The following is a 516007-nucleotide window of genomic DNA, read 5'->3' on the forward strand; positions in this document are numbered from 1 at the left end:
AAGAATTTCTTTCTGTTATGGTGCTTGTAATTCTATATGATGCACTAGCCAAGCTGAGGCAGCGCTCTCCCTAGCTGAGGCTCAGGTGTACATGGTTTGGTTTAGTGTGTCTGTAGGACTAAGGTCAGGGAGTACACTGCCTGTTGGAGAAAGCTGTTACCATTACTGAGTGAGAGGCCCAGTGTGGAAGCTGCATACCGCCCTAAACCACAGCCAATTTCACGGAGGCTTGGGATTTGGGGGGGGTCCTTTAAGGGATATTTATGGTCCTTTAAGGCTATACAATCCTTGTTAGCTATACAATCTTCCTGTATGCAAAACACTGAACTGTTCTCAGGCACAAACAATTAAGATTTAAGACAATTAAGACTTAATTCACATTCGTATCATCCCTGCAAGTAAAGGAAGTAAAAGGTGTTACAATTATTATTTTAAGTTTTGTATTGTAATTATTGTAATACAGGGGAATAGAAAAGAATGGATTTGGTTTGATTGGTAATATTCAAGAAAATTTGTGGTTTTATTCAGTCAAAACCAAATGACACACTTGATATGACATTTTACTCAGGTTCTTTGTAGAAGGCAGTAGCACAGAAACCTATTGACAGCTTGCTAATAAAACTATAGTAGTAGAAGGGGGTGAGCAAATTTTAAGATTTTTAAACAGTTTTTTTTTTAAATGGTTATGACGGTTTCAAAAAACAGCTCGGCAAGATTTGCCTCTGTTCCTAGGAATGGTATATAGCCTTATGACCAGCTGGTACACAGTGACTTTTCAAAGCACCTTTCTCTTACATACTGTACACAGCCTTCTCCCATTGAGATCCTACACTTCCCCCACCCAGAAAGAGTAAACATACCCCATATTGCAATAGGGCCTGCACCACCCCTCCTAAATAGGGGCCTGTCTAAGGGTGAGTGTATACAATTTCTGAGAATTTTATCTGTGACCATAACGGCATGTACCAAGCATGTTCCAGGCATGTTTCAAGCAGACATTATGGCAATACAACCAAACCATTTTCTCAACTTACAGCAGATTTAATTTCAGCTGAATTTCAAACACTTCATATTCATACACAATGAACAGAGTGAGATCTGTGATTTTTAAATATTTAATCCAAACCCCAATCACTTTATAATTATACATAATATCAAATAACTTGAACTTGTGTTCCTTGTCAATGTACAGTTAAGGATTAAGAAGCTCTATATGCCACCGATAAATAGCCAAAATATGTATTAAATAGTGATTCTAATATTTGAATAGCTGTATGAAATTAATCAAAATCATTCTGTACTGAGAATCAGAGACACAGATCACTGGCTGCATAATGTTTGAGGACTACTTGTACTAACAAAAAAGAAAAACATGCAACTGAGCAATTAGTGTGTTGCTAAATAAAGAAAAGTGACATGATCTGCCTAGCGGTGGCAAAAGGAGATATATTTGTTCCCCCTTTAAGAGCAATGACACACTTCCCAAAGTGTACCTCCCAATGCATTTTAATACTGCCTGTTCTGAACCACTCTTAATTCAGTGACAGCATATGCAGCATTATTTAATAATTTGTTTATGATTCTGGAAAAAAAAACCTACCGGCCAATGGAGGACCTGTTAGACAGCCAAGACCCACAAAGAACATGGAAAACCCCATAGAGTTATTCACTTTTTCAGACCCTACCAAGTCAACCTGGAAAAGAAAGAATTGTGAGTGTTTGTAAAGTGAATAGTTACTTAAATGTAAACAGTGTAATAGTACCTAGGCTAGAATTTTTTATTTTTTTTTACATGTGACAAATTGAAGGAAAGCAACATAAAATATCTTACGAAGATGCTGAGCCACTTGTTAGAGCAGCTTTAATGTGCTAGGCACAGAATTAAATGTCCAATAAGATAACAAGATATCATAAGGGGGGGTTCACAAACTTCACAAAGTTGGAACACTGCAATGTCAACACAACATCTTGTCATTGGTGTAGATCCTCCATACTTTTATAAACACTGTCTTTGGTCAGTTCTTTTTGTTCATTATTCTTAATAGTTGAACACTTGTAAATTTAAAAAGTTGGTCCAAAATGCTGCTGCCAGAGATAACATCATCCAAACTCCTATCAGAATTAACATGGACTTCCTGTTAAATTGCCTGATTATCTACACAATTGCCTGATAGAGCAACACAAGCCACAACATTATCAGTCTAACCGACTTGCACACACACACACACACACACACACACACACACACACACACACACACACACACACACACACACACACACACACACACACACACACACACACACACACACACACACACACACACACACACACACACACACACACACTCCATTAGCTCTGGCTTGTCCTGTTCTTTTTTAGTTTTGTTTTTCACTTTCTCAAACTCACAACATTTAGGCTTAAAGGTAAATTACTGAAATATTTGGCAAAGCTCTAAAACAGCAGCTACAGGTGTACATTATCATTGTATTTTTTATTTTCTTTTGTTCCTTCACATTTCTTTTTTAAATTATTAAACCCTTTTCAATCCAAGATAGCTAATGTATCTAGCCAATGAACTTCATTTAATATCAGATAAACAATAAAGAATAACCCTAGTAGCCTGTAATAATAATAATAATAATAATAATAATAATAATAATAATAATAATAATAATAGTAGTAATAATAATAATAATAATAATCAGTACATTGAATCTAAATGAAGTAGATAAGTAATATGTAATATAGTAGAATGAATCACAGTGATCCACTTCCTCTTTGGATAAAAGAAAAAAGCTGATAGTACATCCTAATGACAAAGCATATTGTCTCTGAGTGCTAGTTAAGTACTCACCAGGACCGGCAGGAGCAGAGCCATGTAACCTCCACAAAAGATAGCAAAGAACACGGCATAGATCATGAGCTGGATATAGGAGGTGGCGAGGGGAGAGAGCAGGTTGACGATCCCACACAGAATCAGATAGGCCTTGTGGTAGTGGTACTTATGGACCAGGTTCCTGTCTGTCACCCAGCCAGAGGCCAGCTGAGCCACAGTTTCTGTTATACCTGTGTGAGACAAGAACCCATTCATCCCACACTGCATCAGTAAAAATCACAGATGTGAAGCATTATAAGAAAAGACTCTCTGTAATGGAACTCTGTCAGTAATGTTGCTAAAAGCATTAATCGACAGAACACAGTGAACAGTTACTCTCTGTTGTGGTGACTGGCTCCATTACTCTCCATTACACTTATATTATACACCTAATTTTTTCACAGTCAAAAATCACACCCTGTATAATTATTCTTTTTTCATCAGCTGATTTTAAAATGCATAATTAGGGATATTTATCGCCTATTTCTGGCAGTTTTCGAATTCATATTTCAGATGCTTGCATAAAAACCATCAAAAGGGGGACAGACTTCTGTATCATGGATCCTTAACTGTTCGTTAAAAATGCATTATTTTAGAAATGTATGCAATAGTTTTAACTTCAGAGCCACAACAGCATACAGAGCCACAAAAGCAATTAATAGGAGGCCCAGAGAATGTAGGAAACATGTCCCGAATAGACAGTATCGAATAGACAGTCCATAAGGTCATCCGTTAAATGTAGGCCACTTTTAATGCAGTGCCAGTATCAGAGCACACACAGTGATGTGCTTCGCAGTGGTCAGACATGAAGCAAAACAGCTGGACAATGTTTGTCTGTCCTCACATCACCAGAGGCTTTATCCTGGTGTGCCCCTACTTGAACACAGAGACATTTCGGGATTTGCTTGTATGTTTAAGGCGCAGCAGGTCCAGTGAAACTCACAGCTGTCTTTATCATGAACCACACAATTACACTTCAATAGCAAGAAAATAAAATGGAACTTTTAAATCCCTTTACCATTTGGCTATCCCACAATTAAAAGTCTAGCATACAAGAAGCTGAATTCAGCAGTCAGTTCAACAGCACAGGTGTTTGTGCTTTTATTGTGTTACCCAAACAACCACTAAAAAAGAGGGAATGCAGTGTCCCCACTACATAAAAAAAAAAAGACAATGAACTCATGCTGGGGGACGACGGACCAAATGCATGTCCAATTTCCCAGTCCACTCATTAAGTGCACAAGCGTTTTTGGCTGCCCTCTTCTCCTGCTATTATGCTCCAGTGCTCCCCAGTACAATGTCAGCCACTTTAAAGGCGGTTGTGGATTTGGAAAGCCTCGCCGTTGCTTAGCGACTTCCCCAGCTCGGTCACACAGAGTGGACCACTATGAGGAGACACTTTTAGTGGCCTGAGTCGCCCTCAATCTCCCACACTGTCCTACTTCGAAAAAGGCTCTGAATGAAGGACCCCTTTTCCTTAAAAAATGTCATCAATATCAGACTGACAACAACTACTTACTTTTAATTATTAAGAGAATCAATTAGATGCCTAGGTTACTTGGACAATCAAGACAATATCAGATCCTTTTATGTGTAGACCTTGAAGTCTGACCCAGGTCTCAAGACGTTGACTGATTTATTTATAACCATGCACAAACCGCCAGTTTCAGAAATAGCAAAATCTGATACAGTACCTCAGGTTTTAGGCAATTTGTTTGAGTGACAATTTAAAGGAAAATCCAATGGCTGAAATCATTGCTGCAAATAAATTCAAAGTTACAGTATTGTAACTGATCACTTTCTTCTATGATGAAACATTTTCATCCTGATGGGAGTCCAATGCACAGACATCCGACTCAATATCCCATTTTAACAGAACAGTTACAGAAGAATTTGAGCAAACACAATTCTCCAGCACCATCATCAAAATAACTGATAGAATATATTTTAAAAGAATCGTGCTCCCTCAGAATGATTTTCAGAGATTGTAGAACCTGCGGCTCAATGTCTTACTAACATTATTTTACACGTGGCGTTTTCTTTCATTTCAGAATCAAAGTGCATTTAAGTCTAATTTATGTTTGGATTTTTGTAAACATACACATTTAATGACTATTTTAATGTGTTTAACATTACATTTAATGATTAATTTGTCCATATTAAAAAACATATATATTTGGAAAGGAGGTATTTTTCTCTGATGTAGGTTGGGATACTTCTGAACCCAAAAGCTCTGGCCACTGGGATAAAGTTCATCTTTTATGTAAGATTCATTACATAACCCTGTAGATTCACAGTAGCCTACAAATAATTAATGTGTAGACATTGACATAGGCTTTGTGCATCTACCTTTAAACTATTCATTCAAATATGGTTCAGTGCAAAGCAAGTAACAAGCATGACAAACATCACACAAAATTCAACTCAAAGATCAAATATAGCCCCCTGATGACGTTCCACTGTAGCTGTCACAGTTTGTTTATGGTTTGTCATATACCAATTGCTTTAAATTAGAGATTAGTATTAGAATACAAATGTAATTACAGTATAGACTGTACAACATGGGACTGACAACACATATATATAACACCTATATTTGTCCACTTGACTCATTACTATTACTAGAAAATCTGGCTACTTACACTGAGCCAGCCTTAAAATCTGAAAATCTATTAAGTCTTCCTATTGACTGACTATAAAATTCATTCCTACAGCAGCAAATGATATACAGGTTACACGATTCTAAAATTACACAGATGCTGACAACCAGGATCGATTTCCTGATACTAACCTGCCACAGATATGATGAAAGATGCATCCATGGGGTCAATGCCCAAAGTCCTGGCTCTTGCTGATAGGTGGAAGTAGGGGATAAAGTAGGCTAACTGACTGAAAACCAGTGACCAAGTATATATGAAAAAAAAAGGATTTTTTAAGAGTGACAAGTCAAAGATTTTGGCTTTTTTGGTTGGAGTCTTCTCCTGTACCATGGAATTCACCATCAGTTTGGCATTTGTCTCTTGACAAACCTTTACTGGAGAATTGTCCAGTTCATTGGCACCATTCTGGGTCAGGTTTGTTAGTTCTAAAGCTTGCAGCTTACTCTGTCCATGAGATGTGTTCTCAATGATAAGTATATCCTTGTGTATGGAAGGATCTTCTGTTTTGGCAATGCCATTAGACATGGCTAGATTAAAATTTTCACTGTTGTCAAGAGGTCCCTTCTCCATTTGGGTCAGAGAGACAGGCAGATCTCTGCTGAGGCTGGGGTTAGATGGTAGAGGAAAGGAAGCAGGCTGCACTTGGATGGGCCGCAGCAGCATTGCAGAGGCCACCAGGTTCAACATCAGACCACCCAAAATCAACAGAGCTCCTACACAATCAGACAGATCAGTTCAATAATCTGCATTAATGAAGTTTCTTAGAAGTCTGATATAGACTTCTGTTCACGTAGTTCTTTCTTTTATATATTGAATTAAAAAAGAGAAGGTTTTAAAAGAAAAAGAAAATACTTTACATATGATACTCTGTGTCATATTTACCCTGCCATGCATACTGATCCATAAGCAGCTGTGTGAAGGGTGCCAGCGCGAAGGTTAAGCCCATGCCAGAGCGCCCAATGGAGTATGCCGTGGCTAACCTCTTACGGAAATAAGTTGCAGTCACAACAGATGAGGCTTGGTACAACAGTGCAAAGCCAAGACCTGAAGAATAAGTATTTAATTTTTGGAATTTTATAAAGCAAAATAAAAACAAGAAAAACAAAACATATTTTCGGTTTTATCATCAATTATCATCTAGGATTAATAGCATCTAGTTACGTAATGTATACCTAGGTCTATGTACTCAAAGACTCACCCACCACCATCCCCATGCTGAGGTACAAGTAAAGGACACTGTTAGCAAACATGCTGATGATAAATCCTGCAGTCACCAGTAAGGCTCCCAAGATAGAAGTGACTCTGTTCCCCAGCCTAGCGCAGGCTACAGAGGCCAAAGGACCTGGTGGTACAGGCACAACACTATTTGGAGGTATGCAAAGACCAGAGTAAAGAAATGAATGAAAATACAATTTACAGATCCAGGTTGCTAGTATCGTATTCATAGTTGGTAAGCCATTTCAGGGGTGCGACTTTACAGTTCCAACATCTACACAAGGAACTGTACCTTGTCATTCTTGCAAGGCTATGCAACCCTCATATTCGTCTGACTTCCTGGATGCAGTGAGTGCTACAGAAATAGGTGGAACTGTTTGGCCGCGTGTAAGGGATGGTTGTTATAGGGACAGCAGGTCTACCTCCTGAGAGTCTGATGCTGGACATGATGGAGCCGATCCAGCTGATGCTCTCGGACGAGCCACCGAACTCGTCCTGCAGCACCACGAAGAAGATCCCAAAAGTCTTCAAGGTCCCCATAACCAGCACGTTCACCTGGTAGACAACAAACAGCACAAATCAAAATGGCAAAATTACTGTGGTAAGAGATTGCTAGAAATCACAATCTTAGAGATCATCAGTGATCAAATTCTGGACAAAGTGACTGTTGCTGCAAAAGAAAAAGCAGTCTTGAGGTAGGTACTGTTGTTAAAGACCCACCAGAAAGCAGTGTAGCACGACCATCCAGCCCCAGCCTCCGTCGGGTGGCTCCACGTAACGCATCGTCTCTTCTTTCTTGGCAGCTTTCAGCTTCTTCTCATACTGCATGAGTTTGCTTGCTTTGCCCTCACTGAAAACACATTGATTCTCATTTAAAATCAACATCCACTGACAGTCAATCACTGGACATAACCACCTTACATTTAAGTCTTTTTGCAGCCCCCTGAAGAAGCCTTATTTTAAATAAATGCAAAAAAACTGCCTATATAGCTGACCAAATCAGGTTAAAGTCCCAACTCTCCACTGTTTAACAGAACTGTTCTGAGGCTGCTGGGTTTGGTGCAGTCCTCATAAATCTTTAATCTTTGTCCTTCTCAGATTGCACTAGGTCACAGTGCATCTTAAGCATGTTATGTTTGGTAGCTAAAATCTGAAAAAATAAAAGAATGATTCTGCGTACTTTCTTAAAAAATCTTCCTAACATGTGCAATCTGTGTTATTTTAAAACAAACAAACATATTAAAAGAAAACCTGCTTTGAAATGAGTGACAATGACAAGAGTAAAAATAATCTTTTACAAGAATAAGTTGATCTTGGTTCTCAGAATTGCCTCAAGGAACAAATGACATGTTTACTTAACCAAGCATATATGTCATAAAATTACTTTATTTGTTGAAATTCCTAGAATTTCCTTTTGTATTTAAATGTTCTTGTCCATGTCAGTAAACCCACGGCATTGCCATGCCTTGGAATTAAACCGTATTAAGATACAGCAATAATTTCTATTTTACTTAATCAGGTCATGCTAATATTCTTTTTCATATTAAGACCGTATTAAGATATAGCAATAATTTCTATTTTACTTAATCAGGTCATGCTAATATTCTTTTTCATATTATTAAATGGTGAAACACACCATGTGAAACATCTCATTTTGGCTGAAAGACAAGACCTTATAATTCTGAGATCTTAATGGAATAATAAAATAACAACAAACTTTGATGTTGGCTTTGACGATGCAAGTATTCGCAAAGGCCGGTGCTTTTTGGAGGCGAGTGGACATAAGGGTCAGTGTTACTTGTGGAAGCAATTAGACAAAAAGCTAGGGTGCCAAAACATTTGGAGTTAAGTGGAGACGAGCATGTGATGTCATCCGAATATTCTTGAGGAAGTTCCCCACATAGGGCTGAGTGTTTTGATATGTCCATGTTGTGCAAATTTTTTATTTTCACCTGACATCATGTGACATCACCTGATGTGATCAGAATACCTGTGAGGAAGTTCCCCTCATTGTTCTGAGTGTTTTGCTATGTCACATGTCCATGTTGTAAAAAGTTTTTTGATTTTGCATATTTTGGGGGCAGGGCTGCAGCATAACCAAAAGGCATGTCTGTACACCAATTTAAAACTTTGTTCAGAGTATCACCCTAAAGGAGCTGACCGAGTTTGGTGTAAATAGTTAGAAAGCTTGCCGAGTTATAAACCTCCAAATTTTATAATGGGAGTCTATGGGAAAAAAGGGCCAATTTGAGACCCGGTATCAGAAGTACCGGTACTCGAATCGCTTAGAAAACTAAAAGCAACAAACTTCAGACCAGTTTCTACGACCTACGCGAATTTGGTGCATGTGGCTCGAAAGCCCTAGGAGGAGTTACAATCTATAAATTTTTGTCTAAGCTTAAATAGGAAAACAGGATGTTGGCTTCTAGAAAGCCAACATAAATAGTATTACAATAATGGAAGTGATTGGGCAAACAAATACTACCTATGAGGTGAATTGCAACATTTCAGCAATACACAGTTCTTTAACTAAGACTTATTTTTAATGATGTACTTTTAGGCACATATTTTCTAGTCATGACAGAAATGTTATGTTTACAGTAAGCTGTTAGCAACTGTAATTGTGGGATCCTGCAAGATACCAGAAGAGGTTTTTACACCAATTTGGATGGGAGCAGGTGGTCAAACATGAAGCTCATGGGAAAAAAATGTGAGCATATTGGATGTGACATAATGCTTGCATAAAAAAATATTACCTTATTCATTCATTCTGTCATTAGCTGTTTATCTGATTCAGGGTCTGTGTCTTGTAACACATGATGTACACATGTAAAAGTTGTGTGCAGGCAACACTACAGAAACAAGGAACACATAATACGAGGCTCTGAGGTTCCATATTAGATGCAGAAATACACTGCAAAATAAAATGTTGGCTACTTAATGAAACACAATCATGTAAAGAACATGTTATTTTTTTTTTTACCTTGAAGCAGGCAGCATTTGGCCTATTGTTTAGAATTTTAGGGTAATTGTAAATGTAAAGAATTCACTAAATCATTTCTTGTACCATTACTACCGCTGAAGTGCTCAACTCAATGTGCTTTATAACTACATTTTTTCTAGAAGCTGCTAAATCAATAATGATTAACATTATTGCTTGTGTGCTAATACACACTCCACTGAGCAGAAATGGCCATGTTGAGAGGCCTAGCCCAAATCTGTCAAAAACTACTTAGCGGATTAGAGAAAGTTGAATTGTAACTGTGTTGTGGGCAAAAGTATTACTTTACATGTGAAACTCTGTGACTGCCACAGAGCATTTGTGCGCATATGTACATGCTGTCATTGCATCTAAATCAGTTCAGTGAATTGATACTTGGCTTGATACCTTAATTTCCCCGAAAAGATTGGAAAGTTTGAGGTTTATAAAACAAAAAGTGAGTGAGTTTTTTTACTTACACAGGAGAATCGAATGGACTTCTGTTTTTAAGGTGAGAGAATTTTATGGACATTAGACTCCACAGAGATATGTATTGGACTGGATACCACCTCCTCACTGATTTAGTTTTTTTAAGTCTTAAAATGGTGGTTGAAATTCTACATGGGGCCCATTTCAGTTATGTATTATAAACAGATGCATGATGTCGTAAAACAGACTGGCAGCCAGCATTCCAAAACCAGCTATGATAGGATGAAGCGCATTTATTTAAAACATTATATATATATATATATAGTAACCACTGACTCAACAGATCAAAACAGTTTAAACAGGACAAAAATTCTTAAAAAGAATGCAAGGTACTTAATCTGTTTAGATTACAAATGAAAAAAAACATTCATCATTAACTGAAATATATATAATGGAATACACACACACACACACACACACACACACACACACACACACACACACACACACACACACACACACACACACACATATATATATATATATAAATGTTTTACAGTAAAACTGGCCAATCATCAGACTTTTGTCACTGCTGTTAGGTTCTTTTGTCTGGAGGCACATCATTGCAAGAGACCTCTGTTTCTTAATTAAACAGGCCAGGTATGGTGCACTCATAGAATATCAGAAAATCCAATGTCCAAAACTCTGATGCTACGGGTGGTATCCATTCTGGAATGGTTCCGGTAGGTTTGGAAGCCTTCTCTTTATGTGTTTCATGACTAGCTGCTCAGAGCACTTCGTGATGATAGGTGTGAATGTGATGGGCCAGTAGTCATTGAGGCAGGTCACAGACAACTTCTTGAGATGATGATGCCCAGGGATGACGATGGTCATATTGAAGCACACAGGGAAATCTGTTTGGCTCAGTGCAACTTTAAGGATATCCAGACACTGGCATGCCAATCAGCACAATCTCTGGGCACCCAGCCAGGTATGCTATCAGCCAGTTCTGAGTTGTGGATATAGGATGTCCTGTTCTGACATCGGGTCTGGTTCTCACCTCTGATATTGAAATGAAATTTGAGTTACAGATGCTGATGGTAATTTTTAAATAGGGGAAGCACACAAGCCTATTACTGAAAAATATATCTATGTGTTCTGCTGGTGTTTTATCTCAGGATGCCAGATCTGCTGGTTTGGCTTCATGTATAATTCTTTAAAAAAGACATCAAAAGTCTTATTAATGCTAAGTAAAAGCTTTACACCAGGGCAAGACCCAGAATTAGGGGTTCAAAGTTCCAAGTTCTCTTAGGTATTGCTTTAAACTTTAACATTCACATTCCAATTCATGATTAATTAAAAAAACACTTTATATTCAGTAACCACTGGCTTAACAGACCAAAACAGTTTAAACAGTACAAAAATTCTTAAAAAGTACACCAAGTAATTAATCTGAAACAGATTTTAAACATAAGTTACTAATGAAAAACATTCATCTTTAATTGAAAACATGTAGTTTAATGGCGAAAACTGAAATGCTTTACAGGATTCACCCACTTAAATAGAACTAGAGGAAGGAAGCTACCTGTTCAAGCCTAATGTTGATATTAGACAACCAAGCATCTACCAAATTTAATTGTAATGTATTTTTGAACTTGGTTAAAAAACTGCACTTTAAAAAATACAGACAGTACTTGCATTTGTAAATGAATGCTGTGTCTGTGAAAACGATCTGGGTTTATATGAGCCTGCAGACTCACAGAGGGAAAACTGAGACCATAGTTTACCCATTTGTGTAGGATTGAGCAAGATCTATATTGAAACAGATCCTATTAACAAACTATAAAAAGTCTCTGATCTCTCAAAGTGCTCTGTTAGATCAACAACGTGAACACATCATGTACAATCGATAATTGTACACTCAGTTACCACTCGTTTTTGCACTTGATGAGAAACTGAACTGAATGTTCTGTCTTTCAACTGACTTGTGATATAAGAGAGTACAGTAGTACTTGCAACTTTACCTGCTGTGTTCTTTCGGCAGCATATTATATGATTCGATGGGAATGAAATGAAGAAACTTTGCAGAGCTTATATTCTTAGTGTCATCCTCGAGACAGACAGCAAGAAAGCCTTATTCTTGTACTGTGAGACCTAAAACAATAGAAAATTGTCAACCCTAGAATTAAAAAACAATTGTCAAAGAAAGAAAGAAAGAAAGAAAGAAAGAAAGAAAGAAAGAAAGAAAGAAAGAAAGAAAGAAAGAAAGAAAGAAAGAAAGAAAGAAAGAAAGAAAGAAAGAAAGAAAGAAAGAAAGAAAGAAAGATACAGTCCCTCAGTGTGCTCAGGCAATCTATAGGTTTTAGGTGAACTTTCAGACTTTGTGCATTTCAAATGGAATTCAGAGAAAAATCTTTACAGGGTTCATTTCTGTAGACACAAAGTGATTGTAACATATCTATGAGCAAAAATACTGATTTAATGATTTTTAGGTCTGTGTTCTGTCTGGGTGGTTTGGCCAATCTGTTTTCATCCCTCCTCGTAGACATACTGTTTAAAACCAGGCAAGAAAGTATGGTCTTAGAAGTCAGTGATTAAAACACATTTTTTTCTTCAGTGATGCCAAGGTAGAACAGAACAGAATCTTGGATTACCTACTTCTAGACCATCCACTTCCAGTACAATTCTGGTTTTATTCTAATTCTAATTCTACTTTTATTTTATTACATACACATTTTAAAACTGGTATACCCTATTCAAATATTGTAGCTTATATAGCTATACAGTGAGCCAAGCTTAAACAAGCCTGCACTAGCATGCAGATAATTTCGCAGTCATCTCAGTGCTGCAGTGAAATGCAGAGTGCATGTATATGCTGCGGTAAATCAAGGCTTTTCCTGAGGGAGGGAGGGAAGGAGGGAGGGAGCAAAGGGGCCGAGGAGGAGGGAGGTGGAGCAGGAAGCTGTGCAACAGCATTGGGAGAGATGCCTTTTCTTATTACCTCACTGCACTGCAGGCCTGTGTGTTCTGCTGAAGTGTATCTGAGGAAAAGTCTGCAAAGACTCAGAAATGTTTTCAGTTTTACACAAGTGTTTTAAATGTGATTAAACTGTAATTTGTTTTCTGTCACCTCTGGGGGGAAAAATAGTCCACAGTCCATTTACAGCATTTAGCAAACACCCTTATCCAGAGCGACTTACATTTTATCTTATTTTTATACTACTGAACAATTAGGGTTAAGGGCCTTGCTCAGGGGCCCAGCAATGGCAGTTGGTGGATGTAGGAATCGAACTCACAACCTTCCGCTTGGTAGCCCAACACCTTAACCACGAGACTACCACATCCCGTCCACTAGGCCGTCCACTAACCACTAGGCTACCACATTCCATCCAGTCCACTTTATATTGTCTTTGCAAAATAATGATTATAAGTTTCCTGACTTTAGGAAGTAGAAATTAAAAGATCCATTCACTCATTAAAAGATCCACATTTAATAGTAGTATTTTGTAGATTTTGACACTTACATAATATTTACCACCAAATCCATGTACAAATGGGATAAAGGACAATTAAAATCTCAGTTTGACTTGAAAACTGGATAAATAAATATTTTTGACTGACATCCTTCTGTATAGGACTTCCTGCCTGCTTGGTTTATCTATAACAGTTTTACTTCACTTCAGAAATGTTTGCAATCCAGTTGTATACTGAATATGTATAAATTAATCACTTTTTAATATTTTACATTTTATTATGCTGATAAAACATGTTTAATGATGAAACCACAGATTTGCTTGAATGTTGTAGTCCTAAACGCAATGTAGCAGCTTTGAAAAAATAAATGGCGGATCAATTTACTAGAGCCAGGATCAATTTACTAGAGCCAGGCTTTTGTTCATTTAACACGTCTTATTTTAGTAGAAATTTAATCTCAGAAATGTTACTCAAAATTTGCTACCCAAATGTTACCCAGGCACCCAATTTTACACTAGTGGTCATTATTCAAATAAGTTGCAAAATAAATAAAAAATACAGTCAAGACAGTGACAAGGTGAGAAATAACAATATATTGCTTCAGTTGGATTGGATTCATTGGCACTTTTTTCATACCACCCGATAAAGTCAAAAACGTGCTAACACAACAGCTCAAAAGGACAGAGATCCGGTGACTGCACTGGGCAATCATTACAGACAGAATTCCAGCCGACTGCTTCTTCCATAAATAGGCCTTGCATCATTTGGATCAATGCTCTGGGTCATTTTCCTGTTGTAGGACAAAACTGGCTCCACAGGGTATGTAAACCTTTCTTGTTTAATATTCCTTTTACCATGTACAAATATGTTACTAGTACCAGAGCACTACCAGACCATCACTAAGCACCTCAAGAACTCCTTCGGCATCTTTCCATTTGTTCTGCACCTTACAAATGTTCTTCTCTGTGGTCCAAACACCTCACACTGCAACTGTCTATCTCAATTTATTTCTATAATTCCAATGTGTGTATTATTTTCCCATTTTGATGTTTTTCATTTATTGGCCACTTTGCCTTAGAAGGCCAGTATCCCTGAGACTTTTTTTTTTTGACTTGTTAATCTTAGGTACCATTTACTGCTCGCTGAGAACCTGTGAGGAGTCTTGTTTCTCAAACTAGAGACTCTACTAAAAACAAACTAGAGATGTATTTATCCTCCTGCACAGTTTTGCAGCAAGTCCTCCCACTTCTTTTTTTTTTTAGGGCCATTTTGCACTGTTCTTCGTAAAATATCTTTTATTCCTGGGCAATTTCTCACACGGAATAGCTTAGGGCCATTTTTCACTGTTCTTCTGAAAGGTACACACCTTACTACACACCTTTGTAAAATATCTTCTATTCCTGGGCAATTTCTCACACGGAATAGATTTCTTCCATCAAAACAAAGCTCTTTCAGTTTGTCCATTGAGAGATAATGAACCCAGGTTGCTAAATGACCTTGCTAAATCCCTGCACAACGATCTTCAGCCACAGCTCGCAACCTTGGGGTAACCATGGACAATCAACTGTCATTTTCGTCTCATGTTGCTAATGTGACCACTGCTGGCAGGTCTACCTTCGAACGTAATTCGTCCTCTGCAAATGATCCAAAATGCAGCTGCACGGCTTGTTTTCAACCAGCCTAAGTTCTGGCATACCACCCCGCTGCTGCGATCCCTCCACTGGCTTCACTCCCCGCACTGCACCCCGCACCCTCCGATCTACCAGCACTGCTCGACTGGTTCCACCATCTCTCAGGGTAAGAGGCAAGTATACTACAAGACTCTTTTCTGTTCTGGCACCAAGGTGGTGGAATGAACTTCCCCTAGGGGTCCAGACAGCTGAGTCACTTTTGCATGCAGTCATTTTCAAACGGCAGTTGTAGACCTACGTATTCAGGAAACACTTCAACTAGCACTTCTTTCCCTATTTTTTGAATTTATAAAAAAATTTTTTTTAAATAAATAAATAAAATAAACCTTTGAAACTTTTCATTGTAACTTTGAACAATGTTTTAAACTCATGGTATCTTAAGTATGTAACCTAGTGAACCAGCATTAATGTATCCAATGATCGAGATTTAATCACTTATGTATGTCGCCCTGGTGTCTGCCAAATGCTGTAAATGTAACTGTGGATGATCCAGATACTGAAGTACCCAAAATGAAGGCAGCCTGAGCAATTTAACAGAATGAAGAATTGTGTGTTGTCGTGTTTTTCCTTTTGTTGCTCACTACCATTCCCAGAAGGTGTTAGCAAATACATCAAACAGTGCTCACTAAGTCTGCACTAAGACAACTAATCGTTTGTGGTACAGCATTTGTGAGTAAGAGGGTATTAGCCATTGTTGCGTAACGTGTCACTAAATATGATGGTGAATTTGAATGTGTTATGTATGAAATCATGATACACTGAAAAAGATGTATAACCTTTTAATCTTAATATTTATATTCTTCCTACACTTCACGTATTTCAAATGAGGTCATGAATCAGAATTTCGTGTACATGTGTTCAGGCATTGGTAAGGACAACCGCAAAATGGAATTACCTGTTATTCAAGATACATATTTAGATATAATCATCCAACATTTTATGGGTGAATAACAGATGTCCTTTTGTCACTTTTTTAGTTATAACTTGTACTACATTGACGTTATAGATGTGAAGCTGCTGAATGCATTAGTGTTTGCAGGTAAATTTTTTTAGAAACAGGTGTTGTTTAAATAATGTAATGGACTAGATGAATGTTGTGCAGATTTTACAAGATGATTCTGTGGCTGTTCTGTAGATTTTTGAGGATCAGGTTATGTGGGCCTGAAATTGTCTCCATACTCTGTTTGCCTGTGAAGTGATCATATCGATGCCCTCCTGCCTCCAAAGGTTCCAGTGTTTTTAAAAATGAATGTGCTATACATGCACTGAAGAGCAAAGTGGCCATGGGTTCTTCCCTATAAAGTAATCGATTTTTATCACTTTAGTTTGGAATGACTGTACAAAAAGGCAAGTCACTGTTTGAAACTTTCTGGGTTCATCACTTCCTCACTGAAATCTAAATCCAGTTAGCTAGCAGATGGACGATCAACTAATCTGGTAGATTTTAAGGGGCAAACATCAACTGATTGGCTTTCTAGAAAAATTGGAGACCAGGTATTATAGAATGAAGTGATAAAATGAAAAAGAGACATTATATATATATATATATATATATATATATATATATATATATATATATATATATATATATATATATATATATTTTTAAAATTACTCATCACCAATGGATGGATGTTGAGATTTAGATGAGTTTTTTTGGGTGCGTCTGTTTCATTTGAATGTTGCTTAATGCGTAGGATGGGTTTTCTTTCTTGCAAAGGTTTCTTTTTCCTTTTGGTTTATTATTATACCTGGAAATATAATCTATGCTCACCATACAAAATGAAATCCACGGATGAAAAAGTTTAAGTTTAAGAAAATTAGCCCAGGAGGAAGAAAAATGGTTTAAAACCAAACCACCATTATTTCAACAAATACAATGCCTTGCCAAATGCCATCGAAAATAACGTTGCTAATTTGTTTAATCCTCACAACACAGCACAGAGAATAATAAAATAGTAAAAAGAATAGAATACGATTTTTAAATATGGCGCCATCTAGCGTTGAATAAAGACTGCTTTTTTATTTGTTTTATTTATAACTGAAAATTAAAGGTGGGGTGTACAATTTTTGAGAAATGCTTCAGAAAACTGAGTCATGCCGACAAACAAAACAAACGTGTAGCCAATGAGCAGAAAGGGGCGTGTCTTGTCAATATGCAGAAGAGAGTGTTCAGTGCGCGCATAATGTGTGACATTAGCAGAAAGTGATTGAAACATTGACATGGCGGATGAAAACGGATAAAAACGGATAAAACGGATAAAAACGAAAAGTGAAAAAAGGCTTACGATAAGGCAAGAAGCCGCAGGACCCGTGTTAATATAGGATCAGCTTTCCAGCGCTGGAGAGAACTGAACGTCAAATCAAGTCTTCCATGTGAAACGGAGCTAAATCATACAACACACAGTACTACAAAAACACATTTGTATTACCATAGTATTACTCAATGAGACACCCATTTGACACCCATTTGGGTTAGGGGCGTGTTTGTTTAAGTGATTTCAAATGTCAACATTGGCTTTCAAACATCGTGCACCCCACCTTTAAATGACTAAATTTGTTTGTCTGCTTTGTTTCTTGTAAAGTTATTGCTCGTTACAGTTATAACACTGTCTAGATACGGAGTTTGTTCTTACCTTGTGTGGCTCCTGTATTCACATGTATAATAATCCGAGTTTGAAACAGCAGTTAACGACATAATTTAACCCCTCGTCCTATTAGTCTGTCACGTGACCGGCCACATCGTATGAAAGCTGTATCAAAACTTTGGGATATCAGCAGCCGCAGTCTGGTTATCTTTGCCTAGTATTTTTTTTTTGTTGTTGTTGTTGTTATATTTGTTTTAATTAATTACAAGATAAAATAATTTTTTGGGGTCTGTTGTGTGTGTATATGCAATGAAGTTTATATATATATATATATATATATATATATATATATATATATATATATATATATATATATATATATATAAACTTCATTGCATATATGTGTGTGTGTGTGTATAAGAGAAGTGAAGCGAAGTATGTTTTCAGCATGACATTACTGTGGTATAAAGGGGTTATAACTCCCGTTAGTACTCCTGCGCCTGGCTGTGAGAATCTGTATAAATTCCACTGCACTTTAATAATCTGCTTTAATAAACTGCATTTGGGACGCACATAAAGAGTTTAAAAACATTTAATAAACAACAAAGAAGTTGGAGTAAAAGCAGCAGCTTGTTACCTTGCTGTGTGAGACGACATGAATGCTTGGTGCAGGCAGTCAGTGGTGAAGGATGGAGCTGTGGTGGTGATGTCTGGTCTCCTGAGCATCTACAGCCGCAGACACCTTCCACAGAGGGATTGATACACTGTGATACGACTTTAGGATATCATATCTGACCATGGCTGGTCTTTATGCCTTCTCTTTTCTTCCTGGAGTTTGTCTCAGGTTTCTAAGTTCCATGCGCTGAGCACTTCACCGATCCGACGCTCTCTGCGCTGTGGCTCGCGTTGTGCCGCTGGAGCGCCGAACCACGTGGTGAGAATCACGTGACTGGAATCTTATCAGGACGGTTCGACCAGAAATCTCTATTCCGGTTGTGGTTAAACAAGTATGACCCTTTTAGAAAGCAGGTCTCCAAATGTTAAGCAATAGGCACAGGACACGGCAGAGGTTCAATTTTATGGCAACCTTTCTCCTGGAACAAACCTGATCTTAAGTTAGATCAATTACTAAACACACACACACATCTAAATCTAAAGCTTGAGCATTTAAAAGAAAACTAACAAACAAAAAGTTTTTACTATGTTCATAGTGACGTGGTCACAAATACATATATTTTGTTTGTTTTCTTGTATGTATGTATGTATGTATGTGTGTGTACACACACACACACACACACACACACACACATACACACATACACACATACACACATACATACATACATAGAGAGAGAACTTATAGGCAACCTTATAGGCTGCCCCTATAGACTAATGAGCTTCAATCCTAGTAAAATAATCAAGGTGAAAATCCCAAACTTGTTAAAACCAAAAGCATTCATTCAATGTGAAGTTGTTCAGTTGCTGATTGTAGATACTGATAGACAGCTACTGAAGTTCCACTTTAAGTGATGTATAATAAGTCTCTGTAGACATTTGGGTGATCATAATCATCTGGTTTCAGCAAATTCCCTGCCCTGCTGCATTCCAAAGTATTAACTGGACTAGTTGAGCAATTAAATACAAAAGGCTTTCTAAAACCCTAAATAAGATGAAACACATTCAAGATGTTTAAAACATCATTCAATATACTTTGTACATTATAATAAATGTCTGGATCTGTAAATGCAGGCAGAGGTGGTAAAGTGTCACGTGTAGAGTTCAGTGTCTGTACATCTATATAATGATATGTAGCTACAGAATATACATACATTCCTCTGTAATAAAGGATGCAAGTTATTTCCATTTCATTTTTAAAAAGTTGTCTTTCAGCAACTGCCCTGCCGCCATGTGGGTAGCCCATGGCATTGCAACTAATATATATATATATATATATACACACATCTGATCTGAGTAGAAACATGCTGTTAATAAGAGAGAGAAGTGGAAAATAGATAGATTGGATCAAGCTGCAAGAAATTATATAATTACTCATATAATCACTCTACAATTGTGGTGAGCTGAAAAGCATCTCAGCATGCACCAGACATCAAGCCTTGAGATGGGTGGGCTACAACAGAAGAAAACTGCACCGGGCGCCAATGCTGTCAGCCATGTACAGGAGTCCAGGGCACAAGCTGACACAAATTAAACACAAAAAAACCACACCTGTTCTTTTTCAAAGCTTCAGCTGTCCAGTTTCAGTGAGTCTGTACAAACTGTTCTTGTGCAACCTGCACCTGGTGTAATCACAAAATACATTTCAAGTTGTCCAGAACAATAATACTAAATAACAATCCTTGGCAATAATTCAGATTACCATGGACGAAGAAAATAAATGCGTCTGATTTCAAAAACACCAAAAGACAGTGTGCAAGTGCGAGCATTCTGTAGGCATTACGCCTTAATGAAAGAAACATTTTCATTGCTACTTAACATTATAATTCAAGAAGGCCTTCCAAGTTTCCTGCCTGGAACACAAATGAAAAATCATGTATTTGAAGATTGTGTCCCCTCAAAGGGAGTCCTGTAACCTTTGGAAGCTTAATGCTATTTGCCAAAAGGATCGCAAAGGTGTATCTATAATGTATTTGCTTTGCAACAAAGTTCTATTACTGGACATTTCTTGTTCCTGAGTATATATCTCCCTCCGTTTCATTTTGTAAACATTTCATATACAGATACAAAATATATGAGTGTAGGACTTACATAAATTAGGTTCTTTGAGACAATACCTGTAAAAACAAATTGAATATACAGACTGATGTGAAAGTATTTAAACTGCAGGAACAATACTAGTGTTCTTGCTATATCCTGAAAATCAGATCTTAACTGAATATCAGCTATCATTTCCTGATATTTACACCTACATCCATTAAGCAACTTGGAACATGGTACCTTTTGTTTGAACACATGTATTTTTTTAAGTAAAGAAAAATAATGAAATGTGACTGACGTTTTTTTTTCCTGGCTTGGGACAGACTGTATTATTGACTGAGACTGAGACTATTTTGCATTTACCGAAGTTCATACTCAAGTGTTAGAGATAAAAGAAATTGTCAAACTTACCATGAAAGAAACTGAGAAGAACAGAATAGATACAGGGTTAACACCGTTTTAAGATTTTTTTTTAGACAACCAAATAAATTGCATTTGATTATACTTAAGGACAAACCATCAAATAACTTTATTATAAAATTTATTAACAGCAACATTGTGACATCATAAAGCATTTCGTGTTAACCAGGAAGAATTGAATAATTACGAAATGTATCTAGCTGTAAAAGAATATGCAAGCACTATACCAGTTATTCCAAATCCTGCAAAACAGGTCATAAACAAAGCACAACACATGGCAGTTATCAGGTTTGCACAAGACCTTTTGTAACATGGTAATTAACTGTATCAGCTACAGTTTCTGTACATTAGCAACAACACCGAGATGAAGATGAAGATGAAGTGTGATCCAAAGATTTTATGACACCATCTTGTGCAAGGCTACTGTGATGGTCCCGTGTGTCCTCACCAGCACATTCCTGGAGAAAAAAAAAAGATCATTGAGTAACTCTTCATGAGTATTAATTCATTTTCATGGAAATAAATAAAGGTTTCTCAGTTAGGAAAGGTAATCTTATGAACCACTGCCATAAAGAATAATTGGAACGTCTATGAATTATTAATTAAAAAATTACACTAATATCTTCTGTGGTAGAACACATTAATACAGAGCAAACAGAGAGATCTGCATATTTAATTCAAGTCTAGTTAGGTTAGACAGCATGGGCCTGTGTTATCATATCCAGGTCTGCACATGAAGTGTAGGAATATCTGCCTACAGTTTCAAAGACAGTCACATAACTGTCTACTTTTTTTGGCCCTGTACACAAAGTGATGTCTATAAAAACATGGTTTACCAAGTTTGAACTGGATGAAATAGAGTGGCTTCTACACAGTCCTGACTGTAACCAACTGAACACCTTTGGGATGAATTGGAACAGCATTTGTGCTTCAGACTCTTCACCCAGCATCAGTGCCTGACCTCACTAAAGCTCATGTGACCGAAAGAACACAAATCCCCACAGCCATGCTCCAAAAATCGTGTGTAAATCCTTCCCAGAAGAATGGAGGTTATTGTAACACAAAGGGGTACTAAATCTATAAGGAATGTTCAACAAGCACATTTATACACACATACATAATACATACACACATATGGGTGTGGAATAGAGGTTGAATAATTAAATTGTAACATTGGCTAATATGATACTAACTCAGTGAAACCTCTAACCCAGGCTGTATACAAAAAATAGAAAACCACAGCTGTTTAGTTCACTGCCGAATTAAAAGCAAACTTTGACTCTCCTTTTTACAATAAAACTGTCTGTCGGGAGCTCCACATGGTCAATATTCATAGTCAGGCTGCTATTGCCAAACCTTTAGTCACACGTGCTAATGGCAAACATTGGTTTTGTTGGTGCTTACTATCTTCACCACATCCAGGAGAATTGCATTGTAGACAAGCTCAAAAGATTACCATCTGCACTGTTGCGTGCCCAGAGTGAAGCACACGGGATGATCAATTGTGGTTTGAACTGCAATATCATGGCAGTCACTTGTTGCACTACTTGTGCTAGATCGACATATTCATGCCAAGGACTACTAAACTGTTCTCGAGTACCATGCACACTCAAAGATCTAAACATTGTACCCTGTAGGTGGTGCTGTGCGCCAGGATGATAAAGCACACAGCAAGACTGGAGACAGAGTTGTTTAGTGTACATGAAACTGTTGAACACCTCCCATGGATCACAGTCACCCAGCTGTGTGTGTATAAGTATTATCTTACCCTGAATCAGATTCAAGACACACAGTCGGAGAGTCTGTTGGATCTTTAGTTAAAGAAGCAGCCTGTTTAGCCAGAACAGACACAACTCCACCGTGCTCATCAGAAAGGGAACCACGGCCTGCAGAGACACAAGACATCATCAAGTCAAACTCCTGTTACACATAAACCAGACACTGCTCTGGAGAATGTGAGAGAAACCTTATTCTACCAGAAACAAATGGGGTTTGAAGAGAAACTTTCCATGATGCTACTTTTGTTTTGTACAATAATAATAATAATAATAATAATAATAATGTCACTGAGTTATTTTTTGTTGGTCTTGCAAACATGCTGGTCACATAAACTAAACCTCAGTGAATTATTTCCCAGTGCACGTGCTCACGTTTACACTGTATTCTGAATTACTAGTAATCTTCAGACTAGTTGCTAGGCAACATGATAATCTGTGATATTTATAATAAATACTTACAGCCAAGATTATGACCTTGGGCGTCTGTACACAAAACTCCAACAATCGCAGGATTTTTCATCCTAACACAAGACATCGATTGTTAAACCAAAACAACAACAACAACAAACGTTTTCATAAACATAAACAATCCACAGCAACTTTGTTTAAAAACACCAAACGTAATGAAATCACACCCCGTTAAAATAAAAGAGGTAACAAAAACACACACTTACGTGTCGTCGAGGTGTTGCTCTAGTGTCGCCTCCATGAAAACACGTACGTTAATAATTGAATTTAAAGGCGACAAGAATAAAGGTTGTAAGCTCTTAAATCACTTCCGGGAAAAAGAATCACCTGATGTTGAATCACGTGATTCCCTTAACGCGATTCCACGGAGTAGCGCTATCTAGCGCCATTACGGCGTAATTCAACATCAGAATCAGAATCAGGATTATTGACACACACAAGGAATTTGGTTCTATCTGTTTGTCACTCTTAAAAGTACAGACATAAATAACACTATACTATACATTGAGCTTGGTCTATACAAGACAAGACAAAACAGACTATATACAATCTTAATACCTTATTAAGTTGTGTTTACATCGAGTACATTGAGAAGGCTATGTTGTCGTCTGTAATCTAAACTGGTTACATATTCAAAATTAAGCTAACAGTTAATCATAAATGGTTTCATACTTCACACTATAGTGCAATTAGTTCATTTACAAATTTTATTGGTCACATACACAATCATATACAGTATGAGATGCAGTGAATAAGCTGTTCTACATTTTTCTCTTTGTTTGCCTTCAACGAACAGAAACACTTCCCTGGCTGCAAAAGACAGAAGAGTTCATTATTCAGATGTCGAAGATCCTTCACTCTATTCCTGGCCTTGATCGACACTGCTTGCTGTGGACAGACTGCAGGTCAGTGTGGATGCTGTACTGAGCTGATCGCACCAGAGACTGACGATCTTACTTTGTGCTGCTCCCAAACCGGGCTGTGATGCTTTTTATCATGATTCTCTCAGTAGTGCTGGTAAAAATTCCTTTAGCACCATTGAGGGAATTTTAAAATGCATTTATCATCTCAGGTGGTAAAGGTGCTCACATGCCTTCTTCAACATGGTGTTAATGTGACAGGACAAATGTTTGGAGAAACCAGTCACAATATTCCTTTTAAATGTTGCCTGGTTTAACCATTGCATACATCCAGCAATGCAAGCAGAAACATGTCATATCAACTTCATTTGGTAGATGTTTTTTGTTTTATGAATTGAACAAATTGAGTAGCTGAAGGGCCCAACGGTGAAAATTCCCCAAATCAAATTCACAACCTTCCAATAAGTTAGCCAGAGCCCCAACCGCTGAGCTGCAACTATTTAAAAACCCTAAAACTCGCATTTATTCACTATTGTCAGTGTGATCACTGGGGAACTGGTGACTGAATGTGGATAGTCTATCAGATGACACCTGGTCACTGACTATAGCACCATGAAAAGATCAGTTCTTCTCAACATGCAGTCTAAAAGGGTATGCGTTCTTATCAAAAATCTCTGCTGCTTTTTTCTGTTCAGTGTCAAAGCCATGGCCAGATGCCTTTGTGTTTATATTTTATGAATGGATCCTGTTAGGGACACAGCACCTCTCAAAAGACAGGAAGCCCTTCAATATTTGACAGCCTACAGGAGCTCCTTATCAAACCACTCTCTGTATTTTTTTATATTAAAAAGATCACGGTTATGGCTTCATTTTACTTTTTGTCTCATATATAAATTTCAACTCGCTGTTATAACCAGCAGCTGTGATGTTAGCTGGAGAGTCGTATCGAGCGCAGGAGAGCTGCTATCATCTGCTCAGAAAATTAATTGGTAATACTGTAATAAATAGTGTCTCAGCGATGACATAACTCTCATCTGCCCCAGTTGGTATCTAGCTTGAGATATGAGAACATTAGCTGGTGGGTGGGAACTGTCAATGCCGTAAAACGTCTATTAGTCGATATTAATTTTAATAAGATTGCTAGGTTGATAATGAGGGATTATATAAGTATACTGTGTGCATATAATAATTACAGATCATGTCTGTTTTTTGGGCCATGATTATTAAACAAAAGAAATATTAATTAGCTCTTTATACAACTGAAACCCGTGGGCAATATGGACAGAAGTGTAAGGATACCATGGTAGGATGGAGTAGTTACCTCCAATTGAAAATAAAGTTATACATGAAAGCAGCTTTTTCTGAAAGTGGAGTTTCCAGGTAAGAACTGAGATATTAGCAAATGCACACATGAAATAATTGTTGATGACCTGAATACAATGGGAACATAAGACAATTCATCCTCCAATTGTTTTATTTATTTATTTTGTAATATTGTTGTATTTCACAGGTAAGGGAGTAGCATTGCCATGCTTGTGGGAATAGACTGGAGTTGGGATGCTGGAAGGAAGGATATAAAGGCTAACATTTTATGCTGCCATTAGAAACTGTTGCATTTTAACATGTCTGTGTGTAAAAATCAGTGACACACTGTGCAGTATTTGTTGATAAAACTAAGATTACCCAATTCACACTTTAAACTTATTTTAAGCAAGTTTCCAATACCCACAATGGAACTGTACTGTGGTTTACAGCTCACTGTCTCTCGCCATTTTGATTTTTTTGCTCTGTTCTGCAGGATAAGGGCCAGACTGCTGTGCTGACCAGGCAAAATGGTGCAATGTAATTATGTGGCCTGTAGATCAGAGGCATACATCTTCCTAACTGCAGCCCAGTGATGCCATGCTGACTAACCTATGGCACTTTCAGACACTTACTGGCCCTAAATCAGTATCTAACAGATGCACACAACCTTCAGGGCTGTCATACCTCACGCATTTGGCTCTCACAGCAGATAGGCCTAATTTATCCAGCTCTCCGATTCAAAACGGCAGTAAAATGAAAATGCAGTCGTCATGAGCAGCAGCATTCTGCTCCACCCCAGAGCATTTAAAGTCTCTTTACCAAGTCGATAATGTTAGATATCGAATTTATTCTAGTGATGATTTGAAGAAGGATGTTTAAAATACAGGAAAGTCACTGACTACTGTAGACTCACAGATTTTAATTGCTACAGCTCACCATGTGCTGAAGGAGTTCCTTCACAAGCTGAGCGAAATCTCTAATTGAACGTTGAATCCTTTAGCTGGATCTGTACACACTATGATTTCTTGCCATGATGTGCAAACCTCTGCACAAACTACATATACAACAACATGTTATTACAATATTAACTGCAAACAGCTGGATACATACACAGAAATAATATTCTTTCTTGTGTCCATTATTTTAGGCACTGTTTTATAGGTAAAATAAAGCTTTTTTGTTTAAGTTTAGGTTAGGATTAGTCTAGGGAAGTGCTGAAATTAATTGTGTGGTGTCAGTGAAGTCATCAATAGATTGGTGGTTGAGGGAAATGGCCTTTGCTCTACATATCAGAAGACCAAGCTGTTATGCTTGAGTCGGATCGTGCAACGGTGAGACGTTTTTTTCTGTCTCTCAGATGTCTGACATCGTGTTACAAATAAACCTTGTTTCCCATTAAGCATTGTACTGTTAATCTATACAGCAAAGGTCACAGGAAATCATATTTCAATCATATAGCATAGTGAAAGATGACCTGAATCACTTCAGTGTCAAAATTCAAAGTGCACAGTCTGACCTTAGTGCAACCCTCAAAATGGCTCATCATTTGCCATAATTGGCTGAGAAAGGGATTGAAGCATGAAACGTAGCAGCCATTACACTTCAAGACAATGAACCCTGTAGCTGAATATAACACTGATATAAAAAGATGATGCACAGACAGGGATTTCTTATTGATATTCTGAATTTAATTCTATTTGACTGTACAGCATGCACTCACGATATAACTGAAAAAGTGCCAGTGGTTAAGAAAGTGTCTGGACATAAGTGGTTGTACCCTGATGTAAATTCTTCAATGTGCAAATTTAGAATGTCAGTGAATGACAGGATGAATCATATCACTGTGTCACCGAAGGCTACATTTTCCCAAAAGCACTGACAAGTGATTAATTTGTTGTGACCAACCTGCAAGCTGAATCCTTTATTGGAAATGGAAATAAAAGTTGCACACACACCTTTGGCCCAGTCCGATTGATGACTCATCTTTATATATATATATATATATATATATATATATATATATATATATATATATATATATATAAAGATGAGTCTTTAGAGTCTAAAGTCTCAAAGATGCTCAGATAGTACAGAGACAGTAAATAAATTTTTCTCTTGCATCATAGTCTTACAGTATATTGTATTAAAAGTCTTATATTGTTTTTCTAGGACAATACTCTCAAAAATCTTGTTCCTTAAATGCTTTGTTTCTTTATTTTAACTCTCAACCCAATTAATTAGCTCTTAATATACCAGTTAAGACAGATGATTCTACGGCTTCAAAGTTAATATTGCTGATGTCAGGACCAACCAAAAAAAGTACAAATACTGCAAAAAAAGTATCGTATTATGTCGAAAGTTCAATTACCTCTAAGAGGCATTGCCATCAACCTGTCCAGCGTCATACGGAGCAAGATGACGAGGATCATACGGAGGTAGGGGAGGGGGCTGAACGGGGGTGAACAGAGATAAAGAGAGAGAGAAAACACTGAATCTCAGTGTAGAACTTATTGGAGCACCTATGAGCTAAAAAGCTGGAGAGAAGAGGAAAAGGAAAGTCGGCAAGGAAAACACGGTTAAGGCAGGAAGCTCGGCATCTCCAGCTTTATAAACCTTGGTTAAGTTCAGAGAGAAGTGGATAGAACTGTAGGGTGCAAGAGCTCTGAAGTGTCTGCTGTAAAGCTCTGCTGTTGCTGCTATGAGCCTGTTCATCTTATTCTCAGTGCTCCTTGCATCTCTGAGTGGCAGCAGATGTGCTGTGATCACTGGGGTAAGAACAGTTAGCTATTTATTTACTTATTATCAGCAAAGAAGTCTCTTTATAATATACAGGAGCTTTAAGAGAACAAATTATATATGTTTTTTGTCATAACCTGAATTTACTTGATGTGCTTATGGAACAAATTTGGGGAACTCTCACATTAAAATTGGATTATGTTTACAGAATTAACATAAAAAGGGTTGCCTTAATCAGTACTTAACTAAATAAATGTAATCATAATACAGCACTTAACTAAATAAATGTAATCATAATACAGCACTTAACTGCAAATAAATGTAATCATAATACGGCACTTAACTGCAAATAAATGTAATCATAATACAGCACTTAACTGCAAATAAATGTAATCATAATACAGCACTTAACTGCAAATAAATGTAATCATAATACAGCACTTAACTGTAAATAAATGTAATCATAATTCAGTACTTAACTGTAAGTAACTGTAAATAATTAAACTGTATTTTATAGGTGGGGTATTAGTCATTTTGATTGATTCATGAATTAAATTTAATCTGCATTAAAAAGAGTTACTTTTCAAATTTAGGATGAGATCTCATGACAAAAACACTCAAATAATAATTTTAATATTTAATCATAATTTCAACTTGAGCCAAAGATAGATTTTTTGCACACATAATAAATCTAATAATAAGGCAATAATAAATTTATATATATAGTATATTCCATTGTTTCTATTTTTATTATTTGTGAGTAAGTCTTTCTGCTGGTACTTTTCATGGTTGCACTGTGGAACATGTAACTAAGGAAAAACATTTCCCTATGTTATATATTACATGTATTTCATATGTATGTTACTAATACATAAGGTTAAACCTTGAAATACACGACAAAACAAATTTTGGGTCGATGAATTGTGTTTCACTGGATGAGCTGCACAACCATTAGCCTTACAACTGATCAGCAAATATTAGTAACATTTTACATTAGAATAATTTCCATTATATTTAAATGCCAGTATTAAGTATATAATTGTTGCATGAGGGTGAATATGAACATATGAAGAGTGTGTGTGTGTGTGTGTGTGTGTGTGTGTGTGTGTGTGTGTGTGTGTGTGTGTGTGTGTGTGTGTGTGTGTGTGTGTGTGTGTGTGTGTGTGTGTGGCAGGCCTGTGACAGGGACGTCCAGTGCGGCATCGGGATGTGCTGTGCGGTCAGCCTGTGGCTGAGGGGCCTACGAATGTGCACACCACAGGGGTTTGAGGGAGACGAATGTCATCCATTCAGCCACAAGGTAAATATTATTTCCCACTTGTACATCCATATGACACGTCTCCATCTAAAGCCAATATAAAATAAAAGAATATGTTTGTGGAACCTGTCAGCATATATCCTATAGTAAGGAAGATATAAAATGCTTAAAATGGGAGCTGTGACAGAGTAAAGGATTATAGTAATAACATAAAAGATAAGATAAATCTGATATGTCAAACAAAACATCCTCACTTTCAGCCATCTATTTTGTTGGTTATTGGACAGCCACATGCAGGGCTTGCTCAAAGGGCATCTATAGTGCACTTACTGACAAATATAGCTGATACTGATCATGTCCTGGGTGCTGGGAGAGAGATCTGAGTTATACATCATGCACTGCATCCGCCGCATTGATCAAGTGATGGTGGAGCTGTGCAGTTAAGGTGGGACTCAGAGACACAGCGAATAAAGAAAAAAAGATAAAGATCATTGGCTTGTACTTCTATAAATCACTGTATTAAGACGTCATATTTAAATGAGTGAAATGTCAGTGCATCTTATGATATATTTACTAGATTTGTGTAGCTAAAAATTTAGCATCTACATATCTTTTTTCACAGGTACCATTTCCTGGGAAGAGACAGCATCACACCTGCCCCTGTCTGCCTCATTTGGTGTGCACCAGATATACTGACAGCAGATATCGATGTACCAAAGATTACAAAAGTATAGACTTTTAAAAGCATAGATCAGAGACATGGAGAAAACAGAGGACTGACTGTGAGCTATAAAAATGAGTACTTGACAGAAAAAAATTAGAAGATGTATGTGCCGCGGTCTCTGTTGTTTTGTTTGTCATGCACTTTACACTATACACTCTTATCATTTTTCTAAAATATTTGTAGAAAACCTTGTGGTTCAGAAATACAATGTCACACTTGTTTACACTGGCATCTAATAAGCCATGTGCAGTGAAACACAGTCTGAGTTACTAGAACAAACAGCATCCAGATCACGTTTTCAAATAAATGTACTGCCCTTAAAAAACTTTATTAAAAGTATGCTCTATATTTCTGAATACTTTCTGAATGAAATGTGGCATGTCATTTGAAATGAACAACTGATGTTTGACTACTCTTGCACTTTAAGTGGGAGAGAAGAGTATAATTCAATCATTTTAACTAAAGGGGAAAAAATATTTGTACCTTGTGTAAACACTAAATTACATCAAAACATCATTTTTCTGTTCAAAATGAGTTAATGGTTTTACAATGTGATTTCTGTGTCACTGAATACATGTAAGGAATAATAATTAAAGAAACTTAATGAAAAAAATAAAATATGTATTTTGTTACACACACACACACGCACACACGCACACACACACACACACACACACACACACACACACACACACACACACACACACACACACACACACACACACACACACACACACACACATATACACACATGAATCTTAAAATCACAGAATAGAAGATTAAACCTTAGAATGCAAATACAATCTCCCAGTCTTCTACTGTTCCAGCTTCCATAATACTAATCTAAGTTCATAAAGTCCCACAATTATAAATGTGCAGTTACTTTGAAATTAATTTATTTTGCAGACCCTTTTTTAGAGGGATTACATTCCAAGCATTGTGCTGGTGAAGGAAGTGTTAAAGAAAAAATCCTTAAGTGCCAGTTAATCAAGAAAAAGAAGACAATAGTAGTAGTAACAACAGTATCTACAGTATATACAACAGTAGCTTTATTACATATCCAATGACAGCACAGTAGAGAAAAAACACACATATAAATATTTGCACCCCCACAAATTCCGAGTGAGGGTCCTGATGGGGTCACAGTAACAATATTCACCTACAGTGTTTTAATTTTTTATCGCAGCAAAGCCATTAGAAATCAGCAAAGGATTTTTTTTTTTATGAACTTTTTCTGTCCTTGGAGGTAAAAGATATGGTTTACAGATTTGATTATCAGATATGGAATGCAAAGTCCAAATTGACCTTTGACAAGTCCTGCACAGAAAGAAGGAACAACAGCAGTTGGCATTGTATGTTTGCAGTAGATAAAGAATTATTTCCTTTCTAAGAAAAGGGTTTCAAGTATAAACTTTGAAAAAAAAAACCTTTTTTTCCCATTATGTATATGAATTATACACAGTGAAAAATGTATTTCTGCACACTGAAATACATGGAATATATGGTCGATTAGCTTTATATACATTTTTATTATTAAATAATATGAAAAATATTCATATTCAATTCCCAAACTTAATTTAAATGTTATAGAGTGAGCATGAGCTAATAATGATAATGTAAATCACTTACATTATGAAATCTCACAGGAATTCTGGCAGTTTAAAGCTCTTAATGTTTTTAAATGCACTTTAAAGGTGATAATGTGGCTTTGTAAAATACAACCTGTGTTTGGTCCTCAGTTACGGTGAGAGTGTGAAGTTTGTATTTATTCAGCAATTGACAAACTTTTCTCCATTCAAACGAAGTAAATTTCAATTAGTTTTTTTTTCTCTGTATAGACTGTATTAAGCTTCACTAATGTTGTGTCATATTACTACAGGCTATTTCTTCAGATTTTGCAGCAGAATCACAACACATTTATTTTAAAAATATTTCCATGCTTTACTGAGGACAGATATTTGTCTTTTGGTGGAGTCAGGAACTGTTTTAATTCAAATTGCCATTTGAACATTCAGTACGTATTGTAACTTATTTGCTGGAAAGCAGTTACAGTACATTAAAATCGGTTTTCCTATAATTATTGTATAAATAAGTACTAATTAAGTTTAATTGAGTTATTACTTTTATTTCAGCTTCTTATTTTCAAATGATTCAAAATATAATCTGGTACATAGACAACTATATATACAATAATAATAATAATAATAATAATAATAATAATAATAATAATAATAATAATAATAATAATAATAATAATAATGGAATAAGGAAATACTTTAAGTTTCTTGTTGACATTGGATATCATTCTTTAAACCTATTGTATATTTCCACAAAAGCATGGAAAATAAATCAGTGCTTGCTGTTCTTATTAAGTTCAAGATAGTTTGTCAATGACAAACAGGAGTTCCTGGCACCGTGTGTTTTAAGATCCGGCTGATAAACAATAAGAAAACTTGATAAGAAACAGGATATGAACGTATATAAAAGCTGAAGTCTCTGGATGTGCAGTATGTGACTGAGTACAAGCTTAACATTACGCTCAAGACAATGAAGCTGATCCTAGCTTTGTGTGCCTTAGTGGCATTTGCAGAGTGCATCAGGTAAGTACCAAAACTATTACAATCGTTATTTTCAAATGCTTGTTAACTCTTCTTGTGTATCAATGTGGTGCTTTTGTATTCATGTTGAAAAATGCTAGACTAATAGAAATAACACAGACTTTTCCATCAGGGTGCCTCTGAGGAAGGGTAAGACTGCACGTGAAAGACTGCAAGAGAAAGGCCAGTGGAAGGAGTACAGAATGAAACATCCCTACAACCCACTGGTCAAGTTTCAACAGACCGGTATTGAGCCCATGACCAACGATGCTGATGTAAATTAACCACAACATCTAGCACATCTCCCAGTCTGTTTGTCTAAAGATCAACATGCAGGCATTTCAGTTTGTGCATCACATTTTGTTTTTGTCCACCTCATCAGCTCTCTTATTACGGTGTAATTTCCATCGGCACTCCTCCCCAGTCCTTCCAAGTGATTTTTGATTCTGGTTCCGCCAACCTGTGGGTGCCTTCAGTCTACTGCTCAAGCCAGGCTTGCCGTATGTATCATTTGAGTTACATAGCAGAGAGATTCTCAATGAATAAATGCCATATGAGTGTTTAATAGAAAAAGAGAGGTATATGTTAAGAAACATATTTTTAATATTTAAATGTTAACCTCATAATAACACTACAAGTGTTTTCTAAAATCGGACAAAAAAATAAGCTCGGTACTTTTTTCACAGATCTAACAAATGTCTCTGTCTTTCAGAGAACCACAATAAATTCAACCCAACACAGTCCAGCACTTTCCAAACCAACAACCAGGCTCTGTCCATTCAGTATGGAACAGGAAGCATGACTGGATACTTGGGATCTGACACTGTGACGGTATTTAATTTCTCCTGTTAATTTAATCAAATTGATTTTAAATGGTTTACAGGGCAGCTAATAAACAGAGACAGGTCCAGAAATATTAGTATTATAATGCTACAAGGTTCCTATCCATATCAAAAAGTAAAATCTAATAGACTCCACTTTTTACCCTCTGAGTCATGGTAAAGAATATTAAAATATACTAATCCTAAACTTTCTGTTAAGTCTCTTGCAATTTACTGCAAGTTTATTGTAACTGCCCTAAGTAGGTGGATATGATTTTGGTCACAATCTTTCCATTAGTTATAAATCTTATTGTGAGAATCAGACTTTTGTATCTAAAGTAAATCACTAAAAACCTATTCTGCCATGAGTAAGATAAAGATCATTTCTAAAGTTGGAAGGGTATGAGACAATGCAATGAATAGGGAGAGTTAGATGTTTTGAATAAATAAACAGCAGCGAGTTAATCCCAAGCTGTTGTGTTGTAGGTTGGTGGAATCTCGGTGCAAAATCAGATCTTCGGATTGAGTGAGACTGAAGCTCCCTTCATGGGCAGCATGACAGCAGATGGCATCCTGGGTCTGGCCTACCAGTCCATTGCCTCTGATAGTGTCACTCCTGTCTTTGATAACATGATGAGTCAGGGTTTGGTCTCCCAGGACGTCTTCTCAGTCTACCTGAGCAGCAAGTATGCCTCTATATGTCTTTGACTTTCATTTTAAATTGTTGAACAAAGAATAAGAAGGCTTTATGGAATCGAGTATTCCTGTTGTAATATAGACTTGTGACTTTAATATTTAGACAAGTTTTAAAAGTTGTTTGAAATGTTTCAGACATACCAAATTACACTGTTCTAGTTTGATGGCAATGTAAACTGTTTGAACTCTACAGTGGTCAGCAGGGTAGTGAGGTGCTGTTTGGAGAGATCGACACCTCCTACTACACTGGCAGCATCTACTGGATTCCTCTGTCATCTGAGAGCTACTACCAGGTCACCATGGACAGGTAGGCAGGCTATGAACCAGGTGTAATCTTATGACACCTACAGAACTCTACCACTGTCTTTTCTGTTTATAATGAGATAATGGTGTTCCTCATGTGGTGATGATGAAGAATGTTTTCTGATACTTTTCTGTCACTGCTTTAGGAATTATTTGTTCCAAATATGTTCATTTGAATGAGAACAATACAGCAATGTGATATTAAAGCAGGAATATTTTTAGAAGCTTTTGAATACTAACACTCTGTTACAGCTTGCATTGGGTGAAACATTTAAACACTACAAATTCAAGACTATGTAAATATCAAAACCACATTAAAATCATTGGCTTAGAGTTCATTGTACACCATTTACATTTCTTAGATCTACAGTATAAGTGTATACTAAATATGCAGTAAGACACGGTCACTTAATGTTTGCAGTGTTACCATCAATGGGCAGACTGTTGCTTGCTCTGGAGGATGTCAGGCCATTATTGACACTGGCACGTCCCTTATTGTTGGTCCATCATCAGACATCAGCAACATTAACTCCTGGGTGGGCGCCACTGTAGACCAATATGGAGATGTGAGTTAAAGACTTTAACTTGATTAAAAAATCAAACCAAATTTATAATTCCAGGTAAAAAAAATGCAATTTTTAAATAAAGAATAAAAAAAATTATTTTTTTCCTTTCAGGCTTCTGTGAACTGTAACAACATCCAGAGCATGCCTTCAGTTACCTTCACCCTTAATAGCTACACCTTCACAATCTCTCCTAATTCCTACGTCAGCCAGGTAAACCTAGACAAAGCACTCTTTCATATGATCAATAAAAAGCTGGTCGCGTTTCACATTTTATAGTTGCACAGAAACTCAAAATAGTATTTTATAGTAGTTTTTAAATTAAGCATAGCACAGTTCCAAATAAAATACAAGTAAAACAGAATACTTACTATTTCTTTTCCCTCCTTCTAGTCCTCTTACGGCTGCAACAGCGGTTTTAGTGGCAGCGGTGACTCTCTGTGGATTCTGGGTGATGTTTTCATCAGAAACTACTACACCATCTTTAACAGGCAGACCAACAGTGTTGGATTGGCTCAACTTGCTTAAAAAAATGCACAATGTATTTTTTCCAGTCTCTTTTTGATTTATTGATCAATAATAATAATAAATAATAATAAAGCATATATCGTTTAAATAAAATCTTGAGCTGGCTGTTGGTATTCCCTGTATTTCACAGTCTCTTCATGTAGCATGTAACTTTTTAATCAGACAGCTTGTATATATTAAAATGTTCATCAGTGTTACAATTAATAAAAATAATCTCCTTTATGGTTTCAATCTCTCTCTGTTGTGAATACATTTATAAATGTTTGCATGTCAGAATGTATAGAAATAATTCCATTTCTGTTTTTAATTCATTATAACACCATTATAACAACAAACACAACTAAATTCTATAATACTTATATACTTTCATTCATGTATATGCTTAGTTAAATTTCTATAATGACCATGAAGCATGATTTGATATGTTGAATCAGTTGTACAAAAAAAGTGATTAGATGTAGAATTTTTCAGCGTTGACATATGATCCCTGTGTGCATTTACATAAAATGAATTAAAAAGTATAATCACCATATAAACAAACTTAAGTTGCATCAACCCCATGAATTTTGATTTGCTGTATGTTGCATCACTGTCTGGTTTGGGAATTGCACCAGACCGGATAGTGAGGACAGCTGAGAAGATCATCAGCATCTCTCTTCCCTCCATCACGGATATTCATAACACACGCTGCATCCGCAAAGCCAACAGCATTGTGTGTGTTCCCCACACACCCCTCGCACACACACTTCACCCAACACACACCTCACACACACTCTCCTGCCATGTCGTAAAAGGTACCATAACATTCGGACTCTCACAACCACACTGTGTAATAGTTCCTTCCCTCAAGCCATCAGGCTTCTCAACAAACAGAACTGAACTATACCAAACACACACACCCAACTGTGTTAACTACACTAATCATTCACTCGATTGCTGTTTTTGCACACCACATTTGCTCAATACCTCATCAAACTGCTGCGATTACATAAGTTTGAATAAGTTAATGACTCTAGCTGAACAATGTACTTTATAATATACTCTTTGCACATTGGTCAGTTGTGTATTTTGTGTATTTGTCTTTTATTGGTTTTTTTTTTTTGTTTGTTTGAACTGACTTTTGTCTCGCACTGTTTGCACAAGGTTGCACACATTGCACTTTATGTGGTTAGGATTGAAGTCCTTAGCTGTGTGTTGTATTATGTATGAATCATTGTCTCATTTCACTCTGTACTGCTTCACATATATGTGGCTGAAATCTTCTTGAATTGGGTTGACTGTAACTTGTACAGTACATAGCATCAGCAGCTGTGCATTGGACACAGCTGATCACTTGCTATACCCTACCATGTAAGGTATACCTTGCTATACCCTACGCTACCCTACCAAGACGTATGCAAGCTGTGTAATAGAGATTTGCTATTCAGGTGGGTGGGAACATTTTCCAGTGTTGCATCACCCCATGTCATCCCACGTGGAACAATGTCATTTAACAGTAGGGGGGGCAATAAATATAAAATTCCTCATGAGCAATTTTTGAGGGAGGCGGGGGGCACACAAATAATAGTCTAATTGTACTTATAAAGATATGTCCCCACAGTGACATATCTGCTTTTATCATTATTATTGTAGCATGGAGACTGCGTCATTATGGATATTTTCAAAGTTTTTCTTCAAAGAAAGTAAAACTATCATAAAAATAATCACAACAATAAAAACAAGGAATTAAAAAAGGTTTAAATTTTAATTTAAAATTAATTAAGACACTTAATAACAATAGAGTATACAAAAAAATACAGTGAGGTCAGTTCGGACGTAGCACAGTGCTCATTTAGTAAATGCCCAGCTAAACAATATGCTTATTGTGGCCGTTAATGTTAAGTTAACATTATGCCAAATCGTCCCAAATAAAACAATGCATGGGAAACGGCTTTGGCGTGTTAGTTGCAGTGCACTAAGCTACTGTAAACAAGCTAACGTTAACATAAGTCATATTTTAATCGCTAATGTAGCAGATTCATGGAAAATTACATTGGCAATCAGCATTTTTGACGCAACTAATTTATGAATGGATCTGCATCAACTACATTAAAGAGAATCGCTTTATTTAAAGTGAATAAAATACCCTACTTAATGGAGTTCAACATCAATCATGTGTGCAGAGTTGGTGAGATAAACTGGGAAAGCAGGCAGTGGGTCAAACCACTGTGAGGAAGTGGGGGGGGGGACAACTGTTTCTAAATGCATTTTTTACATTTTTTTCTACTTACACAATTATTTAGGTATACATACATATATTTTTCACAATAGAGAGTGAGATATTTTTTTAAAACATGTCCCCTCTGCCCCCATGGAGTGGGCGGACTTAGGTAAATTATAATTAGCAACAAGATCTTTGATACGCATACCATTTTCATACTTAGAGATAATTTCTCTCTTTGTCTCCATAGAAATCACACGCCGCTTGGCCTTCACATCACTAGCCTTTTTTGGACCCATATTTCTAGAGTATTTTCACAAATTTAAACAAAAAAAAAAAAGACTTTACACTTTAAACAAAGTATTGTATATACAATATACACGCACTAAATTGTTATATTGACCGTTAAATAACACTAATATTGTTCACAAACCGACGTTTAATTTACGATAGATGCTCTCTCCACGCCGCTGAGGCGAGACTGGGATCCTTCCCCTCGTGCCACGTGGGTCGAGGTCGATAAGCGGGGATTTGGTCATTCAGCGGGTGCAAATTTCGGTCAAAAAACTGTTCGCTAAGCGAAACGGTCGATGTACGAGCCGGTCGATAAGCGGGGTACCACTATATTTTGTGCTTTAAAATAAGACCTAGTTCAAATTTGTCATGTGTGGAAAGTCTGAATTTTCTCTCTAGATTTGCTATTAATTAAATGAGTGGAGAAACACAAAGTACAGATGCCCTCAGACAGGGGAAATGGGTGATAAAAATGCTGAGCAGTTCTGTGACCTTAGAACTGGTTAATATGGAAAGAAGAAATGGTTTGTGACACAACCAGAAAGAATCATTTGTCCATTTGAACCTCTTATTAGAAAGAGAATATTAAACTTAACCATTCTTTATGTTCACTATGTGGACCCATCTGGACAAGTTGACAGTTGAGGGATATTATTGGGTTTTTAAAAGCGGTACGGAAAAGTCCTTTACCCATACTGTCTTTATCCCAAACAGTATAGATAACATTTGTGATTAATGTTAGGAATTACTAGATCAAGCTTAACAATGAAAGTGTCATTCATTTGTTGAAAAGTTATAGTTTGTGTAATAAAATAAATTATAATGAAACCTTAAGAACAGAATCACAAGAAACAAAAGCTTATTGCAGTCAATGGCTCTGAAATTCAGCTCTCAAAAATACATCCACAAAGTGCAGTGCAAATAATTTACAACAAAAGCAAAACACTTTTATTAAAAATATAGAATGGGTCTAGAATTTAACCTGAAGATCTTTTCTTTTTTTCCCCTTACAGCGAAGTGTCACAGCAAATCAACACAGTTTTTTCTGATTGGTCATCTTTATCCTGTGATGAGAGATTTTTCTTCTGATAGGAGTGGCCTCTTCCAGGAAGATAAAGCTTCCATCCACAGGGTACGAGGGTTCACTGAGTTGTGTGACGAGTATAAAAATGATGTAAATGCATCCATTTGAATACCTTTGGGAGATTTTTCACTGATATGTTAAACAGTGTTCTCCAACAACATCATTAACAGCAACTGAAGGATATTGAAGGACGAAATGTGTTCGTTCCACTTGTAACTTCTGTTTTTCTTGATTATTTCCTTGACTTTTTTAAATTATTGCAAGTCACACATCCAGTATTAAAGTTCTGCTACTTTATTTTTCTCTCCTATTCAATCAAATTAGACATTACATATGTAGAAGAAAAATACAACTACATTATGTTCTGTTTATGCATTAATAGGTCATGCTGGATATTGTACTACTGCAGGCTTAAAAGTTGAAGTTCAGTGGAACAATAATCTTCCTTATCAGAATTACTTTAAACAATCCACTGGGAGTGGAAAATAAAGTCACACATACCCAAACACGGCCCTGTGTTTACACGAAAAATACTGATAACACAAAAGATTGTGTTGGACTAGAATTTATCAGTGTTTACAACAGAACAGATTTCGAATCTCATATTTCTGCTTACATAAATGTAACACTTCTTCAACCAGATAATACAAATATATAAAAATATGTTTGTTACATTTAATTTAACAATTTCTTAAAGTAAGTTTTTATATATTATAATTAAATTTTGAAGTGTTGCTTTAGGACCAGAAATCAGTAAAGAAAATGAATGAATTAATTAAAAAAAACAAGAAAAAACAAATAAATATTAAAAAACAACAACAGTGGATTTCTAGCAAAGCATCAGTGAATAGTTTTCAACCAACAAATGCACTGTGACGTTGAGATGAAGCTCTACTCTATTATTTAATTGATGCAAACATACACATGAAAACATGCAAAAATAACAGAAATTTTTCCCATAATTATGTTATGGTCATGTTTTTTTGTTTTTTACATAAATATATCTTTCTTGCTATATCAGCAATCATTTTACTGTTAAAAAGCTTCCTCTAAATGCAAAGGTAGCATCCAGTCTGCTACCAGCTACCAGCTGCTGACTTTGAATGCCTCCTGTTGCACATGTACAATATCAAGGAAGCATTATAAAGTCTTCATACTTATATTTTTTTGCTTTAGTGTCTTTTCTTGTGTATTTAAATTGTATTGCTTTGTTTTGTGCTTTGTGATGTTTTTTGATGTTTAATGTCTGTATGGATGTTGCACCGTTTGACCTGTGAGACACGACATGTTTACATTACATTTACAGCATTTGGCAGAAGCCCTTATCCAGAGCAACGTACATAAGTGCTTAAATCTCTAACATTGAATACATTAATGCTGGTTCACTAGGTTACATACTTAAGATACCATGAGTTTAAAACATTTGTTCAAAGTTACAATGAAAAAGTGTCAAAAGGTTTTTTTTGGTTTTTTTTTAAATGTACCAACATGTAGCGAAATGACAAATAAAGAAACTTGAACTTGAACTTGAAGTAAGCATAATGCCAGCCCTTTATTGACATTTGATATAATTCCTTAATTTTATCAAATGTGTTCAGTTATCACAGTAAGGAAGGGACCCGGTAAGTTTGATGTTCCAAGATTAAAGCCAAAACATTCAGAAAAACACATATGAAAACAATTCCAGTGACATACTACAAGATAATCCTACATATCATACACCTAATCATTCTTTTATCAGCTGGAAATGGAAAAGTAAAGGAAAGAGACTGTAGTAGAACAGTATAAAAAGCATCAGGTCTGCATGTGTGTGTTTGTGTGTGTGTGTGGTGTCTCATATCGAAGAAGAAAATGAAACAGATTGTGATCCTGTGTGTGTTGGTGGCACTCTCGCAGTGCATCAGGTAAGATGTGACATATTTTAGAAGTATTATACTGTACATTAGTATAAAGACTAAGGCTTTGTATTATTATTTAAAATGTCTGAACACTTGATTGTACTGTGCGATTTACATGTTACTGAGAATGAGGATTTTACCTGTGTGTTGATATATGAGTACAGCGTTTGAGTTACATACTGTATTCTGCTTACATATTCGAATTTCTTCTTTTCTGCCTACCTTGTTTTCACGGTTTCTTAGACATTCTGTTCATATAATAATGTATGGTACAGGGTAGAGTTGATCAAGGGTAAAACTGCACGGCAGAGGCTGCAGGAGAAAGGCCAATGGGAGGAATACAGGAAGAAATATCCTTATACCCCCTGGGTCAAGTTTGATCAGACTGCTGAAGAGCCCATGACCAACGATGCTGATGTATGTTTTACCAGAACCAGGTTTTTGACTTATGACTTTTCTTTAATTTACCGCTCAAGAAATATATACAGTATAAAATAACAAACAGGTTAATACCACATTGACTATAAAAACCACTGTTCTGACATGTATATTTGTGCCTTTTAGCTTTCCTATTATGGTGTAATCAGCATTGGAACTCCTCCTCAGTCCTTCACGGTGCTTATGGACACAGGCTCATCTAATCTGTGGGTGCCGTCGGTCTCCTGTTCGAGCCAAGCCTGCCGTGAGTTTTACAATATTACTGTTACATTATATTATTATTAAATATTAGTTGTGAATATGTAAAGATCTCATCACTGAAAACCATCTGTCCATGGGGTCTGTTGAAATAGAAACTAGATAATGCGTATTTTTTCTCTAGAAAACCATGATCAGTTCAATCCACAGCAGTCCAGCACTTTCCAGAACGCCAATGAGCCTATCTCTGTGCAGTATGGCACCGGCAGCATGACTGGCTACATGGGATATGACACTGTGACGGTAATTATAATTTTGTTGACAAAACAAATCATTTAAACTCTTTCCGGACAATAAAGGAAATATATATATTGTCATTTTGAAATTATTTAAAACACCAATTCATCTTAGAAAGGAATGTCTTGTAAAGTAAATTCCTGAAAGTTGATTGTTGATTAAAGTTGAAAATTCAGAAAGTCATGTTTATCTAATACAATTTACAAAATTATGTTTGTCTTGAAACATACAGATATGTCTTGGGGTATTTTTATCTGAGTGAAATTGCAATATTGCTTAAAGTCAAACTTAAATAAGTGAATGTTATGACACCACAGCATGAATCCTAAGCTGCTGTCTTGTAGGTTGGTGGAATCTCAGTGCAAAATCAGATCTTCGGACTGAGTGAGACTGAAGCTCCCTTCATGGCCAGCATGACAGCAGATGGCATCATGGGTCTGGCCTACCAGTCCATTTCAGCTGATGGTGCCACTCCTGTCTTTGATAACATGATGAGTCAGGGTTTGGTCTCCCAGGACGTCTTCTCAGTCTACCTGAGTAGCAAGTATGGCAATCCCTAATACAGCTTTTTTTCTAGTATCCAACATTTATGCAAAATATTACTAAATTCCTAGCAAAATTGTCATTTAATACTGCATACTGTTTAGGTTTAAAATGCTAAAACTCTAAAATGTAAAACATCTACAGACAAAAGTTTATGGAACTGTAATTTTGCCTAATATTGGTTTCAAGAATGTGAAATGGATCTGTTTAAATCTGTTAGTGAACAACAGGGCAGCGTGTTGTTCCTGGGAGAGATCGACACCTCCTACTACACTGGCGGCATCTACTGGATCCCTCTGTCTTCTGAGAGCTACTACCAGGTCACCATGGACAGGTAATCTGCAACATGCTATAACAAAGCTTTAACACAAATAATATTTAAAGTGGTCATATTTACTTATGCTGCAGTGTTAATACTTTGGCAATTCCTCTTACTCTTATCACTTCCTACAGTGATAAGGGAGGCAGAGTGGCTTAGTGGTTAGCAAGTGTTTCTTAGTCCTCCCATGTTGGAGGTTTGATTTCCTCCACTCTCTGTTCTTCCTGTGCTTCAGGGGTTTATTAGGTGAACTCTAGTTTCCAGGCTAATGACATACACCGTAGACCGATTGGCATCTCTAAATTGTATGTAGTGTGTTATTGCGCCCTTCTGCCTTGAGCCCCGAGTCCCCAGGGTCTCTGTATAGAATAAGTGGTACAGAAAATGAATGGATGGATCACAGTGAAATTAACCATAAGTGAGCTTTAAGTGATCTTTTGCAGTGTGACCATCAACGGACAAGTAGTTGCTTGCAGTGGTGGCTGTCAAGCTATTGTTGATACCGGGACCTCCTACATTATTGGACCAAGCAGTGATGTCAGCAACCTGAATGCGTATCTTGGTGCTCAGACCGACCAATATGGAGATGTAAGTAGATGAATAACACAAGTCTTTTCATCTTCAATGTAACTAGTTCAAAATGAGTTTGGGCTTTGGTGATAATACCAAAAATTTTTAATTGCAGTCTGTTGTGAGCTGTAGCAGCGTCCAGAGCATGCCTTCAGTTTCCTTCAACATTAATGGCTACGAATTCCCCATCCCTCCCTCATCATTTGTCTCCCAGGTATATATATGCCACTCTTTGTGACTTTACTTCACGGTCTTCACACTACACGAGACACTGTGTGATCAGTGTTTAATTGACTGGAGCTAGTGAACAGCCTCGACAAGTAATTCAATAACATTAATCTGCTTCTAGGGCTACAGTGGCTGCCAAACAGGTTTCTCAGGTGGCAACTTCGGGAGCAGTTTCTCCTGGATCTTGGGTGATGTTTTCATCAGGAATTGGTACACCATCTTTGACAGAGCGAACAACAATGTAGGCCTGGCTGAGCTGGCTTAACTAATGGCAATGAGGATGAAATAATAAACTTTTATTTGTGTCTTTTGCAAGTTAAATGTTAAAACCTGCAAGAGAGCAACTAAAATGTGCAAGAAAATAAACATATTATCATCAGAAATCCAATTGTTTGTGTTACTGCGAAAGACATTAAAGGCAAATTGACAATACTGGATCAACACATAAGTATCATATCAGGTGCCTTTTTTCTGATATCAACATTATCCTTCTTGTTCATATACTGTGGGGTTCAAAAGTCTGTTATTCTTGGATTTTTCATTTAAAATTGAAGAAAATCAGAAGAATTTTGAAACATTTAAAAAAAAGAAAATATATGTTCAATATTTTGAATATTTAATTTTCAAGACTATTTCTAGGTTCCAATTTGTATCATGTAACCTTTTACAGAAAGTCAGATTTTCCTCATGACTAATATAATCTCATCAACTGAAGCATGTGACAAGTATTAAAGCACAGGGTTCTTTTAAAAAAAAATCTACACTAATAGGCCATTGCAGCCTATGTAATATTTGAATACTGTAATATTTCAGTGGCAAAAATAAGTCCAGTAAACTACTCTAATAAAAACAATCAGATATCATGATTATTTTGATTAATCATAAAACCCCTGCTATTGTAGCATACTCTACAGTGTCCTGTGCTTTCAGCGCATTGCCTGAACCAGGTCCTGATGCTTGGATGTCCAGGTTGGCATATATGTTGGATGTTTTTTGATGGAGCTTGAAATCCACTGTGGTGTAGATGAGCTCCTGAGGAAGCTGCTGAAGAATTCAAAGACAGAAATATTATTATTAACCCTAAAATGTTTTGTGAAAGATATATCCTGGTGTTGCATGAATTGCATTTGTCCTAGGCAAGTGAGGATGAGTCAGTTAGATGAATCACTTACTTGTATGATGTTGGGCGCAATAGGGAAGCTTCTACCACATTTATCTGAAATCACAGAATACACTGTTTTAAGTAAGAATAATAAAAAAAAGAATGCTACCTATACATAAAGTCGTGTTCATGGTATAAAAAACAGGTGGATGTAACCACTGAATGAAATTCATCCCTACCTCTTGATTTCTTTTTAATGTAGACCACGGTCAGTGAGATGGACATAATGAGAATGATAACCAAGACACCAAAAATGGTTCCCAGTGTGAATTTCAAGCTCCATTTAGCACTGATCAAGTAACAGGAGTGAAGAAGTAAAACTAGACTTAATTGATAACAGAATGCATTGGTTCAAATGACTAAAGTCTACAGTACACCAGTGTGAGAAGTTTGGCATTTCTACCACATAGACTTTTATATGTATTGAATGTGAGTAAGAGATAATTGTATTATTTAGTGTTTGAGCTTACCTAGATATCTCTTGGTGATTCTCGAAGAGGTTGTGTGCTGAACTGACTGGTGAGATAGTCGTTTTTGGAAAAGCTAGTATTGGGTTCAGTTCAGTCTTACTCTCTGTAGAAAAATGCACAAAATTATTTAGAAAATAATAAAGCAAAAACCAGTCAACCTTTAAAATATATTGACATAGAAGACACTGGCAGTTCCTAGCCAGTTTCTAACTATGCAAAAGGTCATTATAGATAATCAAATCCAATTAAATTAATTAAGGCCTTACCAGATACAACTTGAAAATACTGGTATTTTTGTGCCCCACGGATTTCACATCTGTACATCCCAGTATCCTTTGCACGCAGATTCCAGATTCGTACATCAAACGTTCCAGAGTATACAAAGGTTTCTATTCTTCCTTTGTAAGCATTGTGTACGTATCCGTTGCTAGTAACAAAAATGATACACCCATTGCTAGTAAACTTACAACAGGACTTCTCTAAGTAATTGTAATTTGGTTGAAACACAAATCTAAGAAGCATTTCTCCAGTCAACTCCAGATGTACTTGTCCTTTTGTTGGATTTATACCTGATGATGCAGACAAAAAAGAGAACAATAAGATTTTATATCTTATCTATATATAAACACACAAACACACAAAATAACTCACCATTTGTGAACCAGAAAAGTAAAAAACAAACAAGCTTCATTTCAGCTCTCCACTCTTCCTCACAGATCCAGAATGATTCAGCTCAGTAAATAAAATGAGGAACCATGCCTTATGGTGGTGAGTGGCAGGATAAAAGATTCACTTTAAACACAGAATATTTGTCAACCTCTGGCACTACCTGAGATTACAGCCCTGGGGATATGATCTACTGCCTTACAGAATTATTATGCTTATAAAGACTCTTGAATAATGTTTCACAAAGCATTCACTATTACACAGCAGACCAGACATCCGGGATATGCCGAAGATATTCAATATAAGAAATTAACATAAAATAATTACACACATTAGAATATCCTAATGAGAATATAACATTAGCTTACGGAAAGTCCGAGAAATATGAATAGCAACAATTTATGTATTGTAGCTTTGATTTATGTGGAATTAGCTTTATTAATGTCAAAGCAAAAACCTCATGGAAATCATACACATGAAAAAAAGAACATGAATGAAAATGTAAACAAAGGCTAATTACTTCAGAACACTGCTTCAGGAAAACATGACAAAAAAAGACTGTAAAACTCGACCAGACTTCTAAAGTACATACGTATAGTACCACCAGTAGTCATTATGCTCTCTTATTCTCTACAGCAAACCAAGCCATCATTTAAATTGAATTAAATACAGAATTTGTATATATGTTTTTTTTTTTATCAAAGCAGAGTAGTTGGAGGCACAGCAAGATAAATCATGTTAAATAATTACAAGTCATGATTTGCTACTATGTACTTTCCCACTCTTTCTGTGATTGTACTTTACAGTATATACAAAAACAAAGAAACAAAAAATAAATCATCTGCACGTTGCTTTTCCATTATGGATACCAACAAAGAGTCGTTAATATGATCTCTTGAGCTTCATGCTCCATGGCAAGACCAGGCCATGCAACCAAGGAGTGTCCTTATTCCCCTGTAAATGTGATGACATCGTACTGGATGCCTTGCTGCTGCATCTGCTCCAGCTGTTCGGGTGTGGCCTCTGTGGTGTAGACCGTCTGACCTTGGGCCATGGCTGCATCAGCTACAGCTAGAAACAGAAAGCCACTCTTATTGACTTATATCACTAATTTGTCTGTTCTGGTGCTTCATCATTTTTGCATTGAGGATCTGATTCTCAAGATTCCCCATATCCACTGTATTTTGTCACTGGCAAAACATTCTGGTTTAGCTTACATCAATGTCAACAGATTTGGCTGATTGGGGAATTTCCTTATGCCAGGATAATTCCAAATACACTAACAATGATTTGTAAAGATTTTACATAAACAATGAAAGCAGCAGGTGGAAACGGTCATACCGGTGACAGCAGAGTGAGCAGCGGCTTCCAGATCCTCTGGGCTCACTATCTGTTGCTCAGTGCTGATAGGGAAGTACTGGATTTGTCCATTGTGAGTCACAGCGATCTGCACACACACACACAAACACACAGCACGTGAGGCTCACATGCACTAACAGTAAACTTACCATAAATTCAGTAACAAAAGTGTATCACGGTTGTTTTTGTTCAACACCTGCTGTTCCTGTAGGAGTGTCCCATCATGCTCGTACTGAATATGCGCGATCTGACCATCCTCCATCTGAAGAACAAAGGAACCATTTTTTATACAGATATATATAAATTTATATTTATATTTTTTTAGAAATAACCTTTAACCTTTACTATACCGGACACCTCACATCTTTTATTTACTGAACACTTTATTTTTTAAACATTTGATTCATTAATGTCACTACAGTATTTAATCCTATTATTCTATATAATATTCTATACCTTCACAGTTTGGTCCCATAAATGCCTTCATAACAAACCTTTATACCAAGTTGTGAACAACAGATCTATTTAGAATGTATAAAAAGCCCCTCTCTTAAAACCTATTAAAAATGGGTGATTAGCTCTTAAAACTTTCTCCATAAATGAGCAAGTTTCTTAAATATATATATAAGTTTGTTTTTATTTATATTGTATTTAATTAATTAAGAAACTTGCTCATTATATATCTATATACACACACACACACACACACACACACACACACACACACACACACACACACACACACACACACACACACACACACACACACACATATATAAACAGTCCATGTTCACTGAAAGATTATCACAGTGTCATTTCCTATTTTACCTCAGACAAGAAAACAGACTATAAATGAAAATGTCAAGAAGATTTCGGAACTATTTATAAACACTATCCTCAGTGCTCTAATTATAACTTTAAATTATTCATACAACAGTAAATCATATCTAAACCACAAATAAGTTAAATAAAAGATAAATACAAAAATTGCTAATTGCAGACTTCTATTCACATACAACACCTTGTTAGGAAAACTGTGTGCGTGTGTGTGTATGTGTGTGTGGCCCTTACATGTGTTTGCAGTTTCAGGAACTAGAACGAAGTGCTGCAGTCAACACTTACAGTTTACTAAAGTGCATGCTGACCTGAATGTGGTTGCCATCCGATACAACAACATATTCCTGTGGGATCAGGTGTTGCACACTGTCCTGCGAGATGATGTATTGGACCTGAAGGACAGAAAGGAGGGAATGTCCTTACTTACATAACAGCCATCGAGACACATGTAGCAAAGCTATGCTTAGATTCTGCAGCAATATAGAGGTATATAAAGTATACTGTTTCTAATATTAAATAATAATAATAACAACAACAATAATAATAATAACAACAATAATAATACAAAGCAGAATGATTTTTGTGACTTCATTCTTCCTAACTTGAGTATTTTGTTATCAGATTTTCCAGTCAGTTTGCTTCATTGCCAATAATCGCAATTTCCTCTTTTTAAAAATAACCAGAAATGTATTTAAAGCAACGTGTATCACCCACACACTAGGAAAGCAGCCTCTATGGAAAAAAAACAACAACAAAAAAACGGTTCTCAAAACAATCTACTTAAATATTGTGACTGTATGTGGAAGTGTAACAGAGAAATAAGGAAAGATCTGCTGAAAATTGATCAGTACAGATATAGTGAGAGACAGATATCACTGACATGATCTAACTCACTAGTTTGGAGACAAGGACATGTGAAATTCAGCCTTATACATTTTTAAACCTTTAAACCTTTTCATTTACATTAATGTATTAAATATTATATTTAAATAAAGGATTTATTTTTTTTGCTCAATGGTGAGGGAAGCTAACAATTAAAATAACCGTTAGTCAATTTGGCTTGAGTCATATTCTGTGGTATCTGAGAGCCAACACTGCATCTTGTCTTTCACTTATGATTTTCCTGACAGTTTTATATTACGTATTAAATATTACGTTTTATATTACGTATTTAGTTTTAAATAATGAGAGAAAGTAAACAAAAATACAGAACAAACTACGCTGTTTGAATTACTGGCCATTTATCCATTTATTTAATAATGAAAAGAGGTAACATTTTCATTTGTCTCCCTTCCTTTTTGAAAGTATGCAAAAGACCTGATAATAATTAATTTTGGTTGTTCTGACGGTCATACCCGTGGCACAGGAGACTGCACAGACTGCTTCTATAGAAGATAAGAAGAGAACAGTCACCTCTGTCACCTGATTATCCGCCGTCATTAAGTGTTGCACTGTCTGGCCGTCTAATGTAGTTATCTGCTGAATGTATGCAGCGTCCTCCTGACAAGGAAATCATGTATTAATAATAAATCATTATTTATTATGATAATCATTGCGGATCATCACTGTCACAGTAACAAAAGTAGGGCTGTACCTGGTCAGAGAGAGGTTGTTCCTGGGCCACTATTATGTGCTCTTGTCCTAAAGCCTGCTGCAGCTGCTCAGGACTAATCACAGTCTGACCTGCCTGTAATGCTGTCACACACATACACACAGTGAGGGGACAGACTCATGTTTAAACAACATGCTAAGACAAAGATGATGAGATCAGACTCAGACCCATCAGATGTGTTCAGTCTACTCACTCTGCAGTGTAGCCAAGGCCTCCTCATCACTGTTCACTATAATGGTCTGCTGAGAGCTGCTGGCCCTGGGCTTGCGAGGCAGAGGGTCTTGCGTGTGTAGCCTCTCCATGTGGAACTTCAGATGGCCATTCCGGTTAAACCTGAACAAAACACACACATTTTAGTGGTTTGAAAGAAATATGCCGTAATTGTGAATTTTTAGTATTCGCTGCTGCTAGCCTTATATCTTATAGACAAACTGCTTAGACTTAAAGTGCTGGTACAGAACTTGTCCATCATCGTAGAGCTTGGAACATAGCAAATGCATAAAAAAACTAAGATCTGTCAATCAATCAAATCCTTGCTGTTGTGCATGGAGGAAAAATTTATGAGATACTTTGTGAGAAACTTCGGTCATTATTCATTTATTCATTAATTCAGTTGGTGTAAGACATGCAGTCTGGTCCTGTCTATTGTAGGTCACCATGCAAACACAAATTACATTTCCCTTAGCGTAAAGAAGTGTGTTAAAGTAAATACTCTTTCAACATTCTTTAGAAGTTGGGAAAAAAGAAGAAAAAATCAGAAAAAAACTGCTCCATCAAAATATCTGGGTCACTGTATAGTCTCTAACTCTCACCTCTGTCCACAGACATCACATGAGAAAGGCTTCTCATTGGTGTGTGTCATCATATGGCGCCGCAGGTCCTTCTTGTTCTTGGAGGCAAAGCTGCAGTTTGGACATTTGTGAGGCCGCAGGTAGGCATGCATAGACATGTGGGTCTAGAGGGAATAAGCAGCGCATGCTGTTTGTTGCAATAAAGGATAGATTCCTTTTTTTCCATCTCTAACCTTAAACTAAAACATTACTAGTTTTCTAAGAGCATTTTCTACCTTAACCTCCGGCCACGATGTAGCAGTGAATTCACAATCAGGACATTTGAACGTGTTGGGGTCCACGTGTGCCCTCTTGTGGTTCTCCATGTCGGAGCGTCCGTGAAACGTCTCCATGCAGACCCGACAGCAGAAACGCTTGGTGTTGAGCTGCTGGGGTTGGGGAGATGAGCTCCTGGCTGGAGAACCTGGGGCTTCACTACTCAGCTATAGAAGAGAATTGCACATTAAAGTCTAGAGCACAAACCATAGACTCAACACTACATATTCTCATTCCAGTGTCATGCTATAAAAATGTATTTGATCTCAATACACAATACACACAAAATGTTATGATGTATTTAATTAACATTTAATATAATGATAAATGTTTTTAAATAAAGGGCATGCTGAATATTTGACATTTTATATTAGGATAATTATATTTTCTATGTATAATCAATCCCCAAAGTGTTAAATTGTTAATTTTTTCTTGACAATAGATAAAAGTGTGACTGAAGTCATTTATTCAACCAGTAAAACAAAATGTGGAACGTTGGACATTGCATGCGCTCAACACTCTCAGCATTGCTTACGTAGCTGAGGAGGGACAGGGCTGACGCTGGATAAGAAAAAAAAATTCAAAATGGCTGACAACACTCCATCTTACATCTGTATGTAGTAGATAGTTTAGATTTCAATTTTTAAAAAAGGCTAGTGGTGCCAAACTGCATGCATGTGATGTCATGTGCCACTTTCTGTTGGCTTACCAAAAAAAATTGAGATCCAGTTGAGATTACAATACCCTTCTAAAATTCACACATTCCATAGCAGAGGACATAGTGCATAGTGCAAGTGTGTAGTATCATTTGGGACACAGCTTAGGTCAAGATACACTGAAGCTGTTCGAATGGGACCGTGGTGACTCGGCACCTCAATCCTTTAATTAAAGTTATTTAAAAACACTCAAGTTGTAATGCTCACCTCCACTTGCTGAAGCACACCATCAGTCAAACTGGAGCTCAGGTAGAACTTTTCTTTGTGTTCTTTCAAAGATGTAGAGAGAGAGACAGTCTCACTGCTTACTTCCACTGTCTGATGATCGGCTACACTCTCCTCCACACTGTGGCCACACACAGAGACACACACTTTTTTTTAAAAAAAAGTCACAAAGACCAAAGTGGTGAATGCAGGGGTATTTTAAACATGTGGAAATCTGTGAAATTCTATAGAGTTACTACCACATACTTCACAACTAATCATTAATACCTATAAGTTGTGGCAGTGTTGTGAATCTCCTCAGCAGACTGTTCCACCACACTAAACTCTCTGGCGGTCTCGTAAGCGCTGATGGCAATCTGTGCAAATTCCTGTTCTCCTTCTGCTGCCTCCTCCTGAGTCAGCGCCTCCTGCACGAGGGTCTCCCCATTCTCAGTCACATGATAGGTCACCACGTTCTGTGGCTGTAGGGATGGGTCTTGACCTGCTGCTTCTGCTGTGACCCAAGAACCTGCCTCCAATGTCTTGCCATCTGATTTCAGGACAGCTACCTGAAAAAGGCATCGTAAATCACAAGACGCACGAGTTATCTTTCCAGGATTTTGAACACATAAGAAGCCATTACATCAAGAATGCACCCTCCGAAACACAGTACCTGGAGTGAATTTCCGACTAACTCTCGTGCGTTGCTCATGTTCAGGAGCAGGTCCAGTGCATTCTGAGCAGACAGATCTGATGACTCGGCTATAATGATAATAATCAAAATAAAAGCAAAACAGTTAACAAATAAACATATGGTATGTTTACAGTATGGAGGACAGTCATTTATGGAACATCAGATTCTATGTAGACCTTGTTCATAAATGATGGTGGTGTTTCCCAGTGCATCCTGGGACACAGATGCACTCCCCATTGGCTCCATGGTTTGAAGCGTTAAAGGATCCACAGTTACCTGATGAAGAATGGGCAAGATTTACGGTGAGTAATACTTCTAAATGTGTAATACACAATTTCAAATACTAAGGTTAAATATACAAATACTGATCTAACAAAATTTTATTCCATTAATATATATAAAATGTATTAGTATAGAACAGCACTGTGAAATTTTCGATTCTTCCAGTCTTTAAATAAATAATATTGCTGTGGAATAAGAGGAATACTTCAAATAATCAACTGCAGTGTGGAAATGCAAAATTAATGACACAAAAATATGTGGGTAATATACTGTTACTATACATTAACCACTCAGTCAGTTTATTTGAGGACTCACAATAGTGCTCCCTAGTGTCTGGCTCTCGTGCTGTTGTTTGAGTGCTTCTATCTGTTGCAGAGTGAAGAATGGTTTCCTACGTCTCCTCACTGGCTCCTCAGGGTTAGACTCACACCACTTTTCGAAGGCTTCAGGGTGACGGCACTGCATGTGCAGCCGCAGGTTCTTCTTGTGCTTGGTCATGAAGTGGCACATGCTACAGCAGAACGGCTTCTCTCCTGAAAATCACACCGAAAAACCAACAGTCATTAGATCAGGACAGAAATCACTTCGACATAGTCATGACATTAATCGAACTAACAAAGTTTTGGCAACTAAAGCATGCATCTTCAAATTTCTGAGCAGTGATTATTAAAAAAAAACACAAAAAAACAAAGAAAGCCACACTCTTAACATGAAATTCATGCTAAGAAAGTCCAGAAGATTTCCTCAAGGCTAGTGTACGACATCAAATCGGCATTTCTGCTCACTCCGTCAATTATCACTTCTTTACTTTAAAAAGTAGTTTATCGAAGTATTTACTTTATAGCGATCAACATAGCTACAGGAGTTGGTTAAACCGATAACAGTAACCGTGCAGTTTGAAAATGTAAATACATCATAAAATGATAACTAATGTTAGCTGGCTTTCATAGCAGTGTCAGTTGTCTTTCCCAGCTTGTAGGGGGAAATATATATATATATATATATATATATATAGTGTGTGTGTGTGTGTGTGTGTGTGTGTGTGTGTGTGTGTGTGAGACATGCAGCAATACGATCACTACTACCTTAAAAACAATCTACAAAGACAAATATATAAAAACACATACTAATTAACTAGCACAAAAAATGGATGGAAAGTTGCCATGAATCTCTTTGCTATGATGCATGATGGGTTTTTATAAGCGGAAGCTTGTACCCACTTATAAAACGAATCAATATTCCATGTCATTGGTGTGTAATTTTGTACCCTTGGAAAATAACAGTTTAAAATAATCAGATTTTTAAAAAATGATGTTCAGATATACATGTATATAAAATGCAGTGCAAAATAATGCATCTCAAAAAAAAATGTAAACAATATTACGCTACATTCAAAAACAGTAAAAGCACCAAAATCATTTGAGGACTAAGCCTAGATCCTCACTCACCAGTGTGTTTGATAGCGATGTGAGACACCAGGAAGTCCTCTTTGCTTGTGGAGTACTTGCAGTAGTCACATTTGAAAGGCTTGTCATTGGTGTGAGACAGTTGGTGGTTTAGAAGTTGCTTTTTATCACTACAAGTGACCTCACAGAACTCACATTTAAACCTGATTGAAGAAAAAAAGACAATTATATAGTGAAAAGCTTCAGGTTGAACTGGACTGAAATTTGACGTAGGAAAAATCCGAAGTGGCAACTTACAAGCTGTTTCCGCAGTTATGGATGTGTGTGAGCAGATGCATTTTGAATGTATAACGCTTCTTGAAAGACTTTCCACACTGCAAAGTGCACAGAATAAAAATAAGGTCCTGTTAGGCTTCCATTTACTACCATTTCCAAACACAGTCACAGAACATGTCAGGAGTTTACAGGAGTAAAAATTTGACTCTTCAAGGTAACAAGCTAAAAAAAATCTAATTAAAATACCAGAGTAAGTGAGAAAGCTTTTTATTGAATTTCTGAGCACTACCAGGGTGACAAATCATAAATCCTCTCATAGGAGCTTTATTCCTGGTTTGAGAAGCCCTAACTAGTGAACGAATGGAAACAAAGTATGCATCTCTTATACTAAGGAGTAAAAGCCTCTCTGCTCGTTCACTCATACTTTGATGTGTTAAGTCACATGTAGTTGTGCGCTCTTAAAGACACCCGTTATAGCTATACGTTTTATCGTACCTTATCACACATGTGTGGTTTTTCCGAGCTGTGTGTCTTCATGTGCTGCGTTAGGCGTTTCTGCATGGGATAAACACGATGGCAGATCGGACACGGGAACTCGGACACCTTTGGAATCTGGTGAGAACCACCGAAAGACTGCCATCATGTTAAAAGCTGATAGTGACTTCACAGTTTAAAATAACACAAAAACTGAATTTGAAGCTCAAAATCTGGCACTGTGGTTTAGAGATCAATCAAAAAACAGTAAATCTTACCAGGCCTGTCTTTTTACTCCTGAGGTGAGAAAAAAAAGAGTATGTCAGATAGAAATACATAATAATAATAATAATAATAATAATAATAATAATAATAATAATAATAATAATAATAATGATTACCTCCGATCATAAATCTTTTTAAAAATAAATGTAGACAATCTTTCAGTGTTTTCAGCACCATGAGAAAACTTACTTCTCTTTGTTGTGAACTGCAGAATGTCGGATAACATCCTTCTTGTAGACACTGGAATAGTCACAGACCTCACACTTAAATGGTTTGGTACCCTGGTGGTTGAACATATGCTCCTACAACAGATGGAAGGAAGGCTTTCACTGCATTGTACTGAAAACTGAAACTCTGTACATTTCTGAACCAATCAAGTATGAAGAAGCTCTAGAAGTTGGTAACATTTCAAACAAACTCTAGACAAAAGATCCATCTTTGTCAGATGACCACAAGCCATGTTGCCTTAGGGGAAAGCTAAACTCCAAAAATTGGTTTAAACGCAGCAAAATTCGGCTGAAAGTTGCTCTTTCCAGAGCTATGCAGAGTAACAGTTCTCTCTGTGAGGGTAAAACCTTAGAACCTTTACCTTAAGTGAGGACCAACGTTTACAGCGGTAACTGCACTGCTGACACTTGAAGTGTTCTGGATCGTTGCCCTCGTGAGAATCCACATGAAACCGGAGGTCCTCTTGAGACAGGAAGCGTGACCCACAGATCCAGCAGTTATGAGGTCTCAGCAGAGGCTTGAGGGTTTTGTAGTACTTGCTTTACATACAAAAATCATGTCATGTTTGTTGGAATATGTTCATGTTCTGGCTGATGAATTTAAGGTACAGTAAATGCACTGATCAAACCTAGTTCACGATGAAGGAAAGGTAGGTAAGTGGGAACTTACTTTCTGTTAATATATTTTTTATATTTGTTGCGTAGAAAACGCCTTGATGGTCGCCCGCGCTTCCGAGGGTAGAACTCCTCGTCATCAGGGCCGTTGTTCGATGAGGGGTCTTTGTTTTCTGAATCTGATTGGCTGACACCTTGTTCTGCAGCACAGCCATTAGATATTGAGACGGATCCGTTCTCTAGCCCAGAGGAACTGGCCTCTTCAGGAGCCTGGGAGTCTGTTTCGGTGCTCGACTGAGACGCTGAGACTGCTGTTGCTGTAAAGAAGAAACTTTCCTTTAATGACAAAGACATATTCACAAAATATGGTACCTTGAAAATAATAAACAAACATTTTACAATTAACTAGGTTATTAACTCCTTTACTATAGTGTTAGGTGGCCATGTAGAGAAAAACCCAAGAAATAATTAAATTACATATCCGTGTTTGCTGCTATTGTCATAATGAAGCACTAAGACAAACAGCACTTGGAAAGTATTACTTATAAATAATAAATGTGATATTGAGGAGCACACAATCATGTTATTCTGTTACTCACAGACCTGTGTAACTTTGAGGGAAGAGAAATTTACGGGGCGGGCCCACCATCCTGCGAGGTCGCTTCAGTGAGTTAGAAGAGAAAGATGAAGAGCAGGAGGCAGGAGCTGGTCGTTGTGTAGGAGGTCTGGCTCTCAGCTGTTCATCTGCTGGATTATAGTCACTGTCCTCTGAAAAATAAAAGAAATACATTTACAAAGTTAAATATGATCAACCAAATGAAATGCCCTGTACACATACAAAATCAGTAAATCGATAAGAAAATTCACATTTAGATACAGAGCAGAAAATCAACACCCACCTTCAGGATCATCAATGGCACCGGCGTCTATTATGTCATCTTCGTCTTCCTCTGGTAGTTCTTTCTTCGTCTTTGCCTCCAGCTGTGCCAGTGTCTCAGACTTTCTTGGTCTTCCACGTCCTCGCTTTTTAGGAGGTTCACCTTGGTGACAAAAATTACCCGAGGATTACAAAGATAGTAATTTAGTCATTATTTTCTCCCCACAGGGAAATGTGTTCAAGAAATGTTCAGTCCTCCTCACCTGCAGGTTTGAAGTGCCGATCTCTCATGTGATTGATGAGGGTGTCTTTAGAAACACTTTTATATGGACACATCTTGCATTTGAACTGTTGCACAATGACCACCTCCATCATTTCTTCAAGCTCAGCCAAGTCAGGAGCCCTGTCCCCTGGCCCTGCTGCCACTCCGGACTCCACTACTCCTCCATCGTCCTCCCTGGGTGCTGCCTCGGGCTCTGGAAGGGTGGAGTAAGTACCACTGCTGCTGATGTACGGCCCAGCTTGGCTTTCGCTGCATTCGATCTGAACTCGGAGATGTGAGCCAGCTGTGTCAGCCAGTGAGTGCCGCACGGTGCCATCATCCACACTGCTGCTGTCGCTACATTCAACTGCGCCGCTGCACTCAGCCACGTAGCCTCTCAGCGGTTCCTCTGATTCATCCATACCATAGTCTTCAAACTGGGACTGACCCGGATCGCCTGTCTGATCTGGATCTGGCCGACTAATGCTGCTGCTGCTGCTGCTACCGTCCTCATGCTCACAGTAGTCGGAGTGGCCCGGCTGGTCAGGCTGCAAGCTTTCTGATATTCCTGATAGGTCGGCTTGATCTAAGCAGGTGGAGGTAGGTCCGTCTGACAAGGCTTCAATAGTGAGGCGACTACATAGTGCCGAAGAAGACATCTGTGCCACCATGGGAGCTCCTGCAGACAGAAAAAAAGATTTAAAACGTATTTTGGCAAACATATCAATTAAGAAAACCCATAGATGACTTGGGCCAATAACTACTTAAGAGTCGATTAGTTAGCAAAAAAGGTACAAAATGTAATCTGCCTCATTATATGAGGGTTAATTAAAACAACTAAACTCCCATAATCACTTAATTTACAGTTAGGAACTGAATAAAAGTTTTAGACAAAAAGACACACTTCACACAGCCTTATTCCCATAAGAATTTTTTAAGTGCTCACCATCATCAGGTCCTTGCAGGATCAGATACTGAGTGGTCTCTGCATTGTCATCTGCACTTGTCACTGCAATACATCCTGCAGATCAGGGAATGTTTTTAAAACATTGTATAATAACTTAGAAGACATTTTTTGCCAAACATTTTTTTTTATTTTCTAGAAAAGCTTAATGTTCTAGTCTGGTCTAGATATAACTTGATAAGACAATAAGACAGTTTTTACTTTACCATTCATTATATCAGGTCCAATGGTAGACTCAATTATTTTGTCAATGGCAGAGCCTAGATCTGAGGAGGTGGAGGCTGTTGAATCGGACACCATTCCTCCTTCAGATACAGCACTGGAGTGCACGAGGACCTGAGGTGACTCAGAAACCAACACTGACTGTGTGACTGTTGACACGCTGGAGACACTGGTGGACTGTGCGACAGAAGAGGAGTCTGGGAGATGGACACCACGCACATCTGTACTGGAGCTGGTCTCTGGGATAAAAACCTACAATAATAACAGCTCAATAAGCATATGAAACACAACCATAGTGCAAAATATGTTTTCTGAAAGTAACCAAAAGACATTTTTAACTATATATTTTCTGTTAAACTAACAACTTTTCCTACCACAAGGCCCTCGGAGCTCTGTCCAACATGGCAGTCAGACTCGGGTGCGAGGGCAGGCAGTGTGGCCGTGTCACTGCTGTCTGCGGACATGGCTTCTGATGACTCCATTGCCATACCACTCTCAGATGGCTCCTCCATCCCTGAATGCCCCACATCACTGCTACTCTCCACCTCCATGTCCTCCGAATCCATCTCGGTTCTGGAGGAAGAAACTGTACGTAGTTTGAACAGTGCAAGTCTGTGCTTATGGTCAGAATAGGCTGTGTTCATGACACCTTTGTGTTTATGGTTTTACCACGTACTTGTGAGCAGTGCTTGGATCATATAACCATATCTGCTTGAAACCCTCGCTGATATGAAGCATTGTTAAGATTCATCTGTTCCCTGATTTGCATCATCCTCACTGGTCAAACAGTGAAATTAAATTCTGAATAGATCACGGGTTTAAACGATAGAGGGGTTGGTGACACAATTTCATTGAAATATTCAAGGGGAAATTATACATTTTTTAGGAGGGAAAATTCACAGTGTTCGTTCATCTTAAGTCATTTCGTTTTGATCCTGTTAAAGGTCAAGGTGGACCCGAAGCCTGTCCCAGGAACACAGCATTAGTACACCTTAGTCATAGGGCACTCATTTATACTTAGGAACAATTAAAACATACCATAGAAAAACAATAATACAATGTTTCTACACATTTCTTTTTACGGTTTGGTAACTAAGCTAACGTAATAACCTGACCTAGTATAATTTCATAAAAAGATTCTAAACTTTCATTTTAATGAACACCACACAATAAATGAAACTAAAGTCCAATAAACCAAGCTTTTCTCCTTTGTTTATTATTTTTTTTTACCAAGTCATATTAAAACCAAGAGTCTCACATCGAGCCTAAGTTTCTCCTTAGGTTAAACATTTCAGTATCCATTTGTATATAGAAGGTTGATTTAAAATGACCAGAATTTCTCAGTAACTTCAATATACAAGGACAAATATTCTGTCCAAAGAGACTAAATTGTGCTTAACATTGGGACACGTTAGTAAAACACACTCCCACTTTCCTCCTCGTTGCATCAGAACCTACAAACAGACAAAAAAGTTCAAATCAACCAGCAAAGTAACTAATAGATCAATTCGAAATAAACCTGTACTGAACGACCAGTATAAAGGAGTCAGTGTCTCTCACACAGTGAGCACAGCACCAGCCCTGTCACTGACATTAATTACTGTTACCAGCTGCTATGCTAACTGCGAGCCTATATTAGTCACCACAGCCGTGTAAATAAACCGTGTTTAAAGTGACTTCGGCGTTGATTTCATTCACTATAGAAGACAAATCTTCACGCAGATCAATTAATTAATTAGCTAGATGTGATATTCTTCCCACAAACTTCGTGTTAATGACAGAAGCACGAGAGGAGGCTTCTTGGTTAGCAAACACGAGTCAATATTCAAGGACAGCAAAGAAGGCCATTTTGTGTTTGACGTCCCTAAACGCAGAGAACAGAAATACACCAAATTAGCTATTTGATTTATGAAGTATGCTTTATGCCAACGGAATACACGTACACAACACGCCAAACTGCGACCACTCGGTATACCAGAGTGCTTAAAATGGGGAAAGCTGCCCTGCGTCCTGCCTGCAGCACGACGCCATTTTACAGCCTCGGTTCTTTTCCACTCAGGCAATGTGAGAAACTGCTCAGGGACCTCGAGGGCCTACATGAGACACAGACCGTCCGAATTTTCCCCCTGAATAAAAAAATGAAGCCTAAACACGAGGAAAAACTTTAGACTCCAGACATTTTTCCTTACCGTGAATACTCTTCAGCTTTGATCCTAGTCCTCGATGCTCTTAAATAAACAGTCGTTTGTAAGCGAACCTCGCTACTGCTTTCTAGTCGGGCGCCATCAGTATTTCCTTGCTTCCTGTTGCAGCGAACCGGTTCCTGTTTATCTGAGACAGGCAGCACAGCACAACAGTGTTTCTCTAATGAAAATTAAACCGTTTTTTTGTTTGGAAAAAGACTATATAATATAGAGCTAGTTTACACAAGTCTATAATATAAGTGCGCATTAAATATAGGTTTATATTTGTGTTCATTTTGGCAGATTAGAAGTAAAGGTTTCTGAATGGCTGCTAATTCTTTTCAGTTCAGGGGAAAAGTTCTTCAACTTTTTTATAAGGGTCAATTTTAATAGTACAGAATCCACCAAGTAAAGATTTGTAACTTAATGTATAAAGATACATATTATAAAGTCAAATGACAGTTTGGTGCCTTTGATTATAGGAATATACTTTTTTTTGAGTTAGTGTTTGGATTAAACCCATTTACTTACACGAACCAGTCAATCAGGTGTAATGTTTACAAGACGTCAGTAATATAATACATTTTATAATGGTGCATTTCCACTGCTGTAATTACATTAAACAATTACATAAAAACCCCTTGGCGATTGGTCACATACACAAGGACTGTAAATACCGAGAATTAACATTTAAGTATTAGGCTTTAATTCATATATTTACTTTTATTTTATCCTGAAATTCAGTTGAGATTCAGAAATCTGCTTACCTTATATACTAAGATCCACAAAAAATAGAAAGGATGTTTAAACTGAGGATAATAATAATAATAATAATAATAATACCACAACAAAATGTCACAACAGTTTTTTTGATGGCCTTACATTCATCGTTGGATATAAATATGTCTAGTTTTACGTCAGTTTGAAAATAATTTCATGTCAAAATGTGGGGTATGTCAAAAAGCACCCACTTGGAGGAATGATGTAGAATCATGTTCATGTTTGTTTCCATTTAACTTTCTAATTCTACATTGCTCCTAGGTCAGTAAGAGAATTATTAATTCAGATTATTTGTTGAATTAAACCTATATTAGAGCAGAGAAATTGGCATGTGATCAGAATAGACACACAGCAATTTATTAGAGACACCTGTACACCTGCCTGTTCATGTAATTATTTAATAAGCTAATCATATATTAGGTTAGTTTTATTAAGCCTGTGTCCATTGTAGCTTCAGATTAAAGTCAAGAGGCTTTTGTTGTCAAAATTTCAAACATATTTAACTTTCCTCCATGACCCTGGTGCTACATAAGACATGAACCAGATGTGACCTTGAGGATTCTAAGTACTAGAGCTGGTTCCATCTGAAAGTAAGACTGTAACAGTCTGATGTAGTTCTCTGAGAAAACTTTGGTAAAGAATGAAGTGAAAAAACAAACAGATTTTCTGGGCTTGGATATGCAGAAATGTTGCTAATATTATTGGTTTACGACCATAAAATGACTGCCTTCAATAATGAATTGAAAAATCAATGGGTCATAATCAATAATGATGGGAATTTAAAAAAATTGCTGTTTAATAGTGAAAATGTTGTAGTCTCTGGTCTATTGTAAACTTTTTTTAGTCATTAACAGATATTTATTGCTGAATATTTTTAGCTAAATTAGTACTGCCAGTGGTTTAACATAGTGGACCTTACACACAGGATAGATTTTAAATGGTTGCATTTGTCTTTTAAAATCCTGCTATTTATAATGTACACTATTTATTCTATAGAAATAAATCAGACAATTGTTCAAAACATAACTGTTTTAATTCAAAAAACAAGTAATAGTAAATGTATTTCAGCATAAATAAAACCAATATATTATTAATCTTATCATTTACCAAGCATGGATTTCTTAATATAACTTTAAGATATTCTTCATTATTATACTGTAACACTTTTTATTTTACTGTATGTTAGTTTTGAGATTTGCATTTCAGTTAGATGTGCTTTCCTTATAATGCCTCAGTCTGATGAAATCTAATTCAGAAGTTGGGACAATTCAGGAGTTCATAGATATATCCAACTCTATCAACCTGATACTTGCTGGTCATTCTCCAGTAGTAGATCTCTCGACAGAAGAAATAGTGCCCTGAAGTAAAACAAATATAGAGAAAAACTTTGAGTATGAGCGCTAAAAAAATGACATTTTGTCAAGTTAAAAAGAACTTGATATTTAGTTACTTTTTGCAAACAGATACTGACTATTATACTGCCAATATAAACAATTTACCATTATAGAGGAACACATCATGGGCATCCACTGGAACCCCACCAAATTTGTTGTCAATGTGGTATGGGTATCCTTTATCTATCTTCTGAGTCTTCAGATTCAGCCTAGGAAAATGAACCATGATCAAAAGCAGTGAAAATTAATTCTACCTCTAATATTGTATATATAATATAAGTGGGTTTTTTTTTTATTATATAAGCAAGATAGACAAAAAGCTTTAGATAGACCTATAATCACCTCCAGTAATTCTCTCCACTAAAAAGCAGCACCTTGCCCTTTCCCCTCTGCAATGATCCTTCAACCTTCTTTAAACTTCCAGGCAAACCAAGTTTTTCAATACTGCGTGGTCCCCGTACATCCTTTCCAGTGAACTCCCAGAACTGAGTTCCTGAAACAAATTGAGAATCTTTGATGAATTACATAATCATTGATTACAGAACCTATTTAAGAAAGAATTAATTATGACTGTATTTTACCTGCAAAGAAGTACATTTGTTTTGTAAGAGGGTCCTCAAAAGCAGTGTCGAGCTTGGCTGGCAGACCAGGCCATCTCTCAGAGACCATGAAAGGGCCTTTGTGTTCCTTGTTACCACGATTTGAGGATGTCCAGTAATACCTAATAGGGAAGAAAGATTAGTTCCTTTAAGTTCCTTTAATGTCTATAACTTCATTTATAACTAAACTTTCAGGACTACCACAGATCTTAAATTTGATCTATATGCATAATATTTTTATTGTTTGAAGCTGCACCTACTCCATCCTCCATTCCATTCAAACAAACTGTGTTATCATGAAAATTCACTTTATATACTTTGGGGGTATATAGAGCCTTGGCTATACAATTGCATGCAGCCTACCGGTTCTTACCCATCTTTGAAGAAGTGAAGCTCTCCCTGGATCTCTGTGATTGCATCAAATTTGTCCACCGTGCAAGGATCCACTGAGGGGTCCACAGGTGTATATACAGATGGAGTTGTGGTGGAAGCTGTAGATGGAGTCGTCTGTGGTGTTTTTTTATTGGGTTTGCCAGTAGAAACCGGAGAAGATGTAGTGGTTGATGGCTTTGGTGGAGTCGGCTTTGGGCCTTTTTTGGGTCCTGAATAAAGTAAAAGATAAGAATATATCATTAGCTAACATAATTGTTTTGTTTTTCATAATAGTTGGATTAGCATGCTATCTTGTTAGACCAGTTATAAAACGCATGAATATACAGTAACCATGATTATCAGCTTACCATAAAGATACTGGATGCCCTCAATGTCATCCTGATGCAAAGAGAAGTCAGCTATATATTTGTACATGGGGTACATCAGAGCATCCTGTATGTTGGAATGATCAAGACCAAGAGCATGTCCAAACTCATGGGCTGCCACCAGGAACAGACTGTAACCTGTGACAAGCAGTAATATTGGTTCATAGTCGCATATATGCATAATTCTCAATGTTTCCATATATGTATTAGCTATAGTTAAAACGAGAGATTAAGATAGATGCTAGATTAAGAAGACTAAGAAAATTACCCTTATCTGGGCAAAATCCCCATTTCTGGTCCTTGTCATAGTTGCTGGTTGTGGCACACCAGAGTTTTCCATCACTACGGCCTTCACTTGTGCAGGAAGTATAGGACTTCTCCAGGAAGATGAAAGGAAACTGACACGGCTCCCCTTCAGAGTTTCCACCAATCACAGCAGTATCTGTTGGCCAAAATGTATACACATACAGTTCATTTGCTGATGAAAGGCAGTTGTGTGATAGAACTTATTTTTTGATTAATTTTGAAATAAGACCTGGTTTTGAAAAGGTTATTATATTATAGCTTAAAGCATTAAAGGCTCTCACCTCGGTTAGGACAGAACCCATATTTTTTGTCCTTGTCGAAGCTGGATGTAGTAGCACACCAGCGATACCCATCATCACGTCCATCAGTGGTACAACTGGTGTATGTTTTCCCCTCAAACTCAAACGGAAAGACACAAGCTTCACCATCTGCATTTCCATCAAATGTGTACAGAACTGTGGAGAGAGACAGACACAGTTACTTTATCATCTCACATACACTGAAACAATGCTCAGAACTTTACATGGAGAAATAATGCAGAACTTACGCTCGCTTGGGCAGAAACCATATTTCTTGTCTTTGTCATAATCAGCAGTTGTGGCACACCATGGCAGGCCATCTTCACGACCTTCAGTGGTACAACTAGAATAGGACTTTCCCTCAAACCGGAATGGGAAATTACACAGTGCACCATCTGCATTGCCGAAGTAGGTCTTGATTGCTGGAAGGAAAAGAAAAAACAAAAAACACACATTCATAGTTAAATAAAACGAAACTGTGAGAATCAGCTTACAGTTTCAAGGAAGACATGCACATGTGTGTTCTCGGTAATTATATAATCAAACCTCTAGAGGGAGCTATAGCTTAATATCTGAACATTTGGGCAGCATCAATGCTGCTGTACTTGACAAATATTTTATGATTGATAAATGGACCAAAGACTCTTACCGGGTCCCTTGCCAAGTGTCCAGTATTCATCATCATCAAAGTGAGCATCTCCCTGCACTCCTTCACCTGGAGGATAAGCGTGTGCCAGCAAGCCATCTTTCCCATCAAATGGGTAGAAATCTCCATGATCTATAATAAACATATCCTGTTTTAAGAGTTTCCCTTTAAACAAACTGTAAAATTACACCGATACTACACTGCTTAAGGAGATCTGATGTGAGGATTTGACTGTATTTATACTTTATTCTTGGGTAGCTGGTATCAAGCATCACCTTTTGATTAAAAACTTACCTTTTTTTCCGAATGAGATCATGATATCAGCAGTGCCATCGTAGAGCCGTCTGAAAGTTAGGGGTGTGACATCACTCCACACTTTGAAGGCTCGGGCGAAGGCATCGTCAATAGTAGAGACGTCTAAGTCTGGTGAGTAGTTCAGAATCCTACAGAAAAAAATCATAGAAAGTAAGTAATATTACAATGGTGAACTTTTGACCTAATCCTGTAGCTTTATTGTCTAATGCTGGGTATTCTTTCCCTTTTCTAAAGCGACTTAGAGAAGTACATTGAAGTTTCTATTAATGAATATATGAATAATGGTTCAACTGGAAATCTGCTAACATCAGTCAAAAAGTCTGTTGGGAAGGTAATATAACAAGAAATGCAAACAGACAGCACACTTTTTTTTATCTAGTTTAGGTATTTGAGGACATCTAGTGGAGGTTCATTCTACGACCTAGGAGCCAGAACAGAGAAGTGAATCATGCCTTTTTTTATGTACCATGAGAGACGATGGGTTCATAATAAGAAGTGCCAGAGGATCCGAGGGAGTGCGGTGCACTGCAGGGTGTAATATGTGCTTTGTAGGCAAGCATCAGCATTTTAAATCTGATCCAGGCTATAGGAAGACTGTGGGATTCCCTTCTTTTTTGGGATTCTTTCCATAATTGATGATCTATTGCATTTCTAAACAAATAACTATTGATTTTCTTGAATGATCATCTGTGTTGGCAGCATTACACAGAATGCAAACACATGAAAAGATTTAATATTTATTTTTCTTAACATCTTAAACATTAAAACACATACCTGTATGTAACGTCATTGTGATCCCACTTCAGGTCTCCGTCAAATGTTTTGTAGTTGCGGACGTCTGGCACACCACAGCGTGGCTTCTTCATGGCATCAATTGTTGGTTGATCCAGCTCACCAGTCTCTTCCAGACCCAGCTGAGTCTGTAACCTCTTCAGAGCTTTAGAATTCGACACTGCTCCTTGTCGTCCACTCTTATGCAGAATCATCTTATAACCAAAGCGCTCCAGGTAGCTCTAGAGACAAACAAACAAACAAGCAAACAGAAAGGCAATCAGACAAACCTACACAAACCCATGTATAATTTCCTATAATAAGAATTTTAATCGTGCCATCTGTCCACATATGAATCTTGTATCTATGGATGAATAAACATGCAGCGATACCTATAGTTAACACCTAAACGTCTGTTAGAGTTAAATAATATATTTACCAGAACATGCTAACATGTTTAACAATGTGCTATATTTGTGTGAAAAAATGAAAGAAAAACAGCAATACTCACATCAGCCATCTGTATGTCTGTCATGTTTTTGAGTATATCCTCGGGGAAGGACACATCTTTGGAATCAATTGGTTTGGACCATGCACTTAAAGTGCAGGCCCCAAGAACCATGAATGCCAAGATACTCCTCATGGTGAGAACGTTCAGCAACTGATTTGTAAAATAAAACACAACTTCCCGAAAGTCTGTCTCTGAAAAGTCTCTAGATGAGTCGAGTCTTTTTTAGTCTTCTTCTCACTGATCTTACTCTGAACTAACATTCTGCAATCAGTATTTATACCTTCGATGAGCCATAATTACTTTATCCCAGCCCACTTCCGCTTGTGAACACCCACAACAAACCAAGTCATATTTTTAAAAATCTTTTTATTTTTGAATTCACAAGCAGTCATTCCAAGAAAGGGAATTCCATTGAAGATGCTTACTACAACAACAAAAAAAAATTGACCAGAATGGAATATACACAATTAAAGTTAATCGTTCTTTCTACTCATTCTTATTTCAATACAAACTAACTTCTTATATATTATCCAAACAAATTATTAATTAGTATGATAATTATTTAAAATCTTAATTATTATTGTGGTGTTCAAATGAACAGTTTGGGGCAGTTTATTAAAAGAGACATGAATATATTCAGTCTGTTATTTACATAAATAAAATGATTACAAAACTAGCAACAAACCAGGTTTAGTTACCACAGTGACATTGTTATTTTTATTAAGAAATGCAATGCTTTTTTGTCACTTCCGCTGCCTGCCTATTGTGGACCGTTATCCACAATAGTGATGTTTGATAATTTCCCAGAACAGATCTATGAAAGTCTCCTACGTAGACATACTGTAATTCTTCTTCTTTTTTCTTACTCAATCATATAAATATTCAAATGAAATACCTTACAGCTTGTTGAAATGTGGAAGTTGGTGGCGATACAGGATGATACAGTGCCTTAGTCATCATGTCAACTTTAGCAATAGTCATACTAATTTATATGTCATTTAACCGCGCAGGTTTACATCACAGCTGCCTGTTACAGTATGTCACTTTCCATAGTATAATGTAAACTAATTAGGAGTGCTAGAGCTTCCTTCCTTCTATCTTTTTTATTTTATTTTTGTTATGGTTCTGACGCTGTTGTTAAATATTTATAACACAATATTTTACTGTACGTAACACACACATTAATCAGAGAAATACCCAAGAAAAACGTATTACAGAGTCATTCATGAATATATAGTTAGAGAACAGTTTTGAGCAGAAAAAACACATAGGCACTTGACTATATATTTGTATGCCATGTGAGGTTAAAACAATATTATCATTTTCACAGTATGCCCGAGACATATGTACATAGAAATGCTTATGGCGAGGGTAAAATAAGCTAATGACATAATAGAACAAAACACACACACACACACACACACACACACACACACACACACACACACACACACACACACACACACACACACACACACACACACACACACACACACACACACACACAAACAAGTACATTATAACTACTGTATAACCGAAAGGAAAGCTACACAGAGCACAGATACAGTAATGGCATTAAAGTTATATAAAGTGGCAGAAGAGTGATGACCAGGATGCTTTTTGGTACAGCAGTAGAAGTTGATGAAAGTTTTATTTGTTTCTGTACATGCACACACTGACCGCTTTATTAGGAACACCTGACCAAATGCCTACTGATGCAGTTGTCCTATCAGCAAATCCGAGGTCAGTAGAATGATGCACAAAATCTGTTCAGGTGCTTCAGTTAATGTTCACATCATACGTCAGATTGGGAATAAAGGTCACCTCAGTTTGACTTTGTCTGTGGTATGGTTGTTTTTAATATTTCAAAAACAGCTGATCTCCTTACATTTTATTTTAATGCTTTCAGTTATATGTTGATGAGAGGTCTGAGCTAAAGGGCCAAGTCTGAGCTGACAGGGAAGTTCTGGCAACTCAAATAGTTACTGTAGGGATAGGATTAAAAAGACATAAAGCTATTATTCATCTATTTTTTAAATTATTATAACGATATTAATCCACCTTAAATCTCAATCTGACAGAAATTTCAGTTGAGTTGGCCTTAATTACTTTTAATCGAGGTGAATACACTAACCATCTTTTTCTACTAAACAATTAGTATTAAACATATGAGATTATTATTGGATAATAAAAGAATTATTATTCTGCCTGTAAACAGATAATCGCAAAAAATGTATTATTTATGTAACTATTGTGAGTTTTGCTTTGAGTCAAACGTGTATGTGTCAAATTTGCTTTGTTTTTTGTATGAAATTCGTGGTACAGGACATTTATTTTCCATAATGAAAAATTACTCTATTGCACTACAATATTTGTTGAAAATATACATCTGCTAGAACCAGTATTTAAAAAGTAAGTGTATAGCCGTGTTACAGTAAGAAATTAGGACATATTACATCTTATTGCACCATTTGTTTAAGGAAAGAGTGCTCTGGTGTTGAAAATACCAGCTGACTAATGTTGTAAGTGTTGTCTGAGGCATTGCTTTTCAGATTTTCATGGGAAACTAATACCATGTATGAGGGTTTGTGTCAGGAGGAAGAAGAAGAGATTGGTGTGAGGGAGACATTCATCTTTATTGCTTAATGGAGTGCTTGATCTCCCTGAGAGTATCGCTTTGATAACTTTTGTGCTGCTTAAACATTTAGTGGATGAGAAACCTTGCAGTGTTTCTTTCTACAACATGTTTCTGGTATCTGATTTAGCCAATGGTCATGTCACAGAGAGTAAGGAAAGATTGAATGAAGTTTGCCTGTGATGCTGATTAAATATATATAACATTTGTGTGTGTGCGTGTGTGTGTGCGTGTGTGTGCGTGTGTGTGTGTGTGTGTGTGTGTGTGTGTGTGTGTGTGTGTGTGTGTGTGTGTGTGTGTATCTATTTAAAAACAGGATTAGAAACCAGATATATATACAGTATAATATACCTTAGTGAAGGGGTAATATCCTGTTGTCCTGTTGCCCAAAAAAGCATGAAAATCTTCATATTTAGGTTAATAAAAGGCATCAGTAACATATGCGTTTAGTAACTTAATCATTTACAGTGATAATAATTTGGACATATACAGTAATCCAATACTATACAATGAATGTACAGTACTGTATGTATTGCTAACAGTGTTTACTGTTACTCAGCACATCAGCTTTTCTTTATTCTGCTTGTTTTTTCTGTGCATTTTCTCCCATGAATAAGCTTTGAATGACCCAAAGCGCTTCCATGGAGGAGGCCTGTGGTTCTAATGCAGATGCAGAAATGATAATTGTTAACATTTTAATCCTGCCTTCAACTGTTTGTAGCCAATGTTTTCATGTCAATCTTTAAGCCTTCTCGATCTTATTTGAGTAGTTGCGTGTGCTCATTACGGAAACAGTCCATTTAAAGCCAGCAGTCGACTTATTTAGAAGGCAGCGTATTTAATAAAACAATGGTGTGAGATGCTCAGTGTCACCCGTTTCTGTTCTTAATTAAGACTACAACATACAACTAAGGAATAGAGAATTTTCTTTTTAAGTAAACGTATGGTTGTAATCCTTTAAGCTTTTATTAACAGCTTTATCTCTTGCCATATATCCTATTATTGTTTATTGTCATTCCATTACTATTGTTGTCACTATTTTTGTACTTGTAATCGTCATTTGAACTACTTTTTTGTATGAAAGGTTCTATATACTGTATCAAGAAGATAATGAGGATGATAATCATTAACATCATCATTATTACTACTGCTGCTAATACTACTATTACTTACTACCATATGTCCAGCTGTGTCATTAGACTTCAGTGTACTGTATGGGCATTAAAAATTAATCTGTCTAGATTTTACACATAGTCACTCCTTCTACTCTCAGTAGTGCTGTATATTATGAGCATGACACTCTGAACCTATGATATATCTGTGCTTATTGTAATTATTTACTGAATATGGGATAGATGTGTAGATTTTAACATAAGATTTTAACAAATTAAATGCGAAAAAGAACATCGGTGATGACAAGAGCATAATAATAAGGACCAGAAAAAACATATCCAGACTTAAAATAAAAATTTATTTCATTATTCATATGACAAAATACTACTGATTTTATAAATAAATTAGACAATTGTGAAAAACATTCACTTGTGCAAATTTAGACTATAAGGTAACGAAATAGAACGGAGAAGACAAAATATATTTTAAAATATCTTAACCAATATAACATTAACTAACTTAACCTTAATTAACTTTATTATTTGCTCCAGGCAAATATTTCTTAATATTACACATAAAAACTTTATTACACATACAAACTTTATTGCTTATACTCTTTCGATAATACTTTCTTTTTGAAAACACATATGTGGGATTTGCTTTTCAGTTAGATGTGCTTTCCTCTTCAGTCCTATGAAATCCGATTCAGTAGTCGGGACAGTTCAGGAGTTCATAGACATATCCAACTCTATCAACCTGTCTCTTGCTGGTCATTCTCCAGTAGTAGATGTTTCGACAGAAGTAATAGTTTCCTGAAATGAAACAAATAAATAATTGTATTTTGTTTAATTCATGATCTTCAAGGGTATCTCTATCTGGAACTGAATTTCAATTTAAATTAAATTTGACGTGGATATTTTAGCAATTGCAGATTATTTCATTGCTAAGGAAAAGAACTAACCTTTAAAGAGGAACACATCGTGAGCATCCACTGGAACCCCACCAAAGGTCATGTCTGTCTGTTGTGGGAACCCTTTATCCATCTGCTGAGTCTTCAGATCCATCCTAAGTACATGAACAAGGGCCAAAGGCAGTGGACATTAGTTCAACATCATATAGTTCATGTAAATGGCATGCATGTATTTGAAGCAAGAGCATCAGAAAGTTTTAGATAGACCTGTAATTACCTCCAGTAATTCTCCCCACTAAAAAGCAGCACCTTGCCCTTTCCCCTCTGCAATGATCCTTCAACCTTATCCACGTTGGCAGGCAAACCAAGTTTCTCAATACTGCGTGGTCCCCGTACATTCTTTCCAGTGAACTCCCAGAACTGAGTTTCTGAAACAAATTGAGAATCTCAAATGTAAATCTCATAAAATAAATAACTGGAAAAGATTATAGTAAATTATCTCAGTCTGTATTTTACCTGCAAAGAAGTACATTTGTTTTGTAATAGGGTCCTCGAAAGCAGTGTCGAGCTTAGCTGGCAGACCAGGCCATCTCTCAGAGACTAAGAAAGGGCCTTTGCGTTCCTTATTACCACTACTTGAGGACGTCCAATAATACCTAATGGGAAAGAAAAATTAATTCCTTTAATATCATGAGACAGCACTGAGTAACTACATATAACTAAACTTTCAAATGTTGCTATACTCATAATAATTTTAGTACTTGAAGCAGCACCTGCTGGTGTCTTCAAGCGCTCAAACCAGACCACAAAGGCTCATTATTTTGAACTGATCAGGTGTTCTTGTGGTTATTTATTGGCTGTTAGGGCATGTTACGATCATAAACGTTCAAGTTCCTCAATAGTACTTTTCCATGCAGTTCTTACCCATCTTTGAAGAAGTGAAGCTCTCCCTGGATCTCTGTGATTGCATCAAATCTATCCGCCGTGCAAGGATCCACTGAGGGGTCCACAGGCGTAAACACAGATGGAGTTGTGGTGGAAGCTGTAGATGGAGTCGTCTTTGGTGTTTTTTTAGTAGGTTTGGCAGTAGAAATTGTAGATGCTGTAGTGGTTGATGGCTTTGGTGGAGTAGGCTTTGGGCCTTTTTTGGGTCCTGAATAAAGTAAAAGATAAGAATATATCATTATGTAACATCATTTTTTTGTTTTTCATAACGGTTGGACAAACATGCCATCTTGTTAGATCAGTTATAAAAATGCATGAATATACAGTAACCATGATTATCAGCTTACCATAAAGATACTGGATGCCCTCAATGTCATCCTGATGCAAAGAGAAGTCAGCTATATATTTGTACATGGGGTACATCAGAGCATCCTGTATGTTGGAATGATCAAGACCAAGAGCATGTCCAAACTCATGGGCTGCCACCAGGAACAGACTGTAACCTGTGACAAGCAGTAATATTGGTTCATAGTCACATATATGCATAATTCTCAATGTTTCCATATATGTATTAGCTATAGTTAAAACGAGAGATTAAGATAGATGCTAGATTAAGAAGACTAAGAAAATTACCCTTATCTGGGCAAAATCCCCATTTCTGGTCCTTGTCATAGTTGCTGGTTGTGGCACACCAGAGTTTTCCATCACTACGGCCTTCACTTGTGCAGGAAGTAAAGGACTTCTCCAGGAAGATGAAAGGAAACTGACACGGCTCCCCCTCAGAGTTTCCACCAATCACAGCAGTATCTGTTGGCCAAAATTTATACACATGCATTTCATTGGCTAATGAACAGCAGTTTTGTGATGTAGCATTTTCTTTGATTAATTTTTAAACACCTGGTTTTGAAAAGATTATTAGATTATATCTATATTTTATGTGTTGAATTATGAAGATGCATTAAAGGCTCTCACCTCGGTTAGGACAGAACCCATATTTTTTGTCCTTGTCGAAGCTGGATGTAGTAGCACACCAGCGATACCCATCATCACGTCCCTCAGTGGTACAACTGGTGTATGTTTTCCCCTCAAACACAAACGGAAAGACACAAGCTTCACCATCTGCATTCCCATCAAATGTGTACAGAACTGTGAAGAGAGACAGACACAGTTACTTTATCATCTCACATACACTGAAACGATGCTCAGAGCTTTACATGGAGAAATAATGCAGAACTTACGCTCGCTTGGGCAGAAACCATATTTCTTGTCCTTGTCAAAATTAGCAGTTGTGGCACACCATGGCAGGCCATCTTCACGACCTTCAGTGGTACAACTAGAATAGGACTTTCCCTCAAACCGGAATGGGAAATTACACAGTGCACCATCTGCATTGCCGAAGTAGGTCTTGATTGCTGGAAGGAAAAGAAAAAAACAAAAAACACACATTCATAGTTAAATAAAACGAAACTGTGAGAATCAGCTTACAGTTTCAAGGAAGACATGCACATGTGTGTTCTCGGTAATTATCTAATCAAACCTCTAGAGGGAGCTATAGCTTAATATCTGAACATTTGGGCAGCATCAATGCTGCTGTACTTGACAAATATTTTATGATTGATAAATGGACCAAAGACTCTTACCGGGTCCCTTGCCAAGTGTCCAGTATTCATCATCATCAAAGTGAGCATCTCCCTGCACTCCTTCACCTGGAGGATAAGCATGTGCCAGCAAGCCATCTTTCCCATCAAATGGGTAGGGGTCTCCATGATCTATAATAAACATATCCTGTTTTAAGAGTTTCCCTTTAAACAAACTGTAAAATTACACCGATACTACACTGCTTAAGGAGATCTGATGTGAGGATTTGACTGTATTTATACTTTATTCTTGGGTAGCTGGTATCAAGCATCACCTTTTGATTAAAAACTTACCTTTTTTTCCAAATGAGATCATGATATCAGCAGTGCCATCGTAGAGCCGTCTGAAAGTTAGGGGTGTGACATCACTCCACACTTTGAAGGCTCGGGCGAAGGCATCGTCAATAGTAGAGACGTCTAAGTCTGGTGAGTAGTTCAGAATCCTACAGAAAAAATCATAGAAAGTAAGTAATATTATAATTATGAACTTTTGACTTAATCCTGTAGCTTTATTGTCTAATGCTGGGTATTCTTCCCAGCATTAGACAATCTAAACAAATGACTGATTTCTATGAATGATTATTTGTGGTGACAGTGGGAAAGTATATTGTAACTGTTTCCAAAAGATTGCATTTTATAATAGCTAATATGTTTAATAGAATAGAATAGAGTAGAATACTATATACTAAAATACATAGACTATAAACTAGAATACTAAATCCTAAAATGTTTACCTGTATGTAACGTCATTGTGATCCCACTTCAGGTCTCCGTCAAATGTTTGGTAGTTGCGGACGTCTGGCACACCACAGCGTGGCTTCTTCATGGCATCGATTGTTGGTTGGTCCAGCTCACCAGTCTCTTCCAGACCCAGCTGAGTCTGTAACCTTCTCAGAGCTTTATGAGTCAGCACTGCTCCCTGTCGTCCACTCTTATCCAGAATCCTTTTATAACCGAAGCGCTCCAGATAGCTCTAGAGACAAACAAAACAGAAAATCAGGAAACTTCCTAAAAACACATGTAATTTCCTCTGATAATATATTTACTTGTGTTATTTGAAAAACATATGTACATACATACAGTCAATAAATGATCATGTTACTTACAGTACAGTGAACAAGTATACTTTGGTAAATAATTATGTTCAACAATGTGCTACAATTGTGTGCAAAAAATGAAAGAAAAACAGCAATACTCACATCAGCCATCTGTATGTCTGTCATGTTTTTGAGTATATCCCCGGGGAAGGACACATGTCTGGAATTAATTGGTTTGGACCATGCACTTAAAGTGCAGGCCCCAAGAACCATGAATGCCAAGATACTTCTCATGGTGAGAACTTTCAGCAACTGATTTGTAAAATAAATCACAGCTTTCTGAAAGTCTGTCAGAGTGTCAAGTCTTCTTTAGTCTTCTTTTTCTGGCTGTTCTTGCCCTCTGTGTATTCTTGAGGTCCTGCAACCAGTATTTATAGGTCTGATGAGACATAAATTACTCAGCCTCATCCCCTTTATGCCGCCCACTTTACCCACCCCACACCCACAACAGAGTATGTAGTATTTTTTTTTTCATTTTAAATTCTGTAGCATTCATTCCAAAAGGGGAATTCCATGAACGATACATAACTCTAGCATAGAATTATTTTTTATGCATTTCTGTATACAAATTTTTAATTTAAATTATTTATTTGATCTTACTCTTAATCTTAATCTTACAAATTCTTATTAATATGATAATAAATTACAGACTTTTTTAAGATTATTTTAGAGAAAAGGTGAAGAGTTAACTTTTATTTATTATTAAATCAACAAAATAACAAATAAACTGAACACCCGAGGCAGTTTATTTAAAGACGTCCAGAAATAGAAATAACAAAATTTTCATCTGTTTAGTGATGAAAGTTTTACAACACTATAGCCTCCGATTTCGGGTTGCCACAACGTCTTCCTGTTTTGATTTGTGAAACCCAATATTTTAAAACCATTATTTCTTCAGACACATAGTGGTGTTGAATACAACAGAAAACAGAATATGCAATACGTTTAAACGACATGAATAATACAATACAAACAAACAAATATAAACTTTTAATAAAAGATATGCTGAGTGCATGTTATACGTATATTATAATAATATTAACAATAATATTATAAAACAATAATATTTAATTTAATTATGTTTGATCCTGGTTGATTTAAGTCCACAATGCAGTATACTAAATGCAAATAAAATAATATAATATAAAACATTATCTTGTTAACTATATCAGTTTTAGTAATAGACTGAATCAGATTGGATCAAGCTGGATGTATTTTAACTACAGGGCTATGTATTAGCACTGCTTATTACATCACTTACTGCTTATTACATCACATTTCACACACACACACACACACACACACACACACACACACACACACACACACACACACACACACACACACACACACACACACACACATATGTGCACAGCATATACAGCAATACAGTATACAGTATATATGCTGTGCATGTGTCACTTCCCTGTGTTTTTTTTTTTGCTTGATAGTGGATATATCTAGATTTCTTGACCTGCTTTGTTTTGTAATTTGACTCATGCTATACAGTATATTATGACTATGACTACAGGATTTTTAATATAGAACACTTTTTGTTACTTTTTTGTTCAATCTATACAGTTTATATGTTCTCCCTATGTTTACCTGGATTTCCTGAAGGTTTTATAGTTTACTCCCACATCCCAAAGAAATGGCAGAAGGTTGATTTTAATTCTGCTTCTAGGTGTGAATGTGTGTTTAATGAGCTGTAATGGATTGGCACCTAAATTTCCAGGAAAACCTCTGGGTTAACTTCAAGGTTTACTGAATATGAATTTTATATAGTTTGGTTTTGATAGTTTGTTCCACAAGTTCTACAATCAAAAGAGGTGTCAAGGGGCCTAGAATTTAACTGGATTAGATAATAACAAAATGTAATTATTTGCCCCTACTGCACATTTTAATTAGCACTGACTCACCATCGTCTCTGGCTTTTAAATAGTGATGTAACAAGCCTATAACTATACAAGTTATAATACCTTGTCTGACACAATAGTCTTGCACTGATGGTAAAAATCTGGCTGTATTGAAGGTGAGGTAAATCTGTACATGATGTTTGTTCAGGGAATAGGAGGGAGTGACATAACATAACAGGATGCTGACTAAGATCCTGCTGCCACATTTAAACATTCAGCTAGAAATATTGCACAAGTGCTGCTTTTTCTCTAATGTGGACATATCTAACCACATCAGCCGGATCTTCTGATTTCTACAATCTTTCTAAATAGCCATGTTTCATGCATCGGTACTACTCCAGTGTGCACTGGTTTTGTTAGGAAACAGAGCTTGAAAATAATTGCATCATGCCGCATTATGCATAACACCTAAAGTGTACAGGTTTCAATGATAGTGGCTCTCATTCTCAGGGAATTCAGATGCATTGAGTTATGTGCTTGATATTATAACATAACTATCTAGACTTAAGTGCAACCATTACAGAAAATCAAATGTACTAGAAGTTAGGAAGTGGCAATATGGTGTAAACATCATACCTTTACAACACAAGACAATACTGTAACTTTCAGTGAAATGGCTCCAAGTTATTATTAAGAGAAAACTACTACAAGAGGTAAAGTAATGTTTGGTACATTCACCATGAACAAAATTTAAATCAAGATCCCGTATGAGTTCTTTGAGTATAGAGTGTAGAGACACAGTGTAGAGACGCTTTAGGAACCTGTATATCAGTATGAATGAGGGAAAAGTTGGGGTGTTCTTAGGAAGAGTAGTGACTCAAGCTGTATTTTCTTTTGCTTTGCTAAGGCAGCAAGAAGTCAAGAAATCAGTACTTATTTTCCCCTTCCTTTTGCTTCACAAGCTGTGCAAGTCTGAATTGTGTGTGATTGTGTGTGTGTTTGTGTGTGTGTGTGTGTGTGTGTGTGTGTGTGTGTGTGTGTGTGTGTGTGTGTGTGTGTGTGTGTGTGTGTGTGTGTGTGTGTGTCAGTGTGCATGCACGTGTGGACTTAAATATCCGCACATGGTCTGAGGGTGTGAAAAGCAGACAAATGTCCAAAACAATGTCCAAGAGAAGTCCAAAACATTACAAGCATATTATAACAATGGAGCAGGAAAATATGGTTTCAGATGAAACATGAATACTTTGTTATTCAACCATACAAAAAGCCATCATGGCTTTGAAGTGTAAACTGGCTTCCTCAACAGAAATATCCCTATAATCTTTTTTAAAAACAAGACTCAAATCCAGTGCCTGCCATTTAAAGTAACAGACTTGGTTATAATGATTGCAACACACCCAATTCACTTCCAGACACTGACAAAAATTATAAGATCAGGAAATGACTCATGAAAATAATGGTTTTCTTTTGTTATTGTGGTAAGATCATACACTGTGTGTAAACAAAACCTTTGCATATTACATTAGAGAAAGAACTTTTGATATAATAAAGGCTAAAAGTTTCATATCCCTTATGTATTATGCAAAGGCTTTGTTTACCTACATTGTTGAAACTCATTACAGCTATTTGGCACAACCATACATTTCTTGTTCTATTTTTAACTTAGACATTTCTAAATCCCAAAGAAAACACCAGCATCTGCCACTGTTTAAGCTTGGCGTCTAATGTTTAATGAAATTGGCTCGTAGGCTGCACCGGATGGCACCATGGTTTTGTTTCTCTGCTCCAAAAGGCTTGGATCTGCTGTAAACAAATTCTATCACATCTTTATTTTGTAAGGATAATATTCGCCCCCTCGTTTGGCAGCAGCAGTTTACATCCCTTATGTGAACAAGCAAAGTATGCTAGACGAAGGCAGAGTTTCGACTGACCACATTTTACACATTTTAAATGACACAATCCATAGACAGTGTGGTTTTGCTGCTTACATAACAAAAGTCCAGGAAGGTTCGCTGGATTTATGCTGGCTGTGAGCCTCAAGAGTTTATCTATAAACTTCATCGTCATAGAGTTTCAGTTCTGAAAAGAGAGTGATATAGAAAGATATTGCCTGCAGCTTCATTGCTTTAAAAAAAAAAAAAAAACACAGTGTAATGCATTTAAAAGTATGCTTTAAACACTGAAGGCAGCGAAGTCGGGCCATAAAAGAACCACAGAAGTAGAATATGCCCAACCCTTCTCATTTAGTCCAAATCCCACTTAGAATCTTCATGCACACACAAACTAGGCTTAAACTCACAAGTAAGCACCGGGCATGGAAAAAATACTCCCATAAGACTTTATATTGTCAGATTGGTTTGTATAAAAATAAAACATTTTAATGGCTGTATAAATAACTACAGATGCAAAAGTAATTTTTATTTTCAAGTCATGTCTTAGCAACAATAAATGGTCATTATTATATTAAAAAGAGGTTTGAATATAGACCCATAGAAGGTCTAAAGTTGGAAAATAGACTTAAGGATTTTTGAGACATGCAAGGCATAATAAGATCATAATACATTTGTATCCTTCCCCTTTTTTTGATATATATACACTTTTATGTTTTATGATCATTGTTACTAAAGACAGTCAATGAAAATGACGTGTCCTTCCTGTCAGGCTCTATGTTTACATGATGTATGTGTACTGCTGTTTAACACAAGACAAATGTGTTTTAGGGATTTTTTTGTCTTTACAAAACAGAATGAAACCCACATATGACAAACACAAGCTTGATACTGGACTTTCCCTGCTTAGGCAAGTGGTCAGAAATGCTCAGCTACAGCTATTTTTGAGCAGCTGTCTAATACATGTGGTTATCATGACTTGGCTGCAAAGTAACCACTACGTAGAAATTTGCTGAATATAGGACCACAGGTTTCTAATGAACTGTATTCACTGTGAGGGAGGGTGCATGCACCTCTATGGAAGCCACTACCTGGAAGCTAAGCATGCTGTTTTACTGACACTCTTTCAAATAAAGCACTAATTTAAAGTGACTAAATGTGCACAAGTGCTCATCTACTGGTACTTCCTAAAAAGGCTAAAAAAACCTCATGGTTGCCTTTGAACAAGTATAAAATCACACACCTGTGAAATCATATTGTCATCATTTATCATCACTATTGGGAAACCAAACTAGCTTTCAACACAAAAAAACAAAAACAAAATATTGTTGTCCTGCATTTAATAGATTTAGAAATATAGATATAAACAGTTATGAAATTAGCACAACCATGACCGTGATCTTGGCACAATTGAAAACGCTCCAGAAAACCATACTACCCTTATCACAGGGGAGAAACATGTTACAGGAAAGCAATGTCTCAAATAAACTATTAGACATACTTAGTTTGGAAGGGTTGCAGGAAAGGAGTGCCTTATCAGCACATCCCACAAAATGCAGTAGCTGAACTTTGCCAAGAGTCACTAAAACTATAATTACAAATAAAATCAACATGATTTATATCAACATGCTTTTAACAAGTCAAGCCTGATTACATATAAAACAAGCAAAACACCTATTTGTGGTTTGAGGCTGTTTTGCAGCTAAGGGTATTTAATGTATGATCTGCTTAGATGTTCCAGAGAAGTTTCATTGATTTCATTGAGTGATTAAAGTGATGCCAAAGTACTATTGGAATTTCTAAAATATCCTCAGTTTATGCAATTACAAGTTTTCCAAACATGTCTCAGAGCACAGCATTAATGAATGCCTGGAGGAGACAGGGGTATTGAGCAATCTGTATGGCATTACCAGGTATTCACAGTGGTGTGGGGTCATACTGAATGCTGTCTTTCATTCGCCGTCTGCTCTGATGCAAACTAATTTGAAGTCTGATGGATCTGCATGTTTTTCGGTTGAAGTAAAACCAATGATCCAGAAAAAAAAACAAGGTCTAGGCAAAACTCATCAACACAAAGCAGGGAAATAGTTAGGCGATCAATAAAACAGAGAGCCTGGGTTATTAAAGGACCAATGGGATGGTAAACAGTTAAACTCTATCAGTATTCAGGTCACTCTCTAGAAGTCATGTGATGTGATAATGTTGTGGGCTGATGATCATGGGAGCTGTTTTTCTGCAACTTCAGGAATTGCTGACACAGAAGTAGCAAAACACTTATACGAAATAAAAGATGAACTCATTATGTGAGGTGCTTAGAAACAATACACTACACAACAACAATACACACGTCACAAGCAAGCGTATTCAAAAATTCACTGGATTTATGGTAACATCCTCGGTGCTCTGATCCTTGCTGTATATAAAAATGAATGATTTGTGATGTGTGAGCATTTTTATATATTTACTTACATGTAGCAATAGATTTTTTAAAAAGCTAATAATACCACAAATATCCCATATATCTCATATTTAAAAATATTTAGATCTTCATTAACAAATGTTCACCCTTCCATCGTGTTCAGACAAGGCTGTTTAGCTGTTTCACCAAATTCTCATTCTTTGCCCTCACCAAGCCCCAAAACATTCTTTCTCTCCCTGAAGCATTGAAAGTTTTCTGTAAAGATCTCTGCTTTGCTCATAGCATAGACTTTAATAGAGTTAATGTCTGTGTTTTCTGCAGACTGAAAATGTGGAAATGTTGATAGTGAACATGACATCAGCAAGTGTTCAGGCTGCTGTAGCACCTGTTCAAAGACACTCTAGCTTTGCTTCGTTCAGTATAACCTCATTTGCTGCAACATCTTCGACTGTTCGAAAATGACATTAACATGAACAGCACTAAAACCAAAATAAACCACTTTGTCTGATGACCTTGGGAAATATTAGTCAAAGCATTTGTGTTGGTGCTCAGATGACTATGTAGTCTGGCCTGTAAGAAGTTCTGCAAAATATTTTCATAGTGCACATGTCTATATGTTCATGTTTGTGTGTGGGTGTGAGTAAGTGAGTGTAGAAAGCAACACTTCCTCTCTCGCAAAAGTTATTTTAAAAGAACATCTAGGTAAAGGGGAACATAAAGCATGGATTTAACTAGCTACTGTATTGAAGTCCTTCTTAAGCAATGTTTTTTCTCTGTGTGTGGATGATGGACCACATTGTGATACACCAATCAAGGCAGAGAACATCTTTGAGGACACTTGACCATATGTAAGTGTGTTTCAAACTGTTGCCTCAAAGGTGGAGCACACAATTGTATAGAATGTCTTTGTGTGCTACAAAGTACATTACAGACATTTTTTGGCCACGTTAGGTTCAAAGATCTTGTGTGGCCTGCATTGAGCCCTGACTTCAACCCCACTGAACAGTTACACTAAGCGCACATCAGGCATCCACTCTCATTGTCACTGCCTGACATCACTAAAGTTTCCATACAAATGAATGATCATATCTTCAGAGCCAGACTTCAAAGTCTAATGGAAAGCCTTCTCAAAAGAATAAAGGTTATTATAAAAGGAAAGTGGGTACTGTATGTAAGGGTCAGGTGTCCACACACATTTGGCCAGATGGTTAAAAATTGTTTGCTCTGCAATGAGGTCAATGTAATTAAAACATTCTGACTTTATATTTTGTTGGTTTATGCAACATAAATAATACCCACTGGGGAGAAATGAACAAACAAGTCCCCTCCTCCCTTTCACAACAAATCATGTAATACAACGGAAGAGACTTTTCAACCAGATCACTGATATTTTGATTTGCGGTTAAAGGACAGATGTATTATTGAAAAGGCAATGACATTAGAGAAAAAAAATCATAAAATACATACAGATTATAATTATGGAGCAAAAGACCAAGGGAGATATACAGGGAAAATCAATGTCTGGCAAAACTGAAAAATGAACTGAACTTGGGGTAACTCCAAGTCTATCTGAATAAGTTACCCATATTCCAGCTATGACAAATAAGAAACGTAATCAGAGGTTTTCTCAGTAAAGACATGGAGCCAGCAGCCTGACTCAGTCTGGCAACACTACTGTGAACGTCATAAGCCAGTTTCAGGGCTTCAGCACCAGGAAAACTCATGGGAAAATTCATTAAGGTACAAGTCAGTCATATAGCCCAAATAATTCTAGTCCAAGTGTCTTGCAGTTTTACTGACAGTTTTGTAAAACATGAACTAGATAAAAAAGATAAGGTGCAAGGAAGGTGGCAAAAGTATTTAAATTATATATGTCACCTTTTCATAAAAGGAAATTGTTTTTCCAGTTTATTTATTTATTTATTTATTTATTTATTTATTTATTTATTTATTTATTTGGACTTGCTTTGAAAAACATAAAATGAAACATAACACACTTTTGAATGAAATGATATATTAGTTAAAGTTATGAAAATTATATGATAAATATTATTATATGTTTAAAAAAATAGGTTTTAATACATTTTTATAAAAATTCTAAAACACATAAAACATGAAATGAAACTATAATTTATCATTTAAAGGAACTAAAAAACCTTATTATTTTATATATTAATTTATAAGACTTTTGAGCAAAATATAATTGTATTTAAAAAAAAAAACATCTTTCACATGATTGCTATTTCTTTGTAAAGATACACAGTTTTCTCTCCCAACATTGACTGCCAGTTTGGCAACCAGTTGTGGCAGTTTGTTTGTGTGTGAGATGTGTTTGCCATGTTGCGACAGTTTCCCAATCCAGCCATGAGCCAATGTTTTCTGATGAGATGTTCTTCTTTTGATAAAGGCGTTTTAACAGGCAATATGAATAAAATAAAATAAAACTAACCAAAGCATGAAAAATTGTAGAGGATATGTTTTGAAAGTGAAATCTTGCACAAATACAAATGTACTAAATACACCACAGGAAAAATGTCATGTGTGTATCGTTCAAACACACAAACTTCATATTTGAATACTTTTTGTATACATACCATATATACAAATTCATATTCCAACTCCAAGCTCCATATAAATATGGTCAGAGACACTTTACAGTCTAAATCTGTGGTTTGGCAGACAGTGAAGAACACTGCTGTAACTACTGTTGGTCTTGATTACTCAGGATATAATCATTGCTTATTTAACATGCATCCCACGCCAGCTACGCCTCCATATCACATATGTGGTTGATTGTTATTTAGGCTCTGCAGGCATTATTCTAAGACACAGCAATCCAATCTATGAACTGCATTGAATTCAGTTGAATGTTAAACGTAGACTGAATCAGATAATAGCAGTCCTGTGGTTTAAAATATAGAGCATAGAAACTATTCTTATCTCTCACCATTACACATATATATAAATATGTAAATATCTTGGTAATATGATTAAACATATTTCTAAACAATGCAATCAAAACAAATTTATAGTATGTCTGAATAAAATGTGGGTTAGTGCTAGATTTAGTGGACTATTAACATCCCTGAGTCAACCCAAAAGTTTTTCACTTCCACATCTGTACTGTACTACTCAGAATCACAAACATACTGGATTTCAATGGTTATTTATTTATTTATTTATTTATTTATTTATTTATTGGGAAAAAACACACTCCTTTGTAAATTAGTCTAATGATGGAAATAAAAATCCAAAACAACAACAACAACAACAACAAAAAAACAAGGTACACAAAGGGTTTTGTAGTTATTGGACAATGATGGGTTTGAAGTAAACAAATCTTTACTCCAAAAAGTTCAGTTTGCTTTTTATCTGGCAGAATGAAAATTTCTGAAGAAAAGGAAGGAAACCAGTGGTGTACTGAGCAACAGACACTGAACAGGCTGGTCAAGGAAAACAACAGCTTATGACAGAGTAGAGAGCAGAATTGAGAGCAGAAATATAGAAGGCTGTAAGAATCAGAAAGCCAGACTGAAATGAACAGAGACGTACAGAGATGAGCCACAAAAGTCCTGGAAGATGAACCTCTTCTAAAGCGACGAGAGTCACTAAGAGTCTACAGAAACATTCTGTTTGACAATTTACAGAGAAATTCATTTCAATTAATCAGGAGGATGTTCATCTTTCAGCAAGACAATGATCCAAAACACACTGCCACCTTAGCAGAGGATTCATGAGGGGAAAAAGTGTAAGGATTTAGACTGGCCAGGTCAATCACCAAACCTTAACCCTTAAGTGAAGGGAAAATAAACCCTAAAACACACAACAACAAGAGGCTGTGGTACTGTAAAAACCTGGAAAATCATCACAGAATAAAAAACTACAGTTCGGTGAAGGTAATGAGCCACAGGCTTGATGCAGTTATTATAAGAATGGGATATTCAAACAAATATTGGCGTTACTTCCACTTATTACAATTAATCTGTTCCTATACTTTTACTCACCTAAATACTGTGTGGTCTTATACAAAATGTTTTATGTTTTGTGTTGTTTAACACAACTGGATGTAAATATCAGGAAATAAACGCTGCGATCATCTCATATGTGTCTTTTGTGTATAGCACAATAAGAAAAACTGATAAAATGAATATTTAGCTGTTCCAATAGTTTTGGAGGTGGCCATAAGTAAAATCATCCACTGATATCATATAAGAAATCTCTAAACAGGTTTTCAACACACTTAAAAGTGTATGTATGTGTAGTATATTTTGAGTACTGGCCTACAGTCACAATTCTGGCTTCTGGCAGAGACTGATGCAAATTTGGACTTTGAAGATCATCAGACTTCTTACATAATTTTTTGGATAAAAGTAAAATCCTATAAACTCGGTATTATATTAGTATTTAAGTTATTTAAGAAAGCAGGATAATCCATGTGTTAATCTAGGTTGATCTGACACGTGCAATCTACAGTAACAAACATAAAAATCAGTTGAAAGGCAGCTTCCTTTACTCTACTCCTTTTTTACTTTTTTTGTAACATGTGTTGTGACAGTTCTTTCATAACATGGTTATTGTAAAAGAGCTTCCTGTCATCTGTGTTTACACGACTTGTATCTACTGCTGATTTAAATGAGGAAAAAAAATTTCCTGTAAGTACAGGTTCTGCTATACATTCTAACAGGAGTATGTGATGAATGAGCTCTGTAGTAATCCAGGTAGTTTTGAAATACCCTGTCTAGAATGCAGGTGAACATCACACCTACGTCAAAGGTAATGATCATACAAAGGATTTGCAGATGGTGATTTTTTTTATATCTCAGGCAAAAGAACTTACAAAGTGATGAGACAAGGTGAGATAACAGTTTTTAGTTTCTGCTGGATTTTACAGCCCCAGGGGGACTAATTATCGGGTAAAAGTAAAAATGACACACGTGTTATCTGCTACATTTTCTGTGTATACAAAAATATAACAATATATACAGAAACCTGACCTGCTGTGTGTAGGCAGTTCGGTGTGTTATGTTTTATTTATTATGAATAATTTAACTAATAATGCAAGAGCATCAGAGCTTGTAATCCCACTGACCACAAATGACAGAGTCAGCTTGATCAGCATTTAGACCCCAAATCCCCCTTCACAATGGGCACAAAAAAGAAGCTCTGCAGAAAACCACTGCTTAGGAAGGGGAAATGAGGAAAGAGGGAAATTCCTGCAACATCCAGACAGAAATGAGTCAAGGCCCGATTTCAGCTCATTTAGACCACACACAAGCCTGGACTTGATAAAGTGAGCAATCAGCATTGTGTGTGTGTGTGTGTGTGTGTGTGTGTGTGTGTGTGTGTGTGTGTGTGTGTGTGTGCGTGTGCGTGTGTGTGTGTGTGTGTGTGTGTGCGTGTGCGTGTGTGTGTGTGTGTGTGTATTTTTGAGTAACAAATTTTGCAGTCTTTTCTTTTTAAATAAGTATTTTCACTAAAATGCAACACAAAATAATTTTTTTTTTCTAAATCACAGTCTCACTGTCTCAGCCGAGATGTCTCTGCATGATATATCTCATTCCAAAAATGTCTTACATGTCATAAAGGAATATGTGTAGAATACTAAATGAATAACCTTTAATCAATTTTAGCATTGGAGTAGCAGCGATTCATCAAGGACAATCTCTGAGTAAAAGTGTATGTGAGGATGATTATCATCCATTGGGCTAAATCATTTGCATGATACTCAAATCTTACACCCAATTTGCATATAAAATGAATCTCATACCTCATTTATTTTATCACTATTTTGTAATAAACCTTTTCTTTATTAAGAGCTTGGATGTCTTATTTTTTTCTTATGTCTTATTTTACACTTATATAGTAAACATTTATATGGTTGCTTTCTAGTTACTATGGGCAAAAAAGTTAAAAAATGTATCCTTTGGGCTAACAAAAGGTTTTTATTTTTATTTTCCTCTTTTAACTACATAGAGAAAAAGCAAACTCTTTGTAATGAAGGTAAATACCCTGGCCACTGCTATTACCAAAAGTACCTTTACTCGAGAACCACTGTTTGTTTTTTTTGGCATGTGTTTTAAGGTGGTGTAAAATAAAGGATCATCCCTATACTCCGTATCTTGCTAATAAGAACCGTTGCTCATAAGGATTGGTAAAATAATAATAATAATAATAATAATAATAATAATAATAATAATAATAATAATAATAATAATAATAATAATAATAATAATATGGGGACATTTTAGTCTATCACATAATGTTTTTGTTGTTAGTAGCTCAGGAGCTGTGTTCACAGTTTTTTTAAAGACTAAGGGCTCTCTATATTAAGTAGGTGACTTAAGTCCTAAAGTTATGTCAATATTCATTTTGGGAAAGTTCTGCGTATTTATACGCAGGTATAAATGAGGTAATTGAGGTAATTTTCTGGGCTTCTCATTCAGAATATACAACCCCCCTGTATGTAGTTCATTCATCTAAGATAGCTATATTTTTCTTAACTATGACTAGAAGCATCTGAGACACAATCATAACATTGTAACAGCTTCTAGCCCATCACCTTTTGCTGTGAAATGTAATACGATGTGGTACAAAAGCAAGAGGCAATTCAGTGAATAAGACTGATAGGTGAAGGAGAAAATGGACCTAAATATAATAGTGCAATGTTTTCAATGCATAATTTGTTTATTCTAACAATGTGACTTTTATCCTCACCATTTGGAAAGTTCTGTAATGGTAGTTCATCCTGCAGAATATATTCTAGTTTTTGATATTCCATTTTTTTTCTTTATTTAAAAAAATATATATTGTGCTCTAACAATTGTGCTCCGCAACTTAGTATCCACAAGATACTGAATTGTGGTGATGAGATAAATTGCAGGCAGGAAATTAAACTATTATTATTTCTAAATCAGTGTTTTTGAATTGTTAAAACATAATTTAACAACTCTTATTTATGTTTTTGTTGATCCTGTATGGAAAACATGGAAATGGTTTGAAGGATAAACAAATTGAGCACTCGTCTGCTCAGACAGCTCACCTTAAATGTACCTAATAATTGATTTTTTTTCAAATTCTGAATTCTGAGTTTTTTGATCAGAATTAGAATCAGCTTTAGTAGAGTATACCAAGAGTACCCACCCACGGAGAATTTGATGCGTTTACTGGAGTTCTCCTAACCATAGTGTATACATAGACTAAAGGGTACAAATATAAATAATATACAAGATGCATTTGTGTTCTTACAGTATTACAGTTCTGAATACTGTACATTTATAATATGTATTTAAATAGATTCTAGTAAAAAAAATTCTAGTAAATATGAGCAATGTCTCTGATTCAGATGGAAACAAAAAAAAAATTAAATATTAAATATACTGTTAATTGATAGATATTGATTAATTGATAAATATTTTTGTATTTATTTATAGATTTTAATATTGGCCTAAAATTGCATTCTATAGTCTTTTTCAAATTTCAAATCCCCTAGTGGCCCTGGACCTGATACTGCCCCTCACTTAATACAGATGGTATAATACAATGAAAAATGTGCACGCTTTCTGTATTAACTCCTCATTACAGACACGTAACTGAATTTTGGAAAATGATCCGATGCTATGATGAATATTTATTTTTGAAATACAGATCAGAGTTTTAATGTTAAAGTCTTTGAAGATGAACAAGACCTCAGTACATCCAGAGTCCATTTGTAAAAGACTAAAAACAAGAGAAAAAACAGGAGATGTACAAAAGGGCAATGTTGTTGATTTGTTTTTAAAATCAGATAATAACATGTCCAAATAAACCTGCTGATCATGACTAATGCACAGCTGTATGTGACACATAAACATTCCACAGCTGAATGGCAGCCTGTGTTTGTCCATGATAATAATCTTCTACCTGCAAAGCCCTAGGGGTTTAGATGTTGAGTTTCAGTGCATGCTGTGATTTCAGACTTCCAAACCATAATATTGTGGAGTGAATTTCTTGACAGTTTGTCATTCCTTAACAGCATGCGTGTCATGGAAAAAACAAGAATTTCCATGATTTTTTTCAAGTAGATGTTATAGGGAAGGAGAACACATTCTGAAAAAGTCATGTTCTGATTGAAATCTATGAGTACATGAAATAGGACAATTATATTGCTATGAGCAGATTTGAACAACTAGTTTATTTCTTCTAACGTTATATATAAAGCAATGCTAAAGATGTTATATAAGTAATGCTATGATTCTTAGTTGTTTCCATGTTATGTATAATCCCAGAATTTTCATTAGCCTGCCAGATACAAAATGTATGCTTTATTTTAAAAAAACGTATATTAAATGCATTGAATCCAATGAGAAAAGGGAGATAGTGGGTGAAAAGGGTATGTATGTGGCAAATACACTATTTAGCCAACAGTATGTGGATACCTGATGAGGAAAGTGGCTAAGCAGAACATGGAATGATGGAAGAGCAAAACATTTACTTGGATTTGTTTTGTTTTCCAGTTTCCCCAATCTTTAGCTCCATAGAAGAGGTTGAATACAATCATATGATCAGCTTCAGTGGATTCCTGCACAGTTAATATTTATCAGTAATGAATAAGCCATGTTTTTTTTCAGTGTCTGGCAAGAATATATGGGTACTAAAATCAAATTGATTCAATTCAATTTATTTAACATTTATTTGCATAGTGTTAACAGTGGATATTGTCTCAAAGCAGCTTACAGAACATAAGAAACATAATACAAAAAATATATATTATACAAAGATGAATATAATACAAAAAGTCAAGATTTATATTAGACTTATATTTAAATGTGTTTGTACAGTATTTATCCCCAATGAGCAAGCCTGAGGTGACTGAGGTGACTGTGGCAAGGAAAAACTCCATTGGATGGAAGAGGAAGAAAGACATAAAAGGGAACCACATCCTCATTTGGGTGACACTGGAGGGTGTGATTTTATATATATATATATATATATATATATATATATATATATATATATATATATATATATATATATATATATATATAAATAATATATATCTATTAGTTTAACTGATTACAATTGACTATAGGGAAAAACACATACATTTTGCATTACACTATTAAAGTTTTTTTTTCTTCTTTTTTTGATCATAAACCACCATTTATGATCAAAAACATCATGCTTCATACAAATACACTTCCATGAATGGAGTTTTGATTGCTGCCTTGTATGTGCTGAGTTTACAGGTTTTCTCTGTGCTTCAGGTACTCCAGTTTCCTCTATAAGTCCAAAGACATGCATTGCAGGCTGACAGGAATCTCTAATTTGTATGTACTGTAGTGTGTGTCTAAGTGTGTGTGGTATTGCACCTTGTTATCCGTCCCTCGCCTTGTGACCCAAGTTCTTTGGGATAGACTCCAGGCACCCCATGATCTTGTGTAGGATAAGTGGTACAGAAAATGGTTAAATCATTGTAAGTAACTAGCTAACAAAGTAGAGAATATGAAAAATCTGGTTACAATGTGCATCAGAAAATAACAGCAAAGTTGTACAATACATTCAACTGAAGACATTTCACACAATATAGTCCCATAATGTTAAATGCAATATATAACAAATTCATTTTTCAAACACAATACAAAATACATTATATACAGCATGTCATATTTTTACACAATGCTTCTCAAACAATGTGAAAGAGAACTAGACTGACATATAGATAGATAAAAAAAAGTACTTATGGAGCCCCATAATGGAATTTCGACAACACAATAGAAGAAATCTAGCCTTTTACACCACAAGCTGACATCACCAGCAAAGGGCAGAAACACAACATCATAAAACTCACTGGCATTTCAGTGTGAGCTTTTATAATCTGTGCACTAACATTAATGCAAAAAACAAACCAACAAACAAACAAATAAATAAATGGAGTTTTTTGTTGCTGTCCTGCTGTTTGATAAAATTATAATACAATTATAATTATAATTGTAATACAGATTATTACAAAAGTATATGCAGCCAGCTTAGTAAAGTTGATGTTCTTTTCCAGAAATGCACCAGTGCCGTTGCTAGTCAGTGGGCAGTGTTCTTCTTCATGTCCAGATTCTGTTTAGTTGTTATTGTGTTCACTTATAAATTCAGAAAACTGCTGAAAGCACATTTACAGTGTGGAACTTGTGTTTCGTTTTCTTTGGTGTCAAGAGGTATTTAGTCTTTATACGGTGCAGTTAGTGCTAGCATGTAAGACTTCTAGTTGTTGCTAGAGTCTAGTACTTTTCTTCTTTAATTACAGTATGTCCAGGAATTGTTCATGCTTACGGGAAGAGGTCAAATTACAAACAACTAAACTGAGCCTTGTCACCAAACAAATAAAAACATTTACTCACCACTAATTGTTTGTAACAAACTCTGGAATCCAATGCCTAGCCTATATCTTGTTTTGAAAAAGCTGAGATAGACTTGTGCGATCTAGACACAATTCGGCCTAAGAGTACTTACCCTGTCATACCTGATGGTACCACAAGTATTTTCCAAGGTTTTTAGCAGACAGAAGTGAAACCCAACGAGGTCTTTTGCCTTGAGCCTTGAGGCACATGGGCTACATAAACTGTCTGTATGTAAATGAGGTAATTGTTTTTTCCACCATACTGTATCACAAAACTGTTTTAAACAATTTCAAAAAAAAAAAAAAAAAAAAAAAAAAAAATCTTGGATTTGATAATGATCATTTGAAATGAGTTGTGGTTGCTTTATTATTGACTAAATCAATGGGATTTGATTTCTCACAGATTAACAATGATATATATTTTTTGCAGTGGCTTAGAGGTTCAGCACGTACTGTTGCCACCTCACAGCTCCAGTATCCAAGGTTCAATCCTGAGCTACTGTCTGTGTACAGTTCCTGAGCACATTCTATATAGGTATAGGTTCTGTATAAGTGCTTAGTGGAAATTAATGAATGAATAAAGGATTATAACATTTGACTAGGAAACAAAATTTAAATTAATCCCGAACACACCAAATGTTGTTCAAGTCTCACTAGAGGAAAAATCATTATTCCCAAAACGATAATCTTTTACAGACAGAGCTGAAGGTAATATACTTCACATATTGTGAAAAGCAGGCTCCTTTATTCTCCTCTTCTAGGAGGAAATGACTCATTGCTGTTTGTGGTCACTTGGCGATCATCAATTGCTGCAAACTTGACAGTGTAATAAATATGGATGGTATCTCTTTGTCATCTATAGAACATGAGCAATGCAAAGATGTGCTGAAGGTTAAGTGTTCTTTTGCTTTCCTCCTTTAATATAATGTAATAAAATATATACTTTTGCCTACAATAAAACAAGACAAGCATATTATATAAATAATTTATTGGCAAAGTTCCATGACAGAGATTGTACCTACAAAATAAGACCACAGCATTGACTGCATATAGTATATAACCAGAAGTATATTCAGTATATTGTACATTTTTATACTAAAAATAGTATATAACCATGCAAAAAATAACATTTGCCCATATGCAGCAATTATGACAGCATTATGCTAACATCAGTCTCTGCATCTCACAGCAAAAGGCAATGTAGACAATCTGATATGCAGTAAAGGCATATGAGCCGCCATCTGCTGCATTCATACCTATGATATATTCTGTCCTCTCCCACCACCCCCAATTTACACCCCACCCCAAAGTCTGAAAAAAAAAATTAGCATAATTGATTACACAAAAGATCATGGCCTGCTAAAATTTCCCAGTGGACATTAAAAGAAAATCAGACTAGATTTTCCGTGGTGCATGACAGCATGCTACATCTCCATGGGGAAAAGATCAGGTGGGAGGAAATCTTTCTGGTAAGACAACCTGATAAACCACATGACAATCATTGAAAAGTTGCACAGTACACAGTTTGGCTCTATTCAATATTCTAGCCACAATAGGCACCTCAGCTGTGGGGATTATATGTTTGCAAAGTACAGTATATATGCCGTGGATACTGCAATAATGAAGTTTAATTCATTTCTAATAAAAATAAATTTGAGCCTGCAATCAGAATGCAGTAGCTCCTTTTCTATATGGCTATAATATACAAAATTGCAGGTCAGAAACAATTTGAAATAGGTGATGGTTAAATTATTTCTCCCAATGATAAAACTCACCAATTATATATAATGTGGTTTAGAATTAGATTAGTCTGTGGCAGTATGTGAATATATGATATGTTGTTATGCCTCCTGTGCCCATCAGAGGGCAGCCATGGCTCAGTGATGTAGCAGGCAGAGCCCTGGGCATGTCCAGGCCTCCTGTGTGCATTCATATGCACAGAGCCACCAGGGCATTTCATTTTTCATTTAGAATTTGCACTTTTAACTATGGACATTGTCTCAAAGCAGCTTTTCAGAACATAAAGAACATAGTGCAAGAAGTACAAAAAGGTTAACGTTATACAAAGATTTATACAAAGATTTAAGGTTAATATTGCACTTACTGTATGTTTATATGTGTTTGTATTTATCTGCAATGAGCAATCCTGAAATGACTGAGGTAACTGTAGCAAGAAAAACTTCCTTAGATGGAAGAGCAAGAAACCTTGAGAGGAACCAGACTCAAAGGAGAACCCATCATCATTTGGGTGACACTGGAGGGTGTGATTATAAACTGTTATAAACACCAGAGAGTGTTATTATGTCCTTTCTACAATCATCTAAATAATAATATCACCTGGTATGCCAACAAGACATTTATCAAGATCTATTTCACATGTCGCAATCTATTTGTAAAAAACATTAACAAATAAATACTGCTACAGAGCAGCTTTACAGAAACGCGTATGGTTTTGTCTCAACGAAAGGCTCGGTTGTGGCGAGGACTGTATTTTAAAATTAACAAGACAGAAATATCTATAGAATTAGAACTGCTTACAGGAACCAAGGCACTTAGCTAAGTGATGACACACTTTTATTAAATTTTGTAATGATTCATTAAAAACATACTGGCATTGTGACTGTATTCAGCAGAATCTTTCACCAGATAATTAACTAGAGGTCATGTATTAAGTATGGCCTTCCCACAACATATTAAGTCAAGTTATATAATTCATGGTCAAGACTTTTGACTTTTGTGCCAGAATCATTTGTGGCCACAAGATACATAGTTTATGTCCTCAAAATATTAACTTGTGGCCACAGTATATTGATTCCAGGAAATAACTTAAAAAACAATTACTAGCACTTCACCTTAGAGGCTTCATACAGATGATGTAGAACTGCTATCTGTACTTCAGTGCATCTGTGGTCTTGCTTTATGGTTTGTTAATGACTGTCCTTGAGAGACATAAGTTAAATGCTTTAGTATTCTTGAGCTTGTACATTTGGCCAGTCATAAAATCATCTCTTGGTTATGTATCCTCCTTTCTATCTCACATTCATTAACACCTCATGTGTTCACCTTCCACACCACCATGACAGCCATCTGCTGTGTTACTGCAGACATGCAGAGCATCTGATTTTTCCAACAAGAAGAAATAAACAACTTGCTTTGTATTAAGCCTAAATACAAGTTGCAAATTCTTTGTGCTAACCATTATATTATAAAGCCTATGAATAGCTCTTGTGGTGCTCAATTTATTAGGAACACCATTTTATTGGGTACGACGCCCTTTTGCTCTCAGAAGAGACTAAATTCTTGTGTTGGAAACCTTAGATTCCTTTATGCTCTTGGTCCATGTTGACATAACTGCATCATATGATTTTTGCGGATTTGTCAACTGTACATCTATGCTGCTAATATCTTAATTTATCAAACCCTAAAGTGCTATTGGATTCAGAACTGGTGACTGGGGAGGCCAATGAAGTACAATGGCCCACCAGTCATTACAATATTCATGGAAACAGTTTGAGACAGCTTGAGGTGTGTGATATGGCACATCTTGCTCCAAATAGTCATTATAAGATGGGTAAATTGTGTCCATAAAGCGATGCACATGATCAGAAACAATAAGGGGAAAGGCAGTGTAATTGGTATTAAAGTGCCCAGTGTGAGTCAAGAAATCATTCCCTACACTATTACAGACCAATGTGGTCTTCTACTGTTGTAGCCCATCTGCATATTTCTAGAGACTTTTGTATGTAAAAATCCCAGGAGATGAGCAGTGTCTGAAATACTTAATCCAGTCTGTCTGGCACTAAAGTCACTGACACCTTAGCTGGAATTTGCATGATTTTATGCATTGCACACTTGAGTCACTAGATAAATCAAATCTGGGCTGTTGGAGCATGTTAAAGCATGGATGTACATTTCAGGGCAAAGATTGATAACAATTGATCCAAATTGACACAAGGGAAACATTTTAGTCAGGTAAATCATTGTAACTCATTGTAATTTACATACTGTTAATCTTTCAAGTGTTATTGATAGTGAGGTTATTAGTGACTGTTAATGCTCATTTGAGGTAAGTCAAGCTAATTTGCTGCAGGTCTGGCTGCAGCAGTGACCAGGTTTTGATTTATGTACTAATAAATGTTACGGTACCAATGGGCCAGAGTCAGCAAAAATTCATGGCCAAATAGAAAATAAGTCAGCAGGTGACACCTTTATAGCCCACCTGGTCTACCTATATTGCCATGTGCTAAATTGGAATTGGAACCTGTGTTGTTGAAATATGAATATATTTAATACAACAACTATAACTAAACAAAATTATATTACATAGAAATATTGCTGACATTTTAGTTCTTTCGGCTTTAGATTGCAAATGTTTCAGGAGCACACGGTTCGAAGGTGGTTAATGCTTTCGTGTTTCACTAATGAGGTCGACAGAGCTTCACCTTTGTAACACAGGTCAATATGTCTAACATGGTTTCTGCAAATATTATCTGGCAAGCCTGCGTTTCCCTTCCATTACTGGCATGAAGGCACAGCTCTAAAGAGCTCACACAGCAACCAGAAGCGCTCAGGCAGCAATACACTCTGAACAAACACATATCCCTAAAAATAGTGGCAACTGTGACAAAAAAAAAATCCACAGAACCTCCAGAGAGCTTACCCAACCTTGTTCTGTAAGTAAGTGCATAATGCAAGCCTACAGCTGTTTATTGCCTCTCTTAGTCTTTTTCTATTATAGAGGTTCTTGAAAATGTCCTTGTCCATCTCCTGTGAGCAAGTGAACAATGGTTTTTAAAGGGACAGTCCAATCCGTCTCTGTCATAGTTGTGTGTCACTGAGCTATTAATATCTCCTCCAGTGGGTCCCAGCTGAAACCACATTACTCATCATGACTTCCACAAACAGTAAATATTTGACACCACAAAACAGCTATATTGCACTAATCAAAAACAGTTTTGGTTTATATGAATATAAGTTGATCTTTGTAGTCATGTCTGGATTATGTTCTACAAGGTTGTGCCTCAATCAAAACAAATGCAGAAACAGAATTGTCAACCCAGCCACCGAAAGTGTTAACTCAGTGCCGGATACACAAGCCTGTACAAAATGAGTGGGTTGCATCCGAAAGGACATCTCTTTGCTGACCACCAAATAGGGAGCAGCTAAAAGAAAAACAACAACATTTCAAGTGACACTGTGTGGAAATATTTTTTCCAGAAATATTGCAGTGTTTTATTCAGCCACATTCTTCAAGACACACAAACCCCCACACAGATATACAAACACACACCCACCCACACACACACACACACACACACACACACACACACACACACACACACACACACACACACACACACACACACACACACACACACACACACACTCTCTCTCTTGTGCACTTACCCATAAGCAGACAAGACTGCATACTCATTACCATTTTATGAGGCTCAGCATGTTGTCCTGAGTGGCTCAACGAGCTGGAATTAGCACCTCACAGGTTTTTTCATTTTAGCAGGTAGTCAGCTCATAGTTTCATCCATGAAAATGGAACTAATGAAAAATTTCAAAATTAAATGGAACAGAGGAGGAAAAAAGATTATGAACCAAGCTGTGAATTCCAAAGTGCAATTCTGGACCTTATTGTAAAATGTATCCCTATATTCTCATTGCAGCATTTCCACACTTATGTGGTGCAATTAGGTCTTCGCTGTCTCTCAATAGACTGTATCTCCTTTGTGTCTATGATTTACATGATTTCCTTAGAAACTCTTGCAGATAATTGACATATTCTGTTCTATACTCACCCCAGGAATAGAAGATACAATTAAGGTTACAATCTCGATAGAACACCAGTCCTTGGCAGGGCAACATGCACATAAACAGTCAAATATTGAAAAAAAAATAAATAAATAAATATATATATGTAGGAGAAAGCCAGAGAACCTAGAGGAACCCACAAAACATGGAGAGAACATGCACAGACAGTAATCTAGTCTCAGGATAAAGCTGTGAGGAGGGAATGCTACCTGCTTTATCTGCTTTAATGTACACACTTCATGCTCTTTCTCTACTGACTGTGAATTACAACAGCATTTTTTAATTCCCTTTGGACAGCCTTTTTGTTAAAACCTAAAAATGGTCGATCTATCAAAACTCAGGATCAGGATTTTTTTTTTTTATTTCGAGCACTGAGAGTTTATTATTTTTAAATTAAGTCTTGATATGCTGTAGATAACCTGAAGCTAAGTCAATAAATTTAGTGGTGCTTGCTAGCATACAGTAGATCTTAATGATATACAATCTCAAACAGAATTACTCATGAACTGTATAGAAGCTTCTGGTAAAAATTGCCTAACAGACTCAGTTAGCAAATGTGTTTACAATAGGATGTTTAATATTTGGTAGCTACAAACAAAGAAAGCATTTTAAAGCTGGCAAAAATAGCAAAAAGAGAAAGCCAATCCATCCTCAGAAAAATCCTTAATTAGAGTGAGATAGACAGTCAGCACTACTGTACAACCCAACTGTAATTATGCAATTCATTCGTTCCTTCAAGTCAAGGATGCTTCAGATCTTTTATCCACTTATCTCTGTATGGTGTATTGAACATCAGTTGGTACTGTTATACCACAACTTTGCCTCCTTTTCTAGTTTTAACAGCCTTCAGACTCATTGGAGGTCAAACAGAAGGCATTATCTCACAATCTTTCTTTTAGTGTGACAAATATAGCTAGCTCATAGTCAGTTCCTTCCAGCCAACTCATTGTTTGTACTGGTGTCTGAATCTGAAGTTTGCATCCCTTATTTTTCAAGCTGTCTGAATTTGAAGGTGTTTATTTATTTATTGAGTGTCTTACCAGGATTTTTTCCAAATGGAGAATTACCCACTATTGTCAAATATGTACATAGTGACAAACCATCCTAGTGCCAGGCAAATGATAGTGTGAGAAACAATGACATCAGAGCTTACATCCTAACAACACTCAGGATCCTTTCCCATGATCACATGCCAGAAATGACATTGCACTTTTGTTCAGTTCATTCATTAGACTCTGTTTGGTTTTGCCATTGCTATCAGGCAATAAATTAGTTTACACAGAAGGGTTGTCGTAAAGTGGCATACCATTTGCCACTGTTTCCACCTTGCCTGACCCCTGTGATTTTGGAAAAATAAACATACTATATAAGAATAACAAAAAAGGTCTTGTTAAATGAGTCTGCACAACCTCCAGAACACTTGTCCAGGAGACACTGGTACAAAAGGAATATCATTATCTCAATATCATTATTTGTTTTAAAATAATTTGTCTACTAAAATGTCAGACTGTGCCAGAATTCCAAACAATTTCTTGGACAAGCCAAAACTGCTCTCGTCCTAATGCAATAAGTCTGACTCAGGTACTTACCTTCCACTTTCTCTAAGCAAGTGTAGTGTGCACTTATTTTCTAAAGCCATACCAGTATACTAAAGCTAATTCAGTAGAACATCTCTTAGTGCCAGCATAATAGAGCAAAGCCTGAATGATTTCTGTTCTGTCTGATATACTCTGTTTATGATTAGTGGGTTTAAAACTGATCATTAGAATCTAGCAGGATGCTTTCTGCAGGTTAGATTTCTAAGAACACATAACCTTTATAACAACCAACATTTTCACAACCAAAAATTCCTCATCGATAAATTCCTGCTTTATATACACAGAAAAATGCATCTTAAAACTCTGGCATTAAAAACAAGAACTGATTGATTAGCAAGACCTTGAACTTGAGGTGAATTCCTGACAATCAAATCAAATACAATCGAATTCTTATCAAACCAAAAAAATCAATAAATCACTTCAGCCCCTTGATATTCAGTCGGTGTTCTCATACTTCTTCAGGCAGCACTGACATTGTATTGTTACAGTGGTGAGCTCCAACCTTATCTACTTTGAAAAGGTTGGAACATGACCCTCTAAAATACCTTTATATTTTTACTAAGAAGACTTTTTGATATCGTGAAGCTGGTGGATTGATATTTTTTAAGCTTGGTGGGAATAAGAGCTGAAACACAATCCAGTCTGTGCATCAGAACAATCTTATTATAGAAACATTTTTTTTTATATAACTCACTTCTCATATTGATTAAGATGGTTGGAAAGGGCAGACCCAGGAAAGGCCAGTATAAGGGCTTAAAATAAAGCAGAATAACCTTGAAAACCCATATAATATCACACCTCCTCCCCCAACAGTTTCCTGAATAAAATACAAGATAATGAAGACTGTGTGTGCCAGTTATTGATTGCACTGCCATGAGATGCAACCTAACACTGAATGTCACTGAATCAGTGGGGAATTATTTTTTGTATGTGGGCCATTTTAAAAAATCTGAGATATAGTAAGATTTCCTTTGGTTATCTAAGCAAACCTAAAGCCATGGAGGAGAGGATGAGGGATAATCTTGTATCCAAAAAAAATTTCAACCCTCCTAAGGACTCTCTCACTGCAGAAATGGAGGAACATAATGAGCACACACACACACACAAAACACAGAGTAGGCAACACTGAGGAAGTTCGAGCAAACGGTCCCAGGGGCTGATCACTTGTAATACATGGTTTTCCAGCCTTTTGTGAGAGATTCTTCTAATAGCCGATGTTTGAGCACTGATACTGATGGATTGGAGACAGGAGAGGTTAACTGGGAGAAGACGGTTAAGTCTGCCTGTTTCATTCGACAGCTTTCTCTGGCACTGTCCCTGATTCAGTGCCTTTATGCTCCTGATATATAGGCCACTTATCATCATATGTGCACTCAGTGCATGACTGCAAACAGTGAGGACTAGGATGTGTGCTAGATTTCCCATTAAAATTACAACATTTTCCACACATTTTCAGCTGAAAAGATTCCCTGGATGTGTAGAGGCTTTGTCACGCTGGAAAGTTTTAAAACATTTAGTCAGAGATTTTGCTATTATTGCTGTAGTAGTTCTGCTTATTTATCCCTTTTTTTTGGTTTAGTTGGTACTTGACAAGACAAAAAAAAAGAATGGATGAATGGATAATATGTAATAAAATATAATGTTATACAATATTATCATTGCTTTTTCAAGAAAGGGAAGGTTAGAGTGGGGTCAATCAATAACATATAATATTTGCATCATAAGAAAGATCTGCACACTCCCTGAGACATATACTGTTTACATTTTATTTTATAAAATTTTATTTCTGCAAAACCCTCCATGAGGACAGTGGGATACTATGTCTGTAGCTCAATACTATCTAGTTGACATGTAACTGTTATGTAAATAAGGCGAATGGCTATCTTATAAGTATATACTGTACATTGACGTCTTTTTGGCATTTAGCAATTTAATGTCAGCTAGAGCTTGAGTGTTTGTAAAATGTATCTGCAGTTATCAATTTTTTCTTGCCTTATCCAACTACAGAATACTCTGTGATGCTGTAATTAGCGTACAGCAGCAGCAGACGTTCTCACTAACATAGTTACACCATCTGTTCAATCTCATCCTCCAGTGAAAAGTGTGAGCCAGGCAGATCCTTGGGATTTAGAGCACTGATGGCTGGGTGACTGACAGAATGAGAGGTGAGCTGTGAGCAAAACCAGCCTGTCAAATTTCCAAAATACAAACATTTGTCCTGGCCCACAACTATATCGTGTTTGTTAATTTGCGCCAAAATCAGCTCAGAAGCGGTTCACCATTAACATCAAAGCTTGAATAGGACAAGGAATGCTTCTTGGAAACAGCCTTGGCTCAGGGGTATATTCGTATACAGCTCACTTGTGGACAGCTCACTTGTGTATGTATATATATTCGTATACAGCTCACTTGTGGACTAAATATAACTGTGAAACTATCCAACTATCCATTAAATGGTTATTGTTTGGTGCTGTAACTCTATTGCTGTATAGACCTATAAGAATTTATTTAAATACCAATTTAATAAAATGCTCTGTGATGGATTGGAGTTCCACCCAGGGTGCATTGCTGATTCCAAGAAAGGTTTCAGGATCCACCACAACCCTGACTATGATATAAAGCAGATCAAAGTGAGTGAGTCAGGGTTTAAATAAAACAGATTTTAAAAATAGAAATCCCAGTATTATTACCTAATACACATAATACATTATTGTTTTCTTTTTGCTCTAATAATAATAATAATTACAATAATAATAATGATGATAATAATAATAATAATAATAATAAGAATAATAAGAATAATAAGAATAATAAGAATAATAAGAATAATAAGAATAAAATCTGCAGTCCAGATAGCTGAAGATTCCAGTCCTAATATGGAAGAGTTTAGGCACGTAAGAATGTTATGGGAATGGAGGTCATGCCAAATTTGGCCCAAACATTTAGAATATGAGACTATTAATTGGCAGCAAGATTCAAACATGTCATTTGCCATCACTGAACTAGAGGTATAAGAGCCAGAGGAAGTTCATTTACATTTGCACTGAGATTCTTTGAGATTAATGAGGCCTTTTTGCAATCACATGATATAAATTTCTCTCTTAGTTAATGCATGCAGATGTGTGTATTAATTGGTGCTAAATCTAGCAATCCATGGTAGCATTGCCATCTCACAGCTCCAGGGTTGTAGCCTGAGCTTCTGAGTATGTTCTTCTCATGTCTGCATGGGTCTCCATCAGGTTCTCTGCTTTATACACATATATAGACTGGATATACTAAATTGTCCCAATGTGTACATAAATGTGTGTGAGCATAATGCAATGGATTGGAATCCCAGTCGGATTGTATTCCAGTTTTCCTTGCCCAGTGTCCCTGAGATAAAATGAGGATCCACTGCGACCTTGGCTGTTATAAAGAATCTACTGGAGGTGAATCAATGAAAGAATAAATGAAAAATGAATTCACTATGATTCAGCCCTACCACATTAATATAAAACTGTGTCCCATAAAATAAGACTCATTAAAGACATTCCTCAGTTTAGGAAGCACATCTTTTATTAATCTATATAGCTCTCCTCATATTATAAAATATTACATAAAAACAATGTGCAGGGAAGATGAAGAATCATTATCTAAAGCTTCCTCAAGACAGCCCTTGGGAATATTTTGTATTCATTGTAAGAGTTTCACTGTTCTTCACCCATGCTCAGTATTGCCCAGCTAGGAATTAATTGTCCTTTAAATAGATTAAATAAAGACCTTGACTCCAAGTCCTGCTATGCTGAACAATTGACTGTTCATTTAATCCATAAGCTATTTTAAATTATGTATTTCATGCTGGTTTCCACACAACTCCACAGCAGATTCAGTTCTGAATTTGTTTTCTTTCTTTTTTTTTTTTTTTTTTTTACAAATTACAGAATGGAGAGTTTCCAAATCAAAAAATTGCCTTAAAGTTCTGGTGCTCTGGACAAAAGTCTGGAGATTTGCAATTGATTGACAGGGCAAGAAATAACTGGAGACACATGCAAGTAGTGTTGCTGGAGGCCAGTGTGTTAGAGTAGGATGAAATTAACACTTGCAGGCAGTAGAAATATTATGCTTCTAACACACATGCCATCTTTGTAGTCTTGAATTATGCTTTAAATATCACCTCAGGTGATAGAGTATAAATATGTTAATGTTACTAAATAATCTGTTCTGCATTCGATGTGTAAATGAAATGAAACATTGTAAATGAAAGGTATTATGAGGCATGAACAAGTGAGTATTCTCTTTAACCTTTTACAGTACATGTCACCCTTTCACCCTGTCAACCTACGTATTCAATAATGCATATTCAATTGGTTGTTTTTTCCTCTTACATTGTCCATAAATCACTACCACATTTAATTCATATAATAGACTCATTCACTCTGTCTCAAGGTGAAACAAACGACAAAGAAAAAAAGAAAGATAAAGAATAAGCAGCTGTTTTTATTCAAGTGACCTTCCTGTAAAAAGGGCAAGGTCACTTTGCTTCACCAAACACGAAGCTTAGTGCACTCAGCATGCAAAATATTTCAGCACATAAATTTTCACTACCTTGTACATCAAGCATGTACCTCCACATCTGTAGAAATCATTTAAGCCAGGTATTAGTTCTTTTAAAATAATACCTTTTAATATGACGAAATTAAATTTGACAAAATTTGATATTTGCCTAAACGTAGATTTGCCAAATGATGCCATAATTACACTAGAAATATATATAAAATATAAAATATCTCTAAATTTCTGTACTGGAAGAAAATCAATGATTATGTGATCACTGTTCTCTGTTACAAGAGAATCAAACAAGGTATGAAATCTATAAATAATGAAGACAAGGAGAAGAGAACCTACTGCACTGATTACACTATATAAATAAAACCTCTGACAGAGAGAGAGAGAGAGAGAGAGAGAGAGAGAGAGAGAGAGAGAGAGAGAGAGAGAGAGAGAGAGAGAGAGAGAGAGAGAGAGAGAGAGAACCGGGTAAAAACTTTTTTCCAATTACAATGATAATAATAATTAATTCCCTCTCCTGCTGAATCCATCCATTAAATGGTAGACAATGCCTTTAAATTTTCTAATGAACAGATTAGAAGATGCATTATGTGTGGGTTATTAGATGGGCTCGCAGGTTAATATAACTACTTTCAATCCTATAATGCAGCAAAATACCCCGACACTACAGAGAATCACGGGACTATAGGACTTTCTATCCAACAAGCTTATGCATAAATAAAATGAGTAAATGTGATTATTATCTATATTTAAATAGTTAGGCTTATAGTCATGAGACAGTCAGAGTTTAAATGGGCTGGAGTGGGCTGAAGACTCAAGTGAGCTGGGCTGCCCCACCTTTGGTTTATGTAATCAAGAAACGGAGATGAGCTCTGGTACTGTGTTTTAAAAACATTTACAGGAAAGGCTTTATATTAAAATATTAAAAGGTGTCTCTGCCAGAAATTAGTCAAGATGCCACTGCTGAAAAGTGCTGGCCAGTTGTATTTAGGTAAATTAAAACCTGAGGTCAGGTCAATATAAGGAATTTATGGAAAGCATGTATCACCACATTTAGATTTATAGATTTCCACAGAATAATACATTCAGCAAAATGAACACAGCTGTTCCCACATTGTTGGCACCCATGAAAGAAGTCAATTTTCATCTTCTGGTAACAGCTGTTGTGTTGTGAATGATAAACAGATTTAAACAGTATGTACTATGCCATAGCACTTCATGTCTGCTCTTTTATATAAAAAAATGCTCAGACATTCATAATCGTATACACTGTAAACTTCTCAAATGATTCCTATCTAGTCTACAGCAATTTGGTTAATGGACAGCCTGGCAGTTGTTTTTGAACATTCTGATCCTACTTGGTCCATATTATGCAGCATCGTGTAAAATTGTGACCAGTTGTCAGCGCTGTTGTGGATGTTATGCTATTCTATTTCATGCCAAGCATAAAATCAATGATGCAATTCACTGTCTCTGGCGATCAATTACTACCAACTGGCCTTTAGGCAAATGCATAGACATTCTTTTCTGAAAAACAAATGGAAAGAAAGGCCTGTATGAAGAGTCTTCATAGATAGCATCAAGTCTGGGTGTTACAAGTTTAATTTGATCTTCTGTGAATGATGGTGGGGATCTGAGTCAGATGTGTCTTGATCTTAATCTGATAAAAGAAAAAAAAGGTCTGGACCAGCACTATGATAAAGGCCATTTCTCACCACTATGATAAAGGATCTGTTACCAAGACATTGTTCTTTACTAAACTCTGACTCAACACTCTGCTGGAATAGTCTGTCTGGCAGTTTATGAGTCTAGATTGGGTGACAGAACAGGAAATGATGGCTGTGTGTGCTCACTGTGGGAGTGAGAGAAGAAGACTACGAGAAAGCACTGAAATCTTACAGTTATTGTATTTGTAAATATTTTACCTTGGGTTAACTCTAATCAGGCTTCCTGCTGTGATCAAGTATGTAGCCTTAAACGTACTGTAAACCTAACAAAATTTTCAACAAGATTTGTTACAACATGACAAAAGATTACCAAAATCTGTCTTTTTTCTGTAATCTGTGTCTGAAACTGAGACTTAATGAATGTAAGGAGAAACTGAAGCCCCCCAGCTTGTTATATCATAAAAGCGGGTGGTGCCATTTCAGGCCGTAAAGACAATTGAAGAGAGTTTCTCCACTGCAAGCTTTAATCAGTGTGGGAGGCTTGGGCACATTTCCAGCCCCCTCAACATCAGAGGGCAAGCCTACTGAAATGCAAGCTTTATCAAGTAGACATTTTTCACCTGCCTAAACATATCATTTAATTTGGTTGTTCATTGTTCCAGAAAAATGGTTTAAGAGCAGCATCCTAATCTTTTAGTGGTGCTATAATTCCCCAGCACTGATAAAGGCAGGGCAAAAAAAAGGGTCTGCTATTTTTGAACTCCTCTGTGGCACAACTTTAAGTGCTTTCTGATATATTGCCAACTGTGCTCAGCAGCTTTCCTCTGAAGAGCTTACTGTGAGGTTTACAAACTCATACACCTTCTGCTCTACAGTAATTTAATCCATCATGCCAATAAGAATTTAGCTTGTCTTTAATTAAAGGAGATGTTCTTTCTAATCATTAGAATTCACCATTACCAAGACCATTAGCATCAATTGGTTATATGATGCCTTTGTATACCAATTTGCCCTGGATCAGATGAGGCTAATGTAGTGAGCACAGCTTAAACTAGGCCATGTTGTAGGCTTATATTTCTTTATTTGTTAGATTAATCATGAATACCATGCACTAAGCTGTTGTCGTAGTGACCTATAAACATGACTTAGGTCATTATATAAGCATAATATATGTTTAACAACATTTTAGAACAGTGGCAAGGAAGAAAGTATCTCAGAATGCAGAGCACATCGAGCCTTGAGGCAGATCAGATACAACGGTCGACAGTCACATCAGGATTAATTTGTATCAAGTAAGAACATGTCTAAACATAAGTTTTGTTGAGCCTCTGCCGAGGGTAGCCTCAGATTCATTATAATTATAGAGCTCAGTTTCCTCTGATTTTTGTGCTGACAGAAACACTACTCACTGGATGTTTTTTGTTTTACACGCCATTCTGTATAAACTCTAGAGACAATTTGTGCATACAAATCCAAGCTCAGCAGTTTCTAAAGTCACCACTATGGTGTTTGATATGAACATTAAGTGAAGCTATTAAAGTGTTCTGGGAACGTACATAAAATCCTGCATTCTTACAGGGCCCCCTGGTGGCTCAGGAGCCCAGGGCGACTACTTATTATTGCATATAGCTACAGTACAAATGGCAATGCTAATACTAACTAGGGTTTAATTCAACCCTGACACATTTATACAGTGCCCAGAGGTGTTATGTGATGGATGAGGCACTATGGACACTGTGTTTTCCTTTATTACACTGTGACCATTGTAAATTTCAAAGCTCATGCAAATCATTTCCCCAGGCAACTATCTTTATTCTGTGACATAAAAGGCCTGTGTGGTTTGTTTATGCATGTGAAAATATAAAAATTACATTTACTGTCTAAATTAGAATAAAAGGTTTTGAATGAACATGCAAGTCTAGCTATCACTTTCCCTTTCATCCATAGACCTACATTTAAAAATCAAATAAAAGGTTAAATGTCGGATTGATTTATTTTTTTCACGAATGCTGTTGCATGGCAGCTAGACTTGCTGGGGCTAACCTGGGAAAACAAATCAGGCCAGGCATTTTAGGCCCACACAAACACACACTCAAATTCAAACTCATACATGCACACATGCTCACATGCAGGCACTCGAACACGCACACACATACAGCAAATACAACATCGACGCTATCATCGACGCTATTCATTTCTTTTCTTTTCTTTCTTTTGGGGTCGCCGCAGTGGGTTATTGATCCGCATATTTTGTACATATTTTCCATTTGCATCTGTTTATAGCTTCACTTATCTATTCACGCTTACTCTTTGTATCATCTGTTTACATTGAATGTGTGTGTGTGTGTGTGTGTGTGTGTGTGTGTGTGTGTGTGTGTGTGTGTGTGTGTGTGTGTGTGTGTGTGTGTGTGTGTGTGTGTGTGTGTGTGTGTGTGTGTGTGTGTGTGTGTGTGTGTGTGTGTGTGTGTGTGTGTGTGTGTGTGTGTGTGTGTGTGTGTGTGAATGTGTGCACCTTTTAAAAGACAAAGGTTTTATGCTGGATTTAGTAGAATTCACTCAAGTGCTTGATCAAATTTTAAAATTTCATCCAAAAACATAAGTTCAAAATATTATTAGGTTATTAACACAAGCTGTAATTAATGTGCATGGGTATAGAAAACCTGGTCTAGTCTATTTTAGGGGACTCGTGTCTCCTGCGGACACCCTTGTGTCCATCACAGGGCACAAGCACACACGCTTATATACCCATTCTCACACTTCAGAGATACCAATCAGCCTACAATGCATGTCTGTGGACTGGAGTGGACACCAGGGTGCCTGTAAGAAACCACCAAAGCAGGAGAAGAACATGCAAACGCCGTGTACAACATAGAGGGAATCACACCCCCAACCCTAGGGAGGTGTAAGGCAAACATCCTAACCACTAAGACACTGTAATACCCGCTCATTCCCCCGTAAAACAGACTGTTTTTTCATTCTACATGGAATAATAAAGGGAAAGTAAGAAATAAAACACAACAGAGAATGAGTTCTCACACAACCATATGCCTTAGAATGATTTATTCTGCAGATACAAATTGCAAAGAATTACATATTTGTCTTTATGAAAGAACAACAGCTTGTTTTTTGTGTCTATTTATAGACACAGTTAGTGTGCTGGAACATCTGCAAAACCAATTAGTTGTTTATATTATAGCAGCTTTAAACAGTTTAATCACTAGAGTTCTTTCTTCCTGTCATTATAGTTTCATTAACATTTAAAAATCATACCTTCAGCTGTTTCTTGGCAATGTGTTAAGCTCTGTTTCACCGAATACTCAAATTGTATTTTTCCTGGATACACAGATTCATATACAGTATAACAAATTAAGTTTGAGCTTGTAGAAGTGTCATCTCTTTCCATAAACCACTACTCATCCAGTAATCTCAGACTTTCTATTCATCTAATTAACAATTTCATCGTCATCACTATTTCTGATTAAAGGATAATAGTTCCTGTAATTTTACTAAATTCATTAACATTAGCTTTTCCTACTGCTGTCGTTTAACTACTTTTGTAACTTGATTAACATAACTGACATATTACTGAGCATCAGGCAAAAATAATGCTAGAGACAGCACCAGTGTAAATGTATTCAAGGGTTAAAATGTGACATTCATGCCTGTGTTACCTGAGCATTCCCTTTCCTGAAGCAATTTATGCAATTATATCTAGTGAGCTGAGGTGTGACTCTGGATGCATATGATTAATTATTCTCAACACATTCAAACCCCCCAAGTGACGTTAGCAGAAAAATACTGCTTTTAAAACTGAAAATAATGCAGGTGGCAAAGGTCAATAAAGAATGTGTTTGTATTTGTGAATCTTTCATTATGGCTAACCCCAAGTCCTCATTCTATAGCATGTATTGGTTTTAGTCTGATGGCAAAGTATAAGTGCAGAGCATTTGTTTTAGGCAGGTATCCAGTTATTCACAGATACCCTGGACAGAAATTCAATTTCTCTCTGCCTTAGAAGAAAATAGCCCTTAATTATGGCAGAAATTGGTTCCACTGATATGGTTTCATTTTGGAAATTGGGTTTTGATCCCTGTACCACATGAGGACTCCATCCGCTCACCCATCCTTCAGGCTATTTTCATTTCCTGCATAATAATTTTTTTTGCATAATCTTAATATTACCAGGCACTGCATGTCAAGGTTCAGTTGAAGGTTAAGTGCTATTTATTGCCAACCAGTGTTCCCTTAAATGTTTATTTGCTTGGGTGGGAAAAAAAAGATGTTCTTTCTGAAAGCTCTACAAAAGCTTCCAAAAGCAATGAAAGCTTTGATTTGTAATGAACAAAATTTCTATTTCGTAGAAAGTACGTATGTTTTTTTCATGCCACTAAGATTAAAGTAAAACAAATCAACAATTATTCTTCTTTCTTTTTTTTTTTTAAATCCTGCTTGAAAATACCCATCAGAGCAGACTTCAAAGAATTTCAGGTCCCATGCTTCTCTCAGGAAAGGGTATTATTATTCCTCACTCTGTTGTGGAGTAACACACCTAATCCATTTTCTGCATAAAACTATATTCATGTAAAAAAAAAAAATTAATTAATGCAGGACAAAATGATTGAATTCTGGGAATGGGAATCTAGCATGTAGCTGATGTTTTCATAATCATATCCCTCCCATATGTCTCCAAACCTTTTCAGCAGCTCCATTTCTCTCTTTTTCTCCCTCATTATTTTTTCTCACTATCTCGCATATGATGGAGTGCTTCCTGTAGCCACTGCTACAGTATAAATATACAACAGGACTCCAGAAACAGCTCTAATCAGTATTACTTATCTGTTACATTATATCAGCTATGTCATGACCTTTATTTTAGTGATATGTTATATAAACGCATTATGTACTGTACAATGGATTTGAACAGTCGTCACATCCCTGTTAAGATGGCAGTTCATGTCAGAACTTTTTCCACCATCAATGTGAAATTACAATGTATAAAATTTACTTGAAAAACAATCAGAAACAAAAAAGTAACAGTAAACTGGTGGCATAATAGTGCACACCCCATTATATTTGGAGATGGCACTGTGTTTAGAATCAGTGATTCTAAAAAAAATGATTTTGATTAAGCCCAAATAAAAAGCAGCTGTTTAAATAGGATTTCCTTGCAATCGTTTTGGTTTCATCTGACTGCTAAAGCCAGGGTCCACTTATAAAGTGCTTATAAAGCATGCACTGTACTGATCGGGATTGGGGTATAAAATAATTCCCAAAGAATTTCCAAAGTACCATGGAACACCATCATCAACATCAACACACATCATCACCAAGAACAAATAACAAGATGTATCTCAAATATTTAGCACGGCTGGCAAAAGACCTTTGGCAACATTAAAAGCAAAAAGCTACAGGAAAATCAAACAAGCATTGATAAGTCTCTGCATGTTCTTCATGTCTCTGGGCTATGGGATAGAAGGGCTAGACAGAAGCTCAATTAAATCACCTTACACTTACAAAATCACCTCATGTGGCAAAATATGTAATGGTCTGACAGGACCAATCTCAAAATTTATCTACAGTGCAACAAAAAGCACATCACCAAAAGAACAGCATATGATGCAGCTGCTTTTCTTCAGCCAGAACCGGGGCTTTTATTCAGGTTGAGTGAATACTAATTAGCTGCAAATACCAATTGATTTTAGTGCAAGTGTCTTCAGGTGTCAGCTAGTAAGCTAAAGATGAAAATGAATTTCTTTTCAGTACAACAATGACCCAAAGCATACATCTAAATCAACAAAGGAATAGCTTAACCTAATGAAGACCAACGTTCTGGAATGATCTAGTCAGAGAGTAGACCTGAACCCAACTAAATATCTGTGCGGTGATCTGAAGCAGGCTTAACACAGGAGATGCCCTTACAATTTGATGAGTGGGAAAATTAGCGAAGATGTGCCATGCTGATAGACTGAGTGCTGTAATAAAACCCAAAATTGGTTGTCATGGTTGTTCATTTGGAATGTGGATTCATACTAAGGAACAAAGGTGATGTGATATTTCTACAGAATATCTCTGGTTGTGGTGTGGTAGATGCGTCAGCAGCTCTTTAGCCATTTTCTAACAATAGAGCACTACACTGAGTAATGCATTCCTGTTACAGGGTGTTGAGAAAATGCATTCATTACACTCATACAGGTTTTTTGTATGTAGATAAAAGGCACACATCGCAGAACATTATTTCAGCAGCCAGTATCTATCTATAGGAGAAGCACAAAGTGTCTGTACAAGTAAGTTCCTGTGTTTGTGTCATTTTTCTTTAGGTGCACCAATCTGTTCAGGTGAATGGTTTATGGTAAGAGGAATAAGACCGAACCTTATACACTACTGCATGAAGCACTTTACGAATTATAGGATCTATTCCCTTGTTTTTGAGAGCTTTCGAGAACAAGGCTGATAGACTTTTTATAGAGTGGATGAAGTGGAAAATTGGGCATTTAGGGCAGAATGCTGTGGAAAATAGAGTCTTCAGTGAAAGTAATTCTGCACATTCGTGTCTTACAAAGGACACAACATCTCCAAGGGGCAACCCTGATTACCTCAAATTACAATAAATCATTTAATGTCCTCTTTCAGATATTTGAGTGTACTAAAATAAAATTATATATAAAAAAAAAATTATAAAGTGTTATAAAGAAAAAAATATGCTTTAAATTAAAATATTTCCACAAACTGTACTCGTCAAATAGTGTGTAATTAGTGCACGGTGTTTCAACACAATCAAATTTAAATATGCTCTGATTTAGTAATTATTTTCCATCAACGCATGCATTATTAAAGGCTAACTAAGTTTTTTCTATGCAAGAAGACTTGCTGAGTGGCCATCTGCTAGCATTTCTGGGCTTAAGAATCACTGAGCACAGTGACAGGCCCAGCGCTCTTAGCTACAGCAGGTTGGCAGGTTTTTTTATGTAGCAGAGCACTGGCAGTCATTCCGAAGTCTTCACTCAGCAAAGGGCTTTTCATTATTACTTTATGTTTTAAGTGTGGGCTAATGGCAGAGTAAATAAAACAATCATTTAAGCTGCCTGTGTCTGGTAAATCTATCATTCAAATGAAGTGTGACTTGTCAGCATGCACCTGGCACTAGTGTAAGGCTGGGTCTGCTCATGCTAAGAGGAAAATCTTTTAGTGCTCAATCAAACAGACTGTTTGCATGCGGTGTTCTGATGCATTTCCGTTCTGAAATAATGTAGCTGTCATGTTTCCGGTAATGTTGTTTCCATTTGTCCATACAGTGAGACAGCAACTTGTCCATATCACAATAAATGTCAGCTTTAATTCTTTTTACCAGAGGTCAAAAAAAAAAAAATGGAAGCATTTCAAAAACTTCTGCCTGTTTATGCTACACCGTGGTGGTAAATGGATAATAAGAAAGTAGGCACACGGAAATTTAATATTTTGTAAAATATTTATGTTTCTGCCTAGCTTTGTGAGAATGGACTCTTACAAATACCTGGTAAATTAGACTGGACAGACAATATAGAGGCAATCTATAAGAAAGGACAGAGCAGACTCTTCCTGCTGAGGAGACTAAGGTTTTTTGGAGTGCAGGGAGAGCTACTGAAGACCCTTTTTGGCTCTGTGGTGGCCTCAGCTATATTCTATGGTGTGGTATGCTGGTGCAGTAGCATCTCTAGTGCAGAAAGAAAGAGACTGGACAAGCTGATCATGAAGGGCAGCTCAGTCCTGGGGATTCCTCTGGACACTGTACAGGAGGTGGGAGAAAGGAGGACGGTAGCAAACTATCATTATTGCTGGAGAACAACTCTCATCCCCTGTATGAAAAAAACTCTGTATGGTTTCATCTCTGAGCATCCCCTTCAGTGACAGACTGTTACATCTGTCTGAAGGAGCGATACAGACGCTCTTTTCTCCCTGTTGCTATTAGACTTTACAATCAAAGCTGCTCCCAGTGAACCAGTCACCATAATTACACACTGGGTTACTGTTTAACTGCAATAATAACAATAACAAAGTATTTAAAGCAACATGTGCAATAACAGAAATAAATAAATATTATTTTATAAAAAAATAAAAACTTGCTTGTGGTCTCTTTTTCCTTCTTTGTATTTATACATTGTGTTGTGCATATTATATTATGTCTTTTTTTATATATATATTTGCATTCTTTCTCTTTGCTGCTATAACAGAGAAATTTCCACATTGTGGGACAAATAAAGGTATATCTTATCTTATCTTGCTGGGGAAAATGTATCTATCGATTATCAATTATCTGTCGATTATTTCTTCTGTTCCTTTTCCCATTTCTACTGTTTCTGTTAAGCATCTAAAATTTGAATATGTTATCTTCAACATTGGAAGTAATTCTGTTAAAAATTGGTACATTGCCCCTATTTTTTTTAAACAGAGTAAGAAATCATCACAAACTAAATAAAAAAAATGCATCTCTTGTCTGCCTTATAAGATTGAAATAAATATGTTAATTTAATTTAATGAGTTAACCCAGTTGCCCAGAATGTAGCGTACTTAAACTTGTCCACTAAAGTCTATTTGCAAATAACAAAACCACTGAAGGTGTGTCCTTAATATGGAATATGGAAATAAGTGTGTCACTGAGATCATACAGTATTAGGATTGAGGTCAAAACAGCTCAGATTAATCCTGCTTTTTTTTTTAGAGGCATGTGTAAAACTTTGATTAAGGGGTAAATGAAATGTATTAATTAAAATTATTAAGGTATTCGTTTTTAATGTATATTAGTATAATGAATAATGTATTAATTTAAATTATTAAGGTATTCATTTTAATGTATATTAGTATAATGAATAGTTTTTATGTAGATCTAGGAATGTGTGTGTGCGTGCTTGTGTATGTTGCATAGTAGCTGCCTGTAGAGCAATACAGTGTGAAAACATCAACACTGGCCTCTAAGGACTTCTTCACCAAAGGTGGGGCAGACAGATGTAACATTTTTGGGTCACTAGACATAAATAGGCACAGCAGGTAACACTGTAGACTTACAGACACGGTCTGATCCTGAACACTGGTTTATATGTGTGTGGAGGTTTGTGTGATCGCATTGTGTGTGTGTGTGTGTGTGTGTGTGTGTGTGTGTGTGTGTGTGTGTGTGTGTGTGTGTGTGTGTGTGTGTGTGTGTGTGTGTGTGTGTGTTTGTGTGTTTATGAATAAACAAATGAACAATCAAATAGATAAACTAACAAAGAAATAAGTAAACAAACAAACAAATGAGAATTCCATGAGATCACATCAACATATAGTAATACATGTTTATATTCAGTGATAACACTAAACTATCAGCTAACATAAGATTAGCTGTGAATTTCTTAGAGGATCAGGGGAAAAGCTTTTCAAATGGACATGACCTGGTTGTCTGCAAACAGGCCACTCAGAGTGTCTGTATAAAATGAAAATTTTCCATACTCTGAGAACTCGAACCCTCTGGTTTCCAGGATGAAACATGCAGTATGCTAAGCAATATGGAAAAGTTGAAAATTAAATACAAATTAAATGCGAAACAAGAAGAAATATTTTGCATCAGTATAATTCTGGATTATTTTTTTTTTAAACAGGGTTAAAAAGCTTAAAAGATTTTTATTTATTTATTTTTATTATTATTACATTCCAAGCATTTCATAAAGGCTATTTTCATCCCTTTTGGGTTCATCTAAATCCCTCAATTTGGTCATATATAGTAATAGCATAGAATCTTCAAAGTGTGAATTACTCTCACTGACTAACAGCCTACTGAGACCTGGAATGGCCTTATGGTCTGTCTTAAATGGCCCGTGTAATGTAGTGGGGTTCAGTGAGTCAGCTTTAACATATAAATCTGCTAGCTAACTTCATCATCAAACAGCACTCTCTGTACACTGCTGCTCCCAGAGACACGCCACTCACATTCTTCAGGAAAAGAAACAACAGCTTTGGCTAAGTTTCCAGTCCGGTAGATCAGCTGAGTCTACAGTTTGTGTAAAGCTTGTGTGGTGTACTCACAGCAGATGACACCCAAGTGAAAAATCTGAGTAGGGAATCTTTAAAACACACATCTTGAGGGCCATTTATATCCCATACCTTTAAAGAAAATTTGGATTCAAAGCGCTAATGTTCACTGAGTAGGCACTCACTGTAATTGTCTATTCCTTTTGTAAATGCTAACTAAAGACTGATGCGGAAGTCATTCATTATTACTAACTTCAGGCTAGACTATTGATTTGAGCTAAAATATCTTCAGTGAGCTTGATTAAACAGGACAGCATGGTAAAATAGTGTCTGATTGGATGCATTCTTCAGCCTTTGTTGCTTTTGTTCTGCATCCACTGTCTGCAGTTGTTAGCTCAGTGAAGCTTTAGTGTTGATTTTGGAACTTGCTGTCTGTTCTTCATAACACTCTGAACTCTACCACAGTGCAGTCAAATGAATAATCTAATTTATAATGATACCACAGTGCTATTTTGCTTTCAGTAATGTTTGTACTCCCCATTAGTTCTCACACTTCACACGTCATTTTGCATTAGCAGGACATGCAAAAGAGTACTGGAAAAACAACCAATAATGATAACATTATCTATAAATTATTCAGCAGCTAGCATGATCAACTAAGCTTAAAAGACATCACAACATTTTTTTTGTCTACCGTTGGTTAATATTTGTGTGTATTTAGTTTAAATAAACTAGATTATACAGTAGAGACCAAATTATAGAGACTACTTCTCCTAACTCTCAGAGTCTGTAAATCACTATATCCCTTCTAGTAGCACTGTTAAGTAATCGTGTAACTGACTCAAATTTTTAAAAAATCATCTATTTCTGTTAAAGAGTACACAATTTCAGATTTCAGTTATTTTTTCCAAAGGGTGTGCAATCCAATATTAAGGTAAGGGTGCCAATAATTTTGACCGACCCATTGTTGGAGTTTTGTGTGAAATTATGTCACATTTGCTTTTTCCTCTGTTTTTTTTTGTTGTTGTTGTTTTTGTTTTGTTTTGTTTTGTTTTGTTTCAATACACACAAAGGAAATAAACGTGTTTAGCAAAACGTGTAATTGCAATACTTTTTTGTGAAAAATACTTAATTTTAGGGGTGCCAACAATTTTGGCCATGACTGTATATACACAGATATATGAAGGAGTATTTTGATCATTTTGATTAGGACCTTTTGGCCTATAGTAAGAGTGTAACACTACTCTTTTTATCTACTGTATATCTGGTGTTGTTGTTATTGTTGGTGGTAAAGTGGAAGTGCCAGATGTTTTTGATAAAACTGGCATTGCAGATTAGCCTTCATGTAAATCATTCAAATTATGTACATGGTAACATACTTTGTATAGGAAAAACTATTTACATATAGAGCATATGTACCATAATCTACCTCATCAGGTAATGTATTCCATTACTGCGGTACAGTAAAAATACCCTCGACTGAAACCAAACCCAATGCCACCGGAAACATAGGGAACATTCAGTGTATTCTAGCTTTGACAGCTGCTTATCTCTGTCTATATCTTTTGAGAGATACCTTTTTCTTCTCACTCATGTAGGTATTATTTTTGTTTGTAATTATCACAAAGTTAGCGGGTTTATTTCTAGTAAGAGATAGGTGTACATCAAGACTCTTTCTGTTCTGTCACCAAGGTAGTGGAATGAACTTCCCTTAGATGTCCGAATCGTTGAATCATCGGCTATCTTCAAATGATGGGTGAAGGAAGACCTTCCTCTTCCTGAAATACTTAAACTAGTGTTTATTGTTTTAATCAATCCAAATTGTTGTAATGTATTGTTGTGTTTATTGTCCTGTTTGTTCTTGTACTCTGTAACCTAGTAAATTAGTGTTAATGTACTCATTTATAAAAAAAAATTCAAAGCACATTTGTATGTCGGTCTAAATAAGGGTATCTTCCAAATCCAGTAAATGTAAATATAAATGCAAATTTCCCCAAAATAGAAACAGACCAGTAGACTAGTTTAAACCACTACCCTGAAGAGGCAGTTACTAAAGATGAAGGAATAAACACTAAATGCATCCTGTAGTGACTCATATTCATATTAATGAATGTGGTTTCTTTTTCCATAAGATTCATATTTCCTATTAAGCCATCAGAATCCCAGACAATGTGTACAGCTCTAGTTTCAACCAGATACCCTGTGTGGGGGGAAATACAAACTGTGCTTTCTGTCCATATATGTTTAGAACACAGACTGTTCTTGTATGAGCATTGCAGCATAATTTATATCACCAGACCTTAACCTTCATAAAGCCCCAAACAACTCCATACATTTTCATTTTATTGAAATTCTAATTGATGATAAAATAAAAAATACAAATGTCTTTTGAGTCACTTTTTATTTATAAAGTTGCTATTTGACAAATTATAATCTTGCTTTCTTCTGTAAATGTTGAACATTCAGGGTAACATGCTTATTACCCCATTGAGCTCCATATAGTTATTATTGTCTGGAAATGGGAATTGCGCCAAGCATTGATGGAGGCCAACTGGGGCAGGAACCATCCTGCCCAACAGTCGGAGGAGAAGCAGAGGGCAGGACAATTGATCATAGGGCTGCCAGGAATTAAAAACTGTGCTGGATTAAAAACAAGCAAAATTAAAAAAAAATAGACTATGGATATAATCTTGTTTTATAGCAATTAAAATGACTAAATGTTTACAAACAAATTCCTCCTGTAAACCAGACAACACAATATTTAATTGATTATATTAGTGTAATACTCTAGACACAGTAGTGTCATATGTAGCTTAAGACAAGTATGATAGTTGTGTAATTTTAATTTGTTTGAGGCATAATTATACAATAATATCATTACATAACGTCGGCATAATCCATTGACTTGACTGACTGCAAAATGACTTTGTACATCACTAGATGATGGACACAATATACAGGGTACCATCTCACATTATTTTCCACATATTCCCTTCTGTAGCAACACATCTTCACTGAGCTGTGTCTTGGTACGGATGATGTAACATAAACAAACTGGAGAAAGGAGGGACCCATTTGGGTTTCTCCCAAAGCCCTGGTACAATGCAGCAATAACAGAACAGAAGCTTTAAAGCATTATATAATTCTAATATACAAACAGACCTGAACGTAGAACCTTCAAACCTTTTGCTATGGAATAAAATGTGTTCTTTCAGGATTTTTCTAAAAAATCTAACAAAACATTGCTATTCAAGCAGAAATTGTGAGCTATTTTAAATATACAGTAGCTTTGTGTGGTGATGCTACAGTATGGGTGGTCTTTAATATGATATCCTGAAGATCATACAGTAATTCTCCTGTCAAAAATAACACCCAGAAACCTGACATATTTGCTTGGCCTCACCACCAAAACCTTTTCACTGAATTTTACACAATAATCCTCTCAATGCAGTCAGCTCAACACACAAGGAATAAAATCAGCCTCTGAGAAGCTGTCTGTGGAACCTGCTGACTGAAGTGCAGCAGTCTGTGTATGGAAGAAAAGCGGGTATTGTTTGTATTCACAAAATCCCTCTTCTCTAAACCTCTTAGTGATACAGAAACACTTGTCAGCGACTCTCCTGTATTTTTATGGTCTGATCTAAACCTCCGTCTCAAAACTGTTTGCCCATAAAACAGGATATGTCAAGGTGTGCTGCATTATAACTGCACATTTAAGAAAGTGACACACCAGGAGCACAGTGTAACAGGCTTCCCATCTGGGCTCTTTATCTTATTGATACTTTAAGAGTCTTCCACTGCAAGAACTCAAGTGTCTTGCCAGTCAGTCCTGTCTCCCTTTGCAAATCTTCTCTTTCGGAACATAACAAATGTTGAGCCAAGTCAGCAGAATTACTATGTTTAATAAGATCAAACACATCTTACCATGTTTGGGGATATAAAGTGCTATCTGAACTGATTTATAACTGTATTTCTTTAACATGCTGAGAGAAGTCATTTCCAAAACTCTAAAAAATAATTTATGGCCTGAAGAACATTTATTTGTCAGTGAAATCTGTGTGAAAATTGCACCATAAAAGATAACACCTTTTTTTTGCTTTTCTAACAGAAATAGTGTATCATAAAATATTGTGAAATTGATGATTTTTGCTTGGCCACTTAATCTAGAATAGTATTTCTAGATTAATTCCTAATATTATGTAGAGTACACATCATACACATATCAAACACTATACTCGATATATATACCATTGTAGCTCCATTCATCAATCCTTTTTTTCTTATAGCTTATCCTACAATATGTAATGTTAGGGGACTAATATGTAATGTTGGGAACAAGGTAGGGGACACTAAATCACAGGGCACTCTATGGACAATTTAGAGGTGCTAGTAGTCTACAATGTATTCGACTTGGGAAGGAAAGCAGAGTAGCCAGAGGACACCTCTGAAGCACAGGAAGAACAAACTCTACACACACACATGGGTCGAGCTCTTGACCCTTCGGGTGTGAGCTAGGGGTGTGATTACAATGTGCTCTCAGCTCTTATTCCCCCACCTTTTCAACTCACAAATTAATAATTCTTAAAAGAATATTCAGTACAGCTGTCAGCAAGATTTATTTTTCATCCGTTTTCGCTCACCAGAAACGTTATGCTATTCACTATTCACCTTTTAATGCATTTTCTGTGATTAGAATTCACTGTGTATCATCTTAAACAAGATAAGAATTTTGTGTTACCTGTTTAGGATATATTATACATTTAGTGACTGAAAATGTTTAACTGTGTAAGATCATTAAATGAAATTCTTACATCCACAAAATAAAGCAAAATTAATACCAAATTTCATTCAAATATATAGTGTCAGTAAATTCAGTGCACAGTTATTTTTGAACTTCCTACACAATACTACTTGTTTCTTTCTTCTTTTGAACAGATTGTCACATTGCATTATTTGCTTTGTTTTATAATCCACTTCATGACTCACTTTGTGCACAAAAATGGCCATCTGGAGCCCATTTCAGGAGCCCAGGAGGTGCATATGCATGGGGCTGTGCTATGGAAGGCAATTTACTTTACTTTACTTTCCAAATGTTTTGTGTAGATGGAAGAAACCTGGAGAGCATGAAATTATCCCAAGTAGGTAGACACTAACCTGGTGTGTGTGTGTGTGTGTGTGTGTGTGTGTGTGTGTGTGTGTGTGTGTGTGTGTGTGTGTGTGTGTGTGTGTGTGTGTGTGTGTGTGTGTGTGTGTGTGTGTGTGTGTGTGTGTGTGTGTGTGTGTGAGTGTGTTTGTGTGTGTGTTCACTGTATGGTGGGTTTTATTACGATAGAGTTTGTAAAATCTTAGTTTATTAGAAATCTGGGCTACAGAGAATGACAAACAGCACAGTGTTACTATAAAACTAGGCCAGGCATATCTACTAAACAATACAGATAAGGTAAGAACCTCCATTACATAGTTTTCCTTAGGGTGGCTTTTGCTATTTTTAGCAGAAGTTAACAGATCTCTGGAAAAGGTTAATTCTAAAGACTCTTGTGATTTCAATTAAAAGCAACATCCAGAGAGCACAGCTACAAGCAGATGTCAAGGGGAAAGAATCATTATTTATGACAGGTTTTAGTTTATAAAGGTCTTCTGATTTATTGGAATATACAGTATCTGCTAATTCCCTTTGGTAGCTCAACACTAGTTGATTTTTAACAGCTAACCTTTGCTCGGTATTTAGGCACCAACAGGGCGCTCCTTGCTTAATTGTATCTTCAGGTGTTAGCAGTGGTACAGTTCAATAAATACAGAATACTTAGTCTATTGCATTACAGCCTTAGTGATATTTCCAAAAAAAAAAGGCTGGAGTGCTACATTTTTATCTTTCTGACACTTCCCTGCTGCCTGCTAATTGCATTATATAGAATATGCTTCCATGCCATATGTAGTGCACTGTATGCCCAACAATTAACTCTTTGGGATTTATGGCTTGTAACCTTTAAATGAGTCTCTTAATGGTGAAAGCTGCTGCATTGCTTCACAGACCCAACTTGTCATTCTCACACTGTTAAGCTCTACAGGATCAAAAAAGTGCAAAGACAAAAAAAAAAGCAAACAAACAAACAAAAACCAAAAACAACCAAGTAGAAACACCTGAAGCACGAGTAGAACTTGCAAACTCCATAAGCACTAAATACTGTATATACTGTAGGCACTATATAGGTGCTTGCTAAATACTAAGCCACTAATCATGCTAAAAGAATTTTGGGTTAAATTTAATTACTTTTTTTTTTTTTGCATTTTTTTTCAGTTGTGGTTTGTATAGGAATTTTGCTAAAACTTTATTTCTACTTTATTTTTATTTACTCATATTTGTATTCATATTAGTTCAGGGTACAATATCTATTCAATAAGAATAACAAGTTGATATTTGGTTACACCCCTGATATTTATAACATTATACTGTAGATGTAGCATATATATATAAAATTTTAACTGACTTATTTAGGCTTAGCTCACACAGAGACAGGTCCTTGTGATTGAGCTCTACTATCAAAGCAATAATGTATTAGAATGAGTACATGACTGTAAGCCATATGTTCCCTTGCAGCAGGCACTTACTAAAGAACCGTGCTCTTGTAGAAATGTAGTTACCTTATAACCTTTTGACCAATCACATATAAGAATTAAACAGCACTGAATTTAACCATCTAGAAAAATAAATTGATGAACAGTACCAAAAGCAGCATATAAAGCAGCAACAGTAAAGATAACGATAATCAGGGGGTCTGAGGACATTGACTACAATCAGCAGCACTGTGTGTAGCCACTTAATGAAGTGGCCAGTAAATTGACTCGCTCTGCAAAACCCAGTGACATGTCGTTATCACGTCAGTGTCTCTGCTGTGCTAGAAGTGGCACATAAATTACATCAACTAATGGCACCTAAATTATATCTGGTCAGTAGTCAGCTGAGTGATGGGGTTTCAGGGTTAATTCTAAATGGTTGATAGCAAAATATGGAATGCATTCTGTGATTAAATACTTATAAATATATAGTGCACTTATATTTTAGGTCCACCTGGTAAAATGACCAGTGAGTATAATTTCATGGTAGGTGTCCTAATAAATTGCTCACTTGGTGTGTACTGTATAACTCACTATGTAGAATGATGAAGTAGTCTAGGATGAGGGATACTAATCAAAGCCATTTAGCATCCCATATAATAAAATAGTAAGAGCTTGTTAAACTCTCTACATTTACAAGTAACAATGTGTTACTAAATCTATCTATCTATCTATCTATCTATCTATCTATCTATCTATCTATCTATCTATCTATCTATCTATCTATCTATCTATCTATCTATCTATCTATCTATCTATCTATCTTTTTGCCATTATAAATAGCTCTCATTATGTTCCTGTTAAAAAAGGTACTACAGTATATGCACTACTGAATGAAGTCATTAGGTCCACGCTACACCTCTTTCTATGCTAATACATCACAGTGATATCAGAAGCAAGTCGCACACATCTCATTTTCTTAAGAAGGCTGGACCGGAAACGCTCGTGGCGCTGTACTACAAGCTGTGAAGGAAACAAGTAATATTTGCTGTAAACCGTTTTTTTTAAGCTCGTGACGCTAAGGACTCTCATCTGGGACGGCCCTTCTCTTCTCTCTCTCTCTCTCTCTCTCTCTCTCTCTCTCTCTCTCTCTCTCTCTCTCTCTCTCTCTCTCTCTCTCTCTCTCTCTCTCTCTCTCTCTCTCTCTCTCTCTCTCTTCTTTTCCTCTTTATTCCCCTGCCCCAGCTCAGCACACTCCGCTCCGCTCTGCGGGATTCGGCTCAAGACCATTTGGGACTTTTTGCTCAGCCAGAAAGAGACGTCGAGTGCGTTCATGCCTATTGATTCCAAGAAATAAAGGTAATAAATGGACACAAAGGGTAGACCGGGTGATTTGTGACGCTGCGCACCCGATAAATACTCTCAGACAGGTTGAGAAACAGTGGATACATGGACGGATTGCATCCAGGGCAGAAATGAAGAGATTTCTCATCCCATTTTTAAAGTCTTGGATGGTGGGAGGATTGTCCGACCAACGCAGGTGACAAATGAAATCGGAATCTAACTGCTTTCCTCGGACAAAGACATGCAAGCAGCAGGACATGTGCACACAGCTCAGGTGGATGTGATGAACAGACGCGTTTGGGTTTTGCGAATATGGTTCCATCATCTGACATTTTTCTTTTACGAAAACGAATAAAAACACCCATTCTGTGATGAGTTTCTATTCTATATTATCTCGTCATGTATTGCTCTGTTTCTAAAAAGCATACTGAGTGTGCAGAATAGCCCCAAGTATTCCAAGAATTTGGTCAGGAGGAATTTTATGCACTGCAGTCAAAACAATTAAACATCCCTTCCTTCTGAAAGCCAACATCCCTGCCAGAGTTGAATTTATTATATAGGCTTTTATTACCATGCATGCAGCTCAAGCCCTTTACATGGGCATGGAGGTGTTGATCGCCGTGTCCTCGGTGATTGGGAACGTGATGGTGATTTGGGCGGTTAAGATAAACAGGTCACTGAGAGACACAACTTTCTGGTTCATCGTGTCCCTGGCTGTGGCCGACATCGCAGTTGGAGCTCTTGTCATCCCGCTCGCCATCACCATCAGTATCGGGTTCCAGACTCACTTTTACAGCTGTTTGCTGGTGGCATGCACAGTGCTGGTGCTCACTCAGAGCTCCATCCTCGCCCTGCTCGCCATCGCAATTGACCGATACCTCAGAGTAAAGATCCCGACCAGGTAACACACATCCTTCTCATTCCACTGGAGTGCAAAGTTATAGAGCTGCCAAGGTCAGAAAGGCAATAATTGAAGATAAAACTGAGGAAAGACAAATAAATTCAGTTTCTTAACCTACACTGCTTAAGAGGTGCTCTCAGTTAACTTCTAGATGGCTTTTGTGGTTTTAGATGTTGTGGTGGACTGACTGTGGAAAACCAATATTTATCTAATCTCACTAAGTGACCTCTTTTCAGATTCCATACTGTTTATAAAGACAGCAGTTTAAATTGAAGTCTAAGCTTGAAATGAATTCTAGAATGAATATCACATTCCTCAACTTCTTAAAATATTACACAATGTATATACAGTAGAAAGAAAAATGTCAAATTGGATACACAAACTTAAATAAAAAAGAAAAGAAAAAATATACAGAATGGAAAAGAACATTTTAGCAGCTGAAATCAGCATAGTTTAGGACCCATGGAGCTCTTGCCTGCTCAAATTGCCTCTCACCTACTACGTCTTTTGTTTGCACAAATTCCTTTTCACTGCTGCCAAAATGCCAGTCTGCAAGAAGTAACCTTTTGGTCCAAAATATGCTGAATGCTGTGTGCTTTATAGTGGCCATTGATTTTAAACAGTCTTCTTTGCTCCATTTATAATTCACTGGGATTGTTCTGTCTCATTTAGTTGATCAGTTTCCATATGCTGTAATTTACATGGAGCAGAATTGCATTGAAACCTGAGAGGATTACAGTGAAATGTAATACACTGAACATAAGCAAACTTGGTTCAGAGAACTGATCTGTAAATGCAATCTGAGAATTATTAAATTATGATCTGTTGACTTAGTAACTAATCATTTAGTTTCTAAATATACCGAGGAAATCATTGACAGCTCTATCTGCTGATGTTTGGAAATATTATAGTAGTCAGATAACAAGGTCGAAGTCATTTGAAACCTACTGGACATCTCTCATCACATCTCTCATCAATTTGAAAGCTACATGCTGAAGTTCTAAAGGATAAAAAAATAAGTAATGTCCATTTAGTAATACAAATAGATTTCTGTTCAAACAGACTATAACGCATTTCTATTGAACAGGATATTGTTGTCATTGTATTTATATTTTCTTACAAAATACTATTTAATAGGTTACAACAAGGTAACTACTTCATCAGACTAAGGTCATTTCCCCAATAGTTTTATTTTAAACCCAATGTAGCGTGTCTAATTTTTGTATACAGTGATCGAGTTATTATAAAAACACTAAGAGGGATGGTGGAGGCTGCACTACTGCAATATAGCATTATATAGCGCATTACACTGTACATAGTGTTATGAGATTATATAAACAAATTCCCTCAAGATGTCTTCTAGTAGCTGTCATCATACAGTACCCGTCTTTAAAGAAAGATCTTGTTGTAGTTGTCACTTAGCCGTTTTGAAGGTTGGATTATTGAAGAAAGGGTAAACATTTTGAGTTCACATTTTAGTTACTGATGGAAATAAAAACTGAATAAAAAAAATTAACATAGGGCAGTGCAGTGGGGCAGTGGGTCACAACACCATCACCATCTTCTCTGATTATTATGGTCTGATGTGGGTTTCCTCTTGGTTCACTGGTTTTCTCCCACCTCCCATAGGACATGCCAGCAGATTGACTGGTGTGTTCAAATTGTCCCTAAGTTGAATGAGACAATGAATGTCACCCAAATGAGGATGGGTTCCCCTCTGAGCCTGGTTACTTCCTCATATCATCTCAGGGAGTTTTCCTTGCCACCCTCATATCTGGCTTGTTCATTAGGAATAGGGATAGATGTTAGATATATAGTAAGTTCATTTTAAACGTAATTCTTTTTTCTGTTTCGATAATTCTGTAAAGCTGCTTTGAGACAGTGTGAATTGTTAAATGTGCTATACAAATAAACTGAATTGAATTTAATGTGTGTGTGTGTGTGTGTGTGTGTGTGTGTGTGTGTGTGTGTGTGTGTGTGTGTGTGTGTGTGTGTGTGTGTGTGTGTGCGTGTGTATGGTGCCCTGTGCTGGATTAGAGTACCATCCGAGGTATTTCAATCACATGGCCAGTGAGCCTGACCAAGATAAAGCGATTACGAAGATAAATGAATGAGTAAAATGATCACGACATAATATTTCATACCATGAATCTAAACAGGACAAACAAAAGGGTTTTTATCTGAAATGATTGTGAAGCTGAAATGAATTTTCTAATTGATTGAGGCTGGTAGTTCTAGGGAAACACAATTGATAACACACACGTGCCTTTGCAGACATAATTGCACAAAACACTAGAAGTGGGAAAAGAACTTAATCTAGAAATAACTCTAGGACCAGAGATTTCATCTTCACCTGGAGACAGCTTGATTTAGTGAAGTAGATGTGTGATTAAATTTCCTGTGTGACAGAGCTCTGTCTTGTTTTTTCCTTGTATTGGAGAACTGATTAGCAGCAAGATACACAGTGACTGATGAGGGAGATGTTTTTCTCATGGGCAGGACCATATTCTGCAGACTCAAATTATATTACTGTCTGTGATTTGGTGAACTCTGGTATTAGCTAACACACAAAAGGACATTGTAGTTATTCACTGTTTATAAACCCAGACGCAATAAACCCAGACAACCACACCATGTTTCTTTTAAGATTATTTGTAATTTAGAGATTGAAACATGAACAGTGAACAAACATGAAACATGAAAACATGAACAAAAATGGACAGTTACTGTATCATGCTGTGTTATACAGCTATTGTACATAATATAGTAACATGACAATGGTTTGATTATTTGCAAATTACTAATTGTACTGATTGATGGTAACACTAAATTCTTTCCTTGTTTATTGTTACAGTTACAAACGAGTGGTCACTTCAAGACGAGTGGGATTAGCGGTAGTAGCATGCTGGGCAGTAGCCTTCATAGTGGGCATGATTCCTATGCTCGGCTGGAACAACCTCCAGCAACAAAATGGCTCGCTTAGCAGTAACGTCATCATCACCTGCCAGTTTGAGAACGTCATCAGTATGGAATACATGGTTTACTTCAATTTTTTCAGCTGGGTGCTGCCACCACTCCTCCTCATGCTTGGCATCTACACAGAGATCTTCTACATGATTCACAAGCAGTTGAACAAGAAGGTGAGCATGAGCCACACCGACCCGAACAAGTACTACGACAAAGAACTGAAACTGGCAAAGTCACTCGCTCTTGTCCTCTTTCTGTTTGCTGTCAGTTGGCTTCCACTTCATATCTTGAACTGCATCACGCTCTTCTGCCCTACGTGTGAGAAGCCCATCCTGCTCATCTACATCGCCATCTTGCTCACTCACGGCAACTCGGCAGTGAACCCTATCATCTATGCTTTCCGCATTAAAAAGTTTCGCACTGCGTTCCAAAGAATCTGGAAGCATTATTTCTGCTGTAAGGACACTCCTCCCATCGAAATACAAATGAGTGAACGAATAGATAAGGATAATTACAGTCATGCTCTTCCGCCTGTGTTACCGGTGCAACACAACAACATTTAACTGAAATAGAAGGGACTTTCTAGGCACGAAGGCATTCTCCTACATACGAATGTAATATGAATGTTAATCATATGCTGACGGCAGGTGTGAGTGCCCTCTTTCTGCAAATAATATTAAACATTACTGATCTTCTGAAATGGACACAGGGGAGGAGAATGTAGATCACGATGAGGGCATAATAATGTATGTGTTACAAGTTGTACAGAAAATGTTTTATACTTGTTAAATACCACTTTACTGTGGTATGAAGTGTCAAACCACAGTGGGTGTAAAAATATCTACACTAGATTATAAGCACCACTGTACTATCCAAAATGTGCAATACTCTCTAAAACGGTGCATCATCTCATCAGCATCAGAATTAGCTTGTATCCCAGTACAGTTATATAAATGAATATTAATGTTTACAGTAGTTTGATATACTGAACATTGAAGTAGTTTGATATACTGTACTGAACACTGAAGCACAGTTATCATAAAACAATGTAAGGAATGATAAAGGAAGAAGAATTATATATATTTCAATTTCACTTTATTTATATACCGTTTTTATCAGTAGTCCCTAAGCTGCTTTACGGAACTCCTGATCTAGGCTGAAGCAAAAACTGACATTCACAAGGAATAGCCCTAAAGTACGTTAAACCCATTTAACACCAAACATGACATGGCATGTGCAGCGAGCCACACTCACATGTGCAGTTTCAATTCACACTGGGTACAAATTGTACAGCTGACCAGAAGTGCAGCCTCATGTGCAGAAGATGAAATTTGGATTGCTTGTTTCTGCGCTGTGTGTGGAGTTTGCATGTTCTCCCCGTTCCTCGGGGCTTTCCTCTGGGTACACCGGTTTCCTCCCCGGTCCAAAGACATGCATGGTTGGTTGATTGGCATCTCTGGAAAAATGTCTGTAGTGTGTGAGTGTGTGAGTGAATGAGAGAGTGTGTGTGTGCCCTGCGATGGGTTGGCACTCCGTCCAGAGTGTATCCTGCCTTGATGCCCGATGACGCCTGAGATAGGCACAGGCTCCCCTTGACCCGAGGTAGTTCGGATAAGCGGTAGAAAATGAGTGAATGAATGAATGAACGAATGTTTCTGTGCTTTCTCTGTACCGATCATCAGATTATTATGAACATTCATTACCACTGTAGCATTTCCTAAGATTTTCAGTGCTATAAAGAAAGTTTAAACAAGGCAAAGGAAGCCTAAGATAAACCCCAATACTGTATGTCTACTGGACATGACATTCGTTGATGCAAAGATATTACATTTACTGGATACTTTGCATCACTTTATTCTGTAATATATGAAGCATGTAAAAAAATTCTCTACTGATGTACAGTATATAGCGTGCAAATACTTTGAATTGGACAGGCAAACTGCAATAAACTCTTGCATAATGACTTGATCACTAGATTGATTCAAAGAAAAACCATGAGCTTAACATTTCCCTTTAGCATGGATTTCCCTTCTCAGTTAAGCCTAAAAGATTAATTGAAATGAAATGAAACCAAAGGAAAGCTTTTTATGTATATTCTGTACACACTTAAGCAAATCCCTTTTCAGTTCCAGTTCATCGTAATAACTTAAATATTTAGGATTTGAATGCCCTCAAATATTAATGTCTATTGAACAAACAAAGCAGAAACCACAGAAGATGAAAACTGAATTGCTTTCTTGAGTAACGAAACGATCAGAAAGCAGTGTAATGATTTTATTAGAATTTTAGTTGTTTAAGATCATTTGTCCCCATAGAGTTTATTTGTTATGTCCAATAGAACTCCACATGAAATTTAGTTACAAAAAACATTCAGCATTAATAGTTAAACTTATGAACAGCCATCCCAATTCAACCCTGGGGAACCATTCAGACTTCAAGGGTGTGTGTTGATGCAGCAGTGTTATAAGTTGAAACATGGTTTATATGCTATGTATATCCACATATACAATAACTACGTAGCATGTATATTATATTTTGTAGTGTTAGATACGTTGGATTCTGTAGGATATGAAAAATAAAAAAACTGCAGCAACTCTGTCATGCACACGTACAGTAAGTGCAGTGCATGTGACGCAGTAATCAATTTAGATCATGCACTCACTCCTGCACACTACTTTATTCAATATCTTTATTATATGAAATCATAAGCTGTGTATTATGATTATGCGGCCTGTGGTTGCAGAGCAAATTGTTTGCCCAGTCATACGAATTTCATCAAAATGGGGAACGAGAATAAACCAAACATGTTGTTTAATCGCTGGTCGACTGTCTCGTGTCATATGTATTGGGAAATAGTGTGGCGTAGGGGCTGCATAAAGAGTTAAAGCACCACTGCAACACTACTTCAATGTCTGTGGCTCAGTATCTTGCAAAGAAGAAATATTATAGAGAGACAAAGACTCGCATTCTACAGTAGTAGATTAGATCTGCAGAAGCATTGTGAGTAGATCAGTTACCTGTTCTACAGCAAGGGCTAGTGTGTATTAACTCCAACTCTAAAGGTTACTTTTTGCTCCTTATGATACAATGAAAGATTAATTTGCCATTAATGCAGCACACATACAAGTATTGACATAGCTTAGAAAAATAACAGGTCATGTCTATTACTATATCAGTAATAAGTGTTAATTATTAACACCTGACTTTATGGCCATATAGAGATTCACTGCACTGAGCAAAAGTCTTTTATCTGACTATAAGTATAAAAAAAGAACAATTTGGCATTATAATAAATGTGAAATACTACTGCTGCTGCTGCTGCTGCTGCTGCTGCTGCTGCTACTACTACTACTACTACTACTACTACTACTAATGATGATGATGATGATGATGATGATGATGACGACCATCATCATCATCATTATTATTATTATTATTATTATTATTATTATTATTATTATTATTATTATTATTATTATTATTAGCCTTATTAAACAATAACAAATTGCAACAATTTATTTACAAAACATTTACAAATAAAAAAAAGTAATAAATACTGTTTTATTCTTATGTTCACAAATTATTAATTATTATATTTTTTGTATGAATTATTATTCAATATTATATATAAAATAACTACATAACATCTAAAAAAAAAAAACTGGTATTAGTTCTGTTAAATTGTAATAAAACCGGGTGTGTCAAAAACAAAATTCAAATTAAATGACAAAAAAGACCAACAGCATTAGCTGATGAATGATAGCTAAAAGTAATTACTTTAAGGAACGGAAGCAATCCAGACAAATGCATACTAAGCATCTGGCAGTTATCTGGCAGCAAAGTTCCCGCTTCAGCTATGAGCAAAAATCTTAAGAGAAATGATTTTTGAAGACTGTAAAAGCTTAGAAATCTACCTGCAGAAATGCAAAGCAGTTTTCTGCTGTGATTGTGATATTAATACAGATATTATTCAGCATGTTCAGCTTGTGGAAGTGTCAGTGTAAGGCTGTAGGTGTAGGTGTGTCTGTAGGTTTGTTGGAAGCACACTGACAGCGATGTCATGGTTTAGGACCTGTTTAAAATAAACCAATAGAATGGTGAATGCTGAGAAAGGAACATTTTGATTCAATATAATGTGCATTTGGGAAAACAACAATGGTAAAAGCTTTCACTATGATAATGAGTCCACACTGCAAATACAATTAGGACCTACTTACAGCAGTAAGGCAGATAAGCTAATTACAGTGAGAGAAAAAAAAAAGCCATAACAACCCTTTAAGTAAGCTTGGGAATACTTAGCAGCATTGTGCATTCAATTACATCATATATCATAATAAAAAGTGGGAAAACAGCTTTACATTATAGGATGGAAGAACAGTATAAGGAACATCATAATACAGTCAGTGACCAGCTGTCAGGATTTTCTTGCCTACCAGCTGTGTGTGTGTGAGTGAATGAGTGAGTGAGAGAGTTAGCGTGTGAGTGAGTGTGTGTGAGTAAGTGTGAGTGAGTGAGTGAGTGAGTGAGTGAGTGTGAGAGAGTGAGTAAGAGTGAGTGAGTGTGTGAGTGAGTGAGTGAGTGAGTGAGTGAGTGAGTGAGTGAGTGAGTGAGTGAGTGAGTGAGTGAGTGTGTGTGTGTGTGTGTGTGTGTGTGTGTGTGTGTGTGTGTGTGTGTGTGTGTGTGTGTGTGTGTGTGTGAGTGTGTGACTTTTTTAATGACATGGTTGAGTTGTCAATCCAATAAAACTAATTTGAATTGAATTGAGAGTAAGTAAGTGAGTGAGTCCAGAAAGAAAGTGAGAAGAAGTGCAAAAGAGAAATAGACAGAAAGAGTGAGAGACATAAAGGTATGAGAGAGAGAGAGAGAGAGAGAGAGAGAGAGAGAGAGAGAGAGAGAGAGAGAGAGAGAGAGAGAGAGAGTACATACTATTCATTTTAAGTCTTTGTGTAGCTATTTAATACTTTATTACTTGCTGCTTCAAACCCTAGAGGGCAGCAGGGTTACTGATCATGTCTTTGCAGAATTTACACTCGTTTCTGTTAAAGGCTCCACATAGTAATGCCTGTGAACGTGATGACGTATTTTTGACAGTTGTTTCGCAGACCGTTTTCGTGTGTGAAAAAGAGGTGTTGTGAAAACAAGCGTTGTGTCTGTAAACTGTCATAGTCGTACATTTTGGAGTTGTATTTGAACAAACACGCAAAATCTCGTATCTGTAAACTGTCGTGGCCGTAGATTTTGGGATCCAACTTTTGTAGTACAAAATTAAAATTTACACACAAATGCTTTGAATTACGTACGATTATTATTGACAGTGTTTTTATTCCAAACCACACTAAAGCAGGACTGTAGCCATGTATTCAGGTGATATTTACACCTTTTATTTCATTTTCTACATATGTTACACATATGCTTGCTGCACAAATTAGAATAACTAGATATTATTATACTATTCTTCATTTTATTATTTCTTACACAAACCTTTTATCATTTTTAATAATAAAAAACATCTTTTTCTTTTTTTACATCGAATCAAACACATTTAATTAAAATGGCCACACAACGTCTTTGTGACATCACATGATTTGTATGTATTATATTAGTCTACAATAACACAAAGATGATGCAGCACACTTTGGGACAGTGAGCCCCCCTGTACATTTACAGGATCTTACTGCAGAGATGAAAACATCACTAATAAGAAAATCCCAGCAGACAAAATGACAACAGACAGATAGTTTAATAGATATAATATTAAGAAGAAAACAGAAAAATAGTTACAGAAAACATTTTTTACACCATATGTATTCTTTTATGTGTGTTGTAAGGCAAATGCAAAAACTATTGGGATTGAGTTCTACTAAATACTATATTCCATGTGTAGAAAACTATGGAATACAGTATTTAATCATAAAAAAGCTTGTTGTTTGGTTTTACTTTACACAATACACCCAAAAAATGTGCTGACATTAGAGAACTTACTGTATGTTAAAATGTCACAACACTTCACTTCCGTCTTATGCTTGTGCAATCATGTCCTTGTTACTGTACCATTTATGTATTCATATGATTGGTGAGGAATTCACTGTGTTTGCCAGTCATGTGTCAGAAACGCCCAGGTCAAAGTCAACTGTCTGACAGAACCCAAATGCATGCATGTAACAATATGTTCAATTCAGTTCAGATTTATTTGTACAGCATTCTTAATGATGGACTTTGTCACTGAGCAATTTTACAGATATATGTTTACATATTTTTATACCTGTTGAGCAAACAAGAGGTGACAGTGGCAAGAAAAAACTGCCAGATGATATGAGGAAGAAACTTGGAGAGGAAGCAGACAGTCACTGATGGAGACTTGAGTGCAAATTGCAGTCCCAAAGCTATCATAACAATTGTAGTCCTAAGACATATAGCAAAACTGTTCAGAGCAATTGCAGTCCATTTCATCTTCACAGTTTCTAAGTGGTACCTTCCACAGTAATCTTGTGTCTCTTTTTACTGTCTATGTGAAGCCATCCACAGCAGCGGCAAGTTTTCCAAGTGAGAACTTAAACTCAAATGGATCAGGCAAGTCTCTGTTACAATATAATTGTGGCAGAGACACTTATGGCTCCGTATTTCCTATATAATTACAACCCATAGGGTTATAGAGCATTTCAGATTGTACAACATCTTGAACCTTAAGGCGATTAGCTGATTGTGTGTATCTCTTCGTTGCCACAATTTACCATCGTCTGTTGGCTCCTTCCAGCATAATAATGCAGAAGTCACAAAGCATCACAACGTCATCACAAACTGGTTTCATGAACATGACAATGAGTTCAGTGATCTCCAGTGGCCTTCTTACATGTGTGTTAGACTGGAAGCGCACCTGAAAAATCTGCAGAAACTGTGATTAGTCACTACAGGCCAGAATCCCAAAATAATGTTGTTATTATTTTTTTTTGAGCATCTTGTGAAATCCATGCAATGAGGAATTGCTGGTGTTTTGAGAGAAAGAGCAACCCTAGTTCCTAGTGTTAGTGTACTGTTCCTAATAAAGTGCTCAGTGTACGATTAAGAGAAACACTTGGCGCTGATATTATGTTATGTCGCCCTCTTGTGGTTATTATAAAATGACATGCTGCAACCTAAACTTCAGATAATATTCAGATATAATTCGTCTAGATAGAAAAATAAGATTTTTATAATATAGACGAGTTGTGTTTTTATAATATGCGTTTATTTAATGTCTCAGCTTCCGTGTTACTGTATTAGATTTGTAGTGTTAATGTGCCTTTAAGGACTCTATCAGCCAACGGGAAATGTTTGTTTTTTTTCTTGGCGGCCCAAACAAATGAGTTACACAGCGAGGTGATGTTATGCACGTGGATTGTGTTTTGTTTGCTTGTATAATTGTTTTTTAAACACACTTCGATGCTATCCGGCTGTTTTAGATCGCGAATGCATGACGCTGGTTATCTGGCTAGTTTAAACAACGCTGTGTTTTCAAACTACGGCACTGCTAGCTGCGATAGCTAGCTAGCATAATAAAACATCTGACCGCCTTTTTATTTATTATTATTATTATTATTATTATTATTTTAGGAATTCATATTCGAAAAAGTGTTATATAAATAAAATATTTCTATTCAGGCGTCAAACATACGGATAAGTACAGCTAAGACAGAAATGTTTTTTGTTGACTAGCCGAAGCCTGTATTTATTGTCATGTTAAAATCCATAAGTTACTATGACAACGCTAGGGAAGTTAACATCTGTTAGAGTCAGTGAGATACTAAATAACTGAGTATAGAGTAAATGCTCTACTCAGAAGCGCAGACTTGCCTTGTTTAAACTCTTGAGGTTTTTCCAAGTAGCAGAGGAGATGAATGGGAAAGTTATTCCATACACCCCTATGGCTGTGGACTGCTGGCAGCTCAGAAAGTGCAGCCACGTCCGGCTTTTCTTCCTCTCACACATGCACTCAGATCACACATCTGGACTCACATCCACCTGGAGCCACCGGCCCATATACTGCTCTCCTCTCACCGCAAAGCTCCTCACACTCAAACTACAGGTAAGTCCTGGGTTTCTGCACAGGATGGACTTTCAGAAAGATCCAGTTTAGTCCACTGGCAAAACACAGGCTGGAAGGTTGAAGCATTTTTTCCAGCTTTTATGTGCTCTGTCACATCAAACATTGACTTTAATAGGAACATGTATACCTCTGCTTATTCATGCAATTATCCAGAAGTTGACAGCTGAAGAATGGATAAAGACCAGGTGGTTTTTCTAATCTTACGCCGTCCAGGTGAGTCTGCGTCCACTGTAACCTCTGACTCTTGTTCGTGAATGACACGAATGGAACCTGATGTACTGTAATCGTCCGCTTTTGTAGTTCATCCATTTCAGGGTTCTACACGTTATGAAGTTATTTGAGTTGGTATAGTCTTATTGTAAGTTCGACCCCATTTCGCTGTTCTCCACTGAGCTATTTCATCAACAAGGTGTTTTAAGCAGGCTTTCCCCTCATAGGTTTCCCATTCTGTGTAAACTCTAGAGACCGCTGTGTATAAAAACTCCAGTAGTTACTCCGTCACTAACATTCCATAGACAAAGTCACTGGAATAAAATTCGATCTCAATGTTGATTGAATATTAATTGCAGCTCTTGAATGCGCATGATTTTGTGTGGCAGTGCTGCCACATGATTGGCTAATTAGAAAATTGCATGAATGTACAGGTGTTTCTAACAAAGTGGACAAAGAACTTTTAGAAAAACAATTTGACATTAAGGTAGTTAGAAAACCTCAAACATCTCATGATTAGTCAAATAAAAAGGAAGCTCATCAGGACTGTAGCTGAGAATACAGTATTATTGGCAACATGATGTTTCTAGTCTTCTGATTTGTTTTCCACCTCATTGTTGCATTTGATATTCTCCATATGCAGGTGAATGAGAAATGGATCCGGCCTCTGGAGGTTGGGGAGCCACACATGTTGCCCCTGGATGACATTGGGAAGGAAAAATTGACTGTTACGCTTATTGATGCCAACCATTGTCCTGGGGCTGTTATGTTTTTTTTCGAGGGCTACTTTGGTGCTATTCTTTACACTGGTAGGTTTATTTTAGCAGTTGGTTTGCATTATTATATATGAGTAAAGCAGTCTGTAAAACATTAAGTTCATTTGCACACACATTTTACAGGTGACTTTCGGTACACTCCATCAATGCTTCGTGAGCCGTGTCTCAGGAACAATACTACTATCGATGTGCTTTATTTGGACAACACTAACTGTGACCCAACACGTTCAATTCCCACTCGCCAGCGAGCCTGTCAGCAGATGAAGGAGATTATAAGAAGCCACCCAAACTACACCGTGGTCATCGGTAAGATTTACATTTTCTGATGTTTTAAAAAACGTCAAATGCTAAGTTCTGTCACACCTTTTAAAGTTTCATTAAAAAGGAGTTCAGAAAAGAAGGAGTAAAATGCTATGAAAATCGATGTGGCTGAATTCTGTCAAACAGCCAAAAAAGATATTTTGGGCAAAATGTTGCCTATTATAAACTTTTCTCACCCTAAGTTTAAAAAAAAACAAACAGTAAATAACATCAAAATAAGATTGATCCATCCTTTTCTTTTCAGCATCGCTTAAGCTCTCAGTCAGTCTGCCTAAAGATAACTGTAACTGATGCACTATTCAGATCTCCCAACATGCATCTATTTAATGTTGATAGTGTTTCAGTAATTATTGCTGATTCTCAGAGAGAATAAATCACACATACAGGAGTGACTTCACAACAACTAAATATACTACATCTAATTCACTAAGAATAAATACAAATACAAAATGTTTTGACCTTCATCGTAATGTCTTGTCAAATTTGTGGATGTGCAAGTTGCACATGTTCATTAGTAGGCCACATTTATGTTTTTATGTGACACCTCTGCTTTCCCACAGCGTTGAATGTAAGCTCTATGGGATGTATATTATCTGCTGTCGTTTATGCTGTTATTTTTTACACAGTAAAATGACTGACATGTCTAATAGGACTTTCTCCGGTAATAATTAGAATAAAGACATGACCCCATCTTAATAGGCTAATAGTATTAGTAGTAAATAGGATTATTTCTGCACTGGAATTCTTTAAATGTCCAGAATTGTTGGATTATAATTTCTCCCTTGCTAGAATCTCATTTCATTTCACAAAGACTTGTCTATAGAAAGTAGCTAAATTTGATCAGGTGAAGAGTTTTCCCATGGTGCCACACACATTTACATTTACATTAGATTTCTTCCTTTAGCAGATGCTTTTATAGCAAGCAAGAAGCTCTTGTTGTTTAAAGGCTGTGATAAAAAAGATTGAATTTCAGGATCTATCTGGCAGAAAATTTCTCAGGTGCAAACAGGCTAAGGTTAAGCAGTATGATGAATCTTTCTGTCCACAGTAATGTATGCACTGGATTAGGAGCTTCTCCATATTCTCCTGTCCCTGGAGTTTTTAAACAAGTTAGAACAATTTGGCATATGTTCTGATGTATAAATTATGAATATGGTATCTTTCTGCACACAGGCATGTATGCACTAGGAAAAGAGTCTCTGATTGTAGAGTTGGCACTGGAGTTTAAGACCTGGGTGGAGGTAGATGTGGAGCGTCTGCAGACACTACGGTTGCAGGAGCTGCCTGATGTGTTCAGCACAGAGCCCGGCTCGGGGCGTTTCCGTGTCGTTGCTCAATCCGAGATCACTGCGTGCAATCTTTTGGCCTGGAATAAGGAGCATCCTACCATCGCCATACTGCCCACCAGCCGCCCAGTGGTCTCCTGTCACCCTAATGTCCACGTCGTGCCCTACTCAGACCATTCCTCCTACCAGGAGTTGGAGGACTTTGTTTCAGCTTTGCGTCCTCTCTCTCTGGTGCCAATTGTGGGCAGCTGTATGCCGAACTTCTCTCATTTCTGCCGACGCAAGAAGCGACACGAGGTGATGATACCCGAATCAGTACAGCACTACATGAGGTCAAAGCCTAATAATCAGCCGTTTACTTTCAGAAGAAACATTCATCATCATTCTTTGCACACAGTAGTTCAAGGGGTTGTGTTCGAGTCACCTGGAAAAAATCCCAGCCTCAGTAGCCATAATGCTGATGAAGATTCAGATGCTGTGGAGGCAGACTTTGATTTCGAACTAGATGAAAACTCTGACTGCATTCTGTTAGACATGAGCACAGACCTTGTGCATGATGTTAATACTCAACACCCTAAGAGTTTGATTCGGATCATGTCAGAGGATGAAACCACGATTGACAGTCTCCCTCTAGATGAGACCGATTCCCCCGTTTCTCTTAAAGGATCAACGTCACTTTATAATAATAGCACCAGCAGAGCCACAGCTTTTCCCTGTGACAGAGTCACTGCTGTGACCCACAACCAAAGTCCCAGGAAGAAGAGCCCTGAAATGGGAAACATTAACTCCAGAGTGATGTGCTCATCAATGGACAGCATTAGTCTTCACGACAGCAGTTGTGTAATTACTTTAGCAGCTTTAACACCATCTGAAACACATCCTGATTCATCAGAAGCATTCGATACAGTCGACAGAGAGAAAGCCGAGCAATGGCTTCTCAACAACTTCACTATTCCAGAGGAAGAACTCACATGTCAATACGGAGTCGTTCGAGGCCTACACGAGGTGTATCCACTCACGCCAATCAATATGCCAAACGCTGAGGGTGATCTATTTGAGGCTGCAATACAGAGATTCAAATCCAAATAGGTATCTAAATCATTTAGGACAGGGGTCTCTTTGATTTCAGTGAAAACCTGAAGCCCTTTCCTGATAAGACTGTACACCTCCATTTACAACACGGACAATAGCGTATAAGATAATAAGAGTGAAACATGCAGTTGAAAAGTGTGTGTGAACGTGATGTTAATGTAACGTGATGTGTTTTATTAAGTATACCCACCGTTTGCCTTCTTTAAATCAGATCTTGAGAAAGCTAAGGAAGCAGAACTTTTTTCTTCTGCTTAATCCACAGTAACAGCCACTACACTCTCTTCAGTTTTCCAATACAACTTGCTTCATTTACAGTTATTTGCATCAAGTTGTAAAACTCTTCTCTAGCGTGTTCAGTATTTTTCTGCTTATTATGGTATAGTATTATGTAGCACTTTAAACCATGTTCCTTCCTACTGCAGAATCTTGTATTGAGTTCTTGTTATATATCAAACCAAATCCATTATGTGTCTTGTTATTATGCCTAAGTGAGTGTAACTGATTGTCTTTTTAAAAGTATGGAAACCATTATTGTATTAAAAAATTAAGAAATAATTTTACGCTTTGGCTGTTTTATAAGTTGTTTGCTGTAACAATGTTTTTGTAAAACCTCATTTTGGAATTGTTATAAAACTATCTTAGATTTTTGGTTGTCATTTGGTCACATCATCAATATTAGAGGAGTATTACAGTATGTTGTTTGCGTGTATTGTATTGTGTTGTATACTGTATGATTTACAGATGTGTTTTGACACTGAAATATATTTTAATACCTGAATTGTGATTTCTTAGAGTGATGCTTTTAAATTCATGTTCAGGTTCTAGTGAATCAAATTTGAACTCATCATTAACATGGAAAGGAAAGTTATTTAATTCATCCATTCATTCATCTTCAGTAACCGGTTTGTTTGTCCTGGTAACACTGGGTGCAAAGATGATAGGATACCAGTCCATCAAACAGACAGTCCACCTAACTGTATGTTTGTAGTCCATCTGGGGATATGCAGAACTCCACACTGCCCCTATATAATACTGTAGTGATGTTATATACAGTATTTAAGTAAATTTCTTGTAGGCACAGTGGCTTATTGCCTCATGCCTCCAGTGTTGAGGGTTATATTCCTGCCCTGTTCTGCAGTTGCATTTACTTTTATGGCATTTGGCAGGTGCCCTCTTTATCCAGATTGACAGATTGACTTTAATTCAGTGTTATTAAAATGTTCTATCAGCTACACAAGGAAAGTGTGGGAGAAAATGCAGAAATAAGCAAAATGAATGTTATTTTTCTATTCATGGTTGTTTTTTCCAACTAATTTAGTTGAGAAGTCAATCGTAAAGTTTTTAGTAATGAGAGAAATAAATGATTGTTTTGCAAAATAAATAATATGATCAAGAATATCAGACTCCTTCTATTTTGTTTAGTACCTTTTACTTAGAGTTAAAACTATGGAAAGAGCAAGAGGTGGAGGACCAGATTCGCGGAGTAGGGAGGAATGCATAGATATTCTTAAGATTTGAAAAACTTCTTTTTATTTTCTGTGATTTTCAGCTCCCTCACCCAGCTCTTGTTTTTGTTGTTGTTGTTATTGACTGGAGTAACTCCAATGGTCTGTCAATAGATGGCAGTATATAACTATTAACTATAACTATAAGTCAATAGATGGCAAATCAATGATTTAGTCCAAATTTTTGTCATTTTCTCCAGATAAATGTCCACAGTTTATGTTCACATGATGCTTTGTCTACTACACATTTCACACAGGCATATAACTGGTTATATCCTAATTAATGTAAATCTTACTAAGAAGAGCTAACTTAATTGGTGGTATTAGCTGCATTAGCAATATTTAATTGTATAGGAGTGTTTCTCGGTGGAAACACTGAATTCTGGACTGCTTTTTATCCTGGCTTTCTAATAGACATTCATAATACTTTTATTTAGCACAAGCCTTTTAAAATTGTGCAGTGCTACTGTATCAAGCAGGGGAACAAACTCTACTCAAGTAGTCCATAATAGCACCACTTACACTGTATCTCTGTTGTTTGGGATTAATGGCATCATTTTGAAATTAACAAATCCATCTAGTGTTTTAATATAGTATAAATAGTACATTTCGAGTTGAAGATACTTGGCTGGTTGAAATGGGGCTCCTTCTTAGTTTTATTTCGAATTTATTCGTTTTAGAAATTTCGTCCCTCATTCCCATGCAGTTTCTATGTGCTGCTTATAAATCTAGCCAGTGGGAAAAGTGACAACAGTTGTGTTTAATGTAGTTCCAGCACAGTCCCTCTGTGCTCATAAAGAATGAATGTGCTGAGGCTATCTTGGAAACACTTTGTGTTTCTCTATGAAGTCGCTTTCCCATTAACCCACAGACCACGCTCATGTGAAATCATCTTACATACACACTGATATGCAGGATCCATTTTATGATACTGTATTCTACTTGTTCCCCAGTCGCCATAGTCCTTTATTATTATCGGTGGGTACATACAGTAAAATCAGCATATTATATGTCCATTTAAAAATGTACAGACACCAGCCACTTTATTACTGTAGGTCATGCAATAATAATAAGCGTAACCATTTGGCAACAACACAGTGCATAAAATCCTGCAGATACATCTCAAGAGTTTCAGTTAATGTTCACATCAAACACTAGAATGGGAAAAACGTGATCGCAGCGCTGGTGCCAGACAGGCCTCTTAAAGTTTTTCAGAAACTGCTGAGCTCCTGGAATTTTGTTGCAAGCGTACATCTTGAACTGTCAGCTTTAGTTACGTCTATGCAGATTGTAGCCTGTAGCTTAGTACTCTACTGTAGACTTCTTGTCTTGGCAGACAGGATTGTAACATGGTGCGGTTTCTGATATTGTAGCTCATCTGCCAAAAGGTTTTGTATTGTGTGTACTGAGATGCATGTTATCGCGGGTGTAAAGAGTGACTGTGTGGGTTACCCTAGCTACCCTGTCAGCTATTACATGTCTGACATCTCTTGACAACAAGGCCCTCCTCTAGCTGGATTCTATGTATAATCTACAGACTTTTCACATAAAGTGTTAAAATCCAGCTAGTTTCTAAAATACTCAAGCCATCCTGTCCAGCAGCAGTCACTCAATGAGATCATATGGCAAACCCCCATTACACTGTTAACTCGGGATGTGTGGTTTTCCTTTACAACATCAGGAGATTCTGGTATTTTCTCTTTACTGGGGATACTTAGTAATTTTGAGTTTAGACAACGCCAAGATCTCCCACATTGCTCAGCTTCCATCATTGGCTTTCTGCAGCTGCCTGCATCAGGATTATAACACAGATGCTTGACTAAAAAGACTTGGACCAGTCCTCAAATTCCTCCCAAAACTATAGGACGTCTCAAGCTGATCCAGAATTCCTCAAGATCCAACGAAGACTGTCCAAACAGTGGAGTAACTGGCTTTTTTCTAACAAATTCTGAAGATCTACATTATAGCTAATACAGTACTTACAGTAGTACTTTTATTAAATGTATTATTGTTATTTCATTATGTACTTTTATTTACTTTTATCTTTTTTAGGGTGACTATTACCATCTGTCCAGGGACTACAGGTGAAAAATAGCCATCTGGCTAACTCTGGCATATTGACAGAAATGTTTATTAATATGCATTGTCCCTGTAATAAATAAATAAATAAGATCTACCTCTTCACCAATCTATAATTTAAAATAATAATAATAGTTGAACTAATCTAATGGCTAATCTTCTCCTCACTCTAAGGATTTTATTCCTCGAACTTGACCTATATGACCTATTTTTAATAGAGACTACAAAGCACTATAAGTTACTCTGGATAAAGCCATCTGTTAATATAAATGTAAATCTCACTGTCATGTCAACACCGGAATCAGCATCAGAATCTTCCCAGAGAACAGCATGGCCTAAAAAGATGCCCACCAAGGAAATCACTTCCAAACACACTCATTTAAACTCAACTTATTACTGATTACAACCATTTGGACTCAATTACATGGCCACAAACTCTCAGTCACTACTCAGTGTCAAGTATTCACGTTGTGTTTTTACACCAGTTGATACCAAGCCATTTGTTTTTTTTTATTGTCTCTATTTTCTTAGGTTCTGGTTCTTTTGTTTTTGCTCTTGTCTGCCCTTGTTCATGTTGTTTAACGATAACCTTTGATTTAGGTCTGGCAATATGTATTGGACTTGTCTTCTTTCAGTAAAGCTTACTATAATATGCAACGGTGCCTTTATCTGCTGCTGTGACACCAATGTGATTGATTGATTGATAGATAGATAGATAGATAGATAGATAGATAGATAGATAGATAGATAGATAGATAGATAGATAGATAGATAGATAGATAGATAGATAGATAGATAGATAGATACTGTAGATAGATAGTGATATGAGGCTTAATGCTATTGTTGAGAACAGTTGCTTTTCTACTACAGTAGTACAGTATTTACATGCTTTGGTACTTTTACTGTTTATTATATATTACAATGACGAACAATTAAATATCAGTGTGGCTACAGTATACAAAACTCTCAAGTTTAAACAGGACCCACTGCAAAATTGTAATCATTTGTAACTGGGGTTTTTTTTTTTTTTTTTTTTTTTGTCTTGTTTTTTTTTTTTAAATCGATTGTACTACACTGTTTGAACGCCTATAGCTGTGTTTTTACCCGTGGTATAACTCACTTCCACTGTGATTGCTTTCTACGCAGAGCTAGACATCTAAAGGTGTGTTGGAAAAGTGGAAGATAAATGAAGGCAAACTGCAGATATGGCTTTTATCCACAGCAGGGCAGCAGGGTGAAACCTAATGGCTTTGTTTCAAACCATTTTAGTTTACTCTTGGTTTCAGAGGCAGAGCGGCACAGCAGTATGAGTGCTTCCAGGCCATAGGTGGGAGTGTTCCAGGGGGAAACCCAGGCAAAATCAGCCAACAGAAAAATCTCATGTTTAATGATTATTCTGCAGATATGCTTCATTTGAATGATGTGTCCTGCTCCTGTAACAAAATTTTCCAAATATCAAAGATTCTGATATTTTTAAATTTGATTTTCCTGTGTTGATGCAGCAGGAAAGACTGATTCCCTCAGTATAATTCTGACCATGTCTAAGCTTCAACACTTTCTCAGTTTTGTTTGCCATCATTGCATTAATGTCACTAACACTGCAGAACTGACAGTCTATCTGTACAGGGACCTCCCTCTGATCTCTAATCAGAAAATAAGTGTCAGAATGGCACATCGGCATTGCTTGTCTATCCTCTCCTACCCCTCCTCTCTCTGCTTTGACACGGCACAACAGCACCATTATCACAACCGGAGGTAGCAACTCAAGCCTTCTTCTGAAAATAGGACATCTTACAAACTAAATTCCAGCAAGGGGTTGGGAGTGTGTTCACAGGCATATCAATAAGGCATAGAGCAGTGTCACTCTTCACTGCAAAGCCTTAACATCATAAAATCTGTACATCAGGGGTTTTTACACAGCATGAATTAAGACATAATATATAATGTGCAAGGATGCATGGAAGGAAAGGGGGGATTGCGGAGAGAGGTGCCAAGGATTCAAAGGTGGTGCCAAGAAAAAAGTCCTTTGAATTACAAAAATGTACACATTGATGCACTCATTATTAAAGGCATTGTAGCATACTGTATTTCAGTATATTCTGTCTAGTTTTACTTTGTAACTAATATTTACATCAGTGATCAACTAAAAGGGAATCGTTTAAAATTTAAATTAACAGTATTTTATATATATATATATATATATATATATATATATATATATATATATATATATATATATATATATATGTATGTATGTATAAAATTTTGAATTATGTAATTTTGAATTGAGTTATGTGTCTTGTTCAAGTTTATGGTTGATGCATTATACATTATCTAAATTTACATCTAAATTGGTGCTACTTCCAGGATTTGTATTAATAACTTGGCAGTTTCCAATATCTACAGCAGCTGCACACTACAGCAAAGCTTAGAAGTAATCTCCTCCAAGCTCAGCAAGTTTTACAGCATCCCTATTCTCCAGACACACCGCAATGCCGCAACATACGTTGCCCAAAGCCATTAGTCCTGGAAGTCATAGACATTCTGCTTGTCTGACAAGATGATATTGCTATTCTATTTTCCAATTTCTGCCATTTGCTCATATGGACAAAATGATTGGGTGCTCTTTTTTGTTTATTACATACAGTCGTGGGCAAAAGAGGTGCACGCTTCTCCAAATTTATGGTTTTATTTACTAGGGTTTAGATAACAACTGGACAACAATTGGATGGTCCTGATGAACTTCTATAAAAAAAAAAAAAATTCCTATAGAAAACTGTTTTACTACTTCAACAGTTTTACTGTTTCAACAGGACAAAAAAGTACAGCTTGAAATTTGTAAAAAATAAATTCACAAAAAGTCTAGAAACAGGTTTAATAATCTTATATTTGGATAATTGTAATTGGAAACTGTAATTGGAAATAATAGAAAATCTGATTATATTCAAGACGATTGCAGTGAAAGTACTGTTAATGTTCCAGCTGTACCATCTTCTAAAGAGACAATACTATGGTCTCTATTTAAGTAATTACAGTTGACTTAATGGACCATTTCAGCATGTAACGTACATTATATCCATGGAGTTTTTGCAATCAGCGCTGTCAGCTGGCTCGTCCACATCCATCATTAGGTTCATCATTATTCATACACCTGCCGGTGGCACTGCATTGCACAAAGTGTGTTTGTCTTTACACATCATTATTCATTATTTGGATGACTTCTCATTCCTTTTTCTTTTCATTCTCATGAAATGGAATTGATCACCTACTCTGTATATTTTGAACTGTGTGGAGCTAAAACATTATTTGATATTGCACAAGCCCTAGTTACTGTTAATGTTCACATTTATTGAACTCATATCAGCTATGTAAATCTTATTGTTATTCAGTCCACCTCTTTTCATTTTATATCCTGTTACCAAAAGAAATTGGTATCTGAATAAAAGTCATTCCTACTTTGGGGTGTGGAAAATGTGTGCTGCGAGGCAGACAGTAACAGACAGTAACACTAAATAGAATTCATAATAATTACAAGAAACACAAGGGCATTTCAGATCACTCACTTTTTCTCGTATTGTGGCATATCTGTGTCTGTCTCTCTGTCTCTCTCACGCCTTTGCATGGGTGATTGGTTTAACTCTATGCGTCTTGCCCCTTCTATAAGGTGCACAGGGTTATCACGTCAGGCAAATTCCTGTAAATGTTTTGTAATTAGACAAAGTGAGACCTATAAATCATAAGATACTATTCGACTAGCTTTATTTACATGCCATTTCTTCTATCTAAGGTGTTTATAACAAAAACCTGCTTGAGTATAAAATATATCAATTTGTATATACTTTATAATTTTATTAAGAGGAAAAATGTCATGGGTTTTATTTTAAATCTCAAATATATCATTATAGACCAAAAGGGTTTTGACCTATTGTGTAGTCTATTGAGTAGTCTAGCAACTGAATTGTCAGACAGTATATTCAATTCATTTTAAATAAAAGTGTGTCAATATTATCTCCTGTATTACGTACATTTATCCTTCAGCACCTTCAGACCATATTTAGCCCATTACACAACAACATAACAGAATAATAGTGTATAGATGTTGATTTGATCATTGCAGACATTTAAACTGAGAGATATTTATGAGTACAGGAATGAGGTATGACAACATGTATTACAGAGAGTTTAACACGTATTATTACTGTTTATTTTTAGAATTCGATTGCCCTAGATCCCAGTATACAGCATTGGCCTGTTTCACTTCTCCATCTTTGAGTGCTTTTCTTTATTGTGCTTTAAAAGCATTAGTGGCTCATGGCCATTTTGATAAGGAGCAGCAGTGTTTGTAACATTGTGGATTGTTTGAAATTTTCCCCTTTAGCAAAACATCTAACTGGGACATGACACTACAGATATTACAGGCTTAAATCAACGTCACTGGTTCAAAGTTGCTAATATTTATGGACTGTTATCGACAACATCCCAGATAACAAATTAAAAGGAGATTTAGACAGATCACAAATCAAAAACCAACAAGTGGAAGGTGTTTAGGAAATTATTGGGACATTAAAACAAGTTAAAATGCATTGTGGGATCTTAAACTGTACTGGAGGGTTGAACATGGTTCTTTCTTTTACAGGTGGTACAAAGGATTCACCAATTTATCTTCCACACAGTCCACTCAGATGCTTACTCAGTCCCATTTCGTTCCAAGATTGGACCACTGCAACTGGCTCTAGGCAGCTTTGCTTCTGAGTACCACACAACCTTTGCAAATGATACAGCTGTGTTTGAACTGATACCATGTTGTTTTCTAAAATTCTCCCACACCACCCCATTGCACTGATTTCTTCACTGGCTTCTTATAGTTGCCCTCAATAAATTTAATACACTGATGCTTGCCTACAAAGCCAAAAACAGGCCAGAACCCACTTACTTCAAAGCACTTATCACACCCAGCACTTCCCCCTGATACTTCAGCCCAGCATCCCAGCATCCCACCATGTCTTAAGGTACAAGAAGGGTACATATCAAGACTTTGAACCTAGCTAGCGAAATGAACTTCCCCTAGATGTCCAAACAGCTGAAACTCTGAGACTTCAAATAGCCTATCGCTTCCTTAAATACTTAAACTAGCAGTTTAAAAAAAGGTGTCTGTGTGCTTGTTTTGTCTTGACTGATGGTATTCTTAGTCCGTGACCCGGTGAACCATTATCAATCTATTCACTGATAGAGACTTCAAAAGTACGTCTGTAAGTCGCTCTGGATAAGAGCCAAACGCCAGAGTGTCCAAAATCTTGCAATGATGTTGGATTGAAATAGACTAGTGAGGGTTTTGACATATGATTTTTGATCAATACTTTCCTTGATTCATTGTGTACTGCATTTAGAGAAGGTCATCCTGGAAGAGATCCAGATCAGATGATTCATCACAGTATAAGCATAACTTTGTACTGATTTTCAATGACTTTTGACAATTATCTCTTGTTAGTGAAATAACTGCCCCTGACATTATCACAAAGCCAACAGCTTATAACTGTCACTTAGCTGAAGTAACTGGATTAATGGCTAATTGTTTATTATTTGCACAATTATAAGATTTAATGCCTAATGATATGTGATCGTATCAATGTCTATGCAACATGTTACATATGATATATCTTCCCTCATTCTCTATCAAATATCTTTACTCATTCTCATCAAGAACTCATTCAGTATGTTCCAGATGAACGAATCAGGCTATCAACACATTTCTCTTTGCATATCAGTCTTAAGCTTTATAAAAACCTGGTGGTGGTGTTGAAAAGGAATGCTTTCTGTGGCATTATACACAAATAAACAGTCAAAGTAATTATGCATGAATACCAGAAAGTGCTTGGCTTTGACCTTTATACACTGCTAATCAAAAGTCTTTGCCATACACCATATATCAGCCACACTGTGAACAATAAAGAGTGATTTAAATGAGCTTCTCAGTATAGAACATCTGCAGAGACACTGGACACTGAACTGGGATTCCTGTCTGGATGAATGGTCTGAATGGTTTGACAAAAGGCTGTCATTAGGAGATTTGTTTGTGCTTGCCAAGAGGGAGAGAGACAGAGACAGAGACAGAGACAGAGAGAGAGAGAGAGAGAGAGAGAGAGAGAGAGAGAGAGAGAGAGAGAGAGAGAGAGAGAGAGAGAGAGAGAGAGAGAGAGAGAGAGAGAGATGGGAGAAAACTTTATTTTATTCAGTGCAGCAGTGTTTTTTCTCTTACTTCTTCAGGTAAAGAGCTGACGAGTCAATAAATAAATAAATCTTAAAAAGAAATAGTACATTCTGGAAGACAAGGAGAGGATGGGGCTCAGACTGAACTTTTCACATGAATATGTTCTGAGAAAAATATTTAACAATGGCCACTGTCTTTAAAAAAAATCTAACAAAATCAATCAATAAATAAAAATAATAATACTAATCTATTCTGTTTTTTAAAAGTTTACTTGTTCCTGAAAAATGTATTGCATTTCAGAGCATTCCTTCAAAATGTTCCTTTGAAAAAATAAAAAAAATGGCATCAAGAAGCACTCGTGGTGTTTTGTCAGAGCCCTTTTGTAGAAATGCCTTTTCATACCAAACAGCTGGCACACCACATCTGAAAAACAGGCAAATAAATAAATAAATAAATAAATAAATAAATAAATAAACAAACAAACAAAGAAACAAATAGACTATTTTGTTTTAAGAGACACTGGTGTGCAGGGTAATTATTACCAACTAAGATCAAATGTATCTTCATGTCTATGCATCAGCAATAGCTTTCCAAAGAAAAATTCAATCCTACAACTTGCTGATGAATAAAAAGACTGACTTTTTGACACATTTATGTCATTTTCCTATCTTCCAAGGAAAATAGAATACCAAAAGTATGCAGGTTCCAGTATACAGTAATTGCTGCACTCTTGATTTAAACATTTACAGAGTTTAGCATTGATTATTTCTGCCTTGAACACTTATTTTCAATGACCAAACAAACAATATTTATAACTCAATATTTATAAAAAGTTGCCACTGTTTTTTGTTTTTTTTTATTCGTTTTAATGTAATCTATTACAAACTTCACAAAATTCATGGAAATGACAACATCAATGCTTTACGTTGGTTTGCAAAACCGTTCATCATGCATATTGACTGAAACCTAGAGAGGTGGAAAAGAGAGGAGAATAGCACAAAAAATTATAATTAAGCCAAAAACAATGAGCTGTTTCATGCCGAAAAGCTGCGATGGATGACCTCTCACTGTAGTGCTGAGATGCGAGAAGGAGGAAGCAGGTTACATAAAACCCATCAGACTGTTTTAGTCCCAGCATGCACATCTCATATGTACTGTAGAAAGCACTGGCACTTGATGGGTGGCATCATGTCAAAGAAAAAAAGTCTGGTACTGATTTGTGTATACATGTCTTGTATAATGTTTCAGTCATCTTTATCTCCTCAAGCAGATGTTCGTCGTTTGAAAAAGTCGGTGAAAGTCAGTAGCTAGTGCTGAAAGAATTGTTTGCTCCTCTTCATTATGAACTGAATCGGGTATCACTTGACTTGAGTTTATACAACAAAAATGTACACAAATCATTGTAAGAAATCATTAAAGGCAAATTATAATACAAAAAAATTTGACCAAAAAAAAAAAAAAAGATTACAAGTGGACTAAATTTGAAACAGCCAAAATGAGCAAATGCATTGGGATGACTAACAAATCATTCATGCCTTTCCCTGGTAAACGTTTACCAAAATAACGTGCATGACTGTTTATAATATCAATTGGCCAGATAAGTCAGAATACTATACATGCTTATTGTGACTGAACCAATGCAAAATTGGTTGTTGAAAAGGTACCATCTAAAGTAAACCTACTGTACCACTCTGATCAAACACACTTTCTGAGGTTTACCAGACCATTTTCAGGACTAGGCTATTTGCAAATAGTAACAACATAAGGCTATTTAACATGCATATCCTCATTAAACATTTATGAGACATCAGTTATTGCACCCAATTTATATTAACACATCAATAAAGATCATCACATAGGGACGGGGAGGGAATCAACCATTAGGTCAGGATTTCAAGAGCACAGGTCACTCTATCAAGCAGACCTTTGATTTAATGGACTAATTGAAGGTCACTGTAAATCATATGAAACCAGTGTTGAATGGAATTGGAAAATTCCATGCAACTAATTAAATGATCACAATTAATGTTCACTAATAGTTTGAGTCTAGCCTTTTCATAATCTATTGCACAGTTATCACTGAAGAATTTAATAGAAAAATGCATAAAAACCGCAGGTAAAACTCCAGCATTGTTGGGGATGTGTATATCAGAATGCGGCAGTGAATGCGATTAAGCCCTGCTGTTCTTCGAGAGTGTTGATGCACCGTAAGTCTCCCAGGAAGCACCTATTCTAACTTCACACTCATCTAGATGTAACTGTCAAAAACTAGAAATAAGAATATTATCAATGATTACAGTTTTGCCTAGTGACTTCAGCATGAGCCTTTGTGTAATTTTAGATGAAAAAAATGAACAAAGATATCAAGAACCTGCAAGATTTTAGTAAGTCTAAACTACAAGTGTGCCTCTTGTAGCAAATTCTGTGATATATAATGTTATATATTTATGTTGCTTTAGAAATTTTCAAGCATTAAGAAAACACTTGTGCTTTTCATGCACTTGGGTTTATATGTTTTGTTAAATGAACTTTTGATACCTGAATATATTTCCATAATTTCTCAAAAGTCTGCACTGAGAGCCACCTTCAAAAATGTTACTCTCCAAATAGTTCTCCAAATCTTAAAAACACCATTCCTCAACTATATCTTAAAATTAAATGTGTACAATCTACTATATTGCAATCCTTTCAAGGGCATTGTGTAGTTAAAATTAACTGATATCTTACTGTAACCACTAGTAGTTACCTAAATTATTCTATTTTTATCATATATTTACAAAAGTGGCTGCCACACATAGGAATATGACTCTGTCCTAAAACTATTGTACACTTATAAACCTTTCCTGATACGGCTGTGCCACACAAGCAGAAAACAAATGAAGAAACACAGCAATTGCCTCTGGAGAGCATCTCTTATTTCACGATATACAGTACAGACTCCTAAATAGAAGTCTATAAGTCTCAGATTATGTACAACACATACTGAACAAACTCCAAAATGAGAACGTAAACTACGCTTGAAAGAATATCCAGGTCCTGTCCAAGTATTGAGATATTTTTTCGTAGTGAATCAAAGGGTTCTTGCCACACAAACAAAGCATATAAACTCTAAAACAGTCACTGGTTGTTGTTCAGACACGTATGGAGTGTGAGTCTTACCCTGTGGCCATTACTTGATTATTTGTGCTGTATAGTATGTCCACTTGTAGAGAGAATGCCTGTTAGGTTGTGAAAAGAACCAGATATGAAGAGGGAAGCCTGGAGGTAAGGCCTGTTTTGTCTTGTCTGAACTGGGACTGTGTAAACTCAGATATTAGAGGTTGGGCTAAGCACAGCAGGACTACAGTCTGGTGGAGTCTGATTGGGTTTGATGCCTCTTGATTTCATGTAAGAGATTAACTGATCAGGGATCTCCGCTAGGACATCTTTGGCTAGCCGCGCCATGCTGAGGACATGGTTCCCTGTCCGGTCCATGTAGTCCCGGAATGGCACAAACTGTAGTGACACAATGAACAGTTCATTTCAAATGAGCAAGTGCAATGTGGTTGGATTTGTGGTTGGTGCAATTAAGTAAATCATAGAATACAATCCCACCCCTAAACCTAATGAAAGCATATTTCTAAATAGACAAAAAGCCTCCATTCAAGCCCTCTCCTTCTAATCAATCACGTGGCATCACCTACTGTCAGGGGTCAAACATTTGCTTAGAGAGAGAGATAAATATACATGTACAAGTGTCAGAAATGAGAAGTAAGCAGAGGTAAATGCAAGATTTTATTTGATTTTTTTTAATGATATAGCACAAATAACTAAAGCCATTAAACATAAACCATAACATAAACACAAAAAAGACTAAGCAATGCTGAGGAACACACAATTATGAATAAAAGCTTGCCCACTTAAAAAATGATGTTGATCAGGGGTAAAACTGAACAGGTATGAGTGATCACTGGGACATGTGAAATGCTAGGGCTGATGGGTAATGTAGTTTAGTGTCAATTTCAATATAACATGACACAAACATGTGACTAAAATGCAATCCCTCAGACCACATCATAGTTTGTGTGAACATATTTAATTCTACAGTATATTAGTATATTTGTATGTAAGATGTTTCCATAGTTCTCTATAATCATACAGTATAATACAAGGCCCTGAACCTTTTGTGAAAACACAACAGCTCATATGTAGTTCCCTTTTTCAAGATTTATGGAAATACTTGGGGTTGTGCAATGCTTCTTTTTACTTTTTTTTCTATTTATATTGAGACAAAATGGTGTCCAAGAAAAATCCAAGAGAACCTTTTTTAAAAAATAAAATAAAAATTATTTAAGTCTAAGTGGCTTTATGTAGTAAAAAAAAAAACAAAAAAAAACTTTGAGCAATACTACCTGAACAATGTCTCTTTCTGCCAGCTTCCCTCTTGAAGATATTCTGATGTCGTCGCCATCCAACTCAACCATGGCTGAAAAGATAAGTTTATGTGTCATCATATTATCATATTACCATGTCAGTATGCCAAATTAAAAGAGAAAAAAGAGTTTTCTCCTGAATGTATTGTAAATAAGCACTGGAGGCAGATGGTGCTCCATGCTCATTACATTCAACAGCTGTGAACCTATTGCAAATCCAGCAGGTTGACATCTGCTTATTATCCAAAACTTCCAAACCTCCAAAATTAGAGGATGTCTAACCCCAAAAATCACTCTTTATTTGGCTCTAATCATGGAAGCATGACCGCAAAACATTAAACTCAGGTTTAATGTTGGAGTGCTAAATATTTATAGAGACCGAAGTGACAAACATTAAGGATGCAAAGTGACCTTCATTCTTACCATCAAACTCAGCCTGGCCGACTCCAACAATTATAATGGACATTGGGAGTTCAGCAGCCTGTAAGGGGAAAGAAATTAAGAGTGACAGAAATGTACTGGGGAAAATTGGTGATGATTTTAATAAATATCAATCATTAGAAACATCCAAATTAACCCTAATACAAGAACACACATTTAATTGGAAGTTAATCAGTCACAATCAGTGCATAAATTGAACATAGTGACTAAAAGCTGTGGATTATGAATTGATTACCAGAATATTTCTTGAGAAGAAAGCATCAGAGATTTAGTCTTTATTATCTAGATACCACATTTAAACACAAGTACTGGCCTTTAAGTCCAAAAGGTTTTAAGAGAAAATGCAGGCAGCATTTCCTTTCCTGTCAAATGTAATATGGTGCAACATAAAAGCAAGAGAGAAACAAATAAAACAATGTTAAATGAATAAGAAAAAAAGCAGTGAAATTAACATCTAATAAGAGTCTATATATATTACTTATATATATTACTTCATGAATACTCCTAGTTGGATTTATCACTGTCACAAGATGGGGTCGTAGACAGATGTAGGGCAACGCAGGTAGGGCAGATTTATTAAAAAAGTAACAGGCTGCCCAAAACATTTGGCAAACTCAATGATCAATAATATCTGTTCAAGGATGTGGACTCATGTTTGTAGAAGCCATGTTTGTAGGCCCCAATGCATGATGGGATTTGGATATCAGGGACAGGGTTAACCTACCAATCACATCAATTGCTAATTTGTTTTCCTTTTAAAAACACGAACTCCAGTCTTATTATTCTAAAGATAACAAACATTTTACACATACTATTATGTATTATTTACTAAAATACTAAATTGAGGTCATGTATTCCCCATTTAATATTCATTCATTCATTCATTCATTTATTTTCTACCACTTTTCCGAACTACTCTGGTCACGTGGAGCCTGTGCCTATCTCAGGCGTCATCGGGCATCAAGGCAGGATACACCCTGGACGGAGTGCCAACCCTAAGCCACCATGCCACCCCCCCTTTAATATTTAATCTCACAATTTCAGGTTTATTAAAATGAAACCAATAACAAAAAATAATACCATTAAATTTGAACTAATTTAAGTAAAAAAAAAAGCTCAGGGTTTGAATGAGAAGCAGACTAAGCAACTGTACATTCTTGTAAGACAGCTTGTTTTAAATTGTGTAGTATATTGTCAAAAAGTGACACTAGAATTAATACTGTTCCTTGCTTGAAAATTTTAACAATGATCTAAAAAGAAAATCTTTAAAACTATACAATTCACAATGGTTATAACTAGTGTCATCGGAAAAGAAATTAGCCATACTGTATGAAATTCATTAACAATTTCCCCATTACTATCTAATGATTTTATTGAATAAAGAAATACCATTAGGCCAAATCACATCAGGAGGTGTTTTTCAGTAAGTGTCATTACATTAATGTGTTATTCAGTTTGAGCATAGGTGCTGTGTATCTATAGGTAATATGGTGCTTAACCGCCAAGATAGAAGGCAAAAAGGGGAAAATACTCTACTCTGTTAACTCATCTAAAAGGGAACAATAGAACATCTGATTATTTTCCTTCAGTACAAAATTAAGACTAGAAGAGGTCTATGAGCTCTAGATGGAACTGCATAAACATGCAATCAAAATTAACAGGAGGCACAACCCCATCGTCACAAAACACACACAGCCCTGTTTTCAGTCCTTTCAATCACTCAGATGAGTCAGTCATTAGCTCACAATATCACAAGTCAGTAGCAAGCACAGACATCTGTGGGACTTAATCAGGCACAGTTAAACATTAAGTGGATATAACAAGTCCATATTTAATTGCCTTTAGCTTAACTCTGTAACAATTTGATTTGATTCAGAAAAATAAAAAGAAAGAACACTGCAACAAGGTGAAGGGGGAAAAAGGAATACAGAATGTACATACTGTATTACAGCACATAACGTATATGTGTGTGTCCCAGAGATGAAATCATTTGTATGTTATTGAAATATGGCATTTGTATGTTATTGAACTTAGACAATGTCTGATATGATAGAATGATATATTGACAGAAATGGACTTTTATTAGCATGCTTAGCAATTTGCTGTCTATTGTCTGTTATTCCTATTCATATATGACATACTATATGTAACTGTAATAGTGATCAGGAAATGTAATACTTCTTATAATGAGAGCAAGAATTATAAGACTAAAATAATAAGGTTAATAATTGTAAATGTATTTAAAATCTACACTCACTGAGCTGAGCACTTTATAAGGAACATTATACTTATACTGGGTATTGTCTCTATTTCTCTTAGAACAGCCTTAACTCTTAAAGGCTTTGGTTCTACAAGATGAGTTGATTGCATCACACAATTCCTGAGGATTTTAGGTACACTTTCATGCAGCGAATCTTCTGTTCTGCAACATCCCAAAGGAATTAAAGAACTAAGAATGCTTAGAAACTTATCATCATGTTCATGATTGCAACATGGTGCTTTATTATGCTGGATGGAGGCGTTAGAAGATGGTTCATTTGTGATTGATGGCAAGTGGTGATTGATTAATGCTTACTAAGTCACTCAGTGTGCCAAGAAAACACCAGCCTGGACTGTTGACTCAAGGCAGGTTGGATTATGGTTTCATGCTATTGGTGCCATATTTTTCAGGCTTCAACTACATATATGGCATTTGGCAGACACCGTTATCCAGACTAACTTACATTTAATTTAGACAACTGAGCAATTGAGGCTTAAGGGCCTAACAGTGGCAACTTGGTGGTCCTGGAGGTCAAAATTTGACCTTCCGATCAGTAGTCTAACATCTTAACCACTGAGCTACCAATTGTGTTTCTGTGTGCACTGCAGCCTCAGAAGAATTGGAACCTCATATAGTTATCTGCCTCAAGAATCGTTGTGTTGTACTTTCTGAATTCCCTGAGTTGAGTTAATTGAGTTAACCTTAATGGTTATCTGAGTTACTGTAGTTTTTCTGTCAGCTCGAAGCAGTCTGGTCTTTCTCAGCTGACCTGTCTCAACAACAAGGAGTTTTCATGTACAGAACTGATGCTTTTTCTTTATTGCACCATTCTCACTAAACTCTAGAGACTGTCTGTGTGAAAATTCCTGGAGATCAGCAGTTCTGGCACCACAGTTAAAAATCACTGAGATCAGATATTTGATGGTTGCTGTGAACATTACCCAAAGCTACAGAACCCCATCTGCAGGATTTTCTGCACTGCAGCTGCACAACTGACTGATTAGATAATTGCATGAATGATTAGATGTACAGGTGTTTGTAAAGTGTTCAGTGAGAGTAAATAAATCTACAAAAAATGTATTTGCTGTAAAACAAGATGATTAACCCATTTGCATGATTATATAGTTTGCTAGACCAGGAAAAACATAGAAAGAATCAAAATCAGCTAATACTTAGAAATTTCAGTCAAATGATTTGTATACCGAGGAAGACACTGGCAATTTTTCACTCACTGATCCCTAATCGAATAAAGTCAATAGGCAGAGCTGCAGAATTTTACAATGTATGGATGATTTCCAGTTTCCAAGCTATTAAATTGAACAAATTTCATAGTAATTGTGATTAAAGCTTGCAGTTACAAGAAAGGATGGCCAATAAAACAGAAATGATACAAAACAATTTCATGCGAGGTCAAAAGAAAAATTGAGAAAGCTGCACAAGTTTTGGAATGGATTTATACAGACACTGCCAGAATACTTTTTGGCAAATAAAAGAAGAAATTATGATGGTGAAAGTAGGTCAGTGTTCTTGGAAAAGCTTTCAGGGGCTAGAGCTCATCACAAAGAAAAGAAAACACACACACACACAACATTTTTTACTGCCCCTATGGCAATGCCACAAGCTTTTTCATTGCTCAGTCTTTCTTTTTTGCTGGTACCGAAATTCTGAATCTCACACAGTGAACATCAACATGTCTATTCAGTTACATTTTCAAGTACAATAAGAATAGAGTAATTAAAAAAACACATTCAAATCATGACCATCATCTTATAAAGAATTAACCCTGACAGAAGGGTGCAAAAACAAAAATGTTGGCATGTACATGAGAGACACAATACCCCTAGTCTGCTCATTCGTTATATGAATTTTCATGGTCAAACTACTCCAATCTTTCATCAATAAATGAGCACAAAGAACAAATGGTATCAGAGCAATCCTTTTAAATATGTGGTGAAACTTAAGAATATAAATGAGTCCTTGGAAGTGGGGCAGAAAGAGAGAGAGAGAGAGAGAGAGAGAGAGAGAGAGAGAGAGAGAGAGAGAGAGAGAGAGAGAGAGAGAGAGAGAGAGAGAGAGAGAGAGAGAGAGAGAGAGAGAGAGAGAGAGAGAGAATCAGGATTCGAACTGGAACAAATGAATTAGGGTGCAGTCAGTGATTCTGTCACCTTGGACTGTCAGGTCAGGAAATCCTTCTGCATAATTTAACCAACAGCTGTGAAAAAGAGAACAGCTTCACATAGCAAAGTGCCCAATTTAATTTACTCCACATAAAAAAAGACTGGCTAGAGAAAGAAGAAGAAGAGGAAGAAGAAGAAGAAGAAGAAGAAGAAGAAGAAGAAGAAGAAGAAGAAGAAGAAGAAGAAGAAGAAGAAGAAGAAGAAGAAGAAGAGAAATATAACTCAACACTTATTCAATCATGTTCAGAATATGAGCCACCTTAATCTAGGTACAATGAAAGTGCATGAAGCTGTTTGTCACATAAATATAAATATAATCTAGCGACCTAATTTAAATCACCGGGGAGTTAATAAGGAGTGCTACAGGATCATTTTAATTTTTGTTTGTCTCCCAAACTTCATGCTTGAGCATGCTTGAGAAGGCATCACAAGAAAGTTAAAATCTCTCTAATTTTTAAAACAAATATTTAATATGACATTAAAAAATCGGATTTGCAGGTCTAAGAACCTTAAAAATAAATAGAACTGTTCATCAAGGATGGTATTAAATCTCCTAGTCTGTGTCTGGTGGCAGAAAAGCGATGCTGATGGATGTGAAGAGACAGAGCAGCAGACAAGATCTTAAAAGGAAGGTGTGGCTGTTCTAATGGTTTGACTAACAGTCGCAAATTCCCTTTAAATCCAGTCTGCTGGGTAACTGATGGAAGGGACGCAGTTTTCCTGGTAAGAGAGCTTCTGAAGTTGTAGCTGCTGAGAGAGCTTTCAATCCTCCCGAAGACAGCTTCGTGTAAAGGCATTTTGTTTTAACATGATGCAATAAACTCAGAAACACTGACAGTTTTGTAAACAAAGAAGGAGAAACCGCTAGAAGGTGTGTGTGTGTGTGTGTGTGTGTGTGTGTGTGTGTGTGTGTGTGTGTGTGTGTGTGTGTGTGTGTGTGTGTGTGTGTGTGTGTGTGTGTGTGTGTGTGTGTGTGTGTGTGTGTATGTGTGTGTGGTTGAGGAAAATATACGAGTGTTAATATATTTGTGTGCGTGCACATGTGTGCGTGTGTGTTGGAGGAAAATATACACATGTAATTAGAAGATACTCACCTTTACAATGGCTTCTTTGGTCTGAGCCATGTCTGATATAACTCCATCTGTGATTATGAGGAGCACAAAGTACTGTGAGCCGTCTTCCACTACTGCCGCATATCTAATACACACATTTCCACACAGAGAAGAAACCAAGCATCAGCATACTTCAAAATATACAGAAGTGTCACACCTAAAAAACAGAAAGACTTATATTGCTTAATGAATGTGTTTAACACTCGAATGATTAACCATTAATATATCGCACGGGCAAAAACGGATCATGAAAAAAAACAGTGAACCCGGTTATAATCTATTTTTCACAGGCAGCCTGAAATCCATGCATTTTCCTCTTGGATGCCTCTTGATCTCAGACTCTGCATTGTTTATCATCATCAAATTCTCTAAACCACTTTGTGATTCAAATCGGTTCATGCATGTTACAAAACCATAAAAGATCTAGATGGAGATTAAATCTCTCTGGTGTCACAGCTTCTGCCAGTGATCTCGTCTTATGTGCTTAATGTAAAATCAAGCAGCCAGGTTTGACATGCATGCTGTCATTTGTTCCTTGAGCCTTAAACTGAAACGAATGCAACTCAGAAAAAATGTCAGCTTGTCTCATTAGTATAAGATAATGACCTTCAAAAAAATGGACACTGAGTCCCATCAGGTCCCATAAAGTAATATCTTTTCTGTCTTGTCGAGGCCTGGCACATAATGACATGTTTAATTAAAAGCTAGACGAGAGGATTAGGCCCTCTCTACAGCACCCGTTCATTTCAGTTAACTACAAGAGGCATTACTTTTCTGTCAGTGGGCAGCAAACAACAGCATGTGTCAAGCCTACTACTTGACTGGCACTTTAATTTCCTCTTTATTCGTGTTCTGTGTACAAACACAACTATTAATTACTGTTATTTCCATGTCTTTTAAATGATTCAAACAGGGATAGTTTTTAGATGAGTCTGAATATGAAACACTGCAACCATTAAGGAGTTTTGTAACCATCACCCCAAAGCTGATGCTTTTTCTATAACAGCACATCCAAAAGGGTTTTACTTGACTTGTTCCACACCAATCTGCCAGCTTTCATTAATTAAAATATCCCGTTATGTGTTGAATTCTTTTGTAGTGAAAGAAGCTAGATCGTGTTATCACATGTATTATAGAAACTATAAACAGTCATTTCCTCACCAGACTCTCTTTGCTTTTATGTGTTGAACTTAAACAAACAGCTTACCTGCGAATGCACCGATACTGGAGAATCCTTCTAAAAATCTCTAAATAAACATCTTTTCTGAGAAAGCTACACTATTTTAATGAGCACAATTTATACATGTATGGAGCCTTCACAAAACAGGTCTCTAAGTCCTTATTTAATGACACATCCATACTATTGCAATAATGTGAACCTTGCAGCTGGAGTGTTTCTCAGAGATGCTGGTATAGAAAATGAATCAATCATAGCCAAGCACTATGGTATAAATTGATGCAACATATTTCTGTTGTTTTCTAAACTCACCTCGCTACATGATTGATGACCGGGGAGAAGTTAGTCGGTCCATAAAGCTGAACTGTCTTGAGACTCTCGTGGTACGCCTCTAGAATCCCCTCCATACCATTACAGTATGGGTTATCTATGTTACCATTCTTTAATTAAAAATAAGAGATCAAACATAATATGTACATATTAAATAAATCATATGGAAAGTGAGATATCCTGTCAATCAATCAACTTTGTCAGAAGGCACAGAACAATAATAAACAATCTGCTCATCACAAGGCATAAATGAATAGTTGTGTAATGCTCCGTGAGCGAATACAGATATAAACTTATTAAAAAGTGCCTGGAATGTGCAAATGAGGGTATAGTTAAGAGACAGAGAAAGGAAGAGAATATTAATTAAGTGTATTAGTTCACAGATATGAAGAATGCTGTACTAAGACTCTGAATCAATATAACGGGTTTGCACAAAATTCTACAAACACATTAAGACTAAACAAAGAAATTCGGTCATATAAAAAGTAATAGTTTCACATACATATTTAAGATGGCAAACAACAACATCAAATATTTAATCATAACAACATAGAAACTCAAAAATGGGAACAAAATATCCACATATTATGCAATTATGCAGGAATGTAAAAATTATATTTTAATACTTTGGCTATTCAGTAATGATCAGTGAGCAGTGCAGCTCTTACCAGGGGGAACTCGTGAGACACTCTGCCATCAGGGGGTAGTTTGGCACCAAAGCCCAGCGCAGGGAACATCTTATCACTGTCATAATCCTGGATGATCTCCCCGACAGCCTTTAGTGCCATAGCATAGGCGTTCATCTGGTACGGGTTCATATAATGGAGAGATGTGGACTGAGATGGGTTTCCTTAGAGAAGAGAAATGAGAAATGAGGACATGTTCTGTTTTACAGAGAATAACCTGTTGCAGAAAATAGTGGAAATACACCCCTTAAAAATAATAATAATTATAATGCAACTGACATATGGCACCTTTATAGAATAGAGTCACGTCATTACAGAAGGAAGACCCGATGGAAACCCGTGAGATCCCAATGTACAGTTAGTTACACATTTAAGTGGCATCTTAGCACTGTTTTCTATTCAAACTGAAAGAACCTCACGCATATTTATTAACTAAAGTGACTACATTCTATTACACGAATTCATTGAGTAAAGAGATTCTTTACTCAAAGAAAAGCATTGATCATCTTTCTTAAAGCCAATTACACTGTTTTAAAAATCTATATTTTGTTCACATGTAACATTTTAGATGCAGATTAGAGTTTTCTTTTGTTTCTGTGCTGTAAGATCGACTATGCATCATAAGTCTGTAATTAACATTTCTGAGTGCTTGATCATATACAATAGGTGGATATTTACTCAGAGAAAATCCTTATCTTTAATTCTACGGATGAGTTTGAGTAATGTTAATAAATAAATCTAGTAACAAGGTAGAAAATACCAGGAGAAAATTCTCACCATTGGAAGCAGTGAAATCAATAGCCACGGTGAAATGGATCTGAGTGCTAGAAAACAGGGAGCAAGACATGGATGAGAAATAGAAGGAATGACTAGAAATATCACTTGGAAACACAATGACACCTTGACAGTGAGCATTAATATCAAACTCATCTGGAAGCGTAAACTCTCCGGATATCGCCTCAGCACGGAGGCCATCTGATTGAGCAAACTAGTGCAATCACAGGCTCCCTGTGGGCCTACATTGTGTTAGTTCATTCTCCCACTGTGCATCCTCTGTCTTTGTCTCTGTCCTGCCATCCTTCAGAATCTGCTTTGGATTTAGGACAGTTTTTCCAAACCCAAACCATTCTTTAAGTTGTTATGATAGCGGCTGCACGGTGGATTCCAACCAAATCAATCTGCAAAGGACAATCTGTATCAACACCTGCAAAATCGTCCTCTTTCATTCCAGCCAGCAGGGTACTAGTGTCAGGTCAGCAGGAGACACAGCCTAGCTGCTGATTGCAGGTGCTTGTCCATCATTTATTCCCTTCACCTGTCACAGCTAGCTGCCCACAAACTCCTATAACAGGCCATTATAAATGTATGAGGATGTCAGAGCTCATGGAGGTAGAATATTGCTGATGGCTGTCCAAAATGCAAGCCAGTAGAGATTAGATCTGAAGAAAGATTCCATGTATATCAAAAGTGCAGTTTTGTTTTGGTTTTGTTTGTTTTTCTTTTTTTCTTTTTTGATTTGAGAAAAAAGACCACATAAGCAAGTCTGATTGAGATGATGGTTTTATGATGGTATCTGTTTTTTATCCTCATGTATTTTGCTTTTAATATTTAATATAATAGCTCCAAACACGTATTAATAATAATATGCTTCATTTAAAAAAAATTATTCACTGTACTCATTTCTTAGGGTGGCATCTGTAATAAAATGTGTCCTCTATAATAAAACATCTGGACAGCTTTAACACAAAATAATCCATTTCTGCAAGTCCACATATCTGTGTGATATGATAGAATTGTTATATCACATTTATTCGCAAAACACTACAATGCTATTGCAGCATATGCAAAAAAAAAAGGTTTGCCTATACAGTAGCTCACTATAATGGGTTGTTTAAGAATCTTGTGCTCTTTACTTTTTTTTCTTTTTTGTAGTAATTGAAGTTTGGATTAAACCCATGTAGGCTAATGAATATACAAACTTAACAGTAAATATAATGATTTTAATAATGGATTGTGATTCATACCACTGTAACAAACATTACTTTGGAAATGTGGGTGTCAAATTTTAAATGACTGATAAAGGATGCATCATTTCTTCATTGCCTCGAGTGTTTAAAAAGCTGGCATGCATTCAAATGTGGGTAAAACCTTTTTAATTAAACTCTTTTATTTATATCTTTGTTTTTATTACGTGTGATAGAGTTGATTTGGCTTTGGACTACAATCGAACAGTTTTACACTCAAGTCTATATAAGTGATCATTTTATATTGTCAATAAATTTACTTGGTTTAAGCAAGCACAATTTTTCTGTGTTTTCCCCTTGTTTCTGTCTGCCGTCTCTCCCTGATGTTAATTGTTGACCCCGCCCACCTATCTGTTACCATGGACACTAATTACATTCATTCTCTTCCCCAGGTGTTTTGTCTTAGTCCTTGTCTGTCTCTGTTTTGTGATTGGTTCTCGTTCTCCATATATACTCTGTCTGTTCACTTCAATGTTGTTGGTCGTTTTTGGTGTTGGTGTGTGCATGTCCATGTTCCCGTTTCCTGTTTGTTCCGCGTTGCCTGCCCGTTTGTTTGTGTTTTGTTTAGTAAAAACCTCTAAACTGCATTTGGATCCTCACTCGTCTTTGTCTCACCGTGTCACGTCGTGACAATCTGTGTATACTTACTTATTTTTATTACTAGAACTCAGACTTCTTTAAAGTGTTTTTGGGTTATTTCACATTTTATCACAAGAGACTTGCGCATTAATCTGTGTTATATCTCCAACTACATTCCAGCTGCTCTGACTGAAATGAGTTGTTTAGGACATGGCATGGCACCATTGGAATCTTATGATGATTTTTATTTCTCTGGTCTTATTTGTGAATGTCACATTCTGTATAAGTACAGTATGAATTTTAGCTTAGAAATGTGTTGTTGGAACAGAGAGTAATGATTTACCTATACAGAGCTGTCAGTGGGTTTTGGAATAATGTACATAAGATAAATATGAGGAATAAGGAATTACAATGACTCAACTAAGGAGTTCTCTCTCTCTCTCTCTCTCTCTCTCTCTCTCTCTCTCAGCAAGTATACACAAACTCTTTCTCTCACCCTTTCTCTCTCTCGTTCCTTTTCGTGTGAGCACAAATGCATACACACATGCATGCATTCTCTCTCTCTCTCTCTCTCTCTCTCTCTCTCTCTATATATATATATATATATATATATATATATATATATATATATCTCACTTTCTCTCTATCTCTCTCTCTCTCTATCTATCTTATTCTCTCTCTCTCTCTCTCTCTCTCTCTCTCTCTCCCTCACACACACACACACACACACACACACTCACACACACACTCACACACACACACATACACACACACATACACACACACACACACACACACACACACACACACACAATCACTTACAAACATACATTATATGGAATTGATCCAGCTTTATTGTGCACTTGCCATCCATCCTGTTCGCTTTCTGAATGGCTTCAGATTTATGGTTCTAAATTAGAAGTAGAAGTAACAGAGCACAACCTCCAGGTACATGATTTCTAAGCCATTTATCCTACACTGTAATCAGCTTGTTTTTCATTCTACTCTACCAACCGGTGGCATGAAAAATCTAAAGTCCACCATAGAAAGAAATTCAGCAGCATTTTTAGCCCAAACAGGGGCATGGGAATCATAAAAAGGGGGACACAGAACAGGAAGTAGTTTCCTAGTGGTGTAGATTATGCTCAAACAGTACACATGGGTGATGTCAGTCTGCAATGGATCATTTGAGCATGAAATGTCAGTCATTTCCTTCACAGTCAAATGTCTTTTGTGCTCACTCACCCTATTTTAGTGACAATGTGAGTGTAGAATTCTGTCAGTAGGTGAGGTATAACTGTGAAACACCGCCAGGCATGCTTTAGAAATCAGGCCTGCTGCTGATCAATAAAGAAATACATGCACCACTGAGTTTGCAGAAACATTAGAGCACATCAGAGCTGTTACCAACTACTATGTTAGGCCAGTTATCACCCACATACTAATTTAGATAAGGTTGGTGTGTTGTTTGTGTACGTGAGTGTGTTTCATTTATTTTACATTATTTTGTTTTTATAACACACTGCAAAAAATATATAGTCAAACTTATCTAGTGTTTCTATTATTAGAAGATTATAATAAAGCTAATCTAGTTTTGCTTTATTGGCAAACATGATTAACTTCAAGCATTTATTTGTAGAAACACAAAAAAATAAATATTTGGTCCGTCAGAATTTTTTTTCCAGACATTTGCTGTGTAGTTTCATTAAGGCATTTTAAACATACATGGTAAAATAATGCAGTGGTTAGGTGTCTGTTACAAACCACCAGCATTGTGAGTCTGATGCTCAGCTATGAGTCATCTTTTCTACGATCAGTTGTTCTATTTTATTTCAAGCTTGAAAAATATGTTATGAAATCATGTTGGATGAAAGAAAACTTGTGTTATTATGATATTTAGATAAATCACATGGAAACGATGTGATTAATTCAATTAGCTTTTGAGATTCTTTTTTCTTTTTTCACTGAAGAAGCAAAAATAATCTTATTAATTTGATCTTATCTTATTATTATAATCTTATCATAAGAAATATTACAAAAATTTGCAAATATTGAAGATATTTTCACTTGCTTAAATATCATGCTCCAGCACAATACCCTATCCAGGAGTAATGATTTGTAGATACTAAATACGATTTGATTATGCTTCTGATTATGCTATTATTTATTCAGAAGGCACAGGTGAAGCTAGAGCATGGCATAATGTGAAACCAAAAACGACTAAATTGCATTTTAATGTGGTGTCTTCTTAATCATCAGTAGAATATAATTTTCTACAAAATGCAGAGCTGTAAGAAGGTGAATGTAGGTATAACAAACAAATAAATAAACAAACAAACAAACAAACAAACAAACAAACAAACAAACAAACAAATAAATAAATAAATAAATAAATAAATAAATAAAGGCAGTACAGCAAATAATATCAATTTCAGAGCACATCAGTGTGTTAGGAGGCACGGGCCAAACCAATTAGTGTTTTTTCTGCAATCAAAGCCTCAATTTTGAAGCTCTTTTTATCTTTTCATCAGAGTAAGCTAAAGAAGACCTGGCAAAACAAAATGATGATAAGTGTACTGATAGTAACAGCTCTGTTTGTTGTGTCTGGCTTCTTCTCCTTATCAGTGATATCCAGACAGTGTCAGCTATGTTACTGACCTTCTGCTATTGAACTACTGTTTAAAAGTAGAAGCTAATGTTTTGTGTTCAGACACACTTTCGTTGTTTGGATTATTTTTCGGAATCTTTTTAATCCACCGTTTAATGCTAGTTTTTAAAATGCTCAAAACAAAATTGGGGATTATTGTTCTCTTTACCGTGTCTTGTGTGAGCATTTGTACTCACCCTGCTTTGATGTAATCTAGAAAAGTATGCTCCGCCTCAACAGAGAATGAAAGCAACGTCACCTTGGGAATGAGAGAAATCAAAACAGTTACAACACGTATGTATACATTACGCTCCACATGGCACATCTGCTACACAACGTGCTATTTATTGTTAAACAGACAGACATCTAAATTGCTGCTCTTTAGTATAAGAACTGCACAATTGATCATTTTTCAATCGTTGTTACAGAAAACTGCAGAATCAAGTCATCAGAAAACTGAAACTGCTAAAACAGCTAGTAAAAATATTTTCTGTGCTTTGAGAATTCTAACTAATCTCAAACAATAGTGATCCTGGCACAATCCTGGCATTGGCTTTATGAAAACTGACAATTTTGTACAAAATAATCTTTATCCATGTCATATTATGGGTTCCTTGGTGTATTTTAAGGCATGTCTGTCTCTAAAAACAAACTGCAGTTAGATTTTTATCTATATTGTGACCCTCCAATTTGTATTGTCATTATTATGAAGGGAAAGTCAATGTCACTATGCTATTATAATGATATATGAGTATTTCGTCCAGCACTGTGCCAATTTCTATACCAATTATCCTATACAGAGTCAAAGGGAACCTGGAATCTTTCCCATGGGACATGGAGCACAAGGCAGGGGACTTCCTGGATGGGTTTCAAGCCGTCATAGAGCACAATCGCATATACACTCTGGACAATTTAGAGATGCCAATCAGCCTACAGTATAATGCATATCTTTGGACTAGGGGAAAACCAGAATACCTGAAAGAAAAAAAAACTCCCAAAGCACAGAGAGGACATGCAAAGAGAGGCAAGAATCAAACCCCAACCCTCAAGGTGTGAGTCAAATCTGCTATTTACTAAGATAAAGTGATGAAGTATTCATGTGTCTAATTATGCAACAATTTTCACCCCTTCAGATCAATGCAAGGATTCTAGCTGGAACAGCCTCAACAGTCCAAAGTAGAGATTTATTATCTGTAATAAATGACTATACAAATCACCAAACCAGATACCTGGGACATGCAGAATTTATGTCCAGGCTACTAGTTTTTTAATAGTTGTTGCCAGACAAGTGGGTTTAAGAAAAAGAAAAAGTCTGTATAGCTTCTATTATTGATTCCTAGTTCAAGACACACTGGCTGAGTTGATGGTAAGCACAGTCTGGTAGAACGTTTTTATAGTAGGAGGATAAATTAGCTTTCATGATGACAGATGACCTTTTTCTGTATCAGAAATATGCCAGGAATGTCAAAAACACTGACACAAACAAAACTGACACAAAGCCACCACATAAATCTACCTCACCTTCTGGTTAAAAAACAGCAAAAGAAATTTAAGATGCTACCTACAGTAGACTTGATTAACATTTAGGTGTGTTTACAAGAGAGCGTGCAAAATGTCATATCTCCAACCTTAGCAAACATATTTGCAGATGTGCTACATTAGAAACATTGTTAGAAGTGGATAATAGTCATACTCATTTGTTTTAATTGTCTGTGTTAATGCAGCTAATGACTTTTTGACTAGTCAGTTTCTAGGCAACCACTGGCCAACCATCGCAGGAAAATAAACAACTATTCTCTAAAATATAACAATAATCATAACTTGATGCAGACAGACACTGACAGCGACCATAAACTGTAATGTACATAAATGCAGCTGTATTGTTTATGTCCTATTTGCTTCACTCTACTGATTAAAAACACTCGATCCATTTAATGGTGTTGGTCGTGTGTTTTTTTGTTGTTGTTTTTTTATTTGGAAATGAATAGTACATAAGAATCTACCAAAATAAATGTATAGATTTGAATGTAAAGATAAAGACAAGACAAACAGAGACTCACTGTTCCAGAGTTATTGTATCTTCTCTTCTTTGTTTTCTTTTTGGCATTCACCACCTAAAATCCCCAAATTACTCATCAGGGACATTTTAGACAAGTAGAAAAGAGTAACGCATGTGTGATAAAATCTTTAACAAGAGATCAAGGAAAATATGTTTCAGAAAAAATAAGGCATGAAAACAGAAGTGTATACTGAAAAAAAAATAGCAGCTGTAAAACTTGGCAGAACTGGTGTGTTGATCTGATGTCTCTGGGTCCTGCTGGGACTGTCACGCTCCATTACAACTGCTTTCACATCCTACATCTCCCCACAGGGATAACACTGCACACCTTCTACACCAACTGTCTCTTATTCCCCATCGTTATGAACTATCCAAAACACAAATTCTGATGTTCTCAGCTCTCAGAGGTAACTTTCAGCTTAATTCCAAATTTCTTTCTTCTGTTTGCTTTCAGATAAGCTGGATTAAATTCACCAGGGTCTCTAGGTTGTAATACTTTCTTTGCTCTCTTTGTATTTTTCCTCTCTCAGGCCCTGATTTATTAAAGCTTTAAAAACATGAATGAACTTGATAACACCTGCAAAAAAAGAGCAGAGTTACTGACGGGGCTGAAATATAATTGTTGTGTCTTTCACATGAACCAGAATGTCTCAATTTTATGTGACTGCTTAATCAACGTTAAAGTGAAAAAAAAAACACACACACTTGCTGTCAACTTGAATCATATTTTATGCCTGAATTGCAAATGACTAAATTACTAACATGAAACCTACACCAAGAATCCCAGCCTATGCCAACATTCACACAAACGATGGACAATTTAGAGATGCCAATCAACCTGCACTGTATGTCGTTGGACTTGGAGAGAAAACTGGATTACTCAGAGGGAGAGAACAGGAGAGAACTTGCAAACTCCATGCACACAAGGAAGAGACAGAGCTTGATGCCCAGCCCTAGAGATATGATTAATTAAATTCCTGGTAGTTGAAGAGAAAATTTTACCATTTACACATTTTAATAATAAGTAACCTTACATAAATGATGCCATAGTAAAATAATCCAAAAGTGACTCAAAATAAATGGTTAATGTACCATTAATGGAGTTTGCTCTTTAGATATTCACTGCATGTCTTTACACTGAACCTTAAAAGTTTTCACTGGCACATGCCTTATTAACATTAAACACACTATTTTATTCATTAATTCATATCATTTTTTGAACAGGTTTTCCACCCATCATTCTGCCTTTAGTATTATACTTGAGTTTCAGGTTCTATTTACTTTTCATAGAGCCGGAATTACATACTAGATATGCTGGAGGCCACACGGGCATTGCTAGCTTGATTGTCACTTGTCCTAGCACAATGTTGCTTACAGGATTTTTTTTTTTTTGTCTTCACCTTTCTCTGGTGCTATGTGGCCTCAGTGAGGCATGGAGTGAACAGCAGATACAATTGCAGAGCCCCCTAGAAAGAAAAAAATAAGTTCCCTTACTACTTAACAGTGGCAGGAACAAAAGTGGGCAGAAGACACCACTGAGTAGTTGCACTGAAGAAAAGAGAGTGCCTTTTGAGATTTAGAGCTTGAGGGAGCCTAGTACAGCATCCTCACATAAAGTGACAGCCCTTGATGTGCTACCTGTGTATTTCATTCTTTAAACTTGAGGCCTTTATTTGGCAGACAGCACTGATAGCTGGATATTGCAGAAGAGGCACTATATTTGTAGTACATATGGAAGTGGTTGAGCTATTCCCTATGTACTGTTTTCATTGATAAACTCTATCTGCATTTAAAAGTAAAAGCTGTAAAAGCTTATAACATGGCAGACATACTGTCTGCAATGTTAGATAAGAAATGTCTCCGTGGCAGATACCCCAGGTGTAAATCCTGGTATGTAAAACATATGATACATGGGTAAATAGAGGATGCAATATAGCCTCTTCAATATCTTCAATATCTTCAATACAATGGTACATTGCAACTCGCCCTGAAATATATAATCCCTGCCTCAAGACATGGGAGCCACAGCAATCGAATCAAATCACTGTGGCTGTTCAAGCCGTAGAGGAGACAAGTTTGGTTGGTGTAAATGCCATTGTTGGAGCTTGGTAAACTCATTCGCACCAGCTGTCATTGGTAGCAAGAAAGGTGTAACAGATGCATTAACCGAGACAAGAGCAAAACATGTGATGCAATAGTTTGCACTTAAGTACTGATCTGCACCAGATCATTATTCATTATTGGGTTACAAGGAGTTGATGGGAGCCAGTAATGTACCACATTGTTGCTGCTAAATCAATCCAAAACACAATGCCAGAACAGAGCAAGATCAAGTCTCCCAAGCATTTACTGAATCTGCCAGGGGATGCCAGCATTGGTTCTAAAATCACCCAACTGATGGTGTAAATCCTTTCTGCAGCTCAACCAGTGGAGTTTAATAACAACAGCAACAGCAGCAGGATATCATTTAAGTTTTTACTATCAAGCTAAAGGTTCTAGACCCAAGCCAGTTTGTTACTGTCTGTGGAAGTGCAGATGCTACTAGAAAAAACAGACATTATAAAGAATATTTCTGAAATAGGAGTTTAGATGTAAGTGACATTTATTTTTCAAATGACTGCCATTCCAAATACAATGCATTACAGATGTGAAGTGAGTGCTGATTTGTAACCACAGATTCAAAGGATTTCAATTTCTTCTTTCCAATTTCGTTAGAATGCGGCTCATTTTTACTTACCCATAAGCACAGAGAGGAAAGGCATCTCCATGATTGAGTATCAAGACTAGTCACTAAGACTCATCATCCTTTGTTCTTGCTTCATCTGTTCTAATTGGTTGTGATGTTTAGACACTAATTATACATTATTTATTATGAAGCATTGCAGCATGTTTCATAATACGTATTTAGCTGTTTGTTCTATTTTGACGTGCATAGTTAAGCTGTTTTGTTTAATAACCAAAATTACATAGGACTTGAGTGTACCTGTTTAAGGTAATGAAAAAATATATATATATATTAATACATTTGTAAAGAAATGCAAATGTAAATGAAATGTTGCAATTGGTGTCGAGGTTTAAATTGAACTTGACTATTTAATAATGCCTTGTAGCAAACAATTAAATATTGACATACAGTATTTAGCACTTATTGCTCAATCTAAAACTAAATACATTCCATAAAAGTAAACAAGCTTCCAATGATTTATTTTTTTTATTTGTTTTCTAATTAAAATTGTTCAAATCCCCTATCTAGGTCATAAATAATCATTGAATATTATGAACAAATAAGAAATAAGGGTAAAAATAGGGCATTGTTCAGTCGTAATGAATCTCTGGATTACTAAAAGAAACTTAGAGTATTGGGTTCTATACATAATCCAGACATTTGTGGGCAGATTACCCAGCACTGAGCTCCTAAAATGACCATTTACATTGAGCACCAAATGACTTTGTACTGCACTCAGATGTAAATACTTTACACTGCACAGCCATCTTTTCAATCCATCTATATTCAGTAAGCGATTACAGTGTTACAGGGTCACAGTGAATCTGGAGCTTATCCCAGGAACACCTTGGGGCAATTTAGCATAGCCTATCCACCTACCAGCAGTTTGTGGAAGAGAGGGGAGACAAGAGAAACCACAGGAAACCTACAAGCACACAGAGAGACAATGCAAAAAATAGGAGACCCAAGTTCAGGATCACACCAGGGAACACCTCTGGCTGCATTACCAAGCCATGTTTAATTAAAATTAATTGGCTTTCAAATATCACATAAGATGTATTAATGCCCTTCACAGCAGTTACCTGGTCTGACATGAGAGTCTTTATTTAGTAAGAACTTTTCATTTCATTTCAATTTCAATTTATGAACTTATCTTTAGTACTAAACCTCAGCGTGCAATTCCTCTTTGTGTTCCACTTGTGGTAACGGTTCTGTGGTTTTCCAGTTGACTTTCAAATTGGAAAACTGCATTTTTTGTTTCATACAATGGCTCCATGTCAAATAAAAACATACATTGTTCTGAATGTTTAAAGAATATCTGTGTTCCAAAATATCATTATTATTATAAAAAGAAGCTTGAGCCTCCATTTGGACCAGCAGCAGGATCCCACGTTCTCATTGGCTTGGCCCAGGTTTGATTCCCAGGTAGGGCACCAACCCAGCCACTGAAGAGTTAAATCTCAATGCAGGCCCAAGCCCAGATAAAATAGAAGGGTGGTGTCAGGAAGGGCATCCGGCATGAAGCCTGTGCCAAACCTACTATGCAAACCACATTATACACTGTAGCAACCCTATACAGGGAGAAAGACCAGCAACATAAGTAGTAGTATTGGAATTTTATAATTATTGTTGTTGTTATACGAAGTATTAGAATTTTTTTATTCTATTGAATTCTTTAGATGTTTTGTTTATTCTGTTCTGCTATTATCTCTAATAAATACCTATAGCTTTATCCTGTTTGTACTAAATAGTCTGTGTCCTAATAAATGTATAATCTTCCCTTATGTTATTGTAATCTCAAGTCCTTTTGTTTATCAAAATTAAATCAATGAAAATGGAAGATAAGCATGTAGCTTATTAAAATATGAAGTACTTGTAGTTATATGTAGCTATTAGCCTCTGCAAACTGACCTCACTGCTTACAATAGTTGCAAGATTTATTTCCAATGGATATTTTTGTTTTTTGTATTAATTTAAATCTATAAAAATTAAGCAATGTTTTAAGTTCTTTTTATTATTATTTTTTAATTCTCCCCTGTCCAAGTGGACAGCTGTCTTTTCATCTGACTGCAACCAGCCTGTCTCTTGCTGAAGGTCTAGACAAGATCTCAAACACCACCTGTTTCCACCCCCAAGTGATCCCACTATAGTCCTACATATACTGTAGTACATGTAATGGGGTGTTACATAATCTAAAACTAACATTTCACTGTATGGTCCATGTTTTTGTATGAGGTTGTGTGCAAAACCTGACCTCATAAAATCCAACTAACAGAAATGTTCTGTCATGTCAGTGATACAGTAGAGTCAGTTCACCTATTGCCCCTTTACACACATACAGTACATAACACATTACTTCTATCGATGTTTCTTCAGCCACTGAGACATGACATTGACATGGTCCTTTTTCATCACTTAATCCACAGAGACACACTCTCTAATGAGTCAGTGAAATAGGGATTTTAGAGAAAGAGAAGGTAAAATCACACACTAGACTCTGTACTACAGCATGACTAAAACCTGCTATAATAACACACCAGTCCAGCCCTGAAAACAAATTATTTATATTGACAATAATCAATTTTTAACAGTACTATTTGACTATATTACATTTTAGCAGAGCATTACTCAATATTAGTCCAATTCTGCTAGGATTTGGTCTCTAACAGTTCAGCAGATGGATTCAAGGACATTTGAAAGTTTTTTTATTCTTTAAATCTACTCCCATTCCCACCACATACACAAATAATTTTCCACTGAGTTAAGAATCACAGCAGGACACACGAGGGTTTTTCATGGTAGCTGAGCAGCACTTGACTTTCCTTTATCAGAAAGATTTAATAACTCCATTGAAAAGGGAATAATTTGTGATTCTACTGACCTCATAAACATTGAACTGACTCTGGCCCCGTGACAGTTCCCGGTAGCTGGTGGTAAATTCTCCAATGAAATCATGGCTGAAAGGCAAGAAATAAAAGAGTATAATAGCTTAATGCTGTATAATTGGTACTTTAGTTTTATTTGGTCATTCTTCACTTTCAGATTCAAATAAAAAATGGTCAATAAAAATAATAAAAGAAAAACAAAAGAAAATTTGTTTAAATGTTGGTGCTGGCAGAGGCTACTTAGAAGTGACCACTTACATAGTCATTCTTGTGTGTGTGTGTGTGTGTGTGTGTGTGTGTGTGTGTGTGTGTGTGTGTGTGTGTGTGTGTGAGAGAGAGAGAGAGAGAGAGAGAGAGAGAGAGAGAGAGAGAGAGAGAGAGAGAGAGAGAGACCTACCTGCCATCCCTGTCCCAATCATATATTTCCACCTTAATTGACCTGAAAGATATACAACATGGGTTTCAAGAAACATAATTAGCTAGCATGAAAAATCATGTACTTTTGTCATTAGCTGCTTTCCAGTCACTTTTATAACCGGTGTATAAGGCTGCATACAAATCACCGCCATCTATTTTCTGTACCGGTTTTACACAAGGCCACAGAGAACCTGGAGTCTATCTATAACCCAATACATGGCACAATTACACACACTCACACAAGTTAGAGATTCAACTCAGCCTACAATGTATGTCCTTGGACTGGAGGAGGAAACTGGAGTACCCAGATGAAGCTGTGGCAGAAATTGAACCCCCAATCCCAGAGGTGCATGGCAAACTGTCTAACCACTAAGCCACTGTGCTCCCACAAAGTCACATAATCATACTTAATACTAATAAACAATACCAGCGATATTAACCTGACAAACTATTTAGTATGGAAGTGGGCAGATTTAATCTTGTCCTAAACCAATCAATCATATCTCATTAAGTAATGTTTAGAATTGCACGGCAATGAGCATGAATCACAGAAACTTGAATCATGGTTTAATTACATTTCATCATTTATTAATATTACACTTAGAATAATTAAAATCTCATTCTTTTCTTGGAGCACTAATTTTGGCAATTACACAAAGACACTCTTGATTTGTAACCTTGCTGCCATGAATAGGTAATAATCGAACACACATTGTTAAGCATCAAACAAACCAAGCACACCGTGATGTGCAAGAATGTGATCTCATTTATTTGCTGATGCTCATGGACTGCAGAACAAGTCGTAAAACAAATAGAGAAAGAAAATCTGCTGTATTCTGTCTGCCAGAGCATGTTGAATTCTTTTTGAAAAGTAGCTCAAAATAACCTCTGAGTGTGCGGAGAGTCACCAATATTTAGAATTAAAGGAGCATTTCTGAAGTGAGATGTTAGCAGGCAGAATTGGGAAAATCAGGTTGTTTATACTTTCTAGAGAAACTTGATACCTGAGATTAATAGCAACATGATAGGTTTTATTGGATGGATATATATCAGTCTCCAGGACTAGCTGTGCTAATATCTAAGTGTGTCTGTCTAAACCCTCAAGCCACCCTCTTCAGAACCACCCAAATGGATTCCTCCATTGACTGGGCATTTAACACAACTCAGAGGCTTAAGGAAGTACTCAATGCCTCAGTAGGAATCCCTATAGACATCAAAATACTGCAGACATTTGCAATTAGACTGGCTGACAGGGTTAACCAGTGTGTCAGTGTGTCTTGCTGGGTGACACATAGCATCAGTGCATGAAATAAAATGACATTGTATAAGAGCTCTAAAGAGTACTCTGACTTAAGCATGAAATACGACAATTAACAAAAATTCGGAAATTGGAAATAGATGAATCTAAAGTCTATTGCTGGATCCCTGAACTGTCATACCTCAGGACAGTTCCGCATAACCAATCCACATAACAGCATGTTGGAAGAACCCAGAGCCCTGGAGCTGTGAGACAGATACCCACCCACCGAATATTATTTACATATATAATTGTATTTTATTATAAACATAAATAAATAGACCACTAAACCAACCTAATCAAGCATAAAATTTTTTCAAAATTTGCATGTTGCCTGCCAGGTGTTTTAAAACGAGGCAAGGATTCCTGCTATAACCTCTGTCTGGTTAACAAAAAATAATATATATGCAGGATATCTGCAGGATATATATATGCAGGATATCTGTTCATTTAAATAAATTGAATTTAAACAGAAAAAAATCTGCAGCTAAGTCACCCCAAGATCTAAAACTAACAAAAGCCAACTCAAGACATTTTCCAAGCTATACTGGAAGAAGAACCATGATAAGATCGAAGATAATCCCACCAACAGCTACAAAGAACCAAAATCAAAACCAACCGACCAGCTACTAATCAGGGTTCAGGCCTTTGTAACATCACGCTCCTTCAGCCTCGGTGCGTCAAATGCCTGAGCAAGAGAACCAGATGACTTCTAAATCAAGATACCCTCTGTGAAAGTAATATAAAATCATTCATGCTGAAGGGGAGCTCTTGAAATCTTCTAAAAATGAATAGTGGATTGTATAGCCTAAGAAATATCTAACTTCAATTGCATTGATTAATCATAAAACCTTTTGAAAATATAGACTAAATAGTTATGGCTGTCTATCTGCTAAATGATTCTTCCTTCATGTTTCATCTAAGAGGTTTTTCATTTAAAGTTAAAACAAGTGTTCAAAAAACTAAGTGTTCAGAAACTCTTAAAGCCTTCAGGAAGTGGTTGAAAAGTGGTTAGATAAAAAAAAATAACTGAACACAATGTAAATTAATACAGCATTCTCCTAGACTTTGTTTCATAGTGCACCATTTACTGAGCTAGATTGTGCTGGTGTTTACGATTGGTGACATTTGCTGCTGCACTGTTCTGAGTTTTAGTACATTTATTGCAGTGGTTGTTTGATTTATAGTTGTTATATATTTGTGGGGGGTGTGTGTGTGTGTGTGTGTGTGTGTGTGTGTGTGTGTGTGTGTGTGTGTGTGTGTGTGTGTGTGTGTGTGTGTGTGTGTGTGTGTGTGTGTGTGTGTGTGCTGTTTGACAGCACTATCTTTGCTCTGAGTTAATGCATGTGTTCTACCACTTCATTCATGTTGATTTCTGTGTTAATGGGAATTTGACAGGGATCAGATGTAATCTGTGGTTATAAACATTTATTTGTCGTACTCATTCTTGGCAGAATTTCAAATGGAACTCTGGAGAATTTGCGAGTAACTCCTACAACCAACAATTCCATCTGCTACTGTAATGTGTGCTTGTCAAACATGGCTCAAATCTTCGCATTTATATTGATCACCCTGACAATTTGTCATCACACCATTCGTGTGTTCCAGCCAGAACTTGAGGATACAAGTCATTTCTACATGAAAACTGTTATGTGATAAAGTATGTGGGTTGATATCTGAATATACATCACATAGATTATTGATGATAACAATGGATTTTTCTCTTTCCATGGATGCCACACATAATACTTAAAAATAACAAAAGCCTCATGGCTACATTTCAAGAAACATTAAATGCCATAAAAATATGTTTTTGTAACATATAAACCATTATTTACAGCATCATGGTTTACTTGTCTTTGTTGAACTAATGCTACATTCACAAACAGCGACTAGCAGCCACAAAGCAAACAGTGACTGATTAATTTTCAGTGAGAGCTGATGACTTCCTGCAACATGAGCATCAGTTGGTGACTAGATGTGGCTTTGTATCCAGCAAATCGACAAGGATATCATGTAGGAAATTGGTGCAGTGACTGCCAATGCCAATGAGTGAAGACAGAGAGCGTGTGCTTCATGTGAAAGAGCACAAACTGCTTCTCCTTAGCCATACTGTACAATACGATAGATATATACACTGCTAAAACTTAAAAATACAACACTCTTTTCCAGAATGTTTCATTTTAGCATTTGAAATGAGCCACTAACAGATAAACATTACTACAATAGCAACCAATAGCAAGAATGTACCACTAAGACTTCATAATAGAGCAACTTGCGATTTGCAGCAACAAAATTGTTATATGTATGAAAATAGCATAACAACTGTGTTATCATTAGCAGTCATCTGTAATCCTTATCACCCATACATGTTCAGGGGTTTATGATTCAAATATTTCAGGAAGCGATACAACTGAAAAGCATTCACCATACAAGGTGGATATCCCAATGATTCCACAGCTATCCATGATGAGGAACCATTGAACAAAATTAGCTATAGAATGACAGCACTGTCAATATGTATAAACCAAACTCTCTCCCACAAACACACACTAGGGGTTAAAATGTGACTTAACAAAGCATGATTTTGTAATTAGCAGGCAGCCTTATGGCCATTCAAGATGATTTAGATTAAAAAATAAGATACTGTATTGCAATTGTTATATTAATGTTAACGTATCCACTTATTAAGTTCAATGTTATTTGTGAGATAACTGTAAATTTACTTGATCGTGTATTAAAAATTCATGTAGAGGTTTAATTGTAATCATTAGCGTTTAAGATTTATTCATTCATCATTAGTCTTTATAGTGAGCATTAGTTAGTCTAATTTGGTTAAAAGGATAGTTGGGCAATAAAGAATGTAAATCAATAATGCATGTCGATCTGTGCCTGTAATGTTCTTCCTTGACCTCTGACAATCTTTTCTCCATGAAATGTTTACTGATGTTACTTAGTTACTCTTTTTCTTCTGCTTCTGGTTTTTCCCGTTAGGGGTTGTCACAGGGAATCATCCGTTTCCACCTAACTCTATCTTCTGCATCCTCTACTGTCGCACCAATTATCTTCATGTCCTCATTTAACAGATCCATATATCTCCTTTTTAGACTTCCTCTTGACCTTTTACCTGGCAGCTCCATCTCCAACATCCTCCTACCAATATAACCATCTCCCTCCTCTGTACATGTCCAAACCATCTCAATCTAGCCTCTCTGACCTTGTCCCCAAAACAGCCAACCTGAGCTGTCTCATGTCTTCTCCTCACTGCTGCTGTCTCTTACCCATACAGCATAGCTGGTCTCACTATTGTCATTTACACAAGATGTTACCGAGTTACTGATGATTAGAATTACATGTCAAATTGTCAGCGTGAACTTTATCAGGAGCAGATAAAGAAGCGTTACTCAGATTTGAGGGGTATGAAAACTTTGCTGCTGATCATCTGTCCATTCTTAGAAATAGTCAGTGTACAGTATATAAGAATCATATGTATTACACCAGAAGATCAGGGGCAAAGTCAGGTAGAGCTTGTGAGACAGCTGTCTCTGACAGCATCAAAAAAAATTCTGCCAGGTCTGTCAGGTTTACCCTCTTCACAAACACAAGCAAACACATTCTGCTTTTACTTTTTTCTGAATCGCTTCCCAACACCTCTCTCAGATATAATGGCAGATGCAGCTGGTGCAGTTAGTCGGAGGTGCATCAATAGCATGACTGTTATTTGTAACAATCAATCAAAATAGACCAGCTTTTCTCCGCAGGAAGCCGCATAATCCCCTCCCCTTTACACTCTTGGATACAATAACACTCACAAATCATTACTGCCTGGGGCACACACATTTGAGTATCATCATGCTACCAAATGATACATACCACGCTATTGTTGGTAGGAAATAATCCTGCTGTTGGATGGCACTGTGTATGCATACCTATCATAGTCTCCATTGCAGAGGGCTCTCACAGGGATGCTGAAAGGTTTCCACACAGGATTGAGTGTGTTTTTCATCACCTCAGTCTTATGGCAGATAGTAAATCTGAATGCAGAATTAAAACAAAGATGAGCTAAGAGTTATACAGTCTACTGTAGCTATACAAAACATATTCATTTCAGGATGCATATCCATTCACATTCATGGAATAGGACAAATAAAAACAAACATGTGATACTATGCATAAATTTACTTGACTAAAATTTTCGTCTTGGTACATTTTTGGAAATGATGTCTGCACACCATAATGGTCTTATTGTTTGTTTGAAAAGTATTGATGTGAATAACATATTCCAAAACACTCACTTCAACATACTGTCTTGTGTTAAATCCTAAGAGTGTATGTGAACTGACTAACTCACGTTCCGTCCTCATTACTCCGGTAGAACACCATGAAAGGATCTGAGCGACCAAAGAAGTCTTTCTTGTCCAGCTTATTGGCACAGAATTGCATAGTGGCACAGTCCTGGGGGGAGTTAGTAAGAGAAAGTGAGAGGCTGTAAATCCAATAGGATTATAGTTATAGCTTGCTCGATACAAAGAGAGAGTTTGTGTTGACAGAAACATGATTATCAAATTAAAACCAGACCATGTGCATGAAAATTTCCTTCTTAGTTTTACATAAAATAATTTTTCAGGTTTCCAACTACAGCATAAGGAGACAAGATAATTATCCATTTTTCTGTTGTTTTTTTTTGTTTGTTTGTTTTTTTATCTTTGCCTAACAGATGTTTGTGTGCAGAGGGCCAAAAGGATTAGAAAAAACAAAATAATGTGTCTTAATGTCAACAGAGAGGGTGCGATTGTGAACGTTCTAGTGTGTGTGTGTGTGTGTGTGTGTGTGTGTGTGTGTGTGTGTGTGTGTGTGTGTGTGTGTGTGTGTGTGTGTGTGTGTGTGTGTGTGTGTGTGTGTGTGTGTGTGTGTGTGTGTGTGTGTGTGTGTGTGTGTGTGTGTGTGTGTGTGCACATGTGTGTGCACTGAGGGATCCTTTAAACAGTAGTAATGATGCATTTACACAGTGTTACGGAGATTACTACAATTTATAAGATATTATCAAGTTTCATTCTCATCACTGGCACAATGAAGTCAATTTAACTGCTGACTCACGTTAGGTGCTATTAAAGCATATGATTAGAATGAGGTCTGAAGTGGAAGAATAGGGATGGGGAGATAGAGAGATAGAATGATAAAGGTAAATCAATGAGTGAGAAGAAGCATTAAAAAGGGAGAGAGAGATAAAAGAAAGGGAGGGATAGAGCAGCCTGCCAAGGGTCCAAGCTAAATGACAGTTTCACGGGTGTTAAAAAGACCGTTATAATCCAGCACACTTCACTAGGCAAGATAACTAGTATTCTGGCAGTTGCTCCTCTCGTAGCAGAGTATAGCTGCAACATAATGACTTTGAGATAAGCCAGAGGTTTGAGACACTTGACTGAGTGTGTGTGTGTGTGTGTGTGTGTGTGTGTGTGTGTGTGTGTGTGTGTGTGTGTGTGTGTGTGTGTGTGTGTGTGTGTGTGTGTGTGTGTGTGTGTGTGTGTGTGTGTGTGTGTGTGCGTACACTGTGAGTGACAATATAATAGGGAGAAGTTTCACTTGTTAAATATGGGCAAATGGAATTTCAAACAAGGCTCTTCATAAAGTGTATAAAGAAGAGAAGGGAGATTGTAGTGATATGAATGACATTTTTCTATACAAACATGATTATATAACTAAAGTGTAATATTTGAACACTGCAATTGCACTTAGAACAGTGGTGCTGTGTTACCTCATATACAGTCTTCAAATCTATTTGAATTCCATTCTCTCCATTATGCACAATGATGAGCTTTGCTCCACCACCCTAACTTATACCTGCCATCTGTAATTCCTCTGGCTATAGGAATACAATTAGCACAGCGAAGGTCATCATCATTAGTTAGAATATTGAACCTCAGATGAATACTGGAAAGAAGTGCCTGAATATGTGCGTTATACCCCAGAGAGACTACGCCTGATGATAAAGCTTTTAGACTGGGGAGATTTGTTCTGATACTGCAAAATGAATAATGCCTAAAACCCGAGAAACCAAGCATTCTATTGCAAACTGTCTGCATTATCTATGCCAGCTTTCACTAAACACAGCATACATTCTGTCTAGGAGTCTTTCTGGCACGGAAAAGACAGAGTACAGAGTACAAAAGACTTTTTTGTCTTAATAACCATATGGTTTAAGCAGAAAGCCTACAAAAGGTGTGTGTCGCAGAGTGCTCTGAATCTGAGTCTTACTGGTCCCTGGTGGACTATAATGTTCTCCCAGCTGCAGAGTTTTATTGAATGTCATAACACTGGTATGGCAGTAAATTTAATGAGACAACAGGGAGAAATTGAACTAGCTTTCTAGAACATTCTAAGAGAAAAAAATCTTTTTTCTTATTATTTGACTTTCTGCTATTTTCAAGTGTGATCACAAACAATTTGGATTTCCTGGATTGCTTTAGACGTGACTTGAAGACACAGATTAAGTTTAGGGAATAACTTACTGGAGATAAATGCAAATGTCTTCAGTAATTTTTTCTCGATCATTGTCATGTCTCTTTTGGTTTCAAGCAGTTTACCAAATCGTTTTCCAGTCACAACACTGAGCACATCTTCCTGTTTTCAGTAAATCTTCCAAGTACCCTTTAGTCAGTGGGGTCCTCTATTTGTAATATCTCTATTTGTGTCTCTTGTTTCCCACCAGCACTATATCTTTAACTATGACATAAATCCCTGAGATAATATCCACAAGTCTGTGTCTATTATCAAAGTTAGAATCTGATTGTTTTTATTCACCTTGTACAGGGTGGACACGGAATTTATTTGGTGCAGTGTCACATACAGGACAGCACATTGACCATGGAGTACAATAAAATATATCACAGCACAACACGGTATTATACAATACAATTAACTACAATATATCTGTACAGGGAGACTGAGATCTGTACATATATCTGATGTGATATCTGGATACTGCTGATACAACAATATGTAGTAGTATAATACAATTATTACTATGACTATAGGTGTCCCAAATCCCATAGCTATGCACTGTACTATGCCTTTTTTTTTAGTGTAAATAGTGTAAGTATTGTGTTCACACTGAAAATTCCAACAAGAAGCAATGTACTTCAAGTGGATGATGATGCACTTATTCAACTGAAAAAAAATGTGGAATGTTGGAGACTTCATGTACTTAATACTTGCAGCTCTGATTAAGTAATGGAAAAGGTGCGGGGCTATCAGGGGAAGACATTAGATGAAAAAGAAAATTCCAGATGGCCAACAACACTCTGGTGGACAAGACATCTTATAAATGACTTTTAAATTAGCCCACATTGTGTGCTAGCTATTTTTTAACATTTTAAAAATTCAGGTATACTGCGAAAGCTTATGTGCTCTTAGCCTAATTTGTTCCATTTAAGACAACTCAAGTCTTTTAAAATTCATACACTACACAGTACAATGCATAATACATAGTGTAAGTGCACAGTGTATAATATTTGGATTCAGCTTTAATTAGTGTTGTACAATTACTGCAGGTGTTATTGGAAGGATGTCTATTTAGAATTGTAGCCTATGGGATGAAACTGCCTACAGTCTATACTGGTATTGTGATTTCAGGACTCTTATTCTGGGTTCTTGTTGTAAAGAGAAATTCTAAAAGTGTCTGAGATGTGTGGAGACTGCCATGATTTTCCTCAATCCCTTCTTTACCCTGGATAAGTGCAGGTCAGGGAGGTTGGCGAGCTGACACTCAATCGTTTTGTTTTTTCTGCATGTCTGATGATGCTCTGCTTGCATTAGGAGTGTGAAGTTGCAGAGTTGAACTCAGCAGAAATGGAGGATGTGAATATTGATTCTGTTGTAGCTCTGTAGAACAGGACTAGTAGCTTCTGTGGCAGTTTACAGTGCATTTCTTTAGAAGTCGCAGTAAGGGCAGGCATTGCAGGGCGTTCTTGGTGATTGTTATGGAATTTTGCAAAGTTTGAGGTCCTGCTATATGATGATTCCTACCCAGGAATGTATGACTCTGCTCTGCTGACTGCTGAGACATTTATTTCTATATGATGGTGTGGTGGATTCTATGTTCTGTAACCCATATTCATCCCTACAGTACAGTGTTTGTGTTGTTTGCTGCACACTATGCTATTAGATGACTGTCTAATATGTGGACTCATGATTTTTTACATGAATCCCACAAGGGTTTGCAAAATTGATGAGCTTGATGGAGTCACTCTCAGACCGGAAGTTGTTGGTGTACAGTGAGTAGAGCAACCTTGTTGCACTCTTTTCTGGTTGACAGGGAATCGATAATTCAACTGAAGACAGGATAAGATAGGTTAAGATGCCTTACTTTATCCAAGAGTGGGTCAGAGATTATGTTATTAAAAGCAGAATATGTCAAGGTTTACAGCAGGACTGAAACACATTGTCCCCATACAGACTGTGACTGTTTTATAGACTTGCTGTCCAACACAATTAAGAACAAATGGGACTAGAAGCATACATTAAGCAGTACATTACTGTACATTGAAGAGTAAATCACAAGCCCTCAAGCTGAGCTATATTTATCCCCTTCCATGGAATCCCATCTCATGTCAGTCACATCAATGTGAAATGAGAGTTATTAAAGTTGTTAGCACAGAAGAAGTATTGATAATATTAATAATATTATCCTTTTATAACAAGACTCTTATCCTTCCATCTAATGTTCTGTCAAATATCAATTACACTAGAAATATCAGCACAAAGGAAATGCATAATCCATTATAGTGAATAATCTCTCCAATAATTCTAGCTGCATACTTGGACAAATGATAAATGCAAGATCTAATGCTTCTGATTATTTTTTTAAGTATCATGAAAGCTATCTAAAGCCCTGTGCATCTCTTTTAAGAGAAATTAGGAGAAATGCTGACATACTATATATGACCCTAGAATATCACATTGTTCATGTCCTCTCTCAAAAATACAGTTAATAATTGAATGGCTTCTGTTCATGTAGAACAATTGCATAGACAAGAAATGTAGATGTAGCTAATGTGTGTGTGTGTGTGTGTGTGTGTGTGTGTGTGTGTGTGTGTGTGTGTGTGTGTGTGTGTGTGTGTGTGTGTGTGTGTGTGTGTGTGTGTGTGTGTGTGTGTGTGTGTGTGTGTTCGTGCATTTAAAGTGAGGGAGGAAAATTGCTTCAGATTGTTTTTTACGCCGGATGCCCTTCCTGACGCAACCCTCCCATATTATCCAGGCTTAAAGAGTTAACACTTCAGGAGCTGGGTTAGCACCCTGCCTGGGAATTGAACCCGGGCTGTGGCAATGTAGAATGTGGGATGGCTTCAGATATATATGTTTAATTTTTATTGCAAAATTGGAAAGCTAAGTACAACAGTAAAGAATTAAATTAGCTAGAGTAAGCTTCACTTCACAAGCTAAATGAGCATCACAAGAAATTATGCTTGGCAGAGTTATACAGTAGTCTATTAAAATATCTACATTAATGGCACACATACCCTGCAGTTCCCCAGTTCTTCTGCTGTTAAAATGATGGTGCCACATTTTTTCCCTGGAATGCCCCTGAAAACAAACAATAAAAAGTAAATTCAATAAAATGAAACAGTTAAACAGTCAAAAACTTTTTAACTTCAGTACAGTTTTATTATTCATTATTATTAATATCTTAAGCAGCTTCAAACCACAATACTAAATTAAAAATATATAAGCTCTTTAAACATAATAAAAATTTATACCAATCATCCTGTTCAAAAGTTTACACCCCTGGCTTCTAAAGTAACAAGTTGCCTTCTTAAGGATTAGTGAATGATTGCGGAAATTTTGTAGGAGTCCCCTGAAGGAATTAAAAATGTTGAAGATACCAGAAAAAAATAGGTGCAGTTTCTGGAGGATTTTTCTGAAAAACTGTGGAACAAACAAAACAAGGATTTAAAAAAATAAATCAATCAATCAATTATCATTGTGACTTGCAGATTATATGAAAACATCTGCTAGGTGAAATAAAATAAAATAAAATAAAACACATTTAATAGAATAAATTTTGAGAACACATTTTTTTAAATGTTCTGTGTTCTTCTGTGTTTCATTCCACTAAAATCTTGGCTGATAAACATTTGAAATACAGTACTCCATTTAATTTCCTGTCACAACCCTTGCTAGTGAATCCTGTTGTTTATTATTGATGTGGTTTTTACTACTCTCTGCTCCCAATGCTTCCCAGCACAGCCAAACAGAATCAATCACGTTCACACCGCCCCATGTCCCATTTCCAATTGATTTGCATGTGATCAAACATCAGAACTCCCTCTGGCCTTGCAAGCGTAGTGTAAAATGAAAAATAAATCAATCTTTAAGAAACTGTTTTTTGATGTTTATATAGTGGTGCACACGTGAAAATTGAAGCAGTTATTGTATAGTTTCAAACTACAAATTGATTCAGGTAAAACGGTATAAAGCACTAGCATTGTCATGAGAGGGTAAGTGGTTAAAATGTCAAGACATGTAGCATTATTGATTGACAATAAATGTCAGTTTAAATAAATAAGAGTTTTATCATGACAGAGCTTAAATCCACATCAAAGTGACAGCAGAAACAAGAAAAAGTTTAAAATAGTCCAGAATCTGTGCAGTTTCTGCTTCAAAAATCAGATTGTCTTTGAGTTAATACTACACACCATTATATGTTCATCTGCACAAAAGTAATGCTGATCAAACAAGGTTATAATAAAGCCTGCTAAACAAGCCCGAGTCGTAACACACAGGGTAGAATAATTTTACATACTGATCACACATGAAAGTGAGTGAGCAAGTCTAGAGATGTGATCCAGTATTGTGCTTGTTATTCCCCACCACTATTTACAGAGCTTTTTTCCTTTTGTGTCAGCCACGCTTTAGCATCTAATTTTGTATGGACGGACCTGATTGGAGATGAGGACGTGATTTATGAAGGCACTTCTGAGCCTAATAACCTGCGCTCTGTTTGTCAGGCAAATTTTGCATTCTATATCAGGAACCATTTAAATTCTGGCAAAGCTTTGAGCAGATCCCGGGACTGCAATTTGGTTTCTGCTCAGGCATGTCCTACAATAGGAGACAAAGTATTAAGACCCAAAGAATAAACAATGTTCCAATTAAATATAGCATCAAGCAATGCTCTGTAGCTGTGTATTGACATATCTCACTACATGCAGATAATACTGTCATCCTGTGTGACTTTAGAAGAAAAAACATAAGGTAATTTAATTGAATCAGTACTGTCATATGAAACTTCAGGAAAGGAGTCATCTTGGAAGGTTTGCATGCATACTCATTAGGATGAAAAATATTGTGCTGATATTTAAACAAGACTGCAAACTGTCAAGTAGCAGGTGGGGAAAATTCATATTTGGACATACTGCTCAGGATGTGATGCAAGAAGCTCAAAGCAAACACCATTACCGAGGTCATCAATATGCCAATGCCCATCAGACTTCACTACTAAAATATAAAGGGGAAATGGGGAAAATGTGAAAAACATGTTTATAGCCGGAGTCTGGAACAACAGCAGTGGCAGAATCATATAGTGGGACTTGGAAGCTCATTTATTTTCAGGCAGGGGATAGATCTACCAGAATGATCAGAAATACACACCAATTTTTCAGTTAGATAAGCTTTGTATTCATAGACCAATGGTCCATCAGAAACATTAACATTTAGTTTAAACCAGAATGAAATGAATGAGGACATTTGTCTCGTCATGTGAAACTAAGTCAATTAAAGCTTTTTAGTCAAATTTGCTGGATGACAGATTTTATAAAATAAACACAACACATGGCTAACAACAGTGACAGCATTAAGAAAATTCTATAAGCAGACAGGATTAAAACCATAATCATGTTGAGTCAACACTGAGAATCATTATGTGTAGCAGGATTTAAACTGATCTGATGTTTCACATTCAGTGCTTGCAGAATTTCATGGTATTTTGACAGTTCACTTTAAGCTCTCTGTGAACCACTAATAGAACATTTTAACTAATTTTCTGCAACATATTGAACAATCTTTATCTATCACTTTATTTAAAACCATAAATGATATCAAATGAAATCCTTCTGATTTGAATGTGAAACCTATCAGGTATCAGCTGATAGTCTAGAGATGATCTACTCTATATCAAGAGCATTATATAAACATTTACAACCAACCTATATATAGTACATTATTTATACTGTGGCAGTTTCTCTCTCTCTCTCTCTCTCTCTCTCTCTCTCTCTCTCTCTCTCTCTCTCTCTCTCTCTCACTCTCTCTCTCTCTTTCACTCTCTCTATCTCTCTCTCTCTCTCTCACTCTCACACACACACACACACACACACACACACACACACACACACACACACACACACACACACACACACACACACACACGTGTGTGTGTGTACATATACTGGAACAAACTAGTCTACACAAGACCTTTTGCTATTGTTCCAAAGACTCATTATTAGGAACCAAATTAACATACAACACCTTAAGGTGATCATACCATAAAATACACCCTGTCTCTCTTATTTAGTACTCTGGTCATTATCCATTTCCAAAAGGCTCAGGGGTAATAAAACATGCACATTACTCAATGGCAGAGACAAAATGCCATCTGCATCCCAGTCCAAGAAACCTGCATCCTTTGCAAGAAAGTATGGCACATTAAGAGTTCATGAAGTACAAATTATAGTCAAAGTTTTAACATGTTAAACGTGTTTGAAAGCGTGTATGAATAGGTTACATAGAAAAGCCTCTGACATAGGAACAGCACTTTAGAATGAAAGCTTTGTATTAAGTTGTTATAAATTAAAAGTGAATTTTGAAATTTTCTCAAAAGAAACACCAGAGCATGTGCTATGACTGCTTGTAAAATAAATCCACAAAAAGCATTGACATCACGATGCTGGTTATTAACACCATGATCCTAATGAGCACATCCTGAAATACTTTGCTGTTAAATGAACCTTATACGTATTAAAAATGCAGTTATTATCTTTTATTGTGGAAAAAAATGCAGTTATTAGATTTCTATTTAAATTTCAAGCAGGGCAAATTCGACCCTGTTGGTACCAGATATCAACCAAGGGACTAAAATTAATTCATTCTTTAATGTAAGAAGAAATGTAAGAGAAAATGTAAGAACGGCAGTGGTAAGGCTACGTTTCAGTAATGATTTTTAACTGTGAAGTCCTGCATGCCAATGAAAGCAGATTTTCTCACCCATTTGCTGCCACTGATGCTTACTTACAATGGCTCTAACCATGTGCAGTGAGTGATAGCACTCATATCTGTAATTCTGTTATATATCCACTTGGCCATGAGATGCTCCAGTAACTCTAAAGCTCACAAGGGTTAGTTAAAACCAACTGCACTACCACATCTAATATCTGTGAGTGAAACTGCACCACAAAAACCATTTACTTTCAAAATAAGGCTTGATTTATTAGAGAGGTTACCCTCAATCTGTCTGCAGATCAGCTAATGCTGAGGTGGCAAGAAGAGTAACACGTGTGCCAGAAGTAATGCAAGGTTGTTGTTTTTCTTGCAATTCAGACTATATAAACAATTGTGTACTTTAGTTAAATAATCTGAGACGTTAGATATTCACATAATGAAAGCAAATATATAAACTTAAAATGTCTTTTGAATTATGAAGCACATCTCTAAAAATCCATAAAGCACTGAAACAGTTATCACTTATCAGCTATGTTTTTGCATTAAATGGGATCCTGATTGAAAATTAAAAACTAGTCTATGCACAGAACACTAATGACATATGCATTCATTGCTGGTTTATATAATCTGTATATATCCGTAATATACTGTATTATATAGGTCCTTTCCCTAGGTTAGAATGGTAATACAGTGCTTATAAACATTAATGCAGTATTGTTAGTGTGTATTTAAGTGTATTTAATTTTTTTATACGTTTGTGATCACATGGAACAATTTAGTCGTCTTTAAAATGTGTCAGGAGGTCGTCTATGGTTTTTATCAATAAACCACAAGAGGTGGTGTGGTGAAAATCATTTGGATAATATATGCCACAATTTCTCAAGAAACAAACACACTTTAGGAGTAACTGGAATGCATTGGAATGCAATGCAGATAAATAATGCTAAAAGTATCATATAACAAAATAAAGCTCATGGGTTGTAAAGTGTGGTGTTCACATCTTTCCCCATTGGGCCAGTACAGTACATATTTCCTCCACAATGAAAAACAGTTGATCTGATAATCTGGTAGCTGTCGAATCCACAAAGTACAATAGGTCCTGTACTGGCCATAACAGGAAATGATCATCAGGTTCAAAGCTCCAAAATCAATTAATTGCTTAACAAAATTGAATGATATTACCTTGGGAAGAATTCCTGGCTTACTCAAGCTCACTCTGTAATCATCAGCCCTCTACTGCACGCGAGGTGGCCTTAGTGCTAAAGCATGTAGCTCCTCACTCTTTTTGCTGGAGCGATTGCTACCCAAAGGCAATCTTTAGAGAGACCAATTTCAATTTGGCATCCTGTGGCGGATGAAGGCACCTTGCCTCCAGCAAGACACCATCAATGGTGCTGTGATGCATTGCAATAGCCAACACATAAACCTTACCATAGATGGGGACTTTCCTTTGACAAGAGGTCCCTACATAAAAGCAATTACTACAGAAACTGGGCAGCACACTGGAGTCAATGAATTGGGTGTACATCACCTGAGAAAATTAAAGGGCCTGTGTTCAAGATCGTCTTCATTTCAGAACAGTTTCATGACTGTTTTCATGACAATTTCATGACTGTTCACGCTTATCAACTGGCTTTTCATGCCAAATGTCAAAACCAGGATGTAGATAAGTAATAATGTGGCTGATGAACAGCTGTTAATTATCTACTCAGTAGGGACGCTTCCAATTTATTAGAAACAAACTTACAATTTAAAAAATGATTAAGTTTCCTTTCATTTTTCATTTTACTGTAAACAAAAAAAAACTTTATTTCCCCAAAAAATCTGCAGCATCTGAAGCACTCAGAAGACAAAATGTGTTGACTCTCCCACTCCTATCATTGCTGTATGACATTAATATCTGCCTTGAGCCATATGAAACTTTTGTTTGAGAAACAGTGACTTAGATGAATTTAGATATGCATTAATCCTTTCAGCAGATAAGCTGATTTACAAAAGCTAGTAGCAAGTAGATTCTTAAAACAATAGCAATATAACTGTGAAGAACAACATACTTTATACATGTCTCATACTATCTGTGAGTGTTAGGATTAGACCCCACTAATCTAAGATACATTTGCACAGAAAATCTGGACAGCAGAGTGCTAGTTTGCAAAAAAGAAAAAAAAAAATTGACTAGCTCAAATTATAGAGAAATAGAGATGTAAGGAAGGGAAATTTAGCTGAGATGACAGCAACAACAGTGCTATCCCCCTTTATTATTCCCGTGCCAATTTAGTACACAATAGAGTTGTCCAGCACTTTTCAACTTCTTGCAGAAACAGAGGCCAAAATTCTACCCTATAATTCATCATATACAATAATAAACAAACAACACAAACAGACACCAATAAAGAATACACTGTGTGTGTGTGTGTGTGTGTGTGTGTGTGTGTGTGTGTGTGTGTGTGTGTGTGTGTGTGTGTGTGTGTGTGTGTGTGTGTGTGTGTGTGTGTGTGTGTGTGTGTGTGTGTGTGTATGTTTGTGTTTGTGTTTGTGTGTGTGGGTTTGTTTGTGTGTATGGGTTTGTGTGTGTGTGTGTTGGGAGAATTTTACACTTTTTCTCTCTTTTTTTGGAGGCCAAATTTCTGTAAAAGTTCTGTAAAAAGCATTTTCAGCATTAGAGTGCTTTAAAGTGTTTCTGGGTGCATGATAATCCTGATTATATTTAATTAAGAAAAACACTTCTGATATAGGCCAGGTCATTCAAGTTTAGTGTGTGTTTGAATGATGAGATAGAAAGCTGACTGATACAGTATACTTCAGGAAAACAGGTCATTCAATGTACTGCAAGAAGGCTCATTTAGACAAAGCTAACAGATGTGCACAAGGCTCCAGATGCTCTTTCTTCCCCTTAATTTATTTGCTTTAAGGCACTTACACAAACACACACACACACACACACACACACACACACACACACACACACACACAAGCAAACAGTAGACACATACAGAGCGCACACTTTCCTCGTCCAAACAAACAAGAGATATGGCTGGGCACTAGGAGGATCTGTACAGAATGTTGTGGCACTGAGGCTGAAATCCTCTGCAAAGCTCTTAAACTCCTGTAAGGCTCTTCAGTCTCTCCCACCGCACCCAATCGCACTCCAACAGATGAAGGGATTTCACACATTCCTAGCTAGAGTTTGACAGAATTGACTACTGCATTCGATCAGTTGAGACAAACACACTCAGACACACTAACATACACACAAACAATACCATACCCTTGCAGACATTCATATAACTTTTCCATCAAATTTTTATTTACCTCAGTTGCTGTTGTGCTTTGACCTTGCCCACGATCTCTGATCATTCAGTTACTAAGCTGCACCTACAGTATGACTCACTTCTACTGTAAAAGAAATTCTATACTGGCAGTAACATTAGCACTTAGCTAGCTGGCTCTCATCAAATTTCACAAATATGACTCTAATTTGTTCGCAATTTGATTTGTCTATCCTCAGTGCATTATTTAACAGAAGCAAGCTGTCAAAATATATAAACATTAGTGAAAAATGTGTGCTTATTACTAATATTAGCTAATTTAGTTGCTGGCTAGGTTAGCATGATGTTTCTGTGATTTATCCAGCCAAACTTGCTAGGAAAAATAAAATCACTATCTTCTTTTTTCACAACTGACACGTTGTATTCTGATGGCAGGAAATGTTGACAATTAAATTATTTCTGCCTTAGAAAGACATACCTAAAAACATTTTGTTCTTTTACTTGACAGTGACAGTTTGAAGCTGCTGAGCCTCTTTTGTGAGATCAAACTTGATATACAGTATTCCCTAAATCATTTATGATAGAAGTACTGAGAAAGCAAATATTTTAAAAGATGAAAACACATTAACACTGTGTATATCAACCTATCTTATAAGTCACCTGGGAGAAGTTAACCATCTTAAAATCACAGTTTTAGTAAATAGATGTCAAGCTGCTACCAAAGATAAATTATTGAGTGTTCAGTCAGCTCCGTAGATCCTTAGTCAGAGCACTGATCAGGGAATCTGCCATTTTACAATGGCCTTCACAAGTCTCTATCACAAAATCTGAGCACTTGAACATTTGCTCCCTAAAAATGCCAAAATGCACTGCCAAATCCAAGGAGCATGAACACCTATGTTGCCTTATTAGAAGTAACATATATTCGGAAGCCTCTTGACAAAAAAATAATAAAAATAGTGAAAAAACATTTGTAAGTAGCTTGTTATCATTGTTGTATCTTTCAAATGATTAGCTTTCAGCTTTATTTAAAATTCTATATACAAATTGTTAGAATCTAAGTGGTGGCTCAACTGGTTAAGGCTCTGGGTTGTTGATTGGACGATTGGGGTTCAAGGCCCAGCACAGCCAAGCTGCCACTGCTGGGCCCTTGAGCAAGGCCCTCAACCCTCCCTGCTCCAGGGGCGCTGTATCATAGCTGCCCCTGCACTCTGACCCCAACCTCCTCAGTTGGGGTATGTGAAGAAAAGAATTCCACTGTGCTGTAATGTATATGTGGCGATAGTAAAGGCTTCTATGTCCGTTCTATAAGTGTTTTTAAAAAATGTACTAGCTTGCCTACAATCCTGCTTACAGTGTCATGACAGAAATGCATGTGATTAAGCTAACAAATGTATATGACATATGATAAATTAAATATTTTAGATGTCCAGTGACTAACTTAGAAAATAATCTCACCAGAAATTGAGTCACTGGTGTCAGTATGTTGTCAGCCAGAATTCTTCCCAGTGATATATTATACAGAGAGCTGATTGAGATGGTCCAATATTATAGTGTTGTGGAGTTTTTAGGAATTATTTACAATGCTGTTACAATTTGGAAATCAAATAAATTTATTTGATACAATCTTGACAATCTCTCTCTCTCTCTCTCTCTCTCTCTCTCTCTCTCTCTCTCTCTCTCTCTCTCTCTCTCTCTCTCTCTCTCTCTCTCTCTCTCTCAGCAAGTATGCTCTTTCTCTCCCCCCCCCTCTCTCTCTCTCTCTCAGCAAGTATGCTCTTTCTCTTACCCCCCCCCTCTCTCTCTCTCTCGTTCCTTTTTGTGTGCATTTTAGTACAAAATATAAAACTGCTTATGTTTTCAGTCACTTACAGTCAATTAAAACCCCTTTGCAACACCTCATCTTCTCTCATGCTCAAAACAATACCGAATAACTAAAAGTCCATTCAGTAAATAATTTCAAGTGATACATGTTTTTTTTTTTTTTTATTAATCTGTAATAAACCAGAAATTTATTTTGAATCAACCTCAAAATGTTGTTCTTGACCACTGCGTCTTCATGTTTCCTTCTTTTAGCCATGAGCATGACTGCTGGGAGCATAAACAGCTGCTCGGATGTCTAATTGTAGAGTGGATGGCTCTGGTTGTGTAAGTTAACATTCACACTTATCTAAACCGTGAACACAGACTGCAGATTGTAACGCGTTAAGCCAACATCTTTTAGCAGTCCACAATGAAACAGAAGCAAGTCAAAAGCCACTCTATTGCTGGGGAAAACAGTAAGCCTCAATCAGTACAGAACATTTAATGAACGTATAAGGAACAAATGTTTTATTGTCATTTTGGTATTTTTTTGTATGATTAAAATAAAATCTAGGGAAAAATATCATATTGAGAATATGATTTTGTAAGTGTATTGTACAACGTATTATACTGTATTTGTTCATTTTCCTGAATTGGATCTCTCTGCTTTGCTCTGCTCTATTATTCTGGGCTGTTCTTTTTACATTACGTGAAATAGATTTCTGTGATGCAGCAGTTTTTAGTATAAAGGTACAAGTTTTTGTTTTTGTTTTATCATAGGGTACTGTAGGAATCATATCTCTCTGACAGGAATAAATATAAACCCATAAGCAGCACCATCTGTCTTTACTGAGAGGTGATTCAAGTCAAAAAAGATTTTATACTTGCAGACCTTTATTCTTGAAGACCAGAAGTCCTCAATTTTGTCCACAAAGGGCTGGTGTGGCTGCTGGTTTTCATCCTAACCAGGCAACAGTCTCACTGGTACCCACTTGTTCAATCAGTTCACCTTGGGTTCATCAAGTGCTCTTCCAATTTGGCTTTAATGAAATCTTATCATTTGCAATATGATTGAATAGCCCATCTCTAGAGTACTACTTCTCTAGACTAGAAAATTTCATACTTTTTAACCATCTTTAGTTACATTCAATGTTGTGGACATTCACAAGAGAAGTTAGATCCTTGTTTCAGTGTCATTTATACAGCTATAACCAGGCATTTCCCTTAAAAAAGCTTTCTTTATTCTCTCCGTTGATGTCAATAAAACAAAAAAATGAATCATAAAATCATAAACTGGTAGAAAACCTACAGACTCTTACAAACTGTTGACTTTCATGAATGATAAATAAACACCTGGTAAATGAAAGCTGATCATATCAATGATTAGATCATTTCTCCTTGATTAAAAACAAAGCAGTTATTATCTCTTAATTGTTACTCTTAAAGTTCCTATAACACACTAGGGTTAGAGATCGGACTGATTGGACTGAGTCCATTAATGTAAACCTGTAGTTGGTTTTACAGCCGGCTTTACGTTCAGAGCTACTCTGTTAGAATAAAGAATTAAGAATTCCACAGCACTGTGGTATATATTTAATTTTCATATTCAGTAACGTGCAGCAGGCAGCCCACTTTAAATGCTCATTTATAAATTCACTCATACATGCTAATTATATGCGATTTAACATCTTGAATAAACTGTGCTTCTATCTAGACAAATTCATAAAATTCATTCTTACTACTCCACGTTTCCTGCTTATTCTCTCAGACTTGTCTCTGTTTCTCTAGGTGAATGGCTCTGATTTGGAGTTTCAAAACATTGCAGGAGTTATATTTGATGTGTTTGCCCTTTGAGTTTGATCCTCATGTGCAGAATACTGTGAAAACATCCTTCTTTCTTCTCAGAAATATTGCAAGATTACACCTTACAGTATATTATCATTCTCTGTGGCTGAAAAGCCGATCGGTACTTTTGTATTTTTTCTCACACTGATTATTGCACTGTGCTCCTTGCAGGTGTGTCTAAAGTCTACAATAAATAAATTGTAGTATGTGCAAAATTCAGCCTGACTAATTCCAGGACAAATGGTTACATCAGTCCTATTTTGTAGCCCATGCACTGGCATCAAGTCATTTCATGTTGATTTTACAATCTTCGTGCTTTCAAATAAGGCTTTGCTTGGTTTGTCTCCTCAAAATTTAGTTGTTATATAGTTGAAACTTTTTTATTTATTAACCAAAAGGAGGTAGATAAATAAAAAAGTTTCAATGTCGTACTCTATATGTATGTGTATGTGACAAATAAAATTTGATTTGATTTGATTTGACCCGTTACAGTCCAGACGTGATCTCTGCTTATACAAGTCTGGTCTTTCTGTTCCTCAGATTTATTCACATACTATGAATGATTACTCTGAGCATTTTCCTTTGGAACTCACTACCATCTTAGAGAAGCATAGTCTCTTAGTGCCTTTAAATCTTTTCTAAAACATATTTCTTTTGGATAACTTGATTTTTTTTCCTTTTAATTATTATTTTTACTGTAATTATTATTATTACTGCAATTATTATTATTATTCATTGTATTTCATTATTAACTGTGTTGGATGAATGGTTATATACTTGGTTTTATGTTATGTACTTTTGTTTCTTTTTTCTTTACTTATATTAAATTTTATATGTAAATTTTAAATGTTAAATTAAATTTAATATATAAAAACTTTTATGAAAATGAAGGACATTAATTGTAAAAATGGTGAATGTATGAATAGCTATTTTTTCTCCTGCACTGTGTATTAACGAAGGCCACTTTGTCTGTTCCACAAATTCATTTCAGTACATAATATAACTGATATAGCTTCTGCCATTGTGCAGCATAGTGCTTCGTGCATTAGCATCTTACCCCAGAGGCTTTTCCAGTCGACTGGCTGGAGATCCCACTATCTCACCCAGAGTGCAGAAGGTCTGACCCAGGAAGTCCTGCAGAGGGTTTAGCATGAAAAAAAAAAAGAAAAGAAAAAAAAAAAACAAGGACCGGAGGCAAATCCAGAAAACAGGAAATGGAGTGAAGAGGGAGCACACTGAGTCAGAGCAGCATTTTACCAAGAAATGTGATGTACAGCGAATGAAGTCAAGGAAGGCATCCACGTACGTTGAATTCGGAGGGCTTCCAGGAGGGAGAACGGGCAGGCACCGTCATTAGCAATAATAACAGAGTAAATCATGTAACAGAAAGGATAAAAATGAAGAAAAAAAGAAAACAAGACTGCTATAGTCAGGTATAAGAGATGGTGGAAAGAAAAGAGAGTGAAAGCAGGAGAGAGAAAGGAAGATAGGACGGGGAGTGGGGATGAACCACCACCCTCGATAATCCATTTACACACTGAATACCAAATAATATAACATAATCTGAAATAAAAATGGAAATGAACATGTTTTGGTGATATGCAAACCAGTGGCAGAGGTTAAATAAATCCTTAAATAATATTCAGGGGTGAAAAATAAACTATCAAAGCTTCCACATCTATGATACTATTAAAGTGTCTAAATTGTTGAATGTTTTAAGTTTCATATTCACCTTTTTTATCTTTGGTCTGGCAATGTGAAATAAAAATGATTCTTTAACAACAAGCTCTGAAAGCTTTGATAAGGGCATCTAAATATGGAGCATTTCATTTCCTTTAGAAATGAACTTTCACATTATGTGTGCATCGTAGGCACACATAAAATATGCTAACCACACATTCAAAATGAATTCCCATCAGTAGGGAAGAACTGGTTAATAGCGATGAGCAGATGTTACTTCATTAGTTAATAGACACTGATCCAAAAGACATTAATCTTTGTGCACATAGCGGTGTTATTATGGTTTAAAAGCAGGTGGATGAGTAATTCTCATTTGCATAAAACCAAAGTTAAAATGAGAAAGAGCATGCATGTTAAAATAAATGTGGTCAATATTTGATGCACAGAGGGGATTAAGTGCATTCTGATTCCTTGTTAATCAACAAGCACACACACACACACATGCAGAAGTATCTCACAAACTTACATGCTTGGCCAGTTCAGGACTTTTGGAATCAATGTCATATCTGAAATCAGGGAGTTAAAAATATTGGCTTTCATATATAGATCACTAACATCCTGGATTACTGTGATTTTTTTTTTTTTTTTGAGTGTTTCACAGGGGAAACTGTATCCAGATATGAAGCCTGTGTGTGCCATTAGTGGGTTCAGAGTGAATATGAAATGTCCAACATGTATTAAACATGTAGGTTTGCTTTTTTCATTATGATTCTCTATGATCTGTTTGAATTATCATGATGTAGAAATCCTTTATATTAAAACACATCCATTGTTCATCTCACATTCACTTTTGTAATGGCTTCAGCTTAAATACAATATGTTGGAGAACAAATTATTTAACTTTTATATCGTAATTATATAATCATTTACAGGTTCTGGGTATTCGCTTATTGTAGCTATTATTTGTACCTCACTAATGACAGTATATTGAGTCCATCATACAGATGAGTCCAAGTTTAATTCCTCTTAGGACCTGAGCTGTGCCTGCTTATAATTAAAACTAATGGCAGGATCCATAGAATCACAATGTGGAGAAGCGTGATATCTACAGATCTATTCTAATGCCCTCACTCAGACTTCGAAGTCCTCTTATTAAGCCATTATATTAGTCACTGAATCCCTGAGAGATGAGCATTAATAACTCACAATATTAAAAAGTTGAGTCAGATTCAATAGCGCAGAAGGACATCCGGCCATGACCATACGTGCCTTGTTAAGAAAAATTCTCCCCCCTGAGACCTACTGTAGTGAGATTCAGAGACAAGTCTCTGAGGTTTGCAATTAAATTGCACACCTCTGGTCAGTGTATGTGCTTTGCCCCTTCAACTGCGAAAAAGCTATTTAGGGCTAACAAAGTGAGAAGGAATGATGGGTGAGGTTGTGAACAAGTGTCACTCTCTTTTGCTGAAAACTGGTGACGAAAGTGGGGACAAAACGCATTTAAAATATTTATCATTCATATTATCAACTTGACTTTGTCTTCTACACATAGCAATTAAGATGTGTCCAGTATATACTGTACACTGATAATGGCCAAGAGCAAAGAAAGAAAGAAAGAAAGAAAGAAAGAAAGAAAGAAAGAAAGAAAGAAAGAAAGAAAGAAAGAAAGAAAGAAAGAAAGAAAGAAAGAAAGAAAGAAAGAAAGAAAGAAAGAAAGAAAGAAAGAAAGAAAGAAAGAAAGAAAGAAAGAAAGAAAGAAAGAAAGAAAGAAAGATTTGCTTACATGTCAAAACGCAGACTTTGCTTCTCTTCAAAAAAATAGTCCAGAATGAATTTCCTCACAAAGTCTGGGTTGAGTGTGTTGTCAATCACTTCAGTCCTCCCAAACTGAGAGAGAGAGAGAGAGAGAGAGAGAGAGAGAGAGCAATGATCTTTAACTTGAATGTGTGGCTCTGCATCTTTAGTATCTGCCTGGCTAGGATCGCAGTGGTTTAAATTAGGTGGCTTAGCATGTTTGCCACGCACCTCCAAGGTTGGGGTTTGAATTCCTGCCTCTGCCTTGATTTTCCATGTTTGGCCAGAGTCTCAGGGGTTTCCTCCATGCAATCCGGTTTTCTCCCCAGTCCAAAGACATGTGTTGTAGGCTGATTGGCATCTCTAAATTGTCTGTAGTGTGTGAATGTGTGTGTGTGTGTGTGTGTGTGTGTGTGTGTGTGTGTGTGTGTGTGTGTGTGTGTGTGTGTGTGTGTGTGTGTGTGTGTGTGTGTGTGTGTGTGTGTGTGTGTGTGATTGTGCCCTGCCATAAGGTGTTTTTTCTAATGTTTTCCAGTGTTTCCAAGGACACAGCAGTAGGGGTGATACAGATACAGATATTTGGAGCACTAATGAAATTTACAATAGTGTCATTATTATTATTAATATATCAAACTATAAAGTTCTCTCCAAAAGTTCTGCATTTGTGTTAACACCACTTGCTAATGAAAAGAATATTTCTAGGGCATTGATATCTACTAATATCTACATTGTACAATAGACAGTGAGTGGCACTAACAGCAAATGTAAGGCAAACTCAAAGTGCCACATCTAAAACTATCCCTTCAGTCATCAGGCTACAAAGGACACTCAGCTGTTATGAGAACACAGAGGCTTGTCACAGCCCAGAGCACTAAATTCTGTGATCTCTGTCTTCAGGGGGAAGAGAGTGAGGAAGAGTAGAGGGTGTTCTGCTCTAACCTAAGAAGCAGCTTGCCAAAAGATGGCACTTCATTCCCTCGTCTAATTGTGTTTACTATGAATAATTCAATTTAAAGAAGCAGCTCTTCAGACGTGCATAAATAAAGTATCCCTCACAAGTATTAGTGTACAGTGAGAGTGTGAACTCCAAGTCAGAGGTTTTCAATATAGTTGAGGCAGAGGGTTGAAAATGGAGCACTGAACCCGAAAGGTCTGACGGGAACCGGATGACAGGCTTCTTACACTGCAGATTGTGAGGCAGCTTGGAGCTATTCATTAGAATATCCTGTATAATTTCACTCTGTAAACTATGAACTAAGTCAATATGGTTTGACATATTCTAATAGTGTTTCTCATTTATTATTTATTCGGCCTGTAATGAAGCACTCTTCAACTGCTTAATAAAATAACCCATTGCCTGAATACCTAAGGGTAGCTCAGTTTGATTACTATTTAATTGAGACTTTGTGCCATGGTTTCCAGGAGGTTCAGAATTTCTACATTTATATTTTTATATTATTTATGCAAAACATGTAAACATTACAAAATGATGTTTAATATATCGATGTCATTTTGGCATTTGAGGTGACAATGATATGGGAGATGTCTGTGTGACCACCGCTGCCTGCTGTTTGACTAAGCTGGGGTAAGTGAGACAGCTCCATTGACAATAGGTATTCATGTCTGAAAAACCCAGAATGGCAAGGATGGCAGGTCTAATAGCAACTCAACATACCCAGATTCAGCTCTGTGAAAGCTATCAGCACAGAACACTTCTTCATTTCTGGGAGAGGATCCCACCTAAGCCCACCCATGCCACCTGCATAAGCCTGCTGCCACTCAGCTCCATTCATCATTTCAATATGTATTCTCTCGCTACATGCACTTACCCATTGGAATTATTGTCTTGTTGTCATTTTGTTACCCTGTTTCCCCTGTTTTATTTCCTGGCCTCATACGCATAATCTCATTTCCCTTTAAATGAAGATAAATGTCTTCACAGCCTAATAACCCAAGTTTTACTATTGACTCCTGTTATGGTCAGAACACTTTTATAGCCCTGTGGGGTTATTTAAAAAATCATTAATTAACAGCTACCCTTTAAACTAATGTTAATTATAAACAATGGAGGAATTAAATAGTTTCAGATCTGCACCTAAATTTTTTTGACATTTCTATATGAAACTGTCTCATTTAATTTGATTTAATTGAATTTGTTGCTTTTTGTAATTTTGAGAAACTTTTCTGATGTGTACATAGGGACATTTTGGGCTGGTCAAACATTTTTCTTAGAAATTATTAACATTGCTTTACTCACTCTCACTCACTCACTCACTCACTCACTCATTTTCTACCACTTTATCCGAAACATTGCTTTACTCCATGCAAACTCATAGGGTGGGAATGCAGTTATTTAAGCAAAATCCCTTAAAATACCAAGTGAATGACAGTTTTATCAGTTTTAAAGAAAATGTATTAAATGACTATTTTTCAATCATTTAAAAGATAACTAATTATTAAACATAACATTTCAAGGTTTATCTATGTTAATAATCAATGTCATACTGTTATAATTAAACAGTAATGCTAGTCTTGAAGTCATTTTTATAGAGTAAGTAGTGCACAAATAGAATTTAAGTAAGTAAAGTAAATAAATAATTTTGAAGCGTTTCAAATATTCAAAAAGCCTCTAATGTGCAGAACAACATTAGTTCCTTTGTTGTCATGTCATTTATACAGAAATCTTGGATCAATTCAGTAAACAGATTTTCAATATGGCAAAAATCCAGAGAGTGTGATGGCCATGGCAAAATGATCGTTTCTTGTTACTGCAACCTTTTCAGCGTTGATTAGGATGTTTAAGGATGCAGCTGAGGATGCAAGGACAGGTACTCACTGATTTTATTAAACAGGACAAAGAAGTAATCCGAATATGTAGTCAAACAACGGGCAAGGGGCAGGTGATGAGCATCAAAAAAATCAAAATAACACTATCAATGTATTCATTGATAGTGGTCACTTATCACTGTATTCATTGATAGTGACTATTAAGCACTTTTGTATGTCACTCTAGATAAGGGCATTGCCAAATGCCATAAATGTAAATGTAAAGGCATTTAGGTCAAACCAGAAAACCTATCAAAATAACAATTGGCTTGGTCTAAAAGGCCACAGAGCACATGCTTCACAAAGAGAAGGAGAACTGATAAATTATGTCAACTATTTTCCACCGTTACTATGGTATGGTATAGTAACCAACAAATTTCACAAAAGGTAAACAAATTTCAGGCAAGAAAAATTTTAGACAAGAAAAAGAAAGAACTTAAATACAATAACTTGGTGCAGAATTTCATACACCCTTTAACATTTTAACACCTTCTGCCTGTAGTATAACAATCTTGTTTGGCTGTTTAGGTGACTGTAATATATACAATCTTGATATATTTTATTCCAATTTGAAATTATTGGAATTTGAAATTATTTGAAAAATGCTTGAGATCGAGTAAATTATCTGCTGGTTCAAGTCATATCACAAATTTTCAATGGACCATTCTAAAACTTTGATCTTCTTCCTCTGAAGCCATTCCTTTGTTGAATTAGATGTATGCATTGGGTCATTATTATTGTGCTTGAAGGTATAATTTTTCTTCATCTTCAGCTGTATACATGATTATCTAGATAACACTCCTAGCTACAGAGAAGCAGGCCAATTGCATGATGCTGCCACCACCTTGCTTCTCCATAGGTATGTGTTTTGTTTTTTTTCACATCTTTTAGAATTACGTCTAATCAAATAATCAGTAACACTTCTTGCCAGAGGGTTTGGGGTGATTTTGGTGGGGGATTTTTTTTTTTAGCTAGCCACCCCAGCTCATATCCCAGAAATCCCCAGTGGTTACTAAATATTCCAGTATCTCCTTAACTGTCACAGAGTGTCACTACAGTTTTCTTCTTGCCCGTTTCTCAGTTTTAGAGAGATGCCCTGTTCTTGGTAATGTCACTGTGGCGTCCAATTTTCTTCTCATCTGAATGCTTGAAGTTTGTTGATGTGTCAGATAAAAGCTGTGTCACATGAAATTTTTATTTCAGTTTTTCACATCACAGAAGAAATGAACATGTATACTTCTATTAATTCTATTAATTGCAGGTCAATTTGCTTATCCTTTTTTACTCAAATGTACTGTATTTTTGTTATTCCGCATGCACTGTCAGTAATAATACAGTGACATTCTTCATTTGTACGTCATGTACATAAATCATGCAAGCATTAGGTGACATGTTAGAAACATGGTCCTGCTTATTTGAGTGGACTTACTGTACTGCAAAACTGGCAAGAACCTCCTGTTGTGAGGGATATTTTCAGTGTATAAGCAAGTGTAAATTTCACATTTTGTTAAGACACTAAGCATAGTGCTGATATGCATGATTTCCTTTCTTAAAAAATCTACATACTGATTCACTTATTCATTTGTAGATGCATACACTGTTGCACTGTTCCATAGCAGAAATTTTCCAAATTGATATCACAATAATGCTAGAATTTCAATGTTGCCCATACGAAAGCTTGACATAGTAGACAGAGAGTCTGCGGATGCATCCAGATTGATTGGACAGTTAAAGGGTTGATGTGTGAAAGAGGCAGAGCTTGTTAGGACATATAAATCCTAGATATTATTAAAATGATAACATAACTCTGTCTCTGCTCTGAGCCTTTAATTTACTAAAAGTGCTGTTAAAGAAAGCATATAATATATAATACAACTTATAATACGATTTTTCAATATTTAACACACCGTGTGGAGAAAGGGTATATTTTTCAAGAAACTGGCAAAATGTATTTTGTAAAAATTGAGATCTCCATGAAATAAAATGAAAATGATTTGAATTCATTATGTAGCCATGACAATTAGTAGAAGATGCAACAAGGGTTAAGGGCATCACTCAAGGGCCCAACAGAGGCTTGAACCCCAATATGCCGATCAACAACTCAGAGCCTTAAGTGCTTTAGCAACCACTGCCCTAAGTTGAATATTATTAACTTTCTTAAAGTATTCATATGTTAAATGACTATAATATGTGTCATTCTGTGTCATTTTACTTGTTAAAAACAAATGCTTGCACATTCGTTATTAGTTTCAGTGACACCCCTCACATTTGAACAGCCAAAATAAAAAGCAGTTGTGCTACTTCCAATGATGTGGTATTTTAAAGGAAATGTATGAATATAAAAGCCTTGTGGAGTTTGCTATTACAACTGTGCAGGTAAGTGAAAAAAGAAAAAAGGAAAAAAGAACAGATAAAAGATCGAACTTATAAAAAACTAAACAGTAAAACCAAAGGACCTTTCAGTATGTCCTAACTTATATTCCTTCATTCTGTAAGGAAAAACAGACACGTTGATCTCCCCCACATTCAGTTTAAATAAACAGTCAGCGGAACTGAGTACTATAATTTAAGGGGCATGTAAATTATAGCATGGCATAATGATGATAATAATACTGATGATGCAATACAGTTTCACAGTGGTTCAGATAAAATTCTTTCATTTCAAAATTGTAAAATATATTCTTTCAGTCAAGACACTCGTTAACTGCTGTGTACATTTGATCATGACAGAAAAGAAAAAACAATGCAGTCTTGGATATATCAAGGATTCATTCAGGTTCTAATGTCAATGACTTCATATAATACCACATACATTTAATGATAGTTACTATAGCACTTTTTTCTGTGTACCCCCACATTCTAAATGTCCCATCCAAATTTACTTTCCACTGGTAAATTCATATCAGATACACGTTGTGTTACAATACACATTAAAATTAGACAGGAATTACACAATTCTTTATGTAAATGTAATTTAATGACTTACACTGTTAGGTTGAAGTTCATTTTAAAAAATGTGGCATATACAGATCTATTTTTTGTCTAATGAATCATGAGTTAAAGATTCATGAATATTGAATAATGAATATGCTATACAAAATAATATAAGATTTTATGTAGGTTTTTTTAGTATGTCTTATATAGAAATCCTTCATATAACACATTACCAAATTGTTGTACACGTTTTCACCTAAAGGAAATTGTATTTTTATATAAACACTGAATTATCTCACCCATGACAGCCATGCCTTTACAAAAGCCAGACCATAATTTGTAATGAAAAGAAAATTCTTTGTAATGTTATTGCTATTCATGGGAGCTGAGTTTATAAAAAAAAGGGACAAATGAGAAAAGATAGCAATATTATTGCAGTAGGATAATTTCTAGACTCTACTACATTGAAAACATGTTTGATATAGCGGCATAAAATATATGAAAAGAATAGAACAAAATATATGGAAGAACATCTGGTCTGTCAGGCAGTCTGTAGTTCACAGAGCTTTAATCATTAGTGGTAGAGTAACAGAAGAGATACAAAACTGTGAATGTTGGATGAAAATATGGGACTTTGTGGGCTGTGGACATGTCATCCTGTCTCTGAGCTAAAGCGGTATAATTAAGGAGTTTCGGTGCCACAGAGAGAACACTGACAGTATCTACTCCTGTCTGGACAAACCTCCTTTCACCCAAAGAGGGGAAACCTGGCTTTATCATTCCCACACAGCTTAAAAGCTCCTACTGACTGATTGCTGCTATCACAAAACCTCCTCTTGCATAGCGTACCTAGTAAACCATAGTATACAAGGTTGACCTAAAAAAAATAAATAAACTTGTTTTTGTATTAAATTTGCACTGCCATCTCTAAAAAGAATCAAGCTGTCCGTAGGATGTTATGTTAAGAGTACTGTTATAAGATAGAATACAATTCAATTACTATTATATTCTATAGACTATAAGCACACAATAAGTGTTAAACTCATATTCTTATCATGGCAATATGTTCCTAGCCAATATACATTCTCATACTCATGGGCTCATTTTTGCTTAGCCATCAAGTGGGATAGGTTGAATTCTCCACAGGAAATGCATTGGCTAAAGGTCAATTGATTTTAATGCTAATCACTATTAGAATGTGTACAATCATCTCAACAGTCAATCACTGGTGCAGGGCTGAGGGTTAAGACATTAATATTCAGCAGCAAGATCAATGGCAGTTGATGTGTATAATGATGTGTATGATGGCCACAGCTGAAGAAAAGTGAGACAAAGTAGAGACTGCATGACCTCATGAAATCAAAATGGAAGCATGGCTCAACTTGACCCACCATTCTTCAATATAAAATAAAGAAAAACATCAGGACTATTCTCTGTCCTGGCACCCAGATGATGGTATGAATCTGGAATATTGCAGTGAACTTCCACTGGCTGTCTGAGCAGCTGTCACTAGCCATCTTTAAAGAAAGACTTATTACCCATCAGTTTATAATATTTAAGCAATAAACTCTTTGTTTATGTTGCTATACTAACTCCTTACCTGCTCTTCACCTATGAAAGTTTAGCCTAACGCTATTCCTAGAGACTGTCCTACCTGTTCTAGTGTCATAACTGCCTTATAATCCTAGAAAACCAATTCCCAGCATACACAGTCTATATTTAAACCCATGTCAGTGGTTTCCTCCAAATGCAATTGCTCACAGATCTTCTGAGTGCTGATTGTTTATTTTCTGGAGTACAGTAATGGTTTTTGAATATTGTTTCGCCTAACCCTAACCCTGGTGAATAATTAATTCCTGCACACATCTCCATTCTTGTCAAAAACTGTGTAGTAGGATGAGGGTAAATGTTAGATTTAGTGTTACAAAAGCACTTTTGTAAGTCATTCTGGTAAAGAATGGTCCCGTCAGAGCCCAGATCTAAATCCAATCTTAACAAACCTGTGAAATAGCTTGAAGAGAGCTGTGCACAGAGATCCTCCCACTGGCATACTCACAAAGTATCACTGATTGTGATTTCTTGTCTGTTTAATGTAGTAGTGCAGATACTACATGATTACATGATGTTTTATCTCTGGGAATCTACAAACAAAGAACACCTAATCCCAATTTAATCTGAGAACTGTGAGTATCAGGTGACGACGATGAGACACAATAGAGCTAGAGCAACTTGCTGTAGTTGTTGTGTCTGCATTCATCTATGAAAACAGAAAGGTTTCATTCTTGATTTAAATTATACTTCTACTTATTATATTTGATACTTAACATCAAATCATCATACTGTAAGTGTTCATTTCCCTACAGTCTACTTTTGTCTACTCGTTGCCAATTTCATGTCACTGTTAATATGACAATTCACATATTACAAGATATAAAATGAGCATTTTATGTCTCTCTCCCATGACATACTTCACAGATATTGATGACAAGAAGAACATTCTAAACATACTGAACCCTGGCAGATGGCACATTGCTCCTGATACTGCCTAACTTGCTCCACAGCTTCATGCAGCAGAACATACTGTACTCCTTTAAGTTCCAGAAACCAAAGCCATAGAGGAACATGTCAAAGAAGCCATATATTTGCAACGTCTCCTTCCTCCCACTATTTCAAGCTATGTTTTACTACAGTCCTCTGAGAATTCCCAAATCCACTTGAAATTGCTTACACAGACTACATACTAATCTTCTCTCTTTCAGAAAAGAAGCATGTTAAAACATGTTTTTCAAGGATTGTAAAAATGTGTAGACAACTACCTCTTCATTAAACTTGGGAAATGTGAATTCCATCGGTACTCCACCATCCTGACCCTTTGTTGCCCTTCATCATGGAGGTGGATGCATGTGAAAGTGCAATAAGAGCTTTCTCTGTCATGGAAATTCTCTAAGGCTATATCTCTGTGCTTTTTACTCCCAGACACACAAGCTGAAAGAAACTATGATGTCAAAAATAAGGAAGCTGTTAGCCATTAAAACCACACTGAATGGACAATGGAGACATAAAATTAGAAGGTGAAGATTATCTATTTCTAATCCACGTAGATGACAGAAATCTCAGGTATGTTAAGTCAGCAAAAAGGATCAATCCTCATTATGCCCAGAGACCCTTGTCTTTGCATGATTTAAATTCACACTCACATACTGACAAGGATTCAAGTGCACAAAAGCTCATGCCTGGCTATATGAAGGTCCACAGGAAGAACAATTTAGTGGACTTATTCATCCTCAATGATTTAGTAGCCCTTGTCAGGAGATCATGGACAACACTATTAGGGGAACAACAGGATGAACCCAAATCAGCAGAACATCCTTCATGGAAATCATCTATTCCCCTGACCAAAAGAAAACTCAAGCAGTTCAAACTCTGGTTTCATTCATTATTTCATTCATTCATTCATTCATTTTCTACCACTTATCCAAATTTCTCGGGTCATGGGGAGCCTATCTCAGGAGTACTCTGGCTTCAACATACAAGAAATACAAGCTCATTTCTTTACCTTTATATGGCATGTCATGGTTTGTACTGTTTACAAACAGTCTTGAATCTTACCATGAGGTTTTCTACATATCACAAATCCCCATCAATTTTAACATGGATCTCCTTGTTTGAAGTAGGAGCAATGACATCATTAATTGCTTTTCAAGTCCTGCCATCTACCCCCTCTGCTAAAGCCATGGAAATAAATGAGTAATCACTGAGATATTCAGACACTCTTGTAATCCAGAGGATATTATACTGGACAGGACAACCTTCCATATTTTTCATTAATTTAACATCAATGTCAGTTTATCCTCAGGTTATTATCGTCTGTTCAATAGACAAGTGGAATGCTTTAATCGAGAAAATGGATTTTTCAGGTCATACCACAGTAGCAATGAACAACTGGGACATTCATCTACCCACCCGTTGGTTACCCACCCCATTGTTCCCACTGAGAAGAGGTAAGCAAGCCTGTGAAGCTAGGCACTTTACCAACTAAAGCAGTATTCGAACGGGACTAGTTTTACGTGGGGACGTGGAGTAATGCAATTTTACCTCAGGACGTCTGTAATATTAATTGGCCAATTCGCACGGGACAAGACATCTCAGTAAAACTAGCAGAAGTGGGAGGGGTAACTCGCTTTACGCACCTCCATGCTTGCAAAACGTGCCAAAAACTACTTTTAAACAGGAAATGACGGAATTTTACCATACATATTTACAGCGGGTCTATTCGGACGGGATTAGTATTACCTGAGGTAATTTTTCCGGACCTTTTTACAGAAGGTAAAAGTCGCCGTAATCTTTACTGACATTGTCCGTAATGATTACCGAGGTGGCACATTCGGACGGGACTAAAATCACAGAGAAGCTCTGGTAATAATTACTTTACACCCACGTCCCCACGTAAAACTAGTCCCGTCCGAATAGTGCTAAAGAATGCTAATAGAAGATCCAGAGTGACAAATATCCCCAGCCTCATCCACAGATTCATCCTGGAGAGGTGGATTACCTCTCCATCCAAGACCTCAGACTCAAGACCACAGTGCTTGACCCATTGCTTGCTTTTTTATTTTGTCCTATTCATTTACAAAAAACATTTATAAAAAGTAGTGAGTACAGCAGTGAATAATAGCTAATGAATGTGAGGGATTGTAAATGATCAGGAGACAAGTTGGCAACAAATAGAATAACAATCACAACACAGGGTACTCCATGCTCTGTGTGGTCTCAGGAAATGTGAAGGTGTTGATAAGGCCCTGGCAAGCCTGAAAGGCCATAAGTTCTCATGATCCAAGATTGACATTCACATTAGAAACAGTTGTTGGTGTGAAATTGTGGAATTACTCAAATAATACGGATTTCAAATACATTTCGGAATTAATCAAATAACTAATTTCTGCTTGATTGCACATTAATGATAACTCTACACTGCCAAAACAACATATCACAAGCAGTGAATATTGTCATTTAAAGATCTAAAGTTTTTCAAGGATTTCCAATGTTATTCCATTAGGCATAGAACAACATCTGTGTGCAAAGCATATCATATCAAGGCATTTATCATTAACTCACCTCACGCCACTGCTTTGACTCCACTCCCTGAGTATACAGGATACATACTGTTGGAGTGTGAGAGAAAACGGAATATGATTCATATATTTCAAAAAAAGAAATAAATAAAAGATAACAAAAGTTTTATCACATTACTGATAAAGGATAGCTAAAGTTATATCAGCATCCACACTGAACAGTCACACTTAATTCAAAATATCTTCTACAAAAATATGTGCAGTAATCTTAGATATTATAATTAGTGAGTATCTGCAATGATGAATCAAATGTGAATCAAGTTTTAGAAAATGTCCATCTTTCTGTGTGCTGAGGGGGCCACAAACCAGTTCTTACTGATAAAGTACAAGAAGCTTGTGCCACAGAGAGCAGAGCATCTCCCTAAGCTCACATTAATATTCAAGAGTCCAGGTTTGGGTACTGAATACATTATGGCATTCTGTTGATATTGAAGAAAATCTGTCACATTACTATGCAAATGCGATGTATTGAGGGAACTAACTGAAACAGCCAAGTAGACACTTTTCAGAGTGTAAAGAAAAGTGTAAGAAAGTTAGAAGAGCACATGAAAGAGACCAAGCTAGAAAGACCAGTGGTGAGTTTCGGACTAAAAACCAAAAAGTGACACCTACAGTAGCTTCAGTATGTGAAAAGACAAAATAAGTCCATCGTACTTACTTGGATCAGATTTGGAGAATGTGTCACGATCTAGCAGATTTCTGCCAAAAAAAGAAACATATCTTATGTTATTCTAAAAATTGTGTATGCACAGTGAGGTGAAATAAATATTCAGACACTTTTGTTTTTATTATTTAATATTCGTCTAGTGAATAAAGTATATCCACTTAAAATTGATTCCAATAATGTCTTTTGACTTTGTACTTATGCATATTAACATATTAGCTTATGAAAAGTATGCATTCATAAGCAAAGATATTTTTAAGGAAGTTTTTTTAGCTAACAAATTATTTCTATTTAATTATGTATTTTAAAGTATTTTAAATATTGGTACTTGGTTGCAATGGAAGTCAGAAGTAATTTTTCAGCAATTTTGGTTCAGTTTTGGTCCATCTCTGTTGGCAAACGGCCTTCAACCCCCCAAGGTTACAAAGGTCCCTTTGATTTGCTCACAGTTTCAAAACCCTTCATAAATTGTCAATAACATTCAAACCAGTAGATTGGCTAGACCATGCAATGCCTTCTTGAGATATTTTTTTTTCTATTTGTGGTCTTTGTCTCTTTGCAACATCCATCTTCTCCTCGCAGATGAGATTAAATTCTCCTCTCATGCCTAGGTACAGTACATCGCTCTTCAAAGAGAAGCAGCCTCATATAACAATAACCTCACCTCTGTATTTTACTATAGGTTTTGTGTTCTCAAGATAATTCATGCAAATTTTCTTTCTCCAAACATGATCGGCTGAATTTCTGCCAGAGTTGTAATTTTGTTTCATCTAACCAGAGAATATTGTTCCAAAAGATTTTTCTAAATGCTTTTAGACCTGCGTCTCTGTGCTTCTTTTTTGGCAGAGATTTGCATGGGCTGTTGGAATGAAGGTGATTGCAGTGCAGTTCCTGCAGTTTTCAGGTTGTCCTGCCTCTCTTTTTGCCGGGTGACTGGCTTCTCTCTTACCATCCTTATTGAAAGCATCCTTGTGGAATCTGGTGTGGTACACCTGTCCTGTAGTGATCATATTCCCAACCAACTGAAATGTCTTTTATAATAATCAAATATAATTTGCATTTGTCAAAAGACGTTATGCATGTACATACATTTTAAATCTATATTTTTACTAGAAGTAAGCAATCAAAAAAGGTGTACGGATACTTTTTTACATCATGATGACAATAACTGTCACAAACTATCCATAAATCATCCATGTATTTTTAGATTTCATAAACTATAACATGTCGTTACAAAAAAATTGTATGCTACTGTATAATGTGAGTGTTGCTCTTTTTTTCGAAGAGAGAAAGAGAGAGAAAAAGAGAAGAGGACAGGAAAGGCAGAGTGTGCATGGGAGTTCTTTATGGGGGGGAGATTGCAGACAGTATTGCATCTTCTCCACGCTTATTCTCTCAGTTATGCAAGCACATTGCGACTGTGCTTCATTAACTCTAAAGATCAGTGCAGCAGAGGAGCAGGAATATGAATAGCAACACCCAAACTGCACTCCACATGAGAGCACATGCCACCTTTCTGCTTTGGAGTTCTGCAGGCATCCTCATCACACTGTAAGCACATGTATCTATGTCTAATATATTGGTCTTGATTCACCTCACTGAAAATAAAGACATGTGAAAGTGTGCCTGGGAGCTCCCAATTGCTAATCCGTGGCTTCCCTGTGGAAATGGTGACAGACTGCAAGTTTCTAGGAGTGCACAAAAAAAGCCCAGCAGTGTCTCCACATCCTGCTCTGACAGAGACGAGCTAGACTCCCCCCTCCCCATCCTCAGCATATTCTACAGAGGCATCATTGAAAGTGTCCTGACCAGCTGCATCACTGTCTGCTTTGGGAACTGCAGAGTATCAAAGACTACATGTCCCTGCAGCAGATAATGAAGACAGCACAGAGCATCATAGGAGTCTCTCTGCCTTCAATAGAAGACACAAATGTTGCCTCAGAATAACAACCAGTACAGTGTCTGACCCCTCCCACCTCTCTCAACCCTGTGTTCCTCTGCCATCTGGCTAAATATCCCACAGTATCCAGACCAAGTCCACCAGCTTCTTTCCACAAGCTGTCAGGATTCCCAACAACAAGCTGTCTCCATCCTACCTCCCTCAAAATTTATGGGGCGCAAACCCTGTTAGAATGCACTAGCCACCTCATTCAATATGCATGCATCATATCTCATTTATTATTATATCCTATTCAGAAATCATATACAGTATATCACTCAAGAATGTGATTGTGGACTGACCTCCTATATCAGTATTGTCTGTTATACAGGATCATCACAATAAGACACCTTATTCATAACACTCAAGGAATGCTAAACATTTTACTCCTAACACTCAGGGAATGCTAAACACTTTACTCCTAACACTCAGGGAATGCTAAACACTTCATTCATAATATTTAGGGAATGTATCATTTGGAAAAAAAATACTTGAAAATACAGCTAGTTGAAGTGATAAGACTTTACTCATCACACAATTCCACTGTTAACTGTTGTGTTGTATTTATTTTGTTGTCCTTATTGTATATTACATTGCATTATTGTTGTCCAAACATTATCTTGTATCACCATGGTCCACAATATCTATTTCTAATATATTACAGTATTAGCACATTGGAGGCCATCGAGAATGCTATTACTTGCAAATGATTGAAAATAATGCTCTGTATTTGTGTTATGCTTGGCTTTGTTCACTTGAGCAAAACATTGCATCATGCTCTCAGTACTGGTGTAGAAACCTGAATCAGAGAATCATTTCAGTTAGAGCAAATTTCATAGAAATGTCTTTTGATTTCACACCACTGTATTTATAAACTGTCATTAAACCCCTCTGTATAAACTGCATGCTTATGCTACTTGCTACTTATTCTTCTGCAAATTTGCAATCGTGAGACCATGTTAGCGAAAACACATTAAAACGCCCTATTTTGAAAATGTGCTACTTTAAAACCGTAAATGATGATTTTACGTGGAAAAGTACACAGATCTGTCCACCCACAGCCAAAATTGCTTTTCCCTTTCAGTTTTATGTCAACACTTACACTTGTTTTTTTTCTTTGATGATGTTGTTGTTATTCTCTTCACTTAAGTAAATACATCTATTATTGATGAACCTCTATTCTAAATACATCTATTATTGATTATTGGAAGAACTCCACATAGAGTTCTGTCCCCAAAGATTTTACTGTCTGACAAAAAAAATTACTGAGTAAAGTGCACTATTGAATTAGTGATACTAGGGATATTCTGCTGTATCAGTTATTCCACTGTTTAAATTACAGAATCAAAAGGACCTACAGCTAAATTGTAACTAAATTGGAACATAAGCTCTATTGACGCCTATTATGGCCATTGTGTTTTTGTTCATGGAAACACGTATCAGGTAGCATTGCCTTAAGTTCTCTTATAATGTAACTCACACGTACTTCCTTGCTGCACTGTCTACAAAAAAAATGCACAAAGTGATCTATAAGCAGTAAAACATGCAATTTAAACTGAATGAAGGTGTTCTGTTATTTGTGCAGGAAATGTTTGTGGTCTATGATGCATATCACTAATGCATATTTATACACAAATGCTATTCCTCCAGAATGTAACATTTTAGCTGCAAGAAAACTGATTTGTTGTCAAGTGGAATGCTAGCTGAGCCACCAACTGATGTATGGAATTACTATGATAACAAGTGGTAGAAACGTCAACTGGCAAATTCATACTACAGCAACTTGAGACTTGCAGTGATAAAAATCATTGCATGTGTAAATGTAGTTTTACTGAGCAACAGATTGGGAGTTGAAACCTCAGCCCTGTCAAGTGGCCACTGTTTCTCTTTGAGGAAAACACTTCAACCTCTCTGTACCAGGGGTGTCATATCATGGCTAATCCTGTCGTCCTGGGATGTGTAAGGAACAGCGATTCACTGTACTGCAAAGTATATGTGACAAATAAAAGCTTTTTTTTTTTTTGGTTGAAAGAAGGTTGCGCTGAGAAGAATGGACAATAACCCAGAGTCTTGGTCATGGATGTAGTATTTGCTGTTCATTTAGTATTGTGTTTCTGATTGGCTGGTGATGGTGAAATACATTAACCTGTGTCACAAAGTTTGGCCTATGCTCAGTTGATGCTCTCCTGTTATAACATTGTTACTAAACTTAACAACTACTCACAAAGAATAGTTTAGCATGAGCTTTACCATCAAACTTACATGCAGCAAGCTGCATCTGGTGATTGCCAGGTATGTAATTTCTATTTCTATTTTTATATCAAGTACAGGAAGCACCTTTTCTGTGTTTTACTGTGTATGATTGTATACATGACAAATAAAATTTGAATTCGAAACATTAGTAAGTTAAAATACATACAGAAATTTCTAGCATAAATTGTTTCTATTTGTTTTGCTCAGAAAGCCACTCTGATACTGTGTGATCATTTGTGTCAGTCTTCAAAATTCTGTCAGTATTTTTATGCTCTACAATAATATGATTAATTGCCATCTTGACCCCCCCCCCCCCCCCCCCCCAAAAAAAAAAAAAAAAAGCCAGAACAATCTGAACACTGACTATATTTCAGGTAAGCATTATAATAATTATGGACACCAGGGAAATTTGCAGGAGGTACTGCAAAGTCAATAACAGCGTTCTGCTAAATTTTATTTTAATGTATCTAATTTGCATTGCTTTATTGGTGTCAGAGAAACCCATTTTCCATTTTTCCCTCATGTAATAGTGCTGACAAAAGAGAACATCAGCTATTCACTAATTTATCAATCTGTCAGTCTTAATCTCTTAGTGACAGACTCTGATGGATACAAAGCACTGTCATTTCTCCCTTAAAGCGTTTTAAATACTTTCGAATACTTTCTTAATTTTACCATTTTGCACTCGTAGTTACAGTTAGAGAGTGCAGCAAGTTCATCTTCAGATGAAACCAACTGCCATTTTAATGAGAAACAGCAGACACTGTTGCATAAATGTAAGCAGGGAGAATAACTGGAAGAGTTGAACTCATGATTGAATTACAGATTTAAATTGCAAAGGATGCCAAGTCAGAGTTTGACTGATTAAAGTGTCATAGACCATTAAATAACATAAATAAACATAGCTGTCACTACATAAACACAATAATCATACATTTTGTAAGATTCTTCAATAACAATTAATTATCAATTGTAATGAGAAAATGCTCTATGAATCTTTTTGTAGTTGCTTCCATTCATAACGCTGTCTCATTAAGCAAAAAACCAAGGGCTTACAGAGATACCAATCGTAAATTATTAATTAATCAAAGATGAGAGCCTTCAGGAGCAGTGAGTAAACTGACAGATACAGGAATTAATATTTTTTTAATGATCAGTCAACATTATGTGCTTGTAAGATAATATACTGTAGTAATCTTCCTTTTGGTTTCATTACGAAATATATCTTGGACACAGTTGAAGATTGAAATGCTAATTAAAGATAATTATGAGGTACATCATTCAGAGTGGATTTTGCTTTAACATTAATTAAATTAGCACATCTAGAGAACAATCATCAAACAAAACAGTACAATTCAGAATAAGGAACTATAAAATAATCAACAGCACAAATTTCTTTTCAGGTCTTTGTACCCTCTTTCAACCATCAAAACAAATATTTATGCCAAACATATTAGAACACATTTTGGGTGTTTTTTTTTTTTGTCTTGGCAAAGCAGTTCTTTTTCTCCTAACAGTCCTGCAGTTTCACACCACTGGACCTGCAATTCAATTCCCCGCTCATCCACACTCTCCAGCAACCCAGTGGCACTGTAATTGGCACCCTCACATGGGAAAAGCTATTTCAGCCAGCAAGATCAAAACAGACTCCAACCTTCTCAGCATGATGTTGATCTCTCATTGATTTAAGACACATAAAGGCATTATTTGAGACTTGAACAGTTAGGTCTAACTGGTCACAAGCTAACCAGCTGACAAGGAACTTTTAGAATCAACTCCAGATGAAAGGCAGAGGTTAAGGTGTCAGAGTGAGAGAGATTCTATTTCTGGTCTGGAATTAAAAACTCCAGATATTGCCACTGAAAGAGATTCAACACGTGGATTTGGCACTGAGCCGATTTGATCAATGCTGTATGAATTGTAGGGCAAGGCTGATGCTGAGAAAGTCAAATAGTGTGCTTTCCCAAGGGGAGCACAGAGGATGGGCAACCCAGTCCAATTTTTGCGCCGAGTGCTATCATCTTGTCAGAATGTTATTAAAATATTTTAATAGGATGGCAATTTCGTTTCCACTCTGGCAGAAAGGGAATTCCCATTATGATGTTTCATTAACTCTAATATGAACAAACATTACATTGTTTTTGGTCTACAGTGAAACAACAACGTCAGCATTTTATTAATAATCAACAACAACAGTTGTTGGCGTATACACAGCGCCATTAAATTGTAATCACCAATATAACTTACTTCATTTTTAATCAGAAGGTAAAAATATCCATTGTCCATTAGTGTATGCTTATGAACGTAAATGGTGTCAAATATATGGAAGAATTACTCTTACTGTAAAATTAATAAAGATTCTTATTATAAACCATCATGGTTCATCTATTGAATGTACAGTACAAAGAATGCAACCTTTTCCATTTTAAGAAAATGACTCAAGTCAAACCCATTAAAAAGCTAGAACAATATTAAAAAGACTTCTGCTGTGCTTTAAATGACCTACTACACATTATGCACTTAGACTATGTGCTGTGCACTCTACAGTGTAGTGTATGCATTTTAGAAGGATAGTATAGTCTTAAAGTGAACACTAACAGTTTTCTAATAATGGAAGTATAAGCAGTTCCCCAGTTGATGGCAAATGGCATGAAACACACATAATATGATGCAGCCAGCATAATTACGAACCTGCTCGTTATTCAAAATGCCATCTACTGTAAAACACACACACTTCCCCATTAACAGAAACCTTCATACTAATCAAACAAACCTGATCGCATCCACAGCCACAGCAAAAAAGGACCTTGTTTCACTCAGCTGACCAAGAAGCATACACTCAATTCACCAGTTTTTCTTAAAATTTTTTTGACCCATGCTGTTTATTCTTTCAACGGTTCTTCCCAACTGTGTGCTGTTTGCGAATTGCCTGACCTGTGCCTGTTTTGACCATGATCTTGCCAACCATTTTGGATTAGTTTTGTGTGCTCATTAAAACTGCCTTGCATTGGCATCTGTCCTGACCAACAGTGATACAGTGAAGTATTTTAAATGTTAAAATATAAATCATAAGCACAATAAGAGTAAGCATTGCCATCTTAATGGCTAAATAAATAAACAAATAAATAGATAGATAGATAAATAAACAAATAAATAGATACATAGATAAATAAATAGATAGATAGATAGATAGATAGATAGATAGATAGATAGATAGATAGATAGATAGATAGATAGATAGATAGATAGATAGATAGATAAATAAATAAATAAATAAATACAAGCTTATCATAAAACTGATAAAAAAGCTACTGTTCCTAGAGCCATGTTATTTTAATGTATAAGCTTAGATTAACCATAAATTTGTGTAAAAAATTTAAAAACAATAAACAAACAAACAAACAAACAAACAAATAAATAAAAAGTTTTACCACCATAACTGACATTTGTCAATATTTCTCTTGTAAATCTCATGCAATGCTTTGTCAAAATAAGAATACAGTGGTGTTTCACCTGAAAACAGGACTGTGGATCCGATTCATATGAATTCTTCCGATTCCACTATGAATCAGGATCTCACATGGAGACCACACATAGTGTTGGAACAAGGAATCATCATTACTTACATTTCCAGGTGCAAAAACTTACATTCAGTATTTTCTCAATTACACACACGCATATACATTGTGTCAGCTCTACTAATGGCTACCACAGCCCCACCCTGCCCATCATTTCTTCCAACAGATGCTTCTTCCTACCATCTGGTTGTTTACTCACCCTAACCTACTGTAGATGAGCGACACTCATAAGGCAAACAGACAGATCCACAGCGAATTACCAGCAGTCAACATCTAGATCTAATTTCTTTCAAATAAATCAGTTTTGTCATGCTGGGACCTGTTTTACCCCCTGTACAATGTGAGGAGAGAACTGGCATAATGATGTAACATAATAATACAGTCATTGAAGTGCATTCATATTCTTGTATACATATTAGCTTTTGAAGACATAAGGTGTGTTCCAAATCACATATTTGTGCACTATTCTATGGTATTTCATAGTATAAATAGTGTCAGAAAAAAAACCTGTGGAATGTTGGACATTTCATGGACTGAACGCATGCAGATTTGCTTACTCAGTGGAAGAGGGGCAGGGCTACCAGGAACTGATGCTGGATGAGGAAAAAACTTTCAAAATCGATCTTACAAAAGTCTATTAAAATTAGTCCAAGTTGTGTGATTCATTTTTTAACATTTTAAAATTCATTGTATTCTGCTAAAGCTGACAGCGTCACATTGTGTGTTTGCCATCGTTTGCGATCGACTGGGAAATGGCTCATACTTTCAGTTAGTAAAAAAAATGGTGTTTTATTTGAGACGATACTATCCTTCTAAAATTCACACACTAGACGGCAGAGTACATACTGTAGTGCACAGTGTAAGTGTATAGTGTATAATATATCCTTTGGGACATAGCTAGAGGTTTGGGGTATTGCTCATATTGTTTTAGCTTTTTAAAGGGATCCTACTTGGGTCTTTTATTTAATTAAAAAAGGTTGGATCATCTGTAGAGTTCTGCACTCAGTGTACTACAATACAGTGTAATGCTGTGTACTACATAACACTTTAGGGTGTACTAAAGGGTGCTAGAAGGAACCTTTCCTACAAACGCATGTATGTATATCATCTGTACAGTCCAACACTAGTGATCAATATGTATGATCAATATAAAGTGTGTGAAAGTGTAAAAATCAGATAGTTTAAGCAGCATATTAGCAACTATGCAGCAATTTGATGTTCATACTGAAAAGCAATGACATTTAAAAGATGAAAGTCTGTCAGTCTGCCTCGGTCCCTTTTTCATGAATCCCTAGATGCTTGTATAATCACTTCATCCATTGACTATTTAAACACCACTCCTAAGTCTCTGTACCATGTTCATATAACAAGCTCCAGGTCTGATTTTTTCAGACAGCTATTTTTTTGCCTTTTTTACCTAAAGATTACAAGCTGAAGTTTAATCTCAAAACCACTTCTCTGCAATAAAAGTATGTGCTGTTTGTTTATTCATTTGTCTACTGCAATAATGAATTATATTAAAAAAATATCCTTACTGTTCAGGATGTGTGTGCATGATGCATTTGACATAATCAATGAAGATCAGAGGTCTTATAATGTAAACATGCTGTAGCCTAAATATTTCTAACGTGAAAGTGATATTTAGTTATTTCTTATCATGGTAAGAAGAAGATGAAAAGCTGTTATTGTGAACAACAATGTGTGAAAAGAATGTGAAAGAAAAAGCGAGTTAAAGATCAGAGACAGGCTCTGTCAACCAATCAGAGTGATGTTCAGCATTTCATCAAAGAACAAATTCTCTTCACTAACACATCTTTTTAAAAGCACTGAGGCACAAACAGCTTGCACAATTTTCCCATGCCTCAAGGTTACCCTAAACCAATGACAATGTTCGGTGACCATTTGATTAAAAAATTAGACCCTGAGGGAAAACAATTGCTGTCAGTCTTATATGTGAAACAACTAATGACATTTGCTTGCTTTGTTGAAAGCAAACCATATTCATTTTGCATTGTGCTGTTATAAGTAATTACACCAGACGATAATTATCACTTTCACGTCACCAAGCTCACAAACAAACAGACCACAGAAATCTGTCAGTGTACTTTCTCAGCTGTCACATCAAATTCATGTTCATTGCACAGATAGAAGTAAGGAGTAAAAACTACTAATGTGATTCGGGTAATGAGGCAGAGAAGACATCTGAGTAGAGGCAGAGCACTGCAGTATCAGTAAACAAAGTAAAGCAGGAAGAGGAGGCAAGCTCCCTGATTCTTCACACCTGCAAGGTCAAGGCAGAGGCAGCCAAGAGGCTGCAGTGTAACTGAGGCATACCAGCAGACACAAGAATCTGCCAGAAGATGTAATGAAATCCCTCAACTGTGTTATTATAACTTCCACTGTGAGAATAACAAATAAATAGTGTCAGTAGTGCGGTGCCTGTACTCTACTGTACCGAAAATATTTTTTTGCAAAATATTATTTTTACTTCTAATAAGAATTTCGATTTAAAAGACACTACTGAATTTAAATTTGCTTTTTAAATATAATTTCCCCATCATAGAAGTTAATGGCTCCCATCGTTAATCTGTACTGCACACTTGTGCTATTATCATTAGAGGTTATATGGATCTAATGCTCCTAATATTTATGTCTCTATGTGTATTTGGTTTTAAAATGTAAGTGAATACCTATATGCCATTATGCTTGTGGAAATACTACAAGACACTGTGAATAAACACAGAGGGTAAAAATTCTCAATTAGAGATCAGTGCCAGACTGTTTTCTTAATTCTGATTGCACAGTTATTATTTATGTTTGTTTAAACCTAGACGCTCACCATAATCTACCACAACCCTGACCAGTAGATTAGCTCCACATCCATGTTAATGAACATTCTTGTTTTTTTGTTCATACACCACATACCAACATGAAAATAAAAACCTCACATTTAAGCACATTTCTTTCACTTTTATGCATCTCACAGGATCCCAGTCCTGATGCCTACCTTTAGTATAAACCAGTCCTGTGAATATTTCTGTCAAGATGTATTCATAACTATTATGTTTGTATCGGTTTAAAAAACATTCATATTCGGTTGTTACTGTGTTACATCGAATGGTTTCAGACTCTGCATAATAGGGAAATTATAGCACATAATTTGATGAAATTCTGTAGTGAAGTAACACCAGCCAACACCTTAAGGGATGTGTTGACATTTTTTCACTGCTGAGTATAGCCATGTCCTAAAATCAGCAGGAGATGGAGATATTACTGAGTAGCTGTATGATCCTGGCTAATCTATGACATTTTCTTTTGTAACTTAAACACTTCAGCTCAAGCAAAATGGAACAATAATATAGCAGGGTAAGGAGTGAATATAAAAATAGCACTTAAAATTGCGGGGTTTTTTGTCATGGTATTCCTTTCACTGAGCTCTACGCTGCATGGGCTTGGTGGAGATGGCACTTAGTAGCTGGTGAGATTCTACATAGCATTTAAGTTTGAAGTGTTGATGTGTCAAATTCCAATAAAGGCACTAAAGATTAGAACAATTTGTCTGACCATAAGGACTCCAATTATTACTGCCATGATGCCACTGGGTTTAACGCAGTTTGGGGGCTATCTATCGTTTCTTATTCTATCAGATTAGCTTTTGAGTTGATGTGCAAGTCATAAAGTTATTTATAGATTTACTGTAAAGCTGACTTTTCTAGATTTTTCCTTTTTGAAGAATTATTTTATAAACTTATCTGAAAACAGATCTATATATCGCATTGTAGGAATTCTAAGGAATTCTGCATGGTGCTAGATTTTTTTTGTGAGCATGGGACAATGCAACAATCTAGCAAGTCTACACAGTGCACACAAACCCAGAGTTCACCACTATATCACATTTTACATTCAGAAAAGAGTCACATGAATTATTTATTCTCTGTTTCTTCATTCACAGCAGAGAACGTTAAAGCCATTTCCACATGAGTGCTTCATTCACCAGAATCAGCATATCTGACTTATATACTTAACACTGTCTAAAAAGGGTTTATAAAGGCAAAGGCATGGTTCAAAAATGTTATGATGTAATAACATTTAATATGAAAATATCTAGAGGGGACATAGAGAACACTATTATTCCATATGGCCTCATTTTCAGGCTCTTCATTTGCACTGGATCAATGACAGGAAAATAATGCATGGAATCCTGGAGCCTCCAGTACAGGTTTCCTGAGAGAGTGACATGACTGTGCAATGGCATGTTGTCATTTAATTATATATGAAGACTATTTTCTGTTGTATGGGATATTCAATTAATTTTCTTCTATTTCTAAACAACAACCTCTAGTATTGGACAATTTGGTTTACATTTTTTTAATTTACATCATATTACATCAAGCAGTGTTCTGTCAGTGGTATCCCAATTGCTCTGTGTGCATTAAGTGGAGATAATGGTCAGTTTATCAGTACATAATAATAATTTGCTTTCTCACTGTTGCACTGATGTCATGAGGTTCAGCAATTATCATTAAGTACAAAATGGACTGGAATGCATATTTAACTGTACACATCTGTTTGAGCAAATTCTAAATCTGCAAGATGTATCCATTTCATCCGTATGATGATTGAAAAGCATACACCCCCAGCCCACCCCATTTCTCTGAGCAATTTGTCTGACTGAGATTGTGATAGCAAGGCAGAATGAATGAGATTGAATTTCCTATCCACCCCATCTCTGACATTTATCAAGACCTTTAATTGAAGGTGTACTATAACCTGAAACCTGTGAAAAAGGCTTCAATGTGAGGCGAGAACTGTAAATATCTAGGCAAATATAATGCCGCATGTAGACACAAATGCCAAAGAAGAACATGGATTTTTCTACAATTATTCTGGTTCCACTGATCTAATATATAGTGCAAATATAGGACATGGCAATATTCTATTTCCCCTCTGGGCTGGCGTGTATTTATATTCAATGAGCCCAATGAGCTTTGTGGGAAATATGTTGTTATCAGTCTCATAAATATCAAAGCCATTCATCCACGCAGGATCAGCATCTAAAGATCAGATGTTCACCTTTGGGAGGTACATGATTTATTTTCTTCCTATTCCATATATTTAAACCTTATATTAACAAGAAAAGTTCAAGAACTCTCTTTTCAGTTTTTAGTGATTCACCCTTTAAACATTTCTCAATTATCATAAACACACACCTTTCCTATTAGTTCCACTGTAGTTAGTGAATAATTAATATGCTTTACAGTGAATAAAAGATGGTAGGATTTTATCAGGTTAAAGCCAGATACTACATCAAAGCAAACATAGCTCTTTGATCTCTGATATTGGACTAACTTCTTCTCCATTAACATGTGCAATGTTCATAGTGTAGCTGGATAAATCCTGGAGTCTAGTGTTAGACAATGAATGTTCATTTAGCACAGGGGATTTTGACTTCCCCTGGTCAAAAGGTTGATGTTTTATATGTAACACTGATGTTGAAACCATGAGAAACTAATATTGCATACATGTACTGTATACCTGTAGGTGTTAATTCAATATAAACTCCTAATGAGTATACTCATTAGTATTGCATTACTGAACAGTATATGTAACGGTTATTCTGAAACCATGAGGAACTAATATTGCATAGATGCTCATCAGGACACCATAGTACTAATTACACACTCTAGACTCTAGAGATCATTAGACTTTAGATGTTAACTCAGTACATGACAATTTGCTGTGAAGGTTTTACTTAATTTATTTATGAATGCTTCTTGAGGTAACTGCAGCAAGAGAGTTTTGACTTCACGTACCTGCATGAGACAGTGATTTCCACTTTGGTGGCGGGGATGTTGCCGGTGATTGGGTCGAACTCGCACACAGAGGCCATGCGCTCCAGCTTGTCCATCCCGTCTCCCTCCATGGGCGCGGGGAAGCTGGCTGCCTCCAGCAGCTTCACTTTCCAACGAAGGTTTGAGCGCAGAAACCCGGCGAGCGGAAGGAGAAACACGGAGCAGAGATGAGCCGCGATGCGCTCTACAATTCCAGGCGGACTGGAGAAAAGTGGGACTGCTGCAGAGCGCAGAGGAATGCGAAAGTGCGCACTTGCAGTGAGAGCTATGTGAGCACGCTAAAGCGTTGGTAAAGTGAAGAACACGAACTCCACCCCTTTCGCGATTTCCCACATTCTCAGCGCAACATCGCGTTATCGATGTGCGGCTCCGGGATCGTCACTGCTACAGCCGCTGTTCTCACGAGTATTATGACGCGAAACAAGGTGCACTAAAAGCTTTAACAATCATCATACGCTTTATAACTGAACTTTTCCTTGCAGTGTCGAAAATATACACATACAATCTTTAAAAAACCTGAAATTTAGTCCATAAACGGGGCTACGCCTTTCCTAGTACTTAAAACACAACACCCTGATTAGTAAAAACAAAAACCATATTTAAAACGGAATGCAATTTCCGTTGAAATGAACAATAAATCTTTACCGCAACACTATCAACTGAAACTGGGTTTAAAGGGATTCGTGGTTTTGGGTTTGATGACTGTCCCGTGGCGTTCGCAGACAGTCTGCAGCTTTGTCTATTTTCAGCACCACAGGTTTGGATAGCTCCCTATCGTTCTCCGAATAAACATGAGTGTGAAGGCAGCTCACAAACAGCTGGCAAGTTACTGCCTGCTAGGTCTCGAGAGATAAGAAGTTCTAGTATGAAACTTGATTACGTTTAGCTTTTTTTTTTTTTTGTTTGTTTATTGGGAATAAATGTTCAGTACACAATTACTGATCCTGTGAATGAGGTAAATAGCTTGATTTTCCCTTCAAGGTGTTTTTATATGGTGGCACCTATAGTGAAATCAGGAGGACCTATTTGTGTATACAGGTACACATCAGGAGTTCACCAGCTCAGCTGAGAAGAACATAATCCTACTGCAGTACCAAATAAGCTGCCTATAGTGAGGGCACTGGAAGAAGAGAGGTGTTTGCTGCAGCTTAAGATGACTAAGATGAACAGTAAATAGAAAGTGTCTGGAAACCTAACGCAGAGTGTTAGCTGTGTGTTTGTGTTCCCACAAGAAATAGGTCATGTTAAGTCAGAAATAATTGTTACACTTGATAACAAAATCCCACAGAAATGGCAAAGGTGTACTTTTGGTAATGGGTGTTGCTTATTTAGGTCGTTGTCAGCTAGGCTTTATACATGTATACCCTTTATTTATCAATTTATCAATTGAGTTGAATCAATGTAATCAGTTGAAATGGGTTAATTAGTTCACTAACACTGCTCATTACTTAGTTTGTCACATGTTTGACTTGTATTGCAGACACCATTATGAACACATAAGCAAATGATAATCAAATGTTTAGCTCAGTGTCCAATCTTAGTCTACAAAGGGCCAGTGTGGGTGTAGGTTTTAATTCCAATCAAGCAGGACCACGGCTTAGTCTACCTGATTAATCAGTTGTTCTTGGCTTTTAAAAGACTCAGGTGTGGCTTCTGTTTGTTTGGAATGAAAGCCTGCACAAACACGGACCCTTTCTAGATAAGACAGTACAACCCTGTTTTAGAGAATTTTGCTCTAAAATTATATATTGCAACAGTGTTATGCTGCTTTCGGATGATGGTAATTTTCAATATTGGCCTGGTCTCTCCAGCATTATAATGCCCTGTACAATTGTCATGCTAAATCCAGCTAATGTAAAGAAGGTCATTGTCTCAAATTTATGCTGATAAACAATTTAGATAATTTGTCCCTTGTGTCCAGATGCTCCATTTCATGGGTGTATAATTATTGCATTAGCCTATATTACAGTGTCAAAGTGTATAATTTATTAATTGATTATGCTTTTATTGTCAGTTGAAATTAACATATTCAGACTAAATCTAATATATATGTTAACCACTTTGTTTTCTTCTAAATCAATGTGTTTTGTATTAGTAATTATGTGCAAGCAGGTAACCAAAATCATGAAAAAAATTAACCAAAAACAGTTTGCTACCAAGTGAAAAATTCATGTTTATTGAAAATTTGCCTAAGTTGAATTAGAGAGGAAAGCAAGATTAGCAGCATATAGAGTATATAGAGGTATGCATCAGGCAAGGAAACAAAAAGCCACATGGGGCCATTTTTGTTGTAAGATATGTGTTTGGGACAATAAAAGGCCAAGCTCATTAAATTGGGAGCTAATGCTAGTAGGGTTGCTTGCATGCTGTTTATTTGTCACATTCATTTGTTTATCTTAAGAAAAAGCTCTATCATGGTCAGGCTTGCTGTAATTTAATTACTACTTTGCATACATATTAAGAAATAAAGCCAGTTAATTTTTCCAGAATCTGATCAGAGTCAAGGGAAAAGATGGATGTAGCCAAATACAGAGTGCAATAACCATAAAAATCAGATCTTTTCTAATCTGGAAGAGACTTCAGAGTAAAACTGAGATTTGCATTCCAACAGAACATTTACTGAGAAAATCCTGGTTGAAAACCAAGAAGTTGAATGTGTACAAATGTGTACAAGTCTGAACCCAGACTTAAATCTCATTGAGAATATGTTGCAAAATATAGAACTTGCTGTAAAACTCTGATTGAGCTTGAGTATGTTTTCCCAAAGACATGGGCAAAGAAAACAGGATCCAGATGCAAAGTTCATTCATTCATTCATTCATTTTCTACCGCTTATCCGAACTTCTCTGGTCACGGGGAACCTGTGCCTACTGTAGCTCAGGTGTCATCGGGCATCAAGGCAGGATACACCCTGGACAGAGTGCCAACCCATTGCATGGCACACACACACTCTCATTCAATCACACACTATGGACAATTTTCCAGAGATTCCAGTCAACCTACCATGTATGTCTTTGGACCGGGGGAGGAAACCGGAGTACCCGGAGGAAACCCCCGAGGCACAGGAAGAACATGCAAACTCCACACACACAAGGCGGGGACGGGAATCGAACCCCCAACCCTGGAGGTGTGAGGCAAGATGCAAAGTTGATTAAAAAAAATGTATCTCATAAATTGAAGCTTCTGTAATTGCTTTTAATGTTGGGTACATGCAATCAACACACATTACTTCTTTTGAGTAATAAACTAAAATATTTAGCACCTCAAATTGGGATGAATACTTTACAAGGCAATATACTTGAGCTCTGTGCCTTACATGTTCTGCTTTGTTGTAATTGTTTGTGTTTATTGTTTGCCCTGTTCTGTTAGATGATACATAAAAATAAATGATTTTAATTATGTTATTCAGGATCATGTGGACCTTCATTCAGTTTGCACAGAAACACATCATGCAGATTTATTAAAATGAATCATTGTTATAATGAATGTTGGTACTGTATACAACACATTTAAACAAAAAGAAGAATGAATGAAACAGTGTTCCTCGGTTACAAACAGAAAAATATATCTGAGCCAAAATGTTGGTAACAGGAAGACTCCTGAGGAAAATGTTGTTTTTTTTTATTTAATATTATTCCTTCTAACACAGCACCACCAGGAAGAGAAATAAGCCTACTGTGAGCAAAATTGGTGAGGAAGTAAATTGTAGCCTATAACTGTCTTTACATAATAATTAAATTGATTCCCCCCTTTGTTTTGTTTTTTTCCTGTCTTGTGTGTGTAGGACTTATTTATCTCTTTGTAGTGATGTCCTCCTAAGGGTAATTTTGTGTTTGTGATGACATTTGGATGTTCCCCGTGTTGTTTTTTTTGCAAAAGGGCAGGAAGAAACAATGTGTGTGGAGGGGAGATCAGTGTGATCATGCTCTGCTAGTAGTTACTTTTTGAATAACCGGATTGTTTTTGTTACAGTCATTTTATTATGCCCATTTATGTGCTTCTTATACCAAGAGCTGAGAGGGATGAGAACTCACGTGGAATTGGTGGCGGGGTGTTCATCTAATATCCAGTTCGAGAGGGGTTTAAGGAATCCTGTTGCCTGGCATTCCTGTTAACGTATGTTTTCATGCAAATCACATGCAAATAGTTTTAATGACTAATCTAAACCACATATCTGAATAATGGTATTATGTACATCCTACATTAAATAAGAGTGGCTATATTTCTAGATATATTGTAACCTAGGAGCTGTTCTGAACAGAATGTTTCAGTACTTCTACCCACACAGGACTTCAGGTCACCAACAGAACAGACAGGCAGTGGTACTCCAAACAGAGCTCAATAACAGAGCAGCAGCCCATTAAAGAGGAGGGAACCATTCATTGTCTCTGCCCTCTCAATCCGTAACGCATGGATTACCCAACATACCGTACCTTAGGACAGAAATTGAGGGTGCCTGACTGGAAAATAACATGGCCCCATAGAGGTTGAGTGAAAAATAGGCTGCATCAAAAATGACACCCTACTGGACATGGAATGTAGTACATATGGTGTACAAGTCATTGTTTCATACCAGATTCAGCCTTCCATCATATCAGTTTGTAGCTGAGAATCCGCTCTTTGATAAGAATTTTTAGTCAGCCTGAGCCACAAATTTATAAATCAGACCCACAAAATTTATTTCATTGGCAGAAGGACACATAAAAACGTTCAGCATTTGGTAGCGTTGCCATAGCTACCTGGTCATTTCTGAATCCTATCTTCAGGCTATTGTGGCAAGTACAAACTCAGCAGCTTTTACGCATTGTACTTGAAGGCAAAGTCAAAATTACCATCATTATCCCCATTATCAGTTCCTCTTGTCATCATTAGATACGTAGCAATCTAACAATATTATTTGCCATCTGTTGCTATGCTCAGCACTCTTCTATCCCATCCAAATGGAAATGCAACAGTGCTGACCAGATATCCGTCTTGCAGGTGTACATGTTCAGAATATAGTTCATTTCCAGGCATAATTGGTGTTAATCACTCTCCATCCCTTTGTCACTGTTGGTTTCTGGTGTTTTGGTTGGTGTACTATTTCTCAACACAACACTGACAGATAGGTGTTTAAAAATGAATGAAAAAAGATAACCCTCCATAAGATAAGCTAAAATTAGGATATATTGCCAATGGTGGTTCTGTGGTGGTTCTGTTGTGTCTAATAATGGAGGGAAAGTAAATGAAGGCTAAGAGACGGTGCAGCACAGTGCAAACCTGGTTCAGTCCTAAGCTTGTGGCTGTGTGGAGATTTGTATGTTCTGTTTTTGTCCAGATTGGTTTCCTCTGGGATCCCCAGTTTCTTCCAACAGTCTAAAACATGACACAATGTGACCATAATGGACAGGCATTCCTTCCATTGTGTATTCCTACCTCACATGCAATGTTCCCAGGATAGACTCCAGATTCACCATGACTTACTGAAAATGAATAATGGCCATCATATCCAGTACAAAAATATTCACTTCCTGTCACTTCCTGTCATCCACATCTAATTCATGTTATTATTCTGCAGTTAATTTAAATGTCATTTAAATGCACATAAATTAATCACTCATTGTATCTTATGCCATTCTCAAATCCTGGACAAAATGCTTTAATAGATGGAAGAAATAAGACATTGTTTAACATTTGGTTATGACAGAGCATCTGAAAGACATACTACAAGCATGTAACCATGTTTCACTATCACTCCACAGCTTCATTAACATGGCTGTTGTGGCTTGAAAAGCAAGAGAGCATTTGAAGAACATGGAATCAGCATTCACAATGCAACTCTGTATCATTCATATTGTTTTTCTGGATTTTTATCTCCTTTAAAAGGAGTATAGATGGAACTGTCAGCCAAAATGTTATTGGAGGCCATTTGTTTTGATTAATCAAAGAGCAGTTTAGCTCAACACTGCTTAGAAATTCAGCATGGAGAAGTTCAATATCCAAGGAATGGAGGGAGTCCCATTTCTCATTTTTAGTGACAGCGATATTGTGATAAATGCCTGAGAGCAGAGGGGATTCACTTATGAGACTGAAGAAGGCTGATTGGCATGGAATTATTCATGGAACAGCAGTGCTGTCGCATTCTATAAGGTGCTGATTTAGTTCTATTTTATTTTAACCCTATGGCATATAGGTGACCCTGAAGGTGATAGGATACATTACAAAGTACTAAACGGTGGGAAAGGTCTAAGAAAGCTGTTTAATGAGGCTAAAGTTTCTTCTAATTAACAAAGACAGTACTAAACTGTGTCAAAGAGTAGAGATCCCTTGATTAGACCTTTTCTGCTCTTTCCCAGAGTTGGAGAAATGTGTTTATTGTACATGACACTAAATCAATGACTTTGGATTTCTAGCCCAGTTAGGCTAGTTAGTCTGTGACATTAGGGTCCTGAGAAGCTGAGCCCTGAGAGAGAAGGAAGAAATGGATCTTGCATGTAAATGGAATCTCTTCAAGGTGCCCAGATACACACATCATGTCTGTTGCATATTCATGACAAGTATAGGAAAATAGGTATAAAACAAGACAGGAAATAGGCATTGCTAAGAAATGCTTAAATACACATCTATGAAGAAAATGGCAAAGGACTTGGTTATTGTGGTATATATGTTATATTTTTATACATTATAAGTTTGTACAGACCAATCATATCAAGATGAGCTTTGTGAACATTTTGAAGTGTGGCTGTATCAAATTTGTCTAAACAGCCACAAAAACATTAGTGAGGTCAAGTACTGATTTAAGATGAGTCTCTCAACAAAACACATGATAATTACCTAAAACATCCATCCAAATCAACACCAAAATAGTTCATAGACACAAAATCAGTTTACACCATCTTCTGATTTAAACCCTATTGAAAATCTGTCTGAATTTAAACAGTGCAAACCTAAAAATATTAAAGGTTCTCAAATGTTCTGCATGGTGTTTCAAGAACCATATACAAGTCATTCTAATCTTATTAGTCATGACAAAAAGAAACTTACTGCTGTTTTTCTCTCCATCAGCAGGCTGCATCATGAACATGACCACTGAGAAATGGTTGCTGAAGCCAAATAATAAATAATAATAAATTAATAATTTTTTATTACTCATGTTTATTAATAACGCAAATTATTTTGAACATTAGGTCAGTTACTGAGGTCAGACAAGAAGGCCTGGGGTGCAGCAGGTGTTCCAATTCATCACAACTAGTGTTCAGTGGGGTTGAGTTCAGGGCTTTTTGCAGGTCATTCAAATTTTATCACTCTTACCTTGGCACACCATGTCTTCACAGAGCTTGCTTTATGCACAGGGGCATTGTCATGCTGAAACATGTTTGGGGGTCTAAGTTCCACTAAAGGTTTCCCTTTAGTGCAGTAGCATACAAAGATGTTCTAGAAAAGGGGTGTCCAATCTTTTCTGCAGATGGCTGGTGTGGGTGCTGGTTTTCATTCCAAACAAGCAGGAGAAACACCTGGTTCCACCTGTTTAATCAGTTGATCTTGTCTTCAAATAGCGTGGCTTGTGCTTTGTTGGAAAACCCAAACCTACACTGGCCCGTTCCTTGATAAGAATGGACATCCCTGTGATAGTCAATTGTGTGCTTCTAATTTTCTGGCAACAGTGTAGGGAAGGGCTACATTTGGGTGTCAGGGTCAAATATACCTTTGGCGATTTAGTCTGCATCAAGGAATTAATTAATGACTCTATTCCATGTTAACTGTCCTTACACAATAATTTTGTAAAACATCCAGGGTCTACATACAGCATAGGTATGTAGTGACTGACTAACAGCTGTTTTTCTAAGCCCCTTCCCTTCTAGGATCTTTAGAAGCAAGAAATGCATGAGTTCATTCTCATTTAATGGCTTTAGAACAATGTAATAAAACCCTCCATTAGTAATTCACACAAACACCTATGTATATATTCAGTGTTTTAACACACAAGAACAACAGCAACAGGGAACCCATGATAGTAATTGCTTTTTTCTTTTTCAGATTACCAACCCCAGTGCTCAGCCCAGCAGAGGTTCAGGGCAACAGATTTTTTCATCATTTATTTATCTACACTGCAAATGTAAGGTTCAGTGAGAATTTAGCCATTAAGTAGTAGACATTTTCGATATGTCTACAGAGAGATGGTCTTCATTAACTGCAAAGACACCACATTCACCTGTAAGAACTAGCTCCAGCATTATTGGCACCCTCCAAGAGAATGGGTGAAAGAGATAAATGCTACATGGATTTAAGATGAGTCACATGATAATTACCTAAAACATCCATCCAAATCAACACCAAAATAGTTCATGGACACAAAATCAATTTACTCCATCTTCTGATTTAAACCCTATTGAAAATCTGTCTCAATTTAAACAGTGCAAACCTAAAAATATTAAAGGCTCTCAAATGTTCTGCATGGTGTTTCAAGAACCATATACAAGTCTTTTTAATCTTATTAGTCATGACAAAAAGAAACTTACTGCTGTTTTTCTCTCCATTAGCAGGCTGCATCATGAACATGACCATTGAGAAATGGTTGCTGAAGCCAAATATTAAATAATAATAAATTAATGATTTTTTTCAATTTCTCATGTTTATTAATAATGCAAATAATTTTGAATACATTAGAATACATTATTTCACATTAAAAAAGCAGATAATCATATTATTTTATTTAGAATTTACAGTGAAAATTTCATGACAATTTTTCTCATTCTAGCTGAAGACAGACACCATAAGAACTTAGTTATATGATTGAACTCTTCAGCTTCATTGAAGTGACAGTGAATATTTGCATATTGACCTAATTTTAACCATGAATGCATCCTTATGCTCTTTTGAATCAAGTCATTAATTAACATGAATGAAGGACTATTTCAAAACATTTTAATTAGCCCAAACGCCTGGTGTGCCGTGTGCTGTACTGCTGCTTCATTAACTATTGCATCTGGCAAGGTTTATTAACATGACATTTCAGAGTACATTGAACTGTTCTAGTATATTTGAGGATTAATATATGTATCTAGTGCTTTGTGGGACAAATAAAGATCAAAGATCATTAAAATGGAAAAATGTAAGTTATTAAATAAAAATATGATGTTTTATAAGTGCAATGTACAAACAAAAAACCCAATAAAATGTCAGTTAAAAATTCGACAAATTCAGAAACAGTATTTGCTTAAAACCAAAAACATAAGCCTTTAATATGTTTGATTATTACAATAAAAATCACACTTTTTTCAGTCAGTCTTGTGATTTGAAATTTTATGCATTTACATTTGCTATTTTTGGTTAAATTAAATACTTTCTTCTGAAGAACCCAACATCCTTTGGGTAGGTGTTTAGAGTTCTCATACTTACGTTAAAAAAATAACAGAAAATAGCATCACATAAATAAAAATAAATATATTTAAAGTAATAATATATACATTTTAAAACATCAGCAGCTTTATTTGTTCTAGAATTTGTTCTAGGATATTAGAGGAAAAAAATACTGATCTGTTTTCTGGTGTGTTTTTATTTTGTTATTGTGTTTTCTGATTTGCTGTAGTGTGTGTGTGTGTGTGTGTGTGTGTGTGTGTGTGTGTGTGTGTGTGTGTGTGTGTGTGTGTGTGTGTGTGTGTGTGTGTGTGTGTGTGTGTGTGTGTGTGTGTGTGTTTTATTTTTTTCTGGTTTGTTAATGTGTTTCGTACATTTAGGCCACCATAAAATTGAGTCACTGCATGCATTCGTGCATTTCACAAACAAAATTTAGCGAAAATGGTAGTAATAAAATAGTAATAAAATCTTCAACCAGTAATAGTTTACCATAAAACTGCCCAGTGTGCACACACAAAAACAACCATAAAACACAGACCCAATCCATCATTACTTCTTTCCTACTCCTTACCTGTTGCCGTTCTCTGTCAGATGTGTCATTCTTTGTGTCCTGCGTGGTGAGAAAGGCCAAGTGCAGACAAAACAAAGGGCAAGTTAGTGTCTTAAAGATGGTCTGTTCTTTCAAAGGCTTCTCAAGGGCTACCACATGTCAAAATAATGTAAGAAATATCAGGTGTGGGCTTGTGTCTATCAAACAAACAAGGCAAACAGGAAATATAAACTGTCAGTGATATTATAAGCAATACCCTTTAATTAGTAATTTAGGTATGTGGTGTTACTATGTATTTTTCCATGAATTCAAATGCAATACTGTAACATAATTTTCAGGGCAAAAATACATTAAAATTCAAAATAACATTTAATTCCAAGTGGTGTAATATCTGCCATTCTACTGTACTGCATGAAACTGGGTGGATTAACACAGTCTAATCCTGTTACCGCTGTATACTGACCGATGCTAATAAGGTTTGGGGCATATACAGAAGTGTCTTCTGTTGACAGATTAAATTAAAATGATATGTCAGAATAATTAAATAAATAATAATACACTGTACATTTGTGCTGGTTTATTTATACCCCCATAATGAATTACTTATAATAATCTACTTTATACTTTATTAAGAATTGATAAGCTTCGACTAAAAAGTTGATTCCAAATAGATAGAAGTCCTGAAAAAATACTGTAAGAAAGAGACTAGACTAAAAAAGATGGGAGACTAAGAAAGATTAAACAATCCCATGATACAATTCTGTAAGAATAAGAGTAAGTGATTGCTTAGGATCTGCAGACAATACATCATCAGTATCATTATGTCAGAGACACAAATTAATTATTCATAATCATACTTTATACACACAAACCTACAGACCAACTCTTTTCCATTCATTAAAAACTACTTAGAGAATAAGATCTACCCCATTCAGACTCAACAGGCTAAAATTCAACTAATACAGTGACAAATATTCATAAAATTGACTTCTGTTTTTGTTGTTGATGTTTTAATGTATACAGTACATCAGATTCACTCAGTAATACAAACGTATACACACAGACAACTAATTTACTATAATCCAGATAATCCAAGGATTTTATCATTAATTCCACTAACAAACCTCAATTACCCTTCTGCATATGAATGTAACATTACCTGCAGGCGTTGTCAAAACCTAGTCAACCAATGTGGGAGCGGTGACAAAATTCCGCAGTCTAAGCAACTGCATTTGTGCTTTCTGGCAATTCAGATGATAAATACAACCTCAGAGACTCCAAACACAATAATCCACAAAACATTTCATCATATGAGGAATAACAGAAGTGCTGTGCCATGAGTACCTCTTCATTTTAGACATCGAAATTTGTTGGGCAAGGTTGAGCGGTTGGCTCCCTGAAGCAATGTTGATTCCTGATGACCGGTACAATGGGAAAATAATAAGCCTAGTTCTTTTCAGCACATGGCATGAATCTGTGCAGTTTGATAAATGAATCTGGAAAGGAACCAACAGTAAATGTTTTTTTTTTTAAATCAGGATATATCTTTTTATTGTCTCCATTCTCAACTCATTTGATTCCACTATACTGTATATTGCTCAATACCCATCAACTGCAATAATGTCAGTGCAGAGAAAGTACAGAACCTTAATGAGCCTTGCATATGGAATTACACATTTTCTACACATCCGGTGATTATGTCATCTTAACTATCAGGAAATGTTACATACTGCACATTGTAGTTCCAGGCACGTTTGGTTCAATCTGGGTGTTATGCAAACATTTGTCTATAACATTTTATTCATCATTTACATATTATTGTTCCTGGATGGTGTAGTGGTTAGCATGTTTGCCTCGTACTTCCAGGGCTTTCTTCCCACAGTCCAAAGATATGTATTGTAGGTTAATTAATATCTCTAAATTGTTTGCAGCATGTGAGCTTGTGGCTGATTTTGTCAACATTGGGTTGGTGCCTGTCCAGGATGTTCCCAGCGTCCTGTTGCTGACCCTGTGTAGGATAACAGTGAAAAAAAATAGATGGATGAATAGATAGATGGATGAATAGATAGATGGATGGATGGATGGATGGATTACATTCTTTCTGTAACACTAAGGCAACATTTTGAATTGTACAGTAGGAATCTTAATTTTTGTCAAACTGGAAACATTTTTCGAGAAACATTTTATTCACATTCTCTGTTAGCTAGTAACTTATTTATGCATTGTTTATTCATGGGTGGGATCTGGGATATGGTAAAGAATCACACTTGCTATCATTGCTGTTAGCTTATTTAGATTCATAGGGAGGGGCAAGACTTGCACTGCCCCATGCTCACTCTGTGAATACTTTCAGTAACAATGGAGGAGCAATGGACAGTTAATGACAGGGTTGCTAAATTGGCCACACTTAATAATCATCAACTCATTTAATAATAGATAAATTGAAAAATAGCGATTATGTAGTGAATAATGTCCACATATCATGAGCATATGTAAAATACTTATTTTTCTATTCAAAGACTGAGAAAAAGAAGAAAAATGTTACTCTTTTCTAATATTTAATATATTGGAATAGTATTTCATTTGACAGGAAATTTTATTTAAATCTTCCAAGCCTGGTTGATGGCTACTTTTAGAAAGATACGTCTAATTTTTTTTACTTTTCAGTAAAAAGTTGAAGTTGAACTGTATGTCTCAACTGTTTATTACATGATCACTCTAAACAGTCACTAGTTATTACCCTATAATATAAGTCATATTGTTATTACCCTATAATATAAGTTACGGGTGACAGACTCTTAAATTAATTTAGTTTGAGGCTAAGTACTTATTAATGTTGGTAGACATTTGTGTAACACAGAGTATCTGGTGCCAGTACTTTGAAACAGGTAAATGGTAAATTTGTTCCTTTAAAATTTTCTGCTTTGGAAGAATCTTAGAGGATAGAGAAGCTTGTGAGTCTTTCTTTTTCTTACTGCTTATTTAAAGAGAAGCTGTGAGGGAATGATTGTTTATAAGTGCTATAATGTAAGTGATATAGTTAGAAGCTAAATGTCGGCAAATTACTGTGGAATCATTTGTGCATAGTGACAACCCTCCACTTCAAGCCTAGCCACACCTCATCCCTTTGTTGATCATTTTCCTAGATGAGCACACACTATTGTTATTTATTTTCTAAATATTGTTATTTATCAGCATGATTACAGAGTGTTCTTTCTTCTGTCCTGATAATATCAACCATCGTGCCTTCAATGTCATTGAAACTGTGAGCCTCATGACGAGTAAAATTTAATGAAGGCATTAAATTCTCGTCCCTAGGCTTCTGTGGATGTTAGCCAAACAGTAGGCTGTGAGGCAGGTAGAGAGTGTGAATAATAACAGTGTTATGTTTCCCTGCACCTCAATCATATAAATTTGTTATCCAGTCAGTGTTAGCAGCCGCCCATAAACAAAATCACTTGCAGAGATTTAGCTGTCATTAGCTGTAACAGATGACTGTAGGAAGAATTTGGGCATTGAACTCAGCTATCTATCTTCATACAGCACAGACAGACGAGAGCCATTACCAGGTCAAAGGAAAACCATTAGATCACAGCTCTCTGGTAACAACAGGATGTTGAAACAGTACTTTGGTAATTCTGTTGAGAAATACTGTGGTACATCAGTGAATATCATCAGAGTTTTCTCTCTTGTCTTTTTTTCCCTACCAAATTAAACAGTGCCCTCTTATGGCCTTTTACCAGCAGAGTACTTATTCATCTAACTAGGGTCAGGCCTCATTTTCTTCTAACTATAAAGGCATGATCCTGTCTTTCATTTCTGACCCTCTCCTATTCTCAGCTCATTAATGATTTCCATCCAGAACTTTAACCGATTCATTACACTGAATAAATGATTTTTAGCATTACCTTAGATTATTCCCCTCAGACCTCAGATCAAAGAGAAAACCAAAATGAATCCTGAGGCTCAGAGACTGAGAAATCCACTGAACGGCAAGGATCATCAGACACATCCAAGAGGTGAAAGAAAATTGGTCCCAGGCCGATATCGAAGCCGCAATGCTGTAATCAGACTGCAGTAACTTGTAGGGAGGTCAGGAGAACAGGCAAGAAAAGACCATTGATCTGAGAGAAAAATCTTCACACACACACACTTTACAAACACAGCAGGAACATGATTCCGCTATACTCAGCACTACTGCTAATTATCTTCATGAATATAAAAAATACTACACAAATAAAAAGATTCTGTAGTTTAAGAGTATTGGAAGCTGGAAAAAAATTGTGGATTGTGAGGACTGAGTCCCTTGGGGACTGCACATGGAAGAACATGATTTGCTGTTTTATTAGCTGACCATTTTAAGTATATTTTCAACATCTTGTCCATGTTTTTGATCAATTCAAATAATAGATTTTTTTAATAGAATAATAGAAAATCTCACACCAAGCAGAGTTAAAATATACTACAAAACAAACAGATTTATTACATACAATCAGAAACACTACAGTATTTATAGGCTATAATGTTTACTATGTGTCAGATGTAACTGTCAATGCTGCGCCAATGTAATTTCTCATTTCTGTAAAAAACTGTAAAGTCATTAGTGAAAAATGTAATAAAAGTGCCAGGGAGATCAAATCTGGCCATGAATGCAATTACCAATGTTTTGAAAATGCCCCTAGGGTTTTTGTGTTAGTGCTGTTGTTTTGAAATATGGGACATAATATACAGTATACATATACAGTATATATATACAGTGTATAAATATATATATACAGTGTATGCTCAGTGCACAGCCCAGTATTTTAATGGATGGAAAAGTAATATACATTTGAATCAAGGATGATTCCAAAGTTTAATCCTTAGTTGGAATCAGCCGGGCATAGGAATCTATGCAAGCTGAGAAAATAAAAATGCTTCTTGTATTTGAAGAAACCTTTGCTGAATTCAAATGGTCACAGTCACTTATGTAAGGGGCATGTTGCACATTATCACATATTAGTCAGGCCCTATTGTTCCCAAACTGATAGAAATATCAGAGAGTTCAGTGTAAGATAATAGGATAAATATGTGTAACTTACACACAGACATGTATATTTCTTTACAAACTGTCAAACACAAACTCTCTACATGAAAAGACAAGGTTTCAGTTGTCAGTATCACAAATAGTGCTTGTTTCACAGAATATTTAGCTGCAAGTGTTTATCAGACTGCTTTACAAGCTTTGCTTATCTTGTCTTCAATACCGCTCCACTGGAAAATATTTGGGGTGTTTTTTATTAGATCTTTAAACATAAAGGACATTTTTTTATAAAGATAAAAATAATAATAAAATGAATTTTTGCTCTTTTTCATTATCTCTTTTTCTTCCTGTCTTGTCTCTGTCCTTCCCTTTCTCAGTTGTTAGACAAAACCATATACAATACCTGTCACTGTTTTTAGCATCCACACATATCCTGGATATATAAACTTCGGATAAATTACAATCACTTACAGAATATACAATGGGGTGAATTTGTGAATCAACGCACATTGTATTTTAACATTGCTATAAATTTATGTAACATTTATTGTATGCATGTAAAGGGGACATTAAGAATTCAGTGGCTACTTTGCGGATGATGCTCAATCGCCTGCCAGACATCTGTTATTACATTAAGCAGCTGAAGCAAAGCAAAGCACTTGCTAGATGACAGCTTCATTTACCAGTTTTCATTTGCAACCTCTGCAGACAGAGACACTTTATATTCTTGCAGCTAAGAAGTCTAATCACATCCATTAGTACAATAAACATGCAATGAAAGAATGAAGCAAATTAAGAGGCAAACTAACCATATTAGTCATGCAGCAGATACATGGCATCTACAATGTCCAAGCATCCCAACTGTCCAGAATTTTACATGATCATTTCGAATACTTTTAGAATACTGAGACACATTCTGTCATGCAGACAACACAAATAACTTATACATGTACTCTGTGCTAATTAATCTTAGTTAACCCTATTGACTGTATTTTTATGTAAGATTAGAAACTACTGAGCGACAGAGTGTCCTGAATGGAACACAGGCAATTTTGATTATGTTTCCTAACCATAACTGCCTCATATAAACACATGAGTTTTTTTAATAGACTATAAAGTTCTTGCAAACTGTGATATGGTTAGGTAATTATCAATACACATACATATAAAACCCTTCACTCTAGTTATACACCGTATTATTTCATATATATATATAACAAGGATGGAAGAAGAAAATATTTTAACTGCAAATTGTTGAAACTGTTATTGTTATTGTTATTGTTATTGTATAGCATCAGATAGATGGTAGACTGTATTACAGCTTCTTTTTTTCAGGACATCAAAATATCGTAACCAATAACACCACCTCAAGCACAACTTTTTATCACTTACGTGTACTGGACTCTGACTGTTCTCTTCTATGACACTGTAATTGACTGCAATGTTTACATTGTTTAAAGAAAATCATTGTTGTTTTTTTTACCTGCTAGAATACATTAATAATTTAGTATACTGTATGTGCAGTATCTCTAACTATGACATATTTTGACTGCATACAATGTTTACAGTTCTCTTTTATTGTACTTGTACAGAGCACATAAATAATATTTCAAGGTTGTATAATCTTATATAATCTTATATCATGTTTTATCTTTGTGCAATATTTTCAGTTTGCTAGGTAAGAGATACTTAGCACTTTTATCATTTCTAGTTTGAAGTGTTCAAATGTAGCATAAGCATGTCAGTGTATGTGAATGCTTAAAGCCTTCTTCAACATGTCAATAAACTTGAAACTGTAGATGTAGAATCTTTGGATCTGTTTGGCCAAATGTTTTACAGGTTAAAAAGACTAAAATCTAAATCTAAATATTTAACCTTCTTTTATTTTTAACTCACCAGTTTGTAATTGGCAGTGGTCTCTATTGCTTGCAATGCAAACTTTCAACAGAGCCACTACAACAATCTTTAATTCGTAGGTAAGATGGAACAAAGTGTGCACAGGTTTTAACTGTTTACAGATTCACATGGCCACAAGATCAAGGTCAATCAAGAGCACAAGTGAACCAAAAATGTGAGCACAATCTTAATCATTTAAGAACTTAAAAATGTGAATGGAGAAGTAGTACAATTTCTTGAAGATTTTTTTCTCTCTCATGGCTTTATTATACTTAACCGTAGACACATTTTACTATAAAACTAATCACTGGATCTTTCCTAAACCTAACTCACTTTAAGAAAGATATTATTTTAAGAAAAAGAGGCAGAAAAGGTGAATGTCATCTTTACAGTCTAACATAAAATAACATAGGTACCAGGAGAACATTTTTGATAAACAATGAAGCAATTATTCTGGCTGACATCTTGCCTTATTCAGCTGTGTCTCATAAAAGTAAGTGTTTCAGGCTACTAAAGAAGCAACTGGAAAGAGCAAGCATATCACTATATCTTGTGTGCTTTTTTGTCTTTTGTAGATCTGCACATAAATTATTAAATGCAACCAAAACCCACGATTTAAACCTCGCTGTCTCTCTCAGACGCAGCATGTATGGCTGAGTAACAGTCAGATAAGGGAAACCGTTTTGTCTCCAATGTACTATACAGGATAAAATGCAATAACTCCTGTGTGTGCTGGAGTATGGAGAAAATATGAAAACCTGGTCATAGTAAGTAAATCAACTCATTCCTGTATTGCCTGGAAGCAGCCTTGGGTTTTATGAAAGTGAATGCATCATTACATTTGGGTTGTTTGAAATGTATATGTGTAAGCTTAAAACAAATGTGTTCTCTTAGACTAACCTCTATATATATCTATATATATATATATCTATATATCTCTCTATATATCTATATATATATATATATATATATATATATATATATATATATATATATATATATATATGTGTGTGTGTGTGTGTGTGTGTGTGTGTGTGTGTGTGTGTGTGTGTGTGTGTGTGTGTGTGTGTGTGTGTGATTTTAAATTCATTTTAATGTGAAAATGTGGGTAGAATATAGATATAGTATCAGATATCCTTTGGTCTCATTCACTGATTTCATTTAAACCCGATCCAGGAACATTTTTGGATTTACAGGTATCCAGTCCAAATGTGTGCAATAGTTTGTATACCCTTTGCACATCAAATCTCAAACCACAAAATAAATTGATCAACCTTACGTGGAGGCAGTCATTGCATCATTGCACTAATTGCTGTTTTCCAATTTCTTACCTGCCATCTTTCACTTAACACCCTGATGTACAGGTCAACAACCATCCATGTGCTCAGATACTCACAGTTGTGTACTCTGCTACAAACTACACACAATAATGGATATGTTTAGCTGAGACACAGCAATTTGACTGTTGTTTTGTTCGAAAAGATTTTTTTAATTGATTGTATCAACATGCAACTCCATGACAGAATACCACCAATAACCAATAGTGTTATGCTGGCATGGGCTAAAATAACCCTAGCACTCAGAGATTCTGGATGACATCAGTGCTGACCTTGAATTTCCATTTTTGATACAGTTGGGCATTAGATATAATGTACTTTGAATATGGTGCTATGTTGTATTATTACTGGAAGTATGACTAAACTGAACTATAATCTTTTTATCTGAAAATCCATTAAAATTTCAGTATGGCTTTTGACAGGTAAATTGACTGATGTAGAGTGGCATTCAATCAATTTGATCAAAGTAATTCATAGTTTCTCATATCTGGGCATTTGAACATTGCCTTTGACATTTGATGCGCTGCATGTCTGCAATATTTGGGCTTTAAGTTTGTTCCATTCTGTGTTGTGTAATGAGCATTAGTTATTAGTAGTCTGAGCCCGACGAGGGTCTATGCAGGTTCCAAAGTTGGTGTTGACGATGGATCCTCCAATGGACCAGTCACCGTCACATTTTAGTCCGTCCTCACAAGTGCAGTGGTAATATGTACCATACAGGCTCTATGGGGAGAAAAACACTTTACTTAAGTATCAGAACTTCTTAGTGACTTCCACAATATCTGGCATATAGTAAACAGGCCGCTCTAAAAAGACAGATACAGGTTAACACTTTAAAGTATACTTTAACAGTACAAGAATAATCATACCTGAATTAACACATTAAAACTCATCATACTTAACTAGTTAAGGCTTGTAATATTCATGAACTATTACGGAGCTAACATTAACTACGCCATGATATGCCTATGATATGGATTTATGTGTGAATAACAACCATTTTATCAATTAATTAACACACACAAGTGAACGTAAACAAGCTCTATAAGAAAGAATATGACTTAAATATATGAACAAATTCAAATTTGCCATATACAGCTGCACAAACAAAAATACCACTGGATGGTGCAGAATTACTTCATTAATTTGCATTAATCTTCCTTATTCAACAGAGAAAGCTAACTATTAATACTATTAATAAACACCAATCATTTCATTTTTGTATTTTTCTTCAAATCCCACCTTAGTACTAGCACATGCTCTGGCTGGCTCGGGCCCAAGGCATTGCTCCTTTACCCACAAGGATGAACGATTTGAACTGATGTATGTTTAATTCCTATTCTTTAGTATAGAGCATGTTGATTTATTGTATGCCTATGTGTACAGTAACTAACAAACATACTACGAAGTGGTCCTTCATGCATGAATTCATGAATCATGTCTTGGTTAAGGTTAGCTCTTCATTAGCTTGTGATTAGTATAGCCTTTTTTTCATTCATTCATATTTATATTAGTATTAATTCAGGTATTAGAGCATGATTATTCATGTGTTGTTATTGTAAAAATAACCTTACTAGACAGTCAATAATTTCAGGATGTTAAGAAGAGTAACATAATATATGCACAACAATGTGAGAATAGTCAGCTGCAAACAGCCAGTTAATATAAACGTATGAAAAAGGACACAACCCTCCTTCATCATCTTCAAGTTTCAGGTCATTTTTTTCGATCAGCTGTACCACTGAACTATGTATAAATGCTTCTCTCAAGTTCGTTCGTTAGTGTCACTGTGAAGGCAGTGAACTGAAGAAAAGCTCTTAATTAAAGCCCCAATTAAGCTTTTATTTAAAAAAAGAAATGACACTGTTTACCGATAGATGGAATGGAAGATGTGCAGCCAATGTCATACGTCATGTAGGAAGCATTTGTGTTTTGGCAGAACCAAATTCTGATCTAATGTTTTCACCCAGTCCTAATTAGGCTAGGATGTTTATTTCAGTTAATAAATGAAATTAATTAAAGTATTTAAAATGAGTAAATGTTTACATTTTCGCTCCCTGGGTATAACAAAACATCTGCTACACTGACAGAATAGTGGTTTCTATTGAATGTTAATTAACATTTCATAGACTGCATTAGCTTTGGATGGAGTGTTTACATCACTGTTAGAGTTTTATGTTTAAATTGCATTCTTTCTGTGTATACAAATAGATAGAAATGTATACATTCAGTGGCTGTGGAAAACACCATGTTTGGTTGTTTCACTTTGAAAATGCTGCTATTAGCATTCTGAAATTTCAAATATATAAAAAAATTTATCATGTTCTTTAAGTTGGCCCAAAATGAATTAGGCAGTAGATTCATGCTGTTCCGTAAATGGCTGTACTACCCAAGTTGTGCTGATAATGTCTCTGGCATGGCCTTCACCTTTTTAGAGCATGTCTCGCTCTCTGCAGCGCGTGGGGCACAGCGAGCCAGGCTGACAGCGGAACCACGATGGCAGCAGGAGCTCTTGCACTGTGCACTGATGGCACATAGCTCTCCATTATTCTGTAGAGCAGACATTTTAACAAGAAATGCTAAAACAAATGGCAAACAGATACAAATAACATAAGTCATCCTAGGCACCAAGGAAAGAAGTAAATGTAGGAAATACAGGTTCCGTGGCACATCCAAAGAAAAAAAGTACTGTGGCAACTTTTAATCATTTAGTTCAGCAGCTTGTGCTCAGGTTTCAGCGCTCTTACCAGGTTGATGATAATGCCCCTTTCAGAAGTTTGAGTAGTAGTGGCCAGAGCTGTGGCCATCAGGCACATTGCAATCACTAACACAGCCCTCATGGTGTTGTGTCTAGATCCACAGTGAACTCACTTGCACAGGGTCTGTTTTATTTTTCCCTTTATATCAGATCTCCGTTCCTGCACCAAGGTCACAAGGGTTCATCTTTCTCAAATACAACTAAAGTACATCTGTGACTAAGCTCTAGGTTTCTTGACAGCTGTACAAACACAGCTGTTTTCCCATTAGTCCCTGTTAATGACAGAAGGTTTATTCCCATCAAGCTCTTTTAGTAGTGTATTAGTGGGCAATATTTCTGTGTTTTCATACAAGTCACTGAAACCTGGACTAAAATAAATACAAATATAATTAATTGCATTATAGAATTAATAAACTAAGAAAACATTGAGTTGATTCTTTTGGTTGCTCTCTCATAGCTCCAGGGTCTCCCTGATTAATTCTGTGTCTTGGTTACTGTTTGAGTTTCACTTATTCTCTTGTGTGCGCATTTCCTGTGTGTGAGTTCTCCTTGTCAGTAGCTGGAGTAGCTGATACACTAAATTTCCATTATATTTGAATGAGTGTGTGAAATGTGTGTGGACTGGCATCCCATCCAGGGTGTATTCCCACCTCACACCAAGTGTTCCTGTGTTCTATCACAGCCCTGACCAGGTCAATGGTGGGAGCAGCCAACATAAAAATAGTTTTTAAGCCAGATTTGAGCCAACACAAAAATAGTTCACTCAACATTGAAACACTGATAAACTCTCAAATGATGAAGCACCAGCTGTCTTTTTAATCGTCTCTCTCTAAAAGAATTTTTTTTAATAAACACATGCAGAAACACTCACCTGTTATTTTTAAACAGCTCCACCTGCTGGTTATTGCTCATGCTTTGAGGCTTCACTGCCACACCCATTTCGAATGAATTGTGTCTGAGCAAAGACAGAAATGAGGTCAATTCTCACTGTGCAGTGTTTCCTCCACATTAGGTTTAGATTTTAAACATTAGGCATTTAGATTTAGAATGTGGAACTTGATATTGATAGCTAGCAACTCATAGCACCAAACATTTAACACAGAAGAAGCAGCTTTTTCAGGTCTGTGAGACTTTCAACAATTTTTTCTGCTCTGCTTTCTCCTTTGCCTTTCCTCCAACCCTGAACCAGAACATCATATGTAAAATGCAATAGAAAATATTAGTCTGGCTTTTCAGCCACATTTGTAACAGCTTAGATGTCATAGATGGGACTATATGTAATACAGACATTAACATATCTCAGATTTTCTGAAGGTCACACAGACAAATGTGTGTACATTTAAAATATAGAAAATGACTTAAAAACCAGTTTTAAACAAAACACCCACCCTGTCTGAGTCTTCTTTATCTCATTTAGGAAGTAGCTGTATACTAACAACAAAGCTTGTTGCATATCCGATTACTCTGGTCAACTGTTTCGCCACCTTATTCTGATCACATTACCATTTAAAATTTATAGCCCATGACACCTCTGTTGGCTAGGACATTGTTTCTGACACAAAAGAACAAGTGTTGAAGTTCATTGGTCACTTTTTGAAGATGCATCCCCTTTTCTGTGAACTTCCAGTTATAACAAATGCATGGACCTCTGGTGTCTGTGGAAATGGATTTCTTGTAGAACAGCTTTAACAAGATAGGGGTTTTGAGGAAGTTTTGTTATCTTACTGGACGGCTCTAAATAATTATCAACATGCGGAGAATGCTTCCTGCCACGGAGGCGGTCAAAATCTACCAGACAAACTATGTGAGAAATGCCAGAGCCATAGGTGTCTTGTGGGCAATTTTCACAATCTGCTTTGCCATCATCACAGTGGTGGTGTTTATTCAGCCGTACTGGATAGGCGACAGTGTCAACACACCACAGTCTGGCTACTTCGGGCTCTTCTACTACTGCATAGGTAACCCCATCACCTCAGAGCTTGTCTGCAAGGGCAGCGTGCTTGACTTTAGCTCTATTCCATCCGGAGCATTTAAGACTGCCATGTTCTTTGTGGGAACTGCGATGCTACTAAATGTCGGAACGATGGTCTCCTTCAGCCTCTTCTTTTTCTGCAGTGCAGCCAGTGTGTACAAGATATGTGCATGGATACAGACTTCATCAGGTAAGTGTTAATCATATGGCTCTCTCATTTGTAAGTTATGTCATGACTTAAAATTTTTATATTTGAAGCTAATAGTTAATATGTAAATATACATATGCATATACATGAATATATATATATATATATATATATATATATATATATATATATATATATATATATATATATATATATATATATATATATATATATACACACACACACACACACACACACACACACACTGCTGTGAAAAAGTGTTGGCCCTCTTCTTGATTTTTTTTTTTTTTTTTTTTTGCAGGTTTGTCACACTTTAACGTTTCAGATCATCAAAAAATTGAAATATTAGTCAAAGATAACAAGTAAACTCAGCATGCCGTTTTTAAAAACAAAATCAAAAACAAAACAAAATCCAAACCTACATGGCCCTGTGTGGAAAAAGTGCTTTCGCCCTAAACCTAATAACTGATTAAACCACCCTTAGCAGAAAGAACTGTAATCAAGCATTCGGGATAACTTGCAATGAGTCTGTTACAGCGCTGTGGAGGAATTTTGGTCCACTCATCTTTGCAGAATTGTTGTAATTCAGACACATTGGAAGGATTTTAAGCATGATCCACCTTTTAAAGGTCTTGTAACAGCATCACAATAGGATTCAGGTCAGGACATTTTGTTTTTCTTCAGCCATTCAGAGGTGGACTTGCTGGTGTGTTTTGGGGGTCTGTGGTGTGAATAGTCACTTTAGTTCAGAAACGTTGCTGCAACCTGTTACCATGGTTAATGATATTACTTTGAACATGGTTGAATGCATGTCTAAACAATCTCTTAATGAGCTGTTAAACTGTTTAATGCATGTCTAAACAATCTCTTAATGAGCTGTTAAACTGTTTAATGCTAGATGATGTGTTATTGACCTCGGATGGTAGCCTACAGCATAAGTCAAGTCAGAGGTCCTTAGCTTCTGTGTTTACATACTTCAAATGTGCCTTCCAGCTCTACCAGGCAGAATTCATTACAAACGTAATACTTAACTAAGTGTTCTAAATAGCATTACTGCCACACAACTCTAAAGTCATTGGCTTGATCTTGACCAGACCTGCTTGAACATGTGTGCATGTTCTTCCCACTTCCCAAAAACATGCCAGTATTTGGTTCACTAAGATAAACTGCCCCTAGGTGTGAATGTGTGCATGCATGGTGCCCTGCAATGGACTGGCTTTCTATTCCAGGGTATTAACTCTCATGCAGTTATCAGGATGGGCTCTGGATCCACTGTGAGTAAAAGCTCATTGTTCTATTTCTACCAGCAGATAAAAGGTGTACTGGCCAAGAAACTGATTTGAGACCGATAAATAGAGACTGATAAATAGATGCCATACACGGTGCAAGCATGTTTTTGCTCAACGTGTTCTCCATTCTCTAGCTTTGCTGATGGTACTGGGCTGTATGATTTACCCTGATGGATGGGACTCTCCTGAGGTAAAGCGCATGTGTGGCGAGCAGACGAGTAAGTACACACTGGGGAACTGCACGGTGCGTTGGGCCTACATTCTAGCCATCATCTGCATCCTGGATGCACTCATGCTTGCACTTGTGGCCTTCACTCTGGGAAACAGACAGGACAGCCTGCTGCCTGATGAATTCCAACTGGAGACAGGGGAAGGTAAAACCACTAAAAGTTCATTATTTTCAAAAACATTTGTGTGCTTGGACTGTGATACTTGTGTACTTGTTTAGCTTTTCTTAAAGTGCGTCTCACTGCTACATTAAGGATACTAGAAAGCTAGTGGTTTGCAGTGTGTTAGGATTATATAATAAGCATTTCTTAAATTGAGTATAATGTTGAAGCTTGCTAGAGTAATGTATACAAAGTTTTGGCTTCAAGAACATGACAACATACTTCTCTGTCTCTACAGAGTCAAAAAACTGAATCCAGAAGCTGTTCTGACAACTGAAGATTCACAATGAGCATCCCATAGCCACTGAGCATGACCACCCTGGCAGATTGGTGTATACTAAAATTGGTAGAATCTAAACAAAAACATTACAAACTTGATGTATAGTAAACATTTTAAAAAACACTTTGCAGTCTATGTGAGTTTTCTCCATCTCAAACAATTTTGCCATTAGGTCATAAAGCACTGCTCAATTAAATTGGAACCTTCCTACAAAGAAATAAATCAAATTTCACCCCTCTTCCAAATATTTTATTAAAACATTACTATCCAGCTAAATAATCTTAGTTATCAATAGTATGATTTCTTTAAAAACTGTACATGGCTGTAATATACAGATCAAGGCAAAGTCTTTGGTACACATATATACACTAACAAGACAAACACACATATGCATGCGCACAGACTCGCTCACTCAATCTCTCTCCCGCACACTCACAAACACAGACTTTTCACAACTATCTTTTCGGTGGTGTTTAACAGCTACTCATTTTCTGGAAGCATAGAAAGCGAGAAAGCAATCCTCCAAGTGTACTCAGATTTGAAGTAAAGTGACACGTTAAAAAAAAAAAAAAAAAAAAACCCACAACTGACACTTTTAGAGACAAAATTACACAGTGGTATGGCATTTCCTAAAATAAACTACAAATTATTTTCTACAGGTATGATGTAAACCTAATGGTTCCTTTTCTACCTCTGGTGTGCGCACTCCCAAAACTAGGAAACATGTAACAAAGTGACTCACAATATGTGCCCTTACAACAAGCCTATGGACAGCTAAAGCCTAGCAAAATACAAAAATCTGAACTTTTAGGATGTATCACACAGCTAGAATAATACAAGAGATGTTCCCTAAAACTGTTGTGCAAATTTAGGGGAAGAAGTAGAGTTTGAGGACAAACGCTGCCTCAGGAAATAAGTCTCAAGACATAAAACAACCAGGATAACAACGCATTTCTCAAGTGAAACATACAATAAACCACACACAAAAATAATTACAGGTACTATTCTGGTATGCACTCAAACTGGAAAGTGATATGTTGCAGTCTCATATGGAAGTGGAGGAAATGGGGCTGCAGAAATTTAGATGAGCCACTAGAGGGAGAGCCACGGATGGCGCAGGCATTCAGCAGCCGTGGCTCTTTTCTCAGGGACGAGTTCAAGCATGGGAAGCAGGAAGTCTGCAAAGGTCTCAGCATCCTCAGGGGACCACTCATATTTATCCAACAGCACCTCCAACAGACCCCAAGGCTTCAACTTGGTGATATGCTTCAGGTCACCTGCACAGATCACACATTTAGACCCTGCACACTCTCGACATACTGACACACTATATCAATTAAAGCAGTAAAGCATGCATACATGAGGGACTCTACAGTTTTAACAAAAATGATAAATGATTGTTGTTTTTTTAAATATGCATTAACTTACTATAGAATTACTATTTTTCTTTACTACATACCTAATTTTACTGGCAACAATTGTCTAGCTGCATGAAACAGCTCCACGATAAATATTTGACAAATTCAACACATTTGATAATTTTGAAATGATTCACATTATTTAGACTTTTCCAAACAAACCTTGTACTGCTTTTTAAACATTTATCATTCTATCATTTGCATGCAAGGTAGTCACAGCAAAAGGGTACAAGTTAAAAATATTCTTTCATAAGTCAGTAAAAAAATATTCACTATTTTCTGAACATGGACAACATCTGTCACTTTCGGCACCTTATCATTTGATTAAACATTTTGTCTTCCTTGTTTCACATTTATTCAGTTTTATGTTGGAAACAAATTCGAATATATACGCTCAAAGCTCTTTATTCACCCCATTTGCTTCTAGCAAATGGGGTGAAGCCCAACAGAAGAGGTCTTAATCCGCATTCTATTGCTTCTTAAATCGTATAATAAGTAGGGTTGCAAAGGGGCGGAAAGTTTCCGGCAAATTTCCGGAAACTTTCCACGGGAACTTAACCTGGGGAATTTTGGAAATATTCCAAATTGGAAACTTTACGGGAATTTATGGGAATTATTTGGAAATATAGGGAAATTTATATAAACTATATCATATACAAAACATAAATAAACATTTTGTTTGGTCATAAGCAGACATGCATGCAAGGTAATACAAATTTTAAAAATGACACCTTGACTGATTTAACTGTAAGTAGAACTTTCCGATCAAAATGTAAAATGAAGCATTTTTTCACAAGTGAGTGTGTTGGAGAGGGTCATCAAATTATCCGTGCATGTGGCAACACTCCTAATTTACTGCTTATTAAGAGTTAGTAAGGTAGTTATTAAATTTAGGTATTGGGTACAATTAAGAATGTAGAATAAGGTAATGCAGTATAATGCATTAATATGTGCTTAATAAGTACTAATAAATAGCCAATATTCTATTAATATTCATGCTAATAAGCAACTAGTTAAATGACCCTAAAATGAAGTGTTAATGTGCAGGTTATGGAAGAATGCAAGTACATGCAGGGGGTTTGGCCTCAATGGCCCTCCAGTAAGCAGTGTGCTGTGTGCAAGTGACCGAGGAATGCAGGGTACAGATTCAACTTAAATTGCATTAAATCTTGTTGTTTTAAACAAAACAATGCTGCAAGATTTTTTTAACTACATTTAAGTTCCTTGTTATAGGCAACTCTGCATTTTTTTAAAATTCCCAGTTAATTCCCATACTGCATATTTCCATATATTCCCGTTAATTCCCATGGAAAGTTTCCAGCCTTGCAAATATTTTGCAACCAATAAGTCATAAAATAAATGTTGAGTTTTGCTCATCATAGCAACAGCAACGAGGATAATTTCATAGCCATAATGGTCGTCTCTCCAATCACGTTCCTCTACTATCTAGATTGTCTGAATACAATTTTTACATCAAAATCATGGATGCATCATCAAATAAGTTTCAGTGTGCCTCTGTATGATGCAGCTTATTGAGGGACCCTAATAGTGCTGGTATTTGGATGTCACCACACCAGTCCAAAAGAGGCAACATACGTCTTAGAACTGCTGCTGAAAAATTATCATCTACAAATCAATACAAAGCAGCTAGAGATGCCATGTGCACATGTACGTCACTGGATTGAATCTCCTTCCATCATTTCACATTCCCCTTCTAATGGCATCATGGTATAGAGGTTAACAGAGCTGCAGGATGCTTAAGCACTTATTGTACAAACAAACAATCAAATCCTTACAAACATTTATCAAAGTGCTTCTATGAAAGACTTCACAAAAGCTCATCAACCATATGTTATATAGTGTGTATGTGAAATCATTGAAATACAAAACAAGGAAGTCACAAAACAATATTACCTTTCTTGGTGAAAAAGTCCTTGGAGTACTTTCCCGCAATTATGAGTTTGCGTGGGATCATCCCCAACAGCTCAATGATCAAAGCAATGTGGTCTGCCATTTTGCATGGCAACAAAAAAAGGGGGTTGTTTTCATGGTTGAAGGGAGGGTGGGAATGTGGGGTGGTTGATGGGAGACAAAACAAAACCACATATTGATCAAACATGGTTAATGGTCATTTATCCACTCTGGGAGAAGGGTGTAGCAGAGAGGAAGCATGCAGCCTAAATCTGACAGCACAGAGATCGTAGTCAGCCGTCTGACTGGTTGCATTATTCCATTTCCTATTTAGCTCAGAATCCCTTTAAGATCAAGCAAAAAGATAATTCTGAAGTACAGTTTTTGTGGTGGTATTTAAAGAGAAAACCAATTGAAAAAAAACATTCACTAGCCATTAATGGCCTAGTGAGGTTCATTACTTCCACAGTCGAATGAATTACCTGCAAGCATCAAAAAATAAAATTGTATTAAGTAGGAGAAGAATTTAGGAATCCACTGACACCCTTTAACTGTGATGTCTGAGTAATACTAGTTGAAACTACACGTGTACAATGCCCTGTCAAAAGAAGCTGCAAAAACATCCTCACACTTTCCCTTGAGGCCCAGGGTGGAATTCTCTGTCATGATACGCGTACCTCTCCGACTGAAGTATTCCTGTGAAACTTTCCCACACAGAGCATAGTGTCTGGGAATTCTACCCAACAGTTCAATGATCAGAGCAAGGTGGTCTGGAGGAAAATCAAGGGTAGGACAGGAGAGAGAAAGAGACAGACAGAATGACAGCAGCAACGACAAAAGCAAGATGAGCAGCAATGGGCATGATAAAAAGGATACATGTGTACATGCATATTAGGACCTAGATGTACATACAGAAAGTGTAAATGCTACCTAGAAATGTTCTACTCAGCATTCAGGACCAAGAATGTTCACATATGTTCAGGGACAGGGACAGGAGATGCCAGAACACAAGGGCAGAGCACTGAATCAGCTTCGAATCAGACAGCAGGGAAAAAACTAAAACTGTGCATACTGAATATGGAGGTGGCTGTGGGGATGGGTTCAGGTTTGTTGGTTTTTTAAAAAGAGCAGTGAGAACCAACACTCACCATATTTGAATTATGAAAACTCAACAACTAGCAAATTTCAGAATAACCTCATTTCAAGTAGCTGAGGTAGTTTAGATTTTATCAGGTTAAGAACACACAATCATACAGCAGACACGGTTCTCATTAGTTCTTTAAAATACCATGCAGGACAGTATGTGAGAAATGGTTAGAAAGACACATTGGCAAAAAATGTTGTACACACAAACATCATGGGAATTTCCACCAGAATGTCCAGTCTTTTCGGGACTTATTCGCAAGTATTTATCTACAATCTAGAATTTACTTTTTGTGGGTGAAAACTAAATGGACAAGTGCTTTTGCTTTTGACATACTGCATTTAAACTGCAGTAAATATTGTGAAAGAAACAAGCATCTTTTCCAGTTTGGCTCTCCCTGGATGCATGCAGAAATAACATAAGGAATGTAATAAGCATCAAAAAAGCACTTGGTTAAGTGAAGCATGAAGGAGACCTATAGATTTGGATATGATTAAAAACATCCCTGCAGATGTGATTCAAAAAGGCAACATAATAGTGCAACCAAAATGCAGAAGGATGTCTGGAAAGGAGGAGAGAATTGAGTGGGAACAATCAAGTAGAGAAGGTGGAAACATTGGTGCGGATTTTATTTCTAGCTCTGTTAGAAGGGAAAGAGACTCAGGAATAAAGTTACAGCCAGTTACATTATCTTATGTAGTGATGCATAGTGAAGTCTCAGTGTTGTGCTTAACTTAAAAAAAAAAAAAAACTCAATAACTGCAAGATATACACAGAGTATGTGGTGCAATCACAAATAAAATCATTAGTCAATCTTATCTTAATAAAATACTGCCACCGTCTTGGAAAACCAATAGTAGGCATATATGCAGTGGAAAGGTAAAGCGACTATGCCTGTAGTTCAAACTAGCCAAACATAGGACTACAAGTAACTAGCATCAGCACAGAGGACTACACATAGTGTTTAAAAAGGAAGTCTATAGCAAAGTGGAGACAGGAAGTAAATTTTTTACCTTCATCTCTAGAATAATCTTCACCAGAGTGGGGTTCAAACAAGTAGTCTCCAGTGGCCAGTTCAAATGCCTGCCATGAGAGGAAGGACACGTAGAGGAAGAGATTTTTAACTGAAAGAGTCTCAGGAACAATCAGGAAACTGCCACATCTATGCTTACAAATAGTAAGGAAGTCATTAAAAACAAATCGAGATTAAGTAATTATGCCACTGGACAGAACATTAAGTAAATGTATAGAGGTTTTTTTTGTAGTTAAAACTATACACTTGTTCAGTGCTTGTTATAAGTATTGTATATCTCTCACCATACATGCTGTACTCCATATATCAGCTGGTGTACTGTAACCTGCACCAATCAGCACCTCCAGGGAGCGATACTGCCTTGTCTGTATGTCCTCAGTGAAGTGTTTTTGCTAGAGGAAAACAGCATTTTCATTCACCAGTTCAGCCATAAGGTACGTGTGTAAATAAGGTATGTGCGTACTTGATAACATTTCCCAGATGAAAATAAATAATCCAAAAACTAGCAGATCCGGAATAAGTGACATGGTGACAGGCCCCACTGTTAAACTAACGAGTTTAAATTGAATATAATTTTATTTTTATATAAAATGTAATATATCAAATAGTAATGTTTGCTTAGTGTTTAGACTACAGCAGAATAAACTGGAAAGAGTATGTTGACAATCCATAAAGGGTCAATGGAAAGATGAAGCCTCTTACCACCCAGCATGCATTGCCTAAGTCAGCAATCTTGACCTTGATCTTGTCTGAATTAATCGGTTCCAAGGGATTGACTAGAAGGCTCCCTGCTGCCAGTTTGGCTATGAGAAGAGAGATAGGCAAATAATTACCCAATGTAATTATTATAGATCCAAGTAGAAAGAAGATATATATATATATATATATATATATATATAGAAACAAAATGTATACACAAATTTGTGATGAGCTTAAAACAAGACCAGGAAGAATTATTTATTTTGAGTGTGCAGCTGGCTGACCATTTTGCAGTGACGACTCCTTGTCTCTGGTAGGCAGTGGCCTTTCCTGCAGTTTGTCATCTTCTCCCTCCTCCCTCACATCTCCATTACGGTGACTCTGGCCAGGATCAGGAGAATACAGCCCATTACAGTACTCATAAGGGCTCTGGGGCATGTCCCATGAAGATCCTACATTAGCATTGCGCTGGTCCTCCTGTTTCAGATGCATTTGTTGCTTGATTTCATCTAGTTCTTCCTCGGGTAGAGATTGGCTGCCAGGCAGGTGGCCATTACAGTTGAGCTCATCTGAAGCACCAGAAGTGAGGCGCTCTCTCGGGTTAGCTGGGTTTAGAGGGACAAAAAATCCAGTCAAAATGGATGATGGAACCCAGCCCAAACTTAGCACATCTAATCCAAAACATGAAATGAGCATCAAGATGAGCAGAAAATCTGATCACATTCTTCCCATTTCAACAAAATCTGACAATAACTTGTGAAATATAAACCAAGGAAGTACCACTAAAATCATTAAATGTTCATCTAATCATTCATTTTCAAAAATACAAATGATCATCAATGTTACAGGAAAATATATTTTTGATCTAGTTGGTCTAGCTAACAGATAGTGTTAAGCAAAAGGGTTGTCACAGGCTATAGAACAGAAATCAACTTGACACATCTCAACCTGATAAGAGAAAATTACATCACACACCTGATAAGAAATCAAATGTCATCATTTTGTTCATCTTTCAACTGTATGTATGCCTTAGCAAGCTAAGCCACAATCATTAGACTTAAAGCTACATCAAGTTCAAGTGGCAGAGAACAATCTCATGCAAGTTCTTCTTGCCCTCCAAACAGAGCTAATATTTTTTTGCTAGGTCACATTTAGCTAATTTAAAAAATATGCAATTTATGTAAAGGACTAATTACGACTGATTTTAAAAGCAGAACGAACAAGTCAATGAACAATGTCATCTAAAGTCATAGAAAATAAATCTAAATGTTTTCAACTTTATTCATCAATCAAATTTTGGTACAGCAAATAAAAGAGCAGTAGGCATGATTGCCCGATAATTTGGTACCTGGCCACTAAGTGGTATACATAAAACATGATTAAAAAGAGCCTTACCCATTAAACACTGTCCTATTACTTCCTCTTCACCAATATCCTGCATAGAGGCTTGTCTAAGAGGTGCACAACAAGGTGACTTGGGAGGCTGTGTGTCATCTTCATCCTCTTCGGCAACTTCGGTCCCATTCTCAATTTCTTCTAGGTCCTGAATGCATTTCTCCAGCAGCTCTGCCTGACGCTTCTGCTTCTTTTTCAGCTTCTTTTTTTTGTTCTTCGACATTTTGGATGCCTGTGGAGAAAAACAGTGATACAGACAAACCGTACTAATGCTCAAGCAGACTAAAGAGAGTAAGGAGAACTAGGGTTATACAGTGAAACTGTACAAATGAGACATTAGGATTTTGATCTCAAATTTTTGCTCAAACAAACAAAAACAGAGGAAATGGCTTGTTTTAAACAGTTTATAACCATAGATAAAAGCACAAGCATGCTTACTTGTTTAGGCACTCGTGCTGTACTCACTGAAACAAAAAGAGAGACAGATTCTTGTACAACAAACAGCTGTGGTTGTTGAACATGAAAGATTTCACAGTAACTCGGCAGCAATGCTGCAGGACTAGAGAAAGTGAACATACAGGCTGTGCTAGAGAGCACAGGGACCATGAAAACATCAAAGTGTATACTGAAAATAAGAACGCAAACAGAAAATGAGTTCATAGGCAAACAAATAACAGAGCGAGTTCATTCTTGTCTGTAATGCATCAGAAAATCAGGTTAAGGATAAGTTTATACACTACATGCTGAGCATAAGCCTAACTGCATAAATGTAAAAGTAAGCAAATTTTACAATAAGCAGAAAAAAGACAGGGCAAGAGTATCATTCAGAAAGACCTGCAGATCCAGAGGGAGGGGGGGCGCCAGCTTTCTGCCACTCCGTGGCTTCAGCTGCCAGTCTTCTCACATATGACTCATCCACACTCATCAGTATGTTCTCTGGTTTTATGTCCGTGTGGATAATCTTACACTTTGTGTGCAAGTAATCGAGGCCCTGCAAAACCTACAACAGTGTGAAACATAAGCTGTGTTATTCAACGGTACATGAATCACTGAACTTACCTGCACAACAGCCAAACACCCTACTTCTTATGGTCTCATTTTGTTTATTAAAAACTAAAAAGGCAATGTACAGTAAATAAAGGTTTGCCTTCTATTACACTGTTGACATTATATTGATCATTATTTGCCACAAGTATGTATGGGTGTGGTTACCTGCCGAATGATGCTTTTCACACAAGGGAGGGGTAAACCTTGATAGTTAGACTTGATAATCCACTTGAGTAAATGGTGTCCCAACACTTCAAATACCATGCACACATCTAAGAGGTGATGTTAAGAAATACATTTTCAAACTAATGAGAACACATTCAGTGTGTAACCACCTACAAATATTGCTGCCAATACAATCATATTAAACATCTCAGCAAAACAGAGCCATTAAGTTGCCTGTTGACGCACAGAATCAATTTCAATTAAATGCTACAATGCACCCATAACACATTATCCAAAACAAAAAAGAAATCTTTGTGAGCTCTTAAAACTGTGTACTTGCTCCAGTCAGAGAGATTCACAACAATGTTGATCTCAGCCTGGTCTACAACAGCACTTGTATGCACATTCTTAAATACATTTTAACCAACACAGACATTCAATGTTTTTTTATGGGAAGGATACGAGTTCCATTGATACCAGATATTTTGAAATCATCCAACAGCTGAACCACCATCTCTCGGTTTGGATCATCAGGGTCAGTGTTCCTTACCTGAACACAAAATAGAGTCAGCAAAGTGCATTGCAACCTACCTCTAATATAATTGGTGATTGTGGACATGCCTGTTGTAAAAGTCAGTGAACAAAAGAAGTAGTACTAACAGATCTCAGCAGCTTTATCTCATCCAGGGCCGTCTCGGTGTAGTGCTCTGCACTCTTTACTACTTTCATTGCCACAAATCGCTTCCCTCTGAACACACAGAGGGGTAGAGCAAACAAGAGAAGAGAGAGAAGACAGCATTGAGATAGAAATAGATAAGACAGGAAACAAACAAAAGCAACAAGTAAAGGGAGTGTATGTGTATGTTTGTGTGGGTGTGTGAGTGTTTGTGTAGGTTATGACATTACTCTGTAAAGAAAACAAAACTTACTGAATGTCCCAGGCAAGCCACACTGTGGAAAAATGGCCCCAGCCCAGCTTACGGATCACATGGTACTTCCCATTATACAGGTCTCCTATTTTCACATGGTGGTAACCACCTAGACAAACAAAAGCAGCAGATTTGCAAACTCATGTTTTCTTGCTTGTTTTCCCTCACTGATGCAAGCAATACATTATAATCACGTGGTAACATCAGACAGAACAGGAGATGCTGTATTTAAAGGATACAAGATAAATCATAAACATATCAAGCAATATCAAGCAGGTTACCTTTGCAGTAGTCATTGGGATCTTCCTGCTCCTCGTCATCAGAGCCCAGGATCTCCTCATCAGGCTCCTGTTGTGGAGGTTCTACAGGGAGCTGCTGTTGCTGCTGCTGCTGCTGTTGTTGCTGCTGCTGCAATGCTCCTCTCGGTTGATGAGCTGGCCTGGAAGAACATGATCCAGTTAGATAAATGCGAATACATTACCCTAGTACTGATGGTCATATAATGGCAAAAATACCATACCAGGACACACGATACAGATAAGTACAAAACACACAAAACCTAAAGGTGTACTATAATAATCCATCCAGTGGCCTGCTATTTACTGTGAATGATAGATTTCAGCCTCTGTATCATTTCATCCATCCCTGGGGTATATCCCAGTATCTCACTTAAGCAGCTGACATAGGGAAAGGACATCCTGTATTTTCCTGTAACTCAACTAAGAAATTCTAGCACAAATTTAAGCTTTAACTTCCAGTTAAGTAGATTTAAGTAAATAAAGTTGAACCTAGAGGCTGTTATTGAAGGTTTGTGGTACACAAGTTTATAAGCATGTGATGGTCCCATATTACTCTTTCAAATATAAAAAGAAGATTTCACTTCATATTGGTTTTTGAACAATGGACTTCTATCTGTACACTTTACTAGCAAAGCCTCACTATGAAGAATTATATTTCTGCATGCTATATCTGCAGGTACTTAGAATTTGTGACACAGTACAGCACTGAAATACAAGCCAAGATACCACCAGTAATAAGATTTTGGCTATGAAATGTATAGAATATAAAAGGTTTAGGTCCAAGACAAAACAAGATGTTTTATTTGTGCCTGGTGGGAATCCATTTTGCAAAGTGCAAGTGGCACACTAGCGGACCACAAAATTATCCATAGATTTGCATGTGTATTTATGGAGTCCAGAAGACCTGCATGGAATGCATTTGCCAGTAAGGGCCATAAAGTGTCCTCCATTTTTAGGGCATGGACACAAACCACTTCAGAATTCAACACAAGCAAATAAGACATAACCCTAAAGCAGCATGTACCCTGCTGTACTTTAAGTGAAATTAGTCACTACTATAGCCATCAAGCTGCCATGTTTGTATGCATATCGTACACAAACCAAAACAAACCACTGCTGTCCCTGCTGATCTACATACTGCACAGAACGAGGTAAATAGGAAGCAAACTTACTTCTTGGTTGGTTTCTTGGCTTTGCCCCTTTTCTTCCTGGCCTGGAGGGCGAGAACTGTTAGGGGGTTTAACAAAAAATAAAAACAGGAAAAAACTTAATTTAGACCACAATAGCTATGTAAGCTCAAACACACCCACCAGTAACACTTCTGCAAATCACAGACTGACATTACAAAACCAAGCTGATGGGGCTTTTATACATCGACCAAATGATGAATGTTTCATCCTTGAAAGAACTAAAAAAAAAAAAGAAAAGAAAAGAAAAGAAAACGGGAACTCTTATTAAATCACAGACGTTAGCTTGTTAGCAAGCTTCAGTCCGAAATCCTTCCCCGAAAAACGCACTTAAAAAGCTTCTAGAAATATAAATTTAACCCAGGTAGAGGGATGCGACATAATGATAACGCGGTTATATCACAAGGCCGTGGACCAAATGATGGGATTCCTTAAGTTTCCATCATGGACAAGACTGTATGAGGTAATTTAGCCTTAAACAAAGATTCCTCTGGTACTTTGTACACAATGTGGCTCTATACTGCCGTTTCATACGTACAACAACAGGAAACAGGACTAGAAATGTGATTACCGAGCAAGCAGTGGTTAATAACGCCTATTGTACTAACTAGTACTCGGCTAGTGCATCGGTTCGCTTCGTTAACGTTAGGAACCTGGCTAAAGCTAAAGCTAACGCTAACGCTAACTGCTGTGTGACATTAGCGTCCGGTCGCTCGTATCGACGTGTCCGTGGACAAAACGAGATATTTCAAGCGACATATCAAAATAGCATGCTAAAATTCAATAAGACGTCATTTACTATAGTAAACACGATAGTGAAGCCAAGCCTAAGTTTTTTTAAATATGAATATGTAACGTTAAACGAGATTACCTTTTCTCTCCATGTTGTCCCGGTAGATGGTGGTTCGAGGCTCCACGCGCCTGCGCGGCTGCTCAGACGCGCATGCTGCTGTCTGCCTGCTTATGCGCGCACCCAGATCCGCAGGCACGTACTAAACATATGGAGAAATAGTGAGAGCTTACTGCCTCGTACAGTCGTCTGTAATTAAACACATTCTCCATGATAGTGCAGAAACAAGGAAATATATGAACAATAAGAAGAAAAATATGAGATAGATAGATAGATAGATAGATAGATAGATAGATAGATAGATAGATAGATAGATAGATAGATAGATAAGAATCAGAAAGGAGCAGGAGCTCCGCAGTGTAAACAGAATGGCACTGATAAAGCATGATAACATATAATAAATGCAGTGTATGTACAGTGGAAAAAATGTGCAAATTGAAATATAGACGTGCAAATTGAAATATAAATACGTACGTATGTGCAAATAATGTAAGAATAGAGTTGGTTCTGTGTGTGTTAAGTGTTCATCAGATGGATTGCCTGAGGGAAGAAATTGTTCCTATGTCTGGCCGTTTTGGTGCTCAGGGCTCTGTAGCGTCGACCAGATGGCAACAGTTCGAAGAGTGAGATGGATGGGATGGACGGATAAGAATGGATATATATATATATATATATATATATATATATATATATATATATATATATATATATATAGATATAGAGAGAGAGAGAGAGAGAGAGAGAGAGAGAGAGAGAGAGAGAGAGAAAGAGAGATAGATAGATAGACAGACAGACATGGATAGATACTGAATTCGGCATTCGGTAACACTTTATAGATCAGTTTGAGGAAAGACACCGCAGATATTCAGACTCAGACTATTTTAGCTTGTATCTTTATGTAAGTATACCGTTATCTATACCCTTAATGTTAACATTTTATTGCATCTACACACCAGCTTGCTAATAACATTGGGACAATTTAACACTTCAATTCCTCCACCTAAAGGGGAGAATTAAAAATATATCTGCTTTCATGGTTACTATATTAGAGATGAACGGACTGGTGCAGTTGAGAAAGAAAGCTGTGAAAGTATATGCGATGTAGGTCATTTAATATGACATTTGTACAGAATTGTGAAGTGTACTGTGTCTGGGTTTTACATAGTGGCTTTGCCTGAGTTCAAGGTTATTTGTGATAACTTGATCAATTTGAAACATTTTGTGACTGTTAAATAATAGCAACATTAAACTTATACACCACATGTTCTCTGTAACCTTTCCATCCCTTAACTATGGTATCTTAAGTCTGTAACCTAGTGAACCAGTGTTAATATTCAATGATAGAGACTTAAAAGAACGTTTGTATATTGCTCTGGATTAATGCCATCTGCCAAATGCTCTAAATGTAAATCTATGAGCACAAAATACACACATCATTGTTTGTCTATACCTTTGATTCATATTAACTTCATACATTTACAGCAATATAACTATGCAGTATTAACAATACTTCACTATACATGTTTGATCATGTTTGAAAATTAAACCCCACAGCTCTGAAAAATATCTGCTTTTATTGTCTTTAATAAACAATGCTCATTTGATTACATTCTCTACAGCCTGATGTAGGAAATAAAGCAGACAGAAGCAGCCACTCCAGTTAATATCACCTCTGCCATATATAAATATCTCACACTGGTACAATATTGACATACATTTCATAATTTTATAAATGACAGCTGAAAAACACAAAAGGAAAAAACATTCACATCATGCACCCACATTCTTTCTATCTCTCGTACAGTCTTGCACACAGTGACAGCTCGGAAGGGTGAACACGCCATAAAAATACAGAAGACGAAAAAGATTACAAGGAATAACCTTGTCAATGGTGCCAACAAAGTCTTCGAAAAGAATGGCAGAATCATTGAGGTTTTCCAAGTTAAACTAAATGGCACATGATAAAATATTTTGGGGAATTATACAGGGATCTCCCCTGGATTTCCAAATGTCTCTAGCAAAGCTTAAGTGTGCATAAGTTAATGCACATGCAATGAACTGTTCAACAAAGCATGAGTGTAGCTACATGTGCCTCAGTACCTTGTTCTAAATCATATACCTTCTAGCAGAGAATAAATTGCAAATATTTGATAGCAAAAAAATGAAAACATTTATTTAAAACCTACAGTCAGGGGTCTAGCCAGCTAGTTTTATTCTCAGAAAGAGAAGTTATTAAGTAAATGTCAAATAAGACATTAGTGGCAGGAGTATTGTTTTTTATTTAGGTAAGAACACAATAAATAGGGGGGGAAAAAAACAAAAAACACTATTTCATCGAAAAAAGTAATCAAGCAGATTTTGGTCATAACAGCAACAAAAGTTTTCTTGCATTTTGGATGAAATTTTAGCTTACAAATACGATCTAAAATTGGGAAAATGGGTTTTGTAATGCTCAATCAAAAAAATTACAGCGGGACATAGCATAATGAACATGTTGCCAGGTGAGATAGTTTGATGCATGCATGTGAGCTTTAAAATGTTTAAAATGCCTGACAAATAAATGGAAACACGGCAGGGGGTCAGCAAAAATGTTACTAAACTCTACTGGAGGTTCCACTTAAATCTTATGAAATGCCTTAATGTGTTTTGCTCCCTAATTCAGTAGATGCCACTTTTTATATACAAACATTTTTGAAAAGAATAGAACAAAGAAAATAAAGTGGCAGGCACTTAATCATACTGTCGGTCTGGTTAGAGAACTGCAAAACATTACAGTGCTAACAGAGATAGTTTTATTAGACTGCTGACATTCACGTCCTGAACGGTTCTCATGATTCCATTTCATCCAAATCAAAGGCAAGTGGCTCAAAATTGAGGACACCCTCATAGGTCAAACCTGTGAAGAGAAGAAGAATGAATTAACCACATATAGAAAGTAGGCATTCCCTTGCCCCTGAAAAAAAAGAGAGTTGTTTTGCATGGAGAAACAAAAAAATGTTTTTCAGAGGTGGAGATTATGTGCTGTTTAATATTTTTTGTGCATTCCTCATTTTTAATGCAGTTCCATGAGTTTTAACAAATGCACATTATTTTTCCTATAAAGTAAAGCTCTTGGCATAAAAAAGCGGTTTTAATTTCCACAAAGATCAGCTTCACATGTGCATGTTGTACATTTGTAATATTCCTGTTGTATATTTGGAAGTGGAAAAATGTTGACATATTAAAAAAATAATCCAACATTGCAGAACTAATCCTACTCTATGATGGTTATAAAATACCATAGAACTTCTGAAAACACTCTCTATCTAAACAGCATGATGTGCTGCATCCTCCAAATAAACTTTAAATACAGTTACTACTAGCCTTTCATGGCATCGTTTTTAAAAGATAAAAATGTATGTAATTCAATGTCAAGGTCCCTGAAGCTTGCCATGTGCTTTATGTAAATGTACACAGTTGTGCAACTTGGCATCCATGCAAACTTTTCAACAGATTAATACATACTTGCTGTTGGTAAATGAGAGCCCTGACTTCAGACATTGTGGAAAAAAAATTAAATTAAAAATAATAATAATTGCACATTCACATTAAGACAGGACAGGACAGGACAGGACAAACAGGACAGAAACAGACTGAAATGCACAGTAAAAACAGCAGAAAAAAAAAAATTGGTGCGCCCCAGAAACCGGGCAAGAAAAATCACTACTGACACTTTAAACCTGGACACAACCTCTTTCAGCTCTTCCCTTCTGGCAGGAGCTACAGAGCTTTTTTTACCAAAACTGCCAGACAAAGGAAGTTTCTTTCCCCAGGTAATCACCCTGATTAACAACTCACCATAATTATATTCCCTGCTTCATATCTATAAGTACTGCCTTATCAGTCATCACATCATCTGTATGTAACCGTCAGTCATCACATCATCCGTATGTAACCGTCAGTCATCACATCATCCGTATGTTACACACACTACTGCTGCTGTATATACTATATACATATATATACACACACTATACTATATATGTATATGTACACTTTATATATATTCTGTATTCCTATTTAATATTCATACTGTCAATTTTGTCTCAAATCGTCTATATTGTCTTGTAAGGTCTGTTTTGTATAGTCCAAGCTCAATGTATAGTATAATGTTATTTATGTCTGTACTTTTGAGACCCACAAACAGCTAGAACCAAATTCCTTGTGTGCGTCAACACCCTTGGCCAATAATCCTGATTCTGAGAAGTAGCTGCTGTTTCAAACCTCTATGTTACAAACCCCCACACCATCAGGTAAATAATTGCAATCTGCAGTCAAGACTCACGTTTCCACTCTTCAATCTCCAGTTCTCGACTCTCAAAGCTCTGGTCATATGGCTCTGCTTCTGGTTCATCATCTGGGTCATGGTACTGGGAAAAGTATGGATGAGCCAGAGATTCAGCTGCAGTTATTCGCTTGTCTGTATCCAAAACCAGCATCTTCTCAAGGAGGTCCACAGCTGTGATAGTAACAGAAATTCCATTCCAATTGCATCACTGTTAATATTTTAAGAATGTAATGCATTCTGATAATGTGCCACATTTAATACTGTGGTCTAGTTTGGATCCGTGTACTATTGAAAAAATAGTAATAAATATTTCAATTAACATGACACAAAACTTCACTGTCACTTATCTACACTTGTATATTTATTAATCTTACCCAGTGGATTGGCCCCAATGAACACATCAGCGAAATTCCTTTTAGGCATCTGTGGCAAGGAATTAATGTAATTCCTGGCCTGTAAAAAATATATATAAAAAAATAAAGGGGTTAATTTTTATTTATGGGTGTTCGCAAGGAGCATAATCATAGGATTTACTAAAGATTATTCTGTGTGAGCTATTTATACTTGCAGTCAGACTTTCCGAATAAACCATTATTAGGGCACAAAAAGCTGTATTAAACAAGAGAATTTGCAAACAGAGGTGGAAAAAAGCAAGGAAAAGACTAGGATGGCTCAATTCAGGGCTAATTTGCTTCCAAACAACTGCATCTGGTTTACTTATAACTCTGACTAATTTGATGATCATGGACAAAATGGACATTAGAATGTGGTACCTTTTTCATCTAAATCTCCAGCACACTCTTAAGGTATAAATAGGATTGGATGCTTTTTTTCCCCTCAAATACATTTAAATGCATGCTGTGACTTGGGAAATATCTCATTAGTATGCAGCTCTGCATAATTGATGCAAGATTCTCCTTACAATGCAGCAGGCTTTAGGATGACAAATCCGTGGCTTCCATTTTCAACACGCATCAGTTAATACAAAGCAAAGAGCTCAGATTCTAAATGAGGCCAGTCACAACAAGGGAGCATGAAAAAGCACAAATCCTGCACAACACATGCGATGTTTCAGATTTACTGGGTTTTCATGTTAAGGGATCATTTAGGGGCAAAATTTCAGATATTCAATAAATATGGAGTAAACTGATAATGATAAGTCCCTCTTTCTAGTGCACTTTCACCATAACAGTGTTTATATGATAATGCTTTTCCCCCCCTCTACAACCATGGCTAATGCAGTAAAACCATGAAGGTAAACAATACGGCCTTATGAGCATGAGCAGGCCTGTGCACCTAAAAAATAGGAATAATTACAACATTGTGCTTGGGGCAGGGGCCACAGAAAGCTCACCTCATGGCTAGGCATCCTGCTTATTAGAGAGGCAGGGGGAGTTCCTGTGAGCCGCATTATCTGCTGTAGCTGGTTTATATCTACGACAGCCAGGTCAAGGGCTTATAAGCTTACATAATTCACAAATTACCTGCTTTTGTTTGTCTCCTATTTAGGAGAGAAGAATGGAAAGAGAAGGAACAGAAAAAGCAACAAGGAGGTTTGACATGCACATATGGGATACAATGCTGCAAAGAACATCCCTTTAGACTTGTGCGTTATGATCATTCCCAGAGAGAACATAGCCGGCACCAGCAAAGCTAAGATCAAAACTCATTAATTAATTCATTCAAATCACAATCAATCCAATCATTGGGTTTATAAAATCACCACAGTTTACATCTTGAGAAAATTAGTAAAGCATGTAGCACAATACTACTTGTATACATAATGCTCGGTACATAGCCTTCTCTATTTTCCCCATTCAGAAACATTAACAGTAGCCACTGCAAAGTGCATTTTGCTTTGTTTTGCACAATAACCAATTCATAACTATGCAGGCTTCATCATATCTGGAAAAACACGGGAAAGGACTGCATGACATCAGGTATATCTAAGCAGGAAAATATTGAAGGCTATGTTGTAGAAGCTATACAACAGATTATGCAAGAATGGGAAAGCATGCTGCAGGAAAAGGTGTCTCGTAGGTGAAGTCCAAAAATAAGTTCGGAAGCACAACAAATTAGCTTCATGTGGCAAAGCGTAGTGTGGCAGCCTCCATACATGACACTCACAGATTCTGATGACATTTTCATCAACAGCTCAGGTTCTGGAGTTCCAACGAGCAGCAATATAAGTTTCAGCTGGTCAATGTCTACATTGGAACATAAAGGAAAAACAGAGGCAAAGCAGAGACACTGCTGCTACACAGCCTCATAGCCATGACCATGCAGCTGTCAGCACTGGTATTTCCATAGACAGAACCTTAACCCTAGGGTCATTTATGCAATGTAAGCAAAAACCAGACAAAATCCTGGAATAAAAAAAGGTTAGGAATTGAGGTGATGTGTGTTGCATCAGCACTGTGAAAATAGACAGATTACTGAAAACAGAAGAAGAATATTAATGAAAACACTAAGATTTAACACGTCAAATAGGTGTTTAAAATGAATAAATAAAATCCTGTATTATAACATTATTATTATTTAACAAACAGTTTAGACAAACAAGAAAAAAAGAATAGCAATTTCAACCTTCACTGTATTTACACGTGAACAGCTAAGAGTTTCGTTTTGCTACAGTACACAATGTATATTTCAAGCACAGCCATATTTGTGTATACTGTAGCACTGCATGACGGTAAAAATAGCAAAGACTTGCCTAGGGCAAAAAAAATAAAGCCCAGGTATGTTCAGCCCACAACAGAATCATCAGCAGTGTTCAAGCAAGTAGTTGAGACATGAAAATCTGTGGGGATAAAAAAAATGCGGTAGTGTAACAGGGGAAAAATAGGAGCATTAATCTTTACACCGACACAAGAAAAAGAGAAGAGAATGTGGACCAGAGGGGCATGGTATTCCTTGCAAGGCTGCTCGGTGCTTTCTCAGAAGTAATGTGGATCACATTTCCTTATTAGCACGCTTTGCGGTGAACAGCCACGGGGCGAGGCTAAAACAGCATACGAAGACACTTTCTACTCTACTGCAACATACCACCTGATAATAGCCCAGGGAAAGGCAAACATCTTAGAAATATTCATATTTATACACATATAAGCGAGCAAGTTCAAACAAGCACAAGTCAATTGCTCCAGAGTTTAGCTGCATGTGTTTAGAAGGATACGGTCGGTGCCAGGGAACAGCGTTCTCCCAGTCAGCAGCTCAGCCATAATGCAGCCAACAGACCAAATATCCACTGGAAAAATAAAGCCAAGGAAGAACACATCAGCAGAATATTCATCTTGTTTGCCTATTTTCTAATCAGATCTTAAAGCGCTTTTGACATGATAAAAGAATCTGAAACATAAAATGACAATACAGAAAAGGTTTTTTTCTTCTTTGAAATAAATAAATAGATCAGTTTGCATGGTTTTTACAGTTGTGCTCAAACGTTTACATAACATGAAAGAAATTTTTAAACAGTCATTTATTTGAAAAATATGACTGATAATGTAAAATATTTGTTTCTTATCTAACGATAGTGGACATGTGAACTCATTAATTACCACATAGATGTTTGACTCCTTTTTAAAACTTAATGATAACTGAAGTTTTGTTTCTTGAATATTTATGAAACACACAGGCTGACACAGATTTAAATGGCTATTAAAAGGGACATTTTTACACCATTACTAAATGTAATTGTAACTAGTGGCACCAAGGGGAAGACAAAAGAACTGCCAATACAGATGTGTAATAAGGTAGTTAAACTTTATAAAGCAGGAAAAGGATATAAAAAGAATCTCTCAACACTTGAAAATGCAAGTCAGTACTGTAGAAACTCTGATAAAAAGGTGGAAAATAAGAGGTTCTGTTGATACTAAGCCACGGTCAGGGAGACCAAGAAATATTTCACCCACTACTGCCAGAAGAATAGTTTGGGACACAAAGAAAAACCCACAAATAACTTTGAGAGAAATACAGGCTGCTCTGGAAAAAAGTGCTGCTGTTGTTGCAAGGAGCACAATAAAGATTTACTTGAACACAAATGACTTGCATGGTGAAAGCCATTACTGCACCTATGCCACAAAAAGGCCTGCCGTCAGTACGCCAGACAGCACAGAGACAAATCTCACAGCTTATGGAGCTGTCAGTCAGAGTGATGAGTCCAAAACTGAACTTTATAGTCACAACCATAAACTCTATGTTTGTAGAGGAGACAACAAGGAGCATGGTGGTGGATTTCTTATGTTTTGGGGCTGTGTGAGCTCCAGTGGCTCGGGAAAGTTCAAATTGATGGCAAGATGAATGCAGCATGTTATGAGAAAATACTGGCAGCCAGTTTGTATTAGACAGCATGAATGCTAGGCATGGGACACTCTTGGATGTTCCAACATGACAATGATCCAAAGCACAAGGCAAGATTGACCCTCCAATGGCTACAGCAGAAAAAGGTGAAGGTTCTGTAGTGACCACCACAGCCTCCTGACCTCAATCATTTTCAGAGGCACTTTGGGGAGATCTCAAATGTGCAGTAATTTACAGGAACTGGAGGCACTTTGCCAAGAAGAATTGGCAGCTATACCACCTGAGAGATTTAAGGACCTCATGCTCAGTTATTACAAAAGACTGCATACCATCACTGATGCTAAAGGGGGCAATACACAATCTTAATAACTAAAAGTAAGCAAACATTTGAACAGGGATTATCTCCTTATTTTCTTTTTTGTTGTGTTTTGTTTGATGATTGGGCCATTCTGTTATGTCTTACGTACAGCGGGTAAAATAAGTATTGAACACGTCACCATTTTTCTCAGTAAATTTATTTCTAAAGGTGCTATTGACATGACATTTTCACCAGATGTTGGTAACAACCCATTCAATCCACACATGCAAAAAAAAAAATCAAACCATAGATGTCCGTAAATTAAGTTATATATGAAGTTTGCCAGTACCGTATGCTGAAAAACAGCCCCACACCATGATGTTTTTGGGGTGATGTGCAGTGCCATTTCTCCTCAAAACATGGTGTGTATGTTAAAGCATCCAAAGGGTTCAATTTTGGTCTCATCCTACCAGACTATATTCTCCCAGTATTTCACAGGCTTGTCCAAATGTTGTGCAGCAAACTTTAAACGAGCGTGTATACAGGCCATGGCGGTTGAGTGCATTACTTATTGTTTTCTTTGAAACAACTGTACCTGCTGATTCCAGGTCTTTCTGAAGCTGTCCACAAGTGATCCTTGGCTCTTGGAAAACACTTCTGATAATTCTTTTCACTCCTCTGTCAGAAATCTTGAGAGGAGCACCTGGTCGTGGCCTGTTTATGGTGAAATGATGTTCTTTCCACTTACTGATTATGGCCCTGACAGTGCTCACTGGAACATTCAGAAGTTTTGAAATCCTTCTGTAACCAATGCCATCAGAATGTTTTGCAACAATAAGGTTGCGAAGGTCTTGAGACGGTTCTTTGCTTTTACCCATCATGAGATGTTTCTTGTGTGATACTTTGGTAACGAGACCTTTTTATAGGTCATCAGTTTGGACAGAACCACCTGATATTAATTTGCATTGACAAGGGGCAGGATTGCTTTCTAGTTACTGATTGTCTTGGCTTTCCATGCATTTTGCACCTCCCTTTCGTCATGTGTTCAATACTTTTTCCCTGTGTCATTTAACATTATTAAACACAACTTAATTTACGGACATCTTTGGTTTGATTTCCTTGCATGTGTGGATTGAATGGGTTGTTACCAACATCTGGTGAAAATTTCATGTCAATAGCACCTTTACTGAGAAAAATGGCAACGTGTTCAATACTTATTGTCCTATTAATTGGATTGTCCTTATTAGTCCTATAAGGAATAAAATTAATTAGTTTTATCTTCTCACTCCTGTGTTTTTTTATTTATTTATTATTATTTATTTAAAAATAATTTTTAAATGGTACACATCTTGCGAACTTTCCCAAGGTATTCAAACTATTGAGCACAACTGTACTTCAGTTTGTGAATATTTATGAACAAAGGCATTGTGCGCTGCCAGTCCCATAAGTGTTTACCTTTATACTTACATGCACCATGAATGTGCCCAATAAGGGCAGAATAGGAACTAAAATCAATTACAGAGAAGAAAGCACAGGATGTACATACAGGGTAAAATTCAGCAATACCATGCAATTCACTATTAATCATTGCAGATTTTTGACCTAGTTGTGACCTTCCAGTCAGTGCACTTGTTTTAATTACAATTCCATATAATCCGACATTCAACAAGTTGCCGTATAAAATATGACTCTAAAGAGAGTCTCGCATGGATGCATGCACAGTAGAATAACCCAAACATACTGCAATAATACAATAGTTATGTGGGAACAAGCAGTTTGTGCCGAGGCTCACAGCCAATGCTCAACCCTTTTAATTAAGATTTATATTGGCAATATTACTCCAAAATGCTACACATCATCTGTCATGTTTCCCTGTACATAACCAATCACATCTCCCTGCCTCAAACAAATTAGTGTAAAGGGTTTCTAAGGACTACTCATTAGTACGTCCACTATGGGCCATGCTTCCCAAGAAAAATCTCCATCTTGCAACACAAATACACTTGAACACAGAAGTATAAACCACCCTTAAAGCCAATTGTCAGTTCACGAAGGAGGAAACAGCTGGCATAAGAATGACAAATGTTTGTGGTGTAGACTGAAATGCAAAGTGGAATAATGTTCTTATGTTGCAGCGATAGCCATTCAAGTAGTTTGTGCTGAAACTGGCATCTTATTTTCCCCTAATATAATAATTTTCATAAATTGTACTACAAATGTACAGTAAGATAACAGTACCTGTCATGTTGTAGTGCATCCAGTTAAGCATGATTTCCGGAGCACGGTACCACCTGGTGGCCACATATCCTGTCATTTCCTCATCCGTATGCCGTGCCAGGCCAAAATCAAGGATCTGTGAGAAACATAGACCAGAGGAATATAAATTACATTTCAATATTACAAAGGAAACACCAATTCCTTACAGGAAGCAAAGATTTCCTTCAGCAATATCTAGGTCTGTCTAGATATTGCTGGAAATATACCAAGGAAAGTGTTTCATAATATTCTTAGGTGGTATGTTTGTCTTACCTTAAGTTCACAATCTTCATTCACAGCCAAATTACTGGGCTTTAGGTCCTGAAAAATAGACAATGATTTCAAACTAATTTACTGAAATCTGCAAGTAGAAAATAAATACAAGAAATTATAATTAGTTATAAGTTGACGATTTATATTTGATATACAACATTTATAATTATTATAATATACTAGTTAAAGGTGCCACTGTATAAAACATTTTTATACAAGAGACAAACAAGTTAAATATCAAGTCTGACAGAGGCTTAAAAAAAAAATACACAAAATATATGCCCTTTCCCTGCATGTCTAGGAAATATAAAAATACTTACTCTGTGAATGATGTCTGCTGAATGGATGTACTGTAAGTAATACAGAAGACACGATGGCATAGGTTAAAAGATTCTACACAGTATAAAGGAAGGAATACATTTACGTCCATTTATTCATACAAACTATCTTGTGAATTTACCTTGAGTCCTCGAAGGATCTGGTAGATTAGGAACTGCACATGGTCATCTGTCAGCTTCTGACATTTCACTATATTATTTAAGTCTGCACCCATCAGGTGAGTCACCAGGTACCTGCCAACACACAGCAGAGCATGTAGTAATCCTCTGGATTTTAGCCAAGTAACTAAATAAATAAATAAACTCCCACAAATAAGATATATAGCTTTTGAAAACGTGTTTTCCAATCATTGTTTATTCAGCATGCGCCATGGATAAAATAAGACAAGGGTCAGTCGCCAGACTTATTTCACCTAGAACATATGCATGAGACAAGATGCATCAGCTAACACTTGTTTTTCAGCTTTTGTAATAGTACTAATGATGCTAACGTACTGCAAAAGCAGCTAGTATTGACATGGCCATTTCCATTAACTCCCACACGCCGAGGCACTACATTGAAGTCAACACTGCATGTGCAGCACTTAATTGCGGTGCAGTGGAGAATCAAACGCTTACTTTAGTAATTGCCTCTAAGTAACTCAACTCTGTTTCTGTTCTATATGGAGTTAATGCCAACTGTGCCTGGCACAATCCCCTAACAGATGATTCACACTGTTCAACAGATATTTCACCACAAACAGATGACACATGCAGAGCCAGTGGCATTATATAGAACAGAACCTTCCTGGCACTACCTTGAAAGGCTTAAAATAAATTCTGCTCAAGCCCATAGACATTTTCCACACACTCTGATCACAGTATCTGAAACATTAAACAAAATAATGAGGTACTCTTACACACACCAACAACCTGCATAGAAAAAGAGTAATAATAATAATAATAATAATAATAATAATAATAATAATAATAAGCACACTCCACCCACAAACACATAAAACCACTCAAAGAATCTTATAGAACCAGCTTCCACACGCACGCACACAAAAATTACAGTTCACTCAGTTCATTGGGCAGGTAATAGAAGAGAAGTAGAATTAAGAGAATTGTTTTTCCCCTGTACTATAAAGCTCCCTTTTTCCAACACATTAAAAGCAGGGTGAGAAGCAACAAGGGCTGCATGCATTGTGCCCTTCATTCAGTGAGGTAAATCCAAACATTTAGATTTTTGGCAGCAATAGACAACACAGTAAGTCATGCATTCCTGTAGTAACACTCTTTCTTGAATTGCAGTCCCTAGCAACACTTATAGCACCTCTTGCTGTGTTTTTATGTGGCGCATATGTCATCGCACCCTATTTTCGTGTGACTGTATTTAGAAGAACCAACTGCCCCCGAACTCTACCGCATTGGTGTGTTTCCAGTTTCAGTTTTTATTATCTATCCTGCTTTTACCAGGGTTTGTTCTATACTTGGCTTTGATGTCAGAATCACACAGACAATATTGCACTGTTTACGAGAACTGACAACTGTCAAATTTTACTTTGAGAAGTTCAGGTAGAGTCACATTGTATGGTGCTGACTGCCACGGTAAGTATGCTCACACCCACTCAAACAAAATAAAATTCATTGAATACTTGAGCAAACAACAGACAATTATTTGACATGACATTTAATAAGACAACCATAAAATATATACGAGATATACTCAGGATACACCATATGGCCATAGGTTTGTGGACACCTGACCATCACACCCACGTGTCGCTCTTTCCAAAACTGTTGCCACCGTGTTGGAAGCACAAAATTGTATAGAATGTATTTATTTTCTGTAACATTACAAGTTCCATTCACTGTAACTAAGGAACCCAAACATGTTTCAGCAGGACAGAAAAATGTAGTCGAAAGCCTTCAGAGAAGAATGGAGATTATTACAATAGCAGTCAGATGGGACAACCTGCAATGGGATGTTCAAAAAGCACATACGGAGTTGATGGTTAGGCGTCCACTTTTGGCCATATAGTGTATGGTGATAGATTACTTTAGAAATAAACTATAAACAACTATCATAATAGTGTTTTGATCATTTTAAAATGCACATCACTTTTGTCCTACTCCACTTTTGGCCTGGAGTCATAACCACAATGCCACATCAAGATTGACTGCCACCACCCCGGTCCTGTGGCAAGACTGACTTTATGCATCAAAAGTGCTAGTAACATTTACTGTGAGGAAAAAAGGAATCTGCATCAACACTGTAGCTACAGTCACTATAGTCACTGACCAACAAGCAAAACTGACTTTTTAAGCCCACAGCATAATGACACTGCTATAAGAAACCATATGTAATTCATGATCTTTTTTTAGCTTACACTTAAAAGGCAAGGCAACACCTTTATTTACATGAAGAAAAATAGGGAGTTTCAGATTTGATGCTTTAACCAAAACAAAATTCAGATTAAATAGAATTGTATATTATTATATTAATAAGATTTTTTCTTAATATGATCATATAAGGTTTCACTTTAGAATAAAGCTGTAACGGTATGAAAAATTATTTTTAATTATAATAAAGTTAAATGGTCCAAAACCCATGTGTGTTAAATAATGAATCAGAGCATCACTTACACATCATTGAAATCCTCCAGACTGGTGGAAGGTGTGAAAACGTCCAGCAAGCCTATTACCTGTGTTTAATAAAAAAAAAAAATTAAGGAAAAAGAAAAGAAAAAACAGTAAGTATTAAGATTCTTTATTAAAAGTTCTCCATCAAGGGAAGGAGGACACACTTTGTACAAGATTGAAATTGCTAAACACTGCACATTGAAACTGTTCGATTTACACACAATGATATGGATGAACACACTGGTCATGAAACAAGACTCTTACTGTAAGAAGCTTTTCTTCCCTTTACACGTAGATGGTTCTGTCAGAGTTAGTGCATAAGATACCATTAGATACACTCAGCTCAGTCTATAAGGACACTCTCCTGCTGACAGTTTCTTCCCATCATATTAGGATGATGAAATATATCAGACACGCACCTACAGTGCAGTGCAATGGTGTGCAAAGTAGTAAAATGAAACGATTCTACTTATAAAATGACTCTACAAAGAAGGAAACACTAATTAAACCAAATCTATATTTCAGCATTTCAATATTCATTAGCCGAATACTTTCTTAAGCACACATGTAGTTTTATAAAGACGTTCTTTTCCAAATGTGGCTGTGAAAGTATTCTCCAGGTGATACCAGATAGCTGCAATAGTCTTTATATAAAAAGTGCTTTGTATTGCTCTCTATTTTGTTTTCCTTAACAACATGTAAATTGTTCTTGGCAAGACATTTAAAAGATTTACTTAAAAAAAATATATAATTTGCATGTTGCTCAGCGTTTGCAGGCTGCTTAGATTTTTTTGCATATCACTGTTGGTGCAGAAGCTCAACAAACATGGCCTCAATGCACATTTTCTCTTCTGATAATGTTATTAGTGTCATGCACATACCCACAATCAGTTTATGACTTTGAGGAAACATGAGTCAAAATGCTCATGCTGCAATACAGCTGAGCAGAGAATCTGACCCTTCTGTTAGCAATGCTGCTTGTTAGGGGCTTGGACAGTTAGTTAATGGAACATTGCTGCCCTGCTTACACTGCACACGAAACAACGACTGAAACTGTAAAATCAGAACCAGAAGAAAATATTTTAAACAGGGTCAACTGGCATAAAGTTGACAGACATCAATAAGCATTACAACAAAATCCGATTCTTGTTTTGCAGTAATCCATGAAAACAGGAAGCAATAACGGGATCGCTTCCCATCTGAACTCAAAACTGTTCATCAAAATACTCATAACTAGTGTAGCAGCTGTACAATAGACACAAGTGTAGTCAAATTTGTACTCTACGATCATTTTAAATAAAAAAGTGAATATTAGAAGGCATTTGTTCATTAATTGTTGAAATGAAGGCCACAACTACATTTGCATCTCAATTTTCACAACACAGAAGCATGATAAAAAAGAAGAAGGAAAACAGAAAAGGGAACAAGAAACAATGTGACAGACAAACAGAACATATTCAGAGGAACTCTGTGATAACAGGACACACTAACAAAACCTAAGACAATGGTTCTCAGCCACAGTGTCCTCTCAAAAAACTAGTTGTTTACAGAAGTCTACAGGTTTCATTTTTAACAGCTTACTTTTCACTGAATATCTAATATCTTTAAATGAACGAGTACACATGAGGTCTGATGTTGAAACCAAATGAAAACCACTGATGCAGCATACACACTTACGTTCTCGTGTTTCATGTGCTTGAGAAGCCGCAATTCTCTGTAGGTTCTTTTGGCATGGATAATGGACTGGAAAGGCCTTGAGAGCTTTTTCACAGCAACCTTCAAACCTGAATTCACATCAAGTGCTGAGCTGGAAAAGACAAAGCCATGACAATGACAATCAACAAAATTTGCCATACTTTTAATACATGTATAGTTCAACATCAATAACATAATAAGGATCTTGATAATTGCTTGTATAGTAAAATCCATTAAACAAGTGCACAGAAACAGCTGTGAATTTGATTTATTGGATGTTGATTGACTCTTACAGTAACACTGCGCCTAGAGCTGATGACATCATGTGTCACTCCAACCTTTCCCAACAAAAATATGGTTGATGAAATATTTCATAAGAACACATGAATACCATGACAGCAATCAAAGGAGAACAATCATACTGGTTATTGCTGACAGAAAGGTAATAATAACTCAAACAACCACTTTTTCTAAGTGTGGTGAGCAGAAAAGCAGCTCAGAACACATGATGTATAAAATCTTGAGGCTACAACAGAAGATGACCACAACAGTTTAGCCAAGTGCAGGAGTCCGAGGCTACAGAAGGCTCACCGAGCCTCTTGCTGTATAAATTTAACTTAATTTTATAATTTACTGCATAAATGAGCAAGGGTACAGATGTTCCTATTCCTGTGACCAGTGAGTATATGAGCAATACAATTTTTACAAAAAAATTGCCCACGTGCGTCATGTTGTGGCCTCAATACTGTAGTTCAACATCAAAACATTCAACGTTTAAACAAAACAACAGAGTTAAGACTTTATTACTCATGGACTGTCCAGAAGAAAAAGAAAAAAAATCAAGCTACTTCGAGCCAACCTTATCCGTCCTGCTGAGATCCAGTTACATAAGGTTAATGGACAGTAATGTAAAGGCCCATGAAATATAACCCAGGTGACTCAGTTGCCTAGCAATAAGCTCCTAACATTCTTCATTGGCACACACAACACATGCTGTCCACCTGTGGAGCAAAGATTTATAGCAAATGCGTTGTGGTGTTCAAACACGGACATGCCCATTTTCATTAAAGACACTTACTAATGAACATAAGAGTGAGGTCACTGGTAATAACCAACCTTTTTAGTACAAAAAAACAAATAGTTCTTTGATCTCTAAAGCTTGGTGTGCACCTGGGATCAGTCTATATGGATGATTTTTAAATGACATCATGAGAAGCTAATTCCAAAGCAAAGGGTAAAAAAAATGGGATCAAGATTTCTATTTTCTTTTTACAACGCCTAGACAATTAATCAAACAATTAATCAAGGTGGAGCCATGGACTTGTAATCACTGCTGAACACTTTGCAAACTCAAGTAATCTTGGTGAAAACAACCAGGTATGAATCATAAGAAAACAAAACAAAAAAAGAAAAAAATTACAGGACTCAACAGGAAAACATCATTTAAAAGCATCAGGTGATCTCAAGATGAGACAAGGAAGTGGATATTTTGCACAAGTTGGAAAAGTAACACTAGAAATGCTTTGTATGTGTGATCTGATCGCAGCATGTATGTCTGCAGTGCAGTGGGTTGTTAGTTAGTTAGTTAGATAGTACATTCAACAAACTAGCCTTCAGAAACAATCATCCTCCAAACAAACAACTCATGTTTCCTCGGAAGCTATTAGAAGCTGAACTCTACTCGGAATGTTAGCCGAGTTAGCTAACAGAGCAGCTACACGCGAGGGCCTGCAGGAATGAATGGAGAACTTAAGGGAAAAAATAAACAAAACATTTACCACACAGATCCGTATGCACCCGAGCCGACCGGAGAGAGGTTCTGATAGCGCAGGGGGACCTCCCAGACGGTCTTATTCACTTCCTGTCGATAAAACGTGGGTCTTTCTTTCTGCGACATTCCTGCAGAGCTGAAGCCCGCGGACAGGCGCAAACTTCTGCTTTAACTCCGCGTCAGTTTCGTGCAGCCGAAATGTAGCTAACTAACTGGAGAAAAACAGCGAACAAACAGCCGAACACGACGTGTTACAGCAACCTTTCACCTCGTACACGTTTAATTCGCAGTAATAGCACCAACTCGACCAAGAATTTAGCAGTCCTTCAGGAGTTTGTTACGGGTAACTTTTGGACTCTCCCCGTATGCCTGCCCTGGCACTAGTCACTTCCCTGCTGCTCCCTCCCGTCCTTCCCGCTCTAACCCCGCCAGAAACTCTGAAATCTCGCGAGAATACAAACTGCAGCAAAACGACCGCGAAGATGACTTGTTATGGAGGACGACAGTATACTACAGTCTTAATAACATCACTCCTGCCCTGTTGGCCAAGCAGGTAGACCATCTTTACCAGCTAAGTGCTGGTAGGAAGGGCATCATTTCTGAATTACTACACCTGCCTAATTTTGAGTATATTGTAAACATTTTCTTTTCTTCTTTCTTTAAATAAATAATAATAATAACACACACACACACACACACATATATATATATATATATATATATATACGTATATATATATATATATATACGTATATATATATATATATATATATACGTATATATATATATATATATATACGTATATATATATATATATATATATATATATATATATATATATATATATATATATATATATATATATATAATTAAAAAAGTAAGCCACACAGTAACTTACCAGATGGGCTTCCTGGTTTTGTATTGCAGCTTTATTAGGGTGATCACTGTTTCTCACTATTGGATACAGTCCATGGTGGTCCAGGGATGGTGATCTTATTAGATTCATTTTATATTTGCACCATTTGGCAAATGTATTTATTAAAACATTTGATCTTATTTCTTAAAGACCCAGCACTGACAGCTTGGTGGACCTGGGATTGAAACTGACAACCACTTAACCTTAACTTAACCACTAAGCTACTACATCCCACTAGCTCTTGTAATTACACTTATTAGCCATGCATCTAAAATGACTAACTATGTTATAATTGTTGTGCTGCTAATTTCTCAGCCCCTCACTACACTGTCCAACAGGTGAAGAATTGTTGTGATTTTTTTAGTTCTTCACTGTTGCTGCTGGGTTGAAATGAGGCTACCAATCAATAATACAGCTATTAGTGCTACTTTTCCTTTCCATTCATAGATGAAGGAGGGATGCCCATTTGCTCATAACAATGGTTTGTGATTGCAGACCAATTCAGGAGCACTTGTATGAGTGTGTCCACTCTTTTCTAAACCTTTATAATAAATGTTCATAAAAGTCATAATTGGAGCAAATATCTTTTATATAACCCACATTCTTTACAGACAACAATAAAGACAGGACAAATGTCTTCACATTAGAAGTAGGAGATATTAGGGTGCACAGTGATTTTTATCCTGAAGATTATCCTGCTATGCATACAATGCTGGAAAGAGAACAAAAGCAGAAGTCAATGTTTCTAAGGAAAGTTATCATATCGCTCACCTTAACTGAACACAAACTAACAGACATAACCATGATGTAAACTGCACTACTGGACAAATAGTTTTTCCCTCAAAAGACTGTCTGTAGTTAAAAATTTACAGAACTCTTCTATTCTTTATTTATGCTTAGGCACAAATCATAAATCAAATAGGGGTAGAATGCCATCCATCCATTTTCTACCGCTTAGGGGGGGTAGAATGGTCCTGGTAAAATATGTATCTCTCCGATCTGCTTGTGGTCCTTTCTAATTTTCACAAGGAGGACATCACGAGAATCAGAGACTTTGAGAGTCCGAGAATTCCATAGAGCAGTTCCAACTTGTCCATTGCTGGCTTATAGGTCTAGGTCATCTCAATCTCCATGCCCGAGGATGACTTCAAAGGGACAGAGTCAAAGCCATCGGATGTTCTCTGAAAAGGAACAAGGTCGTCTAAATTACTCTAAAACTATAATATTCATTATACTACTTGAACATTTTAAAACTTTGAGCTTTTCCATACATTGTTTAGATTTGCTAATTGTTATTTGGGGAAAATGAGGATAATCATTGTTCTGTCTTCAACCTTAATTATAACTTACTCATTCAAAGCAAATTTCATCAAACATGTATTATTCAGTCTGCTCCACAATGGTTGAAAAAGATCAGTTTACCTCTCTCGAGAAGGATTTAATTTTGGTGAAAAAGGATTTTTTGGTGAGGTAGATGAGATCATCCTCTGCATCCTCTCCCTCCATAATAGCACAACTGTCAGCAGCAGGAAGGTCACACTCTTTTGACTCAACAGTTATCAGCTTTGAGTACTTATACTCCAGCCTGTTGAGTGAATATTTATATTTAGATGAATTTTCACACCACATTTATATTAGGGCTATATGTACCTTGTCTTATGTAAATTGTTACTAATCGTTTTGATGATCCAAATTGTTTGCATGCTCAGAGTTTTGAACAATTTTGCCTTGTTTATTATTTTTTTTATTGCCTTTCAGTGCATTTTTGATAAGATCCAAATTTGAGCCTAAGAACCATATAGACCCTAGGCATTTAAAGGTACACTATAGGGTACACTATATGATACACTATATGGCCAAAACTTTGTCGACACCTGATTGTCACATGCCAATTCCAAACCATCCAAAACCATTGCCATTAATAAGGAATTTGTCACATTTGTTGTAATAATAACATCCATTCTTTTTGAATGGCTTTCCACTAGATCTTGAAGTGTGACTATGGGATTTGTTCTGCCTCAACAGCATTAAATGTCTCTAATGTTAGACAAGGAAACCCGGTGAGCAATCAGAGTTCCAATTAATCACAAAGCTGTTCAGTGAGGTCCCGGCTCTGTGCAGGCCAGTTGAGTTCTTCAACATCAAGCTTTGCAAACTATGCCGTTAGTTTTACTTAAGAGAATTATTTTTTAAACAAGTGTGTGCTTCCAACTTTGGGGCATACTGTATGTTTGGGAAAGGCACACATATTGGTGTGACTGTAAAATGTCCACACACTTTTGACAAAAGAGTGTAGCACTAAACAAACTCTTGCTTGAAGCACATTAAGACGAACGGGTTAGCATTTTTGCAGCCATTCCAGAGATATAACACAGACCTATGGTGTGAAGAAAATGGATACAATATGAGAAAAAATATAGGAGATTAAAACATCCTCTGATGTGAGCACTCACTTCCGTGTCCGTTTCCAGAAGTAGCAGCTGATGGCGATGAGTAGTATCGCTGCCACCAATCCAACAGAAACACCAAATTTCAACCAGAATTCCAAAGTGACACAAGCACTGATTTGTGGATCTGGCAGAGGTACTCCATCTGTACATTTCAGAGGCTGCTGCCACACATAGGTAGTCCTCTGAGAACACACACACACACACACACACACACACACACACACACACACACACACACACACACACACACACACACACACACACACACACACACACACACACACACTCATGGATGGCATTTACTGTAAAAATCCAAGGACCCACTTATAATTCATTAATTAGTATTCATTTGTTTGAATAGTATCTTCTAGCTATTGAAACCTTAAGCACATTAGGCTAATATATACAGTGTAATCATATTTATGTATTAGAACCATTAGAGATTTCTCTACTTTCTGATTAAAATGGACCTGTGTTTCTTACATAAAATCTAAACTGAAATTTAAATATTCTGTTATATAACCCAAAGTTTTTGTAGCTTTTTTAAAGCTACATGTTTTAAACTTTAAAATAAACAACTATCTATTAGTGTGAGTGGCAAATTCTAAACTTATTTAATAAGGGTTCGATCTAAATCATAACATCTCAATACTCTTCATCGTTGTACGTAACTGTGCTTACCCTGACAATATCAGACACTGAAAATGAATGTAAGGTTCTGTGCATAACACTCAGGTAAACTCGGTTTTATATCATCATGCAGGACGAACCCAAGATTAATAACACTATAGGCAGCTTGGCCAATATCCACATTCTACTTTCACTCAGACAGAAAAGAATCGACTTTAAGCCTGGATAATGGAACTTAGCTCTAGATGTTCTCCATATGCTCCATGTGAGTCATTATAATTGTGTACTATAATTGCTGCTTTTGCAATGTATAAATGTTCTTGAATATTAAAAAGCCTCTAGCACAGCTAATATTGCAGCTAACATAACATTAGCATTAAATATGCAGGCATTAGCTAGATACATTCAATGTGCTTAAAGCATATCACACAATGTTAAACTTTTCCATGAATTCACATGAAAAAGCATATATGATTTTAATGTCATCTTAATAGGCTCAAAATCCCTTTTCCTGCTCAGTTTATTATCATGTATTAATTTTTTAATAAGATAAAGTGATTGCATAATAAGAAATGGTCAGATTTGATCAAAAAGGGTTTGATTTTAGATTCCCATTTAGAGTTCATTTGTAATTGTCACAGTATATTTGAAGTATATTTAAATGAAAGGCCTTGTTGAGCTGTAAATGTAAATTACAACTAGATTACTGTATGTCCCAAGACCTTATAAAACTAAGGCCACAATATGTCACAGACTTTAGGAAGTTCCTGCATCTTGAGTGTCATGGCATTAGGGGTCATTAGTTTATTGCTAATGTCTTATTCAATGTGATTTTAGTAAGTAAACCTACCTGAATTCCACTGATACAAGCACTCACTATCTCTTTATAGTTTTTCTCAGAACAGAGAGGACAGGCATATTGAGAACGCCACAGAAAATGGAAGTAACAGCCATCACATGTTCCCTCTGTACAGTTACTGCATAAAAAAGAAGATAAAAATAAGTAGACCTAAGAAATAGTAGACTCACATTTCCTATCTTTGACCAGAAGGTGTTGCTATGCACCAAAATTTTATCTGAATCAGCAGCAATTTCCCACATTTGTGGAATACAGGAGTTTGCACACAATGGGTTTGCATTTTCTCCAGTTTGTGCTTGTGGCAGTTAATCTGTTGACTCTGACTGCCTTCATTCCGGAACTCTGCAGTGTACCTTGGTAAAGAAATCTGATCCACTGCTGTTACTGTGGGATCACATCTGAGCCTGATGGAGGTTGATCTGCCATTTTTACATGCCTGCGTCCTTTCACTTGACCTAAAAATGCAAAAGACAGGCACAAGATTAATAACAATTATTCAGTGCATTCATTAACTTTAAATTCTGCTTGTTTTCAGTTTGTCTCTGATCTTACCGGTAGTAAAATATGACATCAGGCAGATCAGATGTATGTGCAGGGAATATACTCTCAGAAGATGACATGTCATCAAGTGTGGAGTCAGTGGTTATCCCTATAGAAAATAAAAACAGCAGGTCGCTACCTAAAGCGGAACAGACTTTATTGTTTGGTTGCTGTACCATAAGCTCATTTATGACTCACCAATCAATGTGCTGCCAATAATAAAGGGTTGTGATGACACCACACTTTGCCCTCTGACATCTGTAGGCACTATGATTGACTGGCAAATATAACCATTCACCTCCTTCCTGGTCTCTGTTACATTATCTACACAGGAAGCCAGAGCGCGGTCCTAAGAGTACATAGCTGGTGGTTAAAAATGGTTACTTTGTCTTGGATGGCTGTTTCTGATTGTATAATGTGGTGTTTGTCACATTTGCCAAGGTTACATTTGCCCATTTTTAAACACTCATAGCACTTCCAAAAAAGAACCAAGAGGTGATATGTACAATCTGAATCTGTAATATAACAAAATAGACTTGGTGTCGGTGATCCAATCATGTCACGTTTGTAAATTATTAGAAAAGGAAGGGAAACCCAGAAACATTTGCCCAGAGAAATGGTTCACTAAGATATCTAGTTAATACTATTAATAAAACAAAATCTTTATTATTATCGTATATTTTATATATTGTTCACACACACAGCAATTTTATCTCTGCAATTCATCCAGTCGATTTACTATGAAGTCTCCAGGAGGCATTCCTGTTAAAAAGTTAATCAGTGTCATGTTACTGCACGAAATATTGTTTGAACATTCAGTATTTACACTGGTCGGTCGGCGCTGTTTCTGTTACTGTTTATTGTCTTTTGTGTATTGCATTTTTTGTACATTTTATATTGTCTTGTAACTTTATGTCTGCACTGTTTTTTGTCCTGCACTGTCTTTTGTCCTGCACTGTCTTGTTTGTCTTGTCCTGCACTGTTTGCACCAGGTTGCACAGTTGCACTTTATGTGGCTAATACTACTTACATGTCCTTAGCCCTGACTTTGTCTTATGTAGCACCTTGATCCTGGAGAAACATTGTCTCATTTCACTGTGTACTGCAACAGCTATGTATGGTTGAACTGACAATAAAAGCTTCTTGACTTGACTTGACTTGACTTGCTACTAGCATGCCACTTAAAAGAATGTTTTCTTGCTGCTAAAATTAGATATTCTGGAGGTAGAGCATTTGTATATGAAATTCATGAGTGTAGCCTGTATATGCTTCACATGCAAAATGAAGGAGAAGCAGTGTGTGCTCTGTACCGATGGCCATATGTGCTCTACCGTCTTCATTCCCATTTTTAGTCGCTGCACCAGTCGCTCCATATTTACATTTACAAGTTAAACTCAACAAGTTAAACAAGTTCTCAACGTCAGGTCACTGGACATGCCCATATATAGTATCCAACAATCGCTCAGGTTGCCAGTCACAAAGTCACAAATTTTCATTGAAACAAACAAATAGTTTCTGGTCATTTTGTCACTGCAAGTTGCATTATGTGTGAATGTAGCATTAGTCATTTCTGTGGTAAATATTTTACTAGCAGTTAACTAGCCAACTAGCTATAAGGAATGAAAGATTATGCAGAGGTGTTTCCAAATTGTATCTTAATCCTAACACTTTTAATAAAGGTAAAAGTTTAAAAGTGATCCTAAACCAGGTTTGAACATTAAAAACACACAAATATCAACAAACTATTTTTAAATGATATCCTATAGCCTATATGATGTACATTCATACATGCTGTAAATTTGTAGCATGTTACAGCTTAAAACCTCAATATCAACTTATCACAGTGAGTTACAGCTCATCTAAACTACGGAAATTACCTCTGTGCCACACAGCCCCACACTAAACTGATGCACATAGCGAAGGCCTTTGTTGGTGAAGCGAGGACTGCTCTGAAACTGAGTGACACTCGCCAGGGGAGAGAAATCATACTGCAGAGTTTCTCCTTTATACTGCATAGTCAGAGTGCAGTCACTCACGCAGGCCGAGCGGGCCTAAAAAAAAGGATATATATATATATATTTAGTATTCTTTCATGAATACTGTGTTTGATAAATGTAATAAAACAGACAAATTAATAGTGTGTTATGTGTTGTATGTCTGTTGTTTTGACAATATATATATATATATATATATATATATATATATGTATATATATATATATATATATATATATATATATATATATATATATATATATATATATATATATATATATATATAGTACCAACTTTCCTGTGTTGCAGTAAATGAAGTGATAGAAAAAGTTTTTGCAGTGCTTACTCGGTTGCTCTTAGTATTAGGTCCACATGGGATGCAGGCTTCCTCTCCCAGAGGCTGCTCAGGCCTTATGAAGGTGTTTGATGGACAACTTCTGCAAACTCCAGTGTCATTTAGCATGTAGTGTCCAGGAGGACAGGAGACGCAAGCTGAGTCTGAATGAGAGGAGTCTAGTGCACACTGTCGACAGTGCGAGGCCACGCCTCCGATCACATTTGTAATGTGAATAGAGTAGATCTTAGCAAAGTCTGAGCTGTACTGCCTCTCCTGCAAACAAAGGAGATAAATATTTATTATAAAATGGTAATATTTTTCATTAAGGTCCCCCAGACGCCACTGTTAGTTAAAGTTAACGCAATGTGAACTTCAGCATTAAAACACCTAATGACGCAGTGCTGTTGAATTCATGAATCTAAATGGTAGAAGATTTTAATGAAATTTCTATAAAAGCTCGGTATGTGTCAGCTTGAATCAGTTTGTATTATATATATATAATGCAATATTCATTGTATATTATATTATTTATATGCACTTGTTCCAAAAACTGCATTCTATAGTAGCAATCCATACACAAGTACATGATGAGACAGACAAGTTAATTTACTGAAAGAACCTCATTAGTCAGTTCTGTGTAGAAGTCTTTCAGGTAAAGTTTTCAGATAAGGCTTTGAGGTTTCTCTGTGAACTAACACCTCATCTGTTTAGTTTAAACATGTAAAGGTAAGACTGCTTATACATGCTCTATGTGATAAGAGCTAGCTTGTCTCATGGACACTCCAGAACAAAATGATAAATGTAAATATAATGCTGTAGTATAATAGAAAATATAACTGCTGAAATATAATCTTGGCTGCATGTCATGCTATCTGGAAATAATGTTTATGAATAAATAACATGAGAGAGATATATATGTAAAGACACATGTTTTAATAGAGAAATAATGTGGAAGCTCTTCTACTGTTCTCACCATACTGTAGGCATCAGTGCGCTGAAAGCCCCAAGTAAAGCTCACAGTCAGATTGCTCTTAATAAGGTAAGAATAGGACTGCTTCCCAGTGGTGCCTCTCCAGGTCTCCACAACACGATTGTTCCTTTCATTCAAGCCCTGTGACACACACACATACGATATATGATATACATATATATACTGTAGCATTTCAAGTACACGAGACTTGCACATTTCTATTTGCAGTGCTCAAGTAGAAAGTGATTACAAAGGTGCAATAGTCAGTGAATTTCAAAGTAAGTCGGTCAAGTACCAGTTATACAAATATATAAGTAGATAAGTAAGTAACACAAACTGCTTTGTGCAATTTTTACAGTCAGAATGCTTAGAATTGCCTTGCATTACTTTGTATAAATTAAATGCTTAGATGCTTACTGTCATGAAGTAAAGTGTGCAATCAGCTGTGCATTTGGTCTCAAAGACAAATGTGATTCTGGAAAGTTCTGGCCTCTCGTTAACTTTATCCAAGGAGTAGGGCAAGCTGAGCATGATAGAGATATGAACAATATGAAGATAAGAAACTTTCACCTTCAAAGAAGAAAACATCAAACATAAGCAATTATAGCATTAACTTGTGTAATTTCCATAGATCATCTGTGTTAATGTTATGCATGAGGAATATTAAGTGGGTGTTTAAATCTGCCATTTCTTACCTGTAACCAGGTACTGTGATTGTAAGCATCATGTAGTCTGAGTCTAAATCCCCAGGCGTGGTGTAAACGTACTCGCCAGCTACTTCCCAACCTGTTGCAACAAAGTGCAGTTTTAATTACACAAATGAGCATCTGGTGAAATATAGAAGACAAATCTCTATCTCCAAACTGGGATTGCTTACATTCCATTAATCGTCTTCAATCGTTTGAATTAAATTGTGCCGAATTAGTCATTAGTCTACGAATTGTTAGCTGATTTAACTTTATGAGAACTAAATGTGTCAATGTTCTACATCTCCTTAAATCCATCCATCTTTTTATGAATAAATGGTTCTTTTCTCCCTTTACAGTTTCATTTCTGCCTGACTACAACTACAAGTCTTTGCTAATAGATCTTTATAGTGTCTACTTCACAGACAGTGAGGGTCAATGAATTGAAGAAAACATGTGCTTGGTCCAGACGTGCACCATAAGGCTTTGTTTACCTGTGCTCCTCTGAGTGCCACTATACTCTCGTCTGTAGACTGAACTATTCATGTTGCTGGGCATCCTGTTCCACCACTTATACTCAAAACCCATTACTGGCTCCGTTCCAACCGGACACTCGGAACATGCTGTATACGAAACACAGATCATTTTAATCTGTGTTTTTCCTTTTAATCTTCACTTTAAATTGTAATTTGTTAGTTGAGCTGTGTGGTGAACAGTTTGTGTATCACACCTGATCCATTGGAGTAGAAACCAGGTGGACAGGGTTGGCAAGATGAAGAATTGTTACTGAAGAATCCAGGATTACATGGAGGACAGGTCTGCATTTCCCCTGAGGACGGAAGAGTAACTGCCCCCTCTGTGTTCTCATTGCAGATCTTTGGCTCAATCCATTTATACATCAGCTGCGTCTATAAAGAGACAAATGAAAAAACAAAATGGAACCAGACTACATACTGTCTACTCTGTCTTGTAGAAGTCTTTTATTTTTGTCACATATACATCAGCACAGTGAAATTATTTCTTCCAGCCCAACATTATAGGTTATTCTAGGGGTCATTATAGGTTATTAGAGTCAGTCATAATACAGCACCCCTGGAGTAGAAAGGGTTAAGGGCTTAAGGGCCCAGCAGTGGCAGCTTGGCCGTGTTGGGGCTTGAACCTCGAGCCTCCGATCGACAACCCAGAGCCTTAACCGCTCACACCGCTTCTGCCTCAGTGGATTTTGATAATACAGATGAGTGCAAGGATTTGAATCCCCTCAGAACAAAATAAAGATGTGTATTTTACACTAAGACATATAATGTATGGTAGTTATAAATATATAAATAAAACTTTAACAGCATCCAAATTCCTTACTGCAATAAATTATATCTTAACAAATTGGTCAAAATGATCTAGTATTCCTATTTAGTAGGTTACGAAACACCGAATCTGAGATTATCAAACCTACTGATAGATTTGCTAATATCTTGAGATTGTCTTGTTGTATTGGCAGATAATTTTGCTAATTTTAAGCACCCATTTCCAGAAAGAAGCAAAATCATCTGCTAACAGCATGAGAAAATTTAAGGCTTAGGAATAATAAAATATGTATGGAAATAGGCTTAATAATCTTATATTTGGTTTATTTAATAAATAAAGAAAATAGTATATTAAAATTTTATTTGAAATAATTTTACTTGAAATTCCATTTTTTTGCAGTGATTGGGTATCTGTGTCCATTCTTTTTGACATAACTTTTCACTGCCTCAGTCACTGGTGTCAGAGGAAACTTATCTTTTGGTTAATTGTACTCTATTACAGCAGATTTTCCCTCACGGTTTGGTTTGTGGTGTTTACTTGCAGGACACAATTGTCCTTTATATTATTCTTTTCTTTTTTATTATTAAAAAAACATGGCAATAGAAAATTTTGGATTTTTTACAGAATGTTTCTTTTTTTATTAGCCATGTAAATACCTGAATGCATTATTTGTTATAGGAAGAATTTCTCATATGATTATGGCCTTCAATAATACCTGTCCTTTAGAATCACAAGGAGTGTGAGTGTAAAAGTAGTCGCTGGATGTGCAGGGTGGCCTCTGCTGACATGTTCCTGACCCGATCCCTAGACACATAGGAAAAAAAACCAATGCGCGCACACACATACACATACACACACACACACACACACACACACACACACACACACACACACACACACAGCAGTCACATAGGTATGTCCTACAGCTACTTTGACACAGCATGCAACTCATTTTCATACCATTACACAGGGATGAGTACATGCACATGGTTCATCTTTATCATAGTTATATAATAACACAAAGAAATTTTCAACTATTTCTCCACAAGATGATCTCACACTGTATAGTAGCAAAAGCATTTGCATTCCAGACTAAAACTGTCTAGTCATGGGAATATCACTTGTATACGACTATGTTATATATCCAGTTATATATCTCATCAAAACCAGATGAAATAGCCACAGTGTCCAAATTAACTCAGTGCCTTAGAGAGATAAAAGACTGGATGAGCTGCAACTTTCTATTGTTAAACTCCGATAAGACTGAAATACTACTCATAGGTCCAAAAACCAGTGCACATAAACTCTCACAACTTAACTCCCATTTAGAGGGATGTACTATTACAAGTAGCTCGACAGTGAAAGACCTCGGTGTTATATTAGACAGTAACTTGTCTTTTAAAAATCATATCGCCCATACTACCAAAACAGCCTTCTTCCACCTTAGAAACATTGCCAAGCTGAGAAACATCCTGTCTGTATCTGATGCTGAGAAGCTAGTTCATGCGTTCATGACCTCTAGACTAGACTATTGCAATGCATTACTAGGTGGTTGTCCTGCATCTTTAATAAATAGGTTACAGTTAGTCCAAAATGCAGCTGCCAGAGTTCTCACTAGGACAAGAAAGTATGACCATATAACCCCAATTTTATCATCTCTACACTGGCTACCTGTTAGGTATAGAATTGACTACAAACTGCTGCTACTTACGTACAAGGCTCTTAATGGTTTAGCTCCCATGTACCTAACTAGTCTTCTAACACGTTACAATCCTTCACGCTCTCTGAGATCACAAAACTCAGGGCTTCTGGTAGTTCCCAGAATATCTAAGTCTACTAAAGGTGGTAGAGCATTTTCTTATTTAGCTCCCAAACTTTGGAATAGTCTTCCTGATAGTGTTCGGGGCTCAGACACACTTTCCCAGTTTAAATGTAGATTAAAAACTCATCTCTTCTGTCAGGCGTACACATAATACATCCCATAATATCATGCACCAGTACATCAGACCAGCGCATTTTTATGAACGGCAGATATGTTAATCCCTTTCCACTGCTTTTCTCTTTGTACCCATCCCGAGGCATCCAGACACTGTACCAGCTCCCATCGTCCTCTGTGGGACGAAGCCTTTGGACATCCACTGAGCCGAGGCCGACTCTAAGAATCCTGAGACATCTCCAGTTAGACTCTGTGGTACTCAGAAGATCAGAAGTCCTTGAACCTCACACCAATACAACATTTGTTTGACTGTATATTACAATCACACCCCAGTGTCACCCATATGAGGATGGGTTCCCCCTTGAGTCCGGTTCCTCTCAAGGTTTCTTCCTTTACCAATTTAAGGGAGTTTTTCCTTGCCACTGCTGCCTGAGTCATCTCAGACTTGCTCATAGGGGAATAAATACATACACACTGTGAACTATATACATCTAATAATAATCTAGAATTTTTATTCTGTTAATTCTTATTTCTTTTATTATTCGTTATTTCCTTTATCATTAATTATGTTTACCTTCTGCTCTATGTTTATGTTCTGTAAAGCTGCTTTGAGACAATGTCTATTGTAAAAAGCGCTATACAAATAAACTTGAATTGAATTGAATTGAATGTTAAACACACGAGAAACCACATACCTGAATATTTCCCTTCTTCACACTGCTGGCATGTAGTAGCTCCCTTATTGGAGTAGGTGTTGACTGGACATGGGGTGCAGTGAGCAGCCCCAGGTTCAGCACTGTAAGTGCCAGGCTTGCAGTGGAAGCATTCAGATGTGTACGCAACCCCTGTGGAGAGTAGACCAAGTATTAGAAAGATCTAGTCACTTTTTTTTAAAGAAAAAGTGAAGCTGGCAAAAATGATTTTTCAGGTCAATTAATGACACAAATGGAAAATGATGAAAAAAGCCAGTTATATAAGTGATGTATAAGTTCTTGTCATCTTCTGTGTTAAATGTTTAGGCATTAAACATATTGAGTGGGTATGTGTAAGTTGATGCACCAGTAGTTTTTTATTTTAATAAAAAAAGATATGATAAAATATTATTTCCTTGTTATTCATCAGTGGCAAATTTGACACTTTTTGGGAGAGAGTGATTGCGATTGTGATGATGATGATGATGATGATGATGGATTGAACACAAACCTGAGATAGCAATTTTCTTCAGCAGAACTGGTTTTACAGCACTACCATAAAGAGAGAACCCAGTGGTTCTCCAGTAGAGAACATTATTCCCTCTACTCAGTTCCACCTGGTTAGGGAACACAGAACAAAATCAATGAAAGAATTCTAAAACATTCACTGCTCCTATGGTATGCGTCAAACACACCAACACAAACAGACAAAAATGCCTACAAAAACACTTACATAGTGAGATTCCCAGTCATTCTCGGAAACCTTCATCCAGCGACTCTGAGAATCTGTAGACTGACACTGATCATTCTGAACCTGACAACACACACATAGGACATAACATTTCTAGAACAGCATTTGTCTGTAAAGGTCAGGTGTCTACATACTTTTGGCCACAGCATTTTTTACGCAACAATTCTTCAGTCCGCTGAGAAAAAGACTCTAAACTTAATCACATTTTGGTGCTAATTTAATTTATTTTATGTCATTTAATGTATTTTCTTAGCACAGTTACAACATCATTACAAAAAGTAGATTTTTAACAAGCTAAGGGCCAGTATACATTGTTGTCTGTGGTCTTAAAAACTCAAAAATGTTTCAGCAATGTTTAATATCATATTAATGACAAATATGCTGTCAAAGTACTGGAGAAAGCTGGCCTTAAAGGTCCAGAATGCAGTGCAGCTGATAACAGCCACCTACATTTGACATTATAATACTCACGTAGAATTCAAAGAAAATGCTGTTATCAGGATAGAAGTACTCGAAAGTGACTGAGCCAGGCTGTTTTAAATTCACAGCGTATGACAGTGTGGAGCTGCATTCATCTGTGTTAGAGGATATGAAGTCCCCCTCAGGAGTCCAAGTTGAGCTAGACCCCATCAAACACACACATACACAGACAACAAAAGAACATGGACATGTATTATTAAAATGATTTCTGTTTTAACATTACAGTAATTTAATGTAAATAAATATATAAATTATTTATATATGTATATATATGTGTATATATATATATATATATATATATATATAATTACTACTTTACAGTCATGCTGTGATATATAATAACTATATATATAATAACTACTTTACAGTCATGCTGTGATATAAATTATTTATATGTGTATATATATATATATATATATATATATATATATACACATATATATATACATATATATATAATTTATATCACAGCATGACTGTAAAGTAGTTTAGAGTCCCAGTTTTGCCTGTAAACTCAAATGATAGGATTAGATTAAAGCCCCTGATTTGTTGTCATTTCCACAGTAAAAACTCATAAGGATGTGTATGTTGGACACTTGATATAACAAATTCATTGTAATTGATGCTTACTGTAAGATGTTTATTTAATGTTAATGGAAGGAGTCTTATGCTTTGTAAAGGTCAGTAAAATATCCACCACTGGAGTTTTACACTTTCCATATCCTTGGTAATGTAACAAGCTGAGTATTTTTTGTCTTTTTAAATTCAAGAAAGAAAAGACTGAAGGAATAATTGTTTATTATGTAATCAATAACAGGAACTACTTTGTCACGCCGATTTAGGCCACATTAAATGTAACTGTAAACGGTTGAAAAATCCCAATGTATGGTTCATTAATAAATAAAATTACAATCGTTATAATATTGTCAAATAATCCACTTCAGTGGGTAACAGTATTACATCACCTCATTATGGATTATTTTCCTATACCACTGTTTTTTATTGTCTACTTATTTGCTGTGAGTTGATCTCTATGAGCTTTCTTTTTTCCATTTTCCATTTTCTGGTAATATATATAGTGTTATGATCCATGTTTGTTGACATATGTCTCAAAATATAAAAACAAATTTGAAAGTTTCACACACATCTATATTCCTAATCACGCATAGACCCACATACAGTACAACAGAAAACAATCATATTATACAGTAAGGATTCAGGGGGCAAAGCAATTATTAGACCATAATTTGACAAAACCCTCATTACAGCTACTCACTTGGTGCAGTTTGTGTTGATGTTTCCTATATCCATGTTAATACCATGGCTGATAAAGCCAGCAGGTAAGCTGTCCCATGTTTCGAAGGCCACTCCTGTACCCAGTGAGTAGGTCCCTGCTGCACACTTCTGACACTCCTGTGTCTTCATGTCCAGGTATTCACCTTCCTTACAGGTAAATGCTGTCAATCAGGATTGCTAGTTAGTATAGTTCTCATTAGGATCTCAATATTTGGTCTTTTATAGCCGATCTTTAGTTTTTATAATGTTCAGATAAAGTTCATTTTATGGCATTGTCTTTAATAGAAAGCACAGCACAGATATGACACAGTCTCTTGTTTCAGACTCATGTTTTCAGGCTGCAGTCAATATGCTAGCCTTATGAATCAGACAAGTGACACCTAAAATGGAAGCTAAACAAGCTAGGAAAAAATGATCTAATCTGTTTGTCTCTTATGATTTTTAGTTTCATATTCTTAAAAAGAAATCATAAAGGGTTTTAAAAATAGTTTGGGTGTTTAATTCTACTCAGGGACCTTCGTGACCGGGAACCACTCTGTTTTAGGGTTCTATCTTTAACAGTTTATGTTGAGGGACAACTAAAGTACCTTTAAGGGTCTGTCTGTAACCTGTAAAAAAGCATGACTTTTTGCTTTGATGAGCAACATGGAGCATGCTTACAACAAACTGACCATTTATAGCTTCCTAAAAGATTTACTTGCTATCCTGTTCTAATACTGAAACATTCAGGATGTAGGCTTCTACAGATTGAATTGTAAACATGATCATCTGGCTCATGAATGCTGGAACAAAGTACTGTAAAGCCTTGTTACTCACTGCAGTGTGTTCCTTTAACTGGGTCAGGGAGGCCTGTGCATGTGTCAGGCTTGTTGGGTATCGCCACTCTCCATCTGGATCCCAGAACATCACAGTCTGTGTACTCAAAGTGGTAATCTGACTAAGATAACAACACAAATACATGCATTGATTACATTCAAAGATAAAGTGAGCTTGGAAGAAGAAGCAAGTAGTGTGTTACAATAAGGCAGTATTTGGAACGACACAAATTTATCCCATAGATCAAGTGAGGTAAACATACTGGTGTCATTATTTGCTTTGGTTACATTTATTTCTTGCTGTTAAATTCTATAGTTGATAAACAGTCGATAACTAATAAACTAGAAAAACTAATGGCACTCATATATACTTTCATCTAAACAATTATTCAACCCCCTTTTTAAATACAAGGTCTAATCAATATTTACACAGGGATCCGCCACACCCTTTGACAACCACCTTTCAACTAGGATGTTTAATTCCCAGTCCCCTCGAGCTGCTTAGCAGGAATTATTTACTTACCAAGATGGTGGGGGAAACAACGATAAAGCAGATTCTTAAACAAACTAACGCTATTGTATTCCATGTAAATACAAATATTTACAAACACTATTAACCAGTTACTTAAAAACTAAAAAGAAATCTCCTTATGTTGTATCTCCTTACATTTTAGAGTGGTTTATTAAGTGTTGTATGCTGCCAGCTCCTCAATGTTTACACATGGATTTAAGAAACAATAGGCCAACTAATCAACATGCACCTATCTAAACCTGACAGAATGCCACCTGGAGTAAGATTAGGCACAAGAAGTTAAAGTACACTCAAATACCCTATCTAAGGGAGAACTAGATTAATAGTTAACAAGATAGAAGGGCACAGGAAAAAAAAGGTTCTTCCTGGAAACTGTTTCTATTAGTGAAGCTACATTAACTCTGTTCATGATGAGACAGAAGATAAAACACTCTATACACCCATATCAAAGAGAAAAGTTAAATAATATAAAGACGAAAATAAGTATTTTAATTATATAAGTAAAGCTTAACAGCAGTGTCCTCGCAAACACTAATCCTGGTATTCATATTATTACAATAAATCCAAGGCAACGGGACAGAGTGACCCATGTTTCTATGGCGTCTCTGCCTACATCGTCTTCTCTCCTGGGCAAAATGCAAGGTCTTTTATCCTTCGTGAGGGCACAGAGTGAATAACATTATATAAATGCGGTGAACTGAACTGTGCTATTCTCATCATCAGGGCCAGTTAAATATAATAAAGATACAATGCCTTGGTTAAAAAAGGACTTACAGAAAATGATATTAATCCATGAGGTAACTGTTTCTCTATCACCAGATGTCAATTTCACACAGGTTTCAATAAAACCTGTATTCTAATCATCTACTGATATGATCTAAAGGCTGACAGATTCCACACTACTCTTATTCACCTCTGAGTTAACTTAGATTAACTCAGTTTTGGCTTCTTAGGAAGAAATGCAAACATGAAATGACTTTTGTGTTTGTTTTTTGTGGTTTCCGTGTGTCATCTATGCATCTATCTGAGAGATGACCCAACCACACTGAATGCTGAGGTGGATACAAAATTGATCAAAACATAACTACTATATCAGTTTTCTTCTGTTACATAACTTGAACATTTATTCCACAAATTATTCTTTATAATTCTTCCCAGCTTTTATGATATTCACTCTCTATTTGCATTGCAGCTTACAATCATTTGATCAACTCACTAAGTCTAAGTAAAAACCCACAGAATAACTGCAACAAATAAACGTGTAAGGTACGAAAAATTTTCAATATGATCCAATTCCCGTCTGGTCTCATTGTTTATATATCATATTATCTAAACAGAGAGAAAGTCAGTTCTAGCCTATATGCAGTTTATAAAGTATTTTTTATAGAGGTTTTCATGAACAACCGTGTAGCTGAGTCTATGTAACAGGCCTGTATGAATAGCCTGGACATACAGGACGTGTCTCTTCTTCAAGATATTAAACATTCTTTGTAGTTAGAAAAAGTTCTTTTGTGTATTTTCATAAAAGCCCAGAAGACATTAATCTAACAGGGTAGCAGCATAAAAGTAAGGACAGAGTGCTTAGCAGTGAAACAGCAACTCCTAATGTCCTTTTCTGTCCATGTGCATGACTTCTGCTAAAAAAAAAAAATTACCTATTCATTATGGATGTAATTAGGAAACAAGAAAACGTTGTGCTGAATATCCAGTACAGCTGCTCCAAAAGGCCAGACATACATATATACGATCTGTATCAGGATAGGATCCTTCGTACAAAACAATAGTTTAATAAGATGCACAGCACAGGTGTGACATTGTGTAGTATCATTTAAAGATCAAGGCTTTTTTTCCCCACAGAAAACATCTACATGGATAAGACTGTAAATAAGACATGCTTTTGCACTTTCATGGTGCACCATCACAACAAAAATACCTTTTGTTGGAGCACACACAAAGGTGGACACCTGTCTGAGCCATCGGAGACAGTTGTAATAGTATAAAAATACAGTTAGTAAGTGAAAAGAGAAGAATTCGATCGATTTTAAAAAATGGTAGCATATAAATGTATTTAATTAATATATACACATATATATTTATATACTGTATATACACACATTGTTTGTGTGTGTATGTATATATATATATAGACACACACACACACTCTATATATATATATATATATATATATATATATATATATATATATATATATATATTATAATTTCACACTCTATACAGTTTGAAAAAGGTCAACAAACCAGACAAGGGAGACATATGATGTTATGATGCTATAATTAAAAGAATATATCACGATACTTCGGTTTCTGAGCTAAATTCCTGCTCCATTAACGAACATATGTGCCAGGTTTGTGATTAGGAATCATTCATAGAAACAGTTTAAAAGGTTGTTGTGAAAAAACATCACCTTTTGACTTGTAATCATTATATAGAGTGATCTTACCTCTTTACAGCTGGGCAGCTCCATCGCCTCGAGCGCCTCTAACACAAGGAGTGTTAAAAATAGTCTCGACAAGCTGTACTGTGAAATAACTGTAAACTGTAAACGTTTCATTAGCATCTTTACAACAACATAAATAGAAATAAAAAGAAATAAACTGTGTGCGTGAAGAGAAAATCTTCAATAAGAAAGAAAAGTGCGTCCTGTCAGAGTGACAGCTGTTAGTTTGTCTCGCGCTGCTGCACGCGCTTTATTAGTGCTCCCGGTCTCGCGCTGTGACATGCTGCTGCTGGACACTGTGATCACATCACTACACAATATAAACCCCCAAAACACACAAACACTGACTTCTTGTGTAGATCTAAAAAGCCTGGAAGGATGTGGGATTTTAAGGCAACCGTTTCAACACAGAAAGGTTAAAAAGCAGGTTTTTTTTTTATTATCGGTGTGGATATTTGTGTTAATTACAGTTTCTGCTGAACAAGTTGTGAAAAATCTTTTTATTGAGAAACAGCAGATTACACACACAAAAAAAGTTATGTTCTCTTATATAAATTGTTATTGGCTACATTTAAAGTTACACTCACGGACCACTTTAAATAGAAACACAAACCCCTGTTTATTAATGCAATGATCCAATCAGCTAATCAGGTGGCAGCAGATCAACGCATGAAATCATGAAGATCTTCAGCTTCACATCAAACATTAGAATTTATCGTGTGGTGTCTGGGGGTTCTAGTCATGTTTGTTGGTACCAAATTCAGGGTCGGGCTGTTGGTGATCAGACCAATCATTTTTACAACTACCTAGTAGAGATCTAGTAGATCTAGAGATTGATTGCCAAAAAAAAGAATGGGAAAAATTGCTAAGAGAAGCTTACTGGGGTAAGAATCATAATGCCTCATGATCAGGGGAGGACCAGCAGAAAGAACAGATAGTGTAGTTGCATTGGTTGAAGTGTAATAGCATCTAATATAGATACATTTTGCAGAAACCTTGATAATATAAGCTCTATGTGTTCATAGAAATAAATAAGCGATCAAACACAATTAAGCACTTGTATGTTTAAAACCATTTAAAAATGAGCAGAAAATGCCCTAGTGCCCTGTCAATATTCAGCTTCTCAATTTAATTTGATTTTATAAATCGGTGTCTACTGTATTTTTCAATTTAACACCAAAGTACCACCTTTTTACTTGCAGCAAATTAGCAACTTCTGGGGTAAGAGGTAAAAACTCTGCTATAATCTAAAATAATACACACCTTTTTTCATTGCCGTTTATTTTGAATTGAAACACACACACCATTCTAGCTAACTAAAGGAACACTTACACACACCTAGTGAGAATTATGATGATCAGAATAACCTCTATAGGAAAGACTGGAGGAAATCCTCCAACCTCCCACCAGCACTAGTATATCTAGACCAGCAGAAAGAACAGGTAGTGTTGTTGCATTGGTTGAAGTGTAATAGCATCTAATAAAGATACATTTTGCAGAAACCTTGATAATATTAGCTCTGTGTGTTCATAGAAATAAATATGCTGTATCAAACACAGTAAAGCACTTGTACGTGTAAAACCATTTCAAAATGAGCAGAAAATGCCCTAGTGCCCGATCAATATTCTCAATTTAATTTGATTTTATAAACCTGTGTCTGCTGTAGCCTCAGATTTCTGACATTTGTGGAAATTTACATTTTTGTAGCCTGTCTGCAAGAATGTTACTTGCTACAAGCAATATAGTTACTTAGGGCCCATGGATCGCCATAGAACCCTCATGTAAGAACCCTTACAATAGGTATGCAAAAAAAAGCACAAGAGTTCAATACATGAGACAGTTGCACAGGTCTCACTTGGTGTGAGAATAGAAAATAATTTACATAGCAAAATTGCTGTTCCATCAACAAGGTTTCTCTGACTGAAGAGCTCCTGCTCACTGAACGTCCCTCTTGACAGCATTGCCTGAAAATCTGACATAGGAGTTTGTGAAAGATTCTACTCAGCTGAACAGGAATGAAATAGGTCTTTTTGGAAAGATAAGAGGTAGAAAAAGTCCACACGAAATGCACTCAAAAAAGAAAAGTAAACATCACAGCGAGTTTCATTCATTGGGTCATTTATATGAATGCCTATAAGTGTATTGTTAAAATGATCTGTTTTTGTAACATTAGATAACAGCAAAATAAATAAGTTATGCTTTAAAAAAAAAAGAGAGAGAGAGAGAGAGAGAGAGAGAGAGAGAGAGAGAGAGAGAGAGAGAGAGAGAGAGAGAGAGAGACTGAAGCAGTTAACCACAAAGCGGCACTGCTGAGAATAGTTTTTCATTTTTACAACTAAATCTCGTAGCAACGGTTGACATGACAACGACGCAAACCTGAAGTTGGACGCTAACAGTTTATTTCTGCCTTTAGAGGAAAAGCATAATGTCGCGAGACCCTTTTCCTTTCCCTAAATACGACAACGATCAGACTTTTTCCGGAAGTAAACCATGCCAGGTATCAGTTTTGTTGACGTCCTACTTTTCATTGAATTCCGTAATACCGTGAAACTGAAGTGTTTTTATATAACGTACAGAAGCCACCATTTAAAACCCCCACACACATCGCTCAGAATGAAGAGCCGTGGAGCCGCTTAAACGACAGCCAGACTTTATCCAGCATGAGGAGAAGTGTCCTGTACCATAAAGAGGTGAGCTGAGCTTGGTGCACGTTTAACACACATTATACACAGGCGTCTTAACTTGTACTTTTATTAAAGGCCCAAAAAGACAGCCTGGACTTCCATCTCAGCGCTTTCTACAATAACCATGTGGATTTTCTCCGGAATAAGAACGAAACTTTGTTCCAGAAAAAGTCTCTGCTGAGAGACAATAGGTGGGGTTCGTAAGCGTGGTCAAGTTGATGCACATCTTTAACACAAAGAAATACCAGAAAATGTTGCATATTTCTCCTTTTCAGGGGTAACGATGACGATGCTCAAAAATGTGACGATTATAATATGAAAATAAGAGTGTGGATAAACCCCCAGAGGGCTTCCGTCCATAGCATCGAAGGTGCGATAGGTGAGTAAAGTTTCCACTTCAATACGGGTGCGAAAAAAGGTAAACCTCAACAGCGCCGCCATCTTGGGATCAAGCTTACATATCAGAAATGTTTTACAATTACGACTGCATAGAATTGACTATTGGAACATTGTTAAAGTTAAATCTTTTATTGAAGCAGTTTTAACGCTTACAGGTTTAATTGACCTTATTCGATTAGTTTTTCCTCCTTTTTCTTTTAGAGTCTCACCATAACGCGTCTACAAACAGAGGCTACTCCAGGAAGCATGATGGCGGATTTTTCTCAATTTAACACCAAAGTACCGCCTTTTTTCATTAACAGCAAATTAGCAACTTCTGGGGTAAGAAGGAAAAACTCCAAAGAATCGACATGACCTTTTTCGGTAGTCGTTTATTTCGAACTGAAAGCCCTACATACACACACACAAACTAACTAAAGGAACACTTACACACACCTAGTGAGAGTTATGGTGAAGATCAGAATCGCCTCTATACTCATAGACCAGTCAGGAAAGATTGGAGGAAATCCTCCAAACTCCCACCAGCACTAGTATATCTGATCAATTCATCATTTCTAACCACAATCTCCATTGCGGTGCCCTGAAGCTGCTATCCGGCTATAAAGCCGCGACGCTCATCGCCATAGCGGCTAAAGCGAGTGTCTTCTCATCACCTCTGAATCCGAGCAGGGCAGCAACACGGATCAGATCAAATAAGATCATGGTGTAGGTTTTTAAATAGAGTCCTAATTAAACACACAAACACGCGCACATACACAACTACATTCAGACAACACAAACACTCAGCACAACACACTCACCCAGCAACACTCACGCATTGGAAGTCCCTTCCGGGTCAGGGGTCTTTTATAACGCTCGGTTGAACTAGTAAAACAAAAAGTGAACAGCGCCTCCGTGCGGCCGGTGTGTGGTATAAATAACGATATGACGACAAAATGCAGAAGATTCAGACTTCTACTGTATGTGCTTTCTATGTGTTGACTAATGTTACTCATATAACTCTTATATTTTGAAATCTTGTGAGTATACAGCTGACTGGCTTTGATAATGAATAAAACACTTGAATGATCATTAATGATACGTTCAGTGTTTTATTTTTATTTATTTATTTATCTATCTATTTATCTATTTATCTATTTATTTATTCATTGTCAACATTCAAATCTAAAGAATTTGATTTTTCACTGCAATCTAAAAATTTTATTGTTGAAGGTCCTAAAAGGAAGAGAAATTAAAATTTATTTCAGAGTAGAAACATGCATGTTTCTAATGAACAACGTGAACAAACGGTTAAAGCAATAAAAATGAAAATACAATCTCTCGATTTGCCTCATTCCCAAGATGTGTGATAGAAAATTAATAAACAAAATAAACTTAAGAAAATTAAATATTTGGGTTCATTTTTATTATATAATAATTAGATATTCATTATTATCTAAATGCTTGTTCATGACTGTAATGGGAAAGTTAATAGGGAAAAAAGGAAAAAAGAAAAGTTAAAAGGAAATCATTGCACTTATTTAAATATGTCATACAAAATGAAAACCAAAGTGCAATATTTAACACGCTTGTTGAATAAATAGATGAAAGTTAATGCATAAGCCTAATAATGTGTAGGTCCTTTCTGTGAGAACAAAACTGCCCTCTACTCATCATGCATGGATTCCACAAGACCTCTGAAAGTGTGTTGTGGTATTTGACACCAAGATGTTAGCAACAGATCCTTTAAATCCTGGGAGTTGCAAGGTGGGGGCCGCTACCAGTCTGTACCACCAATGTTTAGCTTGGTGGTATGTGCAAAGTGACACTAACATGAAAGCCAGGACCCAAGATTTACCATTAGAACATGGCTCAGAGCGTCACACTGCCTCCACCAGCTTGCCTTCTTCCAGTAGTACATCCTGGTGCCATCTCTTCCACAGGTAAGCAACAGAGATGCATCTAGCCATCTGACTGATCTGCGGCTACACAGCCCCATATGCAGCAAGCTCTGATGCTCTGTGTGTTCTGACACATTTTTCCTCATAGTCACCATTTTCTTTAAACAATTTGTGCTACAGCAGATTTTCTGTGGTATCAGACCAGATGAGATAGATGTTCGTGCACTCGTGACCATGTCTCCAGTTCCCTGATTGTCTGTCTTAAGACCACTTTTGGTAGATGTATACCAGGAACCTCCACAAGGTCAGTCGTTTTGGAGTTGCTCTGACACAATTTGGCCCTTGTCACTCAGATTAGGGACTTTCTTCCTAATAGATCAGATTGCCACTGTAAAGAGATAATCAATGTTAATAATGTCATTTGTCAGTTTTTTAGTGTTATGGCTGATCAGTGTATGTGCTTTTCAACAGACCCCCCCTCCCTTGAAATTTGTAGGGCCAAATGTGAAGGCCCTACAAGATAGACAGTATATTTGCCAAACAGAATCAAGTTCAGTAATCTATTGTGTTTGTTGTATCACTGCACCTAAGTGTTGACAGGGATTGCAACTGTTAATCTGGGATTACATTCCAGGTTAATCTTGGGTGGTGTAATGGGATTTCAAAAAACAACTCATGATAAAGCCATCAGCAGTTTCCCTGGCTTCAGCATAAAGCAATTACATGTGTTGAGTTGAGGGGTTTCTTGAGGGGCGTATAAACAACAAGAGCAAAATACATTGGGTGCTGATGTGCAGTGATTGTCAGTGCTTCATTTCATCCCAAAGGTGTTTAGTGTTAGGCCACTTAAATTCTTCCACATCATGATTGGGAAATCATATTTTTAAGGACCTCACTTTATGCACAGTGGCACTGTCATGCTGAAACATGTTTAAGCTTAAGGTTATAGAATACAATGGCATTTTGAAAGGTTTGTGACTACTTTGTTGTAACTTTGTTGTCAGGTGTCCACATAGTTTTGGCCATGCCTTGATTGTAATTACAGAACTATTGCACACCAATCCATGTGGCTGTAATATTAAGTAGACCAACACCATCATTTTCTATTTTTTCTTTTTTTGCACCAAGAAACATGTTCAAACATCACATTATCTCTGTGCATCTCTCAAAATTAAATTTCAGCGAACTTATTAATACAAATCCCAGCACTAAGAATCACAATAAAATTTTCTGTTTCATATTTCAAATGCAAGTAAATAAGACACTTAGGTAATCTTTTTTACCTGTGTATTTTAGAGCATAGGATTTATTTGCTCTAACAAGGAACAAAACACATCAAACATTATTTAATCTGGGAGAAATACCTAAAGCTGTATTTTGTACCGCACAAATGAGAATTTCTATTTCACAGAATGTTCCAATCAGAATATTTTCATCAATTTCATTTTATTCATTAAGGTTTCTTTTAATCTAAGACTGTAGGGCTATGAGCCAGACCCTGGAGAAGAGTTAGGATCCTAGGAATCTGGCGATACACCAAATCCAATCCAATTAAATTAAATTCAAATCAAATTTATTTGTATAGATCTTGCAATTGACAATTAACAATTGACATCCTCTCAAAGCAGTTTTACAGAACATAAACCTAAAACGAAAGGTTATTATAAAGAATAATATAAAAATTAATAGAATACAAAAATTCAAGATTAATATCAGATATATAAGATATTAATAGATATATAAGACTTGTTTGTATTTATCCCCAATGAGTAAGTCTGAGGTGACTTAGGGGACTTGTGGTGAGGAAAAACTCTTTGGGTGGTAAAGGAAGAAACCTTAAGAGGAACCAGACTCAAAGAGGAACCTCATCCTCATTTGGGTGACACTGGAGGTGTGATTATAAATATACAGTCTGATAAATGTTGTATTCCGCTTCATTCCACTTAAAGACACACACTGCCCACTATCACACAGTTGTACACTGGATTTCCTGTGTCACGTTTCTAAACTGCTCAGCTGCCAGTACATTCACAGGTGGGAGACGCTCTAAAGCCTCCATCGATCTAGAGCTCCCTGTGGACTCCCTGCTGCTTTTCACATGGAAATCAAGCCCTGTTTCATTAGGTGATCTTTCAATTCAGGGAATGGTCCAGGCAAAGATAGCTGACCATCTGCCACCCGGACATAAATATAACAAAACGAGGGAGAAATCTGAAGCATGGCAAGAATATTATACAGAAGTTTTTTTGGGGTTTTTTTGGGGCTACAGGTTAACACGTGGCTACTGAAATTATTTGAAAAGAGTAGAGCTGGAAGAAGAGGGTGAGACATTAAAGTTATTTCATTTTGTCATTGTGGATCCATTTCATCAGCTCTATGGGACTATTCGCCAGCTGTCTGGGGCACTCGCCTCTTGTTTAGCTCTTTTGTCTCTATTCAACTTAACCACAGCACCACCACAACAGAAAAGCGTGTGTATTCACACAGACTCGGAGGTTGGATAATTAGTAGAAGTGGAGGTGGAGGACCAAATGTATTTATTTATTTATTTATTTATTTATGGATTATCTATATACAAAAACTAATTTTTCACTTTTATTTATTAGTAGGCGATGGTTATTCAGGCCTGCTTTGGTAGGGTGTTTGGTAGTAGGTCAATGATAATCAAAATTCGCGTTTTATTTATACTGACTCCCCCCTACCTCAGGATGAAATGGTACGACCCAGAGGCAAGCCGTCTCTTTTGAGTAGGTCCGTATTTCATCTGCATTTACAACGGAGTGCCTGTGTATGTGTGTGTGTGTGTGTGTGTGTATGTGTGTGTATGTATGTGTGTGTGGGTGTGTTAATGGATTAAAAAGTTAACAAGATCATCTACAGACGCATCTCGAAGTGAGAACTTAAAAAAGGTATGTTTGAATAGACGTTTAAGATAGATTACATATCAGTTATTTTTGCTTCATTGAAAACATGCAGCTACTGGAATTATATAATTTACTATAATTACTACAAATCATCTATGTTTATTATTATTCTGTCTATATTTCTTATTAATAATGTGTAATTGTGAAATAGTTGTGATATTGCATGGTTTAAACTGATATTGATTTTGCAATGTAAAAATAAATAATAATAATAATAATAATAATAATAATAATAATGGTGATAAAAGTATGCATTCCAACCCTTTGAACATACAAACAATAACAACGACAAAGTTTCATTTAGTAATCTAGGCTACAATAATTCTAATTAAATGTAAAATCTAAATGAAATAAAATAATAAATATAATGAAATAAAATAATAAAATGTTTACAGAGATAAGTATCTTGGAAGCTCAACATTTTTAGAGAACAGCTTATTTTCTAGTACATTTACATTTTCAGCTTCAATTAAATGAAGAGGCAAATTAGCATGTGTTTACAGTAGGCAGATCAATGCAGCAGATGTTGCACTCATAAGCTTGATTAGCATCCTTGTTTTCACAGTACCTCTTGAGTGCAATGATATACCACTGATTAAATCATCCCAACTATTATGATAATGACAGTTTGTTAGTTATTACTGTGTGTTACGGTTTACAAGTCCAAAAGTTTTATTACGCAGGCAGTCTTGGGAAAAAAATATGTAATATAGTTTGTATCCTTTGACATATTAATATTATTTGCCTTGTTGTGAACAAGCAGAACACTGGTTAAGTGCAGTATGTAAAGCAGCAAGAACTTCGGTTAAACAAAGAACTTTTACTTTGCATTATTTATTACATAAAGAGAGTAGGAGGCTTCTTGCCTAATATGCTTCTAATATATTTTAACTGCACTGAATTTAACATCTAATGTAGTGTAGTTTGGTGTTGCCCATCTCTGTCCTCTTTGTACCAAATCTGTTCCGGTCATGTCATTTCTGGTTTAAATAGTTTAGGGATTTTCACAAGATACAGGACTAAGTCATACTGTAAAGTCGTTTTGCCTCTCCCATAGCATCAGCATGTACGCACTTCAGCACCCCGTTAATTACAGGTTGTGCATACATGCTGGTTCGGGTTCAAGTCTCCCCTCAGACTTTCCAGCATCTAGCCCACTCTGGGAATTCCAAACCGTAACCACAGTGGTAATGAATATGGCATTGGATGCAATCTAAAAGATCCCAGTTCCAAAAGTAAAGAATGGAGTAGACAACACAGCCTACACTCCATAAACACCCATTTCCTGTGTTGTCTCTTTGTTATGCTTCACTGAGATATGAGGATGGGTGGGACAGTACACCACAGCATTTTGCTTCAGATGAGCAAATCACTGCTATGTCCTGTTTGTTCATTTAGTGCAATTAGGTGACTAACTGGACAGACATATTTTTAGGGTGGGGTGGAGTGGAGGGTAAATGTAGAATACATTTTTTTGAGAGGTTGCAGTGGTCTGAATAGTATGTTGCACTAACGGTATTCATCCCACGGTTCTGACCACATTTTTACACGCAGCTAAAAAGAGAGAACTGAAAGAGAATTGTGTACTCTGCATTCTTAGGTTGAGTCAGATCTACCAATAAATTCTGTCTTCTCAGCAAATTGGTCACACTGCTGCATTGATAAAGGAGTTTAGGATTTGCACTACATAAGGTGCAGGCTGCTCTCTGCTTACATTCATTCTGTGCAAAGCTGCATCTGCTTATATGAGTTATGGGCCTAAATAAGCATAAAGCCACAAGGGATTCTACAATAGCATCCTGGAAAATGCACCTCATTCAGGAAAAGGTTGCAAAGATTAAAATGTCTGGTCTGAAATGTATAAAACATGTTACACTGCTAATTTGGCAACAATTCAAAACTTGTTTTTGTGTGACCTAGCATTGACTTATCATAAGAAAGATCATTTTCTTGATATGAAAAGGCCTTTTCATCTGTATGAAGGTTATTAAAGGTTAGTCTACACCCTTGCAGACACGTGATAGTATGAGGGAGGTATTTTTAATATTCAGTTGAATCAAAGTGGGTCGAAATTAAAACCATGCTGGAATAAATATATTAAAAACTGATTTTTACAAGACAGAGAGTATTCCTGACTAGTACCACTAAAGCTTGTTCTAAGTTGTATATTTTGATCCTTGAAATTAGAGAGTCTTTAAAGGAAATATCATTCTCTCCCTGAGGCAGAGGGAAAGCCCAGACATTGTTCCACTTTAGATCTGAAAAGGAAGTTTTTTGGTGTGGGGGACGACAGGTGCAGGCTCTGAGAGGGGGAGCGCTCTTATAGCCATCTGTTTTCTTTTGGGGTGTTTAGTTTTCCAAACACATTCACCCACACAGTCCATCACCACATCAGCGCGTGTACAGACACACACACGCGCACGTGCGCCTGCAGTGGCCTAGGTCGCCATGGCGCTGTATAGAGAATAAGCCCTGGCACATGTGCACGGTCAACCATGGGGTGTGTTACTATTGTGTTGTAAGACATTAAAGCAGTGGAGGAGGTGTGGGCTTTATTTTAACTAGGATGGGTGGATATGCCAAAAGAGACCAGTTGCACTTTCTCTAGCCTCAGTTGTTGGGTAGATTCCTAGGAGCCAGTGTGCTCAGCATTTGCCTAAGAAGGGTAGGCTATGCATATCACATGCCGCTCATTTGGTTTACAAATAACAAGTGGTTCCTAGACTGAAAGCAATACGATAACAAGGTGTACAAGTTGAAAACAGGAAGTAGACTTGCATTCCATGTTGTGTTTCTGACCCACAGCGACTCAGGATCAACTTATATCTTAAAGCAGGAAACATGGACTGCAAGGAAGAAATCAGTGACTCGGACAGTGGGATCATCTTAAATTCTGGTAAGAACTTAAAACTGCATACCATGAAAAAACTAAATTCTTGGCAAAACTACCGTGGATTGGAGCAGAAAGTGTTTTTGAACCTACAAGATACTGAATAGTATTAATGGCACATCTGCCTAAACCACACTTTTGCCCATATATACCATACATATATATATATATATATGCATTGTGTTCACTTGTGAAGGTCCAGACAGTCCTACATCTCCAGTGAAGGACCTCAGCACTCACACACGGGTCATTAGGCTGAAGCACCAGGCTCTGGAGGACAGACTGGAGCTGTGTCTTCTGGAGCTAAAGAAACTATGCATCAGAGAGGCAGTGAGTAATATTTTGTTTTGTTTGCTTTGTTTTTTAATTGATTATATAACCACTCTCATTAATGAATTTAGTTCATGTGTAATTTGTCATATCTCAAATCTATAAGAAAATATTCCATGTGAGATGTGTATTATAAACACTGTTGAAAAACAAATGGCCTTACAAGTATCATAATTTAGTTGATGTGATTGATTTTAATCTAACTCAGTCTGATCTAAAGATTGTAAGGGTTGCCTCAAATGAGCCTTTGGACCAATCAGCTAGTCAGAGTGCAGCACTTTGCTCTTACTGAGCTTTCTTTTGTTCTTCAGTGGAGTCATTAGAACGAGTCAGCAGTGGGCAGTTGTGAAACAGATGCTCTTTTGCAAGATAGTGAGGGTGATTCTTATTCACAGTGGGCCAAGTTTCAGTAAGATCTAGTAATCATTCCTCCATAGAAATCCTTTTTACAGCATAAACATCTGCTAAAAGAATTATAGCCAATACACCTTAAGACACAGATCACTGTCTTTGTTCTTTTTTTTATTATATTTTGTTTTATATTTTATTTTAATTTTTTTAAAGAAAAAAAAATAGAGACAGTGGTTTTTTTGTCTTTTAAGGAACTTACAGGAAAGTTGTCATCTGAATATCCTTTGCTGCCGAATGAGAAACCACCACAGATCAGGCGACGTGTTGGAGCGTCCTTTAAACTGGATGAAGGGCTGCTTCCTCATGGGAACGGAGAGGTAATGGAACCAACGTTCATATTTCCTTTCATTTTTATATTAGCAAAACTACAGATAAAAATATGATATTATTCATTCTTTCATTCTGCTTCTACCGCTTATCCGAACTACCTCGAAATCGATGAATTATTTTTTCTTGATTAACTTAATTAATTTAATTGTAATTAGAATGTTAATTTTAATGTTTTATTTATTTAACAGAATAATCAAATATATCGTCAAATATATCTTTTTACATCAGTACATAAATAACTATTTTTATTGAATTAATATTATTAATTACTAATTAATTGTATTTAGTTTTGAACTTTCATTCAGATGACTAGGCTACTCATGAGAACCCTCACATAATTATTGCCCTTTAACACACTTTAACACACTTGTTTGAATGGGCTCCCTTTAGAAATCAGAGTTGCATTCACTTGAGGCTGATTTGGCCCTCCAGCGACAGATATATGAAGCATCCCGAAGGCTGTCCCTTGAGGAACACATCAGCAAGCCGGTTAGGAAGAGCCGACTGCAGCAATGCAAACACGAGGAAAAGAAAATGAAGGAGCTACAGGAAGCTGTGTTGAAACACTGCATTAACCAGAGCTGTGTTTCACCAAAGACCTGCCGTTCCTCCAGGCAGAGAGGTAAGAGTCTGATTCTGACTTGCGAACTTGTCACTGTTGTTTTCGTTACATTGGATGCCAGCATGAGTGGCTTTCTCCCCAGTATTTAATGTATTATTATCATTATTATTATTATTATTATTATTATTATTATTATTATTATTATTATTATTATTATTGGAGTTTCTTCGCCTGATGCTTCAGATGTTTCCTCTGGAAACTCCTCCTTTGGTTTCCTTCCCCAGTTCAGAGTATTGTAGGCGGATTGGTATCTCTAACTTAATAGACTCCACATTTATCATAACCCTGTGTAGGATAAGTGGCACAGAACAGAAATGAATGGATGACTACTGTCTAATAACCACAGCATGACATTTTACTGAGAATCTGCTTAACAATTTAGTCTCATGGTTTGAATGTCCCTTTTTATTTTCGTGAACTTTATATGTCTTAATATGTAGACCATCAACAAAGACATATTTAGTGTCTGCCATTTGCTACTTTAGTTTTTTCAGTGGTGTGGCATTCCTAGTTAAGCTAATGAGAAAGTACCTAAACCAAAATATTTGTCATAAACACATAACCTGTATATACACAAGCTTCAATTGTCACTGATAGGCAGTAACCCGAGTGTGTATCAGTTGAGACTGACTTCCATCCTTTGTTAGCTACATTAGTTCTCAGACACACACATTATAGCTGATAGGTTACAGTTTTAGTAAGTGAAAAAATACCCTACATCCATTTTTTCATATTTATTTATGGGTTTTTTTTTTAAATTTAACAGTAGAGATGGATGTCAAAAGTAATCTCTTAACTGCTGCGTAATGATATACCGAACCTTTAACTTCTGTAATGGCTATATAACTCTTCTACAGCAATTAGAGTTGATAGGATTAAAGGATATTTCTTAACGCATACTTTTATGCAATTAAACACCTACCTTTGTGCTTTGGTTTTGATTTCTAGATCTGTGCATATCTGACGACAGCTCGCTGTCTGATGCTGCTGTCCATGATGATGGTGAGGAGGGCCACTTCATACCTCATACAAGTGAAATATAAACATAAGCATTTTTGGTCTAAATGAAATATTTTTTTGTCATAGATTTAGAGCCAGGCCCATTATCCCCGATGACTCTAGACTCTGGGAGTAGTTTCCAGCATGTACTGACCCTTTCGCCTCGTCACGGATCAAAGCATGCAGGTTCCAGATCCAGCAAAGAATACGACCGATCTCCAATCCAAAATATTCCTTGGAGAGAATCCAGTCTGGATCAGCCATATCAGAAACACAAGAAGCTTCCCTCTGCCAGCAGCAGCAGGTCAAGGTAAAGCTAATGGAAATTTGCTAGCCTAAAAGCTTCAAGAGACATGGTCATTTGTGTGATTTTGAATCGTCCTGAAACAATAGTATCTATTTTTCTATGCTTTTAAAACATATAAATACTATTTTTAAGAACAAAACTATTAGTGCACCGTTCTTCTCCTGTCAATTTGCATCCTTGTGGCCAAATTTCTGATCACAGTGCAAGCACATAATTTGACCATTTTAATGAATCTGTTTGCTGAATGTTGTCCTTGATAGTCATTAAATAGTAATGAATCCATTTCCAGTGTAGCATTAATAATAATAATGTAATTAATAATTAATAGTAATTAATAATTAAATTAAGTTAATACTTAGTAATTAATAATTAAATCAATTTGGCTAAATAAAGCTATTGATTAAATTACTTGTAGTGTCACTAATGTTTCCATAACGACAAAAAATCAGTCAATCAGTTTAGCATAGACTGTGGAATGAGTGATTTATGACACAATCTGTATGTGTGTGTCAGCAGCAGTCCAACAGGAAGCTCTATAGATCAGAGACTGGATGACATTCCTCCTGCTCCCCAGTTCGTGTTCAAAAGCCTGGCAATGCGCAACAATAACTCCAGCAGCACCCCGTCTACCCCAGAACTGCCACTGCGCCGCCACATCTCCCAGTCCTTCAGGTAACCCAATCTGAACAGATAATTTCAAACTGTGTGTTCCATATGCAATATTCTGTTTAGTTTAATCATCTTTAGACAGAACTGCACCTGAAACTGTATTCGGTATAGGGGCAGAACCAGGGGTTAAATGGTACAGTGGTTGAGGATTGCCGAGCTTCCCGAATGATCAGTTTTATAAAGAACAAACATAGCTGAGATTTAATGGTTATATTTGATAGAAATATGAATCATAATACACAGGATTCACACTCCTATAGAGGAATATATTCTTATTTAAATGTAACTAAATCTATTCCTTATATTACATTGCAGGTATTATGTTTCCACTGTACGTCCAATAAAATTAAAGATATTTTTGCCTTTTTTAGTTTTTTTTGTTTTACAAATTAACCAGATATAGAAAGAATCAGACTTAAGGTCACTTGTTGTTTGTTCAGTTAACAAACACGAGGAACATAAGTACTGTTTTAGTCTCTTTTCTTCTCAGAGCTGTGTATAATAAACCATAAACTGAACATCGCTGTTCCCACACTGCTGGCACCTATAATAGAACCAGACTTTGCCCCACCTTCTAATTCCCATTTTAACTCTGGGCCTGAACACAATGACAAATTTACAGTATACATATAACATGCAGTATTTTAGTGTCTGTTTCCATTTGCACGTTTCTATATCGTTTTTATTTCGGTTTATAAAGGGAATCGTTCTCAGCTTTCAGTGAGACAAAAACAAAAAATAAACAGCAGTAACAATTTTTGGTTGAAGTTTGTCCTTTCAATATATTCAAGTTTTACAAATATTGCAACATAATGTTTGAAGTACTGCATCAACTTCTTAGCTTCTGTACCAGTAGAGTATAATGCTAATAAAAATGAGCCCAGATTGCATTAGAATAATAAAACGAGTTTAGCTTTATTGTTGACGTAATATAAGAACAGAAATAGTCCATTTTAGTGTTAATCTGTGTGGTGTGTTCAACTACATTTATTTTTCACATATTATTTAAATAAAATATGATTATTAAGTTTTTAAACATTTGGATTTTTCTTATGCGGTTATACAGTATGTTATGATGTTATGATCAACAGGTTTCCCAGAACCAAGCCAGAGGTAAACAAACCGAGTTTAGATCTGAGCCGTGGAAGGACGAAGCTCCCGCGTCGCCGGGTCACTGACTTTGCATTAGCTTACTCAGTGCAGCGTCTGTATCAGTGCAGCTCAGAGGACAGCAGCTCGGAGCACTCCATATCCTCCTACAGCAGCTCATCCAGCCATGAGTTAACATCTGAGGTGACCATAGCCTGCCCACCTCCTTACGGTTTTCACCGCACCACTCCAAACAACTTCCAGGGCCAGCGCTCCACCAACAACATCCTTCCCAAAAACAACCAAACTGTAAACAAACAAATAAACAAACCCACTGTGAGCAGCCCATGTCACAATAATAGCCATGACAGGATGCTGCCAGAGAGAGATATTAGAAAGCTAAACCTGGATTTGACATCTCTACATACAAATAAACAGAAAATAGAGGTGACATCACCTAAGCGTTTACTTAAACCACCTCCACCGTACCATAGGCTGGCTCGCACACCTTCACTGAAGGAGTATCCCAATCATCCTAGCAGGCTGCTTCCTCGAGATGTTGTCACAAACGATCTCAGGGCATGGCATGAGAGGAACATCTTGGGTGAAATCAAGTTTCTGCCACTGGAACGACATGGGTCTATGCGTGCTAAACGCACACCAGATCAAGAGCCGCCACCATACCATCAGATCCAGTCTCAGAGACAGGTAAAGACCTTGTTGTTGTGTTCTAAAGATTTCATGTACTGTTAACAGAATTAGAAAACCTAATGCTGAGGAAAGTGGTTTGAATGAATAAATAATATTTATTTAGAATAAAATATAGAAGAAACAGATTGGACAAAGGCTTCTCTGGTTCATTGTTGTTCTGGTTCTTTGCAGACTCCTCAGAAAGTGATCCTCCAGAGAGCTTCTGACGGAACTCCTCTGCAGTGGTATGAAGAAGAAGACTGTGAGATTGTAAGCCAGGTCTAGAAGCCAGAGAGCTGAAGCATCTTTTGCAATTGTTGATGTCATTAATACGTCTTTTTTTTTTTTAAATCTACTTATTGAGCCAATGGACTCAATGATGCTGTCTGATAGTAAAATGCTGATTCGGAGTAAAATGTGAAGCTGAGCCAAATTGATGTGGCACAGATTTTCACCAAATGTGGAGTCCTAAATCGCTTAAACACTGACTGAAATTCAAGTCTGAAAATTACTTAACGGTAAGGCATCATGCCATAATTTCTGTGGTGGTGGTGATGATGATGATGATGATGATGATGATGATGATGATTATTATTATTATTATTATTATTATTATTATTATTATTATTATTATTATTGGTCCATGTGTACATTCACTATTTCTTAAAAAAAAGTCTCCTGAAAAGTACCTTTTCGAGTATATGTTGTGTCTGGTACACAGTTTTCTATTCCCTACTGTTTTGGAGCACCAATTGTTTAATATAATGTAATACATTATGTATTAATATAATATTTATGTTCTTTTTACGTTTCTAAAATTATTCTCAGTGTATTTCTTATGCCTTTTACAGTTTCTACATTTAAATATTGTTAGATGCTGCTATGCTGTTCATCTGTTTTATAAACTGCCTGCTAGATTTTATGAGTGCAGATATTTCCCTTATTCAGATGTGTCAAAGCGGCAATTCCTCCCTATAATATATATTTGTGTACTAACAATGTAATGTGTATTTAATCTTATTTATAATAAAATATATACTATGCTATAAGAATGCTCATCATGTCAGTATGTCCTACTACACACAGCTGCAATTAAAAGAAACTGCACGGTTCATGTGACACTTGGATAAAACTCTGGCATCTGTATTTTATAGGATACACACAAATGTTAAACTCATACATTCAGACCAGTAGGACACACTTTACATATGGACACAACACTACAAAACCTCACTTTCCTGATGTCAGCAAGTTACTTATACTAAACTATTTATTTAGGGAAACTATAGTAGTGTTTTTTTTGTTTTATTGTTTTAACCCATGCATTTAAATACCATGTTAGATATTTCAAGAGGAATTCTGGACCTGTAAATTATTACTCAATTATTATCTAAATTTTAATGGTTATTATTGTTTACCATCCCTATATACTTACAATACCAAACACTTCAAATACCAAAAAAAAACCCAAGTGTGATAGAAATTTTTTACACAATTTAAGATGTGGTATGTGGAGTTTGTGGAAAAATACAAACAGTATACAAAAAGTCACATCTACAAAGGGAAGATAGTCTATTTATTCTTGTGAAAAATGCCAGTGGAGGGAAGAAAGAAATTATTTATTATGTATTAATATACATTGTAACATAAAGGTGTTACTTGAACTTTTTTTTTGACTGACATACTTAACATGTCACTTCTTAAATTGCATATGGATATGCATAAGATAACAGTGGAAACTAACTGAATCATACAATACGTTATTCCAACCCATTATTTTAGAGGTTTTATAAAATGGACAATATGCCAAAAATAATTAACAGCACAAACTCAAGCATGGGAAATAGTTTGTAGCGCCTACAGGGTCCATCTGTGCTTTCTGGTAATCCTGTTTATTTCTTCACATTGTGACTAACTATTTAATCTTATTAAGAGATAAAGATGAGCGTCAGTGTAGCCACTAACTCCATTTAATTCAATTTCCCATAATAGCAGTGTTTGGAACAGATGGCTAAAGTTAGGGGAAACATCAACAAACAATTTGGCTCAATTTGAAGCAGCTAAAAAAAACTCCAGCTACCAATACATGGTTCCATGAACACCAGATAACCATAAAGGGCTTCTAGAAACAATCCAGATGCCTGTTTGTGCATGTAGGAGTGCATGTCAAGTCCTTCAACAACATCACAAGTGACTGCATGACAGTATTAGTGACAGGTATCACAGTAATACCACCATTATTCCTGAAGTAAACTCATAGCATGTTTTCCCACCGTTAGAGCCACACGGTGATGCCCAGGGATATGTAGGCTCTAAGTAAGCAGGAGAAGCAGGAGTAAACTCGCAGTCATGTTAGTGGATACATTTCTAGTCTGATTATAATGCCCCAACCCGCAGGACATTTATTCCGAGGAGTGTCCGAGAAGTGGCTAAATATATTGAAATCTGAATATTAAGCGTGCTACATACGAACACCTAGTGGATGAACCATGGACTTTAAAGGTTAATTTCCACTTCAACTGAAAGATTTTTTCCATCAAAATATATTACACATGAATAAAACACTATCAGAAAACAATTGATGAGTATTTTATACGATACACAATATATTGTTTGAGGAGTGCAGTTAATGCCACTAAGCACCTCATAAATTTTCAAGCAGTTTACTCATCTACAATGTTTATTTTTCAAGTATCTTCCAAGATTAGAAATATATTTTATATATATTTTTACGAGTCACAATACTAAAAAAAAAAGTCAGGGTCTGAAATTTATAAGTTGTCATAACTTCGGTGCAACACATCACAAGAGAAAACAGACAAGTTTTGGATTCCTCCACATTTATTATAGAAAGGAACAGGACAGAATCCCTAATAGAGACGCTGAGGCTTTCCCATGGTGCTCTTGATGTAGAGAGCTCGGACATTCTGCCAGTTCTTCTTCAGCAGAGACACCAAGAAGTTAACAGAAAGATGAATGTTGTAGACCAGTTCATCCTCAGACATCCTAACATGGCCCACTGCCACAGCCAGACACAGCACCTGAGCAAATCATATACACAAAAACATTAATACACTGTTCACTGCCATAAGGCTCACATTAGTGAGTTCACAGTCACTGCATTTAACTGTTCTACAAACTGTACCTTTTTCATCTGGAACTTAATTGTGGATTTGACCTCATCCACCTTGGTATTCAGGTTCTCGTTGTGGGTGAGAAGAGAAGGGAACTTTCCAGCTTTGTTCAGGCCAGGGCCCAGGATACGAGGGATCTGCTTTATCAGGGACTCGGAAGCCAGGAAGGCATCGTATTTCTTAGCTGTGGATCACAGGCAAGTTTTAATTAACCTATCTGCAACAACTGTCTATTAAGCCTCAATATCACAGAGATGAGTTAAAACACCACCACTAGGACATTGTTCAGTACAGTGAAACTTTAAAGCAGTGTATGCTCGTTTAAATAAGAGCTCTTCTGATTCACACTCGGCATGATTGCTAAAATTATACAACACAAATCCAATGTGATCAATGTGTACAACAATTCTGTAAATATCAAGGGCACTGATTAACTCAAACGAATCACTTGCTGAATATGATAATCATGAAAAGAAACAGGAAAAGTATCCTGAAGTAGATGACGTGTGCCAAAGTTTGCGTTTTGTTTGCAGCCACCCTAAATTACTCCTAGTAAATCACTAAATATGGTGAATACCTGTATTAATTACCGGTTTAACCATATACGAAAAGTTCAAAATTCGAAAATATACCGAGTTTCTTGACCAGCTTCTTGTTCTTGTTGAGCTTTTTGAGTGCCTCAATGTCCATGTGTGGCATGTCAGCAGCCTTGGCTTCGTCACAATGCTGCTGGTCACCAAGAACACACACCGAGAACTTGGGACGTGGAGTGGTCTTCAGCCTGTCAAGGACAAAGGAACAACCCCAATGATACCACAGAGAAGCAAACTCTCGCATGCCAAGTGATGCAGAACTGGAGTCTTACCCATACCACGTTGGCCAGCGTAGGATGCCGAAAGCACAGTCATAATTAAATTGTCGGCTTCAGGATTAAGGCACACAGTGCCAAACCCGTCAGCCTCCCCTCATGTTTTAAGACCCAGGGTAGGGGTCCGTCTGCTTTAACAGCCCAGCTCTGGGGTGCAGGCAGACTACCCAGGGCACTTCTCTAAGCCTACCACTAGCCTACCCAAGTTATTCAGCTCAACGTAAGAATGAGCATGATTTTATTGAGATAAGTTCAAAAATGTTCTACAATTTATTAGCACACTCAGGCAAGGTAGGGTGCAGGCCAAGAGAAGGTTGGGTGAAACAATAAAGGACCGAACCTGACAGTGCCTGAGAAACGCTTGTCCTTCTGGGGATCATAGTTCTTCAAGCTGATCTGCAGCTCCACAGTTTCCAGGAACCTGAACAAGTAAGCATGGTTAACATCCATGGAATATTCAGGGAAACAATTTTAAAATTACTTCAGTATTTTTGTACTATTCTTACCATAATGCAAAGTTCAAATATTTAAACATTTGAGCTTGCGCACTAAAGTTTTGTTTAAAAAAACAAACAAACAAACAAAAAAAAGTGTCAAAAAATAGAAGTGTTAAAGTATAAATATCACATTCTTACTTTCTCCTCTTAGAAATGGAGCCAGCCTGGACCTCCCGAACCGCCTCGTACAACATATCTCTCGAGACCTTACTGTAATTAAAACATATATAGACGTTAGGGATTACAACGGGATATGGAAGCCAAGTTAAGCTGTTGGACTACTGATCGGAAGGTCATGGGTTCGAATCCCATGCCCATTAAGCTGCCACCGCTGGGGCCCCTGAGCAAGGCCCTTAACCCTCAATTGCTCAGATGTATAAACTGAAACAAATTTTAAGTCACTCTGGACAAACATGTCTGCTAAATGACAGAAATGTAACATCTTGTACAGCGAATGTAAAAACAGTGACCACTAGAGCTCCTCCATCGGGGCAATCTGTGCTAATGTTGCTAAATGAACACGAATCGTAGCCGACAAACATCTAATACTGCAACAAAATATACGTTAGTGATATAAAGTGTAAAGCAAAACACGTGTATTATTCTTTGAACGTCGGATAATTCCCGGATTTCATCGGATTTAGATTTGAGTTCCGAAGTAAACTTCGACCAGCCGGTTGTTCACCACAGACGCAGTTTTTACACTATTGTAATCTTCCTGAAGGCTCATTAACAGCAAACATTCAAATATAATACATTTATATTATCCAATCTACACACTTTGCTTTAATAAAGTAAAATATGTAGAAATTATACAAGTTTTAACAAGCTTTTTGTCGTACCTCATTTTAGCTAGTCTTCCCCTGCCACACGGAGCTTGAAAAAGGAAGACCTACAGGAAGTGACGACAATTATAGGCGTCTAGAGTCAAACTCAGGCTGCCGAAGCGCCCATGTTTGCTGTGGCCGAATAAGGTCACTTTTATTACTAATATAGACCTTATTCATGTTTGAGTTTTGATGATGTAACTCATTTAATACGCTATTAAAGTTCTTTTTTTTTAGTCAAGTGAAATCACCGGCGCTCCTGAAATTAAATGTGTAAATATACAAATAAATAAATTCTTACATTTATGATTTGAAATAGGACAAAACGATGTATATACAGTATCATTCTCTATACTTGTTCTGTTCAGAGCTATTATAAAGTACAGCTACGTCTACAGGTTGGTGCAGCGATGCAGTGTGAATTGTTGGAACAAACCTCACAGCTCCATGGTCTCTGGTTGAATCCTGTCTGTGAAGAGTTCTTGACTCTTTATACACATGGGTTTCCTGTGGTAACCCTCTACATCTCAAAACCATAAAGAGGTGGATTGATGAAGATAAATAGTCACTAGTTGTTACTATGTGTGTACTGTGTGCACAGTGCCCTAGTATGGAGTGGTGTCCCATCCAAAGTGTATTCCCTGCTCAATGCCTTCATTTTAACCATATTCAAAATGACAGTATTCTCTTGACCAGGGGCGCCACTAAAGGGGGAAAAGTTAGGATGATTCTAAGGGCCCATGCACTTGTGGGGCCTCCAGAGTCGTGTATGTTTGGTGCAAAATGGGTGTGGTAGGGGACCCAGTCTCATTTTCTTTCATAGGGCCCAAAATTGCTAGTGGCACCCCTGTCACCCCTGTTGACCACTTGTCCTAATACTAACTAAACTTCAAACTGCAATACTTTGTCTAATGTCCCCCAAGCAAGACAGTCTTGTGGGGTATATTGTATTGGACAAGCATACACAAAAACAACTTCCTAAAACAGCTGAAACCCTAAAACACAAGGTGATTTCCACTGACTCTCATGCTGCCTTTATACAGATTCATATATCATTAATCTTTTTTAATGATCTTTTATCATAATACCTGTCCTTCTCATACTTATGCACAGCATGTGGTCTGTGCATTCATTCTGCTGGGAATCCACAATGCTTACAGTTTTATTACAAAGAGACATTCTTGTTCAAAGTGATCACAATAACTGCATCATTTGATATTTTGTTGTCCTTTTGGCTGCTCTCTGTTCAGGTTCACCACAACAGAGGCACAGGTTTAACTCTGGATGCCCTTCCTGATGCATCTCTTTCATTGTTTCCAGGCTTTGAACAGGCATTGAGAGTTAAACCTTCAGTGGATGGGTTATCTCCCTGCCTGGGAATTGAACCCGGGCCACTGCAATGAGAGCCCATGCTTCCATCATTTGATATTTAAAATTATTGATCAATTCAAAATCCAATTAACATGAGAAATATATAAACATGCAAACCCCAGTGTCATTATGAAATATGGCTACTTATTAAAATATTTACACTTGATACCTTTAGGTGTAAAATCTTTATTTTTTAACAAAACTATATTTAATTGACATTAATGCGTTTTAAAGCAGCTTGGAGGGACTTCTTCAGGAAAGTCTCATTAAATGAAATACAGCAGGATAGTGTGTGCTGACACGCAGCAGTCACCTGAGAGAGAAACACAGAAGCAGAGAAATATTAAGATAAATATGTATAAATGGCCAAAGTAATATTTCTCAAAATGGAATGTACTAATGACCATTTTGGGTTTAATGAGTAACTATTTGATATTTTCATTTATAATTATTATTCCAATAAATGCAAGCATATACAGAACAATGTTTTACATACAGAATCAACACAATAAATGTTTAAATTGAAAAGCACACTTATACTGATGATAGCATTAAAATAAGCTATTATATGATATTAAAAAGCATCACAAATGACCTTAGAATGCCACTGTCTGACTTATTTGATTATTTGACTCACGTGTGACTGGAACTTTGTCAGGACAGTGAGCATCATTTTAGCAAACTTCATAGACTTGGTGAAGTGTGGAGTCTGACTGCTCAGTTTATTGGTGAACTGAGAAAAAATCTCTTCACTCAGCTCAATCTTTAGGAAATGAGATGTAACCAAATATAAGATATGTTCATCAAAATAACATCATTATAAAGGAAAAGTACTCAATCAATATACAATATCCCCCCCAAAAAAATTATAAAATAAGACACATACGTAAGCTCTAAGTTTATTTAACGTGGAAATAAACAACCTGAATTAATAAATTATAGGATATACTGAGTTCTAAACAAATCATAAATATTTCAGTTTAATTCAGTTATTTAATGTGCTTCATGGTGAAATTGTCCTAAAAGCAAATTAATCGTAGCTTACCTTTAAATCCAGCAAGTCATGGATGACTGACAAAACACCCTCATTCCAGGGAACCATAAGCGTCATCCTGGATAGAGGTAACTTGTTAAATTGATTTGAAATGACATGAAATCTCGTGCAAACTTCAGAAATATGTGTCTTAGAAAATCTGTTCAAATCTTTAACTCACTGAAATACAAGAAGCCTGTGATAGGGTTCCAGGCAGTCTTTCACCAGTCGACAGAGCAGTTCAGCCTGGGCATTGCCTGTGGGGAAAAAAACACTGATTTAATATGCAAAAATCAGATTGTGTTGTGTTTTCTCATATGAATTTTAAAAAGATTTTTTTCACCCAAACCTGTTTGCCCTTCCTTTATGAGTGGTTCTATAAGAGCCTGACAGGTCGGCCTTGGGTAACGAGTGCACAGAGACGTTATGGCTGTGACCAGACAGCGGGAGGGTGGCTCACTGAGGGAACGAACCTGAGGGACAAAGTGAGAACATAACTTATCTACAGAACCCTTTTAGCCATCGTAGGTCAAGTTGGACACACAACCAGGAATGAAAAAATGATATGAGTAGTGTGCTTCTGATTACATATAACTGTGTAAAGGATTAAGTATTTGAATAAACTCATAAATAATCATTATGTCGCAGATAGCACAGTCACAGTGTTACAGTGAAAAATCTTTTTTTTATTTTTTTTTAAGATGAGTAGAAGATGACATCCATCCATTTTCTGTAGCTCTTAACCTAGACAAGGTCACAGGAAACCTGGAGCCTAACCCAGTGGATTTAATCAAACACACTAACAAGTAAAGGTACAGAGCTGCCTAACAACGCATATCTTTGGACTATGCAATTAAATGCCAGAAGCACAGGGTGAACATGCAGGGATAAATATAAATAAATCATTTTAAACATTTTTATTCAGAATGTTTAAACATTTTTAGAAGTCGTCGTCTTTATTTTTGTCACATTACAGCACAGTGAAATTCCTACTTTGTGTATCTCAGTTTAGGAAGTTGGGGTCGAAGTTGGGGTCAGCCATGATACAGTGGCCCTGGAGCAGTGAGGGATAAGGGCCTTGCTCAGGAGAATAACAGTGGGCTCTCTGACCTTCTGATCAACAACCCCAAGCCTTAATCACTTGCGCTACCACTGGTCTTAAAGTGGAGATCTATAAAGCTGCTTTGCTGCAATGTTTATTGTTAAAATCAGTTCTCAAATAAAACAGAATTGAATTGAACATGAAAGCTCCACGCATGCAGGACAGAGGCATGAATTGAACTCCCAACATCAGAAAAAGGAGGCAAACATGCTGACCACTATGCCACTGTTTGTCAGACACATGGTTTTGCATGTGCAAACATCTACACCCAACTTTACTAAATGACTCTTAGATGAGTCCAAGTGTGTGTATGATGTGGATGAAGTGCACACCTTGCCGAGTAAAAGGTTCTTGATGATAACTGAGGCTGTGCTGTGGCTGAGGTCTTGAGACAGAGCCAGCACGCTGCTACAGAAATGTGGTAAACTTTGCTCAGACGTTTCAGGTAAACACAGCATTGCACAAATCACCTTCAGCTGCTCAAAGACACAAAGGAAATGTGATCAGTATTAAATGTTACACACATTACCTGTGAATGAATCACCTAAACACCAGAACAGTTTGTATGTGTAGTGCATCTCCAACAGTTCAGATCAGTACCTGAATTGCATCACATTCATTTAGCACTTTAAGTGTAGGCACACAGCTTTCATCCCACTGCAGTGAAACAAGAAGAGCATGACTGACACTACATTTATAACAGTAATCATTTTCAATCAATGATAAGAAAAATAAAAATGTAATACCTCGCTTCCAGAGTCCAATAATTCTTTTATCAAAGGAACAGCTGCCTAAGAAAAATAAATCCAGTAAATGTTCATTTTCTTAAACAAAACCTTCAACGTCACAGCATGTAAATACACAAGGCTATGTTTGTAATGGCTTGGAATTAAGTTAGGTGATTGTATGACCCAATATTACAGTTTTCGGATGACACAATGAATTAAAAGCAACACACGTCACTGAATAATTCAATAATTTGAAAAACCCTATCATGTTTATAGCTTTAAATATGGAGATAATTCACATACCTGTTCTCCCAAAATGTTTTGATAATTTGTGCCCATTTCAATTTTACCTTTATATGATCTGGTAAGACATTTCCGTAGTCTTTTTCTGGCACTGGTGATCTTGCTAAAGAATATCCTTCCAGCTCCTCATCCAGCTGCAATGTTTTTACATCTGATTCCTCCTGACCCACAACCCCCTTTCTGTCTTCAGGACCACCGTGAATTGCAAGGTCAGTCTTTCTCCTTTTGCTCTCTGGTTCATCAGCATCAGAATCCAAATGCACCTCTGTGATCTCACTTTTCCTCTTCTTGAGCCCTACATCTATCTGACAATCTCCAGACACTTCATCACTCCTACGTTCATTCAGACAGAGATCCCACCCTTGTTTTTCCCGAAAATCTTTAAACCGATTGCAGAGATCTTTCAGGCTCAGGACGCATTCTGGTGTGAGCAGTGGGTCTTCTCTAAACCCCTCGTCCCCAAGGTCTTTGTACAGCTGACAGATTAAGGAACAAACCCATGGATTTTTCTCAGCGTCTTGTGCCAGGCAGCGGAGCAGAGACAATACACTCTCTCTTGGTAAACCAGGGTGCAGAAGATGCAGAAAACACAGGAGGTCATGCTTAAACACAGCAGGAAACAGGAACACCAGTGGTTTACTGCAACAACAACAAAAAGTCACAAAGAATTGTATCTTCCCACTGCAGGTCTTTGTAACTACATTTTCTAGTTTCTAGTTCAGTCATTTTCTAGAGCTAGTTACCACACATCAAGACACTGTTCAGTTTCTCAAGCCTCCAGACTGGATGGTTGTGATCTCAGGCTGACTTACGTAGTGAGTGTGTGTGTGTGTTCATCCACACACTCCTGGTCCTGACATAACGTCTGCAGGACATCTGATAAAGTGCAGTGAGGATCAGCGGCTCTCTGCTTGAGAAACACTTTATGAGCTCTGTTTATTCCTCCTGTGAGTAAAGTCTGGACCAGAAAGCGTGAGCGACCACCAAAACACTGCAGTAACACCTTCATTAGAACCGAATGTTAGCACATTTAAACTACAGTAAATAAACTTCAGCCTCCTTAAATCTTCTTCTTCTGGTTGTTGTCGAGATAATTGCGCTCTATCCTGCCCTCTACTGTACATCATTATCACTAAGTGTAAACAAGATAGGAAAATGCAATCAAGGTGCTTATAGATCAAAAATATAATATATAAAAATATATTATATAAAAAATATGTATTCAAGACTATTCTAAATGTGTAAATCTAATGGAGTGAACAAAATCTTTGTACCAGACCTGATTTTAATGGAAACATGAATGGGATCTAATATTAGTTCAGAGGATAGGAAACAAGTTGAAAGTACTTCCTTTTCAGGATTGAAAAAAAAAGGGGAAAAAAAGCATGTATTACAATGAATCTGAACACAAGTACATACCAGTCTACTTGATTCCAAAATGTTGCAAACCTTTGCACTAAATGATGCACATGGCTTAAGCACAATTTTGCTCAAAACACTGTGCTGGAATCCTGCACTGTTTGAAAATTGAAGTGTGATTGAACAAAGACCTGTGAACTGAGACCCTTGTTTTTGTAACCCTACTGGGCTAAAAGTTTGGGGTTGACATGTTTCCTAATGAAAAATCTTAGGAGCAAAAGGAGGATGAATTTCTGCTTCAATCCTTCCTTCAGAGTAACCATCAACCTGAGTGATCTGGCTTTAGCAATCCTCTCCAATCAGTTTTTCATAGGGCTTTTTTTATTCTTGGAAAGAACAGACCATTCTTTGTTTCATATGGCAAGCTACAGTCAAAGCTGATTTAAGGAAAATATTAGTTTAACTGTTAAATATTCAGTAGTATCCTTAAAAAAAGGCAGCACCTTCTACACATCAAGACCCTTAAAATATTGGAGGTTATAACCAAAAATTACACCAAAAAACTTTTAATACACACATTATTTGCCCTGATAGTTACTTGGGGGTTCCAGCTATTGTTTAAACCCTATGGAAATTGATCAGTCTAAAGGGAATCCTACAGCCCAACTAAAATTTATTCAGTTTAGTATACTGTAATCTTTCCTTCTTTAAAAGAATGCAACAGTAAGCTCCATAATTAAACTTTATCAGAACTATGGCAAATACCATGTCCAATTCAAATAAAAATTGAAGAAAAATGTTGCAAGAAATTACAACTGCTGAATTTCACAGACCAAACAACAAAATGAGGCAAACCAAACATTTTATTATCTTTTCCCCCCCCTCCCCAGTCAAACACTTAATAAAAAGATAAAACCTGATGCCAAGTCTTGGTGTATATGGTGTTGACCAAAAGAGTTTCCCGAAGCCAGTCAACAAGTAACGCGAGTAATTTCAGGTTAAAGCAAGATCAGAAAAAAAACAAAAGTAGTCAGTAGTGTTTGGTTTAACAGGAATAACAGCCATGGCTCAAGTGGAACATTTCAGCCTAGGGGTGCCCAGCTCTGATCCTGATGTCCAGCATGGTTCGAGTTCCCAATCCAACAAAAACCTGGTAATCAAATGTGCAAACTACCATATTATGCTGGACCCAGCTATCCAAGATTGAAGGTAAGCACCATGGCCTGTTTTACACAAATAAAAATTGAAAGACTTGCATCATTAAAATCTTTTTTTGAAGTAAATGTACAAACAGATGACTCCAATTCCAATAACAGTACATAAGTAAACAAGTACTAAATTCAAGTATGACAATTTTTTTCCCCCAGCCTTTTTATAAAGCTACAAAATACTTGACCCAACTTGGAGAAAAACTAGAGCTACTTTCAAAATGCCATCTCATTGAAAACAAAATGTCAGTAAACTCTTAAATCAAAAGCCAGATGGAGACTGAAGATTAACATACAATGCCTCAAGCAGTTTAGTGCATTAGGTGGCAAGAGGTCTGAATATACGTCATGCCCAGAGACTGTTAATGGCACATCAAAATCAATTACAAGTTAATGACCATCAAGACCCTGTACACATGAAAAATCTTTGCCCTTCCATCAAACAAGCTCAAATTGGACAAAATCAAAGTCGTCATCATCCAAAAGGGTCAGGGCAATAAGGTAGCTTAAAAGCCGCTGGTCCTCACTATCCATATCTTCCAGCAACTCCAAAGCACTCTGCATAGTTATGGGTAGGAAAAAAAAAAAAAGGTTACTAAATTCATAATCAAGGACCATAATCAAATTACCAGATTTGTAATTCCATGATTATAAAAACAAAAGTATTATAGCCACAGTTACAGGCTACTATAGAAGCCACCTTGTGTCTAAAACATCTGCGTTGAGGTCTGTGGCCAGGTGGTAACTCATGGCTAAAGATGCACTCTGATGCAAAAGGGCAGCATCCATGACGCATGAAGAAATTGCACTTTATTTTACTGAGGGATTAAAGCAGAGCACAGAAGAAGTCACTTTAAACAATACACATCTTGCTCCTGGTGCTTTTAAAGGTTGGTTGCAGGTCTTAAATTTGCTTTAAAATAAACACTAGTCAGTTTCATGAATCCAGTGCCTGAAACAGGAATACGCCTTGTATGGGGCCCATCACAGGTTACAATGCACACATGATCATGCTTATTTTACCCCAAGAGTAAATTATGACAGCCAAATCACCTACAGCCATGTTTCTGGCAGGAAACCTGAAAATCTGGAGAAAATCCATGCAGGCATGGAAAAATGTAGAGAAAAGAACCAGAGACAACTCATCCCTCTGGAAAGCACAATAACTAAACCATATACAGTAGTGCAGTTTATTATACTGAAAAGGCAACATGAAAGACTAGCAATCAGATTCATTTTTGTATTGTAAATCTTACCTGCTCTTGTCTTTAAATGAAGCAATCAGTGCTTCCTTTGGCTCACCCTCACAAACCCAGTACTTACTGGGAATGTAAAAAGAGGACTTCACTCTACACTGTGGACAGGCTCTGTTTAACCAGACATTTCACACATCAGTTCATAGAAAGAAAAACATTGTTGACTGAAATGAAAGAATAGGCTTCATGCTTACTTTATGACCTCTTCCTGAAAGTCTTTGGTCTTTCGCCAGGTCATAATGCAGCCAAGACAGAAGGCATGATTGCAGTTGGGCAGGATTCCAAAGCGTCTCTCACGCACAGTGCTTTTTTCATAAACTTTGTCCATGCAAATACCACAGACGACATCTTTACTTTGATTGTAGGCCTCAGATTGTCCCTGGTCAACCGAAGCTGTTGCACCACTCTCCTGCAGATGGATTTCCCCCCAAGACAGTAAAGCTTTAGCCATTATGCACAAGCAATGTTGTCACATTTAAAATCTTTTCTGATAAAATTAAGTATATGGTCATGGCAGCACTGATTAAAAGTATTTATAAAATTATAATTTCTATTAACACAATGAGTCAGTGGCAAGTAGTTGGGAAATAAATGTAGAACTAGCCACGTCACTAAAAAACTTTACTAGAAACAAATGCAAAAATGTACCAAAAGAAAGTTAAGAAAGGGAAAAGGGGGGGTGTGTGCCTTGGTAGGGCAAACTAATGGTAATCTTTGACACAAGCCGAGGTTGCTTTAATTGCCATACTTCACCTTTTGGATAAAGAGAGAACAGTGAAACTATTCTAAAAGGTGCATTACATGTTACAGTGTTCTGTCATCATGCAGTGCATGAGGTCAGTTTACATGCCAGCAAGATCTAGCATAGTGGAATTACTTTGTAATGCAGCACTCAAGACCAAAGGGCATGACAAATTAATAAGCCACAGAATTAAAAGAAAATCTATTTAAAATGCAGACAAAGCAAACAAATAATCCATTAATAATTAAAGAACTTGAATACCTTGTTAATTTAACTTAGAAAAGATCCAAACAAATGTGCAAATGCCAGTCAGCAAGCAAGAACTGGTTGATAGACTCAGGGAAAACTCAGTCAGGATTTACACACTAGTGGAGAGCTGACCAATCCTGTTTTTTCAGCTTGTCTACCCGGCAATGATTGGAGCTACAGAGCTGAAATGAGTGAGGAACAGTTGCAAACAACTAAAATTGCAAGGCACTTTGGAAAGAATAAGTTGCTAAAGGAATCTAAAACTCAGTTAAACATTACAGGCCTTGGGGGAGGAGGAAAGAAGAAAAAAAATCCAAAAAAAAAAAAAACAAAAAAAAAACCCACAACCACACACAACACCTGCTGGTCTGTCTTAGAATCAGTTCTCTCTTGACCCTCTGATGCAGCTTTAGATGCTGTGTCATCTGCAATATCGCAGGGTAAACGATGGGAACTTGAGTCAGCACTTTCCTGTGGCTTTAACCCCTTCTCTGCAGAACAAAAGTATCATTCTCTGGTACTAAAGCTGAACGACACAGGAAAAGCTAAACTGTAGAATATACTGTGATTACAGATTAAAAGTTAAATTCACCCTGCTGGTGAAGTATAGACCCTGATTCCAACACAGCATTCTCTTCCTCCTCAGCAATATCTGTAGTTGGACGTTGAGAAGCATGCTGGTAGCTTAAACCCATGATCAAGGGTTCAGACCCTCGTCGCCTCCAGCTGTATGCACCCAGCACAGGGTAAAGTGAAGGCTCAGAACCCCGCCGATTAGCTGAAACATGACCTGGCAAGGCAGAAGCATTGACTACAGGTGCTGAACCACGCCTGGCACCAGAAGACCCACTGTCTGGACCAGAAATATGAAGATACCTGAAATCCAGAACAAAATAAGGGGAAAAAACACAATAAAAAAAAAACCCCAAACATTCAGAGACTTAAGTGCACTAATAGAAGTTGAGGCCAAACCCACCTGCAGTTTTCCCCAAACCAGCAGCCTCCTTTTTGGAAGTACCTGCACACTTGAACTGAAGGCACTACAGGAAATTCATGCAGATAAGAGCAGTGCTGACCCAACCTGCATGCACCATTTACAAACTGCCTGCAATACAAATACTTTCATGGTAACAAATGTTTCCAGCAGTTCAACATCGGCACATATACAAGCACTTGCATCTAAAAAGTTTTTTTTAGCCTACAACCTCAGAAAAAAGGACAATTACTTATATTGCTGATATGGTATCCTCAAAGGGACACGTCTCCATATGAATCCTTTTTTTTTACCTTGATTTAATAGGTACAATACACGCACATATATACATACACACACACACACACACACACACACACACACACACATATATATATAAAAAAAAAATCAGTGCTAGTGTCACCCACACACAGGTCACTTTCCAGGAGAAATGCAGCCTAAATCCTTGAGAAGGTGACAAGAGCACTGATTATTAAATCTGATTAAATATACAAAAAGACAAATAAGTAAATCTACTTAAAAACGTGACCGGCTTCAAATAACCGGGATGGAACCTTTTTAAAAAAAGATTTATACAAGTTTTCACCTCATGTTACAACATTCATTATGTATTTATGGCAAATAATTTAGGCAGATGTTAGTTCAGCTTGCAGATTTGGGGGAAACCCGGCCAACAGAAATAAGTTTAGTTATGTCTAATGCAGGTTTCCAGCAGGATGACGAACAGAATATACTGTTTACAAACAAACATAAGCGAACGTTAACTGAACTGCGGAGTTGGAAACAAGCAGCGTCGTTTAAGTTTAAAGGCGTAACGTCGTCGTTTAAAGTGAACGACCTTCAATTAAATAAATAGAAATCTGTTTGTATGCCACAGACAGACGGTTAACCTGCGTGATGTAAATGTGCCAGCTACAATATAGTTTACTTCATAAAAGAAATAAATAACAAATAAAAAAATAAATCTTTATACAAGGCTTTAGACTTCAATACCTGCAAATCTGCCTTTCCGAGTTAAACTCACGTTTGCCCCCGAATGTCTATGCTGCACCTACAACACAGGGTCAGCTTTCTACACACAGCTCCTTCTAGCCAATCCCATTCGTGAGAAAACTTGACCCGTTTTTCTCACGACTGCCAGCACTTTTCACAAAGAAACTGAAAAACAAGTTCAAAAAACAACCCAGCTAGTAAGACTAACAATTTAAGAATATCTTACCTACAAATCCCATTACGTCTTTGGTCTTCCGTCACCTGTGTGATTTCCTCCATCTGAGAGCCTAAAGTACTCCTAGTTGTTTACGTCTCTAATGAAATCCGCACGTGTGTATAAATATATATATGTATGTATGTAATTGTAAGGCGTGTCTGTAGCCAATTAAATTTAGCTTGTAAATAATTGGTCCAATCAAAACAATAAACACGCCCACCTCGATGACGACAGCAGAATGTAGGGCCTAGTGAACTCTACCAATGTAGGTAGCATAGACTTATTACTTTGACAAGGACTTCTATTGAAGGTCACATTTAGGGTGTGCCATTTTAAACATATTCTATGACACGGACACAGCTCTATTAAACGAGCTGTTGGGCAACATGTTGGTGCAGTGGGCCACCTCATGGCTTCAGTTTCCTCCATTTGATCCTTGAGCCTTGTGTTTCTAGCTGTGGGAATTTCCTGTTCATGCTTTCGCAGTATGGATAAATGGGTTGGTTATGATAATATACCCAGTGTGTGTGTGTGCGCCTGGTGTCCTGTGCTGAACCAGCAGGACACGTTCCTGCCTCATACCTAGTGTTGCCGAAATAGGTTCCAGATCCACCACATTCAAGGATGCTTCCAGTGGAATGATAACAATAACCAGTGAAAAGAAAAGTAATATTCGTCATGTGGTCATAAGCTTTTACTTTTGCTAAATCAAAAATGCTTCTCTAAATTGACCCTGAAGCTTAATAAAATAACATTTAAGTATACAGGGGGCACGTTGGCTTAGTGGTTAGCATGTTCTCCTCACACCTCCAGGGTTGGGGGTTCGATTCCCGCCTCCACTTTGTGTGTGTGGAGTTTGCATGTTCTCCCCGTGCCTCGGGGGTTTCCTCTGGATACTCCGGTTTCCTCCCCCGGTCCAAAGACATGCATGGTAGGTTGATTGGCATCTCTGGAAAATTGTCCGTAGTGTGTGTGTGCCATGCGATGGGTTGGCACTCTGTCCAGGGTGTATCCTGCCTTGATGCCCGATGACGCCTGAGATAGGCACAGGCTCCCCGTGACCCGAGAAGTTCGGATAAGGGGTAGAAAATGAATGAATAATTATATAGATTTAAAGTGTCAGTTCAACCAACTAAATAGTATATTCCTCTTATATTAATTAACATATTGTTTTAATCCGATTTGAATGCACATTTTACTGGGGCAACTAAAATATTTAGTCAAGGTACTAAAATGAGAATAAAATCTAACTTATTTCCTTTCACCTGCTGTTTGCACATCATAAAGCCGACTGACTGCAACTGGCATTTTATAATTATTTGTTCATGTAGACACCAATGAAAATTAGGCAATTATCCCTAAAGTACATCAGAGTGACACACCAAGTCAACCCTATTTTCAAAAGTCTATGGACATCAGGTGAACATGTTGAACAAGTCACTGAAAACAACAAGAATTAAGATATTTGGCTTTAATTTAGTGTCAACTGGGTATTGCAAATTAATACCAAACAAAACATCAAAAGGCATGAATCATCACGAGAAAAAAAGAATCTTAATGGTGCAGGAAAAACATGGCTTTGAAGTGAAGCTGAGTGAAAAGTGTGTATGCATTCAACAGAGATATTAAAAAAATATTTCACATAACCAGATAAACATCCCATTGTTTACAGTTCATTTATATTGTGCTCTTCAGGTTTTACAGCAGCAAGTGTAATCACTTTATCACACAGTAAAAACTCAAATGCCTACAAATGGGACATGGATAAAATCTAGGGGGAAAAAAAGAAGGAATATTCTACAGACATGAAATCAGCTGTAATTTACAACCTGTTTCTCATCAGTAGGTTTAATATCTAAAAGCTCTAAATAATTTTAGGTGATACTATGTATGGGCCAATACATAAGACACATGACATGATTAGGGTTTGTTAAAAGACTAATATCATATATATGTGTATGTTAGGGTGAGTAAATAAAAGAATACACAAAAATGTGACTTTAACATTGTGAGCTCTCAATTAAAAACAAAATTATAATTTATAATGGTCTTCTTTGTGTTTGTCCATTCTTCTGTATTTGTCCTTATAAACTATTGATTTTTAAATTAGTGATACGCTGCTCTTTTACAAATGACTGCATGTGATGGGTCTTTCTATATAATTAATCTGAAACTGCAGCATTGCTCTACTTATGAGGGGTAAAAATCAATATTTAGTTTCAAAGTACACACTATTCCTTTACAAAACCAATTGTATCATGAAAGTTACATTAAGTATACCTAAATCAATATCTGACAAACATGTGAAACAGTACATGGTACTGGAGAAATGAATTAACTCAGCAAAATATTTATAGTCCATATGCATCCAAGATCATATTAGATCGACTGGAAATCTCAAGCTCGTGGTGAATTTCACATGGCTATTTAATTCATTTAGCAAATGTAAAGCACATAACTGTAGAGGGGGGGAAAAAAGACTGACAGGCAGTTACTCAAAACCTGAGTAATCAACCAAACAAAACAGTTCTCCCCATCTTCCTGATGTTACAGTATGGGACTGGCCTTTATCGATAAATGTTACTTAATTAATTAATAAAGAGAATTAGAAAGAGTGTAAAAAGTCCCATGAAATCTGGATGTAGGTCTGTGCAGCAGCATTGAAATATGTTAAAATGATATAGTTATTACTGCTCAAATTATTTTTATTTATAGAGTAATTCATTAGAAACTAAAGGAAAAAGGATGTCTATATAACACACATCTCATCAAAATACTGTTATAATCTGGGTGATGTAAATGTGCTCTTCACCAACTGGAAACAGGTTGACCTTCAAAAAAAATCAAGATTTCTTTCTTGGGGAAAAAAGCCCTGCCCTGAAGAAAAAAAAAGTCAGTTTTCAAACACAGTATTTGTAAAATCCATATATGCCAATATAAAAATTCTATGGTTTCTGCAGCACCGTAGATGCCTGTGTGCATAATGTCTCATAATTCAGTTTGGAAGTCCTAAGTCACAAGACTTAATACATGTCTTTATAGATTTCTTGTAGAAGTGGATGGAGCGAGGTCTCAGATTCAGTCTTTTTAATCATCTGGACCAGCTGAGCATTCTCTGTGACCAACTGTCTCAGGTCAGCCATCTTCTGCAGCAGTTTGGGGAAGAGGTGGACTGATTCTGGATGGTGAGCCTGGAGATGCTGGTCCAGAGCTTGAAGGATGCTGTCTTGAATCTGCTCGACCTGCTTCACATTTATGAGGCCGGGTCGGTCTGTATCGAGAGACAGATTATAAAGACACGAGGTTTCATTTCTAGAAAGTCAGTTACGTGAAGAAGTAAGTACACATCATGAAAGGTTTTTCAGCATTTTTAGACACAGATAATGTAACTATTGTCACTTGCACAGAGCTGAAATCAGTTAAATTAATTAACCCTCAATCTAATCTCAGCAATATCCTTTGATTTGACCAAAATTAAATAATAGCATAACAAAGTGCCAAACTCACAATCAGTTTCTAAACTTGAAGTGAACTTCTATTGGCATTATATTTGGATGAAGACAACAGATTCTATAGCAAAATAACAATCTCTATCCATGGACAAAAAAAAATCTAAACTATATTTGATGCATATCTACTACACACGATCATACATCTACATTGCTTCTGTGCTTAATATCTCACCTCCACACAGTATGATGGCAGCAACAAAAAGAGCCAGGTCACTATCGTCCAGCTCTAGGGCATTAAACTTCACAGCAAATTCAAACTTGGGTTCCATAATTTCACTGAAGGGTTTGCGCAGGCTCCGCAGAAACTCTCTGGTCACAAAGCCTTTCCCATTTGCTACCAAGAGCCCATCTTTATTCATGAGTGATGGTAGCATTGCAAAAATGGCCTCATGGACACCATACTTTAACAAAGTTACCTAGGAGAGAAGTACACGGGCCAAATAAGCTTAAAGAATATAAAGACTGGATCTCCTCAATTTAATGAGCTTGATATAATAGTGGAGCACTGAATAATAACAACATCAGAGGCTTTAAAAGGAATGAATCTTGTTCTCAAAACAACAAGGTTAATGAATACTACTACATTAATACCTGATCATTAAGAAAGAGCTCTACAAATCCAGGGATATTTTTGGCATACTCTGTGAGCTCTCGAACAGTTTCCACTGTAGTGCACTGGCAGCGGTAGAAGACATGCACTCCGATTTCTTTGTTTGGGGGAGCACCATTCAGCTGGTTCCAGACTAAACCATTCTCTGCTTGCCACAATGAGTCCATATCATGAATCACAAACGGCTGCAGAAAGAGATGTGCAAAGGCTGATAAATAAACAAATAAATAAAAAAAACCAAAGGGTTCCAAACTTCATCCGTTATATATTTCAATAAGATGAAATAAACAGGTATGTTACTTTGGATGATGAGACAAGGTTGTTCTTGACTGAGATGCGATTTTGATTTTTGGCTTCAAACAAAAACATTTTTTCAATGTCTTGGCAAAAGCTAGAATTACCGGGGTACAATTGGTTTTTCCAGTGAGGATGCTTCGTGCCTTCTTCTTGGTCATATTGAGGTTTTTTTGGTAGGCTGAGTTGACATGCTTTGCCAAAGTTTTGAGATCAGAGCCTCCAGGGTTTAGCAGACTCTTCTCTCCTGCTAGCAGTCCTGCCACGAGCTTCTTCTTCTCTGCCTCTGGCATACGGCCATAACGTATAGCTGTGGAGTTACAGGATTTAACAGATTTAGATTTTGACTTCCAGACTTCTAAATTAGATTAAATAGGCTACAAGGATTCTCAGAAAATCACACAAATAAAAAAGTAATAATCATCATTTACTAGTATTGCCTTTTACTTGCTTACTGTTTAGAGCCTATGTTGAAGTGTTAAAATCACTACTATGCAAACTATGTAAAAACAAAAATATAGGTAAGAGTTCAAAGTTTCCCACAAAGTAAATCATCATATTAAATCAGCTTCTCTTATAACCAAATAAGAAATTAAATCCAGTATTGAAACTTAAATTACTTCTTGGAATTTTTATTGGCTTTTTTATGTGACTGTAGAAATCTCACCATCATGTGACATGCCGAGAGACAGACACTTCTGGAAGCGGCAGTACTGGCATTTATTGCGATTCTTTTTTTGTATTCGACAGGCCCGTTCGCAGCGTTCATACTCTAGCTTCATACGAATAGTGCGTCTGAAAAACCCCTGGAAATAAAAATAAACCTTTAAGTGTAAGCATATATAATCTGAATACTTGTTAAAAGGTTACATTTCTTCGATCTTGCCAGCTCAGTTATTTTGGAGGAGACTGTACATTTGGCTATGCACAATATATGGAAGTATATTTCTACACTTCTTTTTTTCTTTCACTTTTTTAAACACCATTTTTATATGGTCATGATTGTAGATTTACTGCCATACTGTAGATTTATTAGCTAGTCACCATAGCTGTTTCAGGAGCCAATGATGATAAATATCAAACCTAAAAAGATTTTTGTAAGTAAGTTCTGCCCTCAAAAATGGCATATAAAACACAGTATGTTAATTTATCAGCACTCTTGCATGGACTTCAGCACTGCATCCACATTAATGAGCCTCAATTCAGTTGTGTTTGTAGGGATGTAGCAACACATCTTATAGTAGTATATGATTCTGGTTGTTGGTTGTATATTTTTATGAACCAGGTATTGTATTAGCTATCATTATCACAAGCTGTACTTTATTATCTACACTAACTCTCCAGACACACCAGCGTTTGCTATTTTCTTTAGTTTTATTTTTCTTCGTTATCGTTGTATATGCATTTAATGAGAGGTCACTTATGACCGGATAAGATGAAAACTTTTTCCGACTCAAGCAGTACGTAGGTAAAATAAAAGCTAAAATTTCAGATGTTTTACATTCCTTTCACCCTTTCAGCTTTTGGGACATTATCATCCTTTTGTTACAACAAAATCGGAGCGCAGAAGGTGTTCACACATTCCACGCATGTAAGTAGCAGAAAAATCGAACAGGTACCTTGCAGCCCTCACAGGCATGCACGCCGTAGTGGAACCCTGAAGCTTTGTCCCCACATATCTTGCATTCCACGTTTAGTCCCGTACCTTCGGACTCATCTCGACCCAACTTTAAATGATCAGACAACGAGAGAGTGGAGCTCTGAAGTGGCTCTGAGACACAATGAGAAAATAATGTGATAAATAATGTGAAAATAAAGTTACAGTGAAAACTAGGAATAGCGCTTATAAAAAAGGATATTGATGCTATTCAAGCAGTATTTCATTATTTGCATGAACAAACATACAAAACCTAGCTATTCATCATATTGTATACTATATACAAGGCATACATGAAACAAAGCGACATAATATTTCAGTCAAATCAGTTGTGGAAGTAGTTAGATTTAACAAACATGCATATACTGGATGGTGACAACTAATCTGGCATTTTGTTGTGGGCAATATCTAGTTTAGGTAAAAGTAGTAGCCTTCAGCCAATAAATAATCCCTTCCCTAAGAAATCTTGTGATTGGGCATCTGTAAATGTCATCTTGCACTTTGTCCAGCTTTGTCTCTTAAAAGATTTTTTTTAACAAATGCTCCGTAAGAATTTTTTCTCACGAGAGAGCAAACAGAAGAGGTTACAGTATGCAAAAGACCATAAGGCATGCACTTGTCAACCAGTGGCAAAAACTTCTATGGGGTGTTGACTTCAGTTTTACCCTTTTTTTTGTTTGTTTAGTTCAGTATGTAAATTAAATCCACTGTTGCAGAAGCAAAGTGGTGGCTCTTTAATTGTTTGGGAGTTGTAAAGAAATTCTAGTATAATAACCGATGCAAAGCTAAGACTTTGTTTCCTAATGCTGTCCTAACAAGAAAATAACCCGGGAAAGAGCCATGTAAAAAAGAGCCAGCTGCTTCAGCTGTAACTGCACATAAAATCTTAACACTGATTTGGAGTATATAAATAATTAAACCTGGTCACTGGAGGGTTATGTCAATAGCAAAGTTTGGGAATGTTTTCTTACATAACATGTTTGAATAAGAGTACACGGCTGCAAATAAACAAAATAATCAGAAAACAAAACAATTCTTTGTTTAATATACACGTAACTGACACTTATTTACCTGGACATGTGCTGGTTGTTATTGTAGTACTGCTGTTGTTCTGTGGTTTATCCTTTTCAGCTTCCTCCCCATTCTGAACACATAGATTGTCCATGGCCTCTTTACTTTCCCCTTCCTCACCCGAGGCAGAGCCGAGACTTTGCAGCTCAAAGGGGTTTGATTCTCCTTCCTGAACCATTAACCATGTTGTGTCCTCAGTAATGTGAGGAAAGTTGAGGTCAGGCTGTGGTGACCTTTCATCTTCGGTAAGCTCATCCAAAGCTACAACGCTCTGCACGACAGTCAGCTCTGCCAGACTGCCACTCTTCCCCATAGAAGCTTCTCGCTCGACTCCCTCCATGGCACTTCGTCAGCCTGCCAGCTCAAGTTTGCATCACTCCATCATGCAGCTATTACGGCTTCCCTGCTACGGAGATGGGAAATGTAAGGGACTGCTGTTAATATCATGTAATACATAATCAGATGATTTGTTTCATAAGAAATACACAACATGCATACTTAAATAATTATAATTTAATGACATAGTCAATGCTGTAATATTCTTTTATCCCACATAATATTACCTGATAATTACATGCCCACAACCGTATACATTTACGGCATTTAGCAGACACCCTTATTCAGAGTGACTTACAAATGAGCAACTGAGGGTTAAGGGCCTTGCTCAGGGACCCAGCAGTGGCAGCTTGGTGGACTTGGGGTTCGAACCCATGACCTTCCTATCAGTAGCCCAACACCTTAACCACTAAGCTACCACATCCCACAAAGAATTTTTCCATTTCATTATGCAGCCATGAGAGGGAATAGAACTTGGGTTTTTGTGGTTAGAGTCCAATGTCATAACCATTACACCAGATGGTTACAGATGGTTATATAAAGTAATATATAACACTATTTATATTTCTACAGTTGTGCTCAAACACTTTCATACCTTGAAAGAAATGTTTAACATTTATTTGGAAAATATGACTGATAATGCAAAAGATTTTTTTCTTATTTCAGGATAGTGGTCATGTGAAGTCATTAATTAATTGTAATTGTAATTAGTGTCTGTTTGTGTCAGTGAGTTTCTCAGTTCATGAGGTGATGCACTGACTTGGCTGGAAACGGCACCAAGGGGAAGACCTCTCAACACTTGAAAATGCAAGTCAGTACTGTACAAACTGATAAAAAGGTGGAAAATAAGAGGTTCTGTTGATACTAAGCCACGGTCAGGGAGACCAAGAAATATTTCACCCACTACTGCCAGAAGAATAGTTTGGGACACAAAGAAAAACCCACAAAAAACTTTGAGAGAAATACAGGCTGCTCTGGAAAAAAGTGCTGCTGTTGTTGCAAGGAGCACAATAAAGATTTACTTGAACACAAATGACTTGCATGGTGAAAGCCATTACTACACCTATGCCACAAAAAGGCCTGCCGTCAGTACGCCAGACAGCACAGAGACAAATCTCACAGCTTATGGAGCTGTCAGTCAGAGTGATGAGTCCAAAACTGAACTTTATAGTCACAACCATAAACTCTATGTTTGTAGAGGAGACAACAAGGAGCATGGTGGTGGATTTCTTATGTTTTGGGGCTGTGTGAGCTCCAGTGGCTCGGGAAAGTTCAAATTGATGGCAAGATGAATGCAGCATGTTATGAGAAAATACTGGCAGCCAGTTTGTATTAGACAGCATGAATGCTAGGCATGGGACACTCTTGGATGTTCCAACATGACAATGATCCAAAGCACAAGGCAAGATTGACCCTCCAATGGCTTCAGCAGAAAAAGTTGAAGGTTCTGGAGTGACCATCACAGCCTCCTGACCTCAAAATCATTGAGCCACTTTGGAGAGATCTCAAATGTGCAGTTTGTGCAAAACAAACAAAGAATTTACAGGAATTGGAGGCATTTTGCCAAGAAGAATTAGCAGCTATACCACCTGAGGGAATGAAGGATTTCATGCATAACTATTACAAAAGACTGCGTGCCATCATTGATGCTAAAGGGGGCAACACACAATATTAATAACTAAAGGTATGCAAACATTTGAACAGGGATTACCTCCTTATTTTCTTTTTTGTTATGTTTTGTTTGATTGTGTCATTCTGTTATGTCTTACATATTAACTTGATTCTTATGAGAAATAAAATTTAGTTTTGTCTTCTCACTCCTGTTTTCTTTACAAACATTTTACACATATTGAAAATTCCCCCAAGGTATGTAAACTTTTGAGCACAACTGTGTGTATGTGTATATATACACACACAGTGCCATGTGTAAGAATTCACTCACTGTGCCATTTCCACAGATTGTGGAATACTAAAGTATTGTTACAACCTCCAATCAATATAGTATACAAACATATTTTAGTTTGTGAAAATTTTTATTTGAGCGTTTTTGGTCACAACACTTTCATTACTTCATTATCTCACAAATGAAACTCTTGTGATGCAGAAAACAAAGATGTGAGAGACAACAAAGTATAGCACAAAACGTTCTGCCATCCAGTTTTTATGAATTAAGGGAGTCACCCATTCTGTCTGTATAGTATTTGAGCTGTGAAATTGACCAAAATACAAATCTCTATAGTCTCTACTGGCAAATAAATAACTGTAAGTAACGTATTACTGTAAATATATGCATGTCTTATATGGGCAAATATAGCCCAATTCGTCCAGGCCAATAAACAGGCCATGTTAACTTTTCTTGACTTTTGATAGTCATGGTGTAGAAAGCAAAGCGCTTTAGAGATCCCCAATTTTAGGGTAGAACAGTTCCCCCAGTTTCAAGTCAAAGGTGTTTACTTCAGTATTCAGTAGCTGTAGAATACGTTTAGACACATTCAACCATTTAATGAAAAAGTGTGAGAGCATTTAGGAACATGTAACCAGACTGGTTTTTCCTCCCACCTTTTAGTCCAGAGAGGTGTTGCAATAAACAACAGAAATAGAGTAGCCAAGACAATGAAGAGCTATAATTCTGTATTTTGCAAAAGATTTTTGTTTCACATGTAACTTTAACATTTTATTGTATAATCATATGTCACAACAATTCCAGTTAATATCTCACATAATTCTAGTTAACCATAGCTTGATTATTTTTTGGCCCACAGTTTCCAATTCCATTAAAAAGAATTTGTTTTTAAATAGATTATTATTTGTTCAAGGTGTTGAAGCGTTTTATGGTCAGGGTGAATGGTGACCCCATGTCAAATCTAACTAATGGAATAATAGGGAATAATAGCTTGTTTGTTTCTGGGCAAATCATTGAAATACTTGGGTTTTCTAATTAATCCTCCTTTTGAAGACTGTCCAGTTAATCTGTATTTCACCACAGACCTCATAAGCGCCAGCAGCTCCGCAGCCTAGCTTGATATTGCTGTTTGTTAACAAAATGCCTGTTATTCAGATATGAAATAAAAGCTCCTGCACTTATAGCCGCCACACTTCTTAAACTTAAAGCAAACAAATCCAAAATTTATGCTTGCTAAAACTAAACTAAACTTACATATTTAATGAAGTGTAAGAATTGATCAATTTCATTTATATTATGTTGAACAAATGAATGAACCCATGCCTAAGCTGTAGATTTGCCCTTTATGATTACAATTCCTTTATGGAAATGTGATAGCTCCAAAACTAAATTCAAACAACTCAATTCAAGTACAGCAGCTATAGAGTACAGAAATAACACAGAATAGACACGAAAAGAATGGAAGCCGAAACCAGATTGAGACCAATTTAATCCATGGAATTTTCAGATAAGAAGATTATTGAGCCGTCTTGAAAGAATGTGTGTCTGAGTAATGAACATACTGGGAATTCCAATTTATTTAGGTTTGTAGCCTATTGAATAAGAAAATGTGTAGAGTGGTACAGACAGATTAAATGTATAGTAAGAGCATCTGTTCAGACTTGTCAGTAACCAGTCATACTACTAACTGTACTGAAGTGTGTTGAAGGACAATCACCCACACAAACAGAGCACATAAATAACCCCTGGTAAGGATGAAAGACATTTGTACCAAGTCGTTTTATTGTTTTGACCTTTCTTCAGAGTTTCATTTAAGACAGTGCCGCAGTACTTTTTCCACCCTCATCTTTCAGGATGCCTTAACTTCATTACACTTAATAACTAAAATTAATATATTATACCATAATACCCTAATATGCACACTCATCTTGGTATGCTTTAGTTTAAATGTTTTTGTTACAATCTGGAAGAAATATAGAAGAGCTTATTTTATCCTTTGTAGAGTGTTATGTTTTCTGATCTCACCTCGAACACAATTATATCTTCTAAGCAAACGTATAAATAAAGCCAGAAAGTCAAACGTCAATCTGCTTGTACACTGCTAGTCTCATCTTAAATCTGAAATTGCAATAATAAATCATCCAGTGACTGATGATTTCTAGTATCCTGACTGTTTAGTTGCTGTATTTTTTTTTTTTCTTTAAGCTTGACCTACGTAAAGTATCTTGTACAATTTATTTCTACTTTCTAAACTTAATGAAGTATGTTTCATTTCAGAAGCAATAATGCATGAGCATGCATCAACCCAACACCTGTATATATGCTGTGGTAAGTTTAGCTGTGCTGCTGTTTTTACACAGTTATACATGTAACTCTTTCAATGAGTATTAATACACAGGCTCATAAATAGGAACAGACTCAATGCTATGTATATTTATCGGCACACATACTGTATGCTTCATGCTTTACCATGCTATCCATATCCAGTGGATGGAAAGTAAAGGACATTGGGACATATGCATAGAAACATCTAGGTGAAGGTTAAATGCTAGAAGTTATATATGGAATTTTTAGTTTAATTTGCTTATTTGATGCGAACCGATCATGATTACTATAGATGTGTCCGTACATTAACAAAGAAACAGACTTTTGTACAAAAACTTCATAACATTTCCTTTTATTTTTCACTACCAGCTTGAATGTTTTTATATGGCCAATAGACACTATGATATATTTACACAAGCCTATCATACTGTGATCATTTTAATCTATAACACCCCTAGCTACAACGTTTACTGTTGAGAAACATGGAGAAATGCAGGCTGCTTTGTTGAATCGCCTTCAGTTATATAATATAGTGTGAGTGGAAAAACTGCAGCACTGGATCTGCTACATACTGTAAGCTGCAAAGGTTCATGTCTTGGAAATAGACTTGCTGAACTATTTTAAAGAATAACATTGAAAGAGAAAATGTATTTATACACCACAAATGACCACAAAGTACTTGTTACATAGTTTCAAAAAAATCTATGGTAAGAAGAAATGAGCATTTTGCTGCACTGTGTTTTAGTTTTTGTTCATTCTTCTTTGAAAATCGAATTCAAATCAATTCCCCAAAGTTATAAGGGTCCCTCTAATGGCCAGTCCATTTCAAAACTATCTGGTAATCTTTTATGGGATTTAAGTCCATTGACTGGCTGGACCAACTGTCTTACCATATTCTTCCTAAATTCAGTTTGATGGATGGTGAGATATTTGGCATATAAAGCTCATGAAAAGCTGCATTTTTGACCAGCTAGCCAGTTGTTAGTTATATGAGTTACTCTAACGTTGTTTCAACCAAGTACTGTCTGTACATCAATTGTGCTAAAGCCACTACTATCTTAATACTCATTTAAAGGTTTATGGCCACAAGTCCATATTGATTTACCATTAATCCAATAAATAAGTATGAATCTCATAGTTGTGAAAAATACTGAAAGTTAACAGGTGGATATTACAAGTTGAGGGGGCTTTCTGTGGCTTTTTTGTTGTTGAAGAATACAGACTGAAGCAGCCCCATATCATGATGCTCTCAACTCTGTATTCCACTGTGGGTTTGGTGTTCTTGGGATAATCACTGTAAACCTTCTTTCCTTAAAGATTAAGTGAATTGCTGACAATTCTATTTTTCTGTTTTGTCTAATCAGAAGAAATTGTTGATGTGCTTCTATTTTATTAGCAGCTGTCTTTTGCATGGTGCCGGGTATTGTAGTGCAGTTCTATGTAACTTTGAAACCTGCTGCTTTCTACTTCCTGCTGCTTTCAGGTCACGCTTCAACTCATTTCGAGTGACTGCTGTTTCCCTTGTACCTTGGTTATCATCATTATAAGAGAATGTTGTGAAATCTAACATGGCATATCTGTAAGTGAAGCATTTGTTGTGGTTCCTTAAACTGTCCACCTGCATATTATCTGAGAAATATGGATGGTTAAACTCTTTGTTATGGCTCTGTGGCTTCCCCCCATTCCATTGTTGTTTAATAATATTGCACTCTAGAAAGCTCCTTAATGGAACATCTCTAATAAAGAAAACAGGTGATTTTTTTAAAACAATGTACATACTGAATACTTTTTTCTCTAGTAATTCGGTTTTAAACATCTTTTCATGCTTTTTGTTCACATTTACAAATACAGAGTGAAAACCCATTGTGTGTGTAAACATGAAAGGGATAATATACTGAGGAAAAAGAACAAAAACAGCATTGTTAGAAATAAGTATGTTGATTGGCTCTGCCACTTTTTTTTATTTATGCTTTGCTGGGTCTGCATGTAGCTGCTGTCTGAGAGTTGATGACCCCTGATGACCCCCTGAGCTGGAGATATCACCATCATACACAGCAGCAAAGATCTAAAAATTATCCTTTTTAACTTATTCTGTCAGAATGATCAGCTCACCTTTAAACATATCCATATCCTGGCATACCTGGGTTAAGCTTGTACTATGTAAACAACATGAAATAACGTATAGGGTCAATTTAAAGAAAAAACAAACAAACAAACAAAAAAACAAAAAACATAAGAATATTGCATTCCTGTTTACACTGTATCACTGTATATAAATATATGGTGCAGTCCTACTTCCATTTCCTATCTGGATATAGTCCAAAACGTTTAAATAAAACACTTTATGTCTGCTGCAACCTGACACAGATACACTGCCACAAAACCTTGCCACAATATTTACAAAAAAATCAATGACGATTCTGTCACATTGTTGTTGATCACGTTGCTCAAGTGTCGCAAGCACTGAAGAAGCCTTTCACTAGCTAGCAGTCCTGACTTTGTGCTGTTAAATTCGGGTAAACATTGACTTATATAGTTCTGCGAAGCAGCTGTTTTGCCAGATAAGTTTTTTGTTTATTCTAGTACACTTAAGCAACCTTCATACACAAAGCAGGACTAGCTAATATTGCTTCCTAAGCGTCTGCCAGGAGAAAACCGCAAACAAGCACAGAAAAATAACTTCACTCACTAGCTAGCTAGCAGCCCAGCTAGCTCTGTATGGTCCAAAACACACTGACAGAACACTTAAGTGTGCCATGGATTACTAAACCAAGATGTCTAAAGCTTGAACTACACAACTTACTAGTGATCAAGGTGCCCAAAAGTTTTGTTTTCTAACTTGTCTGAACAACACAAACATATACGTGGTTAGTCATCAGCGGTCCTACCTGCTGTTCCTGCTGTGTTTGGTCTTGTTTAAGGTTCCCAGGACGAAGGATAAGTGTCCAACTTCTTCACTGTAGATATCAACTATTTCCAAACAGCGTTCGTTTACACGTAGCGGTCGCATGACCAGAGAATATGTTTAAGTTGTATTTTTTCTGCTTGACCATTACATCGCTTCAGTTCGTAATATCCGATTTGTTTTCTTACCAGCTGCTAGCTAGCTAAAGCTAATGCGCGTGTCCTTTCTGAGGTACAAAACTTACTGACATATAGATAATAACACACTTCCGTTGTTATTTATGCTGTTCGAGTTGACATTCTGTCTGAGAGTGGGAGCTAACAACCGCTGACAAAGTATCCGAGTAAACTTTGGTTAAATCTCGCTTTGATCGCTCACAGGATTGACAGCAAAACCACACACAGTGCGTCAACCGTGGCGTGACGGAGACTGGGCGTGGCCTAATGACGTACATAACCTATTATTATTAGTAGTAGTAGTACTAGCACTAGTACTAGTATAATATATAGTAGTGGTAGATTTAATACACCATGTTATTATTTCATCATGAAAAGACTTCTATTTAAAATAATTCAGCACACGTGCTTGTAGTACACAATACACAGCTGTATTAGGTCTCTGCTTGCATGCATGCACTCCATCTGTGCTTTATGTATTACTATATAAAACAAGATTACACTGCAGTGCTTGTTGGTCCTGTGTACCTATTTATACAGAATGATAATACGACCACGTGTGGTGTAGATCTAGACCCCAGACTCTACTGCCTATGGTATTTGGTTTTGGTGCTTGTTTTTTGGGTCATACTTGGCACATGTGAAGGATGAGGATTCTTGTATTGTTTTAGGTCACCGCATGGTGTCGCCCCTGACTTACTGTTTTTGCTATTTTGTATTTCGCTGCCTTACCGTATTTGCTATTTTGATTTATTCTAATTAAATGTTTGTATATACATGTAAGATAACTCATTAAATAAAGGTAGCAAATGGAGATGTCCCTATAAGGAACCTATAAAGTTAAGAAGACTACACAGAGTTAACGAGTAAAAACAAAGTAAATGTATTTACATTGTACTGGGGGAATTGAATACAATAGTAATTTATCTGTTTAAATTTTGACCCTGGTACATTATTGACCAATTGACTTGATAACGACCAACACTGTAAGACTGAAACTTTATTTAAAAACCCTTTCCCCTTTTGTTTTTCTTCACTTTAATGAGACATGGTGTAGGCAAAAAGGCATAAGGAATCCACACATATAAACACAACTCAGTGTTATTACATTTACACATTTAAATGCTTGTTTTTTTTTGGTTTTGTTTTTTTAAATGCTTGTTCTTAGTTTAGTCTCTAAATATCATATATTACTCATAGGTATACTTTATTATTTTAAGTCTCACACATTTTTTGTTTGTTTGTTTTGATTATTACTATTTATCGCAATTACAGTTTTAATTGGAGAAGTGGAGCATGTATAGTGTATGTTTACATCACACACTACAATACAATTATTTATCAGAACAAACACATAAATATCAGATACATATACAGTATATCCTTGTTTCTTGGTTTCTTGGTACATTTTAATACTTTACTGATTCCTCAAAGCTATATCCTAAGGCAACAATTTAAGAATTGGGATGCATTACAAGGGGTTCTATATTGTTAAAATTGTCACTTTCAATTATACGAATGTGGTAGTAATTTCCAAACATTTTTTCAGTCAATCCAAAGTTGGTTGGTATATTTTGACTGTGGTTAGGAGGAGGGAGTGTGTGTTGACCACAGAACCTGAGAAGTTATATTAAGTTAATTAAGTTATTTAAAAACAAATATAGTTTTCATAACTTTTTACCCATATTTACCAATGTTGCCAATAATTCTGTACTGTAGCTGAAAAAACAAGGTGAGGTTTCCTAAGACAGTGGTTTTCGGCCCCTTATCATCCCCCTAGCATTTTCTGCCCCAACACATAAGTTGTACAGAACTAGAAGTATTAGAAGTGTTAGAAGTATTAGAACTGCAAGAAAAAATGAAGTCATTTGGGTTTGTGATAAAAAAAATTATAAAAAAATATATATATAAAAGTGTCCACAAATAAGTCTTTTTGAATAGTAAAACAAAAGATTCAAAGTCTTTTTTGCTTCCTTTCAGTTGGGTTTATGTGAAAGTTGTTTTTATTTCATAATGTTGGGAAACATAGGAACCTACTAAGCGGATTAGCCAGCTTCCTCTTTTGGACAATGACTTGCTTGTTGAAATGTTAAAAACTCTGATTGTGAAGTTTTTGTTTTAATGCAATTCATTTCAATTCATTTTATAGTGCCTTCAGTGATAAATATTGCTACAAAGCAGCTTTAAAGAAATGTATAAATTCAGAATATAAATTTTAATTTCATAAATTTTCCCTGATGAAAAACCCGGAGGCTATATTGACAAGGAAAATCATCCTGATATGTGAATATGAGCATCAGAGTTATTTCTGAATTCATTATAGTTTTAAAATGAATACTATTTTGTTGAAGGTACCAACTGTTCAGTGATGGAGACTTGAGTGTAAACCTTTTAAGTGTATTCATCCTTCTTTTTATCTGGCCATGCTAGTTTAAATTATATATACAGTATTATATTTATAAACAAAAAGGGCTGATCCATGAAAAATTCTACTTTATACTTTTTAATCTAAGCTGATTAAGCTGAAACTATTTTGATTCTTTTTGTAAAGCTGATATTTGTGTGATGAATAGAAAGATATTTCCGTCATGCCAGGAAAATTAGACACACGTGGCTGTTCATAGTTTTATCCTACAAGAGGAGAAAAAACTATTTAAAAAAACAACATTAAAAGTTGTACCCTGGCCAAAGCAAACATGAACCTTTTCAGACAACACATTATTGATCAGTCTAAAGTTCTGGGTGCACAACTTACCTGGAACATTCTAAAACATTTATACACATAAAAACACATAAAAAACTATTTAAAAGTTAGCAAAACCGTAATATGCAATGCAAGGATCCAACATTTTGCATGGTCTTTGTCAGATATTAGGATAAACATTATATTCACAAAAGTATTTGTCACATCTAAACAGAGTAGTTGAAGCTACTGTCCTGTTTTGCACAACAGCTATTGAGGTCACTATAGTTCTGTTACTGGAAGAAAACGCAGAAAACATTTCTGGTAAAGTAAAACTAACAGTTAAATTGATTTATTTTGTCTACAGAAATAGATAAATATAGTTTACAAATATAGAAAAATAGAGCACATATAGTTTACACAATCATACATAGTTCAGTTACCCCTTTATTAAACTTATGCTAGAAAAATAATCAAATAATTTTTAGCTTTCTATATAAGGAATGTGATGATTCTGCATGTTGTGAAACTTCTAGGGAAGCAGCATTTTGAGACCAGCCTCAAAGCAAATTATAAACAATCTGAGACCAGTCAAAACCAGTGGACAACAGAACAGGTTAGTGGCTTATGTGAAACCTTTTTTGTGTCAAAATAATGTCATTTTGATGATAGTTATTCTTCTAGTTTTACCATACAATCCAGGTTCTGAACTGAGCTCTGCATGAGAAGCCAATAAAAAGGACAATAATGCATATTATACTACTCTTTGTGCTTGCGCTTCATGCCCAGGAAACAGGTTTGTATATAATATAATATAATATAATATAATATAATATAATATAATATAATATAATATAATATAATATAATATAATATAATATAATATAATATAATTTGTGCAAAGTACAACACTGCTGGTGGGTTTTTTAGTCTCGCAGATGGTGCTGTGTTATGCCACTTTTCACCCATCACATGGAACATGCAGTAATATTTTGGGACAGGTTTCACAGGATGACTGTTGTATGAATCCAGAATATGGCTATTTGGATAAAGACAATGTTTGCAAGTCTTGCAGGTAAGCCTAAGCCACGAACATTGCACGAAAGGTATTATTTCTGTTATGACCACTAAACAATTTCACTTGACAGTGTTACTTTATAATATACAGAATTTATCTATATTATTCATTAAATCATCAGTATTTTTAGACATGTATTTAAAATCTATGGCTTATAAATTAATCTATATTAAAAAATCAGAGAACTCACATTTCTGTGATTGCAAGATTTAGACAGTAGCCTAAGATTTGTTAAACAAAGTGCAAAACAAACACAAAACAAAAAATGTATGAGTTACTAGTATGGAATAAGACTACATACAACTAGAGATTTCAGAAATTACTTTAAACACCAGAAATAACTAGGAACATGGACACAGACCAACTAATAATTGTCATTTCTTATATAAATGAGAAAGAAAAATATGTATAACAGAAAATCATACCATAGATGACAGAATATTAGCAGTGCAACGACAAATGTCTAAATAAAAGAGTCTTTGATTAGCTGGACAATAAACTTCTGCTGAGGAGCTTGAACACAGACCTGCAGGAACACAGTGTTGTTTATACATATTTATTTTTTTTATGTATGTACTCTAGGTTGTACAAGATTTGTAGCAGCTATGAAATACTGCAACACTGGAAAAACAATACTAATAATAGATATAAAAATATCCCATTATTCTCTCCTCTCCATGTAACTAAGCACACTGTGCATTGCCAATAAGTGGTCAACAAAGCATCATGATGTCTGCAGGTGTAATGCCAGCTGTAGAAATATTTTATGACTATGATTATAATCTAGATGACAATACAACACCATAATCATAGATTTTTAATTAATAATACCAGTGTAGTGGAGTACATTCCATATCAGCCCCTGAGTCTTTCTAATAATATGGTTACAATGGACCTTAATCTTATAATAAAAACAGAGCATAAGTGATCTGTCCCCAGCATTAGTAGTACAAATTGTTGTTGGTACCAGAAGGCTGGAACAGAAACGATTTCCATTTAAATTAATATAATTCCACATCCAGGTTTCTAATAAAGAGCTTGAAAATATCATTCTTAAATGTATTAGCACTTAACTGACTTCTATACAAGGTCAACAATCTAATCAAATAGTCTGGTTATAATACACTGGAAAGCTGAATGTTTGTGCACAGAATTGCCTCATGGTCCACATGGTCCCCCTGGAGTGCATGTTCAGTGACATGTACTGAGGGAGTGACACAGAGAAAGCGTGCCTGCTACGGCTTTGGGCGTTGTCTTGACCCTCATCTTCTAGGAAATATACAAACAAAACCTTGTGAAGACATCAGCTGCTGCCCAGGTATAAAAATGGACATAAGGCTTCAGGAAATATCTACACTACATGGCAAAATATTCGTGGACACCTAATCATAACATTTATATGTGTTTGTTGAACATCCTATTCCAGACTTAGTCCTACCTTACAATTACAAAAACTTCCACTTTCTGGGAAAGGTTTCAATTAGACTTTAGGGATTTGTTCATTCAGACACAAGATCATTAGTTATGTCAGGCAGTTATATCAGGTTTGGGCTGCTTAGTTCCAGTGAAGAGAATTTGTAATGCTACAACATACAATTGTGTGCTTGAACTTTGTGGGAACAGGTCAAGGAGGACCCACATATGGTTGTGATGGTCAGATGTCCACAATATTTTATTTAACTAGATTTTTTTTAACAACAAACACAAGTGTGCCAGTTTCTTAACAGATGGATTTTCTTTTAGAAAAAGGAGGATGGTCTGAGTGGGGTCCATGGCAGCAATGCTCTGTTACATGTGAAAGAGGATTCAAAAAGAGAACGAGGGCCTGCTCTAACCCCTTTCCAAAATGTGAGGGTGTTTGCGAGGGTGAATCCGAAGAAGTCGAAAATTGTGACACCGGGATCGTCTGCCCAAGTATAATAACTTTTTTCTAAATGATTCTGAATGACAAACATATTAATCATGTAATGAATAAAACACAACAGGACATGCTGTTACAGAAATTCCATCAATGACAGGATTGATTACATGTATTGGCTATTAATGGTATGTTCTGAAGTATATATATAAAATTATTTTCCAAAACGATTACTTCCACTTCACACCTTCATTAATTTTACTCACTTTAATTAAGTAAATAAACTAATTCAATTAAAGTGAGGTTTTTTTGCTTCTGCTGTCCCTTTTCTGGTTTTGAAATCTATCTATTGTTACTGACTTTCTGCAATTTGGTCTCTTTTGGTCAACTGATTTTGGTGGTTGTGTTGGGCTGTTATGAATGTTCTCTAGCAGTAGTGCTCAGCATGAAAGGGAACTGTATTTTTATTTGTTTGTTTGTTTCAAGGTTCTGACAGAGGAAACTTAATTAATGTTAAAATAGTCCTGCAAGCTTTGCCATATCATTGTATTATGTATTAATTAAATAGTGTTCTTTATTCGTTTATGTTGTTTAATAATAGATGCTACAGAATTCGATAATGTGTTAGAATGAGTACATTAATACAAAACTGTGATTTGGTTTGCAGCTGGTCGTTATAGCTGTACTGTTATAGACAAATGGCCAGCAGCTTCTGACCAATCAGAAATCAAAAATTCAGTTTGGTTAGTCAGGTATCTATGTTATATGTTGTATTATGGTATTGTGTTTCATTCCTAGCTCATGGAGGCTGGTCTGCATGGGGGCAATGGAGTGCATGTTCAAGCACATGTAAAGTAGAGGGAGGTATAGCACCTCAACAGCAGAGATACAGGGCATGTACAAACCCACCACCATCTGTTTCACCGCGTGGAAATAATTGCCCAGACTCAAACACAGACACTCGACACTGCACAGAACTGCCTTTTTGTTCAGGTGAGACATGTGTCAGGAGATTATCCTATACGTTATTTTTTAAATTTCGTATAAAATTATTTCGTATAAAATTATGACGATCTGTTACTTTAACAGAGAAATAAGAACTGTGCCGTTGTTAACAGAAGAAACATGTCTTCACAGTGAATGGAAACTGGGGGGCATGGTTTGCATCCTCTGAATGCTCCGTGACGTGTGGCGTGGGACTACAGACACGGCGCCGTAATTGTGATAATCCTGCACCTAAGTATGGAGGCCAGGCTTGCCCAGGAGAAGATACCAAAGCATTTGCTTGCACTGTTCCTAAAAGATGCCCAGGTAAAACATTTATGAGAACATTTTTTTTCCATTTAGATTAATGATGTATGTTATGTATTGAAGATGTTAATAAAGAACAACTTTATCGCAGCATAGTAGTGACAAAGTACATGCAGAACATGCAGATCTGAGTCAAAGTGAATCTTGAACAGTTACTGCTCACACATTTTCTCTCGTTTTAAAAATAAATTAAGTATAACAATTGCCCATATTCCATTCTCACATTACTGTTATTATAGGTGTGACCACCCAAATGGAGGGGTGACACATTTGCCTATGCAGATATCATTCTGAATGTTATTTATGGTCAAATAACCCTTTGTTCAGGGATGGTTCTTGATGTCCCACTGCTGCTCTCATACTTTAATTGACTCCTACTTGAATGTTATTTCAGCTGGTATTATCCATATATTGCTGAGATGGAGATAAACTGAACTCTGTACTCTGTGATACCTAAATTCTTAGAATACTTACAATGATGTGCTCTTTAACAATACAAACCCTGTAACACTGAACAATAAAAATTTTTTCGTTTACTTTAGTGAATGGTCAGTGGACTGAGTGGTCTGAATGGTCTTCCTGTGTATCATCAAACCAAAGGGAAATTACATGTAAACTTAGACCGGGGAGGCGAAGGAGACTGAGAGAATGTGAAGGCAGGGATTATGATGGAAAATACTGTGATGGAGATAGTGTGACATTCGGTCACTGCTATGACATTCAAGACTGTAAAGGTAAATAGTGATATTAGTACTAACTAACATAAAACTTTAAATAATAAATCTTGTTAATTTACAGAAAATATATGTATTTCAAATCATATTATTATTATTATTATTATTATTATTATTATTATTATTATTATTATTATTGCTCCAAAATGAATCCATTTAGAATTATATCAACAGAAAGGTGAAGGACAAAGACTGTTTTAATAAAGTTTAAATAAACTATATATATATTCATTCTTGCATTTTGTTGTATTTTTCTGTTAATATGCATATGTTCATATATAAAAATTGTTTTGTTTGTATATTATTTTTTATTGTACTTACTTGACTGTTTAATGTCTTAACTAGCTGGACCTGGTCTTACAATACCAAAAGCCCTTTGGTCAGAATGGTCTAACTGGAGTTACTGTAAACCTAACTGTGGAGAAAATTCTAAACAGAAAAGGGAGCGGGAGTGTATTCCTGACATTTCAAAGTACAGGTAAAGTGAAGTGACCTCTTTATGTTTTTTTAATTATTATTTATTACTGTTTTCGTTTAATTAGAACTTTTTCTTAGCACTGTAATGTTATAGGTCTTTAAGGTATTTGTGAATTAGGGCAATATGAAATCAAGCAAAAGAATTTCACATTTCCCTTAACAGTGAGAAGAATCTAGAGATTTTCTCAGGAAAAGCAGATATTACCTGCCCAGATTTGGAAGAAAAAGAAGAGACCAGACCATGTCGAAATCTTCCACCATGCTAGATCATGTTCTATTATTCTTTCTGTGATGCCTGTTTGCGTACACTTTGCCTGTTTGATACACTTTCTGCTATTTCTCTATCAGTTGGTCCTAAAACACATCTATTACAGAATGTTCTGCATTTATGTATGACAGAGGTGTGGTGGTTGTATTCAAGAAATACATTAAATACATTTTCTTTGCTTGGATATTTCACTGTACGTTTTCCTTTTTGCATCATATTAATAAATCATGCTTTTGTGTCTCGCAAGACTGGACAACCTTATTTAGAATTTTTATTGGTTGTGATGCGCTTGTAATAATTGACAAACAAAAGTGGATTATTTCCTAAGGATTTTCTTTGTGTAAAGTGTGCATTTTTATGATAATCCATGTTTTATAATAAGTAATTAATTAGTAAATAAAGTATTATTATTACTATTATTATTATTATTATTATTATTATTATTATTATTATTATTATTATTATTATTATTATTATTATTATCATCATTATTATAATTAGTATAAATTATTTGTATGAATTGTCATTTTGAAACCTTTTTAAAGGGGTTCTGTCAACATTTACTATTGACACATTTGATACACTATCATTGTGTAAACTTAAGGTTGTTAAAAGCCTTTTCAACGGCCATTCGTGGCTTTACGGAAGTGACGCACATTCAAAACATTGTCGGAGGGCTGTTTATACACATTGTTCATTTCATCGTGCGGTTAAAAATCCAACATTAATATTAGGACTGTGTTTGTTCAGTGGTTCGAGGCTAAGGCTCAGACCTAACTTACTTTCTGAATTTATATAGTGTTTTAGATTTCAAAAGAAATAAAAATAAATAAAAAACATTACACTTTTACAGTGAAGCAAGAAGGCTACATACCAACTAGCAATGCTTCATTGCGTTTATGCAGTTCGTTATCTTTAAGGACCTAAAAAGCTTGTTTGGTGAGACTGTAGTGTCTTGTGCTGTATATTAATTATTATATTATTAATAATATTATATAATGCTATAATCTAATTCATAAATAATGCAATAATATAATTCAATATATATATATATATATATATATATATATATATATATATATATATATATATATATAAAATGCAACACTTTTAAAACAAGTTTAAATGCAATAATATAATTCAATATATATATATATATATATATATATATATATATATATATATATATATATATATATATATATATATATATATATATATATATATATATATAAAATGCAACACTTTTAAAACAAGTTTACACTGTCATTAGTGTAGCGTTTCCGTAGTGTAGTGGTTATCACGTTCGCCTCACACGCGAAAGGTCCCCGGTTCGAAACCGGGCGGAAACACTGTTTTTTTAATTTATTTATTGCCTGGTCAAAAACTCATTGCTCTAAAAGCCCTGCATTCTAAATTTATTTAACAGCCTTGAAGTGATGCCCCCATCATCCCTAATGCCTAAAGTACCCACATGTGGGGGCAGTGCCATGAGCTGAGGTTGGTTGAATTGGTCAGGTTTAGGTTCAGCAACATTAAGTGCCCAAAAAAAATTAGGCTGCTGAATATACTGGAGTCATTGTACGTAACGGGTGGCATTTTCAGAAATATATGCTAGTCCACCCAAAAAACATATTTTCCCAATTCAGGCACAAATATAGATATGATCCTTTTTATCCAGGAAAGGGAGCATTTCTTGTAATTTCCTTTGCATAAACTTTTAACAAAATAACCATGTGACGGGGTGGTAACTGATGTGATGGTTCAATGTGACATGGTGGTATGGACAAAGTGTTTCTTGAATCTTGCACACAAAACAATGTCTAAGAATGTCCATCTTGGTGAGTATTTACATAAAGTGTTTACATATTACATAAAGTTATATTTTAAACTATGGTGCTTTGTGCAAGTTACTGTGCAACAAAATTTTACTATTGTAAATACAAATCCACTGACTGAGCAGACATTTAGGTTAGATAAAAAAACTGTCTAAAAAGACTATGTGGTGCCTTCAAAAATTTCTCTGACAGCGGTGGGATTTAAATCCACGACTCCAAAGAGACTGGAGCCTAAATCCCTTAGACCACGCTAGTTTACCAGCACAGAAACATCGACCAAAGTTAAGCCGCAGACCCAGTGCTAGGTTATCGCACCCCACTCTAGCAGAGACATGACACTAAATCAGTACCTTGAAACATTTCCCTGGCAGCAGTGGGATTTGAACCAACACCTCCAAAGAGACTGGAGCCTAAATCCCTTAGACCACGCTACCCGCAGGCCTTTCCAGTCTTCTGCTTTCCACCAAGAAAATACATTCTGGCATGAACTTGCTTATGTCAACTAACAAGCATCTGTGTCCAACCAGCACAGAAATACGGCCCAGAGTTGTGAAAGATGCAGATGCAGTGCTAGCTTATCACACCTCACTCTAGCACAGACTCAGTGAACAGTTAGGAAGCTTAATCAGTGCTCTACTACTGCAGGAGAGCTCACCAGCTCAGGTGTGTACTCTGAGTGCATGTATGAAAACAATAATTAGATGTATTATATTAATAATTCACATCTTTATAAACTGACCTATAAAAAAGCATGTTGATCACAAATCATCACTACTGTAGTTCAATCCCAAGTGCAGTTTCAATGATTCAATACAAAAGCTTCATTTAGCAGTGTTTCGAAAGCGGCCATCACTATATGCCTTTGTCTTGTCTTTTAACAGCTTAACTTAAAACGGGGAACCGGAATGAAACACAGGCAAGGAGGTTCTCAGGTATATGAAGTGTCCAGCCGTGCTGTCATCAGCAAACCAGACCAAATATGAGTGTTTCATATAAACAAAACAAACAACGACAAGCATTAACATGACCTTAGACTGTTGGCTATGAGTGTTTCTCTGTTTATTTTGTGTCAGCTTTCTACAGTAGTGCAGAAAACTGACTAAGGCAGCCATGTAAGCCTCCATCCTCAGCGAGATCATCAAATCCCAAAGAATTAGATCGTCAGAAAATTCTTTAAGCTGGGCATTTGAATTTCCTGGGCATAAGTCCCTGCCTTATTTACATCAAAATATGATGTTATGAATTTTTAGTGTAATAATGCATTTAAACCATTAAACCATATATATTTTATGGTTTCAAACGGTTTTCAAGCTGTCTATTTGGTTACAGTCCAGTGTGGCTTTCTGGAAGAAAACTTTGAGGTGCTTCACCCTTTTGTGAGGTGTTACCGCAATATTGGTTGGAAAAACCACTGTGACCAAGTACCTGCATGTAAACCCAGGCTCAGGAGGGGCCTGTGTACAAAGACTGTACCATGCACACTTCCTAAAGCAAATGCGCTTATGCAGGTCCTAAGTCAGTACACCCTTGTAAAACACCTAGTCCCAGGGATAGACTTGAACAGCACGGGTCTTTAAATGTAGCTTTCTGCCACAATTCCTTTACCAAACAGGCTTAAAAATGGTCTTGTCAAGAACACCAAAGTCCAAAGCCACAAAGTTCATTGGAACTCCCTAGCCAATGATACAAACATACGCCACATCTAGTAGCAAACCAATTGCCGAAACCCGGGATCGAACCAGGGACCTTTAGATCTTCAGTCTAACGCTCTCCCAACTGAGCTATTTCGGCAAGTACTTTTCAAAGTTTAACTCAGTAGGGGAGACATTTAAATTGGAGCTAAAAATTATAGCATCGTTACAGAGGCTGGGAGAGTCTTTTCCACGCATCCCCGCGGATTTCCATGTGGTGTGATGATACAGACTGTGGTGTTTGAATGATTTTGAGCACATCATCAAAGAAATAACACAGAAAATTATCTCTTGGAGGCCAGAAGAATCTGTTGGCACCAATACGGTGTATACATTTTACAAGGGCATGTGTTTCATCAGTATCAACGATGATCCCAGGATAAAGTTCATTGTCGTATTTAAGCAGTGAAGTCCACATTTCAGACCTGATCTTGCGATCTTTGTGCTAAAAATTAAGAAATTACCTTTCTGTTTGTATTGGGTACAAGTTCCATCATTCAGAAAGTATATTTATACAATATACATTATTTATGTATTGCCATTTAGCTGGTGGACTTTTGTGTTTGGAGGGTTTCAACGTTACGGAAGCCGAAATAGCTCAGTTGGGAGAGCGTTAGACTGAAGATCTAAAGGTCCCTGGTTCGATCCCGGGTTTCGGCAGTTCTTTTATTTTGAATGTATCAGTTGCTCATTGTATGGATTCAGTTTAAAAAAAGTGGAAAAGTTTGCAGAATTTCACAACGTTCTCAGAGACTGTGTCGAATTTCAAGGAAAATTGGAACATTGTCATTATGTAATCAATTTCGCAATACAATAAACTACACAAATAAAACAGAGACTACATGTGACTTATTATACTAAAACAGACTGTAATATGAATAGATTGAATTTGATCTATACTCGAAGAGGAAAAGCGCAACGCATGTAAGTTTCCGTAGTGTAGTGGTTATCACGTTCGCCTCACACGCGAAAGGTCCCCGGTTCGAAACCGGGCGGAAACACGTTTTGTTCCACCTGCACTTTACTTTTAAGATTATCGAGTAAAGCAAGGGCGAGATTTAGTTTAGGTGTCCCTGGGGATTGACAGTCTTTTGTGTCAGAAGCAATTTCCTTATTAATTTTCATAAAACACTTGGACACATCTATCCACTATATGCTTGCTGCTAGACTTGTCAAGAGAGATGGATCTGACTTCGTTATTCAAAAGCTGAGGCAGAACAATTGAATTAACAGAATGTGTCACTTGCTGAATCCCAAACCTGTGCTGATCTGAACAACGCTTATGGTATTTGCTAGATTTCTTAATAAAAGGTGCACAATTCATGTGTTTGTCATCTGCCACACAGCTATTCATCACATATATTAGGTTAGTCACACTGGGTGCTCATAAGATTTGTCTTTCATGACTTTAAAATCTAGAATTGGTGTGGCCTTGCTCTGCTGATGCCCAAAATACAAAATACAAAGGCTGAGATCGCAGGAAGCAACTTCTTATTTATTAATAAATGGATAAACCAGTGTTAATCCATTTATTAGTAAATATTAAGTGGCTTTATTACTTTTTCTATATTAATCTCTCACATTCTGCAAGAACCACAGAGATACAATGTTGGTCTTGGATGAATTTATTTGTATAAATACAGGTATTGCTAGTATTCAGTCCAGCAAACCTCTCAATGGGAATAATTTAATGTTCTATAAAGATTTTAAATAAAACACAGAAGGCCCACAATGATTGCATTTTCAAAGAAAATCCCTTTGGCCCATGTCTAGAAAGGATTTCAGCACTTCCAAGAAGAAAGGAAAACAAAAGAACACTTGGTGTTAAGTTAGGTATGGAATCTTAAATTCAATACAACAAGAATGTACTTACATTCTGTAAAAACTAAACATATTAAAACTCTATGCACCAAAATGTCAGATTTCGTGATGTAAAAAAATGAAACGAAAATAGAAAGATAAAGAAACCTCTGGTCACCTGGTCACATACGTGTAGTGTATACACCCTTTTATGATGGGTCATATGACTATGCTCAGAATAACAGATGTCTCTATCTATGTGATCCAGAATAGCCCCAAATAAAGTTCAATTGAATTTAAATTATATATATAAATCCTACAGAAACAATTGAACTTTATTTGGTAAACTGCTTGGCTTCTAAAGCAGGTATAGTATATATTATTGTCAAAATGTATTGATAAGGGGTTAAGAGGGATATAACAGAATTTCTTCATTAACAATAATCCAACCATAATTTGAAACAAATTTTACCTTTTCCCAAAACCTACACACAATCAACTACAAAGTATGTGATGAAACCATGATAGAACCAAAAGGAATGCTGGCTACAAAAAAAACCAAAAAAAAACAACGGTTTATCAACCAAAGAATATCATCCACATGGAGAAGCATGGTGGTGGCAGCATTGTGCTACAGTGCTGTCCCTCCCCCCCCAACTTAGGTTAGTGTTCTAGTCAAGATAATGCCAATACAAAAAACAGCAGAAAATCTACAAGCCTCCATTTCAATAGCAGCATGATATTGCACGATATGGAGTGTGTCAAAAAGACTGAGCACTGTATTACTAGTAAAACATGCTTTAATCATAACTGATTCATAACTAATTCACTTAAACTTGGCTGTTATATAACAATAACAACTAAAGGTGGGAAAAATATCTGATATTATTTATCTTGATTTCATTTTTTTTTTACATCACAAAAACTTGCCATTTTAAGAGATGTGTAGACGTTTTCTGTCCACCGTATTCCTGCAAGTTCAGCAAATTAAATTAAAAATGTTCAAGGAAATGAGGCACTTTTAAACAAGAGTGGGTAAAACTGGTTCAATGGACATTTTTGGATAATAATACTACTTGAGCTGTACCTTCAGAACCATGGTGTTGAACAACTAATGATACAATTGTGATCTATTGAAACACTTGCCAGTGCTCTTGTTGAATGGAACAACCATAGGCACATACAGCACATGTAAAAATATTCTTAATGATTCAGATCCACTAAATTCTTTTGCTGTCTCAGTGCAAGCATGGTCATTTTCACAAGACATATTCATCGTCAGTTAACCAAAACTGTGCCAGTGGACATCACACAAGACATTTGACTTGTTTGAAACAGGAAATGCAATCTAATCAATCTGAATATAGTAAATCTAGGCCTGGAAAAGAGGATTATTTAGCTGTACATAACAAAAATACTCAATGGAGTCTTGAATAAACATAAGTGGATAGTGAAGATTAATTGGACCAGGGCAATGTCTACAGGATGGTAAATATCGATCCAGCATTGTTTTCAATTGTTCATGCTGTACTTTTTTGGGATTTTATTTACATAAAACATAACATTTACAAAAAATAAAGTGCAAGAAGTAACGTACAGTACAATGAGTGGCATGCAAAATTTTGGGGGCAAAAAAAAAAAAACTATAAAAGGCCAACACAGGTATAAAAAGTATACTGTGCAAAAAAAATCAAATACCGTCAGGATAATTAAGAGAAGAAGCGTTTGCCCAGCTTTGGTTTGCCATGTAAACAAAACCAGTAAAGCTTATCATGAACACTAGAATACATTATGACTTGCATTCATTACAGGATGAAACATGTTTAGACAGAATTCATCAGGAGGATGAGCTAGAGAGCTCATTGTGGGTTGTAGGGGAAGGGATTGTCGTGGCCAGATTATAAGTAGAGTTTTGTGGGGAGGCCATTGTGGACTGCAGGTTAGAAAAACTACTTTTGGGGATTGTTTGTGGTGATGATGCAGCTGTGGTTGGTGAATCCAAGCTGACTTCATCACCTTCCTCTGAGTCCCACACCTCACTCTGAAGGTAATCAGCAAACAGGGCCTTGGCACGCTGAAGAATTCGACCAAGGTTGTGCTTGCGGACTAAGCGATCAAAATGCATGGCCAGCTCATTATAATCCAAACTATTTTTAATGATATGGTCACGATGCTCCAACAGGATGGAGAGGCACAAGAACAACATGAAAGGATTGCCCTTCCCAAACTCTTGAGGAGGAGGAAGGGAACAGGGTTTAATACCACTAGCATCAGGTTTGCCTGTAGTTGGAGTGTTTGGACCAGTTCCTGAAAGTTTGCATGGGGATGAAAGGTTGCTGGAGAATGGTTTGGGTAGCGAGGGAGATTTAGCAAAAGACAAAACAGGGGAAGACAGCAGTGAGCGGCTGTTGCCCAGGGATGGAGAGGAAAGTGCAGACTTCCCTGTGGGGGTTGATGGTGAGTGCACGCCAGTTCCATTAGACACAGCAGTTGAAGACAATCTCCCCAAAGCTTTATCAGGAGATAAAGCACAACCCACAGTAAATGAAGACGAGACCGACTTTGATCCTGGAGCATCAGGACACACTGCTCTCCAGCTAGATACTGAAGGAGATGTTGCAGCAAGCTGAGAGCCATTTTTCCAGTTCAGTAAGCTTAGAGGAAGTGGAGAAACTGTTTGCCCACTTGAAGAGTTTTTCTCTTCAGGTTGATTCTCGCTTATCAAAGGCTGCCTCTCTCCAGGGTCGTCTTCACTATCCTCTGTTGACTGACGGACTGTGAGAGGAAATGAGTGTTTAGACTGAAACTTCATTGAAGATACTGTGGGATCAGTTGATTCATTTTCGTTAGCTTCAAAACTGTCCTCGTTTCGTGCACTGTAGTACTTAAATTCTCCAAAACTGGACTGCTTCTCAAAAAGAGGTGCTTGTGCAGGACCTTCAGTTTTTACTGCACAATTCAGAACATAAACGTCTTTCTCCTCTCCAGCAGGTGGTTTCTCTTCCTTCCTCCCTGACTCTAAGCTGAGACCGTGTGCACCGTCTGCCTCTTCTCGGGACGGCCTCAACATGTGTCGCCGCCGCTGTTCTGTCTGTTCTTTTTCCAGCTTTTCATTCTCTGAGTTTGGGCAGCGGCTGTCATGAATTGGGGACTCGTCTGCTTCAAGCGGTAGCCCAATAAGCTCAACCTCAGTCTCAGGTGGGTCTGGAGGCAGAGAGCTCCAGGTCACCTCCAACATTCTCAGTGCATCATCAAAAGCAAACTCCCGCTTTAATTCAAGAAGCAGCCAGCGGTAACAAAAAAAGAGGTCATCAGCACCTTTGGAGACCAGGTAAGTATAAAATTCAGGATCTGAGTATTGCAAGAGCAACTTAAGGTGCTGGAACTTAATAGACATTAGTTGGCCATCAGAGTGGAAGTTGCCTTCTAGACGCTTCATAATACCACAGAAGCAAATAAATGCGTGTGCTTCATTGTCCATAACAGCAAGGATCGGAGAAGCAATATCGCTCATACCTTGACAATAAGACACCTGTAGAACAAGCAGAACAAACAAAGGTTTTTAAAAGCAACACTGCAGAATGTTGAACGTCTATATTTATACAGAAGCTTTCATATTACATTACAAATGATGTTTTCAGAAATGAGTGAGAAGTCGAGACTTTTTGAAACATTTAAATGAATTGCAGAATTTTGTAGTTTTTGGTTTGTGCCCTTTTAAATTCATTTTAATGACAGTGTGCAAGTTTACACAGAGTCTACAAGATTGATGTATGATTAAATCCATCAGCATCTCACAGTAACATGTGCTTTAATGAAAGGGATGAGACTTCTGAATTTTCAAATTCTAAAACTTTGTTAAATTCCAGTTTACAAATCTAAAAAATCTCAGATTTTGGATTATACAGTATGTTTGTCCTATGTTTTGCCAGGAAAGTGACAGTGACATACAAGCATTGTTCTACTAGGAAATCCTGGTAGTAGGTATGTATATTTTATTTGTGGGCCTCTCCTTTTTTAAGAAAGGCATAAAAAATATATTTGATCAAATTGGAAAAGTTCATGCCCACCTGTGGGTGTGTGATGGCAAATGTGGTGAGGAGGTCGGTCAAAGCAGTCAAGTGGGGACTGTCCTCTGAGCCAGCATAGTATGGATGGGCTCGGTCCGTTCGAAGCACATCCTTTAAAACATTTCCTCTAATGAACTCCAGATCCTCTGGGCTCACCCTGGATGCCCACTCACTTTTCAGCTGGTCGTATTCCCTTGTTTTTCTCTTCATGTAATCCATCCTCTCTTGCCCTGTCAGGCCATCTGGGTAAACATTTAAAAGGTAACGCCACACTACCTGCAATGGGAAAAATGATGAGACATGCTTGAATTTGTATGATTTAAAAAAACATAATTGAGAAATGAGAAAATAAAATACTCTGTAATAAGATGTCATTGGGCTGCTATGAGTTGACCAGACTATACATCATGAACTATACATCATACACCTGCTCATAAATGTTATTCTGCATCAGCAGGAACGATGTCCAATTAAACAGTGACGCAGCAGTCAAACACGGGAGACAGGTAGTAAAAGCAGCCATGTTTTGGGTTGTTCTAAACCAAAGAGATAAAACCCCTTACTTTAATTATGTATAACACACATAATCTTCTGTATAACTGTATTTACAAATATGCTTGTGCATTACTTGCAGAAGTTGGAGAAGGACACAGCATATCTCGCACTACAAAATATTCCTCTGCAAATCATCTTCAATATAATAGTAGATACCCTGTAGATCTCATTGCTGCTATTTTAGCAACTAGATAATTAACTCCTGATGTGATACTATCTTGTGTACATGTGTACATAATATTTTATTAATATTTAATGGCACTATAAATAATGTTTACGTCACCTTGCGCAGGGACGGCTCGACCCCGCCATGATAAATGCGAAGCCGCAGCTCCTCTGGCCGTGTCAGCTGTCCCTGGCTGTTCAAGTAACTGTGAAATTCGGCGTCACTCAGTGGAGGTTTGAATGGCTTAACTTCCTCACCATATGACCAGCTTAATGCCTGCTGTACTTTAGACAATGTCCGACCCATCTGAAAGACAGAAAGAAATAGAGAAACAAAAAAAAAAACTGTAGCCATGGGAGGGATGACACTTAAAGTGCAATCATTAATTTATAAATTCACTTAATATAGCAGTTGACTGATGTTAAAGTGGCACCATGCTGTTTCCCAAAACAACTATGACAGTCCTTACGTGAAGTTTATGTTGATAATTTTTCATAGCATGCATCTTTGGGAAACCGCCTACGGTTAAAGTGCGATTGCATTAGGAGATGCGGAACCTGACTGAACGCAGCAGACACTGGTTGGTAAAACAGCTGGCTGACTGGGTGAAGAACATCATCAGTAACCTGGGACAGCAGAGACTGGGTGAAGGGGAGAGCCGTAGACGTCAGTGACCTCTTCTCCCCCTGTAGCTGATCTGAACCAATCACATCCTTCGGGCTTATGATGTCCCAGTCCTCAAGCACTGGACCTGAGTAAACAGTGAAACCACCCAAATGACTTCTCACAGCTATGTTGAGTCTTGAGTGACTTTCACTACATGTCTAATTAAAACTAGTTTAATCTACATTTAAGCAGCTCTCCTGGACCGGTATTTCACTTCTTCACATAGTTTCAACCTCTTCACAAATATCAACAAGCCTTGAGGATCTGATGCGCTTTACTGACCATGCAATGAGCATAATAATGTATTCACTCACTGTCTTCTGAAGGTTTGATATCCATCTTAAGCTGGAGGTAAGGCTTAGCTGCACTGACAAATGCTGCATCTAAATCCCAATCAGACATAAGGGAGAGGTAAACCTCTGCTCCCATGCGATCTCGGGACAGGTAACTAATACCAAAATTGCGCCTTCTGTAGAGCAAAGATATAAAAATCATTAGATCATTCATATAAATAATTTTTTGATTGACAAACTTTGTCAATATTCTCAGATAAATGGGGAAAATTCGGTTGTATAAACATTTGGAACAATCTGGGCAATACTGAAATGTATCTTTATATTTGATGCTAAAGTCCTCCCCAATTCTGTAAATCTGTAAACAGTAAAACTGTAAATAGTGGCTTAAAGTTTACTCAGCTGTTGGGCTAACTAAAAATGTAAGGGGAATGATTAACTTCACTCAGATAACTTAGTGTGAAAGCTTATTTTGCTATCAGAGAAAAACACAGCAGGGCCTAAATGTTACTTTAACACCTACAGAATTCAAAGAATATTATACAGAATAACTTACTCTACTTTCTGAAGAACGTTACAGACAGTTATTATAATGGGTGATTTAACACGCATATATAAAATAAAATAATTATATTACCTTATGCTTCATTGACTCACTCACCCATTGAGCTCAAAGGCTCGTATCAGGATGTGCTGCAACACCTCCAGTGATGTGATCTGTGGATCCACAGCAAAAGAGCGGAACTCCACCGGCTGCTCTCCCTCACATTTCTGCATAAAAAATGACCAGAGGTGAGAAAGTGAATAAATGTTATATGTCTATTGACTACAACCAAGTCAAACATTACAAATAGAATCATCTTAATATGTGCAGACTACCCATTTATAATCTACTGACATTCATTCATTCATTTTCTACCGCTTATCCGAACTTCTCGGGTCACGGGGAGCCTGTGCCTATCTCAGGCGTCATCGGGCATCAAGGCAGGATACACCCTGGACGGAGTGCCAACCCATCGCAGGGCACACACACTCCCATTACTGACATAATTAATCTTATTTATTCATTAAGAAAAATGACTTATTTTCCTCCAAAGCACATACCTTTCCTGAATATGTGACCATGTATGAAACTTAGAGACTGGTAGCTTATTTGCACTTGTTTCCTACAGACAAGTTTCAATATCCCAAGTTTCCATTCACTTTTTTCGCTGTTCTGTTATGGACAATATTAAAATGTTTAAAAGGTTTGATGTGATTATGTCATCCTTAAAAAAAAGAAACGAATTGTTGCAAACTGTTTGACTGATAAACCGCAAAAGAAATTTGCTCTTGAGCCATTTCTGTGTGTAATTTTTTGTGTATCACAAACTGTGTACCGTTTGTATTCCACAAGCCCTCAGGTCTTTGTACCATGGAGAGAGTAGTGTGAAAGTTTTTTGATATGAGCCAACTTACTGTCATTTCAATTTGACAAACAAATGCAATTGTATGAAATATCAGAATATTATGTCAGGATGGAGCAGTTGCTTGTCTGATAGTGTCCAAGTTAAATGCCCTTATGTGATAAAGCCCATGGGTCTGGGAGAGACAATACAGCAGGACGTTCTTGGAGAATTTCTCTGCTATTGCTCTCTGGTGAGAGCCAATGAGATACACATTTACTCAATTCTGTACACAGGGACACATTTTGGCTGGAGATGCCTAATGACCATGTATAAGATTGTATGTATAATCTGAATGTTGTAGCTCTCTGCAAAAGGATATGAATTACCAAAGGTAAAAGAAAAAGACCACAAGGACACTTAAATCAAGCTTGACACTATAAAAAAAAATACACATGCATTTTTTTTTACATCATTTGTCACGTTTCCAGCTTCCCAGATGACAGTCTGTATAAATGGTGACAAAAAAATTTGACTCAATGTGTTTGTGTGAAAAAGTGAAATGTTTAAGAATTTAATGCTGCCAAAACAGTTTTATTGAAATTTACAAAATGGTCTAAAATGACAGAATTCTAGTTAAAAATTTATCTGAAATCAAACAAAGAAAATCTCTGAAAATCCCCCTGTGTTCAGTAGCGATACTGAATATCACCCACAATTCACCACATTCTTATTGAACCCTGTTCTATTTGCAAAAGAAATAGAAAATAAAGCCAAAACAAATGCATTTGTTTTATCTGATCATTCACATCAAATATTCAACTTGTGGGATCCACTTGCAAGCTAAAAACCTGACACCTCTGTAATCAGACAAGTAAACAGATCCTCTACATATCATATTACCAAAGTATCTTCAGTACTACAATGTGGTAAACAATCCAATACCATAACATTCATTTTGCACATAAAATGACAGCCATAACTACTTAACAAAAAAATATGAGCCTCTTGAACACCAAGAGACTCCATCATCACAGACATTGTGTATTTGGCTTAAATATTGTCTTAACAAGCTGAATCTGTACTTTGATAAGATGTTTAGGTAGCAAGTGCTATAACACAAACACAAAACAATAAGTGTAACCCGACAAAATGACAACAACAACAACAACAGAGAGGAAAAACAAGCTTTAATAACACAACAAGCTGCTGTTGGAAAGCTATTCGCAGAAATGGTTCGAATGGGCTGAAAATAAACAACCAGCTAGCAAACAGATGTGTTTAGCATTAGTGTTTTTGTTGTGGTTTAAGAAGAAATGGATATTTTTTGAACCACTTGCTACGGTTAGCATCAGCTCTGTTATTGTTCTCTCTCTCTCTCTCTCTCTCTCTCTCTCTCTCTCTCTCTCTCTCTCTCTGTGTGTGTGTGTGTGTGTGTGTGTGTGTGTGTGTGTGTGTGTGTGTGTGTGTGTGTGTTTATTTCAGACTCCCACCCGCTGCTTCCCTACAATCTCTCACCTTGACTTTGACTCGAACTACCCCCCTCTCCTCCTCCTCAGCCGACATCCTGGGGTAGTTTTACTCTGAAAAAAAATCCCCTCAGGAATCCCGAGCCTCCATCGATAAAACAAACTTAAACACGGCTTCAATAACAGCACGGCTGCTGTACGGTACCCTGTGTATCTCTGACAGCTTCAGGAGAAAATCCTCAAAGATCTCAAAAGAAACGAACAGATTTCAAAATAAAAGCCGATGTCCAAAAATAACCGAATTTATAATCTCAATGTTCGGCGTCAGATATTACAACCACCCAGATTTAACCCACAACGAACATATTATTTTTTTCAAATATTTGTTACATACGATCGTGCTTTTAATTAAACGCTGACTCGATGTTACATTTCTTGACGCCTGGTCCTTTGTTTGTTCCCTCAGTCTGTGGCGTCAGTATAACAGGATATGACGTCATGTGTATCTGACGTAATTTGATCGCTGCGGTCAAACAGAGACAGAACGATCCAATGATCAATAACAGCTTTAAAACGAGATTATTTTATGATAATAATGATTTGACTCGGTAAAAGCTATATGTACACGTGTGTGATTTAGATCTTTAGTTAAAAGGTGATAATTAACAGCCTGCCCCAAATGACATGACATATTGTTGTGATTTTGTTTGGATAAACATTGTAACAGAAATAACACGTGGCCCCAACGCAGAGTACTAACCACTATACGATCACGGCGAGCTGAAAGATAACGGATATGCGACAGGATATAGGAGAAGGGGGAATCAGAATCAGAATCAGGTTTATTTATTCAGCGTGTTGACACGCGGACAGAAATCCGAAAGTATGAAAGAGGTAGAATAAAACATTTTAAACGAGCAATACTCTTTTTTACAATTTAGAGTTAAAGCTATGAAAATAAAAATAATGCCGTCAAACCTTCCCTGCCGTGACCCGGATTCGAACCGGGGTTGCTGCGGCCACAACGCAGAGTACTAACCACTATACGATCACGGCGAGCTACCCGACAGCCACGGCAGCGTCCCTTATTGATGACTTAAAGAAGTCAGATAATGATGATGATGATGGGCAGACTGGTTAAGCTAATAGTAAGATTTCAGTAACTACAATTTACATAGCAGCAACCACAAAAGCAAGTTGTCAAAGCCTTAAAGAAAACGACAAGTGAAGATTTAAAGATCAGGCAATGTCTGAGATCAGCTACCAAGAGCCTTCCCTGTTGTGATGTTTCACATGAACAATAACTAAAGCTCTTTGTATTCAGTGAACTGCTGCCACATGGTAAGGTCTTCCTAGTAAAGCAGCAGAGAAGGTCTAACTAATAACCACACAAGACAAGCAGTAGCAAATTCTCATTTTTATTCATAGTAGAGAAAAGCTAATATATGGGGTGTGCTATTTGAGGTGTTAGTTTGACAAAATAATGCTAAGACTTTGTAAGGATTATCAAAACATGAAAAAATAACAGTAGAGGAGAGAGTGGGGAAGGAGCCAAGAGGGTTTAGAGGACATGGGGCCCAACGAGAAAAAGGGTGAAAAAAAATTGTCCAGAATTCATAATGTTCGCAGCACCCCTGAAAATAAGTACATCATGGTCTGAGGGTAAAGAGAAAAACAGTGTATGGAATTACACTCTTTATACACCACGTCTGTGCGCTTCTCTTACTTTCACCTGACAAAAAAAGCAAGCCAAAAGTATGCAATATTGTAACATTGTACCTTGCAGAACTGATAAAAAAAAGACAGTCAATGCCATTGTAAATAATTATATAAAAAAATTAAAGTAATTGTGCGTCACAAGCCAAACAAGAGGCTTCCATTTACCCTCCTTGTAAACGCTAAAAATGCAGTGTAACAGATGCCCCAGCAGATGGTGCAGGTATGATGAGCACATTGCTTCAAATACAAAAAGTCCCTAAAGATCAGCACTACAAGGCATACCCCAGCAGAGGTTGGTTTGCCTTTGAACTGGGGATGGAGTCCTGAATTCAGGGAAAGTGATCATTTCAATAAGATGTTTTTGCTATGCACATACCTATAATTTGACCCTGATTAAAACAAGTCTGTAACATGTGTCATGTTTGTAAGTTGGTTTAAATTTGTGCGTCACTGGACAGCGTGTGCAGCAAAGAGTTTAGCGTATGTGGGCCATCTCCTCCAGAAAAGGGGTCTTCATACACCCAGTGCAGAGTTGATCCATCCAGAGGGGTGCCTCATGTTGCAGAGGAGTACGCCGCGGGTAAAATGTGTACGAGAGGTCGTAGTTCAGAAGGCAGCTGATGGAAGCCATGTACAGGTCAGAAAAACGGCATAGTCGCCGTGAAAAGTAAGTAGGATTGTGGCATGTACGAAAGATGCTGCCAAACTGGGGGTTGAACAAGTTTTTGGTGACAGCCCTGTAAAAATAAAGAAATAAAAAGCAAGGTTAAAAAAAGGGAGAAAGAGATTCATACAAAGAACCCTTTTTAATGCACAAACAGGATACGATAATAATACTAAAACTAATTTTAAAAACAAATTAAGAAAAAAGACAAATGCTTGGATATTTAATTTGATAAACTTGTCCTATGGTTAAAAAAAGTGAGTGACAATGTGGAAAACAGTAATTTATGTATGCAAAAATAGCAGAGTGGCACGGCATTGCATCTTTTTAAGTTTCTTTGCGCTAAACCAAAACCACAAAACCAGGTATACTTCATATTATAATCATGACAATATCTCTAAACTGGTGTTATGATCAGCCAAAGTAGAAGAATAAAGCAAGGCTTTATACTCTCTTTTCTGTTTGTTCTGTTTATAGGGGAGCTTTCTTTTGGAAACACACACACACACACACACACACACACACACACACACACACACACACACACACACACACACACACACACACACACACACACACACACACACATATATATATATATTAGATAGATAGAGAGAGAGAGAGAGATTAAAACATAGCACCAAAAACAGAAGTGCTGATTATGCCAGTCCCACATATATTTACATCATTAAACCACTTTCAGAGAATAAGCAGAAGTGACAACCAGAGAGAAAAAGAAAAACAGATTTTTACCATTAAATCCTTAGCTGACATACCATTCAATAATAATAGCATGAATGCTAAAATCTAATGACTGAACTAAGAATACATTACAAGCTACAGAAATGTAAAAGTGTTGCATTATAATAAACTGCAGAGAAAGACACTTTGGCTGACATTTTTAACCTTTAATATCTGTAGATCTTTTACATCTGTCTTAATGGCTCCCAACAGTTATAGAGGTGTTATAAAAATATAGTATGACTACCACTTCACAATTAGCGATTTTTAACTGACCAAACAGACCACAGTCCCACTTTCTTGTTTTTAATGAAAAATGGTATCATTTTCAGTTGTCCATGATATTACTGTGGCAAGGGTACAAATATAATAAATTCTATGTCTAAACTGTGTCTAAGCCATTGCTTAATCAGTTTTCAAACCACTCACCGGAATTCTTCCCTCTCTCTCTGCCATTCCTGAATTACTTTTTTGGATTCTGGATCCCGATACATCTGGAATACATGTGAAGATTTCCCAGTCACCATTAAATATACAATTATTGTTTTTCAAGAGGAAAAAAAAAATAAATAAAATCTAAAATCTAAAAATGCAAAATATCTGCCAATTATTTTGCTATCTCCATCAGCAATTGATGAAGAAACCCTACACAAAAAAAAAGTATAGCAAATTTAAATTTTAAAGTTTTTATTCTTCTGTGCTAGAACAGAGTCAGAGTCAGAGTCATGACAGCATCATTCAAGTTGGGAAAGGTACAACTTTATTATTTATGATTTTTGATCTATGTTGCTGGTGGTGTAGTTTGTACCTGCATGCGCTCCAGAAGGCCAGTGAGAGCTTGAAGCCAGGTAAGACTCTGTGCATACTGCTCAGTGTTCACCACCTTTGTCTCTATTTCCAGCTCAGGAACAATTGCACCGGTCCTCCACCCATGGCGCAGCATCAGGTCCTACACAAAAGTCAATTAATATTACAATGGCTAAATTTTTCAGCATGTTAGACTTCGTTGCAGAATAAAACTGTCATGGAACATTAAAAACAAAACTCACTGCCAAGTCGCTGTACAGATGGTCCCCAAAATAGAGGACTCTGGAGCCACGCCAGCCTGTTAGCTTCAAAAAGTCAACAAGGTTTCCCTAGAAAAAATAAGATGCAAGAACAAATGTTTAAGTGTCTTACACACTGGACTGCTAATGATGAGCTTGGCTTTGAGAGTTTGACACATTCATTTATTGTACTACTCCATCAGGAATTGGAACTGTTGTGGTAACTATTTTCCAGACCTCCCAGCTAATGACACAGCAACCCACTGTTAACTGGCTCTGACCAAGTCACCAATAAAAGCTTGCAGTTCAAAGAGTACCGGGGGCTGGTCTGAGGCCAGCCTCTTAATCCCCCCCCCCGACAACAGAGTTTGGAGGTTCTCAACAAAGAGTTTAAAAGAGGGTTGACAGTGTTATTGGATTTATAAAAACATTAACAAACTGACATGGTTTCAGAATATTTTTTTATAAAACTTTAGTAATTGTCACCCAACACATTTGCCAACATGTAGCAATTCACAACAACAAAAGCAAGACCTACTGGCAGGGAGCAAGAAGAGGTCATTCTCACAGCAAGTAAACTATCAAAAGGCAGTATTTTAAGATCACAAACCCCCAATGGCCTTTCACTTAAGGTCAGTCAAAGGAACTTGTGCACAATAGACAAGTAACTCTGCTGAAGTCGGTTAAGGGGATTTATATATGGAGGTGGAAGTTGCTTTTAGGGCTTATTTCCAATTCAGGGTCATTAGTCAGGCTGGAGTTTAAACAGAAACAATGCAGAATTAGCTAGCTTTCACAACAGCTCTTGAGAATTTGCTTATTTCCACTCAGCTTTGCTTGTCTTGCATAAATATTTTCTGGTTTCATCTAGTCATGGATGACAATCTAAATGACGCAGAACTGTACGTGGATAGATCACATGGAAGACATCTTAACGCATTGCAGACTGCCAGGTATTAGCTAATATTATGTTTAAAGAATAACACTGAGTCAACAAAAGGCAGCCAATTTCACATATACTGCAGGGCTTTAAAACAAGTTGCGGCAAAACTTTACTTTGACAGTGGCATACCTGTTTGTAAATCCTCCCTTTATCCAAACTCTTGATCTTGTCCCATTGGAGGACTCCATTACTGTCCAAACGCCTGAAAGGTCTAACATATTGGATACAAAACTATTAGTCAGATCACGCAAGGCATGTTCACCATGACATTTCACAAACAGACTGGCCGATTTCACAGGTCAGTCTTTCAGAGGTTAGAAAAATGTTTCTGACAGGAAACTTACTTCACACAGTCATTAAAAAAGTGTGGCTTGTCAGCTTGAACAATCACAACATCGAAGAAGTCCCTCCAGTCTTTGCCCACCATGTGCTTCATGCCTTTGTCTCTGAAAAGGTTCAAAGAAAAGAAAAATAAGCATACACTCCAGTGACAGCACTGTATTATCTATAGCTGCTCGTTAATGCTTAAAGAAGCTCCAACATATCTGCACAGATATACAAATGGGTGTAACCCTGATCTCTGCAAAACTCACACAAAGCTGAAGGGGCTGTTCGTAATAAGGAAAAGTTTCTTCCCATGGCTGGCTAGTCGATGCAGTACTGCATAAGTCTCATCACCTCTGAGAATATATTTCTCTGGGGAAAGAAAAACAGAAAAATTTTTGTATTTTTTTTTACAAGCAATCTTATTAAAGTAAAATTGTGTTTTTGTACAAATAGCAACCATTTCAGCCCATGATTCACTGTGAGCAGTAGGTGTATGTGAAAGATAAGAAAGGTTACATGGTGTGCCTCATACACAGAGGAACAAATCTTATTAGCACAATAGGGACTCTTGTGTATGAGCACATGATGGCAAAAGCTGGAAAAAAAAAAACCTCATGATAACATAGCTATCATATGTAGTTGAAAGAAGCCAATGTTTGTTATTTATAGAGGTAAATAGCCAAAACTAGTTTCTGCACCAGCTTCCCTCTTTTTTGGGTGAAATTAATATGAAAAAAAAAACTTGCATAACTAGTAAACCGCAAAGCTCCTCAACTTTCTCTTAGTCAATACTTTCGCAGCAGAACTTTAAAGCGTTTTTTCATTGTTATGGTGTGTTTAAAAAAAAAAAAAAAGAGATTGTTAAACATAAATAATGTGAGCATCCACCAAGTTCCTGTGAATTATCTCTTAATATACATTCTTTAACATTTCTGAATGACTATCGATTTACTTACACCTCTGTATTACTTTGGCTATTGCTAAAATATAGAATAATGATTACATTTAATAAAAGTAGAAAGTAGATGTGTAATTATAATGGAAACAACAATATTGTGTCTCTTCTCTCTTAAGGCCGTGGTGCATATTATTCCAACACCACATTTAGTAATACAAAGGAAACAGAGCAAATAATAATAATATATATATATATACTTGCCTGGCTCCTTTTCCTTTAAATATGCTCAATATTTACTGTATTATTGTATTTATTTATTGTGCAGAAATTCTACTGCATTCTGCTTGCAGTTATCGCCCTGTATGTTTGCCCTGCTGTAATCACTACATGTACTGAATCATGAGCTCTATGTTGGTGCTTTCCCTCAGCACAGTACAGGGATTTTCCCTCCGTCAAGTTAAACATATAAAATATAAATGCCGTATTTGGAGACCCAAATAGCAGTGCCTTGCGTTTTCACAGTTCTTTGTAGTATAGTACAAAGTGTGTAGAATGCCACTGTGGTTGGTTAACAGGATGTCATTTGGAAATTGAGCCAACTGCTTGTTGTTGGGGCCACCTAAGGAAGACTTTTGATTTCAATGTACTGATGATTTTTTGGCACAATAGTAAGTTTGCTTTGAAAATACAAAATATATACATTGATATTCTTATTTATTGATAACCTTAGAGATAGTAATATTCATTCTTTTCAAATTCTGCAACACATCAATGCATTCTTATTTTCTTTCCTATTTGACACATTCACATAGAAGATACGATGAATTTTAGAATATAAGACTAAAAATAGTGCTTGTTTTACGAGCAAACACTGCATGTAATACAGGAAATTCTGTGTTTGTTTACGGCAAAATTTGTTTATGTTTCACATACACAGAGCCAAATGCAGGCCAGATTGATGGAAGCAGAAATAAAAATGCTTAGTCATATGTAACAAAGTATAAATCTGTAATGTTTCTAATAAAACACTGTTGGAAAAGACTTAACTCTTACCCAAGTCTTGCATTATCCACTTATACATATACCCCTTAATATGCACCATACCAACAGCGTCCTGTGAAAACAGAGTCAATGTGTCAGTCGCCACAATAAGAGCATGACCTCATCACATCACAAAATGCTTTAGACCAACACAGTCGGACAATCAAACTGGCACAGGCTTATTTCGTTGAATACAAAACATGCAAAGCATTCTCATTCACTGCACATATGTCTTCCCAAAAACTAAGACCTGCTTCAAATCAACTTTTGAGACTCTGCCAGTTAGGCGTGGAGAGCACACCGTGTTCTAGACTCGCATGTACAGTGTAAACATGACAAAAATGGTCTTTTCAATGTGTACTGATCAAGAGATTGCAACAAATGCTTTCAGTGGCACAAATGAAAACACAAATTTTGTGTTTTAAGCTAAACAGAGCTTGATGAGTGAGTATGGCAGCAGAGCAGCAAAGTATAAACATTGTGAGAACAATTGAGCATAACGTGTTTCTGCTCAGTGGGAGCAAGAGCAAGGCCATGAGAAAGAAGGGGGATGGGAAGTACAAAGAAAAGACTTCATCAAGCTCTAGCTGAGAACCGACAAAACAATCACCCTGGAACCAAATTCTGCAAAGTCTGGTTTAACTTGGCTGAATGAATGGGGGTTTCGTCAATAAGTCCTCCGGAAAAATGTCTGAGGCGTTACAAAAAAATTCGATGGTTTTAAACCAGTCTTTCAACTCTTCACTCATTTAACAAAAAAAATAAAATAAAAAAAAAATCAACCATAATAAACATACAGATTTTAAAAAGTTTAAAACTCAGTTTTTCTTAAGAAAATGCTTTAAATGCCAAGCCTTAGAATAATATTTATTCAAGTTTTTATAAAAATATTGCATATATAAACTTATAAATCTTCATATCAAGATATTTATAGTAATAACTATGATAACTACAGCAACATGTGAGTTCACACTTACAGACACATCTTTGTAGAGGTGCTCAGGGTCATATTCTATGTCATTGGAGATAAAATAGTCATTAACAGAAGCCAAAAGTGTCATCTCTGGGATGGAAAACACGTCCATGAACTGCTTCATCTTAGGCCCCTGAAAAGAAAACCACACACACAAAACAATTTATTACACAGAAAACTCAGGTGAGGTAACAGAGTGAACAACAAAGAACATAATTATTTACCCTAACAAAACATGTTTTTTGTTCAACTAAAAAAAAAAAAAGACATTGCTTTATATTAAAAATGGACTTAGGCAAAATTATAAAATGTTCTATGCAATTCATTTCCATTTGTCACTTATTCACTGAGAGGTGTAGGTAAATATCTTTAATAAATACCTTATAAACCAACATACACCAATCAGCCATATCATTAATCCACCTGCCTAATATTGTGTTAGTCCCCCGTGTGCCACCAAAGAGCTCTGACCCATCATATAAGGGTTTACTTAGTCTGCAAATAAAGATTGAGTGAAGGTCGTAGTCGTGTAAAGATAACATGCACATGAATTCCAGGACCCAGGAAGCAAGGCTTACCAGCAGACCATTTCCCAGAGCATAATGCCTCCACTAGTTTGCCTTCTTCCCATAATGCATCCTGGTGCCATCTTCACAGGTAAGTGAAACACACATGCATGTGGACATCCACATAGGCCACTACTTCCATTGCACCTTTGGTCTAGTTCTGGTGCTCACATGCCTGCTGTTGACTGTTTTCTCCAGTGGACGACAGTCAGCACGAACACCCTGACCTTCTGTTGGGTCATAGATCATATGAGCTAGCCTTCACTCACCACATGCATTAATGAGCCTGCTTGGACAACCTTTGGTTGCTACTAACCATTGCACATCATCAAGACCTGCCATTTTGGAGATGTTCTAACCCAGATGTCTAGACGGCTCAATTTGGCCCATGTCAAAGCTGCCCAGAATCTTACACTTGACCATTATTCCCGCATCCAACACATCAACTTATAGAACTGACTTTTCAATTGCTTCCTAATATGTCCTACCCTTGACAAGTGCCATTGTAACAAGATAATCAATGTTACTCACTTCTCTGTTATGGGTGATTGGTGTACATCAATAATATCAAACCTAAACTTGAAGGATATGCTTGGGTAGCAGACAATAAAGAACATTAACCTTTCCATAGAAGCCGCTGACTTGGTGGAGAGGGATGTGATTAGAGCCTCCATACAACTGCATGACCTCATCATCTGGAACCGGCTTCAGACCCCTTTGCGGAAAACATCTCAATTAGGGATCTGAATTTTCTTTTAAATTATACTTAAATTGTTATATCAAAAAGTTGAAAAATAACCAACATTGAACCTGGACATATTTTTGCTTCTTAGGATGCAACATTTCATATTGAATAGAGTGCTCAATTTTCCTCTTTGCTAACTCGTTAGTGGTGGTTAGCTTTAGTAAATATTATGTACATAGTACAGAAATTAAGCTTATATTAATGTTAAGATTTATGCACTGCCTTGCAAGAATACAGAAAGCTGTGCTATTCACAAAATTTTATTAATAATTAATATTGTTATTTGAGGTCAGACAGTTGGCAGGGAAACTAAAAAATTAACACTAACACATCCCCCATTTTATTATGATAATGGGCAATGTAGCCCAAACTTACCTATACACAGTGCCTAGCTGAATATAATGAAAAGCATCTATTTTCATCAGCAGTCCCTACAGTGGAAAAAACCCAATTAGTCACTAGTACATACGTATAGGCATGCATATGCATAACTTATTATTTTATAACGTTCTCTCACAATATACCTTCTGGATATCGTAATGAAGGCCTCGAGCTGCAAAGTTGGGAATGTATCTGTACTTGCTGATATCTTGAGGATACTAAAAACAGAGAAAAAAAAGGTCACCATCTCAATTACAATTATCCCACAACCATCGACTTATAAAGTATTGACAAATCATCACACTATTATTCAATACTTGTCTGTAAATACACCACATACGTCCGGTGTTGAGTAAATTGCATTTCCAACAACAATAAATAATAAATCTAATAATAATAATAACAATAATACAAATCCATAGTCACAGTATCCCTAAAAATCCACTGACCTTGTAGTGCTCTATGAGGAACTCTCTGGCTTTGTTGTAGATCATCTCATCGAGAGCGTTTGAGTAGAGTGCCAGTGTGTAATCATAATCAAAACCATAGATATCCACCTCATCCAAGTTCACCTCGTTGTTGGCATAGATGGTGGAGGGATTAAGAAGGTTGCAAACTCCAGGAGGAATCAAATCTGAAGAAAGGAGCATGTGAATGTTAGCTTTAAATCATATCAGAATGACATGGCAACACTGTCCCAGTTCTTCTCCTGGGGGAAGATCAGATTCTGTACCTCTGGGTTTGATTCTTATCCAAATTAAAGCCTGCTGCTGGGAATTGGGATATGTTTCGGAAATAAATAAACTACTCTGGATAAGAGATGGGATTGTTTATTTGGATCCTTAGGCGTGGTTATGCTTCTGGCCTGCAGTTTATTTGTCAGTCCCCAAACACAGTAAGGTATAAATCTGGTAGCTTCTGTGTTTATTGCATGTAATGTTATACTTACTTTTAAAACCTGAAGTTTAATGAAATTGACAATAACCATGTTTAACCCCATTAAACCCCCTGGTTCAGTGTGCATAAGAACAGTAATCTGAACAGATCTTAATTCCCCTTTTTTTCCCCCCTAAACATGTTGCTGTAAAATCCTCTTTTATCACACTTACCGTGCACCAGGCGTTTCATTTCGTTGTATCTTGCCCATAAGTAAGTTTTGTGGTCGATTTGTGGAGCGGTAGAAGAAAAAGATCTCCCGGATTTGTTAAAAGATTCCTCTGCTTTTGATTTCCCACTGACATGGTGGTGTCTGAGCGGCGCTGCCACTGAGGCTGTTGCACACTTTTGTCCTTCTTTGCAGCATTTCTGGTCGTTTGGTGTCGAACTGGTTGCAAAGCTGGCACAAAAAGTTATGTGTGATTTAAACCCGACACTGCTGCTTTTCTGCCACAGAGCACAACCTACATTTAAGAGTCTCCTTCGCGACATGTCTGTATCGACGATGGAGGTTGTCGAACACGACTGCTTGTTTACCACGCTGTTCTGTCTGTTTTGTACACAGTGTACATTTAGGCAGCAGCTGCACCCGAAAAGATAAAAGAGGGCGTTAACCTGGCGTTTCAAACCAATCCCGTGAAGGCGTGATGATAATTGACGTTAAACCGAGCCAATGGCCGTGAAGAACGCTGTTTCTCTGAGTAAGGGTTTTTGTTCCAGGAGGAAATAGGGTTTTTGTGCCAGTTCAGCCAATACGTGGCAGATGTGGTAACGGCTTCCACATTTCATGCGATAGGATTGGCCAGCCCTGGGCATGACTGACAGTAGCTCCAGCCTACATGTGCTACGTGACGAGTACGTGTGCTTTGTGTGCTCTGTTTATCGGTGGACTCTTTGGTGTTCCTGTACGGTTCAAATGGTAATTTTTAGTATCAGATACAAAAGTAGTCACACCGCGGGAAATGTGTAATCAGGAAAAAAGTATGTCAATAGACTTTGGTGGGACAAGAAAACTTTAATAACGACAACGCCGTGGACAAAATAAAGACCTCAGAGCCCGTTGATATGCACTTGAGAGTCGACAAAACATGAATGAACTTGTGCATCAATTTTCAAAAAAGAAAACAAAGGCGTGAGAGCCAACACCCCAAGACAGACGTGTGGCCTACGAGGAAAAAAATCAAACAGTACGTTTCTGGCATTCATCAGACACCTTAATCCAGAGTAACTAACATTGTACTTCATCTTATATAAGTAACAGTTGACGCCTGTGCTCAGGGGCCCCGCGGCGGGATTCGGCCTCGTGACCTTCTGAGTTACCCAACGCCTTAACCATAAGGCTACCATGCCCTAATTGCACTAAGGTGATAATCTCTGACACAATGATTAAGTTATTTAATTTGTAATGGAAAATATTTAAATAATTGCATCCCAAAGACACATTTACAAACAGAATCAGGTTTATTGGCCAACATTGGAACACATTTTAGTTATGCTTATTAAGTATTGTACACCACTGATGCAGGAGGGAAAAGAAATGAGCTCATTTTTTTAAATTTCAAAGTAGTGCCTTCCCTAAAAGAACTTAAATACAGAAAAGCTCAGGGAAGAACTTTTTTTTTTTTTTTTTTAGGTCATATGGGTTAACTGTGCAAGTGATGACAATTACAGACTGAAAACATTTGTATAAAATGAGTTCATAAAAAGAAACAGCAATAGTTTAAGAGCAGCTCCTGAATATGTACCTTCATAGTGTCGAGGTAAAAACCACATTGTCCATTGTTGAGTACAGCTGTGTAAAAAAAAAAGCCATAAGGATGCTCACATTTTCACATACTCACATGCTATCTGAGTCACAATGTCTATGTTCATGTCTACCAAGAAATTCCAGTCAAACACTTACTGAGCTTACTGAGATGGCTGATCTTGGATTTTGGTGTCAGATATAGGGGAACATATTTCCTCTAGATGAAAACAAATGTCTAGGTTTGTAAGAGTTGAAGTTTTGAATCACAAAATATTTGAGCAATAGATACCCATTTCTTCACAATTTCTATTTACATCATTTGTGTTTGTGTGTCTAGACCTCCTAAATGTTTAACTTAAAGGGAAAGACCTTAATCACAATGGGTTTACTGCATACAAAACAATCTTGGATTTTTTAAAAATGAATTTGCAACTCCATTGAACTGACTCTATTTCTGTTTCTTTTTCATTGTTTTCAGGAAAATCATTACCAAAATTCAAGTAATTCTTGTTGTGCTAGCTCAAATGTTCCTATCTCCTATGCTATGTCCATCTGTGCCTTTTGTGTGTTCAGCTCTTCATTGCTGAGCTTGATAAGGTCTTCCTCTTGTGGGTAGGTGCTTAGTCTCTCTGCAGCATGTATCTTTAATAGAGAGCATGAGGACAGCAGACCTGAGCACACAGAGTAGTGTCTGCGAGTGTGATCAATAAAATGACTGGAATGCGCCACGAACTGCAGGAAAAGAGACAGATTCATGAGTATGGAGTAATCTACAGAAACTGCTGCACATGAGCATAATTCAGATTTTCAAGCACAATTCATGCATTTCTCATTTTACAATGCATTTCTTCTCATTAAACAATCTAATATTTGCTTGCAAGCTAACCTAAGTAAAGTAAATAAGCCAGGATCTAAAGTAAAAAAACTATTAATTGTAACTTTCTCTTACTTAAGTGTAAGGGAAAACTGTAAACTTTACTATATTAGTTTATTATATTAGAATCAGGTTTATTGGCCAAGTGTGTTGAGACAAACAAGGAATCTGGTTCCAGCTGTTGGTGACTCTCAAATGTATAGACATAAATAACACTATGCTTGGCTTGACACTTGACACATGACACTTAGCTTGGACTATACAAGACGAAAACAGACAAGACAAGACAAACAGACTATACAAGGCAATACAGGCAATGTTAGACGATATAGACAGTACGAGTATTAAATAGGAATTCAGAGTATATATACAGTTTCTGTGGAATAAAAATTGTTTAAAACATGATGACAAAAAAATTACCAATTTTTTTCTTTTTTTCTTATTCTTTTTTTTAATCAGACCTAATCTGATTAAATCAATTAGAAAATATCTAACTTTTAATATTCAATGATGCACTATGTGGAATCTAAATATACTGTAAGTTAACAATCTTTTTTTGAAATCATTTTCTTTTGTAAAACTTTAATAGCAGATAAGTTGATAAGTGATGCATAGCAATCTGAATATGAATTAAATGGTTGAAATTGACAAATATTCCAATTTAAATACACAATAGGAATCTAATTATGTTCATTTTAGTGCAAAACAATAAACACAATACAATTATTTCAATATTTGATTGCTTTACATGAGTACACGTCACACACTTTTTATTTAGTTTTAGTTAGATCTAAATATTCCCCAACTATGTAAAGGGAGATTTAGTCTTTAATTTTCAGATGCCCAAATGTAGTAATCAAGTGTAGTGAACATAGATAGATACAAAATAAAAGAAAAGTCCGGTACAGTAAACTTAATGGATGTAAATGCAACATTTTTCCAAATAACACAGCACACCACATGAATTCAGTGAATGCATTTTAACTTGAAAACCAAGAATAGATTATGCTTTTAGATTACTGTTCTTAAGTTTAATTTGTAGTAGTATATATGAGTCAGAGTCAATACATGGTGGAGGCACATTTGACAGCAATTACAGTCTTCTGGGGTAGCTATATACAAGGTTGTCACACTGGATTTGGAGTGTGTGGAGTGTGGACTTCTCTTCGTTCAAGATGGGAGAGCTTATTTGCCTTTTGGTGATGGACAGCAACCTTCAAGTCAAGTCGTCAGGATTTCAGTCCATTATAAGTCCAGGAAATCCAGTCCATTATAACCTTGGCTTTATGCTTGGAAGGCTTTGTCCTGTTGGAATACGAAATTCCAAACCATTTTCAGGCATTTCATCTGGTTCTCCTCCTTGTACCTGAATGATCAAGTTCCTCAGTCTCTGCAGATGAGAAACCTGCCTAGCATATAATGCTTCCACCACCATGCTCCAACTGTAATGATTTTGTGATAGGCAAACTACTATGGTTTCATCTGACTATGAAACCTTTTACCTGTTTGTTGCAAGATCTTTCAGGTGTCTTTGTGCAGATGTCAAATTGAACCTTTTTGGGAAATGGCTTTCTTCTTGCCACCCTCCTCTACATAGCACATTTGCACAATTTTTTTGATATTGTTGTGTGATGCATGTTTTTCTTTGTTGGACATTACGTTCTGTAGGCCTTTCAAAGTTGCTATTTGTTCCTGGTGGCCTTTTTGGCCAAGTAAATTATTTCCCAGTCATCTAGGTTTGATGAATGGACAGGTTATGGCAGACTGTGTGTGGTACCATGCACAGCAGAACTTCATGTTTCAAATTAATTGAGGTTATTCTATAGTCATTTTTTAAAAATAAGTGACATTAATGTTATTCCAGTTTAAGAAATGTTATAAAGGGGGTATATGCAATGGTTTTGACAGTAAGTGATTTATGATATATTGTATTTAAATTTTGTGTTTGTGTTTTTATTTCTGCAATATTTTCCAATTTGTGCTTCTGTTTTTTCCACTTATATTTAACCTAGTCATGATGCTGTACATTAAAATGCAACCGGATAATCCATTAGCAGTTGGCATGATAGTTCATTTGGATTGAAAAACCTTCAGGTAAACAACTCCATCAATCTTGAGCTTGATCTGAACGAATTTTCAAGCAGGGTTTAAAGAAGATGTGGATCAGAAACAATTTGGTAAATAGGGAAAAAAAAACATGCTTGAAAAAATGCTTGAATCTCACTGTTTTGTCAACTGGATTCAAAAGTACCTTGCAGTGGTGTTGAAAGTAATGACATGTGCTCCGGTATTTTTTGGAATATATGTAAGGAACATGTGAGTAAATCTATGAATCAATTTGCAATGTTAAGGGTACATATAATCTGTACATTCAGAATCAAAGCAAATTTATTCAAGTTGATTAAAATGGGTGCATGTATACATACCATGTGAGACGTATTCAACATCGTCATGATGAAAGCTATGTTCCAATTAGGGTTGTAGCTACAGTACATGGATGTAAATAAGCTTTGCTACCCTGATTGCCCCGCCAACTGATACCTCAAATCACTAAATAAGCATGCATTGTGACATAAAGCCACCCTGCAGAGATAAACGTAACATTCTATAAAAGCATAACTTACTTTGTAGATATATTTACAAGTGATTAATTTGAAATCCCCACCAACTGTGTTAATTTAGAACAAGCCATGACAAAGGAAAGTGTAGCAGTTACCGGTGTCCAAATGTGCTGAAAAAATGGAATGAATAGAAAAGAAATAGTCTCTCTCAAAAATAGAAGTAACACAAATAACAGTCCCAAAATTGTTGCAGTGTTGCAAGGGATACATGTCAATTTTTCTACAACAAACGTTTTTTTTTTTTTTTATCTTGAAACGCTAATCTCAACATATCAGGAACCAGATAAGAATTAAGCAAGCGCTTCCTGTCTCTGTGTGATTATCCATCGTTTGCTCATTCTTACTGATCAGTAGCCAAGGTGATGAATGTGCCTTCATGCACATTGTCCTCAACAATATTTCTTATTCAGACACCAAAAACTTATATGGTACATTTTTAAGAGGAAATACAAAACACTTAGGATGCATTAATGTATGTATTATTATCAGTATGCAAAAGTACACCAAATTTGAAATACATTTTTTAACTTTTTGCATTCTTTTTAATCAAATGAGTGACAAGAATCTCAGTGGTATAAAATAAGCTGTATTTTCTAAACCATTTGTTTGTGGAAAATTTTTTTTTTCAATTTTTGCACATTAGCTGGAAAGTTATTGGGCCAAATTATATATTTTCTAGCATTTTTTGCAGGCAATTATTCTGCCACAGACAATACAAAAGATCTGTAGTACAAGGAACAATTCATTTGTTTGACTTGATTAAGTCCACATAAGACACATTGATTAAAAAGAAATTGGCAACCATTGATTTTTTTTGTGTGGTATCTCTAAAATTAAACACATTAGAGATTGGCTCTAACTACAAAAGACATTTTGAGATAATACTTGATTGGAATTAAAGTCAGTCCTAATTCTCGCTACATCTTCATGTGAGATGTAAGAAACGATCAGTGAACTCGACAGTTAATGACAATGATACGCTACTCAACTACATGACTTGAATGACTGCTGTAGATCATAGGAAATCACACTGACTTTAGGTCACTGTTTGCAAATTCATACTGCAGCTCAAAGCCATGGGCAAGACACTATACAGATGTTATATAAGATCTTACATAGCACAAATACTACACAGGATGCTTCCCACTGGGAAGCTTTTTAAACTATCTCAACCTCCCAAGTGTAACCATATTTCTGTAATATTTCAGTGCTCTCATTAGCAATTTTGACTAAGAAAAATCTAAATCGGGGTCACAGTTGATGGACATTTTTGGTTACACAATAAAAGATTTCATTGTGTATTTACAGGCAAAGCATATGTACTGATCCTCCTTGAACCGCTGTAGTCAAGGCCAAACGAGGGGAAGAGCAGATGATCAGAATACATTCAAATAGTGCCAACATTTTCACAACAAACTAAATTTCTGTCATTTTGATACAAAAGAGTATTGTGTCCACATCTCCAGCCAAAAGAGGCTTTGTAGATGTTTGGTTTGGAATTTATAAAGATCACGGATGGCTCGTGAGCTTGGAGATGGAGTGACACTAGCTTTACCATTAGAGCCGATCATACTGTCTGTATAGTCCCAGTAAACACTTCCCCGGTTGAGTTAGCCTTCTCTTATCTTAGCAGCTAGGGCAGAGTTTTCTTGTCGAATAGCCTTGTAGTCTTCCAGAATCTTCTCCAGGTTGCTAACAGTCTTTTTACCATTTTCAGTCTCAATCTACAGGAAAAAAGGAGAAGAGTAATACAATTCTAGTAATACAATTCTTACACAAACACGCATAATTTTACCCGCATATTAAGTAGAAAAATAGTAATGAATTCTAAGCTAAAGTAAATCGTTTAACAGTCCAGTTGCAGATTCAGCAAAGAATTTCAGCCAATCAGAATAATCACTTGAATTATTGGGCAATCATGGCCTAATGGTTAGAGAGTCTGACTCGTAATCCTAAGGTTGTGGGTTCGAGTCTCGGGCCGGCCACGACTGGGGTGCCCTTGAGCAAGGCACCGAACCCCACACTGCTCCCCGGGCGCCGCCGCATAAATGGCTGCCCACTGCTCCGGGTGTGTGTTCACGGTGTGTGTGTTCACTGCTGTGTGTGTGTGCACTTTGGATGGGTCAAATGCAGAGAACGAATTCTGAGTATGGGTCACCATACTTAGCCATATGTCACGTCACTTTCACTTTCGAATTATGCTGCAGCAGAATCAATCAGTGTATGGAAAAAAGACTCCAGTTCAGAGGCTAATCACACATTAATGTAAATTAACGACAATCAATTCAATTGGGGGTGGACAGGATGGGATAGAATATTATAGATTTTTACCCTCTCTGGCAAATCAAAGAAAAGATGTTTGCTTATTCAAAAGAAACATATAAGAGAAGTATTCATTTATTCTCTAATACAGGTTAGGGTAAGGGTTTGATGTCTCAATCGTTCAGAGTCGGTTGCATTATCAAAAGCATTTTGTATTGCCATGCATATAAAGCCATTTTGTTGCCAATAGCTACCCACTAATGGCATCAAGAGAAGACTATAGTCACCATTTAGTCATGTTAGCTGTTATCTAGACTTTTATAACTAAATAATTTTAGTTATCTGAACCATAACAAATTTGAGATAAATATTCCAGGTGTAGAGGACTGTGTGCTATTAGGAGTGATAGTACTAATATTGGGAAGCATATTTAATCTACATAATCATACCCAGAAAGTTTCTGGTTGATGTGATGCACTAGTTAAATGTAAAGTTCACATACCTGTTCCTCCAGGTCTCTGATCTCTCTCATGATGCTGCCTGTGTCCTCAATGGTCTGAATAAGCTGGGTGCAATTCTGAGGAACAAAAGTTAATGAAAGAAAAAGTACGAATGTCAGAGGAAACCACACTTAAGATCATTGTGTCATTTATGTCAAGAGCTACAATTAATTTTCAGATCAAACATCAGAATGGAGAAAAATGTGAGGACCAGTGGAGAATGGCCAGACTGTTTAAACTGATAGGAACTACAGTAACTCAAATAACCACTCCTTACCACCAAGGAGAACAGAAAAACATCTCAAAATTTTTCAGTGTGCCTTTACCTCATGTAGTGCAGCCAGGTATTTGTAAGATTTACGAACAGATTCATCTTTCTTGGCATCCTGTGATATAAAAAAGAAAACACAGATTAAATAACCATCTCCCCATCTGAACAGTTTCAGTTGCTCAGTTATGGAGGACTTGCCTTAAAAACCAGTTCATCTGTTACAGCAAACGTTCTGTCCAGCTTTCCTGTAAGCCCGTTAATCTCTTTCTGCAGGTCTTTAGTGTCCGACAAAATCTGCAATGCACAAGCAAAATTTTCTATCCCCAGTTCAAACTCCAGCAACTAAAATGCACCGATAAGCCACATTGAGACTTTAAAACACCATTAAACAGAGACTGAATAATGAATAAATAAAGACCTTCGTGATTTCCTCCTTCTGTTTTTTAATGTTGCCAACAATTTCCAGGATCCTCATAGTGTAGGCTGAACGGGAGACATCTTTAGGCAATGTCTCATACTCTGTGATCTGTATCAGTAGCATGGGGAAAAGAATGTACAACACATGGCAAAACAAGAAGACAAAGTACAGAATATGTACACAAAAATAAGTTGTTGATCTTTAAAGTATAAGAAAAAATGTTCTTTCCTACCAACTGCTTATGTAGGCTTTCCTTCTTTTTGGCCTCTTCAGCAGACTGTCGGATTTTATCATGAAGATCTTTGATATCAGATAACTTTCTAGAGGACTCCATCTAATAACAGATTTGAATATAATAATTGTTACACACAGATCTTATCCATGTATGTGTTGAAAATCTAGGGAAAATCAGTGAGTAATGATGAATAAGTGAAACATGCGTGGCAATATTGTGATAGCGAGAACAGCCGTGTGGGATGAGAAATTCAGATGCACATCAGAACTGAAGAATCTCTGGTTGTTTTTATTTTCACAGAGGTAAAGAGAAGACAGGCAGATATAAAGTTTGTGGTTGTGGCATGAGAAAGTACATTTGCAATAATATAATCTGTGGCAGTTAGAGTTTTCACTACATTTCTGTGTGTTCGTTAAATTAAATTTATAAAATAAAGAAAAAATGATTAATCACAACATATTATTATTATTATAATAATTTTTTACTTAGGCAAATATATTTCATATTTCCTGAAAAATGACCAGACTAAACCAATAACAAGAATTTTGGTAATATGTTTTTTTTTAACTAAATAACAATAATAATAATAATATATTAAACAAGTAGTATATATACACTGGCTGCACCTCTCGATTACTGCAGAGTTCTTTAAGGCGGCGGTGTTCATCAATAAGTGGTGCTCTGTGCTTCTCCCACTGTGAGGCCAAATGAACCACTCGCTTTGAGCTTGCCTCCACCAGGCTCTGAAACACACATTGAGAATGCTAGACATTTTCGCTAATGTAAGTTTTAAAGACCACAGTTTATGAGGATGACTCTCATACCTGTAACTTAATCAGGTTGTTCTCAGCATCTGGCAGGAGGTTGATGGTCTGTTTTTTAACCCTGACGGTGTTCTCCTTCTCCGAATTACGTACCTCTTTTTGTTTTAGCTCATCTGACACCTACAAAAACAAGTTCAGTTACACATATGATTTTCAGGTATCTCTTCCAAATGGTACCTTTTTGGAAATCTAATCAACATTTCACAAAATTCATATTGTTTCATATTTCATTTTGCATGCCACTTTCACTCGGTTTTGATGATTATTTATTTTTATTAAAATAATTATTTGTAATTTGGTTTAAAGTGATACCGAGCTTGTAAATATTTGCAAGAACTAAAAAATTCTGACATGGAAAAAGTGCATAGTGCACAGCTTATCTGAAACAAGTACTTAATACAGGACTGCAGGATCGTATTTACCGCTCAGGGAAATTATTCTGAACATGCAGCAGTCATTACCTGATGAATGGACACTGTGAGTTGCCTTATGTCTCCGCCCACCTCCTCCATTTGGACAGAAAGTTGCTGTAGTTGCTGCTGGAGTACAGAGAGTTCGGCCTCCTGCTGGGCCTTTAGGTCCTCCTCTGACTGGTGGGAGCTGGGAAGTGCACTTGCTGCTGCTGCCATCTGCTGAGCAGCTTTCTCAGGTTCCTGTAAAATAAAGACACCTCATGTCATTTTCTGAAAAACTGCTAGGGGGCGAAAGGCAAGGAAATGGTACACCATTACTATAGTGCAATAATTCATGAGGTCTCTTATAATGCACATCTCTTTTATGTGCCACAGGACATATTCTACATATCATATGTATTACACAAATGGACATATTATACATATCATATTTATAATGTTTTGCATTAAGTGCAATTTGGTTGTGAAAAAAAAAAAATCAATCCTTGCATTCTGGAATTGTGCCAATTCTAATTAACTTTGAATTCAACTCAATATATGCAACATTTGTGCATTTAATGATCATCAATTTGCGTATTTTGGATTCCCGCTGTTTTACTCAATGTTGGCTAGCAGTTAGAAGCATTAGCTAATCACATGTCTGCCCCATAATTAATTCTGTTGAGAGTAAAATACAACCTCTCACAAAGTGGGCCCAAATTATCAAATTAGCCGTTAGCTACAACATTAACTAGAAAGAAGCATAGGGCCTGTGGTGATCTTGTTAGCCCTCAGATCATAAAGACAGAAATTTTATTCAAATAGATTTCTACAACGCAGAAGAAAACCATTTTCTTAAAAACACTTCAGATCTAGCTTAGAGATACTGTGGCTTATCCTTTGACTAGTGTTCACAACTTGTAAAAATGAAGCTTAACCGGATGTAGGTAAGCTTTCATATCAAACACATCAAATATCTGATTCTTTTGAAAAACAAACATTAATGTTTTGGTTTTTAAAATCACACACCAACACCTAGTTGTAAAGATTCATCCCCAAACCTACACAGTGTAAGCCCCAAAATCTCAATCCTTAAACAGCATTCTGTAATTTGGGAACACATTTTTGGCCAGACGAAAAATGAAACTATGGGCATTTACTCTCTAGGAAAGTATTTTGTCAGATCACAGCACAAGCTGACATGTACCTGTGTGAAGGTGAATTTTTCAGAGTGGGTGAAGCGTGTGCCTTTGGTCAAGACATCGCCTCCTGTTGTAGCTCCAGCAAAGGAGTTTAACAGCTCAGAAAGGTCAGAGGTGGAACGTGTGGCACTGTGTGTGTCAGGCCGAGGCTGGGCAGCCGCCCTCAGCTGCTCCTCTATTCGCTTCTGCAACCGCATTCTTTTCCTTGAGCGATAGTCCTGTAGAAAACAAAAAAAGAATAATGGACTGTGTGTTTTCCATATAAGATGAGAATGTGTCGAACTAAATGAGACAAACCTTTCTAAGAACCACTGTGAAATGGCATGGAATTTTTATTCCTTCCGACCCTCACACAGTAAGATTTTACACTAATGGCATTCAGAAGAAGTACAAAAATCTCATAAATATCATCTAGGATTAGAACTTGTTGACTTTTTAGGTACAGGAATAGTTGCCACAGCACAGACAAGTGGTCTGTTTGTAGACTGAATGCTGGGTGAATATCGACATGAAGTGTGAAATGTCAGCAGAGACATGGGTTAGCAGACAGACCCGAGAAGTCCTGAATGCTGAATGTCACATTAATGTGAGGGAAACAGCACTGTCCACCTCCTAAACATGTTAATCTCTGTGTTAACCACTGAGCTATAGCAGGGAGGCAAAACAGGAACAAACTTAGCACTATTCTCAGAAATGGACAAAAGTTCATGGTTATTTTGGGCTGCTCTAAATAAAAAGAAAAAGAAAAACATCATTAAGCACTGAAACATTACATAAAAATTATTATAATGTGAAAATATCTATATGAAAGAATTAGTTAAAATGATTGAGTAAACGGTCAGATATATCTGACGAAAGATATATATCAAATATATATAATGAAATATTTTAAAATAAATGTGAAATAATGGCACTTTCCTAAGTTTGCCTCACACTTTTACAAATTTGAAACTATTCACATGATTCACTTAATATTAAAGTTACATTTCAAATTAGGATTAGTGTTTTTATTTTTTTTTATAACGGCACTATTTTGATATTTTTGTTTAAATTACAGTAGCTAAAAAAAGTGTAGTTAAGTTTTGAGAATGTACAAGTCTGTTATATGAATACTGTAATACTGAATACTCTGAAAAATATATATTCAGAAAACCCAGTGATTTAAATATAGTCCACTTCTGTTCATAAGCAAATGTTCCTTTACTAACATGACATCACTGACTTGGAGTGCAGCTCTGTTATGTGGCTGTGTCTATAGTGATTTAGAGCTATAGTGCACCTCGGGAGTGAGTCTGGAGAGAAGTCCTTGGCTGTTCCACTCGTTCTCCCATTCCTGTGCTGCGCTGAGTTCAGAAACGTGATTCTCCAACAGAGAGGCAGGCACTGAGGCAGCTCGAGACGGCTGAGATGTCACAGGCAGCAAATACTCCCTCCAATACTCTTTTACCTCTGAGAGAAAGTTAAATAAGCATTAGTACAGACGTATTACACTAAATGTGTTAAAAGGTTACACCAGTTCCATAAATAAATTACTTTTGGTTATAAATATAAAATGGTTTATGCTCATGCTGCTTCATGTTAGCACTTTTGACTCTGAACAGAAGACACACACTATATGGCCAAAGGTTTGTGGTCTGTTGCGTCTACTGAAATAGTGTTGCTTGTTCTTCATTAGACTGCAATCTGCCAGTTGATGACACCTGCTTTCTCAGAGAAATTAGTCTACAAAACCATTAGCACAGAAAATGCAAATGACAAAGAAAAATGTACCTTTAGACTGTTTTTTGGCAGGAACCTTCAGTGAGTAAGGGAGACTCAGTGGCTGGGCATGAAAACTGTGACATGGGCCAGGACTCTGAAGATCAAGTGAACATTTATTTCCTATTATTACTAAAGCAACTTGGACAGATATCAACAAAGCTAAGACAAATTTGCTAAGACGTTGAAATGACTGGCTTCGAAAATATCACTGTACATATAAAACATTTTAACTGTTATATTTAACTGTAAATCACTGCAGCCCCTTTCAGTGGTCATGTGGTACCTGGGTTTTGTGGTGCATGGGCAGTCTGCAGGATGGAGGGAGCCAAGGCAACACCAGCTGAGCTTTAATCTGGGCTGCTATGGCTTTCTGCAGGAGAGCAGACTTCCCTAAGAGAGGAGCAATGTGTCAAGAAACAAAGGAAAGCATAAAACAAGCTGGATGTTTCTATTTATTCATTCCAGGAATGCATGTATTACTAAAATCAAGACACAGCATGCATTAAATGATCAGGAAAAATCCGGTCACTCCCACCACTGTGCCTGTGATGTCTGGCTTTGATACTATAGCTATAAATTGTATGGCTTTACAAAACTGTTCTATTTGGGTTTTGTGCAAAAAAATAAACGTCTGAATTCCCTTTGAATTGTTGACATAACTCAAACAATAGAGTATTATTAAACTAAAAACAGCATCAAAACCACAGAGACACAAAGCTTATTACTTGAATGGAGTTGGTTTTGGATGCTTTCCAAAAGACAAGCACACACAAAGTTGAGTACAAAAGTCTGCATAGGAATCTACATACAACTATAAAAAAAAAAGAAATTCAGAATTACAGAAATCAAATTTTATTTAGTGGTAAACGGTCACAAACTGGTAAATTTAGTCCTCGACTTCGGTACTGCTATTATATGAGAACAAGGGTCTCAAACTTAAACAAAAAAGAACACAATGGTTCTAATTTATCAGTCTTTTTGCAAAGCAGTGTATAAATGTTAGCATAAGCCAAACGGATACATTTAGGAAATGCTGATTTCACTTACGTGAGTATGTTAATGAATGGATCACCTATGGGCATAACAAAGCTCTTTGTATTTAGTGCCTAGAAGACTATTTACATCTATGTTACACAAAGAAAAGTTTTTTTTAAGAGAAAAATCCTTTGAGATGGATATTTTCCCAGGTGATCACAGACACTAATCACCCCATACTGAGAAACTGCTATGTTTAATTGTCAGTAGCAAGTGTCTAGTTCACTGTCGACCAAATGTCTGCCTGGCCTCACACACACCAATGTGTAACCAAACAGTATGCCAGGTTTCATTCTCATCCCCAAAATAAATCAACAGATTTCCACCCCATCTGTGACTTCTAGGAAATCTCTGTAGCCTAATACCAGCTCAGTGTGTCCTGCCCTGCTGTTTTTCTTCATGCTTGCTGACAAAAGGCATGAGGCTCAGTAATTCAAAATTAGTCGAGAAATTAAAAAAAAACATCATTCAAGTTCAATTAATCAAGCTTAGTTTATTTGGTAAAAACTGAACCGAATAGTGCCTGATTCCCCCTGATGCTTTGGGGCACACATGATTTGCACAAAAGGTTTGAGCCTTTCTTTAAAATCTTGGGATTAAACCTAGCCCATGCTAAAGTCGGACAAATTTAGGAGCAAAACCCTTGTTAATCTCTATAGCTGAACTGTCATGAAATACTAATTCTAGGTCTGTCAATACTGTTGGGAGCAAGCAGAACGAATTGCACCACTTCAATACTGTACATTGAATTGTATTATTGAAATATTGTGCAACTTTTTAATATCACTCATTGTTATTCCTTTGAACACATTATTCCCAAGCTGGTTATGTCAGCAACACTGGGCCATCCTGCAAAATGAAACAGTGATAGTTTTATTTTGTTACCTGCTGGTTGGTCAGAAACCTCTGCCCTCTCTCGAGGCAGCTTTTCCACCAGGAACATAAGTAAAGAGCGAATCTCTGGCTCATTACTGTATAGAAATGTCTGGTAGCCAATCTCACCCTTATAGCCCAAGTCCTATAAATAGATGCAGAGCAGACATGCCATCTATTAATTTGGTGCTTTTCAATGAGATTTAAGTAACAAAAAGCTAACAAATGATTTGAGTAGATGTGGTTTATACATTTCGGCTGAAAAATCTTTTCCAGGATCTACAAAAAGAAAAAAAAGGGTAAATCTGTGATGTGGAAATGCATCTCCCTTTTATTTTTTTAAGTGATTTTCAGACCGCAACCCTCATTTTCCTGAGGAATAAATTTCAGACTCAAACTCAAAGAATTATTATATGGACATAAACCATCTACTGAGTTTTTAGCTATTTAATGGAATTCTACGTTTGACCTTGATAAGTTTATTTATAGGCCTGTGTTTTGTTTTATTTTTTAGTTATTGAGGTTTTGATTTAACAATAACCTTTGACTGACCTGTCAACAGGCTTAGAAGAAGACAGTAATAAAGTAATAATAATTAAATATAGCTGCAAGCAGCGATTCCGGGGTCAAGCAGATCAGATGCGCTCAGAATATATACACTTATGCATTGCATTCATAAGTGTGTTTTGTGTGAGTGTGTGTGTCTCTGACTGTGTGTGTGAGTCTTTGCGTGTCTGTGTCACTGTGGTGCTGATTCTGATATTAGCACCCAGTACTTGCAGCTCTATTGAACATACAGCCTCACAATGAACATAATTGAATTGACACACCAAAGTTGTTATAGTAACTTATAAGACTGGCCTCTACATGTGTGCCAAATTTCATAACTTTCCTACGTACGGTTCTATGGGCTGCCTTTGACTTCAATGGCAGAAGAGGTTAGCTGCGATTCCGGGGTCAAGCCGATCAAATGTGCTCAGAACATGTCGCTGATGAACCATACCAAGTTTCGTAGCGATATGGCATTGCGTTCGTAAAATACTGGACTTAATGTGAAAATCTTGTGGCCATTAGGTGGCGCTGTCACGAAACGTTGCAAAATGTCTGTGTCTGTGTCACTGTGGTGCTGATTCTGATTCTGGTTCTGATATTAGCACCCAAGACATATTGTGTGCCAAACTGCCCCCAAATTGTTTGGGCTGGTGGAGCTATAGGTTTTGAGCTAGACACACCAAAGTTGCTATAGTAACTTCTAAGACTGGCCTCTACATGTGTGCCAAATTTCATAACTTTCCTACGTACGGTTCATGTTGTGCGCCAACTTGCCCCTCAAATTGTTTGGACTGGTGGAGCTAGAGGGTTTGAGCTAGACACACCAAAGTTGCTATAATAACTTCTAAGACTGGCCTCTACATGTGCGCCAAATTTCATAACTTTCCTACGTATGGTTCTTGACTTCAGTGGCGGAAGAATAATAATAAGAAAACTAACGATAACAATAGGTGTATATACCCCTTCAGGGCTTGACCCATAATAATAATAATAATAATAATAATAATAATAATAATAACAACAAAGGTAGATTATGATTTACATTAGTGTGACAGAATTAGAAAAGTATGGAGCTCCTGTCTTTGTTTTGAGAACCCAGGCTTTTTAGCTAGCCTGACATAATGGTAGAAACCTGGACAAGTGGCGGCCCAAAACAGTCTAGTGATCCACTAGTTGACCGAACTTCTGTGGACCCGATCCTCACATTTGTGCTTTTTGAACATCCCATTTTAGCTTAAAGTCCCACCTTTGTGGTTGCAATAACCGCCACTCTTCTGGAAATGCTTTTCACTAGATTTTGGATTGTGGTTGAAGAGGCTGTTCAATTAGACATTACTGTGACATTACTGGGATCAGCAAAGGTTCAGTGAGGTTGCGTTCAGGGCTCTGTACAGGTCACTCGGGTTCTTTTACTCTAACCTTGGTAAGCAAAGTCTTCATAGACATTGCTTTGTGCATAGGGGCATTGTTATGCTGAAATAGGTTCGGGCCTCTTAGTTCCTCAAGGGAAACTGTAATAATACAGCATTCAAAAACATCCTATAAAATTGTGTGCTTCCAACATTGTGGCAATAGTTTGGGAAATATCCAGTACATTTGTGATGCTAGGTGTTTACAAATATTTGACAGTATTGTTCATCAAAAATAAAGCATTTGTCCCAGGTCAACCATTATACATGGAAGACATGTCCTGTTAAGTCTCAGATGCACTAGTCTGGTGTGTTTGTGTGACACCAAAGCAAAGGAAACACAATATAATAGTTTACCCCGTATCATGTGGCTTAAGCTGAAATCTAGTTCTGGATGAAAAAAGTTCTTCTGTCTCACCTGGCAGGCTTGGGCCAGGCTCATGCCCACCCTGAAGCGGGCAGACATGCCAGGCGGCAACATGGGAGAGAGTCCATTGCCCATGGCAGGGTCAATCACACGTAAACATCTCACCACCGCCTGCACTATGAGCTCACTGGAGAACTGCTTAACACTCTGCACATCTTCATCTATATCACTGCAGGACAGAGACAGGGTTTTACAGAACACAAAGTCATTTAGAAATACAGAGATACTGAGTGTAAAGTAGAAGAGGATGAGAAGTTGTTCACACAGCCACAAAAGCAGACTGTCAGTTACTTACATTACACAATCACTTTACACAACTACCACCAAAGAAGGAAATCATGCTTTCTACTTGTAACAAGACCAGTGATCAAATCTACTGAGATACAACTATAAGAAAGTTAGAAACAGCACGTCCCAATCTCACACTGAACCTGCAGATTTAACTAATGTCTAGAATCAGTAACAGATTTAATGGGTCTGAATTTAAATGGTCTGTAGCTGCAGATCAGAGACCTGAGTGTAGGTTGGAAAATAAACCTTCAAAACTTACATGCCAGCCTGTCTTAGTGAATGGATTAAAATCCTGTCAACTTCTTCCATTACTGAAAGATATTAGAATCAGGCTGAAAAATCTTCTAACAGTACCAGAGCCCCCACCACGTTAAACCAAAGGACTATCATAAGGCTGTGTGTCCTCGCGCACAGCTAACAGACATTAGCATCGCCTCACTGTACGGTAGTAGCACGGCTGCTAACTAAGGTAAATAAAACACACTAGCAGCCAACAACCACCGAATTCCCATCATTAAATTGTAAAATATTAAGTCCTGCGATGGTTAGTTCTCTTCGTAATACTCCCGAAGAAAAAGAAACAGGACAAAATACAAGCTTTTTTGCGTTCAGTGTATTTTTTCCCCGATAAAAAGTGAAAAGGAAGTCACATGAAAGGCGTGCCCGCCGCAGTGCATTATGGGATATGCAGTTTTGTCGCGCCAGCAATAATTTAGCCTTTATTTATACACATACGGTATCAAAACACGCTTTCCCACAAGTCTCGAGCGTTCAAATGCCATGACTAACATGACGCTTAAGGACCAGACAGCAGTTTTTTCCCATTTTTTTTTTTTTAGGAGAAATGGAATTAAAAATATAACAAATTAGCTACAGCGATGACTAAAATAAAATTATATTAGTGAAATAAAGTAAAGCTGCCCTTCGTTATCTAAATGATCTGTTAGATTTCTTTACATTTATTCCGTCATACTATAAAACCAGGCGTTTTTGAAAATAATTTAATCTTAAATGAAGCAAAAACATACTTTTCTGTTTAAATGTATCTGAAAACATGTCTTTGCTTGATGTATAAACAAACTGAAAATATGTTTGTAACATCTAAAACAAGTGTGATACTATTCTTCATATTTATTATTATTATTATTATTATTATTATTATTTATTTTTTTATTTATTGAAACATTTTCTGTGATATCTTACAAACAATTGTATTTTTAATACAAACTAGGAGATAAATACCGCTTACGTTTTACAATAATTTACATCGTAGGCTATATTATATTCCGCATTCCGTCTTACAGTGTATTAGCTCTACAGGTCACACATCTGAAACCAGTTGAAACTTCTGGTTTTAATAAAACTAAACCACACTAAAAAAAAATCTTGGCTTACTGCCATGTAATGCTGACGTAATGAGTAACACCAGGATTGATGCCAAAATGAATTTTGAATAGGGGAAATACTCAAAAAGCTGTACATGAGTACAGAGTTCCTATTTACTTCTCAATTACTCGACTCACACATACACACATAAGATTGTTAATGTTTAAAGCCCAAGTGTACTGAAAGGTAGACTTTCCTAAATTACCTCAGATTTCCAACATGTGGCAAAGTCATTTAGTTGCACAGGAGAGGAAAAACAAACGGCAACTAAGATTCTATGCAGAGATTAGCTTCATTGTAGCACAATGTTTTAACACATCATGGGAAGTTTACATTGCCAGACTGCTTTAAATTTAGACGTAGGACATTTGTAGTTAAATAATTTTATTTGTATTTTTGTGTAATATATCATTTGTGGCACAAATGAATAATTCTGACATGAATTCATTGTTTTTGTTTTGCATCTTGTTTGGTCAAGACTTAAGATAAGATAAGGTGCTTTATCAACAGGAAGGAAACCATAATTCCACATCTAAAGTCATTGTTATGTAAAAACAGAGTATCTGTATGAGTTTACATGTATATATTAAATACTGAATAACAGTCGCAACATTAAGTAATAAACTAAATAAAATGAAATAAAATAATGTAAAAACTGAGCACAATCTCTTTCTACGTTAATAACGTAGTTCTATATTATTCTTTTACATTATCTAGTTTTTAACATTGTAAGCATACACATAATGAAGGGAAAAAGCACTCTGTCCTGTTTAAACTTGCTCTAGTAAAGTGACTTCAATACTATGTGTGACATCACGTGAAATTTGAAACTGTGGACGTGAACAGCCCTGCCTTTCAGCCCTTTTCCTCCTCCACACATGTGCTTTCTCCCACTGCTCACTTGCTCCCTTTACTTGATCTGTAGTGTCCTCTTTTCTTTTGGCTCTTCTTTTGGTTTCTTCTCAATTAGAGTGGTGATTACAAATTTAAAGTTCAAGAAAACAATGCAGATTACACTTCTTCACTACTACATTTGAAAAAACGTCAACTGCAACTTCAAAAGGTAAAAAAAAAGGTGAGAGGCTTTGTTTTTACAAACTAATTTGCTAGGGTGTATGGGCCATAAAACAAACTGCTGTTCTTGAAAAGAAGTCCTTGAAATTTACGTGCACATACACACCCTTTAAAGTGTTATCATCTGTCAGCACACTGCTTACTCTTTATGTCTTAACTGTCTTTGTATCTATCTGATCTGGTTGTAGTAGTATAAATTAAAACAACAGCCGCAACACGTTTTCTGTTTATTAAAAAGAGAAGGGGAATACTTGAGAAAGTGATGGACTTTTTTTTAATAATTCACACAGGACACTGATAATTTAGTGTCAAGTACGAAAAACGGTGTAGGGCAATTGAGTTGTATTTCTAAAAAAATGCTTTTGTACTTTGTATCTCATTTAAACACAGTCCTGCTCACTCAAACACTCCTCCAAGTTAGAAAAAATTGTAAAAAAGAATTAAGGATCTACTTTCTGACCTGTTTGTATTCATGCTGCCTTGGCTACTAATTTTTTGCAGGCAAGGGAGGAGAAATCACAAGAGATCTATTATATAGTAAAGGACATTTTCTATCTTCAGACAGTTCTCTATAGCTTCATATAGTTTAATTATATAGATATTTGTTTCTTTTCCTGCTGTTGTTACCTCATAGATATTCACTGCTCCTTTGGAACTTTTTTACAAATTATTTGAGGAATAACTCAAGGAATAGCGAATACACGTAGTACTAGTAAAATGTGAACCTAAAAAAAAGAAAAAATCCATAGAAAAAACACAGTTCAAAAATGTTGGTCTAAAATCCAAGAGATTTTGTTAATCAGTAATTAATTTGCTGTGTGTATATGGATAAAGTAAATATATAAATAAATATATAAGTTTATATATCACTATGAAAAAAAGACTTTGGTTTGTCGTAAGCCTTTCGGTGCCCGTCTTTAGTCCTTTAAATGTGACAATGTGAAAAAATAAAACAGTGTATCATAATTAAAATCGTTCAGGGTGTAACCACAAGCCGCAAGCAAAAACACTGTACTGTCACAAGTTAATACCATCCACGTTTGTAGAGCCCTTGTGAAAAAGAGCATAAATAGGGTCTTGTGTTGTTTTAGAAAACCAAAACATTCAACTTCAATTGTGTTTGGAGATAGTGTAGATTGCGTTAAACACTTTGCAAATTAATTTAGCACTACATATTGAGATAACTGTATAGACCACAACCTTAAAGTTGTCCCAGCACACTTTCATTATCAGGGGAAATCACTATCATTTGTGCATGGAATGTGGCTAAATAATTTTTTTGGCACTGAGCGTATAATGCTCACAATAAAGTTTGTCTTCACAATTGATTTACATTTGAAGTGGCTTCCTCAGTTCCATAGAGCGGATGTCCTGGTCATATCCAACCTCCTCTGTTGTGTCTGAGGAAGTTCAAGGGATGGAAAAGGAATATGAGGTGCTGATAGACAAGTCATCATGTAAGCAACATTAGTGTCTTGATTGTTGTTAGCACAACTCCTGCTGTTCAGTCACGTGTTTAAACAAAATGAAAAGGGCTTGCTTTGTTTTTTCTTTTCCCCCAAGTATGCTACAAGCCGTTCATTTTGGTTTCATGGAAACATGTCCAAGTACTAATTGCATAGGGGATGTTCATGGATTATCTGAAGCATGTATGTGTCTGGGGCCTTGTGGGTCACTCAAGAGGAAAATTGCAGTATTGCTTGGGTACAGAAATTCAAGCACAGTCATGCCCAATATGTTCTGACCGTGACTTGTAAAAAAAATGGTGTAGAATAAAATACTTACAGTTTGTCAATCATCAATATTTTACATTATTGTTTGCATGACAAGAGGAGCCTGAGAATGTTGTAGAATCTAGTGAGATGAGGAAATAGAAAAAAGCCAATGGAATGTTATGGGTGGAGAGCTCAGAGTTGTTTAACTTGAGCAGCAAGTGTGGAGTGTGGAGTGTATCATACACAGAGTAAGCACCTCCCCTTACAGCTTAAACCGCTGGCTAAAATAATGTCGACTTAAGTCAACAGTTGAACATAAACCTGGCGTTTCAGCAGTGAGCACATGAAGTATTCACTGTTGAGTGGAAGACAGTTTGTGGTGATTATGTAATTATCTCTTATCAGTGGATGCAATAAGAGGGCTAAATGTGTTACCCCACCCCCTTCTGTCCCATCAAGTTTATTATCTTCCCAAACCCCTAAACATTTTAATTGTGTTACATGGGTTAAGCATATAACACATCGATTTCAGTAAAAATTTTCATTGTTCATCGCTGACCGATTTTTGGGGTTGTGAGGTTTTTTTGATGCCTAGTGACTTGCAAGCTGTGAAAACAAAAAGGTAAGTTGCCTCGAGGGTTCATGGGTCTGAAAAAGGCTCTTTTTTTGCTCTTGAAATGAGGCATTGGGAGGAGGGGTGAGAAAACAAGGGTAGTCTTGCATCAGAAAAGTTTCTTTCCTTTCCCTTCACTCCTCCTTTCCCTTTGCTCCTCCTCTTGATGAATGGAAGAGACATTTTTTGGTTGGCATATGTTGAGATGAATGACAGATTTTCCATGAGATTTTGAGTGTTTTTAGGTTGAAATGCGGTTTGAGTTTCAATGGTTCTTTATTCTGTAAGCACAATCCAACTTGCAGAACTAATATATATTCCATATTTTGGAATAAGTCCACATTACAGTGTGTAGGTAACTTGACAGTAATACAGTACATATTATTTTGAGTTTTTACCTCAGCTCATTTGAGATAGCACTTGACTAACTCAAAATGATCCATTTTTGATCCATTTTTGGAGACAGCCTTTTTCTAAGACACAACAGGGGGGCAGGTCAGGGGGCCAAATGGCTGCTTAGTAGTGTTTTGTTGTGCATAGCTGCTTTGTTATTTTAAGTGTGTATTTTATTTTAAAGGCTATATATATTATTTGCATCAAGCATCTGTTGCTATTGTCTCTAAACCTAAAGCTCAATTACATGCCTGTAACAGTAAAGTAGGTCAAATTAATCTATTATTAATTTGTTTCTGTGTAATGAATGTGCTAAAATAAACATATTGTAAATGTGTGGCATGTGCAAATATGACTGCCACTAGCTTCAAAACATCCTATTAACATATTGGTCTATTTCAAGGCTAAAACGTGCACTGGACTTTATTAGCCAAGTTAATATTCCACTTGAGTATTCACAACAACAAATTGAAGGCTAAGGCAAAGGACAACAACAAGGACTGGAACATATTGCATTATGCAACTGGTACAGCAAGATATCCCGCATCTACTGATACCTGTGGATTGCAGACAGGTGGTAATTTATATATTATAGATATTTGACTTTGGGATTTTCAGTTTCAGGTCTATAGATGTGAAACAGGTGAAGAATTGAAGAATTATGCCCAATGAGCTTGCCAATACTGTACTGTACATCTTGTATTTGCTGCTTATTGCACTTCTGATCAGATGCCAGAACTACATTTCGTTGCCTTGTACTTGTACACATGTAATGACAATAAAGTTGAATCTAATCTAATCTAATCTAATCTAATCTAATCTAATCTAATCTAATCTAATCCACAGGTTGAAATGTTTGCCTATCTTGATAGAGATACCATTTTACCTTTTTAAGAGTAAAAATGAAAAGGAGCACAAGAAAGTACAGTGTGTTTCGGTATTAGTGCCACTGCCTGTTTACCACTGTCACCAGTATGACACCAGTACTGCATAAAAATAGTAATCAACAAAAGCTTCTATTCATCTTTTAAGTTACAAGTTAAAGTTATAAGTTATTTATCTACACATTCAATAATCAAATAGTCATGTGACCTTGTGACATGTTTTTAAACAATCCAAACCAAATACTTTATTAAAAAATCATTATAAAATGGCAACAGTAAAATACAGTTGGTAGGTAAAAACAACAGCTATAGCCATAGATTGTTACTAAAATTCATTTTTTTAAAAAAAAACAACAATTACTCATTTTGGTGAATGTCTGTTCTTTCATTAAAATGAGTAGTCACTGATGTGCTGTGGGTGCGGTGGTTAAGGTGTTGGGCTACCAATCGGAAGGTTGTAAGTTCGATCCCAGGTCCACCAAGCTGCCACTGTTGGGCCCCTGAGCAAGGCCCTTATCTCTCAATTGCTCAGTTGTATAAAAATTTGATAATTTAAGTCACTCTGGATAAGGGTGTCTGCTAAATGCTGGAAATTTAAATGTAATGATGTACATCTTAAAATTTGGGACAGTAGGTCTTAAATTGAACTTTGAACTTAAATTAAAAAAGAGGATCTTGATCTATTTTATCCTCTGGAGAAAGAGTTAGAGGACAGTCTAATAGTTTAATCTAAGTTGGAGATCTGAGATAACTGGTAAAAGGAGACATTCCCTGGCTCTGGGAGAATATATCTGGAGTGCATTCCTGTTCCAGGACATCTACTCATGTAGTATAAGGTTGAAAAGAAATTTCATTCGAAGTTGCTTGGAAGTGGCCTCAAAGACTGTTTTTGGAATCAGACTGTTCACAAGTAAACCATCTGTACAAGCAAAGCCCTGAAACCTTTGAAGGTCTTGTGTGTCCTATGCTTGTTAACAGAGCTTCAGTGTATAATATTTGCTTTGATTAACACAACATGACGTACTATAAAAGCTCACTTGACTTAACTTCTGCTGAAAGTATATACCCCATGTATTCTATAGCAGGTTTGAGGAATTCACAGTTCTTGACCATAGCATACTGTATATATGTATTTCATAGCATACAAAATATTATTCATTTACCTAAAAAATTATTAATGAATATTTGGAAAATGGATAGGCCATTAATGAGACAGGATAGCATATGATTGTGCTAAAAAGCTATTTGATGTTATTGCAGTTAGTGATGAATTCTGTTGCTCCAGCTCAACTATTTGATGACTAATAAATTTTCATAATCTTGTGTTGGAACTCCTCTTCCCCTGAGAAACCTGAAGAACTAGAGCTGAGGACACAACACAGCTCTACACAACACCCACTACTTCATTCAAATTTTTACACAACACATATTACATATATAATGTGTATATAATGTAAATATATATTGCACTGAAATTGCACACAATTACACACATCTGCATTATTCTTGCTTTATTCATAATAGTTCTTCCTACTGTAGGTAGATGAGGTGTTATTAATGCTTATAGAGGTCCTGATATTTCAGGGCAATGAGTGCATCTGTACTGATTTTATGCTTTTATGTGTGATGAGGTAACAGGATATATTGCTTGATATAGTGGAGTAATTTCCTTACTCTTCCAAGAGCTTACTGTATCATATGTCACTAGGTGGTGATATCCTGAAATAGTCTGATGCAGTCAGGGTGTCTGAAGCAAAGATATTTTTTGTGTAGATTTTGAGTATATTTGCAGATTGTGTTCGTTATGGACAATGTGCAATGTCAGTGAGTCTGTAAGGTTGGAGTTGCATGTGACTCTGCAATCTGTGTAGAATCTGTCCATACTGTCCATTGAAGAACAAGTTCTTTTCAGTCTTGATGGGTAGATGAAGGCATGAGGTGCATTAAGAGCCTATCAAAGACATGCTTAGATTTCTTACTTATGTTGTCACTTATGTTGGTCTGTCCCAGATACATGGCTCTTAAGATGTTTAACTTTGTATAATTTTTTTTATCTGCACCCCAGTTTTTACTGAAATGAAATCAAATGAAATGAAATGAAAAATGGACAGTAGGATATACCTTTTGGGGGCTTCTCCTTGACAAACAAGGTTAAAGAGTAAGGTCACTTCATACAATAACAACACCAATTGTTTCAAACCCAGCTGGGGGTAAAAATTGGGTGTTGAATCCTAACAAATGTCACACGCTTGTCTCATTTTTTTATGTCTGCAAGTTAGTCATACAGTTTCTGGTGTTCCTGTCAAGAATCATAAACAAAATTTTCAAAAAATATTGAGCTTTGCTTTAGTAAGTGTTAGGGAGGCTTTTAACCAAAAAAACAAAAAACAAAAAAACAAAACATGATGTGTTTGGAGTAAATGAAATCATTTGTCTAGGTACATTTTTGCATGATCTATGTTTTCAGTGGCAAGCCAGGTAGAACCATGTCAAGTGCCAATCCTAGTGTACTCCAGCATAGGGTTACTTGCTGAGAATGGAAAAAGGTCAAATCAAAGTCAGGAACCTACTGTATAACAGCCCCTAATGGGGTTATCCAAAAATAAAAATCAGAGTAATGGCACCAAAAAAGCACACACACACACACACACACACACTCACACACTCACACACACACACACACACACACACACACACACACACACACACACACACACACACACACACACACACACACACACACACACACACACACACACATGGAAGGTTGCTAAAGGTTTGGCTAGGGAGATAAGATTTTCCCTTCCACAGGACATAAGGACTCAGTTTGTGATTTAATTAGAGTAAAAATTATGTTCAGCATATGTGACAGCCCATTTTATTTTACATGCTAGATGTAAGACAGTGCCTTGTTATTTGACTTGTAGAATCTATGGCTAGTCATGTTAATCTGAGCTCAGCTGTTGGTGTGTTGTAGTCACCCAGCTCCATACTTACACACTTTATGTTATTTTTACATTAATTTGTCATCCATGTATATATTTATACATGCACGTGTTTGTGTGCGCGTGTATGTGTGTGAGTGTGAGTGTGTGTGTGTGTGTGTGTGTGTGTGTGTGTGTGTGTGTGTGTGTGTGTGTGTGTGTGTGTGTGTGTGTGTGGTGAAAGACAACCATGAATGTATAGAAAGGCACTAAAGTAAATCAAATGTACTAGACATCAGTCTACAAGGCAGAGATCAGAAAAGTGTGTGGGAGTTGCAGCTGGCAGGCTTGTCTGGATGTCCTCCAAACTTTTGGCTTCTGAGCCACGTAGCCAATTCAAGTACGGGGAAAAAATGTAGCTTGAGTCCGAATTTCATATTAAACAGCAATGTGTTGGCTGTGTTGAGTTTTCCCACAACCTTTCACAACATCTGACCACCACAGAGGCAGAGTACAAATACGATATTAAGCTTTGTGTGTTTTTATTACCTTTACTAAAAATATATCTACTCACATGCAGCTGTTGGACTGTCTGGTAATGATTCATATATCTTAGCAAAAATAACAAAAAATGGGATTAGACATTAAACTCAGCAGTGTATGGAAATTTTTAGAAATGTAAAAATAGGCTGCAGCCCATGCTTAGGGCTTCTCCTGAAACATGAGCTCTGATGAACCAATCAAATTTTGGAGAGTGGGAAAAAAGCCACATGGAGCTCATATTTTTCCTTCGAGTGCAGTTGGAGAATTGTTCAGTTTTTTGCTCTTAACTTGGTAGAGACACAATACAATTAAAAGGAAATAAATGTCATTATCAGCTATGTAAAGTTTTCCAAATGGTACTGCATTTAATGCATTTTTGTTCAAAGAAAGAAAGAAAAAACTAAATGCTTTTGTTTTTGTTGGATTGTCTTTCAGATCAACACTAAAGGAATTTATTTCATTCCAGCTTTATTTCAACAAAATTTCTTTCTTTTCTACAATAATACACAAAAAGATATACAAAAATGGAACTTCAGAAACTATCAAATGGACACCACCAGGAATTTCAGTCTCTGGAAGATGGGTATGTGTCCTCTTTGCTTATGAACTGCTAATATCTTGAAAAATTAATGACCAATTGTTATTTTCCTTTATAACAGCCTGCAGAATTAGTAGTTAATTATATTTAGTTAATTATATGTTATATTTCTAAAATATAAAAGAAATCTGCAGCCCAGGTATTATTATTATTATCCAATTATTTAGGATGAATAAATGAACTTAAATGCATCATTGTAAATGCATTGTCAGTGCCTTTTTTCAGAATGATGTATTAGTGTGTAGTAGAAAAACAGCAAAAACTCTGTATTTCAGCATCATGATCAGTGAAAGAATATTTTTTCTTCTCTTTCATTTCGTGAAATATGCAGTTTCTTGCCAGAGCAAGAACATTTTTTACCACATAAGAACCCTGGGAAAAAAGACACTCAGTTTACAGATGTAAGTATGCATTTATACATTATAAGAATGTAACATACATCTAGTCACCATCCTTCCTGTTGTCTGTATGCTGCAATTCCCTGCATCTTTCTGACATTGTGTCTCTGGCAGTTTGAAGGGAAGACCTCATTTGGAATGTCTGTGTTTAACCTCAGCAATGCTATCATGGGCAGTGGAATCTTGGGACTGTCATATGCCATGTCCAACACTGGCATAATTATGTTCCTGTGAGTATGTCACACTGCATCACCAGTGTACTCTTGCTTCAGCACAGTATTACAACATGCTGCAAAATACTGTCACATTACTTTGAATTTCACATGGCTTGCTGAAGTTAGACTCAGACACACACAGTACACAACTATATGTAGTTAAACCAACTATTACTATTTTCATGCATGCAAATTGTATATTTCCCTCTTTCCTGCATACTATACACCAGGATGTAATGGGTTCAAAGTGGTTCATTTTAGGCATTTTTGGTATTTACTGTTAAATAAACAGGTCATTGCGAAATAGTAGGTTTGTATGCAAGGCTCCCAAATCAAATTGCAGCATTAAATATAGCTACACAGTTGGCAAGGTCTATAAGTCTGGCTGTTGGAAAAAGTGCAGGCATCTCTCTCTGTCTGTCTGTCTGTCTGTCTGTCTGTCTGTCTGTCCGTCCGTCTGTCTCTCTCTCTCTCTCTCTCTCTCTCTCTCTCTCTCTCTCTCTCTCTCTCTCTCTCTCTCTCTCTCTCTCTCTCTCTCACACACACACACACACACACACACACACACACACACACACACACACACACACACACACACACACGGTTATGTGCAACACACACGGTTATGTGCAACTACTGAGAGTAAATCCATATACAAACACTAATTTGTACACTAATTTGTATTAATTGTCAAATTACTTTAATACATGTACGGCTGTTACCTTGTACAATATGTAGCATTTTAATATGTTGTTTATGTATGGCTGCTACCTTGGCCAGGTCTCTCTTGTAAAAGAGATTTTTTATCTCAATGAGACTTCCTGGTAAAATAAAGGAAAACAAACAAACAAACAAACAAACAAACAAATGATTTTGTAAAATAATGTTTTTACAGGTTCCTGTTGATAAGCATTGCTATTCTTTCATCTTATTCTATCCATCTCCTCCTGAAGAGTGCTGGAGTTGTGGGTAAGACAAGGCAGTAATAATAACTGTAATAATAAAAACTGTACTCAAATAAATGATTCAAGAATTTGCACAGAGTTAGCTGATTATTTTTGTTTATGTGCAGGTATTCGTGCGTATGAGCAACTTGGCAAGAGAGCATTTGGTCACTTGGGAAAAATACTGGCAGCTGTTGTCATAACAATGCACAACATTGGAGGTGAGTTAGATACCTACAATAGAACAAGAGTTGTGGTGAATTCAGATGCTCTGTAATTTGGAGCACTTTTTGTTTCGACTGACTGCAAAGCTACACCAGGTTACACTTGTAACCCAGTTCCCTGAGAAGGGAATGAGAAGGGAATGAGACTCTGTGCTATGGCTGATACTATGGGAACCATTTTTTGTGGAAGTTGGGTCTGAAGCTCTGTGTGAAATCATGCCGATTTATCAGCTTGGGTAGGTAATGTGATGAAGTGGAACATGCCATCTACGTCACATTACTCCAGCTTCTACTTGTCTATAGGAAGAGCGAGTGGATGTCTGGAGTGTGGCAAGCGTATTGGTTCCTTCTCAGGGAACCAAAAATAACCCAGTGTAGTTCCCTTTTGGGGGAACACAATACTACACAAAACGCAATACTAAAGCCATCCTGTGCTGTGAGATGCCTGTCTTGAGGTCATGAAATGGCACAAACAAGCTGGGAGCAGAGCGCCACTAGCCCTGTAAGACCCTGGACCCAGAAATAGGGTCCAGGTCCAGGTTATAGAACCTGATATGACTCACAGATGGATGCCATGGATACCTCAATCTAGACGGTGATAGGCTCTAGTACTGTACTAAAAGTTCATAGAACTAGATCCTGACAATGCTGATTACACCAGAGGCAAACTTTCAACATAGTCTCCACAACCACAGTTTGTATCTAGGAGCTGGTCACCCTCAAGGGGCCAGACAAAGAGGTTCCAAAACATTGGGCAGGGGAAGAGGATTTCCCCTTGTGCCTGAGTTTCTCCTGACGGGAATCTATGAAGGAGCACTATCCATAGGGGAAATTAGGTCCGCAAACCAGACTCAGGTGGGCAAATGAAGAGCCAATAGTAACAAGGAGACTAGGTCATAACCTACACTAGATAGAAACCTGTGTGCAGAGCTGTCAGGGAAAACATACAGATGGAGTCTCAACTACATTTGCACCATGGCTTTAGCCTTCCCAAATGCCATTGTTGGGGTGGCTGTGTGGGTGAAAATCCCCTCCTCCCATAGCCAGAGTTGGTCTCATGTGTAGCAGACCCAAAGGAATAGCTTTATCTGCTACTGAAATGAGCCGAACACATGTGCCTGGGTGACAGATAGGCCTTAACCTATCCAGATTCCCTTCAATCGGGAGACAGACATGCCAACATTGTAGCTGAATCGCAAAATATTCCCAAGAAGGTAGCTCTGTGAGAGGAAGAAAGCACACACTTCCCTGGGTTGAGCCTGAAGCCTGGGGACCTCATGCGGGCAAGTACAGCATCTCAATGCCTGGCTGCCACCACACTCAACTGAGCCAAGACAAGCCAATCATCTGGATAATTGAGTACATGGATGCCCTAGGGTGCAATAATGCCAGAGCAGCCTCCATGCACTTTGTTAGAGTGAACAATAAGACTAATCCAAAAGGGAGAACCTGGCACTGGTATGCTAATGCAAACCTTGTGAGTCTCCTGTGGTCTGGCAAAATACCTATGTAAAGATAGGGGTCGTACTTGATCTTTGACACAATGATCTCAGTTTTGCACGTTTCTAAGTACAATTAAGAGCAGTCCAAAATTTATAATGCAGGTCAGCCTGTTATGCCTGCAAAACCACCTTTGTCTGCAGGGCTGCACCGGCTTGACGTCCTGCCATGTAAGCCTTCACTATAAGGCCTGATGTGTCCCGATAGGGCATCAGTGGGAGTGCAGACTTTAAAGGGGAGCCGATAAAGGGGAGAGATAGCTCACAATAAACATAGACACAACTTCCTCAAAGAAGTGCTCCCATAGAGTCATCCCTGATGCAGCATTGAGTTCCCTCTGTTTTTAAAGCAATGGTGGTTTATGGTCACTGACACTCTTCGAAGAATCAGCCTCGTGAAATCCGTGAATTAAATCATAAAATGCTTGATGCCTAGTTCATTAAAAAAATCAAAGCTAAAATATAAAACAAGAAAATATTTTTCAACCACATGATATCAACATAAATTTGACAGCTACTTTGCTAGAAATCTACTTTGCTAGATCTTGTTTTTATTACTTTTTTCTATTATGCTGTAGCAGGCACAATATACTGGAGCAAAAACGTATTATATCAAATGTGTGGCCTCCAGTATGTGTGATACTTGAGATGTGCTGAAAGGACACACACCACCTTTCATCTGGATTGCCAGTGTGTGGGGTCATGTCGCATAACATCCCCACCTGTTCCTGCTCCTGGCTCCTGTCCTGGCAAAGGAGTGCCAGAATTTTCCCCCTTCAAAGTAAAATGTCATTGACAGTGTAGATAAGGTAATGAGGTAATCTGTAGCACTGTATAAGGGCACTATAACTTTATATATTATACTGAGCTTTACACTCACAGAATACATTTTTGTTAAAACAGCCATTAGATGTATCGTTTACCGGCCTACATATTTTTGAGTTTTATTATGTTTGGAATAAACCCATTCAATTCAATTGAGCATTTAAACAGCCTAACAATTATGAGAACTCAATAATAATTATAATAACTTAGATAATGGTAAGAAAACAGCAAAAATCTGGACAACTGGCTATGCTTCAGAAATCCCATTTTGAGGACAATAGCACTATAAAAAATCCCACTGATCCAGACACTGTATAATATAAATAATGAACAAATTTATGTATTTTTATAAGTAGATGGATTACATTTTGTAATATTATTCTATTTGTCTTAATTTCAGCAATGTCTAGCTATCTCTTCATTGTGAAATACGAGTTACCTTTGGTCATTCAAGCCTTTTTGGGTCTTCAGCATAGCAGCGGGTAAGTTGCAAAAAAAAAGCCTTATTATGGCTATTACAGATGTTTGCAAAACTAATTAATGTAGCTGAAGTTCTGCTGGGGACTATATACTTGTTATGTATTGACAGAGTTATATGTAATGTTGTTGTGACTACTTCATTGGTACCGAGTTTCATGCTCTGACATTCATTTCACTGTGTTTAAAATAAATAGATACAGTATATAATTTTAAAGACTAAAACTATTCTAGTGGCCCTGAAGACAAGATGAGTTGGCAGTTAAAATTTCACACTGTTTTACCTTGAAAAATGTAAAAGGAAGTAAACCAACATTTTTATGGTGTAAGTTTTTGTATTTAACTCTAATTGGTCATTCAAATGAATGTATGCTAAATAAAAGAAAGGCTTCATTAATTTACTAGTGCTTTTGCTATTTAGCCACTTGCTATTTAGTTACATTAGCATGAACAACTGAGCATGTCTTGAAGTGTTTGTTTATTAAATTTATTAACCTTAAATCCCAGCTTATTATTGAGTTATACTTGGTCAAGTGAAGCTAATAGTTTAGGTATGTAGTTATGTGCATGGGAACTACAGCAACTCCCGAGAGATTAAGGGAATTCTGAAATTATTTCATTTTAGAATATTTTATTATTTATTATTTTCAACATTCTGTAGAATTTTCAATCAATATTTTGTGAAATGCTGGGTTTAAATAACTAATTTTATTTTTATCTAGACAGTGGTACCTGAATGGCAACTATTTGATCATCATTGTGTCTATCTGTATTATTCTTCCTCTGGCTATGATGAGACAGCTTGGTAAGTATACACACACACACACACACACACACACACACACACACACACACACACACACACACACACACACACACACACACACACACACACACACACACACACACACACATACAAACAGAGAAATTTAAGAATTAAGTACATCAGTCCTTCTGCTTGGTCAACTCTCAGAGCTAACCATATGTCACTGTACACACCCTTGGGGTAGTTCTGGAGAACTAACTGCCCTTCTTACTTCACATCACATAACATACTTGCTCATTTTTTGTCCACAGAGGCTACTCGTTCATTTCCTCGTCAGTTTAAGAGTAAACACCTGCCTCTCTATCTGAGCCTCCTGCCACTAATCCAGAATGCAGATGCATGACTTGTGTTCAACCTCTCTATAAGTTCTCCCACCCCACCCCATTCTATTCTCAATCCAATGGCTTCTTGTTGCTTTAGATTAAAAACACTGATGTTTGCCATCAAAGTAGACCAGAACCCATCTTTATTGACCTAGTTAAAGTACTAAAATACCTGTGAAGGCCTCTAGCACTGCTTGACTGGAACCACCATCTTTGAGGTTACAAGAAACACATGCATTAATGTTCTCCCAGCCAAAAAAACGGTATTGGAATTGGAACTTTCCATATCTGCCCGAAGAACAAAAACTAAAGGCATAACTCTTTCCCAAGCACCTAAATTAGCACTTTGTTAATCTTATATTTTCATACTAGACTAACCTCCCTAACAGGGTTTTTAGACTGATGTTTCTCTTAGTCCCTGTCATCTTTAAGTCACTCTGAATAAAAAAATGTAAATGCAAACATATAAGTAAACATAAAATATCATAAATCAAATTGCTATTGTTTGCATTGCAAAATATTTGTAACATTTTACCACTAATGAAATTTTTTGCTTTATTTTGTTATTTAAATGCTGTCAAATTTAAATGGCTGCAATTCGTTGACTTCCATTGCTCTGGGTTTTTAGTAAAATGCATTACTTGCCTGTGGATTTTACATGAAAGAATATTGTGACTCCTGAAATATAACTACATAAGCAGTTCAGTTCAGTTTTGTACTGATGGAATTCACATATTCATATGATGGAATATATGTAGCATCCTCATATGGAAGAGAAAATTATATTCATCTAAAGTATATTACTACAGACCCAAATGTGAACAAACAAAAACTATTTTACTATATGTATTAGTTTCTCTATAAATTAAAAATTATTACAATATTGCATATACTGTAATCAATTTAGGTGTCCTTACTCATCACACTGTCTTTTAATAAATATATTATTTTGAACACACATTTTGTACATACACACACAAAGTGTGAGACAGTAAAACACAGTGAAGCTGCATGGTCTGGTATCTGTTGGGAACATGTGAAGTTCTAGAGTACATAATAATGCTAGGAAACATACTCAAAATAGAGCACAGACAGAAAATATCATAGAAAAACAACAGGTCAATATCAAAGCATGGGCCTACATGAAGAATATCACTTAAGCAAATGAGTTAGATATCTATAAGCACACATAGTGAAGTTGTATACAGTTAATGTGAAGTTGTGGCATGTGTGTCTTTAGGGTACCTGGGCTACACCAGTGGTTTCTCACTCACATGCATGGTTTTCTTCCTCATCTCAGTGAGTATCAAATGGAACAGAAACGTCATGCTTCTTTCACAGGATTAAATTCTACCTGTATACTGCTGTGCATTTCAGCAGTAGCACTGTGTAGAATTTTTAAAGTTGTTAACATTAATTTAAGTACTACAGGAATTCCGAATGTTCTGCATGGAGAGACTTCACATTACTTTACTTTCACTGTTACTCAGTATTTTTGTTACTCATAGTCCTTTTTCCGCTTTCTCTTTTTCTTCCTTTTTTTCTCTTTATTTGTGTCATTCTGATCTAGGTCATCTATAAGAAGTTCAACATCAACTGTCCTCTGAATGATTTCACCAATCACACAACAATCAACATCACAATAGAAGGAGAATGTGAGGCCAAGTACTTCACTGTCAACCAGCAGGTCAGTGAAACAGAGCTGCCTCCTCTTCATCAGTCAGAGTTAGATATGATCATGACAGAAGCTATCTATCATATTTTAGGAAAAGGTAATTCAGTATGATAAAGCTTTCAGTCATCCAGGTCACGTTAAAGTGTCACTGCTTGCCTGACTGTAGTGACATGACAGGTGACTGTGTAGAAGCTTTACATCCTACTCTCATTACCTGATTTTTCTCCATATGTCTTGCAGACAGCCTATACAGTTCCTATTTTGGCTTTTGCATTTGTGTGCCACCCTGAAGTGCTGCCTATCTACACTGAATTGCGCAAGTATGTTTAGGAGCACACACTGCAAATGAGAAAACCTGAAGAATTCCATATATTTACCATGTGAATCATAGGAACAAATAGAAATTAGTTGATGATAAATTGCAGGAATGACACAGAATCACATTTTATTTTTGTATGTAAATTATTTGCCAGATGTTTTCTGTGATAGACATCACAAGTTATTTAATAATTTATAGATTTTCTTGGTTTCTTTAACAGCCCCACTAAGCGCCGCATGCAGAACATCGCCAATGTATCCATCCTAAGCATGTTTGTAATGTACCTGCTGACCGCAGTCTTTGGATACCTCACTTTTTATGGTGAGCCTTCTAAATCCATATCCACTTATTTATGGACTCCATTATCTATAAAACATCAAGACATTTTTTATGCATGTGGTGGCCAGGGAAAATGTGTTTTAGCCAAAATATATTTTTTTTGCCTGTTGCATATGTGGACATCTCTTAAGAAAACATAAATATATTTCACTGTAAGAACTTGAAAATATTGTGATGAAACCTTGCTGTGTTAGAATAATTTCCTTGCAGAGTCAATTTCATGAATTGGTCAATTTATTAAAAGAGAAATAATATTGTTAAATACGCATTTTCTCCATTTTCTCACTCTGTAACTACTTATATACAGGAGGGAAAATATTTCAGAATAAGAACCTTTTTTTTTGGTATTTTGCCTTGTTAAGAAATTTCCCAGGCTGTCACACCTATTTTCATTATGCTGTTGTCTAAAATGTCTGAAAATGATTTACTTGTTTTACACTTATAGGCTTGTTATAGAGAGAAGTCTTTTTTTCTGTTTGACATAAACAGGAAATACAGAGCCAGAGCTGCTACACACCTACAGTAAAGTGGACCCACTGGACATACTGATCCTGTGTGTCAGACTGGCTGTACTGGTGGCTGTTACACTGACTGTGCCTGTGGTGCTTTTCCCGGTAATAACACTCAATTTCTATAAAATCTTGACAATCACTTTTCTTGCAATAACAATGTATCAACAACATTCTGCAGACAGTTAGGACAGGTTTAAGACCACTGTGCAATGAAAGCGCCCTGTTTGCTTCTAAGCTTCATCACATTCTTACATTCTTGACTGTTTGACTGAATAAACTGCTGATCTGATATTGCACGGTATCACAACAAAGTTAATTACTGTCCAAAATCAGCACGATTCAGTGTTATTTTTCATCCCAGTGTGATTTTTCATTGCATTTTTTACAAATAATTAATGAACTATGGATCATACTTGTTTATTTAATGTTGTGAACGGACACTTATGGAAAGAGGCTTCTGTCATTATTTATGTACAGCATCATTTTTTGTTTCTTTGGTCTAACCCTCTCTCTCTCACTCTCGCTCTCTCGCTCTCTCTCTGTTTAAAGGTAATATGGCAAAACTGTAGCTTGTCATGTTACCTAGAAAAAATAAAAGTCCTCTCTGCTGAAGACTTTACTATATTAAAAGCAGTCATTTAAATATCAGTGTGATCTTTGTTTAGATTCGGCGGGCTCTACTGCAGCTGATTTTCCCAGAGAAACCTTTTCACTGGGCTCATCACATATCCATTGCTGTGTGCCTCCTCTTTGCTGTCAATTTGCTTGTCATCTTTGTACCCAACATTCGAGATATCTTCGGTATCATCGGTATGTACAAAGTTCCTCTTGAATATATACAACAGCTCTATCAGGAAATTCTTATTTGAAAAGAACCAAATCAATACACTGCCTAGGTGAAATATTCTGTGCACTGCTGTGTCTTCAGGTGCCACTTCTGCACCAAGCTTGATCTTCATCCTCCCAGGTCTGTTCTATATCCGCATTGTTCCAGTAGACCAGGAGCCATTGTTTTCAAGAACAAAAATTCAAGTGAGTTGAACGATAAATGAAGAACAGACATTTATGAATAGATTTCAAAGACAAGTATATGAGAACTGTCCATAAATATATACATATTATATATATCACTGATATATGTCACTTTTTTTTCTCAGGCCATTTGCTTCACAGCCCTGGGTTTCATCTTCATGTCGATGAGTTTAACATTCATAGCCCTGGACTGGTTTAATGGAGAGAACCGCAGTGGTGGGGGACACTAATTCCCAACCACAAACACAAGGGGTCCAGTATGCCTGCTCAGCAGAACATCATCTAGTGGTCCTTTTCCCTCAAATCCAGTTTTGGAACCAGAGAGAAGAGCAAAATAAACAAATCACTGATAGGCTGGGCCCATCTCACCGCTGGTCCCTTACCTCACTGAGTGAGTGTAGGACCTGCTTCCCACCATATTTCAAATTAAATAGAGGAGTGTTTTTGTGGTGGAGGATCTTGGTCGAACATGATGACATCATGCGCTTCATCACGCCTACGCAGTCATTTGCTTTGACAATCCACAGATATAAATGCCAATTAGGTTTCTGATTGCAAGTGCTTAAAGATGCAAACTTCCAAAAGTTCTTTTGCAACATCTGTAAGAGAATCCCAAAAAATAGATTATAGATTTATTTTCTTCTTTCATGTTAAACAGGAAAAGTCTATTTTTACTAGAATCCAAAATCAAAAGTAATTTTGTCGATTCTACTCAATCTTGGTTTTAGAGCAAATAGATTTAAGCCATGCACATATAGTAGGTTATTTCACCATGTTGGACTGCTGCACTTCGGTTCTCATTCTTATCCAAATTTCTCAGTCACATCCTGGTCACAAACCTTAAACATAATTGGTGAAATTGGCAATAACATGAAAAATAAACCACATATGAACTGTATTAAAGCCACAATCAGTGATTTCTAAAGACAGTTCTGTTAATAGCAAATGTATTGCATAACGGCTATTTTTATGAATAATTTTATGAATAAATTCTTTACAGTATTTAAAATGCCAAGTAAAACTGGCATTACCATAAAAATACCAAAAATTCATAATGTGAATTCCCGATGTATAAACCTTGTTTCCGAATTTTTTTTAAATACCTTATTATGCCTGAAGTTATTGCTTTCACTGTGGTTTTATAGCAGAATGGACAAATTAGAAAGTATATTAAACAGTATAAAAAACTTTTTTTCCGGTTATGCAGGATTACACTTTTTCTGAATAGCAAAGGTACAGCAAATCTCTGTAATGCAATCCAATGCTGATCTATTAACTTTAAAGGAAATCATTCACTCAGTAAAATTTGAGCAAAGACCCCATCTGTATTTTTTCCTCGATGTGAAGCTTGACCATTCAGAACTTTGTGTTATCTTCTATCATGGATTTATCAGCACTTCTACTGTGGCCTTTAATTTTAGGTTGATGGGGTTTTTTTCTGGGCCACAGATAAAATCTCCACAAATTTCCAAAGAGAATTAATAAGAAATTATATATATATATATTTTTTTAAAGATTTTTTAAAATTTCTATCCTTGCATTTAAGCCAATATGACAATGCAGTATCTGGTGGAATTAAGGGTTAAATTGTTTTTCCTCTTAGTGTAGAGGTCACTGTGAAATATGCTTTCAAAAATAAACTATTATCCATGTCCCAAATATACATATACATATACACATTTCAATGAGACAAATCTGCTGATTTAATGGATTCAGCATTGTTCGCTCAGTAAAGTGAGTCAGTTTGACAAATTACATCCTATGAACTTGACAATTTTACATGTATGCAGCTTATCTACACTGTTAGTAATCTAGCTTACACTCAAGTAACTCAAACCTGTTTACTGTTTTTCCCCAAATGCAATGCTGCTCTTGACGTATAGTGGTGTTGTTCTTTGTGTTGTTTAAACAGTTCTGCATCTTCTCTGCAACCTTAAATAAGATGGTGCTAATGTTTGATGAAGTTACACAGATTTAGAACAGGATATCCATTGATGCCAAAGATACTTTGCCGCTGATGAAGTTACTTCATCAACTGTTTTTTTTGTTTGTTTTTTGTTTACTGAATTGGCTGTAGACTTGGTCATTCTTACAGTTTTCAATAAAGATGAATTCTGTATGTTGAGTTTTTTGTTTGATTTGGGAGCTTAAAAAATATTGATTTACATAAGGATTCACTAAACTGAACTCAACTGAGATTATAACGGATCTGTACATAACATAGCTTATTATACTGAACTGGGAGAAAATCAATATATTTCTTTAATATTTAATTCATTATTTACAAATAAAACAATACAAGCTGATTGCACCTGTACTGCCCTCATTGCTGTGAACAGCCTAAATTAGTTCTGGTGTAATACTTTTTCAAAATCTCTAATCATTTAAATGGAATTCACTTGTGCGCAATTAAAGTGGCATACAAACAGCAGAACGAAGAGTTAAGCGTTATCAAAACACATATATGAAGCACTTTATTGGTAACACCTGCACACATACTTGCTGGTCATTTGGCAGCATTGCAGTGCATAAAATCAGGTAGATATGGGTCAACAGCTTTGGGTAATGTTCACCTCATCCATCAAAATGTAGTATAATGTGAGTTTAGTGGATCCAATAGAGAAGAAAGGATTCCACAAAGAATTTAGGCTGCATTGATAGCTGGAAGGCCATAGTAAAGCCCAATAGTAAAGCCAAGGTTTTGTAAAATAAAATATATGGTATATAAGTGTGTACATAAGTAATGACACAGGGAAAAAGTATTCACCACATGAAGAAAGGGAGGTGCAAAATGCATGGAAAGCCAAGACAATCAGTAACTAGAAAGCAATCCTGCCCCTTGTCAATGCAAATTAATATCAGGTGGTTCTGTCCAAACTGATGACCTATAAAAAGGTCTCGTTACCAAAGTATCACACAAGAAACATCTCATGATGGGTAAAAGCAAAGAACCGTCTCAAGACCTTCGCAACCTTATTGTTGCAAAACATTCTGATGGCATTGGTTACAGAAGGATTTCAAAACTTCTGAATGTTCCAGTGAGCACTGTTAGGGCCATAATCCATAAGTGGAAAGAACAACATTTCACCATAAACAGGCCACGACCAGGTGCTCCTCGCAAGATTTCTGACAGAGGAGTGAAAAGAATTATCAGAAGTGTTTTCCAAAAGCCAAGGATCACTTGTGGACAGCTTCAGGACAATAGGAAAACAATAAGTAATGCACTCAACCGCCATGGCCTGTATGCACGCTCACCATGCAAGACTCCACTGCTGAAGAAAAGACACTGTTGAAGCTCGTTTAAAGTTTGCTGCACAACATTTGGACAAGCCTGTGAAATACTGGGAGAATATAGTCTGGTAGGATGAGACCAAAATTGAACCCTTTGGATGCTTTAATATACACACCATGTTTAGAGGAGAAATGGCACTGCACATCACCCCAAAAACACCATACCAACAGTAAAGTTTGGAGATGGGAACATCATGGTGTGGGGCTGTTTTTCAGCATTCGGTACTGGCAAACTTCATATAATTGAAGGAAGAATGAATGGGAAAATGTACAGAGACATTCTTGATAAAAATCTGCTGCCATCTACCAGGATGCTGACAATGAAACGAGGGTGGACATTTCAGCAAGACAATGATCCCAAACACACAGCCAAGGAAACTCAATTGGTTTCAGAGAAAGAAAATAAAGCTGCTAGAATGGCCCAGCCAATCACCTGACTTGAATCCAACTGAAAATCTATGGAAAGAACTAAAGATCAGAGTTCATAGAAGAGGCCCACGGAACCTTCAAGATTTGAAAACTGTTTGTGTGGAAGAGTGGGCCAAAATCACACCTCAGCAATGCATGCAACTCGTTTCTCCATACAGGAGGCGTCCTGAAGCTGTCATTATCAACAAAGGCTTTTGTACAAAGTATTAAATATGTTTCAGTAAGCATGTTCAATACGTTTCCCTGTGTCATTTAACATTATTAAACATAACTTAATTTACGGACATCTATGGTTTGATTTCTTTACATGTGTGGATTGAATGGGTTGTTACCAACATCTGGTGAAAATGTCATGTCAATAGCACCTTTAGAAATTTACTGAGAAAAATGGTGACGTGTTCAGTACTTATTATAATATAATATTTACCTGCTGTATGTGTGTGTATGTGTGTGTGTGTATGTGTGTGTGTGTGTGTGTGTGTGTATGTTTAGTGTTTAATTTATACAATTTATATAGAATTTCTGGTAATGATTTAACATTCTGGTTTAAATTCCCCAACCCTAGACAACCAGCTATGAAACTTAGGGGTTTTCAAACTAAACAGATAAACAGCATACTGTATATCAGATCACTTGTGTTAAGACTTCCTGAGGTGAGCAGTGAATACAAAACTGCTCAAAGCACACAGGAACTGAACAGGGTTGCAGAAACTAACTGCAAAGTTTATGGCATCCTAAATGCCTGTGCAGGGACAATGTCCCACACAAGAGCTTGTTGAAGTGTGTCCGTGTGGGAAAAATATACACAATTGCACCATTGTGGTGTTTTTGAAGAAATCCAATTGAGATGGACATAGAGTCAACTCAGTCAGCATATTACTTGTGGTTGTGTGTAGCTTTTGTTTGAGATATAGCTTGAGACTACCCGGGCCTAACGGAACAGATACAAAGTGTGGTTGTTCTTCCTGTTCACTAAGACTGACATCATCTCACAAAACGCGGAAGTCACAGTTCCCCAACCTCTCGCCCAAATATACTTAGTTTTAGTACAGCCAAAGTGGACCAAATCAGGGCACTAACCTAGGGTCCATTTGTGTTTCCACACTGAGGAGAGATGAACAAGGGGAAGTCTAAAGGGCAGGAGAACATGCCCAGCTCCCTTCTCAACATCCAGGAGAATGAACGTCTGGTGGACTTGCTGGGCCGGAGATGTGTGGTGAGTAAGATGGTTTTGACTATCAATCAATCCAAGCTTAAGGAGGATAAAGTCAGCTTAGAACTTGGATAATATCTGAAATTAACATAATCAATTTGTAGATTAATGGTATCCCTGGGTGATTCTAGAAAGTCTCAAAGGTACTCAGATTTCTTGTTATAGACAGAGACACAGCATATGCTACTGCTAAGCCTTGTCAAGTGTAACCACAATCTTAATGCTTCATCTGTTCATTTTCTCTGTGGGTATTCTGTTAACACAAAGCAGAAATCAGCTTAAACAGACTGAACAATACAGTCCATAGAACATTACCTGATTATTTTCATAAACTGGTTTCCATTTCCTTTTTTACTGATGTTATCTGATCACATGGCAGAAACAGAATATTAGTTGTAGATTGATAGAGTATATGACGGATATATGGCTAAAGTATTCCCAGTAGAATGTAGAATATAGAATACTTATTGAGATGTGTGGCAAAATTTATCACATAGAATGACACGAAGTACTGTTTGAGGCCACTTCCTGTTGTTGGCAGGAACTGTAATACATATTTGTAAACAGTTTAATATGTTTAGCAAAGCTGTGTTTTTCTGTATATGCATGCTTTTGTGATTATTAGTATGTGTGTATGTGTGTGTGTGTGTGCGTGTAGTCTCTGGCCACTGCTGTTGTACAACTCTATATGGCCCTTCCCCACAGTCCAGCCCACTGGAGTCTACAGCATACCGGAGTGCTGTGTTTTGTCAAGGACAACCCACGCCGCTCATACTTCATCCGCCTTTATGATATCAAGGTTCCATCTGCAAATGTTTACTCTAATTTTAATTAAATGCTCATTAAATGCTCATATGCTATATTTATAGTGTTTTAAAAAAATATTGTTGCCTGTTTTAATAATGGGAATACTAAATGTTATGAATGTGTATATGAAGTCAAGTAAGTGTGTATTATTGTATGTTTCTGTATTTCAGGAGGGAAAAATGATATGGGAGCAAGAGTTGTACAATCAGATGTCTTACTCCTTTCCAAAGCATTTTTTTCACAGTTTCCCAGCAGATGTAAGAATATAGCCATTACTGTATAAATCTACTTTGTGATTTTTGAGGTAACTCTAAAAGAAGCAAACCTATGCTGATTTACATTCACCACTGTTATACTTTGTCCTCTAGATTCAGTGGCAAAAAATGACAAAATTTGATATAATAAAAGATGGTGCAATAAGATTTAATTTATTTTAAAATGTAAACTTTTTCCAAAAAACAAAAAAAATTTTTTTGAAGCTACTTCATATTCTTTATAATTAATTTAAAAAAAAAAATCAATTGTTTCTCCTATTATTTTAGTGTAAAATTGATTTCTGCTTATTTGTATGATGGGTGCCAAATATTATGGAGGGTACTCTAAACCTCTAACTGTGAAGTTCAGTATATTAGAGGGATTTGTAAAAAGTTTATTGTTTACAGTTGCCCTGTGGCATATAGTTCCTCATTTTGATTAATATTCATATTCTAATATTAATAATAATTAATTAAGTATTTCTTGTTTGAAATGAAAATGGATGACATTCTCAGAGAGCCACATTCTCAAAGACTGTAGCAGTCTGACCCCATTTTAACCCTAAGAAAAAAGTCAATCTTTTTTGTTTCATCTGTATGTTACAGGACTGCCAAGTAGGTCTAAACTTTGCAAGTGAGAAGGAATCTGAGCTGTTCAAAATCACGGTAGAAGAAAAGATCAACCAGCGATCCAATCGCCAAGGTCATAGAGCAACACTAACACACGCACTATCCATTGTGACCAAAGACCCTATTCTTTTAGGTTTGTTAAAATTGGGGAAGCCAATAGATAGTATAGAATTTAAGCATGCATCACACCCAGAGTTTCTGGGATAAATGTGTAACTGTAGCATGTGTAAGGTTTCTGCACCCACATTATGTACTTCATATTTACTACACAATACAATAGTATATAAATATAAAATCCTGTATTCTATGTATCACTCAAACTCAAACAGTGGGAGCGTATAATTGTGAGTTTTAACCTTGCTCGACAGGCAGTGTGTGTTTTGAAACCAAGTAACAAATATTCTAAATTGTCTGTTTGGTCCTCATGTACAAATCACCCAAGCCATCTGCTACATCAAATACCCCAAACACCGAAAAAGTATCTGCTTTATCACTGTCTAAGATCTTTGTGCCTGAACAATCTTGTGTGAAACTGCACTACAGATTACGTGTACTTGTGGGAAGTTCTTTTTTGTGAAAAATATCACTTTATGGAAAAAGGGGCACATTACAGCAACATACTCTGTTTTTTTTTTCTATCACTACCATTGTTGTTGTTTACAATGCTTGGGAAATGCTCCTATTATTATAATTATTATTGCCTTAGATATTGTACAGAGTGCTATAAAAACCTAATTTGGTTATCACTTTTGATTTGTTGGAAAATGAACCACCAGCACTCCTGTTAATATGTTATTCAATTCCATGCTTTCTTCAGGAAGTGAATGCAGTAAGCACCTCCCATTTTCATAGACTATTTATCAATAGTACTACATTTATAGAGTGTTAATAAAGCTAATATTTAACAATAACATTTATCACAGGGGTGCAATCATGCTTCCTCAGCAAAGACTACAGTAAAAGACCACATTAAGATTAAATATAGTCACGATCATAATACTCTCTTTTATGTAAAGACAAGGAAAAACTAGTCATTTCATGCCACTGTATGTTTATGCAACGTGTATGTGATATGAAGGCCCAATGTAGACAGCCTTATTTGAAACCATGTTGCCAGAGCCTTTATTATACCTGCACCTCATCAGCCTTTATCTGTGTTTGTTCCTTATTAGAAAGAAGACAGAATGTTCCAAATGAAGGTAAGTCTCGCAAGTGTGCTTTGACATTTACTTTTGTTAACTCACTATTCGGTATCATGTTTGGAAGAAAATAAGTTAACCTTCTTTTTTGTCATCAGAAAAACGAGCTCTACCACCCACACCACCTTCAAATGGTCAGTACTATGCTGTTGTGAGTCCTGCATAAGGAACATATAAAACCCATTGTCTTATATCTTAAGGCTAGTTCTTCTTCTTCTTCTTTCGGCTTTTCCCTTCAGGGGTCGCCACAGCGAATCATCTCGCTCCACCTATCCCTATCTTCTGCATCCTCAACACTTGCGCCCACTAGCTTCAAATCCTCATTAATTGCATCCATATACCTCTTCTTTGGCCTTCATCTTTGCCTCCTGCCTGGCAGCTCCATGTTGCTAAGTGTAAATACTTTACTGTTGCTAACAATGCTCTGTGTGTCTCTGGTGTATATACCTACTTCCTTGTTTCACATATTGTATTCTGTGCTTATTTTTAGGTCCAATGGCCACAACAGATATCGCAAACCCAGACATTTTGGTCTTACAGAACCGATCTCCTAGTGTCCCTGTGCCTGCACCTGCAGGCTTTAACATATTAAAAAAGAACAAGAAGGACAAGAAGAAGGGACCTAGACTGACCAAAGCAGATATTGGAGCACCCAGTGGTTTTAAGTAAGTTTGCATAATTAGTGGCTTTTAAATAAAAAAACATTTCAAAATCGAATTCTTCCTTTCTTTTTTTAATCTCACGTTTGCTTGTTCCCTCTTTTCAGGCATGTCACACACGTAGGATGGGATCCAAACACTGGTTTCGATGTAAGAAAGTCTGATTTTCTGTGCTATGTAAAATAAAGTGAAAATAGTTTTGACCTTATATAGATTTATGTGTAATATACCTGATTATTTTCCTTTATTCTAGACAAATAATCTGGACCCAGCCTTGAAAAAACTGTTTTCCTTTGCTGGTATCAGTGAAGACCAGCTGACAGATAAAGAGACATCCAAACTTATCTTTGATGTCATTGAGCAGTCTGGTGGCCTGGATGCTGTCAGAGAGGAGATGAGGAAGCAGGGTCAGTGATGACTTCATGGACCCTTATAGAACTAATCTCTTTTTAAATTACAGATTCTTGCAACAGAAATGTATTGTTGAATATAGCTAAATCTGTTTATGCAAATTAAACTTCACTTACATTGGTTAAGGTGTCACAAGTTTTAATTGTTCACACAGATGCAATGAGTCCTCCATCTCGGAGTATTCCCCCAGTCCCGGGTGGTGCACCTGCAGCCCCTGCACCTCGTGGAGACCGGGGCCTTCCTGCCATCCCTGGCCAACCTCCACCAGCTCCTTCATCTCGCAATCAAAGAGCCCCCCAACGTGGAGCCCTTCCACCACCTCCTCCTCCTTCTGGAAGACCTGGACCCCCACGTCCTCCACCTCCATCTGGTGGTTACTCAGCTTCCCCACCTCCTGCCTCCAGTGCTTCTATGGGTGGAGGAGGAGCACCTCCTCCTCCGCCACCCCCTCCCCCTCCTCCACCTCCTGCTCCTATCAGTAGCTCCAGCAGCAGCAGCCCGATCAGTCCTTCTCCAAGTCCAGGAGGTGGCAGAGGAGCTTTACTGGACCAGATACGACATGGCACCAAGCTAAAGAATGTAAGAATGAATGCCAACAAAGGGCCATATTCAGAGTTGGCAATACGAAGTCAGATAAAAATGCATATGATGGTATATAACTGAGAGCCTGGAAAGCATTCAAATAAACAATCTAATCACAGTGTAGCATAGTGCTGAATGATTATGATATATATATATATATATCGGTATATATATATATATATATATATATAGCCACCCAAAGTTGTTTTTTGGGACTCGTAGGGCTTCCACCATTATCATTTTACAGCTTATAAAACAACACTTAATCCAGTACTTCTTATATATTGCTATTGCTTGTTAGGTAATTGTACACACAGCATAATTACACAAACAGAGTCCTAACAGTGTGCACATAGAGTGGTTATTTCATCATGATTTTAATTCAGTGTTGAGTTGACAAATTAATGAAATATTGCCAACTAAAGTTGCCCACACATGGAAGAATAAGCTGACCAAGCATTTTTCTGCTATACATACTGCATAATTACAGCAAATTATCAAGGAGTGTTGCAGGTATGTGATGTTTAGCAGAGGGCAATAACAAAACAATTTATTTTCATCCATATGTTTATAGCTAATCAGAAAATTATGACTCATCCATATTGCTAGGTTCATGCACTCCTGTCTCTCTGTGATTTTCAGGTTACAGAGAGTTCTGATCCTCATCCTTCATCACAAGATGGAGATGGTGAAGGCATTGTTGGTGCTCTGATGATGGTGATGCAGAAAAGAAGCAAAGTCATTCATTCCTCAGGTAAATGACCAAGCATAATACAGGATAAATAATGTATGACTCTGTATGTGTTTTCTCTATGAACAATCTCATAAGGATATCTAATTTTATTTGAACTTTTCTTAGATGATGAAGAAGATGATGGACTTGAGGATGAAGATGATGATGAATGGGATGACTAATACCAATATAAATCTCTGGTGTAAGCACCCTTATGTACACACACACACACACACACACACACACACACACACACACACACACACACACACACACACACACACACACACACACGTACACATGAAATGTGTGTATATTCATGTGTCGGTAGTAGGATTTCAGCTTGGAATTATAGTGACAAGGCACGCAATAGAGAGGGAGGATAAGGAAGAAAAATGTCAGTGTATATTGTCAGAGCTGAATGAAATGAGCTGTTAAATGTGAATAATCTTAACCATTTAATATATAGCTAGGTGACTTAGTAACTATTTGTAGCTATTTGTAGGTACTATGAAAAGATTTCATCCAAACTGAATATTTTTTGTTTGCCAATTTATTACTGGGAGGTAGGGTATAGGGGAAAATGTCACAGATTACTTAAAGCAAAGTATACATTTAAGGTTGAGGTAATACCAAATCTATGTTTTATTAAAACTGAATAAAGCAAATTCATTGTGCAATCTATACGAATAGCATCATGTCTGAATATTTTGCCTTTTGAAAGAAATTTCTCTGTGGTCCAGATATACCTATCTTTGCTTAACCGATGCAAAGATAAATTTAAGTGACTATGACTATACCAGAAGGTGCTTTTGCTTAGCATGTGCAAAGACAAATTAAAGCTGTTGAAGCTGTGAGAATTTTACATTTAATCGTAGCTCTACCTCTAAACACCACCAAAACACCAATGAGCATAAATAAACTTTAATGTTGTTGTTGATGTTGTTCTTTCGGCTGCTCCCTGTTCGGGGTCAACACCGAGTATTTGATTTGGCACAGTTTTTATGCTGGATGCCCTTCCTGAAGCCACCCCCCCCATTTTATCCAGGCATGAGACCGGCTCTGAGAATAAACTCCCAAATTAAATTTAATCATTTACAGAAATAGTTAGTGATGTGCAACAAATTAAAGGAATAACTGAACTCTGCTGTCTTGTATAAGGCATTTTGCTGGCATGGTTTCTTCACACATTTCCTGCAATTCAATAAAATGTTACTCTGGCTTATCAGCTTTATGCTATGTTGAAACAATTCTATTGTAATGGAATTTGTCTCTTCACTGCCATTGTCCACATTCACAGGCATTGAAAGCTCACTAAATGGTTGTTAAGTATGAAATTATATAAATTATATACCATGGCCTTCACAGTAAGAAAATCTCAATTAAGACCTAAGATTTTTTGAAAGACCCATTAGACAGTGCGCTCCATCATCATCATCACCATCATCATCAACAAAACACCAACTGATGGAATATAGTTGGTATTTAAAACCAAAACCAAAAACCAAGATGCTTCATGTTGTTTTTTCTGCTCAAAAATGTATTCAAAACATTTTTAAAGATAAATGCTGTATTTTCAATACAAAGAACTAGGACTAAACTGGAAAAACAGCATGAACTCTTCTGAAAAAGCTTGAACTCAATCTGATGGTATAAACTCATGACATACTTTGGTAGACAGAAAACCGTTAAATATGAAGACATTTTCCTAGTTTCTTGGTATTTTGATAACAGCCCTATAAAAGACTAAATGTTAAAGAAAAAACAGAGGTTAAATAAGAACAAATACAGCAGTTTATTGTTATGATTATAAAACATCTATGAGTATTTCCAACCTCACAATATAAACATAATAAAATATTATTTATTACAAATGACCACGTTAACTTAAGCTAACAAAAACACAGTGAATACATAAGAGAATTATTGTACTATGCAGCCACTTGAGCAAAGATACAGAAGAACAAACATCATCTGTGTTGCATACGACATTTCCTATAAAAGCCCATTTCTTTCACCACAATAACATTTAAAAGAATAGAAACTATTACGGTTCGGACTTTCGCGTAAGTCCCCATACAGCATCTCTGTGCTTTCCAGCCTAAATATACATACATATCACTGATGAGGATTTTTGTGTTTTGTCCATAAACTTTTCATACAAAATCAGTTTCAAAGTTACTTTACTTTTTTTAGTCAAATGACAAGTTTACATTTTATATTTTTTCCTATAAGTCAGTATGAACTGCATTTAAAGTCATTTAATTCTTTCTCACACTGGATTCATTATATTGGAAAAACTAGCAAAAAACAACAAAAAAACAAACAAACAAAAAAAAACAATAACAACAACAAAAAACCACCCATGCCCATGGAACGGAGTAGACCGTTGAAGCATCTTTGTGAGTCTGTATATTCTGGTCCTGTTAGAGAGTACACACAATAAAATCTGCTATTTCCACTCATATTCCACCATCAAACAGAACAATGGCCATGAATATGTACATTCTCAAAATAAATATGTTGTGTGGGAGGAAAGAAAGAGAGAGAGAGACAGATAGATAGAGAGAGAGAGAGAGAGAGAGAGAGAGATAGAGAGAGATAGAGAGAGAGAGATTAAAATTTGACCAACAATCAAATACCTACCATTTTTATGTACATGTGTAATAATCATACACAAAACCATACACAAGGACTGTCTTTATACACAAGCACAAGACCACAGCTGACCACAGGAAACATTTACCACTGATATGTAAATAGTGCCGGAGTTACAGAACGACTATTTTTGTGTTACAAAGTTCAGATATGGAGTTTGATCTGGAAGATGCAACAATAAGTTACAAAAATTCCCACCAAAATATGACCTTGATTCTGATTATGCAATAAAAATACCATACATGGTTCTCCCACATTACATTCCCTGCACACAACTTTTTTTTACACAGAACACAAACAAGTAGACTTTTATTTTCCCCTAGAATTATGTACTTGTATTCATATGCAAAAATGTACCACAGCCATAAAAATGTTTGACTTTTTTCTAAACATTCTCAATCGTTGCAGATCCCTCTTACTATGACAGGAGGCTGAAGCAGATTTTGGTCCATACTGAAAAGTATCCCATCCTTCCTGTTCAAACACAGAGAACCTACATCCACCTCGGATCCTAGTAAATTTCATTAATGTCTTCTCACTATTAATAGAACAGTGCAGATTTTAGCTTTTTGAGTATTAATTACTTATAATGACCTGATAATAATGCTACTTGTGACTTTTATAGGATTATTTCAAAAATTGTTATAAACACTGTCTGATATTAATCGGTATAAATAAAACACATCACGACACTCGAAATTTCGTAATTTTCAAAAATTGCAGCTGTGATTTGTCTGATGCAGACTTGCTCATGAGTGCTTACTATTAAAGACTGAAAAGGAAAGCTACCATATCTACCTTTACACAGCCTGATTATAATTCACCCTTGGTCATAATATTGGTCAGCATAATGCATGACATGATTACAGTACATCCCAATACTGGACCAAAAGGCTTTTTTTTTTTTTGATGAATCAGCAGACAGTTGAGCTTTGAAAGGCGGTGGAATCGAACAGAACAGTTTTTCTTCCACTGCTCTCTTCCACACACAGGATTAACAATTATCGGACAACATAACAAGCTTTAAATACAAGCAATTACAACTACAGTGATTATGGAACACTGTTTTTTTTTCTCTTTAAACTGTCACTGGTAAACAAAACAGACTTAATCTTATATACTTAATGCTGGTGTGAATCAGTTTCTGGGTTTTTTTTTTTTTTTTTTTTTTTTTAAACACTTACACTTACTATAGGCAGATGTGACTGAAAATGAATGAGGAAAGTGTGTGGGTACAATGTAGGTGTAGCATACCTGCTAAACTGCTAGCTCTGTGAATGTAAATGATCCCAAAATGCATTGCACTGCAAACATGTAGACATAAATTGTAATTTTAGATAAGCCAAAGTCAAAACCGAGCTGACGGAACAGCACCATGCGTGTTACCCAATATCCAACATGCAGTGTAAAATTCCAAATGTATAAAATAAGTCTATTGGCTTTGACCTTGTGCATGGCCCCAGGGGATGAATATGACATTTAGCTTAGAAACAGTTTGTAGTGAATCTGCCTGCTCATACAATATACAGAACGCAACCAAAAAGTGGCTTTGTGAGGATTTTCACTCAACATAATCACTGCACTTGCAGCTCCTCAGGCTCTGATTTCTCTGTATGTCTGCGGTTAGTGCGCTTGGGCTTGGTAGGCTGTTTCCAGTAGGACTGGCAATACTGGTTGATGAGCGTCACCTCGGGCTGTGGGTACAACTGGAGAGGTGGGGGCAGGGTTTGAGGTGGGGGAGGAGGAGGAGGTGGGCGGTGCTGCTTCTCGTGTTGGTGATTGCGCTCAGGGTCTGAGGGGCCGTCTGGAGCCGTCAGGGCTTCCACGATCTCACGGTCGAGGATGCGCAGGGCTACACGGGCCACTGTGTGCTTGAAGTTGTTCTCTGTGGCCAGGCAGTGGTAGAGGCCAGCATCTGATTGGCTCAGTGACTTCAGCAGGATGCCATGAGCTGTTTTCAGGACATCTTTATCACGATTGAGCTGTGAAATGGATATTATTTCGGTTATTGCGATAATTGACTGTAAAAAAAAAGTGATCATCAGTGTCTAGTAGTAGAACTTCAAGGTGATGATATCCCTTATATACTGTATAAGATTTCACAACAACTTAATTGTCACAGGGTAGGACACAAAGAGGAATGTTCTACTTAAACGTTTGCCAATACATGAATTAGTGTAGCTTTGATTGACACGGAAGAGAGAGTATTCCATCCCTCCCACCTAACAGCACAAACAAGTTTGCTCCCATAGCACCCGGCTATCATCGGGTTTCAAGCTTGCAATCTCCTGATGATTTCACATCACGTTTCTGTCAGACCAGGAGCAAGACTAGTATGTTTTTGAGTTTATTATTAGCCTTAGTTTATATGAAGCACTTGCCACAGACATCCATGTAAAATAGCTAGAACTGTATAAACTATAAAGGATTGAAACACAACATTAGTCATCTTTTGTTGCATTTTTGAACAAACATTTTTAATTACAAAACTCAAGGACATTTTTATTTTTTCTTCAAAATCATGAGGGTGCAAAAGATTGAACTCAACAGTACAACAAACTGCTAGCTTTTATCCTGTGCAGTGTCTGTAGATGTTCAGTGTGAAAGCAAACTGTTGCATTCTACACCTGCTTTTCATGACTGAAAACCCTCCCAGCATTTGTTTGTGAGTCGCTATCTTACCGCTTTACGTTTGCCATCTTTCTGACAGAACCACTTTACAGTAGCCTGAGGAGACCTGGGCTGACACTCCAGAAATGCACTGCTGCCCTCCACCCCGAACTGCACTGTCTCCCTCAGACGCTTCTCTACTGAGAGACAGAAAGAAATTCTTAAGCAGCAGACGATAGTCCTGACTTTGTTTCAAACAAATTAATGCAAGTAAAGCATTTCACTGTAGCTTTCACATGCTGTGGACTAATAATGAAAACTGCAATCAATATATGCACTTTATTTTAGTATTTCCCAGTTCAACAAAAATGTGTAAAAGACACGAAGCAAAGTGTGTGCCTTTAATTTCTGTTTAAAATACAGAGCAATCAGAATAAATATATAAAGGGATTTCTTTTTCTTTCTCTTTATAGGACCTTTCTCCTATGCTTATGCATTCATAATCACACGCACAAACCTTTAGAGTTGAAGCCTCTGCACTGACGTAACGGATCGCCATGTTTGATATCCTGTCTCCTGCTTCTCCTAAAGAATTATCAACAGACATTTCCCATAAGAAAATCATGAACCATTATTCAGATCTTAGACACACACACACACACAGAAAGACAGAGAGAGGAAAGGGACAGACCTTTTGGTGGCAGGTGTAAAAGCAGAGCAGCTCTCTCCGTCCCAAGCGCAGTAAGGGTCTCTGGCCAGACAGCAGTCAGAGCAGGCTTTACCATAAGCCGGACACCGATGCAAAGACACCTGGGTAAGTCCGCGTGCCGATGACACATATAGCTGTTGCTGTTAGCCATAACAGAATAAAAGACAATAGTCACAACACAGAGACAGGTCAACATGAAGACATGAACGTTCATGAAGATTTTATTAAGCCAGTTCTCCATTAGCCAGTTTTGTTCAGGCTACCTTATAGTTCTAACCTTGTATGACCAGATTTCTATCTTCTGGTTTTTTGATTGTTTGTTCTTTAAGTAATTTTTACCCTAGGGCTTTGAACAATATTCCATCATTTGCCAAAAACTATTCAAACAGTAATAGTTTTCATCAGTGTATCTGTGAGTTGATAATGTGTGCTGCAATTATTTGGGCATTAAAAGCTGATAATTAATAAAAAAAAAATTGTATTACATACAGTATTTTACTAAATTTAAATATGCAAGATAACAGTTTACGTGCAAGCAAAAAGCTGGATGCACCAAACTATTTTATTTCCAATCAATAGAGAATAGAATGTCTAAATAGTTTTGGATAAATAATTAAAATAGAAATGATAAAATGTAGACTAGTAAACAATAATCTCTAATAACATTTTTTAAATTTACTATAAATGGTGTTTGCAAAAAAGGGAAATAAATCACAATCCCTTACCCTTTTAGAGGAAATTTTCAGAGTTTTCACTGGTGCTGGTGTCTGAAAAACAGCACATTTACATTTAATTTGTAAAGACTTCGTCAGTCAAAAGCACATTTATTTATAAAAAAAACTGAATACATTTGACATCATCTTTACCCTAAAAACTTCCACCTCTTCAAGAATGAGCTCTTCTGTCGTGCTTGTATCTTTCGGCAGTACTATCACCTTCTGAACTGTTCCTCTGTCTGCCAAGCAACAAGTCAGTAGCATCACTTCAGAGAATTTGAAGAGTTTTGAAAAGCAAATAAAACTGTGCCAGAATGTTGACCCTTGAATTATCTTTAAATGATTTTCAGCATTTCATTTTTGTTTGTTTTTAAAAGGAAACACTTTTAACTTATGCAACTAATCACATAAAATGTACCTGTCCCCAGAAAGAGCACCTCATATCTGCCATCCACAGCATCCACCATGTCAACAGCGATTGTGGTGAAGCGGTAGTCCACTCCTGTCCGCACCACCAGGGGGCGCTTGTGTGTAGGGTATATGGGATGGTACATTAGAGGGTGAGCGCGAACAAAGTTGACAGCTTCATCAGAGAAGGATTTGGTGCTGTGGACTCCAGGAGTGAATGTTCCTCCAGGGCACTGGGTTTAGTCAGAGAGAACAAGAGCCGATTTTAATCCTTAATAAAGCCATAAAAGCACAATAGTATCATGAAGCTTAAAAAGGAATAGAATATAATGCATTAAAGAATTACTACAGTTCTGTATTTTAGAGTGCTTGATTTTAAGGGTTAACAGTTTCTCATCATGTCTGCACATTGATCACGTTGGTACTCACTGTCCCCGGGCGTGGGTAAGGAATTTTTCCAGTGTAAGGGGTCCACTGGTAATTGTGCCCATGTTTATGAGAAAAGGGTCCATTAAAGACATTTCTGATGTCAGACATGGAGTACACACACACTGCTGAACCTTTAAACACAGACCTAAAAGTGAGAGAAAGCAGACACCCTTGTCACCATTTCATTGTAAGCTTATGATACATTTATACATACAGCGACTCTCAGTGACAAAGCGACCAGAGATCATTCATTTTGAATCAGAAATGGCAACTCTGAGATGAACTACAGGAGCAACCCTTAGTTCCCCTTTCACTTCATCCACATCTGGTACAGCAACAAGGAAGACAGTAGAGTGAAGACAGTAGAGGCACATATCAGAGATCACACATGGCTACACCTTCATCTCGTATAATACGATGCATATATGCACTGGCCAATTATATGTACAAAAGCTTTCCCTCCAGAGGGTTTCGATTGATTGGCTAGAAAACTGATTTGAAGTGCCAGTTGCACTACCTGTCAGGACTCAGCCCGGACTTTGGCCATGTGCCTTTTGTTTATGTTTGGTATTCACGTGTCTGCCCCGCCCTTGTCTTTTTTTCCTTCTAGCCTCTGCACACCTGTCCCTCATGTGTCATGATTATCAGCATTATTTAGTTGAGCCGCGTTGCCTTGTGCAGCGCGGAATCCTATTGTCTTCATGTCTGGTTGTTTTGTCAATAAATCCCCATTTATTTTAGCTATCCTGCATTTGGGTCCGTTTTTTACCTCGCGTCACCTGACACTACCGAATGTTAGACTATTGCTATGGTAAACAGTAGCAGGAATGCCTTCTGGCAAATTCATATTTAAATGTAACATTAAACACTATGGACGTCTATCAAATTACACAGGCCACACTGACCTGAAGATTCCAAAAGGTGCAGTTAATACATTCCTGCTCAATCCTTACCCAGCAGTGGAGAAGAGAGCATACACCATAGGACTACGTTCATCATTAGTACGCTGAATGAAGACGTCCCCTGAACACAAAACATTAATCTGTCACTCCAGTGGATTCAAAAAATCTCATTGTAGCACTCACACACACCAAAAAAATTTTTTATACACAGTCTTACTTACTTAGTTCGTCAAAATATGTCTCGACTCCGTCTGTCCCAATTACAGAACAGACCAGACGTGCCTTCAAGAAAGTTGTCCACTTATTTACCAATGACCTTTGACCTCCATCATCATTCTAAGGAATTAAAAGTCAAAGACATGATGTATAACATGCACTCTGTAACATGATGCATTTCTTTGTATGTCTATTGTTAATTTCTCAGCAGTTAATGAACATTGAGCAAACGCATACATTAAAGCCCTTTTCTATAAAACAGTGTGAAACGGCATCTTCATTATTATTCTCAACATTAAGAGTTGCTGTTATGATACACTTCCATGTGTATTATGGTAATAACAAAATATTTGCTGTTCATATAAACCAAAAATGGTGGAACTTTTCCTAATTTGCGTATGAGTTTTTTTTTAGGCATGACATTTTGTAGTATAGTATGTTTTGAGTGTTTTGAGTAAGAAATATAAAATAATTGAAAAAATTTTTTTAAATGTTTTTTAAGCAAATGAAGATCATATGTCATAATCAAAATGTCTTTTTGTACAAGTTCTCACCAGACAAACTCTGCCCACTCTAGCCAGCACACTGGGGGTGCTGCCTCCTGCTGCATCCAAACTCTTTTCCCGAAAGAAAAAGTACAGCTTGTCGTCGTTCTTCTCTGTACTATCCGGAATTTTCTGAATTTTTACAAACACAGGCTCTAAGAGAAAAAGAGTATAATAAAGGTTGGTGTTACAACCTAAAAAGATATCAGCTCAGAATCACTCATACATTTCTTCTTAACAGACGTGTTTGTTTTGCTCTTGGCATACATATTTCTGTTCATGTCCTACCATTAAGCCACCGTGAGTCATACTGCTCTGTCCTGACAGCAGGTCTGTCTCCTAGGGTCCTGAATATGGCTGGGTCTGTGCCCATGAAGTCTACATGCACCCCAGCATACAGGTTCCCATCTGGCAAAGGCAGAGAATTGTGTGGAAAAAACCCCCAATGTTAATGAAGCATGACTCTACCATAGCAGCTCATTTCTTCTGCAGAGGAAGAGGGAATTAAGGGAGTGTTAGGAGACTCACTGATTAGAGCAGCAGCATTTTCTTGGCGTGGATCATAAGGACATTTCCCTTTTCCAGAGTCGACGTAGCCAGGCACCAGTCGGAAGAGGTATTCCTGAACACAGTGACGCACATGTACAGGATTATCACCAGGCTTTTACTGTAACAGAGGTATTGTGTATATAGACCTCATATGTTGGTATGTTTGTGTTTCTGTGCACACCTCAGCCCTCCAGCCTCTGTTAACGAAAGTGCAGATGGGCTTGTAAGCGCCAGTACCACATGTGTACAGATGGGTCCTGTTCCATGGCTCGATCAGGCGCACAAAGTTTGCACACTCTCCCTGTAACGAAAGAAAGAAACGCTGAGTATGCCGCAGGAGAACTCATTTCATCTTTCACCCACGCATGAAAAGGTCATCAAAACCCCATAACCAGACAGTCAGCTATAATTAGTCATTCACTTAAGCCTACAGCTAAGCATTCATTCACAGAAAGAGTCAGAATTAATGTAGACCTACTTGTCCTCCTTTTCCTGCCATCTTGCACTCTGCTTTTCTTTGGGCAGTAGCAGGCCAGTGGATCTGGGATCAAACATTGATTTACTCTCTACACACCATAGTATAATTTGTGTGTATACAATGCAGTCATAATTAAAAAGACACTAAAAATCACAAAACTTCCAACATGCCTCACTCTTGCAAAATGATATTAATTAACACACAAAAAAATTAAGTTTAAGGAGTAGGGTCAGTGTCCTGTTTCTACTTTCTCTCCATTTAAATGAAATCAAATGTAATTAAAATTACTTAAACAAATCACTACTGCACTGTATGTTATATACAAACAGAGCTAAAGATTGCATACCACATGCTTTCTGTATGAAAAGGAATTTAATAAAGTAAAATATATTTTGTTTTCTGAAATTTTTTGCAGATAAAATTATTTAAAAAAGTATTTGGTGTGTATTACCTAACATGGCTTAATCAGTTCAAATCAGTGACTAAAATATTGACTTTTGCAAAAGTGTATTACAATGAGTGGCTCCTTGTTGATGTTCTGCATGTCCAGAGAGACTATATATTCGCAGCTGCCCAAGTAGAGTCGCCCCTGGTCCTGGTCCATGTGGAGGATCCGATAGTCCGTGGTGTTGAAGGAGAAGCTGAATGGCCGGATGCTCCTTGTTTCCAGCAGCTCTGTGGACAAAAATTCAGCTTTGAGTGGTTCAATCCTAGTAGCCTCATAATATAATAAAGCAGTCAGAGAACAAGTAAGTGGATGCATTTGGCATCTGTTGACTATTAAGTAATAAATATACTACAACTGCAGCATTTATTTTAAAATATGTAAAACCCAAAGACAGCTGTGATAAATATTCAAGCAGGACTTAGCCATCCTCTCATTTCAAAGATATTTGACGTAAGGTTTATTTTTGCAATTAATATCAGATTATAGTCAACAACTAGTTAACAAATTTCACAATGTGGATTAATTTGAGGTGTCTGATTATCCATGGGGTACAAAGTGGACAGGGTGCCAACCCATCACAGGGTGTCAACCACACACACCCATTCAAACACATTCTATAGGCAATTTAGGAATTTTAAGGAATCAGCTGAACCTAAAAGTCTTTGGACTGGGGAACAAAACCAGAGTACCCAGATGAACCTACAACCCCAGGGGTCCAACGCAAACATACTAACCTCTAAGTCCCCATGTCCCCCTAAGTGCCAACAAACAAAGAGTGCTATGAAGAAGTGATACTGTGTCTGATTTCATTGTAGTACTGGCCTTATATACAGACGTATATATGGTTTGATTATGATTACACTTAGGTGACTGGCCTCTAGATCTTCATTTGGGGTGATATTGCTTAAGTTGATGTTAATGATTCATCAGTAACACCACATCAGCAGCGACTGTGAAGGTGAAACACATTCACAGGAATAACGAGTGCAAACAATATTTACAAGATTTACTCCACAGAGAGTAGTAGTAGTGACTATTTTCCATTTTCTCACAAAATGCATTTAGGAGAAACTAAAAATAGGCAGATTAAACACAAGCTGTCCATGTAATGTGCAAACAACACGAATAACACTGATGACAGAACTGTAAAAAATTGTATTTTGAACATTTTTTGAATGAAAGTCTTACTTTCTGAATGAAAGTGTTACTATTAAAACAGTTTTTTTTCCTGTTAGCTATGTTTTTTATTTACAGCAAACACATTATGAATCTTTGTGGTCATTATGGAACAAATCCATTTGAAAAAAAAATCGAACTTGTTAATTCAGCCACCTATCTAAAACCTTGTGATGTAATGTGATGCTCAACCCTAATAGTTTCACTCTCAAGCTATTGACAGACAGTAGAATTTAGCCTTGAACTCTAATATTATCACCAGTTCTCACTTAAATATAAGTCCCCTTTCTGCTGGAACTCTTCTTCCAGCAGGTGTTTGCATAGTTGAGAGAACAAATATATATCAAACGCTTTAATCTTAGGTATACACACACAGCTTCATTTCTCTCTGTCATACAGCAGGTGGCAGTCATTTCAGTGCTATTCTCACTGTGAGTCTGCGAACCTCTTGCTGAGTCCCTCTGTCTCTAATGCTGAGTGGGAACAAGGGACCGGAGCAGGTGCAGAGATGAAAGATGAGTTCAGCTGTCTGAGCATGCTGGATGGCTGCACATTAAACTGTCCTTTTCTGTGATCTCAAAGCTTTTTCTTCATTTGTCATATACACTAATCTTTTTTAAGCAAATGTTTTTGCTACCACAAATGTACACCAGGCATTACATTACAATTTTACAGTGTTGATTGATAAAGTCATAGAGGTATCGTGTGACTTGAGGTCAATTTAGAAAGGAAGCAAAAATACAAAGAGAGAAAAGGCTGGAGGGTAGTGTAGAGATTGGCTTTAGATATAAATCTGGAGTTAAGAAGAGGTGCTGACATCGTTGCCCTCTACTAGTACAAGTGGAAGTGCATGTTTAGCACAGAGAAATGGTGTCACGGACCAAACCTATAAATTACTTCATGTTAAAACTCATACCATTCTGCACTTTGATCTCAGAGGATCGCTGAGCTTCATCCCAAATAATAAAGTGACTCACCCAAGGTTCACTGGATAAATAGAAATAGAATTAGTGGGTAGTGGTGAGAAGGTCACATCCATGCACTTGTTTATGCTGTTGATAAGGATTCAGGTAATGTACATGACATCATAAAACTGCTCCACATGAATGTTATCTAATAAAACAGAGCTGTAGGTCAGTATTGTCACAGTGTCTGTAATACCACAAAACTGAATAAGAAGTAAAAGCTAGTCATAGTGCAAGAGGGGGCATCTGTGGCAAGGAAAAACTCCATGGAAGGAAGAGACTTTGAGAGGAGCCAGGAGGGGAACCTATTCTCATTTGGGTGACCTCTGAATTGTGATTGTAAACAATGAAACATACATACACAAGTTGAAGTTCTAAACATTCATCTTTTTTTTGTTTCTGTCTTTTTCCTGCACAGGCTTACAGGGAACCTGAAGCCTATCCCAGGTGACTCGATGCACAAGGCAGGGGACACAGTGCCAATCCATTGTAGGACACATTCACAAACGATAAAAAAATGTATGCCAAGCAGCCTACAACACGTGCCTGAGGACTAGGGGAGGAAACTGGAGTACCCAAAGAAAATCCCCGAAGCATGGGGAAATCATGCAAACTCAACTACAAAGTTACACCCACTCTAAACATTATATATTTTATTATCGACATAGAGGTATACCATATACTGTAGATATATATAACAACTAGTTAACAAATTAGTTTAGTGCCATTAAAGATCTCAAGCTTCTGGCTGTGTGTTTGATGTTCTTACTGGTTCTCTAACTAGGTGGCGAAGTGTGCTGATGCGTGTGTCTCCCTCTGGCAGCTACTGTATATGGGTGATTCTCCAGCCATGGACACAATCTTACTGGCACTCCTGGCATTCCTGACACTGTCATGCTATTCTCAGAGCCCTCTTCTCATCCCTGTCCAACACAAAATCCAGCCAACAAAATCCACTATCTCCGGGTAAGGGAAGGGCAGAAGGTCAAGCTCCAGCTTGCAAAGAACAGGCCAAACCGCCGAGATCTGTATATGTATTTACTAAGACCTGTAACTATGAAAGGATAAAACAGACATAATGCAAAATCCTCTAACCAGGAGTCACTGAAACCGGTAATGTGTAATTTCTTTTATGTCGTTATATAAAAACCAAGTCATTTTGTGTTAGCTAAACATGCAATCTGTGTTTGATGTTCATCTGTACTTGTACACATTTTTACGAAATACATATTCATCCTCCTTTTCTCATATCCCTGACTCAGTGACACCAGTCTGACCTCAACCTTTAATCCATACTTTGACATATCCTAGCCTGCTACGTACACAGTCAAACAAGTACAAAGCATGTGACTGCTCATGTAGCTTCAGGGAACGGAAAGGTTATTGGACTGGCTGACGTTCTGTGGCCTCTGAACTCAGATAAGTCACAGTGCATGACCACTCTTATGACACCTCCGCTGTATATATTTACACACAGTTTATTCATTTAAGCACTTGAGTATTTCATTGCTAAGATTAAGGTTAGGTTTAGATGGTTAGGTGTAGACATAGAATTAAGTAGATATAGTAATATTTTTATATCTTGCTGAATACCACATGTGCCAATAAGGAAGAAATGTCTCACTTTTTTAACTTTGTGTGAAGGCTTTTGGCAGGAAAACTGCTCCCCAAAACCCTCCTTTCCTTGAAACCTGACTTTGTGTGTGAAACTTAAAGTCAAATGAGCACAATGGAAGAGATGACATCATGGGTACAGTGTTTTTCTGCTGATTTGGCACAATTCTTTGGTATTAAGAAACTTCGGTTCAGAAGTGTGCAAGTGTGTGATGTGTAATGAAAGAAAGTAGGCTATAAGAGTAAAAGTCTGACAGGCGAGGAATACATGAACGTATAACTGGAATACAAGTCAGCTGATCTGCCCTGAAATAAGAACACTCAACAAAACCATATGGAACAGACAGAACTGTACATAACTATACATAGACAGTGGAAACATGTGCATTATATATTATATATCTAGTATTTATTATGTAACAGCAAAGTGAGGGTCTGTGCCATGTTAATAATCTAATTATCAAAATATTTGCCAATTGGCCTTGAATAAGGTGAATATTAGTGTCTGTGTGTGTGTGTGTGTGTGTGTGTGTGTGTGTGTGTGTGTGTGTGTGTGTGTGTGTGTGTGTGTGTGTGTGTGTGTGTAATAAATGGTGCCAGGGTTAAATCCTCCAGCCAAAAGCTGTTGTAATGCAATTGATTTATGGAGAACAAAACTGGTCACATTTTCCACTCTCTCTCTCTCTCTCTCTCTCTCTCTCTCTCTCTCTCTCTCTCTCTCTCTGTCACTCTCTCACTCTCTCCTGTCTAAGCACTTGGCACATTTTAGCCTCACAAACCCAGAACCTCTTGGAACTGAAGAACTCAACATTAGCACCAAGATACGATTCGTTTTATTATTTATTTATTATTTATTTAATTATTATTTATTTATTATTATTATTATTATTTTAGAATTTATTATTATTTTAAATATTAAAATTGAGATGATAACACTGACAGGGTATAAGTTTAGTGACTATGTACATTACCCCTGACAGGCAAGAGTGTATTTGAGATTATAATTTTAGGATATGTTTTTTAACTGAAACTACAATAACCAGCTGGAGGTCACTCATTTTTGGAGAAGGTGGATGGATACGCTCCAAAGCACACAGTATTTAGTGTTTCTGTACATTTATGTGCAATTTCATATAGCACACATGCTCTTTTATTATACGGATTTATGTTGCATGACTCAAATCTATAATTCATCATAATTTGCAGAGCAACCAACATGCATGTTTTAACTTGCTACTTTCAAATTCTACTTTCAAATTCTTACTTCAGAGAGCCTCATGGTGTACGCATTTACCACACACACATACATAAGCACACACACACACACACACACACACACACACACACACACACACACACACACACACACACACACACATACACATACACAAATTCTAATAATGTTCAACACGTGACAAACCGAATAGTGCTTTTGCTAAGTAGGTCATTAAAGCTAGTTATGTGCCCAGAAATCAAGTGCAAGCTGGTAATTGAGTCAAGAGCACAAGCTTTTAATGGAATGGTCACTAGAGCACTACATTGTATTCATGAAGGACACCTATAGATAGATATATACAATCGGAGAAAATAATAACCACTTGTTATTGTTAAAATTTCCAGCCATTTACTTTATCCACCAATAAAAATGGACCACCTTAGGAGTACCATTAAAGTGCTAAGAATACTCCACTACTTAAATAAAACCTTCCACAACAGTCCTACTGTAGTCCACTTCCATGGATGGACTTGATAGAGGTGGGCTTTTAAACTGTGTATAGCAAACAATATAGTCAAATCTATCCATAATAAATATATTAGGTTAAATGGCAAATTAATCTTTAGTTCAATGTACGGTAATATGTATAGGTGAAGATTTGCTATTAATACAAAGTGACAGGCTGTCCAGAGTTCAAGGACTGGCTGAATTATAGGGCAGGGCAGTTTCCCCATAATTAAAAACCCCACTGCTGTCTGCAGTGTAATAGGGACTGAAAAGCCTAAATACGTCTGTTTATTCATCGTGTTTCTGGCCCTAATCTAAGCAAACCCACTTTTGAAGAGCAAGCTATCTTAAAAATATTTAAATTATTAACATCCTTAAATTTGACATTATAGTCTATTTTTTAGCAGAAAAATAAACATACATTCACTGCTAAGTCTACAGTTCAATCAGGTCAGAAAGCAGATTCTGACTGTTTAGAAAATGCAAAAAACAGTCTGTGTCTGTATGTTTCTTTTGGTAAATGCTAAGGTGAGCCTAGTCTAAACTCCAGCTGCAGACCCATCTTTACAGCTGTTTCACTGTGGGCAATACCAACCAATTCAGCAGTTTATCTGGAAAGGAAGCCATTAAAGTCGTCTCTTAGGCCTCATATCATTGCTATAATTTCCATCTTAGGGGAAAAAAAGAAGCATATGTATTATTGCTCTACATTCTTTGCTCAGATTAAGAAAGCAGCAGGATCTTGTGGTGTGATGATTAACAATCTAACACTAATCTGTAATATTTTTCAAACAGTAGGAGCACTCTGAATTGACTTAGTGGTTGCCAGCCTGTAGAGCTGGATTTGGGCCAGAACACATGAAAACATGCCACAAAATGCCATGAAAGTCCACACAAAACTATATTTTGTATAACTCTGACTAATTTTGTACTTTTTAATCTCAGATGATCTTATATTAAAAAATAAGGGTTTGCTACCTTAAATTATCTTCTAAAGCAAGGCCATAGAAGAAGACCAGAGCAAAGGGTGAGATGTGTGAAGAATTCCTCAGGGTTTCTCTTGGGAAACAATGTAAAATGGGTCACTCACACTGACCTAATAAGATTGTTGCTGTTTCACTCTGTCTTAAAATTCAAGTTCCCAATTTTGGAAACAAACTGACATCCAAATATCTGGCTGCAATATGTTCAGGAAACACCTCAGTGGATGAGTTTAACAAACACAGAAAAGTCCATCATTACACTGAGAGACATTTCAAAGTTTTATACAAGAGACTGTATAAAGTCGGTGTTAGATCTCAGATGAAAACTGTCTTGGCGCTCTTTTCCTTTGTCTAAGACAGATATATAAAGCTGCTTACTTTCAGCACGTGATTTGTATTACAGCCTGAAGACTTGAGTTCTGACATTAGAAGATTCATCAGAAGTAAGAAAAAAACAAAAAAACCCTTTCCCATAAGGCTATTTCAGATCTCTCAGCTATTAATCCTACTCGTTTTTCCAGTTATTGAGCATATGCATGTCTTTCTACTTTCCAAAGCTGTTTCCCACATTTCCAAGGGAGCGTCACTATCAGTCCTGTGGCGTCAGGCAATCTGGGAAAAGGGCTTCATTCCAGGAAGAGACACCAGGCCTGCTATATCTCAATCTGCCATTAGAAGACTACGGGTGCTGGAGGGAAATGTAGACCCAGTACAAGTTTCTGACATTGCTTAGTTACTTGGTTACATATAAACCTACAGTGATTCATACTGGAAATGGATAACACCAGCTGAAGATCAGCATGTGTGCGTGTGTGTGTGTGTGTGTGTGTGTGTGTGTGTGTGTGTGTGTGTGTGTGTGTGTCTGTGTGTGTGTGTGTGTGTGTGTGTGTGTGTGTGTGTGTGTGTGTGTGTGTGTGTGTGTGTGTGTGTGTGTGTGTGTGCACCATACCAGAGCAGGTTGCTGGCGTCAGGTGCCTGCGTGCTCTGGGGGGCTTCCCTGTGCTCAGCTAAACACAGCAACCACACAGGCTAATAATACTCTGGCAACTACACAAGCCTATCCTGTTTCTCAGAACAGGGATCTGTTCCACTGTCACCTTCGCACACAATACCTCCTCTTAGACCATGCTCATAATTAACCTCACACACACACACACACACACACACACACACACACACACACACACACACACACACACACACACACACACACACACACGGTACACTGCAAATTCATATATATCTCTTCATTCATCAAGGTGGCAAATATGATCCTAAAACAAGAATACGCAAATTCCACCATCACCTTTCTTATCCAATCACTTATCCTCTCTTATCTTTTATCCTCAAACCAAAATATTTAAAAATTTTATTTTTTGGGGGTATGTATACAATCAAACAAGCAGAAAATGCTTCATCAGCCAATATAAACCAATATAAGTATCACCAGCAATTACAGCAAACTATAAATATTTCAAATAACAAATACTGTACTCTCAAACAGGAAGTGTGAATTTTGGTGTTTGTTTACTATCTTTGTGTAGATTAACTAAGGATTTGTTCATTTGCTCTGAATGGAAACAAGATCACCAACTTGTACTTAATTATTAAGTATTTTAATGAAATCATGAAATAATCAGACTTCAGGAAAATGTAAGCTATATTTCTAAAAATTCTAAAAATAAATAAATAAATAAAAACAGTTCATATTCCATGCAGGTGAGTTTCAGTTTATGATGATGATCTTACACAGCTTTTTTAAAGGGCACCTCTGACACAGACACATTAAAATATATGTAATCCCTTTTTCTGTGTACGCTTTTCCTCCAAACTTGGACGACATCTTCTTACTTGAAGGTAGATTGGGGTGTGTCATTTGCAAGCATAATAAAAGACCAGTGAGTCCACACAGTTGATTCATTATATGTGTTCAAACTACAGCTTGTTTTGACGCTGCATGGCAGTTTCATTAATCAAATACTGACTCGTTTATATCCATTCTGTGTGCTGAAATTTGTGCTGCTCAAAACTTTGATGAATAGGGGCCTTAGTGTGCACAAAATCACACATCCACACACATGTAACTTTTACTCACATATCTGCAAACAAATATTCTGCACTTGCGTGCACACACACACACACACACACACACACACACACACACACACACACACACACACACACACACACACACACACCTGTCCTTCTCTCTACCTCAACCTCCATCTCTCATGCCTCTGGGCTGCTCATCAGTCCTCTCCTTTCAGTTCCCTCCCACGATTCCCTCTTCCATATTTATCTTTGTTTCCCCGTTCTCTCTCTCTCTCTCTCTCTCTCTCTCTCTCTCTCTCTCTCTCTCTCTCTCTCTCTCTCTCTCTCTCTCTCTCTCTCTCTCTCTCTCTCCCATTCTCAGTACACATTGTCCCCTAACCTAAGATCTTTTCTTCTTCATCCTTCCAATTTATTGTACAGTTCCTCTCTTTTCCTAAATCCAATATCTTCTCACAAATTAAGCATGATTTTTCTCCTTTGTTAACCTCTCTGATCTAAGTGCATAGAACAGTGACTGACCTACTAAGCATGTGTTAGATGCTCGGGGCTACGGACAGTTCTATAAATGTGTCGGTGTTTAGCTGTCACTTAATCGTGCAGAACAAACACCTTTTCAGCAACTAAAGTGTGTCATTATTCACCACCTCTTTGTCTATAAGCAGCTCCTATAGTGATAAATTCTAATGGCATTGTGAGAGACTTTTTAACATCAAACGCTCCTCTCTCTGCATGAATCTCTTTGTGCCCCACAGTGACACGTCAACATGCAGGGGGGATGATGGGTAGTCACTTCTCTGGAGCATTAATTGGGCGATGAGGCATGCTGGTGATATACTCTGCCAGAGAAGGACAGAAAGCGATAGGCAGGGAGTGTGTGTGAGAGAAGGCACCGTGTAGTGAATACAGAGGTGAAAAACTGTCATGCTGCAAAACTCGGCAATGGATGACAGTTGTCACAGACGCGCCATTAAAAAACATTTCCTTAACATTTCCTTAACAGAAAATCATATACATACATATATATATATATATATATATATATATATATATATATATATATATATATATATATACATACATATATATATATATATATGGTTCATTTGTGTTTGCTTAAGGAAAAAATGTCTATTCCATTTATTACATGCAATGCCTTCAACATTTACAGAGCAATTATTCATACACTCGTTTAAACTAAATCTTCTGTCAAGTTGGCGAATACGTTACACCTGTTTCCTTAAATTACAAAGATGGTAAAATATAAAAAAATTCGACATGATGAATAAGGGAGGTGTTGAAATGTTAATTTGATGTATTATGAGAAAAGCAAAAAACAAATTAGAAAACAAAGATTTTTCTTCTGTTATGTGTGCAGTAGTAAACAGAAACCATGCTCACCTTTGTAAGACAGATACACTCTGGGGGTCGGGCGGAGGTTGCCATGACAACTGTGCGCGCACACACTCAATAAGAGGAGGATGAGTGGGAGGAGGGCCCGGGTCGTCTCCATGGAAATGACAGCAGAGTTAACCTTCCGAGACCTGCAAGGTGGCATGAGAGAAGTTCAGGAAAAGTTGCTGGCAAAACACACTATACAACAGACGTGCAGAGTTTTTGAGTTTGTTCCAGTAAGTTTCCATAAATCAACAAGCATCATTAAGCAGGAGCTGTTTAGTAAAAAAAAAAAAAAAAAAGCTTCCACTCTTTAACTAGAAAGTTAAACACCCTCATAACAGCAGTGAACCAAATTATAGGCCATGGCTCGGTCAGCACACATGTGACACTGGGCCTCTCCCTCCTGTCATACGAAGAGGTTGTAAATGTAACACAATAAAGGAAACAAAGCCTTTTAAAGGGGTGTGTTAGCTATATAATGCCTGACATCTTCCCAGAGAGCCAAGTTTTGCCTTAACACGAAACTTCATTCCTTGTTTTACAAGCGTCATAGCAGAAAATTTAAGAGACTTCAGTGAGAAAAAAAAGATGTTTCTTAAAATTAATACTAAAACCATGCTATAAAAATTGTTTGGGTCTTCATGTTTTTCTTACCCATGACTCTTGAACCCATCCCTCCACAGTATGAGCAGTAACAAAGCTCTTAATTTAGTGGGAAAGGGTAGCAGACCCTTCTGCCAAAGGGACACGCTCCCATGAGAGATTATATAAGGATGCACTTCAAATTGAAAGGGCTCTTAGATTCCGCAGCCAGAGCAAATCCCTGTAAAACTGCCTTGCTTTAAATCTTAAACTCTCAGTCTCAGCCAGCGGGTGACCACAAACACAGGGGGCCTCTGTGGCTTCTTTCTCTGTGGTCATATTGCAAGAGAGAGCAAAGACAATGGAGCACATATCTGTGTTTCGAGGTATGTGTGCTAATGATGAAGTTAACCTCTGGAGTTGTCTCTGGGTCCACACTCAGTCTCATAACTACATAACTTTCATATTAGTTTCCTTGTACTGAATAATTCAGAGCTTACTCAACAAAATGGTTTAAGCTGAATAAGTGAACAAGCTAGGAATTTAATGCTTGAAAGAAAATTTGCATGCGGAATGTAAAGTGCTGAAACAGCCCTAAGCCAAACGCATATTTCTGTTACATTAATACATGAAAAGAACCCATGACACTGGAACAATGTCTTATTTTGTTTGGGTTAAGTGGAATAATAATCAATGAATTTGATGTGGAGTCCATGTATAAAGAAGGGTGCTTATATCATCTCAAAAACATTTATGATATGAGATAATAAATAATGCAGTTGAAGAACTGCAGTTTTTACCGCCATGAGAAACAAAAACAAAAAAAGACATTTGGAGAGCTTTTAAGATTCCTTTCTATAAATAAATAAACAAAGCTGCTATTCCAGACTGACTGGAAGGAGAAAGATGTGTGGAAATAGTTTTCTTTTTATCCAGCACATAATACAGGGATGATGCTTATGTATATGACACTATAGACTTCGCCCCAAAGTAGAAGTGTTTTTATTATAGGTACTAAGCCACAAATTTCCCATGCCTATGGTCACTACAGAACTGGAAACTTTGTGCTAAACATAAACGTGTCCATCCTGTATCCTTGATTCATGCGGTGAAAAAGTAAGGTGTGTTCTGTGTGGCCTACAGAATACCTATCTTTAAAAATCTGCACATGTCTACTCACTAATTATGAGCCACAAGTGGCAGCGAATGTGTCATTATCTGTGTGTGTGTTGTGTGATTGTGTTTGTGTGTAATGAGACCACACCTGGACACACACTAAGAATGAAGAGGCGTACAGAATGTCGAGCAAACAGAACTCTCAAAATAGATTAAGGTCTAAGAATCCAAGATATCCATGAAAAAAACAAAAAACAACAACAACAAAAAAAAAGACCACCACAACACAATTAACATGTTCTGCATTCATCTTGTTATGTGTTATATTCAGGATAGAAGACTGTGCAGTTTTAAAAATAAGAACTAAAATATGGAGCAAGAGATGAATTAAAGGAAATGTCCATATATTTTCCTCATATCAAAAACATGATAAAACATGATTTCTGAGACTTCAAGGAATCTAACAGCAGCAGATCCTTATCTGCTCGGGCAATGCTTTGCCCCTGCAAAGTGCCACTAAATCACCCATGCGTGGTGAGCAAACATGAGGGTGTTTGTTGATGTGATGGCTGTGTTTCAGGGTCAGCATGCAATGAAGTCCTGCTTGTTGGCAAAAAAAAACCTGGACAAAGGTTGAAGGTAGTCTAGTTAGCGCAAGTCAGTCTTGTGATAAGGAATGCAACGTCCTCAGACAAAAGATCCACTGACAAATGAATGGTTTAAAGGCTCTTCTGAGTAGAAGTCTGAGAAAGGAGACAACAGCAGTGACAGCATTTTTCATGAGCTCGTTTTTCAAAAGAATGTGTATTTAATGTTAATAGTGCTCGCTTATCACACAAAAAGATCGGTAAGATGAGAACCATCTGTCTCAGTAATGCACACTGATAAATGACTCAAAGCTGAAGCTTGGAAAGACTCCCCATGCATTAAGTGAGGATAAAGGCACCAAGACTACTATAGCTAGTTCTGAGCTAGAAACATTACACCTCAAAAGCCTACAATCCTACACAGGTAAATCAGAAGGTAATCTGGCCTGGCTATTGAAGGGCAACTAATCCAAGCTTACTAATTAAAATAAAGCTTAATACAGCTTGTATTTTTTGTCCGATCAATTTTCTTACCTATAAACAGGACAGTAAAATCTAGTGTGTCCTGATCCGAATGTGTGGTGTTTTCCTAGCATCATCTGTGGAGTGGTGAATATTAATGAATACACATTGTAATATTAATGAATACACAATTAATGTGGTACACATTGTGTTGCGGCTTGCCTCATTTATCAATCTAGATACAAACAAAATCATTCACACAAGCATTTAGACAATATATTTGGTATTTATGAAAATCCAGTCATTTTGGGAAAATGTTTGTATTCTATGAGACCTTCTTTTGTAAATTTACATATAAGAAGACTCTCTTAGTGGGAGGCATACATACAGTATACAAAGTATACTTGGCATGAGCCACATTATTTCTATATACAGATTGCACTGTTAAGTTTAAATTCAAATTCAAATTGTATTTATCACATACATAAAACATACACAACAACATGTAGTGAAATGTGTTTTATTTTACTGACCCTTACTGAAGTTAAGTTTAAGTATAAGTATAAGGGAAAAAAGGGTCCAAAGAAGAGATACTGTACATACATTGAAACCTTTATATTTCATATGAATGATGTGAAAGAAACCAATATTAAACAAGTATGATAAATACAGACACTAGCTGTTTGTTCAATTAGAACAAAATAAATGACCTATAAAATTAGTGTTGCAAATTTTTAAATTTTATATGAAATTTATTCATATTAATGAACATTATGGAAACTTTTGTAAATCTGGAACGAATGTTTGCTTCAGTTTAATGGCCTTCAAAACCATTTACATACAACTAAAAGTCTATTTACATCAAGTGGCCATTTTATGAGTTTAATCTAACACATTGTTGCGCTTTGTATGAATAAAATGACTGTAGCCCATCTGTTGCTCTGCAGTTTGTCAGCTCCCTCTACACTCTCCAGCTAACGTAATCATTTGCTATGATACAAATCACATAGAAGTACATAGAAAAATATGACCCAGAGGTTCTATAATCTCTGCTCAAGGTGTACAAACAAGGGAGTCTATTAAAACTATCTTGAAGTGTACACAGTATTTCGTTGCCTGTCCCCCATCCATAGAGTATTTGTTCAGAAGTGGTTTTGTTGTATTCCCTGTCTATGCAGCAATCATAGAGTTATCAGAGCTAACAGTGAAGATAGAAATTTGGCAGTATATGATTTTGCTCTATGTTATGTTATTTTATTTATGCACACAATTTTTAGACAAGTGGCACAATAAAATCCGACAGAAAGCAATCATTGCCCACAATCATCATCATGGCAAGCCACAAAACCAGCACAGAACAGAGAGATACCATAGGATGAACAGTGGGGATGATAAATCATTTTAATAGGAAAACCTGTAGACCATTTCTCAAGTAAATTGTCCAGTCAACCAATCATGTGGCAGCAATGCAAGAAATAAATGTCAAGAGCTTCAGTTAATATTCATAAAACATCAGAATGAGGGAAATGTAACTGCAATGATTTTAAGAGAAACAGATAAAGGCTTTATTATTGCCACACTTTACACACAGCACATGTCTTTTCTTTGCATATCACAGCTTTTTTTGGAGGTTGGGGTCAGAGCACACAGTCAGTCCTTGTACGGCACCCCTGGAACAGGGAGCATTGATGGCCTTGCTCAGGGGCCCAACAGTGGCAGCTTGGTGTCGCTGAGACACCTAAAACCCGATCTTCTGATTACCAACCTGTAGCCTTAACCACTCAAAAATATTTAAAAAATCTGTTGGCTAAACTTTTGGGATCATCACAAAGATTAAACAAACAAAAAACATCCAGTAAGATGCAGTTATGTAAGCAGAAATGCCTTGCTGGTCAGAGAGATAAGAGAAGAGCAGCCAGACTGGGTGGAGTTTACAGGAAGACAGATCATTCAAATAATGATTTTTTTTGTGGTGAGTAGAAGAGTATCACAGAACATATATGTCACACCTTGAGGATTAACAGGAATCTGAGGCTATAATGGGCACACACTCAACAAAACTATATAGCTTAAAATTGGAAAAAAAATTGTCTAAGCTTTTTCCAATCTTGCCTTTCATTAAATTGCCTTTCAGGCTTTAAACAGTAAATCACATTACAGGTGCAAATTGTATCTGTTTACATAGACACCATGTTTTCTTTTTTGCCTTTAGTTGGAAAAACACAAAGTGCATATTCATTAAGCCAGACAATCAAACCACACAGGGCATTTTTTACTCAAATGAAAGACTTAATCCTTAATAGATCCAGTTAGCAAATCCGCTTCCACATTTTTGTGGGGGTTTATCGACTTGTATGTGTTACGCAGACAAACCACATGGTATTTAATCTATAGTAAATCTGAAAGGCCAAAGATTCACTTATCACCAAAATGGTAAATCCTGCCACTCTTCACAAGCTAGTCTCTAAAAAAGATCCTGAAAGTAGAGAAGTAGAAAAATACAACATTTGTTCTTCGATGTGAAGTGAAAATATTGTTTTGATTGGAACAAATGCCTGATCACTGAGCAAGCTGTTCTCATAAAATTAACAGAGAATCCAGAAACTCTACAGTGCTTTATTCTGCAAAAGTAGCCCTGCAGTTCTTCTTAGCAAAGGTCAAAGGGCTCAACGATGAATGACCAGACTTAAGCATGCATGCCAACAAAACAAAAGAAAAAAAGACTTTACTGAGAAGATATATATATATATAACTTATTTACAATAATGAACTACATTTATTTGTTCTGTACTTTTTAAGACATGGTTAGACTTCCATGTGTCACTATACAAAGTTGAGTGTCTTTGTTACTCATAGCTATAAAACATCCTGGACGGTCCTCTTAACCAAAGCTTTTTTCCTGGCAAGAGAAATAGACGCATGGGAAAAGAGTTATAACAAACAAGTCCCTGAAGCTGTTTGCTCCCTCATACAGTAACTGGTACATGTACAGTACAATATAGTACAGTGACAGAACACTACTTTCAATATGGCTTATTTAACAGAGCAATGTAATTAGCTGCAGATTTATACAAACGATGTCTATTGTAATGTTAGAGTATTTCTCTTAGCAAAGAAATACTCCTGTGGACAATGCTGGAATAAAACCTCAAGGAACAAGGAACAACAGTGACAGCAAACAAGAACAATGCCTAAGGTTTTAACTGTAGCAGTAAAATGACCTATCTATAACATTGGTCCATAAGTTCCCATAGGTTTTCTTCTGAGTTTATATTGACCATGAATTGACTGCTGCATATGGAGTGCATAATTTCATACTCAGACAGAAAAGAGAGTCAACGGACAAGATGTGCTTCCAAGATGCCTGGACAAACATACCAGCAGATTTCCTTGTGGGGAAAAAAATGAAAATTGGGTACCTACAGTATAAACACCACCCACTTTAACTTTCCACATTTTGCAGTGCAAGAACCTGGAATTGAAATGTCCTTAATTGGTATTAACATTTGAAGGTTAAAAGAACAAATCTCTATATGTTTCTATCAGCTTGGCACATCTGCATCCTAATTTTTTTGCCCATTCTTCTTAGCAAACTGTACAAGCTACTGCTGGCAAACATCAATTTTTCCATAGATTCTCAGTCATTTAGAGGTCCAAGCTAACACATTTAAGGTCCTTTTTTTAACCGCTCTAGTGCAGCTATAGAGGAAACCTGTTGCCTGGTTAAAAGATCCTCTGAAACATGCTCTGTATTTTGCTCCTTCCATTTGTTCTTATCCCTGACCAGTTTCCCAGTCTCTGCTAACCCAACATGATGCTACCAGCACCATGCTTCTGTGCAAAAATTGTGTTCTCAGAATGATGAGCAGAGACTTTGTGCCAAGGCCAAATGGTTTAGTTTTGGTCTCATCAGACCAGATAATCCACTCAAGCCTCCAATATGCCTTTTGGGGTAAACCCCATGTTTTTTCTTCAATAAACCCCAGCTCTGTGGAATGCTATGTCTGCCATGTGAGCAACTTCACCCATGAACTCTCGGCTGCTTCTAACTAATCCCATCTTTGGTGATATTTGGTGTACATCTTCCTCTAGGCAGAATTTGCCAAAAATCTGTAGATTTTTTAAAATGATTTTTTAAAAATTTTTCCTTCCTCCCTCCATTACAATAGGCTATTTTATGAGATTCATGACATAAAAGTTCATTTCAGTTCCAGGTTGTAACACTGAAAATGTGGAATACTTTTGGAAGTGAACTGACAATTATAAATGCAGTTTTTAAAGTATGGTCGTACCATTTTTTGCTGTTATTTAAATTTTCTTCACAGATTTTCCAAAAAGTCTTTAAGACCCTTAAGAAACTGTTCTATCTTTAATACATAATCTATAATACAATATATATAATATATCATATAGATAACAGGAAGCCTGAAAGTAAGATGCTGACAGATGTTTTAAGCTTCAGAGACATAAAGAAAAGCTTGCCTAACATTATAAATCTGATAATAAATATTATATAAAACAATAAATAAAAAGGTTTCTGCATTTGTGCTAAAATGAAGGTCTTTAACAGGAACAAAATTGTTAATAGCAGCTTGGAATAGTTATGTTTTTAACGTATAAATACTTCCTATATCCATGGTTGAGTCCATTGTAATGGATGAGGGAATCATGGCCCCCTTCCAAGACTGTTTGACAACTGCACTGGACTTTGTGGTATTACATTAAAGCAAGGCAATGTGCTGAATTTGCAGTCCCTTGCTAAGCTTCTCCACCTTAAATGACAGACTTGCCAGCTCTCTTCTAAAGCCTACTAAACACCAGTGCTCTTGTGTAGCACATGTTGATGTGACCAATACTCTTAGAAATATTATTTTCTCCTCAATTCCTCAAGGCTGCTGCTGATATGACACTAAACAACCTGAAACAACAGCATCAAAACATAGGCCAAAGCAAAGAATGTGTAATAAAGCTCAACAGCAGTATGAGAGTACATAAAACAATTGCATTTACTGTCTCAGAAGAGCTTGAACCTAGTCATTTTCCAAGTCCAAGAATAACTGGGCTACATCTTCATACTGCACGATGAAACCTGATCAAAAGAAGATCTCAAGTGAACAGTTGTTTCAGGAATTATAATGCAGGTGCCTCTGCTTTCAAAGGGGATAAGAACATGGCACGCCTGGCAGCACAGTAAAACTGGGGCTCTTGCATCATCTAGCACTTATGTACTCCATCATACACCCCCTAGCCCCACACACATAGACACACACACATACTAGCTCTGCCATTCCCTGTATATAATCCCCATCCCTCTCTCAGTAGAGCCTGATCTCTCAAACCTCTTATGTTGTAATACTCCAAATCAAGATAGAGAGCATTAGTAGGACTTTACTCAGGGGAGGGATCTCTACGCATCACATTCCAACACCTCTTTTGATGGGCCTCACTCTTTTCATTTACACGATAAACAGTGGATTCCTTAACCATTATCCAGCACTTGTAACAGGCTCACCTATTCATAGCTCACAGCTGTTTTCCAACATCAGGTTGCTTTATGAGTGAGCACAATTTTTGTCATGTTTGCTTTGGTATTTTCCAGGATTAAGCACAGTGAGTTATGAGTTATGACGTGAGCTACAGCCAGACATTTGTTTGCTGCTAAGCAGCCCACTACTGGCTGCTTGAAAATTTTACACAGCTTAAGTAGAAGAAAACTTTTTGACACATGGCTAATTATCACATGCAAATGCAGAATAATCGAATTGATACCTTATCTAGTGAAGTACTTCCCTGAACTCACAATGGTCTATAAACAAGTCTTAAAAGTGCTTGTATTAGTCTCTTTAATATGACTACATGGCTTTACTTTTCTTTGCCTTTTCATCCATTTCAGTAAAGAGAATAGACTCACTGGCTGTCCATGTGCTTTGAAATGGATTATAGTAGGCCTTTGGTTGGCAAAGGCTCAAGAATCCTCAGAATGGAGGCTTAATACCCCCCCTGGGCTGACAGCTGCAGGGATAAACCACCCTTGCTCACTGTCATTGACGCCCCTGTGTTGTGCCATTCCCCGTAAAAGTGGCACCAGTATTAGGAGGGGAGGGTAAGCGAGAGATCGAGGTGAACATTCTAAAGTCTTGTCAGGTGCTTCTGCTTTTCAAGTGCACGCTGAAACCTTTCTGATTTCAGCATTTAAGAAAAAATGTAAAAATTAATCATTAAACATGGAAAGTGGTACCATTTCCATGAAAATTGATTTAAGTAGCAAATGCGCTATTTTTTTTACTAAGAAAATCCTAGAAGGAATGTGACATTGTGTTTAACTTCTTACTTAACTACTTGGACCTCCTTTTCTTAACAACTCCTTCAAAGGGACTCCATTGATCCACTGCTTCAAAGATACACAAAAATACATAAAGGTTGAATATTTAAAAAGCTGTATGATATTAATAATTAATATGAAGTAGTCAGCATAAAGAGCTACACAACCACAAAGACTGTCAGTGAATAATCAGCCCAGTTCAAGGTGAAAAAGTGACAAAGTGATAGCATGAACAGAGCAGAATTCATTTTCTTAAAAGGTGATAGATGAGGCAGGATTTGACATGATACCGTACTTATTAGTAAAGTAGCACCCTGCCACCTCTGCTGAGGTATCACTAAATTATCACTTGTTCCCTCACTTTCCCCTCCTCTCAATAGAACCCCCCACCCCCCAATAGTCATGTCTGGCCCATGACTGACCCCTAGAATCTCTCATGACAACCGTGTCTGGGGGATTGTTGTATTTGTGGAGAGCAACAAGGCTGTGTATGACTAACTCTGTATATATTTATGCATGTGCATGTGTTTGCATATGTGTTGAGACAAGGAGAATCCTGGCAACTGCCTGGAAGCAGAGCCATTAATGACAAATGGGAGGCTGAGAGTGTGTTTGAAGCAATGAATAAAACCCTGGAGAGTAGATAAATAAGTTTCAGAAAAAGAAAATCCATCTGATTTCAGATGAAGGAGGTTGAAAGTGTAATATCTCAGCTCAAGGTCTGTTAGTCCTATTAAACGAGAACAGATTAGAATATTTGTTGTAGATATATTCATTTGACTTTTTCAGTTTCTGGAACTATTACCAGAAAAGATGCTGTTAAAAAAAGCAGGTGTTTTATATAATTGGTCTAAACATGTTAGGAGAATGCGTCTCGGAATAATGACAGTCTACAAATTTAATATCAGAAAGGCTCATAAAATCTGAGTGAACGTGCAGAACAAAGGCAGAATAGAGCAAATTGCTTGAGGTTAAACAGTTGTGCAGGTATTCAGCTATAAATATTACTGGTTGTGTCTTTAAAAAATATATTGTATGATAACTCAAGGAATATCTATAAACCTCATAAAAGCTTGCAAAGTAGTTGCTTAGTGTAACCTACTACACCTAATTTCTAATTATTTGTACTTTACACACATAATGTATAATAGTCTCAGGTCGGTGTATTTTGCTTCTGATAAAAAAACAAAACAAAACAAAAAATGTTTAAAAAATGCACAGTACATAATGGCTTCCAACAGAAATGGGGAAATTAGCTTTAGCTTTAAAACCAAGGTAACATCACCCCAAAATCAATGAAATACAGCTAGCTTAGACTGCCGATGACTGACAGAATAAATATTTCACAAAGCTTGTTAGTGATCTCACAACATGCACTGGTGAGCTTGCCCAGAGAGCAAAAGTCTTGAGAACAAGATGCCTCTGTATTGATTTTTTACCCACTTTTTCTTCAACCTTGAGTTTAGCTATATTAATAATTGATGAGGCAACATTCTGCCTGGCTCTCTGGATTCCACAAAATTTATGCACTTGTGAGTTGGTTTTATGATTAATTTCAATATACTGTAGTCAATATGCTGGTGCAAATTTTACAATGACCTAAAAAAGATACTATGATCGGCAAACAGTAAAAACAAGGATCCACGTTGATATGTATAGTAACCGGACATTACTTGATTTCTCCCTAGTTTAACAGTTTATTTATAAAGTTAGACATCTAATACCATAGACAGGTAGACATAAAAAAACACACACACACATCCAAAAATGAGGATGGGTATCAGTAGCTGAAAGTGAAAGTGATGCAACACAGCATACACAATGTACACACTCTGTCTCTCTCTTTCTCTCTTTCTAAAAAACAACAACAAAAAACTTCAGACTTACACTATATTCACCTTCCTAGATAGGCTACAAAGGTATAAAAGGTGCATGATTGAAACCTCCTTAGTACTGAGTTCAAGAGTTATATTAACATTAACAGTATTTGGAGGGGAAGTAAAAATAGAAATAGCCAAATAAATATTCTAGCATATCTTTGATCTGAATTATTCTATTTAATTCTATCTCTAATTGAAGACAATATTTACCGGCAACAATAATATCATATTATGGTATATAGTTTTGTTTTTATATTTGCAGGACATCATCATTATAATCACAAAACAAAGATAAAAAAAACAAAACCTGTATTAAAACAGTGCATATGAAGTCATTCTTAGTATTTTGAATGAATTGTTAAAAGGGAAAAAGACCCTTAGGATAAAGACAAAAGCTGATGTGGAGACTTAATGATATGCCTAAATAAATAAATAAATAAATAAATAAATAAATAAATAAATAAATAAATAAATAAATAAATGCTTTCACTAAGAACATGTCATACAGCGACGATAAAGGCAAAGCCTAGAAAAGTAGTCTGGAATCTAGTGACAATCTAAAGCAGTGAAGATAATCAGAATCTCAATGGGTTTAAGATGCAACTCGAACATGCGTAATCGATATTTTCAGCTCTTTATTCACTCTTTAACTACAACTGGGGGGGGGGCATTTCTGCAGAATGGGATTACATACGTTCAGAATAATTTCGTTTATTAGAAATGTGTACTGCTATTGAACATCAATAAGAAGAGACTCACTTCACTACAGGTAACTCCGGCGGCTGAGGCGCTTGTGTTAGCTGTTACATTCCGCGGCGTCGGACGCATCTATCCATAAATCCCACCACGTACAAAACACTCAAAAACTACCAAACGCGTCGTGTTTCTGTCCATTTGACGGAGGCTGCTCGGCGTTTCTTTTGTACGAGTTACCAAAGTTTTCCTGCCGTCAAAAAACGTCTGCTCAGACCAGAACCCACCCCGAGAATGAGTCTACACCAGGCGCAAAACTCTTGTCACCACTCCATCCACATACAGTAAAGCCTTCCTTAAAGTCCGAAGTGAAAAAGTGTATGAAGAGGAAAAGAGGTGGCAGGTGCTCGTTGTGTGGGTTGTGTGGGTTGTCCTGCTACCTCAGTGTTAAAATCCACCCAGCCGTGTTAAGCAGTTAACCACATCCATGCCAGAGAGAGAGAGAGAGAGAGAGAGAGAGAGAGAGAGAGAGAGAGAGAGAGAGAGAGAGAGAGAGAGAGAGAGAGAGAGAGAGCAGTCCCTCTGTAGTCATGTGTGCTCTCACACATTTTGGCCTTTAATGGAAAATCATTCATTAAATCCAAGAGAGTCAATACTAATTTAGGGGCCTCTGAAAGGTTAATATGCACAATAGGTCACAGACCTGAACAGGATTTATTCTCCTGAACAGTTTTCCTCGATTTTCTACTCAGGAGCCTTGGATTCACCAGCACTCCATTTATGGTATTATTATTATTCATTCATTCAGTCATAATCTGTAAGCACTTCATCCTGGTCAATGTCATGGAGGCTCCTGAGTTTTTCCAGGAACACTGGGAGTGAGGCATGAATACACCCTAGAGAGGATGCCAGTCCATTTCAGGGCACCATGAACACACCTACAGTACACATGTAGGAGAAATTTTCAGCAGCCAGGTGCACAATGTTAGTGAAAGAAAACCAAAGAACTATATCTGAGCCATATTCACATACACCTGGGTATTAGGTCTAACATTCTTTGCAGAAGAGATTTGATCCCCCAAGTCCCTTTTAGTTTATCATTTGTGTGTGTGTGTGTGTGTGTGTGTGTGTGTGTGTGTGTGTGTGTGTGTGTGTGTGTGTGTGTGTGTGTGTGTGTGTGTGTGTGTGTGTGTGTGTGTGTGTGTGTGTGTGTGTGTGTGTGTGTAAAATATTTTTACAACTAGACCACAAATCTAGTCTTGAAGTTCTGCATTAGTTAACACAGATTGAACTAGACAGAATAAATCATCACAGAACTATTGTGAGACTGAGGTCTAGTTTGCCCCATGAATCTTGTTTCCCCTCATTCAAAGAGCAGAGAAGCAGCATTGCTTTAATGCAATTTCATCCTGCCAGTCTGCTGACTGCATTATAAAGTTTGAAAGAGCAGTTCTCCAGGGCTAGCCTCCAGGGCCAGACTTGGGCCCCACTGGTTTAGGACATCACAGTGGGGAGTAATGTGAGAATAGAAACACTTATTAAACATAACCCCTCATTTTGGGGGTTGGGGGCATAAGTGATTGGGGTGGCACAGTGCCTCAGCGGGTAGTGATGCCAGCAAGGTCCCTGTCTTGATAATGAGATTGTGTTAGAGCCTCGTTTCTCTGTGGACATTTACATGTTTTCTGAGCTCTATGGTTTTATCCCACCTTCCAAAAAATGGCAGTATGTGGACTGCTACTAAAATCCTCTTGGCTGACACTGAGTGTGTGACTAGTGCCTTGAGGCAGACTGGGTTACTGCAGATAAATGAATCGATAAGGGGAAACACAATATGAAATAAAATTGTCAGTACTTTGGTATTAAGCTGTTATTCCTTGCCATAGCTCCATGAAACATGTGACTCATAAACATCATTATATTTTCCATGATGCTCTGCCATTGCAGCTTTTTCTTCTTCTTTTTAACTTCTTTTGCCTTCTGTACTTGCTGCCCTTGAGAATTTTCATTTGCAAAAAATGTGTATTGACTCAAAACATCAGATTTGACACTGAACACGTGAATGAGATCTGAATAAGTTAGGACTGTCAAAACAACTGGTCATGTGTTAAATTGTGCCATTAGGGCATAATATGTAACCATGTCAAGATTTTCGAAAGCATCAAGTGATATGTGTAATAAGTACAACATCAAACTTCAGGACTTTCAGCAAAGTACCTTCAGGGCTTTCTATAAGAAATATTAATACACACTCGGCTCTGTTAGTTTGAATGGTTTGTTCTTCATCTAGTCTCATTCTATAGAAATCTAGTATTAGTTATGTCTATGCATTTGTTTTAATGCCTTCTATGCATACAAATACTGTAAGTGTTATTTTATATACAATAAAGGGCCTAATGCTAACTGTATGAGAATTATCAAAAGTACATGACTAAAGTATATGATTTGAGACTCAATTCAGCCTTCATCTCAGGCACTTGAGAATTAAAAATCAGACACGGAAAGAATGAATTAACAACATTTACAAGATGTATGAAGTTTGGATGTGTTTGTCCATTGTACAGTGAGATGTTACTTTTAATCAATAAAGTGAAGTGTTGTACACCAGATCATTAATATTCTAACTTACAGATGAATCTTCATCTCACCTATCCAAAACACTTTGTCCCTGAAGGCTTTTCTGTGTGTGTCCCTTTAAGCAAACTGCAACTTGCGTTTTAAGTCCTTGATGCATCCCAGTGTTTTATAACAGTACATTCTAGTGCATTTACTCATATATGGTTTGTCTTTAATTAAATTTTGTGGCATTTTGGGGTGTGTTGTGTTGCTGCTCTTACTGGTGGAGTTATTTTATAATACTGTAGTCTGCAGTTCATTTTTGACTGTTTAATGTTGTGGCTTTTAGGCTCATGATGGTTTACTGAATTAACATTTATTTATTTTTATTTTTTTTAATGTTCATTGGTTAATAACAAACATGCAATACTTGCTGTACTACAAACAGTCCAATTACATATGTTTTACAATGAATATAAGAGTACTGTATTAGAACACAATGATCCTATCTGTATCAGTTTGTTTCATATTTCATTTATCCATATATTACATATTTGTCTGCAAAGAAACCATTATCTGTTTATTCATAATAATGCATTTGTATTCAGTTACATTCTTACTGTAAATGTATGTGTAGATCATAGTTTTATTTTGTTCAGATTTTCAGAGAAGGTTTTGGTGTCACTGGTTTCAACAACAACAAAAAAAACCTCTTTGAATTGTTTTTCACCTTGGTGCCATTAGAGAGTTATGCAGCTCTGAGTACTTCTAAAGTGCGTGTTGAAACACTTTAAAGAGCAGAATTTTTTCTTCACTCCAAGAAACTTTTCACTTGAAATGCAAAAGACTTCAAATTTTAGAGTCAAAGTACAACAATCTCTTGTTTCTTTAAAACTACTTAAAACAGCTTGTGTATAAACTCATATAAGGTTTAACAGTATATTAGCTCATTACACATTTAAGGACATTATGTTATTCTTTTTTTATTAAAATACAAACTTCAAATATTAATTTCAAGCATGTTTTTTCTTTTATTACCAAATTATTGTAAAGGTGAAAGGAGTTAAAGATAATATTGTATCATTTAGACATTCTCAAGCATCGTTTAGAATACATGCATCAATCAGTCTTGTCTTTATCACATACCCAAAGAGTAGGCTATTGGTCAAACACTCCTGTGTGTGAATGAGAGTGATGCTAAGAGAGTGACAAGGACCTAAAACTACTCAACAGCAGTGAATGAGCCATTATTGTGTTCTATGCATCAGTGAGAAAAAGCGTCACGAGAATTCCTGGGATTCCGTGAAGTCCATCCTGGTGGCGCACAGCAAGTGAAGCGGGGTGACCAGGAGAGGGATTAAAAACAGCATTCACATCAGGGCACACTCACATTCCCCTCCTGTGTGAGTGTGTGTGTGTACTGGGCCTGTCTGTTCCCAAAACAAACCGGGTGTCTCTACACAGCTCTTTGTTTGGAGGTCACTGTGTTCCCCAGCTCCGCCTGAGAGGCGTCACCCTTCAATCAATCACAAGCCGTTCACTTTAGACTCTTCATTCTGTTTTAGCATAACTATAGATACTCTGCATTTCATTGACACACGCTGTGGGGGTCCTCTACCTGCTATGACAGTCATGTAGCTGACCTAGTGTACCCACAAAGGAGACAGTGTTTTGTGGTTTATTTGTTGCTTGCTGAAAGAAACTTCTGTCGGTTAGGGTGATGGTGATGTGTCTAAGGTTGGCTATTGCGAGGCCTAGACATGACACTAGACATGACACTACTTAGCAGTGTATGATATTATAGTCAGGTTCTGGACATCAGCCAATCTCAGTGAGGATGAATTTTGTGGCATCTCAGACCATAAACCATAAAGTGGTCACCTATTTGGCCATCGTCCATCGTTGGATTTTTATACACTGCATAGATGCTGATTTATCCCCTTAACTAATGTTTATTTTCTTCTTTAAATATTTCCATCTTTCCATTGACACTTTTTGTTTTCCACTTTTTGTTTGTTCATTTCACTGACCTAAGCTTTAAATTTTTTTTAAAGAGTTCATCATTGGGATGCAATTTAGCTTGTCCTTTTTCAGAAATTAATATATATATGTGCATAAAGCCATTCAGAAAATCTAATGCAGCAATATAATTTGTTATTAGTTAATAATTTACTGTAAATTATTCAATCCAATTTGGTCAGGACTGTCTGTTCATATCTATCACTGAAAATAAAGAAAAATGAATGAGAGAACATTTTGCTTTTTCAGGAAATCTGGATTATGGAACTTGTTTAACATGTGACAGAATATTGCAAGGATCTTATATGGGTGAAAGTGTTCAGTTCATGGAGTAGAGTGAATGTTATAGGACACCACAAAAATGTACATTGTCCATAAGCTATTATAGTGGACATTTCAAGCATGAGATCTAAATTGGATTCACACTTTAATGCAGTTTTATAGTGATTGTATATACTGAATGTTTTTAAATGTAAAAATGTATTTATCTTTAATAAGGAGGTACGTTATATAAATGTAATAGCAGTGGGACACAAATGACACCTCAGATGAGGCATCATAAAAAAGTGTAATGCTTTAATTCTTTCTTGATTCTTCTTTAAATCTGGTTCTTTATTCAGTCATTTCATATACAATAATAAACTGGCACATGAAGGCACATCATATGTTGGGTTCTTGATGTCCTTGTAAGATTATACATCTGTCCCCAAACTAGATGTTTTACAGTATGAGTCTTTTGTCTGCTCCATTACCAAATAAAGTGTGAACGTCACTGAGAAATAAAGTCTCACGGCAACAATTCATACATAAATTTTCCCCATTGTCAGGGTTTTTTTTTTACTTGCTGTTAAAGAGCAGGAAAACTGGTGTATGTGTTTGTTTCAGTCAGTGTGTGTGTATCAGGATGCAGCGTGGTTACCCACCCTGGGCACAGTGGTTATCGGATATCCTTGTAACGCACATTGTGATATGACACACCGGTACATATCTGTGGGTGGAAACACACCAGATGCCCCAACAGGATATGATGCAGCATGTATATATAATTGAGGGTTTGATTCTGCTGATCTGCATTGAGAGTTGATACGATTTTTTGCCAAATTTAATGTGGGTGCATGACATATACATGTAATAATCACACTTATCATTTGACATTTGACACTTGACATGTCTTCCAGTGATGCTTTCCATTATTGTTTTGCTTGACAAGAAGCATACAACCACTATGAGAAGTGGTCTTTCTGAAATTTGTCAAGAAAACAACTTCAGCAAATGCAAACAAATAATAAATAAGATAATACCAAGTCTTGAAGTAAGTGGGGACTGTACTGCTATCTAATTCTATTACATTAGATGCTAAAAAAATATATGATTAAATTGATAGCTTATTGTAAAAGACCACGTAGTTAAAATTCCTTCTCTATCACTGAGGCATTGTCAAGCATTTCAACCATTTGAACATCTTAACCATTAAAAATACAAGCATCATTCAGACATGTTTTTATCTCTGAACTGAAAGGGAAGGCGTTTTGTGATACCCTGCAATGTGTGAATGAAACAGATGGAAACAGGGAGTGAGAGAGACCTTAAAATAGTCAACATAAAACCAGTTGGTTTAATTTGTATAGCAAAACAATAGTCAATGTTTAATTATTTAATATTTGGGTGGACGCCATGAAGCCTTCACCTCTGGCTCATGACTGCAGAATCAGTTTCCTGTTACAGAAAAGAACCACTTCCCATATCAGATGAGAAACAGGAAAAGGCAATAACACAGAGTCAACAAGACCCAACTGTAACTTCTCATTTCCCAGAACAATTCTCCAGAGGAGGGCTTATTGGTTTTCTATTAAGTCTGTTTCAGGTTTTGCTGACTTAGAAAATACGCTAGAATGTTGGGATAGTCAGGACTCAAACATGCCCTTACAGAACCTTAGATAAAATGAAATTTTGTATCCAGTGTGTGTAAGTACACCATCCAGTCTGACCCAGCATGTGATAGTCCCTTTGAGTCTGGTTCCTTTCAAAGTTTCTTTCTCATGTTGTCTCAGGGAGTTGTTCCTCATCAGTCTCCTCTGGTTTCCTCATTATGGATCTAAATCTATATCCAGATTCAATGCCTATTGTTAAAATTACAATAGAAATAAAATGTAATTGCTTCTACATAAACACCACTTGGCCAAAAGTATGACTGAAGCTTCAAGTGTCAAAAATAATTTTCATCATTTCTGCTTGTAGCAGGTTAACATTTGATTCATATTTTAAAATAAAAATCTGTTTTGTTGGCTTTATTACCTTTTTAAGAAACATATGAGCAATTTAAGTCGATTTAACAAGAGCGCCACAGATTAATGACATCCTTATGTCCTTTAAAAAGTAAGTCAAAATCCCATACTTCATAATTACCAAATGTGTCAAGGCAGCAGACCTGAACTGCTTAGATCTTCTTAGTTTAACATTCAAATTCCTTTAACATACAGTTTTAAGCAGTTTCTTAGAATCATTCACAAGTTGGCAAAGGGGATTTTTTGGGAAAAAGACTATGAGAAAATGAGAGAAGGGGTTTTGGTTCTGAACCCAAAGGAGATGCTCTTTCACTCTGCTCCTCCTGTCTGAATGGTGGGATGGGAAGGGAGGATGAGGGGGATGGGTGAATATGAGAAGTAGTGGGGTGGGGGTATGTGGAGGAGGTCGGACAAGCCTGTTCTTTTCTATGAGTCTCATCCATCTAGGCTGCATATTTCTGTCAGGTCCTGGGAGATGAGGCTAATTATCCAGCTATTCATCTTCTGCCTCTTTATCCTAATCTCCCCATCCCTTGCTCCACCTCGCTGTGTATGCATACATGTTTTTTTTTGGAGTGCATTCACTATGTGTGTGTATGGGATTTCACAGTACGTGCTTGTGCATGAATGTGTGTTTTCATGCATGTAAAATTGGTCATTCGCAGCCTGCCGGTATCATGATCTCATTTTTACTTGACTGTCTCATTTAAAGTTCCATAGACAGAAACAGCATTCTGACACATCTGAGTCCATTGGAAACCTGTGGACCAGAATTAAGCATAACATGTTTGGGTCTGTAATGGTGATGTCAAACTAATGGCCATGCAAATTCAGATCCATGCTCAGGGCCTCTGTGTGTGTGTGTGTGTGTGTGTGTGTGTGTGTGTGTGTGTGTGTGTGTGTGTGTGTGTGTGTGTGTGTGTGTGTGTGTGTGTGTGTGTGTGTGTGTGTGTGTGTGTGTGTGTGTGTGTGTGTGTGTGTGTGTTTGCACTTATAATTCAACTAACAGGGATTCTAGTTGTGATTCATCTGGGCAGTCTAGCATCACACAGAGAAGTATCAAAGACATAATAATGTTTTATAATGTAATGACTTTTTTGATTGCAGAGTTACGCATCTCACCTTGCCAGATGTCTACACCGCAGCCCGTGGTAATTAAATCTCAACACTCGTTAAGATAAAGCCTAGAGGGCCTCTTTCTCTCTCTCTTTTCCATTATCACCCATCGCTCCCCTAAAGCTATTTAACTCCTGCAATGTGACATGAAAGTTGTGGAAAGTCCTGGGCTGTCAGGAGGCATCAGAGAGCTGTCATGCCCCGCGGTGCGAGTCTCCCCACGCTGAAATGGAAACCAGAGTCCTTTTATCTCCTCTCCTTGGAAGATACACTTTCATTCTCTCAAAGCTAACATATCTGAAAACATCAAGGTGGAGAGGAGTGATGGGTGCAGCCAGGGAAGGCACTGCTTTGCAACTGTGATGCTTCATTGCCCTGGCTTTATTATGACCGTGAATCTATAGAGGATGTGTTATAGCTATTCCTGTGAGCAAATAAGCCTGTAGGTTGTGCTGAAATTAATTCCAGCACTCTATTTTGATGTCTGAATTTGGGTGTAACTTCTCTCCTTGACGGAATGAATGGATGTATGAACAAGGCCACTTCTAAAATGAATTTAATGAGGTCTGGCTGTGCCTGGAGAAATTTGTCTCTCTCTTCTGTAAGGTTGTCCCGACAAGGTCATCAGATGAAGATGGATTTATAGAACTATGTGATCATTTTATTAAGCCTCTTAAGAATCAAGGAGAAAAATCCTTGTGTTTGCACCAGCTCTAAGCCCTGCTGGCATTATATTAATCATCATCCACATCTATTAGGAGAGAACAAGAGCGCTTCTTCTCTCCTGATAGAGATTACGACATACCAATGTGCTATGTTGTGCTGGAGTTCTGAAGATGCCTGCTTCAGGCAAGATCCAGTTAATTGTATCCAAATGATTCTAATTAGGATATAATAGCAGATCACATTACAAAAAATATGACAATAGCTGAAAAAATGAGCATGATAAAATTATATAATTTGTTAAATGCTGGTTGTGGCTGGGTGTTTTGTCTGAGTGATAAATTTGTTATTTACATGATAAAGCAGAACTAAATGAAAGTTGCAAATTTAAACACATGTAGTAATTTAAAATTTAAAAAAAAATCATTGTTACCTCAGCTCTTTTGCTTATACTCTTTTACTCTTATTACTTTATATTGTTGTTCTTATGCTGCCTTGAAATAGAACAGAGGCCTTGACCTGTCACAGATACATTACAGATCAGAGAATTTTTTTTTGCATATCCCAACTTTGGTAGTTGGGGTCAGAGCACAGGGTCAGCCATGATACCTTGCCCGTAGAGCAGTGAGGAATAAGGGCTTTGCTCAAGGGCTTATTAGTGGCAACTTGGCAGTGCCGGGGCTTGAACCCAAATCAACATCCCAGAGCCTTAACCGCCCCAGCTTGAAAGCTTGTGTATGTGTTTAGAGGTTAACAATTTGGTGTGTTCTTAAAAGAATCCTTTTTTTCTTAGTGCTATAAAGTCCATGTTCATCATCGAATAAATCGTTTTGCACTACAATGAACTTTACGTGCAATGGAAAGGTTCTATGGATGTTAAAGGTTCTTTGTAGAACTATACACTCTGACAAAGAACCACATATGAACCTTTATTTTTAATTGTAATGAACGACTAACAGGAAAAGAAACATAATTTAGAGGTGGAATTTCTTTTTCAAGTTTCATTGCAATTATAATATATGTTCATACTGAGGGTGTAATTACGTCTATAAAAAGTCTAAATCTACATTAAAAAAAGTGCAGTGGCAGCAGAAGCATGTAATCTCATGGGCGACTGATGTTCTTTGCTGAGTTATCTTGTCTGGGCTTGTGTATACAGGTGGTTCCTAACGGATGGGCAGTTTAGCATTTGTCAGACAGACTGTGAGTTAAGCTTGGCCTTTAGCCCCCTAATCTCAGTAAAAACAGTGAGAGAGGGATGAATAATCATATTGTGTCAGCAATGAAACCACGTCAGTCCGGTTCTCACTGAGGTACATATAAATACTTGCTGGTTGACTAGCTAAATGCCTCCAGCATCACACACAAAGACAAGTGTGGAAAACGAAGCTCCTGGAAGGTTAGGTGTGAATAAATAGTACCCGGAAAGTTTAACAATTTATGTCTGATTTCAAACAAAAGTGACCTCAAAGACTGAATACTCAAACACACCTACATGTGAAGGATGAAAAACATGCAAATTCAGCAGGCATCATTTCACTGTGGAAAACACCTTGAGAATGTGAATTGTTGTGGTTTTCAAAGTGCACAACTCATCACTGTGGCATATCCTCTCTAGGAGTATGTTAGCATACGTAATAAGAGAGTCTGTCTCAGGCTTTGTTAATGGAGTGAGTGTGGTTTTATAGACTGGTTGCATCAGATATTTTTGTTTGATGTGTAATCTATAAGTCTTGCTCAGGTAAGATTTAGCACTTTGCTGTGGTGTGGAATTGAGGTTTCAGGATTGCCTTTTCATCTATTCTTTATCTCTGTTTAGACCTGTCAGAAATACCAGGCTCTCAGCTCAGCCAGAGAGCTCGCCTGTCTCGATGATGGCCAATAGAGATGATAAGCTGTCTTTTTCAAGACTAGAAACCATAACTGGTTTTCTGCGCATTCACACTTATAGCTCCAAAAGGGGAGAACCAGATAACAAAAAAGATAGCTTTGTAATTGAGATCTGAGAAAATAGCTTTACCTCTGCTCTTCATTTAAAAACTCATACATACACTGCTAATTAAGGATGTACAGTATACCACACACAAAAATGTTATCAGTGCATGAATTAAGGAATAAAACATTATAATTCGTTATAATGTCATTAACATTATAAGTCGTTATAATCAACAAAGTGGTGGTTTGAAGAGAAGATTTCATACAACAACACATCCTGAAGTGTCTTGTTATTCTTATACCACAGTCATTTTGCCCAAGGCTTATTATTTTTATTTTATCCAAGAGAAATAAGGGACCTCTGCTATGATGACTTTTCCTGTGGCAGAAAACTTTATATAACGTTCTACTTCCATAAATGCTAAATAAACACATTGCTTACATAAAGCTTTACCTTAAATAACATGAAATAACATGAATGATAATGTATGAGAACGGGCATGTTAATATAAACATGTGACAGATGGCACTATTGTCAGTGTAATTTTGCTCTATAAAATTATTAAACGCTTGAATTCACACTGGAAATTTCAACAGTTTCTACTGATGCACTCGTTCTCTAATGTTATGGGTGACTTATGCTTTTCTAAAGCAACAGCCATACTGTATCACATGGACTTGAACGCTGGATGTTCCAGATACAAGACAGATTAAAATGTGTTGCTATTTAACAAAGAAAAACTTATATTTGTTGAAATGGTGAAACTTTTTCTAATGAGATTATATTTAATATCATAAAGTCAGTTTCATAAAGTATCAGCTTTTAAAAGAGTTAAAAGTGAAGCCGTTCCTTTAAGTTTTGTGAAACAGGAAAGTTTTCAGGACAGAGGAATTTGATCTTTATAGTTTGTCAGTAACATAAATGATAACAGAGACTACAGTAGCTTGTCTTCCAGATGTTCCATAACTATAAAGCAGGCTATGTTGCTATTTAATAAATAATAATTGTAATTTTGGCAAATAACAGCCAACAACTTGTAAGAACATGCCCTGTCATGTTTTATTCTTTGAGAAAATCCCCACAAAATATACAGTACACAAAAAAAAACACCAACTGCACATTCTGCCCAATTCTCCAAATAACTGCTAAGATTCTAGCACTTACATGCCCATATGTAAAAGCAGTGGCATTAGGTACAATTAGTACTAATACAAAACAAAAGATCTGTCTATTTAGTAAATCAGAATTATTTCACTGCCTACAAACAAGTTTAGAAAGTACATACCCTCCTGCATTTCCACCGTTTTTCTATCCCAAGTTGTATAATGAAAATGCCAGAGCCGTATAACACAGAGGATCCGGGGGCTGAGACACCTGTTAGGAAGCCGGTGTTGATGCTACAGGAAGAGCATGTAATAAGCACCTGACAAGGTGAGAAGACTGTCACAATTTGTGAGGCTGTCCAGAAGCCAATATAATAGGCTGATTTTTCTAAAGGAAATGCCCCTGAGAATAATTGAGGTGCAGGAAAATTCAGTGCCTGCGGCTGTCTTTTATGACACAGTACATCTGTAGGCTCATCTCAAGGCCATCAGGGAAAAAAAAATTGTCCTTGTGAATTTGAAAGATACATTGCCAGATCTGTGCAAACAACATATATTACACTTGCCAAGGATAAAACGATCTGTTGACATGGAGAATTCCAGCTATAAAATACATATATGAGAAGTATTCTTGGCCTTGATTAAGTTTAGTAGTAGATGAAAATTTTATCAAGTAGGTTTGAGGTCCTCTTATGTCCTTGAGTAAATTCTTTGAGACCTGTCTTGCAAATCAAAACCGTACAGTGAAAGAAAGAAAAAAAAAAATGATTTTTCAGCCTGTGCACAGGAGTGATTGTGAGAACTGACAAGAACAAAAAGCTTAGGGGACTGAGGAGGCTGGGGAGGATATGCAGAGAGGCACACGCAGAGGAATCATGAGGGATCTGTTCGTTTCATCTACGCTGGAAGACAAAACAGGGGTGGGGATAAAGGGATTTATTTACACCCCACCGATTAACTATAGCACAAAAGTGTGTGCATGTGTGTGTGTGTGTGTGTGTGTGTGTGTGTGCATGTTGTAATATAGTTTGGAATCATTTTTAAATTTTAGCTTTAGTTCTGTTCACTGGAAATGCAAGAAAAATCGATATTTATTAAACATTGCTATAATAATTGCAATTTTACTGTAGCTCATCAGAATTTTTTTTTTATGCATTTCTGTACCTATGTACATGTTTGTGCGTGTCGACAGTATTGATGTATTGAGTTTATTTACACTTTGGTGCAGGTTGGCTCGTCTGGTATTTTTACTGGCCAACACAAGCTGCACTTGTGTGTGTGTGTGTGTGTGTGTGTGTGTGTGTGTGTGTGTGTGTGTGTGTGTGTGTGTGTGTGTGTGTGTGTGTGTGTGTGTGTGTGTGTGTGTGTGTGTGTGTGTGTGTGTGTGTGTGTGTGTGTGAGTGTGGACTTGTATTTATAGGGTGTCCCAAAAGTCTCCACACATAGGGGAAATTATAACTTTTCTTCCAAAATATTCTTAGTTTATATTACATTTTTTTTCTCATAGCCTTTAAGAATGCCTTTGACAGAAGACTGAGTACCAGGAAAAAATACAGCACAAAGATCATTTAAAGGAACACATCAAAGTGCAAATAGATGTCTTAAGCTCATCGTGAGTGGGAGTGATGACTCTGTGAGTGTTTACAAAGAAATCAGGTACAGGAAATTTCACTTATACTTAATCATTTGTTTCTCATGTGTATATTTTTTCTGATTCATGCACTGCCTTGTTCAACTGCTAAGAAAGGCAATAACATATAATTAATGTAATTAATATCCTTCATCTATCTATGACAATTAACCAAACCCCCCTTACACAATTTTCATTAGAATTAAAGCCATTACATTAAATGCAAACTTCCCTACTAATGAATATAAAGACTGCTTTTTGTCTGCCCCATATTTCTATATCCATCAGAAATATGTCTGTGTCTGTATAAGAAGTGCTCCAAGGGGAAGCAGTTACCACGCCCAAGCTCACCGAGCTCATTATTAGCTCCCTCTTCTGGCCAGATTCTGCAATAACACCAACAGACTCCAGATCATTGTTAGAAAAAGCTTTTTAATGTCAGTATTAAAACATAATGCAAAAATGACAAATAAATATTGACAAAACTAACAAAATTAGAAAAGTTACTTGAAATGACATATTATTTAAATATTAATGAATAAGGCGTTTGAACCTTTAAATGTTATTCATTTGGCAGATGAAGTTTGCTTCTTTGCAGAAATAAATGCTTAAATGCATAAAATGTGTCAGTAGAAAAATATTACAAATTTTGCAACAAAATGCACAGAACCTGTTTTAAAGATATATTTTATTTACTGTCATTTTACAATAGGAAATGCTAGATATGGTCAAAAATTTCACTTGACGACTGTAGATGGTCAGTTTGTCATATTAAAACAAATTAGAATTGACAAGAATTAAAAAAATAAGCTATCACCGTCCAACACCATTGTGGGTAACAGCTTTTCACTGTATGCCATCAGGAAACCTTAGGACACTTTGGGAGGATGAGAGAAATGAGTCATCCATTTCAAAGAATCCCTAAAAAATGTAATCACATTGATATTAGCCAGTGTCAGCACCAGAAGTTCTAAATCAAGACCTTGCCCCAGTAGCTTTTTTTTTTTAAACATACAACATCAGTGCACTTCCACAGCGCCAAGGAGTCTGTGAGTCAAATGCTGTTCTTGAGATTCTGTACATAGTTATGCTGAATCTGAGTCTACAAACAACTCAGATATACTGTATACACTGTATGTTATGTACGAAACAGAATCATGAATACTGATTATTTCTCAGTCATGGTGTCACATTGTGTTTTTATCATTAGAAAAAGGATCTTAAGAAATGTAAATCAGCTCCCAAAGGTCACCTAGACAAATTGACTCATTAATTTGTCCATCGTGATCCGTTCAATGACGGCATGTTTGCTCGCGTGACATAGAGTCCTGGACAGAAGATGATGAGGGATTGTGAGATGGGAATGCGTTGTGTGGGATATAGGTTGGAAAAGGGCCTTGCTTTTACCAAGCATTTGTAGGCTACATCTAATAAGTTAAGGAAGCCCACTTCATAGTTCTTTAAATCTACACTCTTAACTCCTCCATCTCTAAATATTCAGACATTGATTATTTATGATCAATTTGTGATCTTTTAGAAGAAACAGCCGCTCATTTATTTTTTGAATATAACATAAAATTCAAAGCTGATTTAAGCTTTTTCATTTTCAGTCCTACAGAAATGAATCACTCCACTGTTCTCGTGTCACAACACTCCCAAATGTTTTTATGCTTTTTAAGAGCTTTTAGATCAATGTAATTAAACTTATTTGATTAAAAGATATATTGTGCTTTTCTTGTAATTGTGCATTCTCTTGTATTATTGTAACACATTCAATGTATGCATGTGTTATTAAAAAAGAGGGATTGTGAGAATAAAGAGGAATAAAGAGCTAAGCCAGTAAGAAGCAGAAATCAAGCAAATGAATATGAAGTGAGGTTAAATTTGTATGATATCTTGTCACTTTCCTTTTCAAGTACACTGTTAAACTTTAACAGAATTTAACAGAGCTATTAAAAATGTAGCATGCTAAACTATTATTCCTTGTGGTTACTAAATAAAACATAAGATTTATGCTTTAAGTTGAACAATTGAATAACAAATTGACAAACTGAAAAAAGAAATCAACACATTAATAAAATCAACACATTGATGAAATCAACACATTAAGCAAGTGTTATATTTGAATTGTAATGAACACACCTGTTAAACCTTTGTCCCTTTCTCTTCTGAAACTCTGTCTCATCCACAGTCCACACAGCACCTTTACCTCCATCCACCCGCACAAAACATTTATGAAGGCTGAGGTTGTGACGGACTGCGTTCTGCTTACAAATAACAAAAAGAGTTTCTGCATTCAGAAAATACTTCCTTGCATTTTCTTCATCACTTTCCCTACACAATGTCCACAAGGAGCCTAGAGTCTATCTCAGGTGGCTTGGATCACAACCCTGGTTGGGGTACCAACCCATTACAATCACACACACACACACACACACACACACACACACACACACACACACACACACACACACACACACACACACACACACACACACACACACAGTGGCAGTGGAAATCAAACTGCCAAGGAAAACCAAGGCAAACGTGATCAATTCTAAGCCACTTTGGCCTGTATTTTAGAAAAAGATTTCTCTATATAAGTGCTGCCATCTAGTGGATATCCTCCAGGCAACAAGAACATCGATCTATGAATGCTAATATTCCCTTTATTAGAAACACCTGCTCATTCATATGTTTATCCAACTAGCCAATCATGTGGGGACCATAAATAAATTCATAAAATCATGCAGATGCAAGGAAAGGCGTCTCCGTGCCTTTGACTGGGGTATGTTGTTGGTGCCAGACAGGCTGGTTTTGAGTTTTTAAAAATCTGAAGTCAGAGGATAGTGGCCAGGCTGGGTCAAGCTAACAGGAATGTTTTTAAAAATGTCACCTGCCCTGGTGAATTTCTATTTCATCTTGAATTCAAGCTTAGTGACAGTGGTGTAGAGGAGCTGCGTGCCAGACACATGGTGCGTGGCAGTGCAAGGGTGGGGGGTGGCCCTGTTGTGAGGGGGCACAATGTAATGAAGAAAAAAATAAAAAAACTTCTTTACCTGTTCATTTGTGTGGTCTTCCTAATAAAGTACCTGACGAATGTATCATAAAGGTGTACTTTAATTTACCGCCATGATGAACCTCATATAGTTGACACCATCAGAGGTAAAAGCATCACTCCTGCTTTTTAACCTCTACCACACCTATAGATGCCCACAGTTGTATTAAAAGGTTAAACCCCAAAACCATGACATCAGGCATTTCCATCTTCTACCGTTCTCTAAAATTAAATATATAATTTGACTATATTTTACATGGGGTTTCAATGAGGATTTTTGAATTCTAGGACCACATCTGCCACTGTTGGGACCTTTAGCAAGGCCCTTATCCCACAATCGCTCAGATGAATAAACAAGGTAAGTCTAAATCACACTGGATAAGGGCATCGACCACATGCCGTAACATAACGTAAATGTCAAGCCAAATATTAACCTATGCCGAGGAGTGTTGGCTGAGCTGATGAGATTTCGATTATGATTCAATACCTTCCATGTGGGAGTATTGTGACGGAAGTAAAAGAATCTTTGAATGAACCAGCTGTAGATCTCATTCAGTGCTCTTTGCTTATCTGATGCCTCCAGTATTGACTATGAAAAAACAGGAAATACAACTTAATAGAAATATTGTTAAAAAAAAAAAAAAAAAACCTAGCCTAAAATAAGTATATGTGTTTATATGTTGTAAGTATGCATGTACACACATAATAAAATAGTATAATTGAATATTTCATTGTAATAACGTGGGTACTTACACATCTAATGAGAAAAGCATAAGTATATGGAGGTCTGATATTGATATACTTGTAGCATTCCATACTGTTGACAAAATCTAGAATGTAGAGGTAAAATTGTTTGGTTTTGGATTCTAGTAACATTTTGTTGAAACAAAGAATGCAAAAATGGTGTAGCATGTTATCACATGTATGTGTATTATTGAATCTGACAGCCCTGGGAAAATCAGTGTGTGAATAGGCTTTACCTGTCAGTAGGTGGGAGGTGGCTGTGGGCCAGTATTCATGGCGCCCTGCGGCATCGATGGCCCACTCTACACTTCCATCTGGCTCCTCAGACGGGGGTGCAGGCTGTGCCAGCGGCCTCCACCAGCCTAGAGCTGCTCTCTGACAGAGCGGCACACAACACACACCCGCGCACTTCATAAAGCAAGAGTGCAACTGTGCAACAACAACTATTTGAATGATACAATTAATGAAAACAAAGGAAATAGATTCATTATTCCTAGTGAACCGTTATGGTAAATTATTCGGGATACATGATTAATTTTCATATTTTAGGATACTTAGAAAATTTGTAAATAGTTTTCAACGATTGGGTGATAAAGTGATTTACTTACTGGGTGTTCAGACCGTCTTAGATGGAGCTGCATGGCCTGGAGCGTCTGTCGTTCCTTAACAAGCTTAAACACAACAGTTTCAGTAAATCTGTTTTAATATTGCACTGCATCAGAATCAATATCATGTACAGTTTGCAAAAAACAGAAAATACATTATAATTTTATTAAAGAAATTATTTATTAAATAAGCTTAGGATAGCTTGACAAAATGTTCTCTACATAATCTTCCTCATGACCAGTGAGTGAGAATTTCAGAATATCAGAACGACAGGTAAGGGCAGTGTATATCACTAAAAGCAGCATTCAGAGCTGCATAAAAGATGCAAATGTTTATTCCATCACCATATAAAATACAACTATAAAATATGACAAAATGTAAAAATATTAGTTTGTTACATTACGTTTTTGCCTGAAATTTGGTCTGACATTTTTTTCATTTATTAAGTGGAACTGGTGCAAATGACATCCTGAATTCTGTTTATAATGATTTGTCTGTTATGTGAGATGCTGCATTGTGTACATGTGTTTTTCTGCTAGTCCTGGCCATCTAGTGAATCAGGCTGAACTGTCAGTTAAATGTTTAATTATCTATCTATATCTATAACTATCTAAAATTAATTTAATATGTATTCTTGAAAGGTAACAGACATTTTCAACAAATGAACAAATATTTTCTAAAGGCATTTAGATAAGTATAGACTAGTAGCATTTGGAGTTGATTGTTTACATTATTTGGAAGATGCCCTAATCTGGAGCAACTATTTTATACAGCTGAGCAATTAAAGGCTAAGGACCTTGCTCAGGGGCCCAGCAGTAGCTTTTGGGACCTGGGATTCAAACTCACAACCATCCAATCAGTAGTCCAACACCTTAACCACTAGGCTACCACAGCCCAGTGTTTATGACATTAATGTTCTGTTATTATTTCTGTCATCCATTTTAGGTTTTTCATGCAATGCAGCATCTTTGTCATTTAACTGTGTCATTGTTTTGTGGATTTTTTACAACATATGTTATTTTCACAGTTATATTTTTTGAAGGTTAACAATAAAGCAAAACAATTTTTTTTTTGATTTTATGATGAAATTGTAGAAGATGCATTTCTTAAAAGTTATTTAGTATCTGATTACATGGGCCTCTTAAACACAATCTAATTATATCCATTAACTAAATAAGCAGTTTAAAGTTGCCTCAATTTTAAGTACATCCGTTCAATATATATCTCTTTTCTTTTCCAGTCAAATAGACTGAAAGCAGTTTTGGCTGAAGAAGGCATGATTAGTTGAGCCAATTTCACTTTCTAAGTCAACATGACACAACAGTCTCTAACAGAATGGATCAGTAAAAAGTAAAGAGCTGTTGTCAATTTTCACAGTAAATAAGATATCAGCTTGAGCTCAAAATGTAGACAGGTTGTCTGTTAGAATAAGACTTTATAAATGCTTGTACAAGTTTGTTAGTGGTCATGTATGTGATAGCCCTGCTGTTCTTAAGTGAAGTGTTAATAAGCTTTCCAGCGAAATACACATTGCCTAAAAAATAACCTGAACATCTTATTGGTTTGCATGCTACTATATATTCATCTACCTGACTCTCCATCTGGCGCACCCTTTCTTCTTGCACCCTCCACTGTGCGATTGTTTTTTCTCCCCAGCTGTGTCTGTTGTTCAGGTGTCTAAACAATTTGAGCAATATGATTACATTTACAAAAATTAAAACAGTCAAAAGAGGATTTGCTGACATGCAATTGACATATTTGGTTTGAATGGTTCAAAAACTGTTGAAGACTCACTTCATGAAAACAGGATACTCTCTGAAGGCTTCATCACAATCAGGCCAGCGACAACGGCCATTGACAAACAGAGAGTTTATCACGTTTGCCTGGATAATACTATGATGAGGAAGTCAAAATTAATGCAATGCCCCCTGTGCAGCTGAAATATTTCTGTTGTATTGCAGTAGACTATCTGTCTGTCTGTCTGTCTGTCTGTCTGTCTGTCTGTCTGTCTGTCTATCTATCTATCTATCTATCTATCTATCTATCTATCTATCTATCTATCTATCTATCTATCTATCTATCTATTGATAAACTGTAGTCATTGCATAGTACAGCTACCAGAAGTGAAAATAGTAGAAAAATGTGCAAAGGAACAAGTGCAGATAAATATGTTATATGTAATATGTACAACAACAAATGAAGTTACCACAGGTGTTATGTGCATAAGTATGGTATGTGCAAAAGAGGAATATCTTCCAGTTGTCCAATATGTCTTTAAAAAATATAATTATATATGTCTGATCAAATGTGTGCATTATGTGCATTGTATTTAGAAGAGTAACCAAGAAATGTACAGTGTATGTACATTAAATATACATAAACTGATGTAAACTAGGGTAAGCTATGAATTCACAGTTACTGTATATACAATTATAATTAGTAGGAAAGATGTAACAGAATGTTTGATGAATGATTACAGATAGTGAAGTATTTGTATTAAATGGGAGGGAAGTCAGCTCCAGAGGTGTCAAAATTTGTTTAAAGCTCAGTTCATGCAAGTTTGGGATTTCAAATGAAACAAGTTCTGTCTTACCTGTTCATATGTGTGCTGGGGTTTTTGTATTGATCAGTCTGTGATTGAATAGACATGGACTCATACCCCTTTCTGCTTCTTTTATCTGCTGACTCACACTTTTTAGGTGAGATCTGAGAAATACTGTTGCATTCTGGTGAAGGAATATGATCGGGAAATCGATGATGAGTAATTTATGTTTTTCCAAACCCATGTTTACATAATAAAGGTAAAGATTAATGTTATAAGAAACTATATATTGTTGGTCATGACAAGAATTTGGACATGACATGAAAAATAAATAATAATAATTTGTTGATGTACAGAGCATGCTCAGATGGCTTGTTTAGGTAAATTACTAGATGCTGCTGTACAGACCCAGAGGTAGCAGAGAGGTGGAGCAGAGCACAGAGGGTCTGTTCTGAGTTGGTTGAGGACTCTGGTGATCTAGCCGAAGAAAGTGAGTTTGTGCTGTTTTATCAGCATTCTGCACACACACACACACATACACACACACACATCATGTTGTTAATTTTTCATTAATGGATAGATATCTGTCAATGATAGTCCAAATGCAAATATATTTAAACTCATCTATTCTTTTGCATGAACTGACTTTCATTCTGTAAATGGTTACCTGATTGAATGGGATTTCTTCCGAATGATGTGAGGCATCACATTTATTTGGCACGTAAATCTTATACTTCTGCTCTTCGTTCTGAGTTAGAGTCACATCTACGTCCCTTACACCTCTACTCCTGTCACTCTGATCGTTAAGCTGTGCCATTTATACTGTAAAACTCTGAAACAGAAAAAAATAATTGCTCATTTCGTCTTAAAGAACTAAATCATTTTGAAGACATCTAGGTACTTGTGATTATTTCTTTGTTTTACCAGGAAGAAAAACAAAACCATTATAATTCAGTTAGCTACCTATTAAACACTCAGAAATCCTCAAAAGAATAGAAAAGAGGTCGAAATTTAAATACACTTCTCTTGGCCCAGCCACAACAGCACAGGGTTTTTTCCCTTCATTAACATCATGAGGGTGAGAAGAAAAAAACATGAAAGTAGAATAATAAACGTAGAGAAAAAGCACAGCTTCATTTGAGTGGGAAGTTGCTATAATAGAACTATCACACAAAAACTTGATACTACAAAGTGATAGGGTTTAGGTGGATTTATGTTTTTTAATTCAGAGGTTAAAACAAACAAACAAAAAAAAGCAGACATGATTCTATTTCAAAAGCACATCAGTATATTAATTTTTCTTGAAAACCATGAACGGCACACAAACAAGCTAAGATAAATAACCATTTACATATAAATACATGTACGCTAACTTTGCATGCTGCAAAAACATGCATGAGATAAGCAGGCCAGGAAGAGGAAATAGGATATGGGTAAATAGAAAGAGAAAGTTTGCAATCTTTGCGGTTTCTGATGTTATTCTTGTGTACGAAAAAACATTTGAGCTGCAATCACAGGTCTAAATATAAAGTAAATGCAGTTGCACAGTGTGGCAATGAATATGTCTTATGTCTTTAAAACAATAACTACATATGAAATAATATAATGGAACTACAGTTAGCAAGCACAATCAAACTAGGCGTAATGCCAAAACCTTTACCTTTATACATCTACAATGTACAGTAATACTTCAGTCTATAGCTATTCTATTAGTCTATATTACTATAATAGCGAATTAGAATTGTCCTGTGATTGCAAAAATTGCTACACACCTTATTTGACATTACTTCACAGACATGGAAAATTACTCACTGCCAAACTCAATGCTTCTTTTTAATTTACACTGTGGAACGTTTCGTTATTACAAACCACTTTCCCACAAAGCTGTTCACTAGTCCATTAAACTAGTAAAAAATCTATCCTGGAATTAGTTTCTACTAACCACTCATTCTACCACATATTGTATATAGGAACAACAGAACTAGTATCTGAGCAAAAGTCTTTTTGGGTGTTCTTCATTTTCTTACATTTTCATACGATATGGAAAAATGTAAACTGTAATATAATACAAATCCGTAATCTGACTTTAACCACCAACACACACAAAGTCCTACACATGCAGTCATACAACTTTCAATATTCACACAAACTGTGAACTTTGTACAGAAAGTTTAAATCTGACTTTGTCGATTTGCAACTGTTAATTCAGTATATTAAATCATCTTCAATGATAAAGAAATAAATATACCCTTATATATTATAATTCCTTTGCTTGGGAATAAATATATTATATAGATATAGTTTATTAAATAAGCTTATTCTTTATTCCTTACTTAAAGGGGTCACGGTTCTTACGTTATAATGGTTGATTAATGTATAAACACACAAATGGTATATGTTATTACGATTGAAATAAACAACTAAAAACATTTAAAAAAATACAATCACTTTAACCGTCACATGTAAAAACCATATTTCATAGCTGAGGATGTGTATTCAAATTATGTAGTACATTTGGTACACGTATTTTCTAAATGTTTCTAAATGGAAGGCAAATACCTGCTGAAGTACAGATGTCTTTATACCTTTTTTTCACCGCCCGTTCTCTTCCTGTCGTTTGCTTGTTGAACAGAACAAATTAAAATGAGATAAAATCTTATTTTTATACATCCAAACTGTTAAAGCTCCACAATGAAGGCCCAGAGGCAATGACACACTTTGAATGTGATTCTTTTTTGTCAAAGTTAAACAACAAATAAATGCACTTCAAAGGACTACAGTGCTCCATGTCAAACTCTTGTGTACCTGTTTGCAAACCTAGGTGTTCAGAAGATATGTGCGCTCTTTGTGTGGTTAAGAAACACGTAAATGGAAAAATACACCCCAACCTCAGTTATCTAAACTCAATATTCATATTCGAAAAATAGATCCTTTCTGCCTAGTTAGACTCAAACAAGATAATCAATATAAATAACAAAAATAACGTTGCAGCATTTATTAATTCTCTCATATTTTCATTTTTAAGAATCGTTTCTACAATTCACTAAATGCTGCAATCATTATTATCGTTGTAAAGCAATTCTCTATACAACGGACCAATCTCTTCAGTGAAAGTAGCAATAGAAATAATCTAACCAGTGCATGTGATAGAATTTAGTGATTTAAATATATATATATCATCAAATTCTATCACATGCATCGGTTAGATTATTTCTATTGCCACTTTCACTGAAGAGATTGGTCCGTCGTAAAGGGAATTGCAATAAATACTTTAAAAATTAGGCAATTAAGACATTCTATTCCACTTTCTTTTCTCATTAAAGATCTAAATGTGTAATTTTAAATCTGTAAACAAATTTGCTTTACTCAGCAGTGGAAAGATCGCTTTCTGTGACTCACCTGAAGCTGTCTCCTTCTCAGAAAATTATGCAGCACGATCTCTGTGTCCATCTGTATTTATAGTCAGATGGACTACTTGACTTTCTTGAAAGCAGAAAAATTAGTCATTGTTATAAATATGTTATGTCTCAAAATGTCAAATTCAGGAAATTAAAATGCATTGCATAATGATGTACAATATAATGAACTGTCTGAATGTAAATTAAATAGTCTGTAAAAAAATGTCCAGATCGACAATGAAATTAAAAATGTAGTTAGACAGTGAAAGCAATAGTCACTTGCAATCCACTGTCCACTATAATTTATAAACGTGTCAGTTTAATTTGTTTATATCATATTATTTTTAAGGAGACATATCAGAACATTTATTAACCATTTATATGTGATTTAATGACCACAGAACTATTAATGACAAGTGTACCTTATTTTTTTATTTACATAACCTCAGATGCTACAAAAATAAATGACATGTATTCACAATTCAACTAAATATGAATATTAACATGAAAAATTAAGCAAAAGAAAAATAACTGTTAGACTTATTTATTAGAAATAATTATGATTTAAAAAAACGCATTAACATAAAAATGCTTTTGTTTTAGTTGATGTCACAGAGATTAAAAAAAAAGGGACTACTGTAACAATTACGGTTTTAGAACAGCTTCTTGGTGGAGGGAAATAATTTTTGTTGTTGTTTTTGTTGTTGATGATGATGATGATAACAATTACTGTACATTGACATTTGGCAGATGCCCTTATCCAGAGCAACATGCAAAAGTGCTTTTGAGTCTTGAGTAATACATTAAGACTGGTTCACTAAGTTACCTTTATCTTATATATGTATATATATATATATACACACACACACACACACACACACACACACACATATATATATACATACTGAAATTTTTACTGGTATTTTATACATACACACAACAAACAAGTTCAAGTATTTTAGGAAGTCGTAGGTCTTCATCCGTCATTTGAAGATGACTGCCATTCGGAGAAGTTAATTTCACCACCTCAGTGCTGGAATAGAAAAGAGTCTTGCTGTAATAATGATGATGATGATGATGATGATGATGATGATGATGATGATGATGATGATGATGATGATGATGATGATGATCATCATCATCATCATCATCATCATCATCATCATCATCATCATCATCATCATCATCATTGTGGCAAGAATATAAATAGTTAAAGAATCATGGATCAAATGATTTTTAACATTTGATTCCAAACACCAGGTGTGCAAAAAAATGTTCTATCATGCCTAGATAGATCATTTATAATAAGTATTCATACCCTCATTTGAAATAGACTTATTTGCCAGTTCTTCCATTTGATTGTCAGTACTGTATGTATAATATTGCTAGCTGAAAATATTTTTATTGTAACATAACTGTTGTTATCAAAATTCTCAGCAAATTCTTGCTTTTGAAGTAAACTCTATGTGAGGTCATTTCAACTACATTTTAGTTCACATGCATGACCGTGGAATAAACTCTAGCACAAAGTTAAATGAACTCTTTTCTGGGGTGTTGATTTTTCAGCTCTTTCCAGGAGTTAAAACTAAACTTAACCGAGTTAAAATTCTACTAAAATATAGAGTTAAATTTAACTCCTACCTAGAGTTTATTTAAATAATAACCATTTCACAGTTTTAACAAATCTTAAATATTAAAATAGTTTCAGGTGAAAAACAAAAGAAAACACAAATACATTTCCAGCATTTAGTAGACAACCTCATCCAGAGTGACTTACAATTATACAACTGCCCCAGGAGAGGTACCTTGTTGGACCTGGGATTCAAACTCACTACCTTCTGATTAATAGTCCAACACCTTTTTCTGAAAATTTTATAAGGTAAAATGTCACTTTTATCCTCCTCACAACAAAGTCCAAGATAATGCAGCTGGGTACAGGAAAGGCCAAACAAAACCAGGGGAATTTAAATCAGGCTCCTCAACACCCAGTGCATGAACACCAAAATATCACACTGCTTTAGAGTACCCTTAAACCCTGTCTGAATTCTGTAGAAAATAAACTCCAAGTTTATGTCTAACTCCAGAATATTCAACTCCAGAAAATTGCTGTGTGCATATTTTTGGATGGTTGTGTAAGTATTGCTTCTAGGATTGCCCTGGATTTGGATCCATCCAGCCTACATTGAACTGAGACAAGTTTCCCTATCTCTGATGAAGAAAGGTATTCCCTCAACAGAAAGCTACAGTACCTCCACCATGCTTCAATGCAGACATCTACCCAAACTCCACACATCCTGCAACCACTATCTTTCTATATATATAGTATTTTGTATAGGGTTCTTAGTTTCTTCTCTGACTAATGCCCTACTTACCTACATGTGTCACAGTTGTACTATATTCTTCTTTTTATTTAATGGCAGTTTAATAGTACTCCATGACATGAGCAAAGTTTGGGATATTTATTTAAATTAACACTTAAACTAGCTCTTATTTTCCCTGTTTGTGTTATATATTGAAAGAAAATGCTATAATTCCTCCTAACATAGTTTTAGGATGATGGTATCTGTGATCTAGTAAACCAGTTTTAATGTATTCATTGATGACTTCAAAGCAGTTTTGTACATCGCTCTGAAAAAGGGCATCTGCCAAAAAGCCATAAAAGTAAGTGTAAATTTTATAACCAAACTTTGATGAATATTTTAATACTTTTTCTTGGACTTCGGTCTTGATGATCCTTATTCTATTTGGTTTGGCTGTTAGGTTTGTTCTCTAAGAAACTTCAGGACCTTCCAGGAACAAAATCATTTTGCAAATCTTTTTTTTTTTAATAAAAAAATCATTTTCTGTCAATATTATAGGGCATTTTGTATTAATTCATAAAATATAATCTCATTTCAGTTTCAGGGATTAAGGCTACACATTTATTCTACCAATTTTTATCCTTCACATGTTATCCACTGATTTCTCTAATTATGTTTATCATTTGACTCATAAGCATTTCTGACTTATTTTCCCTTGTATGTGCAAAGTTCATATGCGATTCAGATGATATAATGTGCAGCTGAAACTTAATGACTCATATAAGCTTTTCAGTTATAGTATGATGTGCTTATGCCACTGCATTGCAATACGGTTATTAGAAAAGAGTGTACATTTTCTTTTGCGTGAGTGTGTGAATCAGGACATAAGTCAAAAAATCAAGAATTTTGATTATGTGACCATATTACACCACACACATTTCTTTTATATTATTAAGATTATATTTCTTATTAACACCACAGCTGTTATTACCAGCAGTGTCACAGTCATCAATTGTATTCAAGATACAATTTTTTTTACATAAGGGAAATTTCCTTTAGTTATGTTTTTGTTGAACACAATAAACGTTTGCAATTTAAATTCACGTGCAGAAGTTAATAAACCACAAACGGAAAGACAACAAAAATCTTCAAAACATCACATTGTGGGACTGTCCTTATGCGGCAAATGACGTGCACTGTCATGCTGACGGCCTGTTTTGTTCATATTTTTTATTTTTTTGTGGTTAGAAAATGTTACCACAGTGTCTGTAAGTTGACTTGTGCATTTTTATTTCTGTCAAAACATGTGTGCTGGCAAATGTGCAATGACAAACACTTTCGTTTACGTGAATCATAAGCTTTTCAGAAACATGTCCTTATTTTCTAGACAGAGATACGTACACTCTCTCTCTCTCTCTCTCTCTCACACACACACACACACACACACACACACGCATATACATACATGCATACATACTGTACATGCATACATACTGTACATACATACATACTGTACATACATACATACATACATACATATACATACAGACAGACAGACAGACAGACAGACAGACAGACATACAGACAGACAGACAGACAGACAGACAGACAGACATACAGACAGACAGACGTACATGCTGAAATTACAGTATAAAATAGTTTACTGACTCTTCACAGCAGTACAATTATGTGAGCTTTCATCCATTAAGCAGTGCTTCAGAAACTGCTTTATAGTGGCCTGGGTCATGGTAAACCTAAAAGAACATCGGTGAAAACATACTGTGGTTGGGGCACCAGTCCATCAAAGAGCATCAAGTATACTTTAGCACACTGAACCACAACTATAGTAAAATTAAAGTACCTAATCCATCTCCTGACATGTTGTTGGCAGTGGGACAAAACCAGAGAAACTGGAGGAAACCCATGCAGACACAAGAAGCAAAATTTCAAACTGATACCACAAGTTTGGAAAAATTACCTGCTTTTTCCAATTTGTAAACGTCCAGTTTTAGTGAATCTGTGGTCAGTATGCCTTCAGATCCGTTCTTGCCTGGCACCACTTTTCATGTCAGCTTGTCAGCATTCTGTCTAGACACTGTTTTGTGTTAAAATCCCATGAGTTTGTGAAATACTCAAACCAGCCTGTGTGGTATCAACAACTATACCATAGTCAAATTCACTGAGATAACATTTCTGATATGATTCATATGAACATTAGCCAAAGCTCGCATCATTCACTAATTGGATAATTGTATGGTTGAGTGGGTGTACAGGTGTTCCTGTACTGGACACATAATGTACATATACTGCATGGACACAAAATATACATATATGTAAACAAATATAGAATGGATTTCACTTAATTCTCCTAAAGTTACCTGGCCACTGCATAATCAGTGTTTAATTCGAGTGAGTGGCTGAGTGGTACAGTATGTCCTAAGATTTTTTTTCCTTTTTGTGTGATGTGGCCATCTGTTCTCAGGGCTTCCAGCAGTTCCAACAGCTGTTCTGGCAGCCATAAGGGCACTATGTCATGCAGAGACAAACCACCTTTCTACCAGCAACTTACAGATAGACTTAATACTCTGGCAACAAGGGCCTACTGAGTGAGCTGGCTTACCAAACACACTCATTTTCTTCAAATACACTCCAAAAGGTGGAAAAGGCTCAATGTTTAACAAACCAGGTCTACTGACTTGCCAGGTGGATTTTGTATGTGTTTATGTAATCAGTCAGCATTCTGAAGAAATGCAGCTGCAAAATGGCTTTTCTTCAAGGAAAAAAGGGGAAACAGGTAAAAAAAAAAAAACAGACACAAGGTGTCTTTTGCTGACTAGTATTAAATATATTCATAATTTTATAACATTTATTATTATCATATAGTTTTATTTATTTTAAATGTAAAGCAAAATAACTTTCGAATGCACCTTACAGAGTTTAATGTATAATGCGTTGCTAAAACTACACTACAGGGGGCACTCTATATCTGATTATGTTAAATTAATTAATGAATATTTGGTAATACTTTTTCCCCAAGGAACTGATACGATTGCTTAAGCACACCTCTACTCTATCAAAATTGGAGATGCTCCCTATGAAAAATAGACAGGCATACTGATTTGCATCGTTATATTTACAATGGTCAAACCTGTGAAAATACAACCCACTCTAAAATACAGTGTTGCTTGAAAGTTTTTGAACCCTTTAGAATTTTCTATATTTCTGCATAAATATGACCCAAAACATCATCAGAATTTCACACAAGTCCCAAAAGCAGACAACCCAATCAAACAGATCAGACAAATATATAATACTTGTTTTTTTATTTGAGAAAATGTTCCAATATTGTATATTTGTGAGAAGCAAAAGTATGTGAAACTCTAGGTTTAGTACTTAATTTCAAGGTTAAATCTGATTTCAGTCACTGAGATTACAATCAGGAAGAACAGAGATATCAGAAAAAGGGATATTGTTGCTCATTTTGTTGCTCATAACAAAATCCTTTCTTGAGTTTGGACTCCAAAATCTATAGTCAGATAGATTCTGTACAAATGAAAAATTACTCCAAAGGCAAGACATGTAATAACCTGTTGGGTCAGAAAGTGATACAGGGTAATTTCTAAGCAACTAAAGGCCTCTTTTACTTTGACTTATGTTAATGTTCATGAGTCTGCCATCAGGTGAACATTGAACAACCTTGGTGTGCAAGGCAGAGGTGCCAATAGGAAAAAGCCACTACTCTCCAAAAAAGAACACTGCTGCCCATGATGTTTGCTAAAGATCATGTAGACAAGCCAGAAGTCTATTGGAAAAAAATTGTGGAGGAATGTGAGCAAAATAGAACTGTTTGTTTTAAAATGAGAAGCATTATTTTTGGAGAAAGGAATATACTGAATTTCGGCATAAGAACCTTATACCTTTTGTGGTGGTAGTATTATGCTTTGGGTCAGTATTGCTGCATCTGGGCCAGGACACCTTGCCATCATTTGATGGAACAATGAATTCAGAATTATGCCAGTAAACTCCAAATGAAAATGGAAAGACATCTGTCCATGAACTGAAACTCAAGAAAAAAGGTTCATACACCAATACTACGAGCACAAGCACCAAAGTCGGTCTACCAAAGCATGATTAAAGAGGAACAAATATAATGTTTTAGAATGGCCAAGTCAATGTCCTGACTTTATTCCAAAAGAAAAATTGTGGAAGGACCTGAATCAAGCAGTTCATGCTAGGAAACCCACTAAAATCCAAGTGCTGAAGTTCTTCTACTGGGGAATGAAATATAATTAATTTAAGCTGTTGTGCAGGACTGATCAAAAGTTACTGGATACTTTATTTGCAGTTGTTGCTGCAAAAGGGCTCACAACAGATACTGAAAGCAAAGGTTCACATATTTTTGTCACATATATGTAATGCTGGATCATTTTTCTTAATAAATAAATGATGAAGTTTAATATTGTTGGCTCATTTGTTTGATTGGGTTTCCTTTGTTTACTTTTAGGACTTGTTTAAAAATCTGATGATGTTTTGGGTCATATTCATGCAGAAATATACGAATTTCCAAAGGGTTCACAAACTGTCAAGCATCACTGTATGTGATACCTAGCATTCAGAGGTTCTCTTCAAGATTTATTCATATTTGGTTGAATATTATTTGAAGTTTTGATATTGCTTTAAAGTTCTCATATACATGTTCTTAAAAGCTACGGTCTGTTTGTATGCATATCATTCGTACAGAGTTTAAATGTTAAAGCACTTTTTCTGTCAAATACTGTACAGTACATTTATTTTCAGTTCGCATGAAACAACTCTGCAATGTACCTTCTGAGAGAACTAGTGAGTGAAGTTAAGGCCTCATTGGTGCAGAGTTGTTATTTTGGTACATACATATTCTTTTTATCTTTTAGTACTGACAGGTATGACCTGTGTATGCTTAAAGAAATTTAGCAGTGCCTCTAACAACTGTTTAATGTAAATACATGAATTTAATTTAAATACTAATTTCTAAAATAATCTAGTATCTAGAGCTATGGCATATAGCTATGGCAGAGAATGGTGTCAGTGTCAAAATATATGGCCCAATGACGAGATATCCACTATCTCGTCACCATATATTTTAACACACAACCTCATGACTGCGTGTCTTTGCTGGTCACAGTGAATTTGGATTGCAAGACAAAACATCAGATGTGAGGATGATGAAATTCACTTGCTGGACAGACAGGAGTGAATGATGAGAAGGTAAGTGAGGAACAATTTAATTTAATGTTCTTTTAGGTCCTATTTATTTCTGTTTCTTCCTATTTTTCAGCTTCACATTACTGTAAAAGTATATATATGAAGACAAAATTGTTAAATACCCTGACATACTGACAATATCTTTTAGCAATGAGCTAACATCTTCAGTGAGTGAAATATATTGTGCTGCACAGAATAAAGCACTCCAGTGATTGTAAGCTTTATGTGGTAACTATGTTGTACTCCAGTAATCAAGTCAGGCTCTCCAAGGAGGCCTGGAGTTGCGGTCAGAGCTCCAATCCAACCCAAAAGTATGCTGGAATTTGTTTGGGCCCCTTAGTTCCAGAGAAGGGAAATAACACTACAGCATACAATGACATCCAATACAACTGTGTGCTTCCAACTTTGTAATATCAACTTGGGGATGACCCACACATACTGTATACTGGGTGTCCATAAACATATAGTGTATTTTCTTTGTGTAATTTTTCTTTATTCGCCAATATAAACACAGGCTAGCTTAAAGAGCCATTCCTACGTTACAGTAAAAGGAAATGCTGATCTTACAAGGACTCCTCAGTGAAGCACGCAGTAGTGCGCGTTTTGGCCGAACCTTCCCGATGTCATTGCACCTTACATTCGGCTTTTCCCGTAAACAGCCGAGAGAGAGCCGAACTAATGCCGAGTCGGGTTTTCCTATTCACTGTACAGCAAAGAACATTTTCATTACATTACAATTGTCCGAAATTTAATGACTTCTCTTTGCTTTTAAGCAACATGTCGCATTTCCATTACACCGAATTGCGACCTATGACCGTAATATAGTTATTTTGGCTTTTTTTTTTTTTTTTTTAAACCCAAGGCAGTATGTGGCGTCTGTGTGTTTTAAATAGGGCGCCTGTTTGCGCCGTGTAGCCTCCACATCCACACACAGGAGGAGGAGGATGAGCGCACTGGGCGAAAGGACAACGATCACAGCGCTGGAGACGCGAGATGCTTAACTCACCAGACAGATTAAACCCGTTTCAAGACAAGCTGTGTGGATGTTGCTGTGGCGGAGGAACACGGCTTCAGCTCCGGTTAAAATATCAGAGATGGAAATGAAGACTGTGAGGGAGCATCATCTTGAGCTGGAATGCTATTAGGGAGCGCCAAGGCGTTATGAACACAGTACTGCGTACCTCAACATGACACTGCCGCGTATTACAGGATTTTACATTAGGCTACTATAAAAGCGAAATATAACCGTCTAGCAGTGTCCATGTATTTGTTTTATTCTACCACAGTGCGATGGGAATTTACGGCTGAGGCTTTAGGCTAGCGTTTATGGAAAACCCGAAGACATGACATGCACACGAAAAAAAAGGAAACGACATTTTCTGCTTTTTAAATCCCGTGTTTACATAAGCTAACGAGCCCCTGGCTGAACAACTGGGCTTGCATTTCGACACGAAACAGTTTTTTTGTGTTATTTCCCCAGACGTAACCGTTTTGTTCATTAATTCTCTCTCTGTTTTTTTTTTTCATCCATCATATTTTTTCCGGGTCTGTTACTGGTAAACGAATTGACAGTCGATACTGGATCACACATTTGGATTCATGTTTGATTCTCTGAACGAGGTGTTCCATTTGGAAAAGAACAATTTTTGCATCTTTTGTGTGTTTTTGGTTCTTGACAACTGCAACAAGCTCCCGTTCAGGCCTGCTGTCCAAGCCAAAGCCATTGTGTTGAGGACAAACTGGAGATTTCCAGGTAGAATCTCCATTTCGGACTTGCATTCATCACTGTTCTCTAAAAAAAATGTCCTTAAAAAAAAGCTAGACTAATTAGGATAACCTCATAACCTATACAATTATAACGATACAGTCTTGGGGGAAATTCTTAACCTTTCAAGGATAGACAAATTAGCATCTCTTGTCGCATAATCAATGATATAAAGGTATCTCCTTAACTGAAAATAAGTGTAATTATTATTTCAGCGTGTTACGCACAAGGCTGCTGTATTGTGTACCTGGATTAAAGAGGCCCATGGAGTTACATAGATCTAAATTCGAGAGAAATCAGCATAAACACTATCAGTATGACTCTGTATGAGTATGAGTATGCTTTAGACGTTTATACAGGTCGTTTGCACTTTTGCGTAGGCATTTGGACGCATTAGCACTGTCTGCTTTTCTCTCATCGCCAGCTCTCTCTCTCTCTCTCTCTCTCTCTCTCTCTCTCTCTCTCTCTCTCTCTCTCTCTCTCTCTCAGAAATGAATCATTATAATAGCATTCAGACCGAATGAAATCGAGCACCAGCTGCAGGTTGGACGCACTACTCGGCATTAATGTTTAAATGGCGCATCAAAGCGCAGTTCCCTCACAAAACCCTAGCATAAACGTAGATACAGAAAAATGGCCTAATGAAATTTTTTAATACCGTTTTCTAAACGAATGGTAGGTATGGGACAGTGGGAGTGATTGTGTCTGCTTTTGGTTGGTGAATTCCGTGTCGCCTGCTCCTCCCATAGTAAGAGCCTTTAGCCGCACTCTCTCTGCTGTTGCTATCCAGCCTTTAACTATAGCGCGGCCTTCTGCCTCTATACAGACTTAACATCAGTCCATCCGACTCCTCCCTGATCTGACAAACGCTATAAGTACAAGAAATTTCAGACTAAACAGACTACAAAGCCTACACGTACACGTTAATTTGCGTAATGGCGCGGTTACAAGGATGCCTACTTACATACTGTGTCGCTGGTTTGGCTTCACAATATTATTTGGTGTAGATTTAAATTAAACCTTTATGAAGCTAGAGTTGTTATCAGTGGTAATGCTTGAGGATGGGTGTGGGACCCATAAACCTGTCTAGTAAACTAATATATTACATTGTTCATATAAGTGTTAAAAAATGATACAATCACATATATGTCATAGTATTACATTTAAATCATTGGACTATATTTGTAAGATTTTATTAATTTTTTACATTTTTGTTATAAGTACATATATCTGAACTGAACTGAATTGTATAGTTTGTATGATTTGATTTTCGAGGATTTGCATGTCATTTACTGGAAGATGCACCGAAGTTTGCATAACCATGTTTTGGTTTCTCTGTTGTAAAACTGGTGTCTATTTGTAATGGGTTTTAAACTTCAGTCCAACAGTGATTAGCCTCTTTTACCCTGTATAATAATGTAAGTAAAAAATTTAGTTTTCCTGGAAGTAGGATAAAAAATGTTTTTAGATAACAAGATAATGTATTCTAACCAAATTTGAGTGATGGCAGCAACACCTGTTGCAAACAATTTTTATATTATAGATGACACCCATTAGGCATCATTACAGATTCTTAGAAAAAAGGCCAGATTTAGACCTCTTGAGGGATCTTTGGCTGTACCTTTGGGGAAATCGTTGAAGGTTTTTTGTCAAACTCTTAAGTGTTTTCTTCTAAGTAGAACCCTTTTAGAGGAACCCCTAACTGCCCAAAGAGCAAAAAAAGAAACTCATTTATAAAAAGTGCACCATTTTCAAGTTAAGTCATGCAGCAAGAAATAGCCAATGTTCACCATAACAGGTGGGCACCAGAATTCACAAACATTCAGTTCCCAGTGTCTGTGATTTTCTGACAAAATCCTGACAATCTAAAATCTATTTCAGATTTTGTAAAGACTTTATCATTATGTAGTAATGAGGCAAGTGCCCAACTTTTACATTTTCAAAGCTATAACATGAACCTGATTTGGCTTTTTAAATGATCATATTTACATCTTACATTAGCTAAAAAGGGGACGGAGAGACTATTCATAATTCACCTATTTTAGACTAATATTGTTTTTCTTAAGAGAACTGATAATTTCAGGTATTGCTAAATGACTAATTTGCCGCTACACAAAAACAAAACATTCAGTCTTTTTTCCTTTGGTAGATGATTGCATCTGATGAGCAATCCCTCCCACCTCGTTCAGCACATACAAATTCGAAAACATTAAGTTGTACGAAGACACACACACACACACACACACACACACACACACACACACACACACACACACACACACACCACACACTGCATGAGGCAGAAGGATCCTGTAGCTTAGCAACAAGCTGCTGTAATTGCTGTAACAGAAGTACATTAGTATGACTGCTTTAAAACAATAGGTTGTTCTCTGTCCTTTTGGAGTCTGACACTGTAATAATCACAGAAGGTCTTTAATAATTGCAGACATCTCTGAGGAAAAATCTGATAGCCATTCATAGAAATGGTCAGTGTTAGCACGTAAGTAGAGCAGTGTCACTATACTGGCCAATTTTTCTCCTGTTAGCATCTGTAATCTCTGGACATGCATTTAACCATTTCTCTACTTTTCCTGTTGAATCATGACATCTAACTTGATGGTTTCTCAGACTCAGAGTAGATCATGAATGATTAGCTTCCCCCACCTCTCTTGCCTGCTCCACATCCCTCTCCTTCTCTCTCTACAGAGATACCCACATTCAACACACCAAACGTGATGTTAGGTGTTGTAGCCTAGCAACAAGTGAGGTAATCACTGTGACAGACTAGTTGCTGGCATGCCATGTTGCATGTGGTGGGAACAGCTGATCTGCTCTGTGCAGAGAGCAAGGCAGATGATGTTCCTCAGCATGCTACAGCAGCTGTTTACTGGAGCCCTGCTTTTCCCTTTTAGGAGACTATTGATTGATTTATGTTTACAACTGACATGCACAAATGTGTGGATCCTGATCCACCTAAGTTTAAGAGAGATGCCCGATTCTATTAATAATCTTTCTGTTTTGGATGTACACCTAAATTAATGGTTTACATCAAATTTGTAAATCCAAATACTTTGCCAGTGTACTATTTTAAGGACAATACAGTAGGTCTGGCAGTGATATTTGTTATCCATTTCTTTTGTTCTTCCTGACCTCCTTTTAGTTTAAAAGGAATTAAATCTGGCTAATTTTGGCCAGGCATCAAAGAAACACTAGCAACCGTCAAAAGGCTTACCTGATTCAGGTATATTTGGAGCTGAAATAATACAACCCCAGAAGTAAGCATAAACATATACAGATAATTTAAATTAGACCAAATTAAATGAAACAAGAATTGCATCCGTATGTATTTTTTGCACACATAGAAAACTAGCATGAAAGTGAATGATCTTGTCTAGATTTTGCAGCATTGCAATAGGTCTACACTAAATGAATAAGGCTCGGGGGTGAGAATGTACCAGCTGAGGCTCCAGAGGAATAGAGTTCATTAATGTTTTACAATAGACACCAAACTCTCCTCAGCATTTGGAACAGGGCTTTTCAAGATCAGTTAATTGTTTGATTGAAGACATCTGTTTGAACTGCAGTTTGGTAGAATTAATAGAAAAAATTGTGGCTATTTACTTCTTTGTAGACTGTAACATGCTATATTCGGTCTCTGGTGGATGAGAAGAAAAGGCTAGCAATAAGGTATGGGCAAGTTAAAGCACGGTATGAGCCCCAAGGATGCAGAACAGTTCAGAATTTTCTGAATTTTGTAGGAAAATTTTAAAAAGCGTTAAAATCACTAAAAAAATTGAACATATAATAACAGAGCTTTACAGTCTAATACGTCAAGGACACTCAGCGGGTAGTCAAGAAAATCTAAAGGTTTATGTATACGAGTATATTTTGCTCATTTATCAAACAAATTGTCATACGTCATGCATCATTTTCTTTGAACAATATTCAGGACATAATCACCTTAGCAAATTGTCTATTTAGCCATCAAATCAATCTTGGCACATTGGCCACATATAACAGGGAACTATAGAAGAAATATTCTTAGGCTTCCTTTTTTGACCAAGAAGGGTCATTTTTTTCCTCCAAAATGGGTTGTCTAGGAGATTTTGAACATTTATCCTGAACAGTAACAATTATTTCTCGTTGTTTCTAGGTGCTGTGAAGGGTCAGGAGGTGAGACATTTTTGAAAGCAAGCTCCAAAGAGAACTTTGCAAAATGAGGCAATGCAGAACCAGCTTCTCCTGTTCCATGTGAGACAACAAAGAGAGGCAACCACGTGGACGAAAGACAGCTCAACCGGAGGAGGTGGAGGAGGAGGAGGTGGTGGAGGAGGTGACTGTAAAGGAGGTGTTGGTTCAAAGGAGAGAAAAAAGCTCTTCTGTCAGAGCAGCAAGAGGTATGGCCAACGGAAATGAGAGTAGTGATGGGTCCCATAACCCCCTGGCAGCAGTTGTGGCTACTACGGGTGGCACAGTGAATGGAGGGCCTTCGTCAGCTGTGTCAACCTATATCAAGCTTGTCCTGCTAGGGCTGATCATATGCATCAGCCTAGTGGGCAACCTGGTGGTATCTTTGCTAGTATTAAGGGACAGAACCCTACACAAGGCCCCATACTATTTTTTATTGGATCTTTGCTTGGCTGACACAATTCGGTCTGCAGTCTGCTTCCCATTTGTACTGGTGTCCATCAAGAATGGCTCAACCTGGACCTACAGTGTACTCAGCTGCAAGGTGGTGGCTTTCATGGCTGTGTTGTTCTGCTTTCATGCAGCCTTCATGCTGTTCTGCATTAGTGTCACACGGTACATGGCCATTGCCCACCATCGGTTTTACTCTAAGCGTATGACCTTCTGGACGTGCGTTGCTGTGGTGTGTATGGTCTGGACTCTGTCAGTTGCTATGGCCTTTCCACCCGTATTTGACGTGGGCACCTATAAGTTCATCCGTGAAGAAGATCAGTGCATTTTTGAGCACCGGTACTTTAAGGCCAATGACACACTGGGATTCATGCTTATGCTGGCTGTGCTTATTCTAGCCACTCATGTGGTCTACATGAAGCTCTTGCTCTTCGAGTACAAGCACCGCAAGATGAAACCCGTCCAGATGGTACCTGCCATCAGCCAAAACTGGACCTTTCATGGGCCTGGAGCCACTGGCCAGGCAGCAGCCAATTGGATTGCAGGTTTCGGCAGAGGCCCAATGCCACCTACCCTGTTGGGTATCAGGCAGAACTTGCACAACCAGAATCGACGGCTGCTAGGTATGGAGGAGTTCAAGGCAGAGAAGCAGCTTGGCAGGATGTTTTACGTAATCACTCTGTTTTTTCTGGTGCTCTGGTCACCATATATTGTGGCCTGTTACTGGCGGGTTTTTGTGAAAGCATGTACCATCCCACACCGGTACCTCTCCACTACGGTGTGGATGAGTTTCGCCCAAGCAGGGGTGAACCCCATTATCTGCTTTTTTCTTAACAAGGACCTCAAAAAGGGTCTGCTGGCCCATTTGCCTCCCTGTTGTAGAACTAAACCTCAACTACCCCGTGAGCCTTACTGTGTCATGTAAAGACAAGTGTTTATTCATTTCTGTTATCATTTCCTTTATTTCTGTTTGGGTGGGTCACAATTGGACAGTTAATATGTTTTAAAAGGTATTTGAAGGCATGTGGGATGAATTCTTTCATTGAAAGTTTCTTTTATTGTTTTTTTTATCGTGTTATTATTAAGGGAAAAGGTTCAGGGTTAAAATGCGAGGCACTAAATCAAACACAAATATGTTTTGAGAAACATTGCTATTTACTACAGCCTTGATGATGCTATCTTTCTAAAGACAAAAACTGCTTTCATAACAAACCATTGGTGGTAATGAGTTTATGAGGATCAGAAATGTGATTGATCTGAGAATATAGTTAAACATGTCATTAACAGTAATTCAAGTAATTCAGTGATCATGTACCATTAAGCTTCAAAACCTCACTTTGGCATAGTAATTTCTATTTGAAATTATAACTGCTAAAAAATGCATATATTACAGTAATCAAAAAATATTTGCATGTATCCTTAAATCTTAAAGTGCCATGGGCCAAAAAAAACTCATGAGAGGTGAAATTCAAATTTGGTATGTTATAGCAAATTTTGAGCAAGTCAGGTTGAAATTTCCTGTAGAACACTTTGATTCTCTTGGAGGTTTAGATGTATAGTACAGAACTATACTGTACCTGAAAACGAGTTGGAGTTTAACCTTTGAAGTTGTGTCTTTGAAGTATATTAGACTGTAATCATACCGGCACTCATCGCATGACTTATCATGTTTGTGTCCCGGTAATATTTATAAATTACTTTCCACTGAAGAAAGTTTTTTAGTGCTTAAAAATGACTATTTCCCATTTGATGTGGTTGCTGAATCCATGAATCATACATTGATATCAAAACAGAAACCTTTAAAATTGCCTATAATTGTCTGTATATCACACATGTATATCATTTTTGGAAGCATTTCAAATTTTTTGCCTGCTTTTGATGTTCTAGAAAAAAAAAATCCCCTAATTAGATGAATGTACTAAAAGTACTGAAACTGAGATTTCAGTCGTTTTGGCTGATCCTATGTGATGTTTAACAGTACAAAATTACCAGTTACTTGAATCCAATTCAATGTCATAGCACTGAGTGCATAACAGTTCTCTATAGGGTAAAAGAAATAGGTATTATGAGAAAATTCAAAACACCTATACTTCAATTGATTTTTTTTTTTGGACTGATATTCTATTATAAAAGCAGAATGAAGTGTGATATCCAAGAAGACTTCACGTTAACAAATGGTTTATTGGTTAATTCTTTTAGAAACAAGTGTAAGTAGAGATAAAGAATTTGATATAGATAATGTTCTGATTAATTGGCCTGATGATAATATCTTGCACACTACTTCTGAAAGTGTTGATCAGTGAAATGGTTTGTTTGTTTGTTTGTTTGTTTTTTGTTTTGGGGATTTGTTGGAGGGATGCGGTGGGGGGGGTAGTTGGGGGGGGGTCAGGAAGTAGAATGTTGATTGATAGAATGATGTAGACACAGCGATTGTAATATTTAGCTGAATGTTACAGAGAGCAGGAAATTGACTTTTTATGAGGTAGTCAGGTTCAGCTTGGGATGGTCTAATTCCTTTCTGCTCCAATGTTTGCAAGATCAAATTTAAAAAACAAAAAGAAGAAGAAACAAACAAAATAGAATATCTGGAAAATAATAGCATATACACCAAGAGCTAAATCCACCCATCCATACTAAAATGGGGAGAATTCTTATTGTTTTTTTTGTTTTGTTTTTTGCATCTATTGCCTTAGTCTATTATGAAGGTTTAACATTATTGAAGTAAGGAGGATTTGACAGCTCTATGCCTCTAAAAACATTGGGGGGTGGGGTGGGGTGGGGGTGAATGTCGGGGAAAAACAACACTGTGTCTTTGCTGACTATTGGAGGACATTCTTCACTCCCCGTCACAACCCTACAAACTGAGGTCAAGAAGAAAAATGCATCAAAAGGGCACTAAACTAGCTGGAAACTAATTGCCAAATTGTGACACTAATGTGTACAGTTTTGCACAGTTCAATGGAAAGACTTGAATTCCAAAACTTGATTTCCAAGTGGAATTAAAAGGAACTTCCTTCATCCTTGTGGAATTATTTGAGACATTTATTTTTTTTCCTTCTTATCTTTAAGGGTTGGAGAAAGTGATGCAAGTAAAGGTTGGTGATATTGTGTGTATTCATATGTTGAAAGGATCAGAAAAAAAGAATAAGTGCTCATATTGGTGTTTGGGAGGGAGGGCATGTGGGCGGGTGAACAGGGAGTGATTTTTTTTGTAACAAGCAAAAATGCCTGGTAGAACATTTTTAGTTGCTTCAGGCATTCTATCTTTTGTAAAATAACTGTGACCTCTGTGTGATTTCCTGTGTATTATATGGACTATGGACTAACGTCAAACTGGGGGGAGGGAAAGGGATGGACTCTTGGTTATCATCTTTTTAACACGCATGTGTGAGTGATTGTTTATGCCAAGTATGAATGTGGGAGAGGATTTGGGAAAAGGGGGGAGGGACTGCTAGGGAGAAGCCACATCATGCATGATGGTCAGAGATGAACAGCTCAATGAAAAATGTCACTCCTACAGTTGATCAAGTTCACTTTCCACCAAATTAAGCCAAATGGCAGTAAATGTGCAACTGACCTACAGCACTCATCTGCTCTGCATTTGAAGAGGGTTTTAAAATGAGAGGAGTGGTATAAAATGATTTACTTAATGATTCTAATAACACCCACAAGTCCCACTGAAGGTAATTAAGTGGTAGCTCAATGAGTTTATCAAATTTATGAAAAAATTGATAAAAGGCAGAATCTTAATCCACTTAGCATTTCTATTATCTTTAAGGCTCTAAACTGCAATGTTCCTAAAATTGTTATCTCTAATTGTCTGCCAATTTAACACTGATTATTGTAACACTGATTACAGGGAATAAAAGACGAATAACTGAAATGCAAATTAATCGACAGGAATATGATTCACAAACTAAAATTTATAGGCATCAGCCGTGGTTCAATTTAATATCGTTAGTGCAAAATTTGTGAATATAGTTAAAACATACACGGGGTCTAAATGGCCATAATTAAAATTTATTCAGTCTAGAATTAAGTTCAGCTTGTGTCTTCAGCGTTCAAGTTAATTTGTATTTTTAAGTAATCATTTCTGGTACAATGTGCATAACAAAAACACCAACGCACAACATGGTGTCAACATGCATGTCAAGCTCTGCCTCAGATTTGACATACATTTTCTGGATTTATATATCTCTAATTTGATTTCTAATTTGATTAAAAGTCAGCAAATATCCATATCAGTATGAATTAAGTGCCTGTCTTGGTTGGTTTATTTCAAAACCTCTACCACATTTGTTTCACCACTCTTTTAATTTGATAATTGTGCCAAATATAGTCTTATGAAATCATTTTCACTGCAAAATAATGTAGATATACTTCAAAAAGATTAACAGCTTGTATACTGAGATATGAAAAAAAAACCTGTGTTCAACTGTGGAGTCAGATTTTTCATGAGTGTATGCTAAATGATAAGATAGGAGAGGGGGAAAATGAGCAAGAATGTCAAGAATGATTTCAGATTCAGATAACTTGTTCTGTAAATTAAAGGGTCCCCCCCCCACACACACATGACAATAAAAGTTTACTTTTGTTGCGTTTTGGACTGTTAATGTGGTGTAAACTTTGTTCCAAGGGCAATTTATCTTTGCATATGTTCCACCTGTACATAACTGGAAAGCTGCAGGCTCGAACTGAGATTGTGCTTCCATACATAAGGTGCTACATCATGTGCTGCAATACTGAACCCACATAATAACAATTTCTGTTCTTTTCCACGTTAAGTTGTTTTTGTTTTAAGTTGTTTTTTCCCCACTTAGAGAAAACTCAAATGCACTTACTGCCAAAGATTTCCGACATGACATGGGGATTCTTCCAGTTCCATCCTTATATTCTGTCCCACAAGGAATAAAGAAACATGCTAGATGGCACACAGATGCCTAGTGTTAACACTGTCAGGATAGGAGCAGCAGATTCTATACAGATGCAGTAAACCAGATAGAGGTGAGTATGATCCTTGTCAGCATGACAGTCAGTTGCTGCTTACAGTAAGAACTAAACCTCTGACACTGCTATTTTTAAATCATTTATCAAACATTAATGCAAAATGTTACTAAGCTGCTATTTATCAGTCAATGATACATTATTAACATTGACACAAATCAAATTTCTGCCTGTTGGAAGATTCTCAAATGAATTATGTAGGTTTTTTCCTTAGGTATGACTGCAAATGTGTGTGCACTGTGAATTCTCATCACATGATAGGCCCCAGTGGACCAGGATAGCAGTTGCTGCTCATGAATGAATGAATGAATGAATTAATGAAACATCTATTTATCTTCTATTCAAATCCACACCGACTTTGTTTTACTTGATTTTGCCGTGATGTTACAGTAAACACAAAAATTGTATAGGCTAATATTATTCTTTACTATCTGCACTGTTGCATAAAAACTGACACCAACTGATGTATTACTTTCTGTATATTATTATAAAGCCTAAAGCAGAAACAGGAAAAGCAAGGAGCTGTTAAAACAATTCCAGAGAAATAATGGATTTTGATATATAATATTTTTTATAAGGAAATAGTTTGATTATGCAAAATCATTATTGATAACAGATATACGAATAATAGTTAAAATAATAAATTCTTGATAGCTGCATCTTATTCTTCTTTAAAATGTGCAGGAATACCCAGAAAATGAGACTCATTTGGGTGTTAAATTTGTAAAGCCCATTTTAGTACCAATCCATTTTTTTTTAACACTTTACTATTTTGTGATATCCCTGATAACTTGTGGTGAAAAATAACCATAATGATGGCATAAAAAAGAGAACAAGAATCTGAATGGGACTTTAACCAACACTAATTCACCCTGCCATCTGTGTAAGGGTTGTGATGGCCAAACTCTGTGTCCATATGACTGAGCTCAGCTTCTGGCATCACAGACTATACACTTAGGACTGATCCACCATAAATCTACCAAATCCAATAATGTCCAGTGAGAAGCCTGCACTCAGCTCAAGTTAAAATCATGCTGTGTAGGTGCTGTAGCATGAAAAGTGAAGGATAGGAAGAGCTACTGAGTTTGAACAGGACATGGAAGAAGGGGAGGATAGATCTGCTAAGAGAAAGATCAAAGCCAGGAGATGAACAGAAGGAAAATAGATGGAGGTCAGAGAACATAGACCTTTGGAAAGTAACATAAAGCTCAATAGAGCTGACTGACCTAAACTCAGACCCAGAGGGAGCAGCTGCAGATTTTCCACTATGCTCAGAAAGACTAACTGAAAAAAAAAATGTATAGGAATGTTATGTCTCCAATTTTATTGTCATTAATTCATGTAGAAAATGATATCAGGAAAAAATTGTTGCAGGTCAGACTGAATTTCTATTTAGTGGTGTTTAGAAGGCAAATCTTTATTAGAAAAGGAATTAAAATTCAAATGGCTCAGTCTGTCCTGCACATAGATTTGCCATTTAAACGTGTCTGAACGTGGTAGTCGCAGGAGTCGTAATACAATCATGACTTTCCTCATGAACATAAATATGGGGTACCTAAAGAGAAACCAGCGAAAGACAACACTCACAGTGCATGCAGCATAAATAGGGCTCATAACATGGCACTGCACTACAAATGCTTGATTATGGTTGCATTTGTATCTATGTTTAACTCACTGGAGTCAAACTTACTTCTGCCTAGGCCACTCAATAACTACTTCATTATAAAACACCTGCAGTTTTATAATCATCAAACCATATGGCAGGACACTGCATAAAATCCTACAGATACAGGTGAAGAGTTTTAATTAATAATCACATTATATGTCATAATGAAAAAATATTGTGCTCTATATGGTGTAGTTGTTGGTACCAGATGGGCTGGTAAGAGTATTTCAGAAACTGCTGCTGTACTAGAATATTTACACTCAACAGTATCTAATACTCAAACCCCATTTTGATATTTGATGGGAACATTAACTGAATTAACTGAGCTCTTGATCTGTTATCTGCATGATTTTGTGCATTGCGCTGAACTCCATATATATGTATCAGCAATACTCTTTGCTAAATCTAAGCTCATGGGTGTTGATATTAAACTACATATCAGATCGTGTTCAAGGCAGCCATGACAGAAACCAGAGAGCATATATACACAGCAGTGTGCAGTAAATTCTCAGTAAATACCCTTTATATACTTTAAAAATAATCAGTTTTAATTAAGCAGTGCAAGATGTGTTCACACACAGCACAATTGTGGCTCCTGTGCTACAATACAGATGTGAATTTTGGAGTGTGTGAAAACATTGAGCAGTAGACTAGGCCTACTCTGGGCGATTTCACTATTTTCCAAGTCCACACAGGCCAAATGGAGCAAGACTGAAAGCTGGATTTGGCACACAGGCCTTGCGCTTGACACTTGGTTTAACTGAATTTGTGGTGCAATTTGTCAATGTACAAATAACTTCCTAAACGTTAGCATTATAAAACAATGACCTTCATGTTTAATAACTAACAAAGTATAGAAAGCATTACATATCGATTACATCTTCATCAAAATGTGTTGTGCATGCTGTTTTCAGCTGAATGCAGCTCCAGCAAGCGTTCATGTAATTGACCCACAAACAATAAGGCTTTGGTTCATTTGCATGCATCACAGCATGAGGAATACAGTAGCACCATCTGCTGGCTGGAACAGGCTTCTTTAGGAAAAGACAATACAATGCAATTTAGTGGTAAATCTGCCTTTTATTGGAAATTACAACCATATTTAAAAAGGCTATTTAGCACAAAAGGGCCAATTGTTTGGAAGCAAATACACATTTCTAAGCACATCAGAGGTTCCTTTACCAAAATATATTAAAGTCTAGAATATTTATTCATTCTCTAAATCAGGATTAAACCCTGGACATTCAAACGGTGAGACACCACCTGTAAGTAAAATTTGTGTCACAGTTTCTTGTCTAGAATGCTGCTTTTAGCCATTTTAAATCTATAGCCTTGATATGGACTTAATGCATACTTACAGCAGAGAGATTTACTTAAAATAATGGTCAGAATAACAAATAATTTCAGTACAATGAAGAAGGCACATAAGTGTGAAATCTATTGGTAAAAGCTGTATTGTAAAAATTGAAGCAGTAAAATTTGATAATTAGAACCAAAAAATATACAAAATGCTGACAGTGTGTATTTTTGGTCAAAATAATTGGAAATCAGTATTATCATCACCACCAATAGTGGGCATGTAGCTCATATAAAAGGTAACCATTAAAAAAATAAAATTTGGAAATCAGGAGACATCTGTAGAAAGGAGACCATAAAAATAAGGTGGACAGTTTCTACAGGCAGGACTAAAACAAGTATTTCCTGCAGCTCTCTACTCCACACTTGCACTCCATGCGGATGCGATTTTTAGGTGCATCATTCATTCCTGCCAGGCAGAAATTAGTGTCCATTTTGTTGCTTTCTGCATCTATCTCATCAACTGTAACACAATGAACACCACAGCAGACAAATGAATAAACCACAAACTCATTAATAATTAAGACTTTTACGTATTGCAAAAGGTCATAGTTTTCAAGATGTGCTTACTATGATGTGTCACAAACAGTCACATGCTTACTTGTCATTTTGTAGTCAAAAGTAAGCTCTTCTCCTGTTCTTATTGCTCGTGTCGCAAAGAAAGCAATCCGGGGAAGCCGTTCGTCCAAATTATCAATGAAAACATTATACACCTGCAAGTTTGGATCGCACTACAAAATGGCATACAAAATGGTGGCAAAACAATACTGCAAGTTATATATGGGATGCTGGGCTACAACTCAGACATCAGGTTTTTGCAGCAAAAGATGACAAGTGCAACTTGACAAAAGGCAAAAAGTAGTCAAATGTCAAAAAGAGCATCTAATTACGTTATACATTACACCTACTTCACGTTAAGCCGAGGGCCAGAGTAAGATATCTTGTCCAAGGCTGATGTAAAATTAATGCATCATGACTTTATATCACAGCAGGTTGTCATTTATACAAATTAGATTAACTCCATGAAATAAGTAACTGACTGTTAGGATTGTTATGGTCTGCTATAACAAACCAAACTGACAGCTAATCAGCGCATGATCAGTTACACTCACACTGTGGTTGACAAAGTGGGAAATATTTCCATAGTGGGCAGCATCCACAGTAAAGACATCAGCCACGTAATCCAGATCAAACAGGTAGGTGACACCCTGCTGATCATACATCTGTCCTCGTCTCTCAGCCTCCTCTGAAGTGATGACCTTAAAAAATAAATAAATAAATAAATAAATCACAAGGGATAGAAAGCAACAGAAGGCAATACAAGACTAAATCTTAAAATGTGGATCCTGATTTCTACATAAAGTAAAGGAGCCAAAAAAATTTATGTTTTTCTATCTTGGTGCTTCAAGTATTTTGGCATATTGCATACAATTAATCTAATATATATATATATATATATATATATATATATATATATATATATATATATATATATATATATTATATATATATATATATACACATACACACACACACACACACCCACCCCAGTATACCAATTTGACAATGAATAAATGATTTATAGCAATTTTACAAGCTATTTCTTCAGAGACAGCAAAATATGGCTTAAATAATGGTTCTGCTTGAATACATTTATTTGTTCTTCAGTAACCTCTTTATTCGAAGCTGTGAGTACAATTCTACAAATTGTCCCTAGCTCCATGATTCTACTTGTTGCATTTACAGTATTGCAGCGATAAAGAAAACAAGATGTAATTTGTCAAACGTTTATTAACACTTACAATCCTTGTGTTTAGTTGGAACTTTCTATGGTTTTTCTACAACTTTGGTTTGTTTCAGTTAAGTTGATGTAAGACGATGTGTGTCTGCCCAATAACACCGTGAAACACAGAGCACTGACCTCTCCAAGATACTCCATGACAAAAGAGTTTTTGGGAATTCTCTCGAGTGTGCGCACACCCCAGCCTCTTCCATTAGCTGTTTTAAAGATGCACAGGTCGTACTGGATGCCCCTTTGTACCACTCTGTTCCTGCAGTCTGTGCCACATTGGCACTGAGAGTTACACTCGTAGATGGGCATTCCGGGCCTGATTTTCACCTGCATGTTGTCATTATACGCTGTGCGGTTATCAGATGCTCCAGCACAACAGCCGTTTACAGGTGCTTTAATACAATCTGTGCATTCACACCCTACTGCTACTTCGTTGAACTTTACACCTGAACCGATTTTGTAGTTGTTAATGTAGGTGAAGTCTTTGGGAGGGCCGTCCAGGTCCACATCATTCCTAACAAAGATGCGCCCCTTGTGCTGACATGCACGGTTCAGTTCTTCCTCCCATTGCCGCAGCTTCAGGCGCTGCTTGGCTCTCTGGATGATGAAGGAAACTGCAGTCGCATCCAGTGGGCTTGAATCCAGAGGCTTATTAGTGTGAAGAAGAGATAACCGCAAGTCCCGCCGAAACTGCTGGAGGAGTTTGGGGCATTTAAGGTTTTTGTACGGTTCCCATGTGTTTTCTGACTCCGAGTAACCTTTCCACTTTACCAGGAAAAACTCTTGAGTCTACACAGGGACATAGTACATATGTGATATTAATAAAAAACAATAATATGATATTATGACAATAATCTGATACATTTACCATTACACCTCTGTAGTGTTCTCTCACCTTAATTCTTCTATAATTACACAGGTATTCAACCACATAGTCACTGAAGTCGTGTTTGGTCACAGCCAGCTGCTTGCACACTAACTTCTGTGTCCGACAAAGAACCTGCAGCTCATCCCACGTGTATCTGCAGGACACGCTGCAGTCTTCAGAGCACAAGTGGAATTTTTTGTCAATTTGTTTTTGTTTTTTTTTCTTCTTCTTAAAATCATGTTGGTCATACAACTACCACTCACTTTTAACGACATGCATAGGATAATCACCTTAAGCTGCACCAGCGTTGCTTACCTTTTAAACACCGCGCCATACTTTTCTTTCTCTAGTCTTCCTAAACATGGCTCAAATATACCGGAAGTGAGGTAAATATTACACGGTAGTGATTGGCCAAGGTGTTGCCAAGAGAAAGCTACTCGATTTTCATTGGTCAATTGTTCTTCCTCTGAACACAAGCGTGTTATTTTGTGGTCAGTGTTTCATGATTCAGTCTGGAATAAATCAGTAGTGTTAGCATGTTAGTCATAATGTATTTTTTTGTGTGTGAAATTTTACATAACACCGCAAAAGCTAGTCACTCAGACAAATAAACAGTAAATATAGTAATTTTATACTGTATATTTGCTCTCAGTACAGCTGTACTTTTATATGAAGTAACAGCTGGGCTGTCAAGTGTCACGCATTGAGAGTGTCAGTCACGCAATTTCGGTCTTTTCTCACGCTCTCCCGCCACACATCGTATTTCTCACGCAGAAAAACATTTTGACTATTTATCATATATTTAATAAGCCGCAGCTCCCATAATGTATCAGTCCGCACCGCTTAGTCGAGCCTGACACTTATCAGCCAATCAAAAAAAAAAAAAAAAAAATAGACTACACAATAGCCAATCAGAAAATAGCACTATCTGGGTAAGATTTAAGAATACATTCATTAGCGAGGATATTTTCGTTGGTCGGTTTGAACAAAACCTCAAAACGAAACAATCATGACCCTAAAAATGGGTACCAAAAGTAATGGGACAAAATAATAACCATAAAGCAAACTTTCACTTTTTTAATACTTGGTTGCAAATCCTTTACAGTCAATTACAGCCTGAAGTCTGGAACGCATAGACATTACCTGACGCTGGGTTTCATCCCTGGTGATGCTCTGCCAGGCCTCTACTGCAACTGTCTTCAGTTCCTGCTTGTTCTTGGGGCATTTTCCCTTCAATTTTGTCTTCAGCAAGTGAAATGCATGCTCAATCGGATTCAGGTCAGGTGATTGACTTGGCCGTTGCATTACATTCCACTTTTTTCCCTTAAAAAACTCTTTGGTTGCTTTTCCCATTACTTTTGGTCCCTTAACAAGTGGGAGGCACATATGCACATATGCAAACTGTTGTAATTCCTACACCGTTCACCTGATTTGGATGTAAATGCCCTCAAATTAAAGCTGACAGTCTGCAGTTAAAGCACAACTTGTTCGTTTCATTTCAGATCCATTGTGGTGGTGTATAGAGCCAAAAATGTTAGAATTGTGTCGATGTCCCAATATTTATGGACCTGACCGTATTTAATAGTTCAATCAATCTGGTTCTAGACTCACTACAATATGACGTAACATGATATTTAAGGGATTGAAAGGACCAAGCACTGAAACATTTATGCATTTTTAACTTTGTAGTTAGTTTTGGGTTGAGTAAAGACATTTTGATTGACGCTTCTGTCATATTTTGATTATTATAAATAAAGACAATTAAGATGAACACATTCCACAACTTTTCTTTTTGTATTACACTACATTGCAACTAGTATGTGGGCACCTGATAAATACAACCATATGTGACTGTTGGACATTCCAGATTTAGTCCCCAATTTTCATGTTATAATAACCTTCTTGGAAGGTTTTCCACTAAATTTTAGAGTGTGGCTGTGGGGATTTGCTTATATAGCCACAAGAGCATTTGTGAGACCAGGAACTGATAGGGACACTATGATCTGGACTAAATCTGGTGACCGTTCGTCTACATTGATAGAGGCTACTGTTCTTTTCTCACAATTAAGGACATGATTTTTTTTTACATGAAATTATCACATTTGTTGTAAATTTTTACAATATACGTGGCCATCTCTTTATACAAATCTGTGTAAACCGAGGATATTAAAAACAGTTCACTATTTTCATTTTGTTTCCATAAAAATGGCAAATCATGCAAATAGTGTGATCCTCTACAGTACAGCGAAATCTCGACATTAAACAACCTCCCAGTCTGCATTGTTATTCAGCTATCTTCTATTTAGTATATGTCTTTTTGTATGTAAAAATGATAGATGGGCATTAAATGTTCGTTAAATTATGTCAAAACTTTTTCCATCCTCTATGTAAAAATACAACATAAAATTTCAGTAGAAAAAATAGTCAGAAATTATTAATTAATAAAATTAATAAATTATTACAACGATTTGGTTGTATAAGTATTCACACTGGGGATGTGGCTGTGTTCAGAATGAACCAATAACAGTCAATCTCATGTTCAAAAATAATTATCATACAGCTGTCATAAAATAGATGATTTTGATGTATCTATCTATATAAAAGAATTGTTTATGTTCAACTGCACATACTTATTGCACAAACCATATTAGGCCTACTGTACAGTATATCTTATTTACTGTAATTATGGTTTGCCCATTGCATTAAGATAGATTATTGGTTTTGAGATGGTTTTTTTTTTGATAAATTATTATTTGTTAAGTTAGTTTGTCATTATTATGGAAAATTATTATTATTATGAAAAATACTATACACAAATATACTATACGTAACATTATAAATACTATACTAAACATTTTGGTATCATACAAAACAACTGTAATATCTCATCAGGTTTGCAAGAAAATAACTTTACAATGGCATACATAATATAAAATCAAGTCATATAAAACATGCTCACACTTAAAGCCATTGTTTAGTGATTGAAGCACGGAGACCGAACACTATCAAGGTTCTGGAATTTTTGTCATTTGGGGATTTAACACAGCTGCTGATATGAGCTGAAAGTAGAGAGATAATCAGTGGTTTTATCTGGCTTAATATGTCTGCTGCTATACAACAGTGACATCAGAATTTACCACATAGTTGATCTCAGCACTAACTGTTATGGTTGAGGGTTCTGTGCTCTTACACTCCTCAGGTAGCTTATTGGTGTCTAGCTCTGACAAATCCAGAGGCTTGGACTGTAAGGGAAAAGGAAAGTGATCCAGTGGAGCATGTTCAATTCTGCACAAGCTGTCTTCACTATCACTGCTGTAGCCAGGGTTAGAGCACCATGGCTCCTCTGCCTGTGTGCTGAGCTGCACTGCAAAAGGTACCTGCGCGTCTGTTTGAATGGCTTTGTGACTGATTCCTTCCTCAAGGCTATATGCATCCTCTAGACTGGGCTCGATTTTACGGAATGTGTTGCGTGCAAAAAGGCTGATGCAGAACATCTCCACGATTACTGAATAGTGATAGATTACTGAGACAGAGAGAGAAAAGAAATTCAAATTAAGGGTTCAGTGCTTACTTCAGCAAATACTGTATATAATAACTCCTGGACTCATGCAGGGACTTACACTGAGAGCGAAACAGAGCAGAGAATGGAGGTACACAGGGCACAACATTTAGTGCCCCCATAGTTTCCAAAATTCCATTCTGAAGTCCACACAGGACTAAGACAACAATGATGCAAACAAATTTGGCTCGAAGCCCATAGCCATGAAGTGCTCTCTTTGTTGCCTTATAAAACAGCAGGTAGCCATAATATGACAAGAAGGTGGACACTCCAATGATTGCATTTACATAAATGTTTGGATCAACTGAATCAACCTGGGATAAAGAACACACAAATAACATACAAATTTATAGTTAATAAGTTGGATAAGCATTTAGTAAACTGAAATAAATGTGCTTTTATTTATAGTTTAACCAAAAAAGTCTTTGGTCTTTGGTTAAACTAGTGCTTTATATTCTAAAATACTAAATGAATATTATTAAATTAAATATTAAAGTTGGTTTTTTTTTCTTTAAGAATGAATAGTAGTACCATTACCACTGAAAAATTTACTGTGACATAAGAGTTATGTGCTAATTTTCCTGGCTCTGGCACTGAGTGGTGAAGGAATTATGTTTTGTGATTCTGAGTATTTGCATCTCAAGTATGAGTGCTTGAATATCTGAGGGACTGGTAGATAATTATGATTGTAACCAGCAGATGATTAGATTTTGGAACTGATCCAAACAGGGTTACAGTTAAATAATGTTCCTTCAGTAGCTTCCTTTATGTGTGAAGTAAATATAAAGAGTATATTCTGGCAAAAAATTTGTAACAAGAAGGACTAGATTTGTTGGTAGCAGACTCACATCCCCGTAGTCATACTGTTCGTCGGTCCAGAGGACAAGTGTGATGAAGAACACAAGAGTTCTGACCACAGAGAGCTGGAGGACTGCAACCATCATCCATCCCATACTTGTCCTGTAGCACACAAGTGTGTGTGATGTTACAGCAAACTGGCATTATTAAATATTTAGATAAAGCCTTTAAAACATAATTCTGGTAGCACAAAATCATATACTTGTATGCATTACAAAATGAGCATGTAAATGTGCCCCCTTTACCTGTTGATGTTGATTAGGGGCAAACAGCAGCAGCAACAGCAGGGAAAAGGGTCAGGAGAAACCTTTTCCCCAGCCAGCACCTCAAACAATCGGGCCTTCCCTCCAAAGAAGTTTTCTATAAGACCCATGAACTTCAACAGTGTAATGGAGTGATATCTTTAAAACAAAAACAAGTATACTTTTGAGAAAATTGAGTATTTCTTCTCTAGAAGTACTCACAGAAGCAAAATATGTAGATTTCAGATGATTTTGCATCATATTACAAAGTCACTTACAAAGAAGCTATAAAATTGCACAACGAGGAGGACCGAGGTACGTATAGTGCAATGATGGAGGTCATGCCAAAGACCTGATGTGAAAGCATAGCAATAATATCATCAACCTTCCAAAGCAAATCACATTAAAAAACCATCCGCTGACTGTTAGTGACCCATCACAGGCATTGTTTTACCGGATACATGCCCAGGATCCAGAGGCTGAGGCACCTGCGTCTGGATGAAGGCATGTGGCGGAGGAAGAAGCCAACCTCCTCCAGGAAGAGAGCCAGTAGCAGGGCAGCCAGAGCGGCTGGGACGAGGTACAACCACAGCTCATTTTTAATCACTTCATGAAAAGAAAACATTAGCATCCCTTCATTCATGAACAAAACTGTATTACATAGAAAACCAATATGATGAGAAAACACAGGTAAATTAATATTATCACAAAGATTGTGTAGTGTTTGTCATTTTGATTATAAAACACAAAAAATCAGCTTGTAGCCATTGGGTAGTATTTGAAGGAACTTCTGCAATTCACAACAGTCTCAGCCAAACAAAACTCATATGCTTAATCATACAGTTACAGATTGCTAAAGCACTGTATTGGAGATAAACAAGGCACAAGTGCTAAGCCGAAGATTTAGGTTTTGTCTCCTACCTTTAAAGAACCCAGATGAAAGTGGGATCTCAGCACCCATTAGGCTGCAGTTGTCTACTTTTCTGTTCATTCCTCAGATCTCAGGACTCCAGCACCTCGATAACAGGATTCAGGCTTTTTATAATTTGGCTCAGATTAATATAAGGGGGCAACTGGTTCAAAAGACGGTCAGTGAGGATTCTGCTCTGTGCTAAGGAAGTTCCTGGTTGTCTTCCTGATCTGAGAAATTAATGATTGACAAATACAGGTGGAATTACAGGTAAGGGGCTAAGTCCATCCGCTTAATAACACGGAAGGTGACATTCTTAGATTATGCATCTCTCTCTCTCTCTCTCTCTCTCTCTCTCTCTCTCTCTCTCTCTCTCTCTCTCTCTCTCTCTCTCTCTCTCTCTCAAAGGTACAACTCTGGATAAATTGTCATCTTATGCAATGCTGGGAGATCTATGATCTATTACTGACTAATTGCAATGGGCCATATCACACACTTTAAATTCAGCTTTATGTACAGTGTTTTGCACAAAAAAACATGAAGTCCTTCATACCACCCAAAATATATATATTCATGGCAATTGTTACATATTGAATATATATTCAATCATAAATAATTATTTAAAAATAATCACTTAGTCTGCAAATACATCAAATAAAATAATACAATACTGAAAAATAAAATAAATAAATACAAATAAACCACACTGGTACAGCTTTATTCCATGAATAATGTTATGCATAAAAATAAGTTCGTGTCTTAAATATAGTCTTCATGGATGAAGAATTTGTCATTCCGTAATGACAAGACTTTTATTTTGAAATTCATCTCCTACCAAGCAGGGTCGTCAAACTTTAAAAATTCAATAAGAGTCATTTATGATTAAACTAGTAGGCGTATACGGAAAGAAAACTGGTACGCAGACTGGTGTGGCTGGTTATAATGCGGTGTTAAAATGTTTATTTTGGCGAGTATAGTGTGGGTATTAATCTAACTCCTGTTACATGTTGCACTGCCTCTTCCCTCTTTTAGAGTAATGGAGTCTCTCTACAGGAGATTTGACTTCTATGACTTTAACAGCGATGCTCGATTTCAAGACGGTCTGAAGAAGGTAAACACACCAGCATCTAAAGAGGATTTGCTGAAATTCAAGATCTTCTTTTATAACCGGTAAATGTGCAAAAGCCTTGTATTATTTTTAGGTTTCTCTTTTTTTTAAAGGTATTTATAGGTATTTTAGGTATTTATCATAACACTGCTTTATTTTTGTTTTTAAATTGTTTTGTATTTTTAAACTATGAGCAAAGTTTTGAATATACAGGTGCTGGTCATATAATTAGAATATCATCAAAAAAATTGATTTATTTCACTAATTCCATTCAAAAAGTGAAACTTGTATATTATATTCATTCATTACACACAGACTGATATTTCAAATGTTTATTTCTTTTAATTTAGATGATTATAACTGACAACTATGTAAAACCCCAAATTCGGTATCTCAGAAAATTTTATTATTACTTAAGACCAATACAAAGAAAGGATTTTTTTAGAAATCTGGGCCAACTGAAAAGTATGAAGATGAAAAGTATGAGCATGTACAGCACTCAGTTGGGGCTCCTTTTGCCCGA

At 36.7% G+C, this 516007-nt stretch overlaps 35 protein-coding genes, 1 long non-coding RNA gene and 6 other non-coding genes across 76 annotated transcripts in view; 17 read left to right on the top strand and 25 right to left on the bottom strand.

Annotated features, from left to right (window-relative positions):
- The window catches only part of slc16a4 (solute carrier family 16 member 4), a 21847-nt gene extending 2950 nt beyond the window's left edge, over positions 1-18897 (bottom strand). The window contains exons 1-9 of one of the 4 annotated variants that reach the window (XM_027166799.2): positions 18553-18896; positions 12187-12316; positions 7474-7603; positions 7176-7308; positions 6737-6880; positions 6421-6582; positions 5670-6251; positions 2858-3069; positions 1601-1694 (exon numbers count right to left, since the gene is read on the bottom strand). In XM_027166799.2, coding sequence (XP_027022600.1) covers positions 1601-1694; positions 2858-3069; positions 5670-6251; positions 6421-6582; positions 6737-6880; positions 7176-7308; positions 7474-7603; positions 12187-12209 — 1480 coding nt within the window. In that variant the 5' untranslated portion in view covers positions 12210-12316; positions 18553-18896. Of the gene's footprint in view, positions 1-1600; positions 1695-2857; positions 3070-5669; positions 6252-6420; positions 6583-6736; positions 6901-7045; positions 7309-7473; positions 7731-12186; positions 12317-18552 lie in introns of those variants that run through there. The other 3 variants (XM_027166796.2, XM_027166801.2, XM_027166802.2) reach the window with 3 other exon arrangements.
- On the top strand, positions 13489-30747 carry prok1 (prokineticin 1). 4 transcript variants are annotated; one of them, XR_007137741.1, is made up of 3 exons: positions 13489-14455; positions 24093-24201; positions 29372-29500. XR_007137741.1 is itself a non-coding variant. In XM_027167566.2 (3 exons), exons 1-3 carry the CDS (start codon positions 28160-28162, stop codon positions 30195-30197), a joined length of 318 nt encoding a protein of 105 aa, XP_027023367.2. In that variant the 5' UTR covers positions 27900-28159; the 3' UTR covers positions 30198-30747. The 4 variants fall into 4 exon arrangements, 1 of the variants encoding a protein (XP_027023367.2); XR_007137739.1 differs by lacking the exon at positions 13489-14455 and adding an exon at positions 23639-23770; XR_007137740.1 differs by lacking the exons at positions 13489-14455; positions 29372-29500 and adding exons at positions 23639-23770; positions 25955-27404.
- On the bottom strand, positions 21155-23662 carry lamtor5 (late endosomal/lysosomal adaptor, MAPK and MTOR activator 5). Its single transcript, XM_027167567.2, has 4 exons — positions 23503-23662; positions 23288-23349; positions 22819-22936; positions 21155-21508 (listed from the first exon to the last, which is right to left on the bottom strand). The coding sequence occupies exons 1-4, from the start codon at positions 23535-23537 to the stop codon at positions 21448-21450; spliced, it is 276 nt and encodes a 91-aa protein (XP_027023368.2). The 5' UTR covers positions 23538-23662; the 3' UTR covers positions 21155-21447.
- Positions 30748-32681: 1934 nt separating the features above from the next.
- On the top strand, positions 32682-35918 carry LOC113656140 (pepsin A-like). The gene is made up of 9 exons (XM_027167201.2): positions 32682-32779; positions 32910-33051; positions 33159-33276; positions 33489-33607; positions 34084-34283; positions 34487-34600; positions 35018-35162; positions 35274-35372; positions 35553-35918. The coding sequence occupies exons 1-9, from the start codon at positions 32727-32729 to the stop codon at positions 35685-35687; spliced, it is 1125 nt and encodes a 374-aa protein (XP_027023002.1). The 5' UTR covers positions 32682-32726; the 3' UTR covers positions 35688-35918.
- A 5186-nt stretch (positions 35919-41104) lies between these two features.
- Positions 41105-44035, top strand: LOC113656142 (pepsin A-like). The gene is made up of 9 exons (XM_027167205.2): positions 41105-41169; positions 41439-41580; positions 41728-41845; positions 41984-42102; positions 42441-42640; positions 42860-42973; positions 43402-43546; positions 43644-43742; positions 43878-44035. The coding sequence occupies exons 1-9, from the start codon at positions 41117-41119 to the stop codon at positions 44019-44021; spliced, it is 1134 nt and encodes a 377-aa protein (XP_027023006.2). The 5' UTR covers positions 41105-41116; the 3' UTR covers positions 44022-44035.
- Positions 44036-44037: 2 nt separating this feature from the next.
- Positions 44038-46304, bottom strand: LOC113656141. 2 transcript variants are annotated; one of them, XM_027167204.2, is made up of 6 exons: positions 46040-46304; positions 45655-45957; positions 45389-45491; positions 45098-45207; positions 44929-44972; positions 44038-44797 (listed from the first exon to the last, which is right to left on the bottom strand). In XM_027167204.2, exons 1-6 carry the CDS (start codon positions 46077-46079, stop codon positions 44636-44638), a joined length of 762 nt encoding a protein of 253 aa, XP_027023005.1. In that variant the 5' UTR covers positions 46080-46304; the 3' UTR covers positions 44038-44635. The 2 variants fall into 2 exon arrangements, with proteins under 2 accessions (XP_027023005.1, XP_027023004.1); XM_027167203.2 differs by having other exon boundaries at positions 44038-44800.
- A 154-nt stretch (positions 46305-46458) lies between these two features.
- On the bottom strand, positions 46459-60817 carry LOC113656139 (zinc finger protein 335). Of its 6 annotated transcripts, XM_047799838.1 has the most exons (29): positions 60416-60434; positions 59149-59249; positions 58847-59045; positions 58457-58724; positions 58233-58307; positions 57288-57965; positions 57047-57187; positions 56751-56915; positions 56203-56464; positions 55895-56072; positions 55495-55607; positions 55299-55317; positions 55042-55179; positions 54568-54644; positions 54313-54473; positions 53180-53397; positions 52759-52858; positions 52562-52650; positions 52177-52457; positions 51892-52030; positions 50929-51135; positions 50675-50817; positions 50056-50195; positions 49845-49945; positions 49664-49750; positions 48559-48642; positions 47610-47675; positions 47396-47501; positions 46459-47125 (listed from the first exon to the last, which is right to left on the bottom strand). In XM_047799838.1, the coding sequence occupies exons 2-29, from the start codon at positions 59208-59210 to the stop codon at positions 47001-47003; spliced, it is 4422 nt and encodes a 1473-aa protein (XP_047655794.1). In that variant the 5' UTR covers positions 59211-59249; positions 60416-60434; the 3' UTR covers positions 46459-47000. The 6 variants fall into 6 exon arrangements, with proteins under 6 accessions (XP_047655794.1, XP_047655798.1, XP_047655799.1 ...); XM_047799842.1 differs by lacking the exons at positions 59149-59249; positions 60416-60434 and adding an exon at positions 60662-60817; XM_047799843.1 differs by lacking the exons at positions 59149-59249; positions 60416-60434 and adding an exon at positions 60662-60817 and having other exon boundaries at positions 58847-59058.
- A 1854-nt stretch (positions 60818-62671) lies between these two features.
- Positions 62672-67181, bottom strand: LOC113656211 (matrix metalloproteinase-9-like). The gene is made up of 13 exons (XM_027167333.2): positions 67035-67181; positions 66527-66765; positions 65732-65880; positions 65441-65569; positions 65040-65213; positions 64774-64947; positions 64455-64628; positions 64169-64324; positions 63802-64030; positions 63411-63550; positions 63172-63322; positions 62935-63038; positions 62672-62793 (listed from the first exon to the last, which is right to left on the bottom strand). The coding sequence occupies exons 1-13, from the start codon at positions 67164-67166 to the stop codon at positions 62687-62689; spliced, it is 2058 nt and encodes a 685-aa protein (XP_027023134.2). The 5' UTR covers positions 67167-67181; the 3' UTR covers positions 62672-62686.
- Positions 67182-71121: 3940 nt separating this feature from the next.
- On the bottom strand, positions 71122-75728 carry mmp9 (matrix metallopeptidase 9). Its single transcript, XM_027167332.2, has 13 exons — positions 75474-75728; positions 75009-75247; positions 74569-74717; positions 74278-74406; positions 73876-74049; positions 73610-73783; positions 73271-73444; positions 72985-73140; positions 72617-72845; positions 72209-72348; positions 71970-72120; positions 71744-71847; positions 71122-71594 (listed from the first exon to the last, which is right to left on the bottom strand). The coding sequence occupies exons 1-13, from the start codon at positions 75603-75605 to the stop codon at positions 71488-71490; spliced, it is 2058 nt and encodes a 685-aa protein (XP_027023133.2). The 5' UTR covers positions 75606-75728; the 3' UTR covers positions 71122-71487.
- Positions 75729-123042: 47314 nt separating this feature from the next.
- On the top strand, positions 123043-128752 carry adora1b (adenosine A1 receptor b). 2 transcript variants are annotated; one of them, XM_047822846.1, is made up of 3 exons: positions 123043-124309; positions 127164-127449; positions 127545-127746. In XM_047822846.1, exons 1-3 carry the CDS (start codon positions 123981-123983, stop codon positions 127596-127598), a joined length of 669 nt encoding a protein of 222 aa, XP_047678802.1. In that variant the 5' UTR covers positions 123043-123980; the 3' UTR covers positions 127599-127746. The 2 variants fall into 2 exon arrangements, with proteins under 2 accessions (XP_047678802.1, XP_027022636.2); XM_027166835.2 differs by having other exon boundaries at positions 123045-124309; positions 127164-128752.
- A 5645-nt stretch (positions 128753-134397) lies between these two features.
- On the top strand, positions 134398-140440 carry dclre1b (DNA cross-link repair 1B). Of its 3 annotated transcripts, none has more exons than XM_027167417.2 (5): positions 134398-134632; positions 135139-135338; positions 136213-136378; positions 136469-136651; positions 137840-140440. In XM_027167417.2, exons 2-5 carry the CDS (start codon positions 135147-135149, stop codon positions 139039-139041), a joined length of 1743 nt encoding a protein of 580 aa, XP_027023218.1. In that variant the 5' UTR covers positions 134398-134632; positions 135139-135146; the 3' UTR covers positions 139042-140440. The 3 variants fall into 3 exon arrangements, with proteins under 3 accessions (XP_027023218.1, XP_027023217.1, XP_027023219.1); XM_027167418.2 differs by lacking the exon at positions 134398-134632 and adding an exon at positions 135513-135572 and having other exon boundaries at positions 135002-135338; XM_027167416.2 differs by having other exon boundaries at positions 134398-135338.
- Positions 140441-149682: 9242 nt separating this feature from the next.
- cpne5a (copine Va) lies at positions 149683-225602 on the bottom strand. Of its 2 annotated transcripts, XM_027167577.2 has the most exons (21): positions 224807-225113; positions 211218-211258; positions 210543-210589; positions 199657-199760; positions 198400-198439; positions 197500-197514; positions 197251-197327; positions 185583-185646; positions 180416-180519; positions 179994-180098; positions 174748-174789; positions 174347-174422; positions 168742-168795; positions 166879-166940; positions 162209-162255; positions 161414-161595; positions 160728-160855; positions 159221-159323; positions 153672-153729; positions 153228-153301; positions 149683-152331 (listed from the first exon to the last, which is right to left on the bottom strand). In XM_027167577.2, the coding sequence occupies exons 1-21, from the start codon at positions 224914-224916 to the stop codon at positions 152143-152145; spliced, it is 1722 nt and encodes a 573-aa protein (XP_027023378.1). In that variant the 5' UTR covers positions 224917-225113; the 3' UTR covers positions 149683-152142. The 2 variants fall into 2 exon arrangements, with proteins under 2 accessions (XP_027023378.1, XP_047656244.1); XM_047800288.1 differs by lacking the exon at positions 197500-197514 and having other exon boundaries at positions 224807-225602.
- A 17516-nt stretch (positions 225603-243118) lies between these two features.
- LOC113656311 (colipase) lies at positions 243119-245894 on the bottom strand. The gene is made up of 3 exons (XM_027167553.2): positions 245735-245894; positions 245415-245537; positions 243119-243710 (listed from the first exon to the last, which is right to left on the bottom strand). Exons 1-3 carry the CDS (start codon positions 245825-245827, stop codon positions 243570-243572), a joined length of 357 nt encoding a protein of 118 aa, XP_027023354.1. The 5' UTR covers positions 245828-245894; the 3' UTR covers positions 243119-243569.
- Positions 245895-246622: 728 nt separating this feature from the next.
- On the top strand, positions 246623-250004 carry lhfpl5b (LHFPL tetraspan subfamily member 5b). Its single transcript, XM_027167551.2, has 3 exons — positions 246623-247907; positions 249310-249549; positions 249803-250004. Exons 1-3 carry the CDS (start codon positions 247496-247498, stop codon positions 249814-249816), a joined length of 666 nt encoding a protein of 221 aa, XP_027023352.1. The 5' UTR covers positions 246623-247495; the 3' UTR covers positions 249817-250004.
- A 73-nt stretch (positions 250005-250077) lies between these two features.
- srpk1a (SRSF protein kinase 1a) lies at positions 250078-262075 on the bottom strand. 2 transcript variants are annotated; one of them, XM_027167546.2, is made up of 16 exons: positions 261943-262064; positions 261057-261111; positions 259867-260024; positions 259586-259694; positions 259317-259404; positions 259119-259206; positions 258657-258763; positions 258279-258444; positions 257883-257908; positions 257445-257676; positions 256334-256654; positions 256053-256153; positions 255635-255742; positions 255331-255400; positions 253177-253269; positions 250078-251121 (listed from the first exon to the last, which is right to left on the bottom strand). In XM_027167546.2, the coding sequence occupies exons 1-16, from the start codon at positions 261953-261955 to the stop codon at positions 250937-250939; spliced, it is 1920 nt and encodes a 639-aa protein (XP_027023347.1). In that variant the 5' UTR covers positions 261956-262064; the 3' UTR covers positions 250078-250936. The 2 variants fall into 2 exon arrangements, with proteins under 2 accessions (XP_027023347.1, XP_027023348.1); XM_027167547.2 differs by lacking the exons at positions 250078-251121; positions 253177-253269 and adding an exon at positions 253292-253943 and having other exon boundaries at positions 261943-262075.
- A 1401-nt stretch (positions 262076-263476) lies between these two features.
- mapk14a (mitogen-activated protein kinase 14a) lies at positions 263477-280229 on the bottom strand. 2 transcript variants are annotated; one of them, XM_027167549.2, is made up of 12 exons: positions 279811-280229; positions 278015-278144; positions 276341-276399; positions 273835-273946; positions 273695-273724; positions 273375-273422; positions 273084-273198; positions 269424-269495; positions 267603-267682; positions 266623-266701; positions 266246-266419; positions 263477-264817 (listed from the first exon to the last, which is right to left on the bottom strand). In XM_027167549.2, the coding sequence occupies exons 1-12, from the start codon at positions 279927-279929 to the stop codon at positions 264750-264752; spliced, it is 1086 nt and encodes a 361-aa protein (XP_027023350.1). In that variant the 5' UTR covers positions 279930-280229; the 3' UTR covers positions 263477-264749. The 2 variants fall into 2 exon arrangements, with proteins under 2 accessions (XP_027023350.1, XP_027023349.1); XM_027167548.2 differs by lacking the exon at positions 267603-267682 and adding an exon at positions 268376-268455 and having other exon boundaries at positions 279811-280228.
- A 1061-nt stretch (positions 280230-281290) lies between these two features.
- elapor1 (endosome-lysosome associated apoptosis and autophagy regulator 1) lies at positions 281291-301733 on the bottom strand. The gene is made up of 22 exons (XM_027167188.2): positions 299451-301733; positions 296459-296579; positions 295623-295803; positions 294338-294485; positions 293849-293929; positions 293627-293732; positions 293119-293268; positions 291203-291291; positions 289916-290093; positions 289680-289808; positions 289195-289285; positions 288917-289022; positions 288503-288640; positions 287539-287802; positions 287076-287249; positions 285397-285547; positions 285211-285307; positions 285012-285113; positions 284650-284776; positions 283173-283351; positions 282142-282304; positions 281291-281900 (listed from the first exon to the last, which is right to left on the bottom strand). The coding sequence occupies exons 1-22, from the start codon at positions 299565-299567 to the stop codon at positions 281832-281834; spliced, it is 2961 nt and encodes a 986-aa protein (XP_027022989.2). The 5' UTR covers positions 299568-301733; the 3' UTR covers positions 281291-281831.
- Positions 301734-303605, top strand: cfap276 (cilia and flagella associated protein 276). Its single transcript, XM_027167189.2, has 5 exons — positions 301734-301944; positions 302024-302137; positions 302207-302322; positions 302407-302510; positions 302732-303605. Exons 1-5 carry the CDS (start codon positions 301873-301875, stop codon positions 302800-302802), a joined length of 477 nt encoding a protein of 158 aa, XP_027022990.1. The 5' UTR covers positions 301734-301872; the 3' UTR covers positions 302803-303605.
- LOC113656338 lies at positions 302983-303354 on the bottom strand. The gene has a single exon (XR_003443896.2). It is a non-coding gene; the product is annotated as a small Cajal body-specific RNA 2 (non-coding RNA).
- A 2674-nt stretch (positions 303606-306279) lies between the features above and the next one.
- inavaa (innate immunity activator a) lies at positions 306280-316697 on the top strand. Of its 3 annotated transcripts, none has more exons than XM_047822845.1 (10): positions 306280-307319; positions 310168-310230; positions 310421-310554; positions 311157-311282; positions 311686-311917; positions 312866-312919; positions 313004-313226; positions 313740-313895; positions 314984-315689; positions 315864-316697. In XM_047822845.1, the coding sequence occupies exons 2-10, from the start codon at positions 310176-310178 to the stop codon at positions 315954-315956; spliced, it is 1779 nt and encodes a 592-aa protein (XP_047678801.1). In that variant the 5' UTR covers positions 306280-307319; positions 310168-310175; the 3' UTR covers positions 315957-316697. The 3 variants fall into 3 exon arrangements, with proteins under 3 accessions (XP_047678801.1, XP_027022621.2, XP_047678800.1); XM_027166820.2 differs by having other exon boundaries at positions 310140-310230; positions 315864-316696; XM_047822844.1 differs by lacking the exon at positions 306280-307319 and having other exon boundaries at positions 307685-310230.
- A 1797-nt stretch (positions 316698-318494) lies between these two features.
- On the bottom strand, positions 318495-321101 carry rpl10a (ribosomal protein L10a). The gene is made up of 6 exons (XM_027167161.2): positions 321013-321101; positions 320309-320380; positions 320014-320094; positions 319438-319586; positions 318817-318989; positions 318495-318712 (listed from the first exon to the last, which is right to left on the bottom strand). Exons 1-6 carry the CDS (start codon positions 321015-321017, stop codon positions 318542-318544), a joined length of 651 nt encoding a protein of 216 aa, XP_027022962.2. The 5' UTR covers positions 321018-321101; the 3' UTR covers positions 318495-318541.
- Positions 321102-322538: 1437 nt separating this feature from the next.
- Positions 322539-326633, bottom strand: fance (FA complementation group E). Its single transcript, XM_047800264.1, has 10 exons — positions 326347-326633; positions 325582-326173; positions 325250-325294; positions 325104-325160; positions 324836-324979; positions 323751-323874; positions 323583-323658; positions 323414-323480; positions 323006-323131; positions 322539-322681 (listed from the first exon to the last, which is right to left on the bottom strand). Exons 1-10 carry the CDS (start codon positions 326541-326543, stop codon positions 322577-322579), a joined length of 1533 nt encoding a protein of 510 aa, XP_047656220.1. The 5' UTR covers positions 326544-326633; the 3' UTR covers positions 322539-322576.
- A 1105-nt stretch (positions 326634-327738) lies between these two features.
- mkrn4 (makorin, ring finger protein, 4) lies at positions 327739-332718 on the bottom strand. Of its 2 annotated transcripts, none has more exons than XM_027167493.2 (8): positions 332562-332718; positions 331325-331453; positions 330941-331224; positions 330709-330839; positions 329552-329766; positions 329358-329468; positions 328802-328919; positions 327739-328659 (listed from the first exon to the last, which is right to left on the bottom strand). In XM_027167493.2, the coding sequence occupies exons 1-8, from the start codon at positions 332612-332614 to the stop codon at positions 328540-328542; spliced, it is 1161 nt and encodes a 386-aa protein (XP_027023294.1). In that variant the 5' UTR covers positions 332615-332718; the 3' UTR covers positions 327739-328539. The 2 variants fall into 2 exon arrangements, with proteins under 2 accessions (XP_027023294.1, XP_027023295.1); XM_027167494.2 differs by lacking the exon at positions 332562-332718 and adding an exon at positions 331929-331951.
- A 1290-nt stretch (positions 332719-334008) lies between these two features.
- On the bottom strand, positions 334009-347612 carry ppardb (peroxisome proliferator-activated receptor delta b). 2 transcript variants are annotated; one of them, XM_047799783.1, is made up of 9 exons: positions 347149-347601; positions 346373-346416; positions 339697-340102; positions 338588-338739; positions 337636-337774; positions 337076-337278; positions 336656-336859; positions 336237-336480; positions 334009-335823 (listed from the first exon to the last, which is right to left on the bottom strand). In XM_047799783.1, the coding sequence occupies exons 3-9, from the start codon at positions 340034-340036 to the stop codon at positions 335576-335578; spliced, it is 1530 nt and encodes a 509-aa protein (XP_047655739.1). In that variant the 5' UTR covers positions 340037-340102; positions 346373-346416; positions 347149-347601; the 3' UTR covers positions 334009-335575. The 2 variants fall into 2 exon arrangements, with proteins under 2 accessions (XP_047655739.1, XP_027022854.2); XM_027167053.2 differs by lacking the exon at positions 346373-346416 and having other exon boundaries at positions 347149-347612.
- Positions 347613-350296: 2684 nt separating this feature from the next.
- On the top strand, positions 350297-355996 carry LOC113656069 (properdin). Its single transcript, XM_027167054.2, has 11 exons — positions 350297-350348; positions 350561-350640; positions 350727-350820; positions 350955-351099; positions 352254-352420; positions 352846-353016; positions 353759-353953; positions 354098-354271; positions 354814-355005; positions 355351-355483; positions 355646-355996. The coding sequence occupies exons 3-11, from the start codon at positions 350772-350774 to the stop codon at positions 355746-355748; spliced, it is 1329 nt and encodes a 442-aa protein (XP_027022855.1). The 5' UTR covers positions 350297-350348; positions 350561-350640; positions 350727-350771; the 3' UTR covers positions 355749-355996.
- Positions 355997-357029: 1033 nt separating this feature from the next.
- trnav-cac lies at positions 357030-357102 on the top strand. Its single transcript has one exon. It is a non-coding gene; the product is annotated as a tRNA-Val (tRNA).
- A 2204-nt stretch (positions 357103-359306) lies between these two features.
- Positions 359307-359379, bottom strand: trnaf-gaa. Its single transcript has one exon. It is a non-coding gene; the product is annotated as a tRNA-Phe (tRNA).
- A 487-nt stretch (positions 359380-359866) lies between these two features.
- trnaf-gaa lies at positions 359867-359939 on the top strand. Its single transcript has one exon. It is a non-coding gene; the product is annotated as a tRNA-Phe (tRNA).
- A 268-nt stretch (positions 359940-360207) lies between these two features.
- On the top strand, positions 360208-360280 carry trnav-cac. Its single transcript has one exon. It is a non-coding gene; the product is annotated as a tRNA-Val (tRNA).
- Positions 360281-360888: 608 nt separating this feature from the next.
- tbc1d25 (TBC1 domain family, member 25) lies at positions 360889-370161 on the bottom strand. 4 transcript variants are annotated; one of them, XM_027167264.2, is made up of 7 exons: positions 369733-370161; positions 367491-367600; positions 366851-367005; positions 366428-366621; positions 365988-366176; positions 365150-365425; positions 360889-364611 (listed from the first exon to the last, which is right to left on the bottom strand). In XM_027167264.2, the coding sequence occupies exons 1-7, from the start codon at positions 369778-369780 to the stop codon at positions 362917-362919; spliced, it is 2667 nt and encodes an 888-aa protein (XP_027023065.2). In that variant the 5' UTR covers positions 369781-370161; the 3' UTR covers positions 360889-362916. The 4 variants fall into 4 exon arrangements, with proteins under 4 accessions (XP_027023065.2, XP_047655848.1, XP_047655849.1 ...); XM_047799892.1 differs by having other exon boundaries at positions 366497-366621; positions 369733-370160; XM_047799893.1 differs by having other exon boundaries at positions 367467-367600; positions 369733-369771.
- A 506-nt stretch (positions 370162-370667) lies between these two features.
- Positions 370668-370739, bottom strand: trnah-gug. Its single transcript has one exon. It is a non-coding gene; the product is annotated as a tRNA-His (tRNA).
- A 346-nt stretch (positions 370740-371085) lies between these two features.
- nt5dc2 (5'-nucleotidase domain containing 2) lies at positions 371086-381256 on the bottom strand. Its single transcript, XM_027167267.2, has 14 exons — positions 380837-381256; positions 380177-380361; positions 379871-379945; positions 379722-379777; positions 379223-379316; positions 378040-378168; positions 377075-377135; positions 375390-375492; positions 375141-375242; positions 374926-375007; positions 373857-373943; positions 373616-373756; positions 373237-373301; positions 371086-372139 (listed from the first exon to the last, which is right to left on the bottom strand). The coding sequence occupies exons 1-14, from the start codon at positions 381153-381155 to the stop codon at positions 371878-371880; spliced, it is 1761 nt and encodes a 586-aa protein (XP_027023068.1). The 5' UTR covers positions 381156-381256; the 3' UTR covers positions 371086-371877.
- Positions 381257-381308: 52 nt separating this feature from the next.
- On the top strand, positions 381309-384016 carry LOC125138501. The gene is made up of 2 exons (XR_007137697.1): positions 381309-382027; positions 382889-384016. It is a non-coding gene; the product is annotated as an uncharacterized LOC125138501 (long non-coding RNA).
- Positions 384017-386368: 2352 nt separating this feature from the next.
- Positions 386369-399028, bottom strand: ccdc22 (coiled-coil domain containing 22). 2 transcript variants are annotated; one of them, XM_047799896.1, is made up of 17 exons: positions 398617-399028; positions 398058-398235; positions 395691-395823; positions 394818-394842; positions 394054-394160; positions 393780-393864; positions 393289-393458; positions 392015-392227; positions 390877-391068; positions 390416-390535; positions 390218-390334; positions 389589-389690; positions 389357-389464; positions 389137-389232; positions 388994-389053; positions 388670-388744; positions 386369-387629 (listed from the first exon to the last, which is right to left on the bottom strand). In XM_047799896.1, exons 3-17 carry the CDS (start codon positions 395772-395774, stop codon positions 387516-387518), a joined length of 1668 nt encoding a protein of 555 aa, XP_047655852.1. In that variant the 5' UTR covers positions 395775-395823; positions 398058-398235; positions 398617-399028; the 3' UTR covers positions 386369-387515. The 2 variants fall into 2 exon arrangements, with proteins under 2 accessions (XP_047655852.1, XP_027023066.1); XM_027167265.2 differs by lacking the exon at positions 394818-394842.
- A 1586-nt stretch (positions 399029-400614) lies between these two features.
- slc38a5b (solute carrier family 38 member 5b) lies at positions 400615-420220 on the top strand. 2 transcript variants are annotated; one of them, XM_027167306.2, is made up of 16 exons: positions 400615-400817; positions 408323-408472; positions 408819-408888; positions 409000-409115; positions 409996-410069; positions 410173-410265; positions 412993-413074; positions 413792-413874; positions 415459-415517; positions 415789-415905; positions 416134-416213; positions 416433-416533; positions 417041-417165; positions 417729-417873; positions 417992-418095; positions 418221-420220. In XM_027167306.2, exons 2-16 carry the CDS (start codon positions 408414-408416, stop codon positions 418323-418325), a joined length of 1413 nt encoding a protein of 470 aa, XP_027023107.1. In that variant the 5' UTR covers positions 400615-400817; positions 408323-408413; the 3' UTR covers positions 418326-420220. The 2 variants fall into 2 exon arrangements, with proteins under 2 accessions (XP_027023107.1, XP_027023109.1); XM_027167308.2 differs by having other exon boundaries at positions 400615-400806; positions 408325-408472.
- A 2538-nt stretch (positions 420221-422758) lies between these two features.
- Positions 422759-431749, top strand: wasb (WASP actin nucleation promoting factor b). The gene is made up of 13 exons (XM_027167194.2): positions 422759-423031; positions 423687-423827; positions 424006-424092; positions 424696-424792; positions 425892-425918; positions 426017-426052; positions 426409-426583; positions 426685-426727; positions 426831-426984; positions 427143-427567; positions 428213-428324; positions 428430-428505; positions 431370-431749. The coding sequence occupies exons 1-12, from the start codon at positions 422930-422932 to the stop codon at positions 428483-428485; spliced, it is 1455 nt and encodes a 484-aa protein (XP_027022995.1). The 5' UTR covers positions 422759-422929; the 3' UTR covers positions 428486-428505; positions 431370-431749.
- Positions 430080-461013, bottom strand: sema3gb (sema domain, immunoglobulin domain (Ig), short basic domain, secreted, (semaphorin) 3Gb). 2 transcript variants are annotated; one of them, XM_027167192.2, is made up of 18 exons: positions 460588-461013; positions 448883-449025; positions 439038-439198; positions 438524-438586; positions 438227-438346; positions 438025-438118; positions 437785-437904; positions 437506-437651; positions 436957-437071; positions 436787-436856; positions 435834-435978; positions 435415-435637; positions 435147-435235; positions 435006-435047; positions 434263-434420; positions 434089-434156; positions 433644-433768; positions 430080-432943 (listed from the first exon to the last, which is right to left on the bottom strand). In XM_027167192.2, the coding sequence occupies exons 2-18, from the start codon at positions 448992-448994 to the stop codon at positions 432536-432538; spliced, it is 2259 nt and encodes a 752-aa protein (XP_027022993.1). In that variant the 5' UTR covers positions 448995-449025; positions 460588-461013; the 3' UTR covers positions 430080-432535. The 2 variants fall into 2 exon arrangements, with proteins under 2 accessions (XP_027022993.1, XP_027022992.1); XM_027167191.2 differs by having other exon boundaries at positions 433644-433771; positions 460588-461012.
- A 13318-nt stretch (positions 461014-474331) lies between these two features.
- On the bottom strand, positions 474332-484256 carry foxp3b (forkhead box P3b). Of its 5 annotated transcripts, none has more exons than XM_047822835.1 (13): positions 484179-484256; positions 483339-483399; positions 481447-481611; positions 481188-481296; positions 480831-480963; positions 480032-480130; positions 479827-479914; positions 478240-478302; positions 477868-478006; positions 477641-477717; positions 477375-477476; positions 475972-476096; positions 474332-474750 (listed from the first exon to the last, which is right to left on the bottom strand). In XM_047822835.1, exons 3-13 carry the CDS (start codon positions 481594-481596, stop codon positions 474699-474701), a joined length of 1137 nt encoding a protein of 378 aa, XP_047678791.1. In that variant the 5' UTR covers positions 481597-481611; positions 483339-483399; positions 484179-484256; the 3' UTR covers positions 474332-474698. The 5 variants fall into 5 exon arrangements, with proteins under 5 accessions (XP_047678791.1, XP_047678790.1, XP_047678789.1 ...); XM_047822834.1 differs by lacking the exon at positions 484179-484256 and adding an exon at positions 483585-483641; XM_047822833.1 differs by lacking the exon at positions 484179-484256 and having other exon boundaries at positions 483365-483706.
- Positions 484257-492415: 8159 nt separating this feature from the next.
- gpr173 (G protein-coupled receptor 173) lies at positions 492416-500472 on the top strand. Its single transcript, XM_027166819.2, has 2 exons — positions 492416-493471; positions 497637-500472. Exon 2 carries the CDS (start codon positions 497883-497885, stop codon positions 499044-499046), a length of 1164 nt encoding a protein of 387 aa, XP_027022620.1. The 5' UTR covers positions 492416-493471; positions 497637-497882; the 3' UTR covers positions 499047-500472.
- A 5379-nt stretch (positions 500473-505851) lies between these two features.
- On the bottom strand, positions 505852-509273 carry suv39h1a (SUV39H1 histone lysine methyltransferase a). 2 transcript variants are annotated; one of them, XM_027166727.2, is made up of 6 exons: positions 509123-509273; positions 508835-508980; positions 508069-508728; positions 507260-507406; positions 506749-506860; positions 505852-506610 (listed from the first exon to the last, which is right to left on the bottom strand). In XM_027166727.2, the coding sequence occupies exons 1-6, from the start codon at positions 509139-509141 to the stop codon at positions 506477-506479; spliced, it is 1218 nt and encodes a 405-aa protein (XP_027022528.1). In that variant the 5' UTR covers positions 509142-509273; the 3' UTR covers positions 505852-506476. The 2 variants fall into 2 exon arrangements, with proteins under 2 accessions (XP_027022528.1, XP_027022526.1); XM_027166725.2 differs by having other exon boundaries at positions 506749-506878.
- Positions 509274-509984: 711 nt separating this feature from the next.
- Positions 509985-514631, bottom strand: si:dkey-16n15.6 (organic solute transporter subunit alpha). Its single transcript, XM_027166832.2, has 7 exons — positions 514388-514631; positions 513921-514072; positions 513745-513818; positions 513470-513625; positions 513215-513326; positions 512428-512680; positions 509985-512330 (listed from the first exon to the last, which is right to left on the bottom strand). Exons 1-7 carry the CDS (start codon positions 514455-514457, stop codon positions 511918-511920), a joined length of 1230 nt encoding a protein of 409 aa, XP_027022633.1. The 5' UTR covers positions 514458-514631; the 3' UTR covers positions 509985-511917.
- A 580-nt stretch (positions 514632-515211) lies between these two features.
- Positions 515212-516007, top strand: part of LOC113656204 — a 2209-nt gene continuing 1413 nt past the window's right edge. Inside the window, exons 1-2 of one of the 2 annotated variants that reach the window (XM_027167323.2) lie at positions 515212-515291; positions 515409-515546. In XM_027167323.2, the coding sequence (XP_027023124.1) occupies positions 515413-515546 (134 nt within the window). In that variant the 5' untranslated portion in view covers positions 515212-515291; positions 515409-515412. The other variant, XM_047822867.1, reaches the window with a different exon arrangement.

The sequence above is a fragment of the Tachysurus fulvidraco genome, chromosome 14 (assembly GCF_022655615.1).
Source record: "Tachysurus fulvidraco isolate hzauxx_2018 chromosome 14, HZAU_PFXX_2.0, whole genome shotgun sequence".
Taxonomy (NCBI): Eukaryota; Metazoa; Chordata; class Actinopteri; order Siluriformes; family Bagridae; genus Tachysurus; species Tachysurus fulvidraco.

Bases quoted from the DNA above. Each gene is read 5' to 3' on its own strand.
- tbc1d25 (XM_027167264.2), bottom strand. From the start codon at position 369,780: ATGTCGGCTGAGGAGGAGGAGAGGGGGGTAGTTCGAGTCAAAGTCAAG. The intron at 367,601-369,732 runs GTGAGAGATTGT...TTTTTTATGCAG, and splicing joins TAGTTCGAGTCAAAGTCAAG to AAATGTGAGGGAGAGCAGCC. The intron at 367,006-367,490 runs GTGAGTGAGTCA...TTTGCTCTACAG, and splicing joins CGAGCCTTTGAGCTCAATGG to AAGGCGCAATTTTGGTATTA.
- ppardb (XM_027167053.2), bottom strand. From the start codon at position 340,036: ATGGAGGGAGTCGAGCGAGAAGCTTCTATGGGGAAGAGTGGCAGTCTG. The intron at 337,775-338,587 runs GTACCTGTTCGA...TTTTATTTCCAG, and splicing joins ATGCCTGTGAGGGCTGCAAG to GGGTTTTTCAGACGCACTAT. The intron at 335,824-336,236 runs GTGAGATATTAA...CTCTCGATACAG, and splicing joins TGCCATCATACTGTGTGGAG to ACCGACCCGGCCTCATAAAT.
- srpk1a (XM_027167546.2), bottom strand. The intron at 257,909-258,278 runs GTCTTTCTGAAT...TTTTTGTTTCAG, and splicing joins CCCTCCCTCTGGATCTGCAG to TGAGTACAGCACGAGTGCCT. The intron at 256,154-256,333 runs GTCAGCCAGCTG...CTCTTCTCATAG, and splicing joins GGAGTCGTCACTGCAAAATG to CCAAACTGGCAGCAGGGAGC.
- LOC113656141 (XM_027167203.2), bottom strand. From the start codon at position 46,079: ATGAAGCTTGTTTGTTTTTTACTTTTCTGGTTCACAAATG. The intron at 45,492-45,654 runs GTAAGGCCTTAA...ATTTTTCTACAG, and splicing joins GTATTTTCAAGTTGTATCTG to AGAGTAAGACTGAACTGAAC. The intron at 44,973-45,097 runs GTAGGGATGAAT...CTGTGATTTCAG, and splicing joins CATTAAAAAGAAATCAAGAG to ATAAATGTGGTAGAAGCTTC.
- wasb (XM_027167194.2), top strand. From the start codon at position 422,930: ATGAACAAGGGGAAGTCTAAAGGGCAGGAGAACATGCCCAGCTCCCTT. The intron at 424,093-424,695 runs GTAAGAATATAG...TGTATGTTACAG, and splicing joins TTCACAGTTTCCCAGCAGAT to GACTGCCAAGTAGGTCTAAA. The intron at 424,793-425,891 runs GTCATAGAGCAA...GTTCCTTATTAG, and splicing joins CCAGCGATCCAATCGCCAAG to AAAGAAGACAGAATGTTCCA.
- si:dkey-16n15.6 (XM_027166832.2), bottom strand. From the start codon at position 514,457: ATGAACAGAAAAGTAGACAACTGCAGCCTAATGGGTGCTGAGATCCCA. The intron at 514,073-514,387 runs GTAGGAGACAAA...CTTTTCATGAAG, and splicing joins TTCATCTGGGTTCTTTAAAG to TGATTAAAAATGAGCTGTGG. The intron at 512,681-513,214 runs GTGAGTCTGCTA...TCTTTATCCCAG, and splicing joins AACAGTATGACTACGGGGAT to GTTGATTCAGTTGATCCAAA.
- nt5dc2 (XM_027167267.2), bottom strand. From the start codon at position 381,155: ATGTCGCGAAGGAGACTCTTAAATGTAGGTTGTGCTCTGTGGCAGAAA. The intron at 373,757-373,856 runs GTGAGTTTTGTT...ACTTTTGTGTAG, and splicing joins ATCTGTACAGCGACTTGGCA to GACCTGATGCTGCGCCATGG. The intron at 372,140-373,236 runs GTGAGTGGTTTG...TTATTTTTACAG, and splicing joins AGAGAGAGGGAAGAATTCCG to GGCTGTCACCAAAAACTTGT.
- mkrn4 (XM_027167493.2), bottom strand. From the start codon at position 332,614: ATGGAGGAAATCACACAGGTGACGGAAGACCAAAGACGTAATGGGATT. The intron at 329,767-330,708 runs GTGTTGTGTGTG...ATCCATCTGCAG, and splicing joins ATTCTAAGACAGACCAGCAG to GAGAGTGGTGCAACAGCTTC. The intron at 328,660-328,801 runs GTGGCTTCTATA...ATAACTATGCAG, and splicing joins GCAGATGTTTTAGACACAAG to AGTGCTTTGGAGTTGCTGGA.
- LOC113656142 (XM_027167205.2), top strand. From the start codon at position 41,117: ATGAAACAGATTGTGATCCTGTGTGTGTTGGTGGCACTCTCGCAGTGC. The intron at 42,103-42,440 runs GTAATTATAATT...GCTGTCTTGTAG, and splicing joins TGGGATATGACACTGTGACG to GTTGGTGGAATCTCAGTGCA. The intron at 42,641-42,859 runs GTATGGCAATCC...TAAATCTGTTAG, and splicing joins TCAGTCTACCTGAGTAGCAA to TGAACAACAGGGCAGCGTGT.
- elapor1 (XM_027167188.2), bottom strand. From the start codon at position 299,567: ATGCTAATGAAACGTTTACAGTTTACAGTTATTTCACAGTACAGCTTG. The intron at 288,641-288,916 runs GTAAGCATCTAA...TGTGTGTCACAG, and splicing joins GCACACTTTACTTCATGACA to GGCTTGAATGAAAGGAACAA. The intron at 281,901-282,141 runs GTAAACTGATCT...GTTCCTTTTCAG, and splicing joins TTAAATCCTTCTCGAGAGAG to AGAACATCCGATGGCTTTGA.
- suv39h1a (XM_027166725.2), bottom strand. The intron at 508,729-508,834 runs GTGAGAGAACAC...GTCCCTGTGTAG, and splicing joins GTAATTATAGAAGAATTAAG to ACTCAAGAGTTTTTCCTGGT. The intron at 507,407-508,068 runs GTCAGTGCTCTG...TTATTTTTTAAG, and splicing joins TCATGGAGTATCTTGGAGAG to GTCATCACTTCAGAGGAGGC.
- adora1b (XM_027166835.2), top strand. From the start codon at position 123,981: ATGCATGCAGCTCAAGCCCTTTACATGGGCATGGAGGTGTTGATCGCC. The intron at 124,310-127,163 runs GTAACACACATC...TTATTGTTACAG, and splicing joins AGAGTAAAGATCCCGACCAG to TTACAAACGAGTGGTCACTT.
- mapk14a (XM_027167549.2), bottom strand. From the start codon at position 279,929: ATGTCGCAGAAAGAAAGACCCACGTTTTATCGACAGGAAGTGAATAAG. The intron at 269,496-273,083 runs GTACTGTTATCT...TTATTTTTCCAG, and splicing joins GATGCACTACAACATGACAG to TGGATATTTGGTCTGTTGGC. The intron at 266,420-266,622 runs GTAAGATTAATA...TTACTATCACAG, and splicing joins CATTGGGGCCAATCCACTGG to CTGTGGACCTCCTTGAGAAG.
- lhfpl5b (XM_027167551.2), top strand. From the start codon at position 247,496: ATGCGGAGAATGCTTCCTGCCACGGAGGCGGTCAAAATCTACCAGACA. The intron at 247,908-249,309 runs GTAAGTGTTAAT...TCCATTCTCTAG, and splicing joins ATGGATACAGACTTCATCAG to CTTTGCTGATGGTACTGGGC.
- fance (XM_047800264.1), bottom strand. From the start codon at position 326,543: ATGAAGGTGTTACTGCAGTGTTTTGGTGGTCGCTCACGCTTTCTGGTC. The intron at 325,161-325,249 runs GTATTACATTTT...GTTTCACTGCAG, and splicing joins TATTGGACTCTGGAAGCGAG to TGGGATGAAAGCTGTGTGCC. The intron at 323,875-324,835 runs GTGTGCACTTCA...TTTGTCCCTCAG, and splicing joins AGAACCTTTTACTCGGCAAG to GTTCGTTCCCTCAGTGAGCC.
- foxp3b (XM_047822835.1), bottom strand. From the start codon at position 481,596: ATGGCACAGCTTAACGATCAGAGTGACAGGAGTAGAGGTGTAAGGGAC. The intron at 481,297-481,446 runs GTAACCATTTAC...GTGTGTGTGCAG, and splicing joins AAGAAATCCCATTCAATCAG to AATGCTGATAAAACAGCACA. The intron at 480,131-480,830 runs GTAAGACAGAAC...TCCTCATCATAG, and splicing joins CCCAGCACACATATGAACAG to TATTATCCAGGCAAACGTGA.
- lamtor5 (XM_027167567.2), bottom strand. From the start codon at position 23,537: ATGGAGGCGACACTAGAGCAACACCTCGACGACAC. The intron at 23,350-23,502 runs GTAAGTGTGTGT...GTCTTGTGTTAG, and splicing joins GAGCAACACCTCGACGACAC to GATGAAAAATCCTGCGATTG. The intron at 22,937-23,287 runs GTAAGTATTTAT...GTGTCTCTGCAG, and splicing joins CCAAGGTCATAATCTTGGCT to GCCGTGGTTCCCTTTCTGAT.
- LOC113656211 (XM_027167333.2), bottom strand. From the start codon at position 67,166: ATGAGGAGTATCTTGGCATTCATGGTTCTTGGGGCCTGCACTTTAAGT. The intron at 63,551-63,801 runs GTAAGAACCGGT...CTTCCCTATTAG, and splicing joins CTTCACTTCTTCAAAGATGG to GTATTACTGGACATCCTCAA. The intron at 63,323-63,410 runs GTAAAATACAGT...AATTTGTTTCAG, and splicing joins ACAAATGTACTTCTTTGCAG to GAACTCAGTTCTGGGAGTTC.
- LOC113656311 (XM_027167553.2), bottom strand. From the start codon at position 245,827: ATGAGGGCTGTGTTAGTGATTGCAATGTGCCTGATGGCCACAGCTCTG. The intron at 245,538-245,734 runs GTAAGAGCGCTG...TCTGCTCTACAG, and splicing joins GGGGCATTATCATCAACCTG to AATAATGGAGAGCTATGTGC. The intron at 243,711-245,414 runs GTGAAGGCCATG...TTCTCCCCATAG, and splicing joins GCGAGACATGCTCTAAAAAG to AGCCTGTATGGTACATATTA.
- ccdc22 (XM_027167265.2), bottom strand. From the start codon at position 398,666: ATGGAAGAAGTTGACAGGATTTTAATCCATTCACTAAGACAGGCTGGC. The intron at 395,824-398,057 runs GTGAGACAGAAG...ATCTATTTATAG, and splicing joins GCCTGGCCCAAGCCTGCCAG to GACTTGGGCTATAAGGGTGA. The intron at 390,335-390,415 runs GTATGAGAGTCA...TGTGTGTTTCAG, and splicing joins ACAACCTGATTAAGTTACAG to AGCCTGGTGGAGGCAAGCTC.
- LOC113656139 (XM_047799838.1), bottom strand. From the start codon at position 59,210: ATGCTTCATATCAGCGAGGGTTTCAAGCAGATATGGTTATATGATCCA. The intron at 52,458-52,561 runs GTACTGTGTTTC...TGCCTTTTTCAG, and splicing joins TAGTCGGAAATTCACTCCAG to GTAGCTGTCCTGAAATCAGA. The intron at 47,126-47,395 runs GTATGACCGTTT...TTCTGTTTCTAG, and splicing joins TGCTCACTCTGCTGTCACCG to CTGTAGCTGATGCAGCCATG.
- cfap276 (XM_027167189.2), top strand. From the start codon at position 301,873: ATGTCGCGAGACCCTTTTCCTTTCCCTAAATACGACAACGATCAGACT. The intron at 302,323-302,406 runs GTGGGGTTCGTA...TCTCCTTTTCAG, and splicing joins TCTCTGCTGAGAGACAATAG to GGGTAACGATGACGATGCTC. The intron at 302,511-302,731 runs GTGAGTAAAGTT...TTTTTCTTTTAG, and splicing joins TAGCATCGAAGGTGCGATAG to AGTCTCACCATAACGCGTCT.
- dclre1b (XM_027167416.2), top strand. From the start codon at position 135,147: ATGAATGGGAAAGTTATTCCATACACCCCTATGGCTGTGGACTGCTGG. The intron at 135,339-136,212 runs GTAAGTCCTGGG...CTCCATATGCAG, and splicing joins TCCTCACACTCAAACTACAG to GTGAATGAGAAATGGATCCG. The intron at 136,379-136,468 runs GTAGGTTTATTT...CACATTTTACAG, and splicing joins TGGTGCTATTCTTTACACTG to GTGACTTTCGGTACACTCCA.
- inavaa (XM_047822845.1), top strand. From the start codon at position 310,176: ATGGACTGCAAGGAAGAAATCAGTGACTCGGACAGTGGGATCATCTTA. The intron at 310,231-310,420 runs GTAAGAACTTAA...TCACTTGTGAAG, and splicing joins TGGGATCATCTTAAATTCTG to GTCCAGACAGTCCTACATCT. The intron at 313,227-313,739 runs GTAAAGCTAATG...GTGTGTCAGCAG, and splicing joins GCCAGCAGCAGCAGGTCAAG to CAGTCCAACAGGAAGCTCTA.
- sema3gb (XM_027167191.2), bottom strand. From the start codon at position 448,994: ATGGAGACGACCCGGGCCCTCCTCCCACTCATCCTCCTCTTATTGAGT. The intron at 438,347-438,523 runs GTAGGTCTACAT...CTTTCGTTACAG, and splicing joins TGGCAGGAAAAGGAGGACAA to GGAGAGTGTGCAAACTTTGT. The intron at 435,638-435,833 runs GTGAGTACCAAC...GACTAAACCCAG, and splicing joins CTTACCCACGCCCGGGGACA to TGCCCTGGAGGAACATTCAC.
- cpne5a (XM_027167577.2), bottom strand. From the start codon at position 224,916: ATGGAGGGAGACGGGATGGACAAGCTGGAGCGCATGGCCTCTGTGTGC. The intron at 162,256-166,878 runs GTGAGTACAAAT...CCTGTTTTCTAG, and splicing joins CTAGATTACATCAAAGCAGG to CACTCAGATCCATTTCACCG. The intron at 153,302-153,671 runs GTAAGAATGAAG...TTATCTTTTCAG, and splicing joins CGGCCAGGCTGAGTTTGATG to CCATGGTTGAGTTGGATGGC.
- mmp9 (XM_027167332.2), bottom strand. From the start codon at position 75,605: ATGAGAAGTATCTTGGCATTCATGGTTCTTGGGGCCTGCACTTTAAGT. The intron at 75,248-75,473 runs GTGAGTATTGCT...GTTTGTCTCTAG, and splicing joins CAGACATACAGATGGCTGAT to AGCTATCTGGAGCGCTTCGG. The intron at 73,141-73,270 runs GTAATTTTCTTA...TGCTTGTCACAG, and splicing joins GGGATTTTGCCCAGATAAGG to GTTACAGTCTGTTCCTGGTG.
- prok1 (XM_027167566.2), top strand. From the start codon at position 28,160: ATGAGCCTGTTCATCTTATTCTCAGTGCTCCTTGCATCTCTGAGTGGC. The intron at 28,232-29,371 runs GTAAGAACAGTT...TGTGTGTGGCAG, and splicing joins GATGTGCTGTGATCACTGGG to GCCTGTGACAGGGACGTCCA. The intron at 29,498-30,077 runs GTAAATATTATT...CTTTTTTCACAG, and splicing joins GTCATCCATTCAGCCACAAG to GTACCATTTCCTGGGAAGAG.
- LOC113656140 (XM_027167201.2), top strand. From the start codon at position 32,727: ATGAAGCTGATCCTAGCTTTGTGTGCCTTAGTGGCATTTGCAGAGTGC. The intron at 35,163-35,273 runs GTGAGTTAAAGA...TTTTCCTTTCAG, and splicing joins CTGTAGACCAATATGGAGAT to GCTTCTGTGAACTGTAACAA. The intron at 35,373-35,552 runs GTAAACCTAGAC...CCCTCCTTCTAG, and splicing joins CTAATTCCTACGTCAGCCAG to TCCTCTTACGGCTGCAACAG.
- LOC113656069 (XM_027167054.2), top strand. From the start codon at position 350,772: ATGCATATTATACTACTCTTTGTGCTTGCGCTTCATGCCCAGGAAACA. The intron at 351,100-352,253 runs GTAAGCCTAAGC...GTTTGTGCACAG, and splicing joins AATGTTTGCAAGTCTTGCAG to AATTGCCTCATGGTCCACAT. The intron at 353,954-354,097 runs GTGAGACATGTG...ATGTCTTCACAG, and splicing joins AGAACTGCCTTTTTGTTCAG to TGAATGGAAACTGGGGGGCA.
- rpl10a (XM_027167161.2), bottom strand. The intron at 319,587-320,013 runs GTTCGGTCCTTT...TGTCCTTGACAG, and splicing joins CGTTTCTCAGGCACTGTCAG to GCTGAAGACCACTCCACGTC. The intron at 318,990-319,437 runs GTATATTTTCGA...TGTGATCCACAG, and splicing joins GAAGCTGGTCAAGAAACTCG to CTAAGAAATACGATGCCTTC.
- slc38a5b (XM_027167306.2), top strand. From the start codon at position 408,414: ATGGAACTTCAGAAACTATCAAATGGACACCACCAGGAATTTCAGTCT. The intron at 410,070-410,172 runs GTAAGACAAGGC...GTTTATGTGCAG, and splicing joins GAAGAGTGCTGGAGTTGTGG to GTATTCGTGCGTATGAGCAA. The intron at 413,875-415,458 runs GTAAGTATACAC...GTGTGTCTTTAG, and splicing joins GGCTATGATGAGACAGCTTG to GGTACCTGGGCTACACCAGT.
- gpr173 (XM_027166819.2), top strand. From the start codon at position 497,883: ATGGCCAACGGAAATGAGAGTAGTGATGGGTCCCATAACCCCCTGGCA.